General features: G+C 41.4%; 6 protein-coding genes across 9 annotated transcripts; 4 read left to right on the forward strand and 2 right to left on the reverse strand.

Annotated features, from left to right (window-relative positions):
* The first annotated feature begins 6,053 nt into the window (after window positions 1–6,053).
* CCNT2 (cyclin T2) lies at window positions 6,054–14,508 on the forward strand. 2 transcript variants are annotated; one of them, XM_063429352.1, is made up of 10 exons: window positions 6,054–6,273; window positions 7,462–7,543; window positions 8,006–8,131; window positions 8,821–8,881; window positions 9,059–9,121; window positions 9,220–9,265; window positions 11,632–11,795; window positions 12,229–12,299; window positions 13,045–14,194; window positions 14,293–14,450. In XM_063429352.1, the coding sequence occupies exons 1-10, from the start codon at window positions 6,116–6,118 to the stop codon at window positions 14,355–14,357; spliced, it is 1,986 nt and encodes a 661-aa protein (XP_063285422.1). In that variant the 5' UTR covers window positions 6,054–6,115; the 3' UTR covers window positions 14,358–14,450. The 2 variants fall into 2 exon arrangements, with proteins under 2 accessions (XP_063285422.1, XP_063285421.1); XM_063429351.1 differs by having other exon boundaries at window positions 13,045–14,508.
* Window positions 14,509–21,452: 6,944 nt separating this feature from the next.
* Window positions 21,453–47,581, reverse strand: MAP3K19 (mitogen-activated protein kinase kinase kinase 19). The gene is made up of 14 exons (XM_063429388.1): window positions 47,407–47,581; window positions 45,248–45,427; window positions 43,745–43,936; window positions 43,213–43,361; window positions 41,065–41,180; window positions 40,767–40,888; window positions 37,433–37,517; window positions 36,507–36,585; window positions 35,811–36,061; window positions 34,295–34,335; window positions 31,562–33,724; window positions 27,495–27,629; window positions 25,957–26,654; window positions 21,453–21,662 (listed from the first exon to the last, which is right to left on the reverse strand). Exons 2-14 carry the CDS (start codon window positions 45,422–45,424, stop codon window positions 21,599–21,601), a joined length of 4,272 nt encoding a protein of 1,423 aa, XP_063285458.1. The 5' UTR covers window positions 45,425–45,427; window positions 47,407–47,581; the 3' UTR covers window positions 21,453–21,598.
* A 136,642-nt stretch (window positions 47,582–184,223) lies between these two features.
* Window positions 184,224–189,442, forward strand: LOC134571220 (uncharacterized). Its single transcript, XM_063429389.1, has 2 exons — window positions 184,224–184,259; window positions 188,405–189,442. Exon 2 carries the CDS (start codon window positions 188,414–188,416, stop codon window positions 189,440–189,442), a length of 1,029 nt encoding a protein of 342 aa, XP_063285459.1. The 5' UTR covers window positions 184,224–184,259; window positions 188,405–188,413.
* Window positions 189,443–209,884: 20,442 nt separating this feature from the next.
* LOC134571221 (uncharacterized) lies at window positions 209,885–213,021 on the forward strand. Its single transcript, XM_063429390.1, has 2 exons — window positions 209,885–209,918; window positions 211,984–213,021. The coding sequence occupies exon 2, from the start codon at window positions 211,993–211,995 to the stop codon at window positions 213,019–213,021; it is 1,029 nt and encodes a 342-aa protein (XP_063285460.1). The 5' UTR covers window positions 209,885–209,918; window positions 211,984–211,992.
* Window positions 213,022–234,962: 21,941 nt separating this feature from the next.
* Window positions 234,963–314,648, forward strand: RAB3GAP1 (RAB3 GTPase activating protein catalytic subunit 1). 3 transcript variants are annotated; one of them, XM_063429354.1, is made up of 25 exons: window positions 234,963–235,012; window positions 237,007–237,062; window positions 239,018–239,093; window positions 239,993–240,125; window positions 240,880–240,958; window positions 241,717–241,833; window positions 267,617–267,782; window positions 270,636–270,735; window positions 277,928–278,009; window positions 283,238–283,306; window positions 284,479–284,552; window positions 285,177–285,269; window positions 286,555–286,724; window positions 288,611–288,706; window positions 289,991–290,163; window positions 290,556–290,610; window positions 291,647–292,006; window positions 301,734–301,871; window positions 302,745–302,972; window positions 309,389–309,485; window positions 309,573–309,676; window positions 309,752–309,867; window positions 311,010–311,112; window positions 312,738–312,758; window positions 313,198–314,648. In XM_063429354.1, exons 1-25 carry the CDS (start codon window positions 234,995–234,997, stop codon window positions 313,429–313,431), a joined length of 2,958 nt encoding a protein of 985 aa, XP_063285424.1. In that variant the 5' UTR covers window positions 234,963–234,994; the 3' UTR covers window positions 313,432–314,648. The 3 variants fall into 3 exon arrangements, 2 of the variants coding, with proteins under 2 accessions (XP_063285424.1, XP_063285425.1); XM_063429355.1 differs by lacking the exon at window positions 312,738–312,758; XR_010085194.1 differs by lacking the exons at window positions 311,010–311,112; window positions 312,738–312,758; window positions 313,198–314,648 and having other exon boundaries at window positions 309,389–309,472; window positions 309,752–309,839.
* A 10,784-nt stretch (window positions 314,649–325,432) lies between these two features.
* On the reverse strand, window positions 325,433–484,052 carry ZRANB3 (zinc finger RANBP2-type containing 3). Its single transcript, XM_063429370.1, has 21 exons — window positions 483,991–484,052; window positions 473,919–474,070; window positions 446,219–446,237; window positions 431,399–431,577; window positions 430,386–430,617; window positions 427,343–427,428; window positions 425,839–426,010; window positions 420,639–420,773; window positions 411,983–412,102; window positions 409,935–410,054; window positions 408,667–408,846; window positions 407,054–407,206; window positions 383,024–383,534; window positions 379,294–379,515; window positions 373,348–373,439; window positions 370,282–370,383; window positions 342,523–342,665; window positions 337,176–337,319; window positions 332,469–332,853; window positions 331,187–331,318; window positions 325,433–325,704 (listed from the first exon to the last, which is right to left on the reverse strand). The coding sequence occupies exons 1-21, from the start codon at window positions 484,048–484,050 to the stop codon at window positions 325,606–325,608; spliced, it is 3,438 nt and encodes a 1,145-aa protein (XP_063285440.1). The 5' UTR covers window positions 484,051–484,052; the 3' UTR covers window positions 325,433–325,605.
* Window positions 484,053–497,567: the final 13,515 nt, after the last annotated feature.

Consider the following 497,567-nt stretch of genomic DNA (forward strand, 5'->3'; position numbering starts at 1 on the left):
AAAAACACAGCACAAATCTGCATGTATTTAAAGCCAGAGGCAGCTAAGTTACTGGTTCATGGCATTGTCGTCTCTTGTCTTGACTACTGCAATCCCCTTCTCAGTAGTCTCTCATGTTCCCAGCTTGCACCATTACAGTCTTCCTGTCCGCTTGCACCTCCCATACCTCTCTCCTCTGTCAGTCCCTACATTGACTTACTGTAAAATTTAAGGCTCAATTTAAGATTCTGGTACATGCTTACAAATCTGCTCCAACCTACCTATCCTCCCTAATACACAAGAATGTCCCGTCTAGGCCCCTGCGCTCTGCCAAAGACCTATGTCTATCTTTTGTCCATACTCCCACCTCTGATGCTCGCCTTCAAGATTTCTCAAGGGCTTCACCATTCCTGTGGAACTCCCTTCCCTTCTCCGTTAGGTGCTCACCCAGTCTCCATTCCTTAAAATAATAATTTAAACTCACCTTTTCAGGAAAGCGTATCAATTAAACTGTTAACAGCTTTCCCTTCCCGCACCCTGATTCCTCTTCTTCAACTATCATTAAAAGAAATCAATAAATAAATAAACAAAACACGAAGCCATCACTGAATAATATTCTATCAGCCTACTTTTCTACCCTACCCTTGTTTATTAGTCCACCCATTGTACAGCGCTGTGAAATTTGGTCGCACTTTATAAATATGAATAATAATGCTGAATGGAGTGACAGGGACCTACAGAGACTATATACACTTTCATCTTTTTATTGCATGGACTGCGATAAACACAGAGTCAACGGATGCCGAGGTTTAACATACTATATCCCCTCTGAGTCTTTTAGATATGTCATAAATGTATATAATATATCAGACAGTGCTAATGACATACACAGTAATTTTAGGCACATGAAGGAAAACTGTCCATTTTCACTCATCAGGATGCCCAGACTTTCTGGTAACTAGTCTCACAAAAGAGACTTTACTAACTCCATGATAAAAGCGTACCTCTTTTGTGAACACTTTTGTGTGTGTGTGGAGGATACTAAACGAGAAAACAAATCTCAAAGTATTAATAAACTCATTGTACGCCTCTAATATTTTAAATGGATTGAAAAAGTAAACAGAATGAAGAGCCCACAGTGAGACGTGTTTAGTGAATAAAACTGCCCTTTTATTATACAAACTGTTGAGAAGCAGACATAACACATTTATCATGTCTCTTCGATGCATTCTTGGAAGGAGATACGATTGTTCAAAAAACTATATAAAAAACAATTGTAAAACCTGAACAGTGCAAAGTCCCACCATAATGGGCCAGATAATGACCAAAGCAAAATACACAAAGAAATAAAACGATTACATTGTTTACCCAAGATCTCACGCAATATTATAGTTCAGACCTTTCGTACTGCTATCTGCACATGTCTAGTAGCATTTGTGCTTTCTAAAAAAAAAACTCAAGATAACATCTAGTTAAAAGGCAATCTAATTAAACAAATTAGTGCTAGGAAATCCCATTAAAGTTGCTTTCACTTGACACAGAAAAGGCCTCTGAATGCAACTGTCACCATTCAGCATATACAGTGACGATGACATGTCCGAATTAAGCATGTGACTGGATGCCACATTTTTTTAAATTGTGTAGCTACTACAATACCATACGACCATGTTTTTGTTTTGCCAACTTTTATGTATCAACTATTTATTGAAAAGTATTTTAAACTACATTGAACTATTTGGACAACAGTATAGCACCTGTTGTATATGGCTTTGGGTTTGTGCTAGGTTTAAAAGCGGTCATTTTAAACAAGTTAGCCATCCTTGTTTACTTTTTTTCATTTTTCTTTTTTTTGGGAAAGAGGGAGTTTTAGAGAGCCATTATTTCAGATTGGTTGAGTTTGATTTATAAACATGTTGCTATCTAGAAAGTAGTGCCACATTCTAAATGTGGAGCAATCACCATGGGAACGGATGTAATTTCATTGGTTTCCATAGTGATAACTAAACTGTTACATTCTGGGGTTCACATATTTTTATTTTATTTGGCTTGTGAATGAATTGCTGTTAAGTTTGATACGAATGTGTCTTATTGTCAAATTGATCTTTGGGGAAATAACTTAGTTATGACACAATACTTGGAAAATTGGGTTTAAATTCTGCAATGACACCCTTTGACCAATATATAATTAATATGTAGATATATGTTTCACAGTTTCGGGCACATATTTATTTAACCAAGAATGACCACAACTCATCTGCAATCTTTAAAAAGTTTCAATTAATTGACATTCAAACTTAATTATTTTAGTTGTCATTTAGCATTCATTTAATTGTGTTTGCATTAAACTAATTAAGTGCAGATAACTTTTACAAACAAACAGAAATACAATAGTACACACAGTAAATGCAAACCTGACTATAATTCAGTTTAGCAAAAAGATAACGTAATCTATATGGTGGAATAAAAAAATACACAAGTGTGTTTCATAACGTGTCAAAATTACAAAATAAAATATTTAGAATTTTACACATTGGAAGTGGTACAGATGGATCAATTGACTAATTGATGGATTAATGAACTTCTGGATAACAGACAGATGACCTCATCGCATTGTATACTATATGTGAAATTATTAATGACGAGTTAGAATTAAAGAGGTCAGTAAGGTATATAACCTTTTCATGTTGTCCTGAGGAAGGTATATAACATTTTCATGTTGTCCTGAGGAAGGTATATAACATTTTCATGTTGTCCTGAGGAAGGTATATAACCTTTTCATGTTGTCCTGAGGAAGGTTCCAGTTGGGAACTGAAACGTTGACCATGCTGTAAAGATGGATTATATTTAATAAAAGAAGTAAATTTGAAAAATCCTGGAGTGCTGCTATCCTGTTCCATTGTATCAAGTGTTGCTGAGCAACTGATAAAAAGCCTTTTTTTTCTAAGTTGGAGTGCAAAGTTCGTGGTTTGTTTTATATATATATAGTATATGCGGCTTAACCAAAAGGTCAACTTTTTATTATGAATACAGTGTGTAAAAATAAATTAGGCACTATAGCAGATAACCATAAGGTAATGTTTGCAGACACCTAGTAATAACATGGGTTTGGGCTACAGTCTCATCTCAGGTGTTTTTCTTATCACAAAAGAGTTGCATTGAAACAAAATTTCCAAAATGTGGGCCATAAATGTTGATCTGGACACACATCAAATTTACCTTAATTTCCATCTCAGACTCTTTGACTTTGCAAATGTGATTATCTGTTCTACGTAATTTTATTAATGTTATTCACTTAACTGTGAATTGTATGAATTTAAAATGAGAATGGCTGGTAATTGTCTGAGTTTAAAATAAGAATGGCTGGGAATTGTCTGAATTTAAAATAAGAAAGTCTACGGAATGTGATTTACTGAATAATATGTATGTGCCAGTACTGTGCAGTACAATGAGACTAGATGTGTATTCCACCATATTATTCTGCTATTCAAATGTATATCACAATTTACATACACTGAAACTCAACTGTAACATTTACAAAGGCTCAGTTTGAGTTCAAATAGTTGATTTTCCAAACTTATCATTTCAATAGTCTGTTTGACTCCTTAAGATCACTTTACATTGCTTCACATAACCACCTGCCACTAATTTATTAAACCAAAGTGTGAAAAACTAGAAAACAAAACTATATATTGCACAGCAAAAGTATATAAAATCTCAATCCTGCCATGACTACTCACACACACAAAATAAATAAATTTAAAAAAACGAACTAAAATGTTTTTGGAGTACTTTCAAAGTATAGGAAATCGAGGAAAGGGGAACTGCTAAAAATTCATGGTGGAAGATGGAATATGTAGTATTCTTCTAATTAATTTCCATGAAGTGCAAATTAAGAATAAACACATCACACAACAAGACCACAAGCAACAGGGTGTGTGCGTGTGTATGTGCAAGTGTATACACGTGCATGCATGTATCAGTTTGTGTATGTGTGCCCGTGTCTTTGTGTGTGTGTGTCCAGAAACATGGCTGCAATGTGAGGGTGATATGGGTAATGTCATGGTAATATATACAATATATTTTGGGATATATATATATATTGGTAGTGTTATAGTCTGGCATTTTGGCATCTAATACATGTATACATATAAATAAAAATGTATTAGATGTCAAAATAGACTATCTACACTAATATATATATATATATACACATACACACAAAACTGAGAACTGAGTGCATGTTGGACAATGTAATATTGGACATATTGAGTGCATATTGAACAATGTAAGTGAAACAAAAAATACATTTAAACATTACTTTTCTGGAAACCCCAAAAATTCAGACTCTTGGTAGTGTTTTTTTTCTGCAAACTGCTTGGTAGTAAATGGGTTAAGTAGTATAAACACTTTATACATGAAGATGCATACTGTAAAGGTATTTTGAGTTATTTATATCTATGTTTGCTATTTCAACCCTTAGTATTTTCTTAAAAGTTCAAAACCCATAGAAAAAAAAGGAATACATTTTTTTTTAAAACTCTCTCTGGCTTTTGGTATATTTCTAGTGCTCAAACCGCACATAATGTGCAGGAATTATTACTTTTGTCTATTCGTGTTTGTGTTAGGTATATATTCAAATAGGAACTCATTTCTGATAAACTTTAAAAGTGTAAAATTTGTATTTCTTTTTTTTTAATCTGTTAACAAAGTATAAAAAATTACAATATAATAACCGGTAACATAATAACTGGATAGCACATCATTAACCCCTTAAGGACACACGACATGTGTGACATGTCATGATTCCCTTTTATTCCAGAAGTTTGGTCCTTAAGGGGTTAAAGGAAATTTGTAACCAAAAACAAGATCAAAATTTTTCAATTGTATTACATTTTCTCAACATTACAAAACCAAATCTACACAAATACTGAAATTTAATACGATGGCGGCTCATCCAACAGAGAGAGCTTTAGATATATAGTTAATTCATAAAACAGAGAACTTCTCAATATCAGGAAAATGTTTTCAACGTGTGAAAGTTGTTCAAGCTATGAGAGGGCAAGTAGAATCCTCTTTCCTTCCTATATTGATAATTAACTTGATTTGGAATTCCCAACCGGCTAATATTATCTGCTACTTTCCAATTCCTCGCAATGAGGAATTCAGATCGAGATGTAACACAGCGTTTATGGGAGACGGAATTAGAAGCGTGTTTGTCATTTCAGAAATATGACTAAAAATGATATTCCATGTATTGGGAGATTTTATTACAGCGACCACCAAATATGTAAACACGTTCCTCCATTCTCACCACATCTAAAACTAAAAGGGAGAAATAATATCATTATATTTTGCCAGTTCTTGAGGGTACTATAAACCACGTGTGAATGACCCTAAGCTGGGTTTCCTGTAAGTTTAAGCAATTTTTAAAATATTTTACCAGGAAAGATACATTGAGATTTGAGTTTAACCATTTTTATTTCTTGTTCGAGGGGCTGCGATAAAACTTTACTTTTTTTTACGATGTTGAAATAAATACAAGATGTTTATTTTTATTTTTTGTTGTTTTTTTTATTGTGAATTCATTGTGTTCAGTAATAATGATGCTAATTATGTTAAATTTAATTGAATGTGAAATGAAGGCCTTTGATTGAAGAATCCCTTTCAGCTCTTTGTCTGGTTGTTAAAAAATAGAAATTAAACATAAGAGAAAGTCAGAGGGTCTGAGAGTCCATCCAACCATTTCCTTTCATTATGTCCTATTGTCAAACTAAATAAATGTAAATGTGTCAATAAAGCTGGTTGTTGGGGTTTTTTTCCCACAACGTCATAGGAAGGCGACCAGTGAGCGCTGGGCTCGCTTGGATCCGCCCACCGAGTGGGCGTGACCCTGGCACGCGTTTCGCGGTTGCTATGTAAACGCGCGGCCTGCGCGCGCCGCAGACTCAGAGAGGGCCTGGGGGAGTAGTTGGAAGGTTGGAGAGAGCGAGAGCGAGAGCGTGCGAGCGCTGGGGTCGCCGGGTCACCGGGTCACGTGAGGACGTCGTCGATTTCCGTCTCGCCGCTGACGCCACTTCCGGTGATTGTGACGCATTAGGGGTTCGGCTGCAGACGCTCGGCGCTGGCTGGAGCAGTCATGGCGGAGTGCCGGTCGGCCGAAGCTCGCTGGTTCTTCACCCGGGAGCAGCTGGAGAGCAGCCCGTCCAGGCGGTGCGGGGTGGAGGCGGACAAGGAGCTGTCCTACCGCCAGCAGGCCGCCAACCTGATCCAGGACATGGGCCAGCGGCTCAATGTGTATCCTTCACACTGCCAGAGGGGGAGCGAGGGAGGCCTAGCGCCTGGGGAGGGAGGGGGAGGCCGGGCACGGGGGCCACGCTGGGGGACGGGGGAGGACGGGCACCGGGGTCCCCCTGGCAGAGCATGGAGCCGGCTGCGGCCTAGTCTGGCTCTCACTGGAGACACGGTGTGACTCGGGGAGTCTCCATGAGGGACAAAGGGTCAGCACCTCCGGCCGGCATTGTGTGAGGGCCCCGGCCCACAAGGGGGGATACGGCTAGGGGCCCCGGCCCACAAGGGGGGGGATACGGCTAGAGCCCCGGCCCACAAGGGGGGGGATACGGCTAGGGGCCCCGGCCCACAAGGGGGGGATACGGTTAGGGGGCCACGGTGGGTTTTGGCTAGGTGCAGGAAAAGTGTTTACTAAAATGCCGGTTCCTCAGAGTGCATTATTTCACATTTGTTTTAATGTTTAAAATACACTTTTACTTCTAAATTCACAATTAGGGCAATAAGCCTTGTACAGGGTTATTCACTAAAGTGAGAATTCAAAGTGATAGAAGCCAAACTGGAAGTAGATGTGGCTTAGATGAGATGTACAATTCAGCTGTTTTGACCATATATAGTTTTTTTTCTCTCTTGGCTATTCTCATATTGTTCCCAGATTGTTGCGGTTCATATGGTTTGCAGTTTGTTGTGATTTTTAGTGTTAATCTTCGATGGTAGTGTGTGTTCCTTTATTTCTGCCCTAATGTAATACTGCAACATTTTTCAGAATTGTTAGTTAGTCTTGATTAGTTGTCTAATGTATGGAATACTAGCTGTTCTGAGCTTTTTAAATGATGTGCTTTCTTACCGTCATGCCCTAAAATATGTGGATTACAAATAATATATTAGACGCTTATAAGCTATCTGTTGCTACCTGCTGTAAGCCAAATTTTGCTTGTGAATGGTATGATGAAATAGGTTTGCCTCAATTTTCTTTGCAATAAGTGTGTATGTGTATAAATGTGTGTGTGTGTGTGTGTATATATATATATATATATATATATATACACACACACACACACATATCCGTTCTAAGCGCCATATTAAGCCACCTTTTGATTTTCTATCCTGAGTTTCTCTGCTTAGAATGTGTGTGGGTTTCATCTATGTTGAAATATTTTCTACCAAACTATTGCTTTCCTTAACCACAGCACACAGCTCGCAATTGACAATAAACACTGCCATTGTTTACATGCACAGATTTTATATGCATCACTCTTTTACCAAATACCACAGAAATGTAAGTAAAACATTTTTCCCATATATTAATGGACATTTTAAATTCCTGTTTGTACAATAGTTTTAGGAGTTTATTATATAGGGACTATCAATAAATGTTGTAAATAGTTTTGTTCAGTTACACAGCAATTTATATGAAGTGAATCCCAGGATGCATGGTCTATCAGTTTATATATCTTAATATTAGAATATATATATATAGTGTCTGTGTGTATGTATATATAATTTGAGTGTACTGGGAAAACTAGTGTAAGGTTAGGGAAATTGACTGGATAAGATGATCATTAATTGAGCAGGCAAACATGTATATGCATAATATGTTTGTTTTGTATTATCTGTGCTTTTTACTGTTGTGTATTTATTTATTTTACCTATTACAGATATTCTTCAGCCGTATTTTTGATCATTTCAAGATAATATTATTGTAGCCACATTAAATGTTTTGGTTATATATTCTGCATAGGTAATGTCTCCTACTGCTTTGTTCTTGGCTGCCAAAGTTGAGGAGCAGCCACGAAAACTTGAACATGTCATTAAAGTGTCTCATGCTTGTCTTAATCCAGACGCTCAACTTGACACAAAAAGTGACGTAAGTATAAAAAAATAGTTTGTAAAACATTTTTTCTAAATCTAAATTTTTGCTAATTAAATCCCGATTGCAAAACTCTGGCAAATATATACAAGTTGTGTCTATGGCTGAGTTGGGGAATTCTTTTCAGATAGGCTATTTTTACCTCATAGTTTCATTTTTTTTTATGTAAAGAGTGAAAACTTAGTTTAAGGAGGTACCTATCCATATTTCTGAACACACAAATAAAAATCTAGGTTGGATGTTGCATTATGTGGTGGTGTGGCTCTTTAAGCCAATGAGCTATATCCACATAGAGAATTAGGTGCAGTTATTTATTTATTTTTCATTGAAAGTTTATTGCAGTTTCATAAACTAAAATGAAACAAATAAAACAAAATGTAGGTTCCAAAACATGCAACAGTAAACAAAGGCATACTAAAATAGCATTGTATCCTGCAACAGTAAATGTACAAAAGGTTAGGAGCCAGCAGTAAGTTTTAAAGGCCAAGTTTACATTATATCTGTTTTGTTCATATCTGTATATTTTTGAATTTTATTAAGTGTATGTGTGTATGATATATATTACACATTATATATTTTTTTACAAATGCTTTTATGTACTTATAAATAATTGTTTTGTAACATTATGTGAAAATACCAGTTTCTCAGTTGTTTTGGACTGACATGGATTTAACATTTGTTTCTAGACATACCTGCAACAAGCGCAAGAGCTAGTAATACTTGAAACTGTACTGCTACAGACATTAGGTAAGTTTTTGTTTTTTTAAAGGTTCATTCATGAGGGAGAAGAGGGGGAAACCTATCAACATTTGTGATATAATTCTTAAGCTATTTTTCCCCTCTACGCATTCGTATTAATGTTTAAATACTTTGCTGTTTTACAAGTCTTGTAACAGTATATATAATATATATATATTTTTTTAGGCTTTGAGATCACTATTGAACATCCTCATACAGATGTCGTCAAATGTACCCAGTTAGTGAGAGGTTGGTTTATTTTAATTTTTTTGGCCATTAAATACTTGTGTGTTATTTGTTATACCTTTCAATAAACCTATGATCTTTTTGTCTTCTTTTTCTTGCAGCAAGCAAGGATTTGGCACAGACGTCCTATTTCATGGCTACCAACAGGTGGTTATCCTGATCCTTTGTTGCACTACTTTAGCACACTATAGCTTTCTTTATTGCAGGATCTCCTTTCTGTGTCTTACTGCCCTTGTTGCATAGATGAGAGACTTTGCTTTATCCATTGCCTGGTCTTTCTTCTGTGTGTTATGTAGTGTCAGGGGCCTATGGCACAAAGGGGTGGATTGCATACTAAGAAATGTAGTGATGCATTTTGATCAGTTTCTTGATGTTGAGTGCATAGAATTAAATTGGTAGCCCCGAGTAGCAACTAAGCATCTAAACTTACCCAGGGCATCTTGGTAAGTACTATGATACTTAATCTTATAGTTCATTCTCCACATATACAATAATTACAATTTTATAAAATAATAAAAAAATCTGCACAAGATTGGTCATAGCTCTTAGTCTGGCATTTCAAATTTATTTAAATTCCTTTTGTGCTTTGCATCCCAAATTTTACCATGGCCCTCTGAATTTAGATGCTGTTTAGCATTGAGAGTTCTTTTACGTCTAAACTGATTTAAAACGGGCTTTCCATTTTTATTTATGCAATGGTTTTATCGCAAAACATTCATTATATTGATGAACACTGTTTATTGATGGAATTTGATTAAACTTTTTCTGATTGTGTGCTTAATATCTGACATTTTGTGTAATCGTTTTAACAACCATGTGGCAGTCTATACTGTCCTACAGTGCAGGTCTTTAATATCCATTGTTGGCATAGCCTCTAATGCAGTCAAACTACAAGCACAGATTAAATACCTGCTACCAAGGAACCCCAGATATGAGGCTTCCCTCTGTCAGCTGGCCATAGTTAGTGGTGCCAGACTGACAGATGAAAAGTGAATGCTGCACATAGCCCTTTAAATCCTTGGAAATACCGCTACTGAGTTCACAGGGCCCTCTGTACTGGGTGATCTAGGAAATCCCCCCTCTGTGGACTTCAGTACTGCTGTCAGCAGATGGAATTCCTCTTAAGTGGATGTTTTAGGGGAAGGATTAATGGTTGGTTTAAGGGCAAGACCAAGGGAAAATGTATATTTGTTGTGATATTCTAATCAAGAGCCATAGCAGAATACAAATATGTGATGTGGAACATGTGTGGTCTGTGAATTTCCCCAAAATAAAATGTGCAGAGAAAAGAACACAAAATTTAAATATTGTGACCATCACTCATTATCAAATGGTTGAATTAAAGTGTTAAATGCATTTAGTTAATTAGCCAGGGGCATGTACTTTCTGCAAATATATATTTTTATGTTTTGCATTCTGTCACTACTATGCAAGTTGTAATTTCAGCATACTAACATTTTCACCATTTTAGCTTTAACACTGTATTTCAAATGGTGTTTGTTTTATAACTTCTAAAAATTAAAATCCTATACATATTGGGTACTTGATTAACAATTAGGACTAAGTAGTAAATCTATTTTGAGTTAATTGTCTTAAGTGTGTGTAGAAATTTTTAAACGTAGAGCTGAGAAGAAAAATAATAAAAAAAATAAATACAATTTTTTCAATATTTTATTTCTAGTTTATATTGTGTTGTGTATTTATATAGAGTATCAAAAGAGCCATATTTCTCCTTCAAAAATAATATATAATAATGGGTGTGCCTAGACAGAACAGGTGAAGTTGTGGTAGAATGAACGCATTGCAGAAGTGCCAGAAAAGCCTGGGTCACAAACATGTCACATCTGAAAAAAGGCTTGGTCCTTAAGGGATTATTGAATATATCACTTGGACTCAATAAAATTGATCATTTCTGCTCAGAATTGAAGTTTTCTTCAAATAAATGTTACATAATTTTGTCGATTATAAATATAGTTTAATCCCGAATCCGGGCATTTTCATGGGCTGTGCTCTTTATGCATAGGCAGATAGATGCACACTGAAGTCCTACAGTAACTGCTCTGTCCTAACAAAATATGATTTTGAATTAATATAAAAATAAAATTTTGTGTAGGCTTTTGCCAGCAGCTTGGTTTACAGAATAAACAGTCATGTTGTGCTTTTGTGAAACAGTATTTCCACTTGTGCTAACCTGAAATTTAATTGCATTTTGTTTAGCTAGTTTGAAATAGGAGCAGATTCTGTTCCTTTGTTGTGCAGCCTTTAATATCATTTTGCGTTGTTTAAATGGAAACATAGTTTGTCTTGTTAAACCAACCGTGTGATACTTTTAATAGGTGACGTACAGAGTGCATTGAGTTAAATCATTTTTAATGAAAGCTGATATTTTTTTCCTTTGATTTGCTATAAAATTGGATGTATGCAGGTTTTAGGATTAGTTTATAACTTGCATTTCTATATTTAAACTACATGCACTAAATGTTATGGCTTTTTTCTTGTTTTTCTTTGTGCAGCTTGCACCTTACAACATTCTGCCTTCAGTACAAACCGACAGTAATAGCATGTGTGTGCATTCATCTGGCTTGCAAATGGTCCAACTGGGAAATTCCTGTATCAACGGATGGCAAACACTGGTGGGAATATGTGGATCAATCAGTTACTCTGGAACTGCTTGATGGTAAGAACTTGGATGTGAAAGTGAGAATTATATTGGCGAGTTCTCTAGGCATGTTAAAATAAGTCATCCTGTATTACCACTAAGAATATAATCAATCCTGTGTTTAATTTTCCAGTCTGACAGCTATTTTAGCTGCTTTGTTTTGTAGATTAGGAATACATACCAATCTTTTAAGGACATCCTTAAATATTTTAATGAAAAACTAAACTCAACAGTTTTGCTTTCTTGAATGTGTAAGCAGGGTTAATGCTGACCTAACTGCTGCATCTTAGATTATCTTGCATAGATCTTGAGGGTGTCTTGAACCAATGATTACCTTGGCAATCTGTGTTTAAGACTTGTCTTGCAGTGTTTTTGATGTCTGACTCCATTAATTGGATAGGTGAGAGAGTGGTTTGAAAACATAGAAAGATAATCTTGTTTCCCTTTCCAGAGCTAACTCACGAATTTCTGCAAATTCTCGAGAAAACGCCAAGTAGACTGAAAAGGATTCGAAACTGGAGGGTAAAGAACTTTAACAAATCTGCAAAACTACTCATGTTTTACATGTTTCAAGTATCAATCTTGTCTGCAGTACACATGTCAGCCTCTCCTGCTAGATCAGCGATGGCTATGCTTTAACAGAGCAGCTGGAGCTGACAGTTTCCTTTACTTGCTGAGTATCTGATGAATCAGTCTTTTGCAGCAATGGATTTCCAATGTTTAAATCTCTCTAGTTTCCTAAAGATCTGGATTTATGTACTTATTTATTTTGATACAACAAATCTTTCCTAATGCTTTTTCATGACCTAAGTAACATCACGTGTAGCATTTGTTTGGCATTTCCAGAGTTTAACTTTTACGTTTAAGGGGCGGAATCACTAAAAGTTTAAACTCTGTAACTTACTCGGTGTTCTTGGGGTTTCCAATTGCTGTGTTGGTTAATCTTGGCATCCAGTATGTTTTGAATTGCATTTCTCACAGGGATGTAGTGCAGATATCTGGAATATCAAGCTTTAGCCATCGCTGCTTCAACAGGGTTCTTATTGGCTTCGTGGAAGCTCTTATAAAAAGAAACTCTTAGAGAATATTTAATAAGTTATTTCTCACTTTATTTGTCTGTTATTTTCTTTCTATTACTAAAAGTTAGCATATTTTTACTTTTAAAGTGCTCTATTAGATTAAATATTGCCATAGCTTTACTTTTTGTGATGATAAATACTTCAGTGGTTGCTTTTAATCTGATGACTTTTTTTTTCTTTCTCAATAGGCTAGCCAGGCTGCAAGGAAGCCAAAGTCTGATGGGCAGCTTGACAATTCCCTCCTTGGTCCATCCCTGGTCCAAAATTCTATATTGATGGATCCTGTTGCTGGCATCACTGCTAATGCAAGTTTTCCCAAGGCATCCTCTTCCACTTTTCCTCCACCAATAGCTTTGAACTCAGGAAGCATGCCTATCCAGGCAGCTCATAACCCAGATGAACTGGCAATACTGACCACAGCAATGCCAAGTACCTCATACACTATGGCATCCCACCATGAATGGCCTCAACATCATGAGCAGCCTAGAACTGAACAAGTGTATAATCCCAAAACCGAGAACTCTTTAACTGTTGCTCAGTTTGGCATAAACTTTCAACAAGCCACTGCTGTACAGCTTCATTCGGGCCTGCACCGTGCTGATAAAGGTTCAGAGCACTCTATTAAGCCAGAGCATGCTCATAAGCCAACAACTGCTAAACATCATGGTCAAATTTATGCACCTCCTATGGCTGTCCCTCATAAAATGTCACTGGACAAATACAGGGAGAAGCGTAAACAGGAAACCGTTGAAGTAGATGTAAGGGATATGTATGCACCAGTCCACATGGAATTGCATCACAAAAAGCACTCACATATTCCTACTGGAAGCTCTTTGACATCACCTCCTAAACTGAAAATTCAGCTTCCCAACTCTGACAAGACTGACAAACATTCATCTGATAAAAAAGATAAGGGTGTATCGCTCAAGTTGCGAATACCAATTCCACCTGGGGAGAGACCCTCTAACAAAGAGGACCTGAAAATGAAAATAAAAGTACCTTCCGCTGACAGACACAGCTCATCTGATGAGGGCAGTGGCAAAAGCAAACACTCGAGTCCACATCTGAGCAAAGAACATAAAGAGAAGCACAAGGAACATTCTTTCAACAGACACCATAGCAGCAGCCACAAGCATTCCCATAGCCATGGAAGTGGAAGCAGCATCAATAGCAATAGACTTTACACAGATGGAATGTCAACGACTGTTTTGAGGAGTCCAATTGGCCTGTCTAACGATGGTGGTACCTCGAACTCCAGCTCTTCCAGAAAGAGGCCGCATCCCAATGATGCCTCTTACAACCACCACTCGAAAATGAGCAAAAGTTCCAAAACTTCAGGTAGTTCTACTAGTTCTTCCTCTTCTAAGCAGTTTGTATCCTCTCACAACGCTGTTCTTAACCAACCCTTACCCCCTCCTCCCCCTGTCACATACCAGGTGGGCTACGGGCATATCAGCACCCTCGTGAACCTGGACACGATGCCAGTGGAGAACAGCCCTGAACACGTTCACGAGTATAATGCAAGGAGCCAGCATACGAACTACACAGATACATTCGACATTCTGGATTCGCTGTTAAGTGCCCCAGAAATGAACACGTGATTCTTTATTGTATATTAGGTTTTTTTTCCCTCCCCCCCCCCCTTTTTTTTTTTTTTTGCTTTTCCTAATTGTTTTTGAATATAAATTGTTTTTATTTAAACAATCTTTAGTATGGAAAAACATTCTTTAACATTGGTGACGTCTGTTGCCAGAATTTCAATACATTTATTCTAAGTGCTGCTTTTACCCCTCAATCTGAAAAGAGGTTATAGTCAAATGTCTATCTCCACATATAGTATTATTAATACTGTAATTGCATGAAAGGTGCAAAAACTCAGTAATTCTATGGTTCTAAGAGAATAAGAATGGTTGGCTGTTTCTAACCCTGTAGAATGCTTCAATAATTGCTTATTTATACTTCAGAGTAGTTCAGCCATCGTTTTCTGTTGCTTGGCATTTTGGGGTGAGTGTAAAATATTTTTTGTTCTGTTTTATATATTTAAAGCGTATGTATGTTATGCATGTCCTCATCGGTAAAGGGATGAAAATGGTAAACAAAATGTTTACAAGTGGAGAAACCATATTTACATACGTTTTTGTATGTTTAGATGTAACCATACAATACTCAGGTTTGGAGCTGCTTGTATAACATAACACAGATTAACTATATTTTCTCGTCAAAGCCCATCATAATACTAAACCTAGGATGGCTTTGTCATGTCTCACAAAGCAGTTTCAGTGCTACATTGGCGTACAAAGAATTGTTGCCAGCCTTTGTAACAATGGAACAATTAAAACTGTAGGCCTTAATGGGATCTGCTGAACAGAAATCCACTACAGAGGACATTTTAAAAGCCATGAAGCCACCTCTTCATCACCGGGAAGGCAGCGGAGGAATCAGTGCCTCGAACACCATTGTGACTAGCATTTGGCTCGTGGTCAATCCATAGGGTTGTGAAGGAAAGGAGGAGTTCAAAATAAAGTTTACATACTCTCTTGCTGTGAAGTGCATTTAAGTGTTTATTAGCTTGATGCAGTAAATATAGACACAAAGTTGCTACTTAATAATGGTAATGTAGATTAATGTAATTTAAACCTAAAACTTTGTAGAGAAAAAAAAACTTGCATAGTGAGTGGAGCTATTTAGTAAGTCTGTTTTTTTTTTTTTTAAATATATATAATTATATATATATATATATATTCCAGAAGTTATTTTTTAATAGCTTACGGGCATCACTTTCTTAGTGTTTCAGAATATCTCTGAATACTAAGAGGGTGTACTTGTCTCTTCCTGTTTTTTTTTTTTTCTTTAAATCAAAGTAAAGTACAGTCTTCATAAGAAGGGGTTAATCTGTTAGTCTGCTGTCTATTCGTTTTATTACGACAACAAAATGGTTATCAATAATATGCATTGAACTTGTGAATTTAGGTTTTTGAAATTTTTGGTTACTTTTTTTTTTCCTCAGATACTCTGTGAAGAGTCCAATTAAAACCACTCCCCATACATTTTAACTCTGTCTGCTCGTGTCATATTGCGTGTACATAGTATGTGCAGTCTTCTGTTTTACATGACTGTAGCATTTTATATTAAAATCTTTTATTGCATCCTGAATCTCTCATGCATATTCACAGTAATGTGTCTGATCGTATTTACTGTAAATGTAATCAATGCTGACATTAGACAGTAAAATAAAGGGTATATTTTTTATTCATTTACTTTGTATTGAAAGTTCTCTATGCACTACCTTAAGTTTTTTTTTTTAACAAAATGTTTAACGTTTACTGTGTTTTAAATGGTGATGCTATAGCACAGTCAAGTCATTGAATGCAATCTGTGATCCTGCAAAATGTCTGGACATGTGAAAGGGAGTGTGTGTATATGTATGTTTGTGTATATATTATGTGCACCCTTTTTTATGAAAGCCTTATTTTTATTTCTTTTCTATATCATGTATAATATGTTTTGAGAATTCTAATACAATTGTTATGACCGAATCGGTTTTATTTCTGTGGTTTTTGTTTTCGCTTTTTTTTTTCTCCAAGCCTTTCTTGGCAAATACTAGTGCTGATTTTGCTATTCATTCTAAATACGTGGATTTACCATACATCGTGGAGTAGGAGCATAGGAAGGTGATCAGATTTCTAATTTACACTGTAAAAGGGAGCAGTTATTAGAATTGTATATATTCTTGATAACTGCACATCCTTGAAGTATGTGCCTTATCACTCTAACGTATGTAATGTCTAAATATTGGGGGTTTTCTTCCTAGTTAATGAACTTTGTTGGAGTGGTTGTGTGCTTGCGAAAAAGTGAAATCTAATAGCATTTATTGGTTTCATGCATCATAAGCCTCTTTTTGTGCAAATAAAGACCTCTCCCCCATATTTTGTTTACCACAATTTTGTGCCATTTGAATACACATACACTAATACAGATACCAGCACATGACACAAAACTACTGGAAGGCAGAGCATGTCAGACTGTTTAATTTTAGCATGCAAGATTGTCCTAAAACATATTTGTGATGAATAGTTATGAATTAAAATGCCTTGTAAGATTTTGGTGAATGCTTGCAAAGCTACCTGGTGTAGTCTGCAAAGAGTCAGTTTTTACAGCTCTAATATAAGAATACAACTCAAACTTCTCGTCTCGTAATCTGTTCGTTTTTTTTTTTTTTTAATGTCAACTTCTTATACTCACTAGTACGCAAGTTTACAGCAAAAGGCTAGGTTTTAAGTTAAAATGTGTAGCCACTCTTAAGCGCTCTGTATAGCAGGACTTCTTCATGGAAGGCTAAATAAACTCAGAAATGTTCTGCTTGTGGTTTTGTTTGACAATATGGGGGTGGTTCAACTGATATGGTAATTGGTAAAACTCTTTACCTGCAGTCTTTGTAAGTAACAGTATTTGAGTATAGTCAGTAGTTGGAAGTAAGGCAATGCAGACAGTGAGGATCCACAGGTAAGTGGATTTCACCCATTCTACAGGATGCAGATCGTGGTCTTGTCACCTGTGAGGGGTTTTGCACAAAATGCAAAAACTCTGCAAGTTTTACGGGTTTGTCTGCTGTTTTTGATTTTTTTTTTTTAATCAGGACCATTTTAGTCTGTCAAAGCTTTTTCTGAAACATTTCTGACTGCATCTCACGTTCTTGTTACAACTGGGTGCCTCCATCTTGGCTCTCTGTCAAACATTGTTATAAGCTCTATCCTTTGAAACGCTTTTAGGCCAAAATAGCCTAACTGAAAGCAAAGCCAGGTTTGGGAATTTGTCCGACTCTGCTATTTTGTTCTATAGTTTGAAATTCCCTTTTAATTCACTCTGAATTCTCAACAATATTAACTATTTCTTTTTCTGGTTTGCCGGAGATGAAGTGGCTGTTCTTGTTCAGTTTGTGTATGTGTAGTTTATAAATGTAACTGAATTAATCACCCTTGTTAATAAACAAAAACAAGGATGTGCAATTTTGACATCAGAGGTCGTTAAATTAGAATGTTGAAGCATGCAGTGTTAATTTTGGCCTCAAATTTCGATTTAGCTTTAATTGTTTGTTTTAGTCGACTAAACCACCAGTATATTCTAGTCGACTAAATCTACTGGAGATTTTAGTGTACACGAAGATCTTTTTGCCCTTTCCCCAGGCTCTCCGTGTCTCTCTCCTAAGACCTGGTCTATCTCTTTTTGCCCCTACCACAGCCCCTCTGTTTAGTGTTAATTTTGGCAGACTATAACTGAAACTAAATTTCAATTTAGTTTTAGTCAGTCTTTTGACTGAAATGCAATTTTAGTTTTAGTCTTATTTTAGTAATCTGAATTGTTTTGGGTTTTAGTCGACAAAATTAACACTGGAAGCGTAATCTGTACAAAGTGTTAAAGGGGAACCCTTTGAATCACCATAACCCCTGCAGTGTTCTGTTTTTTTGTTATGGTGTCCCCCACTGTAAGTAGTTAAACCATTTTAGAAAAGGCTTGATTATTTACTTCTGGGTATGCCTGGCTCCAATCCCCGCCGCCTCTACATCCGTAACTCTGAAGCTCTCTCCTGAGCTGTGCAGTGATATCTCAAGTGCTGAAAGTGATCAACTGCTTTCAGGCAATGGGCAAAGCCCTGCACTGTTGGTCTTGGCTCATAGAGCTTATGGCACTGTGTTGGTTGTAATGAAGGCAAGGAGTCAAACAATTTTAAAGTGTTGGGTTGGGGAACCTTCGCCACACTATTATAGAGGAATTCCTGCCACCATAACCACTAAAATGTTGGGTGTACTTAAAACTATTATATGGGTGCTCTTGGGCGATTTTCATTCTATTCTCACATTTACTTTTTTTTTTTTTTTTAAGCTTTCTGCGCTGTGAAATATTAATGCAAAATATAAATTGTAACATGCATCTGTAATGCACCTAATAACCATTAGTCTGGTATATAAAATGTTTATTTACTTTTTTTTTGGGGTGGTGGGTTGTTAATTTTGTTTGCTTTTTTCTTATTTCCTGCTTTTTCAGTGCCAGACAAATGGGGAGGTTTGTGAAAGTTATCGGACCACTATGGAGTGGTATATAGTTCCATAAGTGTTAGATCACCACGGAAACCAACGGAGTCAGCCGTTATATTACATTAGTTATTGCTCCACATCTATGTCAACCCCCACGTTGTGCTACTACAAATTTCTCTTCAATGTTTGAGAAATGTACGACCACTGTAATCTTTCTGGACACACATTTCTGTTGATGGGTGTTGAGGGTGGGACATCTACAGGTAGGATGACCAGGTCTGCCTTGTTTATTTCCCTGAGACACATATCATGTATACATATTGATGGACAGCACATGAAAAGGGTTGCCCTGTTGTATGTGGAATTCAGAAGGTGTTTAAGTAATGAGGCAATGAAAAATCCTGCAGTATTATTATACACACTGCAGGGGAAAACCTTATATTCTCATAAATATGTCAAATTTATGTGTCCCTGAAAACCTGGTGGGTCTGTTAACCCTATCTAAAGGGTATCTTTAAAATGTAAACTAAAAATATAATTAAAATGCACAGATTACTGGGTATTGCTTGTAAGGTACAATTTATATTACCTATATATTCCTTGCCTGCTTGGACCCTGTCATTTTTAAGACATGTGTTAATACCATTGTCTTCAAGTGAGTAACTGGGCAAAACGTTGGCAATCATTTACTCTAGTATCCAATAAAATACATTGTAAATCCTCACTCCTGGATTCTGTGTTCCTTTGATATCTCTGACCTTAAATTAATTTGCACGATGGTTTCGTCTAAAGGCAGTCTATATTTGGAACACAGAAGCCAAAACAATATTTTGGCTCATTTTGTGAGTCTTTGTAAAGTACTGACATTTGCTTCTACTGGACATTTTTGGGAACTTGCCCTCTCTGTCTGGAGCACCCAGTTAATAGTGTGTTCACTGTTCTCTATATTTGGCTGAAATTCCTTCACAGTTGCTTCTGCACATTTTGGGGGAGGGGGGAGTTGTTTGCCTTGGTGTGGCAGTTTGAACTTTTCAAATACTGTGTATTTTATTTTTGTTTTTTTTAAGGGGTAGTTATAACTTATTTAATGCTAGGAATTATTCCTATGCAGTACCTTGTCTTGTGCTTTTGTTTTATTTTCTGTTTACCCCAGCTTCTCCTGTTTGTGCATATCAGGAAGGAAATAAATGGATGGAGTGGGGGAGAAATAATGCATAGATTCCAGGTTAAAGGAACGTTTGACATTTTTTTTTAATGCATTATTTAGGTGCTGTAATACATTAAAATTGCTTCAATAAAATGCAAATCTCCAGCAGATGGTCACCAAACCAGTGACTTAGCCAGTCCCGATGCAACCATTGTTTTCAGTAAAGCTATTCTTTATTTGATCAACTGTTGCCCGTCAGGAATTTATGGGGCATGTAGTTCAACAATTCTGTTCTTCAGATAAAAATGATCAGAACTGACTGCATCTTAAGTCTGTAGCATTTACCTGCTCTATCTGCTTACTGACCACTCTAATCTCAATTTTGTGAGTGGGCTACAGTAACCTACCACCACATATATGTGCATTCTCTGTTCTGGCTCCTTCACAAAATCCTCTTAAGGAATCTTTGATGTAGGACCTTTTAGTATGCATACACCCTACAGGAAAATGACTTTAGCTTAATCCCTTAAGGACCAAACTTCTGGAATAAAAGGGAATCATGACATGTCACATATGTCATGTGTCCTTAAGGGGTTAATGTGATCAGTAAGAGGTTTAGTCTTCTAGCTGTGTAACTTCAAACCAATGCAGCTATAAGTATTTATGTGCACTAAGACCAGGACTGGGAAACATTTTGCATTATAACGTGTAAAAAGACTCATAGGTTTTGGTGCCATAAATGTGCCCCCCATAGAGGGATCATATAGTGCCAGGAAAACAAATCCTTTTTCCTGGCACTATAAACTCTTGGAGAGTCCTCTCCCTCTGCGCTGAAGGGGTTTAAACTCCTTTAGCCACTTATCTTAATCCAGCGCCGGGCTCCCTCGGTGCTGGTGATCTCTCCTCCCCCCGCTGACGTCAGCTGCCGAGTGGAGCTGAATGTACATGCGCGGCCAGAGGCACGCGCATTCAAATCCGCCCATAGGAAAGCATTACTCAATGCTTTCTTATGGGGATCTTATTTGACGCTGGACTCCGTAAGGAAGACAAGCGTCAGATAAGTGCGATATACTCAGTGTAAATTGCAGAAGCAGCCTCTAGTGGCTGTCTGGGAGACAGCCACTGGAGGCTGGATTAACCCTCAATGTAAATATAGCAGTTTCTCTGAAACTGCTGTTTTCAGCTGCAGAGTTAAAACTAGGTGGACCTGGCACCCAGACCACTTCATTGAGCTGAAATGGTCTGGGTGCCTATAGTAGTCCTTTAAGTTGAGCGTTTCATGAGGGCTATTCTAAAAGCCATTATGGAAGTATATTGCCGTCATTATGTAAGAAAGAACACCAATTTCACAATCTTGTTGTCCCACCAGGGGGAATCGCAAAGATCTGATTTACAAATATATGTATTACCACTTTATTAAAAAGTTTATTGTACAATCTACAATTGTATAATATAAGATTAGAATGATATGTGATGGTGAATCTAAATTTTGTTCCTGGAAAATATTTTTATTTTTTTTGTTTGGTCTGAAAAGATCATTTTGGCACGAGTAGTCCTTTTAACTTATCTCCTCTTGATAAACGAGTGTTGCAGAAGCTTTTCCGCAGAAGGACGCTCGCCTTGGTCCCTGTGGATTGGAGCAAACAATTAGTATTCATTGTGGAAATGTATGTGAATACTTGGTGTTTTGCAAGCTTTTGAGACATTTATGATGTGTAGCCTCCCAAACAAAAACACTTTGCCTGAGTTGTCTATGATTTCTGTAACATATTGGTGGAGATTATACGCCCTATGAAAATCCCAAACTGGCTTCAAGTTCAATATACCTCTTGCCTGCCACAGTTCAACTGTTTAGGAATAAAAAAGATTAGTTGCCATTTGTTTTGTGATTACATAGTCTAAAATGGGAACCGCAAAAGTTAGGCCAAAATGCTATAACTGGGGAAAAAAAGATGAATCGCTATTTTTCTAACTTGGCTTTTGTGCCCTTACATGACCAATTCCCTGGTCAGTTTTCACATTGGTGAATAACCTTTAAAAATGAAATTTCTCAAACTCTTTCGGGGTTTAGTGAATAGTCCTTGTATATTATATACATTACCATGTTCTACAGATAACACTAGAAAGTGCAGAGGATACAGATATTTTAAGTATTGATACGAATATTAAATCTGGGCATATGCATTGTTATTTATAATCTATCTTTATACAATTATTTTATTTCTGGGAACTCCTGCATGGCTTCCTGTTAACAAAATCTCTAATATGTTGAGGCAATTTTCCAAGGCATTAATTTTATAATGAAATTGTTGTTAATGTGTAAAACACTGGTAATATTTTGACATAACTTAAATTTTAACACACTACCATAGGCATTATGTCAACCTATAAATCAAAAAGCTTTTAATATCTTGTTTATCTTTTTTGCATTGCAGTACATTGTCCAATAATGTTTAGTAGACAAATGTTTTCAATAGTTGGTTCCTGTCGTGTTTGGTTTTCCAAACATATTAATAATCACTCACTTAAACAAGTTATTTTTGTTGGGGCATTATACCTATATTCATCCTTGAATTGGTTACCTTATGTTTTGTGTACTTATTTTGCATTATTATTATTATTATTATTTTTATATATATATATACACCTGGGCTACTTCCAGGCTTTCATTTTATTCATGTAAATTGTCAGTAGGATTCCCTTTATCAGTTAGAGCTATAACAGAGGAGTTGTGAATACCACAGTTTAATTGTTTTGTTTTTTAAAAACTCTATCCCCAATACACCTTCAATAAACTTGAGTTAGTGTTGGCCAAGGCTATTCTGGTTAAATATAATAGTTTAGATATCCCATAATTTCCTGCCCACATGGTCCAGGAACCTTTGAGAATCCTGGGTAATGTGTGTGTGCAGACGTAAATAATTTGGAAATGTTTGACACTGCGGTGCTGCAATTATAAGCATTAGTAATTATCGCAGGATAAAGAAAAATGAAGACACCATGTTCTCTTAATTGTATTTTTTCACAAAAGCAAAAGTAACCGTAAAACCTTCCCAGGTTAGGTAATTAAATTAGTATCATTAAGTTGAGTTCTGTAGAACTCTTCTTGTTTTTGTATCAGGTTCCAGGTTAATCACAGAGAACACTGACCGGAATGCAGTTTGAGTTTAGTTGCCGAATTCCATTTAACACCCATGGAGATCCACTGTGAACTCGAAAAAATATTCTGCTGTCTATTGCCATAGCCTATTCTAGTGCAATGATTAAGATGCTTCCAAAATTATTATTATTATTATTTTATTATTTATATAGCGCCAACAAATTCCGTAGCGCTGTACAAAATGAATGCCTTCTTAATTATATAAGTTCAATCATAATGGTTGGGCTTTTGGATCAGAATAGATTTAAGGTTAATTACCTTTAAAAAAAAACCTTTAATCTTGGCCATGCCACAAAATGGCAGCACTAAGAATGGCCATGCCGCAAAATGGCAGCACTAAGAATGGCAATGCCGCAAAATGGCAGCACTAAGAATGGCAATGCCGCAAAATGGCAGCACTAAGAATGGCAATGCCGCAAAATGGCAGCACAAAAAAATTCACTTAAATGAAAATTAAGGTAATTATGTTGCGGTATTAGTTATTATAAGCAAAGTTGATCCAAAATACAATGAAGCTTAAAGGACAACTGTCATCAAATGTTCATTTTTTTTTTTAGTTTATTATATTTATTGATATATTTATGTATATTGATTGCCCCAGACTCCACTGTCAACCGACCAACTGCTGCTCAACCTAACTTTCCTCCTGCTGCAGTTTCACACAGAACAATCATAGCAGCAGGTAAGTTAGTTTGAGCAGCAGTTGGTAGCGAATAGTCTGACCCAACGACTGCTCAATTAGAAGAAAAGTTAAATTTTCAAATAAATCACTATACATCATTTTAAAATATCATTGTTACATTTAATGTAATAAGCGTTTCGAAAACATAATGTTAATATGTGACAGTTGTCCCTTAAAGCACACTTTACATGAGGTTTTTGTTTTATTCAAATTGGCAAAGACAGGTTAGTAACACTCACTGTTGGTAAAACATTATTTTTCAACATTATTGTGTAGGACTTAATACGTACGAGTAGCACTTTTGACTGCGTTGGCAAAGTTAGAGGTTTTTAATTAAATCTTGGTAGTGCTAATCTGAACCTTTTGCAAAAAAAATCTGTAACTTGATTCTTGCTATTAAGATTCTCTGTGCCATAATGTGAAACATTGGTTTTGTGCTCCGATGGAGAAAGTTAGTAGAAAGGTTGGCTGAATATGTTGGGAAATGGAATTTACAAACACCTGTACTACAAAGTCTAGATATTAGTGACTTTCTCTCAACTACATTTGTGGACGAACCATACAAGTGAACTTGTATACTTATCTGAAATGATTGTAGATTCTCTTAAATTTCTTAAATGATTTTGTAGTAATGTAACTAATAATTGCTGATAAATGACTGTTTATGATATTAGACCTGTACATAACATGATTTTAATCTGTTTCCTTTTCCCCAACTCATTTTCCAGTTGTAAACCCCTTTTACCTCTTTCCTGTGTTGTGGTATTGATATGATGCATATTTAACTTACAAACTTGATGGGTACAAATTCCAGACCTCTTTACTGTCTATCATACAGTCCTTTTGAACCTTCTAATCATTTTCCATGAACTCCATACTTGCTCCAAAACCCGCTTCTGTCACACTGTCCCTCCTGCAAGATTTTGTCCCACCTCATGATCTTTCTCAATCAATGATTTATTTTATTTTTCGTGTGGTAAATCCCACCCCATGCATGCCTCCAATGTGTCCCCCGTCCCCCTATTCCTTGTCCTTTTCTCAGTTGTAAAGTAGAGAATTTAGAGGTGACCTAAGACTGCCTCCTTGATTTTTATAATTTAGGTTTTCCATATCATATTTTTGGATACTTATTTTAAAATTAAATATTATGAAAAATACTTGCATTTTAAAATATATATTTTTTTGCTATTTTAATGTTGAACACATTTTTTTTTTAAAGTTTATTTAAAAAAAAATAATTTGGAAAAGTTATTCAACAATAACAAATTGAGGCCTTTGTTGGAGGCAGAATTGATTATCATTGCAAGAGAAGTAGTATATTGACATAGGGGAATCAGGGAGCTTGAGCGGATAGAGGAAGTTTATAGTCATAGAAATGGACAGACTATAATTTTCCTAAAATGCACATCACAAATGTGACTTATAAAAACTAATCTGGAGACCTAGTCCAATACTGCTTCTATAAACCTTTATTTCTTCTGTCTCTAGGTTCACCTGCATTGTTGGAACCTCAGCCACACGTTGACCTTTCACCTCGGTAGCAACGTGTAAGTACTTACACTATTTGCTAAACATAATTTTCTCTCTGTATTTATGAGATGCAGACAGGGCATCTTTCAGTGAAATTCCAACACCGTCAATGAGTATTTCTTTAAGTGCTTTAAATGCTTTTTAACTATACAGACAATGCACGTTTCAACAGAAATTGACACTTTTATAAATTAATCTTTGTAACTCCCCCCAGCCCCTTAAAAAAAAAAGTCACACATACCTGGTCTTGTTAGCTCCATGGAGCTAAACTCTAGGTTCAGCAATTGCACAGAGCTTCTGCCTTTCAAAGACTTGTCATTGAGCTGCTTTGCTAAGGCTTCAAACTAGATCTGCAACACGTTTTTTAGATAAACCTCCAATAAAAATGTGTGTTCATTGGGGTATATCTACCAAACAGAATTTTTTTTTTTCCATTTATTTTATTTGGGATGGAAGTATCCCTTTAATGTTCAGATACCAGCTTACTTTTTCCACTATATTTTTGACTTCATATACATTTGTGTGTGTGTTCTGCATATAAAAACTTACCTAGTTAAGCATAAATCCACAAAGTCTCTCGCCCTTTTTGAAAAATGGTCTGGTAAAGTAGGCATGAGTCCTTTATTTGCTCCTATGTAATACATTGCAGCCATCTTGTGCATGTGAGCCAGGGGTGGTTTTCCTGTTGCCATTTCAAACACTGTGCAGCCAATACTCCAAATATCGGATTTCTCTCCATGTCCAGATTCGTTGATTACTTCTGGAGCCATCCAGAAAGGTGTTCCGTGCATAGATATTAACACCTCGCTTCGAGTCCCACTCATACTCAAACGAGTCAGGCGTTTTGCACATCCAAAATCAATGAGTTTTAGAACACCGTTTGGCATTAGCATGACGTTATTTCCCTTAATGTCTCTGTGGATGACCCTATTGTTGTGAAGATAGGCAATACCTTGCAAGATGTGCTTCGTATATCTACTAATTACAATTTCATGTAACGGTCCAAATCGTTTCAGTATGCTAGATATTGAGCCTCCAGGTACAAACTCCATGAAAATAGTCACGATGTTGTCTTGTAGACAAGTCCCCAAATATCCAACAATGTTTGCGTGTTTTAGCACTTTCAGGAGTTCCACTTCCTCCTGGAGTTTTTTATATTCCTTCTCAGCAGTTACATGGTCCGATGCATCTAAAACAACTTGTTTGGCAGCTATTAATTCTCCTTGACTAGTCAGACCGCAATATACCTTTAAAGAAGTAGACAGGTATTAAAATTAGTCGCCACATCTTAATCCATATGGTGGAGACCATTTATGACCAATTGGCCCAAAATTCTAATACAAAGTCAGTATTTACCCTGGTTAATGCCTAGAAATGCCAGCTCTCTAAAGTACTTTAACTCAGTGGAGGCTGGTCCATAAGGGTAGATGGGGGTGCTACTCCCTCTCCCCCCCCCCCTTATTTTTGCAAGAACAATCAAATCTTATTGTAACGATAAGTGTTGACATGGACCTGGAGTTGAGTACATGGGAGTTAGGTGGGCATAGCCCATCATAGTGGTGCCCTCACCATCTTTCAATGTCACCAGCCACCACTGCTGTAATGAGTGATCGGTCACTGGTAGATTGGGGAGATTACCGCTCCTGGGCAGTCCTGCACAATGTGAGATTCAACTCTCCCTCCGAACATGTATACACAAACTAACTTTCACTTTGTATTACAATGCAAAGTTACATCTTGCCCTAAAAATTTCACTTAACTGCCCCTTTCATTGGTGGCTAGTGATGTCGCGAACATATAATTTTCGGTTCGCGAACGCGAAATTCCGCAAATGTTTGAGAAGCGGGCGAACCGCCATAGACTTCAATGGGCAGGCGAATTGCCTTAGGAAGAGGACCAACCAATCAGGAATCTTACTCTGTAACAATCTACCTCTCGAACATATCGAGTGTTTATTATGTACATTTGTGTACAATTCCACTAGAGGGGTTATTTGCTATTCTTCTACACTCACCCAGTCTTCACTACAACCGGTAATTTGTGGTTATCACTGATCTAGTAATATTGTGTATGAAATGATTAATTACCGTTCCATATGCTCCTTTGCCCAACACTTCTCCCTTGATCCAAGTTATTCCATCGACATGCTGGCTGTATTCACCAATATCTTCAGTAGGGTTTAAATTGTTGGTGTTAGAGTTTAGACTTTCTTTTTTGTTGCCCTGTAAATGGGAGGGGGAGAGAGCAAATTAACTATTATTATTATTATTATTATTAGTAGTAGTAGTAGTAGTAGTTTAATAATTTGTTTTTGCTTTCTTAGGTCTGGCGTAACCAAAGAGAACCTGCATCATGGGATGATTTGTATTGAAGAAATGTAGCATTTTATTCTGATCTGTCCAGGACTGTATTTTAGGATGGAAAATAGCCGCCATACCTATAGACGAGGATGAATCTATGGTCTATTTGAAAAATGCTATCTGAATCTATTTTTAATTTGCCTTTTATAAACTGATGAAACAGTTGAAGAAAAAGTTTATATTTATTTTTTATGTATTTCTTTCAATACTCAAAGTGAAATTCTATGCAATTCTGTTAATGAAAGCTAAAAAAAATTCTATCATTTTTGTTTCTTCCACTTAATTTAGACTGCCTTGACTTGGAAATTCTACTCCCTTCAAAATATTAGATGTAGAAATTTGTAACTAATTTATCAAAAAACATGTCAGCTTTGTTGAGATACTGTTGGCTTTTAAAGCAGTATTTATAAACTTGGAGATCACTGCTAAAACTTAATCTCCCTTGCGTTTAGCTTGTTTGTGATGTTACAAAGAACAGGTCTCATGTATGTAAATCACAAATAAGTTACATGTAGTCTGCTTTAAAAGCAAAGTCTCTGCCCACTCCATACTGGCTGGTTTAAGATTCTTACAGTTTCAAATATGCACATTGACAATGCTTTTAACTGGCGTTGACCTCATGCATTCTCTAAAGAAACCTATTCTTAAATTAACGGGAGGCAGTTTCCTCATAATGGCAAGTAGGTTTTTCAGAAAAGTAAATATTCAAAAAATAAAAGTTGCCATCCCCTCCGTGAATTTTCTTTTAAAATGAGGATTGTCAAATTGTTCTATTAGAATGTTTGTTGCACCCTTCGTTTATAGGGTAACGGACTAATGGACGCATTGGATTCTCAGGATGATATGATTTTCTGTGCCTCTGTATGACTGATAATACTGCACTTGATATTATCTATGACGATTGCTATCCCAGATTAATTCTGCTCTATCCTCAATTTCAGCAATGGCAAATTAATCTTCATAATAAAGGGGATGAACTGATTTGCGTCTGTTTATTTTTAATATCCATTTATGATTTATCATTGAATGTTTTAGAAGAATGGCAAAGCAAAGATTGTCAAAACTGTGAGTGTGCTCAAATTCCCAGCATGTTACAATTATTCGCAACAAATATTGTCTTTATAGGAATAGTTTTTCTTTTGTTACTTTATTACTTTATCCATTTACGTTTTGGGGTCATCGTTTGAAAAAAATTAAATAAACTCTCAAGCCATAATCAACATGCCAAAGTCAAGGCCAACTCCTCACTGGCTTTACAGCAATCCCTGGTGTCCAGTGATGGGAAACCTGGATTCCTTCCCCCTATGCAGGTGACACAGTTGATATGATATGCAGAGTTTGCCAGCATTACACTCTGCCCCCAAATAATTCAATAGGGGGCTGCAACAATAAAAAGGAAAACGGAAATTCTGGGGGTCTTTTACCCCCTTAATTTTGCTGAGCTTGGCCTCGTTGGTCTAGAAGTTGAGACTCTAGTTGTAAACTGGCATCAATTATTGAATGTATTTCATTCAGAACCCCCTAATAGTGTTAAAAACTGTCACTATAGTCATCTCGCACAAAGCAGGCAAATCTATGTCCCAAAGTTACTTCATTGTGATTTTGCGATTTGACTGCCCCATTTAAGCCCTTGTCAAAATGCAAGCTTAACCTGAATTGTAGGAGGGTATAAATTTACAAGCTGCTTCCGCGGTAAGAGGTAAAATCCTTTCTATGTAGTCTATTCAGCAGCTTTACAATTAAACAATAGCAAGAGTTTTTACCACTTTATAAACCTTGAAATTGGAGTGAAATTTTGCATTATTGCACAGTCTGTTTAAGTTAGAAGCTTGTAGGAGCCTCCTGTGTGATTAAAATTAAATTAACCGAGCAGAAGATAAAAATGTGCGGTCAGATATGATTGAAAATAAAACCATTTTAACATGCAAGCTGTGTGAATCACAGCCAGGGGATGTGTGGCTAGCGCTGCGTACACCAAAACTACAGTGATTTAACTCCTAAATGGCAGTAACACTACACGAGCATGACCTATATACTAAAGCTGCTTTGTTAAACTAAAGTTGTTTTGGTGCTTAGAGTATCTCTTTATCAGCTTTACTCATATTTACCAAGTGTCTACTGTTCACTCACATTGATGCACTTGGATTGGTAGAGACTTTATTTAGGAACACAGTAAATTAATGGCTGTGCCATGTGTCTACTAAGAGGCCAATATTTACTGCAAACTTGACCCCCTCCAGTAGAATGACCATTTAATCACCCAGGACTGCATACCATATGTGTCTAGGTTAATCCAGAATTGGTCCCATAAATTGACCCTAAAAGGCTTATGGACTACAGATAGAAATAAACTTTCGGCAAGACATTTTACTTATGCAATTGATTGTAATGTAATTAGCACAAAGTAAAGCTAACATTGCATTAGGAAGTACTACAGCTAATTTCTGATGGCTCAGTTAGAAAATAATTAATTTTCTGCTGTAAGAGTTTATTACTGTGGAGAACTGCTGAGCTTTTTTTTTTTTCTCCGACCGCTAAATTAAACACATTAAAAATCTGACAAGCGGTGTCCGTATCTAATATATCAGGCTTCCTTTGCACTACTGATCTTCACATTTCTTGAAATGCACAGAAAGCCTACAATGGTAGAACTTTGCAATGCCTGGATTAACTAACATGTTATTCAATAAAGGCCTGAGCGTGAGAAACCTGGCCTTGGCAAAGCAGAGTGCCGAACTGCCGATGAACCCAACCTCTATTCATCGTTCCAGCACTGGACTTGGCTGGGAATGTTAAGAAATATCTGTGTGTTAGGTTCCAGTTTCAAGTCTGCAGTAACTGGTGCAGCTCTGACTGTAATTAAACCCTATGCAGAATTTATATTCTGTTTTTATTTGATTTCGTACTATACAGCCATATAACAGTGCTGCACCCAGTGTGTGTGCCCTGTTCAGTTAGTTTGTAGGAGTCCATAAAAATACCCTTTTTGTTTTGTTTATGCACTTGGGCTATTTGCATTATAGCCATTGTTGCAGCCGAGCAGTAGTAGGGATTTGAACGCAGGGCGTACATGCCATAAGGCATCTGAAAATGCAATTAAATTGATAGAAGCAGGCTGCTACCACCAGGGTTTAAAGCAGTATACTAAACCTGGGTAACCTACGGATGCAATAAAGCAGATCCAAAATGCTACCGCTAGAAGGGAAACCCCAGATTGCTGCCACCATTAGGTTCACTGCAGCTCTGACCCTGTAATGAAGTGGTTCCCAAACCAGTCCTCATGTCATGACCAACCAACAATCTCAGATTTATGTATTTCCCTTTTTTATTCCAATGAAGATAACAAAACTTGGACTATTGGTGGGTCTTGAGGACTGGTTTGATGCAATGCTTTCCTATTAAATTTTGCTTGACGCTGGATGTCCTCAGTGTGAGGACATTCATAGATGTTTCGCAGAGTCAAACTGCCACTGGGCACAGCCACTAGAAGCAGTTTTAACACTGCAGTTTCTCTAAAACTGTAATGGTTTACATGGCAGGGTTACGGGAACAGGGGCAGTGCACCCAATGAGATGAAGTGGTCTGGGTGTCTATAGTGTTCCTTTACTTGGGCGAAAGTTTGTATGTCAAAATGGCTACTTCTTGGAACGGGTGGTCTACTACACAAACATGAAAGAACCACTACATCTACAAGTGTACTTTATGTACCATTCTTAGCCGTTCTCTGCCAGTTTGTAGCCCCTGTGATCTTGGTGGATAATTTCTATTAGTTTTGGGTTGATAGTAAATTTTACCTCTTTCACGCTTGAAATTTCTTCTTCAAGGTCAGCATTTTGGCTATGGGACCTTAATGTTTCAAATGCTACCTGTGCATTTGTCAATGTTCTGTATAAGCTTGACTCTTTTTCATCAAGGGATATCATTTTTTGTGCTAGTTGTGAGAGAAGTTCATCTGTCTGTTCACTCTCTGTATCGGTGCTGATATCCTCATCATCAGTTTCAGAAACCATGATTGTGTGTTCTGGATCACCTTCATTTTCCATCAAGTTATCTTTTAGAGTATTTTCCATGTGGATATTGTGGCTTGCGTTTTTTAGTTTGTTAAAAGCATTTTCTTCTCGAACTTCAGTGTACACCTGTCTAATTAAATCAGTCGGTTTCTCATCATTTATATCGATGAGGTCTTCATCATTTTGGGGTAAGTCTTTTGTTCTTAATATTTGATCATTTTGACCATCCTTATTGTATTTTGTAAGGCTTCCGCTGGACAGAACTATTCCTTGTTGACCACTTTCATCTTTGGGCACTTCTTTGGGTTTTGAATGCTCATGCTGGGCAATCTTTTCATCAAAACCTTTACTAATTTCGATAACCATCTGAGCAAATTGTGCATGAGAGCTCCCATTTATACTTAACGAACCTTCTATTGTAGCCTCTTTAATTATGGATAAATCTGAATATTTATTTTGTCGACCATTCTCTGTAGGTATTACATCATTATTTGTATTAAAATCGTTGTGTTTTATTGCTTCAATATGCCAATCTGTTCCAGAAATGATCACCACATTATCTTCAATTTTATTTAGAACATCTGTCACGGCCTTCTCTTTAGTCAAAGAGCTTTTGCGCTTCTGAGTTAAAGCAGAAGAACTCTTCTTGTTTCTGGATTGAGCTTTTTTCTGTATTTTTGTTTTGCTGTCATTGGCACTGAGAGACCTAACACTTTTGGACACAAGGCTTCTAGTTGATGAAGTAGACTCTCTACACAAATTACTGTCTTCTGTAGACAACTCTTTGCCACTGGAGTAAAATGATGTCTCAAACATTTGATAGATACCTGGACCTTCATTTTGTGGATTCATTTGCACAAACATGTCAGGATACTTTATATTCTGAAAATCTGGGGCTGTGTTTGCTCTGGCGACACATGGCTTTGATACTTTAATTGGTGTATAGAGTGCTAAATGTGTGTAAGAACGTTTGCTATTTTTGTCCAAGTTAATGTTCTCTAGATGGTGGGCTTTTCTAAAGTTTTTGGAATTAGTTGGACTAGTAGCCATAAATTCCATAGAAGAAACAGATATATTCTTTAAGCTGGTTTTCTTGTGGTTTGAAAGAGGTCTCTGTTGGTTCTTCAAGAAGACATCTGACGCAGATTTATTTCTAATCTTTTTATTTTTCTTTGTTCTCTCATTCTCCTTTTGGGCAATTATGTTAAAACTGTGGTTAACATTATGGGGCACACTACTTCTGTTCCACCTTCTCTTTTTCTGAGATTGCTTAGCTGAAGAAGACCTCTGCTCTTTTGGAGATTCAGGTTCAGAGAAGGTAATATGCACAAAACCTACAAGATCCTGTCTTGGTGTTCTCAGAAAATCGGGTTCTGTTGTCTCCTTTAAAACACCTTTCCCATCAATTGGTTGGCTATCAAGTTTTGTTTTGTAATTATCAAATATTTCATCTGCTCTGTTTTCTTTGTAAATAGGTAGATGACCAGAATCAACCATTTGTTCCTCAAGGACTATTTCTTTGCATATAATTTCATCTTCATTTGCCAACACTTTTTCAGTGGATTCCCCAGGTCCAGCAATTGTGTCCATAAAATATCCTTCAGAAATGAGTGACTGGTTGAATTTCTCATCCACCGATAAAGACATTTGACATGATCTACCACTATTATTATGTTCCAAACTTTCTGAGATAATCATACTCTCTCCAATGCTGATGTAAATGAGCTCTTTAGACATGTCATCTGGGTTGCGTGCTTGTGCTGATTTATGAGAATCACCGTGAGAGCTGGACAACTCTAGTGCCGGGGATTCTAAAAAAGATTCAGAACTTCTCAAAAAGGTTGGCACAGCGTTGGTGACTTTAATTTCATCCATTGTTTTGGCTCTGCTTTTTTGCAGTGGACTTAGTCGGACACAGCGAGGAGACTGGCACAGAGAAGAAGGACCCTAAAACACCAAAGGAAACAAATGTAAATTTGGTTTAAAAATAAGTAAATTTTCTACTGTGTCAATAGAACATCTGACAATTTTTAACATGTCTGGTATTTTTTTTTTTTTTATTGGACCAGGAATTCAAAGTTTTAAGTAAGTTTTAAAAATGTTCTATTTTAACTGCATTTGGTGTAAATTTTGCAATGTCCATGTCTGTCCTCCACAATTTCTATCTTTCCATTTATCAGAAATAGAAAAATAATGGAGAACTCACTTGATTCACAAAACACATTTTCAATAGTTTATTGCTGATCTACATATCTATAAATTAATGTAGCCTAAAAACAGGAATTAGTAAGTTTAGATCCTAATTGCAAAACAGATTGTTTGGAAAAAAAAATAAAAAATCCCCAACTCTGCAATCTGTCTAAAATACTATTTTAGCCGCCGTGTTGAAATTCCCTAAAGTTCAGTGAAAGGACCTGTTCAACTTTTCCCTGCAGGCTTATTTGATATCTACATGCTTATGATCCCACATATACTATTACACTGAAACATTTGCAGTTATGCAATATATTGACTTACCCTCATGGTTCTGGTTCTTTCGGTGTCAGGTGACGTTAGCCCTTTAAAACAGAAGGGAGAAAAAGCCTTAGCACATCCATCAGGGAAAAACAATCTGGCAGGAATGACAAATGGAATTTTCTGGAACTCTCTAAATCTTATCCCCATTTGCAGATATATAACTCATACCTCATAAGGCGGACAATGTAACCAACCTGACTTCTCCTCACACTTTAAGTGCATTGAAAAGATTTTGGCCTTATATTCATACTGTATTTTTTGGTCTGTTCAATTATCTTTAATTTTGATTTTATTTCATTTAAAACACAAAAAAAATAAAATGGAGCTTTCAGCAGCCTAATTCCACCCCTATGTCACGCCTCCTCTTCTCATAATGTGTCTTTCAGATTGGAAGTATGCAATGTGTGTACACAACTCAGTCTATGAGAAATCAGTGCGAGCTGAGCGGCAGACACGACTCTTTCACAGCCAATCACCTTTTTCTGCCCCTTTTTTCTTACAGATATTTGTTTTGTAAAATTGAGGAAGCTTTGCTAAGGAGGCAGGATATGCTGCAGAAGAGCGGTGGAACTACCTCTGGTGCGGCCACCGTGGCTTCACCAGGGCTTGCACACTGAGGGGGCCCATCAGGTGGGCAAGTGTCTATAGAGGCCCGGTTGTGTGCTGCCGCCAGGCCCCTCTCATACCAGCAGCATGGGAAGAGGTGAGAGCCTCTCACTTCTTCCCAGATAACAGACTGAGCCACACCGGAGGGAATGGAGGAGAAGGCTAAAATGTGGACCAGAATGCATCTCTGTATGTCAGTGTGTGTGTCTGTATCTGTATATCTATCTGTGTCTGCGTATCTATATGTGTGTCAGCATTTGTGTGGCAGTGTATGTGTATAAATGAATTTTAAACGTCAACACTACACAAAAACACCCCCCAGCATGCAAATGACAACAATACATACAAACACACCTGTATTAAAACACCAACATTATATATCAACACACCCTTGCATTCAAAAACCAACACTACACACAAATTCACAGCTGCATTTCAACACCAACACTACACACAAACACACCAGTACATTCATTCACACATACTCCATACAAAAGCATGCTTACGTTCAAACACTGCTCAGAGCGAAATACAATCCTGCAACGATGTGCAAATGGTAGATCCCCAGCTGGCAAAGCATTGTGTGAGTTGTACGACAAATGGAGATCTACCTTTTGGACACCCCCGTGATGGGGGGGCAAAATAATTCATGCACCTGTGCCCTCTTTGTTAGTTTTGCCACTGCTGTAGCAAGCTGACATGTATTATTTACATTTTTTTAAGCAAAACTATGAAGATATAAACAGAGAGAAAAATTAAATTTCAATTTAACATAATAAAGAATGGTTACTCACATAATTGGTGTCTGAGTGAAACCCACTAAATCTACGATTTTATGGCAGTGAAAGATTTCTATTTTTCAAACCTAAAAAACTGGCCTGGGACATATGACACTTGGAAAAACAATTACTTTGGAATATATTCTGTTTGATGTCCAGTATATCTGTAAGTGGGTTTGTTCCCAGAGTCTGCAAGATGTTGGGCTCCGATCGCGATCCCTGCAGTAGATAACCCAGTCCCAAACCCTTCATCTTCTCAGAGATGTCATCTGTCTTCCTGCAGGAGGGAGGATACAATGTATCAAGCTTGTTGTTGCCCTTCGAGACCGCAGCTTTTGGCAGAGGTTCGGTGAGCCAGTATCTTGATAGTAGTGTTTTCTGCCTACAAATCAGGAATTATCAAGTGAAGTTTACATCTTGGTGGGGCATCACTTCGCAGATCTCTGTCAATATTTTTTTATTTTCTAAAAGACCACCTTTGGCTACTTCTAAAAGTCAAAATATGAACACTTTCCCATTTTCCACATTCCCTCTTTTTTTGTGTTTTTATCTTAAACTAATTATAAACTAATCTGTATTATGTACCCATACATTTCTCATGTTCCTTCCTGCAGAACAACTGGACTTGAAAAACTTCGATTACAAAAAAAGGTCAAAATAAACCCCTGTCATGTCACTGCACTTGAATCGAATCTTGTAACACAATCGTGCATTCTAACATGTTTGTCTGAGCCAGTTTTTCCTTTAAACATGTAGGTGTTTTAGAAAACAACATCCACAAAAACCCTGTAAACCGCAACTGAAATGTACAAAAAAACAATACTCACATTTCACACTCTTTGTAGAGCTTCTCCATGTCTTGAGCAGCTTGAGCTCCTCTTTGAAGGTCACTCATGATCCTAAAATCTGTAATTAATTACACAATTATTACATTAAGTTATATTATCAGAAAAATAAACAGCTGTATATTTCCAACTATATTTATTGACTACCCGTCAAAATTAATATAATGGACTGGTGCTTGGATAAGCAGGAAGGAAAGCTGGGACAGGATCTGAAGCTGAGATACATGCAGGAAGAAAACAGTCATAGATTTAGAAGAAAAGAATGAGACACAGGGCCAGAAAAAAAGACAGATAGGTAAAGGGCAGGTACAGACAGGTGAAAAACAGGACAAGAAAATAGCAGATGGAGGCAGTCACAGCTGGCAGAGACAGAATGGTTTTAGCCATGGATGATAGACAAAAATTAGGGCAGAGGCAGACAGAAGGCAGACAAGGTCAAGGCAGAGGGGAGGGCAGGGCAGGTAGAGGGATCAGGACGACCGATAGATGCATGAGAAGGTTGCCAGGCCCAGAGAGGAAATAGATTTGTAGGTAGTGCTATATGAGGAGATGGTGACCATGACAATGGCAGATGATGGACAGTGCAGGTAAGTGGTCATGCACATATAGAAAAAGTGCTAGAGCAATGGGATGTAAGCAGAGAGGGACAAGGCGGGTACAGCCAGGAGAAGAGCATGCAGGAGAAAATCAGGTAGCAACCAGGATATAGAGTACACCAGAAATAATCTAACTCTCAACATTCTCCAACACGTTCACTATCACAACACAGAGATCACAGCTACACTCTGTTAGAAATGTGTATTATTTACCTGTATGCCATGTGTCTATGGCCTGTATAATCTATACTTTCTCTTAATGCCCTGACTGCGTGAGTCAGATTATTAGAGTTAAGTATTGAGTATTATTACCTGTTTTGTTGTTATTCCTGGAATTAGATTTCATGTTACCAATATCTTCCTTTTCTGCCCTAATGTAGTTTTCGTCTTCATTAAGCTGTAAAGGAAAAGATGAAGATACTTTTGTTATCGATGATCATTTCCCCAGCATGCTAAATAATAGATTTTCCATTCATACCACACGCTAAATGTTTTTTTTCTACTTCACAATGTTATGAAAGAAGTTGACTGCAAAGACAAATTATGTTTGTTTGTTTGTTTATTTTTTATGATGAATCCAGTTACCTTCACACAATGATTGATAGAGTTTTCATACCAGTTTCAAGTTTGATATAGCTCAAAAAACCATTGATCCAGAATAAAATTGGATTACGAACTGAGAGGGGAGAAGGGGATATTTTCGACCATCTAAAGAGCAGCAATGGGTATTTTTTTTGTTTTCTTCTTTGGATATGGACAATTTAATCTTACTGGAATTTGTGTTCACTAGTTAACTAATTAACTTTGTACCTAGGTAGCAAAGCAGGAAATTACACAGAAGAGGTTTATTTAAAGGGCAACAAACAATGTTTCAAATCTATAAATGGGACACAACAAGAACAATGGTGGGGGAGCTCAGGCAGTTTACAAATATATATAATTTAAAGGGACACAAAGCCCAGGAGTTGACCCCCCCACTTTCTAATGTGTTGTAATACATACATAATACTGTGAAAAAAATAAAAAGGCCAAGAAGGGGCTTGAGCAATCATGATCCTCCGATTCTGGACTATGAGATAAGTCGTCATCAACATTTAGGATGAGCAAAGCTATCCAATAACCTGATAACAATTATCAGCTCTTATTAGTTTATACGCAGCTGTGAGCTGGGCCAGGCGCAGAGAATACACAGCCATGTTACAATGCTGCCACCCACCGAATGTGTACCCGATGAAGGGTTAAAAAGTATGTAAGGGTTTATAAAAACACACCTCTCTGTCTGATGAGAAATTTCACCTTCTAGCTGAAAGAGGCAAGGTGGATTGTTAGTGTAGAACTCACTTAAGAGGTTTTGCCTTGACGTGGCAGATGAGCTTACACTTAAAGGACCACTGGAGTGGTGCTAAAAAAACTCCAGCTATTTAAACGTACATAGGGATTTGGGATAGTGTGCACGTAACTTTTTTCTTTTGTCTGATTGTAAGCGCAGAGATTGCCCAAGCCATTAACCGTACATTTGTGGGGCTGCAAGGCAGAAATTGGATGGATCTCACACAGCGAAGGAAAACATAAAACTGTGACCCTTTAAGAAACAAGACTTCACCCTGCTGCAGCAATGTCCTGAAGATGTGGTTGAAATAAATAGAACAAATGGATTGGGATTTTAAAAACAAAGATATAATAAGAAATAATTCTATTGGACAGTCCTTTGATTTTCCCACCTGTGATAATGTTTCTTATTGGACTCATATAAAGTCTTCCCAATCTGTTTCAAAAGACATTTATTATTTTTTCTATAGGTATTAACTCCAGTCAGAAAGTTCCGTGGAACGAATTTCTATGACTGTTGGCAATTTATAATAATATAACCATCTGTGAAATTAGCCATTGTTACTGTGTATTGTGAAGCAGCTCCGGGCACCGCGCCAACCATCTGGTTGTACACGGCATGCATGAGCAATTATTACTCAGGACACAGGTGGCTCAGTATGTGCTGCGGGCAGTGACATTCAATACCACCATGAAACAAGGTTACTGTCACCCTGACTTTGAATGACTCTTAAGCTATGAATATGACACCAATCTTTCACAAACTGCGACCAAATGATAGATAGATGGATGATAGATAGATAGACAGACAGACAGACCGATAGATAGATAGACAGACAAATGATAGATAGATAGCTAGATAGATAGATAGACAGACAGATAGACCGATAGATAGATAGATAGATAGACAAATGATAGCTAGATAGACAGACAAATTATAGATAGATAGATAGATAGATAGATAGATAGATAGATAGATAGATAGACAGAAAAATGATAGATAGATAGGTAGACAGACAAATAGATAGATAGATAGATAGATAGACAGACAGACAGACAGATGATAGATGGATGGATGGATAGACAGACAGATAGAGGATAGACAGATAGAGGATACATAGATAGATAAATAGATACATAGAGAGATAGATAGATAGATAGATAGACAGACAGAGGATAGATAGATAGATAGATAGATAGAGAGATAGATAGACAGATAGATAGACAGATAGATAGATGCAGGACTAATATGATGATGCAAGGTATGGCGTGGGACTGAACATCTTGGAACAAATATTGTCAAAAGCTGTTTGCTGTCTCTATCACACAGGGTAAAACATAGCACAATAGAGTAATGATCTGCCAATTTGTTTTGCAAATCTTTGGGGTTTATTCACTAAACTGTGAGTTACGTTGACTTGACAGGGGGTTTGTAAAATTTAAGTCACAATCTCCAAGTTGGAATTTGTTTCCAGTTTGGTTACAATTTGTTGCCATCATCAACTCAACACCCACGTGTTTGTAAACTCAACAGCATGTGGCACCGTCACATTAAAAAAAAAAAAAAAAAAGCTGGTAAAGTCAGGCTGAGGATCATAGGAGTAATTATCCTCATTAAACCTGTATAGTGTAGATCTCTGTTCTTTTGCGTTATTTGCAAACCAATTTAGGGTTAAACATGGACCTTCAATAAATGACTTGCCTCATAAACATTAACCCCTTAAGGACACATGACATGCCTGACACGTCATGATTCCCTTTTATTCCAGAAGTTTGGTCCTTAAGGGGTTAAACAAGAAGCTAACATCACGACTACATTCCAGGCATGAATAACATATTACGTTACTATGAACAACAGATAATAATAATGATCAATGCCATTTACTGGGCTTCTGTAACAGAGGCTCTATGTAACTCCAGGTGGAAGAAAAAATGCTTTGTTACATGGTGTGCTGTCTCAGGGTGATAGGAACGAAGTAAGTAATGGTATTGTTGCTGGTGAAGGTACATAATGATTTCTTTGGCAAAGTGTCATCATGGGATATTGTAGTTCACAAACACATGCAAAGCCACGATTGTCCATCCCCGTCCTCCAGTAATAGAGGAGAGGGGTAAAACATTTTTAACATTGGAGTTGTAGTTTTAAACTAGCACCCCCCCACAAGTACATGAGATGGATACAATTTAACCTTGGTGGTTCTGTGGACAAGTCACTGAGGAAGTACAAATCTCATCTCCCATCTTCGTCAGGACTCCATGCTGTGTGACATTGTCAGAGGACTCTGGGATCTTTATATAAATATCCTAAAATGCTTACCTCGGAGCCTGGACCGCCGAGCTGGGCTGCAAGACTGATCTGCTCTCTGTTACTTGTAGGGTTGTCTAATAAAGGATGCTTTGTGTCAGGACAAAAGCCACAGAAGGCCTGATCTTCTGCATCTGTCAATGCAAATTGAAACCACACAAACCAATAACTGTATAAATACTTTATAAACTCAGCACAAATTTTTATTGTATATAAAATAAGAAACATGTTCTGAGTATCTTCCACAAGATACATAATATCCACCGTCTGTTACACTTCTTTAGACAGGACAGTCAGTGTTCACACCCACCTGGCTTAGATAAACCCACTTCGAGGGCATCTATCAGCTGTTGCCTTCGAGGGCTTTTAACTCCTGATGCGTAGCACAGAGCAGATTTCCCATTAAAATCACAGATCCGAGGATCCCTGCAATGTAAAAAAAAGGGTTTAATAAATACTTCTTTAAACAAAGCGTGCTTAAATCCAAATGTCTCCAAATGCCCCTGTTGTGTCAAATATGTCCAGGGACACCCTTACGTATGTCCAGGTGGTCCTCTTGGAACTAATTCTGGTTAGCTATTTGGGTGAAGATAATTTTTCAGATTCAGAGAAAGATTTAAATTCACTTTAAAGTAACGTTGAATCCCCAACAATTCACACACTAGTGGACAACCCTTGGTGTGTTTGTTTGGTAGGTCAAACCAACAATTCACACACTAGTGGACAACCCTTGGTGTGTTTGTTTGGTAGGTCATCTCTCACGTTGGTATCTTTTATGTAAAGTTTACTTGCTGACTTAAGAAAGTCCAATTAAGTTTTAGTTTATTAAAACAAATGACACTTATGATTGTTTATTCTATAAAGTTTAGCATTTTTTACGTCGATGTATCAATGGAGGCACGCATACTCTAATTGGATGGGCGCATTGTCTCTAAATACCTCCAACATGTTTCCCTTTAGGAGAGACAGTTCCTGTTTTGAGTTCAAATCCCTTTCTACTTTTTTTTTTTCGTTCCTGTTTTCTGGGAGCGCCATATTTTGGAGGAATGTATACAGAACTTCACATCAATAAAATGTGTAAACAGGATACTTCAGTGGTGTTCTTAGTTGAGAAAATAGACCGTTACAGCTCCATCAATGACGCCTATTATTAGTACAACTACCGCTACGCCCCAAACAATGAGAGTGTCCTTTTCTGAAATGTCGAATAGTATGTCAAGGTCAATAAGACATTAGACGTGCACCTGTTGTATTCGGATGTAATTTTGGCCATGATATGGGATTTTTCTGTTCTTGCCCTGACCTCAAGTATGGCATGGCAATTATTTTTTAAAAATACATTTTATTTTAATCTTTCTACAGTAGAGGTCACTGTGTTAGCACTGATACCCCTTTGACTACATACAAAAAAAGAAGCGTATGCTAATGAAACAATATTTTGGTACACCTAAAACTATATTAACACAAATCTGACATGCTTGAATTTCACATTTTCAATCTGTTGGCCTTTCACCTTTGTGGAGGTTTTCGCCCCTTTCCCTGATCTGTTGGTCTCACGACTTTTTGTATATGTCTAAATCTCAAACTGCCATGAATAGTGAGCCATCCCTCTCCATTCTCTCTCTAAGGTGTCCTCTCCCAAACATAATTTTTTACTAGCCCTGAATTTATACAATTATATAACAGAATGACAAGGACCTATGTTTTTGCTGTAATATTAAAGGACACTATAGTCACCAGAACAACTATAGCTTATTTTATTGAGTATAATTATTGCCTTCAGGCTTTTTGCAGTGTTTGACAGCCTAGGGATACCCCCACTGGCCAATCCTCAGATGGCTACTAGAGGTGCTTCCTAGGGCAGTGCTGCACAGTGTGCCTGACATTCAGTGTCTCCACCCTCTGCATGCAGACACTGAACTTTCCTCTCAGAGTTGCATTGATTCAATAAACCTATATGAGGAGATGCTGATTGGCCAGGGCTGTCTTGACTCTGCCAATCCTATAAAAAGCATTGTTATTGGCTCAGAACAACACTCCTGATGATGTCAGCCAAGCAAGCAGATCAGGGGCAGAGCCAGCAGCAGCAGACTACAAGTTAGACAATACAAGTAAGATGGTGGTTTTAACACTATAGGGTCAGGAATACATGTTTGTGTCCCGGACCCTATAGTGTTGCTTTAAGATCTACACTTGACAATATCATTTATTTTTGTCTGTAAGGTAAAATGTTTAAAATAAAGATTTTACAAAAAGAATAGTGAAAAAATAGTAACAAAAAAAATAAAAATCAAGTAGTTGGAATAAATATCTCCATCTTCATTAGTGGGAAGGCAAATATATAAAAGACTGTTCATGGAGAATGAAGATCATAGAACGCCTCTCATCCCAGGGGATTTGTTCTATTCTACAAAGGCAAGACATAATATTTTCCTAGTTATTTATAGTTATTACTCACGCGTTGTGTTTTAGAAGTTCCGCCAATATGTCTAATGGTCTATAGACTACATTCAGTTTATCAAACAGGTCTTCGTCACGCACTGCTAACATTAGAGGTGTCAGACCCTGCTGATTTGGCATATTTACATCCATCACTGGCTCTGCAGACTTAAAACAGAAATACAATGCGTTTAGTATTTATTGTGGTTTAACGGAGAGCACTGTAATACAGTATACATCTGTGCTGGTTCCACTCTACACATGGTGCTGAGATATATTATTAGCATAGGCATGTGACAGGTGTGCCCAGGTAACTCTTATGCCAGGATAATTTGCCCTTTCTGTCCCATGTTCAGACTACAAAAGTAAAAATCATGACTATTTCTATATACATCTGGTCACTAATGCTAATTAATAGAATTGTGTACCTCATTTTTTTAAAAAATTTGTATTTATAAAGTTCAGATAGCATGTTAGTCTTGGTGCACACCGAATGTAATGTATTGCATACGCCTGCAATTATTATTACCGGTACGATTCGTTACACTGACCAGCAGGTACTGAACAGCCTCCAGATCTCCTTGCCACGCCGCTTGTGTCAGCCTCAAATGAGGGAAGGAGGTCCTCAATAGAGCAGAGAGAAGCTGTCTTTGGATCTCCTCCTTAGCCACATGCGCAGCTGTCTGATTACTGACGTTGCACAGGGTTACGTCGGCGCCGTGCTCCAGCAGAAAGCTGACAACCTGAGTGAATTAATTGGGTTGGAAACCAACACAGACACCGTAATCAATGAAAGGTTAAAAAATTACAAATAATCTATTCTAACGGAACACTCCGGGCACCATAACAACTTCATCAAAATGTAATTGTTCTGGTGCCAGGAAGTCCCTGGTGCTTCCTTACTTTTAGGTGTTAAACTGTTCATGAATGGACCAGAAAACGAAGTCTGCTCTGCAGCGCCATTTCTCTCTGTATCCGTCCACATCCACTTTCAGAAATTCTTCGAAAGAAAGTTTCGGACTGCTGCTAGGGAGGGGCGCCGCTGATTGGCTTAGAGTGGTCAACTGACACTCTAAGCCAAATAGTAGCTCCCCATTTACAAATTTACCAGATTATAGTTTTACTCATTCTAGCGTGAATTGTTGAGAAATAAAGGAAAATTTAAATAATTAGGCTGAACTTGAAAACATAATTGACTTTTATTTCCCATTCAGCCATCTTGCCCTAAAATTTTTAATTCACTTTGAATACCCAACAATTCTCACTTTAGCGAATAAAATGAAATGATCTAGTCTCCCAAATAAATTGAAATAGAAATTCACACCAATGAATAAGCTACTCGTTTGAGAAGCAAACTCTTCTTTTACCTGAACCTCTAGGTATGACAGTTCCTACAGCAAATGTGACCTCATGAAACCAATTCAAATCATCATGAACCAAGGTGTTACTATTATTATTTATGTAGCGCCAACGTATTCTGCATCACTTTATAGTTATAGAGAGGGGTTATTTGACAACGGGTAATTGACACACAGAGGCGAAGGTGGCGCTGCTGAAACAAGCTTGCAATCTAAGATGATATAGGCCAGGCTTCCCCAAACTCCGTCCCTCCAGATGTTGCTGAACTATAACTCCCATGATTCTATGAATTAAATAGATAGGCTGAGAATCATGGGAGTTGTAGTTCAGCAACATCTGGAGGGCCGGAGTGTGGGGAAGCCTGATATAGGCGGATACATATCGTTAAGTATCTGGTCATACTAACTGGTGAGGTAGTCTGACTTGGATTCAAACACAAGATGCAATTTACCAATAACCCAAATGGAATAGTTATATTTATCATTATAACATGGACCTAACGCTGCATCTACAATCAGGGCAGCTTTGAAAAACCAAACATAAATTTAAGAAAGCTCCAGATTCTAACCCAGATAGATAGTTTATACAAGGTATCTGCAATTTAATTTGCTGCAGCTGCTGTTAGCTCCAGTCCCCATCAGCCAGGAGACCTGGGCTGGTCTATAGTGACAATGTAATGTCCCGAGATAATTTACCTCTGAGAAGTTTCCTTCGGCGGCCAGGATTAGAGCCGTATCTCCGCTCTGTGGACGCTGATAGTTTATGTACCCGGGCTCTGCATGGGAGGCAATTAGTCTCAGTCTCTCCAGGTCCCCGTTAGCGGAAGCTTCCAGAAACTCAGTCAGGGATCCCTCTGTCATCTTCAGCATCATCAGCTATAAAATGAGGAATGTAAAGGCATTTCAACGAACGCCTCCAAACCGCTGAATCCCATGTTTGAATAGTATCGTTACCATAACACAGAGTGAGGCAAATATTTTGTATCCCAGTTTACATTTAATTTAGAGGACAGCTAATACTGATTTCTGTCACGTTACAGTGTCTTAGCTGTCCTTTCCTAAACTCCGGCCCTCCAGATGTTGCTGAACTACAACTCCCATGATTCTATGAATGAAATAGATAGACTGAGAATCATGGGAGATGTAGTTCAGCAACATCTGGGGGGCCGAAGTTTGGGGAAGCCTGTTCTAGAGTGTCACACTCACAACTCCCGGCAGTGTATCCTGCATACTGCCAGGACTCTTCCCAGTATAAACCTCCATGGTTATTCACTAAAGGGTGAATTGTCAGAAATGTTAAATTACTTCAAAGTTAATTTCACATTTTAAAACTGTAACATTTTAAAAATTGGAAAAATTCTTCAAGTTAACTACGTTTTCAGTTAGTCTATTTTGACGTATAATTTGAAATGTACCTTGACTTTCTGACAGTACCCACTTTATTGAATAGCCTTGCTGTTGTGAATTTTTGAAGGTCAATAACTTGTCTTTGACTTCTAGTGTTTGACTTTAACTTGTGCACTAGGATTGTTTTAACGTGACAGTTTGAGTGTCTGTGAGATCCCGTTCTTGGCCTGTCTAAAGGTTAGTGTTAATTAACCTCTTTAATCACCCAGTTTTTGCATTCCTTAAGGAATATGTTTAGACCTCATTATGCTTGCTATCCCTGTCTCCCAGATCTATCCTACCAAGTGTCTTCTAGTCTATATTGTGCAAGTATGGGACTGCCTGACAATTTCTCATAAACTGAGCGGTCACAAAAATCGCATTGTCAAAAAGGATGTCTCTAAATTAAGTTGGTGGGTTTAGGGTAGGGATGCGTTACGGGGACTTGGGGCTATAGGATCTGTGAGTTATGAGGAACATAGGGTTAGGAATAGGGGCTAAGGGTTAAATAAAACTTAGGTGGGTGCCTGTTTTTATGTTGCAGTGGACTGTAACTCCCACAATCCTCAGCCAAAACAGATGGAGGCTAAAGTAGATATTGCAACAGTGTCTGTTTACTATACATTGAGTTCATGTAGAATACTGTCTGATAACGTGCAATGATTAGCAACTCAGCTGCGAATTTGTTTGTGTGTTGGGATGGCAAGAGAGTTGAAGCCCAGAAATTAACGTTTAGTCTATGTCTATCGTGTGTTGTGTCAATGTGTGTCTCTATCTATGGCTGTCTCTCTCTATTTGTGTGTCTGTGTTTATATCTTCATGTTATTTTGCCTTTTGCTTGTGTGTCTGCCTCCGTCAGTCTGTTGGTCTCTCTCAGTGTGTGTATATGTTTCTTAATGCCTCTTTTTTTTGTCTGTATGTACATCTTCTGTCTTTGTGTCAGTGTGCATACCGCGGTGTGTATTTATATTTCTCTGTCTGCGTGTGCATCTCTCAAACGATACCAGGACAACACACGGGGGAATGAGGCAAAGCGAATGTTTACTCAATATTTATCTCTGATCAGAAAACATACTAGAGTGACTAACTTATAAAATACAAATTATTATGATACTAACTGTGCTTATTATACAAGCTGTATAGCATTACATATGCACATAAATAAACTGTCAACATTCCCATTATAATTGTATAGTGTTAATATATTGAATTATCTTTACAGCTATGGGTAGTGCTATGTATCAACTCAATTCTGGGGAAACGTTGTCGCAGTGTAGCAATGAGCATGAACACTCCATTGGTTTCCACGGTAACTGCTCCATTTACAGAACTGTATCCAAGAATTGCTCCACATACTGAACACAACTCTCTATAGGCCTGCTTAACAGAGATATTTACTAAACTTAAACGTATTGACCCGAAGATTCTTAACAGAAGACCTGATTCAGAGCTTTGGTTTGAAATCTCACCTGGACTTCACTTGTCGGCTAACGATGACAGATAGGGGACCAGCAGTAGGCCTCTTTGATGGAGCAAGGTGTCAGCTACCCATATCAGGGGCGATTAAATATCCGTATCTCGAACTGTATCATAGCTAAGTGTGAATAGCAAAGGCTCGAACAAGTGTGTCTGAAAAGCAAGAGCAGAGAGCCAGGGTTAATGAAAGGACTCTAAGTTTACAGCAGGCTGCTAAGGCAACCGGCAGTCAGCTGAGCTTGTATGAATGTATCAGGGGAGGGAGGGAAGGGCTTGCTCAAATGGATTGTGTTATTTACACATAAATACAAGGTCCACACAATGATCTCAGCTGCCAAAACAGCCTCACAAGATGTGAAAATGCCTCAATGTTATATAATATACCTTTGTTAGTATGAGCAATCCATTGCAAAAGAAGAATATTATATATATATATATATATAGTATGTTACCACTGCATTCATCTTAATAAAAATATATATAAAAAAAAAAAACGACTAGAAATTATTCAATTTACACAAATTACTTTTAAAGTGATATTATAATCTTGTTGTGTTGAAAAATAAAATAAAACTGTAACGGCCAGTGTTATCAAAGCGCTGGGTATACTGCTACTGATTTATGGGTATATTTGGGTGGGGGTGCCAAGAGTTAGGGGCTGTTTAATGTTAGGAAGGATGCATGGTTAAAATTGACGGGATTAGAGTCATGGGGTATCGGCCTTAACCTGGATGACAATCTAAATCAACGGCAAAAGTATTAGAGGTGGAATCAGGGGGTTCTACAGTTTGTATAGTAAATAGTCCAAGATGTGAAGTTCGGGACTGAAAGGTAACTCATAAAATGGAATTATCAGACAAATTATTCTAAGGAAATAAGAGAGCCATTTAGTGATCACATTGATTAACAGCCCGATCTTAGTCCACTGACATCACTCCCTCTGGCTACAACAACAGGGTTGTCATGGTGACAGGCTGTATGGAGGGTATAGGTAGCACCCCGGGATGGGGGCATCCTGCCATTGTACCCATGTTGCCCGCATTGTGCAAATTGTGTCCATATTCTGTTTCACTCATTAGTTTTACTAACTGTTTAAAAAGAAAGACCCGGACCCAGTCCCTCTGCTGTAGCTCGGATAATGCTCAAGTTTCAAGCCAAAATAGAAAGGCTGTGACTACACTGTAGCTAAAATGAAAAACATCTCAAAATGAGCTACTTTATTCTTAGTTTTGCAAACTTAAATTCAACTCACTACTGTTGGAATTACAGTGAATAAATTCCATGGCTGAGAGCTCTGGGATAAACAAACATAATTCTAATTCTAATAATTCCAATGATAATTCTGATGATTCTACTAAAGGTGTGGGCTCTGCTCCTCAAACTCCCAAATACGTAACACAAATATCTATCAACGTCTGATATTAGTACCTAATCCCAGAGCAGTTTAATAATTTATCACAGGAATTTTTAGATTTTTTAATATGTGTGTTTTGTTTCCATATAACAGTCAGGGCCGGACTGGCCCACCGGGATACCGGGAAATTTCCCGGTGGGCCGCGGCACCTGGGGGGCCGGAGGGAGAGATGGAGCCTGCTGCACAAGAATATCGCGGCCGCCGGTCCGGCAGCACACTATGAGGTGATTACTTGCGGCCTGCGGCCCCATCTCCTGTGCTGACAGCTATGATGCTGTCAGTATCAGTGAGTGTGCCGGGCGGCCGCCTAAGCGATCCAGCAGCACACTCACTGATACTGACAGCATCATAGCTGTCAGCACAGGAGGACTGAGGGAGGGGGCAGAGCTAACTACCATGCTCCCTCGCGGTTCCCATAATTCCCAGCTCAGCCACATCATAGAGTAATCCCTACTCTATGATGTGTAGATGCTGGGAATTATGGGAACCGCGAGGGAGCTTGGTAGTTAGCTCCGCCCCCTCCCTCAGTCCTCCTGTAAAAAGGTCAGAAGGGGAAGGGGGGGGGTCAAATAAAGAGCGGGGGGAGACAAATAGAGGGGAAGGGGGGCAAATAGAGGGGAAGGGGGGCAAATAGAGAGGAGGGGGGGCAAATAGAGAGGAGGGGGGGCAAATAGAGAGGAGGGGGGGCGAGAAATAGAGGGGAAGGGGGGGAGAGAAATAGAGGGGAAGGGGGGGAGAGAAATAGAGGGGAAGGGGGGGGAGAGAAATAGAGGGGAAGGGGGGGGGAGAGAAATAGAGGGGAAGGGGGGGAGAGAAATAGAGGGGAAGGGGGGGGAGAGAAATAGAGGGGAAGGGGGGGAGAGAAATAGAGGGAAATAGAGGGGAAGGGGGGGAGAGAAATAGAGGGGAAGGGGGAGAGACAAATAGAGGGGAAAGGGGGGAGGCAAAGGGGGGGCAAATAGAGGGGAAGGGGGGAGGCAAAAGGGGGAGAGAAATAGAGGGGAAGGGGGGCAAATAGAGGGGAAGGGGGGGCAAATAGAGGGGAATGGGGGGCAAATAGAGGGGAATGGGGGGGCAAATAGAGGGGAATGGGGGGGCAAATAGAGGGGAAAGGGGAGGCAAATAGAGGGGAATAGGGGAGGCAAATAGAGGGGAAGGGGGGAGGCAAATAGAGGGGAAGGGGGAGGCAAATAGAGGGGAAGGGGGGAGAGACAAATAGAGGGGAAGGGGGAGGCAAAGGGGGGAGAGAAATAGAGGGGAAGGGGGGCAAATAGAGGGGAAGGGGGGGCAAATAGAGGGGAATGGGGGGGCAAATAGAGGGGAATGGGGGGGAAATAGAGGGGAAAGGGGGAGGCAAATAGAGGGGAAAGGTGGAGGCAAATAGAGGGGAAAGGGGGAGGCAAATAGAGGGGAAAGGGGGAGGCAAATAGAGGGGAAGGAGGGAGGCAAATAGAGGGGAAGGGGGGCAAATAGAGGGGAAGGGGGAGGCAAATAGAGGGAAAGGGGGAGAGAAATAGAGGGGAAGGGGGGGAGAGAAATAGAGGGGAAGGGGGGGAGAGAAATAGAGGGGAAGGGGGGGAGAGAAATAGAGGGGAAGGGGGGAGAGAAATAGAGGGGAAGGGGGGAGAGAAATAGAGGGGAAGGGGGGGAGAGAAATAGAGGGGAAGGGGGGAGAGAAATAGAGGGGAAGGGGGGGAGAGAAATAGAGGGGAAGGGGGGAGAGAAATAGAGGGGAAGGGGGGGAGAGAAATAGAAGGGAAGGGGGGGAGAGAAATAGAGGGGAAGGAGGGGGAGAGAAATAGAGGGGAAGGAGGGGGAGAGAAATAGAGGGGAAGGAGGGGGAGAGAAATAGAGGGGAAGGAGGGGGAGAGAAATAGAGGGGAAGGGGGGGAGAGAAATAGAGGGGAAGGGGGGGGAGAGAAATAGAGGGGAAGGGGGGGAGAGAAATAGAGGGGAAGGGGGGGGGAGAGAAATAGAGGGGAAGGGGGAGTGACAAATAGAGGGGAAGGGGGGAGAGACAAATAGAGGGGAAGGGGCAAATAGAGGGGAGGGGGGAGGCAAAGGGGGGAGAGAAATAGAGGGGAAGGGGGGCAAATAGAGGGGATGGGGGGCAAATAGAGGGGAAGGGGGGCGGCAAATAGAGGGGGAAGGGGGAGGCAAATAGAGGGGAGGGGGAAGGCAAATAGAGGGGAAGGGGGGGAGACAAATAGAGGGGAGGGGAGACAGAGGGGAGGGGGAGACAAATAGAGGGGAAGGGGCAAATAATAGAGGGGAAGGAGGGGGACAAATAGAGGGGAAGGGGGAGAGAAATAGAGGGGAAGGGGGAGAGAAATAGAGGGGAAGGGGGGAGAGAAATAGAGGGGAAGGGGGGAGAGAAATAGAGGGGAGGGGGGGCAAATAGCGGGGAAGGGGAGAGACAAATAGAGGGGTAATAGAAACACAGGGGAAGGGGGGACACAGAGACTGAGGGGTAATAGAAAGACACCAGGTTGGGGGACGACGACAAAGAGACAGAGGGGTAATAGAGAGACAGGGGATGGGGGGACAAAGAGGGGTAATAGAGACAGAGGGGTAATAGAGAGACATAGGGGTTGGGGGGACAAAGAGAGGGGTATTAGAGAGACACAGGAGAAGGGGGGACACAGAGACATATGGGGTAATAGAGAGACACGGGGAGGAGATGGGGAAGAGAGACACAGGGAGGAGATGGGGAAGAGAGACACACTGACGGTTTGTTGGGGGGACAAAGAGACATACAGTAGGGAAGGGGAACAAAGTGACACAAGATTTGTGGGAGGCAACGCTGGGCTGGGGAAAAAGAGACAGAGAGTGGCTGGGAGAAGAGAAAGAGGCACACAGAGTCTGGAGTTAGAAAGAGACACACAGATGAGATTTGGAAGGGGAGAAAGAGACAAAGTGGCTGGGGCTAAGAACAACACAAAAGGGGCTGGGGGAAAGAGAAATACAGAGGCTGGAGAACAGTAAAAAGAAACACCCAGGGACTGGGATGAAGTAAAAGATGCACAAGGGTCGCTGTAAGAGGAAAAAAAAGGAGACAATTGGAGACAAGATACACTAAACAAGGTAAAGGTAATAGACGTTACATACATACATACATACATACATACATACATATGCATGTATATTGATGTGTGTATTAGTAACATATAATTAGCCTATAATATTAGCCTGTAATATACATTTATATATGCATAATACACACATAAATGTCATCTGTATGTATGTGTGTATGTGTGTAATGAGCACGTATTGGCCCTGTCTTGTTGCTAGTTGCATACTCATGCACAATAACATATTCAAAGTGAAGAGCGCACCCATAGAACTTCAAAATTAACCAGATCACTTCATTTTTTTTAGTTGTGCAACTGCAGACATTCAGCATTTCAGTATCATTACTAAAATGTCCTTAATAGGCCAAAGTAGTTGTACTGAAACATTGATTACATGCAAATGTACGTCTACTTAAAATAAAGGCGCTCTTTTGATTATTTTGAAGCCCTATATGCGTTCCTTCGTTGGAGTAAGAGTTTTCAATTTCAAGTTATTTTTTCACCCTCTATATCAGCACACTATGCTGGCGCGACGCATTATTGGGCTGGTATAGAATTTTTTTCCAGGGCTGATTTTAGTTCCCAGTCCGGCCCTGATAACAGTAACCTGCCAGTACTTGCATTCACCTAATGATTTATTATTAACGTTTATCGTTTTAGACTTTCCCCCTTTTCTACCACAAATATGTTTATTAGACCTTAGCAGATTCCAGGCAAAGAAAGCATTAGCTTGTTTGATAGAATTTCACTTTGCCAGTTAGTATTGAGATTTGGATACCTGGTAGACATAAATATATGGTAAATATAAATACAATGTATATACATTACAGGACCCCTGATAGGTGTATATTCGCACTATTTCGTTAACAGATCAAATGGAAACAAGTAACCAGTTGAGGGAAAAAAGTAAGAGTAGTAAAAAAAAAAAAAATCTTAATTAAATATATAGATATAGATTTATTTATTGCCTCTCCTTATTTTCCCTTTTATTGGCCACTTCTCAATTGATCTGGGAATAAAATCAACATTTATTGGCTGTCCCTTTAGTCACCAATCATCTTTTTTTCCCCATTAATCATTATCAATCACTCTTTTGGAATTTGGGATTTCAGACAAATTGCAGATCAGCCATAATTCGGACAAATCAGAATACGTGTGAAACGGAATGCACTAGTCTAGTATAGTGATGTCGCGAACATAACATTTTCGGTTCGCGAACAGCGAACGCGAACTTCCTCAAACGTTCGCGAACCGGCGAACCGCCATTAACTTCAACGGGCAGGCAAATTTTAAAACCCACAGGGACTCTTTCTGGCCACAATAGTGATGGAAAAGTTGTTTCAAGGGGACTAACACCTGGACTGTGGCATGCCGGAGGGGGATCCATGGCAAAACTCCCATGGAAAATTACACAGTTGATGCAGAGTCTGGTTTTAATCCATTAAGGGCATAAATCACCTAACATTCCTAAATCACAATGGATATGGATTGACACCTGACATATGACATATTGACACCTTGACATATGGATTGACACCTGTCCTCAGAGACCCTGATACACACTGACACAGAGCAGAATAGGGACTGTTCCCCCTACATAGGGTCACTTGGCAGATATGGATTGACACCTGTCCTCAGGGACCCTGATACACACTGACACAGAGCAGAATAGGGACTGTTCCCCCTACATAGGGTCACTTGGCAGATATGGAGTGACACCTGTCCTCAGGGACCCTGATACACACTGACACAGAGCAGAATAGGGACTGTTCCCCCTACATAGGGTCACTTGGCAGATATGGATTGACACCTGTCCTCAGATACCCTGATACACACTGACACAGAGCAGAATAGGGACTGTTCCCCCTACATAGGGTCACTTGGCAGATATGTATTGACACCTGTCCTCAGAGACCCTGATACACACTGACACAGAGCAGAATAGGGACTGTTCCCCCTACATAGGGTCACTTGGCAGATAGGGATTGACACCTGTCCCCAGGGACCCTAATACACACTGACACAGAGCAGAATAGGGACTGTTCCCCCTACATAGGGTCACTTGGCAGATATGGATTGACACCTGTCCTCAGGTACCCTGATACACACTGACACAGAGCATAATAGGGACTGTTCCCCTACATAGGGTCACTTGGCAGATATGGATTGACACCTGTCCTCAGGGACCCTGATACACACAGACACAGAGCAGAATAGGGACTGTTCCCCCTACATAGGGTCACCATTTTTAGCCCAAGGCAGCTCATCTCATCAGGCCTTTTTTAGTCGAATGTATCACCCACTGTCAGTCCCTTCGGGATCCATCCCTCATTCATCTTAATAAAGGTGAGGTAATCTAGACCTTTTTAACCTAGGCGACTTCTCTTCTCAGTGACAATACCTCCTGCTGCACTGAAGGTCCTTTCTGACAGGACACTTGAAGCGGGGCAGGCCAGAAGTTCTATCGAAAATTGGGATAGCTCAGGCCACAGGTCAAGCCTGCACACCCAGTAGTCAAGGGGTTCATCGCTCCTCAGAGTGTCGATATCTGCAGTTAAGGCGAGGTAGTCTGCTACCTGTCGGTCGAGTCGTTCTCTGAGGGTGGATCCCGAAGGGCTGTGGTGATGCGTAGGACTTAGAAAGCTCTGCATGTCCTCCATCAACAACACGTCTTTAAAGCGTCCTGTCCTTGCCGGCGTGGTCGTGGGAGGAGGAGGATTACTTTCACCTCTTCCCCTGTTAGATTCCCGTTGTGCTGTGACATCACCCTTATACGCTGTGTAAAGCATACTTTTAAATTTATTTTGCAAATGCTGCATCCTTTCAGACTTGTTGTAATTTGGTAACATTTCAGCCACTTTCTGCTTATACCGGGGGTCTAGTAGCGTGGACACCCAGTACAGGTCGTTCTCCTTCAGCCTTTTTATACGAGGGTCCCTCAACAGGTACGACAGCATGAAAGACCCCATTTGCACAAGGTTGGATGCCGAGCTACTCATTTCCCGTTCCTCCTCCTTAGTGATCTCAATGAAGGTATGTTCTTCCCCCCAGCCACGTACAACACCACGGGTACCAGATAGGTGACAACGAGCACCCTGGGATGCCTGTTGTGGTTGGTCTTCCTCCTCCTCCTCAAAGCCACATTCCTCCTCTGAATCCTCTTCCTCACAATCCTCTTCCAGCGTTGACGCAGGTCCAGCAAGCGATGCTGATAAGGCTGTTTCTGGTGGTGATGGTGACCACAACTCTTCCTCTTCACGCTCATCTACGGCCTGATCCAGCACTCTTCGCAGGGCACACTCCAGGAAGAAAACAAATGGTATGATGTCGCTGATGGTGCCTTCGGTGTGACTGACTAGGTTTGTCATCTCCTCAAATGGACGCATGAGCCTACAGGCATTGCGCATGAGCGTCCAGTAACGTGGCAAAAAAATTCCCAGCTCCCCAGAGGCTGTCCTAGCACCCCGGTCATACAAATATTCATTAACGGCTTTTTCTTGTTGGAGCAGGCGGTCGAACATTAGGAGTGTTGAATTCCAACGTGTCGGGCTGTCGCAAATCAAGCGCCTCACTGGCATGTTGTTTCGCCGCTGGATATCTGCAAAGTGCGCCATGGCCGTGTAGGAACGCCTGAAATGGCCACACACCTTCCTGGCCTACTTCAGGACGTCCTGTAAGCCTGTGTACTTATGCACAAAGCGTTGTATGATCAGATTACACACATGTGCCATGCACGGCACATGTGTCAACTTGCCCAACTTCAATGCCGCCAACAAATTTGTTCCGTTGTCACAAACCACTTTGCCGATATCCAGTTGCTGCAGAGTCAGCCACTTTTCCACCTGTGCGTTCAGGGCGGACAGGAGTGCTTGTCCGGTGTGACTCTCTGCTTTCAAGCAAGTCAAACCCAAGACGGCGTGACACTACCGTATCTGGGATGTGGAATAGTACCTGGGGAGCTAGGGGGGTGCCGTTGATGTGGAGCAAGACGCAGCAGCAGAAGAGGACTCAGCCGAGGAGGTTATGGAAGAGGATGGAGTAGGAGGAGTAGAGGAGGTGGCAGCAGGCCTGCCTGCAAGTCGTGGTAGTGTCACCAACCCCTCTGCAGAGCCACGCATTCCATGCTTGGCAGCCGTCAGCAGGTTTACCCAATGCGCAGTGTAGGTGATATACCTGCCCTGACCATGCTTTGCAGACCAGGTATCAGTGGTCAGATGGACCCTTGCCCCAACACTGTGTTGTTGGGTACCTTCCACTACGGTATCCCAATAGCCACAAATTTTTTGAACGCCTCAGACTCCACCAGCTTGTATGGTAAAAGCTGGCGAGCTAATAGTTCAGACAAGCCAGCTGTCAGATGCTGGGCAAGGGGGTGACTTTCTGACAGTGGCTTCTTACGCTCAAACATGTCCTTGACAGACACCTGACTGTGGGCAGATGAGCGGGAACTGCTCAAGGCGAGAGACGGAGTGGCGGATGGTTTAGAGGGGGCAAGGAGGACAGCAGTGGTTAACGTGGCTGAAGATGCTGGATCAGGAGGAGGATGGCGGCTTTGAGTTTGTGTGCTGCTTGTACTCATGTCTTGATCCCATAGGCGTTTGTGATGTGCGATCATGTGCCTATGCAAAGCAGTTGTACCTAGGTGGGTGTTGGACTTCCCACTTTGTTCTTTGGTGACAGGTGAGGCCCTGCTAGTTGCCAAGTGGCTATGAGAGGCTCTGTCTATGCGTTGGCGCGAGGGGATATTGAGGCCACCCGACGTAGTGGCAGGAGTTTGTAGGCCTCTCGGTGACAATAAAAGAAAAACAGGGAAAGGGAGTGACAGGTGACGCCCTCTCTATAATTTGCGAGGCGGCTAACTCACGTGTGGCCCGGGGGGCATTACCTCTGTAACGTTGAGGCGGGGTGTTGTCCTCGCGGACCACTAAACGATAGGCAGAATGCCCAGAGGGGAGATACCTATTTGGGCCTATAACCCCTAAAATTTGCCAGTACTCTATGTCCTATGTAGAGATGGAACCGTATGTGATATATGGCGTGAGCAGGCTTAACGTACCTGGTAGTATGTATGAGTTTTTTGAGAAGTGACAGGTATAGAAACCTGGAAAACCTAAAGGGATAGAAACAAGATATGATAGTGTGAGAGTTGGATCCTATGATACCAATGTAGACTAGCTATGCTGTGGTGAGTTTCTATCAGTATATATGGAGGGGGGAAATTTTATGACCCATTGTGACCTGACTGGTCATGTTATGTGGTATGCCCTGGTAACAAGGTTTTGGGGTTTGTATAATTTGTCTCTATGTGTGACAAGATTAATGTGTATGATTTGGAAAATTCTAGTGTTTGGAGTATTGTATGGTGCAGGTTTATTAGATGAATTTAAACAGTACAATCTATCTTAGGCCGTGATGTAAGCCACAAAAGAGATGTGAATGAGGTAGAAAATACGTGAAAAATTTTCCCAACACTGAAAAAAGCGGGACGTATGAGTGGTTGAATCAAGACGTGTGAATCAACCCGAAAGTTTGTGAGAATTTGAGACCGTGTTCTTGTGTACTCGGTATGTCGTTTGAGTACACCAAGAAAGCTCAGAATTTATACGTGCCATGTAAAAACGTGTGTACATGGTGTGATACAAACGTAATTTCTAAATGATTTAGACATAATTTATAACATAAGTACTAAGAGAAATGTATAAATAATGTAATTAGTTTATCTAAGCCAACTCCATATATGAAAACATGAAGAAATTGTAATATAGCTAAAATTCAATATCTCTAATAGACTGATACATAAAAAAAACAAATTTAATTTTAAATATTTAGTAGTAAGGAGTTTGCTGCATGACAATTATATGCAAGGAATATCCGTAATAGAATGAGTAAATACCTACCAGTTGGTAATCGCTCTTTGACTGAGTTTGAAAACATCTGTGAGAACCACAAAATCACAAAAAAGCTATTATCCTCTCTTTACCAAACAATCAGGGACTCACAACCACTAGAACTCCCAAAATGTACGCAGAAATGGTCGCAAGAATTACAAATAGAGATTTCCCCCAAACAGTGGCAAGCTATTTTCACATCAACGCATAGAACTTCTACTTCTCTAATAACACAAGAAAGTAATTACAAACGTATCTCTAGGTGGCATTACACTCCAGAGAAAATCCACCAAATACACGGTACTGAGAAAGTTAAATGCTGGAGATGTGACAATATCACAGCACATCATGCCCACGTCTGGTGGCAATGCCCAGTTATACACAAATATTGGAGTAGAATACACACTCTTATCCAATCCTTAATGAACATTACTTTCCCACTAGCCCCGCTACAGTTCCTCTTCCAAGAATCTCCCCCAAACCTCATTCTAAATAAACCACAGCGCACATTATTCAAACTTTTGACCATGACAGCAGCTCAACTGATCCCTAAATATTGGAACCAACCCCAAGCCCCCACGATTAGGGAATGGATCAGAAGAGTAGAAAATATCAAACAAATGGAACTAATAACATATGCTATTTCGAAAGAATTCAAAACATTCACCGCCACCTGGGAACCTTGGACACGATTCATGGTTCTAACTAGTGCACCAACTTCCAGTCATTCAACCCCTTCTCTCCCCTCTCTCAACAAACACACTTCTTAGGGAATTCGCTCACACCGCCCTTGAGCCCACATCAATCACTCACTTCATATGACACTTCATCACCATGTAGACAGATTATAATGACTCTAACTACCTTATCATAACAGCCTACGAGGTGGTACACTAAGAAATGTTGCTTGTTAGAAAAAATTTACCGTTAGAATTATTTATACCACAAATTGTAATCACTTGTCATCAATGCATTTTGTAAAACATATACTATGTTGTATTGGATTATATTTTCTTTGATACAGTGAAACTTTGTTTTATGAAACTAATGATTTCTTGTATAATGTATGCTTATAAAAGAATAAAAAACTTACAAATTAAAAAAAAAAAGAATGAGTAAATACCAATAGCATAAGCATGAAATAAACAGATACAGGTACTGATATTGATGAAAAACAAAAGATAAGTGTGCTGACTGTAAGAACCGAAACGCCAGTCAGCATATTGAGTATACCGCAATAATTTGCCGGAAGCAAATGGGTTAATATGCCTGTGACCCGGACGTAAAGCATGTGGCCGTAAAGTAAGGCCGTTTAAAAGCGCGACGCCGTGGGAATGATCCAGGCGCTGGACTTACAATTTTGAAGTCCTGTGGACTTAATCTGTGATGAAGACCAGGTTTGTGAGTGGCACACAGCTACACCAGACGAAAACCGCGTTTTTTTTTAAAAAGCAAGATGGCGCCGTACGTGAACCGGAAGTGGATTCTCCTGCAGCGCTGACCTCGAACGGTATGGAGCCAGGTAAGGGGTGTCCCTTAAGTAGGGAGAAGGTGAGTCATACGCCGCTCCCACAATTACAGGCCAAAAGGCCTTAAAACATATAATTTTTTTTAAATTCAATTTATTTGAAAAAAATATGGACAGACACATGGATTTTTAATTAATAAATACTCACTGGCACGCACACTGGCGTGTAGTCACTGATGCCCATACATACTGACATATACTCATCAACAGACACTGGCACACCAACTAATGCTGCATCCCATACAAACACTGGCACACAATCATTAATGCATACACACTCCCTGACATACACACACATTGATCCACACTGACACATTGATCCATACTGACACACACACACATTGATCCATACTGACACATTGATCCATACTGACACATTGATCCACACTGACACATTGATCCATACTGACACACACACATGTATCCATACTGACACACACACACACACACACACACACATTTTTCGATACTGACACATTGATCAATACTGACACACACACACACACATTGATCCATACGGACGGACACACACATACATTGATCCATACTGACACATTGATACACACACACATTGATCCATACGGGGACACACACACACACACACACACACACACACACACATTGATCCATACTGACACACACACACACACACATTGATCCATACGGGGACACACACACACACACATTGATCCATACGGGGACACACACACATTGATCCATACTGACACACACACACACACACACACACACACATTGATCCATACTGACACACACACACACAGATCCAAACTGACACATTGATCCATACTGACACACACACACACACACACATTGATCCATACTGACACATTGATCCATACTGACACACAAACACACACACATTGATCCATACTGACACACACACTTCAAAAATACACACCAAACACACTCACAACTACACCCTCAAATATAAACACTCTAAGAATCGGTACAATTAACATGAAATGCCTGGGTGCCTCTGCTCACTGAGCCTATCTTGCTCCTTCCCAGCAGCTTCCCTCCAGCTCTCTCACAGGGCTCCCTGCCTGGCAGCACTTTACACACAGGAAGCAAGACTTCGGAAGACCGTGTGGGCTGCCCTGCTCTGCCTGATTGCCAGGTCACATGATTCCTGTGTGTGAAGGCTGTCAGGCAGGGACAGAGACTGCCACCCTCCCTGCACTCACTCCAGACTCCTGCCACCCTCCCTGCACTCATTCCAGGCTCCTGCCACCCTCCCTGCACTCACTCCAGGCTCCTGCCATCCTCCCTGCACTCACTCCAGACTCCTGCCACCCTCCCTGCACTCACTCCAGACTCCTGCCACCCTCCCTGCACTCACTCCAGGCTCCTGCCACCCTCCCTGCACTCACTCCAGGCTCCTGCCATCCTCCCTGCACTCACTCCAGACTCCTGCCACCCTCCCTGCACTTACCCCAGGCTCCTGCCACCCTCCCTGCACTCACCCCAGGCTCCTGCCACCCTCCCTGCACTCACTCCAGACTCCTGCCACCCTCCCTGCACTTACCCCAGGCTCCTGCCACCCTCCCTGCACTCACTCCAGGCTCCTGCCACCCTCCCTGCACTCACTCCAGACTCCTGCCACCCTCCCTGCACTTACCCCAGGCTCCTGCCACCCTCCCTGCACTCACTCCAGACTCCTGCCACCCTCCCTGCACTCACTCCAGGCTCCTGCCATCCTCCCTGCACTCACTCCAGGCTCCTGCCACCCTCCCTGCACTCACTCCAGGCTCCTGCCACCCTCCCTGCACTCACTCCAGGCTCCTGCCACCCTCCCTGCACTCACTCCAGACTCCTGCCACCCTCCCTGCACTCACTCCAGACTCCTGCCACCCTCCCTGCACTTATCCCAGGCTCCTGCCACCCTCCCTGCACTCACTCCAGACTCCTGACACCCTCCCTGCACTCACTCCAGGCTCCTGCCGGCTGTTTGTTCATTGTCTCACTCGCGAGCAGCATTGAAAGTTCTATTTACTGCACCTGCTGCTCGTGAGTTGATAAGGAAAGACTCTTCTAGAGGTAAGAAGAGACCTGTGCTTCCCAGTACCCCCAATGTGAGAGTGTGTACTGGGTGGGGAGAGGAAGGGCTGCTGCTCTTCCCGGCCCCAAGTGCCACGGCCCACCAGGAAATTTCCCGTTATCCCGGTGGGCCAGTCCGGCCCTGGAGATTAATTGATTCAATTAATCTCTATAAGGGGAGATGCTGATTGGCCTGGGCTGTGTTTGAATCATGCTGGCTCTGCCCCTGATCTGCCTCTTTGTCAGTCTCAGCCAATCCTATGGGGAAGCACTGTGATTGGATCAGGCTACCACTTCTGATGATGTCAGCACACTACCCTTTTTTCTGAGTCTAACAGCATGCAGAGTTACAGCTTCAAGCTTGAATACAGTAAGATATTTACTATATTTATGGAGGAATGGGGGCCCAGGGGGCTAAATGGTGGGTTTAACACTACAGGGTCAGGAATACATGTTTGTGTTCCTGACCCTATAGTAATCCTTTAAAATTCCTTCTGAAGTCTAATGGACTGTGTTAAATTATCCTAATCTGGATCTACATTTACTTTATGGAATATTATTTACAATTTGTATTGCTTTAGAAGATTGTTAAAATCTAAATATCTAAAAGCAATAAATCAACTACTTCGAATATTCTTAAAGTGACAGTATTTTTTTTACATATAACTTTTTTCTGCATCTGCAGTTGAGTTTCAAATGAACTTTTATTCCCAAGTATTACACTACGTTAGTTCCACCACTGGGTACAATTTAAATAATGAAGTCCCTGCTCACAGAGCTTACACTGTAATATGAATGTTACAGTACAAAGAAAGGATATCCCTGCTAACAGAGCTTACACTTTAATATGAAAGATAAATTACACAAATATTCTTAAAGGGACACTCCAGGCACCCAGACCACTTCTGCCCATTGGAGTGGTCTTAGTGCCAACTCCCACTGTGGTGGAATCTCGGTAAAAATAAATTTAGTAGGCCGAGATTACCACGTGGCATGTGTACGTGCATATGCTGACGTATCGATCAGTTGGTTGCACGAGGCAAGATACGATCAGTAGTGTACGGAGCATGTGCAAGAATACAGGATGTAGTATTCCCCTCATCCATTGTGCTGGACAGGCCATGCGGTCAAGCAGGAAGTTAATTCTTATTTGTATTGATTGGTCAAGAGAATGTGCGGGTGGAGCTTAATATGGGAGGAGTTATGTGCCTATATAAGGAGCCTGCACTATTGTCCGGGGCTCAGAACTTGCTGTATTTTGGTGACATTAGTCCCTCTGAGTCCCGATCGGTGAACCGAATAAAGAATCTCTTCCTTCCTGAAGAAACCTGTGTCCATCTCTCTGTGCTTGGCTTCCGTCAGTTTCTCCGGTATCATTTGGTGCATTGGCCGGGAAGCTCATCGTTCAACGGTAGCTGAGAGGCAGAGGCGTGAGACGGTCTATCTTTGCCCACGTTCTCTACGGCTGCACCCCTGAACTTCTGCGTGGACCTCCCTTCGTCTCGGCGCCACTGGTCTGTTGTCCAGGAGATCATCGGCCTCTACGTAAGAAGTGCTGGGGTGTCCCCGTCGATGAGTGTGAACTCAGGTTCAGGAACGAGGAGGTAAGACGACTGCTGTTTTAGACGGCGGACCCACTAGGGGTATACCGATTGTGCGGTAGGCCCATAAGGGGTTAAATTTGTGTATGGAATCTGCCCCCTCTGTCGGAGGGAAGGAGCGAAGGCGCACCGCTCAATCGAACGCTCTTTAGTAAGACCGTTTGATTTGGTTTGGAGTCAGGTGGGGTCCTGTGTAAATAGCCCTAGCCGGACACCGGTGTCTTGTCTAGACTAGCGTTCTAGGGTGTATATTTTGTTCGCTAGGTCGGAGGGACCGGGAGACTAAGCGGCGCCTGTGTAAATTCGGTTCGCTAGATCTCAATCTATCTTGGCTAAGTGGGAAGGCGTGTAAATTTGGAACCCACTAGACTATTGATAGAGTAGAAAGACTAAAAGGGTTCTGTTGTAAATTCCGCCCTTTAGTTCGCTATATGTGGTGCTTGGGCAGTGTGGCTAACCAAAACGGATGTAGATAGTTTTAGGTAGTCCATTCAAGGTACTGGCCAATAGTTTAGTTGGGATTGTATATGTGTTAAAGATTGTTAGTAAAGTGTATATCTTGTTAGATAGCGCGAGCTCAGCCGTCTAGCAAGAGTGTTAATAGTGTGTTGCTGTATCATAGTGCACGGTACCATAACCCTGTATATTTACTGACACTGTATATAAGTACTAATCATTGTCGTCTATTGCATGTTTAACACAATAACCACTAATAATTGTATTGTGACCTTAAATTGTGCTTTGACCTATGCTAACCGTACTGTAACCGCTATTTGTAAAAGACGATGTTACTGGGGTGTGTTATAGACGGGTAATTCATATATAGAGAATTATAGCGTGGGTGACTGTATAGTTTCGCCAAAGGGCATAATATTGATTATTTAGTGACTGGTGTAACAGCTGTGTGTGTACGGGAATTCCCTGAGTGTTTATTGTGTTATTGTGTACGTTTCACTCGGTAACCGTACCACGTGGTGCTGTTGCCGGAAGAAACGGGTGTGACTGTTGAATAGAACGTGTGCATAGTATTCGTTGTCAACGACGCTCCATTGATAAGTATGGGCACGTCGGAGTCAACGATTTTGGATCCCTTAGGTTGTATGGTAAAGAATTTTAAAAAGGGATTTAAAAAATGTGATTTTGGGGTTAAAATGTCCCCTGTACGTTTGGTCACTTTGTGCACTAGGGAGTGGCCTACTTTGGTTGCGGCATGGCCGCCACGTGGCAGTTTGGATCCAACCCTGATACAGCGTGTACACGTGGCTGTGTCTGGTAGGCCTGAACTTTACGTACAGTTTCCATATATTGATTGTTGGAGACAGGCCGTAAACGACTCGCCAAGATGGATTCGGATATGCCACGAGGAGCAATGTCGCCTCATGGTGGCCAGGACTTGTTTGTCCACTAGGACTATGGTTAGGCCCATTTTGGACACGCCCCCTGAGTCCGAGATCCCTTTGCCGCCCCCTTACTTCCCTTTAGGAGGAAATGATACGAGTACAGGAAGTTCTACACCCCTTCCCCCATTGCCCCCATCCACTTCCGCTTCCTCCAGTGCAGAATCCACCCCCCCTCGTATTAAACCTTCCCTTCCGGAACCAGAACCAACCCCCGTTAGATCTGAATATCCTGATTTGGCGCCACTTCAAACTTCCGGTCAAGCTTCTTCTAGCTCGGCTCGGAATATTCTATTTACCGACCTTTCCCAAAATCAAGCTCCCACATCCTCATGCTTTATTACCCCCCGACTGGAACCCATAACTGACGCCCCTCCACGTAGCCCTATACTAACCCGACAACTGACCGGTACCCAACGACCCAAACATTACCAGATGCCTCTTCGTCTGAATCCTGGGTCAGCCTATCTCGATGCCGCAGGTCAAATGGTATATGCTGACCCAGTCTTCGTATATGTCCCGTTCACGACTACCGATCTCTTGAATTGGAAGACCCACAATTCCTCGTACACTGAGAAACCACAAGCTATGACCGATCTGTTCACCTCGATAGTTCAGACACATAATCCGACATGGGCTGATTGCCAGCAGTTATTAATGACATTGTTCAATAATGAGGAAAGGACTAGGATTAACCAAGCGGCCATTAAAGCGCTAGAGGATGAAGCCCGTGCTTTAAATCAAGCTAATCCAGCAGCATGGGCCGCAACACATTATCCTAATACCGATCCCGACTGGAATGTTAATGGCGCAGATATGGTTCAACTAAAAGCCTATAGAGACGCTATAATTGCTGGCATGAAAGCCGGAGGGAAGAAAGCCATTAATATGTCGAAGACAGTTGAGGTGATTCAGAAAAGTGATGAAGCGCCCAGTGTCTTTTATGACCGATTATTGGAGGCATACCGCTTGTATACCCCCTTTAATCCGGAAGACGCTGATAATTCCCGAATGGTAAACTCCGCCTTTGTCAGCCAAGCTTACGGAGATATTAAGCGCAAGCTACAAAAGTTAGAAGGGTTTGCAGGTATGTCTATCACCCAACTAATGGAGGTAGCAAATAAGGTGTACATGAACAGGGAAACAGAGACAAAGAAAGAGGAAGAGCGCAAGATGCGTAGAAAGGCAGATATGCTAGCGGTAGCAATCGCAGGCGTAGATAGACGGGGTCCAGATAGAGGCGATAGTAGGTGGAATAGGGAGCCCTTGAGTAGGAATCAGTGTGCGTATTGCAGAGAAGAAGGGCATTGGAGAAGCGAGTGTCCGCAAAGAGAGCAGTATGAGAGAGACCAACCCAGGGCTGGTTATGGAAACTTTAGAGGCAGAGCGAGAGGTAGAGGAGGCCCCGGAGGGAGCAATGGTAATAGAGGAAGTAATGGGAACAGAGGAAGTGTAAGGGAAGATAGGTACTATCCAGCAGCACAAAGGTCCCGCGATAGAGAAGGTAGGGACTTTGTAGGATTGGCTGACACGGTTATGGAGGACTATTGATACCGACCGGGCTCCATCCCCCTTGGTCGAGCGGAGCCTATGGTCGATGTATCAATAGGGGGGAAAAGGAGTGCGTTCATGATCGACACTGGTGCTGAACATTCGGTGGTGACTAACCTAGTTGCTCCTCCATCTGGAAGAACTATTACTGTAATAGGAGCAACTGGGAGAAGTGCTGCAAAACCGGTTCTTAAAAGTCGACTCTGTACATTGGTGTCAGGGTACCTGTGGTCTCTACCTCCGAAAGAGGTAGAGACTTAGCTGTTCCCCCATCCAGACGGCCTGATGGCTCCCTTCCCCGCGGTCTATCCGGTCATGCTAGGCCGGCCGCGAGGGAGTGACTGCCTTTTACAGCATCTAGGCAGGAAGTAGTCATCAGGACACTCCCCCGGAACGACCTGTCAGTCAATTGCTGCAGAACCAATCAAGACGCCTTGGAGGCGTGGTTACTGCTCTGAACAGGGTATTTAACAGAGCTTCTTTCAGTAGCTCATTGCCCTGTCGTGGTTCTAGCTTGTTCTAGTCACTCAGTGCTTGTGTATTCTATTATCCCTTTTGGTTTTGACCCGGCTTGTTTACCTGACTCTGCTTATCTCTGTTACCCTTGATTCGGCTTGTCTCTCGCTTACCTGTCTTCTGTTACCCTCGACCTCGGCTTGTCTTTAACCATTCTATACTGTACTACTTACGTTAGTCCGGCCATTCTAAGGTCCGGTATACGTATCTGGCTACTGTTTGTACTCTGCGTGTTGGATCCCTGTCCCGATCCTGACATTACGACAGGGCCAATGGATCCTGCAAGTACAAACAGTAAGCTGGCTGCTCCTGATCCTAGGTTTGAAGCCATGGATCACAGAATGGATCAGATGGCGCTTGCGCTACAGGCTCTATTAGCTTGTGCCAATAACCCACCAGAGGAGATACGTAATACCCCTGTTTCTCCTGTCGATTCAGGTCTAGAGGTAGCCACAGTGGGTGCTTCTTCTCACATTACCCCCCCAGTACGCTATGGTGGGGCTCCTGAGAAGTGTCGTGGTTTTTTAAACCAAATTAGTATCCACTTTGAATTGCAACCTCGCTCTTATCCTACAGATAGGGCAAAAGTAGGATTTATTATCACCCTACTCATTGAGAAAGCTCTGAGATGGGCCAACCCACTATGGGAGAACGATAACCCATTAGTTTATAACTATAACGCATTTGTAGCTGCTTTTAGAAGAACATTTGACCCTCCAGGTAGAAAGGTTAATGCAGCCAGATTACTGTTGCGCCTGAGACAGGAGAACCGAACACTGGTGGATTATGCACTAGAGTTCAGGTCTCTGGCGGCAGAAATCAAGTGGAATGAGCAGGCGTATATGGATGTATTTTTGAATGGCCTATCTGATGTAATCCTTGATGAGGTTGCTACCAGAGAACTCCCTGAGAATTTAGAGGATTTAATTTCGTTCATCTCTCGTATAGATGAACGTCTAAGAGAGAGACAGAACACTCGAGAGAGGAACCAGAGACCTTCTTTTAGGTTAGCTCCCGCTTTTCCAAGTCCTGACTCCACGATATCTTTGTTTACTGAACCTATGCAGAAAGGGTATACCCGCCTCTCTGAGGAGGAAAGACAGCACAGGAGAAGAGAGGGTTTGTGTATGTACTGTGGGGCCAAGGGTCATTTACTCTCGAACTGTTCTAACCGTCCGGGAAACGCTCGCACCTAAGTCTCTCTAGAGGACAGGCCTTGGGTGTTTCTATTTTGTCCTCTACTCCTAATTATAAAGATCACAGGCTTCTGCTACCAGTTTCCTTAACTTGGGGGAAGGAAGTAGTAAGGGCTATGGCATTGATAGATTCCGGTGCTGCTGAGAATTTTATCGACCAAGCCTTTGCTAGTAAGAACAATTTCCCATCCCAGCTAACGGAGACACCTTTGGCCGTTGAGGCCATAGATGGTAGACCACTACTAGACCCTGTTATCTTTCGTGAGACCATACCCATTGAGTTAAATGTTGGTATCCTACACGTGGAGAAGTTATCTCTTATGCTCATTTCGTCTCCTTCCGTTCCCATAGTTCTGGGGTACCCATGGTTGAAAAAACATAACCCTATTATCGATTGGGAGTTAGGAGAGATACTCTCGTGGGGCCAGGGCTGCCAGGATCGGTGTTTGTGCAAGGTTTCCCCATTAGCTAATATTAACATACCGGAGAATCCCACTCAGTCCACAGAAAGACAAATACCAGACCTTTACCTAGACTTAAGGGCAGTGTTTGACAAGAAGAATGCCGATTCTTTGCCTCCACACAGGTCATTTGACTGTAAGATTAAGCTTCTACCCGGCACTATGCCTCCGAGGGGCCATGTATATCCTTTGTCTGTTCAGGAAAACTCGGTTCTAGAGGAGTATATTCGGGAGAATTTAGAAAAGGGATTCATCAGGAGGTCTTCTTCTCCGGCCGGGGCTGGGTTCTTTTTCATTAAGAAGAAGGATGGCACGCTGAGACCATGTATCGATTACCGAGGCTTGAATAAAATAACTGTCAGAAATGCCTATCCTATCCCACTGATTACCGAGTTATTTGATCGTCTTAAGGGCTCCAGAATCTTCACCAAGTTAGATCTCAGAGGGGCTTACAATTTGGTGAGAATCCAGCAAGGTCACGAGTGGATGACGGCATTCAATACCCGGTATGGCCATTACGAATACACTGTTATGCCATTTGGACTCTGCAATGCGCCTGCAGTATTTCAAGATTTGATTAATGAGGTACTTAGGGAGTTTCAGCATGATTGTGTTATTGTTTACCTGGACGACATACTAATACACTCTAAGGAGATTGAGACTCACCATAGACAGGTCAGAAAGGTATTACACAAGCTGCTGCAACATGGCCTATATTGCAAATTGGAGAAGTGCAGTTTTGATCAGTCTCAGGTAGACTTTCTTGGATACGTGATTTCTGGGGAGGGTTTTAAAATGGATCCTGTAAAACTCCAATCTATTTTAGACTGGCCCTTGCCCAAAGGACTCAAAGCTATCCAAAGGTTTATTGGTTTCTCCAACTACTATAGGCGCTTCATTAAAGGATACTCCTCTATCATTGCGCCTATTACCAATATGACCAAACAAGGGGCTGATACTAAGTTCTGGTCTAAGGAAGCTCTTGGTGCTTTCAAGACTCTCAAGGAACTTTTTGCCTCGGCTCCCATTCTAGTCCATCCTGATACGACTCTGCCTTTCTTGCTTGAGGTCGATGCCTCTGAGACAGCAGTTGGGGCTGTTCTGTCTCAAAGGTTAGGGGTGGATAAACCGTTACACCCTTGTGGTTTCTTCTCTAAGAAATTTTCTGGGCCTGAGAGCAGATATGACATCGGGGAAAGGGAACTGTTAGCAGTCATTAAAGCCTTAAAGGAGTGGAGACATTTGTTGGAGGGGACCCTACACCCTATTACGATTTTGACGGACCACAAAAACTTGTCCTATATTGGGGAGGCTAAGCGCTTATCCTCTAGACAAGCTCGTTGGTCCTTATTCCTGACTCACTTCAATTATGTACTGACTTACAGACCTGGTTCTAAAAACTCTAAAGCCGATGCATTATCTCGCCAATATGAACCTTCTACTGTACCTGAACCAGTTCTTTCTTCTATAGTTCCGAAATGCAATATCATTGCTAATACGAATCTCAGGATTCATTCTCCATTACTGGCCGAGATCATTAAGTTGCAACATCTAGCACCTAAACAGACTCCTGCGGGTCGTCATTTCGTTCCTCCTGCTCTTCAACTGGAACTTTTACAGTGTTTACATAATAGCAAGATGGCGGGACATCCTGGTATTCGCAAAACTTACGCGTTGATCTCTAAGGACTTCTGGTGGCCTGCTTTACGGAGGGATATTGAGGAGTTCATCGCTGCATGTGAAGTTTGTACTAAAACCAAACAACCCCATACGCTTCCATGTGGATTCCTGCACCCCTTGGAGGTTCCAGAAAAACCATGGTCCTGTTTGGCCATGGACTTTATTGTCGATCTACCTATCTCTAAAAGACAGACTGTTATCCTCACCGTGGTTGACAGGTTTACTAAGATGGCACACTTCATTCCCCTGCCTAAACTCCCGTCTTCTCCCGAATTGGCAGTGATATTCGCTAAGGAGATTTTTCGCCTACATGGGATACCCTCTCAAATTGTATCGGACAGAGGCTCCCAATTTGTTTCCCGCTTTTGGAGGTCCTTCTGCTCTCAACTTGGTATTAAATTAAACTTTTCTTCTGCCTATCATCCTCAGTCTAACGGAGCTGCTGAACGTACCAACCAGAAAATTGAACAATATTTACGATGCTTTGTTTCTGAACACCAGGATGATTGGGTCGGTTTGATTCCTTGGGCGGAGTTTGCACACAACAATCTCGTTTGCGATTCTACTCATTCAAGCCCCTTCTTCATGAATTATGGTTTTCATCCGTCTATTCTTCCTTCGGATTCTCCTTCCCAGGGGGTGCCGTCGGTTGATGTTCATGTTGCCAATTTGAGGAAGTTGTGGGATCAAACTCGACAAATCCTTGTGCACAACTCTATGTTGGTTAAGAAACACGCTGATAAACGTAGAAGGGCGGCTCCGGTCTTTGTTCCAGGTGATAGGGTATGGCTGAGCACGAGGAACATCCGTTTAAAAGTGCCATCCATGAAGTTCGCTCCTCGTTATATTGGACCCTACAGGGTGCTGACCCGTATCAATCCAGTTGCGTATCGTTTAGCTCTTCCTAATACCTTACGCATCCCGAACTCGTTTCACGTTTCATTGCTGAAACCACTCATATGTAACAGATTTTCCTCCACAATAGCCCCTCCTCGCCCCGTTCAGGTGGAGGGTCAGGAGGAGTATGAGGTTAACTCTATTATTGATTCTCGAATCTCCCGGGGGAGAGTACAATATCTGGTTGATTGGAAGGGATATGGTCCTGAGGAGAGGAGTTGGGTACCTCAGGAGGATGTTCATGCTCCCCGTCTCCGCAGGGCGTATCACTCTCGCTTCCCATCTCGTCCCGGTTCATTCCGCCCGGTGGGCGTATCTGAGAGGGGGGGTACTGTCAGGGTACCTGTGGTCTCTACCTCCGAAAGAGGTAGAGACTTAGCTGTTCCCCCATCCAGACGGCCTGATGGCTCCCTTCCCCGCGGTCTATCCGGTCATGCTAGGCCGGCCGCGAGGGAGTGACTGCCTTTTACAGCATCTAGGCAGGAAGTAGTCATCAGGACACTCCCCCGGAACGACCTGTCAGTCAATTGCTGCAGAACCAATCAAGACGCCTTGGAGGCGTGGTTACTGCTCTGAACAGGGTATTTAACAGAGCTTCTTTCAGTAGCTCATTGCCCTGTCGTTCTAGCTTGTTCTAGTCACTCAGTGCTTGTGTATTCTATTATCCCTTTTGGTTTTGACCCGGCTTGTTTACCTGACTCTGCTTATCTCTGTTACCCTTGATTCGGCTTGTCTCTCGCTTACCTGTCTTCTGTTACCCTCGACCTCGGCTTGTCTTTAACCATTCTATACTGTACTACTTACGTTAGTCCGGCCATTCTAAGGTCCGGTATACGTATCTGGCTACTGTTTGTACTCTGCGTGTTGGATCCCTGTCCCGATCCTGACAATTGGGAGGCCACGTAGTAAAACATCAATTCCTTTATATGCCTGAATGTCCAGTCCAATTGCTGGGACGTGATATGCTATCCAAATTACAAGCGCAGATTACGTTCCTACCAAATGGAACAACATCCTTAAAGTTTAATGGACCTTCAGGTATTATGACATTATCCGTACCAAAGGAAGAAGAGTGGCGACTTTATACAGCATTGACTAGCCAAAACCCTAGAAGTAATGAATCCTTATTCAACATACCAGGAGTTTGGGCAGAGAACAACCCACCAGGACTGGCCCGCAATATTCCACCTATTAAAATCGAACTAAAACTTGGGGTTTATCCAGTGAGCCTACGGCAATATCACATCCCGCAGAAGGCTAAGAAGAACATCCAATCTTATCTGGATAAGTTCATACGGTATGGTATCCTAAAATTCTGTACTTCCCCCTGGAACATGTCAGGGTATTTATATCGGCAGACATTTTGTGCTATGATAGAAATACAAAGTGTATATTCTGAAGTCATTGCTAAACAGACCAGACTCCATGTTGTATCTTCAAGCTAACAAAAGAGACACAAAAGTTCTATCCTTTCTCTAAAACTGACTGCTTTGCCCGAGCAAATAGATAAGACATTGAGAATGGGGGTGGACAGACTGCCTAATTGCAAATGGAATATAATAAATTCTATTCCCAGACTTAGGTGACAGAGGATTAAATAATTAAATTTTACTTTCTATACCAACAGATTCTCATTGTATTTTGAGTTCATCTATAGTGTTATAAGCTGTCATATTAGGAATTATAGCAGAATTTGCAGACGCATAGTCTGGACAAAACTGAGAAAGACCCTGTGATCTGACAGATAAAATAAGTTATTGGCTACATAAAGATAACGTAAATGACGTCAAAAATAGCCACCAGGAAAAGTTAACTCTTTCCTGGATAGGTATGTGTAGTGGAACAATGCTGCCCTCTTGAGTTCGAATATTAAATTGGTTACCTAGAAGGGAACCACACCCCACATTTGTGATTGGCCATCACCTAAGGAATTTTCCCTTTAAAAAGTTAAGACAAAGGAGAGAGTGGAGAAATTCAAAGATTGAAGAGAGAGACATTACAACACTCTCGGGACATTGAGAGAGATCCAGGCAGAATCGGGCGATCAGAGTAACCAAGAAACTCTTACACTCCATGCGGAGCAAGAGAGAGAAACATTCCTTGACACTTAGCTACCTGAGGATATCTGATGAGAAAATATCTACTTAACTGGTGAATATACAGGCATTTAATTAATTAATTTAAATTAATTAAAATTAATAGCATGATATATGACTGGATAAATCATGTTTGATTTCATATTTAGAAATCTTAATTATTAAAGAATATATATGGTTATAGCATCCCATCTGCAGCTGGGATTAATATAGCCATTAATGTATTTGTGTGATTAATATCACGTTAGCATATCATGACCATTTATCCAGCTATATTGATTGGCTCTAATATAAGATAAAATATCTGTTAGACAAATTTTGCTTATATAACATAGTAGATTTCTCTCATTGGATAAAATCAAGGAAATGGTTGATGACTGGTTAAATGTTATTTATTAAAATTACATAGGCGTAGATCTTAACTACTTAGTGTCACGATAGTGACCCCTTCTCGCAGAGTGTAACCTAACTATAGAACGTATACCGGACCTTAGAATGGCCGGACTCACGTTAGAGTAGTCAAATGGGATAGCCAGAGGTCAAGGGATAACAGAATACGGGAATAACGATAAGCAAGCCAAAGTACAGGGAACCAGAGAGTAGAGTAGTCAAATAGAGTAGCCAAAAGTCAAATACCAGGAGAGAATACAAATGTCACATAAATAGCACTAGGGGAACCAGGAAGAACCACACTAGGGCGTCTTACTGCTGTCAGGACAGCCCTTTTATAGTGTGGTGAGTGTTGCTTTAAAACCACGCCCCCAAAAGGTCCGGGGGCGTGGCTGCGTCAGGATCTTGTCGGCTTCAAGCCGACGGCAGTGGCGCGCATGCGCCAAACTTAGAAATTCCGCTCTGTCTGAGCGGCCGGCGTCAGAAGTGCCGTGCCGCTCAGTGAAGGAGGAGGCTGTAGTGCGTGGGTCCGAGGATGACAGGTAAGGTATCGTGACAGTACCCCCCCCACAAGGACCGCCCCCAGGGCGGTTAGAACGCCTCCTTTCAAACAAACGAATCAGGCGAGGGGCGTGCACATCAGAAGCGTCCACCCATGAACGATCCTCAGGTCCATAACCCTTCCAGTCTAAGAGGTATTGAAGTTTACCCCTAGAAAAACGAGAATCCAAAATAGACCTCACTTCATATTCGTTTTGTCCCTCCACAACTTCAGGAAGAGGAGGAGGGGTATTACGAGTAAACCGATTACAAATTAATGGTTTAAGAAGTGAGACATGAAACGAATTCGGTATTTTCATATTAGAGGGCAAACGAAGACTGTAACAAACAGGGTTGACACGTTTGAGAACCTGAAATGGACCAATGAATCTGGGAGCAAATTTCATAGATGGGACCTTAAGTCTAATGTTACGGGTACTTAACCACACTTTATCCCCGATCATGAACGTGGGAGCAGGTTTCCGATGCCTGTCCGCATTAGCTTTGTACACACTAGCCCTTTGAGTCAATATTTGTTTAACCCCTAACCAAGTCTCCCTCATGTTTCTAACGGTGTCATCCACACTTGGCACTCCTGTAGAATAAATGGAACTTGGTAAAGTTGTAGGATTAAACCCATAATTTATAAAAAAAAAAGGGGCTGTGTAAAGTGGATTCATGGACATGATGATTGTGAGCAAATTCTGCCCATGATAACAAGTCCGCCCAGTCATCTGGATGAACCGAAGTGAAACAACGGATGTATTGTTCCAGGCATTGGTTCATCCTTTCCGTAACCCCATTAGATTGGGGATGATAAGAAGAGGAAAGGTTAAGGTTGATACCCAACTGTCCACAAAACGCTTTCCAGAAACGAGAAATAAATTGAGGGCCTCTATCAGAGACAATATCATGGGGTACCCCATGTAAACGGACCACTTCTCTTATAAATATATACGCCAGTTCAGATGATGTAGGTAATTTATAAAGAGGGACCAAATGAGACATCTTGGAAAATCTGTCAATTATCGTTAATACGACAGTGTAGTTCTTAGAAGGGGGTAGGTCTACTACGAAATCTATGGCAATACTTGACCATGGAGTCTCTGGAATAGGTAAGGGCATGAGGAGTCCTATAGGACGACCCTTAGGGGATTTTGTAGTGGAACAAATATTACAAGCAAGGACAAACTCACGCACATCCTTCTTGTAGGAAGGCCACCAGAACCGTTCCGCCAGTAATGATGTGGTTTTATGTATCCCTTGATGCCCTGCCATTTTGGAGTCATGCATGAGGGATAGTACTCTATCCCGATAGGCTAACGGTACATATAGTTTTCCTTGTGGAACAGTCAAGGTAGTGCGATCTTGGAATGTAGAGATCTCCTCTATTAATCCCGATGAGACTTTAGCATAGACAGTTGCGACAATACGATTATGAGGGATTAAAGAGGACATAACTTCATTGGAGGAAGTAACAGGTTCATATTGGCGGGATAGGGCATCAGCCTTAATATTTTTTGACCCTGGCCTGTATGTAACAACATAATTGAAACGATTGAGATATAAAGACCAACGTACTTGTCTGTCAGACATTTTCTTGGCTTCACTGAAGTAAGAGAGGTTTTTATGATCTGTAAAAATGGTAACAGGGATGGGTGACCCTTCAAGCAAGTATCGCCATTCTTTAAGGGCAGAAATAATTGCCAACAACTCTCTCTCCCCTATATCGTATCTTTTCTCAGTTTCCGTTAATTTCTTAGAAAAAAACCCACATGGATGCAATGGTTGATCATCCGAAGGTCTTTGAGATAGTATTGCTCCTATCCCTGACTCGGATGCATCTACCTCCAGTATAAAAGGACGAGAAGGATCAGGGTGTCTTAATACTGGTGCTGAGGAAAAGGCTTCTTTCAATGAATCAAAAGCTCTTTTAGCTTCTGTACCCCATTCCCTGTGATTTCTGCCCTTCTTCGTCATAGCAGAAATAGGGGCTGTTATAGAAGAGAATCCTTTAATGAATTTTCTATAGTAATTGGCAAACCCCAAGAAGCGTTGGATTGCTTTAAGTCCAACTGGTAAGGGCCATTGCTGAATGGCTTCTAACTTTTTCGGCTCCATTTGGAAACCCGTACTAGAAATGATATATCCCAGGAAATGCACTTCCTCCTTGTGGAACAAACATTTCTCCAGTTTACAATATAGACCATTCTCTAATAACCTTGAAAGAACCAATCTGACATGTTCATAGTGTTCGTTCATGTTTTTAGAGTAAATCAGGATATCATCCAAGTATACTATTACAAACATTTGTAAAAATTCTCGCAACACATCATTAATGAAGTCCTGGAAGACTGCTGGGGCGTTACATAACCCGAAGGGCATAACTCGATACTCATAATGACCATAACGAGTATTAAAAGCAGTTTTCCATTCATGCCCTTCTTTTATTCTGATTAAATTATATGCTCCCCGCAAATCTAATTTAGAAAAGACAGTAGCTCCTTTCAACCTGTCAAATAGTTCAGTCACTAAGGGAATAGGGTAAGCATTACGTATAGTAATCTTATTTAACCCTCTGTAATCAATACAGGGTCTTAAATCCCCCTCTTTCTTAGATACAAAGAAAAACCCAGCGCCCGCAGGCGATGAAGATTTAGTGATAAACCCTTTCTTTAAGTTCTCGGCAATGTACTCCTCTAATACTTTATTCTCGGCTATCGACAGGGGATAAACCGTACCTCGTGGAGGCATAGTACCGGGCAACAATTCAATAGGACAATCATAGGGACGATGAGGAGGTAATTTTTCTGCCTCTTTAGGTTCAAAGACATCTTTAAGATCAATATATTGGTTGGGTATTTGGGTGGTCAATGGTTCCATAGTAGGTATATTGATTAACCCCACTGGTTTAATCGGAGTAATGCATTTACTGTGACAAGAATCTCCCCACTTAATAATCTCCCTCTTTTCCCAGTCAATCGACGGATTATGCTGGGCTAACCAAGGAAACCCAAGGATTACAGGAAAAATAGGAGATGTTATCTGTTGCAGAGTGATAACCTCCCTATGAAGAAGACCTGTAGATAATACTAGAGGAATGGTCTCCTGGGTAATAAGAGGTATCGATAATGGTCTACCATCTATGGCCTCAACGGCCAAGGGTGCCGATCTTTTTTGGAATGGAAGGGTATTTTTCTGCCCGAATAAGTGATCTACAAAATTCTCGGCAGCCCCAGAATCGATTAAAGCAAGGGTGGATACTTTCTTTCCCTCCCATTCTAAAGTAATAGGTAGAAGAAGCCGGAGATCTTTTTTATCATTGAAGGAGGACATACACATAACACCCAAGGCCTGTCCCCCCTGTGAACTTAGGTGCAAGAGTTTTCCGGCCGGTTAGGACAATTCACTCGTGTATGTCCCTTCCTGCCACAATATAAACATAAACCTTCCCTCCTACGGTATTGTCTCTCTGTCTCAGACAATCTTGTAGCCCCTAATTGCATGGGTTCTGGAGGGGTTTCTGACGAGGGATAGGTTAGAGCAAGACGTTCCGGTACTCTCCTAGGTCTCTCTCTGGTATTCTGCCTATACCTAAGACGTTCATCAATATGAGCTAAATATGTTATTAGCTCCTCTAGAGTGTCTGGTAAATCTCTTGTGGCCACTTCATCTAGGATTCTATCAGACACTCCATTTAGGAACACATCCACGAATGCTTGTTCGTTCCATCTGACTTCTGCAGCTAAAGTACGGAACTCCAAAGCATAATCTACTAGAGAACGGGTACCTTGTCTTAGACGTAATAAGGATTTGGCAGCGATAGTTTTTCTGCCTGGGGTATCAAAAGTTCTCCTGAAAGCTGCAACAAAGTTAGTGTAATTAAAGACTATTGGGTTGTCATTCTCCCATAAGGGATTAGCCCAGGTTAAAGCCTTATCAACTAACAGGGTGATAATATACCCAATCTTAGCTCTATCGGTAGGGTAAGCTCTAGGATGGAGTTCAAAGTAGATGCTTATCTGGTTTAGGAACCCCCTGCATCCGTTAGGATCACCCCCATACCTGAGAGGTGCTGTAGCCTGATTGGAAGTGCCTGTAGGTAGCACTTCCATGGGATGTTCTTGGGGTCTCTGACTAGGAGTCTGCTCCTCCGGCTGGAGATAAGCAGTGCGGTTAATTAATGTCTGTACAGCGAGGGCGATCTGGTCCATACGATGGTCCAGTTCCTCAAACCTATTGTCCGTACCAAGCCCAAGAGGGTTAACACCTGCAGGGTCCATGGCCCTAGTGTAATGTCACGATAGTGACCCCTTCTCGCAGAGTGTAACCTAACTATAGAACGTATACCGGACCTTAGAATGGCCGGACTCACGTTAGAGTAGTCAAATGGGATAGCCAGAGGTCAAGGGATAACAGAATACGGGAATAACGATAAGCAAGCCAAAGTACAGGGAACCAGAGAGTAGAGTAGTCAAATAGAGTAGCCAAAAGTCAAATACCAGGAGAGAATACAAATGTCACATAAATAGCACTAGGGGAACCAGGAAGAACCACACTAGGGCGTCTTACTGCTGTCAGGACAGCCCTTTTATAGTGTGGTGAGTGTTGCTTTAAAACCACGCCCCCAAAAGGTCCGGGGGCGTGGCTGCGTCAGGATCTTGTCGGCTTCAAGCCGACGGCAGTGGCGCGCATGCGCCGAACTTAGAAATTCCGCTCTGTCTGAGCGGCCGGCGTCAGAAGTGCCGTGCCGCTCAGTGAAGGAGGAGGCTGTAGTGCGTGGGTCCGAGGATGACAGGTAAGGTATCGTGACACTTAGGAGGTCTAACCAGCATTGAAAGGGTTACTTCTGCCAGAAAGTTTTACTGCAGCTCTAAGGAATGCTCTGTCTCCGTAAAACTTTGTTTCCTTCGCTGTAAAGAAAGGGTCGTAAATCAGTCTTGACAGCTAATGGAGTCTATGCTGTACTAACCAGGAAGTAAATTGCCTATTGTATTGCATATTGTTTTTATACTGCATATTAATTATTATTGCCATATTGTATTACATATTCATGTTATACTGAAATTCCATTGATTATTATCACGCATGTTACTCATCATTATTAATTTAAATTGTTAAAAATAAAAATTATATTTTTATAACAATTTGTGATTTTAATTACCGGTATATGGTTATACATTTCATTTAACACGATAACGATTAAGGATCTGAGAATTGAAATAGTGGGCAATTTCTCTCTGTTTACATTATTATCCCATAAATATCCCCACAAATTGGAGGCACCGCTGCTGAGATCGTTTAAGTTGAAATTATATTCCATATACAATAATATTTGTATAATTCATGCAATTAATCTTAATATAGAAAAGAGTTTTGTATTGAGATTAAATCACTGTATAAAATATTGCCAGCGATACATCTGTAACAGATAATACTGAAATAATTGAAGACTTAAGAAAAAATGCTCTAATCAATATTCATAAACATATGAAAAATGATTTAAGCTATGACGTTTGGTTAAAGAGCGTAGAATGGGATGCTAAACGGACGCTTATGACTGATGAACACATACTAAGAAACCTTAAAGTAATTGCTGAACAAAAGAACATAGAGAAAAAGATGGGGTACATAATACACTCCTGGCCTTTCTTTATGACAGCACTTCTTAAGGCGTTAGATGAAAACAAGGTATTGAATACCAAACTGGACACGTACAGTGAACAATTTGGCATTCAAGATGGGAAACTCCAAAATTTACTTGCTGAGCATAAAACTCGTCAGGCTGATCATGAAAAAGAAATGACAGCTTTGATGGATAAATATGCACAGGAAATAAATCAACTTAAAATGCAATTGCATGAATATGAAGAGGAGAGTCTGAAATCGGGCAGTGAGGTTAGTAGTCATCGTTCTGTGCCAAAAAGTTGCACAAAAATGCAAGAAAAGACTATCTGTAAATCCCCTCCATGTTACGATGTTCCCACACCAGACCAGGTTTTCATAAAACAGTCTGTAAGGAATGAGGTGAGTAATTCAGGAATATCACCTGTGAAACAGAATTCTCCATCTCCTGGCATTGCCAAACAACCTTGGCAATCTTGGGCAGAACAGTTTGAAAAAGCTGTCTTGGCCAAACTTGAGAGGGAGAGTCCAGTTCAAGGTGATAGGAATGAAAACAGACATGATTCTGTACACTGGCAAGATTCTGATGCTAATCAGAATTATGACAGTGAACGAGAAGCTCAGAGTGATGGGAGTGAAAGTGATTGCACTGTCCACTCTGAAGGCCATGTGACTGATATGCCATCTGCACTGTTGTACGGATCTAATTCCTCTTCGGCAGACAGATCGCATAGACGCTCAAACAGAAACAGAAGTCGTAAATCAACGACGCCTGTTTATGAATCGCCAAAGGTTGTTAAGTTCCTTAGAGAGACTGTCCCACAATTTTCTAGAGGTTCAGGAAACATATCTGAACATCTGGAAAATTATGATAGAGCAATGAATTCATTGGGCATGTATGATGACATTCAAAAGAAATGGTTCATTACATGGACCTTTGATTCAATGTGCCGTGTTTATCTTGAAAGTCTTCAAGCTATGCAGTTAATGTCCTGGTCCAAGATGAAATATGAAATAATCATGGAATATGGTAAGTATAAAACCGTTGCTTCTGCAAAGAAGGCGCTTTATAACTTAAAGTGCCGTCCAGATCAAAGCCCCAGAGAATTTTTAGTAATTCTTAAAAATGCATACTCCGTGGCCCAAAGAAAACCCAGGTATGAAAGCACAGATTTCAAAGATCTGTATTTTCATGCCATGCCGATAAGTATACAAATGAATCTCGCAAGAGATTATGATTGTAAGCTACCATTAGAATGGCTAGTCAGTCAGTGCATGAAATTGTATACCATACACCATGCACATGACGAAAATCAGCCAAAGGTTAAGAAACCTGGTGATAAAATGGTGTCAGAGACTAAAATACAGTTAGGTTTAGAAACCCAACAGAAAAAGAGGACCTATTCTGAGGTTTTGAAAACACCAAAGCCTCAGAAACAGGAAAATACCAGAAACAATTCTGCAAACTCCTCTGACAATAACTCTGAAAAATCCAATACCAATGGGAATAAACGCCCCTGGGTTAATAAAAACCAAGGCAATTCCCAATGGAGAAGGAATCCTCAGGGAAATAGGAGATATGGAAACAGAAACATTACATCTGCTTCCAATAACTCCCAACAGTCTCAGCCATCCCAGCCAAATTCTAATGGGCAAAGACAAAACGGCAATGGGGGAAATAATTTGCGTCGTCAGGTTGGTCAATTGACAGACCAGATGTGCAAATTAATGGAGCAAATAACAAAGATTAACAAAGCCTTTGCTATCAATCCTTTTTTTAGGGACAGCTCAAATTGCAGAGACACCTGTTCAATTGCAACAGCAACAACAAGTGCCGCAGCAAAAATAGCTACAGTGACTAAACAGGCTAGGTTATCCGTAGATGTAATACCTAACCCTGTTTCCTTTCCAGGTACTAACAGTCAAATAAACAATAGTTGTGTTAGGAAACCTATTGCCAATCCCGTCACTTCACTTCCGGGTGAAGGAGGCGCAACGTGTTCCTCTGTTTTTTCATTTCAGCCAAAGGCTAAAATAGCCCCAGCAACCACTAGTTTCCAGGATCCAGCCCTGAAAGGGTTAACTGATGAGATGCCGACCACTAGTTCCCGCTTGAAAGTTCAAGATAACCCTAAAAAGGATGGGCCTGTGGGTAAGACTGAGCATTCCTCAGTACAGGTAGAAACTACTGCTGTGACCGGTAATGTATGGAAAACAAGTAATATGTTGACACATTCTAAATTCCTATGTGAATTAGAAGAACATGAAGGAAGGTACTACATGTCTGTAGAAATACAGGATTCACTACCCCAGCCTTTCAAAGGGTTAATAGATACTGGTTCACAAGCCACGATCTTATCCAATACCTACTTCCAGCAGGTAATGGACTTAGCAACGGATAAGCCGAAGCTAAGAAATTTCCCCAATGCTCTGTTGAGTGTTGGAGGAAATGCACTTCATGTTATTGGCAATACCTGGTTAAAGTTTAAAATAGGTAACAAAACCTTTAGACACCCGGTGATAGTGGTAGATCTCCCCTATAACCGACTGATTCTGGGTATAGATATACTCAGAAGACTTAACACAATTATTGACTGTGTAAATGGAATTGTATGGTCGCAAGCTAAGTTTCCTATAACCTATGAAAAATCACATGTACAATCTGATCGTAACTGCCATGTAATAGAAGAAAGACCTGACTCAATAGAGGTACATTTTAGGAATAGTCAGTCACCTGACGTGACTATCCTGCAGGTGAATGATGCAATCGCACCTGTAGATGAGCATTCCGTAAGAATTGCTCCAGAGAGGATCCATAATGTCTCTCTGGAAGGTGATGTTTTAACCATTTCTCTCCACAGGGACTATGTTGAATCTGTAGATCTGGCAGATCATGCTCAATTCCTTGCCAGAATTGAAAGGGTTAATAACAACTTATTCTTTCCTATTCAGATAAATGACTTAGGAAGAAATAGGAATGCAAAGCTGGTCTTACAGAGTGAGAACAGCTATATTAGCAGAAGTCTGTTAAAGCAGATCGCTAATCCTAAAATGATCAGGTACGCTTCCCCACATGACAGGTGGATCCAGAACCTGGATGGCGAATCAGAGAGTCACAATGTGATAGCAAAATGTTTACTATCTATTTCCATCGGAAATAAGACAGTTAAACATTTATTCCTAGTGATAGACGAACCTCGCTATCAGGTTTACATTGGCAATGATGTCATACATCGCTTTGCCATACACCTTGATCTGTTTAATTCCAACTTGTGGACAAGGTTAAAAGGCAATCCTTGTGGATACCTTCACGAGGAAAACGCCCTGAAATCAGGACAAATACTCCCATATGCGGTAAGTATTCAAGTACCTGATGACATAACCATTCCACAAGGGACAAATAACTTTATTTTACCCCTACAGGTCAAGGAGGGTCAGAGATTAGAAAACTCTGATGCCCTAATCTGTTTATCCAACAGGATACAACAATTAGGGATGGTGGTAAGTATTGGTAAGAATCCCACCTGTATAATGGTCAACAATGTTACACCCAATAGTGTTACTTTGCCAAAAGGAACATTATTAGGTCTAGCATTGGATGCTGAGTACTATACATTTGGTTTCCAAAACCAAATTATAGGCCTCATCCCTGAAGAATACTTAACTGAGGACGAATTTGTCGATCAAATATTCCATTCCTCCCCAGAAGGATTATTCACTATCCTATCTGTATATCCCTTCAACGTCGAAGACGGCTCGTGTAAAATCGAAGAAGCATCAATTACCTTCGATCATCCGCTCAATGAGCAGGAATCACAAAAGTATCACGACCAAAGAGAAAAGGTAAGTCAACACCGAACTGACCTAACTTCTAGGCTTGAAGAAGCTTATGAGATAGACCAGCCTGAAATCTTTCCAGGATTTCAGGAAAGGCTAGAAGAGCAAATATCTTTAGCTGACGGTTGCTCCAACGATGCTGAGCGACAGCAGCTAAAGGAAATCCTCTTGGAATTCCAAGATATTTTTGCCAAAGATTCCTACGACTGTGGGTTAACTAACCTCCACGTAGCCAGAATACAAACTGATCCAAATTTACCACCTGTATTTATCAAACAATATAGACTCCCATTAGCGTCATATGATGGTCTACAAGACATCATTCAGAATCTAAAGGAAAGGGGCATTATACGTCCAGTGCACAGTTCGTATAATAATCCGATCTTGGGGATTCTGAAACCTAATGGACAATGGCATTTATGCGCTGACTTACAACAGCTAAATAAACATGTCTATATGTCTGGTTGGCCAGTGCCATACATAGACCAATGTTTGGTACAAATGCAGGGATCCAAAATATTCACTGCCATTGATTGTGCGCAGGGATATTGGACTGTACCAGTCCATAATGAAGACCAATACAAATTGGCCTTCACATTCGGAAAGCAGCAGTATACCTGGACCCGTATGCCTTTCGGTTACATAAACTCTGGTCATGAATTCGCTGTGTTCATGCATAAAGCTATGCCTGACGCACTCGAGAGAGGAACGTTATCATATGTCGACGATGTCTTGCTGAAAAGCACTTCCTTTGATAAGCATATCATAGAGATTAGACATGTTCTCACTCAGTTAAGAGAGGCAGGGATTAAACTGTCTTTACAAAAGGCACAATGGTGCCGCACCCATGTCAATTTCCTCGGACATGAGGTAACCTCTGAAAGATTATATCCCCAGAGGAAGAAGGTTGAAGCCGTACTGAAGGCTAAAACACCTTCAAATATCAGGGAATTAAGATCGTTCCTTGGTATGACTAATTACTCCCGTAAGTTTATAGATAACTATGCAGAAATAACGAAACCACTCTTACACCTGCTTAAAAAGGAAACTACCTGGAACTGGGGGGAGCCTCAGGACCTAGCGGTAAGTGAACTGAGGAGGAAGCTCACTCAGGCACCCTGTTATTGCATATGCTAGCAAGACTTTGTCACCTGTTGAAGTTAAATTCAACACGTGTGAGAAGGCGTTATTGTCGACTGTCTGGGCACTACAAAATTTTCGTAGCTATATCCAAGGTGAGAAAATAATTGTAGAAACAGCTCACCAACCTCTACAGTATCTGCAGAGTGAAAGAATTAGAGACGGTAATCTCTCTAACAGTCGGATTACTGCATGGACTCTATCCTTACAGGGATGGCCGTTAGAAGTCCGTTATAAACATAATAAGAGAAGCCCAGTTGCCCAAGGTTTAGCAGAATTACATGACTGTACTGCTCCATCTCTGGATGATAATGACACCGGAGATGACTTCCTAGAAGAGCAATTGCTTTCCCCTTATAAAGTTTATGACGAGGAATACTGTCGACCACTACCGTGGGTATACATTGATGGTTGTTCATATCACCACGTCGCTGGTGCGGAACGGAAGTTAGTTGCAGGTATCGGAATCGCCTGGATAGGTGATTATCCCAATGTATCTATAGGATACAGTATTGGTTCCAAAAGCAGTCAGATAGCCGAACTCTGTGCAGTATATAAGACCATTCAAATGGCAATAGAATATAGTATCACAGAATTTGTTATCATAACTGATTCCAACTATGTTCGCAACAGTTTCGTTGAATATCTGCCTAGCTGGAAACGTAACCAAATGCTGAAAAGCAATAACAAACCTGTTAAACATGGGAAATTGTTTTGTAAAATTGATGAGTTGGTTAAGGAACATGGTTTAACCATATATTGGAAGAAAACCAAAGGCCATTCTAAAATAGAAGGTATTGACAAGGATGGTAATGACTTAGCCGATTCACTGGCAAAACAAGCAGCCATCGATGGTGAAACCCTAAATATTGATGATCTTATGGGTTCAATTCACGTTGAGGCCATAACTAGACGACAGGCTAGAGATAATGCTGACTTAAATGTCATGCAATGGAGTCAAGAAGCTCCTAGTGAGGACCTGATTACCAGTCAGAAGAATGATCCTGTCATAGGTATATTCTATAAACATATAGAAGACCCTACTGCCAATCCCATCACAGATGAGGATTGCAAAGATAATGAAGATTTACGAATATTGATGAGATATAAAGTCCAATTTAGTATCATGGATGGGTTGCTGGTCAGAACTTCTAAACATGGTATTCAACAATGGGTAGTCCCAACTGTATACCGAGGGTTAATGCTCCAACACGCACATGATGCACCTACATCTGGGCATCGTGGTGATAAGATCACATATGAGATATTGCGTGATTATGCATATTGGCCACACATGTTAAGAGATGTTAAGACATACTGTCAGGGATGCTTGATTTGTCCGCAATATCAATTCCATGGTCCAACCCATCGTGCACCACTTCAGAAGAGGGGGGTGTCATTACCCTGGTCTGATATCCAAATTGACTTTATAGGTCCTGTAACAAGATCTTCAAGAGGTAACAAATACATGTTAACCGTTACATGTATGTACACAAAGTGGATAGAATGTTTGCCTTGTAAAGAGAACACGAGTACCGTGTGCGCCACTTTGCTGATTAACCATGTCTTTTCCAGGTTCGGTCTGCCTCAAAGAATTGAGTCAGACAGAGGTAGTCATTTTACCAGTGAAGTAATGGCTAAGATGTGGAATATTCTAGGTGTTAAACGAAAGCTACATATTGCATACCGCGCTGCGTCTAGCGGGGGGGTAGAGCGATATAACCAGTCTATCGTTAATATTCTGAAGAAGTATGTTAAGGAGTCTGGTAAAGACTGGGACATTAAATTGCCCCTAGTTTTAATGGCGATTAGAGCTACACCTAGCACTGCTACCAAATTGTCACCTTTTGAATTGATGACAGGAAGAAAGATGGTTTTACCACAGCATTTACTATATCGTACTTCGGATCATAATTTGATCAATGCTGCCACTACGCATCAGTATATCGAAGATTTGCGCAAGCATTTGCAACATGCGTTTGCTTTTGCCCAAAAGAATTCAGAGAAAGCAGCAACAGGGGTTAAAACCTATTACGATTTAAAAACCACGAAAAAGGAATATGAGATAACAGATCAAGTCTATCTGTATAATTTTGCGCGAAATCAAGTCAAGGAAAAGAAATTTTTACCTTCTTGGAAAGGGCCATATGTCATCATTGACAAAATTTCCCCAGTAGCGTACAAAATAAAAATTCCTAAGGATGGTGATTTTATTGAAAAGTGGGTTCACATTAACCAGTTGCGTGCTTGTCATCCTAAATCTCAATTAAGGATTATAGGTGTGGATTCGGATGCAGAAAGGTGAACGACTAACCTGGATGAATGCTTGATTCACGTGGTATCGTATGATGTGAAATGTTGTGATGTGCCATGATCTCATATACGTTCATGTCATTAACCATTTCCTTGCCATCCAATAACTACATTTCTAAGCAGGTTACTAGCTAGTGTAACTGCTATAGGCATATTGCTGAGGAGTCAGTAATAAATGTAGTAAAGGATGAAGTTATAAAAATAGAATTAGAGAGAATACATATGTTGATGAATCATAATAATGTGTTGTCCTAGGCCAAGTGATGTCACACTGTTATAAGTTTGTATACTTAACAAACCTTGAATCATTAGTAGATAAGTCTGAAACGAGTTCCTGATCCGTGACTGTCGAAAGATGTCCAAGAAGGATGTGGCGTGTTTCTGGATCGTACTGCTCCTGTGCCAAGAGCTACGGACCGACCCGATCGCAGAGATGGGACCATCTTCCGGCATCCTGATTCAAGAGACACCAGGGTTCATCTTGACAGAGAAGAGGATCCTTACCCGACGTGTGTTCGTCAGCTTGGACCCCAAGATTTCCATCGAGAAGGCGTACAACATTTCATCGATACAGCTTCCTGAGTTACAGACTTGGTACCAGATGCACCTCCAAAGAGCACAGGACCGTGTGCGAAACATCTTGGAGCAAGCCCGGAAACCATTTGTATCCAGTTCTATTTCGATGAGCAACCGACCAAAAAGGTTCCTCACCGCTATAATTGTTGCATTAGTTTGTGCCACTGTCGGTGCAGTTGTCGCAACTGGAATGTCTGCAGCCAACTCTATTACTGTCCAAAAGCTGGATATGGAAATCTATGCGCTAAAGCAACACATTAACGATATTCATCAGGTGATAAAACAGCAAAGAACACTTCTCCAAGACGTGTTAACTATTGTGGAAGACACAGTTGTTACAACAAATTTGCATTCGGAGTTAATTGCCAAATCCACTGAGTTGCACCAAAGTCATGACTTATTTAAGCGTGAACTTCTATTTCTGCATGACCCAATATTGTTCCACACACTTGCTTTTCTCGACGAAGTGCAAACTGGAATGATCGAATTGGTATTTTATATCCAAGGATATTGTTCATGCGATGCTTGCCAATGCGGATGGAGAAACAATTGAGCCCATGCAATTAAACCTGGCCTTTGAGATGGGGAGCGCTATACCTCTCTTAATTGACCCGGAACGTATGGAGATTTGCTTTTTATTGGCCATACCATATGTAACTCCCAAAAACATTTTTCAAATGAAAACAATTTACAACGTTGGTACATGGAAGGACAATATCCATGTAAAAGTCCAAACCCCAGATGTTTTGGCTTTTCAACCGTGGATACCAGATTGGTATTCAATACCCATTTTGAATGACTGTGAGAAATTCAAAGACAATAATTTCCAATGTGATGGAACATCTTTTGTGTACGATTCTACCAATGCTTTGTGCGGAATCGAGTACCTTAAACATGGCTCTGAAACATGTCAAGTGACTATGTCAAAAACCGACAGTAATGCGTTAGTACATGCTATCTTAGTAAAAGATAAATGGTTGGTAAGCACGTGTCTTAAAAACATGAGTGTTTTTCGCAGGGACCAGGTGACGAATAAAGTAATTGCCTTACCAGCACCTGTATCATTGATCAAGGTACCCCACGACTTTCGTATCACCATCGGTGACGTTACGCTATACCCAGTGTACACTGACGTCCTCGAAAGTGCTATTGAGATGGTGGATCCCTTCCAGAATCTAGATATCCCTCTAGATCCTAATCTAAAGTTCTTGCTGGACCATAAGCCCAACCACACTATCCAAATGTCGATCAAGAAAGATAATATTTCTGTGGACACATTTAAATACTCTGAGTTAGATACTGACCTTATTGATCGTGTTGACTGGTTCATCCATGTTAAGATTGTTATTGGGTGTGTTATGATAATGATGTTATTATGGTTAATGGTACTAAGCATAAAGTTCAAAACACTTACAGGTACAAAAATATACGAATATGTTCATTCCAGGCAAAGGCCTATGTTAGAAATGATGTGATTGCACACTATGTCTTGTGACTTCCATAGTGCCTATTCATAAGCTAAATTATTTGGCTATGACAGGCACTAAAGGGGGGTTATGTCAGGGTATTTATATCGGCAGACATTTTGTGCTATGATTGAAATACAAAGTGTATATTCTGAAGTCATTGCTAAACAGACCAGACTCCATGTTGTATCTTCACGCTAACAAAAGAGACACAAAAGTTCTATCCTTTCTCTAAAACTGACTGCTTTGCCCGAGCAAATAGATAAGACATTGAGAATGGGGGTGGACAGACTGTCTAATTGCAAATGGAATATAATAAAGGGAATAGAAAGGGTCGTAAATCAGTCTTGACAGCTAATGGAGTCTATGCTGTACTAACCAGGAAGTAAATTGCCTATTGTATTGCATATTGTTTTTATACTGCATATTAATTATTATTGCCATATTGTATTACATATTCATGTTATACTGAAATTCCATTGATTATTATCACGCATGTTACTCATCATTATTAATTTAAATTGTTAAAAATAAAAATTATATTTTTATAACAATTTGTGATTTTAATTACCGGTATATGGTTATACATTTCATTTAACACGATAACGATTAAGGATCTGAGAATTGAAATAGTGGGCAATTTCTCTCTGTTTACATTATTATCCCATAAATATCCCCACAAACACCCCATTGCTGCCTGTTCAAAAGCCCGGTACAGATGAGTATCGACCTGTGCAGGACTTGAGAGCAGTCAATGATGCGGTTGTTAGCATACATCCAGTTGTACCCAATCCATATAACCTGCTTGCTTTAATTCCGGGCGGGGCTACTTACTTTACAGTCTTAGACCTCAAAGATGCCTTCTTTTGCCAATGTATCTTCGCTTTCCAATGGGAAAACGCTGTGACGGGCTCAAAACGCCAAATGACCTGGACAAGACTGCCCCAAGGGTTTAAAAATTCACCTACCCTATTTGGTTCAGCTCTAAGTCAAGATCTACTGGATTTCGAGTCCATCCCAGGAGAGTGTGTATTGTTACAATATGTAGATGACTTGTTGATAGCAGCAGTTACAAAGGAAATATGTCAGCAAGCAACGCACGATCTACTACACATTCTCTGGAAGGCAGGATACAAGGTGTCTAGAAAGAAGGCTCAGTTGTGTTTGCCAACTGTCAAATATCTGGGATTCCATATCTCTGAAGGTCAAAGAATTATGGGGCCAGAGAGAAAAGAAGCTGTGTGCCAAATACCGATACCCAAGAATAGAAGACAAGTACGAGAATTCTTGGGGGCAGCAGGCTTCTGTAGGATATGGATTCCCAGCTACGCGATACTGGCAAAACCTCTGTATGCAGCTATCAAAGGTACAGAGCACGACCCCTTCTTATGGACTCAAGAACAGCAAACGGCATTTGAAGATGTGAAGAAGGCTTTGATGAGTGCCCCAGCATTAGGTCTACCTGATCATACACGACCATTCTACCTGTATGTACATGAGCAAAGAAGAATGGCTGTGGGAGTATTGACACAGTACTTGGGATCATGGCAAAGACCTGTTGCCTACATGTCTAAGCAACTGGATGCAGTGGCCAGCGGACTTCCACCTTGTCTAAGAGCCGTAGCTGCAGCCGCTCTGCTAGTAGCTGAAGCCGATAAACTCACTCTGGGTCAAGAACTTTATGTACGAGTCCCACATGCAGTACAGACGTTGTTGGATTACAAAGGAAATCATTGGTTTAGTAACAGCCGTATGACCAAGTATCAAGCAATGTTGTGTGAAAACCCAAGAGTGCATTTAGAGACTGTAAATACCTTAAATCCAGCTACCCTTTTGCCACAACCTACTGAAAGTCAACATGATTGTTTGGAAGTGATGGATGAAGTATTTTCAAGTAGACCAGATCTTTTTGATTTTCCCATCCAGAACCCCGATGTTCAATATTACACCGACGGCAGTAGTTATGTGAAAGAAGGGATCCGCTATGCAGGATATGCAGTAACAACGATAGATAAGGTGATAGAAGCTCGGCCACTGGCAAAAGGAACATCAGCACAAAAGGCAGAATTGATAGCACTGACACGAGCGTTACAATTGGCTGAAGGTTTAAGAGTGAACATCTACACGGACTCCAAGTATGCGTTTTTAACCACTCATGCCCACGGAGCTTTGTATAAAGAAAGAGGACTATTGAATTCAGAAGGCAAAGAAATCAAGTACGCAGCTGAAATCCTACAACTATTGGAAGCAGTATGGGAGCCGAAAGAAGTCGGTATTATACATTGTCGAGCGCATCTGAGAGGAGATGGTGATGTAACCAAAGGAAATCGGATGGCAGATAGTGCAGCTAAGCGTGCCGCTGAATCAGAAAGACAGGAATATGTGGAGCATATAGCTGCTCTTATACCAACTCCACTGTCTCAATGGACTCCAGTTTATACAGCTCAAGAAGAGGAGTGGTTAACCCCTTAAGGACCAAACTTCTGGAATAAAATGGAATCATGACATGTCACACATGTCATGTGTCCTTAAGGGGTTAAAGACTGAACCTGGAAAGTATTTGGAAAACAAATGGTATCAGTTAGAAGATGGAAGAATAGTCATTCCAGCATCACTAGCGGTAGAAATTGTCCAAAACTATCACAACGGGACACATTCTGGGAGAGATAGTACAGAAGAATCTCTCAGAAAACATTTCTACATACCAAGATTGTCCAACTTGACTCAGGCCATTGTACGAAGATGTGTAACGTGTGCTAAAAATAATGCAAGGCAAGGACCAGTAAAGCCACCAGGAGTCCAGTTTATGGGGGGACTCCCCATGTCCGATCTACAAATTGACTATACAGTAATGCCTAAATCTGGTGGACATCGCTACCTACTAGTAGTTGTGTGCACCTATTCAGGCTGGGTAGAAGCATGTCCTACTCGTACAGAGAAAGCAGGAGAAGTTGTGAGATTCCTGCTACGAGAAATAATACCCCGATATGGACTACCCTGCTCTATAGGATCGGACAATGGTCCAGCTTTTGTTCATCAGTGCCTACAACAACTGACTCATATGCTTGGTATAAAGTGGAGGCTTCATACGGCATATAGACCCCAGAGTTCTGGTAAGGTAGAGAGAATGAATAGAACTATTAAGAATCAGTTGGCTAAAATGTGTCAGGAAACCCAACTTAAGTGGAACGTTCTCTTGCCCATAGCTCTATTGCGAATCCGCAGTACACCTACCAGAAAGATGGGCCTCTCTCCTTTTGAGATCATGTATGGGCGACCACCTCCCGTACTTGGTAACTTAAGGGGGGATTTGAGTCAGTTGGGAGAAGGAATTACCCGGCAGCAGGTTGTAGAGTTGGGTAAGACTATGGAGGAGGTACAGAAATGGGTACAAGATAGATTACCTGTGAATATTTATCCCCCAGTTCATAGTTACCACCCAGGAGACCAAGTGTGGATTAAAGAGTGGAATAATGTACTGTTAGGGCCCAAGTGGAGAGGTCCTTATGTTGTTCTTTTGTCTACCCCTACAGCGATAAAAGTAGCCGAAGTGACTCCGTGGATACATCACTCCAGGGTTAAACCAGCAGCAGTCGATTCTTGGCAAGCTACAGCAGATCCAGAGAATCCCTGCAAGATCCGGTTAAAGCGCACGACTCAGTCGGAGTGACGAGGAACCTTGTGGATTACAAATTTTATTGTTTCAGAGATTTGGTAAGTGAGTGAGAAGGCCATAATAAAGCCTGTCCGCTCACCGACATATAGTGTATAAGTCAGGAAAAGTCTCGAAGGGACCCCTGTGAAAACGAGCAGAACTCCATTCCCTGCAGCCCTTACATCCTGGAAGCTGATGTGCCTTCGCACGGACGTAGACTGAGGATGACGACGAAAGATGTGTTTCTGATAATGTTTTTATATGTGTATTTTTATATTCAGGAAGGTAGAGGTACCGACACTCCTAGCTGTGAGGTATGCATTAAGACTACAAGAACAGGTAACCATATTTCCCAGACCCTAATTTGGCATTCGCAATACGAGTGTAAAGGAGATGTATCAAGATGTAGATACTTAAATATAGAATATAGTGTGTGCCATTTAGGAGTAGGAGAACCTAAGTGCTTCAGTCCAGAGTATCAACCCCGTACAATTTGGTTGACTCTCAGGAATGGAGATCCTCAGGGGACCCTAATTAACAAAACAGTATTAGAATCCGTACATTCTTCGGGTGTTCTGTTATTTGATGCGTGTAAAGCGTTATCAAGTGGTAGAAAACCGTGGAATGTATGTGGGGATCTTAGATGGGAGAGAACGTATGGGTCTAACGATAAATATATTTGTCCCAGTAGTAAAAATAAGTATGAGTCCTAGATGCCCAAATAGAGATTATAACTTTTGCCCATATTGGTCTTGCGTGGGGTGGGCAACTTGGGGGCAGACTGTAGACAAGGACATGATTGTGACTAAGTTGCCTACCAGTCCATATTGTAAGTCTATGGAATGCAATCCAGTCCATATACTTATAAATAACCCCGACAAGTTCTTAGATAAATATGGTAATTTATTTGGGTTTCAAATATACGGGACGGGTTTAGACCCTGGGACAGTATTGTTTATAGGGATAGAGACTGATACGGTAACCTCCCAAACTCATCAAGTATACCATTCCTTTTATGAAGAGATGAGCATAGATAATAAGATCCCCCATAATGCTAAAAACCTGTTCATTGATTTAGCTGAAAGTATTGCCGGTAGTCTTAATGTTACCAACTGCTATGTGTGTGGAGGTACTAACATGGGAGACCAATGGCCTTGGGAAGCAAAGGAGGTAATGTCTAATTCTGAGGCAGTTGACCAATTAATATCTTCACAAGCCGATTATCATATGAGTGTTAGAGGTAAATCTGAGTGGAGATTAAAGACCTCCATCATAGGTTATGTTTGCATAGCGAGGAAAGGAATGATGTATAATACTTCTGTAGGAGAATTAACTTGTCTAGGGCAAAAAGCTTATGATGATGATACAAAGAATACAACTTGGTGGTCGACTTCAAATGTCTCAGAACCATCTAACCCGTTTGCAAGATACGCCAATTTAAAGAATGTGTGGTTTGATCTATCCATCACATCTAATTGGAGAACCCCAACACATTTGTACTGGATCTGTGGTAAGAAAGCCTATTCGGAGTTGCCACAGGACTGGGAAGGGGCATGTGTGTTGGGTATGCTCAAACCATCCTTCTTCTTGTTACCTATCGAAACAGGTGAGACTTTAGGTGTTAAAGTGTATGATGTGAATCATAGGAAGAAAAGGGGACCCATAGAGATAGGCGCCTGGGAAGATAATGAATGGCCTCCCCAGCGTATTATAGATTACTATGGGCCAGCCACGTGGGCAGAGGATGGTACCTTTGGTTATAGAACCCCAATTTATATGCTCAACCGTATTATAAGATTACAGGCAGTGGTTGAGATTATTACTAATGAGACCTCACAAGCGCTCAATCTTCTAGCGAAGCATAATACCAGGATGAGGACAGCAGTATACCAAAATAGATTAGCCTTGGATTACCTATTGGCAGTAGAGGGAGGTGTATGTGGGAAGTTTAACCTGAGCAATTGCTGTCTTCAAATAGATGACGAAGGGCAAGCGATAGCTGAGCTTACTAGCCATATGGTTAAACTAGCGCATGTGCCTACCCAGGTATGGAAAGGGTACAATCCAAGTAGTTGGTTTGGTAGCTGGTATGAGTGGTTTGGAGGGCTTAAGGCATTGGTAGATGGAGTCCTACTGATTTTAATGTTGTGTCTACTCCTGCCATGTCTTATACCCTTAGTAGTTAGGTCTGTGCAGAGCCTGATAGAAAATATAGCAGAGAGGAAGGCTGCTGCACAGATAATGGCAATTTATGAATATAAGGCTCTAGATCAGGGAGAACCAATGCAGGAAGATGAGTGTTGAAGGTTCACATCATAGATAAGTCTGGTCTGGTTCATGGTAACTTGCGGTGTATGCAAACCAAGGTTAAGTGATGCCTCAAGTAATTGTGAAATATCAAGAGGCATCAAAGGGGGGAATGTGGTGGAATCTCGGTAAAAATAAATTTAGTAGGCCGAGATTACCACGTGGCATGTGTACGTGCATATGCTGACGAATCGATCAGTTGGTTGCACGAGGCAAGATACGATCAGTAGTGTACGGAGCATGTGCAAGAATACAGGATGTAGTATTCCCCTCCTCCATTGTGCTGGGCAGGCCATGCGGTCAAGCAGGAAGTTAATTCTTATTTGTATTGATTGGTCAAGAGAATGTGCGGGTGGAGCTTAATATGGGAGGAGTTATGTGCCTATATAAGGAGCCTGCACTATTGTCCGGGGCTCAGAACTTGCTGTATTTTGGTGACATTAGTCCCTCTGAGTCCCGATCGGTGAAGCGAATAAAGAATCTCTTCCTTCCTGAAGAAACCTGTGTCCATCTCTCTGTGCTTGGCTTCCGTCAGTTTCTCCGGTATCACCACTACTCTTAACCCTGCAAGTGTAATTATTGCAGTTTTTTATAAACTGCAATAATTACCTTGGAGGGTTAACTCCACCTCTAGTGGCTGTCTACTAGACAGCCACTAGAGGGCACTTCCTGCTTCATAGCACAGGTTTTCTGTGCTAGAGCGTCGCTGGACGTCCTCACGCTGTGTGAGGACCTCTAGCGTCGCTCATTTCCCCATAGGAAAGCATTGAAATTATTTTCAATGCTTTCCTATGGGGAGACGTAATGCGCATGCGCGGCATTGCCGCGCATGCGCATTAGGTCTCCTCGGCCGGAGGGCGGGATCAGTCTCGCCCACTGGCCGACGCAATGAAGAGGAGGAGCGGCGAGGAGGAGGAGACAGTGGCGAGGGACATCGCCGCTGCCTCAGGTAAGTGACTGAAGGGGTTTTCACCCCTTCAGTAACCCAGGGATTGGGGGGTGGGAGGGAGAGGGACCCTCCAGTGCCAGGAAAACGGATCATTTTCCTGGCACTGGAGATTCCCTTTAATAATCTTCATGTCTTGTCCTTTTCTTTCTTACCTCCAAATGGATCTCTTGCAGTAGATGGACATTTGTATTTTTTACATCTCACATTAGCAGAGCTGCAGTATTCCCACTCTCGAAACTTGTTGGATGCACTAATTGTTCATTGTTTACTCAGAGATGAAGACTGAATATAAACCAAGCTGACTGGTGAATCTCCAGCAGTGAATGAAGAGTCAAAGATAACACTGGAGATAACTATTCTATTGTGATGTCACCAAGCTGTCATACCTGTGATGTGATGTCACAAATGGTCATGTCACTCACATTTTGGCTTAGTGAATTAGGTTGAAAGCCTCTCACCCCTATCTTTCCCAAGTACAATTTTTTTGTTGTTGACCCATATAAAAGGATCATAAAACACAATAAAAACAAGCCATTGAAGAACATTTTTCATTTGTTTTTGTTTCCCTGAAAGTGACACTCCATTGCCTAAATAACAGAAATAAAAATCACTGTTTAGTATATATACCCCCAGAACATGCATGTAGATATACCCCCAGTGTATGCATTTAATTACCGTATGCATTTTTTTAATTGGATGTATATCTCAATACAGCTTGTAAAAGCTACGGGTCTCTTGACTATACAGTAATGCCTAAATCTGGTGGACATCGCTACCTACTAGTAGTTGTGTGCACCTATTCAGGCTGGGTAGAAGCATGTCCTACTCGTACAGAGAAAGCAGGAGAAGTTGTGAGATTCCTGCTACGAGAAATAATACCCCGATATGGACTACCCTGCTCTATAGGATCGGACAATGGTCCAGCTTTTGTTCATCAGTGCCTACAACAACTGACTCATATGCTTGGTATAAAGTGGAGGCTTCATACGGCATATAGACCCCAGAGTTCTGGTAAGGTAGAGAGAATGAATAGAACTATTAAGAATCAGTTGGCTAAAATGTGTCAGGAAACCCAACTTAAGTGGAACGTTCTCTTGCCCATAGCTCTATTGCGAATCCGCAGTACACCTACCAGAAAGATGGGCCTCTCTCCTTTTGAGATCATGTATGGGCGACCACCTCCCGTACTTGGTAACTTAAGGGGGGATTTGAGTCAGTTGGGAGAAGGAATTACCCGGCAGCAGGTTGTAGAGTTGGGTAAGACTATGGAGGAGGTACAGAAATGGGTACAAGATAGATTACCTGTGAATATTTATCCCCCAGTTCATAGTTACCACCCAGGAGACCAAGTGTGGATTAAAGAGTGGAATAATGTACTGTTAGGGCCCAAGTGGAGAGGTCCTTATGTTGTTCTTTTGTCTACCCCTACAGCGATAAAAGTAGCCGAAGTGACTCCGTGGATACATCACTCCAGGGTTAAACCAGCAGCAGTCGATTCTTGGCAAGCTACAGCAGATCCAGAGAATCCCTGCAAGATCCGGTTAAAGCGCACGACTCAGTCGGAGTGACGAGGAACCTTGTGGATTACAAATTTTATTGTTTCAGAGATTTGGTAAGTGAGTGAGAAGGCCATAATAAAGCCTGTCCGCTCACCGACATATAGTGTATAAGTCAGGAAAAGTCTCGAAGGGACCCCTGTGAAAACGAGCAGAACTCCATTCCCTGCAGCCCTTACATCCTGGAAGCTGATGTGCCTTCGCACGGACGTAGACTGAGGATGACGACGAAAGATGTGTTTCTGATAATGTTTTTATATGTGTATTTTTATATTCAGGAAGGTAGAGGTACCGACACTCCTAGCTGTGAGGTATGCATTAAGACTACAAGAACAGGTAACCATATTTCCCAGACCCTAATTTGGCATTCGCAATACGAGTGTAAAGGAGATGTATCAAGATGTAGATACTTAAATATAGAATATAGTGTGTGCCATTTAGGAGTAGGAGAACCTAAGTGCTTCAGTCCAGAGTATCAACCCCGTACAATTTGGTTGACTCTCAGGAATGGAGATCCTCAGGGGACCCTAATTAACAAAACAGTATTAGAATCCGTACATTCTTCGGGTGTTCTGTTATTTGATGCGTGTAAAGCGTTATCAAGTGGTAGAAAACCGTGGAATGTATGTGGGGATCTTAGATGGGAGAGAACGTATGGGTCTAACGATAAATATATTTGTCCCAGTAGTAAAAATAAGTATGAGTCCTAGATGCCCAAATAGAGATTATAACTTTTGCCCATATTGGTCTTGCGTGGGGTGGGCAACTTGGGGGCAGACTGTAGACAAGGACATGATTGTGACTAAGTTGCCTACCAGTCCATATTGTAAGTCTATGGAATGCAATCCAGTCCATATACTTATAAATAACCCCGACAAGTTCTTAGATAAATATGGTAATTTATTTGGGTTTCAAATATACGGGACGGGTTTAGACCCTGGGACAGTATTGTTTATAGGGATAGAGACTGATACGGTAACCTCCCAAACTCATCAAGTATACCATTCCTTTTATGAAGAGATGAGCATAGATAATAAGATCCCCCATAATGCTAAAAACCTGTTCATTGATTTAGCTGAAAGTATTGCCGGTAGTCTTAATGTTACCAACTGCTATGTGTGTGGAGGTACTAACATGGGAGACCAATGGCCTTGGGAAGCAAAGGAGGTAATGTCTAATTCTGAGGCAGTTGACCAATTAATATCTTCACAAGCCGATTATCATATGAGTGTTAGAGGTAAATCTGAGTGGAGATTAAAGACCTCCATCATAGGTTATGTTTGCATAGCGAGGAAAGGAATGATGTATAATACTTCTGTAGGAGAATTAACTTGTCTAGGGCAAAAAGCTTATGATGATGATACAAAGAATACAACTTGGTGGTCGACTTCAAATGTCTCAGAACCATCTAACCCGTTTGCAAGATACGCCAATTTAAAGAATGTGTGGTTTGATCTATCCATCACATCTAATTGGAGAACCCCAACAAATTTGTACTGGATCTGTGGTAAGAAAGCCTATTCGGAGTTGCCACAGGACTGGGAAGGGGCATGTGTGTTGGGTATGCTCAAACCATCCTTCTTCTTGTTACCTATCGAAACAGGTGAGACTTTAGGTGTTAAAGTGTATGATGTGAATCATAGGAAGAAAAGGGGACCCATAGAGATAGGCGCCTGGGAAGATAATGAATGGCCTCCCCAGCGTATTATAGATTACTATGGGCCAGCCACGTGGGCAGAGGATGGTACCTTTGGTTATAGAACCCCAATTTATATGCTCAACCGTATTATAAGATTACAGGCAGTGGTTGAGATTATTACTAATGAGACCTCACAAGCGCTCAATCTTCTAGCGAAGCATAATACCAGGATGAGGACAGCAGTATACCAAAATAGATTAGCCTTGGATTACCTATTGGCAGTAGAGGGAGGTGTATGTGGGAAGTTTAACCTGAGCAATTGCTGTCTTCAAATAGATGACGAAGGGCAAGCGATAGCTGAGCTTACTAGCCATATGGTTAAACTAGCGCATGTGCCTACCCAGGTATGGAAAGGGTACAATCCAAGTAGTTGGTTTGGTAGCTGGTATGAGTGGTTTGGAGGGCTTAAGGCATTGGTAGATGGAGTCCTACTGATTTTAATGTTGTGTCTACTCCTGCCATGTCTTATACCCTTAGTAGTTAGGTCTGTGCAGAGCCTGATAGAAAATATAGCAGAGAGGAAGGCTGCTGCACAGATAATGGCAATTTATGAATATAAGGCTCTAGATCAGGGAGAACCAATGCAGGAAGATGAGTGTTGAAGGTTCACATCATAGATAAGTCTGGTCTGGTTCATGGTAACTTGCGGTGTATGCAAACCAAGGTTAAGTGATGCCTCAAGTAATTGTGAAATATCAAGAGGCATCAAAGGGGGGAATGTGGTGGAATCTCGGTAAAAATAAATTTAGTAGGCCGAGATTACCACGTGGCATGTGTACGTGCATATGCTGACGAATCGATCAGTTGGTTGCACGAGGCAAGATACGATCAGTAGTGTACGGAGCATGTGCAAGAATACAGGATGTAGTATTCCCCTCCTCCATTGTGCTGGGCAGGCCATGCGGTCAAGCAGGAAGTTAATTCTTATTTGTATTGATTGGTCAAGAGAATGTGCGGGTGGAGCTTAATATGGGAGGAGTTATGTGCCTATATAAGGAGCCTGCACTATTGTCCGGGGCTCAGAACTTGCTGTATTTTGGTGACATTAGTCCCTCTGAGTCCCGATCGGTGAAGCGAATAAAGAATCTCTTCCTTCCTGAAGAAACCTGTGTCCATCTCTCTGTGCTTGGCTTCCGTCAGTTTCTCCGGTATCACCACTACTCTTAACCCTGCAAGTGTAATTATTGCAGTTTTTTATAAACTGCAATAATTACCTTGGAGGGTTAACTCCACCTCTAGTGGCTGTCTACTAGACAGCCACTAGAGGGCACTTCCTGCTTCATAGCACAGGTTTTCTGTGCTAGAGCGTCGCTGGACGTCCTCACGCTGTGTGAGGACCTCTAGCGTCGCTCATTTCCCCATAGGAAAGCATTGAAATTATTTTCAATGCTTTCCTATGGGGAGACGTAATGCGCATGCGCGGCATTGCCGCGCATGCGCATTAGGTCTCCTCGGCCGGAGGGCGGGATCAGTCTCGCCCACTGGCCGACGCAATGAAGAGGAGGGGCGGCGAGGAGGAGGAGACAGTGGCGAGGGACATCGCCGCTGCCTCAGGTAAGTGACTGAAGGGGTTTTCACCCCTTCAGTAACCCAGGGATTGGGGGGTGGGAGGGAGAGGGACCCTCCAGTGCCAGGAAAACGGATCATTTTCCTGGCACTGGAGATTCCCTTTAATAATCTTCATGTCTTGTCCTTTTCTTTCTTACCTCCAAATGGATCTCTTGCAGTAGATGGACATTTGTATTTTTTACATCTCACATTAGCAGAGCTGCAGTATTCCCACTCTCGAAACTTGTTGGATGCACTAATTGTTCATTGTTTACTCAGAGATGAAGACTGAATATAAACCAAGCTGACTGGTGAATCTCCAGCAGTGAATGAAGAGTCAAAGATAACACTGGAGATAACTATTCTATTGTGATGTCACCAAGCTGTCATACCTGTGATGTGATGTCACAAATGGTCATGTCACTCACATTTTGGCTTAGTGAATTAGGTTGAAAGCCTCTCACCCCTATCTTTCCCAAGTACAATTTTTTTGTTGTTGACCCATATAAAAGGATCATAAAACACAATAAAAACAAGCCATTGAAGAACATTTTTCATTTGTTTTTGTTTCCCTGAAAGTGACACTCCATTGCCTAAATAACAGAAATAAAAATCACTGTTTAGTATATATACCCCCAGAACATGCATGTAGATATACCCCCAGTGTATGCATTTAATTACCGTATGCATTTTTTTAATTGGATGTATATCTCAATACAGCTTGTAAAAGCTACGGGTCTCTTGACTGAAGCCCTCCCTTTCATATCTCGCCCAGACTTTATGTGGCTGTCCAATCACAGACTCCCAATGCAGATCAATGAGAACTCTGCAAAGCAGGTGCTCTGGGCAATTGCTATCTCTTCAGTTTAGTTCCACTGAGCAAAACAAATCAGGAAGTAACAGGGTCATTGTCTGATTGACAGCCAGTGGGGTGTAACAAGGTCAATTTATACAAGTGCCAATTTCTTTAAATCTTTAAAAAATGGGACACATTCTTCACACATAAAGCTTTTCAGCAAGATAAAGTTCTACAGGTCTCCGGAGTGTCCTTTATGTACTTAATATATATATATATATTTATAAATTAAATAAACTAAAAAAGCATGATTTTTTTGTGATTAGAGCGAGTAGTTGTTATTTTTATTGTTTAGCATATTTTGTATTAGTCAATGCACTATTTTTCAGCAACGCCCCTGTAAGGACTGCAGGTAGTAAATCAAGTCACTAATCAATGGGGAATTATAGTGAGTACATCTATAAATATACCAGCACTTTTCATGTATTGACCATCACATTACCATACATTGTCTTCCCACCTGTGTCTCTTCTCCCAACCTGGGCAGGCTGAGGGGGTCAATTAGTAAATGATTAGGGATTGATTAACAAGGTGTCCAAACCCCTCACCTCCAGCTATAAAAGGATCATTCTGGGAGGGGTGATATTAGGAGAGGGTTTGCTGGTATTACAGTTTCTGAGAAGGTGCCGTACTATGTGAGTTATTCTAGGTTTATTTGCTAATAATGTGATTTATACACAGTGTGGTTATTTCCAAGTTGTGGGTTTCCTTGGAGTGTTCACTTTATTATTAACTATAAATGAGGCAAAAAAGACAGACTTGGGAAAACTGCTAACTGAGCTATGGTGACAGCTTGACAATAAAATGTCACCATTTGGGTTTAACTTGATGTCTGTGGAATAAATACCTGAATGTATTTTAAATATTAAAGGGAGATTACTGTAACCCCAAATCACAGCATCTCAATGGAATGGTGTGTTGTGGCCCTTTTAAGCAAGGGAGGTTTATTTTGTACATACTGCAGGGCAGCACTCTTCATGTGCCAACCCTCACACTATATATTTTTACAGATCTCCCTTCTGTGGATCAGTGGGCTATAAACCCTTCTGGAACCTGAAACTCTCCTTAACCTGAATTCCTAATTCCCACTTCAGTGAATAGACCCTGAGATTATATTGAAGAATTTACTCCCAGTGCTGACACTCCTACACCCAGTCTAAGCATTAATTTGCCCTAATTAAACACCAGGTGTGTCTATATATTTCTATAGAGCTTATTTCAATCACTAGAGGAAATGGGTTTATTTACTAAACTCCCAATTCTTGGCAAACTCCACTCCCTTCCAATTTCCCAAACTCCTTAACTTGGAATGGTTTATTTAGAATCTGCTGCAGCTGGTCTCTCCAAAGCCTGAATGTAGATTATATAAAGATGCTGTATTGTATATGGCTGTGACTGACTACACTGGGAGGGATGCTGTGCTATGCATGGGGTTCAGCATTTTGTCAAATACAAACAAATGGTTTAAAGGGACACTCCAGGCACCCAGACCACTTCTGCCCATTAGAGTGGTCTGGGTGCCATCTCCCACTACCCTTAACCCTGCAAGTGTAATTATTGCAGTTTTTTATAAACTGCAATAATAACCTTGCACGGTTAACTCCACCTCTACTGGCTGTTTACTAGACAGCCACTAGAGGGCACTTCCTGCATCATAGCACAGAACCTGTGCTAGAGCGTCGCTGGAGGACCTCGTGCTGTCAGGACCTCCAGTATCGCTCATTTCACCATAGGAAAGCATTTTCAATGCTTTCCTATGCAGAGCTCTAATGCGCGACTTGCTGACGCAATCACTGGGAGGAGCGGTGGAGGCAGAAGCAGTGACGTGGGACATGTCGCTGCCTCTGGTAAGTGACTGAGGGATTTTCACCCCTTCAGCAACCGGGGATTGAGAGGGAACCTGCAGTGCCAGGAAAACTGATTGGTTTCCTGGCACTAGAGTTTCCCTTTAAATGTCCTGCAAAAATGCTGCCTCTCTAACCACTTTCCCTCATGCCAGGAAAACCTTCCTTATCAGATGTATGTACACAGCCAACACTGAGCGAGCAGCTCTTAATTCACAAACATGTAGTGATATCCTTACTATGTGTCCTCTCCTTAAAATGCAGGTTGCTTTACGGTTCAGATCACTCCATGTTGGTGGCTGGGCTGTGTACATATATTTGATAAGGAAGTATCTTTGTGGAGGGAGGGGGTGTGGTTAAGGAGGCAGGTTTTGGTGTAGTGGTCTGCAAGGATTAAGTCTACCTGTGGCTTCTCATACGAACAGCCATTAAAATGGCACTAAGTTGTAACTATACAACTATCTACTGTAAGAGTATGCATGTTTAGAAAATCTTATACTTACCTATAGTGTTAATCCTTCAATGTTTATACTGTTGCATTGAAATGTGAAAACGGACATTTTGTAGTAAAGCACCAACTATCAAGGTTTTAGTGACATTCAAATGCTGACAAAATGGCTCCCAAATATTTCCAATCTGTCTACATTGAACTAATATCTGACACTACAATGTCAATTATACTTTCTCCCATCTATGAACTTATAGAAAACTGACTCTTCTGGTCTACCACTCTTGCCCCCTGCCCTCTCCAATCTTTCTTATTCTAACATAAGTGAAGGCAAAGCTTTTTATGACACTTGATCCAAAATCACTGAATTAACCAAATCGATTTTGTAACCTACCACCTTAATTTGTATTTTTATTCTTTCAGTGTTTGACCATGGTTGGGATCGTTCCCAAGAAGGATGCCCCAGGAGTGGATTTTTGTGGTGTTGATCAATATTACTACATTGTCCGATCTGACCTTGGCTGCTACATGCGAGCTTCAAACTTCAACAAGGGTGAAGGTTTAGTGGTCTACAGTCTGCATCCCTCTTGTAGAAATGGAGACCATTACCTGGCATATGAAGACGACCTATTCTATATCATTAAGGGCACAAATTATCGCCGTGTGAAAAACATGAACACAGATGAAGGTGCTGTAGTCTACTCTCTACATCCCAGCTGCCGGGGCGGTGATCACTATCTCTCTGCCTTCGGTCACATGTACATCATCGACCAGAGTCGAGGGGTTTATCGTAAAACTAGAAATATGAACACATACGAGAGTGGTGTGGAATACACACTCCATCCCAACTGCAGGAATGGGCTCTACTACTTTGGTGTCAAAAACTACTATTACTTTCTGAAGCCTCATGATGAATGGGGGGCTCAGTATTACAGATGCACCAACTTCAACAAGGATGAGAATGGTGAGTCCTTTTCCATACATCCCACTGTCACAAACTTCCTCCCTGGAGGCTTGGCCCTTATTCAGGGTCCCTCATTTGGTGTCTGGGAGTGCATCAAAACCATAACCAATGATTCGCAGTCTCCGATCACCTGGACAAACAAGATCAACAAGAAGGTTGGCTACACAAAGGAGAAGATGTCCTCCATAGAACATACCTGGAACGTGTCAGCCACAGTGTCTGCAGAGACGGGAGGTCTGAGTGCCCTTGTTGTAAAGAGCCAGTTCTCTCTCACTACTTCATATGGGGGGAAGAGTGTTAACACGGACAGAGAGAACTGGAATGAGGTAACGGAAACTGAGGAAACCATCAGCCTGACCGTGAAGGCCAATGAGAAGATCTATGTTTGGCAGTACAAGCTGGGTCTGGGTAAAGAAGCTGTGCTGTTCTGCAGGGATATGAAGTTTGATGATGATCCAAAACCACCAACTGAGAACCCTCTACCACCAGCTAACTAGTTCACAAGGCATGCACAGTTAAAATGTTCTTGCTTTCAGGTTCAAAACTGACCTACAGACTGTTACTAGTTACTAGTAACTCTTGTCTTGTAACCTACAAAATGTTTCTGCATAACCCCATTTGTATCATGGTGTGACTGGGTAGCTTGTCTGACATTAGAATATGTTGGGGTGGAAAACCTGTCTAGGCTGATCAAGATGACCTCTGTGATATGGAAATTGCTCCCTCTAGATTGTTAATAAATAAAGAGGGAAAATAAAAAATTCTTTGCATTACATTGATTTGTGTCTTTGTTTTTCCCTCCAATATCCTCAATTCTCCAAATCGAGTGCTTCTAAACTGCTGCAACTAGTTACGGAACACATTAAAAACTGGTGTGGCAGTGCTACTCTAGCAGACATGCCAAAACTCATTTCAGGGAGGTGGTCACCTAACTTTAGGGAGGCAGCTTCACACGCTACTTGGTAGGTGGACTTTACAGCTATAGTGAGAGCGGCACAGCGTCTGTCCTGATTGGACTCTTTGAAAAATCAGGACCTCATTCTCTCAGTACATCTGTAACTAGATTTCTCAAGTGCTTACTGTGGTGGAATCTCAGTAAAAATAAATTTACTAGGACAAGATTGCCACGTGGTATGTGCACTTGCATATGTTGATGTATCGGTCGGTTGGTTGCACGTGGCAACGATACAATCAGTAGTGTAAGGAGCAAGTGTAGGAATACAGGATATACGAGTATTTCAAATTAAATAAAGTAATGGAAGTGTATCTATACCTCATAGAAATATGAAGGGATAGAATACACCAAAGGTCAGAGTGGTGGTTCCAGATCCACCAGTAGAGGGCTTGTACCCGGAATACAATGTTAAGATACTAAGAAATATTTGAGACTCAAAACATGAGAATCAAATCTGGTTTTAAATACAAAATAATGGAAATGCTTAAGACATATTCTTGACTTGAACCATCAGCACTGAATAAATTATAGATTAGAGAGATAATCCCTTGATACACAACATATAATAGCATTATAAAGTCCAATAGATGTCTCCAAAATTAAAGATACTTTATTATGATTCAACTAGTAAAAGGGAGGAGGCACAATACTTGGAATTTGAAAAAAGAAATACAATATATTATATACCAGGCAAGAGAGAATCTATGAGAGGAGAGACCAACTCCACCAGACCTAGCAGTAATAAGTCCCCAAATAAATTGGAGTAGATAAGTATCCAGCCAAAATAGAGGTATACAGAGGGGTAACAGAAAATAAAAGTACAAGTACAGAGTATCCACCCTATGACTCCTAAATAGAGCACATTCAGAGGTGTTCTATACTGTCCCTCATAGATCCAAGGAGGAAACCCTCACCTTGGAATATATACTTAAATTGGCAGTTTCAAACGGAAGTAGAAAATTGTATCCCTACAACTCCTAAAGGAAACACCTTCGAGGGTGTTCTATGCTGGCCCTATATAGGAGAGAGGACAGACAGAGACTGCCTAGGCTGTATCCCTTCAAAGAGCCTCAATTAGTGCTGATGGGGAAAAAAATGAAAATCAAATCAAACACCTAGTGCTACACTAGTGACATACAGTGTAAAGATAAAAATAAAGCTAAAACCCGACGCGCGTTTCGGTGCGTCTAATGCACCTTCGTCAGGGGCTAAACAGTACCTCATCCAGCAAGTGACTTTTAAATCCTTAGCAGCCAATTGTAAAGTGCTTCAAATAAGCCCGTTGATGGCCTGCCGGTGTTTGTAGGAGGCGTAAAGTAGGCGGAGAGCGGACTCCGAGCGTGTCCAATCACTGTTGATATGGGCGGGACGTGTATGCGTGCGTCCGACCCCACGTGGATGCAAGGAGACGGAGGGAAGGGGGGGAGGAGAACAAAAAGAAAGCTCATCCCTCATTCCTGTCTATCTTTGGCAGATGGGCGTAAATTAAGGCATACAGAGATGCCGTACATATCGGCTATTACAACTCCCTAAATTAAACGAGATGAAAGTAGATGAAGTCGAAAGTCCCATGAGATGATATACATCTTAAGCTAATAAAAGTGGAGTTATAAACCCACTAGAATACGTCTATATTAATATATGAATAGACCAAATCTATCACTTAATACGAGGTGAAGATTATGTATCTATGGGGCTATACATATACCCAGTTATTATATTTACGGTGGGCATATTTCTTGGCATCATATAGTGCAGAGTGTACCATCTGATCTGGAAGGAAAGTTTATATACCCAAAAGAATATATATACATAGTTATCAAGATCAAAAAATATCTTGCTATGATTTTAAGAATTACATAGGTCTCATAAAGAACTGATATATATATATATATATATACAATATATATATATATATATATATAAAATATACATAATATATACAATATCTATCAATATTCTTCAGGGACAAAAAGATGAATTCTACTTATAGTAACACAACATGTTTCCAATATAGCTTATAAATATCTGGTTGGAATTATTTGGATTATACATGGTTTAGGGAATAGTATAGGATTGTTATGGGCAAATGCAAATATTACAAGTTTTAGAATGAAATGTTGTATTTCTTAAACTGTGTACTTTGTCTTTAAGAGATATTGCAAATTGACAAGGTGTTAGAAATGGAACATATTGTTTTTCATAGATGTTTCTTTAAGCAATAACCTCAGTGCATAATATGTTTTGTCCCAGACGAATTACAATAACAATAATTCATAAACAAGCTTCAAGGCTATTCTACGACTCTTTCAGTACACAATATACTGTGGTAACCCCAAGTTAATGGAACTTCCCCAAATCCGGGAATCTCCCACGACTGTGCACTTACGTCTTAGTATAAACAACAGATAAGCTATTCAGACTTTAAGATGCCATCTTGAACTAAGTCAGGAAAATTTCCATGACGTATACACCCTTTAGTTATGGCCTTGTATCTTTGCCAAATTAAGGGAGGTCCTAAATTGATTTAAAGTAGACAAGTTACTTTTTCATATATGAACTATGGTGACTCTAAAATGACGACACTTAAGGTATAAATAGGTGTACTTTTAAAATGTTAAGAAACAGAGGAGAGACTTGGAGACAGACGCTGCTCCATCTTAAAATGACTGAGAGGCTGACATGATGACATGTTCAGAAGGGTATGTTAACCTACTAATGATATTTGCAAGCATTTAATTCCATCTTATAAACTCTGCTATAATGGATGTTATATGTCTATATTTATATTTTTATATAATAAATATCTAAAAGACAAAACTATTGCTTCCATGACAATCCTTATTTTATATTGTATTCTCAATTATTTACATATGTTAAATAGAGGATCTCTTACTAACTATATAACATTATGGTTAAGATATCTGTATGGTTAGCCCTGCTAAGTTCTATGCTTTGACATTATAGAGGTAAATAAGGGAACCGCCAGCGGTTACAATTGGCGACCACGAAGGGACTTGTACTTGGAAGCGTTAAATAAAAAGTAATAAATACCTAGGTAACCTCTTATACGTAAGAGAAGACACAATACTTTGTCATGGCACAAGTCTTGAAATATCAAGAATCTATTGAGCTATTTGTAGCCCAGACTCAGAGAGAGATCTTCATCATGGAGAGATGATTTTAATGTGAACTTGTACAAGGCACTTTAAGTTCAGGTGACAGGTACATTGTAATTAGCATACAATGCTGAAATTGTGGATCTTAATATCATAAGAGAGCAAATATACATATTTGGTAAACTCCCTGATATGCCTAATACAACAGCATGTTCCATTAGTTCCAGGACAGTGGATTGCAGACAGAGGGATATGTTCTCTTTGTAGCTGCTTAGTATGCATGCACAGAATAAAGATTAATGCAAAATGTTGTCTAAAGAAAAGTGATAAGACAGAGCGATGAAATTTGAAGTCTAATTCCAAGAATGCAAAGAAAATTGCATTATGGCGTAATGAAAACATTCATGACACAGAAGCGACAGACAGACAGTCCACTATATAAGAAAGGTTTTATAAAACAGTGAAAATTTCCATATTGTCAGTTACGCTAGCTGTTCATTAAAAAATCAGGAATTATAACAGCATAACTATTATTGGAGTCTGGAGTTTCCAGCCAAGGTTGCGGAGATAGGAGACATGTAAACATTCCAAGGAATTGAGAAGTCGTTGTTTTATATTTCAAATTATGAACAACATTATTACATACAGCCATAAAGAAAAAGACATGGCTTTTAAATACATTCAATGCAGTACACTGCAGCATATATTTTATATAATATATGATAACTAGCTCATAACAGAGTTGAAATTATACTACCCTCCTAGAAAAAAGGGCAACAGGTGGTTATACACCCTTTGCTTCTCTAAATGCTCTGCAATAATAAATATTTATAAAATGATTAAAAATAATATATATGTAAAATAAATCAGGGCAAAATAAAATTGTAACTATACAGGATCTCTGATAGCTTTTAAACTGAACTTATTAAAGGCTTATTCAAATAAAATGTTAAATACATTTATAGCTTTAAATGTGACCAAAAGATACTAAATGATGTGTTAAGCAGCCAGCCCAATTCACTAGAATAGCATAAGTATTCTACTATTTAAAGTGCACAATTCCTGCACATAATGACTTTGCTTACTCAGGTACAGTCTTTAGTCTATTGCAATGGCAGGATTAAGGTCCACCAATTTTAAAAAGGGAAAGCTTACTTAAATAAGTGGTACTATCCCACTGTACCTGTAGTGCTAGCAGTAAGGAAATTAGAACAATGATATTGTACTACTGACTGTAATTAGATCAGACACATGTAATCTCAGTGAATTTCATAAACTTGGTTTTCATAAAACATAAAATAAGATTAAATATCCATGTTGTTTATAAATAAAAGTATATAGACTAGGCAATAACAGCATTTACATGCATTCAGCAGCCTGTTCTCTCAGAGCCAGAAACGGATTTATAACATTTAAAAAAAAAAATAGGTTTTAAAAAGTCCACAGTCAACCACACATGAAGGGGGAAATAATTGCTTCTTTAAATGCTATATGCTGCAGCAATTATGTATATAAATACAGATTAGGGCACAGTGTAGAAATAAAAATACAGTTTCAAATCTCATATATGGGGATTCAGTTTCACCACATATTGGTGTATCTTACACTAATTCCAGTGGTAGATAGTGCTAATACTGAAGGAGACTAATTTTAATAATAATGAGTTGTAGGAGCATTGTAAATATATATACTGCAAAATTAGTTTGATATTGCAAAGCCTGCAATATTCTAAACAGACATTAAAATGTAAGAAAAAAAGAAAAATAATAATGCATAAAGAATAATGCATAAAAAAATGCAGTGTCAATTAAAGTGATAATGATCTGATATAGTAAATCACATTGCATATCACATATCTGCTATATGAAAAGTATAATTAAGGTAACTTTACTGTCCAAAGCCCCCTCACATAGATTTTATAGAATCTATACTTTTCTGTGGTCACCTCCAAAGAAGCCTCTGAAACTGGGGTGCTCATCCTAAAAGGAATCAGATTTCACACTTAAAAAAAAATAAAATAAAATAAAAAAATTATGATAATAGAAGAGGTATTGTGGGAACATCCAGAACATGCATTTTTGTATATAATCTTAATTTGCAGATATTTTATACCTTAAAGACATATAAAGGATATTTAATTAAATATTCAGGTATCTTTAAAAATTAAGCAATGTTAAAATAGATAAATAAATAATAATAAAAATATATATATTTTTACCACAATATAAACAGCTTTGTTAAACAGATTTAAGTACAAGTACTTATGTCAAGAAATATACCGAATCCGTTTACAACAGGCAGGTTTAGCATAAATGAAAAGTGGGGGATTTATTATTGCCCGAGAAATCTCTGAACATATTCAGAATTTTTGAGAGCAGCAAGTACAGATAGCAGATTGCAATGGACACCAATACAATATTGGTTTGCCGATTGAGGTCAGAGCTTTAAAGAATAAATAAATAAATAAATGTTCTATAGCTCGCTAGACCACTGGCTTTTAATGAACAGTTTGCACAACACTCATAAAATAGTTTGTTATACTGCACAGTATAGCTGTGACAAAATAATATACAGAGTAAAAATGCTATTTCACTGTTTAATAGACTTACCCAGTATTTAGGGACGACATGTTTCTTCCAAAGTCATCGGGACTTTAAGGGAGGTTCTAACTACGTTTAATTAAATAATTAATTTACTAAAGAAAAGAAAAAAGGTTTTGTTTTTTTCCCCTGCAAGTGAATATTCAGCGCAAGGTTATTTTGTGTTCACAGACTATTCGGATTTTAAAAAAGCTGTTCTATATCTCACACTACGAACGGCCTTGTAATTCCTATCCACACTAAAAGTTGGCTTTTAAATGTTATTGTTTTAACTTTAATATTGCATAGTTAATACAGAGGATAAAGTAATTAAGAGAAAGTATATTGAAAGTATATTAATTGATAGGATTTAATTTATCTATTTTGGTCCACTGATCTCGAGTCTCAGTCTGGTGTTCAAATAGTTTTTCTTACGCTACGTCGTGTGTTTATATCCACAACTGCATGTTGCTTTGTGGAAACAAATTGAAAGCCTGGCATTGTAATACGTGTATGGACATGCTTATAACAAAGCATGGGCCCTCTCCTCATATAGTTGGTCATTACCAGGCACTTTGATGCAATGTGTCTACCAACACTTTTCTGTGGTCACTGGATCACATCGCATACCCTATCTCTCAGTCATGATGCAGAGTTTATGCTTGCAAGGATATCCAGACCTTATCCACCTGGTATCCACGTAAATACTCCTATCGTTTAGAGGGGTTAATTACATAATAACCATTGAAGGTAATATTTTGGTTGTTCTTCCTATAGAGGAAAGATAGACTTGCCCAAAAGCTTTTTCATGGCTAGGACAAGCTCCTATAGAGAGAGGTAATGTACTTCTGACTCCTGAAAAGGAATATTGGTGGTCCAATATGGGAAATACTGTAATTCATGTGTTTAGTAATCATAAGCATTTGCTTATTGTCACATTACTGATGTACGGTTTATTGAAATATTAATATCTAACGTACTTTTTGAATTACTACACATTGGAAGTTTGCCAACATCTCATGGTTATAAATATTTTTGTATGTGTTGATGCATGTACCAGGTTTACTTGGATATATCCTGTGCGAAGTGCAACCTCTGATGCCACGTTTTCTAGTCTCACTTCCTTAGTATGCATTTAATAATCCCAGGACCATCCATTTGGATGGTGGTCCTGCAGTTACTACAAAGGAAACCTAAAACTGGGCAACCACATTTGGGTTACTTTGGGATTTCAGTGCCCCAACCACCCCCAAAGTAGTGGGGCTGTGGTCTGGGAAAATGCTGAGGTTAAATGATTATTAACCAAGTTACTAGTTGCTTGCCCCACACAGTGGTATCTATTTATTCCTATGGTACAGAAGAGCATTCACAACATACCTGATGATACAAATGGTGAGACACCATATGTAATGTTACATGTTTTTCACTGACAAACATATTTCTGCACCAGGGAGAGCTTAGAACCATTGTTTCTATTAGAGAAATTTAGGGATTTTTTTTTTCCCAGCCCACCTCACCATGCACCACCACCTATTTCCTGCTGTTGGCCAGCTTGTCCTGGAGAGGGTGACTGCGAGAACTTTTACTACAGAGAACAATCAGAGCCAACAGAGAACAGTGAGTTTTGATATTTTACAACCTGCTAAATACTTCCAGGACGTTCACAGAACCACTGACTGATACAATGGATGCTGTTAAAGATGACAAGATAAAACAGAGGACAACAGAAATGCCACCAGAACACAGCCACCAGAATCATATCCACGTAACAGACTGAATCATGATCTGACATCTGAACCTGCAAATGTGAAGGAGAAAGGATGAACAGACAGGCATGATACATTCACAGTTAACATGGAATGTATGAAAAATGAATCATCAACATCATTATCAGAAAGACTCTGGAGAAAACAGACTGAACCTGAATTATCTTATACAGTAAGAAAGAAATGCAAAGATGGAAGCAAAAGGATGCTAGAAAATTGGTTATGGTGTCTCCTTCTTACAATCTTCAGCATTATCAACCTCAACCCTAGCTGTCGTTTTAAAACTGCATTGGGATTATGTTAACAGCAGGAAGCACCTGAGCTGAATTTGACTGCACACTATACAAGTTCTGTGATCGTGAGGACTACCTCCAAGAACCATCTCAAAAGGAGAGACACAGCTCACATGACATTTGCACAGACGTTATTCGGCATGTGCTAAAACTTTTATACAAACCTTTGTACAGACGATATTCGTCATGCACTATAACCTTAAACTGAATAAGACACGGACACAGTTAATTCTGTTGGAGTATAAAGTCCACAGCTTTTATTAATTAAATTATTAATTAAATTATCATAAATTAACATAATTAACATAATTTAGGGTCATTGTCCAACTATACATTAAATTACTATACCCCCCACACAGTACCCCTGACAATGACCCTACCAATTGAACAATATATAACAAATAACAATTCACTTGAAACACGGCCTACCAAAGAGGCCCACATCATATTGTTAACTGTAGGGGTGTACCTCAGACACCCCTACACCCACAGGTTCGTCGCCACTGAAGAGCTAGAACCAACCAGTCCTTAATTCCATCAGGCCTACACCTCGGCCTGTCCAGTCCAAACTCTACGCCAAATTCCAATTTCTACTATGCCCTGTTCCGCCGCTGTGACTGAAATGGAACTGCTAAACCTAGGGAGGGTGGGTGGGACAATTTACAGGTAAGAAAGGCTCTGGTTAAAATGGCCCCTATTCTAAAATGGCTGCTCTTTATACTCCTTGTCTCCGCCCCCAAGCTCCATTAAACGAATCCAACCCCCAAACACTAGCACCTGCCCACTTCCTGGCTCTGTCAAGGCCCACTCCTCCTACTGCGTTGTTCCATGGGCTTCATGACATTTGCACAGACGTTATTCGGCATGTGCTAAAACTTTTATATAAACCTTTGTACAGACGATATTCGTCATGCACTATAACCTTAAACTGAATAAGACACGGACACAGTTAATTCTGTTGGAGTATAAAGTCCACAGCTTTTATTAATTAAATTATTAATTAAATTATCATAAATTAACATAATTAACATAATTTAGGGTCATTGTCCAACTATACATTAAATTACTATACCCCCCACACAGTACCCCTGACAATGACCCTACCAATTGAACAATATATAACAAATAACAATTCACTTGAAACACGGCCTACCAAAGAGGCCCCACATCATATTGTTAACTGTAGGGGTGTACCTCAGACACCCCTACACCCACAGGTTCGTCGCCACCGAAGAGCTAGAACCAACTAGTCCTTAATTCCATCAGGCCTACACCTCGGCCTGTCCAGTCCAAACTCTACGCCAAATTCCAATTTCTACTATGCCCTGTTCCGCCACAGCACATGGCTTGACCTCCTTAAGCGCATGTGCGACCCCCACTACACCTAAACAGGGCCTGCTCAATACCTTCGTGGAACCCAAGGTTCAACAAATCGTTCCCCACGTCTGACAGGTGTACACCGTCCCTCCTGAAATACCCAGGTAACATGCCCTCCAACTCTCTGTGACGCACCACTACGCCCCCAGAACGCCTAATAAAAACTGACATAATCTTATTAACCTTACCCCTCGATCGAGCTATTGCAGCCGGATCCCTGGCGTGCCGCCACGCAAAGCGCGGAACCATCTCAGACCACACCACCACCACACCAGGAACCAGCTCCCTCAGCCGATCCACATCCCTTTTCATCCTTCTCACCAATTCCCTTTGCGGAATCCCACCTAAGTCGTTCCCCCCTCCATGAATCAAAACCACATCCGGGACCGACCCACCAACCACTTTCTGAAACAAGAAATTACACAAACTCTGCCAACTAGCGCCCCTGAAACCAAACCAACATAGAGTCACTCGTTCCAAAGGAAAGCCCAGCTGTGATCCGCTTCTGCGAACTGCGGCTCTCTTCTCCGCCCAGTACACATACGAGTGGCCCAGCAACCAAACTTCCAAACCTGAAAAGAGACAAAATTAGTGGCAGAAAAAAGGCAACGTCCCCATCCCATATTCTTGCACCCTAGCAATTACACCAACTTATCTGGCCTTACATACGAGCGGAATCGCACGGACTCCCACCTCCCTATTTGTTTGATCTTCTCGTCCCCCAAACCTAAACGCGCAGCCTCCGTCGCTGCCCCAATGCGAAAGGAGTGCGTCCCAAATTGACTCGGCTCCAGGCCCATTTTCTGCAAACCCATACGAAAGACCCGCAGAAACTGAAATCGCGACAACGCTGAACCATCGGCGTGTAAAAAGAAACAACCCTTACCTTCCGGCCGAACCTCACAGTACCTTGTGCCACAAGCCACCGGGCAAGCCTCCGATCCTGGCAACTCATACAGTACCACCGCACGTCCCTTGCCGTAAACGTCCGTTTTAGACCGGCGCAGCCATATCTGCACCTGATCATTACCTATGACAACGTCCTCGAACATCAAACCGCCGTTCCCCAACTTGTTGGCACTCACCAGCTCACTAATGCGAAAAGCACCAAAAAACGCCCAGACAAACGCCCCAGAAAATAGTGCTACTTCGAAAGGGGAATTACACAGATCGATCAACACCCCTAACAGGTTTTGCAAGACCGAAAACGACACCGGTCGCCTCGGGTCCGCGAACTTCTTACCCCTCTTAAAGCCCTTCAAAGCCTGGCGTATTAGAAAATTCTTCGTAATGTCCTCCCACCCGTTGAACTTGAACAAAAACGCCATGGCAGACATGCACCTATCTATCACGGCCGGTGATGCCTGTTTAGCAAACAAGCGACACAGTACCCACAGCAGCACGTCCACCCTCTGCCCCTGCGAACTGTCACCCCCTACCTGCTGCACCGCCTCGTCCCATTCTTTCCAAACCTTGACGTAGCCTGACCAAGTGCTCGGCGCAAGAGAATTCTTTATACACTCCCCAAGCATGCGGTCCCGAGCTGCCACATCTCGCCAGGGCAAGCCTGCCCCTGTGCCATAGCTTCCGGCGCCGCTTCCCGAAATCGCTCCCACTGAAAACGAGAAAGCGCATCAGCTACCACATTCAACATACCAGGGATGTGCCTAGCCCTAAACACCAAATTAAAAGACATACAAAGAAGGACAAAACGCCGCAGCAAACACAAAACAGGGGGAGACGACGCCGACAAACTATTGATCGCCTGTACTACCGCCATGTTATCCGAGTGAAATACAATATGCTTGTTGGACAACACCCGCCCCCACAAACTCACCGCTACCACCACCGGGAATAGCTCCAGAAACGCTAGGTTTTTAATCAGCGAGCTCTGCCTCCAGGCCTCAGGCCATGGCTCAGCGCACCAGTGACCCCCCAGGTAAGCCCCAAAGCCTATGCTACCAGAAACGTCGGTGTATAGACCAACAACCTCCCCTGATGCCGCCGGCTCTCGAAAAATCACCGTCCCATTAAAATCCTGCAAGAACCGGTCCCACACCATTAAATCCGCCTTCATATCCGCCGAAACCCTAATGTAATGTGACGGCAGACGCACCTTACTCGTAGCTTGCGCAAGGCGCCTACAGAAAACCCTCCCCATGGGTATGACCCGGCACGCGAAATTAAGGCTCCCTACCAGCGATTGGAGCCCACGCAGTGTCACCTTCTTGGCCCTCCCTACCGTGGCCACCAGCTCCCGTAGCCGTGATAATTTGTCCCCCGGTAACCTGCATTCCCATTTACTGGAGTCAATTTCTAAGCCCAAAAAACTAAGGCACGTCGTAGGCCCTACCGTCTTGTCCTCCGCCAGGGGAACCCCTACTTTGTGCGCCACCCACTGAAACACGTCCAATATCTGTTTACAGCGGTCCGAGTCCCGCGGGCCCACGCAAAGAAAATCGTCGAGGTAATGCACCACCGCACCCCCTGCCGATTCCGTCCGCACAACCCACTCCAAGAAGGTACTAAACCTCTCGAAATAGGCGCACGAGATCGAACACCCCATAGGCAGGCACAGGTCAACAAAATATTCCCCTTCAAAACAGCAACCGAGCAGATGATGGCAGTCCGGGTGTATCGGGAGCAGTCGAAATGCTGCTTCCACATCTACCTTTGCCATCAGCGCACCATGCCCCAGCCTCCGAACCAACTCGACTGCCTTGTCAAATGACGTATAAGAGACGGAGCTAAGAGCCGTGTCGATGTCATCATTCACCGAAGCCCCTTTCGGGTACGATAAATGGTGAATCAACCTGAATTTGCCTGCCTCCTTCTTGGGGACCACGCCCAGCGGGGATAATCGCAAATCGGGCAATGGCGGTGCCGAGAACGGTCCCGCCATCCTCCCCAGTTGCACTTCCTTACTTAGCTTGTCCTTCACTACCTCTGGGTGTTCCCGTACTGACTTAAGATTCCCACATAACGTACCAGGTCCCCTAACTACGTAGGGAATAAAGAACCCCTCCCGAAAACCCCGCCACAAGAAAATAGCATCTTCCCTGTTAACGTATCGCCTTAGCCAAGGCAACATCACGTCTATTTTCACCGGAGACACTCCCAACGGAAGCTGCGGTGGCTGCCGCCCCTGCGGGCCCACTTCCCCCGCCAGACTTACCCTTTTTGAAACAACGGTTGACACCGTGGGTCCCCCCGCAGCCTGAGCATTCGTGCCGGAACCTGCAATTATTTCCCCATTTGCAATGTCCCTCGTTGAACATCCAACAGAAACCTTTCTTTTGCCCAGCCGACCCGGCCCCTGAGGCCGTGCCGGCTGCCCCAGGAAAGGGCGCCGTCTTCTGGGCCATCATAAGGCGCATCCATAACGGCAGGTCCATTTGGTCCCACCGCATGCTCGCATTCGCTGCCAGCCGTTGACGAAATTGTTCGTCGTACCTCCACCAAGCCAAACCTCCGTAGGTTCGGTACGCATCACCTATCCCATCCAAATAACAAAATAGTTCTGAGCAACGCCCCGGAGCCTTCTCCCCGATTACACTAGCTAGAATGCAGAAGGCCCTCAACCAATTCCCAAAGGTCTTAGGTATCTTGCGATACCTCCGCCTTTTCTCCTCCTCCTCCTTTTTGGCATCCTTCTTATCCTCCTCCTTCAAGTCTAAAAACTCCTCTAAGGGAAGGAGGGAAAATATCTCCACAAACTCACCTTTCCATATCTTCTCTTTCACTTCCACTTTTAAATGACATCCGAGGGGGCCCGCGAAGGACACGTGCACATTCTGCCGCGCCGCATCCGGGACATCGCCTACCTCACGCTCCTCGCCCCCTCCTTCCAACCCAGACAACTCAGCCCCTGCTCCTGACTCACCTCCGCCGTGCGCGGACAGCTGTGTCCCCCCGAGCCCTGCAGCCGTGTCCCGACTACTCTCTCGCGCCCACACCTTCCCGAATTGCGCAGGCGACCCCTCTGTCCCAGACCAAGAATCTAAAAATGTTCTTAAATCATTTAACAACTGTCCTGGGTGTCGTGTGTGTGGGAACTCACCACTCGAACCTCTGGCCGCAGCTGGCTGCAGAGGCGCCGTCCTTCCGTCCACCTTTTCAGGCACCGGAGAATCCCGTTGTCGCCGACTCCCATCCACCTGGACTCGCCTCGAGACCGTAGGGGTATTGCTCCGAGACCTGTAGGGAGAAGGAAATCTGTCCTGAACCTTCCTCACCCGCCTTTCCTCCCTACGTTCCTCCCAATCCTCCTCAGCAACGCTGCGTCTCGCAGGGCGACTGCCCTCACGAGGTGGTCCCCTCCACCGATCACTGAGCCTCACTCCCGGCGAACCTGATCTTCTCCGCTGACTCCTCCTCCTGCTATCCCTGGAATCACGCCTCCTGCAACAGGAGCCTGCTACGCTGCACCGGCTCCGCGCAGGTGATCTTTCCCTGCTCCCTGAACTCCTTGTTCTGCTCCTCGAAACGCTGCGCCTGACGCCAGAGAAGCGTCGTTCTGCTCTCCACTCACTCCCTGCGGCCTCCCTGTCATGAAGCTGACCCTGGGAGCGGCCAGATGGGCCCTCTCGCCTACCGCTGACATCCCGGACCAGCTTAACAGTATGAGCACCCTCTCCCTCAACTGTCAGTGCCGAGCCTGGCCTCTCCTCAGCCGTCTGCCCCAAGCCAGATTCATCATCGCTATCCTGGCAGCCTGCCGTGTGCCCAGACCTACTCGCTTCTTGTGAGGTCCCCTTGTCCCTGCATCTGTCTCCCTGACCTGCCTCAGCCTGAAACGTCCCAGCCATCACTCCGCTGTCCTGGCCTCCCCCCACGGCCTGAGGGGCCGTCATACATCCGCCATCACCATCACTCCCCTGCCCTCCAGCATTCGCACTAGTGGCTGACTCACCGGGACATGTCTGCTTCGTGCCGCCGCTCACATGACTCCCAGCCGGCCTGGCCTCCGTCCCGGCCGTCTTCTGAGCTCCGCCCGGACCGTTCCTCCTGCCAGCCGCGGAACCGCGTGGCTTGGATCCTTCCGCCACCATGCGCTGTGCGGCCGTCCTCGCCAGGCCGCTGCCGCGCCCACCGGAGCGAGCCGTGCGCCTGCCTGGCTCTGTTGACCGGGCCTCACCCGGACCGTCGGTCACACCACATCCCGCCGAAGGGCTCCTCCTCCGCCGCGCTGCGGGCCCAGCGCCCGGGCTCAAACGCTGAGGTGGTCTCGTCCTCCTCGCCGGTCGACGGGCCGGTACCGCAGGAGCAGGCCCGGCAGTCCCCAACTGCTGATGAAGCCAATCCAGTCCTCTGTCCTTCACAGCTGCCCGAACACCATCCAGGATCTCATCTAGCGACGCCATAATCCTGCAGAAACGAGAAAGAAAAAGAACCTCGCCGACCTGACACAATTTACAGGTAAGAAAGGCTCTGGTTAAAATGGCCCCTATTCTAAAATGGCTGCTCTTTATACTCCTTGTCTCCGCCCCCAAGCTCCATTAAACTAATCCAACCCCCAAACACTAGCACCTGCCCACTTCCTGGCTCTGTCAAGGCCCACTCCTCCTACTGCGTTGTTCCATGGGCTTCAGTGAAATGATTGCTAATGTGACCTACACTGGTATTTCACAAGGAACCTATTGAGATCATTCCAAAAAACGATCATACATGAGAAAGATGTGATTGGACTATTACAAATCCTAATAATGGACTCAACAATGATGGCAAAGCATGCTGAAATCAGAAAAAGATGGGACAGATGCCTGGGAAAGACTTTGAATGCACCTATGGAGGTGATGTAAGAAAAGCCTTTGCCATATAGTTTATCATTGAGTGACTACCGCAAACAGCCTTCTTATGCTGAAAAGAAGTGCTATGCTAATTCTGGACATTGCTATTATGTTTCCAGACAGAAGATGACCGGAAAAAGAAATAAAGGCTGATAATTGTCAACACCCAGCTGTTTCTCAAGATGGAACATGGTACTGAGAAAACCTGATTGACTATCAAAGCGCCTCACAGTACAAGACACAGATTGTTGCCTACAACTCAGAAAAAGTGGTTAATATGAAGGAGCAGAAGAAGAGGAACATAGATTTCCTACTGGAGTGAAAAACCATCCTGGAACAATATTCTGTAACAATGAACTTTATTATGACATTTGGTGGCATATGAATTTGAATTCGGCAGAAACATATCAATTAACGAAAGAAACCTTGATGCAATTAATAAATACTAAGAGCAGATGCCATGCCAAGAGAATGGAATATAAAAGGCCAGCAAAATCTATCAGAAACTTGACATCATGGGACATTTGTACTAAAGAACGATTTGCAGCTTTTCTTAAACTCTACATATTATGTACATACCTGCAAAGCAAGGAACTCCTGTAAACATAAACATAGAGACATTGATACAACAAGGAATCTGTAATGGTTCTGTTGCAGATGTGATCTACCGATGTATTCCTTGCTCTTTTGGTATAACTATACCAATCAAAATGTTAAATGGCTCCATAGAATCAAACGACAAAGGATTTTTGCTATATTCTGGACTAACAGGAATATGGTGCATGGACAGAAAAATTATAATTACTAAAGCAATCATGCTATTTTTTTCCCTGTATCAGAAATGTGTCAGTGACAATGTGTAATCTAATACAGATACTATAATTAATGGTATAAAATAAACACATAATGTGTTAATTACAAAGGTGGATAGACTTTGTGAATATCTGAAACGTAATTGAAGATTATTGCTAAAATGCCATATGCAGCTGCAGTCTGGCCTACAAACAAATATATTAGACATAAAGGATAAGAGCATAACAGCTAATTATCCAGATGAATAATTGAATCATGATAGTTAAAGAACATATGACTACAATAACAACTGCAATAATGATTGTTTTAACCTTAAAAGAAAATGTAAAATGTTTTTATTACATCAGAAACTACTCGATATTCGTTTAAGTTTGCAGAGTGGTATAATTAATACAATCTAATTAATATATGTGAAGTACTTGAACAGTTAAAATGTAACTGAAAGACAGGCAGAAACTTTACTTCACCTATCATAAAGTTTATTTATAATGATAAAAATATTCATTCTGCCAGAGCCAAGGCCAGTCAATGGAAAGTAAAAGAGTATTATGGATTAACCCGTCCAGGTTATATACATGATGATTTTGGAAATTGATCATTTAGGTCACCAATTGCAAACTGGTGAAAAGATGTCAAAGATATAAATTCAACATCCATACCACTCTATGTATATATATTAAAATACATGTAATCAAATATTTTATCGGTTTTTCAAATACCAAGAAAATGTTATTTGGTTTGTGACGGTTAAAGGTACATAACGCCACCTATACAAAGGTAGAGTTATAATATAAATACCTTCAATATTGTATCTGAGTGCTTTCTTAACTCACTTTTAGAAATAATAAAACATTCAAATCATCTTAAGCCACACCCAACAGCCACTGAAAAATATACTTAAACAATTAAGATTCTCATTGTTAAGCATCCAATCTCACGAATGTAACTTTCCACAATGGGTGTTTCTGGTATTTTAAGCCACTAATAACTGTAGTTATTATATTATCTAACCGTAACTTAGGGAATAAGTTGTCTTCTCCCTAACAGGACAAAGAAAGATGAATAATGTCATATTTCCAATTATCAACTATTCTAAATATATTGAGAGATTTTGAATAAAGGAGTATTTTTAACATTTAAAGAGAATGTAATTTTACATATCATTGTGAACAAAGGTGGTAAATACTTTGCTGCTTCAAATTATCCTTATATCTCTAAATCATTTACAATGTTTTTTATCTTTAAAACAAAACACTAGAAAGATTAACTATGTTACTATTTCATCTATCATTATTATACAAAGTGTAACAAATGTAAAGATTTTTCCACAGATTTTACCTGTTAACATTTTTAACACAACATCACCTGATGTCATTGAGATGTCTATCACTGAGATGTTACAAAGATTCCAATCCGGCAAAAAGAGGCATTCTTGAGAATCCACTTTGATTGCTGTATCAACATAACATTTACTATAATGGGATCCATGTCACTTAAGACAATGTCTTGGAAATGCGGTCAATTAATTTATTCCGTAAAAGAATATCGGAGAGTATCCAATCTATACACATCATAAACGGTGTAAAAATGTTTCATGAAAAAAACAAAATAAAAAACAAAAGACAAATACCAACACCATCACCACGGTGATAACAGATGATGCTGATTCAATATCTGCAACCAATTCTAGCCAAATATTTGGAAAGCTGGACTCTACAATCTATACTCTACAACAAATACCCGGGTATTCTACAAACACAACCTCCAGCAATGTATCTAAGGAATGTAAACTTCTACAGGCCTTTACAGACTTTGGATTACAAATACAATTACTACTTTTAACTTTGGATTGCAATTCGTATCTGGATCCATCCGAGAATATCTTACTCTGGAACTTGGTGTTCTTTTCAATTCTTTCCTAGACAAAAGCTTTGCTCATTTTAATCAACCACCTTTACAGGCAAAGATCACACTACGAATGTTTTACTGTTACAACAATGATCAAAGATGCTGGGAGAACAAAAAAAAAACCTAGACTGTTGGAGAACTTTGGTTCACTAATTTAAGGAAGAAATTGTCTACAATGCCCACAGTTTAATGGAGAGGGTGTTATGGGCAAATGCAAATATTACAAGTTTTAGAATGAAATGTTGTATTTCTTAAACTGTGTACTTTGTCTTTAAGAGATATTGCAAATTGACAAGGTGTTAGAAATGGAACATATTGTTTTTCATAGATGTTTCTTTAAGCAATAACCTCAGTGCATAATATGTTTGCGCCATTTTGTCCCAGACGAATTACAATAACAATAATGCATAAACAAGCTTCAAGGCTATTCTACGACTCTTTCAGTACACAATATCAGAGGCGGCTCTCTAATTAGGCGGTTTAGGCGGCCGCCTAAGGCCTCGCGCTAGAAGGGGCCTCGCGGCCGCCTAAACCGTATAATTAGAGAGCCGCTGCAGGGCTCTCTTTCCCAGTAAAAAATAAATAAATTAATAAACACTTTAAAGCCGGCCGGCGGCCGCATTAAGATTGCCGCGGCGCCGGCGCTATTAAAAGATGAAACCCTCTCACATGGGTTTCATCCGTGCAGGAGTGAGTCCCCTCCCCTCCTCCTGCACACTTCCTGGTAATCGGCCAATCCGCGATGCCGATGACATCACGACGCGACGACGTCATGACGTAACCCCTCCCTGCATTCCCCCGCCTGCGGTACCAAGAAGAAGAGAGAAGAGTAGCTGCTGCTGAAGAAAACAGAGCAGAGGAGAAGAGAGAAAACTGAGAAAACGGACGGACTCAGGAGAGCAGAGGAGAAGAGAGAAAAAGGTAAGGAGAGCAAAGTAAAATAAATGAAAGGGGAAGGGAAGGAGTGCAAAGGAAAATTAAATTAAAGGGAAAGGAAAGGAGACCAAAGAAAATAAATTAAAGGGGAAGGGAAGGAAAGCAAATTAAAATAAATTAAAGGGAAAGGGTAGGAGAGCAAAGGAAAATAAATTAAAGGGAAAGGGAAGGAGAGCAAAAGAAAATTAAATTAAAGGGAAAGGAAAGGAGAGTAAAAGAAAATTAAATTAAAGGGAAAGGGAAGGAGAGCAAAAGAAAATGAAATTAAAGGGAAAGGGAAGGAGAGCAAAAGAAAATGAAATTAAAGGGAAAGGGAAGGAGAGCAAAAGAAAATGAAATTAAAGGGAAAGGAAAGGAGAGCAAAAGAAAATTAAATTAAAGGGGAACGGAAGGCGAGCAAAAGAAAATTAAATTAAAGGGAAAGGAAAGGAGAGCAAAAGAAAATTAAATTAAAGGGAAAGGAAAGGAGAGCAAAAGAAAATTAAATTAAAGGGAAAGGGAAGGAGAGCAAAAGAAAATTAAATTAAAGGGAAAGGAAAGGAGAGCAAAAGAAAATTAAATTAAAGGGAAAGGGAAGGAGAGCAAAAGAAAATTAAATTAAAGGGAAAGGGAAGGAGAGCAAAAGAAAATTAAATTAAAGGGAAAGGAAAGGAGAGCAAAAGAAAATAAATTAAAGGCAAAGAGAGCACATTGAAAATAAATTAAAGGGGAAGGGAAAGAGAGCAAAGGAAAATAAAGAAAAGGGAAGGAGAGCAGAGCAGAAGAGAGAAAAAAAGCAGGAGAGCTGTACCCCTCCACCCCCCCCCCCATCTTTACACAGAATAATGGTGGTATATCATGACAATATTACTTAACAATTTTAAATATTATTAATATAATAATTCATTATAATATATTATCATAATTATATAAATTATTATCATTAAAGGAAAACTCCAGTGCCAGGAAAACAATCAGTTTTCCTGGCACTGGAGGTACCCTCTCCCTCTCAGTCACTTACCCTCTCAGTCACTTACCTGAGGCAGCGACGATGTCCCTCGTCGCTGTCTCCTCCTCCGCGCCGCTCCTCCTACTGTCTTCGTCGGACGGTGGGCGAGACTGATCCCGCCCACCGGCCGAGGAGACCTAATGCGCATGCGCGGCAATGCCACGCATGCGCATTAGCGCTCCCCATAGGAAAGCATTGAAAAATATTTTCAATGCTTTCCTATGAGGAAATGAGTGACGCTGGAGGTCCTCACACAGCATGAGGACGTCCAGCGACGCTCTAGCACAGATAATCTGTGCTATGAAGGAGGAAGTGACCTCTAGTGGCTGTCTTGGAGACAGCCACTAGAGGTGGAGTTAACCCTGCAAGGTAATTATTGCAGTTTATAAAAAACTGCAATAATTACACTTGCAGGGTTAAGAGTAGTGGGAGTTGGCACCCAGACCACTCCAATGAGCAGTGGTCTGGGTGCCTGGAGTGTCCCTTTAATAATATATTAACTCCTTGGCTGACATCAAAATTGAAGATCTCAGCTATTCCGATGCTTTCCTATGGGAAAGCATTGTGATTGACTGAGATCATCAGTTTAGATTATGTTAGCCAATTGGGCGGATCCGGCGCTGACGGACTTGTGCAGCTATAGAAATTAGGTAAGTTTTTACTTAATTGGGGGGGTGGGGGCTAAATAGTTAAACACAATAGGGTCAGGAATACACATTTGTGCTCCTGATACTGTAGTGTTCTTTTAATACACTGTTGACAACTTTATTTCAGTTTTAGGAGACATCAACAAGAATAACTAAGTAGTCAGTCACAAACCTTTTATCTATACCCAATGTTTGTATATAGGTATTTTGTAGAATAATTTATTAACAAAAATAAGTTTGTTAATAGTGAGATTATGAGGTTTATTAATGTTTGCCTTAAAATATGCAATTTATACAGTTAATTTTAATATCAGCTGCTTATTTTTTATTTTTAGCGCATGTGGCGGGGGGGAGGGGAGGGGGGCCTCATATTTGATTTTCGCCTAAGGCCTCAAAAAGTCTAGAGCCGCCTCTGCACAATATACTGTGGTAACCCCAAGTTAATGGAACTTCCCCAAATCCGGGAATCTCCCACGACTGTGCACTTACGTCTTAGTATAAACAACAGATAAGCTATTCAGACTTTAAGATGCCATCTTGAACTAAGTCAGGAAAATTTCCATGACGTATACACCCTTTAGTTATGGCCTTGTATCTTTGCCAAATTAAGGGAGGTCCTAAATTGATTTAAAGTAGACAAGTTACTTTTTCATATATGAACTATGGTGACTCTAAAATGACGACACTTAAGGTATAAATAGGTGTACTTTTAAAATGTTAACACACAGAGGAGAGACTTGGAGACAGACGCTGCTCCATCTTAAAATGACTGAGAGGCTGACATGATGACATGTTCAGAAGGGTATGTTAACCTACTAATGATATTTGCAAGCATTTAATTCCATCTTATAAACTCTGCTATAATGGATTTTATATGTCTATATTTATATTTTTATATAATAAATATCTAAAAGACAAAACTATTGCTTCCAAGACAATCCTTATTTTATATTGTATTCTCAATTATTTACATATGTTAAATAGAGGATCTCTTACTAACTATATAACATTATGGCTAAGATATCTGTATGGTTAGCCCTGCTAAGTTCTATGCTTTAAGACATTATAGAGGTAAATAAGGGAACCGCCCACGGTTACAGGATTAGAAAAGGGGGGAAATGTCACTTAAGGGTGTTAAAGGTATTGTCAGAATATCAAGTGTAAATGTAGACACATAAGATAAATAAAGAAAACTTAGTGTGTTTTAAAGTCATAGAATTAATATTCCTATAGGATTCCTATAGTGTATAGATGGTATTGTAATTGTCAGAGATCACTAATGAAGGGAGAGTAGGAGAACCCTTCATTAAGGCCCTCAGGAGATAGGGTGTTCAGGCGGTAAATCCAAAAACACTCTCTTCTCCTAAGGAGCTTATCCAAATTCCCCTTTCTTTGGTCAAGTTTAATCAATTCAATACCCAAAAATTGGAGTACTGTATGGTCACCTTGATGGAAGTTTTTCACATGTCTAGATACCGTAGTTTCGATGTGTCTACTGGTTTTAATGGAATTTATATGTTCCAAAATCCGTCTTTTAAATGGCCTGAAAGTCTTGCCCACGTATAGTATATTGCATTGGCATTTGATCAAATAGACTAAGCCTTTAGAGTTGCAATTGAAGAAGGAATTGGGGTGAAAGGTCTCAGATTGGGCACTATTATGGAAACTTTTGGAGTCCCTACAGATAAAATCACATGCTTTGCATCGGCCGCATTTATAAGTCCCCAAAAGTTTGTTTGAAAGCCAGTGAGTTGTAGTTGTCTTAGACTGTTTAAAATGACTATGTACAAGGACATCTTTAATGTTCTTACCTCTTCGTGCTATGAGTGCCGCATTTGAAGGGAGAATTTGTTTTAAATGTACGTCTTGTTTGAGCAAGGGCCAGTATCTATTTAGAATAGATTTAACTTGTTCCCAGCCAGCGTTGTATGTTGCAATGACTCTCAAGTGTTTAGAGTCATTTTTAATTGAAGATGATGATACATCTTTAATCAAATCCTCTCTGTCTGTTAGAAGCGCTCGATGGTAGGCTCGTTTCAGACATTTATGTGGGTAACCCTTAGCTCTGAACATTGTACGTAACTCTCTAGCTTTTATTTTAAAGTCTTGGACATCAGAACAGTTACGCCTTAGACGTAGATACTGTCCGGTTGGTATACCTCTTTTTAGGGGAGTTGGATGATAGCTTCCCCAGTTGAGCAGGCTATTAGTGGCCGTGCTTTTTCTAAAGAGGTCAGTTTTAATGGTACCCTTTGTGTTGGGAATTATAGTGAGATCAAGAAAGTTGAGATTGGGCGTACCTGTTTCTGATGTAAATCTTAAATTGAGAGTATTGTCATTGAGTGACTGTACAAAGAAAGAGAAATCTTCTGTGGTGCCTCCCCACACTATCATTATATCATCGATATACCTTTTCCAAGAAAAGATATATCGGATAAATGGATTGGAATTGGCTGAAAACACTATTTTCTCTTCCCACCATCCCAGGTGCAGGTTGGCGTATGAGGGTGCACAAGACGTCCCCATCGCCGTACCCTGCACCTGGTGGTAATAGGTATCATTGAAGAGAAAAAAATTGTGAGTTAGTACAAAATGCAGCAATTCAATTACAAATTCACTGTGTTGGTGTAGATAATGACCTCTCTGTAGTAGGAAATACTGTACATGTTTGAGCCCAATGGTATGGGGGATTGAACTATAGAGCGCCTCCACGTCTAAACTACAAAGTATAGAATCCGGAGGCATATTGAGGGTATTAAGATGTGCCAACGTTTGTTTGGTATCCCTTAGATATGAGGGAAGTTTAGCAACCAGGGGTCGTAGAATATGATCCAAGTATATACTTACATTCTGTGTCAGGTTGTTGTTTCCTGACACTATAGGTCTGCCCGTCAAATCTTGATACTTTTTGTGAATTTTGGGCAGACTATAAAATGTAGGTATGATGTAGAATTATTAAAAATCTTTATTGAACTTGTATTGAATTATTGCACTAACTCCATTTTAACTTCACACTGTGACAAATCCTCCATTTTGTCCTCATAACCTGACTTCTCCATTTTAAAACTACATTACATGACAGAATTTCCCAGCACATTTAATACAAAGGACAAAGACTGTATTTTCTATAAAGACATGACTAACTTAGAAACTGCTGAATTTCCCCTAACTCGCAACATAGTATAATTTGAAGGCCATGAGAACACTGTATTAATGAAATGTTCTATTCATAAGAGACCTTGCACCTGACCACAAGACCTGACATCACTGACTGTGTAAAATGACGCTCAAGCCCCCCTTTCCACCGAGTAAACCTCATGCTAGGGAAGATGGCGCTTGAGCCCCCTGTCCCCACCCGTGTCCAAAACAATACCACCTCTCGGTGGGTGGACACTTAGCTAACCACTTAGTTTTTGAGCCAATTAATTATATTGATAGGTGGACACTAACCCAGACACTTAACAATTAATCCAATTAATGATGTTTATTTACTGATATCTTGATAATCAATGATGACGCAAAATGCCTCTTAAAAGGGCCTGCGAGCCCGCTCTTGCTTCACTTGCCAATAAATTTCCTCGAAGTTATTTTAACCTGAACTCCGTGTGTCAGTCTGAATTACTTCAGCGAATATACGCAATTCAATTTTCTTTAATTTGGACAGGAACAGATAGACATTTAAACATCTTTGTTTACTGCTAAAAAGTACCATAACAACTTTGGCGCCCAACGTGGGGCCCCGGGCTATGTCTGGCCGGTGAGCCGTCCTAAGGAAGACGCGGTTGGACGGAGGAATCCGGGGGGAAGGAAAGGAGATTGATCACCTCCAGGTACACAGTAGAGACTTCTGCAGAGCCACCGGTATGTTCCGGCCCCTTTGATTGACCCGTCCACGTGTCTGTGACTGCTTCCCGGGAGGACATCAAAGACAGGTAATATCTTGCCCGGGGTCTTGTTACTCACTTGCTTACCTGCATTTAGTCTATCTGTTGCCTGGGTGTGTTTGTATTGGCATATTATAGCGTGAGTGCCCGGGCTGAGTGTTTATTTGTTTCCCCTTTAGGATAAAGGGGGGGGGGGGGTGGACCCGTGGTAGTTTGCCTGGGGGTCCTGTGTTTGTCTGTTGCCCCTTTTGGGATAAAGGGGGGTGGACCCGGGGGATTTGCCTGGAGTCCTGTTGCCTGTTTACTCCTTTTAGGAGCCACGTGGCTGTGGCTGTAGGGAAAAAGGGGGGTTGACATGTGGAAGTCTTCCTGGGGGTCTTCTTTGCCTGTTTACCTCTTTTAGGAGCCTCGTGGCTGTGGCTGTATGGAAAAAGAGGTGTGTTGGAACTGTAGAGACTGTGTAGACTCATAGTTTCCTGTGATCCTTCTTGTGTCACTTTGATAGTCTAGCTAGCTTCATCGTGCACGTAGCTCTGTTGCAGAGCGCCTGAACCCTCCAGCTCTAAGTGCTGAGTTGGGGGCTTTCCTGACCTCGGAACCCTCCAGCTCTAAGTGCTGAGTTGGGGGCTTTCCTGACCTCGGAACCCTCCAGCTCTAAGTGCTGAGTTGGGGGCTTTCCTGACCTCGGAACCCTCCAGCTCTAAGTGCTGAGTTGGGGGCTTTCCTGACCTCGGAACCCTCCAGCTCTAAGTGCTGAGTTGGGGGCTTTCCTGACCCCGGAACCCTCCGGCTCTAAGTGCTGAGTTGGGGGCATTCCTGATTATTATTTGTGGAGAGGGGGATTCAGGCAGGCATTGCTCGTCTCCCGCACCACGTGGTAGTGAGACTTATAAGTGGGTCTTATAGGGGCACTACGGGAGTGAAGAAAGGGATTACTGTTGATTTTATTTGAACCATGATGCATGCACTGTATTTCAATTGTATTGTTGTCTTGTTTGTTTAACTGGGAGTCGTTCAAACTCCTGTGTCTGTCTCTAAGGATTTCTCCTTACCTTTTTTTACCTCTTCTACACTTCCTGTATTATTACTCTATCCACTCCTATTTCTCTTGATAGAGAGGTGATTGGTCACACACTTCTCACCCCGCTCCAATCCGTGTCTACCACCCCGGGTAGGCGGATTCAGTGACTAGTCTACGTTTTGGGAAGACGCACTTGAGGGGGGGGCTCACCCTTCCTCGAGTGGCAGTCGAGCATTGTAGACGTTCTTGTTCAAATTTCCTTTTCTTTCCCTATATCTGGGACGCTGGTGTAGGGGAGGGGGGAATATGGGGCAGGAATTGAGTAAGCCCAGTAAGGGCTGGCTTGCATGTGATTTAGTTGAAGACAGAGAGGGAGAGGAGATGGTTAAAGGTGTTGAAAAGATTGCTAAATTTGTATGTAAAATTGCTGTGCCGTCATGTGGTAGATTGCAGCCAGAAAGCTGGCGTAGGTTACTGACAGAGAAGAAAGGCAAGCTTGCAAATAATGATTTATTAAAGACTGCTGAAGCATGGTACAGAGTAGCAGATGAAGTTATTCAGCAAGAAGGTTGGGTTGAGGAAGAAATAAATCACAAGGGTGTGAAATTGTTTGTGTATCATAATAACTGTGTTGCTGAGGCATTCCCTCAGCCAGCGCCCCAAAATGGCGCCCAGGGGATGTCTATCCCAAAGGTTCAGTCAGCAATAGGTGATAGCCAGCTGACTATGTTCCCCACTCCCAATCCTCCCGATGCCCATCCTGTCACCTCCCCTGTCTGCCCGGTCCTGAATTCCGATGGATCTTTCTTTTCCCCTTCTCCATCCCTCACATCCCCATCATCCTCATCCATCCCTGTGCCACCTTCTGTGTCTAATCCTAATATTTCATCTGCCATTTCTTCTCTACACTCTCTCTCCGTTGATAATCCGACCCTCCCATCTGCATACACCCAACTAATTAACCCCTCCTCCCTTGCTGCTGCCAATCCTACTACACCCGCTCCGGCTCCTCCTTCTACACCCACCTCTATTAATCCCTCTCCGTCCTCTCCCTTACCCGCCCCTACCACGACCCAATATCCCACCTCCTTCCCAAATCCCCACCCAACTCTCCTGCCCTCCCCAGCCTGGCCGTACCCTTTCCCATACCCCATGGCCCTGCCCTATCCAAATTATCCATACCCCCTTCCCCAAGCCACTCCCCAGGTTCCGGTCATGCCCAGTCCGGCACAGTCTGCCCCGGATGTGCCCACATCCAACATGGCCGCCACTTCTTCCCTTAACCCCAATGCAGCTTCCTTTCACGCCTCCAATATGGCGGCCCCCAGTCATTCAGCAGCCCTGATGCCGGTACTTCCCGGTGACTACTTATCCCAAGATTATGACCCACTAGCGACTCCCGCATCTGGGACTCCCTCCCACCCCCCGGTTCTGTCACCTCAAGCGGCCCCCTCACGAAGAAGGGCCCAGATCGTAGAAATAGAAGAGGAAGAGGATGACAGGGTGTCCCAAGACTCATTGGAGGCTGCGGGAGCCTCGGCCCACCGCTCCATCGATTATCCTTTTGGGCACAAGGGTCGGGGAGAATGGGCCCCTCCTAAATATGTTGCCTTTAACCCCACCCAAGCTAGTGCTTTAATGAAATCTCTCCCTGACCCGGAAAAACAGCCTATGCCTTTTTACCGAGGGATAGTACAGATTCAAAAGACTTATTCCGCCGCATGGCGTGACTTACTGAGCATTTGTGCTATTAAAGCAGGGGATGCATATTGGCCCAGCATGGCCCGCCACCTCAGTACAGATCTGCTTACAAGTGATGTTGATTACCCCTCCGGAGTAACCTTTTGCAACCAATTGAAAGACTGGGCTAAGGACAAACTTGCAGATCAGGCTGCTGGCCTTACTGATGTTGTGCAAGACAAAGGAGAATCAGTGGAAAGGTTTCATGCAAGACTGTATCAAATGTTTACAGATTTGGGATTTGATCTCACTGACAAAATTCACTCACAAATGCTGTCAGGTGCGTTTGTCCAAGGTGTTAAGGACTCCATACGCAAGGGAATCATTGCTGCACGCCCTGAATATAAGGTTGTTCCCCTGGATACTTTACTCCTAGTTGCTAGAGGTCTGGAATCTGCCCAGACCCCCAGAAGGCCCAGTTCAGCTCCCCTCATGGTGGCCCGCACCTCCCCTGCCCTCAAGGGTACTAAACCAGAGACTGTAACTTGTTTTAATTGCAAAGCTACAGGACACTATAGAAGTGACTGCCCAGAACCTAAAAGAGAGCCAAAAGAGCCCAGAAAGCCGTCCAAGCCTGCCCCGGCCCCTAAGGCCGAGACAACGGTTCCAATAGTTGAGGAACCAGATGAATAGGACGTTGGCAAGCCTGTGTCTGTAACCCCTGTCATGGCAGTGTCTACAGGGGATAAGGGGGGGCCACTTGCTACAGTGACTTTACCCATTGAGGGTCAGCCTACCACATTTCTTGTTGACACAGGTGCAGCCCGAAGTGTTCTACGAGAACAAGACCTGCCAGACCCATCCTTCCTGTCAAACATTGATGTCTCTTGTGTTGGAGTGGATGGCCAACCTAGACACAGTCCTTTAACAACCCCACTACGAGTTGGCACAAGCCTGCTTGCTCGTTTTGTAGTATCCTCCACATGCCCAATTAACCTGTTAGGCGCTGATGTCCTCTCACGCCTGCAGGCATCTATCACCTTCACTACAGATGGACAAGTAGAAATGTCTACACCTCTATCTGATTCAGACACCTCAGCCTTGTGCTCCCTACCTCCGATGCTGCAATTAGAAGAACCCCATAGGGAAGCAGCAGAACTGAGGTCCAATTTCCCAGATGTGTTAAAAACACAGGTGCCTGCTAAGTTATGGTCCGCAGGCCCAGAGGACATAGGTCACCTAAATGTCCCACCTGTGGTGGTAAAGCTTATTCCAGGAGCTAAGTTACCAAGAAAACCACAATATCCTCTAAAACCAGCACAGGCTGCAGCCATTTCTATTCAAATCAAAGCACTCTTGGAGAAGGGTGCTCTAGTGAAATGTAAATCAGAATGTAATACTCCATTATTTCCTGTGAAGAAGAAAACTCCAAAAGGTGAGCCAGAGAAGTACAGGATGGTTCAGGATCTCCGTGCTGTCAATGAAGCAACTGTCCTGGACACCCCTCTTGTGCCAAACCCTCACACTCTGCTCTCTGGAGTCCCTCCATCTGCAAAGTATTTCACAGTCATTGACCTGGCTAATGCCTTTTTCAGTGTTCCACTGGACCCAACCTGTCAATACCTGTTTGCTTTCACCCACGAAATGCAACAGTATACCTGGACTGTCATGCCCCAAGGGGCACAAAATTCTCCAAGCCAATTTGCAAAGGCCATGTGCACCATCCTTGACCCATGGCAAGCTGAACACCCAGAAGTTGTCTTGCTCCAGTATGTGGATGATTTACTGCTCTGTGGAGATGATATACCCACTACTGAAAAGTGTTCAATTAGTCTCCTTTGCTATTTGGCAGAACAAGGATGCAAAGCTTCACTTCTCAAGCTGCAATTCTGCCAACCTTCAGTAATTTTCCTTGGTCATTGCCTATCTCAAGGTACCAGACATCTCACTCGGGACCGAGTCAGAGCAGTTCTGGATATCCCACCTCCAAGGACTTCAAAATCTCTTCATGCCTTCTTAGGCCTCATTTCCTACTGCAGAGCATGGATCCCAGAAGCCTCTCTGCTTATGCAACCTCTCTATGATGCACTCAAGTCAGACCCATTCTGCCTGACAAATGAAGCTCTGGATAATTTCAAATCTCTCAAACGTGCCATTGCTTCTGCTCCTGCCTTGGGCCTACCAGACTATACCAAACCCTTCAAGTTGTTTGTCTCTGAAAGACAAGGCCATGCTACAGGAGTTCTTACCCAGACTAATGACCTGAGAGGCCGCCAGAGGCCTATTGGATATTTCTCATGTCAGCTGGATATTGTGGCCAGAGGGACCCCTTCCTGCCTTAGGGCTGTTTTTGCTGCAAGAGAACTCATTGAAAAAACTGCAGACCTGGTCCTTGGCCACCCTCTGGTTGTTTTGGCCCCTCATGACATCTCTGCCATTATCGACCAAGTCCAGCTCAAGCACGTGTCTCCGGCTAGACACCTGCGTCTACAATGTCATCTTCTTCTGCCTGACAACATTTCTATACAAAGATGTCAAGTTCTTAATCCATCCACTCTTCTTCCACTCCCTGAGGGGGGTATCTACTATGGGTTTATCACGGATGAAACCTACATCTACCTTCTCTGTGGGTGTATCAAGAGAATGCATCCAGATTTAACATTTTATAAAGAAAAGACACCTCTCTGTGAAGGCCCGGATTATGCCTTCTGTACCATGTGGTACAAGCCAAACATTACTCCTGAACCTTGCTATGAAGATGAGCTTTATCACTGGATAGAGGTGAAGCTCACTGCTCAAGATTTCTACTGTGACTCTGAAGGCAATAGCATGGTCCTGATCCAACTGCCCCCAGAACTCAATTACCTGTACCGCCATTGGGACACTGCTATTCCACATATCCCTGTTACCAAGTTGAAAACAAAATCATGGAATGATCTTGGGCCCATGGCAAAATTATGGGCCACCATGGATGAATCACAGCTACAGGAAAATGGTATTGCCAAATACCCAGCAACTGATCTTCTTGAAGCATGGCCACGCCATTTCCTGGAAAAAGAATTTCAAGACCTGGTCATAGTGAATGATTATGACCCAGAAACACCTCATGACTGTTTTGAACAGTCTCCATGAAAATGGAGACAGTGCACCTACCAACTGTGCATGAGAATCCATTACCAGATCCGGATTTTACCCTGTTTGTGGACGGTTCAAGGTATGCTGATGAAGAAGGAAAATACCATACAGGATATGCCGTAACCACAACAGATGAAGTTATCAAGTCATCATCTCTACCACCAGCAATGTCTGCGCAAGAAGCTGAATTACAAGCCCTGACTTCAGCATGCAAAATTTCCGAAGGAAAACGTGCCAACATCTATACAGATTCAAGATATGCCCTGGGTGTGGCACATGACTTCGGCCTCATTTGGAAGACAAGAGGATTTCTTACCACCGCCGGTACACCAGTCAAACACAGCTCTGCAATCAAGGAACTAATGGATGCCCTCCTACTCCCTGAAGAAGTGGCCGTTTTGAAAGTCAAGGCACATGGGAAGTTGGATACAGATGAAGCAAAGGGCAACCATTTGGCTGATCAGGCTGCTAAGCAAGCGGCCAGAGATTTGCAGGAAGTGGATGAAGAAGTGTCCGGACAAGAAGAAGAAGTTCCTATCTTTACCTTGCAAACTCTTCCTACTGATCTAAGAATTTTGCGAGAACAGCAAGCTGCAATTACCCCTGAAGAAATCCAGAAATGGAAGAAGAAAGGAGCTGTCCTAAAGGACGGAATATACTACAACAACTCTAAATTTTGCCTTCCAAGAAATTTATATCCAGCAGTTGTCCAATGGGCACATGGGCCTGCACATCTGTCAAAAGACCTAATGGCCGCCCTCATTCAAAAGTATTATGAAGCACCTGGAATCACAACATTGATCAACAGCTTCTGTAGGGCCTGTGTCATTTGTGCAAAATGCAATCCAGGAAGACCAATCAAGGTGCCTGCAAAACACCTAGCAAAACCCATGTACCCATTCCAGAGAATTCAAATTGACCACATCCAAATGCCCAAGAGTGGACCTCATGAATATGCACTAGTAATAGTGGATATGTTCTCAGGCTGGCCAGAAGCCTACCCAGTGGCCAATATCACTGCCAAAACAACGGCTAAACGCCTACTTACAGACATTGTATGTAGATTTGGACTTCCAGAAGTCATTGAAAGTGATCAGGGCCCAGCTTTTACAGCAACAGTGACTAAAGAAATTTGGACTGCTCTGGGGGTGACCCTAGCCTTCCACACCCCTTACCACCCACAAAGTAGTGGTAAAGTAGAGCGCATGAACGGCACTTTAAAGGCCAGAATGTTAAAAATGTCACAAGAAACAAAGATGCCCTGGCCAGAAAGCCTGTCAATAGCTTTATTCAGCGTTAGGCACACACCTAGAGGGAAGCACTCGTTATCCCCATATGAAATTCTATTTGGGACAGCACCCAGACTAGGTTGTTATTATCCGCAGCAGTTACAGCTTCAATCTGATGTTTTGGTAGACTATGTAACTGAACTTGCAAGTGCCTTAAACAAAATACATGCCCAAGTTTTCTCTTCAATTCCAGATCCCGATTTGGATACAGGTACCCACAACCTGCTTCCCGGAGATTGGGTTCTGGTCAAGAAGTTTGTGCGGAAAAACACCCTGGAACCAAGATTTGATGGGCCATTCCAAGTTCTCCTGATTACCGCAACCTCCGTCAAATTGGCCGGCAGGCCACATTGGATCCACGCTTCCCACTGCAAAAAGTCTCCTGCCCCAGAGGAAGCAGATACCGCACAACCATGTACCTCTGGTACATTGTCTCCTTAATTTGTCTAATTAAGGCCCAGCAAGTAGCCATCACTAAAGATGTTAGTGGGTACACCTTCTGGTATAATTCATCATGTACCCACGTGGCTACCTATACCTTTGATTATTGTGACATCGTAGAATGCCCATTCCCTACATCACAAATCCAGAATATCTATAGAGATATCCCTCATGCAAAAGATCCATATGTTTGTGTAGTTGACAGACAATGGGGGCACAATTGTGACCATTGGGGGGGCGGCGGGATGGAATGCCGGGCCTGCCTGGGGTTACAAACCAAAAAGTGCCTTATCTAAAGTAGATGACACTGTGCAACACCTACGTTAATGTTCCCTATACAGATGCATTGATTCAATGCATCCCTATGAGAAGTTAAATTGGCGCAGTGGCATTATGTCGTGTATGCGCAATAGTCTCACAATGCTTTGCTATGAGGAAGCATTGGATTGGCTGAGATTGTCAAGATTGAGGATTTCAGCCATGGAGATGGAGCCACCCACAGCGTGGAAAAAGGTGAGTAAAAAAACAAAACAAAACCCTTTCCCATGTGATTGGAGGGAACACACACACTTACTGACCGACTCAGACTCACTCACAGACAGACACAGAGACAGACACTCAGACAGACACACACTCACAGACATACTCACAAACACACACACTCAGACAGACACACACACTCACTCACAAGTAATTACTTTTTTATTTAAATTTAAATCCACCCAGCCTCCCTACCTTTAGAAAGCTGGAGAGAATATGCTTTCCCTGGGGTCCAGTAGCACTGCTGTCATCTGCCTACTCTGCTCCCTCTCACGCACTATGTAGTGAGCCGGGGGCCAGAGTGACATCATAACCCAGCTCCGTGAATCACTGCAAGCTGCACAAGGGAGCAGAGCAGGGAGATTACAGCTCCTTCGCCATGGCACTAAGTCAGCCGCCCGCCTCCCTCTGCTCTCCATTACCCGGCTGCTCCCCTCCATAAGCTGCCCACCTTTTCTACAACAGCTCTCTCTGGGCCAGCCACCCCTCTCCCTCCCTCTGCAATAAATGAGCTGGCCGCCCAATTCCCTCTGTCAGCCGCCTGCCTTCCTCCCACAGCTCTCCATGAACCGGCTGCCCCTTCCCTCCTTCAGCAGCCTGCCTGCCTGCCTCAGTCTTCAGTGATCCCAATGCATGCCTCTGCTCTCAGGCAGCTGATCACCGTGGGGGCTGAACATATATATATTTTGATATAATACACATATATTAATATACATTTGTGCAAATATATAGATGCATAATACTCCCACAAATCACCAAATCACATAGATAAAGCAAAACTATAAAACTATATATAATTTTTTTTTAATTCAATTTATTTGAAAAAAACATGGACAGACACATGGATTTTTAATTAATAAATACTGACTGGCACGCACACTGGCGTGTAGTCACTGATGCCCATACATACTGACATACACTCATCAACAGACACTGGCACACCAACTAATGCTGCATCCCATACAAACACTGGCACACAATCACTAATGCATACACACTCCCTGACATACTCACACATTGATCCACACTGACACATTGATCCACACTGACACATTGATCCATACTGACACACACACATGTATCCATACTGACACACACACACACACATTTTTCGATACTGACACATTGGTCAATACTGACACACACACACATTGATCCATACGGACGGACACACACATACATTGATCCATACTGACACATTGATACACACACACACACATTGATCCATACGGGGACACACACACACATACACATTGATCCATACTGACAAACACACACACATTGATCCATACGGACACACACACACACACACATTGATCCATACGGGGACACACACACATTGATCCATACTGACACACACACACACACACACATTGATCCATATTGACACATTGATCCATACTGACACATTGATCCATACTGACACACACACACACACACACACACATTGATCCATACTGACACACACACACATTGATCCATACGGGGACACACACACATTGATCCATACTGACACACAAACACACACACATTGATCCATACTGACACACAAACACACACACATTGATCCATACTGACACACACACTTCAAAAATACACACCAAACACACTCACAACTACACCCTCAAATATAAACACTCTAAGAATCGGTACAATTAACATGAAATGCCTGGGTGCCTCTGCTCACTGAGCCTATCTTGCTCCTTCCCAGCAGCTTCCCTCCAGCTCTCTCACAGGGCTCCCTGCCTGGCAGCACTTTACACACAGGAAGCAAGACTTCGGAAGACCGTGTGGGCTGCCCTGCTCTGCCTGATTGCCAGGTCACATGATTCCTGTGTGTGAAGGCTGTCAGGCAGGGACAGAGACTGCCACCCTCCCTGCACTCACTCCAGACTCCTGCCACCCTCCCTGCACTCATTCCAGGCTCCTGCCACCCTCCCTGCAGTCACTCCAGGCTCCTGCCACCCTCCCTGCACTCACTCCAGACTCCTGCCACCCTCCCTGCACTTACCCCAGGCTCCTGCCACCCTCCCTGCACTCACTCCAGACTCCTGCCACCCTCCCTGCACTCACTCCAGACTCCTGCCACCCTCCCTGCACTCACTCCAGGCTCATGCCATCCTCCCTGCACTCACTCCAGGCTCCTGCCACCCTCCCTGCACTCACTCCAGACTCCTGCCACCCTCCCTGCACTCACTCCAGGCTCATGCCATCCTCCCTGCACTTACCCCAGGCTCCTGCCACCCTCCATGCACTCACTCCAGACTCCTGCCACCCTCCCTGCACTCACTCCAGACTCCTGCCACCCTCCCTGCACTCACTCCAGGCTCATGCCATCCTCCCTGCACTCACTCCAGGCTCCTGCCACCCTCCCTGCACTCACTCCAGGCTCCTGCCACCCTCCCTGCACTCACTCCAGGCTCCTGCCACCCTCCCTGCACTCACTCCAGACTCCTGCCACCTTCCCTGCACTCACTCCAGACTCCTGCCACCCTCCCTGCACTCACTCCAGACTCCTGCCACCCTCCCTGCACTTACCCCAGGCTCCTGCCACCCCCCTGCACTTACCCCAGGCTCCTGCCACCCTCCCTGCACTCACTCCAGGCTCCTGCCGGCTGTTTGTTCATTGTCTCACTCGCGAGCAGCATTGAAAGTTCTATTTACTGCACCTGCTGCTCGCGAGTTGATAAGGAAAGACTCTTCTAGAGGTAAGAAGAGACCTGTGCTCCCCAGTACCCCCAATGTGAGAGTGTGTACTGGGTGGGGAGAGGAAGGGCTGCTGCTCTGTGCGGCCCCAAGTGCCACAGCCCACCAGGAAATTTCCCGTTATCCCGGTGGGCCAGTCCGGCCCTGGAGATTAATTGATTCAATTAATCTCTATGAGGAGATGCTGATTGGCCAGGGCTGTGTTTGAATCATGCTGGCTCTGCCCCTGATCTGCCTCTTTGTCAGTCTCAGCCAATCCTATGGGGAAGCACTGTGATTGGATCAGGCTACCACTTCTGCTGATGTCAGCACACTACCCTTTTTTCTGAGTCTAACAGCATGCAGAGTTACAGCTTCAAGCTTGAATACAGTAAGATTTTTACTATATTTATGGAGGAATGGGGGCCCAGGGGGCTAAATGGTGGGTTTAACACTACAGGGTCAGGAATACATGTTTGTGTTCCTGACCCTATAGTAATCCTTTAAAATTCCTTCTGAAGTCTAATGGACTGTGTTAAATTATCCTAATCTGGATCTACATTTACTTTATGGAATATTATTTACAATTTGTATTGCTTTAGAAGATTGTTAAAATCTAAATATCTAAAAGCAATAAATCAACTACTTTGAATATTCTTAAAGTGACAGTATTGAACTTTTTTCTGCATCTGCAGTTGAGTTTCAAATGAACTTTTATTCCCAAGTATTACACTACGTTAGTTCCACCACTGGGTACAATTTAAATAATGAAGTCCCTGCTCACAGAGCTTACACTGTAATATGAATGTTACAATACAAAGAAAGGATATCCCTGCTAACAGAGCTTACACTTTAATATGAAAGATAAATTACACAAATATTCTTAAAGGGACACTCCAGGCACCCAGACCACTTCTGCCCATTGGAGTGGTCTGGGTGCCAACTCCCACTACTCTTAACCCTGCAAGTGTTATTATTGCAGTTTTTTATAAACTGCAATAATTACCTTGGAGGGTTAACTCCACCTCTAGTGGCTGTCTACTAGACAGCCACTAGAAGGCTCTTCCTGCTTCATAGCACAGGTTTTCTGTGCTAGAGCGTCGCTGGACGTCCTCACGCTGTGTGAGGACGTCTAGCGTCGCTCATTTCCCCATAGGAAAGCATTGAAATTATTTTCAATGCTTTCCTATGGGGAGACGTAATGCGCATGCGCGGCATTGCCGCGCATGCGCATTAGGTCTCCTCGGCCGGAGGGCGGGATCAGTCTCGCCCACTGGCCGACGCAATGAAGAGGAGGAGCGGCGAGGAGGAGGAGACAGTGGCGAGGGACATCGCCGCTGCCTCAGGTAAGTGACTGAAGGGGTTTTCACCCCTTCAGTAACCCAGGGATTGGGGGGTGGGAGGGAGAGGGACCCTCCAGTGCCAGGAAAACGGATCATTTTCCTGGCACTGGAGATTCCCTTTAATAATCTTCATGCCTTGTCCTTTTCTTTCTTACCTCCAAATGGATCTCTTGCAGTAGATGGACATTTGTATTTTTTACATCTCACATTAGCAGAGCTGCAGTATTCCTACTCTCGAAACTTGTTGGATGCACTAATTGTTCATTGTTTACTCAGAGATGAAGACTGAATATAAACCAAGCTGACTGGTGAATCTCCAGCACTGAATGAAGAGTCAAAGATAACGCTGGAGATAACTATTCTATTGTGATGTCACCAAGCTGTCATACCTGTGATGTGATGTCACAAATGGTCATGTCACTCACATTTTGGCTTAGTGAATTAGGTTGAAAGCCTCTCACCCCTATCTTTCCCAAGTACAATTTTTTTGTTGTTGACCCATATAAAAGGATCATAAAACACAATAAAAACAAGCCATTGAAGAACATTTTTCATTTGTTTTTGTTTCCCTGAAAGTGACACTCCATTGCCTAAATAACAGAAATAAAAATCACTGTTTAGTATATATACCCCCAGAACATGCATGTAGATATACCCCCAGTGTATGCATTTAATTATGCATTTTTTTAATTGGATGTATATCTCAATACAGCTTGTAAAAGCTACGGGTCTCTTGACTGAAGCCCTCCCTTTCATATCTCGCCCAGACTTTATGTGGCTGTCCAATCACAGACTCCCAATGCAGATCAATGAGAAGTCTGCAAAGCAGGTGCTCTGGGCAATTGCTATCTCTTCAGTTTAGTTCCACTGAGCAAAACAAATCAGGAAGTAACAGGGTCATTGTCTGATTGACAAACAGTGGGGTGTAACAAGGTCAATTTAAACAAGTGCCAATTTCTTTAAATCTTTACAAAATGGGACACATTCTTCACACATAAAGCTTTTCAGCAAGATAAAGTTCTACAGGTCTACGGAGTGTCCTTTATGTACTTAATATATATATATATATTCATAAATTAATTAAACTAAAAAAGCATGATTTTTTTGTGATTAGAGCGAGTAGTTGTTATTTTTATTGTTTAGCATATTTTGTATTAGTCAATGCACTATTTTTCAGCAACGCCCCTGTAAGGACTGCAGGTAGTAAATCAAGTCACTAATCAATGGGGAATTATAGTGAGTACATATATAAATATACCAGCACTTTTCATGTATTGACCATCACATTACCATACATTGTCTTCCCACCTGTGTCTCTTCTCCCAACCTGGGCAGGCTGAGGGGGTCAATTAGTAAATGATTAGGGATTGATTAACAAGGTGTCCAAACCCCTCACCTCCAGCTATAAAAGGATCATTCTGGGAGGGATGATATTAGGAGAGGGTTTGCTGGTATTACAGTTTCTGAGAAGGTGCCCTACTATGTGAGTTATTCTAGGTTTATTTGCTAATAATGTGATTTATACACAGTGTGGTTATTTCCAAGTTGTGGGTTTCCTTGGAGTGTTCACGTTATTATTAACTATAAATGAGGCAAAAAAGACAGACTTGGGAAAACTGCTAACTGAGCTATGGTGACAACTTGACAATAAAATGTCACCATTTGGGTTTAACTTGATGTCTGTGGAATAAATACCTGAATGTATTTTAAATATTAAAGGGAGATTACTGTAACCCAGATCACAGCATCTCAATGGAATGGTGTGTAGTGGCCCTTTAACAATGTGAGGTAAAACCCTGTGGTTTATTTTGTACATACTGCAGGGCAGCACTCTTCATGTACCAACCCTCACACTATATATTTTTACAGATCTCCCTTCTGTGGATCAGTGGGCTATAAACCCTTCTGGAACCTGAAACTCTCCTTAACCTGAATTCCTAATTCCCACTTCAGTGAATAGACCCTGAGATTATATTGAAGAATTTCCTCCCAGTGCTGACACTCCTACACCCAGTCTAAGCATTAATTTGCCCTAATTAAACACCAGGTGTGTCTATATATTTCTATAGAGCTTATTTCAATCACTAGAGGAAATGGGTTTATTTACTAAACTCCCAATTCTTGGCAAACTCCACTCCCTTCCAATTTCCCAAACTCCTTAACTTGGAATGGTTTATTTAGAATCTGCTGCAGCTGGTCTCTCCAAAGCCTGAATGTAGATTATATAAAGATGCTGTATTGTATATGGCTGTGACTGACTACACTGGGAGGGATGCTGTGCTATGCATGGGGTTCAGCATTTTGTCAAATACAAACAAATGGTTTAAAGGGACACTCCAGGCACCCAGACCACTTATGCCCATTAGAGTGGTCTGGGTGCCATCTCCCACTACCCTTAACCCTGCAAGTGTAATTATTGCAGTTTTTTATAAACTGCAATAATAACCTTGCACGGTTAACTCCACCTCTACTGGCTGTTTACTAGACAGCCACTAGAGGGCACTTCCTGCATCATAGCACAGAACCTGTGCTAGAGCGTCGCTGGAGGACCTCGTGCTGTCAGGACCTCCAGTATCGCTCATTTCACCATAGGAAAGCATTTTCAATGCCTTCCTATGCAGAGCAATCACTGGGAGGAGCGGTGGAGGCAGAAGCAGTGACGTGGGACATGTCGCTGCCTCTGGTAAGTGACTGAAGGGATTTTCACCCCTTCAGCAACCGGGGATTGAGAGGGAACCTGCAGTGCCAGGAAAACTGATTGGTTTACTGGCACTAGAGTTTCCCTTTAAATGTCCTGCAAAAATGCTGCCTCTCTAACCATTTTCCCTCATGCCAGAAAAACCTTCCTTATCAGATGTATGTACACAGCCAACACTGAGCGAGCAGCTCTTAATTCACAAACATGTAGTGATATCCTTACTATGTGTCCTCTCCTTAAAATGCAGGTTGCTTTACGGTTCAGATCACTCCATGTTGGTGGCTGGGCTGTGTACATATATTTGATAAGGAAGTATCTTTGTGGAGGGAGGGGGTGTGGTTAAGGAGGCAGGTTTTGGTGTAGTGGTCTGCAAGGATTAAGTCTACCTGTGGCTTCTCATACGAACAGCCATTAAAATGGCACTAAGTTGTAACTATACAACTATCTACTGTAAGAGTATGCATGTTTAGAAAATCTTATACTTTCCTATAGTGTTAATCCTTCAATGTTTATACTGTTGCATTGAAATGTGAAAACGGACATTTTGTAGTAAAGCACCAACTATCAAGGTTTTAGTGACATTCAAATGCTGACAAAATGGCTCCCAAATATTTCCAATCTGTCTACATTGAACTAATATCTGACACAATGTCAATTATACTTTCTCCCATCTATGAACTTATAGAAAACTGACTCTTCTGGTCTACCACTCTTGCCCCCTGCCCTCTCCAATCTGTCTTATTCTAACATAAGTGAAGGCAAAGCTTTTTATGACACTTGATCCAAAATCACTGAATTAACCAAATCGATTTTGTAACCTACCACCTTAATTTGTATTTTTATTCTTTCAGTGTTTGACCATGGTTGGGATCGTTCCCAAGAAGGATGCCCCAGGAGTGGATTTTTGTGGTGTTGATCAATATTACTACATTGTCCGATCTGACCTTGGCTGCTACATGCGAGCTTCAAACTTCAACAAGGGTGAAGGTTTAGTGGTCTACAGTCTGCATCCCTCTTGTAGAAATGGAGACCATTACCTGGCATATGAAGACGACCTATTCTATATCATTAAGGGCACAAATTATCGCCGTGTGAAAAACATGAACACAGATGAAGGTGCTGTAGTCTACTCTCTACATCCCAGCTGCCGGGGCGGTGATCACTATCTCTCTGCCTTCGGTCACATGTACATCATCGACCAGAGTCGAGGGGTTTATCGTAAAACTAGAAATATGAACACATACGAGAGTGGTGTGGAATACACACTCCATCCCAACTGCAGGAATGGGCTCTACTACTTTGGTGTCAAAAACTACTATTACTTTCTGAAGCCTCATGATGAATGGGGGGCTCAGTATTACAGATGCACCAACTTCAACAAGGATGAGAATGGTGAGTCCTTTTCCATACATCCCACTGTCACAAACTTCCTCCCTGGAGGCTTGGCCCTTATTCAGGGTCCCTCATTTGGTGTCTGGGAGTGCATCAAAACCATCACCAATGACTCGCAGTCTCCGATCACCTGGACAAACAAGATCAACAAGAAGGTTGGCTACACAAAGGAGAAGATGTCCTCCATAGAACATACCTGGAACGTGTCAGCCACAGTGTCTGCAGAGACGGGAGGTCTGAGTGCCCTTGTTGTAAAGAGCCAGTTCTCTCTCACTACTTCATATGGGGGGAAGAGTGTTAACACGGACAGAGAGAATTGGGATGAGGTAACGGAAACTATGGAAACCATCAGCCTGACCGTGAAGGCCAATGAGAAGATCTATGTTTGGCAGTACAAACTGGGTCTGGGTAAAGAAGCTGTGCTGTTCTGCAGGGATATGAAGTTTGATGATGATCCAAAACCACCAACTGAGAACCCTCTACCACCAGCTAACTAGTTCACAAGGCATGCACAGTTAAAATGTTCTTGCTTTCAGGTTCAAAACTGACCTACAGACTGTTACTAGTTACTAGTAACTCTTGTCTTGTAACCTACAAAATGTTTCTGCATAACCCCATTTGTATCATGGTGTGACTGGGTAGCTTGTCTGACATTAGAATATGTTGGGGTGGAAAACCTGTCTAGGCTGATCAAGATGACCTCTGTGATATGGAAATTGCTCCCTCTAGATTGTTAATAAATAAAGAGGGAAAATAAAAAATTCTTTGCATTACATTGATTTGTGTCTTTGTTTTTCCCTCCAATATCCTCAATTCTCCAAATCTAGTGCTTCTAAACTGCTGCAACTAGTTATGGAACACATTAAAAACTGGTGTGGCAGTGCTACTCTAGCAGACATGCCAAAACTAATTTCAGGGAGGTGGTCCCTTAACTTTAGGGAGGCAGCTTCACACGCTACTTGGTAGGTGGACTTTACAGCTATAGTGAGAGCGGCACAGCGTGTGTCCTGATTGGACTCTTTGAAAAATCAGGACCTCATTCTCTCAGTACATCTGTAACTAGATTTCTCAAGTGCTTACTGTGGTGGAATCTCAGTAAAAATAAATTTACTAGGACAAGATTGCCACGTGGTATGTGCACTTGCATATGTTGATGTATCGGTCGGTTGGTTGCACGTGGCAACGATACAATCAGTAGTGTAAGGTGCAAGTGTAGGAATACAGGATATACGAGTATTTCCCCTCCTCCATTGTGCTGGGCAAGCCATGTGGTCAAACAGGAATTTAGTCTCTATTCAGTTGATTAGATAAGAGTATGTGTAGGTTGAACTGATTATGGGAGGAGCTACATGCCTATATAAGGGACCTACACTGTATGATCAGGACTCAGACTTTGCTGTTTTTTGGTGACATTAGTCCCTCTGAGTCCCGGTCGGTGAATCGAATAAAGAATCTCTTCCTTCCTGAAGAAACCTGTGTCTACTTCTCTGTGCTTGGCTTCTGTCAGTTTCTCTGGTATCATTTACCTTGAGTGGCAGGGATGAATCCAGAGCCTAATCATGGGAGGGGCACTGGTAGTGCGTTACAGAGGCTGTAATTTAGGAGTTAGGGGCTCTAATGGAGGGACAGGGGCTGTAGTGTGGGGGTATGAGTTATAGATTAAGAGGCCTGTATTGGGAGGGTTAGGGTCTTAGGTAGGTGGATTGGTATAATTGGGGGGGAGGGAGAGTATGGGCTGCAATTGGGGGACTGAGACTGTAGTGGGGCATGTTGGCCTGGGACCCTTGGATTAATTGGATGTTTGCCAACTCTTACAGAGCTCTGGAAATGAAAATCAGAGACATGCTACATATCCAACTTAAATCCTTTTTAATACGCATGTGATATTTATACATATTTCTTCAGAGTAGGCTTGGGGGGGGGGAGGGGAGAGGAGTATATGGGTGTGTTAAATGACATAAATTGTTTTGTACAAGTTATAAGCAGTTGTTTCTTGTTATATAACCCACATAAATATAATCAAATTAACCCCTATGAACAGCTAGGATCGATAGCAAAATGGATATTTGTATCCAACAAATCCCCTCTTAGATCATATCATGATCTACCTTACGGGAAAAAATCCAACGGGAGGCCTGTGGCAGAGAAACAAAAGGAGGTATATTCAGACATGCTAATCACGTCTGCGTGACTTTTGTTATTTCTTCACCTCGCTTTCCCCCATCTGCTCGCTCACGCAGGGTTTTCCCTTCAAGAGATGTTCGAGCTGTCGCTTATTCAATTATCTGTTGAATACATCTTTTAAGCGTGTAACACAGGCAGACAGTCACACACACACACACACACACAGGCAGGGCCGGACTTGGAATAAAAAGCATCCCTGGAATTTTTTTTACACCAGCTCTAACATTAATTGTGCCAACTGTGACAGATATACAGGTGGAAAAAACACAAGACTGAAAATTATTTACCCAGCGTTTCATCCACAACTAGAATAGTCATTGACTGATAGCTGCTGCATGTCTAATTTAAATTAATCTTAGTTTGTTTAGTCCTCAATCCTATGATTGCATTCTGCGTTGGATATAGTTTGATACCAGGGAATGAAAGACTGAGAGAAGGGCAGGGTTATCGACTAAACTAATAATTTTTGTGAATAAATTCCAAAAATTAGGCTACAATAGTCAAGCTGTCACTATGGCAAAGTTTGGATTTTTCAAATCCGCTGTTTTGGTCTAAATTCTGCAATTTAGATTTTCACTTTCTAAAATTAGAAATTTAGTGAATAACCCTTTGAAAAATGTAAAACCCTTGTTACATTTATATACGTGTGTAATCTCCAAATGTGTATTATGATGTTTGTGTGTGTGTGTGTGTTTATATATATACACACACACACGCACACAGTTTTACAAATTAGTTTGGAATCTAGAAGCCAGCTAGAAAAGTTAGGAGCCAGAGAAATCAACAAAAATACAATTCTTAAAGGGACACTATAATCACTAGAACCACTACAGCTAAATGTAGTTGCTCTGAAGTCTATATCCTGACCCTGAACGCTTTTAAATGTAAACACTGACTTTTCAGTGTTTACATTGCTGCCTGGTGACACCTCTGGCGACAGTCACTCAGACGGCCTCTATAGGTGCTTCCTGGGTCAGTGCTTCACACTGTGCAACACCTACGTTAATGTTCCCTATACAGATGCATTGATTCAATGCATCCCTATGAGAAGTTAAATTGGCCCAGTGGCATTATGTCGTGCATGCGCAATAGTCTCACAATGCTTTGCTATGAGGAAGCATTGGATTGGCTGAGATTGTCAAGATTGAGGATTTCGGCCATGGATGTGGGGCCATAGCGTGGAAAAAGGTGAGTAAAACACAAAACAAAACCCTTTCCCATGTGATTGGAGGGAACACACACACTTACTGACCGACTCAGACTCACTCACAGACAGACACAGAGACAGACATTCAGACCGACACTCCGACAGACACACACTCACAGACATACTCACAAACACACACACTCAGACAGACACACACACTCACTCACAAGTAATTACTTTTTTATTTAAATTTAAATCCACCCAGCCTCCCTACCTTTAGAAAGCTGGAGAGAGCATGTCTTGGCCACCATCTTAGATGGCCACGTTTTAGAGAGGCTCCTGGACAAGGGGGGTAATTTCGTTCAAAAAGTGCAACTTTAACTGCAATGGAAACATTTTACTTTTGAGAACTAATAGCTAATAACTATCTGAATATGGAGAAACAAAGAAAAAACGAAAAATCTGTACCTGCAATAAAGAAATCGGGAGCAGGAGCTGCTGGGGTGAGTAAGGGTGCCCAGGCTCACTCCCCTGCCTCAAAATCCGGCTCTCGGCTGGTTTCGCCGCTTAAAATATCGTTGGTGGCGCCGGGGAAATCCCTCCCCACCTCCCTCCCGGTCTCCCATGCCAAATCTTATGCCTGTGCGGTTGCGTCCCGCTCGCAGCATCCAGAGAGCGGCGGGACCGCGGCCGCACTAGCCGACACCTCTGTGTGCGGCTCAGAGTGCTCCGAGCACTCAGCATGCTCAGAGCACAAAGCTGTGTCTCCCGCGAGCGGCAAGGACCACCCAGCAAGCCGCTCGCGGTCTCAGCATAGAGCAGCCCGGTCACTCACTCACTTACAAAAGTGACCGGGCTGCAAGTAAAGGGGAGGGTAGTGTGAGGTCTCGCTCCCCATCGGGATCCTCGGCCTCTAGGTTGTCGGTCCCGGTGGGGGGGGGCTCTGCTATCCGACCCAAAATTCTTAAAGGGACAGTAAGGGCTATGGAAAGCCCAGAGGACCAAAATATGGAACTAGGAGCTGAAATGCTCCAAACAAGTACTTTCTCTGCACTACCACAGAGAAAAGGTCATGATGCCACAACAAAGATGGCTGCCAGACCAGACATTGCATATTCCACTCCCAAGATGGCCACTGCCACCTCCAATATGGCTACCACCACATTTATAGCAGCGACTTACAATCCGAATATGCCACCTGAATTGGCAGATGATCTGCCACCATCAGCTGGCATGATAATACAACTCATTAAAGATTTGAGAGTCGATCTGAAAAACGACTTTAAGAAAGACTTTGACACTTTATATGGAGCCATGGAGGGCATTAATCAGCGGACGGAAATAATAGAGAATAGATTGCACTCTCAAGAGCAATCTCACCTGGATTTGGTTGAAACTGTAAAAGAGCTTCAGAAGCAAGTACACCAACAAGCGGAAAAGTTAGCGGACGCCGAGGATAGAAGTAGGCGTAATAACCTAAGGATCAGGGGGATCCCTGAAAATATAGACTCTCTGGAATTACAAAGTTATTTCCAGGCAATGGTGAAGTCATCTCTACCAACTGCTAATACGGATCTGCTACTGGACCGCATCCATAGATTGCCTAAACCCGGTAATGCGCCTGCGGCTGCACCCAAAGATGTGATAGTGAGATTTCACTATTACCACATTAAAGAGGAATTTCTGGGTGCAGTGCGCACGTCAGGTCTCACGGGGGACTACAGCGGCATGAAGGTCTTCCAAGACTTCTCTGCCCAAACAATGAGGCGACGCAGAGAATTTCAACTTTTTACCGCGGATCTAAGACGAAGAGGGATAAGATATAGATGGGGATTCCCGGTTAAAGTCCTTTTCCGCATGGATGGCAGGAATTTCATAATCACGTCGCCTGAGGAAGGAATGGACCTCATCCAATCCATGAATAGAAGTCAGGTATCGCCTCATAGACTCTCGCCATCTACTCCTCTGCAGGCCAGTAAGAGAAGCAAATCTGACACTTCCTGAGTTTCCAGTTTATAGAGCTACAGTCTTCATTTTCCACGGTCGTAAATCGTTCGACACTTCAAGTTTAGATGTTCTTCCTATCTTCACTAAGGAATTTTATTTACTTTTTTTTATATACGTTTATTTTCATGATTTTTTTTTCTCTCTTGATTTTTATGGCTTGGTTCCGAGAAAACTTTATCTCTGTAACAGACTATTGAGTCCTGCTCCAGTCTGGAGATTTAACGGGATTACTTTGAAATTTGACTTGTTTCTCCTCGTTATGACTGTCCTTAGAGTTTGCACACCAATGATTATTTGATATGCAACTTAACAGTTTATTTCAGAAATCGATTTGACCACTTAAGTATTTCCAAATTTTCACAATCAATATTATTTTGTGGTTTTTTTTTTATTATTATTTTTTATTTATTTTTTATTTTTATTTTTTTGGTGTGTTTTTTTTTATTTATATTGCTCCCCTTGTACCCAGCAGCCTTCTCTCCCCCCAACCTGGGCCTAATACCCTGAGATGGAGAAACTTTTTTTGCTCTCCCTCATGGCCCTTTTTCAATGTTTGTTTATTTCCCCTGATAGGCGTATATACCCAAGTTTTTTGTACCCCGTTGATATTTTTATTTTTCTATTTTCTTTGACCATCCATCCTTTAAAATTTGGTAGAAATGTTTCCAGATCACGAATCACAGAAATGCCTCATACAAAAATGCATATTATGTGGCATCAGCGACTTGCACAAATCTGTTTATTTATTCCTGTACACACATGTACACAACTAGAGTTTGGTGTGACAGTATTGTTGGATGTTTCTTTATTGGAAGGCGGTTGTTCGGACTCTCACAAAGTTGAATGTTCTTTTACTCTTTATCAAGCATTGCTGTTCCATAAATTATGGTTTTAAAATATATGTCATTTAATGTGAGAGGCCTGAACACCGCCCACAAAAGACGCTTACTATTCAAAGAAGCAAAATCCAACAAATCAGATGTCATCTGTGTACAGGAAACGCATTTTAAAAATGATAAAAAAACATAAGATTATGTCAAAGCTTTTCCCAGTCCAATATCATAGCACTTATAAATCCAAGTCTAGAGGTGCATCGATCTTCTTCCACAGGAATGTAGCATGTTCAACGAACAAAGTAATGACGGATGATGACGGGAGGTATTTAATATGGATAGGTTCACTTAACACTATTGAATATACTATTGTGAACATGTATTTTCCCAACACCGGTCAGTTGCAGTTCTTTAGGAAATTGATGGACTTAGTGAATGAGAATGTGAGAGGCAGCTTGGTAATGTGTGGCGATACGAATTTTGTTATGGACGGTGAATTGGATAACGCTAGGGAAGACAGTGATCGACAACATAGAGGGGACAGCGACAGATTAGCAAACAAATGTTCCAGATACATGATTGAATGTGGTTTATATGATTCCTGGAGACTGATGCATGAGAATGAAAGAGATTTTACGTATTATTCTGTATCTAAAAATATGTATTCCAGGCTGGGTAGGTTTATGGTCCAGAGCGCTTTAATTCCGCACATCTTGAAATCTGTTATCTTAGACATTAACTGGTCTGACCATGCTCCAATCATAATGCATATTGACGAAATTGTTTCTTCAGCCCCGAATAGAACCTGGAAATTAGGCGATTATTTATTAAATGATGTTGTAAACAGATCATTGACGGAGAAAGCCTTGAGCGATTATTTTTTGGAAAATGCCTCACCCGAGGTTCCTGGTGAGGTGTCTTGGAATGCGCATAAGGCTGTGTTAAGAGGTCATTTTATTTCTAGAGCGTCTCACCTGAAGAAACTTAATAGCAATCATTTAAGAACATTGGAAAAAGAACTGTACAATTTGAACCAGGCTAATAAATTTGGCCCCTCGTCTTCCCTATCAGCAATGATAGGAGAAATTAAGACTAAAATTAAAAAAATTAATTTAGATCGTACATCTCTTATGGTGAGACGTCTCAGGAAAAAATTTTACTTAAAAGGCAACAGGGCCTCTACTCTCTTGGCATCTCAACTCCGGCAAGTAAATGCACAATCAAAAATAGCGTATTTACTTGATGATCAGGGGCGAAAAGTGTTTCATCCTACTAAAATCAGTGACATGTTTGCAGAGTATTATAGTAAACTTTATAATTTAGAATGTGATTCGAACCTTACCCAGCCTTCTGCAACGACCATTGATAAATTTTTAGACAGAGTGACATTGCCTCGGCTGTCTCTAGGACACTTAGAAAGCTTAGGATGTGAAATATCAGCAAAAGAGATAGCTGAGGCGATCAAACTTATGCCATCCGGAAAAGCCCCTGGTCCCGATGGATTCACTATTTTATATTATAAAACTTTTCAAGAAATTTTAATTCCCCACATGACCAAATTATTCAACTCCTATAAGTCTGGGGGAACGATGCCAGAGGAGTCCTTGTGCGCACAAATAGTCACCTTGCCAAAACCGGGAAAAACTCCTGATAGATGCCACAATTTTAGACCCATTTCTCTAATCAATAATGACTCAAAGATTTATTCTAAAGTTCTCGCAAATAGATTAACCAAATTAATCCCATTGCTAATAAACAAGGATCAAGTGGGTTTTGTAAAGGATAGACAGGCGCCCGACGGGACTAGAAGATTCATAAACTTGATTCAGCACATAAATATGACCAAAACGCCTTCATTGCTTCTATCTCTAGACGCAGAGAAGGCGTTTGACAGGATACATTGGGGATATTTATGGAGAACGTTAGAAAGATTCAACATACTATCATCCTTTATCACAGCAATTAAGGCGCTATATTGTGCACCTTCCGCCCATGTCTCAGCTTCCGGTTTCACATCCAAAACGTTTTCTCTAACCAATGGGACGAGACAGGGGTGCCCTTTATCTCCAATTTTATTTGTTCTAGCAATAGAACCCCTGGCTGAATTAATTAGAACAACCCCACAAATTGCAGGAATTGTTGTTAAAGAATCCGCACACAAAATTGGCTTGTTTGCAGACGATATAATTCTAGCTGTCAAAAACCCCAAAGAATCTTTGAGCCACCTCAAAGACATTTTAACTCAATTTGGCGAGATATCGTACTACAAATTAAACGAGTCTAAGTCTCAGGCCCTTCCATTTCATTTAAAAAATTCGGAAACCATTGCCCTTAAGAAATTATATTTATTTGATTGGAGAGCTGACTATATGGAGTATCTTGGCATAAATTTATGCAAAAATTTGGTAAATATGCATAATCACAACTTGAGGAAAGCATGGTCGGACCTACAAAAGGAGATGGAGAGATGGGGCGGAATGGAACTTTCATGGCTGGGGAGGGTCGCATCTGTTAAAATGACGATACTACCAAAAATTCTATATTTCTTTAGGACCATCCCTTTATCCATCCCATTATCATTTTTTAATAAAGTTCACTCGACAATGATGAAGTTCATCTGGGGGAACAAGCCTGCTCGAGTGAAGCTCACTTCCTTGCAGCACCACAAATCGAATGGCGGTATCGGTGTTCCCGATATCCGCAAATATTATTTCGCCACTAACGCTGCAGTGGCTGTGAGCTTTAATAATCAGGTTGATAAACCCAGATGGATGGAAATAGAAGAATCAAAAATTTTACCGGTTAGATTGTCAGAATTACCTTGGTTAAATCCTAAGAAAAGCCCTGGAATTACAAAGTTATTTTTATCTACCAAGACTACACTTAAGGCCTGGGATATTGTTTTTAAAAATGATCATTCTCCCAGCCTTTATAGAGCAATGCCAATTGAGCTATTGAAGGATTATATTCCATCTTTAAAAACAGAACTGTTGAAGGAATGCTCTATAACTAATCTTGACAATTTTTTTCATGGCAATGCTATTCTTTCTTTGGAAAAACTGAAACTTAAGTATGGATTAACGAATGTATGTGAGTTGGATTGTATGTTAATCATTGACAAATTGAAAGAACTATATAAGGTACCTGAAACAGATAAAAATTATAAAACGCTTGAGATGTCTCCATTGGAGAAAGCTTTTTTATGCAGCCCCACTAGTAAAGGCATGATATCTTTATGCTACTCGTTTTATAACGCCAAGCCCCTAGTGAAATTAAAACATATGTTGTCATGGGAGACGGAGTTGGGTGCCCAGTACGATCTAGAAGAATGGTTCGTTTTTTTTAAAGCTTTAAAAGGTATTTCGTATTGCACCGACCACTTTGAAAATCATTACAAAATTTTATATCGCTGGTACCTGGCCCCGTCTAGTGCACAACATGAACAATATGTATTCTGACCGGTGTTGGAGAGATTGTGGGGGTGTGGGCAATATGGCCCATATTTGGTGGTTCTGTCCTAAATTAACTAAATATTGGAAATTGATTCACGACCTAATTATTAAAGTGGACAGAACCATTAGCATTTTAACCTCGGAACTAGCCTTATTCAAAAAACTCCCGGAGTCCATTAATAGATCGGACAAAATAATCATAGGTCACATTTTGATCGCTGCTACATCCTGTTTACCTAGACATTGGAAGTCCCAAGATGTGCCATCTCTCAGGGAAGTTTTTAATTTGATTCTAGAAAACAAGGCACACGAATTATCACATAGAGCTAATATGCGTGGTTTCCCAATATTAAAATACAATTGGGATAAGTGGGAAGAAAAAAATCAAAGCAGCATATGGTCTTTGACATATTTATTATTAAAGTGCATTGATGTAAAACATATTATTATTTTCTATTTATTTTTTTGCCATATACACTGTTATGCCTATTGTAATACTGGATGGTTATTCTTTTCCATTTCCAAGTTCCCCTTCCCTTCCTACCCCCAATACAATGTTCATATTCTTGTTGTTATACAAATATGTAAAACTTTAATAAAAATTATTTAAAAAGAAAGCTGGAGAGAATATGCTTTCCCTGGGGTCCAGTAGCACTGCTGTCATCTGCCTACTCTGCTCCCTCTCACGCACTATGTAGTGAGCCGGGGGCCAGAGTGACATCATAACCCAGCTCCGTGAATCACTGCAAGCTGCACAAGGGAGCAGAGCAGGGAGATTACAGCTCCTTCGCCGTGGCACTAAGTCAGCCGCCCGCCTCCCTCTGCTCTCCATTACCCGGCTGCTCCGCTCCGTCAGCTGCCCACCTTTTCTACAACAGCTCTCTCTGGGCCAGCCACCCCTCTCCCTCCCTCTGCAATAAATGAGCTGGCCGCCCAATTCCCTCTGTCAGCCGCCTGCCTTCCTCCCACAGCTCTCCATGAACCGGCTGCCCCTTCCCTCCTTCAGCAGCCTGCCTGCCTGCCTCAGTCTTCAGTGATCCCAATGCCTGCCTCTGCTCTCAGGCAGCTGATCACCGTGGGGGCTGAACATATATATATTTTGATATAATACACATATATTAATATACATTTGTGCAAATATATAGATGCATAATACTCCCACAAATCACCAAATCACATAGATAAAGCAAAACTATAAAACTATATATAATTTTTTTTTAATTTAATTTATTTGAAAAAAACATGGACAGACACATGGATTTTTAATTAATAAATACACACTGGCGTGTAGTCACTGATGCCCATACATACTGACATATACTCATCAACAGACACTGGCACACCAACTAATGCTGCATCCCATACAAACACTGGCACACAATCACTAATGCATACACACTCCCTGACATACACACACATTGATCCACACTGACACATTGATCCATACTGACACACACACACATTGATCCATACTGACACATTGATCCACACTGAGACATTGATCCATACTGACACATTGATCCATACTGACACACACACATGTATCCATACTGACACACACACACACACACACATTTTTCGATACTGACACATTGATCAATACTGACACACACACACACATTGATCCATACGGACGGACACACACATACATTGATCCATACTGACACATTGATACACACACACACACACACACACACATTGATCCATACGGGGACACACACACACACACATTGATCCATACTGACACACACACACACACATTGATCCATACGGGGACACACACACACACATTGATCCATACGGGGACACACACACATTGATCCATACTGACACATTGATCCATACTGACACATTGATCCATACTGACACACACACACATTGATCCATGCATACACATTGATCCATACTGACACACACACACACACACACACATTGATCCATACTGACACACACACACACAGATCCAAACTGACACATTGATCCATACTGACACACACACACACACACATTGATCCATACTGACACACAAACACACACACATTGATCCATACTGACACACACACTTCAAAAATACACACCAAACACACTCACAACTACACCCTCAAATATAAACACTCTAAGAATCGGTACAATTAACATGAAATGCCTGGGTGCCTCTGCTCACTGAGCCTATCTTGCTCCTTCCCAGCAGCTTCCCTCCAGCTCTCTCACAGGGCTCCCTGCCTGGCAGCACTTTACACACAGGAAGCAAGACTTCGGAAGACCGTGTGGGCTGCCCTGCTCTGCCTGATTGCCAGGTCACATGATTCCTGTGTGTGAAGGCTGTCAGGCAGGGACAGAGACTGCCACCCTCCCTGCACTCACTCCAGACTCCTGCCACCCTCCCTGCACTCATTCCAGGCTCCTGCCACCGTCCCTGCACTCACTCCAGGCTCCTGCCACCCTCCCTGCACTCACTCCAGACTCCTGCCACCCTCCCTGCACTCACTCCAGGCTCCTGCCATCCTCCCTGCACTCACTCCAGACTCCTGCCACCCTCCCTGCACTCACTCCAGACTCCTGCCACCCTCCCTGCACTCACTCCAGGCTCCTGCCACCCTCCCTGCACTCACTCCAGGCTCCTGCCATCCTCCCTGCACTCACTCCAGACTCCTGCCACCCTCCCTGCACTTACCCCAGGCTCCTGCCACCCTCCCTGCACTCACTCCAGGCTCCTGCCACCCTCCCTGCACTCACTCCAGACTCCTGCCACCCTCCCTGCACTTACCCCAGGCTCCTGCCACCCTCCCTGCACTCACTCCAGACTCCTGCCACCCTCCCTGCACTCACTCCAGACTCCTGCCACCCTCCCTGCACTCACTCCAGGCTCCTGCCATCCTCTCTGCACTCACTCCAGGCTCCTGCCACCCTCCCTGCACTCACTCCAGGCTCCTGCCACCCTCCCTGCACTCACTCCAGACTCCTGCCACCCTCCCTGCACTCACTCCAGACTCCTGCCACCCTCCCTGCACTTACCCCAGGCTCCTGCCACCCTCCCTGCACTCACTCCAGACTCCTGCCACCCTCCCTGCACTCACTCCAGACTCCTGCCACCCTCCCTGCACTCACTCCAGGCTCCTGCCATCCTCTCTGCACTCACTCCAGGCTCCTGCCACCCTCCCTGCACTCACTCCAGACTCCTGCCACCCTCCCTGCACTCACTCCAGATTCCTGCCACCCTCCCTGCACTTACCCCAGGCTCCTGCCACCCTCCCTGCACTCACTCCAGACTCCTGCCACCCTCCCTGCACTCACTCCAGACTCCTGCCACCCTCCCTGCACTCACTCCAGGCTCCTGCCGGCTGTTTGTTCATTATCTCACTCGCGAGCAGCATTGAAAGTTCTATTTACTGCACCTGCTGCTCGCGAGTTGATAAGGAAAGACTCTTCTAGAGGTAAGAAGAGACCTGTGCTCCCCAGTACCCCCAATGTGAGAGTGTGTACTGGGTGGGGAGAGGAAGGGCTGCTGCTCTGTGCGGCCCCAAGTGCCACGGCCCACCAGGAAATTTCCCGTTATCCCGGTGGGCCAGTCCGGCCCTGGAGATTAATTGATTCAATTAATCTCTATGAGGAGATGCTGATTGGCCAGGGCTGTGTTTGAATCATGCTGGCTCTGCCCCTGATCTGCCTCTTTGTCAGTCTCAGCCAATCCTATGGGGAAGCACTGTGATTGGATCAGGCTACCACTTCTGATGATGTCAGCACACTACCCTTTTTTCTGAGTCTAACAGCATGCAGAGTTACAGCTTCAAGCTTGAATACAGTAAGATTTTTACTATATTTATGGAGGAATGGGGGCCCAGGGGGCTAAATGGTGGGTTTAACACTACAGGGTCAGGAATACATGTTTGTGTTCCTGACCCTATAGTAATCCTTTAAAATTCCTTCTGAAGTCTAATGGACTGTGTTAAATTATCCTAATCTGGATCTACATTTACTTTATGGAATATTATTTACAATTTGTATTGCTTTAGAAGATTGTTAAAATCTAAATATCTAAAAGCAATAAATCAACTACTTCGAATATTCTTAAAGTGACAGTATTGAACTTTTTTCTGCATCTGCAGTTGAGTTTCAAATGAACTTTTATTCCCAAGTATTACACTACGCTAGTTCCACCACTGGGTACAATATAAATAATGAAGTCCCTGCTCACAGAGCTTACACTGTAATATGAATGTTACAATACAAAGAAAGGATATCCCTGCTAACAGAGCTTACACTTTAATATGAAAGATAAATTACACAAATATTCTTAAAGGGACACTCCAGGCACCCAGACCACTTCTGCCCATTGGAGTGGTCTGGGTGCCAACTCCCACTACTCTTAACCCTGCAAGTGTAATTATTGCAGTTTTTTATAAACTGCAATAATTACCTTGGAGGGTTAACTCCACCTCTAGTGACTGTCTACTAGACAGCCACTAGAGGGCACTTCCTGCTTCATAGCACAGGTTTTCTGTGCTAGAGCGTCGCTGGACGTCCTCACGCTGTGTGAGGACCTCTAGCGTCGCTCATTTCCCCATAGGAAAGCATTGAAATTATTTTCAATGCTTTCCTATGGGGAGACGTAATGCGCATGCGCGGCATTGCCGCGCATGCGCATTAGGTCTCCTCGGCCGGAGGGCGGGATCAGTCTCGCCCACTGGCCGACGCAATGAAGAGGAGGAGCGGCGAGGAGGAGGAGACAGTGGCGAGGGACATCGCCGCTGCCTCAGGTAAGTGCCTGAAGGGGTTTTCACCCCTTCAGTAACCCAGGGATTGGGGGGTGGGAGGGAGAGGGACCCTCCAGTGCCAGGAAAACAGATCATTTTCCTGGCACTGGAGATTCCCTTTAATAATCTTCATGTCTTGTCCTTTTCTTTCTTACCTCCAAATGGATCTCTTGCAGTAGATGGACATTTGTATTTTTTACATCTCACATTAGCAGAGCTGCAGTATTCCCACTCTCGAAACTTGTTGGATGCACTAATTGTTCATTGTTTACTCAGAGATGAAGACTGAATATAAACCAAGCTGACTGGTGAATCTCCAGCAGTGAATGAAGAGTCAAAGATAACACTGGAGATAACTATTCTATTGTGATGTCACCAAGCTGTCATACCTGTGATGTGATGTCACAAATGGTCATGTCACTCACATTTTGGCTTAGTGAATTAGGTTGAAAGCCTCTCACCCCTATCTTTCCCAAGTACATTTTTTTTGTTGTTGACCCATATAAAAGGATCATAAAACACAATAAAAACAAGCCATTGAAGAACATTTTTCATTTGTTTTTATTTCCCTGAAAGTGACACTCCATTGCCTAAATAACAGAAATAAAAATCACTGTTTAGTATATATACCCCCAGAACATGCATGTAGATATACCCCCAGTGTATGCATTTAATTATGCATTTTTTTAATTGGATGTATATCTCAATACAGCTTGTAAAAGCTACGGGTCTCTTGACTGAAGCCCTCCCTTTCATATCTCGCCCAGACTTTATGTGGCTGTCCAATCACAGACTCCCAATGCAGATCAATGAGAAGTCTGCAAAGCAGGTGCTCTGGGCAATTGCTATCTCTTCAGTTTAGTTCCACTGAGCAAAACAAATCAGGAAGTAACAGGGTCATTGTCTGATTGACAGCCAGTGGGGTGTAACAAGGTCAATTTATACAAGTGCCAATTTCTTTAAATCTTGAAAAAATGGGACACATTCTTCACACATAAAGCTTTTCAGCAAGATAAAGTTCTACAGGTCTACGGAGTGTCCTTTATGTACTTAATATATATATATATATTTATAAATTAATTAAACTAAAAAAGCATGATTTTTTTGTGATTAGAGCGAGTAGTTGTTATTTTTATTGTTTAGCATATTTTGTATTAGTCAATGCACTATTTTTCAGCAACGCCCCTGTAAGGACTGCAGGTAGTAAATCAAGTCACTAATCAATGGGGAATTATAGTGAGTACATCTATAAATATAGCAGCACTTTTCATGTATTGACCATCACATTACCATACATTGTCTTCCCACCTGTGTCTCTTCTCCCAACCTGGGCAGGCTGAGGGGGTCAATTAGTAAATGATTAGGGATTGATTAACAAGGTGTCCAAACCCCTCACCTCCAGCTATAAAAGGATCATTCTGGGAGGGGTGATATTAGGAGAGGGTTTGCTGGTGTTACAGTTTCTGAGAAGGCGCCCTACTATGTGAGTCATTCTATGTTTATTTGCTAATAATGTGATTTATACACAGTGTGGTTATTTCCAAGTTGTGGGTTTCCTTGGAGTGTTCACTTTATTATTAACTATAAATGAGGCAAAAAAGACAGACTTGGGAAAACTGCTAACTGAGCTATGGTGACAACTTGACAATAAAATGTCACCATTTGGGTTTAACTTGATGTCTGTGGAATAAATACCTGAATGTATTTTAAATATTAAAGGGAGATTACTGTAACCCAGATCACAGCATCTCAATGGAATGGTGTGTAGTGGCCCTTTAACAATGTGAGGTAAAACGCTGTGGTTTATTTTGTACATACTGCAGGGCAGCACTCTTCATGTGCCAACCCTCACACTATATATTTTTACAGATCTCCCTTCTGTGGATCAGTGGGCTATAAACCCTTCTGGAACCTGAAACTCTCCTTAACGTGAATTCCTAATTCCCACTTCAGTGAATAGACCCTGAGATTATATTGAAGAATTTACTCCCAGTGCTGACACTCCTACACCCAGTCTAAGCATTGATTTACCCTAATTAAACACCAGGTGTGTCTATATATTTCTATAGAGCTTATTTCAATCACTAGAGGAAATGGGTTTATTTACTAAACTCCCAATTCTTGGCAAACTCCACTCCTTAACTTGGAATGGTTTATTTAGAATCTGCTGCAGCTGGTCTCTCCAAAGCCTGAATGTAGATTATATAAAGATGCTGTATTGTATATGGCTGTGACTGACTACACTGGGAGGGATGCTGTGCTATGCATGGGGTTCAGCATTTTGTCAAATACAAACAAAAGGGTTAAAGGGACACTCCAGGCACCCAGACCACTTCTGCCCATTAGAGTGGTCTGGGTGCCATCTCCCACTACCCTTAACCCTGCAAGTGTAATGATTGCAGTTTTTTATAAACTGCAATAATAACCTTGCACGGTTAACTCCACCTCTACTGGCTGTTTACTAGACAGCCACTAGAGGGCACTTCCTGCATCATAGCACAGAACCTGTGCTAGAGCGTCGCTGGAGGACCTTGTGCTGTCAGGACCTCCAGTATCGCTCATTTCACCATAGGAAAGCATTTTCAATGCTTTCCTATGCAGAGCTCTAATGCGCGACTTGCTGACGCAATCACTGGGAGGAGCGGTGGAGGCAGAAGCAGTGATGTGGGACATGTCGCTGCCTCTGGTAAGTGACTGAGGGATTTTCACCCCTTCAGCAACCGGGGATTGGGAGGGAGAGGGAACCTGCAGTGCCAGGAAAACTGATTGGTTTACTGGCACTAGAGTTTCCCTTGAAATGTCCTGCAAAAATGCTGCCTCTCTAACCACTTTCCCTCATGCCAGGAAAACCTTCCTTATCAGATGTATGTACACAGCCAACACTGAGCGAGCAGCTCTTAATTCACAAACATGTAGTGATATCCTTACTATGTGTCCTCTCCTTAAAATGCAGGTTGCTTTACGGTTCAGATCACTCCATGTTGGTGGCTGGGCTGTGTACATATATTTGATAAGGATGTATCTTTTTGTGGAGGGAGGGGGTGTGGTTAAGGAGGCAGGTTTTGGTGTAGTGGTCTGCAAGGATTAAGTCTACCTGTGGCTTCTCATACGAACAGCCATTAAAATGGCACTAAATTGTAACTATACAACTATCTACTGTAAGAGTATGCATGTTTAGAAAATCTTATACTTTCCTATAGTGTTAATCCTTCAATGTTTATACTGTTGCATTGAAATGTGAAAACTGATATTTTGTAGTAAAGCACCAACTATCAAGGTTTTAGTGACATTCAAATGCTGACAAAATGGCTCCCAAATATTTCCACTTTGTCTACATTGAACTAATATCTGACACTACAATGTCAATTATACTTTCTCCCATCTATGAACTTATAGAAAACTGACTCTTCTGGTCTACCACTCTTGCCCCCTGCCCTCTCCAATCTTTCTTATTCTAACATAAGTGAAGGCAAAGCTTTTTATGACCCTTGATCCAAAATCACTGAATTAACCAAATCGATTTTGTAACCTACCACCTTAATTTGTATTTTTATTCTTTCAGTGTTTGACCATGGTTGGGATCGTTCCCAAGAAGGATGCCCCAGGAGTGGATTTTTGTGGTGTTGATCAATATTACTACATTGTCCGATCTGACCTTGGCTGCTACATGCGATCTTCAAACTTCAACAAGGGTGAAGGTTTAGTGGTCTACAGTCTGCATCCCTCTTGTAGAAATGGAGACCATTACCTGGCATATGAAGACGACCTATTCTATATCATTAAGGGCACAAATTATCGCCGTGTGAAAAACATGAACACAGATGAAGGTGCTGTAGTCTACTCTCTACATCCCAGCTGCCGGGGCGGTGATCACTATCTCTCTGCCTTCGGTCACATGTACATCATCGACCAGAGTCGAGGGGTTTATCGTAAAACTAGAAATATGAACACATACGAGAGTGGTGTGGAATACACACTCCATCCCAACTGCAGGAATGGGCTCTACTACTTTGGTGTCAAAAACTACTATTACTTTCTGAAGCCTCATGATGAATGGGGGGCTCAGTATTACAGATGCACCAACTTCAACAAGGATGAGAATGGTGAGTCCTTTTCCATACATCCCACTGTCACAAACTTCCTCCCTGGAGGCTTGGCCCTTATTCAGGGTCCCTCATTTGGTGTCTGGGAGTGCATCAAAACCATCACCAATGACTCGCAGTCTCCGATCACCTGGACAAACAAGATCAACAAGAAGGTTGGCTACACAAAGGAGAAGATGTCCTCCATAGAACATACCTGGAACGTGTCAGCCACAGTGTCTGCAGAGACGGGAGGTCTGAGTGCCCTTGTTGTAAAGAGCCAGTTCTCTCTCACTGCTTCATACGGGGGGAAGAGTGTCAACACGGACAGAGAGAACTGGAATGAGGTAACGGAAACTGAGGAAACCATCAGCCTGACCGTGAAGGCCAATGAGAAGATCTATGTTTGGCAGTACAAACTGGGTCTGGGTAAAGAAGCTGTGCTGTTCTGCAGGGATATGAAGTTTGATGATGATCCAAAACCACCAACTGAGAACCCTCTACCACCAGCTAACTAGTTCACAAGGCATGCACAGTTAAAATGTTCTTGCTTTCAGGTTCAAAACTGACCTACAGACTGTTACTAGTTACTAGTAACTCTTGTCTTGTAACCTACAAAATGTTTCTGCATAACCCCATTTGTATCATGGTGTGACTGGGTAGCTTGTCTGACATTAGAATATGTTGGGGTGGAAAACCTGTCTAGGCTGATCAAGATGACCTCTGTGATATGGAAATTGCTCCCTCTAGATTGTTAATAAATAAAGAGGGAAAATAAAAAATTCTTTGCATTACATTGATTTGTGTCTTTGTTTTTCCCTCCAATATCCTCAATTCTCCAAATCGAGTGCTTCTAAACTGCTGCAACTAGTTACGGAACACATTAAAAACTGGTGTGGCAGTGCTACTCTAGCAGACATGCCAAAACTCATTTCAGGGAGGTGGTCACCTAACTTTAGGGAGGCAGCTTCACACGCTACTTGGTAGGTGGACTTTACAGCTATAGTGAGAGCGGCACAGCGTCTGTCCTAATTGGACTCTCTGAAAAATCTGGACCTCATTCTCTCAGTACATCTGTAACTAGATTTCTCAAGTGCTTACTGTGGTGGAATCTCAGTAAAAATAAATTTACTAGGACAAGATTGCCACATGGTATGTGCACTTGCAAGTAATGGAAGTGTATCTATACCTCATAGAAATATGAAGGGATAGAATACACCAAAGGTCAGAGTGGTGGTTCCAGATCCACCAGTAGAGGGCTTGTACCCGGAATACAATGTTAAGATACTAAGAAATATTTGAGACTCAAAACATGAGAATCAAATCTGGTTTTAAATACAAAATAATGGAAATGCTTAAGACATATTCTTGACTTGTACCATCAGCACTGAATAAATTATAGATTAGAGAGATAATCCCTTGATACACAACATATAATAGCATTATAAAGTCCAATAAATGTCTCCAAAATTAAAGATACTTTATTATGATTCAACTAGTAAAAGGGAGGAGGCACAATACTTGGAATTTGAAAAAAGAAATACAATATATTATATACCAGGCAAGAGAGAATCTATGAGTGAAGACACCAACTCCACCAGACCTAGCAGTAATAAGTCCCCAAATAAATTGGAGTAGATAAGTATCCAGCCAAAATAGAGGTATACAGAGGGGTAACTGAAAATAAAAGTAAGTACAGAGTATCCACCCTATGACTCCTAAATAGAGCACATTCAGAGGTGTTCTATACTGTCCCTCATAGATCCAAGGAGGAAACCCTCACCTTGGAATATTTACTTAAATTGGCAGTTTCAAACGGAAGTAGATAAAAGTAGAAAATTGTATCCCTACAACTCCTAAAGGAAACACCTTCGTGGGTGTTCTATGCTGGCCCTATATAGGAGAGAGAGGACAGACAGAGACTGCCTAGGCTGTATCCCTTCAAAGAGCCTCAATTAGTGCTGATGGGAAAAAAATGAAAATCAAATCAAACACCTAGTGCTACCATAGTGACTAGTGACATACAGTGTAAAGATAAAAATAAAGCTAAAACCCGACGCGCGTTTCGGTGCGTCTAATGCACCTTCGTCAGGGGCTAAACAGTACCTCGTCCAGCAAGTGAGTTTTAAATCCTTAGCAGCCAATTGTAAAGTGCTTCAAATTAGCCCGTTGATGGCCTGCCGGTGTTTGTAGGAGGCGTAAAGTAGGCGGAGAGCGGACTCCGAGCGTGACCAATCACTGTTGATATGGGCGGGACGTGTATGCGTGCGTCCGACCCCACGTGGATGCAAGGAGACGGAGGGAAGGGGGGGAGGAGAACAAAAAGAAAGCTCCTCCCTCATTCCTGTCTATCTTTGGCAGATGGGTGTAAATTAAGGCATACAGAGATGCCGTACATATTGGCTATTACAACTCCCTAAATTAAACGAGATGAAAGTAGATGAAGTCGAAAGTCCCATGAGATGATATACATCTTAAGCTAATAAAAGTGGAGTTATAAACCCACTAGAATACGTCTATATTAATATATGAATAGACCAAATCTATCACTTAATATGAGGTGAAGATTATGTATCTATGGGGCTATACATATACCCAGTTATTATATTTACGGTGGGCATATTTCTTGGCATCATATAGTGCAGAGTGTACCATCTGATCTGGAAGGAAATATTCTTCAGGGACAAAAAGATGAATTCTACTTATAGTAATACAACATGTTTCCAATATAGCTTATAAATATCTGGTTGGAATTATTTGGATTATACATGGTTTAGGGAATAGTATAGGATTAGAAGAGGGGGGAAATGTCACTTAAGGGTGTTAAAGGTATTGTCAGAATATCAAGTGTAAATGTAGACACATAAGATAAATAAAGAAAACTTAGTGTGTTTTAAAGTCATAGAATTAATATTCCTATAGGATTCCTATAGTGTATAGATGGTATTGTAATTGTCAGAGATCACTAATGAAGGGAGAGTAGGAGAACCCTTCATTAAGGCCCTCAGGAGATAGGGTGTTCAGGCGGTAAATCCAAAAACACTCTCTTCTCCTAAGGAGCTTATCCAAATTCCCCTTTCTTTGGTCAAGTTTAATCAATTCAATACCCAAAAATTGGAGTACTGTATGGTCACCTTGATGGAAGTTTTTCACATGTCTAGATACCGTAGTTTCGATGTGTCTACTGGTTTTAATGGAATTTATATGTTCCAAAATCCGTCTTTTAAATGGCCTGAAAGTCTTGCCCACGTATAGTATATTGCATTGGCATTTGATCAAATAGACTAAGCCTTTAGAGTTGCAATTGAAGAAGGAATTGGGGTGAAAGGTCTCAGATTGGGCACTATTATGGAAACTTTTGGAGTCCCTACAGATAAAATCACATGCTTTGCATCGGCCGCATTTATAAGTCCCCAAAAGTTTGTTTGAAAGCCAGTGAGTTGTAGTTGTCTTAGACTGTTTAAAATGACTATGTACAAGGACATCTTTAATGTTCTTACCTCTTCGTGCTATGAGTGCCGCATTTGAAGGGAGAATTTGTTTTAAATGTACGTCTTGTTTGAGCAAGGGCCAGTATCTATTTAGAATAGATTTAACTTGTTCCCAGCCAGCGTTGTATGTTGCAATGACTCTCAAGTGTTTAGAGTCATTTTTAATTGAAGATGATGATACATCTTTAATCAAATCCTCTCTGTCTGTTAGAAGCGCTCGATGGTAGGCTCGTTTCAGACATTTATGTGGGTAACCCTTAGCTCTGAACATTGTACGTAACTCTCTAGCTTTTATTTTAAAGTCTTGGACATCAGAACAGTTACGCCTTAGACGTAGATACTGTCCGGTTGGTATACCTCTTTTTAGGGGAGTTGGATGATAGCTTCCCCAGTTGAGCAGGCTATTAGTGGCCGTGCTTTTTCTAAAGAGGTCAGTTTTAATGGTACCCTTTGTGTTGGGAATTATAGTGAGATCAAGAAAATTGAGATTAGGCGTACCTGTTTCTCATGTAAATCTTAAATTGAGAGTATTGTCATTGAGTGACTGTACAAAGAAAGAGAAATCTTCTGTGGTGCCTCCCCACACTATCATTATATCATCGATATACCTTTTCCAAGAAAAGATATATCGGATAAATGGATTGGAATTGGCTGAAAACACTATTTTCTCTTCCCACCATCCCAGGTGCAGGTTGGCGTATGAGGGTGCACAAGACGTCCCCATCGCCGTACCCTGCACCTGGTGGTAATAGGTATCATTGAAGAGAAAAAAATTGTGAGTTAGTACAAAATGCAGCAATCCAATTACAAATTCACTGTGTTGGTGTAGATAATGACCTCTCTGTAGTAGGAAATACTGTACATGTTTGAGCCCAATGGTATGGGGGATTGAACTATAGAGCGCCTCCACGTCTAAACTACAAAGTATAGAATCCGGAGGCATATTGAGGGTATTAAGATGTGCCAAAGTTTGTTTGGTATCCCTTAGATATGAGGGAAGTTTAGCAACCAGTGGTCGTAGAATATGATCCAAGTATATACTTACATTCTGTGTCAGGTTGTTGTTTCCTGACACTATTGGTCTGCCCGTCAAATCTTGATACTTTTTGTGAATTTTGGGCAGACTATAAAATGTAGGTATACGTGGGTACAAGTTCAACATGAAGTCATATTCTTTTTTTGAAATCAGATTATCATCAAAGCCTCTTTGTAAAATCTGTTTCAATTTACACAGAAATGTTTTTGTTGGATCTGTTTTCAATACTTTGTATGTTGTGTTATCAGAAAGAATTTTCTTAGTGATGGTAACATAGTGGGAGGTGTCTAGAATCACAATATTTCCCCCTTTATCAGAGGGTTTGATAGTTATTTCCTCTCTGGCTTGAAGGTTTTTTAGAGCTTTTAGTTCAACATGAGTAAGATTTGAAGTTGGTTTGAGCAGGAATTTTGAAGGAGATAGAGCATCAATCTCTTTACAGACCATTTCCAAAAAGGTCTGTATATATTTAGAATCCCCTAATCTTGGGCAGAATTCACTTTTGCGGCAAAGATCTGTAAGGGGACAAAGTTTTCTTTCGACAGGGTCACTTTCCTCTAGAAGTCCTGCTAGAAGTAAAGTGAGCTGATAATATTTAAGATTAAGGCCCAATTCTTTGGCCTTTTTTTCCTCATTTTGGGCATGTGTTTTATGAAGTAATAATTTTCGAACAAAAAGGTGGATATCCTTGACCCAGATGAATTTATTAAATTGAGGAACTGGAACGAAGGATAAGGGGGACTGAGACTGTAGTGGGGCATGTTGGCCTGGGACCCTTGGATTAATTGGATGTTTGCCAACTCTTACAGAGCTCTGGAAATGAAAATCAGAGACATGCTACATATCCAACTTAACTCCTTTTTAATACGCAAGTGATATTTATACATATTTCTTCAGAGTAAGCTGGGGGGGGAAGGGGAGAGGAGTATATGGGTGTGTTAAATGACATAAATTGTTTTGTACAAGTTATAAGCAGTTGTTTCTTGTTATATAACGCACATAAATATAATCAAATTAACCCCTATGAACAGCTAGGATCGATAGCAAAATGGATATTTGTATCCAACAAATCCCTCTTAGATCATATCATGATCTACCTTACGGGAAAAAATCCAACGGGAGGCCTGCGGCAGAGAAACAAAAGGAGGTATATTCAGACATGCTAATCACGTCTGCGTGACTTTCGTTATTTCTTCACCTCGCTTTCCCCTATCTGCTCGCTCACGCAGGGTTTTCCCTTCAAGAGGTGTTCGAGCTGTCGCTTATTCAATTATCTGTTGAATACATCTTTTAAGCGTGTAACACAGGCAGACAGTCACACACACACACACACACACACACACATAGGCAGGGCCGGACTTGGAATAAAAAGCATCCCTGGAATTTTTTTAAACCAGCTCTAACATTAATTGTGCCAACTGTGACAGATATACAGGTGGAAAAAACACAAGACTGAAAATTATTTACCCAGCGTTTCATCCACAACTAGAATAGTCATTGACTGATAGCTGCTGCATGTCTAATTTAAATTAATCTTAGTTTGTTTAGTCCTCAATCCTATGAGTGCATTCTGCGTTGGATATAGTTTGATACCAGGGAATGAAAGACTGAGAGAAGGGCAGGGTTATCGACTAAACTAATAATTTTTGTGAATAAATTCCAAAAATTAGGCTACAATAGTCAAGCTGTCACTATGGCAAAGTTTGGATTTTTCAAATCCGCTGTTTTGGTCTAAATTCTGCAATTTAGATTTTCACTTTCTAAAATTAGAAATTTAGTGAATAACCCTTTGAAAAATGTAAAACCCTTGTTACATTTATATACGTGTGTAATCTCCAAATGTGTATTATGATGTTTGTATGTGTGTGTGTATATATATATATATATATATATTATAACCATAATAATTTATAAGATTACGTGTGTGTGTGTTTATATATATATACACACACACACACACGCACACAGTTTTACAAATTAGTTTGGAATCTAGAAGCCAGTTAGAAAAGTTAGGAGCCAGAGAAATCAACAAAAATACAATTCTTAAAGGGACACTATAATCACCAGAACTACTACAGCTAAATGTAGTTGCTCTGAAGTCTATATCCTGACCCTGAACGCTTTTAAATGTAAACACTGACTTTTCAGTGTTTACATTGCTGCCTGGTGACACCTCTGGCGACAGTCACTCAGACGGCCTCTATAGGTGCTTCCTGGGTCAGTGCTTCACACTGTGCAACACCTACGTTAATGTTCCCTATACAGATGCATTGATTCAATGCATCCCTGTGAGAAGTTAAATTGGCGCAGTGGCATTATGTTGTGCATGCGCAATAGACTCACAATGCTTTGCTATGAGGAAGCATTGGATTGGCTGAGATTGTCAAGATTGAGGATTTCAGCCATGGAGATGGGGCCACCCACAGCGTGGAAAAAGGTGAGTAAAAAACAAAACAAAACCCTTTCCCATGTGATTGGAGGGAACACACACACTTACTGACCGACTCAGACTCACTCACAGACAGACACAGAGACAGACACTCAGACCGACACTCCGACAGACACACACTCACAGACATACTCACAAACACACACACTCAGACAGACACACACACTCACTCACAAGTAATTACTTTTTTATTTAAATTTAAATCCACCCAGCCTCCCTACCTTTAGAAAGCTGGAGAGAATATGCTTTCCCTGGGGTCCAGTAGCACTGCTGTCATCTGCCTACTCTGCTCCCTCTCACGCACTATGTAGTGAGCCGGGGGCCAGAGTGACATCATAACCCAGCTCCGTGAATCACTGCAAGCTGCACAAGGGAGCAGAGCAGGGAGATTACAGCTCCTTCGCCGTGGCACTAAGTCAGCCGCCCGCCTCCCTCTGCTCTCCATTACCCGGCTGCTCCCCTCCGTCAGCTGCCCACCTTTTCTACAACAGCTCTCTCTGGGCCAGCCACCCCTCTCCCTCCCTCTGCAATAAATGAGCTGGCCGCCCAATTCCCTCTGTCAGCCGCCTGCCTTCCTCCCACAGCTCTCCATGAACCGGCTGCCCCTTCCCTCCTTCAGCAGCCTGCCTGCCTGCCTCAGTCTTCAGTGATCCCAATGCCTGCCTCTGCTCTCAGGCAGCTGATCACCGTGGGGGCTGAACATATATATATTTTGATATAATACGCATATATTAATATACATTTGTGCAAATATATAGATGCATAATACTCCCACAAATCACCAAATCACATAGATAAAGCAAAACTATAAAACTATATATAATTTTTTTTAATTCAATTTATTTGAAAAAAACATGGACAGACACATGGATTTTTAATTAATAAATACTGACTGGCACGCACACTGGCGTGTAGTCACTGATGCCCATACATACTGACATACACTCATCAACAGACACTGGCACACCAACTAATGCTGCATCCCATACAAACACTGGCACACAATCACTAATGCATACACACTCCCTGACATACACACACATTGATCCACACTGACACATTGATCCACACTGACACATTGATCCATACTGACACACACACATGTATCCATACTGACACACACACACACACACATTTTTCGATACTGACACATTGATCAATACTGACACACACACACACACATTGATCCATACGGACGGACACATACATACATTGATCCATACTGACACATTGATACACACACACACACATTGATCCATACAGACACACACACACACACACATTGATCCATACTGACACACACACACACATTGATCCATACGGGAACACACACACACACACACATTGATCCATACGGGGACACACACACATTGATCCATACTGACACACACACACACACACATTGATCCATACTGACACATTGATCCATACTGACACACACACACACACACATTGATCCATGCATACACATTGATCCATACTGACACACGCACACACACACACATTGATCCATGCATACACATTGATCCATACTGACACACGCACACACACACACATTGATCTATACTGACACACACACACATTGATCCATACGGGGACACACACACATTGATCCATACTGACACACACACACACACACACACACACACACACACACACACACAGATCTAAACTGACACATTGATCCATACTGACACACACACACACACACATTGATCCATACTGACACATTGATCCATACTGACACACAAACACACACACATTGATCCATACTGACACACACACTTCAAAAATACACACCAAACACACTCACAACTACACCCTCAAATATAAACACTCTAAGAATCGGTACAATTAACATGAAATGCCTGGGTGCCTCTGCTCACTGAACCTATCTTGCTCCTTCCCAGCAGCTTCCCTCCAGCTCTCTCACAGGGCTCCCTGCCTGGCAGCACTTTACACACAGGAAGCAAGACTTCGGAAGACCGTGTGGGCTGCCCTGCTCTGCCTGATTGCCAGGTCACATGATTCCTGTGTGTGAAGGCTGTCAGGCAGGGACAGAGACTGCCACCCTCCCTGCACTCACTCCAGACTCCTGCCACCCTCCCTGCACTCATTCCAGGCTCCTGCCACCCTCCCTGCACTCACTCCAGGCTCCTGCCACCCTCCCTGCACTCACTCCAGACTCCTGCCACCCTCCCTGCACTTACCCCAGGCTCCTGCCACCCTCCCTGCACTCACTCCAGGCTCCTGCCACCCTCCCTGCACTCACTCCAGGCTCCTGCCACCCTCCCTGCACTCACTCCAGACTCCTGCCACCCTCCCTGCACTCACTCCAGACTCCTGCCACCCTCCCTGCACTCACTCCAGACTCCTGCCACCCTCCCTGCACTTACCCCAGGCTCCTGCCACCCCCCTGCACTTACCCCAGGCTCCTGCCACCCTCCCTGCACTCACTCCAGGCTCCTGCCGGCTGTTTGTTCATTGTCTCACTCGCGAGCAGCATTGAAAGTTCTATTTACTGCACCTGCTGCTCGCGAGTTGATAAGGAAAGACTCTTCTAGAGGTAAGAAGAGACCTGTGCTCCCCAGTACCCCCAATGTGAGAGTGTGTACTGGGTGGGGAGAGGAAGGGCTGCTGCTCTGTGCGGCCCCAAGTGCCACAGCCCACCAGGAAATTTCCCGTTATCCCGGTGGGCCAGTCCGGCCCTGGAGATTAATTGATTCAATTAATCTCTATGAGGAGATGCTGATTGGCCAGGGCTGTGTTTGAATCATGCTGGCTCTGCCCCTGATCTGCCTCTTTGTCAGTCTCAGTCAATCCTATGGGGAAGCACTGTGATTGGATCAGGCTACCACTTCTGCTGATGTCAGCACACTACCCTTTTTTCTGAGTCTAACAGCATGCAGAGTTACAGCTTCAAGCTTGAATACAGTAAGATTTTTACTATATTTATGGAGGAATTTACTATATTTACTATATTTATGGAGGAATGGGGGCCCAGGGGGCTAAATGGTGGGTTTAACACTACAGGGTCAGGAATACATGTTTGTGTTCCTGACCCTATAGTAATCCTTTAAAATTCCTTCTGAAGTCTAATGGACTGTGTTAAATTATCCTAATCTGGATCTACATTTACTTTATGGAATATTATTTACAATTTGTATTGCTTTAGAAGATTGTTAAAATCTAAATATCTAAAAGCAATAAATCAACTACTTCGAATATTCTTAAAGTGACAGTATTGAACTTTTTTCTGCATCTGCAGTTGAGTTTCAAATGAACTTTTATTCCCAAGTTAGTTCCACCACTGGGTACAATTTAAATAATGAAGTCCCTGCTCACAGAGCTTACACTGTAATATGAATGTTACAATACAAAGAAAGGATATCCCTGCTAACAGAGCTTACACTTTAATATGAAAGATAAATTACACAAATATTCTTAAAGGGACACTCCAGGCACCCAGACCACTTCTGCCCATTGGAGTGGTCTGGGTGCCAACTCCCACTACTCTTAACCCTGCAAGTGTAATTATTGCAGTTTTTTATAAACTGCAATAATTACCTTGGAGGGTTAACTCCACCTCTAGTGGCTGTCTACTAGACAGCCACTAGAGGGCACTTCCTGCTTCATAGCACAGGTTTTCTGTGCTAGAGCGTCGCTGGACGTCCTCACGCTGTGTGAGGACCTCTAGCGTCGCTCATTTCCCCATAGGAAAGCATTGAAATCATTTTCAATGCTTTCCTATGGGGAGACGTAATGCGCATGCGCGGCATTGCCGCGCATGCGCATTAGGTCTCCTCGGCCGGAGGGCGGGATCAGTCTCGCCCACTGGCCGACGCAATGAAGAGGAGGAGCGGCGAGGAGGAGGAGACAGTGGCGAGGGACATCGCCGCTGCCTCAGGTAAGTGACTGAAGGGGTTTTCACCCCTTCAGTAACCCAGGGATTGGGGGGTGGTGATACCGGAGAAACTGACGGAAGCAAAGCACAGAGAGATGGACACAGGTTTCTTCAGGAAGGAAGAGATTCTTTATTGGATCACCGATCGGGACTCAGAGGGACTAATGTCACCAAAATACAGCAAGTTCTGAGCCCCGGACAATAGTGCAGGCTCCTTATATAGGCACATAACTCCTCCCATATTAAGCTCCACCCGCACATTCTCTTGACCAATCAATACAAATAAGAATTAACTTCCTGCTTGACCGCATGGCTTGTCCAGCACAATGGAGGAGGGGAATACTACATCCTGTATTCTTGCACATGCTCCGTACACTACTGATCGTATCTTGCCTCGTGCAACCAACTGATCGATACGTCAGCATATGCACGTACACATGCCACGTGGTAATCTCGGCCTACTAAATTTATTTTTACCGAGATTCCAGCACATTCCCCCCTTTGATGCCTCTTGATATTTCACAATTACTTGAGGCATCACTTAACCTTAGTTTGCATACACCGCAAGTTACCTTGAACCAGACCAGACTTATCTTATGATGCTCCGAATAGGCTTTCTTACCACAGATCCAGTACAAATTTGCTGGGGCTCTCCAAGTAGATGTGATGGATAGGTCAAACCACACATCCTTTAAATTGGCGTATCTAGCAAACGGGTTAGATGGTTCTGATACATTTGAAGCCGACCACCAAGTTGTATTCTTTGTATCATCATCATAAGCTTTTTGCCCTAGACAAGTTAATTCTCCTACAGAAGTATTATACATCATTCCTTTCCTTGCTATGCAAACATAACCTATGATGGAGGTCTTTAATCTCCACTCAGATTTACCTCTAACACTCATATGATAATCGGCTTGTGTAGATATTAATTGGTCAACTGCCTCAGAACCGGACATTACCTCCTTTGCTTCCCAAGGCCATTGGTCTCCCATGTTAGTACCTCCACACACATAGCAGTTGGTAACATTAAGACTACCGGCAATACTTTCGGCTAAATCAATAAACAGGTTTTTAGCATTATGGGGGATCTTATTATCTATGCTCATCTCTTCATAAAAGGAATGGTATACTTGATGAGTCTGGGAAGATACCGTATCAGTCTCTATCCCTATAAACAATACTGTCCCAGGATCTAAACGCGTCCCATATATTTGAAACCCAAATAAATTACCATACTTGTCTAAGAACTTGTCGGGGTTATTTATAAGTATATGGACTGGATTGCATTCCATAGACTTACAATATGGGCTGGTAGGCAACTTAGTCACTATCCTGTCCTTGTCTGCTGTCTGTCCCCAAGTTGCCAACCCCACACAAGACCAATATGGGCAAAAGTTATAATCTCTATTTGGGCATCTAGGACTCACATATTTATTTTTACTACTGGGACAAATATATTTATCGTTAGACCCATACGTCCTCTCCCATCTAAGATCCCCACATACATTCCACGGCTTTCTACCACTTGATATCGCCTTACACGCATCAAATAGCAGAACACCCGAAGAATGTATGGATTCTAATACTGTCTTGTTAATTAGGGTCCCCTGAGGATCTCCATTCCTGAGAGTCAACCAAATTGTACGAGGTTGATACTCTGGACTGAAGCACTTAGGTTCTCCTACTCCTAAATGGCACACACTATATTCTATATTTAGGAATCTACATCTTGATACATCTCCTTTACACTCGTATTGTGAATGCCAAATTAGGGTTTGGGAAATATGGTTACCTGTTCTTGTAGTCTTAATGCATACCTCACAGCTAGGAGTGTCGGTACCTCTACCTTCCTGAATATAAAAATACACATAAATAAACATTATCAAGAACACATCTTTCGTCGTCATCCTCAGTCTTTGTCCGTGCGAAGGCACCTCAGCTTCCAGGATGTAAGGGCTGCAGGGAATGGAGTTCTGCTCGTCTTCACAGGAGTCCCTTCGAGACTTTTCCTGGCTTATACACTATACGTCGGTGAGCGGACAGGCTTTATTATGGCCGTCTAAACACTCACTTTACCAAATCTCTGAAACAATAAAATTTGTAATCCACAAGGTTCCTCGTCACTCCGACTGAGTCGTGCGTTTTAACCGGATCTTGCAGGGATTCTCTGGATCTGCTGTAACTTGCCAAGAATCGACTGCTGCTGGTTTAACCCTGGAGTGATGTATCCACGGAGTCACTTCGGCTACTTTTATCGCTGTAGGGGTAGACAAAAGAACAACATAAGGACCTCTCCACTTGGGCCCTAACGGTACATTATTCCACTCTTTAATCCATACTTGGTCTCCTGGGTGGTAACTATGAACTGGGGGATAAATATTCACAGGTAATCTATCTTGTACCCATTTCTGTACCTCCTCCATAGTCTTACCCAACTCTACAACCTGCTGCCGGGTAATTCCTTCTCCCAACTGACTCAAATCCCCCCTTAAGTTACCAAGTACGGGAGGTGGTCGCCCATACATGATTTCAAAAGGAGAGAGGCCCATCCTTCTGGTAGGGGTACTGCGGATTCGCAATAGAGCTATGGGTAAGAGAACGTTCCACTTAAGTTGGGTTTCCTGACACATTTTAGCCAACTGATTCTTAATAGTTCTATTCATTCTCTCTACCTTACCAGAACTCTGGGGTCTATATGACGTATGAAGCCTCCACTTTATACCAAGCATATGAGTCAGTTGTTGTAGGCACTGGTGAACAAAAGCTGGACCATTGTCCGATCCTATAGAGCAGGGTAGTCCATATCGGGGTATTATTTCTCGTAGCAGGAATCTCACAACTTCTCCTGCTTTCTCTGTACGAGTAGGACATGCTTCTACCCAGCCTGAATAGGTACACACAATTACCAGCAGGTAACGATGTCCACCCGATTTAGGCATCACTGTATAGTCTATTTGTAAATCGGACATGGGGAGTCCCCCCATAAACTGGACTCCTGGTGGCTTTACTGGTCCTTGCCTTGCATTATTTTTAGCACACGTTACACATCTTCGTACAATGGCCTGAGTCAAGTTGGACAATCTTGGTATGTAGAAATGTTTTCTGAGAGATTCTTCTGTGCTGTCTCTCCCAGAATGTGTCCCGTTGTGATAGTTTTGGACAATTTCTACCGCTAGTGATGCTGGAATGACTATTCTTCCATCTTCTAACTGATACCATTTGTTCTCCAAATACTTTCCAGGTTCAGTCTCCAACCACTCCTCTTCTTGAGCTGTATAAACTGGAGTCCATTGAGACAGTGGAGTTGGTATAAGAGCAGCTATATGCCCCACATATTCCTGTCTTCCCGATTCAGCGGCACGCTTAGCTGTACTGTCTGCCATCCGATTTCCTTTAGTTACATCACCATCTCCTCTCAGATGCGCTCGACAATGTATGATACCGACTTCTTTCGGCTCCCACACTGCTTCCAATAGTTGTAGGATTTCAGCTGCATACTTGATTTCTTTGCCTTCTGAATTCAATAGTCCTCTTTCTTTATACAAAGCTCCGTGGGCATGAGTGGTTAAAAACGCATACTTGGAGTCCGTGTAGATGTTCACTCTTAAACCTTCAGCCAATTGTAACGCTCGTGTCAGTGCTATCAATTCTGCCTTTTGTGCTGATGTTCCTTTCGCCAGTGGCCGAGCTTCTATCACCTTGTCTATTGTTGTTACTGCATATCCTGCATAGCGGATCCCTTCTTTCACATAACTACTGCCGTCGGTGTAATATTGAACATCGGGGTTCTGGATGGGAGAATCACGAAGATCTGGTCTACTTGAAAATACTTCATCCATTACTTCCAAACAATCATGTTGACTTTCAGTAGGTTGTGGCAAAAGGGTAGCTGGATTTAAGGTGTTTACAGTCTCTAAATGCACTCTTGGGTTTTCACACAACATTGCTTGATACTTGGTCATACGGCTATTACTAAACCAATGATTTCCTTTGTAATCCAACAACGTCTGTACTGCATGTGGGACTCGTACATAAAGTTCTTGACCCAGAGTGAGTTTATCGGCTTCAGCTACTAGCAGGGCGGCTGCAGCTACGGCTCTTAGACAAGGTGGAAGTCCGCTGGCCACTGCATCCAGTTGCTTAGACATGTAGGCAACAGGTCTTTGCCATGATCCCAAGTACTGTGTCAATACTCCCACAGCCATTCTTCTTTGCTCATGTACATACAGGTAGAATGGTCGTGTGTGATCAGGTAGACCTAATGCTGGGGCACTCATCAGAGCCTTCTTCACATCTTCAAATGCCGTTTGCTGTTCTTGAGTCCATAAGAAGGGGTCGTGCTCAGTACCTTTGATAGCTGCATACAGAGGTTTTGCCAGTATCGCGTAGCTGGGAATCCATATCCTACAGAAGCCTGCTGCCCCCAAGAATTCTCGCACTTGTCTTCTATTCTTGGGTATCGGTATTTGGCACACAGCTTCTTTTCTCTCTGGCCCCATAATTCTTTGACCTTCAGAGATATGGAATCCCAGATATTTGACAGTTGGCAGACACAACTGAGCCTTCTTTCTAGACACCTTGTATCCTGCCTTCCAGAGAATGTGTAGTAGATCGTGCGTTGCTTGCTGACATATTTCCTTTGTAACTGCTGCTATCAACAAGTCATCTACATATTGTAACAGTACACACTCTCCTGGGATGGACTCGAAATCCAGTAGATCTTGACTTAGAGCTGAACCAAATAGGGTAGGTGAATTTTTAAACCCTTGGGGCAGTCTTGTCCAGGTCATTTGGCGTTTTGAGCCCGTTACAGCGTTTTCCCATTGGAAAGCGAAGATACATTGACTTTCTGCGGCAATTCGGAGGCAAAAGAAGGCATCTTTGAGGTCTAAGACTGTAAAGTAAGTAGCCCCGCCCGGAATTAAAGCAAGCAGGTTATATGGATTGGGTACAACTGGGTGTATACTAACAACCGCATCATTGACTGCTCTCAAGTCCTGCACAGGTCGATACTCATCTGTACCGGGCTTTTGAACAGGCAGCAATGGGGTGTTCCAGGGGGAAGTACAGAATTTTAGGATACCATACCGTATGAACTTATCCAGATAAGATTGGATGTTCTTCTTAGCCTTCTGCGGGATGTGATATTGTCTTAGGCTCACTGGATAAACCCCAAGTTTTAGTTCGATTTTAATAGGTGGAATATTGCGGGCCAGTCCTGGTGGGTTGTTCTCTGCCCAAACTCCTGGTATGTTGAATAAGGATTCATCACTCCTAGGGTTTTGGCTAGTCAACGCTGTATAAAGTCGCCACTCTTCTTCCTTTGGTACGGATAATGTCATAATACCTGAAGGTCCATTAAACTTTAAGGATGTTGTTCCATTTGGTAGGAACGTAATCTGCGCTTGTAACTTAGATAGCATATCACGTCCCAGCAATTGGACTGGACATTCAGGCATATAAAGGAATTGATGTTTTACTACGTGGCCTCCCAATGTACAGAGTCGACTTTTAAGAACCGTTTTTTCAGCACTTCTTCCAGTTGCTCCTATTACAGTAATAGTCCTTCCAGATGGAGGAGCAACTAGATTAGTCACCACTGAATGTTCAGCACCAGTGTCGATCATGAGCGCACTCCTTTTTCCCCCTATTGATACATCGACCATAGGCTCCGCTCGACCAAGGGGGATGGAGCCCGGTCGGTATCAATAGTCCTCCATGACCGTGTCAGCCAATCCTACAAAGTCCCTACCTTCTCTATCGCGGGACCTTTGCGCTGCTGGAAAATACCTATCTTCCCTAACACTTCCTCTGTTCCCATTGCTCCCTCTATTACCATTACTCCCTCCGGGGCCTCCTCTCCCTCTCGCTCTGCCTCTAAAGTTTCCGTAACCTGCCCTGGGTTGGTCTCTCTCGTACTGTTTACATTCCAGTCGGGATCGGTGTTAGGATAATGTGTTGCGGCCCATGCTGCTGGATTGGCTTGATTCAAAGCACGGGCTCTATCCTCTAGCGCTTTATCCGGAATCGTTGACTCCGACGCGCCCATACTTATCAATGGAACGTCGTTGACAACGAATACTATGCACGCGTACTATTCAACAGTCACACCCGTTTCCTCTGGCAACAGCACCACGTGGTACGGTTACCAAGTGAAACGTACACAATAACACAATAAACACTCAGGGAATTCCCGTACACACACAGCTGTTACACCAGTCACTAGATAATCAATATTATGCCCTTTCTCTATATATGAATTACCCGTCTATAACACACCCCAGTAACATCGTCTTTTACAAATAGCGGTTACAGTACGGTTAGCATAGGTCAAAGCACAATTTAAGGTCACAATACAATTATTAGTGGTTATGGTGTTAAACATGCAATAGACGACAATGATTAGTACTTATATACAGTGTCAGTAAATATACAGGGTTATGGTACCGTGCACTATGATACAGCAACACACTATTAACACTCTCGCTAGACGGCTGAGCTCGCGCTATCTAACAAGATATACACTTTACTAAACAATCTTTAACACATTTACAATTCCCAACTAAACTATTGGCCAGTACCTTGAATGGACTACCTAAAACTATGTACACCCGTTTTGGTTAGCCACACTGCCCAAGCACCACATATAGCGAGCTAGAGGACCGAATTTACACAGGCGCCTCTTAGTCGATTACTATCAAAAATCTAGTGGGTTCCAAATTTACACGCCTTCCCACTTAGCCAAGATAGGTTGAGAGCTAGCGAACCGAATTTACACAGGCGCCGCTTAGTCTCCCGGTCCCTCCGACCTAGCGAACGTAATATACACCCTAGAACGCTAGTCTAGACAAGACACCGGTGTCCGGCTAGGGCTATTTACACAGGACCCCGCCTGACTAACCAAATCAAACGGTCTGACTAAAGAGCGTTCGATTGAGCGGTGCGCCTTCGCTCCTTCCCTCCGACAGAGGGGGCAGATTCCATACACAAATAACCCCTTATGGGCCTACCGCACAATCGGTATACCCCTAGTGGGTCTGCCGTCTAAAACAGCAGTTGTCTTACCTCCTCGTTCCTGAACCTGAGTTCACACTCATCGACGGGGACACCCCAGCACTTCTTACGTAGAGGCCGATGATCTCCTGGACAACAGACCAGTGGTGCCGAGACGAAGGGAGGTCCACGCAGAAGTTCAGGGGTGCAGCCGTAGAGAACGTGGGCAAAGATAGACCGTCTCACGCCTCTGCCTCTCAGCTACCGTTGAACGATGAGCTTCCCGGCCAAAGCACCAAATGATACCGGAGAAACTGACGGAAGCAAAGCACAGAGAGATGGACACAGGTTTCTTCAGGAAGGAAGAGATTCTTTATTGGATCACCGATCGGGACTCAGAGGGACTAATGTCACCAAAATACAGCAAGTTCTGAGCCCCGGACAATAGTGCAGGCTCCTTATATAGGCACATAACTCCTCCCATATTAAGCTCCACCCGCACATTCTCTTGACCAATCAATACAAATAAGAATTAACTTCCTGCTTGACCGCATGGCTTGTCCAGCACAATGGAGGAGGGGAATACTACATCCTGTATTCTTGCACATGCTCCGTACACTACTGATCGTGTCTTGCCTCGTGCAACCAACTGATCGATACGTCAGCATATGCACGTACACATGCCACGTGGTAATCTCGGCCTACTAAATTTATTTTTACCGAGATTCCACCACAGTGGGAGGGAGAGGGACCCTCCAGTGCCAGGAAAACGGATCATTTTCCTGGCACTGGAGATTCCCTTTAATAATCTTCATGTCTTGTCCTTTTCTTTCTTACCTCCAAATGGATCTCTTGCAGTAGATGGACATTTGTATTTTTTACATCTCACATTAGCAGAGCTGCAGTATTCCCACTCTCGAAACTTGTTGGATGCACTAATTGTTCATTGTTTACTCAGAGATGAAGACTGAATATAAACCAAGCTGACTGGTGAATCTCCAGCAGTGAATGAAGAGTCAAAGATAACACTGGAGATAACTATTCTATTGTGATGTCACCAAGCTGTCATACCTGTGATGTGATGTCACAAATGGTCATGTCACTCACATTTTGGCTTAGTGAATTAGGTTGAAAGCCTCTCACCCCTATCTTTCCCAAGTACAATTTTTTTGTTGTTGACCCATATAAAAGGATCATAAAACACAATAAAAACAAGCCATTGAAGAACATTTTTCATTTGTTTTTGTTTCCCTTAAAGTGACACTCCATTGCCTAAATAACAGAAATAAAAATCACTGTTTAGTATATATACCCCCAGAACATGCATGTAGATATACCCCCAGTGTATGCATTTAATTATGCATTTTTTTAATTGGATGTATATCTCAATACAGCTTGTAAAAGCTACGGGTCTCTTGACTGAAGCCCTCCCTTTCATATCTCGCCCAGACTTTATGTGGCTGTCCAATCACAGACTCCCAATGCAGATCAATGAGAAGTCTGCAAAGCAGGTGCTCTGGGCAATTGCTATCTCTTCAGTTTAGTTCCACTGAGCAAAACAAATCAGGAAGTAACAGGGTCATTGTCTGATTGACAGCCAGTGGGGTGTAACAAGGTCAATTTATACAAGTGCCAATTTCTTTAAATCTTGAAAAAATGGGACACATTCTTCACACATAAAGCTTTTCAGCAAGATAAAGTTCTACAGGTCTACGGAGTGTCCTTTATGTACTTAATATATATATATATATATTTATAAATTAATTAAACTAAAAAAGCATGATTTTTTGTGATTAGAGCGAGTAGTTGTTATTTTTATTGTTTAGCATATTTTGTATTAGTCAATGCACTATTTTTCAGCAACGCCCCTGTAAGGACTGCAGGTAGTAAATCAAGTCACTAATCAATGGGGAATTATAGTGAGTACATCTATAAATATACCAGCACTTTTCATGTATTGACCATCACATTACCATACATTGTCTTCCCACCTGTGTCTCTTCTCCCAACCTGGGCAGGCTGAGGGGGTCAATTAGTAAATGATTAGGGATTGATTAACAAGGTGTCCAAACCCCTCACCTCCAGCTATAAAAGGATCATTCTGGGAGGGATTATATTAGGAGAGGGTTTGCTGGTATCACAGTTTCTGAGAAGGTGCCTTACTATGTGAGTTATTCTAGGTTTATTTGCTAATAATGTGATTTATACACAGTGTGGTTATTTCCAAGTTGTGGGTTTCCTTGGAGTGTTCACGTTATTATTAACTATAAATGAGGCAAAAAAGACAGACTTGGGAAAACTGCTAACTGAGCTATGGTGACAGCTTGACAATAAAATGTCACCATTTGGGTTTAACTTGATGTCTGTGGAATAAATACCTGAATGTATTTTAAATATTAAAGGGAGATTACTGTAACCCAGATCACAGCATCTCAATGGAATGGTGTGTAGTGGCCCTTTAACAATGTGGTTTATTTTGTACATACTGCAGGGCAGCACTCTTCATGTGCCAACCCTCACACTATATATTTTTACAGATCTCCCTTCTGTGGATCAGTGGGCTATAAACCCTTCTGGAACCTGAAACTCTCCTTAACCTGAATTCCTAATTCCCACTTCAGTGAATAGACTCTGAGATTATATTGAAGAATTTACTCCCAGTGCTCACACTCCTACACCCAGTCTAAGCATTGATTTACCCTAATTAAACACCAGGTGTGTCTATATATTTCTATAAAGCTTATTTCAATCACTGGAGGAAATGGGTTTATTTACTAAACTCCCAATTCTTGGCAAACTCCACTCCTTAACTTGGAATGGTTTATTTAGAATCTGCTGCAGCTGGTCTCTCCAAAGCCTGAATGTAGATTATATAAAGATTGCTGTATTGTATATGGCTGTGACTGACTACCCTGGGAGGGATGCTGTGCTATGCATGGGGTTCAGCATTTTGTCAAATACAAACAAATGGTTTAACCCCTTCAGGACCGGCCTGTTTTTGCGATGTTTGTACGTTAAGGACCAGAGCAGTTTTAACACTTTTGTGGTGTTTGTGTTTAGCTGTAATTTTCCGCTCTCTCATTTACGGTTCCCATACAAGTTATATATTGTTTTTTTCAAGACAAGAAGGGCTTTCTTTACATACCAGTATTTATATTATGTCATATATTGTATTTAAAAAAAATAATGAAATATGGTGAAAAATAAAAAAAAAAACATGTTTTTGGACTTTTACTTGAAAAATCTTTTACTTATCTACAAAAGCTAATGAAAAAAACTGCTAAATAGATTCAAAATTTTGTCCCGAGTTTAAAAACACCCAGTGTTTACATGCTTTATTGCTTTTTTTTGCAAGTTATAGGCCTATAAATACAAGTAGGAAATTGCTGTTTCAATATATATATATTTTAAATGTATCAATAGTGACATTGTTACACCGTTATCTGTCATAAATCCCCGAAACACACCTAACATGTACATATTTTTTAAAGTAGACAACCCAGGGTATTTACAATGGGGTATGTCCAGTCTTTTTTAGTAGCCACCTAGTCACAAACACTGGCCAAAGTTAGCATTTATATTTGTTTGTGTGTTAAAAATGCAAAAACCGCTAACTTTGGCCGGTGTTTGTGACTAAGTGGCTACTAAAAAAGGCTGAACATACCCCATTTGCAATACCTTGGGTTGTCTTCTTTTGTAAATGGTATGCCATCATGGGGCTAATTCTCATTCCTTGGCTACCATACGCTGTCAAAGGCAACCTAACCAATCTGACAAATTTCAATTAAAAAAATCAAGCCTTATATTTGACCCTGTAACTTTCACAAACACTATAAAACCTCTACATGTGGGGTACTGTTATACTCAGGAGACTTCGCTGAACACAAATATTAGTGTATCAGAACAGTAAAATATATCACAGCAATAATATCCTCAGTGAAAGAGCTGTTTGTGTGTGAAAAATGCAAAAAACTTCACTTTCACTGACAATATCATCGCTGTGATATGTTTTACTGTTTTGAAACACTAATATTTGTGTTCAGCGAAGTCTCCCGAGTAAAACAGTACCCCCATGTACAGGATTTAGGGTGTCATAGAAAGTTACAGGGTTAAGCACAGTGCTAGCAAATTAAATTATCTGGACTTTTGGCCTGGGTTGGCAGGCAGGTCCCTCAAATTGCAATCATTAAAATTACTTAATTAGGTAAAAATATTACATAAATATGCACGTAGAATTTTAATATATATACATATTTATATATTTGACGTCTACGTGTATATTTATGAAATTAATAATGTAATTTTGTATGTGGACATATGTATATTTCGTATTATTTTTATTTATTTATACATAGATATATATATCATTACATTCTAAGTGTATTTTGATATAAATATATATATATCAATATCAAAATACTGTTAGAATAAAATTGAATATATATATATAATTTTTTTTTAATTATTAAAAATTATTTTTATTTTTTGTTATTTATTTTTATTAACATATTATTTGTATTTTATAATAATATATATATACCATATATATAGTTATTATATATATTGTATATATTCGTGTGTAATTTAAATATAAGTGTATTTTTATATTAATATACGTATATATAAATATAAAAATACACTTAGTGTGACATTATATATATGATACATATACATATATTATATATATAGATATAATACATGTGTATATATATCATATATATACACATATTATAATTTTTTTTACACTGATTGTTTTTTTTTTTAACTTTATTTTATGATTTTACACTTGCAGGGAGACTGCCTGTCAGCACAGACAGTCCCCCTGCAGGCAGATACAAAGACCCCTATTGCGGTCATGTGATCGAGTGATCACATGGCCGTGGGGTCCTGATCTGCCGAGGGGGGACTGCCCGGGCAGACAGGCAGTCCCCCTGGACCGGGAGGAGAGCTGATCGCCGCCGTGGGACCGACGGCGATCAGGTAAGTAGCCCAAAACCGTTATGACGGTTCAGGACCGTCAGCGGTCCAAACGCACGTTTTACCGCTGACGGTCCTGAACGTCAGCGGTCCTGAAGGGGTTAAAGGGACACTCCAGGCACCCAGACCACTTCTGCCCATTAGAGTGGTCTGGGTGCCATCTCCCACTACCCTTAACCCTGCAAGTGTAATTATTGCAGTTTTTTATAAACTGCAATAATAACCTTGCACGGTTAACTCCACCTCTACTGGCTGTTTACTAGACAGCCACTAGAGGGCACTTCCTGCATCATAGCACAGAACCTGTGCTAGAGCGTCGCTGGAGGACCTCGTGCTGTCAGGACCTCCAGTATCGCTCATTTCACCATAGGAAAGCATTTTCAATGCTTTCCTATGCAGAGCTCTAATGCGCGACTTGCTGACGCAATCACTGGGAGGAGCGGTGGAGGCAGAAGCAGTGACGTGGGACATGTCGCTGCCTCTGGTAAGTGACTGAAGGGATTTTCACCCCTTCAGCAACCAGGGATTGATTGAAACTGATTGGTTTCCTGGCACTAGAGTTTCCCTTTAAATGTCCTGCAAAAATGCTGCCTCTCTAACCACTTTCCCTCATGCCAGGAAAACCTTCCTTATCAGATGTATGTACACAGCCAACACTGAGCGAGCAGCTCTTAATTCACAAACATGTAGTGATATCCTTACTATGTGTCCTCTCCTTAAAATGCAGGTTGCTTTACGGTTCAGATCACTCCATGTTGGTGGCTGGGCTGTGTACATATATTTGATAAGGAAGTATCTTTGTGGAGGGAGGGGGTGTGGTTAAGGAGGCAGGTTTTGGTGTAGTGGTCTGCAAGGATTAAGTCTACCTGTGGCTTCTCATACGAACAGCCATTAAAATGGCACTAAATTGTAACTATACAACTATCTACTGTAAGAGTATGCATGTTTAGAAAATCTTATACTTTCCTATAGTGTTAATCCTTCAATGTTTATACTGTTGCATTGAAATGTGAAAACGGACATTTTGTAGTAAAGCACCAACTATCAAGGTTTTAGTGACATTCAAATGCTGACAAAATGGCTCCCAAATATTTCCACTTTGTCTACATTGAACTAATATCTGACACTACAATGTCAATTATACTTTCTCCCATCTATGAACTTATAGAAAACTGACTCTTCTGGTCTACCACTCTAGCCCCCTGCCCTCTCCAATCTTTCTTATTCTAACATAAGTGAAGGCAAAGCTTTTTATGACACTTGATCCAAAATCACTGAATTAACCAAATCGATTTTGTAACCTACCACCTTAATTTGTATTTTTATTCTTTCAGTGTTTGACCATGGTTGGGATCGTTCCCAAGAAGGATGCCCCAGGAGTGGATTTTTGTGGTGTTGATCAATATTACTACATTGTCCGATCTGACCTTGGCTGCTACATGCGAGCTTCAAACTTCAACAAGGGTGAAGGTTTAGTGGTCTACAGTCTGCATCCCTCTTGTAGAAATGGAGACCATTACCTGGCATATGAAGACGACCTATTCTATATCATTAAGGGCACAAATTATCGCCGTGTGAAAAACATGAACACAGATGAAGGTGCTGTAGTCTACTCTCTACATCCCAGCTGCCGGGGCGGTGATCACTATCTCTCTGCCTTCGGTCACATGTACATCATCGACCAGAGTCGAGGGGTTTATCGTAAAACTAGAAATATGAACACATACGAGAGTGGTGTGGAATACACACTCCATCCCAACTGCAGGAATGGGCTCTACTACTTTGGTGTCAAAAACTACTATTACTTTCTGAAGCCTCATGATGAATGGGGGGCTCAGTATTACAGATGCACCAACTTCAACAAGGATGAGAATGGTGAGTCCTTTTCCATACATCCCACTGTCACAAACTTCCTCCCTGGAGGCTTGGCCCTTATTCAGGGTCCCTCATTTGGTGTCTGGGAGTGCATCAAAACCATCACCAATGACTCGCAGTCTCCAATCACCTGGACAAACAAGATCAACAAGAAGGTTGGCTACACAAAGGAGAAGATGTCCTCCATAGAACATACCTGGAACGTGTCAGCCACAGTGTCTGCAGAGACAGGAGGTCTGAGTGCCCTTGTTGTAAAGAGCCAGTTCTCTCTCACTACTTCATATGGCGGGAAGAGTGTTAACACGGACAGAGAGAACTGGGATGAGGTAACGGAAACTATGGAAACAATCAGCCTGACCGTGAAAGCCAATGAGAAGATCTATGTTTGGCAGTACAAACTGGGTCTGGGTAAAGAAGCTGTGCTGTTCTGCAGGGATATGAAGTTTGATGATGATCCAAAACCACCAACTGAGAACCCTCTACCACCAGCTAACTAGTTCACAAGGCATGCACAGTTAAAATGTTCTTGCTTTCAGGTTCAAAACTGACCTACAGACTGTTACTAGTTACTAGTAACTCTTGTCTTGTAACCTACAAAATGTTTCTGCATAACCCCATTTGTATCATGGTGTGACTGGGTAGCTTGTCTGACATTAGAATATGTTGGGGTGGAAAACCTGTCTAGGCTGATCAAGATGACCTCTGTGATATGGAAATTGCTCCCTCTAGATTGTTAATAAATAAAGAGGGAAAATAAAAAATTCTTTGCATTACACTGATTTGTGTCTTTGTTTTTCCCTCCAATATCCTCAATTCTCCAAATCTAGTGCTTCTAAACTGCTGCAACTAGTTATGGAACACATTAAAAACTGGTGTGGCAGTGCTACTCTAGCAGACATGCCAAAACACATTTCAGGGAGGTGGTCACCTAACTTTAGGGAGGCAGCTTCACACGCTACTTGGTAGGTGGACTTTACAGATATAGTGAGAGCGGCACAGCGTGTGTCCTGATTGGACTCTTTGAAAAATCAGGACCTCATTCTCTCAGTACATCTGTAACTAGATTTCTCAAGTGCTTACTGTGGTGGAATCTCAGTAAAAATAAATTTACTAGGACAAGATTGCCACGCGGTATGTGCACTTGCATATGTTGATGGATCGGTCGGTTGGTTGCACGTGGCAACGATACAATCAGTAGTGTAAGGAGCAAGTGTAGGAATACAGGATATACGAGTATTTCCCCTCCTCCATTGTGCTGGGCAAGCCATGTGGTCAAACAGGAATTTAGTCTCTATTCAGTTGATTAGATAAGAGTATGTGTAGGTTGGACTGATTATGGGAGGAGCTACATGCCTATATAAGGGACCTACACTGTATGATCAGGACTCAGACTTTGCTGTTTTTTGGTGACATTAGTCCCGGTCGGTGAATCAAATAAAGAATCTCTTCCTTCCTGAAGAAACCTGTGTCCACTTCTCTGTGCTTGGCTTCCGTCAGTTTCTCTGGTATCATTTACCTTGAGTGGCAGGGATGAATCCAGAGCCTAATCATGGGAGGGGCACTGGTAGTGGGTTACAGAGGCTGTAATTTAGGAGTTAGGGGCTCTAATGGAGGGACAGGGGCTGTAGTGTGGGGGTATGAGTTAGATTAAGAGGGCTGTATTGGGAGGGTTAGGGTCTTAGGTAGGTGGATTGGTATAATTGGGGGGGAGGGAGAGTATGGGCTGCAATTGGGGGACTGAGACTGATGTAGAATTATTAAAAACCTTTATTAAACCTGTATTGAATTATTGTACTAACTCCATTTTAAACTTCATTTCATGACAGCTTCTCCATTTTAACTACATTATATGACAGAATTTCCTAACAGCATTTAGTATAATGAATAGAGACTGTATTTTCTAGAAAGATATGACTAACACCGGAATTATTGAAGCTCCTGTAACATCCAACAAAGTATAGTCAAGGCCATGGGAAAGCCGGCCTAATGAAATGTCCTATTCATAAAAAGAACACTGAATCTGACCACGAGTCTGACATCACTAACTACCCAAAAACGATGCCAAGTACTCAAAATGGCTAGCTGCCAGATTCCCCCTCCCATCGAGAGAGCCTCGTGCTAAAGAGCAATGGCGACTGAATCCTGGTCAGAAATTACGACATCCCATGATGGGAGGATGCCCCACTAGCCACTCAAATCCCTGAGCCAATTACTAATACAGATGGGAGGGCATTTAACCTACCACTTGACACTTAATCCAATTAATGATGTTTATTTATTGCTATCTTGATATCCAATGATGATGTAATTTTGCTCTTTTAAGGGCTTGCAAGCCTGTTTTTTACCAGATGCCATTAAATTTTCTCGAAGTGCTTTTAACCTGAACTCCATGTGTCAGTGTGAACTTACTTCTGCGTATACGCAATTTAATCATCTCAGATTTGGACAGGAACAGAGTCATTTAAACATATTTGTTTATTTCTAAATTAATCTACATCAAGACTGTAGTGGGGCATGTTGGCCTGGGACCCTTGGATTAATTGGATGTTTGCCAACTCTTACAGAGCTCTGGAAATAAAAATCAGAGACATGCTACATATCCAACTTAACTCCTTTTTAATACGCAAGTGATATTTATACATATTTCTTCAGAGTAGGCTGGGCGGGGGAAGGGGAGAGGAGTATATGGGTGTGTTAAATGACATAAATTGTTTTGTACAAGTTATAAGCAGTTGTTTCTTGTTATATAACGCACATAAATATAATCAAATTAACCCCTATGAACAGCTAGGATCGATAGCAAAATGGATATTTGTATCCAACAAATCCCTCTTAGATCATATCATGATCTACCGTACGGGAAAAAATCCAACGGCAGGCCTGCGGCAGAGAAACAAAAGGAGGTATATTCAGACATGCTAATCACGTCTGCGTGACTTTCGTTATTTCTTCACCTCGCTTTCCCCCATCTGCTCGCTCACGCAGGGTTTTCCCTTCAAGAGGTGTTCGAGCTGTCGCTTATTCAATTATCTGTTGAATACATCTTTTAAGCGTGTAACACAGGCAGACAGTCACACACACACACACACACACACACACATAGGCAGGGCCGGACTTGGAATAAAAAGCATCCCTGGAATTTTTTTACACCAGCTCTAACATTAATTGTGCCAACTGTGACAAATATACAGGTGGAAAAAACACAAGACTGAAAATTATTTACCCAGCGTTTCATCCACAACTAGAATAGTCATTGACTGATAGCTACTGCATGTCTAATTTAAATTAATCTTAGTTTGTTTAGTCCTCAATCCTATGAGTGCATGACTGCTGTCTAGATGACTGTACCACCCACCCGTTGCCCCCCTTTCCCAATGACACACAGAGACCGTATAAAGTTGGGTAAGGGCATCGGCCACAGCTTTATTTAATTTTTCCATGCCAGCAACATAAATACTGTCAGCTGTTGGGGTGATTGCCCAACAGACAGGTCTATCCCCACAAACCATGAGTCCATGAGCAGCCTGCCTCCGCCATCAGCTCCCAACAGGCTGCGACTCCCCAAGCCTCCTCGGCAACTCCATCAGTTCTGCCTGCGCTGGCCAGAACTCCCGCGTGCTGTGACAAAACAAGAAAAGACAACCAACAACAAGCACCAGAAACAAAACCCACATTCCTTCAATAACCAAATGTCCTAAGGGAGGGAGGGCGGGAAAGTCAGGATCCCTGCACTTCCAAGAGCTGACTGGTAAGTCCCCTCCCCTCACTGTCCTTATAACTGTCTTCCATCTTAGCAACTATGTATCCATATATCCCCCTCCCCTCTCCTCTTCCTTTAAGACTCCTTATCCTAGCCGCAGTCATGTCCCCCCTTCCTTGTCAGTCCAGGGAGGTGTCTTGACTGCTGTTTAGATGACTGTACCACCCACCCGTTGCCCCCCTTTCCCAATGACACACAGAGACCGTATAAAGTTGGGTAAGGGCATCGGCCACAGCTTTATTTAATTTTTCCATGCCAGCAACATAAATACTGTCAGCTGTTGGGGTGATTGCCCAACAGACAGGTCTATCCCCACAAACCATGAGTCCATGAGCAGCCTGCCTCCGCCATCAGCTCCCAACAGGCTGCGACTCCCCAAGCCTCCTCGGCAACTCCATCAGTTCTGCCTGCGCTGGCCAGGACTCCCGCCACCGCGATGACGACTTCCCCTCACGCCTCCTGCCGTCATCGCGCCCCCCGCAGACAGCGCAGCCTCAATCCCACTCTGCAAACCCGTGTTCAGGATGTCCAACCCTATCTCATTTAAGTGGACCCCATCCCTCCTCATTAAGTTCTGGTTCTCTCCTTCCAGCTCCACGTGACAGACGACCACCCCACCTAGCCGCCGGACAAATTTCCCCACTGCAATATTCAGCTTGCGCCGGCTCTTCTCCAAACCGCGCGAGTGCGGCAGCGCGCGCCAGCACGGCCTGGAAACCACCTCCGACCAAACCAAGGTCATGTCCGGAAACAGCGCCATGCACCTCGCCAAGTCGTGCCGAATCGCGTGGAGAAGGTCCACCGTCCTGGATACCCCCAAGTCGTTCCCGCCCGCATGGACCACCACCACCACCGGCCCTGACACAAACTTACGGAGCTCCACGAACTCAGGATATACTTGCTGCCATCGGAGGCCCCTAATGCCCTTCCACCTGACTCGGGCCAAGTCCACTGAGAACCCCAAATTTCGTCCGTAGGCCCGGTCTTCAGCTCGCCTAGCTGCCCAGTACACATAGGAATGCCCTAGTATCCACACGTACCGGGGCCGCCCACCTACAACGAGAAGAGGGTTACAGCATATGAGGTCGGACATAAGACTTAAAACGCCCCGACTCCCATCTTCCAATGCGCTGAATGCCCGCAGCCGAGTAACCCAAAACACTTGCCTGGGTAGCCGCCCCAATCCGAAAGGAATGGGCCGAAAACCCTTGACTTTCCATACCACCCGCGGCCAATGCTCTCTTCAGCATTGCCGAAAACTGATAGCGTGTTAGAGGAGACCCATCCGCGTGAGCCAACAAAGGGCCTCCCCGCTCCGGGCGCACCTCCAGAAAATCGTGAAAAGCCCCGACAGGACAGACTACATCCCTCGTGGCCCCTAAACGAACCCAGGCACCCCGGGCCGCCTGGTCCGTCTTAGAGCGCCGCACAAAAATGTCAACGGAGGAAGTAGACCACCGCACATCCGACAATGCCAAAGGCGAGGCCTTCCCCTTGCTCGGGGCTACCAACTCGCCGATGCGAAAGGCTCCAAAAAAGCAGACCGAGAAGGCTACGCGAAACAACTTCGATACATAATCCGAGCCACAGACCCGCGGCAAGACTAAAAGAATCCGCCGCAACATCTCCACCGAAATCGGCCGACGACGATCCGGGCGACGCCGCAGTCGCCACCCCTTCACCACCCTCTGGATCCCAAATTCCTTCGTAACATCCTGCCAGCCCATAAATCGAAACAAGAAAGACAGGGCAGCCAGCGCCTTCTCCGCTACTGCGCAAGACCTACCTCTCCTGACCAAGTCATCCAGCAACACAAGAGTCGCCTCCGTACGTCCCGTTTCCGTGGATACATCCCCGTCCCGTGCTGCCGACAGCCACTGTTTCCACACTGCCCGGTATGCCTTCCAGGAAGCCTCCGCCAAGGAGTCCGATACCAAGCCCATCAGGCCTCGAAATCGAGCTTCCATAAGGAGTCCGGACACTGCAGACCGGTCCGCCGCGCCTCCGGCGCTGCCTCGCGAAACCGCTCCCACTGCAAGCGAGACAATGCATCAGCCACCACATTTTGCACACCCGGGACATGTTGCGCCCGCACCCAAACATTAAACTGAAGACTAAGGAGCACGAGGTGACGGAGAAGAGCCAAAACTGGTGGGGACGAGGAGGACGATCGGGCAATCACATGAACCACACTCATGTTGTCCGTGTGAAAGACCACCGTGTGATTTCTCAGCTCCTCACGCCACAGTTCCAGCGCGACCACTATCGGAAACAGTTCCAAAAAGGTCAAATTCCTTCGAAATGGGGTAGACTGCCATTCCTCCGGCCACTCCCCCGCGCACCACTGACCCCGAAAATACGCTCCAAAGCCAACGGACCCCGAGGCATCGGTAAAAAGATCCAATGCAGCATTGGTGGTGGCCTCCCTCAACCAGCAAGAGTGCCCGTTGTAACGTCGGAGGAAGGAGCTCCACACTGCCAGATCCGCCCGAAGGCGCCTCGTGATCCAGATGTAATGGAAAGGTTCCCTCACCCCCACCGTGGCCAAGGACAATCTACGACAAAATGCCCGACCCATCGGTAACACCCGACATGCAAAAACCAAGTGCCCCAAAAGGCCCTGCATCTGTCGCAACTGAACCTTCTTGGAACCTTTGACCAAGTCCACCAGCCGAAGCAACCCCTCCAACTTCTCTTCCGGAAGCTGGAAAACCATACTCTCGGTATCAATTTCGATACCCAAGAATGAAAGGACCAACACCGGGCCAACCGTTTTTTGTTCGGACACAGGAACTCCGAACTCTGACGCCACCCGCCGGAATGCCTGAAGCAACGCTGTACAATCCTGGGAACCCGACGGACCAACAAACAAAAAATCATCCAGGTAATGTGTCAACGAACACAAACCCGCAACTCTGGACGTGACCCAATCCAAAAAGAAGAAAACAGTTCGAAATGATAACAAGAGATAGCGCAGCCCATGGGCATACACATATCATAATAGAAGCAACCGTTAGCGAAACACCCCAACAAGTGAAAGCAATCCGGATGAACCGGCAACAAACGAAAGGCCGATTCAATGTCCGATTTTGCTAATAACGCCCCCCGACCGGCCCGCCGCAGGAGGAGCAATGCCGAGTCGAAGGACGCATAACGTACCCTGCACGCATCCCTGTCGATGTCATCATTGACCGACGCCCCCGAAGGGTACGAGAGATGGTGAATCAATCGAAAAGCTCCCGGATCCTTTTTGGGTACCATACCCAGCGGAGATACCCTCAGGTTGTGGAATGGGGGGGAATCAAAGGGGCCGGCCATGCGGCCCCGTTGAATCTCCGCCTCCAACTTTTCTTGTAACAAGCCCTCTTTTCCCCGCGTGGACCGAAGATTGTCCGCGAACTGGCCCTCGTCCGACAGCACAAAGGGAATCCAGAAACCCGTTGTGAAACCGTCGAACAAAGGCTAGCAACGTCCCTCTTAGGATACTGGACGAGCCATGGACGCATCTTTTCCACGCTCACTGGAGTCCTCTCTGCGAGGAACGTCGTCCCTACCAGAGCCCTTGGAGGCAGATGGTCTGCCCTTCTTGAAACAACGGAGAGCCGGGTGGGCTCCCCCACAGTGGGCACACTCGTGCCGGAATCTGCAGGAGCTAAACCACTTGCAGTGGCTCTCGTTGAAGAGCCAACAGACTCCCTTCCTCTGACCTGCCGACGTACCCGTGGGGACGCCGGCTGCCCCCGAAAAGGGAGAGGGTCTACACGGGGTCATAAGTAGCAGCCACAGGCTGCCGTCCTGCACCCCAAAACCCATACCCGGGCACACCGCCATCTTCTGGCGGAATTGCTGGTCGTATTTGAACCAGCATTGCCCTCCATAAACCTTGTAGGCGCCCCAAATTAAGTCCAAATAACCAAATAAAGACGGGGCCCTCTCAGGGAAACGGCGCACTAGCACGCTGGCAAAGATATTAAATCCTTGCAGCCAATTACCGAACGTACGCGGGATAGCCTTACCCTTTTCTCCCTCCAATTGTTCGCCACGTCGCGGTCTGTCCACGGACTCCTTGTCTGGCGGAACGAGAGAAAGGAGATCCACATACTCACCACGAATAATCTTCTCTTGCACCTCCGCTGGCACATGTAAACCTAGGGGAGCCAGTTCACACCCTGGGAGAAAGGAACCAACCCCAACCCCATGACCCCTCAAACTATCCGCACTACCTGGACCCTGAGCCCCTAGACCAGTACCCCTGGCTTGCCCCTCCACTAACATCCTCAGCAGGCGCAACACCTCGCTATCCTGACCTGAACCCCCTGCAGCACCCCAGGCGCCTGCGCATGCTGACTCACCAAATGAGGGGAGGCGCAGGGGCCGTCCTCCATCGCCTTCTCGCTCCTCCTCAGACTCCTCCTCCTCACCGGAATCCCCCTGGAGCCTCCCAGCTCCCAGAGGGGCTGCAGCCGACACGGCCTCCCGACCGCCGGCATCCTGGCAGTACTGCAACCTTGGGGCTGCCGCCTGCTCCGCGGCACCCCATGAACCGGCCGGTCCTGGGGACTCCCATCTCCTTGGGGCTGCTGTCCGGCTCACAGCACCCCTATTGCTGCCTTCTTCCGCCGGCGCTTGTGGTCTCCGGGCGCCCGGCATCCTATTTCCGGCGCGGGCACCCACTTCCGGGTTTTGCCCGTCGCTGGCTGCTGTCGTCATATCCGGCGCGCCGGCCGTGCGCGACCGGCGTCGTGACGTCACTTCCGGCCGCGCCGGAAGAGAAGGTGGAGGGCTCCTGGATCTTCCCGCCGAATCGCCATCTTGGAAATGGCTGCCGGACGCAGCCGCAGCCCTCACCTGGGACCGGATCGCTCGGGGGGACGACACCAGGCTCGGCTCCACGTTCCCAGCCACTCCAGCTCGCCGGCTTCTTCGGCCTTCACGACCTCCTCTCACCGGGCTGGGAGACAGTCGCGACGGCGACCCGCCGCCCACCTTCCACTGGTCGTGCCTCTTCACCGGGGACGCCATCCATGCCGGCCAACACCTCTGCTAACGAGCCTGCACCATGTGCAGCCCGGTAAGCCTGCAACAGGGCCACCAACGATTCCTGGGAAACGTCCATCACTCTCGAAATTCAGGAACAGGTAAGTATAAAATTCAGAAGAATAATATCTATATATTTTTTTTTTTTTTTTTTTTTTAAAGGGGTCAGCAAAGAAAGACAGATGAAAATCTGAAAGTCAGGATCCCTGCACTTCCAAGAGCTGACTGGTAAGTCCCCTCCCCTCACTGTCCTTATAACTGTCTTCCATCTTAGCAACTATGTATCCATATATCCCCCTCCCCTCTCCTCTTCCTTTAAGACTCCTTATCCTAGCCGCAGTCATGTCCCCCCTTCCTTGTCAGTCCAGGGAGGTGTCTTTCTGCGTTGGATATAGTTTGATATCAGGGAATGAAAGACTGAGAGAAGGGCAGGGTTATCGACTAAACTAATAATTTTTGTGAATAAATTCCAAAAATTAGGCTACAATAGTCAAGCTGTCACTATGGCAAAGTTTGGATTTTTCAAATCCGCTGTTTTGGTCTAAACTCTGCAATTTAGATTTTCACTTTCTAAAATTAGAAATTTAGTCAATAACCCTTTGAAAAATGTAAAACCCTTGTTACATTTATATACGTGTGTAATCTCCAAATGTGTATTATGATGTTTGTATGTGTGTGTATATATATATATAGAAAATAGAGATATCCCCTGCACTCATGCTTAAAGACAGTCCAATGCCGGGCGCACCACCAGAGCTCCAAATAATGTAGAAAAATATGAGGGAAGGCTGCTCTCCGGACTTTAAAACATCAAACTTTTATTTAGAAATAGTTAAAAACGACCAACGTTTCGGTCCCCGCTCGGGACCTTCCTCAGGGTCAAATAGAACAGTTCTGCTGTTCTATTTGACCCTGAGGAAGGTCCCGAGCGGGGACCGAAACGTTGGTCGTTTTTAACTATTTCTAAATAAAAGTTTGATGTTTTAAAGTCCGGAGAGCAGCCTTCCCTCATATTTTTATATATATATATATATATATATATATATATATATATATATATATATATATATATATATTATAACCATAATAATTTATAAGATTACGTGTGTGTGTGTGTTTATATATATATATATACACGCACACAGTTTTACAAATTAGTTTGGAATCTAGAAGCCAGCTAGAAAAGTTAGGAGCCAGAGAAATCAACAAAAATACAATTCTTAAAGGGACACTATAATCACTAGAACCACTACAGCTAAATGTAGTTGCTCTGAAGTCTATATCCTGACCCTGAACGCTTTTAAATGTAAACACTGACTTTTCAGTGTTTACATTGCTGCCTGGTGACACCTCTGGCGACAGTCACTCAGACGGCCTCTATAGGTGCTTCCTGGGTCAGTGCTTCACACTGTGCAACACCTACGTTAATGTTCCCTATACAGATGCATTGATTCAATGCATCCCTATGAGAAGTTAAATTGGCGCAGTGGCATTATGTCGTGCATGCGCAATAGTCTCACAATGCTTTGCTATGAGGAAGCATTGGATTGGCTGAGATTGTCAAGATTGAGGATTTCAGCCATGGAGGTGGGGCCACCCACAGCGTGGAAAAAGGTGAGTAAAAAACAAAACAAAACCCTTTCCCATGTGATTGGAGGGAACACACACACTTACTGACCGACTCAGACTCACTCACAGACAGACACAGAGAAAGACACTCAGACCGACACTCCGACAGACACACACTCACAGACATACTCACAAACACACACACTCAGACAGACACACACACTCACTCACAAGTAATTACTTTTTTATTTAAATTTAAATCCACCCAGCCTCCCTACCTTTAGAAAGCTGGAGAGAATATGCTTTCCCTGGGGTCCAGTAGCACTGCTGTCATCTGCCTACTCTGCTCCCTCTCACGCACTATGTAGTGAGCCGGGGGCCAGAGTGACATCATAACCCAGCTCCGTGAATCACTGCAAGCTGCGCAAGGGAGCAGAGCAGGGAGATTACAGCTCCTTCGCCGTGGCACTAAGTCAGCCGCCCGCCTCCCTCTGCTCTCCATTACCCGGCTGCTCCCCTCCGTCAGCTGCCCACCTTTTCTACAACAGCTCTCTCTGGGCCAGCCATCCCTCTCCCTCCCTCTGCAATAAATTAGCTGGCCGCCCAATTCCCTCTGTCAGCCGCCTGCCTTCCTCCCACAGCTCTCCATGAACCGGCTGCCCCTTCCCTCCTTCAGCAGCCTGCCTGCCTGCCTCAGTCTTCAGTGATCCCAATGCCTGCCTCTGCTCTCAGGCAGCTGATCACCGTGGGGGCTGAACATATATATATTTTGATATAATACACATATATTAATATACATTTGTGCAAATATATAGATGCATAATACTCCCACAAATCACCAAATCACATAGATAAAGCAAAACTATAAAACTATATATAATTTTTTTTTAATTTAATTTATTTGAAAAAAACATGGACAGACACATGGATTTTTAATTAATAAATACACACTGGCGTGTAGTCACTGATGCCCATACATACTGACATATACTCATCAACAGACACTGGCACACCAACTAATGCTGCAGCCCAGGGCCGTCTTTAGCGCGGGGCAAACGGGGCAGCTGCCCCGGGCCCAGTTGCTCCTGGGGGGCCCCAGAGCAGCTGCTCAGTGGGCCCCGCGATTTGCGCAGCCACCCTTGGACCCGGTGGTGCGGCTGCACAGAGCCGCACCATCCCGCATGCTAAAGAGGGCCCCCGGGTGGCCCATGCACAAAGGGCCACCCGGTGGGCATGTGCCAGCAGGGGCCCAGTCGGGCGCTGTTACGCTTAAACAGCGCGACCGGGCCCCTTCCTGTTCGGCAGCCGGATGGGAGGAAGTGAGTGCCGCGCGTCACTTCCTCCCACCGGAGATCAGAGCCGCACAGGAGGAGAAAGGCAGGGAGGAGGGGAGTTTCAGAGTGGAACTCCCAACTACCTCAGCCTGCCACTGGACTCCAGGGAAACCACCCTCCAGAAAAGGTAAGGGTGGTTGGACGGTGGCTAAATGTATGTTAGTATGTTTGTGTGTGTATGTCTGTGTCAGTATTTCTGTCTCTGTGTGTGTGTGTCAGTATTTCTGTCTGTGTGTGTCAGTATGTGTGTGTCAGTATGTCTGTCTGTGTTTCAGTGTGTCTGTGTGTGTGTCAATACTTCTGTCAGTGTGTGTGTGTCAGCATGTCTGTGTGTGTCAGTATTTCTTTGTGTGTCAATACTTCTGTCAGTGTGTGTGTCACTATTTATGTGTGTGTCAGTATGTCTGTCTGTGTGTGTGTGTGTCAGTACGTCTGTCTGTGTTTCAGTGTGTCTGTGTGTATATCAGTATGCCTGTGTGTGTCAGCATGTCTGTGTGTGTGTCAATACTTCTGTCAGTGTATGTGTGTCAGTATTTCTGTCAGTGTATGTGTCTGTGTGTGTGTCAGTACATCTGTCAGTGTATGTGTCTGTGTGTCAGTATGTCTGTGTGTGTGTCAGTGTGTCTGTGTGTATGTCAGTGTGTCTGTGTGTATGTCAGTATGCCTGTGTGTGTCAGCATGTCTGTGTGTGTGTGTGTCAATACGTCTGTCAGTGTATGTGTCTGTATGTGTGTCAGTATATCTGTCAGTGTTTGTGTCTGTGTGTGTATGTATGTGCGTCTGTGTGTGTGTCAGTATGTCTGAATGTGTGTCAATATGTCGGCCAGTATATATTTGTGTGTCAGTGTATGTGTGTGTCAGTATGTATCTGTGAATGTTTTAATATGTCTGTCTGTGTGTGTATGTGTCAATATGTCAGTGATTGGGGGTTGGGCGTAATTGGGGGGTTGGTGGATTGAGAGGGTCGCAGGGCCGAGGGGGCCCAACAAAATTCTTTGCCCAGGGTCCTATTCATATTATAGACGGCCCTGCTGCATCCCATACAAACACTGGCACACAATCACTAATGCATACACACTCCCTGACATACACACACATTGATCCACACTGACACATTGATCCATACTGACACACACACACATTGATCCATACTGACAAATTGATCCACACTGACACATTGATCCAAACTGACACATTGATCCACACTGACACATTGATCCACACTGACACATTGATCCATACTGACACACACACATGTATCCATACTGACACACACACACACACACACACACACATTTTTCGATACTGACACATTGATCAATACTGAGACACACACACACACATTGATCCATACGGACGGACACACACATACATTGATCCATACTGACACATTGATACACACACACACACATTGATCCATACGGGGACACACACATACATTGATCCATACTGACACATTGATACACACACACACACATTGATCCATACGGGGACACACACACACACACACACATTGATCCATACTGACACACACACACACATTGATCCATACGGGGACACCCACACACACACATTGATCCATACGGGGACACACACACATTGATCCATACTGACACACACACACACACACATTGATCCATACTGACACATTGATCCATACTGACACATTGATCCATACTGACACACACACACACACATTGATCCATGCATACACATTGATCCATACTGACACACACACACACACATTGATCCATACTGACACACACACACACAGATCCAAACTGACACATTGATCCATACTGACACACACACACACACACACACACACACATTGATCCATACTGACACATTGATCCATACTGACACACAAACACACACACATTGATCCATACTGACACACACACTTCAAAAATACACACCAAACACACTCACAACTACACCCTCAAATATAAACACTCTAAGAATCGGTACAATTAACATGAAATGCCTGGGTGCCTCTGCTCACTGAGCCTATCTTGCTCCTTCCCAGCAGCTTCCCTCCAGCTCTCTCACAGGGCTCCCTGCCTGGCAGCACTTTACACACAGGAAGCAAGACTTCGGAAGACCGTGTGGGCTACCCTGCTCTGCCTGATTGCCAGGTCACATGATTCCTGTGTGTGAAGGCTGTCAGGCAGGGACAGAGACTGCCACCCTCCCTGCACTCACTCCAGACTCCTGCCACCCTCCCTGCACTCATTCCAGGCTCCTGCCACCCTCCCTGCACTCACTCCAGACTCCTGCCACCCTCCCTGCACTCATTCCAGGCTCCTGCCACCCTCCCTGCACTCACTCCAGGCTCCTGCCATCCTCCCTGCACTCACTCCAGGCTCCTGCCACCCTCCCTGCACTTACCCCAGGCTCCTGCCACCCTCCCTGCACTCACTCCAGGCTCCTGCCACCCTCCCTGCACTCACTCCAGGCTCCTGCCGGCTGTTTGTTCATTGTCTCACTCGCGAGCAGCATTGAAAGTTCTATTTACTGCACCTGCTGCTCGCGAGTTGATAAGGAAAGACTCTTCTAGAGGTAAGAAGAGACCTGTGCTCCCCAGTACCCCTAATGTGAGAGTGTGTACTGGGTGGGGAGAGGAAGGGCTGCTGCTCTGTGCGGCCCCAAGTGCCACGGCCCACCAGGAAATTTCCCGTTATCCCGGTGGGCCAGTCCGGCCCTGGAGATTTATTGATTCAATTAATCTCTATGATGAGATGCTGATTGGCCAGGGCTGTGTTTGAATCATGCTGGCTCTGCCCCTGATCTGCCTCTTTGTCAGTCTCAGCCAATCCTATGGGGAAGCACTGTGATTGGATCAGGCTACCACTTCTGATGATGTCAGCACACTACCCTTTTTTCTGAGTCTAACAGCATGCAGAGTTACAGCTTCAAGCTTGAATACAGTAAGATTTTTACTATATTTATGGAGGAATGGGGGCCCAGGGGGCTAAATGGTGGGTTTAACACTACAGGGTCAGGAATACATGTTTGTGTTCCTGACCCTATAGTAATCCTTTAAAATTCCTTCTGAAGTCTAATGGACTGTGTTAAATTATCCTAATCTGGATCTACATTTACTTTATGGAATATTATTTACAATTTGTATTGCTTTAGAAGATTGTTAAAATCTAAATATCTAAAAGCAATGAATCAACTACTTCGAATATTCTTAAAGTGACAGTATTGAACTTTTTTCTGCATCTGCAGTTGAGTTTCAAATGAACTTTTATTCCCAAGTATTACACTACGTTAGTTCCACCACTGGGTACAATTTAAATAATGAAGTCCCTGCTCACAGAGCTTACACTGTAATATGAATGTTACAACACAAAGAAAGGATATCCCTGCTAACAGAGCTTACACTTTAATATGAAAGATAAATTACACAAATATTCTTAAAGGGACACTCCAGGCACCCAGACCACTTCTGCCCATTGGAGTGGTCTGGGTGCCAACTCTCACTACTCTTAACCCTGCAAGTGTAATTATTGCAGTTTTTTATAAACTGCAATAATTACCTTGGAGGGTTAACTCCACCTCTAGTGGCTGTCTACTAGACAGCCACTAGAGGGCACTTCCTGCTTCATAGCACAGGTTTTCTGTGCTAGAGCGTCGCTGGACGTCCTCACGCTGTGTGAGGACCTCTAGCGTCGCTCATTTCCCCATAGGAAAGCATTGAAATTATTTTCAATGCTTTCCTATGGGGAGACGTAATGCGCATGCGCGGCATTGCCGCGCATGCGCATTAGGTCTCCTCGGCCGGAGGGCGGGATCAGTCTTGCCCACTGGCCGACGCAATGAAGAGGAGGAGCGGCGAGGAGGAGGAGACAGTGGCGAGGGACATCGCCGCTGCCTCAGGTAAGTGACTGAAGGGGTTTTCACCCCTTCAGTAACCCAGGGATTGGGGGGTGGGAGGGAGAGGGACCCTCCAGTGTCAGGAAAACGGATAATTTTCCTGGCACTGGAGATTCCCTTTAATAATCTTCATGTCTTGTCCTTTTCTTTCTTACCTCCAAATGGATCTCTTGCAGTAGATGGACATTTGTATTTTTTACATCTCACATTAGCAGAGCTGCAGTATTCCCACTCTCGAAACTTGTTGGATGCACTAATTGTTCATAGTTTACTCAGAGATGAAGACTGAATATAAACCAAGCTGACTGGTGAATCTCCAGCAGTGAATGAAGAGTCAAAGATAACACTGGAGATAACTTGACTGCTGACCCAACCAGTCCCCGACCAAAACCCGTTGCCCCCCAATAATACACGTGACACCTCATTCTTGTGGGTAAGGGCAACGGCCACAGCTTTATTTAATATAACAATTTCAACTTAGTCCAACTCTGCCAGCTGTTGGGTGTTTCCCAACAGGCAGTTCTCCCAAATTCTGTAACATGAGCCTCGACAGCCGGCTCCTCGCCATCAGCTCCGTGCAGGCTGTCGTCTCCCCAAAGTTCCTTTTTTCTTCTGCGCTGTCCAGGGAAACCCGCCACCGTGATGCCCACCTCGCGCACTACGCTGCGCGGGCATCGCGCCCCCCCCGCCGACAGCGCTGCCTCAATTCCAGTTTGCAGACCCAGATTGAAGATATCTAACCCAATGGGGGACAAATGAACACCATCCCGTCTCATTACATCATCATTAGCCCCTTCTAACTCGAAATGCCGGACTACTATACCCCCCAGTTGGCGCACAAACCGGGCCATGGACATATTAACCTTGCGCCTATAGCGCTCTAACGCCTTACCATGCCCACCGGTTCGCCAGACCGGGCGCGGAACGATTTCGGACCAGACGAGGGTCAGGTCCCGAAACAACGCAAAACAGCGGGCCACGTCATGCCGCATTGCCCGAACCAGATCCACCGACCGTTGCCGTCCTACATCGTTCCCGCCCGCGTGAACCACCAAGGTAACCGGCCCTGATACGCAGCTCCGGAGCTGCACCAATTCAGCGTATAACCCGTCCCAGGACAAACCCCGAATCCCCCTCCAACGTACCCGTGCTACCTCGTATGATAAACCGAGGTTACGGCCATAGGGTCTATTCTCCACTCGCCTAGCAGCCCAATAAACAAAGGAATGTCCCACGATCAAGACAAATCGAGGAGAAGGACCTACAACGAAAATAACATACAACCATAACTGTTGCCACTTGTTTACAGCAAATGGGGGTGCACATAAAGCCGGTACCGACCCGACTGCCAGCGCCCCAAACGCTTGACCGCCTCTGCGGGGAAGCCCAGCTGACTAGCCTGCGTGGCAGCCCCGATTCGAAATGAGTGCGTGGTGTACAAACCTGGAGACAGCCCAATACTAACCACACCTGCCCGGAGGACCCTGGCGAATTGAAACCGGCTGAGTGATGACCCATCCCGGTGTCGCAACAGGGACCCCGCCTCCGATCCACGAACCTCCAAGAATTCCCTCAGCAACCGAACCGGACAAAACCGCTCACCAGTAGCCTGAATTCGCACCGATGCGCCCTCTCCTGCCTGATCGGTCTTAGACTTTCGAACGAGCAACGTCACGTCGCCCGTCGATACCCTGAGATCAGTGATTTGCATGGCACCTGGCGCTCGTGTACTTGGAGCCACCAGCTCGCCTATCCGAAGGGCCGCAAAGAAGCAGAGAGCAAAAGAAAATCGTCTAGGTAATGCGTTATCGACTCTATCCCTGCAACCTGCGCGACCACCCATTCCAAAAAAGACGCAAACATTTCAAAGTAGGAACAAGAGATAGCGCAGCCCATTGGCAAACACATATCATAGTAAAATGAACCCTGGAACCGACAACCCAACAGATGAAAACAGTCCGGGTGGACCGGGAGCAGTCGAAAAGCAGACTCGATGTCTGACTTAGCCAACAGCGCTCCCTGCCCTGCCTCCCGTACCAACTCTAAAGCTCGATCAAACGAGGCGTATCGAACGTGTGACTCTTCCTTGCCAATGTCATCATTCACCGACCCACCCAATGGGTAGGACAGGTGGTGAATGAGACGAAAGGATCCCGGCTCCTTCTTAGGAACCAACCCCAGCGGGGACACCCGCAAATTGGGAAATGGAGGCGTGTCAAACGGACCGGCCATCCTACCCAAACAAATTTCCTTCCCCAACTTATCCCCCAGAATAGCCTCTTTTCCCACAACCGAACGCAGGTTGTCCGCCAGCGAAGGGGAATCCGAATAAACAAACGGAATCCAAAACCCTGTCGAAAACCCCTCCAGCAGAACCCCTGCATCCTTACGCCTAGGGTACCGGTCGAGCCAAGGGCGCATCCTTAGCACGCTCACTGGCATCCTCAGCTCTAGGGAGATCTCCCCCCGTGCTTGCCCTTCTTGAAGCATCGCAGCGCTGGGTGGGCCCCTCCACAATGAGAGCACTCGTGCTTGAAGCGGCAGGATCCAAACCACTTGCACTGACTCTCATTGTAGAGCCAGCAGACTCCCCTGCGCTGCCCAGCCGGCGCACTGGACGGCGCGCCGGCTGCTCCCGAAAAGGGGGACGGACGACTGGGGGTCATCAGCAAGAGCCACAGGCTCCCGTCCTGGACCCCAAAGTCCATACCTGAACACACCGCCATCTTCTGGCAAAATTGTTGGTCATAACGAAACCAACATTGACCCCCATAAACTTTGTACGCCCCCCATATTAGGTCTAAATACCCAAATAACGCTGGTGCCTTCTCAGGGAGGGGCCCGCGTCAGCACACTCGCGAAAATGGAGAACCCTTGAAGCCAGTTCCCAAACGTACGCGGCAGATGCTTACCTCTATCGCCGTCCGCCGTATCCCCCCGCCGCGGTCGATCCACTGACTCCCGGTCCGGGGGGACCAGGGACAGTAAATCCACGTACTCACCTTTAACAATTTTTTCCTTAACCTCCAGAGACACATTCATCCCTAGTGGGGACAGCTCACAACCTGGCAAGCACCCCTGTGCCCTACCTACCCGGGGATGCAACTGACCCCTATCCTGGTCATGGGCCTGGGTGGGAAGAGGAACAGAAACTGGGGACACCAAGGAGCCCACCCCTGGAAGCCTATCTAAAACAGCTCTAAGTAACCCCAGTACTTCCTGACCCCTGAACTCACTACCCACACTATCCCCAGCTAGCGCATTCCAAGCGCTGGCGCAACACTCACCGCTGGCCAGCTGAGGATGCTGGGCATCACCTTCCTCCGAACAGGAACTGGATCCTGATGACTGGGGTGATCCACGTCCGGCCTCCTGGCCCGACCGCAATCTGCTCTCCAGGGTGCTGATGCTTGCACTGTCGCCTCTCCTCCCTCCGGCTGCCCTCCTGGGCGCTGTTCGCGTGGTTCCCGGCTCACTTCCTGCCGGAACCACGCTGGAACGCAAGGCCTGTGACGGCCGCGCTCTCCTGCGCGGTGCCGTCACGTACGCGCCTTGCGTGCTGACGTTGCTTCCGGCCGCGTCCACGTCACGCACCAAACGTGCTGACGCGACTTCTGGGCGGGCCGGAAGAGAAGCGCGCGGGGAGCGCGATCTTCCCGCCCTTTCTTCACCCTGGATTCCGCCGCCATCTTGGGCCTGCACACCGACGCCATCACTCGCACGGATCCTCCTTCTCCCGGGTACCGGACACCGAATCCTTTGCGCGGCCGAGCCGCCACTTCTCTCCCTCCTCTGGCACCGAACAGGACTTGGAGAAAGACGCGACGGAGGCCTCGATCTCCTGGCCCTCCGTCCGTCTCGGGATGCAGATTGACCGGCCATCTCATCCTGGGGGACACTCCTCACGCCCGACACCAGCTCCTCCATGGCCCCTTGTCCGTGGGTCTCCAGGTAAGATTGCAGGAGTCTCTGCAATGCAGCTCCAGTGTCAGCCATGACAGCCGCAATCTAACTGTTAATGTCTGTATAAATTCACCGTTTAGGTGATAATCAATTTTTTTTAAAATTTTTTTTTATCCTAAATGTTTTCTTCTTCGAATTGCAGGGCCAGTCAGGTGAGAAAAACAGTCAGGAGCCCTCACTTATCCTGCTGACTGGTGAGTCCCCTCCCTCTCCCTTTCCTTAAGAACCACAAATGTATCCATTTTAACCCAGCCTCCAATCTTGGGCAGCAGTCATGCTCCCCCTTCCTTACTGTTCCAGGGGGAAACTATTCTATTGTGATGTCACCAAGCTGTCATACCTGTGATGTGATGTCACAAATGGTCATGTCACTCACATTTTGGCTTAGTGAATTAGGTTGAAAGCCTCTCACCCCTATCTTTCCCAAGTACAATTTTTTTGTTGTTGACCCATATAAAAGGATCATAAAACACAATAAAAACAAGCCATTGAAGAACATTTTTCATTTGTTTTTGTTTCCCTGAAAGTGACACTCCATTGCCTAAATAACAGAAATAAAAATCACTGTTTAGTATATATACCCCCAGAACATGCATGTAGATATACCCCCAGTGTATGCATTTAATTATGCATTTTTTTAATTGGATGTATATCTCAATACAGCTTGTAAAAGCTACGGGTCTCTTGACTGAAGCCCTCCCTTTCATATCTCGCCCAGACTTTATGTGGCTGTCCAATCACAGACTCCCAATGCAGATCAATGAGAAGTCTGCAAAGCAGGTGCTCTGGGCAATTGCTATCTCTTCAGTTTAGTTCCACTGAGCAAAACAAATCAGGAAGTAACAGGGTCATTGTCTGATTGACAGCCAGTGGGGTGTAACAAGGTCAATTTATACAAGTGCCAATTTCTTTAAATCTTTAAAAAATGGGACACATTCTTCACAAATAAAGCTTTTCAGCAAGATAAAGTTCTACAGGTCTACGGAGTGTCCTTTATGTACTTAATATATATATATATAAATTAATAAAACTAAAAAAGCATGATTTTTTTGTGATTAGAGCGAGTAGTTGTTATTTTTATTGTTTAGCATATTTTGTATTAGTCAATGCACTATTTTTCAGCAACGCCCCTGTAAGGACTGCAGGTAGTAAATCAAGTCACTAATCAATGGGGAATTATAGTGAGTACATCTATAAATATACCAGCACTTTTCATGTATTGACCATCACATTACCATACATTGTCTTCCCACCTGTGTCTCTTCTCCCAACCTGGGCAGGCTGAGGGGGTCAATTAGTAAATGATTAGGGATTGATTAACAAGGTGTCCAAACCCCTCACCTCCAGCTATAAAAGGATCATTCTGGGAGGGATGATATTAGGAGAGGGTTTGCTGGTATTACAGTTTCTGAGAAGGTGCCTTACTATGTGAGTTATTCTAGGTTTATTTGCTAATAATGTGATTTATACACAGTGTGGTTATTTCCAAGTTGTGGGTTTCCTTGGAGAGTTCACTTTATTATTAACTATAAATGAGGCAAAAAAGACAGACTTGGGAAAACTGCTAACTGAGCTATGGTGACAGCTTGACAATAAAATGTCACCATTTGGGTTTAACTTGATGTCTGTGGAATAAATACCTGAATGTATTTTAAATATTAAAGGGAGATTACTGTAACCCAGATCACAGCATCTCAATGGAATGGTGTGTAGTGGCCCTTTAACCATGCAAGGTAACACCCTGTGGTTTATTTTGTACATACTGCAGGGCAGCACTCTTCATGTGCCAACCCTCACACTATATATTTTTACAGATCTCCCTTCTGGAACCTGAAACTCTCCTTAACCTGAATTCCTAATTCCCACTTCAGTGAATAGACCCTGAGATTATATTGAAGAATTTCCTCCCAGTGCTGACACTCCTACACCCAGTCTAAGCATTAATTTGCCCTAATTAAACACCAGGTGTGTCTATATATTTCTATAGAGCTTATTTCAATCACTAGAGGAAATGGGTTTATTTACTAAACTCCCAATTCTTGGCAAACTCCACTCCCTTCCAATTTCCCAAACTCCTTAACTTGGAATGGTTTATTTAGAATCTGCTGCAGCTGGTCTCTCCAAAGCCTGAATGTAGATTATATAAAGATGCTGTATTGTATATGGCTGTGACTGACTACACTGGGAGGGATGCTGTGCTATGCATGGGGTTCAGCATTTTGTCAAATACAAACAAATGGTTTAAAGGGACACTCCAGGCACCCAGACCACTTCTGCCCATTAGAGTGGTCTGGGTGCCATCTCCCACTACCCTTAACCCTGCAAGTGTAATTATTGCAGTTTTTTATAAACTGCAATAATAACCTTGCACGGTTAACTCCACCTCTACTGGCTGTTTACTAGACAGCCACTAGAGGGCACTTCCTGCATCATAGCACAGAACCTGTGCTAGAGCGTCGCTGGAGGACCTCGTGCTGTCAGGACCTCCAGTATCGCTCATTTCACCATAGGAAAGCATTTTCAATGCTTTCCTATGCAGAGCTCTAATGCGCGACTTGCTGACGCAATCACTGGGAGGAGCGGTGGAGGCAGAAGCAGTGACGTGGGACATGTCGCTGCCTCTGGTAAGTGACTGAAGGGATTTTCACCCCTTCAGCAACCGGGGATTGAGAGGGAACCTGCAGTGCCAGGAAAACTGATTGGTTTCCTGGCACTAGAGTTTCCTTTTAAATGTCCTGCAAAAATGCTGCCTCTCTAACCACTTTCCCTCATGCCAGGAAAACCTTCCTTATCAGATGTATGTACACAGCCAACACTGAGCGAGCAGCTCTTAATTCACAAACATGTAGTGATATCCTTACTATGTGTCCTCTCCTTAAAATGCAGGTTGCTTTACGGTTCAGATCACTCCATGTTGGTGGCTGGGCTGTGTACATATATTTGATAAGGATGTATCTTTGTGGAGGGAGGGGGTGTGGTTAAGGAGGCAGGTTTTGGTGTAGTGGTCTGCAAGGATTAAGTCTACCTGTGGCTTCTCATACGAACAGCCATTAAAATGGCACTAAATTGTAACTATACAACTATCTACTGTAAGAGTATGCATGTTTAGAAAATCTTATACTTTCCTATAGTGTTAATCCTTCAATGTTTATACTGTTGCATTGAAATGTGAAAACGGACATTTTGTAGTAAAGCACCAACTATCAAGGTTTTAGTGACATTCAAATGCTGACAAAATGGCTCCCAAATATTTCCACTTTGTCTACATTGAACTAATATCTGACACTACAATGTCAATTATACTTTCTCCCATCTATGAACTTATAGAAAACTGACTCTTCTGGTCTACCACTCTTGCCCCCTGCCCTCTCCAATCATTCTTATTCTAACATAAGTGAAGGCAAAGCTTTTTATGACACTTGATCCAAAATCACTGAATTAACCAAATCGATTTTGTAACCTACCACCTTAATTTGTATTTTTATTCTTTCAGTGTTTGACCATGGTTGGGATCGTTCCCAAGAAGGATGCCCCAGGAGTGGATTTTTGTGGTGTTGATCAATATTACTACATTGTCCGATCTGACCTTGGCTGCTACATGCGAGCTTCAAACTTCAACAAGGGTGAAGGTTTAGTGGTCTACAGTCTGCATCCCTCTTGTAGAAATGGAGACCATTACCTGGCATATGAAGACGACCTATTCTATATCATTAAGGGCACAAATTATCGCCGTGTGAAAAACATGAACACAGATGAAGGTGCTGTAGTCTACTCTCTACATCCCAGCTGCCGGGGCGGTGATCACTATCTCTCTGCCTTCGGTCACATGTACATCATCGACCAGAGTCGAGGGGTTTATCGTAAAACTAGAAATATGAACACATACGAGAGTGGTGTGGAATACACACTCCATCCCAACTGCAGGAATGGGCTCTACTACTTTGGTGTCAAAAACTACTATTACTTTCTGAAGCCTCATGATGAATGGGGGGCTCAGTATTACAGATGCACCAACTTCAACAAGGATGAGAATGGTGAGTCCTTTTCCATACATCCCACTGTCACAAACTTCCTCCCTGGAGGCTTGGCCCTTATTCAGGGTACCTCATTTGGTGTCTGGGAGTGCATCAAAACCATCACCAATGACTCGCAGTCTCCGATCACCTGGACAAACAAGATCAACAAGAAGGTTGGCTACACAAAGGAGAAGATGTCCTCCATAGAACATACCTGGAACGTGTCAGCCACAGTGTCTGCAGAGACGGGAGGTCTGAGTGCCAGTATCGTAAAGAGCCAGTTCTCTCTCACTGCTTCATACGGGGGGAAGAGTGTTAACACGGACAGAGAGAATTGGGATGAGGTAACGGAAACTATGGAAACCATCAGCCTGACCGTGAAGGCCAATGAGAAGGTCTATGTTTGGCAGTACAAACTGGGTCTGGGTAAAGAAGCTGTGCTGTTCTGCAGGGATATGAAGTTTGATGATGATCCAAAACCACCAACTGAGAACCCTCTACCACCAGCTAACTAGTTCACAAGGCATGCACAGTTAAAATGTTCTTGCTTTCAGGTTCAAAACTGACCTACAGACTGTTACTAGTTACTAGTAACTCTTGTCTTGTAACCTACAAAATGTTTCTGCATAACCCCATTTGTATCATGGTGTGACTGGGTAGCTTGTCTGACATTAGAATATGTTGGGGTGGAAAACCTGTCTAGGCTGATCAAGATGACCTCTGTGATATGGAAATTGCTCCCTCTAGATTGTTAATAAATAAAGAGGGGGGAAAATAAAAAATTCTTTGCATTACATTGATTTGTGTCTTTGTTTTTCCCTCCAATACCCTCAATTCTCCAAATCAAGTGCTTCTAAACTGCTGCAACTAGTTACGGAACACATTAAAAACTGGTGTGGCAGTGCTACTCTAGCAGACATGCCAAAACTCAAGACTTCGGAAGACCGTGTGGGCTGCCCTGCTCTGCCTGATTGCCAGGTCACATGATTCCTGTGTGTGAAGGCTGTCAGGCAGGGACAGAGACTGCCACCCTCCCTGCACTCACTCCAGGCTCCTGCCACCCTCCCTGCACTCACTCCAGGCTCCTGCCACCCTCCCTGCACTCACTCCAGGCTCCTGCCACCCTCCCTGCACTCACTCCAGGCTCCTGCCACCCTCCCTGCACTCACTCCAGGCTCCTGCCACCCTCCCTGCACTCACTCCAGGCTCCTGCCGGCTGTTTGTTCATTGTCTCACTCGCGAGCAGCATTGAAAGTTCTATTTACTGCACCTGCTGCTCGCGAGTTGATAAGGAAAGCCTCTTCTAGAAGTAAGGAGAGACCTGTGCTCCCCAGTACCCCCAATGTGAGAATGTGTACTGGGTGGGGAGAGGAAGGGCTGCTGCTCTGTGCGGTCACAAGTTAATTCCCCATATGGGATTAATTGTATAGAACACCAATCAGCACATCTTCCCTGCCCTGTGTGCTTGTTGCAAAGGATCCATACTCTAAACATGATTTATGTTTGAAAATAACAGAGCAACATTTACATTTTCAGCGGTCCAACACATGCTTCATTTTGTGCTGTAAGTTAACCTTTTTATTGCTACAGATGCCTTAGATGATCCAGTACAATAACTACTGCTTGTGTCTTCTATGTCTCACATTACAGGGAGTGCAGAATTATTAGGCAAATGAGTATTTTGACCACATCATACTCTTTATGCATGTTGTCTTACTCCAAGCTGTATAGGCTCGAAAGCCTACTACCAATTAAGCATATTAGGTGATGTGCATCTCTGTAATGAGAAGGGGTGTGGTCTAATGACATCAACACCCTATATCAGGTGTGGATAATTATTAGGCAACTTCCTTTCCTTTGGCAAAATGGGTCAAAAGAAGGACTTGACAGGCTCAGAAAAGTCAAAAATAGTGAGATATCCTGCAGAGGGATGCAGCACTCTTAAAATTGCAAAGCTTCTGAAGCGTGATCATCGAACAATCAAGCGTTTCATTCAAAATAGTCAACAGGGTCGCAAGAAGCGTGTGGAGAAACCAAGGCGCAAAATAACTGCCCATGAACTGAGAAAAGTCAAGCGTGCAGCTGCCAAGATGCCACTTGCCACCAGTTTGGCCATATTTCAGAGCTGCAACATCACTGGAGTGCCCAAAAGCACAAGGTGTGCAATACTCAGAGACATGGCCAAGGTAAGAAAGGCTGAAAGACGACCACCACTGAACAAGACACACAAGCTGAAACGTCAAGACTGGGCCAAGAAATATCTCAAGACTGATTTTTCTAAGGTTTTATGGACTGATGAAATGAGAGTGAGTCTTGATGGGCCCGTGGCTGGATTGGTAAAGGGCAGAGAGCTCCAGTCCGACTCAGACGCCAGCAAGGTGGAGGTGGAGTACTGGTTTGGGCTGGTATCATCAAAGATGAGCTTGTGGGGCCTTTTCGGGTTGAGGATGGAGTCAAGCTCAACTCCCAGTCCTACTGCCAGTTTCTGGAAGACACCTTCTTCAAGCAGTGGTACAGGAAGAAGTCTGCATCCTTCAAGAAAAACATGATTTTCATGCAGGACAATGCTCCATCACACGCGTCCAAGTACTCCACAGCGTGGCTGGCAAGAAAGGGTATAAAAGAAGAAAATCTAATGACATGGCCTCCATGAGAACATGGTTGTTGTTCAATAATAAAATTAATCCTCAAAAATACAACTTGCCTAATAATTCTGCACTCCCTGTATACATGTTTAAATGCAGATGTGTATTTATGTGGAGTGCCTGTGTTTGCCTGCAGTGATGTATTAGTATTGAGGGTTAGTGTGTGTTTGTGCAGGTGTGTGTCTGCGTTGTTTTTACCTTCCCCCGGTTCATATTAGTTCACCTCTCCACATCTCTCCATACCACAATATTCATTTATCTCTCCCACTTGTATCCATCTCCTCTACCCCACAATTCTCCCACTTACCACTGCCTATAGTCCTGCTTTTCATTACTTGCAGTCGATCGTCCATAGCCTCCTTCTCCACTTGTGCCTTGCCCCTTTCCCCTACTTGTATCTCTCTGTTCTCAACCCATTTGATCAACCTGTCAGTCTCTACATAATCCCCTCACCTCTCCGTGCTCTTGTTTAGCTCTACCCATAATCAAATTCCCTCACTTTTGCCTCTCTACCCAATCTGCCTATACTCTCTCTCCCTACTTATGCCTGTCCATGCCGTACTCCCTTGTATCCCTTTGCAAATATCCCCCTTTCCTCACCTGGTGTCTCTGTCGTAGCCCCATTTTATCGATCTGAGTCTATCTATAACCCTCCTTCCTCCAATTGTATCCTTCTGCTCACTGGCCCTACCCCATTTGTATAATTTTACCTGTACTCTCCTCCCCCTCTTGTTTACTCTGCTTTTACCCCTTTCTCCCAACTTCTATTACTTCCCTCCTCCTGTTCCCTCTAACTTTTTACTGGTGGCTAGTAAGTGGCTTGGGAGTTGAAGGCTGTGTGCAGAGAGATGTATCCGTGCACTTTCCCAGTGTTCCCAGAGTCTAACTAGAGTCCTGTCGGAGTGTGTTTACTTCCAAGTCTTTTACTCTATTACCGGTTGTAACGGATCGCCTGGCACCCTGACTTGGTACCTCCGTTAATGGATGCTCCTAGTGCTTCCTGAGGACTCCAAGCACTCTGGCAGACACCACAATCACCGAATCCGAGAAACCTTTTAAATTCTCCCAAGCATATGAATGCTGTAGACCATTGAATAGGAACCATACGAATAGGCTTGTACTCCTAGCAGTCAACTGGAACAGCATGCAATAAATCCTTCCCCCAATAATGAGACGACACATCACTTTGAGGGTAAAACAGGAACTCTGGACTGGCTCATCCAGCCTGGCTTTTATTTCCAACTCACACATACAGGCCACACCCAGGGGGAGGCATAAAAGAACCAATGACATAGATGTTACCTCCCACACATCCCCTCCCCTTAGTGTGACACATAATCCCATTATGCATACAGTGTAAAATATACTTTTACACAACTTTCATAACTTTAAAATCATACATCACATTCACATAAAAATACATATCCACAATCAATCCATTCAGGGGAACAACATATTAAAAAATGGCATGAATCCGACCAGGGGTTCAAAAGTTACTAAAAGTATCTTTTGTTCTTTTCTGGCTGGCAGAAAAACATCCCCACAATGCACCCTGGTTTCCTCCCTTCTGCCCTGGAGTTAATTGGAGAAGTAATCCAATTACCCAGGACTAAAGGCAGACTCCATTAACCACATGGTTGCAAAACGACATAAAACACTTTAAAATACATAAAGTCACATTTACACATAACACACAGACATTTCACATATCCCCAGATAGCTGGGATCTGCGCGCACAAAACTACCGAATAGTGCGCAGATCCTACTCACACAGTTCACTCGCCACGGAGCCGAAGTCTTTAACTACACGAATGGGCTCCATGGCATAACTATCTGGGTTAACACATTCACATAAGGTCTGGTCCATAGTCCAAAGGCAAGAGGCGGGCAAGCAGCCCCCTCCAAGGACACGTGGCGAGTTCGGTTTCGCCACACCGGTGATATTATTATGATTCTATTTACATAGCTCCAACAAATTCCGTAGTGCTTTACAGAGGGTGGACGAGCAAACATGTAATTGTAACCAGACAAGTTTGACGCACAAAAACAGAGGGGTTGAGGGCCCTGCTCAATGAGCTTACATGCTAGAGGGAGTGGGGTAAAGTGACACAAAAAGGTAAGGGAAGTAGATTAGTAGAATAGTATCCAATGAAGACTTAGTGTGGGGTTTTGGAGCCATTAACAGTTTAAAGTTTTAAGATGGAAGCGGCAGGATTTGGCGATCGACTGGACATGAGGGGTGAAGGAGAGGTCGGAGTCAAAGAGAACCCCTAGGCAGCGAACCTGCGTGGTGGAGCTGATGGTAGCATCATTTAACGTGGAGGGAGACAGGCACGGGAGTAGCAACAGGTGAGGGAGAAATTCTGTTTTGGACAAGTTGAGTTTATGGAAGTGGGCAGCCATCCAGTTAGAAATAGCAGAGAGGCAGTCATAGACACTGGGCTGGGAGAGATCAGGGGAGGACAGATAGATTTGCATGTCATCCGCATAGAAGTGATATTGGAAGCCAAAGAGGCTGATGAGTTTACCATTATTGTAGAGTTCTTGTCAATGAAGTAAGTTGCAAAGTTTCTGGCGGTTAAGTTGGTAGGAGGAGGAGGAGCAACAGGGCAAAGAAGAGAGTTTGTGTGAAATAGCCGTTTGGGTTCGCAGGAGAGTGTGGTTATGAGGGTATTGAAGTAATTTACTTTTGCAGAAGAAAGAGCCCAGCTGTATAAGCTCAGCATAAATTTATAGTGGAGAAAATCAGATGCGGAGTGAAACTTTTCTCCAGCAGAGTTCAGCAGTTCTGGAGCATTTTTGGAAGTAACAGCTTAGTGTGCCAAGGTTGTAGTTGGGGGTGCTTGCTGCATTTAAGTGTAGGAGGTGCCATGATGTCTAGCTGAGAGGAGATGTTGGAATTGTAGAAGGAGATTGCAGAGCTTTGGCAGGTGAGATTTGAGATAGGTAAAAGGAGAGTTTGGAGGTTAGTGGAGAAGTGCTCTAGGTCATGACATTGGAGTTTTCTGTGATTTTGATGTGCAGAGGGTGGTGTCAGTTGGGTCCTGGGTATGCTGATGTCAAAAGTCTGCAAATGGTGGTAAAAGGAATATTAGAGAGATTAGAGGTGATACAGAGGTTGGTGAAGGCGTGATCAAGAGTGTTTCCTGCTGAATAGGTTGCTAAATTGGACCATTGCGTGAGGCCAAAGGAGGAGGTTACAGAGAGCAGATGAGATGCATCAGTAGAGTTGGGGTTTCTGAAATATAACAAAGTACCGGTGCCCCTTTTTCTCAAGTAGTGGTGAGGCCTGGCGGTTTGGGGGGGGGGGGGGGGGGCACTTGCCCTGGTACCCCTCCAAATCTGCCCCATGTCTTGTTTCAGCTCATGTTTTTTGTTTTGGATTTTATTGCATTATGACAAGACCATAAAAATCCAGGAAACAATTTGGAAAATCCCCTGCCTTGTATAATTGTAGCCATTTCCTTGATATATAGATCTGTTATTGTGCGATGTGAGTAGAATGGATTACTTTCACCGTTGCACGCCAATCTTGTTGTGTTTGAAAGTCTCTGCAAACATACTACTGAGGTCATTGCTAATAACCCTGTGTTTTGCTCTGTGTGCTTTGGAGATTGACATTGACAGAACTGCAATTTGCAAGAATACCAAACCATTGCAGTTATTTAAATACATTGAGCTAGCAACCAACTTGTAAATAACCTGTAAACATATCGATATTATAGCCATATGCTTCAATTTCTGGAATGAACTACATGTGGACAAAGTTATACTCTGCAGAGTGTTGTTGGTTGTTATTTGTCTTGAAGGAGGTAGGGAAAATACATGCACAAACACTTGCAAAATGATGAAGAATTGCTGTTCTTCATCATTTACATTAATGTAATACATTGTTATTTTTTTTTAGATTCTTTATTTTGACGTGCAGTGAGATATCACAAGAGCCTGAATATGACAGAGGTTAACCTGCACAGAGGTATAATATTAATCATAAGCAAAATATAAGATATATTTTCAACACATAGGTAAACGCACTCAATAGCAGTTAAGAGGTGTGCTGAGGAATAAAGGATTGCACTTTTTATATATAGTAGGTCAATGACTCAAGAATTGATAAATAGAGGAAGGAACTAGAGGTACTTATCAATTCAGTAAGCTGAGATAATTATTAAACAGAAAATAAGCTCAATGGCTCAGAGAAGACAGAGCACCGTGCCCGCTGGATAACATCTGCATTGCGAAGACAGTTGAGTGAGAAGGAAACATGGCGTCAGCAATCCAGGCAAAGGTTGATACATATCAGTCAGTGGAGTGTAAATATGACAATAACTGAAATGCACACTATAGATGGGAAATTGCAGGCAGTTCACTCTATACCCATACTTGGCTTCTGACCTCCTTGGTTAGAGAGGGTCCCAGTGACCCAGAACTGTCCACTCGGTCTGCCCCAGGCTTCAGTGGGAGCACATTGTCGGTTCCTGCTGGTCTGGCGGCATATAGTTTCGTTACCTTTGTCCCGGCGTGGTTTAGTGCTGGCTTGGTCTTGAAGTTTCTCCCCCCGGGGGTATGGGACATGCACAGGGGTATTCCCCCTCACTGCGCTCAGCCCAGGATTGCAGTGGTGAGCTTTGGTTACCCCCTGGCTCCAGTAAGTGCTAGGGGGTCGATCGGGTCACCCCCACAGGTACGAGTTGCCTGGTGTGGAGATGATTTGCCTGACGAGCTTGGGCATGGATCGGTGATTATCAGGTGAGCATTGCAATGAGCTGTCGCCCTGCTTCCTCTCCGCACATTGCTTGTGTCTGTCAGCTAGTTTGAGCCAAAAGTTGGCAAAGATTTCATCCAGGCGCCTCATAGATGTCTCCAATATACAATCACATGGTGTGTCCGCCATTTTAGCCGTGGCTGTTATGAGGGCCTCAGAAAACCGGGGCTTTTGCAGGGTCACAGATGCCCCTTTAGTTTGAAGTGCCAAAGAGCAAGTGCCGGCATATCCCTCACCGGCGGGGGGGGAGGGGGGGGAACAGGGATCCCATCCACCTCTCCGCGCCCTGGCAGGATGATCAGCAGGGAGATTGGATGTTTCTTCCCAGCTGCCCCCTCAGGTAGGCCTCAGAGATGCTTCGGGGTAAGACGACTAGTCGAGCGGCTAAACGCCTCAAAATGTATCGCAGAGTGTCTCCAACAGGAGTATGTCAAGTTTTCTCGAGTGATGAGTCGGTTTATTTGCTAATTTCTATAATTTTACAGAGAACTCTCATTAAGTGTGACCGTTCAATATGGCGGTCAGGCACCGCCCAAACATTGTTATTTTACCAGCAGAAATGTCAAACTTTCGAAGGCAGCTCTTTCAGGTAGTTGAAAGCATTGAAAATTGGCATTGTTTGCAAGTGTCACTTAAATAAATATAGATATTATTCTCAAGACCCATGGACCGTCATGTTTCATTCTAAATATCTTCTGGTGGGGAATGAACTATCCAAATCCAATATGTAGCAAAACCTACATATCCTTAAGTGGCTATTGTACCATTCAAGTGCATCAAATCAAAGCTACCATATAGCTCCATACCTTGTAAGTGCATCTCTTTCTTTACCATAAAAGCTGGTGAGAAAGCTCAGTTGGTAAATGCCCTGACTACAAAGCCTGTTCAACAACAAGATCACAGGTTCAGACCTCCATCCGGCTGAGGTTGATAAATGAGTACCATTAGTTGGGTAACAATACCATCTATTATTCAGCTGCCGTTTGGTTAATTCCTGGAGCGTGCGCTAATAAGCGCTTTGAGTCCCACTGGGAGAAAGGCGCAATATAAATAGTAATTATTATATTCCATTTAATCAATATAATACACTATATTATCCTCCATTGTCCCATTCTTCTTGTTCCATATACCATCTGGATATATCAAGGCGCTACTCCCACCAATCGTTTGGATTGGGCTAGAATTTCAATGCCATTTAATAAAGATTATATCATATGAAATTCTGAGAAGTAAAAGAACCACTTCAAAGCAGCTCTGTCATTGTCTGGGGTCTTTGCAACTGTGACATCGCTGCTGGGGGTCCGGTGGCCATGGGAAGGGTGGTTTAACTTATCTTGTGATCGCTGCCATCCTCTTCCGTCCTGTCCTCTCCAGGTCCTGGTTCTTCAGCTGCCAAGACCCGCCGTCAGCGCTGCACTCTTATACATATTAAACAGTTTGTTTCCCTACAGTCGTCACTGGTGATGGATGGCGGGGGGAAAGGACCAGCTTGACAAAAGGTAGCTCAAGCTTGTCAGGGGTAGGGAATATATAAATAACCAGTAGTCCCTAATTTGTTTCAGTATATCTTTCAACTGGGTCAGAATTTCTGTGAATTTGATTTGATGTGTAGATCCATTTAATAGCCCTCTCTAGTCAATGGCTAGTCTGGCATTTGTTGTATTATTTGTTTCCTTATTAAAACAGGACTTGTTATAACAAACACCAAGTTCAGGGTACAGTTTATTTGATTGTTTATTAATGTGAATCTAAATATGAGGTCAGTATTTAGTCACATTTCAATATAATATTTATAGGATATACTGGTAACTGAGGACAAGTTATAATCTGACGTTTTGATTAAATGATTTATATCATGTAATGTGTGCTTTGTTTCAAATTAAATTCTCACAAAACTGCTATTTCTGGAGCCCCATCTTCCCATACACTGTGTTTATATATCACTGTAATAACATTACATATTACATATCACTGTGATAACATATTGCATATCACTCTAATAATACATTACATGTTATCTATCACTGTGATAACATATTACGTACATATCTCTGTGAAAATAACATATTACATATCACTGTGATAACATATTGCATATCACTCTAATAATACATTACATATTATATATCACTGTGATAACATATTACGTACATATCTCTGTAAAAATAACATATTACATATCTCTGTGATAATAACATATTACATATCACTGTGATAATAACATATTACATATCACTCTAATAATACATTACATATTACATATCTCTGTGATAATAATATATTACATATCACTGTGATAGCATATTACATATCACTATAATAACAACATATTGCATATCACTGTAATAATACATTACATAGCACTATGATAACATAACATACTGTATATTGCTGTGATAATAATAACAGATACAGACATATCACTGTGATAATAACATATATTGTATATCACTGTGATAATAATAACAGATACAGGCATATCACTGTGATAACATATATTTTGTATATCACTGTGGTGATAATAATAACAGATACAGACATATCACTGTGATAACTTATATATTGTATATCACTGTGATAATAATAACAGATACAGACATATCACTGTGATAATAATATATAATATATTGTATATCTCTGTGATAATATATTATATATTGTATATCCCTGTGATAATAATATATAACATATTGTATATCCCTGTGATAATAACATATTATATATTGTATATCCCTGTGATAATAATAATAACAGATACAGACATATCACTGTGATAATAACATATTGTATATTGTATATCACTGTGATAATAACATATTGTATATTGTATATCTCTGTGATAATAATAACAGATACAGACATATCCCTGTGATAATAATATATTATATATTGTATATCACTTTGATAATAATATATATTATATTGTATAATATTGTATATCACTGTGATAATAACATGTTATATATTGTATATCCCTGTGATAATAACATATTATATATTGTATATCACTGTGATAATAACATATTATATACTGTATATCCCTGTGATAATAATATATATTATATTGTATAATATTGTATATCACTGTGATAATAACATGTTATATATTGTATATCCCTGTGATAATAACATATTATATATTGTATATCACTGTGATAATAACATATTATATACTGAATATCCCTGTGATAATAACATATTATATACTGTATATCCCTGTGATAATAACATATTGATGTGGAATTATTAAAAATCTTTATTGTACTTGTATTGAATTATTGTACTAATTCCATTTTAACTTTATACTGTGACTCCGTCCTCCATTTTGTCCTCCTAACCTGACTTCTTCAATCCTCCATTTTGTCCTCATGACTTAACTTGTTCATTTTAAAACTACATTACGTGACTGAACTTCTCAACCCAATTAGTACAGTAGACAAAGACTGTGTTTCCTTCAAGGACAAGTACCAGGAGGTGCTGGCTACTCCTTAAGACTTGCTGGCTACTCCTTAGAGCTTGTAAGATAGTACAGTTTGAAGGCCACAGAACACAGTAGTAATGAAATGTTCTATTCATAAGAGACCTTGCACCTGGACATAAAGCCTGATATCATTGACCGTGTAAAATGACGCTTAGGACCCCCTTGTCCCCCACCCGTGTCCAGAATAATCCCACCTCTGATGGGTGGGCACGGGACTAACCTCTTAATTTTACGAACCAATAGGTAAGACACTAACTCCGTCACTTAACAATTAATCCAATTGATGATGTTTATTTGCTGATATTCTAATAATCAATGATGACGCAAAATGCCTCTTAAAAGGGCCTGCGCGCCCGCTTTTTAATCACTTGCCAATAAACTTTCTCGAAGTTATTTTAACCTGAACCTTGTGTGTCAGACTTAATTACTTCAGCGTATATACGCAATTTAACTTTATTGATTTGGACAGGAACAGATAGACTTTGAACATTTTGGTTTACTTTCAAGAAGTACCATAACAACTTGGCGCCCAACGTGGGGCATCGGGCTATGTCCGGCCGGTGAGCCGTCCTAAGGAAGACAAGGGTGGACGGAGGAATCCAGGGGGAAGGAAGGGAGATTGATCACCTCCAGATACACGGTAGAGACTTCTGCAGAGCCACCGGTACGTTCCGGCCCCTTTGATTGACCCGTCCACGTGTCTGTGACTGCTTCCCGGGAGGACATCAAAGACAGGTAATATCTTGCCCGGTGTCTCGTTACTCACTTGTTTACCTGCATTTTAGTCTATCTGTTGCCTGGGTGTGTTTGAATTGTTTGCCTGTTTCCCCATTTTGAGATAAAGGGGGGGTGGACCTGCAGGGGATTTGCCTGGGGTTCTGTCTTGCTTGTTTTCCCCTTTTTGGGATAAAGGGGGGTGGACCTGAGGGAATTTGCCTGGGTCTTCGGTTTGTCTGCTTATCTGTTTGTATTTTGCCCCTTTTTGGGATAAAGGGGGGGTGGACCTGTGGATGTGTTCCTGGGGGTCTTCTGTTGCCTGTTTTACAGTCTAGCTAGCGTTTTGGTAACCCACAGCTCCGGCTGAGGGGAGTCCGGTTTTGGTAACCCACAGCTTCGGCTGAGGGGAGTCCGGTTTTGGTAACCCACAGCTTCGGCTGAGGGGAGTCCGGTTTTGGTAACCCACAGCTTCGGCTGAGGGGAGTCCGGTTTTGGTAACCCACAGCTTCGGCTGAGGGGAGTCCGGTTTTGGTAACCCACAGCTTTGGCTGAGGGGAGTCCGGTTTTTCTTTGGTAACCACAACCCTGAGCGCTGGGGCTTGTGAAATTCCAGTTTTCTGTTTTATTTGTGAGGGGGACTCTGTTTCCTGGGGGGATTCAAGTAGGCATTGCTTGTTTTCCGCATCACGTGGTAGTGAGACTTATAAAGTGGGTTTTATAGGGGCACTACGGGAGTGAGAATAGACGTGGCCACATTCTTGTGGACTGCAGAGTAGAGAGAGGCTGACGGAACTCGGACCGGTGTCAGTTGGTTTCCGTGGCCGCTGGTAGTGAGACTTACGAAAGTCGTTCTCCGAGCGGAGACACTACGGGGTTGAGGGAGGTGACTTTGGAATAAGCACAAGAGTAAAGGAAAGGGATTATTGTTAATTTCATTTGAATTGTGATGCATGCACTGTATTTCAATTGTATTGTTGTCTTGTTTGTCTAAATAGGAGTCTCATGAACTCCTGTGTCTGTCTCTAAGGATTTTCCTTGTCTTTCATCTTTTCTATACTTCCTATATTATTATACTATCCACTCCCATTCCTCTTAAAAGAGAAGTGATTGGTCACACACTTCTCACCTCGCTCCAATCCGTGTCTACCACCCCGGGTAGGCGGATTCAGTGACTAGTCTACGTTTTGGGAAGACGCACCTGAGAAAGTCCCACGGTTCTCGGGTGGCAGTCGAGCATTGTAGACGTTCTTGTTCAGTCTTCTCTCTCTCTCTATATCCAGGACGCTGGTATAGGGGTAAAGGGATTATGGGACAGGATTTAAGCAAGCCCAGTAAGGGCTGGTTAGCATGTGATTTGGTAGAAAACAGAGAGGGTGAGGAGATGGTTAAAGGTGTTGAAAAGATTGCAAAAGTATGTAAAATTACTGTACCAACGGGTGGAAGATTGCAACCAGAAAGTTGGCGCAAGTTACTGGCAGAAATGAAAGGCAAGCTTACAGATAATGGTTTATTAAAGACTGCTGAAGCATGGTACAGAGTAGCGAAGGCTATTCAGCTAGAAGGTTGGGTTGAGGAAGAGATAAATCACAAAGGTGTGAAATTGTTTGTGTATCATAATAACTGTGTTGCTGGAGTTTACCCTCAGCCAGCGCCCCAAAGTGGCGCCCAGGGGACGTCTATCCCCAAGGTTCAGTCAGCAGTAGGTGATAGCCAGCTGACTATGTTCCCCACTCCCAATCCTCCTAACACCCATCCCGTCACCTCCCCTGTCTGCCCAGTCCTGAATTCTGATGGATCTTTCTTTTCCCCCTCCCCGTCTCTAACATTCCCATCATCCTCATCCATCCCTACGTTACCTGCTGTACCTCCCCCTAAAATTTCACCTGCCATTCCTTCCCTACACTCTCTCTCCGTTGATGATCCCCTCCCCTCTTCCTCCGCCCAACTAACCACCTCCTCCACCCTTGCCCCGGCTCCTCCCTCTACACCCACCCCTACCAATCCCTCTCCGTTCCCTCCCATCTCCACCCCAGCTCAATACCCCACCTCCTTCCCCTCCCCAGCCTGGCCCTACCCCTTCCCATATCCCATGGCCCTGCCCTATCCCGGATATCCACTACCCACTCCCCAAGCCACTCCCCAGATTCCGGTCATGCCCAGTCCGGCACAGTCTGCCCCAGACGTGCCCTCTTCCAACATGGCCGCCGCTTCTTCCCTTAACCCTAATGTAGTACCTTCTCCGGCCACCAATATGGCGGCCCCCAGTTCGGCCCTGATGCCGGTAATCCCCGGTGACTACCTATCCCCAGGTTATGACTCGCTAGCCACCCCTGCATCTGGGGCTCGTTCCCAACCACCGATCCTTTCACCTCATTCGGGCCCTGCACCACGCAAAAGAGCCAATATCATAGAATTCGATGATGACGAGATGGACAGGGTGTCCCATGTCTCATCAGAGCTTGCCGCGGGAGCCCCAACTCCTCGTTCTATCGATGACCCCTTTGGCCACAAGGGTCGGGGAGAACAGGCCCCTCCTAAATATGTTGCTTTCAATCCCACTCAAGCTAGTGCTCTAATGAAATCACTCCCTGACCCAGAAAAACAGCCTATGCCCTTCTACCGAGGGGTAGTTCAAATTCAAAAGACTTATTCCGCCGCATGGCGTGATCTACTGAGTATTTGTGCTATTAAAGCAGGGGATGCATATTGGCCGAGCATGGCCCGACACCTCAGTACTGATCTACTCAGCAGTGATGTTGATTACCCCTCTGGAGTAACTTTTTGCACCCAACTAAGAGAATGGGCTAAGGACAAACTTGCGGATCAGGCTGCTGGCCTTACTGATGTTATTCAAGAAAAAGGAGAATCAGTGGAAAGGTTTCATGCAAGACTGTACCAAATGTTCACAGATTTGGGGTTTGATCTCACTGACAAGATTCATTCACAAATGTTGTCCGGTGCGTTCGTCCAAGGTGTTAAAGACCCAATACGCAAGGGAATCATTGCCGCACGCCCCGAATATAAGGTTGTTCCCCTAGATACTTTACTCCTAGTTGCTAGGGGCCTAGAGTCTGCCCAGACCCTTAGAAGGCCAAATTCTGCTCCCCTCATGGTGGCACGCACTACCCCTATTCCCAAGGGTACCAGACCAGAGGAAGGTGTTTGTTTTAATTGTAAGGTCAAAGGGCATTTTAAAAGTGATTGCCCGGAACCCAAGAGAGAGCCAAGAAAGCCACACAGGCCTGCCCCGGCCCCTAAGACTGAGAAGGAGGTTCCAATAATTGAGGAACCAGATGACTAGGAAATTGGCAAGCCTGTGTCATTAACCCCTGTTATGGCAGTGTCTACAGGGGATAAGGGGGGGCCACTTGCTACAGTAACTTTGCCCATTGAAGGCCACCCTACCACATTTCTTGTTGACACAGGTGCAGCCCGTAGTGTTCTACGAGAACGAGACTTGCCAGACCCATCTTTCCTGTCCAATATTGATGTCTCTTGTGTTGGAGTGGATGGCCAGCCGAGACATAGCCCTCTAACAACCCCGCTACGAGTTGGCTCTAGCCTGCTCGCTCGCTTTGTAGTATCCTCCACATGCCCCATTAACCTGTTAGGTGCTGATGTCCTCTCACGCCTGCAAGCATCCATCACCTTTACCCCGGATGGGCAGGTAGAAATGTTTACACCTCTGTCTGTATCAGACACTTCAGCCCTATGCTCTTTGCCTCTGATGCTGCATTTAGAAAAGCCCCGTGAGGAGACAGCAGAATTAAGGTCCAATTTCCCAGAGGAATTGAAAACACAGGTGCCCGCAAAGTTATGGTCCTCAGGCCCAGAGGACATAGGTCACCTAAATGTTCCCCCTGTGGTGGTAAAGCTTATTCCAGGAGCTAAGTTACCAAGAAAACCACAATATCCATTAAAACCAGCACAGTCTGCTGCAATTTCTGTCCACATTAAGGCACTCTTGGAGAAGGGTGCCCTTGTCAAATGTAAATCTGAATGCAACACCCCGTTATTTCCTGTGAAAAAGAAAACTCCGAAGGGTGAGCCAGAGAAGTACAGGATGGTTCAGGATCTCCGTGCTGTTAATGAAGCTACAGTCCTGGACACCCCTCTTGTACCAAATCCTCATACCCTGCTCTCTGGAGTCCCACCATCTGCAAAATTCTTCACAGTTATTGACCTAGCAAATGCTTTTTTCAGTGTCCCACTGGACCCATCCTGCCAATACCTGTTTGCTTTCACCCATGAGATGCAACAGTATACCTGGACTGTCATGCCCCAAGGGGCACAAAATTCACCAAGTCAATTTGCAAAGGCCATGGCCACCATCCTTGACCCATGGCAAGCCGAGCACCCAGAAGTTGTTCTGCTTCAGTATGTGGATGATTTGCTGCTCTGTGGAGATGACATACCCACTACCGAAGAGTGCTCAATTAGTCTGCTTTGTTATTTGGCAGAACAAGGATGCAAAGCTTCGCTCATCAAGCTACAGTTCTGCCAACCTTCAGTAATTTTCCTTGGACACTGCCTATCTCAAGGTACCAGACATCTTACTCGGGACCGGGTAAGAGCTGTGCTGGATATTCCGCCTCCAAGGACTTCTAAGTCTCTTCATGCCTTCCTAGGCCTCATTTTCTACTGCAGAGCATGGATCCCAGAAGCCTCTCTGCTCATGCAACCTCTCTATGACGCACTTAAGTCTGACCCTTTCTGTTTAACTAATGAAGCTATGGACAATTTTAATGCTCTCAAACGAGCCATTGCTTCTGCTCCTGCCTTGGGCCTACCTGACTACTCCAAAACTTTCAAATTGTTTGTCTCTGAAAGACAAGGCCACGCAACAGGAGTGCTCACCCAAACTAATGACTTAAGAGGCCGCCAGAGGCCTATTGGATATTTCTCATGTCAACTGGACATTGTGGCCAGAGGGACTCCTTCCTGTCTCAGGGCTGTTTTTGCTGCGAGAGAACTCATAGAGAGGACCTCAGACCTGGTCCTTGGCCACCCTCTGGTTGTTTTGGCCCCTCATGACATCTCTGCCATCATCAACCAAGTCCAGCTCAAGCACGTGTCTCCAGCCAGACACCTGCGCTTACAGTGTCATCTTCTTTTGCCTGACAACATTTCCATCCAAAGATGTCAGGTGCTTAATCCGTCCACTCTTCTTCCACTCCCTGAGGGGGGTATCTACTATGGATTTATCACGGATGAAACCTACATTCACCTGCTCTGTGGATGTATCAAGAAAGTCATGCATCCACATTTGACATTTTATGAAGGTGAAAAACCTCTCTGTGAAGGCCCAGATCACGCCTTCTGCACCACGTGGTACAAACCAAACATTACCCCTGAACCTTGCTATGAAGATGAGCTTTACCACCGGACCGATGTAAAGCTTACTGCACAAGACTTCTATTGTGACTCTGACGGCAATAGTCTGGTCTTGATCCAGCTACCTCAACAACTCAACTACCTCTACCGTCATTGGGATACTGCTATCCCACATATTCCTGTTACCAAGTTGAAGACAAGGTCATGGAATGATCTTGGGCCCATGGCAAAACTATGGGCCACCATGAATGAAGAACAGCTACAGGAAAATGGTATTGTCAAATACCCAACAACTGACCTTCTAGAAGCATGGCCACGCCATTTCCTGGAAAAGGAATTTCAAGATCTGGTCATAAAGAATGATTATGACCCAGAAACACCTCATGACTGTTTTGAACAGATGAAAATGGAAACAGTGCACTTACCAACTGTGCATGAGAACCCATTACCAGATCCGGATTTTACCCTGTTTGTGGACGGATCGAGATATGCCGATGAAGGAGGAACATATCATACAGGATATGCCGTAACCACAACAGATGAAGTTATTAAATCATCATCCTTACCGCCAGCAATGTCTGCACAAGAAGCTGAATTACAGGCTCTGACTTCAGCATGCAAAATTTCCGAAGGAAAACGTGCCAACATCTATACAGATTCAAGATATGCTCTAGGCGTGGCACATGACTTCGGCCTAATTTGGAAGACTAGAGGATTTCTTACCACCGCCGGTACACCAGTCAAACACAGCACTGCAATCAAGGAGCTAATGGATGCCCTCCTACTCCCCAAAGAAGTGGCCGTTTTGAAAGTAAAGGCCCATGGGAAATTGGATACAGATGAAGCAAAGGGCAACCATTTGGCTGATCAGGCTGCTAAGTTAGCGGCCAGGGATTTGCAGGAAGTGGATGAAGAAGTGTCCGGACAAGAAGAAGAAGTCCCTATTTTTGCTCTGCAAACTCTTCCTACTGATTTGCGAATTTTACAAGAACAGCAAGCTGCAGTCACTCCTGAAGAAATCCAGAAATGGAAAAAGAAAGGAGCTATCCAAAAGGACGGAATATATTACAACAACCTCAAATTTTGCCTTCCCAGGAATTTGTATCCAGCAGTTGTCCAATGGGCACATGGGCCTACACACCTGTCAAAAGAATTGATGGCCGCCCTCATACAGAAGTATTATGAAGCACCTGGAATCACAACATTGATCAATAGTTTTTGCAAGGCCTGTGTCATTTGTGCAAAATGCAATCCAGGAAGACCAATTAAGGTGCCTGCGAAACACCTGGCAAAGCCCATGTACCCCTTCCAACGAATTCAAATCGACCACATCCAAATGCCCAAGAGTGGGCCCCATGAATATGCACTAGTAATAGTGGACATGTTCTCAGGCTGGCCAGAAGCCTACCCAGTGGCCAATATCACTGCAAAAACAACCGCAAAGCGCCTACTTACAGATATTGTATGTAGATTCGGACTCCCAGAAGTTATTGAGAGTGATCAAGGCCCAGCCTTTACAGCAACTGTGACTAAAGAAATTTGGACTGCTCTAGGGGTGACCCTAGCCTTCCATACCCCTTACCACCCACAAAGTAGTGGCAAAGTGGAGCGCATGAATGGCACTCTAAAAACCAGAATGTTAAAAATGTCACAAGAAACAAAGATGCCCTGGCCAGAAAGCCTACCAATAGCTCTATTCAGTGTTAGGCACACACCTAGAGGGAAGCATTCACTGTCCCCATATGAGGTTCTATTTGGGACAGCACCCAGACTAGGTTGTTATTATCCGCAGCAGTTGCAACTCCAATCAGATGTTTTAGTAGACTATGTAACTGAACTTGCAAATGTCCTAAACAAAATACATGCCCAAGTTTTCTCTTCAATTCCAGATCCCGAATTGGATACAGGTTCCCATAACCTACTTCCCGGAGATTGGGTCCTGGTCAAGAAGTTTGTGCGGAAAAATACCCTGGAACCAAGATTTGACGGTCCATTCCAAGTTCTCCTGATTACCGCAACCTCCGTCAAATTGGCCGGTAGGCCAAATTGGATCCACGCTTCCCACTGCAAGAAATCTCCTGCCCCAGAGGAAGCGAATATCGCACAAACATGTATCTCTGGTACATCTTCTCCTTAATTAGCCTTATGAAGGCCCAGCAAGTAGCCATTACCAAAGACATTAGTGGGTACACCTTCTGGTATAATTCATCATGCACCCAGGTGGCTACTTATACCTTTGACTACTGTGATATTGTAGAATGCCCATTTCCCACACCACAAATCCAGAGCATCTATAGAGATATCCCTCATTCGAAAGACCCATATGTTTGTGTAGTTGATAAACAATGGGGGCACAATTGTGATCATTGGGGGGCGGCGGGATGGAATGCCGGGCCTGCCTGGGGTTACAAACCAAAAAGTGCCGTATCTAAAGTAGATGATCATGGTAGATCCCTCCTCCAGAGGATGACTTTGAGAAAGCCTGGGGGGAGTACACCAATGAAATTAATTCTTAATATTGAGCATCCAAGCCCAACAGATGCAGACCAGTATGTGATGGGGATGTATTGGAAAAAGGGTTCCTATAAAAAGTTAGGGCATTTCTACCTTAAAGATATGTGCAACTCTTCTGAGTGGCAAGGGGCCACCCATATGGTCCCTAACCCATTAAAACCTCATATCCAGACCTTTCAAGACATGATGGCCATTGCTAACCCCACTTTTGAAGATACCATGGCCGCTGAAACAGGTTTTAATGATGTAAATTTATGGTTAGAATGGATGAAATATAATGCTAATAAGCATAATAGAACCGCATGTTATGTGTGTGGCGGTGCCCGGCCTCACCTGGGTACCGTGCCTTTAATCCTACCAGTAGATATAGAAGAATGTGTTTTAAGCCTTTTTGCCTATCACTATAATTTTAACAGGTCCATATGTATTACATGGACAAAGGAATACCCTCTCCTAACCCAGGATGTCAAACCCCCTGATGGTATTACCGTATATAAAGGTAATTACACTTGCTATGCCATGTACGATGGTATTGGTAAATTTGTAGGTAACTTTTCCAAAGGTTATTGTGCTACATACAGAACTGTCCCCGTACGTTTACTGCAGCATCACACTAGGTCATTAGGAGATATTTACTGGTTGTGTGGGGATTTACAGTTAAGATCCAGAATGGACACAGCGTGGTGGGGGGAGTGTACGTTGACTAAGGCCATTATGCCTATCCACATTATCTCTGACACACACCTCAACACCCATGGGCCCAGCCACACTAAGGTTAAACGTGAAGCCCCAGTAAAAGGAAGTTTTGACCCTCACATTTACATTGATGCCATTGGGGTGCCTAGGGGGGTACCCAATGAGTTTAAAGCAAGAGATGAGGTTGCTGCAGGATTTGAATCAATTTTTACCATAGTTACTGCAAACAAGAATTTAAACTGGATAAATTATATTTATTACAACCAACAACGTTTCGTTAATTACACCAGAGACGCCCTCCAGGGGTTGGCCGAACAGCTGCAAGCCACATCCCAAATGACTTTTCAGAATAGAATGGCCCTAGATATGATCTTAGCAGAGAAGGGAGGGGTTTGTAAAATTTTGCCCGACACTATGACATGTTGTACATATATCCCAGAAAATACAGGCCCTAATGGTAAAGTTACATTAGCCATAGAAAAATTAAATGATCTGTCTGAAGAGTTAAAAAGGAATTCTGGGATAAAAGATCCTTGGGAAAGATGGTTTGGTTGGATGACAGGATGGCAAAAGGCTTTAATGCAGATTGGTATGGCTATACTAATTTTTCTTTTTATTTTTGCTCTTCTCTTTTGTTGTGTCCTCCCATGTCTGAGAAAATCCCTCATGAAGACTGTTGACCAAACGGCACCCACTTTCACCCATCTCGAAGTTGATGACCAAGACTTCCAAGACATCAACTCACCCTGTCTGCCGCTGCAAATTATCCCCTTTGTTGATAAAGTGCAGGAATTCTAGGAAGGGACCAGATTAGGGACAGCATCTGTCAGTGAATGGTAAAGGCCCCATGTGGAGAAGTGGTGGGTTAGCTGCCATGGGATACCCTTGGGTGTGAAGCGCTCGAGAACCATACTGACGGATGGTTAGCCTATTAGGGTCAGATCTAGGGACAGCCTTGCACTTTGCATTAACATCTAGCTAGCGGCCACGGGGTTTCTGTGTCTTTGGGTTAACACGTCTTCTGATACTAACATAATAAAGTTTTATCTCTTAGAATCTAACATTTCATAGGGGGGACTGATGTGGAATTATTAAAAATCTTTATTGTACTTGTATTGAATTATTGTACTAATTCCATTTTAACTTTATACTGTGACTCCGTCCTCCATTTTGTCCTCCTAACCTGACTTCTTCAATCCTCCATTTTGTCCTCATGACTTAACTTGTTCATTTTAAAACTACATTACGTGACTGAACTTCTCAACCCAATTAGTACAGTAGACAAAGACTGTGTTTCCTTCAAGGACAAGTACCAGGAGGTGCTGGCTACTCCTTAAGACTTGCTGGCTACTCCTTAGAGCTTGTAAGATAGTACAGTTTGAAGGCCACAGAACACAGTAGTAATGAAATGTTCTATTCATAAGAGACCTTGCACCTGGACATAAAGCCTGATATCATTGACCGTGTAAAATGACGCTTAGGACCCCCTTGTCCCCCACCCGTGTCCAGAATAATCCCACCTCTGATGGGTGGGCACGGGACTAACCTCTTAATTTTACGAACCAATAGGTAAGACACTAACTCCGTCACTTAACAATTAATCCAATTGATGATGTTTATTTGCTGATATTCTAATAATCAATGATGACGCAAAATGCCTCTTAAAAGGGCCTGCGCGCCCGCTTTTTAATCACTTGCCAATAAACTTTCTCGAAGTTATTTTAACCTGAACCTTGTGTGTCAGACTTAATTACTTCAGCGTATATACGCAATTTAACTTTATTGATTTGGACAGGAACAGATAGACTTTGAACATTTTGGTTTACTTTCAAGAAGTACCATAACAATATTATATACTGTATATCCCTGTGATAATAATATATTATATATTGTATATCCCTGTGATAATAATATATTATATACTGTATATCCCTGTGATAATAATATATTATATATTGTATATCCCTGTGATAATAATATATTATATATTGTATATCCCTGTGATAATAATATATTATATACTGTATATCCCTGTGATAATAATATATTATATATTGTATATCCCTGTGATAATAACATATTATATATTGTATATCCCTGTGATAATAACATATTATATATTGTATATCCCTGTGATAATAATATATTATATATTGTATATCACTGTGATAATAACATATTATACACTGTATATCCCTGTGATAATCATAATAACAGATACAGACATATCACGTGTTCTATCATAGAATGCTGACATGTGTCATTCTTGGCTCCTCCCCGGTCTGTTTGTTCCGGATTCCCGGCATGCTTGGCACTGACGTAATCGCTCTACCAAGATGGCGGCTGACAGTGATGTGAGTTTCCAGCTGTTCCGGTAGCTGTCACCTCCGACCTGCCCGTCACCGGATGTCTGTCCGTCCTACTGTCTGTCTGTCCTACTCAGTGCTGTCTGTCCTACTGTCTGTCCTACTCAGTGCTGCCTGTCCTACTGTCTGTCTGTACTCTCTGTCTGTCCTACTGTCTGTCCTACTCAGTGCTGTCTGTCCTACTGTCTGTACTCTCTGTCTGTCCTACTGTCTGTCCTACTCAGTGCTGTCTCTCCTACTGTCTGTCCTACTGTCTGTCTTACTGTCTGTCCTACTCAGTGCTGCCTGTCCTACTGTCTGTCTGTACTCTCTGTCTGTCCTACTGTCTGTCCTACTCAGTGCTGTCTGTCCTACTGTCTGTACTCTCTGTCTGTCCTACTGTCTGTCCTACTCAGTGCTGTCTCTCCTACTGTCTGTCCTACTGTCTGTCTAACTGTCTGTCCTGCTCCTTGCTGTCTGTCTGTCCAGCTCCTTGCTGTCTGTCTGTCCAACAGGCTGTCCAGCTCCGTGCTGTCTGTCCAACTGTCTGTCCTGCTCCGTGCTGTCTGTCTGACCAACTGTCTGTCCTGCTCCTTGCTGTCTGTCCAACTGGCTGTCCTCCTTGCTGTCTGTCTGTCCAACTGGCTGTCCTCCTTGCTGTCTGTCTGTCCAACTGGCTGTCCTCCTTGCTGTCTGTCTGTCCAACTGGCTGTCCTGCTCCGTGCTGTCTGTCTGTCCAACTGGCTGTCCTGCTCCGTGCTGTCTGTCCTACTTTCTGTCTGTGCTGCTCCTTGCTGTCTCTGTTCTACTGTCTTTCCTGCTCTGTGCTTTCTCTTTGCTGATCCTTGCTGTATGTCTGTGCTGATCCTTGCTGTATGTCTGTGCTGTTCCTTGCTGTCTGTCTGTTCTACTTTCTGTCTGTGCTGATCCTTGCTGTCTGTGTGTTCTACTTGCTGTCTGTCTGTTCTGCTTTCTGACTGTGCTGTTCCTTGCTGTCTGTCTGTTCTGCTTTCTGACTGTGCTTTTCCTTGCTGTCTGTCTGTTCTGCTTTCTGACTGTGCTGTTCCTTGCTGTCTGTCTGTCCTACTTTCTGTCTGTGCTGTTCCTTGCTGTCTGTCCTACTTTCTGTCTGTGCTGTTCCTTGCTGTCTGTCCTACTTTCTGTCTGTGCTGTTCCTTGCTGTCTGTCCTACTTTCTGTCTGTGCTGTTTCTTGCTGTATGTCTGTTCTGCTTTCTGACTGTGCTGTTCCTTGCTGTCTGTCTGTCCTACTTTCTGTCTGTGCTGTTCCTTGCTGTCTGTCCTACTTTCTGTCTGTGCTGTTCCTTGCTGTCTGTCCTACTTTCTGTCTGTGCTGTTTCTTGCTGTCTGTCTGTTCTGCTTTCTGACTGACCTGCTCCTTGCTGTCTGTCTGATCTACTTGCTGTATGTCTGTTCTACTTTCTGAATGTCCTGTGCTTACTGTCTGTGTTGATAATTGCTGTCTGTGCTGCCCTGCTGTTTGTGTTGCTCTGTACTGTTTGTCTGTGATGCTTCTTTTTGTACTGATATTGCTTTCTGACTGTCTAGGTTCTCGATGTCTGTGCTGATTATTACTGTCTGTATGTGCTGAACCTTCCTTGTTGTCTGTGTCTCCTCCTTTGTTGTCAGTCTTTTCTACTCTTTGCTTTGTGTCTTTCTTGAGTTGTATTGTAGTCCTACTCTGCAATATCTATACTATGCTGCCTATACTGCACCTTGCTGTCATGCTGCCGGTCTGCCTGTCCACCTATCCTGTGCCATGGTGCTAACCTGCAGAATGCTCTCCATCTGGCCTTCTTGCTGGCTATGTGTGCACATTGCTGCTTGTCCTGCTACTTGTTGTCTGTCTTTCGGCCCTTACACTAAGCGATTACCTCATGTATTCTCTGCCTCTCCTGCTCCTCATTATCTGTCCGGTGTCGCTCTTCCTCCCCTATTGATTCATTGAATCTACAATTTATTCTTCTCTCTCCCTCCACTACAGCCGGAGTCCGAGGTGTTTGAGATCACAGACTTTACCACAGCCTCCGAATGGGAGAGGTAGGTCAGCTACTAACGGAACCAAGCATTATCCCTCTACCCAAATCACCGCAATAATGATCACTAATATTCATTCACACAGTGATCCACTGCACCCACAGTAGCCAGTTACTCCCTTCTATTCCAGGAAATTCATAGACCAAGCTGTTCTATTCTCTTGGTTATTATTTGTATATCCTCACTCTAATAACAATAAGTATAGTTTCCATATGGCCAAGGGAGACCCCTGTCCAATTCTGGGGCATTAATGGGTTTCTATTTTCCTGTCAACACCAAAGTAAGCCTTACCGTAAGAATAATTGTAATTACTGTTATGTGTTGTAATCTTCGTATGGCCAAGTTACAGATACCCACAGTATTTAAGCAGAGTTTGTCATAAAGGGAGCAAGCACCATAACTACGATAAGATAATGTAGTGGTTAAAGGGACAATTGTTTTATTTGTTTTAACTATTTAGTAGATATACCCCAAAATAATGTGTGTACTTTTTTTTCCCCTTCAAGCTTTTTTGTTTATTTGGGTGGGGGATTGGGGTTTATGAAAAAAAAAAAAAACTGCTTGCAAAAGCTTTTCAATGCTTCTTAATGAGCTGTAGTACAGTCCATTGAGTAAAGGGGAACACACAGGAGCTCTAACCCAGTGCGCCTGCCACTTCTGTTCGCTCTGTGCCGCTAACGGAAGAAAAACTACCGGCTGTTGGACAGCTGGCGAAACACTTACTTGAAATAAAAAAATAAAAATTACAGTCTACAGACACATAAAGCACTTCTTCATGCTTTAGTGCTTTGTGAGTCTGGAGTGGTTCCTTGACGGGACACTATAAGCACCAAAACTAGTTAATGCTTGGCTTAATTAAGTGGTTGTGTTGTATACATCATGCCCCTGCAGTCCCTCTTTGTTTATGCAGCTCGAGTCACACCTCCCCTAGCTGTGACCTACACTATACCTGTAAAGAGAGAGATGTTCAAACTTCCTTTGTTGCACAGTGTGTTTAATTTAGAATTTCTTGTCTCCTGCTCTATTAATAGGCTCCTAGAGTCCACAGGAGCTACATGTGTGTGATGAAATTTTATTTTACAGTGCAGGAGATAGAAACTGCTAAACATATTCCGCTGTCAGAAAACCATTTACATGCAGGCTGTGTGAGTCACAGCCAGGGGAGGTGTGGCTAAGGCTGCATAAACAGAAGCAATAGTTATTTAACACTTATTTGGTAGAGAATTGAGCAGTGTTTCTGCAGGGGCATTATCTATACACTAAAACTACTTCATTGAGTTATTTGGTGCTTAGAGTTTAAGGTGCAAAGGAGTTATGTTTGAAATCTTCTTTTACATGCAGTAGTTTTAAGCATTTTCAGAGACCTCACCCCTTCTCCATCTCCCTGTATGCCATTTAGGAGAAGTATAGCTTCTCAATTTCTAATAGTAATTTGATTGGTTTGTGTGTGTGTGTGTGTGTGCGTGCGCCCCCACTGTGTATGTAAATCTGTAGTACTGTCATGATCTGTCTCATAAGCACACATGTATTCTGAAACAGTGCTGAGACGTCAGTGCGTGATCCCTCCATCTACTACTTAATGCCAGATTGCTCCTCAGGGACGTAGGAAAGTATCGAAAAAGGGCTTGGACTTCAATCCGAGCTCTTTAGCCCCGTAGTCAAAACATTAAGCTAAAATGGTCCATATGGTGTTACTCTAGCCAATAGAAATCGTCTGATCAGCAGCTATATGTCCATGTATTTTGTTCATGGAAGCCTACTGAGAATTTGTAGTTTAAAAAGTGGCTGTGTTATATTCCTATTTAATGCTGCATTTTATGATGTTTTAATGCTGCTACCATTATTGATGCTTTCTTTAACTTTATGGTAGTGACAAACTGATTTACTGCTGATAAATATTTCAAACCTTTTAACAAATCCGTTAATATTTACATCTTTGTGACTTTTTTTTTTTGTAGATTTATTTCAAAAGTTGAAGAGGTTTTGAATGACTGGAAATTAATCGGGGAATCCTCTAAGAAGACACCTGAGAAGGTACAGTTTGTTTCTCTCCATCTCATCACCTTGTAACAGGCCACGTTTGTGATCCAGAAATAGGGGGCAATGTGAGGATGTCTGGATGGAAGCTCACAGCACAGTAAACAACCTTTAATAACTATCTCCGCCTTCATAAGTGAACTTAACACGGTTTATTTGATTCAAGTTTTATGTATTTCTGGTGTCCTATGATGGCTAGCTAGTCCTCCACTGAAAAGGCTGGAACTTCGAATGATTTACTCACTAATGGCTAGTAACAATTTTGAGCCCTTGTTTAGATGTAATTGTAATTATTTTCAATGGAAGGTTTATGTTTTGTTGCTTGCATCGTTAATTTTGATGACTAACTATTTTAGTCGACTAAAATTTTCGAGATTTAGTCGACTAAAACAATTCAGATGACGAAAATACAACTAAAACAAAAATTGCTTTTTAGTCAAAAGACTAAAACTAAATAGAAATTTGCCGCCAAAATTAACACTGGTTGCTTGTGACATGTTTAACCCCTTAAGGACACATGACATGTGTGACATGTCATGATTCCCTTTTATTCCAGAAGTTTGGTCCTTAAGGGGTTAAGTAGTTTTTTTGCTGTTAAATTGTATTCCTGTTTTAAACAGTTTTGCTTTAAGGCTCTTGAGTGAGTGGTGGGCTTATAGCTGCGTTGTGATATTTACAAGTCTCTGCGGTTATAAAATCCCAAATTCAGGGAGACCTAGGAAACCTCATGCACCATAGCCTGTGCAAAGAACATGGTGTTATAGTGATTGGAATATCATTTTCTCTATGTAGGTAATGCAGTATATTTGTTCAAATCCACTTTTTGCTTCAGTAGCCATGTGTACTGTCTCCTGTCATTAGAGCGCAATGTAACTCAAGCCTCCTCCATGTTGCAGGGTGAATATACTAGTGGCCTCTGGGAAGAGAAAGGAGATGAAGTTTTATTTGCAGATTTCAAATTCTCCATCAGGCACCATTACTTTCTCCAGGAAGCATGTGAGAAAGAGGAGGTGGAAGATATGGGAGAAGGTACAAAAAGTTATATGCAGAACTCAAATTCACTGTGCGCCTACATGTATAATCAGCGTTTACCTATTTTCTACATAAAAGTATGAAAAATCAGAGATCATGCTTATACATGACCGCCCTTCCAATGTGTTCCGTATGATGCCCTATTTAAGGCACAGTTTGTTGTTAAAGCATATAAACCAGTTATACAGCGAAGGTGCCCCCTTAAAAAAAAGGGAGTCATGTTGTGGATTTTATTGCTTTCCTTCACAATTTTTTTCCCCCTAACGTACCTTAGAAACAATGGTCATAATTGCACTGGAAATTAAACTTCAGCTTTATTTTTCCTATAAAGGAATTGGCCTAATACAAATAAGGATATTTTGTTAATTTTAGCAGGGCATTGTTCTAGGTATTTTGGAATTCTACCCATATTATTGATGTCAGATGTTCATGCATGCCCTCGGATCCTTTGCGGCTGCCATCTGTGTAAACATGTCTATAAATTAGTAAATTTGGTGACACACCGTATAGATTAATTGCATATGTGTCCAGTTCGGAAACTTGTGTTTTCTGATCATTTTATTCTGAACATTCACTTTATTTTTACTCTGGATTCAAGTAATACAGATACTCAAACACTTATAATTTCTATGTAAATCTTTAGATTACATTGACCGTTTTAGTTTTTGCATGTATTATGTTTGTTCTGGTTCGTTCTACTGGAGCTGTTTTTAAAGTTTCATGGTAAATGTCAAGGATATGTGTTTTTCAGATTCCCTTCCTGTAGCAACGCAAGACCTGCTAAGCACAAATAATGACTTTCCACCCATAGCTCACTGCCTGGTACGATGGTACGTATTCATTCTACTTCCAATACAAGCTGACCCCACTGCTATTTCCATGTGTGTAGGGAAAGAATCAAGTGGAAAATGTAATTAGACATTTGTTAACCCCTTAAGGACACATGACGTGTGTGACATGTCATGATTCCCTTTTATTCCAGAAGTTTGGTCCTTAAGGGGTTAAAGACCTCACTTATTTTCACCAGCATGTGTACAAAAAAAACAAGCCTTTTTTTCCTTCTATTAATACATAATATATGATCTATATATTGCAACATATGTAGTTTGGGTATTTTTGGAATTGACAAAACGTTAAACTCAGGTGTCCCTTGCCGACCTGAGCATTCTTTAGATCAATTATGGGCAATGTTTTTGAATTGGGCAAATTGAAAAGTTGAAAAAGTAAATTAGTCTCATAGCTTGAGGAACCCAATCATTAGTTCAGACATCTCATTGAGGTGCTACAATAAATGCTACAATGACATGCATTTTTTTGTGTGCGTACTGGAATTTATTCGATGATAGTTTGGGTCACTCTGACGGTATTAACCATTCAGTTTCTTTAAGCACAGTTCATCACTTATTTTTGGTCCTCAGCTGTATTTTCTGCCTCTCTGCATTCCTGAGGAGGCCACTCAAAACACTGACCTGTTTTAAAAGGACTATACATTTTTGGAACATTTTTCCTTTGTATTAATGTTTTAATGTACTCCCCTAAACCCCCATTTGTTTTTGACAAATCAATAGTTGCCATGTCTTTTGAACAGGTATGGACTGCGCGAGTTTGTGGTGATTGCGCCGGCTGCTAACGATGCTGTTATTAGTGAATCTAAGTGCAATCTTCTGTTGAGTTCTGTATCAATCGCATTAGGAAACACCGGCTGGTAAGTCAGACATTCCAAACCTCTCTTTACACCGGCTTACACCCCGAAATCAAAGGGGCAGCTAACAAACCAAATAATTAAAATACTAATTGTATATACAAATATAATCTTATGATTAACATGCTAATGAGTTAGTAGTGACAAATTGAATTGATATGGACTGATTTTCTTTACATGTGAATGATCGCAGTCTTCTAGCGCCCTCTGCTGTGTAGAATTTATATGAGAGGTGCTTTGGTAGAGTAGTCATATTGTAAATGTGTGTAACACAGCCTTATTTCATTATTATTTTCCTCTATAGAGGTTAAATACATTTATCCTTAAAATACAGTTCTAAAACAATTTAGACTATTTTCCACATAATGTTTGTACGCAAGGTTAGGTTCAGTTAAGTACTAGAATTAAATCTATAAATAAATTTAGTAAAATCATAAGGGCTTGTAAAAATTAAATCATTATTGAACATTTGCCTCCTTGCCTATAAATATGGCTGCATGCCTGGCATTGCAGGATGCTGCATTTAGAATCTCGGTGGCCACATTCATAAACATTTTCCTTTGTGCCAGAGAAATAGTTAAGAACAGTAACTAACAGGGTTAATTACTAAAGTGAGAATTTAAAGTGAATTTCAAAATTTGAAGCCAGAGGAACTGAACTAAAAGCATTAGCTGACTTAGAGATTTTTTTCCAGTGCGGCTATTTGGACATTAAATTGTCACTTCAGTAAATAATCCTGCTAGGCCTTGATTTAATATTGCTGGATAAGCTTGTAAAATATATATTTTTTTTAACATATTAAAATATGAAAAAAATATATCATAGAAAAATATTACAAAATATAATATTTTTCATGAGATTAAATCACATCAAAGGTTTATCCAAAATATAAAATCACTAGTAAAGCTTATTGAACAATATAAAAATGAGGCCGAAGTCCCTTATTCCTCCAGCCTGTATTCACATGCCTCATTCAGGAAGAATCTCGGTCATCACTTAGATTAGCTGGATAGATGTTATCAGACAGTCACTGATACAGTAAGACTTAACAGAGCACTTTATACAAGAGCAGGCTAAGGACCACATGTTTCTCTAACTGCAGACAATTTCTTAGAGACATTCACAAAGAGTAAAGGATGTTTCAGCATGGCTGTCTTTCCATTGTGAATATGGTGCACACTACTTTCAATACTTTGCTATTTCTTTAAACATTTAGTAATGTTTTTCCTCCAAATTAAAATTGTGTTAAATTGTGTAATGTTTTTAAGCAAGAACCAAAAACAGAAAATAAAAACTAGATAAAATGAGGAGAAAAGTGGGAAAAAAGTGAACTCATAGAAAAAGAACTTCCACTTTTTTATTAACTAAAAAAAAAAGTGACGTTACTTTAGATTCCTAAAGTTATAGAATGTACTTTTGCCCAAATGATGTCCATCGGGTATTTTCTTAAAATACACTGATTGGATTTCCTTGGGATGTACATACTAGCCAATTGGTCCATCCCGTCTCACAATTGGTTATTTCAAATCACAGACTTTAATTCTTGATTTGGTAACTGCTTTTGTCATCAGTCTATTTATCCCAAAACTTTGTATTTTACCCCCTCTACCAGAAGACTAATGTAGGCATCTACTACTCTTTTAGTTAAAGAAAAACAAAAACATCCCACTCTTGCTTTTCCCTTCCTCCAACCTCGGTCTGTCCCCTTTTGCTTTAACTGCCCTCCTTTTATAGGAAAAGTCACATTTTAATATTTTGGAAGCCGTTTGTATACTTGTTTTAATTCAGTCCAAAGAACATATAACATTTCAAACAATACAACTGGTGTGGAGTCTTTTCAGCAGGTAGCCTCCATATTTGTTCCTAGGATCTCAGAGAGAGGGTCCTGGTAGTTAATGAGTTAACCAATTATATTCTACAAGGATCTATTAATAGCATGGATACATTATATTTTATTACAGCTGCCATATTAAACCTCAAGGGAATAATGTGCTTGGCTCTTGCTGGAGGGCTCCTCGGAGTTCGCAGTTAAATATGCACATAATTTGCTATTTAAAAGTGCTTGTGTAGTGGCCTAAAATATTCTGGGATGCTACTGGGTACTGCAGATATATCTCTTAACCCTGTATTGGAGATGGTAGATTTGCTGATTGCGCTAGTACAACGCATTTCATCTTATAAGTTGGGGTCTTTCAAATAAGTTTTCTTTTTTTCTCTGCTAAAATATTTTAATTCTTTCCTGTTCAAATTTTTCTGAAATCATTAAAATTCCAAAACTTTAAAGGATTCAAGTTTCATATATTATTTATTCCTCTGATACCCTTTTAGTGAAAACTTTAGTACACATTTGCTTTACAACATGTGATCATCGAATATTTTTTTTTTTAAAAGGGACAGTCCAGCAGGAATGCTTCATTATTTTATTTATGTATTTTTTTATTTTATTTTTTTATTATTGCATTGCATGGATGTTGCATTTAAAGCTAGAGATATAAAAACTCCTATTGTGATCTGCAGTTTCTACATTTCCAGCATCTGACTGACCAGAGTGTGACGTGACCAGCAGTGACTAAGCTCCATTCATTTTATTTAGCACCTTTCAGAGTGTAACATGTATCATGTGAGTTCCTGTACAGCAGAACGTTATGGGCAGAGTAGGGGCTATGGAAGTTGCAGTTCAACTTCAACTTTTCCTAAGTTTTTTACTTACGAAAGCCGTTATCTGAACTATAACTCAAAGAAAAAAACTATTGATATTCTCCCACATAGGGCCCCTTACTTCCTTAATGTTATAGTCTCCCATGTAGGGCCCCTTACTTCCTTAATGTTATAGTCTCCTATATAGGGCCCCTTACTTCCTTAATGTTATAGTCTCCTATATAGGGCCCCTTACTTCCTTAATGTTATAATCCCCTATATAGGGCTCCTTACTACCTTAATGTTATAGTCTCCTATATAGGGCTCCTTACTTCCTTAATGTTATAGTCTCCTATATAGGGCCCTTACTACCTTAATGTTATAGTCTCCTATATAGGGCCCCTTACTTCCTTAATGTTATAGTCTCCTATATAGGGCCCCTTACTTCCTTAATGTTATAGTCTCCTATATAGGGCTCCTTACTTCCTTAATGTTATAGTCTCCTATATAGGGCTCCTTACTACCTTAATGTTATAGTCTCCTATATAGGGCTCCTTACTTCCTTAATGTTATAGTCTCCTATATAGGGCTCCTTACTACCTTAATGTTATAGTCTCCTATATAGGGCTCCTTACTTCCTTAATGTTATAGTCCCCTATATAGGGCTCCTTACTACCTTAATGTTATAGTCTCCTATATAGGGCTCCTTACCTCCTTAATGTTATAGTCTCCTATATAGGGCCCCTTACTTCCTTAATGTTATAGTCTCCTATATAGGGCTCCTTACTTCCTTAATGTTATAGTCTCCTATATAGGGCCCTTACTTCCTTAATGTTATATTCTCCTATATAGGGCTCCTTACTTCCTTAATGTTATAGTCTCCCATGTAGGGCTCCTTACTTCCTTAATGTTATAGTCTCCCATGTAGGGCCCATTACTTCCTTAATGTTATAGTCTCCTATATAGGGCCCCTTACTTCCTTAATGTTAGTCTCCTATATAGGGCCCCTTACTTCCTTAATGTTATAGTCTCCTATATAGGGCTCCTTACTTCCTTAATGTTTTAGTCTCCTATATAGGGCCCCTTACTACCTTAATGTTATAGTCTCCTATATAGGGCCCCTTACTACCTTAATGTTATAGTCTCCTATATAGGGCCCCTTACTTCCTTAATGTTATAGTCTCCTATATAGGGCTCCTTACTTCCTTAATGTTTTAGTCTCCTATATAGGGCCCCTTACTACCTTAATGTTATAGTCTCCTATATAGGGCCCCTTACTACCTTAATGTTATAGTCTCCTATATAGGGCCCCTTACTACCTTAATGTTATAGTCACCTATATAGGGCCCCTTACTTCCTTAATGTTATAGTCTCCTATATAGGGCTCATTACTACCTTAATGTTATAGTCTCCTATATAGGGCCCCTTACTTCCTTAATGTTATAGTCTCCTATATAGGGCCCCTTACTTCCTTAATGTTATAGTCTCCTATATAGGGCCCCTTACTTCCTTAATGTTATAGTCTCCTATATAGGGCTCCTTACTTCCTTAATGTTATAGTCTCCCATGTAGGGCCCCTTACTTCCTTAATGTTATAGTCTCCTATATAGGGCCCCTTACTTCCTTAATGTTATAGTCTCCTATATAGGGCCCCTTACTTCCTTAATGTTATAGTCTCCTATATAGGGCTCCTTACTTCCTTAATGTTATAGTCTCCTATATAGGGCCCTTACTTCCTTAATGTTATAGTCTCCTATATAGGGCCCCTTACTTCCTTAATGTTATAGTCTCCTATATAGGGCTCCTTACTACCTTAATGTTATAGTCTCCTATATAGGGCCCCTTACTACCTTAATGTTATAGTCTCCTATATAGGGCCCCTTACTTCCTTAATGTTATAGTCTCCTATATAGGGCTCCTTACTTCCTTAATGTTTTAGTCTCCTATATAGGGCCCCTTACTACCTTAATGTTATAGTCTCCTATATAGGGCCCCTTACTACCTTAATGTTATAGTCTCCTATATAGGGCCCCTTACTACCTTAATGTTATAGTCACCTATATAGGGCCCCTTACTTCCTTAATGTTATAGTCTCCTATATAGGGCTCATTACTACCTTAATGTTATAGTCTCCTATATAGGGCCCCTTACTTCCTTAATGTAATAGTCTCCTATATAGGGCCCCTTACTTCCTTAATGTTATAGTCTCCTATATAGGGCCCCTTACTTCCTTAATGTTATAGTCTCCTATATAGGGCTCCTTACTACCTTAATGTTATAGTCTCCTATATAGGGCCCCTTACTTCCTTAATGTTATAGTCTCCTATATAGGGCCCATTACTTCCTTAATGTTATAGTCTCCTATATAGGGCCCCTTACTTCCTTAATGTTATAGTCTCCTATATAGGGCTCCTTACTTCCTTAATGTTATAGTCCCCTATATAGGGCTCCTTACTTCCTTAATGTTATAGTCTCCTATATAGGGCTCCTTACTACCTTAATGTTATAGTCTCCTATATAGGGCCCCTTACTTCCTTAATGTTATAGTCTCCTATATAGGGCTCCTTACTTCCTTAGTTATAGTCTCCTATATAGGGCCCCTTACTTCCTTAATGTTATAGTCCCCTATATAGGGCTCCTTACTTCCTTAATGTTATAGTCTCCTATATAGGGCTCCTTACTACCTTAATGGTATAGTCTCCTATATAGGGCTCCTTACTACCTTAATGTTATAGTCTCCTATATAGGGCCCCTTACTTCCTTAATGTTATAGTCTCCTATATAGGGCTCCTTACTTCCTTAATGTTATAGTCTCCTATATAGGGCCCCTTACTTCCTTAATGTTATAGTCTCCTATATAGGGCTCCTTACTACCTTAATGTTATAGTCTCCTATATAGGGCCCCTTACTTCCTTAATGTTATAGTCTCCTATATAGGCTCCTTACTTCCTTAATGTTATAGTCTCCTATATAGGGCCCCTTACTACCTTAATGTTATAGTCTCCTATATAGGGCTCCTTATTTCTTTAATGTTATAGTCTCCTATATAGGGCTCCTTACTTCCTTAATGTTATAGTCTCCTATATAGGGCTCCTTACTTCCTTAATGTTATAGTCTCCTATATAGGGCCCCTTACTTCCTTAATGTTATAGTCTCCTATATAGGGCTCCTTACTACCTTAATGTTATAGTCTCCTATATAGGGCCCCTTACTTCCTTAATGTTATAGTCTCCTATATAGGCTCCTTACTTCCTTAATGTTATAGTCTCCTATATAGGGCCCTTACTTCCTTAATGTTATAGTCTCCTATATAGGGCCCTTACTTCGTTAATGTTATAGTCTCCTATATAGGGCTCCTTACTTCCTTAATGTTATAGTCTCCTATATAGGGCTCCTTACTACCTTAATGTTATAGTCTCCTATATAGAGCCCTTTATTTCCTTAATGTTATAGTCTCCTATATAGGGCCCCTTATTTCCTTAATATTATAGTCTCCTAAATAGGGCCCATTACTTCCTTAATGTTATAGTCTCCTATATAGGGCCCTTACTTCGTTAATGTTATAGTCTCCTATATAGGGCTTCTTACTTCCTTAATGTTATAGTCTCCTATATAGGGCTCCTTACTACCTTAATGTTATAGTCTCTATATAGGGCCCCTTACTACCTTAATGTTATAGTCTCCTATATAGGGCTCCTTACTACCTTAATGTTATAGTCTCCTATATAGGGCTCCTTACTACCTTAATGTTATAGTCTCCTATATAGGGCTCCTTATTTCTTTAATGTTATAGTCTCCTATATAGGGCCCCTTACTACCTTAATGTTATAGTCTCCTATATAGTGCTCCTTACTACCTTAATGTTATAGTCTCCTATATAGGGCTCCTTATTTCTTTAATGTTATAGTCTCCTATATAGGGCTCCTTACTTCCTTAATGTTATAGTCTCTTATATAGGGCCCCTTACTACCTTAATGTTATAGTCTCCTATATAGGGCTCCTTACTACCTTAATGTTATAGTCTCCTATATAGGGCCCTTATTTCCTTAATGTTATAGTCTCCTATATAGGGCTCCTTACTACCTTAATGTTATAGTCTCTATATAGGGCCCCTTACTACCTTAATGTTATAGTCTCCTATATAGGGCCCCTTACTACCTTAATGTTATAGTCTCCTATATAGGGCTCCTTACTACCTTAATGTTATAGTCTCCTATATAGGGCTCCTTATTTCTTTAATGTTATAGTCTCCTATATAGGGCTCCTTACTTCCTTAATGTTATAGTCTCCTATATAGGGCCCCTTACTACCTTAATGTTATAGTCTCCTATATAGGGCTCCTTATTTCTTTAATGTTATAGTCTCCTATATAGGGCCCTTATTTCCTTAATGTTATAGTCTCCTATATAGGGCTCCTTATTTCCTTAATGTTACAGTCTCCTATATAGGGCTCCTTAATACCTTAATGTTATAGTCTCCTATATAGGGCTCCTTACTTCCTTAATGTTATTGTCTCCTATATAGGGCTCCTTACTACCTTAATGTAATAGTCTCCTATATAGGGCCCTTATTTCCTTAATGTTATAGTCTCCTATATAGGGCTCCTTATTTCCTTAATGTTACAGTCTCCTATATAGGGCTCCTTAATACCTTAATGTTATAGTCTCCTATATAGGGCTCCTTACTTCCTTAATGTTATTGTCTCCTATATAGGGCTCCTTACTTCCTTAATGTTATAGTCTCCTATATAGGGCTCCTTACTACCTTAATGTTATAGTCTCCTATATAGGGCTCCTTACTACCTTAATGTTATAGTCTCCTATATAGGGCTCCTTACTTCCTTAATGTTATAGTCTCTTATATAGGGCTCCTTACTACCTTAATGTTATAGTCTCCTATATAGGGCCCCTTATTTCCTTAATGTTATAGTCTCCTATATAGGCTCCTTACTTCCTTAATGTTATAGTCTCCTATATAGGGCCCCTTACTACCTTAATGTTATAGTCTCCTATATAGGGCTCCTTATTTCTTTAATGTTATAGTCTCCTATATAGGGCTCCTTACTTCCTTAATGTTATAGTCTCCTATATAGGGCTCCTTACTTCCTTAATGTTATAGTCTCCTATATAGGGCCCCTTACTTCCTTAATGTTATAGTCTCCTATATAGGGCTCCTTACTACCTTAATGTTATAGTCTCCTATATAGGGCCCCTTACTTCCTTAATGTTATAGTCTCCTATATAGGCTCCTTACTTCCTTAATGTTATAGTCTCCTATATAGGGCCCTTACTTCCTTAATGTTATAGTCTCCTATATAGGGCCCTTACTTCGTTAATGTTATAGTCTCCTATATAGGGCTCCTTACTTCCTTAATGTTATAGTCTCCTATATAGGGCTCCTTACTACCTTAATGTTATAGTCTCCTATATAGAGCCCTTTATTTCCTTAATGTTATAGTCTCCTATATAGGGCCCCTTATTTCCTTAATGTTATAGTCTCCTAAATAGGGCCCATTACTTCCTTAATGTTATAGTCTCCTATATAGGGCCCTTACTTCGTTAATGTTATAGTCTCCTATATAGGGCTTCTTACTTCCTTAATGTTATAGTCTCCTATATAGGGCTCCTTACTACCTTAATGTTATAGTCTCTATATAGGGCCCCTTACTACCTTAATGTTATAGTCTCCTATATAGGGCTCCTTACTACCTTAATGTTATAGTCTCCTATGTAGGGCTCCTTACTACCTTAATGTTATAGTCTCCTATATAGGGCTCCTTATTTCTTTAATGTTATAGTCTCCTATATAGGGCTCCTTACTTCCTTAATGTTATAGTCTCCTATATAGGGCCCCTTACTACCTTAATGCTATAGTCTCCTATATAGTGCTCCTTACTACCTTAATGTTATAGTCTCCTATATAGGGCTCCTTATTTCTTTAATGTTATAGTCTCCTATATAGGGCTCCTTACTTCCTTAATGTTATAGTCTCCTATATAGGGCCCCTTACTACCTTAATGTTATAGTCTCCTATATAGGGCTCCTTACTACCTTAATGTTATAGTCTCCTATATAGGGCTCCTTATTTCCTTAATGTTATAGTCTCCTATATAGGGCCCTTATTTCCTTAATGTTATAGTCTCCTATATAGGGCTCCTTACTACCTTAATGTTATAGTCTCCTATATAGGGCTCCTTATTTCTTTAATGTTATAGTCTCCTATATAGGGCTCCTTATTTCTTTAATGTTATAGTCTCCTATATAGGGCTCCTTACTTCCTTAATGTTATAGCCTCCTATATAGGGCCCCTTACTACCTTAATGTTATAGTCTCCTATATAGGGCTCCTTATTTCTTTAATGTTATAGTCTCCTATATAGGGCTCCTTACTTCCTTAATGTTATAGTCTCCCATGTAGGGCCCCTTACTTCCTTAATGTTATAGTCTCCTATATAGGGCCCCTTACTTCCTTAATGTTATAGTCTCCTATATAGGGCCCCTTACTTCCTTAATGTTATAATCCCCTATATAGGGCTCCTTACTACCTTAATGTTATAGTCTCCTATATAGGGCTCCTTACTTCCTTAATGTTATAGTCTCCTATATAGGGCCCTTACTACCTTAATGTTATAGTCTCCTATATAGGGCCCCTTACTTCCTTAATGTTATAGTCTCCTATATAGGGCCCCTTACTTCCTTAATGTTATAGTCTCCTATATAGGGCTCCTTACTTCCTTAATGTTATAGTCTCCTATATAGGGCTCCTTACTACCTTAATGTTATAGTCTCCTATATAGGGCTCCTTACTTCCTTAATGTTATAGTCTCCTATATAGGGCTCCTTACTACCTTAATGTTATAGTCTCCTATATAGGGCTCCTTACTTCCTTAATGTTATAGTCCCCTATATAGGGCTCCTTACTACCTTAATGTTATAGTCTCCTATATAGGGCTCCTTACTTCCTTAATGTTATAGTCTCCTATATAGGGCCCCTTACTTCCTTAATGTTATAGTCTCCTATATAGGGCTCCTTACTTCCTTAATGTTATAGTCTCCTATATAGGGCCCTTACTTCCTTAATGTTATATTCTCCTATATAGGGCTCCTTACTTCCTTAATGTTATAGTCTCCCATGTAGGGCTCCTTACTTCCTTAATGTTATAGTCTCCCATGTAGGGCCCATTACTTCCTTAATGTTATAGTCTCCTATATAGGGCCCCTTACTTCCTTAATGTTATAGTCTCCTATATAGGGCCCTTATTTCCTTAATGTTATAGTCTCCTATATAGGGCTCCTTACTACCTTAATGTTATAGTCTCTATATAGTGCTCCTTACTACCTTAATGTTATAGTCTCCTATATAGGGCTCCTTATTTCCTTAATGTTATAGTCTCCTATATAGGGCCCTTATTTCCTTAATGTTATAGTCTCCTATATAGGGCTCCTTACTACCTTAATGTTATAGTCTCTATATAGGGCCCCTTACTACCTTAATGTTATAGTCTCCTATATAGGGCTCCTTACTACCTTAATGTTATAGTCTCCTATATAGGGCTCCTTACTACCTTAATGTTATAGTCTCCTATATAGGGCTCCTTATTTCTTTAATGTTATAGTCTCCTATATAGGGCTCCTTACTTCCTTAACCCCTTAAGGACCAAACTTCTGGAATAAAAGGGAATCATGACGTGTCACACACGTCATGTGTCCTTAAGGGGTTAATGTTATAGTCTCCTATATAGGGCCCCTTACTACCTTAATGTTATAGTCTCCTATATAGGGCTCCTTATTTCTTTAATGTTATAGTCTCCTATATAGGGCTCCTTACTTCCTTAATGTTATAGTCTCCTATATAGGGCCCCTTACTACCTTAATGTTATAGTCTCCTATATAGGGCTCCTTACTACCTTAATGTAATAGTCTCCTATATAGGGCTCCTTATTTCCTTAATGTTATAGTCTCCTATATAGGGCCCTTATTTCCTTAATGTTATAGTCTCCTATATAGGGCTCCTTATTTCCTTAATGTTACAGTCTCCTATATAGGGCTCCTTAATACCTTAATGTTATAGTCTCCTATATAGGGCTCCTTACTTCCTTAATGTTATTGTCTCCTATATAGGGCTCCTTACTTCCTTAATGTTATAGTCTCCTATATAGGGCTCCTTACTACCTTAATGTTATAGTCTCCTATATAGGGCTCCTTACTACCTTAATGTTATAGTCTCCTATATAGGGCTCCTTACTTCCTTAATGTTATAGTCTCTTATATAGGGCTCCTTACTACCTTAATGTTATAGTCTCCTATATAGGGCCCCTTACTTCCTTAATGTTATAGTCTCCTATATAGGCTCCTTACTTCCTTAATGTTATAGTCTCCTATATAGGGCCCCTTACTACCTTAATGTTATAGTCTCCTATATAGGGCTCCTTATTTCTTTAATGTTATAGTCTCCTATATAGGGCTCCTTATTTCTTTAATGTTATAGTCTCCTATATAGGGCTCCTTACTTCCTTAATGTTATAGTCTCCTATATAGGGCTCCTTACTTCCTTAATGTTATAGTCTCCTATATAGGGCCCCTTACTTCCTTAATGTTATAGTCTCCTATATAGGGCCCTTACTTCCTTAATGTTATAGTCTCCTATATAGTGCCCTTACTTCGTTAATGTTATAGTCTCCTATATAGGGCTCCTTACTTCCTTAATGTTATAGTCTCCTATATAGGGCTCCTTACTACCTTAATGTTATAGTCTCCTATATAGAGCCCTTTATTTCCTTAATGTTATAGTCTCCTATATAGGGCCCCTTATTTCCTTAATGTTATAGTCTCCTAAATAGGGCCCATTACTTCCTTAATGTTATAGTCTCCTATATAGGGCCCTTACTTCGTTAATGTTATAGTCTCCTATATAGGGCTTCTTACTTCCTTAATGTTATAGTCTCCTATATAGGGCTCCTTACTACCTTAATGTTATAGTCTCTATATAGGGCCCCTTACTACCTTAATGTTATAGTCTCCTATATAGGGCTCCTTACTACCTTAATGTTATAGTCTCCTATGTAGGGCTCCTTACTACCTTAATGTTATAGTCTCCTATATAGGGCTCCTTATTTCTTTAATGTTATAGTCTCCTATATAGGGCTCCTTACTTCCTTAATGTTATAGTCTCCTATATAGGGCCCCTTACTACCTTAATGCTATAGTCTCCTATATAGTGCTCCTTACTACCTTAATGTTATAGTCTCCTATATAGGGCTCCTTATTTCTTTAATGTTATAGTCTCCTATATAGGGCTCCTTACTTCCTTAATGTTATAGTCTCCTATATAGGGCCCCTTACTACCTTAATGTTATAGTCTCCTATATAGGGCTCCTTACTACCTTAATGTTATAGTCTCCTATATAGGGCTCCTTATTTCCTTAATGTTATAGTCTCCTATATAGGGCCCTTATTTCCTTAATGTTATAGTCTCCTATATAGGGCTCCTTACTACCTTAATGTTATAGTCTCTATATAGGGCCCCTTACTACCTTAATGTTATAGTCTCCTATATAGGGCTCCTTACTACCTTAATGTTATAGTCTCCTATATAGGGCTCCTTACTACCTTAATGTTATAGTCTCCTATATAGGGCTCCTTATTTCTTTAATGTTATAGTCTCCTATATAGGGCTCCTTACTTCCTTAATGTTATAGTCTCCCATGTAGGGCCCCTTACTTCCTTAATGTTATAGTCTCCTATATAGGGCCCCTTACTTCCTTAATGTTATAGTCTCCTATATAGGGCCCCTTACTTCCTTAATGTTATAATCCCCTATATAGGGCTCCTTACTACCTTAATGTTATAGTCTCCTATATAGGGCTCCTTACTTCCTTAATGTTATAGTCTCCTATATAGGGCCCTTACTACCTTAATGTTATAGTCTCCTATATAGGGCCCCTTACTTCCTTAATGTTATAGTCTCCTATATAGGGCTCCTTACTTCCTTAATGTTATAGTCTCCTATATAGGGCTCCTTACTACCTTAATGTTATAGTCTCCTATATAGGGCTCCTTACTTCCTTAATGTTATAGTCTCCTATATAGGGCTCCTTATTACCTTAATGTTATATTCTCCTATATAGGGCTCCTTACTTCCTTAATGTTATAGTCTCCCATGTAGGGCTCCTTACTTCCTTAATGTTATAGTCTCCCATGTAGGGCCCATTACTTCCTTAATGTTATAGTCTCCTATATAGGGCCCCTTACTTCCTTAATGTTAGTCTCCTATATAGGGCCCCATACTTCCTTAATGTTATAGTCTCCTATATAGGGTTCCTTACTTCCTTAATGTTTTAGTCTCCTATATAGGGCCCCTTACTACCTTAATGTTATAGTCTCCTATATAGGGCCCCTTACTACCTTAATGTTATAGTCTCCTATATAGGGCCCCTTACTTCCTTAATGTTATAGTCTCCTATATAGGGCTCCTTACTTCCTTAATGTTTTAGTCTCCTATATAGGGCCCCTTACTACCTTAATGTTATAGTCTCCTATATAGGGCCCCTTACTACCTTAATGTTATAGTCTCCTATATAGGGCCCCTTACTACCTTAATGTTATAGTCACCTATATAGGGCCCCTTACTTCCTTAATGTTATAGTCTCCTATATAGGGCTCATTACTACCTTAATGTTATAGTCTCCTATATAGGGCCCCTTACTTCCTTAATGTTATAGTCTCCTATATAGGGCCCCTTACTTCCTTAATGTTATAGTCTCCTATATAGGACCCCTTACTTCCTTAATGTTATAGTCTCCTATATAGGGCTCCTTACTTCCTTAATGTTATAGTCTCCCATGTAGGGCCCCTTACTTCCTTAATGTTATAGTCTCCTATATAGGGCCCCTTACTTCCTTAATGTTATAGTCTCCTATATAGGGCCCCTTACTTCCTTAATGTTATAGTCTCCTATATAGGGCTCCTTACTTCCTTAATGTTATAGTCTCCTATATAGGGCCCTTACTTCCTTAATGTTATAGTCTCCTATATAGGGCCCCTTACTTCCTTAATGTTATAGTCTCCTATATAGGGCTCCTTACTACCTTAATGTTATAGTCTCCTATATAGGGCCCCTTACTACCTTAATGTTATAGTCTCCTATATAGGGCCCCTTACTTCCCTAATGTTATAGTCTCCTATATAGGGCTCCTTACTTCCTTAATGTTTTAGTCTCCTATATAGGGCCCCTTACTACCTTAATGTTATAGTCTCCTATATAGGGCCCCTTACTACCTTAATGTTATAGTCTCCTATATAGGGCCCCTTACTACCTTAATGTTATAGTCACCTATATAGGGCCCCTTACTTCCTTAATGTTATAGTCTCCTATATAGGGCTCATTACTACCTTAATGTTATAGTCTCCTATATAGGGCCCCTTACTTCCTTAATGTTATAGTCTCCTATATAGGGCCCCTTACTTCCTTAATGTTATAGTCTCCTATATAGGGCCCCTTACTTCCTTAATGTTATAGTCTCCTATATAGGGCTCCTTACTACCTTAATGTTATAGTCTCCTATATAGGGCCCCTTACTTCCTTAATGTTATAGTCTCCTATATAGGGCCCATTACTTCCTTAATGTTATAGTCTCCTATATAGGGCCCCTTACTTCCTTAATGTTATAGTCTCCTATATAGGGCTCCTTACTTCCTTAATGTTATAGTCCCCTATATAGGGCTCCTTACTTCCTTAATGTTATAGTCTCCTATATAGGGCTCCTTACTACCTTAATGTTATAGTCTCCTATATAGGGCCCCTTACTTCCTTAATGTTATAGTCTCCTATATAGGGCTCCTTACTTCCTTAGTTATAGTCTCCTATATAGGGCCCCTTACTTCCTTAATGTTATAGTCCCCTATATAGGGCTCCTTACTTCCTTAATGTTATAGTCTCCTATATAGGGCTCCTTACTACCTTAATGGTATAGTCTCCTATATAGGGCTCCTTACTACCTTAATGTTATAGTCTCCTATATAGGGCCCCTTACTTCCTTAATGTTATAGTCTCCTATATAGGGCTCCTTACTTCCTTAATGTTATAGTCTCCTATATAGGGCCCCTTACTTCCTTAATGTTATAGTCTCCTATATAGGGCTCCTTACTACCTTAATGTTATAGTCTCCTATATAGGGCCCCTTACTTCCTTAATGTTATAGTCTCCTATATAGGCTCCTTACTTCCTTAATGTTATAGTCTCCTATATAGGGCCCCTTACTACCTTAATGTTATTGTCTCCTATATAGGGCTCCTTATTTCTTTAATGTTATAGTCTCCTATATAGGGCTCCTTACTTCCTTAATGTTATAGTCTCCTATATAGGGCTCCTTACTTCCTTAATGTTATAGTCTCCTATATAGGGCCCCTTACTTCCTTAATGTTATAGTCTCCTATATAGGGCTCCTTACTACCTTAATGTTATAGTCTCCTATATAGGGCCCCTTACTTCCTTAATGTTATAGTCTCCTATATAGGCTCCTTACTTCCTTAATGTTATAGTCTCCTATATAGGGCCCTTACTTCCTTAATGTTATAGTCTCCTATATAGGGCCCTTACTTCGTTAATGTTATAGTCTCCTATATAGGGCTCCTTACTTCCTTAATGTTATAGTCTCCTATATAGGGCTCCTTACTACCTTAATGTTATAGTCTCCTATATAGAGCCCTTTATTTCCTTAATGTTATAGTCTCCTATATAGGGCCCCTTATTTCCTTAATATTATAGTCTCCTAAATAGGGCCCATTACTTCCTTAATGTTATAGTCTCCTATATAGGGCCCTTACTTCGTTAATGTTATAGTCTCCTATATAGGGCTTCTTACTTCCTTAATGTTATAGTCTCCTATATAGGGCTCCTTACTACCTTAATGTTATAGTCTCTATATAGGGCCCCTTACTACCTTAATGTTATAGTCTCCTATATAGTGCTCCTTACTACCTTAATGTTATAGTCTCCTATATAGGGCTCCTTATTTCTTTAATGTTATAGTCTCCTATATAGGGCTCCTTACTTCCTTAATGTTATAGTCTCTTATATAGGGCCCCTTACTACCTTAATGTTATAGTCTCCTATATAGGGCTCCTTACTACCTTAATGTTATAGTCTCCTATATAGTGCTCCTTACTACCTTAATGTTATAGTCTCCTATATAGGGCTCCTTATTTCTTTAATGTTATAGTCTCCTATATAGGGCTCCTTACTTCCTTAATGTTATAGTCTCCTATATAGGGCTCCTTACTTCCTTAATGTTATAGTCTCTTATATAGGGCCCCTTACTACCTTAATGTTATAGTCTCCTATATAGGGCTCCTTATTTCCTTAATGTTATAGTCTCCTATATAGGGCCCTTATTTCCTTAATGTTATAGTCTCCTATATAGGGCTCCTTACTACCTTAATGTTATAGTCTCTATATAGGGCCCCTTACTACCTTAATGTTATAGTCTCCTATATAGGGCTCCTTACTACCTTAATGTTATAGTCTCCTATATAGGGCTCCTTACTACCTTAATGTTATAGTCTCCTATATAGGGCTCCTTATTTCTTTAATGTTATAGTCTCCTATATAGGGCTCCTTACTTCCTTAATGTTATAGTCTCCTATATAGGGCCCCTTACTACCTTAATGTTATAGTCTCCTATATAGGGCTCCTTATTTCTTTAATGTTATAGTCTCCTATATAGGGCTCCTTACTTCCTTAATGTTATAGTCTCCTATATAGGGCCCCTTACTACCTTAATGTTATAGTCTCCTATATAGGGCTCCTTACTACCTTAATGTAATAGTCTCCTATATAGGGCTCCTTATTTCTTTAATGTTATAGTCTCCTATATAGGGCCCTTATTTCCTTAATGTTATAGTCTCCTATATAGGGCTCCTTATTTCCTTAATGTTACAGTCTCCTATATAGGGCTCCTTAATACCTTAATGTTATAGTCTCCTATATAGGGCTCCTTACTTCCTTAATGTTATTGTCTCCTATATAGGGCTCCTTACTTCCTTAATGTTATAGTCTCCTATATTGGGCTCCTTACTACCTTAATGTTATAGTCTCCTATATAGGGCTCCTTACTACCTTAATGTTATAGTCTCCTATATAGGGCTCCTTACTTCCTTAATGTTATAGTCTCTTATATAGGGCTCCTTACTACCTTAATGTTATAGTCTCCTATATAGGGCCCCTTACTTCCTTAATGTTATAGTCTCCTATATAGGCTCCTTACTTCCTTAATGTTATAGTCTCCTATATAGGGCCCTTACTTCCTTAATGTTATAGTCTCCTATATAGGGCCCTTACTTCGTTAATGTTATAGTCTCCTATATAGGGCTCCTTACTTCCTTAATGTTATAGTCTCCTATATAGGGCTCCTTACTACCTTAATGTTATAGTCTCCTATATAGAGCCCTTTATTTCCTTAATGTTATAGTCTCCTATATAGGGCCCCTTATTTCCTTAATGTTATAGTCTCCTAAATAGGGCCCATTACTTCCTTAATGTTATAGTCTCCTATATAGGGCCCTTACTTCGTTAATGTTATAGTCTCCTATATAGGGCTTCTTACTTCCTTAATGTTATAGTCTCCTATATAGGGCTCCTTACTACCTTAATGTTATAGTCTCTATATAGGGCCCCTTACTACCTTAATGTTATATACTCCTATATAGGGCTCCTTACTACCTTAATGTTATAGTCTCCTATGTAGGGCTCCTTACTACCTTAATGTTATAGTCTCCTATATAGGGCTCCTTATTTCTTTAATGTTATAGTCTCCTATATAGGGCTCCTTACTTCCTTAATGTTATAGTCTCCTATATAGGGCCCCTTACTACCTTAATGCTATAGTCTCCTATATAGTGCTCCTTACTACCTTAATGTTATAGTCTCCTATATAGGGCTCCTTATTTCTTTAATGTTATAGTCTCCTATATAGGGCTCCTTACTTCCTTAATGTTATAGTCTCCTATATAGGGCCCCTTACTACCTTAATGTTATAGTCTCCTATATAGGGCTCCTTACTACCTTAATGTTATAGTCTCCTATATAGGGCTCCTTATTTCCTTAATGTTATAGTCTCCTATATAGGGCCCTTATTTCCTTAATGTTATAGTCTCCTATATAGGGCTCCTTACTACCTTAATGTTATAGTCTCTATATAGGGCCCCTTACTACCTTAATGTTATAGTCTCCTATATAGGGCTCCTTACTACCTTAATGTTATAGTCTCCTATATAGGGCTCCTTACTACCTTAATGTTATAGTCTCCTATATAGGGCTCCTTATTTCTTTAATGTTATAGTCTCCTATATAGGGCTCCTTACTTCCTTAATGTTATAGTCTCTTATATAGGGCCCCTTACTACCTTAATGTTATAGTCTCCTATATAGGGCTCCTTATTTCTTTAATGTTATAGTCTCCTATATAGGGCTCCTTACTTCCTTAATGTTATAGTCTCCTATATAGGGCCCCTTACTATCTTAATGTTATAGTCTCCTATATAGGGCTCCTTACTTCCTTAATGTTATAGTCTCCTATATAGGGCCCCTTACTACCTTAATGTTATAGTCTCCTATATAGGGCTTCTTACTTCCTTAATGTTATAGTCTCCTATATAGGGCTCCTTACTACCTTAATGTTATATACTCCTATATAGGGCTCCTTACTACCTTAATGTTATAGTCTCCTATGTAGGGCTCCTTACTACCTTAATGTTATAGTCTCCTATATAGGGCTCCTTATTTCTTTAATGTTATAGTCTCCTATATAGGGCTCCTTACTTCCTTAATGTTATAGTCTCCTATATAGGGCCCCTTACTACCTTAATGCTATAGTCTCCTATATAGTGCTCCTTACTACCTTAATGTTATAGTCTCCTATATAGGGCTCCTTATTTCTTTAATGTTATAGTCTCCTATATAGGGCTCCTTACTTCCTTAATGTTATAGTCTCCTATATAGGGCCCCTTACTACCTTAATGTTATAGTCTCCTATATAGGGCCCCTTACTTCCTTAATGTTATAGTCTCCTATATAGGGCTCCTTACTACCTTAATGTTATAGTCTCCTATATAGGGCCCCTTACTTCCTTAATGTTATAGTCTCCTATATAGGCTCCTTACTTCCTTAATGTTATAGTCTCCTATATAGGGCCCTTACTTCCTTAATGTTATAGTCTCCTATATAGGGCCCTTACTTCGTTAATGTTATAGTCTCCTATATAGGGCTCCTTACTTCCTTAATGTTATAGTCTCCTATATAGGGCTCCTTACTACCTTAATGTTATAGTCTCCTATATAGAGCCCTTTATTTCCTTAATGTTATAGTCTCCTATATAGGGCCCCTTATTTCCTTAATATTATAGTCTCCTAAATAGGGCCCATTACTTCCTTAATGTTATAGTCTCCTATATAGGGCCCTTACTTCGTTAATGTTATAGTCTCCTATATAGGGCTTCTTACTTCCTTAATGTTATAGTCTCCTATATAGGGCTCCTTACTACCTTAATGTTATAGTCTCTATATAGGGCCCCTTACTACCTTAATGTTATAGTCTCCTATATAGTGCTCCTTACTACCTTAATGTTATAGTCTCCTATATAGGGCTCCTTATTTCTTTAATGTTATAGTCTCCTATATAGGGCTCCTTACTTCCTTAATGTTATAGTCTCTTATATAGGGCCCCTTACTACCTTAATGTTATAGTCTCCTATATAGGGCTCCTTACTACCTTAATGTTATAGTCTCCTATATAGTGCTCCTTACTACCTTAATGTTATAGTCTCCTATATAGGGCTCCTTATTTCTTTAATGTTATAGTCTCCTATATAGGGCTCCTTACTTCCTTAATGTTATAGTCTCCTATATAGGGCTCCTTACTTCCTTAATGTTATAGTCTCTTATATAGGGCCCCTTACTACCTTAATGTTATAGTCTCCTATATAGGGCTCCTTATTTCCTTAATGTTATAGTCTCCTATATAGGGCCCTTATTTCCTTAATGTTATAGTCTCCTATATAGGGCTCCTTACTACCTTAATGTTATAGTCTCTATATAGGGCCCCTTACTACCTTAATGTTATAGTCTCCTATATAGGGCTCCTTACTACCTTAATGTTATAGTCTCCTATATAGGGCTCCTTACTACCTTAATGTTATAGTCTCCTATATAGGGCTCCTTATTTCTTTAATGTTATAGTCTCCTATATAGGGCTCCTTACTTCCTTAATGTTATAGTCTCCTATATAGGGCCCCTTACTACCTTAATGTTATAGTCTCCTATATAGGGCTCCTTATTTCTTTAATGTTATAGTCTCCTATATAGGGCTCCTTACTTCCTTAATGTTATAGTCTCCTATATAGGGCCCCTTACTACCTTAATGTTATAGTCTCCTATATAGGGCTCCTTACTACCTTAATGTAATAGTCTCCTATATAGGGCTCCTTATTTCTTTAATGTTATAGTCTCCTATATAGGGCCCTTATTTCCTTAATGTTATAGTCTCCTATATAGGGCTCCTTATTTCCTTAATGTTACAGTCTCCTATATAGGGCTCCTTAATACCTTAATGTTATAGTCTCCTATATAGGGCTCCTTACTTCCTTAATGTTATTGTCTCCTATATAGGGCTCCTTACTTCCTTAATGTTATAGTCTCCTATATTGGGCTCCTTACTACCTTAATGTTATAGTCTCCTATATAGGGCTCCTTACTACCTTAATGTTATAGTCTCCTATATAGGGCTCCTTACTTCCTTAATGTTATAGTCTCTTATATAGGGCTCCTTACTACCTTAATGTTATAGTCTCCTATATAGGGCCCCTTACTTCCTTAATGTTATAGTCTCCTATATAGGCTCCTTACTTCCTTAATGTTATAGTCTCCTATATAGGGCCCTTACTTCCTTAATGTTATAGTCTCCTATATAGGGCCCTTACTTCGTTAATGTTATAGTCTCCTATATAGGGCTCCTTACTTCCTTAATGTTATAGTCTCCTATATAGGGCTCCTTACTACCTTAATGTTATAGTCTCCTATATAGAGCCCTTTATTTCCTTAATGTTATAGTCTCCTATATAGGGCCCCTTATTTCCTTAATGTTATAGTCTCCTAAATAGGGCCCATTACTTCCTTAATGTTATAGTCTCCTATATAGGGCCCTTACTTCGTTAATGTTATAGTCTCCTATATAGGGCTTCTTACTTCCTTAATGTTATAGTCTCCTATATAGGGCTCCTTACTACCTTAATGTTATAGTCTCTATATAGGGCCCCTTACTACCTTAATGTTATATACTCCTATATAGGGCTCCTTACTACCTTAATGTTATAGTCTCCTATGTAGGGCTCCTTACTACCTTAATGTTATAGTCTCCTATATAGGGCTCCTTATTTCTTTAATGTTATAGTCTCCTATATAGGGCTCCTTACTTCCTTAATGTTATAGTCTCCTATATAGGGCCCCTTACTACCTTAATGCTATAGTCTCCTATATAGTGCTCCTTACTACCTTAATGTTATAGTCTCCTATATAGGGCTCCTTATTTCTTTAATGTTATAGTCTCCTATATAGGGCTCCTTACTTCCTTAATGTTATAGTCTCCTATATAGGGCCCCTTACTACCTTAATGTTATAGTCTCCTATATAGGGCTCCTTACTACCTTAATGTTATAGTCTCCTATATAGGGCTCCTTATTTCCTTAATGTTATAGTCTCCTATATAGGGCCCTTATTTCCTTAATGTTATAGTCTCCTATATAGGGCTCCTTACTACCTTAATGTTATAGTCTCTATATAGGGCCCCTTACTACCTTAATGTTATAGTCTCCTATATAGGGCTCCTTACTACCTTAATGTTATAGTCTCCTATATAGGGCTCCTTACTACCTTAATGTTATAGTCTCCTATATAGGGCTCCTTATTTCTTTAATGTTATAGTCTCCTATATAGGGCTCCTTACTTCCTTAATGTTATAGTCTCTTATATAGGGCCCCTTACTACCTTAATGTTATAGTCTCCTATATAGGGCTCCTTATTTCTTTAATGTTATAGTCTCCTATATAGGGCTCCTTACTTCCTTAATGTTATAGTCTCCTATATAGGGCCCCTTACTACCTTAATGTTATAGTCTCCTATATAGGGCTCCTTACTTCCTTAATGTTATAGTCTCCTATATAGGGCCCCTTACTACCTTAATGTTATAGTCTCCTATATAGGGCTTCTTACTTCCTTAATGTTATAGTCTCCTATATAGGGCTCCTTACTACCTTAATGTTATATACTCCTATATAGGGCTCCTTACTACCTTAATGTTATAGTCTCCTATGTAGGGCTCCTTACTACCTTAATGTTATAGTCTCCTATATAGGGCTCCTTATTTCTTTAATGTTATAGTCTCCTATATAGGGCTCCTTACTTCCTTAATGTTATAGTCTCCTATATAGGGCCCCTTACTACCTTAATGCTATAGTCTCCTATATAGTGCTCCTTACTACCTTAATGTTATAGTCTCCTATATAGGGCTCCTTATTTCTTTAATGTTATAGTCTCCTATATAGGGCTCCTTACTTCCTTAATGTTATAGTCTCCTATATAGGGCCCCTTACTACCTTAATGTTATAGTCTCCTATATAGGGCTCCTTACTACCTTAATGTTATAGTCTCCTATATAGGGCTCCTTATTTCCTTAATGTTATAGTCTCCTATATAGGGCCCTTATTTCCTTAATGTTATAGTCTCCTATATAGGGCTCCTTACTACCTTAATGTTATAGTCTCTATATAGGGCCCCTTACTACCTTAATGTTATAGTCTCCTATATAGGGCTCCTTACTACCTTAATGTTATAGTCTCCTATATAGGGCTCCTTACTACCTTAATGTTATAGTCTCCTATATAGGGCTCCTTATTTCTTTAATGTTATAGTCTCCTATATAGGGCTCCTTACTTCCTTAATGTTATAGTCTCTTATATAGGGCCCCTTACTACCTTAATGTTATAGTCTCCTATATAGGGCTCCTTATTTCTTTAATGTTATAGTCTCCTATATAGGGCTCCTTACTTCCTTAATGTTATAGTCTCCTATATAGGGCCCCTTACTACCTTAATGTTATAGTCTCCTATATAGGGCTCCTTACTTCCTTAATGTTATAGTCTCCTATATAGGGCCCCTTACTACCTTAATGTTATAGTCTCCTATATAGGGCTCCTTACTACCTTAATGTTATAGTCTCCTATATAGGGCTCCTTATTTCCTTAATGTTATAGTCTCCTATATAGGGCCCTTATTGCCTTAATGTTATAGTCTCCTATATAGGGCTCCTTATTTCCTTAATGTTACAGTCTCCTATATAGGGCTCCTTAATACCTTAATGTTATAGTCTCCTATATAGGGCTCCTTACTTCCTTAATGTTATTGTCTCCTATATAGGGCTCCTTACTTCCTTAATGTTATAGTCTCCTATATAGGGCTCCTTACTACCTTAATGTTATAGTCTCCTATATAGGGCTCCTTACTACCTTAATGTTATAGTCTCCTATATAGGGCTCCTTACTTCCTTAATGTTATAGTCTCTTATATAGGGCCCCTTACTACCTTAATGTTATAGTCTCCTATATAGGGCTCCTTATTTCTTTAATGTTATAGTCTCCTATATAGGGCTCCTTACTTCCTTAATGTTATAGTCTCCTATATAGGGCCCCTTACTACCTTAATGTTATAGTCTCCTATATAGGGCTCCTTACTTCCTTAATGTTATAGTCTCCTATATAGGGCCCCTTACTACCTTAATGTTATAGTCTCCTATATAGGGCTCCTTACTACCTTAATGTTATAGTCTCCTATATAGGGCTCCTTATTTCCTTAATGTTATAGTCTCCTATATAGGGCCCTTATTGCCTTAATGTTATAGTCTCCTATATAGGGCTCCTTATTTCCTTAATGTTACAGTCTCCTATATAGGGCTCCTTAATACCTTAATGTTATAGTCTCCTATATAGGGCTCCTTACTTCCTTAATGTTATTGTCTCCTATATAGGGCTCCTTACTTCCTTAATGTTATAGTCTCCTATATAGGGCTCCTTACTACCTTAATGTTATAGTCTCCTATATAGGGCTCCTTACTACCTTAATGTTATAGTCTCCTATATAGGGCTCCTTACTTCCTTAATGTTATAGTCTCTTATATAGGGCTCCTTACTTCCTTAATGTTATAGTCTCCTATATAGGGCTCCTTATTTCCTTAATGTTACAGTCTCCTATATAGGGCTCCTTAATACCTTAATGTTATAGTCTCCTATATAGGGCTCCTTACTTCCTTAATGTTATTGTCTCCTATATAGGGCTCCTTACTTCCTTAATGTTATAGTCTCCTATATAGGGCTCCTTACTACCTTAATGTTATAGTCTCCTATATAGGGCTCCTTACTACCTTAATGTTATAGTCTCCTATATAGGGCTCCTTACTTCCTTAATGTTATAGTCTCTTATATAGGGCTCCTTACTTCCTTAATGTTATAGTCTCCTATATAGGGCTCCTTACTTCCTTAATGTTATAGTCTCCTATATAGGGCTCCTTACTACCTTAATGTTATAGTCCCCTATATAGGGCTCCTTACTACCTTAATGTTATAGTCTCCTATTTAGGGCTCCTTACTACCTTAATGTTATAGTCTCCTATATAGGGCTCCTTACTACCTTAATGTTATAGTCTCCTATATAGGGCTCCTTACTACCTTAATGTTATAGTCTCCTATTTAGGGCTCCTTACTACCGTAATGTTATAGTCTCCTATATAGGGCTCCTTACTACCTTAATGTTATAGTCTCCTATATAGGCTCCTTACTTCCTTAATGTTATAGTCTCCTTTATAGGCTCCTTACTTCCGTAATGTTATAGTCTCCTATATAGGGCCCTTCCTTAATGTTATAGGCTCCTTACTTCCTTAATGTTATAGTCTCAATTATAGGGCTCCTTACTTTCTTAAAGGGACACTATAGTCACCAAAACAACTTTAGCTTAATTAAGCAGTTTTGGAGTATAGATCATGTCCCTGCAGTCTCACTGCTCAATTCTCTGCCATTTAGGAGTTAAATCACTTTGTTTATGGACCCTAGTCACTCCTTCCTGTAAGTGACTTGCACAGCCTTCCTCAACACTTCCTGTAAAGAGTCCTCTAAAGTTTATCATTCCTTTATTGCAAGTTCTGTTTAATTTAGATTTTATTATCCCGCTATGTTAATAGCTTGCTAGACCCTGCAAGAGTCTCCTGGATGTGATTAAAGTTTAATTTACAGAGAAAGCGATACAATTGTTTAAGGTAAATTACATCTGATTGAAAGTAAAACCAGATTATTTTATTTTTAATGCAGGCTCTGTCAATCATAGCCAGGGGAGGTGTGGCTAGGGCTGCATAAACAAAAACAAAGTGATTTAACTCCTAAGTGACAATGAATTAAGCAGTAAAACCTGAGAGGAATGATCTATACACTAAAACTGCTTCATTAAGATAAAGTTGTTTAGGTGACTATAGTGTCCCTTTAATGTTATAGTCTCCTGTATCGGCCCCCTTCCTTCCTTAAAATTCTCCCATATAGGCCCCCTTACTGCATTAATAGGATATTGTCTCCTATAGACCTGTTTATCTCTTTAATATAATAAAGCCCCATTTGGCGTTTTTTTTTACTTCATTAATATTATATTACATATATTATATTGCCTTTAAAAAAAGAAAAAAGAAAAAAAAAAAAAGGTTTTTGCAGGTTCTGTTACCCTAAACAGTAATCTTTATTATTGAAAACTGAGCTAATGCATATTCATGCACCATCACTACTTCATAACATAAGATTTGCTTGCCATGGTAGTTTGCTGTCCCCTTAAGCACCATTTCTTTGTTCCAACAAATAAAACTAGTTTGAAAATCCCACAGGAGTAAGAAAAGCCTAATTGGCTGTAATTTTTTATTGGCTTGACATTTAAATGCCTAGGGGGTGCTTCATTACCTCGGGGATGGTAAGGGTTGATATAGAGTAGCTGCTAAAAATATCATTATTTCTTTGCTTATCCAAGGCTGTTAAATCACTGTGCGATTCTGTATGCAAAATTGATGGATTATTTGCAGCCAGGTTCCTGTCTTCGTGCAAATTCATCAGAAATGGAGGAAACTCTATGTGGGCGAGTGCCAAGGACCTGGAGTGAGAACAGATTTCGAGATGGTTCATCTGCGAAAAGTCCCGAATCAGTACACACATTTATCAGGACTCCTCGACATCTTCAAATCTAAAATTGTATGTACACCCGCAGAGTTTGTCTTGTCCCATTGCCATACTGCTGAGAATGTGTATAGAGAATACCTTGAGAAGATACAGTGGTAAATCAGGATTCTTGTTATAGTGGGATCTGGTCACAGTCAAACCAAAGCAAAATGCAGCTTCCTGCTGATTTCTCTGTATTGCATTATAGTTATGTTATTATTGTTAAATTGCACTCTGTGGAGGATGGCATGGGACATCCTAATGTTAAAGGGACACTCCAGGCACCCAGACCACTTCTGCCCATTGGAGTGGTCTGGTGCCAACTCACACTACCTTTAACCCTGCAACTGTAATTATTGCAGTTTTTATAAATTGCAATATTTACCTTGCAGGGTTAAGTCCTCCACTAGTGGCTGTCTACCAGACAGCCACTAGAGGACAATTCCGTGTTCATAGAACACGAAAAGTGTGTTATACGACGCTGGACGTCCTCACGCTAAGTGAGGACCTCCAGCGTGGCCGAAATCCCCATAGGAAAGCATTGAAAGCATTATTCAATGCTTTCCTATGGGGAGCTCTAATGCGCGTGCGCGGCATTGCCACGCATGCACATTAGGTCGTCCCCCCGCCGGCTGATGTTTGGCGGGGGAGGAGCGTAGGCACAGCCTGACCCAGTGCCGAGGGACATCGGCGCTGGATACAGGAAAGTCACTGAAGGGGTTTTAACCTCTTCAGCAACTTGGGATGGGAGGTGGGAGGGAGAGGGTACCTGCAGTGCCAGGAAAACGGTTTGTTTTCCTGGCACTGGAGAGTCCCTTTAAGTGCCTCCTCATATCAGGGAGACATAGTTATTATTCGATACCTGGGGCTCCCCTATGTCAGCTGGGACATACTTAGTTCCGCCAGACTTACAGATGAGCGTCATGCAGCTCTTAAAGTGATCAGTGCATATAACCATTTAAATCTATTTAAATCTACGTGGCTAAGCGGGAATGGGGTTTCCCTGCATACCCACTGTTGTGGGTGCTGGGTTTTACCAGCTGTCCACCACCGAACCCTGTATGATCGTCAAGTTTAACTATTCAAACAGCTTGACCCAGAAGTGGAGGGTAGCACCTGCAGCCAACTAGCACCATAACCACTACATCATGTGGTGGTTAAGGTGATTAGATTGTCCCTTTAAAATTTAATCTATGCTTTTTGTTCAAGGCCAGATCCTATCAAATATGCGTGTACCTCTATGTGTTCTGTGTAAAAATTAAAATGTATGCAGTCAGTGAGATTCATGCTCATCTCATGATCAGGCATATTCGCTAAACTCGAATTATTGGAAATTCACCAGGAAAGATTGAAAAGGCTGATATAGAACTGTGAAAGTCATCAATCCTTCTGTGTCTCCAGGATCGTTTTTGCTATAAATTTGCTGTTTCTAGGTGAATTCAAGATAGTTCACAGTTTAATGAATAATGCGACATATTTGTGTTTTAGTTTCATAATGCTGATGCACTTATTTGTTTTTATTTAATTTAGTTATTACATTTGCTGTAGCGATTGCTACCTTGATGTTTTGATTGAACGTTAATACTTATCTCATGTTGACTTTGTCCTGCATACATTGATGGATGACCAGTCCACGGTTAGACTTTTAAAAGTGGTTGGTAGTAGCTTGACACCAATTAAATTAAAGTTGCTTTTGGCCCAGCTAGAGGCATCTTCCAAGTCTTGTAATGACTACGCCGTCTCACACTTCGCGTCTACCATGTAGTCCGTTCTCTTCTTTAAGCCCTCTAAGAACTTGGCGAAGGACGGATGATGTAATATTAATCATTACCCAGAAGGCGAAAGTGTAGTCATTAAGAAGGACCTGTCACTTAATACAAGCTTTTTTCCCATAACTCGGTTATTACACTGTCTGTTATCTTATTGCGTTAGAGCCAGGGTGTCTAACATTGGCCCTGATGATCTACATTTCCCCAAATCCTCGGTTTTCTTTTGCCAACAGCTGGAGGGCTGTCTCTGGAAACATGTGACCTCCTTATCCTGTCATTTAAAAAAAAAATATATATATATATTTTTCCTTTATATTTCTTTCCAAACACCGGCAGTAATTATTGAGGACGATTTCGATTTTTTTTAATGTAATGTTTCATACAGAATTCTATAAAACTACCTGACTCTTTAGTTTAATATTAGTTCTCCAGCTGCTAGCTGAGCTGTTTTAGTAAGAGCTAACACAATATATGGAAGCCTATTCACTAAACCAAAAGTTGTTATCCATTTTGGTTTTTTTATAGTCCTTAAAATAACAATTGCTACTAGTTTTTGGGACTGTAGGGTCTCTTCTGTCCACCCCCCTTTGTCCACTCCTCTTTGCTAAAAAAAAACAAAAAACGCTATATTAAAAAATACTTACCTCCTATCCAGCGCAGAGGCTCCTCCGCTGCAGCCACCAACTTCGCTTTTGAAAATGTTAGCATGGATTGGAGATATGCATGCGCAGAAAAATGCTTCCCTCCAATCAAAATGCTGCTTTCACTCGAAGTAGGAAACACATCCAGTGGCTGTCAGTAAGATAGCCCATAGAGGTGTACCCTGCAATGTAAAGTTTCTACAAAACTACATGTTTTACATTGCAGGGTTAAAAAGGCTGGACCATTGCAACCAGACTTCACTGAGATGAAGTGGTCTGTGTGACTTTAGTGTTCCGTTTTAAGATGAATTTGGTAATTTATGTCCTTAAATGCTCCACATTTGGTCATTATCAGTGTGATTACTTCCTTCCTAACATTCCCAGCTGAACCTAACTTCATAGTGGCTTCTTTGATGTCAGAGTGCTTAGAATTTCATATTACTCTTGCCCAGCTGACTTGTTTATTCAATCTGCAGGGATGCCCTCTGACGTCGCTGCCACCTGTTAATATAGCTATCCGATTCACATACATCTTGCAAGACTGGCAACAATACTTTTGGCCTCAGCAGCCTCCAGGTGAAACATACAGGTTTTTTGTTTCTTTATTAACTTGGAAATTATATATGGATTGTTTGCAAATACAGCAGTATCCTACTTCCATAGTTGTTTGCTTGGGGGTGGGGGTTATGTCTGGGAGCGCTCTAAAAAGCCATCTTTGTTCTGTGGGTGGTGTTCCCAAACCATTACTTGAAGACCACTTCCCATTCAGGTTTTGTCAATTTCCCGTTTAGTACGGAATTGGGTTTTCCATCAACCATGGCTGTTATTGGTTCTGTAGGTAGTGCAATGAAGGGCGTTTTATGGAATTATAGGTAGTGCAAGGAAGCATGAGATGTTCTTTATGGATTCTTTATGGACTGAATGTTCTCTATAAGTTATTGGGTTTTGTCAGTAAGGCTGACATATTCTTTGTAGGTTAAAGGGTTCTGTAAGGAATGCAGATATGTTTTCTGTTGGTTCTATAGTGAAAGTAGAGAGGATCTGTACAGATTAGAAGGTTCTATAAATGAGGATGAGATCATCTTTATGGAATAATAGTTCATTAAAGGTGGCTAAGAATATCTGTATAAATTAGTAGAGTATGTATAGGAGACAGACAATCAGTCTTGGTTAGTATGTTCTCTAAAGGAGGCTGGGATTTTTTATAAGTACATTCTGTAATGGAGAAACCATGTATAAGTTAGTAGGTTCTTTAAAGGAAACTGAAAGGACCTGCATGGATTAGTAAATATTGTAAGGGAGGAAGAGATAATCCATATGGGTTCTTCTGATATATATATATATATATATATATATATATATATATGGGTTAATAACTTGTGTAAGGGAGATGTTTAATACAGTTTTATAGGTAGTGCAAGGAAGAGTGAGATGTTCTTTATGGATCCATAGGTAGTGCAACGAAGGGTGAGATGTTCTTTATAAATTCATAGGTAGTGCAAGGAAGGGTAAGATGTTCTTTATGGATTCATAGGTAGTGCAATGAAGGGTGAGATGTTTTTTATGGATTCCTAGGTAGTGCAAGAAAGCGTGAGATGTTCTGTATGGATTCATAGGTAGTGCAAAGAAGGGTAAGATGTTCTTTGGATTCATAGGTAGTGCAACAAAGGTGTAGCGGTACTTACCCTCTCCAGGGGCCGGCCGGGGTCCTCTGTTCTCGCCGTGCGCGGTCCTGCTTTTGCACGAGCCGCGCGTGGCTCATCCGACGGCGATACCAGAAAGGCGGGCAGTGACCGCGAGAAGCGGTCACGTGTCCCGCCTGACTCTAAGAGCGCACCGCGTGTCTCGGGCGCGCTCTTAAAGGGACAGTGGGAAACGAAATATGAAACTGTCTCCCATTGGCCCCTGTCGTGCCACATTCCCCATACACTCACACTTTGGGGGCGTGGATATGACAATCAAATTGATTACTAGGGTATTTATACCCACCTTTTCCCTTAGTACCTTGCCCTATCGTGGTTTCTGTTCAGTACCCTTTAGTGCTTGTATCGTTCAGTTGTGTGTTTTTGGTGCTAGACCTTGGCTTTGTTCCTGACTCCATTTTCTCTTTATCCTTGCTTGTCGTGTTCGCCGGTTTGCTCTCCTGTGTACCAGTCCTTGGCTTGTTCTAGTTTACGCTGTCTCTCTGTCCCTTTGACCTCGTCTCGTTCTGGACTCTGTCTTTTCTTGTCCTTCTCTAGTCCGGCCATTCTAAGGTCCGGTAAGACGTATCTTGTTTTCTTGCCTCTAGACTATCTGGACTATTCTTGCGTGTTGGGGTATATTACCATGACATTATGTTAGGGCCATGGACCCCGCAGGTTTAGGACAACAGATGGCTACTCATGAGGCTAGATTTGCAGAACAGGATCACCGTATGGATCAGGTGGCTCAAGCCATCCAGACACTTTTATCCAGAACAGCTCCGGTACCTGTACCAGCGCCTCCTGTAACCCCTGTACCAGACACAGCTAATATGCCTAATGCTTCAGCACATCTAACCCCTCCACCTAGGTATGGAGGGGATGCTAAGACATGCAGGGGATTCCTTAATCAAGTGGAATTCCACTTTGAGATGTATCTACGTTCATTTCTCACTGATAGATCTAAGGTAGGTTTTCTTATGCACCAGCTTACTAATAAAGCACTTGAGGGGGCAAATCCTATTTGGGAGGCTAATGGACCTATGGTACATGATTTCAATAGCTTCCTCACGGCTTTTCGTAGAACATTTGACACAACTAAAAGGTCAAAGAATGCCGCCAGGGCGTTAATGAGAATTAAGCAAGGATCTAAGTCTGTAGCTGATTATGCTATTCAGTTCCATACCCTTGCTTCACAGGTAGATCGGACTAACAATGGGCTTACTACTGCATTCATGGAAGGCCTATCTGAAACCATATTGGATGAGGTAGCAGCTAAGGATCTTCTTGTACCCTTAGAGGACCTTATCGACTATTTCATCGATATAGATAACAGGATTCGTGACAGGCTAAATACCAAGTCTAGAAATAGACGCTTTGTTTCCTTTAATACACCTAGAGCTGAAACTCCTGAGGGATCTAAAGGATCAGAGGAAAAACCCATGCAGTTAGGGGTTGCTAAACTGACTGATGCTGAAAAACTATATAGGAGAAAGGAGGGACTTTGCCTTTATTGTGGTAGGAAGGGCCATATGAGACAAGAATGTCCCGTGCGTCCGGAAAACTATCGCACCTAAGACCGTATAGGGGACAGGCCTTGGGTTTGACATCAGAGTCCTCACATTTGCCTCTTAATAAATTGCTTCTCCCTGTTTCCCTGCACCTTGAAAAAAACTGCATAGCAGGGAATATACTAGCCCTGGTTGATTCCGGTGCGGCCGAAAACTTTATAGATTCCGGCTTTGTTAGGGAAAAAAACATACCCACTAGAGAGAGGAAGACACCCTTGGCCGTTGAGGCCATAGATGGTAGACCATTATGCTCCCCAGTTATCACACATGAAACTGAACCATTGCATATGTCTACAGGGGTGTTACACTCAGAAACCATTCAGTTTCAGATCATTACTTCTCCTTCCTCTCACCTCGTGTTAGGGTATCCTTGGTTGCGTTCTCAGAATCCCACTATTGACTGGGAGTCAGGACAAATAGTATCTTGGAGTGAGTCTTGTATTGTTAAAATCACCCCTTTGAATTCTACTAATATTCATTCCTCCTGTGTCTACTGTTGTACCTCCTCAGTACATGTCTCTTAAGTCTGTTTTCGATAAAAAGTTGCCACCTCACAGACCATACGACTGTGCTATTAATCTGCTACCTGGTGCTATACCTCCCAAAGGGAGAGTGTATCCTTTGTCTCCTCAAGAAAATCTTGTTATGGAGGAATATATTAAAGAATAGTTACAAAAGGGATTTATAAGAAGATCCTCTTCCCCGGCAGGGGCTGGTTTCTTCTTTGTATCCAAGAAAGATGGCGATTTAAGACCTTGTATCGACTATAGGGGCCTTAATAAAATCACCGTCAAAAATGCGTACCCTATACCCTTAATCACGGAATTATTTGACAGGCTTAAACATGCCACTGTGTTTACTAAACTGGACCTTAGGGGTGCTTACAATCTCATACGTATCAAAAAGGATCATGAATGGAAGACCGCATTCAATACCAGGAGTGGTCATTACGAATATACTGTGATGCCCTTTGGTCTTTGTAACGCCCCAGCAGTTTTTCAAGAATTTATTAATGATGTCCTACGTGAATACATACACACATTCGTAATCGTGTACTTGGACAACATATTAATATATTCACCTGATTTACATGCTCATCACATGCATGTTAAATTAGTTTTGAGGACTCTTCTTGTTAACGGTCTATATTGTAAACTCGAAAAATGTTCATTTGATCAATCAGTAGTCCAATTCTTGGGTTATATAATCTCTGCTAAGGGTTTTCATATGGATCCCAAGAAACTTTCTGCTATCATGGAATGGCCTCTAACTCAGGGTTTGAAAGCCATTCAGCGTTTTCTTGGTTTTTCAAATTATTATAGGCGCTTTATTAAAGGGTTTTCTGCCATTGTAGCACCTATAACCTGAATGACTAAAAAGGATTGTAATACTCATGTCTGGACACCGGAAGCGCTTGAGGCCTTTGAATTCCTTAAAGCTTCATTCGCTTCTGCCCCTGTTTTACAGCATCCTGTCCCTTCTTTGCCTTTTATTCTTGAAGTTGATGCTTCTGATATAGGGGTAGGTGCTGTCTTGTCTCAAAGAGAATCACCTGAAAAGCCATTGCATCCTTGTGGCTTCTTTTCCAGACAGATGTCCAAAGCAGAAAAGAATTATGATGTAGGCAATCGCGAACTCCTTGCTATTATTTTAGCACTCAAGGAATGGAGACATCTACTAGAAGGAACTAAGGATCCCATCCTCATATTTACGGATCACAAGAACCTTTCCTACCTTAGTGAAGCAAAAAGATTGTCTTCTAGGCAGGCCAGGTGGTCACTGTTTTTATCTCATTTCAATTATATCATCACCTACAGACCAGGTGATTGTAACACTAAAGCAGACGCTCTGTCCAGACAATTCGAAACTGCTGACAAACAAGAAATTGATGTTACCCCTGTCATTCCCCCGGACAGAATAATAGCTACTACTGTTCTATCTATTACTTCTTCCCTCTTGCAAGCTATACAGGCTAAACAAAACATGGCACCTAGAGAGAGACCTGCTGATTAACTGTTCGTTGATGTTCCCGAGAGACGGGACATTATGTCATTGTATCATGACACAAAAACTGCTGGACACCCTGGTATTTCTAAAACATTATCAGCAGTTTCTAGATATTTCTGGTGGGCTTCCTTACACAAGGACGTCACCGATTACGTACATGCTTGTACTACTTGTGCCAGTATGAAGTCCTCCCACAGAGTTCCTTGTGGGTTGTTGCATCCGTTGCCCATGCCCGAGAGGCCTTGGTCCAATCTATCCATGGATTTTATTGTTGAATTGCCCCCTTCGAATGGTAAAACAGTCATCCTGATGATAGTGGATCGTTTTTCTAAGATGGCTCATTTTGTGTCTCTTGTCAAGTTGCCCTCATCCAAGGAACTTGCCTCTATCTTCGCCAGGGAGGTGTTTCGGTTGCATGGTATTCCCATATCGATTGTGTCCGATAGGGGTAGTCAGTTTATTTCCAGATTCTGGAAAGCCTTTTGTTCAGAGATGGGTATTTCTCTCTTGTTTTCTTCCGCTTACCACCCCCAGTCTAATGGAGCTGCTGAACGTGCCAACCAATCACTAGAGCAGTATCTTCGTTGTTTCGAGTCCCACCATCAGAACAATTGGGCTGACCTTCTTCCTTGGTCTGAGTTTGCTCGTAATAACGCTGCTCATGAATCTTCCTTGTTTATGGCCGGCATCCCGTTGTTCTTCTGGCTGCATTCTCCTTAGAGGGCATGCCAGTTCTGGATGAACATTTGGCTGGTTTACGTACTACTTGGGAGCAGGTTCAGCGTTCTTTGGTGGATTCCGCTGCTCGCCAGAAAGTTCAGGCTGACAAGCATCGCAGGGCGGCTCCATCCTATGTCGTTGGGGACAGGGTTTGGCTTTCCACTCGCAATATCCGCCTTCGTGTGCCTTCTATGAAGTTGGCTCCTTGTTTTATTGGTCCTTTTCGTATCTTACATAAGGTTAATCCTGTTTCGTATGCATTGGATCTTCCTAGGAACCTACGTATTCCTAACGTCTTTCACACCTCCTTTTGAAACCCCTCCTGTGCAACAGTTATACCCGGCATGTTCCTCCTCCCCCTCCAGTTTCTGTGGAGGGTCATGAGGAATTTGAAGTGGCTCCTATACTCGACTCTCGTTTTCTTAGGGGTCGCCTCCAGTATCTGGTACATTGGAATGGCTATGGGCCTGAAAAACGCAGTTGGATTTCCGCTGACGCTGTTCACGCTCCTCGCCTTGTGCGTTCTTTCCATTCTCGTTTTCCTGCCAGGCCTGGTCCTCCCCGCCCGGTGGGCGTGTCTTCGGGGGAGGGGGGGTACTGTAGCAGTACTTACCCTTTACAGGGGCCGGACGGGGTCCTCTGTTCTCGCCGCGCACGGTCCTGCTTTTGCACAAGCCGCGCGACGGCGATACCAGAAAGGCGGGCAGTGACCGCGAGAAGCGGTCACGTGTCCCGCCTGACTGTAAGAGCGCGCCGCGTGTCTCGGGCCAGTGGGAGCCGAAATATGAAACGGTCTCCCATTGGCCCCTGTCGTGCCACATTCCCCATACACTCATGTTTTGGGGGCGTGGATGTGACAGGGGCCAATCAAATTGATTACTAGGGTATTTATACTCACCTTTTTCCTTAGTACCTTGCCCTATCGTGGTTTCTGTTCAGTTCCCTTTAGTGCTTGTATCGTTCAGTTGTGTGTTTTTGGTGCTAGACCTTGGCTTTGTTCCTGACTCCGTTTTCTCTTTATCCTTCCTTGTCGTGTTCGCCGGTTTACTCTCCTGTGTACCAGTCCTTGGCTTGTTCTAGTTTACGCTGTCTCTCTGTCCCCTTGACCTCGGCTCGTTCTGGACTCTGTCTTTTCTTCTCCTCGTCTAGTCCGGCCATTCTAAGGTCCGGTAAGACGTATCTTGTTTTCTTGCGTGTTGGGGTATATTACCGTGACAGAAGGATGAGATGTTTTCTATGGATTCATAGGTAGTGCAAGGAAGCGTAAGATGGTCTTTATGAATTCATAGGTAGTGCAAGGAAGGGTAAGATGTTCTTTGGATTCATAGGTTGTGCAACAAAGGATGACATGTTCTTTATGGATTCTTGGGTAGTGCAATGAAGGGTGAAATGTTCTTTATGGATTCATAGCTAGTGCAACGAAGGGTGAGATGTTCTTTATGGATTCATAGCTAGTGCAACAAAGGGTGAGATGTTCTTTATGGATTCATAGCTAGTGCAACGAAGGGTGAGATGTTCTTTATGAATTCATAGCTAGTGCAACGAAGGGTGAGATGTTCTTTGGAGATTTGTAGAATCTACCATAGAGGCGGAGCTTTTATATACTCTTTACAGGACTCCAACTTTCAAGTCCTATGATAATAGCCGGGCCTAAAGGTTTCTTCTTCCCAGGGGTGTATTGTCACCTGTCAGTGGCTAGTAGAAATGCTGAGCCATGCTCTAAATTATGTGTTCTATAAGACATCTTGTATTTTGTTAATTGGAATGTTTATATTTCTTTCTCTTTAGACATTGATGCACTTGTTGGGGGAGAGGTTGGTGGATTGGAATTTGGAAAGCTTCCTTTTGGTGCCTGTGAAGACCCTATAAGGTTAGGAAGAGAAATAATTTCATGGTATATTAGAAGAGAAACATTTTGACATAGCTTTGTGCTTAGTGTAGGAAATGCAACTATAATGAATCTGTTACATTTTCAAGCGTGTTTTATTTTTATCTTGTGTAACGGATCACCTGGCACCCCGACTTGGTACCTCCGTTAATGGATGCTCCTAGTGCTTCCTGAGGACTCCAAGCACTCTGGCAGACACCACAATCACCGAATCCGAGAAACCTTTTAAATTCTCCCAAGCATATGAATGCTGTAGACCATTGAATAGGAACCATACGAATAGGCTTGTACTCCTAGCAGTCAACTGGAACAGCATGCAATAAATCCTTCCCCCCAATAATGAGACGACACATCACTTTGAGGGTAAAACAGGAACTCTGGACTGGCTCATCCAGCCCGGCTTTTATTACAATAATACACATACAGTCCACACCCAGGGGGAGGCATAAAATATCCAATCACATACATGGTTCAGCCCACACATCCCCTCCCCTCAGATAACATTAAACCCAATTATCCGGTACACCTTTTCAGCCAAGTTCTGGATGTACCCCAAAACCCGGGGGTACACCTTTAAATCCAGCATCGCTGGATAGCCCTTATTCAGGGGGACAACATATCCAAAATTCAAGTAATTCGGATGAATGGTTCGTGAGATATGGGGTTCCAAAGATTTGACCGACCGCATGGGTAAAGTATCCGAAAACAGTTCCATGCATTTTGGCCCTGCGGTCGGTCACAAACAAGGGAATGAAAACAGGCGAATTGCCTGTGTTATAGAGCCTGGAGAGGGTTTGAATGAATTCCCTTGTTTATGGGGCTCTTTCTACCGAACGGCGGGTCATTCGGTAGTTTCCATACGAATTTCTGGAAGTATGGAGGTCTCAGCGGTGTTTGCCTAGTCAAGTGTCCGATTTTAGTTCCAGACACTCGACGGCAAAACACCGCTGTTCGGTAGTTTAAGATGGCCGCCGCCACGTGTTTGTTTCCCGAATGGCGGCCACCCAGAGGACAAAGACCACACTGCACTGATTGCCAATTACCCGTTTGCAACATTGTTGCAAACTGTAATTGGAGGCACACTTATTCCTGGGTGGTCTGGTTGTTCGGTAGTTTCACTCAATATACTGAATGGAGTGATTCTACCGAACAATCAGATGAATGTTGCATACAAATCACCCAGGATACACTTAACACATCTATAAATACATATATAATATTACAGGCAGTACACTCGAATATGCTTCACAGTCTTAAAGGGACAGTAGTCCCAAAAGTCCCAATATGTCCATAGATGCTGTTAAAAGGGCCAGTAGCAGCAATATACAGTACAATATGCCCCAAATAACCCAGGGGCCATAGTCAGTAGGTAGGAGGCTAGCAAACAGGCTTCTCCAGGGCCCAGTGGCGAGGTTGGTTTCGCCACATTTCTCCCCTTTTCCAAACAGACTAACAGGGTACCTGACCTCTTGCCGGTCAGTGCCCTTGTTAGTCCAGCAGCCCACCCACAAAACAGAAACAGCAGTACAGCCCACCCACAATAAATGGTTACTACACCTGAGTAATGGAAAAACTTGTCCAGGTCCAGGTGCCTCACCCCGGCTGTGTGGGGGACTGGTAGGCTGTTTTGGTGGGTTGCTGAGTGGGCAGAGACCAGCGGTACTCTGCCCTGGTGCCAGCACTACTACAGGAGTAGTCTGGTTGGAGCCTGGTTGCTGGAGACCGACTGTCTCCCCTTTAGCTGCGCAGCTCTGCTGCTGGAGACCGACTGTCTCCCCTTTAGTTACACAGCTCTGCTGCTGGAGACAGACTGCCTCCCCTTTGGCTAAACAGCCCTGTTGTGGGGGGGCAGGACCGACCGTCCCTACCCCCTGTGCTGGAAGTGCAGAGACCACGGTCCCATCTGCACAGGTGTGGGGCTTACAGTCTCCCCCTGGTACATTAAGCCGCCGCTGGGGAGAGGTGGTAACCAGCTCCTCTCCCATTAGAACACTCTGCCCATTGATGATCCGCCGCTGGGGAGAGGTGGTAACAATCTCCTCTCCCATGCCTACTTTCAGTCTTTGTGGAGGGAGACCGACTGTCTCTCCTCCCAATTCAGTGTCCTGCTGCTGGGGAATAGAGACTGGGCTCTCTATTCCCAAAAAATCACGCTGCTGCTGGGGGGTAGGACCAACTACCTCTGCCCCCTGTAACTCAGCCTTCCGCTGGGGAGGGAGGACGCTGCTCTCCTCTCCCTGCACTTCACACTGCATTCCCGGCATATCACTCTGCTGCTGGGGGATAGGACCAACTACCTCTGCCCCCTGTAACTCAGCCTGCCGCTGGGGAATGGAGACTGGGCTCCCAATTCCCTGCAATTCACACTGCCGCTGGGGAATGGAGACTGGGCTCCCAATTCCCAACAAATCACACTGCCGCTGGGGAGGGAGGACGGCCCCTTCAGCTCCCTGTAACTTGGGCGCAGAGACCACGGTCCCATCTGCGCTGGTGTGGGGCTTACGGTCTCCCGTTGGTGGGTTAGGCTGCCGCTGGAGAGAGGGTGTAACAAGCTCCTCTCTCTGAACTGTAACCTGCCGCTGGGGAGCAAGGATGGCCCCTTCAGCTCCCTGTAACTTGGGCACAGAGACCACGGTCCCATCTGCGCTGGTGAGGGGTTTACTGTCTCCCCTTGGTGGGTTAGGTTGTCGGTGGGGAGAGGGGGTAACAAACTCCTCTCCCTTACACACCTTCAACCGCTGGGGAGAGGGGATAACAGGCTCCTCTCCCTGCACCGTAGACTGCCGCTGGGGAGCAAGAACGGCACTTTCAGCTCCCTGTAACGCACACTGCCGCTGGGGATCTGGGCCGACTGCCCAGCATCCCTGTAGGGCCGGTAGAGAGACCGCAGTCCCATCTCCACCTGCCATCTGTGGGTCTTCCCAGGACCAATCCGTGAGGCCCCTCAACATTTGTGAGTAAGGGCCACCTGCTTCCCCACCTGGCAACTCTGGCTGCTGCTGGGGATCTGGGCCGGCTGCCCAGCATCCCGGTGGGCCTTGTGGAGAGACCTTGGTCCCATCTCTACCTGCCTGTTGTGGTTCCTCACAGGACCAGTCTATGAGGACCCCCACTTCGGGTTCCTCCCGCCGCCTCAGGGAAAGACGGCTAACCTCCTCGGATGCAGCCTCTACTCGGCTGCTGTAACGCTCCTGCTGCTGAGCATACTTCCTCTCTTTTGCCAACCGGAATTCTCGGTCCAGCCTTGTGTTTCGCTCAGCCATGACCTGGTTCCAGATCACCCGGCGTGTCTCCATGGGTATATCATCCCCATACTCGGCCACTCGCTGCCTCACCTCGGCCAGCCAATCATCTCCAGAGCCAGAACCTTCCATACTTGTCTGCTCCCAGGGGCGCTGCACGACTGCTAGCGTTGCCCTCAATTTGTAATCCAAACGAACTGTGTCTCCGAGCTGCTTTACCTCGCACTAGGACGCCATCCCACCGCTTGCCACCAATGTAACGGATCACCTGGCACCCCGACTGGGTACCTCCGTTAATGGATGCTCCTAGCGCTTCCTGAGGACTCCAAGCACTCTGGCAGACACCACAATCACCGAATCCGAGAAACCTTTTAAATTCTCCCAAGCATATGAATGCTGTAGACCATTGAATAGGAACCATACGAATAGGCTTGTACTCCTAGCAGTCAACTGGAACAGCATGCAATAAATCCTTCCCCCCAATAATGAGACGACACATCACTTTGAGGGTAAAACAGGAACTCTGGACTGGCTCATCCAGCCCGGCTTTTATTACAATAATACACATACAGTCCACACCCAGGGGGAGGCATAAAATATCCAATCACATACATGGTTCAGCCCACACATCCCCTCCCCTCAGATAACATTAAACCCAATTATCCGGTACACCTTTTCAGCCAAGTTCTGGATGTACCCCAAAACCCGGGGGTACACCTTTAAATCCAGCATCGCTGGATAGCCCTTATTCAGGGGGACAACATATCCAAAATTCAAGTAATTCGGATGAATGGTTCGTGAGATATGGGGTTCCAAAGATTTGACCGACCGCATGGGTAAAGTATCCGAAAACAGTTCCATGCATTTTGGCCCTGCGGTCGGTCACAAACAAGGGAATGAAAACAGGCGAATTGCCTGTGTTATAGAGCCTGGAGAGGGTTTGAATGAATTCCCTTGTTTATGGGGCTCTTTCTACCGAACGGCGGGTCATTCGGTAGTTTCCATACGAATTTCTGGAAGTATGGAGGTCTCAGCGGTGTTTGCCTAGTCAAGTGTCCGATTTTAGTTCCAGACACTCGACGGCAAAACACCGCTGTTCGGTAGTTTAAGATGGCCGCCGCCACGTGTTTGTTTCCCGAATGGCGGCCACCCAGAGGACAAAGACCACACTGCACTGATTGCCAATTACCCGTTTGCAACATTGTTGCAAACTGTAATTGGAGGCACACTTATTCCTGGGTGGTCTGGTTGTTCGGTAGTTTCACTCAATATACTGAATGGAGTGATTCTACCGAACAATCAGATGAATGTTGCATACAAATCACCCAGGATACACTTAACACATCTATAAATACATATATAATATTACAGGCAGTACACTCGAATATGCTTCACAGTCTTAAAGGGACAGTAGTCCCAAAAGTCCCAATATGTCCATAGATGCTGTTAAAAGGGCCAGTAGCAGCAATATACAGTACAATATGCCCCAAATAACCCAGGGGCCATAGTCAGTAGGTAGGAGGCTAGCAAACAGGCTTCTCCAGGGCCCAGTGGCGAGGTTGGTTTCGCCACATCTTGACCTAATGCAACCCTCAAGGTTTCACCTTCTCAGTCAGCCCTAAAACCCTTTGGTTATATTCTGTTACTATTTTCATGTAAGATATCAATATCTTCCACCACCTTTCACCTTCCTAAACAAAGGCAGTAAAATCATCATGTAGATAACGCACGCAGTAATAATTAATGATCATGGCGAGCCATTGGTGAACTTGCTTTCCACTAATTGTGTGTTTTGTTTTTAAAAATGTATTTATTTTTGTGTCTGCCCAATTTAAATAATGAAAAGTACACACACAGGTGTTTAAGCCAATGAAAACAGTTAATGTTTCTGGTTGGTAATGGTGATTTTTTTGAGCTTCGTCTTTGGCTAGTCCAGGAAATAATACTTTACTTTTGTTTGTCTGCTAGTGAGCTTCATTTGGCAACAACCTGGCCTTTTTTGACCGAAGGGATCGTTGTGGACAATGACGTCTACTCGTAAGTTGATCTTCAGGGAATAGTGACAGAGAAAATAGGGAGAGGGGTCATAGGAAATGGCGAGAGGGGTCAGGGTTAGGAAATGGCGAGAGGGGCAAGGGTTTGGCAATGGCGAGAGGGGTCAGGGTTAGGAAATGGCGAGAGGGGCAAGGGTTTGGAAATGGCGAGAGGGGTCAGGGTTTGGAAATGGCGAGAGGGGCAAGGGTTTGGAAATGGCGAGAGGGGCAAGGGTTTGGAAATGGCGAGAGGGGCAAGGGTTTGGAAATGGCGAGAGGGGTCAGGGTTAGGAAATGGTGAGAGGGGTCAGGGTTTGGAAATGGCGAGAGGGGTCAGGGTTTGGAAATGGCGAGAGGGGCAAGGGTTAGGAAATGGTGAGAGGGGTCAGGGTTAGGAAATGGTGAGAGGGGTCAGGGTTTGGAAATGGCGAGAGGGGTCAGGGTTTGGAAATGGCGAGAGGGGTCAGGGTTTGGAAATGGCGAGAGGGGCAAGGGTTAGGAAATGGCGAGAGGGGTCAGGGTTAGGAAATGGCGAGAGGGGTCAGGGTTAGGAAATGGTGAGAGGGGTCAGGGTTTGGAAATGGCGAGAGGGGTCAGGGTTTGGAAATGGCGAGAGGGGCAAGGGTTTGGAAATGGCGAGAGGGGCAAGGGTTTGGAAATGGCGAGAGGGGCAAGGGTTTGGAAATGGCGAGAGGGGTCAGGGTTAGGAAATGGCGAGAGGGGTCAGGGTTAGGAAATGGCGAGAGGGGTCAGTGTTTGGAAATGGCGAGAGGGGTCAGGGTTTGGAAATAGCCATATGGGTTAAGGTCTGTAAAAAGCCAGAAGGGTCAGGATTTGGAATCAGCCAGAGGAGTAAGGGTTTGACAATAGCCAAGAGGGGTCACGGATTGGAAATGGAGAAGGGGTTAAAACCTCAGTGTGAAGTGCTAGCATAAAAAAAATAATTAGAAAATAGGGTGATGGGGTCACCAAGCAGAAAGATGGGTTAGTCAGGAAATAGTGAGAGGGGATTAGGGTTACTTGCTTCTCTGTAATAGAGGAAGGATGCACCCACAAAAGGGCTGCTCTTTAACTTCAGCATTTCTTTAGCATACACATGGATACTCTGCTGCCTTTAAATTCATTTTTCATATCTGTTTTCCTTTATTAAATTATTGTGGTTTTTTATTTTTATAGTGATCTGGATCCATTACAGGCTCCTCAGTGGTCTGTCAGAGTTAGGAAAGCGGATAATCCTCAGTGTATGCTGGGTAAGTGTAACCACAGACCAGATTAGGACATATCTGTGAATATCTTTTTGTAGTATTTTTGTAGTATGCGCACTCACTCCCATCAATCTGAGCCAGGGTGCTTGCTGTACCAGAACCAAACACCAGATTCCCAATTCAGTAAAGTAAAATGAAAGAGGTCCAGGCACTTTATTGGAACCATATCTGTGAATATAGCACTTTCTATTAACCACAGACCAAATCAAGGACATCTTTCTAAATACAATCGATTCTAAAAAAAGAAACCCATCCCAAATCAAGGCTGTATTTTGCAATAGACCCCTTTTGTTTAAAAAAAAAAAAGCCAAATTATGGATATGTGTATCTTTTTTTTAGCGTGTAACAATTTGCTGTTGAAGGGGCCATCTAAGCATCATCATCCCTGCTCCTCATTGTAGTGATTATGGTGCAAAGTCCTTGGGTGCCGCTCATCTGCTTTGTGTCTTCTCTCACTTTAAAACTACTTTATATATAACTGTGTTATGTGCTCCATGAAAATTCCTACTTTAGCAGCTTACACTGTAACATGTGATTTTGTTTTTCACACTGCAATAGATAAGAGTACGAGAAACAAAATGTTAAATAAGCATATTTTTTATTCTGTAGGTGATTTTGTTTCGGAATTCTTTAGACTTTGTCGACGGAAAGAGTCTACGGATGAGCTTCTGGGAAAATCAGCCTTCGAAGAGAATGGGAAAGGTAATGTGGTGGATTGTCTGGGGACTAAATTAAACCATAAAGGGAGCTGCAGGAAGCATATTAAGAGATCAACACATGGCACATTCAGAGATCATGGAGATTATGCATAAATAGCAATTCTTGAGAAATTGCCTTGGAAACCAAATATTTCTTCATTGTTCTGAAAATGGAGCAGTCATCGTGGAAACAACGGATTGCTTCACATTTGTAAAAGTGGTGCAATTGCCACAAACATCCTAGATGCCTTCACCTTAAGAACTGCCCCCACGATTGCTCAGCATTCATTTTACTAAAGGGATACTCCACTTTCTCACCAAACTCACTGTTTAGTAGATATACCAACAATGAAGATATGCTTGCATTTAATTATGCATTTTTCTAAAAATAGCTTGGAAAACCTGCAGTTCTCTTGTCTGCAACCATTGCAAGCCCACCTCCTCCTTCTAACCCCGCCTAGACTTTTTGCGGCTGTCCAATCACAGACTACCCAATGCAGCTCAATGAGAACTGTTTGCAAGGCATGTCTTCTGGGCAATTGCTGCCTAATAAGTTTAGTTTGCTAATGACAACTGTCGATGCAATCTGGTATATAACCTCTGCCCATTTTTACACTGCATATTAATTTCATCACTGGAGTGCTGATCGCCATGTCTCACTGTGTTTCAATCTGTAAAATCCAGGGTAAAGAAAGTATCTTTATCATACACCGGTTCGAAAACCACATTTCATTTTACTCACGGTATATATTTTTTTTTTGCATGGGACTAATCCCAAGATGGGAGCTACAGTTACTGCCATGTGAGTTTCTACTGCACTTCGTGATATGACATGTATGTCATGATATGACCATATCAATGTAATTTGCCATTTTCTCTGTACCACCTGTTTAACTATAAATAAAGAATAAAAAGAAAATACTTGGGAGGGACCAACCGGCATGCCCTACTTGGGTCCATTAAAGTTTGGAAATGCGACCCACAATCTTAATGCACTTTTAATGTCTATGCATAGGGAATTATTCCCTATTTATTTGTGTATATGTTTAGAACACAACCTTCTCAGGGATCTGTGTATTCCGCCTTATTTTCTACTTCCATTTTAGGTACATGCGTGTACCTAGTTAATGTCTTTAGGAAATTCCCGGTGCCTGTTTGAGCGGAGTTACAGTTTATGCACCTTTACTGGTACCTGTGAGTACCAAGCTCTAGTTTTTAAAATAAAACCCTTACGAAAAAACCTATTAATAAAGTGAAATTTACAAAAGAAAAATACTATTGTGTTTCAGAAGCAGCTGATATAAGCCAAGCCCTCTCAAAACTCACAGAACCGGCACCGGTTCATATCCACAAGCTATCCGTCACCAGCATGGTCCATAGTGCCAGGAAGAAAATCCGCAAACACAGAGGAGGCGATGAGTCGCCGTTAAGTAATGAGGTCCTAAACGCTATTCTCTTTGTAAGTTCCACTCTAACTCTTTTAAAAATGTTTTTATTTTTATTCCTCTTCCTTGTGTATTCACAATGTGACCCTTATTTAACAAATTCAGCTTAGCAGCTAATACACGTGTTAATTAGGAAGTGTTACAGCGTTGCTTAAGTGTGAATTAATCATATCTGTTGTTTACCTTGTTAACAGTTCATCCTTCTGAATACGTCGCGTGTCTTATGAAGTGAATAACATTTCAGTGAAACCTGACAAGTGCTTTGTAGTTTTATTTTTACTGTTTCACATCTGCAAGTGTAAACTGAGATTTCTTTTTTCGGAAATCTAAATTCTTTAAAGTGACGTCCTTAGCATCAAAGTGTTGGTGGATTTAGTCATGTGATGGGGTAGAGGTACGAGACCTGCATCTCAGTGCTTGTATTAAAAGCATCAAGACTGTAGGTGGCAGGGGAGATGATATTGGAAAAGTTAGATATCTGTAGATATACAGGAGGAGGGCAAAGGTCACTGGTTACTTGGGATAAGATCCAAGGGTCACTGGTTACTTGGGATAAGATCCAAGGGTCACTGGTTACTTGGGATAAGATCCAATGGTCACTGGTTACTTGGGATAAGATCCAATGGTCACTGGTTACTTGGGATAAGATCCAAGGGTCACTGGTTACTTGGGATAAGATCCAAGGGTCACTGGTTACTTGGGATAAGATCCAATGGTCACTGGTTACTTGGGATAAGATCCAATGGTCACTGGTTACTTGGGATAAGATCCAAGGGTCACTGGTTACTTGGGATAAGATCTAAGGGTCACTGGTTACTTGGGATAAGATCCAAGGGTCACTGGTTACTTGGGATAAGATCCAAGGGTCACTGGTTACTTGGTATAGGATCCAAGGGTCACTGGTTACTTGGGATAAGATCCAAGGGTCACTGGTTACTTGGGATAAGATCTGATGGTCACTGGTTACTTGGGATAGGATCCAAGGGTCACTGGTTACTTGGGATATGATCTGACGGTCACTTTTTACTTGGGATAAGATCCGACGGTCACTGGTTACTTGGGATAAGATCTGACGGTCACTGGTTACTTGGGATAAGATCCGACGGTCACTGGTTACTTGGTATAAGATCCGACGGTCACTGGTTACTTGGTATAAGATCCGACGGTCACTGGTTACTTGGGATAAGATCCGACGGTCACTGGTTACTTGGGATAAGATCCGACGGTCACTGGTTACTTGGGATAAGATCCGACGGTCACTGGTTACTTGGGATAAGATCCGACGGTCACTGGTTACTTGGGATAAGATCCGACGGTCACTGGTTACTTGGGATAAGATCCGACGGTCACTGGTTACTTGGGATAAGATCCGACGGTCACTGGTTACTTGAGACAAGAACACACATTGCTAGTTATTTGGGTGTTGAGTACAGGTCATTAGTTACTTGAGGGTGAGCAGTAGTCAATAATTAATTGCAGATTCAGTAAAGATCACTAATTACTTGGGAATGGAGTTAAGGTCACTAGTTACTTGGGAATGGAGTTAAGGTCATTAGTTACTTGGGAATGGAGTTAAGGTCATTAGTTACTTTGGTAATGGAGTTAAGGTCACTAGTTACTTGGGAGCTGAGCAGGGGCACTAGTCATATGGTTTCAAAATTAAAGAGATGGGGTGAATGGATAAGAATTATGGGGAGGAGAAGAGAATATCTTGTTTGAACCCATTGCCTCTACCTCTATAGACTGCAATACAAACATCAATCCCTAATCCTGCAAACAAACAAACGAGTACATGTAATTATATGTGAAATTGCTCATTTAATACATGTTACAGATGCCTTGGTATTATTTATAGTAAATTAAATACTTTGTGTGAGTTGTACACTTGGTTTGTTCCCAGTTCTTGTTTCCTGATGCCAAACTTCTCGATGGATCAGAAGGAAAGCCTAGCTCCTCCACAGGGAACATTGCTTCACAGTTCGAGAATGAAGACTATGTACGTAACTTGTCCTGGATATTATTTCATATTTGGGCTTCGACATACTGGATCTTTAGCTATTGCTGGACTACAAATCTCATGATGTTCAGCCAACCTAGATTGCAAGTTTCCCAGCCCTGGTCTTTATAGTTTAGATGTGTTGGCCCTGTTTTAAGGTCTGAACACTAACTTGGATTCTTGGTTTGCTTCATTAAGATTTTAGGACAAATGGCATTTTATATCAATATTAGAATCGGGTCCATATGCATCTACAGCATAGATTTCATGTACATTCAGCAGTGCCAACTCTATAGAACTCAGTCAATGAATGTTTAGAGCATTCTGTTTTGTCAAATAATCATTCAGAGATTAAGCTTGGTTTTGAGAATTCAGTGGGTTCCTGATTAGCAACAGTTCTGCACTGAGCCCCTTTCCAACCCAATCAATGTACATCAAGCATGTCAAACATGAGGCCCGCGTGCCGCATGCGGCCCACAATGAGTTTGCAGCCCAGGGCCAGACTGGCCTAGTGGGATAACGGGAAACTTCTCATGTGTTGGGGGAAGGGAGGGGACGGTAGTATATTAAATTAAAGTGGAGGAGAGGAAGTGTGTTAGATTGGGGAGCAGTGTATTAGATTGGGGAGGAGAGGCAGTGTATTAAATTAAAGTGGGGGCAGTGTATTAAGTAAAAGTTGAGGGGAGGCAGTGTATTAGATTGGGGGAGGGGCAGTGTATTAGATTGGGGGGTGCAGGAGGCTGTGTATTAAATTAGAGAGGTGGGGGGCAGTGTATTAGATTGGGGGAGGGGGCAGTGTATTAGAGTGGGAGGGCGCGGGAGGCTGTGTATTAAATTAAAATGGAGGGGAGGCAGTGTATTAGATTGGGGAGGGGGCAGTGCATTAAATGTAAGTAGAGGGGAGGCAGTGTATTAGATTGGGGGCAGTGTATTAGATTAAAGTGGAGGGGAGGCAGTGTATTAGATTGGGGGCAGTGTATTAAAGCGGTGGGAGTGGGGGCAGTGTATTAGATTAAAGTGGAGGAGAGGCAGTGTATTAGTTTGGGGGGCAGTGTATTCCATTGGGGGGACATAGTAAGTAACCTGAAGTGAAGCTTTTGAGTGAATTATATATATGTACCCAGGATTACATAATGTTTGCATGGGAATGATACAAGTAATTTAGTTTGTGTTGGTTTTTTTCACCATCACCATTCTTTAAGCTGTACTTTATTGATCCTTTTTGAATTTGAGAACGTTCTCCGTTTCTTAATGCGCATTCTGTGTGTCTCATTGCATCTACAGCACCTTTACAGCCAGTTGAAGTCCGCTCCATTGGACAGTCTGACGTACAAATTGGCCTTATGTCTCTGTATGGTTAACTTTTACCATGGGGGCGTAAGAGGTGTAGCCCACTTATGGCAAGAGTTTGTTTTGGAGATGCGATATCGGTGGGAAAATAACTGTCTGATCCCGGGGTGAGTATTTAAAAAATATGTGCTTTCTTATATTGTGAAAGGTAGGTTGTTAAAATTCACACATTTGTAATATTCTATTAAATTACTGCTAACCCAAGTGTTGACAAATGTTCGAAGAATTTAGTAATCCGAGTAGCATACATCCAGATAGTTCTCTGTAGAGTAACATCAATAGAGTTATATATAAAATGCTTTCTTGGGTTTGTTGAGCATTGCATTGGCATTCTTATTTAATTGGATATAATGTTTTATGGACTTTAGAATTTTTTTTTTTTTTAGCTTAAGTAGTCACATCATTTTGAAATGTTGTATTATCACACACCATGTGTGTCACCCACTATTTGTCCATATCACCATATGGTCAAAATCACTGAAATAGACATGTTTTGTAGGTTGGCCAGCGGTCCTCCAGATCTCAAATGCTGTTTGCTGCATCAGAAACTCCAGGTAAGTGTGTGTATGAGTGTTGCACTCCATACAGTGTGATTATTGGGAATGTCTTTGAAAGTAGGTGTTCTACAGAATTTGAAGAAGAAAAAATTCTAACTTTGTTTTTTAGTTCCAATGGTTAATTAAATAGTATTAGTTTGAACATAAGATACAAAAAAACTAGACTGGGACATCCCACAATATGCTTGATTTTGCAACTCAGTGACTCTTATTAAATGGCTAGGGCAGAGGTTTTCCTTCATACTTTACACAAGTACAGACAGTTAAATACCCTTTCTGTGCATTAAATGAAATTCTTCTCGTTATTATTTGTAGACATCATGGGTCATATTTGTCAGCATGTTAAGGTGTATGCTGGTCCATAATACTGAAATGCAAATGTTTACCACCGTTTACCACCATTGTGTAGATATTATTTTCATTATTGCTCTAACCTTTGGCCAAGTGTTGTCTGAGTGTGGTTGTATCTGTAATTTTAGTAGTTATTATTTTTTATTATACATTATTACGTGCATACTGTTCTATGAGGGAGAAAGTTACATTTTACAAAACCAACCATAATATTTTGGCTATTGAGATTCCCTTTGTGAGGAGCTGTGATCATATTCCGTTACAGCAAAACGGAAGTCTTTGATTATTAAATTAAAGAAATCCCTGTAACTTGAATTCTGTTATGATTTTAGCTCATCTAAAGCCTCTGAGACAGGTTGGGAATACAGTAAAAAGCAATGGAAGTATTCTATTTAAAGAATCTAAACATGGGACTCTATACTGATGTATTTAGAAGCTTGGAGAATAGTCTTCCTCCTGCCTTTAAAACAATATCTTTTTTAAAATATTAATAGGATTTTAAACTTTTCTGTTTGGTCCATTTCATACCTTACCTGAAGCTGTCTAACTCCTTAGCAATGACTGCCAATCTATTCTGTCATGTCTGCCCCGTATATATCCTGAAAATATGCCATTGATTTAATATTAGAACACGCTTATAAATAAAAGACCATACTTCCAGCAGCTTCTTTCTGTTTTGCAGATGTTAAATTGCTGCATTGGAAGGAAGAAGGAAAGGGATGAGGGTAAAAAAGCCGGTGCCACAGACTTCTCAAGTGACAAGTCACCAAACAGGATTGCAAACGATCCAGGCGAATCGGAGAAAAGTAAATATGAAGTGGGGAAATCTTGGGACTCCTGGAGCGACAGTGAAGATGAATTCTTTGAGTGTCACAGCGACACGGAGGAACTGAAAGAAAGCGGGCAAGAGGCTACAAAGAAATCTTCGTCCAAAGACGACTCGAAGGAACCTCTGGTGTTAAAACCAGAAGGGCGTCTACATCAGTCCGGAAACTTAACCTTGCTAAGCACGGGGGAGCCACTCTACATTCCAGTAACACAGGTACAGAGATATGTTTATTTCACGTAAATGGCCAGTCACAGTGCAAGCTGTAATGGAGTTTTACCATATAAACATTGCTCTCTGATTATACTCCGCTAATTATGTCTAAATTTAATAGATTTTACTCTTCTCGAGTGAGCAAGCTTTCTGTATCCTGGTTTCCCAGCAAGATTCATTACAGTCAGATCACATATTAGATGTCCTTAAGGTCCTGGCTTGATATGCTTTGATTTTAGTCTAGATTCTAGTTTTCCGAAACCCTTGATATATTCCACATTTCTGTTGTTTAGTTTCCTGATATATAGATTTCTGTTCCTCTAACCCCTATATAGTTGCTTGCTTTATTCTCTCTCTCTCTCTCTCTCTCTCTCTCTCTCTCTCTCTCTCTCTCTATATATATATATATATATATATATAGATATAAAAATTTTTTTATATATATATAAATAGCAACTAAATAGAGGTTAGAAGAAGAAAAAAAATAATAAAAAAAATTATATATATATAGATATATCTATATATATCTATATATATATAATTTTTTTTTTTTTTTTTCTTCTTCTAACCTCTATTTAGTTGCTATTTATATTCTCGATTTCCGTAGTAAGTTTAGCCTTTATACTTTAGGTCATTTTGTACTCGCTCCTGACTTTATTTTTTATTTAAGTCTTTGTCTATACATTCTGATGTATCAAACCTGTAAAAGATGTCCCCAATGTTTGTTCTCTGTGAGTCTGGGGGTCGATGTGGAACTTTTCTCTTCTCAGAGATAAAAATACTAATGGCACCTGTGCGGCTTTTCCTCATTTGTTCTCTCAGAGATCGTATTATTTAAAGGATAAGCTTGTAATAAGATCCAATCTGAGGAATAAAAAGAGCTTTCTATTAAATAAAATCCCATTATACCTTCGTAGACGCAGACCTCATGTTACAATCCCTGAAGTGACTTTCGCGAATCAGGATTTTTATTTTTTTGGCTATTATACTCTTCCGTTTCTATATGGTGTATATAACACACAAGCCCAATCATTATCAGACAATGAGAAACTTTCTTTAAAGGATCGGAGACCACTGAAAAATGTCTCATTAAACGCTTGGGGACCAGTCCTTTTTCTTTCTTTCCCTTTCTGCGTTTGATCTCAAAGAACAAAGGAACTGGTCCTAAACTTCAAAGAAAAAATTGATCATTTGTAATTTTTCATTTTTATTGTTCTAAAAACTATTTATCAGCTCCACAATGAATGGTTTGTGTAATTTTTGTCCTCTTCAGTAGTCTTTAGTTGGTTATAGAATGACTCTCTGCACAAGTAATTAGGTGAATATTTAATATGTAGATATATAAACAGGCATAGATGTAAAGATGCGTAAAAAAAAGAACAAATCTTAACATTTTGATCACGTGCAATCAGGTAGATATTTGGGTGAAACAACTTTTGAGCAAGTGATGATTGTAGATTTTATCTGAATGCTTTCATGATTATGAGATAGTAGCAGCCAATCCTGTGTTTATTTCAGTAATGCTTTCATGGTTTTTGGTATAATTGGAGATTCATGTAAACGGGGCTAAAACAAATCTTTAATAATTCTTAAACTACAGGGAACAAAGTCCCTCAGGAATGGGAGACATGCCAGAGACTAGATAATTGTATCTATGAAAGTGGCCATGAAGCGAGCTCGTGTGTAGGTAGACGTTTTCTGTAGGTATTCCATTATCCCTTTTATTATTTATTCTAATAATGAGCCTTTTCTGCAAGTGTTGGGGACAATACTCTGTAACCGGTATTGAGGTAGGATCTTCTTCTTCAAAGATTGTGGCATTTGCTGATGATTTACCATTCTCCTTTATATTCCCCGACTTATCAGCAAATATGGATCAGAAAGTCTTGATATACAGTTAGTTCTCTTTCCAACGTTAAAATTCAGCAAGTGGAAGAATGTAAAATGGGAGAGCACATCCTGCCCTCGATAAAACATAGCTTCAATTTCCAATATGTGAATTGATTGGTTATGTAGACAAGTTATACATTGTTAACGTCCATTCACTAGATTCCAATGTAGGCCAGGACGTGATGAGATGGCTTTCACCTCGTTTTCGTTGGATGGACATTATTAACATCTTTAAAATAAATACATTACGCCCCTCCTTCTGTACATCTTTCAGGTAATACCTTTCATTGTAAGACCACTGTTACTCTGATCCGTTTTCTTCCTGTCGATCGTTTCTGGTTATTGTGAACGAACTACATTAATAAAAAATATTAGAAATAACATCAGTTCGCAAGAATGTCTTTCACATAAAATAATGAAAGTTGCACGCGAGTACATTGGGTTATTCATTTGTTTCCTTTTAACAATTTCCTCTGACATTTTAGTATTTTCAGCCACTGAGCAGGAGAGTAGCTACAAACACGTTTACCGCGCCATGGTGACTGACTGTTTTGTACCTTATGAGATATAATCAGTCCCTATTTAAAACTCCGTCAGCCCTGAAATTTTTTTCCCCTGACATTTGCTGCAGCCCTGCTGTGTGTAATTCTCAGCGTTTTTGCCAGTGAGGTATTTTATTTCTGTTTAATTTCTCTGTCTTGCTTGTTATCTGCGTGCTGCACTATACTACCGTTGTACGTTCTGTCCTGATATGATGCTATCTGGTTTGCCTGTGTACCTTAAAGTGACACCAAACGTTACGTTTGTTCCGTTGGAAGAAAAAAGTTCAAATTAAATTGTCACTACAGTGATGTAAAATGTACTGTGTATCTGTATCCAGAGTTACACAGTTTTAGACAGACCGTCCTCAAACTGACAACTGAAGAGGTAAGATACATGCGCTGTCAGCACAGCCAATCAGCGTGGCAATCAGTGAGGCAGCTGTCACAGGTGTGATTGCCTCTCACTGCTAGTTTTGGAACGTTGGGTTTTTATGATAAAGGTATGGGGTATGTAGTCGGGGTCCCTTATTTCTGCGATACAGAACAATAAAAAAAAAAAAAGAGTGATCGATGACAGATGGCAAAGTCGTAATAAAATGTCTTTGAATTTCTATTTTTTTTTTCTGAATTATTTGTTTACCTTTGCTTGTTATTAAAATGTAACTGCATAAAAAAAATAGTGGATAATATGTTAATATCTTTTGATGTGTTGGGGGATCAAATATTGTCTGCAAATGTGTAAATTAAAGATGCAACATACCTGCCACAAATAATGCATGTGTATTTCTGGCTCACAAAAGCGAATGATGGGCCCTAGTACAATGCTACTGTCGGTAACATTACAAAACGGATCAATTTACATATTTATTTTATTGATTATTTTTTTGAATGATTATTATGCATTATGTTATCTGTGGAATGCATTGCGAAATTGGCAAGCATTTCACCCCATTCCCTTTAATTCTTCCATTCAACAATAGTTATACCTAAGACAAAATCTTTTTCCTCCTCATATTTTAAACCCGGAAATGATAAACGTTTTGATACAACGAACAAATGTTTTTAAGAAAGAATATATCGATAGTCTAGATCTTGGAGGTGAACCGTTTTGTTAACTTTATAACATGGGTTCCAAAGAAAAGCATATTTATAGTTGTAGCAGAACCAGTTAGAATGCAGATCCTCTGCCCTCGTAGAATTACATTTGGTGCTTTTTAAGGTTATTCAGTAGACTGAGAATTCAAAGTGATTTTAAACATGTTTTCCAATTTGGCTATTTCTACCTTAAGTTTTTAATTCACTGTGAATCCTCCCTTTGAGAATAACCTTCATGTTACGAAATCTGACAGCAGTCTCGATTTGTATCGATAAATAGAACTTTATACTTTGTTCTTATATTCTATAAGCCGTATTAATTATTATTGACTCTTTAAGAACCAATAATACATAGTAGAATGTTTATAAAATCATTACTCTATGTGGTTTTTGTGTGAAATCTTGCTGTAAAAAGCTATCACTGATTCTTTTTAAAACAGAGAGCAGTACCAGTTGTGCACAGCAGGTGGCAGTGCAGAGTGCATTTAATGGCTCCTCCACAGGACGTAGCATTTTTTTATACAGGCTATTCAAGGGCAAGGACACATGATCTGAGTGCCTTTGAATTCATTCACGAGCCAAAGGATATGATGGATTAGCATGTATCCAATTAAAGTAACTATGACACCAAAAAAAGATATTGATTATCAAGATAATTGCGGCATGCCAACCCTGTGCGAAAAAGAGTGTGAAAATAAATTAATAGTGTGTCAATCAAATTCCTGACAAGTTAGAGATTGAAAATGAAATAGTAGGGTGGGTTACTAGCTATTGGCAGGAGCTATTTAAGTGCTGCAGGGCTTAACTCTTTAGTGTCATGAAATATATATTTATAAGTATATAGATCTTCATACCTAAAATACATTAAATGGGTACGCACTGTTAAACCAGATCATTGCTAGACGAAAACCGTTTCCTCTGTCAGTACTGTGGGGAATGTTTGGGAGCACGGAATTAGATATTTTGCTGACCTACGTTACAATGAATGCTCTCAGTGATGACAGTTGTACTGCCGTACATTAAGCATGCAGGTAAGTCGCTGCTAAGCCCTAAATATAACAGCAAATTTAATAAATTGTCATTGAAGTGGATACGTGCACTGCTTGTGGATACTAAGCAAAGACAGTGTCTCCAGGGAAACATCTAAATATTGCAACCACTCTCACAGAGAGGGCTAATACGGCCAGGAATCACTTATTGCAGCAGAAGGTTACTGTATATTGTATGAGCAGGCAGAAAGGATCGAGGGATGCAAGTGAAATACTGCCATTTAAACAGACAGGTCTAAATTATAACATTCAGAGATACAAGGCTCAGACTGTACTTCTGTGAAGGGGAAATATATATTTGTCAGTCCATCCCCCCTGGGGAAAAGAAGATATCAGGTTTGAAGATTGTGAGCCCAGTAAGATAGTGATCTGAATCCAATGTAATCCCTTGAAATGGGACATATAGAGTTACATATACACCTCTACCAGGTTCCCACTCTCCTGAGATTTCCTTCCATAGCTGTATGCAATAGACGCAGAGCAGTGATGCCTAATGTAGTGATCTCAATGGAGAATTGGTGAAGATTACTGGCATATAATGGGTATATCATTCAGCATTTGCAAGTAATAGATTAAAGAGACACAACAGTGACCCTCCCCCATTGCTTTATGCATTTTATAGATAATGCTTTAAACATGTACAAAGAAAAGCAATATAAGAAAATGTACTCCCTTTTTGAACGAGTCGAAATTGCAGCATAAGCACAGGCACAAGTCATAGCAGACGGGCAACTCCTACACCAGGAAGAGACTCATCCAATCAGCAGCCTCTTATCCTGGCTTATTGTTTTGTTTTTTTCTAATGCCATAAACACTTGTGCAAAGTTTTATGGGATATTTAGCCAACCACACATCACATGAGTAGAACTTGTCAATAAGCTGATCGCACATGTATGGGGGCTACTATTAGTTTACACATAGTCTGGTAGTGCAGCCTCAGGTTGGTCTTTCTCCAGAGCTGAAGAGTGGTGAGATGCCCATTCAAGTAGAGCTTTTATTAGGCACATGCCGCAAGAGCAAGCTGAACTAACCTTGGATGGCACTGATCCGGAGGCAGTCTTACAGTTGCATATATGTTTTGTAAATTACAGCAGTTATCAGCCACTTTGGGCAGGAAAGAGGACAGTGTACACTCTGTACCATGAGCTTTTGGGGTAGTAGTTTTCATGCTTAAAGTGACCCTTTAATACAACAAATTGAATTGACAGTCCCTGATTTATCACTAAACATGTTTTTATAGTTCTATCAAACCAATCTTGTGTCTTGGTAACACCACATTTTATTTACTTCGTAGACTTGATGTGGAGCCACCATAACAATTCTATTCCACCTGAACTTGTAATTCAAAATATGGCACCATTTTAAAATAAAGATTCTCAGAAAACAAGAATTCACTTTGAAACTTTTCAGATTTGTACTTGCATAGATAGTTGCTTACTACTCAAACTTAATCACTGTTATCAAATTAATGGTACAGCGATGGGAACATGTTGTGCTCTCTCTTATCCCATATGAGAACTCTGTGTTGTGTTTTTGTGTCTAGATTTTTTAAGGAATTTTCAGAAATACGGTAAACCGAATGCGGTGTGTATTTAACACTATATGTAGCCTTGAAGCCATTGCAGTGGATTTTTATCCTTGTCCTTGCCACATCCTTGAACTCTACACTTTCATTTTCTTTAGGGTTTAAGAGATCTCCTTAAAGGGAATACAGTCTGAGCATTCTAACCCTGAATTGAATAAGTCATACCTTTTTGTTTTCTGTTTCAAATGGCAGTATTTCACTTGCATCCTACGGTCCTTCCTGCCTGCTCATACATACACAGATACCTTCTGCTGCCTGGTAGCTGGTTCATTAAGTGCTTTCTAGCGTATGAGACCGTGGTTACAATACTTGTATTTCTCCCTGGAGACACTGCCTTTGCTTAGTATCCAGAAATAGTGCTCGTATTCACTTCTCTGATGATTTATTCATTCACTGTTATATTTAGGGCTTACTCGCAACTTACCTACATGCTTAACATATGTCTGTATAATTTATACCCAGAGATCTCAAAATAGTGCATATCCACGTAATGAGTATATTTTATAATATTAACAGTTTGATTCCTGCAGTATTTAATAAGTCTGGCCAATTATCACAGTGCAACCTTATTAACAACCCTACAATTTTATTTTAAAACGGTGGATTTAATAAATGATATCCTGTGGTCCCTCTCCGGTATGTATACTGTCTACATGTTTTGTATTTTGTATATATACACAGGCGAGAGAGCTCATTCAGGTTAGTACACCACTTTTAGTACAAGCTTAAACTTTGCCGTGTTCCTTCCCTGTACAGTCATTTCAGGTTTTCATCTTCCAGAGGTTGATAACATAAAACCCATTGGGTGATTTATGATGCCATATACCTGTCAGCTGACATTTGGTTAAATGAGGACTGGCGGATCATCATGGGACCATGGGTTCAGAAACAACAGGAGTGCAAATATTAGTACAGGAGTAGGCAACCTTCGGCACTCCAGATGTTGTGGACTACATCCCCCATAATGCTTTTACACCCATAATGCTGGCAAAGAATCATTGGAGGTGTAGTCCAAAACATCTGCAGTGCCGAAGGTTGCCTATGCCTGTATTAGTATATAGTGTGCATTGTTTCTATCCTGGTCTTTAGATCCCAGCTTCATATAGGCAGATAATACCTAAGGTAGAGTCTGTATCTCTTGCAATACCCCCCTGTGGGGTCCTCTGTAAATGTGCATCGAACCCCCTCGCTGTTACATCCCTGTGTCTCTTTCTAAGCCTGCCATGTCTTTGTATTCCCAGAGCTAACTATCCCCACCGGAGCGGCCCCTTCAAAGCCACCTGCACAGTGTTTGTCTTTTATCCTATTAATCTGTAGCAGTAGCTGCCCCTTGTATGTTGTGTAACCAGCACTGATCAATAGCTCTATTTAAAGCTATGACCTCATTCTCTCTTAACCCCTTCCATGCCATACAAGTATCTCATGTTTAGTGTGATTCTGTTTTCCGCTTTGCAGGTTATTGTTCACTTTTACACTTGGAGACAAACAAGCTCCTCTATTTCCCAGAGTTTTCTTTTTCTTATTGACGTTTAATTTCTTCAGATATATAATTTCCTGCAAGTTTCTTATACTCTCTCTTAAAGTTGTAATTGAACCCTCTAGAATACATTATAGGTTAGTAGATCAGTACTAGTGATGGGTAGTTGGTTGCAAGCACCAACACCCTTTCTTACCGTTTAATGGTTTAGTCACCCTTGTGGCACTCTAGGCGTTAAATTACTCTTTAATCAGATCTTTCAGAACTGAGAGAAAAGCATTGTGGTCTGCCACAAAAATATGGCTACTGCTTATTTCATTTCTTTTTGTATTTTTAAGTTTCATTAATGTAACTACAGTCTCCAAAAAGTGCAGACAGGGCAATACATGCAAATTAGCTAAAATATCCCATGATTATCCAGGACACATTAGTCTGTGTGATTCAACTTAAAGGCAATGTCTAGGTTGCAAAGGGTGCATATTATGTAATCCTTCTGACAATTATATTAACAAATGGATTTATTAGTTTTCCAAAATTACCTTTCTAACTTATCAACCTAATTTCTGCAGCTTAGCTGATTCACTCTTTTGTAAGTCCTAGAGTAAACACACTACAGAAGAAGGTGTCTAAATGGATCTATCTTTTTCAGGAAGTGTTTACGAAGGTTGTGTAAGTCACATGCAGGGAGGTGTGGCTAGGGCTGTATAAACAGTGATTTAACTCATAAATCACAGAGAACTTAACAGTGAGACTTCAGGGACATGATTTATACAGCTGAAGTAATTACCTTTAATGTCATCTCCCAGTACTATATTATTTATACACTTTAAAAGTACTTTTATGTGCTGGATTCATAATACTAGTCTGAAATGTGAGAGGTCCTCTTTAAATAGCACAGCATGCAAAATATATCCCCTACAAACTGCACAGCTTGTTCTAGAGCGGCCAATTGTTCCAGCGTTTATCAGCTGGGAATTCTACAGCAAATTTAATTCCGCACTTATATTGGCTTTATAAAGGCACAGTATTACTAGTGCATGTTCCTTGTTTCCCTTCAAGACAAAGGTTACTTTTGAGAACCTTTATTTTTTTTTATTTATCGCTTTCTTCATATCTTGCATTAGTGTGCATTATGTACAAAAAGGCCGTTTGTGCGGGTGCTGGCCTCCTGCTGCTATATATGGCAGAATGTCGGATTGTCGAGGTATGCGTCTAGCTGATCTTTACTCAGGAGACTATAAGCACAGCGATGGAGAAAGGTAGAAAATAAGAAGCTGATCAGAAATATGGCCCTGGTGCATAGGTTGTTCTAAACCGTGTGTTACAGGTTCCAACAAAACAATTCCTGAACCCTTCCGATTAATGTTAATGCAGCAACCAGACAGTCTTTAAATGTGTGATCATTAATGTAAAGTTTATTTTTTTAAATATTATTTAGAGGAGCTGTAAACTCAACCAACAATGAATGCTTACATATGTAAAGTCAATGCTTTTAGAATGCGATGATACCGTTGTCTAGACCTATTTTGGCACCACATAAAAAAACAATCGTATATCTAAAAAAAAGACACAGAATCGCATTGTGTCAAAATCTGAATGGACACATTAAAAGATGGTTCGGCTGCAAATGCTGAAACCGTGTACACACAGATACTAAACGGTCAAAAAATGGGGCATGCAATAGTCTCCTTTCCCCCTTACCAACATGATTGCCTTTATGGAATATGTCCCCCTCGAATGAAAACGGTTGTGCAATAACACTAATAATGCAGCAATTGGGTTGACTGTAATTTTAACCTCTAGAGTTTCCGCAGGGAAATAATTCTATATATTTAAACCCCCACTCTGAAGTAATATCTTCGTGATTTTCCTGCCTCGGATATTGTGTTCTTGGTTTTAATGCCTTCATATTGTGTTTATTTTTCTGGTTTGTGGTCCGTGGAGTTGGGATATCTACTTAGCTTTAACCCTTTCCTTTCTGGAATGGCCATAACAGCTTTTTCATATGGTTATGAAAGGAACTTTAAGTTTGCTGCCACAGAGATTTAAGTGTTATTTTCTTGTTTTGAATTTTATTTTTTATTTTTTTTAGGAACCAGCACCTATGACAGAAGATTTGCTGGAGGAACAGTCCGAGGTTCTGGCCAAACTGGGGACGTCAGCAGAAGGAGCTCACCTGCGTGCTCGGATGCAGAGTGCCTGCTTGCTGTCCGATATGGAATCATTTAAGGTATGTAAGGTTTACCAAATCTACCTAGTAGATGTTTTCAAGGGTTTTTGTTTTTTTTCTAACGCTAATCTGAATGGGGCACATGTTAAAGAGAGTATACACCCTTATTGATGATACACGCTCACTGAGTGTTTGTTTTGTTTAAGGTTTTTCATTTTTAAGACACAGCCATTTTCTAACCCTCTGTAGCATATTTACTGATGACAAAGCAGTTTGACTTATTATATGCCGGAGTTTTCCCTTCTAGTTAATTCCAAAAACATTTCTATTCTTGCAGAGTTTTTACAAATCTATCTAAACTCTTCCCCTTTATGTGCACCTGGATGCAATAATGATAAACTGTGCGCTCTGCCAGGATATGATAATGATCATCTCCTCTAACCAAATGCCCTATAGATAGAATGTTGCTTTTAATCGATCATCTTGTATCTCCCTGGAATAACCACGTGTTATATCTATACCATGTACTGGGATCCATGCGCCTCTGCAAATCCTGATCTTCGAATACCATGATTCCTTAAAGCACTGGCACCCAGCTTTTTTTCAATGAATGTTTAGAACTCTATGAATGCTTATGATTAAGTGCCCTGGGGTGTTCTCGTTTTGCCTGCACTGCTTTGTATCGATTTACACTAAACAAACTAATATTTAATTGGGCATCCATTTGTGGCTCCTGGTCATATTCCTAAATGTTTATTTATCCCGATTACAAGCAAATGCTCTTCAGTTCATTACTTACACAGTGTGAACGATTCTTCCCTTTGCTTGAAATATCTGCAAATCTAATAATAGTTACATTAAGGACTAGAATATTTCCGGATGATTTCGAGAATGTCTAATTCAATAAAACACATGTTGTTTTTTCCTCTACAGGCTGCCAATCCAGGCTGTGGCCTAGTGGACTTTGTAAGGTGGTACTCTCCACGGGATTACGTGGAGGAGGAAGTGACGGATGAAAAGGGCAATGTGGTCATCAAAGGGGAACTTAGCCAGCGAATGAAAATCCCTAATAACATGTGGGTGGAGGCCTGGGAAACTGCTAAATGCACCCCCGCTCACAGGCAGAGACGGCTGTTTGATGACACTAAAGAGGCAGAAAAGGTACCGTTAATGTTCATTCTCTAGCGGCAATTATTACAATATGGCCAGTGTTTGTCATTAGTATTTGATCTAAGGATCTTTAAAGGGCTTAATTGGAACAATAATAAAATAAATGTAATTTACCAGTTTGGATTCAAAGTGTTTTCTCTTAGTTCTTGGATGTATATATTGTAAACACTTTTAGATTTTGGTACCCAAGTCAATGATGCTCATATTAACCCTGGTAAGAATGAAAGCCTTGGAAAGCAATGAGACACTCTAGAATGTTATCACTTGTTTTTTTTTGTTTTTTTTTTATGGTAAATGTCAAAGTTAATATATTGACCACTTTCACTAGAGATTTATCTCTTGATAAACTTGTTTCATTCCTGTTTCTCTTGTTCGATGTGGTTCACTTCACGTTACTAAGAATGAACTTTATTCAGTCATTCATCTTCTTTGCAACATTGTCAATTACATTTTGTATTCTATTTTGTTAGATCTAGACCGAAGGTTGTTAGGTAAATGTGTTCACTAAATTCATGTTCAACTTTGCATTCGCTTTTTTTTTTTTTTAAATCAAATTGTCAGATCTTAACAAGCCTTAGTGTGCTATCTGATGACATTAGATTTTCAAATGTTCTCTTTAAATAATTGCAATGGAAGCCTTCTCTTGTTCTGTTCTGTAAAAGTGGGCTTTAATAGAGCTATACATCATGTGATGTTAGCAGGGCTGCTACATGGGTGTGTGATTTGGATTTTTGATATGCCTTTACCACAAGAAAGAAACAAAAAATCACTTTTCAACCTGAAAAGGGAATTCACTTAAAATTGCTGATTTCCATCTTAATTTAGGGGAGCAGTGGGTCAGATGCCAGTCATTCATTCTTAGGAAAAACAAGTGAGCAGTGTTCTGGGTCAGGGATTGGCTGACAAATATCACCTAATTCCTACTTTTACACGAGGGAGGGGCAGGCAGGGGGGGCGATAGTGCCAGGAATACAGCTTTCCATCCTCTCTATATAGAAACATAGAATCTGATGGCAGATGAGAACCATTCGGCCCATCTAGTCTGCCCAATTTTCTGAACACTTTCATTAGTCCCTGGCCTTATCTTATAGTTAGGATAGCCTTATGCCTATCCCACGCGTGCTTAAACTCCTGCACTGTGTTAACCTTTACCACTTCAGCTGGAAAGCTATTCCATGCATTCCACTACCCTATCAGTAAAGTAATACTTCCTGATATTATTTTTAAACCTTTTCCCTTCTAATTTAAGACTATGTCCTCTTGTTGTGGTAGTTTTTCTTCTTTTAAATATAGTCTCCTCCTTTACTGTGTTGATTCCCTTTATGTATTTAAATTATTCTATCATATCCCCCCCGTCTCGTCTTTCCTCCAAGTTATACATGTTAAGATCCTTTAACCTTTCCTGGTAAGTTTTATCCTGTAATCCATGAACCAGATTAGTAGCCCTTCTCTGAACTCTAAGGTATCAATATCCTTCTGAAGATACGGTCTCCAGTACTGCGTACAATACTCCAAGTGAGGTCTCACCAGTGTTCTGTACAATGGCATGAGCACTTCCCTCTTTCTACTGCTAATACCTCTCCCTATACAACCAAGCATTCTGCTAGCATTTCCTGCTGCTCTATTACATTGTCTGCCTACCTTTAAGTCATCAGAAATAATCACCCCTAAATCCCTTTCCTCAGATGTTGAGGTTAGGACTCTGTCAAATATTCTGTACTCTGCCTTTGGGTTTTTACGTCCAAGATGCATTATCTTGCACTTAACCCTTGAAGACAGGAGGGTGTACTATTACGCCCTATTCTAAGCGGCTCTAAACGCCGCCGGGCGTAATAGTACGCTCTCCGTTTTTTTTTTACTTACCCGGTCGCGGGCAATCCCACCCGGCAATCGCGGTTGGGGGGACTCCCAGGGAGCCCCCCGGCCATGTGAGAGTGAGGTCCTTGCGAGGACCTCACAATCACATGGCCGGGTTAGCTGGCTGGGGCATTGCCAGCAGGGGGACTAACTGTAATGACAGCCCCCCTGCTGGCTGGAAATCAAATCAAATAAATTAAAATAAGTGTAAAAAAAAATAAAATAATATACTTTGAATATATATATATATATATATATATATATATATATATATATATATACACACACACACATATACATACACACACATACACTGTCTAGGTGTATTTTACTATTAATATATATAATTATATATATATATATATATATATTAATATCAAATTACACGTAGACTGATACTGATTAAATATATATATAATTATTGTTATATATATATATATATAATGTAAAAAAAAATGTAAATACGTTAAAAAATTAAATTATAAAAATAATTAAAAATAAATAATAAAATATATAGATGTGTTATTTCGTTGTAACTGTATTGTGATATTAATACATATATATCAAAATACATGTAGAACTAAATAATATATATATATCTATATACATAAATATATACGTATATATCACTATATATGAATAAAAATAAATTTAAAAAAAATTATATATATATATATATATATTAATTCTACACATATATTTATGTAATATTTTTAAATAATAAGGTATCTTAATTAGTTACAATTAGCGGGACCTGCCTGACAACCCATGCCGAAAGTAAAGGGAATTTAATTTGCTAGCACTATATTTAACCCTATAACTTTCCAAGACACCATAAACCCTGTACATGGGGGTACTGTTATACTCGGGAGACTTCGTTGAACACAAATATTAGTGTTTCAAAAAAGCAAAATGTATTACAACGATGATATCGCCAGTAAAAGTTACGTTTTTTGCATTTTTCACGCACAAACAGCACTTACACGGACGATATTATTGCTGCGATAATTTTTACTGTTTTGAAACACAAATATTTGTGTTCAGCGAAGTCTCCCGAGTACAACAGTACCCCCTCATGTACAGGTTTTATGGTGTTTTCAGCGTCAAATATAATATAAGGCTTGTGTTTCACTTTTTTCACATTAAAATTCGCCAGATTGGTTACGTTGCCTTTGAGACCTTATGGTAGCCCAAGAATGAAAATTACCCCTATGATGGCATACCATTTGCAATAGTAGACAACCCATGGTATTGCAAACGGGGTATGTCCAGTCTGTTTTAGTAGCCACTTAGTCACACACACTGGCCAAAATTTGCGTTTTTTGCATTTTTCACACACAAACAAATACTAACGCTAACTTCGGCCAGTGTTTGTGACCAAATGGCTACTAAAAAAAGACTGGACATACCCCATTTGCAATACCTTGGGTTGTCTACTATTGCAAATGGTATGCCATTATGGGTGTAAATTTTATTCCTGGGCTACTATACAGTCCCAAAGGCAACGTAACCAATCTGGCGAATTTCAATTTCAAATGTAACGTGCTATATTTGACCCTGTAACTTACCATAAAACCTGTACATAGGGGGTACTGTTTTACACGTGAGACTTTGCTGAATACAAATATGTGTATTTTATTGCAGTAAATACAAACAGTATTATGACATTGGCAGTTAAAATGTCATGTTATTTTCTCCCATTTTTTTCATATTAAATTATGTTTCATAGCTAAATATTTGATATTAAATGAAAGCCCTGTTACCCTGAATAAAATGATATATAATAAGGGGGGATGCATTTAATATGAAAGAGGTGAATTACGGTTGGACAGACATATAGCACAAATGCCATTTTTTTTTTGTTTCTTTTTACTTTTATAATTCTTTATTTTCTGTGCTCGGTTGTACAGATAAATAACAACTGACATCTTAGCATATTTTCAACTTTCAAGCATGTAACTGTAGCTGTGACATTTGTTTTAACGTCATTGTGATTAGTAGGGTGTTTTTGAGATGTGTTTGGTAGGCACATTGTTTTTTTATGGTCATGTTGGGTGACATGCCCATGGCTAGCAAAATGTTAGCAAGTAGAATGTTGGTGCGTGTTGCGCTCCCGGGATACTACAGGATTAAGGTTACAGGTGTGCTCTTTTAGTTTCAGGAGGGTATAATGCTGCATTGAAGCTTGCACATTCGTGTTATCAGGTTGGTCTTTGCGTAGGAAATGCCAGGGTGTGTGCGTTTAGTGGGTGTTATGAGCGGTGTGAGCTTCAGGTGTGTGTGAGCTGTGGTTGTTGCGGTGTTGCAGTGGTGGTCCGGCATGCCTAAGGGTGACCCTGTCCTAGGGGGACAGCGGTGGGGGGGGGGGGGGGGTGTTGCAGACGCCATTCGTCTCTGGACAGCCTGATGGATATAGGCCCGTTACTTGCTGGGCTGGAGGTGTGTGTGTGTGTGTGTGTGTGTGTGTAGAGAGAGAATAAAATAAAAATAAAAAAACAAATATAAAATTTAAACACAAACACAAAATGGAACATTATGCAACTGAATAAGAGTCTGTAGCCTCTTTTTTGGTAGGGATAAAAGTCTTGATATACAGTTCGGACATGGTGACTAGTTAGCCATAGGGCTGAACTAAGGTTATCTCAGTGCCTGTCGTGGGTCAGGTATTCGAGGGTTGCAGGCTCGTCATCGCTTGTCCGGTTGAAGTGCTAGCCGTTTGGTCCCAGGTTGCGTCTTGGTCGTCTTCTGTAGTGCCATGTGGCCCCGGTTGGAGTCCTAGGGCGGTCAGGAAGGCCGGAGCTCCCGTCAGGGAGGTGAGGTTGTGAGTGTTCCCTTCGAGGTGGACGAGTAGGGAGCCGGTGTTGCCCCAGTTGTATGGTATGTTTGCTTTACGTAGGGTGGTCGTCACCGCACCAAAGGTTTTACGTCTGAGTAGTTTGGCTCTGGTGAGATCTTGAAAAAACAAAAGTTTTGCATCCTCAAATTCTAGTGGCGTTTTGCCCTTCAGGGCAGTCATTATTTGAATCTTGTCATGTATGGTGACACAGCGTAAAATGACGTCCCTGGGGGTTTCTTGTGTGATGCGGACAGAGCTTGTTACATGATATATACCGTCCAGAGTGATTTTCTTTGCTACTGTGGCAGGATCGTTGTCAAGAGGCGTCGCGTATAGTGCGGCAGTTCTTCAGTGGTGATGGTGTTGGGTATGCCGCGGATTTTTATGTGTGTTCGCCTCTGTCTGTCTTCGAAGGACATTATTTGGGCTGCTAGCACTTGCTGTTCTGTGTGTAGCTGTTGAAGTGAGTTTTTCAGGATGGACATATTGTTCTGCACTCCTGCTATGTCTGTTTCTGTAGTTATGACCCGGTCTGTGACTGTTTGCACATCTCTTTTGATCAGGGTTATGTCTGCAGCCAGTAGCCTCTGTATATCTGCTAATAGCACTTTTAGATCCCCTTTAGTGGTGGGGGCTGAGTCTTCTGGTGAGGTCTGGGGGTTAGTAAGCCCAGCCTGGGGGTGCTGCGTTTCTGGGGTCGTTCTTCCCTCTGTTTCTGGGACAGGGGCCATGTTTTGTGGGTGGTCCGCGGGCCTTGGCGCGGTTTGTGCCGGTCTCAGGAGCATTTCCCCTATGGTCCTACCTTGGGTGTTGACTCCTGCAGGGGGTTTTGGAGTGCGGCGGCCCATGGTTGTCGTGTCCGGCTGTGAGTATACCGGATTATCACAGCCCTCTCGCGGTCCGCCGAAAAGTGCCTCGAGGTTGAGGGCTGGTGTGGTGTGGTAGGCCGCAGATTTGCGCCGTTGCCTGGTTTGGCGGCTTGAAAGAACAGCATCAAACCGTTCGCCCCGTTATCGTGATGCTGGGTGAGTGGTTTGTTTGGGCGGATGAGCCCTGTCTGAAGTGATATTTGGTAGATTGTCGGCGGCTATCCAGGAGCTGGGAGAAATGGCGTCCGTTCAGGCTGGGTATCCGCAAATGCCAGGTTTTGTTTACGTTTTGTTGTTGTTCACAACGTGTACATTTGTCTCAGTCCTTAAGGGGTTAAATGTCAGCTGCCACAACTCTGACCATTTTTCTAGTTTACCTAAATCATTTGCCATTTGGCTTATCCCTCCTGGAACATCAACCCTGTTACATATCTTAGTATCATCAGCAAAACAACATACCTTACCATCAAGAAATGAAATAGACCCTCTTCCTCTATAAACTCACATGTAACAAATGACTCATTTGTCCTTTTTCCTAACTGAGGCCCCTTTCCTTCATTTTCATCTGTAAATACCGAACAAAAATATTCATTGAGGCAGTCAGCTAGACCTTTGTCCTCTTCTACATACCCTCCTCCTTTTGTTTTTAATCTAACTAATCCTTGGTTTACTTTCCTTTTCTCATTTATGTATCTAAAAAATGTTTGTCCCCCTTTTTTTACTGACTGTGCTATTTTCTCTTCTGTGTGAGATCTGGAAGCTCTTATAACTTGCTTAGCCTCTTTCGGCCTAATCTTGTAGATCTGTCTATCTTACTCCCATCCATTGTTTATTTTGTGCTTTAGGTTCTTCACTACCTGGCTTTTCAGAAACCTGCAGACCTGACCAGACACCTTCTGCCATGTGTGATTCATGCTGCCCTGCTCAAGGTAAAAGATGAAGGTAAATAGATTTCTGCGATACCATACAGAACATTTTAATCTGACCACAAAAGCATGATTGTGCTCATGTTCTCTGCATGTTGTACAGAGGTTGAGGAAAATATCCCGTCCGTCAAGAAGACTATAAGACAGATCATCTCGCACTCAAGTAAAGTTCTGCGTTTCCCGAATCCCGATGACAAGAAGCTGGAGGTATGTTTTTCACTGGTTAAAGAAAGTGGTCTCTGCATCATTGGACGTAACATGTTAAACTCTATCTTTCTCTAGGATATCATTAACCAAATCCTGAGCGTGGAAGCTACAATCGCAAGAGCAAGATCTCTGAAGGCAAAGTTTGGAACTGAACGCTGTGAAAAACCAGATGAAAAGGAAGATCTAGAAAAGTATTTATATCATTTTTTTCCTTTAAAATATTTAAATATATGTATAAGAAATTGCCATTGAAGAAATCCTTCCTCATTAAAATCAGGCATTTTAAAGCAGAAAGAAACGTTAGTAAAAATAAAGACAAACATCTTGTATATTTTATAAACTCCAGCAAATACAGAATGCTGGGGTCTGTTAAGCATGTTGATGAGCTGAGTTGTCCCTTCTCGGTAAATCTTATTTACATTATAAATATAAGGAAACGCCTAGCTAAAATAAGCTAAGATCTATCATGCCAAGAATATATTGCACTTTATTCCCTGAGACTGAGAGGAGCTATATAGGAAGTGCTTATAATTAGACGTATGAAAGTAATGGCTTCCCCTAACTTCATAATACAAGTACGTTCACTTACTTGTGTTGATAAAACTACATATATGAGCACATGGAGGCGACAAGATGGAAAGCTTAATTAAATTTGCTGGATTATGGCATCTCGCCCCAAACATTTTCTTTATTACCTCATTATGTGCCCTGCAAGTAGCTTCACTGCCCAGTGCAGCTCATCTAAAATGAAGTCACTTCTCTACCCACGCTGCTATAAGCCAGTACCACAAATGCGGTTTTATTGTGAGATCTAGCTAGGGCTCTGCTTTGAAAGGTTTATACCTCCATTAATGATGTGCAGCGTCTCGGTGAATAAACGCTGCGTGTGTGTGTCATTGCAGACGTAATGTTCAATACTACACGTCTTCACAGATCATTGCACCTTACAGCTCTCACTCCATATCATTAGCGCAAACTCCTAACGACCACACTCCGTCAAATGATTCATCACACTAGTGTGGCCAAAAACTCACACTGAGAATAACGAAAGCCCTTTCTTTATAATTAGTTGAAACATGGCATGCGTTGACAGCACCCTCCCCGTATTCCCATCAGCTAGCTGGGAATATGTAAAGTACTGCAGTTTTCTGCGTGTTAAAATGTTCGGTATGCTGTGTCTGTACTGCCAAATTGCATTCCAGAGCTAGCTGCTAAGTTAGATTATCAATTTCCATACATTTTGCACTCTTTGGATCAATATCTGGCCCTTCTTCTCAATAATAAAAAAAAAATATCTCTTATCAAGAATCTCTTGATTTCTCCCCACTGACAGGTTTGTCAGTTGTCTACTCGAAGAGCCAGAAGTGCCAATCATAGGAGCCGGGAGGGGACACGCTGGAACCATCATTCACAAGATGTTTCTAAATGCTCAAAGGGTAAGATCATGGAAGAGAAAATCTGGCTTAAAATGTGGTTTAGCTTCAAACATTTTATCAGCGCTATGGCATATATTTTAATATACTGTATATTTTGTTAGAATAAAATTGTACACCCAGCACAAGCCATCAATGTTCCTTTTAAACCCTGTTTTTCATTTGGGGTCAGTGGAAAGACCCCATCTGTGCCCATAGACAGACAGTGGCTGGTAAATCATGGAATTGACAGCAATTATTTTGCATGTAGCATACATAGTGACCATCATACCTCACCTGTATTATCATCCTTCTAAATTCAACTTGGATATTGATAAAACTGGAGGACACAATGCACCTAGTTTAGGGAGCTGGTCAATGTATCCAGAGCAGGTACCCAGACCAGCCTCACTATACCACCAATGACAGGGGACTTTAAACAATGGATGGCCCCCAGCAGGAAGACGGTGCAACCCCTGATACTAACTCTCGGGGAAGAAGCACTGCATGGCTAATCCTAAAGTGCCACCTGGGTTCATTGAACCCACCTGGATCCTATACCGCTGTGTGTAGGGCAGGTTTAATGGGAAATACTACTGTTATGTGACTTTACTTTTTATACAGAGAAAAGTGTTTTCCACATGTGTCTAGCAAGCAAGGAGTCTCTCCACCTAACACAAATTGAATGTCTTTTTACAATTTCACAAATGTTTCTGTGGGAGAATTTGGAGTCCATACAAGTTACCAGTTTTATTAGCTTGTTTAGCAGGGCTCAGAATTTACACTTTCCTTTTCACGAATAATGGAACTGGGTTTAGTCTATTTCTGACAAACACAACACCGCAATTCGCGCTGCAATAATGTATGAGGCCTCACGTGGTGTCCTGCATTACTGCAATATGGGCCACTGACTAGCTGTGCTTATCTGTAATACAACTGGGGTCTGTGTGGTTCATGATAGACACCAGGGATGAAGCCACCAACCTCTGGTAAAGATAAAACAGGAAGTGGCTACAAAAATGGAAAATAAATGAGCTGACTAATTGGAGATCTGAAAGTGCTATGAGGGCGCTTCACTTACACGGAGAACATTGAAAAGTGTCATAGTTAAAACTTATAAGGGGGGGGGGCGTGACTTTTAAACAAAACTTGCAGTAAAATGTCAGACCACACTCCACCAGATGACTTTTCAGGTGGTGGAATGGGATCAATAACGTGGAAAGGAACTACACTCATCCTTCACACACACTCATGCACTCTCTCTGACACATCATCCACATCATCTCTCTCACTCTCACTCTCACTCACTCACACTCTCTCTCACACTCACACTCACTCTCACTCACTCACACTCTCTCTCACACTCCTTGCATTGGAAACAATGTGTTTTTATAGCAGAAATGTTCAGTCCAGGCTGGTAGGTTTACAGTTGAAATTTTGAGCCCTGATGTTGAGGATTAATTTTTTACAAAAATCTATTCTCTGTAACGTTTTGTTTATTTATCTTTCCTACAAGTTTTAACTCCTGTGTGAATGTGGAACCATGGCATGTTACATGTACTAAAATCTTTGTCTAACCCTTTCGTAATCATTCGTAGACTTGATTTTGTTTGTCTTTACCTCCGTCTCCTTTCTCACCTTTCCTCAAGCTGACTGAATCTTCTGATGAGGTAACCACCATCATTTCCACCTCATTTCCTCTCACACAAAAACAGATTGTAAATTTGTAGAGAATGACTCCCCTCCTGACCTGCAGAAGTGTCTGTACTAACCCCAAAATACCATTTATTTTATTTTCTAACAAACACATTTACTAACAACTAACAGTGTTGCGTCAGGGGAGGGCTGATAATGAAGGATTACGCTGTAAGATTTCCTAAGCATTTTGCAGTTTGTGCAGTAGAGTGATCTTTTGTGATGTATAACAGCTGACAATATGAATGTGTTCTCTCATTGATTGTATTAATCTGTCTACTTCTGCCAAGTCTGAATGCGGAGTAGTTTCACTCTCGGAACTCATTCAGCTAAGGCCCCCTTAGCCGCACATTTATTGAACTGTCATACTCCAGCCCTTTCAGTTTTTTGTTTAACCACTTGTTTTTTGCTTAGGCTGCAACAATGGCTCCTGTTGAAGACCCTAAAAGACCCAGTTCATCAGATGACCGTAGGCAGGTGTCAGGGTCAGATTTTCCTGCTCCAGCTGGACGTGAAGTCATCTTGCGTTTCACCGTACCTAGACCAGCACCATATTCCAAAGCTCTACCCCAGCGAATGTATAGTGTTCTCACCAAGGACGATTTCAGACTGGCAGGAGCGTTCTCCTCTGACACATCCTTCTTCTAACCTTCGGATTCCCAGACACTCATTTTCATCAAAGTGTTGGAAGATCGAGCTTATTCAACATCCGATCACTCAAAAAAAAAAAAAAAAAAAAAAATCTACCAAACAAGTGATAAAATATAAACCAACTCTTGTGCCCCTAGGCCAGTGACAAACACTGTCCCCATATAGTGAAAATAATTACCGCTGTTTGTCACACCAACCTCATTTTTCAGGTTCACTGGCAGACACTGAAATACTTTATTAATTATTCAATAAGCCTGACAGGGTTTCAGTCCGATAAATGTAACACAATCGCCATCCGGGTAAACGCCAAAGACAGTGTGGGTTTTTCTTTTCTTTCATTAGCTTTAAAAACCGTTGCAAAAGGTATTACCCATCCAGTTATTTGCCCTCCTCCTCCCCTGTCACTATTTAATTTGGTGCCTGTCAATCTTGTTGCTTGATTTATCATTTTTAATCTACTTATTAGAATATCCAAAATAACTTAATGTATAACTAGTGTACTGCGACTCCTTATTCTGCATAAAGAAAACTTAAAAGATCTCCATACTGGGGAGGGGGTTAAAAAAAATGAATTCCTGCTTTGAAGAATAATCGTATATGCCCCAGTTATTGTTTTAAGACAAATCTATTTATAACAAGTTGTTGAAACGTCAGTAATTCTGTATTATGTTCCGATGAAATGGCACGTGCAGATTAGTTTAACTAGGCATGTAAATGTTATAGGAATCACTGCTCTGCATTTAAAAGAAGTGCAAGAAGGGAGTTTTTTTTTTTTTTTCTCTCCTATCTTCCTTAGGAAGTCAAAGCTGTGTTGTGATTGGCTGCATTACTGTCTCTGTAAAGTTTACATTTATTTTTGAGAGTGACTGTCAGAAGATACAGAATGAGCAGGCCAGGCACGAGCTGAGAATTTTAAAGTTGAAATCTAGAACACGATTGTGATTTTATTGTTCCTACATAGAAGGGATTTGCTGTTACACCTGATCACAATGACTTGTCACACTTCTATCAAGTCATTTACAGTTCAACACTGAATTATTTACACATTCCCGTGAAATCCACAGAAAGTATGCAATGTTTTTACTCTGCTAATTATTCAGTTTCATTTATTATGACAAAACCTTTAAAATTGTCCACAAATACATGCAGCATATGCACGTGATGTACAACGTATTGGTTAAGAAACAAATTTAAAGGTAATGATGCAGATTGAATGGAACATGGTTTGTGTTTTTTTTATTTCAAATTAGGAATCAGTTATCCTAAGATGACACTATCAATGTAAGTAGCATTTTACTGTTAGACATTTCTATGTGGGAAGATACTAGGTGGGAGATTTCTTGCCATCTGATAAACTGGGAGCCATTTTTCAACCACACAGCAAAAGTATAATTTGCAAGCTGATAACTAGACCTGATTTTGCATCATCTTTTTTTTTTTACCTGTTGATTGTATCTTATGATCTATTCCAACAGTCCACAAAAATTACAGATAGGGACTCTCAAAATACCACGATCACTGTTATTCTTTATAATTTATTATCCAAATTAGATTTACTGCTATGACAGACTCCGAGCACTGGGGGCATGGAACAAATTGCTCATGCAGCCAAATCCTACTTCTAGCTCTCAGAGCTCTTGTTGCTCAGTGTGAATATGCAATCATCAGATGGATAACTCATTATGAAGTCTTACATAAACAGGCTTATACTGTATAATAAATAAAGTGAGACTTCAAAGTGATTTTTAAATTTAAGGTCAAAATAGGCAAACTGTAAAAATTCTCCAATTCAACTATGCTGTTCGTTTGGCTCCTCTGGCCTCAAACTTAAAGGGACACTATAGTCACCAAAACAACTACAGCTTAATGTAGTTGTTCTGGTGAATATCCTCAGTAATAAGTCAAAGAACACGGTGTAATTAATATCAAATAGTTAGGTGGGCAGCAACATACATATACAAGCCATATCCTCAGTCCCTGCAAGTTTTTTGCAGTAAACAGTCTTTTCATTCAAATGGCAGTGTTTACATTAAAGCCTAGAGACTCCTCCAGTTGTGCAGCACTGCCATTCAATGTCTCCTTGTTCTCATGAGATACTGATTGGCTAGGGTGGTGTTTGGTTCCACCCCTGCCCTGTCTCCTTGGCGATCTCAGCCAATCCAATGCTTTCCCTGAGGGAACGCATTGGATTGGCTGAGATCATTAATTCTGTTGATGTCAGCCAAAGAGGCAGATTGGGGTGGAGCAAGTGCCTGCAGACCCATGGAGAGCTGGCAATAAGATAAGTTTTAACCTTTTCTAAGGGGTGGGGGCACATCACCTATAAGTCTCTATACGTCTCCTCCTTTGTTAGGTAATTTGGGGTTTTGGAAAATTTCTGCCAATTCCACCTTCCTCCCACCCCACCAGATTAAAACATTGTTCTTCTAACCATCAATAAACCTGTAAAACAAATTGTTTATGAATATTCAGAATTCAGTATTATAAGCCATTATTAGGACTACTTTACCAAACTCCTGTTTTTTTTATTTTATTTTCTATCTAGCATTACTAGATCCGGGCATTATTTATAGATAACATTTTCAATTTTAACGATAATAAAAATGGATATTGTCAGTTGTAATTGGATAAAAGAAAGCAGACACATACTTTGAATATTCACTTTAGCAATTAAGCCTGTAACGTTTAGGCGGAAGTAACAAAAATGTAAGACTAGCTGACTTGGAGGATTTGTCCCTCAATTTGAATTGCACTGTGAATTCCCATTTTAGTAAATACTCGTGATAGATGTATAATTTCAGACTATCCTGTACTGTACAGAGAAGCTGTAAAATGAGGTTCTGGGTCAGAGATGCTTTATATTAAAAATGTACAACACTACGGAAAATCCAAAGATATAGCTACACTGAAAAGGGGCAGCAAACTTTATCATTTAAGTACTTCAGCCATTGGTAGTTAGAATACACCATCATTAATTTTATTATAGGATGTCTGAGAATGTATTTCTATCACTGTAGTGCTGGAGTAAATATTTAGGTGACTGGCCAGCCTCTCTGTGGAGTTAAAAGGTTTAACATATCCTTTCGATTGTCACACCAGTCTCGATGCAGCAGGGCGGCCTCCATGGCTGAGATCATCAATTTTGATGATGTTAGCAACCCAATGACTATTGCACATGCACAGCAAAACGCTATGCTAATCAGCATCTCCTCATAGAGATGCTGAATGTTGGTTGCCACTAGAGTTACTAAGCATCAAGGGAAATTACCTTGTAGTGGTTCCGGTGACTATAGTGTCCCTTTAAATCCATTTGTAAGTATTTCACTAAAAAAAATGCTACTACATTCACGTGTGTTTTAATTTAAAAAAACAAAACCTTAAGTGTGCTGAAACATGCAGTAATCATTAAAGGGTAGCTTTTACCAATATGATATCTACATAAAAAGTGCATTAAACACTGTAAAAATGACAATTCGTGCCTGTGAATTTCCATAAGCGGGTTCCCAAGAGTTGTGATCAGTCTCCCGTGCCCTTATTGTCACCCAGGACCTGGTTTGGATATCCCAGACAATACCTGGCTTCCCACATGTATGAAGTTGTAAGCTGGCTTATGTCTCATGGAAATAAATGGAGAAGTTTGTGTTTTTCCTGTTTATTTGAAATGTCCATTTAATGGTTCTGTTGTGCATGCTGCGTCATTGGCTTACACTAAAATCCAGCGTTTGGAGGAATACAAGCAGATCAACGTACCTCTCCTATTTTCATGTTAAAGACAAGGAAATTAAATTATTGGTAGATGTTTGCACAAACCACCCACGAGGTAACATGCAAAAAATAATCAATAAAAACAAAATAAATCCGGATCTGATGTATTTCTTCTCTCTCTGCGTCCATTTAATTTTACATACATTCTTAGCTAGAGGCCCATGTCCATGCATGCACTTAGGTGATGGAATCTGGAGTGTTTAAGATAATTTTTTCCTGATCTAGTTTGGTGTAAATGTAAAATACTCTTGTAACTGGCAGAAAAATATTTAGATGTAAAACTAACACCGAGCGCCTAAGATATAACTATGTAATATTTTCTTTATCATTTTTGTTTCTAGTCTTTTAGTAATTGCTGCAGTTTTTTTTAGAGAAATGTTATCTGCTTTGTAGGAGTAAAATTGTGTTAGATATTTTATTGTATTGTACAAATGCTACAAATAAATCTTTATGGCACAGTGCTCATGGGGTTGATAAATGGTTCAAATTAGTGTCAGAGTTTATTACACACGTTGGAAGTCGTATTTAAATGATTTTTTTTATATTACCATTTGAAGTAATTTTCTATTAAATGCATTCGTCATATGTTTTCTCAGTATTAATTTAGGTACAGAAAGATGAAAACGATCTAATCTAGCAAGCTGTACGGGAAAAATATACGTAGTGAGCTCAAACATGGAAAAACAATGATATTTTGTTTGAAACAAAGAATATACTCTAACTCTCTGTTGTACACTCAATGCGGATTATAATATAATATAATATAGATTATTTTAAGCCAGTTTATCAGGGACCCAAATTATGTATGGGACAACCCACACTTCAGGCGAACATCTGGCTCGGGGACACATTCTTCAATGTAATATAATTAACATGGGATAACATTTTACATAACTTAATTATCTGGTCTCTATTGTATTGGGAAAGGCAGTGCTGATATAATACACACTAACTACAATTATTATTACTGGTATTTATATAGCACCAGCATATTCCGTAGCGCTTTACAATATTATCAAAGGGGGAGATTTAACAATAAATGAGACATTACAAAAACTTACAGGAACAAGGTTGAAGAGGGCCATGCTCAAACAGGTTTACAGTCTATAGGAAGTGGGGTGTAAAACAACAGGACAGGAGGAAGCAATCAAACAAGGTGGAGTGAAGCAGAGCTGGAGGAGAGAATAGAGTGCTGCTCTTTAGGAGAGAGCAAGAAACAGGTACTCATGTAGAGGTTACTCTGGGAGGCCATAAGCCTTGCTAAAGAGATGGGTTTTGAGGCACTTTTTAAATGACTGAAGACTAGGGGAGAGTCTGATGGCGGCAGGCAGGCTATTCCAAAGGAAAGGAGCCGCCCGCGAGAAGTCCTGCAAGCGTGAGTTGGCCATACGGGTACGAGCAGCAGATAGGAGAAGGTCATGGGAAGAGCAGAGAGACCGAGAAGGGGCACACCTATGGATTTGTGAAGAGATATAGGAGGGGGTAGAATTGGTTAGTGCTTTATAGGTATGGATTAGTACCTTGAATTGACTCCCATAGGATACAGGAAGCCAATGTAAGGACTGACAGAGGGGAGAGGAGTGGCAGGAGAGGATAATCAGTCTAGCTGCAGCATTCATTACACACACACTAGTTAAAATGCAAATTCGTGGTGCATAGGGAAATGCCAAATACATAAATAGAGATGTAAAATCTAACACGTACTCATCTAAGGCATCTACAAACTCAGTTCATTACAATATGGTAATAGTGGATATTGATGTCTACATCGGAAACCTTTTGCCATCCTTTATGTTTCAACTGAGGATACACAAGGACTCTCAGGGATCCACATGTTTGACTGCTTTCTTGACCCTATAATGGCAGTCAGATCTCTCCTTCGATCATGAAGTTATTGCACATTAAAATTATATATCTGAATATTATGTTTTTGCCATCCAGCCATCCAGTTGCTTTTTAAACATTGGTACAGACTGATAAAATCACCTTCAGATATAGAATTCCACATCCTTCTTGTTCTTACTGTAAAAAAATATATTTTTAAATACTTTAATTTGCCTTACACTAAATCTCCTTTCTTCCAGTCTAAATGTGTGACCTCGTGTCCTATGTATCGTCCTGTTTATGAACAGATTTCCAGACAATGGTTTGTCTTCGCTGTCCATGAAAAGGTTAAAAAAATAATATATATGCACATATATAGAGAAATTGACCTCGAATTATCAAGTGATTACCTAATAAAATAGGTTACAGACCTATTTAAATGGTGTAAGCGAATAGTGTTTGTGAACACCTGGGAAGCAGTGTTAGCCATTGCTCCTTAAGTTGTAGCGCCAACATTTCCAACAAGAATATACAGTTTGATTGTTAAAATCACAAGGTAGCTTTACAAAATGGTGAATTGCAGCAAAACTTTAAAACTAACTAGCGGGGGGTATTTACAGAATAGTCATTTTATTGGTGAATGCATTTCGTGGCTTATCATGCCTGCATTAATAGGTGCCATTTTATGCTTTCAATACTCTTACTATAAAAGTAAAACAACAATTTGTGATAACATTTTATATTTTTGTCTCTTGCTGCATATCACATTTTTTTTCCAAGTTTGTAACTTCTTCTATGTTTAAATATCTCTAAGCCATGCACATTTCAGCTGCTATCTCTACGCCATTTTAGTAGCCCTCCTTTAAATGTACGGTCTGCAGCAGAGGTATGCAACCTTCGGCACTCCCCCATAAGGCTCTGACACTCATAATGCTGGCAAAGCATCATGGGAGGTGTAGTCCAAAACATCTGGAGTGCCAAAGATTGCCTATGCCTGGTCTACAGCAATGTAATTTAACGGGAACAAGCATCATATCTGATGCTAGCATTAGAATCAGACATCTCCCCCAGATGAACGGATGAGTAAAAATGCAGTGATCGACGTACAACGTTAGGTGGACTAATAAATGGCCCCCTGCTGTTTTTTTCCCGGAGCTAGTGACAGATATAACCTTATGGTGTGCGCTGCCATGGAAACAACTTCAGAAATATATATCTTAAAGCTTAAATTGGTGCTTTAAGTAATAATTCTCAATTTAACTCCTCTCATACCAGAGGGACCAACAATATAAACCCGTGCACACAAAAAACCCCACCTATTTAAAATCAGAATGCAAAACAAAAACAAATATGGTTTACTCACAGCTATTCGTTGCGATTCAAAATGTGAATTGCAAAAACAAGGCAAAAAAATTGCCGATTTGGAAAAAGAAATAAAAAATAATCTCCAAATCTGCTATAGTCACAGGTTATTTTAGTCTGAATTCTGTAATTTGGCACTCAGTGAATAAAGCCCCACAATCTGCCAGTGTGTGAATAGCTGTAAAGGATTGTGTGATTTTTCAGTCTGCGTGGAGAAAACTCACACAGCCCCCCAAGGAAACAAGCAGACAATAAGAAATGTTATTTTACAATATGAATGCAATACACATGGCAACTGGGTCTCAATAAGCCGAAGCAATATTATGCCTTCAAAAAAAAGAAAAGGAAAAAAAAAAACCCACACACAGTACAAACAATACTGTAAAGCAGACGTCTTAAAATCGTACTCCTCCCTGTCTGGATTGTAAGAGGTTTAGGATTTCAGAAGCAAATGTGTCATAAGCACAGAGAATGCTTCTTAATGGAGTCCTGTAGTATAGAGCCTTTTTAGTGGTAAATTAAAATTTTTTATTTTAAGGACCATCCTAGAAGGGCTTCTCAATTCTGCACCTCCTACCCTAAATATTAACACCTTAATACCTATGTCTGCTGGGACAGCTGTCTGGCAGTGTTAAAAGGGACACTATAGTCACCCAGAGCACTGCAGCTCAATGTAAAACACTGCTAATTTTGTAGAAACTGTAATGTTTACATTGCAGTGTTAAATACACCTGTAGTGGCTGTGATAGTCAATCACTGCAGGAGTGCATGCTGGCTACCATCACTAGTCCACGACAGGCTACCCGGTCACTCTGGGAGTCAATCACTTTGGCCAGCTAAGATTATCATTCAGCTTGTAGGCCAATCTACTAAACTGGTAATTGTTAGAGATAATTAGGTTTAGTTCGGGTTATCTATGGTTAGATATAGACAAGGTTAGAAAAAGGACCAACTATGGATACAGGTCAATGTGGTGACACGTATAGTGTCTCTGGGAAGAACTCAAACATGTCAAATTTGATCCTATAAGGTCTCCAAATACTTGACAAAGGTATACACGGAGAGAATTATTGTACTGTACTTGGAAGACGCAGCTGAATACAAATCTACCGTCTTTAAAGTAGTAGTAGGACACAAACTAATTACATTCTCCACTAAAATTCAATATGTAAAACATTACCAGTAAAAATGGTGATGGAAGGACCAAATTAGAAGCCAAGTTGCATTATTTTACATATTGAAATGCCATGATAGATGTAACGAGTAGTTGGGGGTTATTCTGCCCAAAACGTACATGGACCCAGTAAATCAATGTAACTGACAGGTCTGTAATTTGACCCTGCAATGTCTCAAAACTCTGCTATACACAGAGGGGTATGAGTGTACTGAGGAGCAGTTGCAGAATTACAGAGGTGAGATACAATGTTTATATTTAAAACCAAGTCACCCTTCACAATACAAACTTCCATTATATATTTTACAACATTTTTTTTGTAAATTAAAATATTTGTTATGTTTTGTGGCAGTTCAATATAAATGTTTCAAACATATATGCAATTATAAGCACCACAATTTACGGAAAATAAAGTAAAATAAGAGGTCGCTTCTCGAAGCAGCTAAAGGGACACTGTAAGCACCAAGACCACTTCAGCTCATTGACATGGTCTGGGTGCAGTGTCCCTGCCGCTTTAACCCTGCAATGTAATTATTGCAGTTATTGAGAAACTGCGATAATTACCTTGCAGGGTTTACTCCACCTATAGGGGAAGCGAGGGGGGCACTATACTGCTAGAAATACAATTTTGAATTCTTAGCGTATAGTTTTTGTACTTACTGTACTTAGTATATGGAGAGCAATAATCAGTAATTTAATAATGAACTGCAACATCAAGCCTCTGACTGGGCATAACAAGAATACAACATGTTAGAGGATAATTTGCGAAGGAGATTAGTCTGGCAGACCATTATTTAGGCTGTGGACTAGGTCTACTTATCAGATACTGGTATTTGGGCCTGCTGCAGTAAAGCTCTGATATCCCAGGAGCTGGGGTTGGCATAACTATCTGGAATGGGATAAGCCTACATTTAGAGATCAGTCAAAAACTGCAGGTAAATCCCAGAGTTTTAAATGAAAAGAGCAATAAGGTGAAATATAATGAATATTTGTAAAACCAATAACAATTCACACACTCTGGAAAAATATAATTGCATGATACACATGATAAAATTTAGAATTTTTAGTGTTTCAAAATGTGTAGTTTAGTAATTAATTCCCACAAAACAATAATGCTTGCCATGAAAGTGTTAATATGTATCTGCAAAGCAAAGCACAAAAAGTGGTAAATATATTGAAAGTTGATGAAACGGAATTCATGTCAAGTTCCGGTTCAGAAATCTCAACACCTTGTACATTGGAGTCTAAGAGCTTGAGAAGGAGCCAGCAATAGGTGATTGCTTTGCAGGGGTGTGAACTGTTGCATGCAATTTATACAGAGTGTCAGATTTAATTGGGAAGATCTACTTTAGCTTGGCAACGAACGCTGGCCCGTTTCTTTGAATTCATTATATTCTTAGCATTGAACTCGTAGTTTGGGGCTGGTCACGGAGGAAATAAGGTGACAGCGGTGGTCACTTCACATCTTTTGTCTGAAATAACTGCATCCTTTATTAACCCCTTCTACAGGCTGGATGGAGTGGGGGTAAAATAGAATTTGTATTGACTATCGTTATGGAGAATTTATACTTTGACTGCTCATAATGCATTTATTTAATAAGGTTGTTTTAATAAAACTTCACTCCTGAAGAATTCATCTTCTGGAAACATAACTGTTGTACTGCACTGCAGAACACGTTGGTACCTTAATTAAAGCACAAGTTTGTTTATCCTATAATCAGTGCGTTAAAAGGAAAATTTACTTTTTTCACATCTAGACACCTGTCCTGTTTTCCAATAAGTCGCCCAGTTCGGTTTGTTCTTCAGAAACTCCATGAAACACTGCTGCGATATCTTAAAAAAACAAAAATCTCTCGTTCTGGATAGCGTGGGATGTGTGTAAGCGGGCAAGCAGATGTCTTTGCTGGGCTAAGTTTAACCTCGGTTTATATTTGAACGACCAAGTTTCAAACAGAGGCAGTTATCAAACCTAGATACCATCCACACACTATTTTACAAATCATGCTATATGTGTTTTTTGGGGGGGATTGGGGAATAGCTTTTTTTTTTTTTTACGCCTTACGTTTGGCAGTAAGCATGCAGTGTCTAGAGAAGTCCTTTAGAACATAGATGTTCTTAATGTGTTAATTGTATTGATACATTTGGAACTGAAGACTGGACCTAATCATTGTCTATTTCAAAACAGTTTTGGGGATACTTTATATCCTGCAATGGATGAGCGATTACACCGAAATGTATTTGCAATGAAAAAACTCTCTGCTGTGAGAGAACTGTGCTGCCCTCCCTAACGGTAACAACATCCACATTATTTCAGATTTAATCATATTTAAACAACTCTGTTCAAACAATGCAAGGGCATCAATAAAATATAGCAATAACAGAAAGGACATTTGTGAAAACCTGTAATGGAAAATAAATGCAAAATATAAATTAACCCCATACTCTGGTAATGTACAGATAACTACTTTCTACTGTATCCAACAAACGATAATATGGCCTATTGATCCATAAACCTGCATTATCGTTTGCGGATATACCTGTGGGAGACATTTTCTGCATCTTATATCTATATATATCTAGAAACAAGAAGGGATAAAGCAATACAATACTCTTCAGACAGAATATACTTATCGGAAAATATTGGTGGCAGACCAAGGTAGAGGCTAAATACTTAATGTAATGTATTAATACACAGAGAGAACACACCACAAAGGGAGTAGGACGGCATTGCTGTAAATGGAACGTGCAGCCCAATTCACCAGGCGTCTTACAAGATGTTTTTTAAATTATAATAAGAGCAATGGAACGAATTTTGATGTCATACGAGGATTAAAGTTCCTGCAATGGAGAAAGGAATTTGGTGCACTATCAAGATTATTAACTGAAGTATGAACTGTCAGGGATACAAAGTGAATTTTAGGTTTTAGGTTAAAACTGTTCAATATCATGATAATATATATCATAATGATATCTGCTTGTAATGCAGGGGTTAAACAGATCTAAACCAAATCTGTAGATTGTGATCCTAAAGAGTTCATCTCCATGAACGGCTGGCAGCACTGACTGCCTTTACCCATTTCCCAGCTGTGAGGTTTAGCCAGTAGTAGACAGCAGTGGTTGAGCCTGGGTTATTGTACTCCGTGCGAACTGTGTGCGACGTCCTACTCTGGCAAAAGCAGACAAGTTCCCAATCCACTGACTGCTTTATCACAGGTAAACACAGCTCTTTATATGCAAAATGAAAATGGCTAAGACTGATGGGTGTTGTAATCCTCAAAAAACAAACAAAAAAAACCCCCATCTAACTAACCATCACTACAAAGGATGTCACCTTGTCCGCACAAACCCTGTCTTTGTAATTGCTGGGAGCAATCAGATTGCAGTAGATATAGAGAGTGTGAAACCCCACCGGTTCTGCCTGCTGTATAAGCCCAGTACAGGATGGTGATATAACAATACAGCATCCACGGACCCTTCCTGGATCTGTCACACCAGATAATGCGGACTTTCATCCATCACCTCTTCATAAACAGAGTACACGGAACTAACTGGAACACTGCATTCCGATTGTAAGCTCAGCTGAACAGGGGACCCTTCAATTGTCTCTTTGCATTCCCATTGTACAGCGCTGAAGAATATGCTGGCGATATTGTAAGCTCATCTGAGCAGAGCCCTTAGTACCAATAGTTTCTCATTATTATTTATAATTACATTAGACATATTAAAGCAAGATGCACAATAATCATTTTCAATTTTTGCAAAGGAGGATTTGCCCTACAGGAAATGATATGTGTTCATCCGTGATCTTGGTTTTATTTTTCACTGTATTATGGCTTAAAACATGACCATTTACTGGTTGAGAAACACAAGCAATCAGAATTAATTGGCTGATTTTATTAATAAAATCGTAGTGTTATAAAAACATGGAAAATGGCCTTGAAAATATTGTTTTGTGCAAAATGAGGAAAAAAATTATTAATGAGGAAAAAAAAGGGTGATTAACAAATCACACAGACAATGACAATACAAGAACAATGGAAACTATGTTAAACCTTGGAAAAGAATTTGGTGATGTCCGAGCCGTACTTCGATGCCATGGAAAGCTTCTTACTGCGACTTCTCTCTTTGGCCTGTTTAGCGGTTCTCTGAAAGCAGTAGGATACATTGGTTAGTCTACAAAGAACAAACTAAGCAATGGAGACAAGTCTAAACCGTTTATTCACTACACAGCGAGATAAAAATTAAATTGCAGGAAATAGACTAAAACAGACACGCTGGATACAGGAAGTGAATTTGAGATTTCATTTACATCTCAAGTTATCTCTGCCTAAATCTTACAATTCAGTTTTTAATTAATCACAATTCACTACAAAAAAACCTTGAAACTCTGCTGTCTCAACCAGTGAGTGGAGCCAAATTCATCTAATTTGCTAAATTTACGGCAAAGAAGCTGAAACAAAGTCTCTCAGATCCCTCCGAGGTAACGGATTTTGAAAATAAGTCTATATAGATGCATGACATTAACGTGTACATTAATACGTACTCAAACACATCTTGGACAAGACTTTATGGCAGAGATGGTTACAATGTTATCATGGGGGGCGGGGCCGGACTGCCATGCTGTGTGGTCGCATGAAAAGGTGGCTCCTTTTTTTTTTACGATTATACAGCTTATTAAAGTGGCAAATTTACCTCTCTGGCTCCAATAAACTGCAGAGCATGGCGTAAAGCTGCACTGGTGCCGAGACTGATCTCGTAAATTGCCTCCCGATCTCTGGGAGGGAGATCCGCGGTCCCAAAGGCTGAGGCTTTCTCTGGCGATAAATAATAGGGTGGACAGCCGTCGCCCTGCTTTCTGCCCATATACTGCAGGTCGGATCCTCGGTGCCGTGTGCAACTGGTCCTGTTTACCCCCCCTTTTGGACTGGGGAGGAGATGTCGGTCCTCACCTTTGGGGGCCCTTACTGCTACCGATAACCCTCGACTCCTGGGTGCTGGAGGAATCCACAACTTAAATGGCAGATGCTGCACGCCTGGCCGACAGCGGAGAGCAAGCTGATTTTATTTCAAAGCTCGACAAGATCTTTGCGGACTTCTGGGACAACCTGACCTGCCACCTGAACCTGCCGTCTGAGCAGAAGCAAGAAAGCCGCCTACCCCGGGACTTACCTTCCGGAATTCACTCTGTGCCAGTGGCTCCGGTTCTGCGGACGAAATGTAAGAGTCAGAGGCATATCGGGTTGGCTACCACAGCGCAAGACCCATGTCAGAGTCCACATACTACGTATGCCCGGGAGTCTGAAACACCGCAAGAACCATTGCAGCTCTCATCAGACCTCTCTTGCCACGCCATCTGGAGGTCACACTGGCCATTATTGGGGCAGCAGCATCTGCAAGTTGGCAGACCAAAGCGGGACAATATTATACCACTGAGGGCATAGGCTGAATAATGCTGGCACCATGTAGTACACCTCTAACATGGAGCTTCTATTTATTTCTGTTTCTCTATTTTTGTTTTTTGTCTCACTTTATGTATCTAAGGTTTGTGCTAGGCTCTCATGTTAGCCTCCTGTTTGCCAACAATTGATCCCAATATGGGCACTTAATAATGCCTCTGACCACTCTTGTCCATGACCGAAACAGGTCTCTGACCATTCTTGTCACAGTTCCCAGCTTTGTGCTTCTCTCTGGAGCCTATACATAGAGGAGTTGGCATATGTCCTAACTTTAATTATATATATCTACCTAACTCCTCCGTTAGCATCAACTAAGCGCTATAGGCTTCATGGTCTTTACCTTGTGCTAATGGGAATGCTACTCTGTTGATTTAACTTACCAAATGAGACAATACTAAGCACTATACACTAATTATCACTATCTATATTGCTTATGACCTACTGTTTGGATGTATTTTATTCTTTCACACGCCTCTACCACAAGCCATATGTAGATATGTTTTCTTAGCATGTTTATTAGCCTGCCATTATAATTCTAAAAATTGTGCATGTTCGCTCTCAATGCCTTATCACAAGTAAGCTATGTATTATGACATTTTTTGTCATCTGCTGTTGTGGCATGACATGACTGTTTGTAAACCTCTGCACATCAAAGATTAAAAAAAAATTTTATCACTATTTCCCTAAACTACATTACCCATGACGCACGGCTTGCCTTAAGATGCCATGGCAAGCTCCCTCTTTTCCTCCCGAGTGAGGTTGGTGTGTTTTAAAGACGTACTGCTTTAAAAGATACAATATTTCAGCATAATATAAATTCTGTTTATGGAATCACAGGAATATGATAACTAATAAGACAGTAGTTTACATCAATCAAATAAAACTGATGATTCTACAGATCCCTGGCAAACAGCATGTATCTCAACAGTTACTCAATTTACTAATATAACTGATCGCCACACACAGCACAGTATGCGTATAGAGAGGAACTGCAACTCCCAGAACCTCCAGCTGTGTGTATTCTTGGAATAGTAAGGAACGCTATATTAGAAATGTAAAATAAATTACAAAAAATAAATGAATGCATGCATGAAAAAGGTTGCATAACTTCTCCCTGTGTCCTCTCTAAGCGAGGGTGTGGGCATGCCATTGCAGCATGTTGGTGAAATAGATTTTGTGACCTCACTCCCCCATAGCCCACGTAATGGGAATCGTTTGATATGGGGTTTGGAATGTCCCTTTAATCTGGTTGTGGGGACTTGCCTTCCCACTTACAGATCACATCTAGAAACTGAAACTTGCTCCCAGTAATAGCCTATTCCAAGCTTCTAAATACATTACTCAGCAGTTATCTTGTACCATAGGCTGCTACTAATTGGTGAAATTGCCTAATTAGAAATATAGGGCTTCCAGAAACAAGAGCGAGAAGATAACAAATAATTCCCATTAAATCTGTCAAGAAAGGTTTTGAAAAAAAAAAAAGACTAGAATAGGATAATTACTTGTACTAAAGGACTTTATCGTGTAATCCTGATCGGGCCGAAACAAAAGACACCATAGAATGTCTTAAAAACATTGATTTTAAAAGCACAAAAATAGACCAAGAACTGAGGCATGTCTCGGGATTAACTCAAGTCTGTTTACACTTTCTGATGCGGAAAAAAAAAGACACATCTACCTGAATGTCTGTGGGTGTTGTAATCTTAATTATTTATGGCCGAGATAAGCCAATAATTATAAGCTGTGAGATTCAATGTTAAATAAATGTGACGGCGTAACTAAAACCAATGTACAGAAATATATATCCGCTGGTTAGATCTGCCAACTCAGTTCCTCATAGATTGTAAGCTCGTTTGAACAGGGTTTTCTTTATAACCCCTTTCTATAATTGTAACACACTTTGGAATATGTTGGCGACATAGAATTTATAATAAATTAAGTAATATAAGACACATATTAACCCCAAATTGTGAAGAAATTATAAAGGCGTTGGGATATTTAGGCTAAAATAACTTGTCTAACGCAGCTATTTTCTTAGCTTAGTTACTTTGTCCTAAAATATCCAATTTACCTTTCCCAGTTAAGTGAATAAACTCTTGTGTGCTAAAATGTAACGCTATTAGTAAATATCAACATAACCAATTAATGGGACACAATTTGCTAGAACTGACCCCGCTCCCATTTGTTAATGCATAAAACAGATCAATAATAAAAGGAGGGGAAAATTTTTAATTTCTAAAGCAGAACAAAAACACTGAATAATGAACGAAAATGTTTTACGTTTACTGTTACAGTTTACTGTATTAACTTGAATTCAGGGGAGATTTATCAGCTACTATTTTAGGCACGAAGAGTTAAATGATGAGAGATATTCTATTAGTTGCCACGGTGATTGCGCCTTATTTAGTGCCTATTATTGCCTTGATAAATCTCCTCCATAGTCTTGTTAAATCAAATCTGTTATGCAGAGGGAACTATATATTATAGTATGTAAATATAGAACGATTGGGCGTAGATTTTGAGGGAAGAATATGGAATAATAAGCAAAGAACACAGACTTTTCTCTTTTCCGAAAAAATTTAGTAATTTCAGCAGTGATTAGCTTTATTTTTCAAATACGCTGATCGGCCACAATATTAAAACCACAGACAGCTGATCTGAGTAATATGGGTAATGTCGTTAGAATGGCACCTGCCAAGGGGTGGGATAGATTAGGCAGCAAGTGAACAGTCAGTACTTGAATTTCATGTGTTGGAAGCAGAAAAAATTGGCAAGTGAAAAGATCTGAGTGACTTGATGTGGGCCGAATAATGATGGCTGGACTGGGTCAGAGCATCTCCAAAACAGCAAGTCTTGTGGGGTGTTCGCAGTATGCAGTGGGTAATACCTACCAAAAGAGGTGCAAGAAGGACAACTGGTGAACCGGCATCCAATGCTCATTGATGCAGGTAGGAAGGCTTGCCCTTCTTGTACGATCACACAGAAGAGCTACTGAAGCTCATTGCTGACCATGATAGAAAAGTGCCAGAACACCCATTGCTTTGCAGTTTGGGGTGTATGGGGTTGCATAGCTGCAGACCAGTCAGAGAGCCCATGATGACCCTTGTCATTAGAACTGGTCAATGGAGCAATGGAAGAAGGTCACCTGGTCTGATGAATTACGTTTTCTTTTACATCAGGTGAATGGCTGGATGTGTGTGCGTTGTCTACCTGGGGATAAGAAGGCAGCAGGACGCACTATGTGAAGAAGACAGGCAGGCGAAAGTAGGGTTATACTCTGGGAAACGTTCTGCCGGTAAACTTTGAATCCTGGCATTTATGAGGATGTTACTTTGGAATGTGCCACCCACCTGGAGATTGTTGCAGACCACATACATCCCTTCATGGCAATGGTGTTCCCTGATTGCAGTGAATTCTTTCAGCGAGTTAATGCACTCTGCCACACTGTAAAAATTGTTCAGGAGTTGTTTGAGGTACATAAAGTGTTTAAGGTGTTGCCTTGGTCTCCAAATTCCCCAGATCCCAATCCGATTGAACATCTATGGGATGTGCTGGCACAACAAAACCGATCCATGGAGGCCCCACCTCGCAACTTGCAGGACTTAAATGATCTAGGAAGTATTTAAAAACACTTACCGGGCTCTTCACTAAAATTAGGATTCCATGTGAATTATGAATTTAAGAGCAGAGTATCTGTAGATATTTTGACCTTACATTTGAAATTCAAACTGAATTGTCACTTTAGTAAATAACTCTGCAATACTAGAACTTAACGTTACCATCTGCATTATTGTAATATATTCATTATGTAAGTTGGGTTCGTTTTACACACATACAAAGATCCTGGTGCCAGGTCTGTTCTTTAAATAATAATAAATATTTATTTTTCTTATTTCTGTGTGTTACGCAGCAATTTAGTGGTTTCTAAGCTTCACCTTGCTGTATTGTAGTTGTCCAATTGCATGAAGTCACATTTCGCCATGTGTAGAATTGCAAGGAATATATATTATATATATTATATATATATATATATATATATATATATATATATAAAATAACAAATTTTTGTAAAAATCTGGTGGCTATCGGCTCCAATTAGTAAGAGTTAATCCTATGCATTGTCTTCTACCCTAACTGAAAGCAGATCAGTATTTAGTTCATTCAGACCTACCTCTTTATGACAGACGGTACATAATGTCTGAAGGTTATCCAAAGAGCATTGCCCTCCTCCACCGTACACCGGCCTGATATGGTCCACTTGCCAAAACTGTCCTTCAGTTGGATTTTTTAACAGTTCATTTAGCTGTGAGAAGAAATCAGAAACATTTAGCAGCTGAAACGCTTCATATGAAGAGTTGGTTCTAAAGCCACTTCTATCCCGGTCTCTTTCCTGTATGACTGACACACAAATGTCTGCTCTATGTTTGTCCTTGGTTAATATTAAAATGATCGCTCAGCGAACTCTAAACTGAATTAAATGGGCAATATTTCCCACGCAGGCACAAATTATCCCAAAGGAAAAGGAAAAACAGATTGTGCTGAACAGTGAATTAAATCAATAAAATATTTACATCTATACACATTAAAACAGCCAAACTGTTAACATGTGAAAATGACTTAAAATAATTGTTTTTTTTAAGTTTTTTTTTTTTTTAATAAGGTATAATAAAAAAAAAAAAGTAATAGTGTCATAACAAAAGGATTTACTGAAATAATCATTCTCCAGTGCAATGACCTGGGCCATTAACTAACGCACTAACAATTGGTTTGATGTATTATTTTTATTTAACAATCCTAAAAGGCAAGTAACATTTTATTTGAAGATTTTAGCAGAGGTATAGACAACAAACAGGCTGATGGCTATGGCTTTGTGAGAGTAAGATAAAATGTCCATACCCTACAGCGGAGAGCCACATGCAATATTAAAGTATCACAAAAGAAACATAAAAAGTTAGCTCTCTGAAGGGATTGAACATATCCAACATTTTAATGGCAAAGAGCTTCGGGGTACTAGAAAATACCAATGGGAGTATGTGATCTCATCACACAAGTATGGCAGATTAAAATGTCATAAAAACACCTTGTATCAGACCTTCCTGACTCATCTGAGTTTATGCAGAGATCAGAAGAGAAGGGCTTCCTTAACACATTCAGCAGATACAAATGATAAAAGAATATACTGTCTGCGTGTGGGATAAAGAGATCAGATTTGCTAACTCAGCCCTGAGAGAACTTTATACAGACAACAAAGTGGTTTAAAGATAGCATTTTGACACAAAACGCTACACAAAAAGAACACAGTCTACTGAATCTAATTGTTCTCCCCATCTCCGTACGTTTGAAGTAACAACCTTCTCATGGATTACTCTTCCCTGCTTCACTGGTCCCATCAACACCACCACTGGCTCCTCCTGACTTTGTCCATCTCCATTTCCACGGACTAACACACCTACCTGATCTACTGGAAGTTGTGACATCCATGTATTCATTAAAAGGCTCTTCCTCTGGGCCACGGGGGCATCACGCACACTCAGGTAAAGTTCGTGGGCGTTTAAACAGCACTGTTGGCATATGCCATGCTCGGTTTGAAAAACCTTAGCCCTCATGTAGCTTTGGTTGGAGCGGATAAGGAATTCGTCCTGGCATTTCTGAGAGCAAAACCTTGTGTCCCAGTCTGTAGTTGGGCATCGTGTGGCGAGCTGGGCACACGGCTGTTGGCAGTGAAGACAGAGAGGATTCCCTGCGTCATCCATCGCCTGCAGGTAGCCTTTAAATTCAGAGCAATCTGCCGCCAGCTCAGGCACAGCAACAGAGCACTGATCTGTTCCTTGTTTCAGTCTAATGGCAAAAATGAGAAAAATGAGGATACATGTAAAATAACGCTTTCCTAATTGAACCGGAGAAATAAGCACAATGTTAATAAGGTTTCAAACTGTGCACCTAATAGGTATAGTAAAATGATTCAGGGGGTAATGATTTAAGAAACAGGTTAGAGGAACCGATAGCTTGGTATAATTTTTGCACAAATTAACAGCTAAAAGTTAGCAAAGTTGTGTTTTTTTTCTTTCTAATTTTGACTTATATCATATGAGAAGTTGTAAAGTTGTATGCACTGCATCATGGAAGTATGGAGACTGGTAGACTGCACAAGCAGGGAATTGTAGGAAGGTGTTCATGAGGGTACCAGGAAATGCTGCAGAGGTAAGTGTATGTTATACTTACCTCTACTGCACATCACACCTTAGTAAAAACGGCTACAATGATGCTCTTTTAAGGCATCAGACTTCAGACTAACCAAAAGGGAAAAGAAAAGTCCCTTCCTTTTTAGTCCTCTGGAATGAGATTTATTAAAATTATATAGTTTTCATATTTATATATATATATATTAATTTTCATGGTAATCATTACCTAGTCACAGCAGCTTCCTAAGGTCCTCAGCTACATAACCGATTTGGTTTCATATTGCTTGGCAGATTAAATATATTACAGCAAATGCCATTTACCTTCCCCTGGCAGACCGGAACACTGATAAAGCACTGGCCTTCACCGGGGTGAGAAAACAATTTCTCAACTACAGATCCAATCCTTGGACAGGGGACAGGTAAACCTAACATTAAAATCTTGGAAAGTGACATTCCTCTTTAAAACGGCTAGACAATATATTCCTTTGTGAAGGCGGGACAGAGTAAATAAAACATAAGGGAAAAACATAGAGCATTCACTGCAAGGGCACTGCATAGAACAGAGATACCGACCTGAAACACAGTCATCGCTTAAAACACTTTACCTAAATTAATAGAGATTACAACGACCTTAAAATATCTCAAAACTCCCTTACTTTAAATGACATGAGGCAATATAATTAGGTGTAATGCTTTTTGCGTTTTTTTTTCTTTTGTTGTAAACACAGTATTCGCACATTCATATGATCCAAACCTAATGTGACCCATTTCCCTAGTGATTAGCAGGGAAACATAAAGAAAGCGTGAACGCAATATGGCCTTGATTCTATCCACATAAGAAACAGAAGTATCATTGTGGGATTTTGCTAGCTATGTGCTTTAACAGTAATCCCTGGGTAGCCGTATTCCTGTAACAAGAAGGATAAGGGTGGAGCAGCGATGCTGTTGCTAAGCAACAATGATGGTTAGAACAGAGCAGAACAGCTTAATAGAAGGGGTGAGATCGGATCTGCAAAAAGCCATCACCTCTGAAAGCATGGGGTTCGTAGAGACAGTAAGTCAAACCAGCATGAATCCTTCGACTCCACTATCAGGGATTAAAGGTGCAATTCCACCCACTCTGCTAAATTTAACACATTTCTAACAATATATTACTTTTGAAACAAACATTCCTTTTCCAATTCACCAACTAAACCCTGCCAAATACTAGCCTTTTCTGGGTCTAAATTTAATTCTGGGATCAAATGGTATATGGGGAGGTCACTGACTGGGTATTTCCTTTCTTTACCATATAAAACGGGGAGTCTAAGCACTATAACCACCACGATAAAGTAGCATTTATTTCAAACCTGGGATAAACAGCCAACACATCTGTTAGGACAAAATAGCAACTTCTTGTACACATGGCAGTTTGTGGATACTTGTGTATAAGCCCTGTAGTGTGCCAAGAGCCCCCCTGCTCTCCACATCTCACCCTCTCAGGATGCTTTAACAGAGCCGTTGAGGCTCTTGAACAGCAACAGAGGGGAACTGGTATTTTTAGTCCATCTGCATCTTGCAGAGTAACTGAACAAAGCGCCACAGAGAAAACATGTAGTGTGTTAATTGAAGACTGACTGATGGAACAAAGTGGAAGGTAAGTAGGACTTAGGAGGATGAAATGTATCCAATATCAAAGGAAGGCAGCACGGCAGTCTGCAAACAGTAAATATGTTCCCACTGCAAGGAAAAGGGGGAGACAGACTTTTTTTTTACTAAAATGAGAATTGTCAGAAATTCAAATTTAAGGAAAAAATTGCTGAAATGGAATACATGTTTAAGTCAGCAATGCTTCAAGTTCAGATATTTTGCTCTAAATTTTGACTCATTTTGAATTCCTGTCAATTCCCCCTTTAGTAAATATCCCTGTTGTTTTGACTGGGCATTAAATATCAATAAAATAATTATCTAGACTAAGGGAGTAAAATGGCACATGTAGGTGAGAATAATCTCGACTATTTCATATGAAACCACTGCCGATTGTTAGGCTAGAGGGAATGCAACAAAAAAACCTTTATATTTACACCTTCATGTATTTAAACTCACTTAATATAAATAATACAATCAGAAACATTTCTTATCATAAGAGGAGAATACATTTGCTTGTTCACATGTCTTCATGATAGATGTGTGTATATATATATATATATATATATATATATATAAAATAATATTCTCGGTTTTATTTCTTCTCTGGTTGAAAGTTCCAATAGAACAATATGTCCACAAGATTCCAAGGTCTACAAACCTGTAGCTGGGATCACACGTGCACTAAAAGCAGAGGATGAGTTTTAAGGGACACCTGAAGCCCATAACTAGCATACTTTGTTTATGATGAAGAAACATCCCGTCCTTATCCTATTGACTATAGTTGCATCAAATCTGCAAAAATAGATGCAAATAATGGCCTGACCCACTGCATGAGGTTACAGGAAGTTATGGCCATATCAGCCATAGTTCAGAGTGAGCATATAGGTCATGCTGTACACATCCTAAATTCTACAAATGGTCTCCTAGATTTTAATGATAGAGCGTGCAGATTAGCTATGCTCATGAGCAGCTGTGAAAAAGTTACTCAAAAAGATAAATTAAGTTATAAGGGAAGTTAAAAGCAGTACAGACGCATTGATTTATTTATAAGCAACTTGAAGCTGCAGGGAAGCATTTTGGGAGAATCAAAGAAAAATGAGCTAGCATTCACATTGATTGACATAAAATGCAGAATAAAATCTGGGTGGAAAAAAAGGTACATTTTATTCAATAAATGCATTTTTTCAGCATTATCTACAAATCGGTGGTAAATCTACACGTCTCCTTTAAGGGGTCATTTGAAAACCTCTTCAAACTTCCCAACGCTGTCACATATTATAAGGAAATACTGATCGATCCTGGTCTATTATTGAAGTGATAATAGGTGCTTTTAAAGAGAACTTAATCCACAAAGGAATATCTTGCCATTTACCTTAATTTCCCACAATGCTGGAATTTCTGCCCTTCATCAAATAAGAGCTTACTGATGTGAACTTTGAAGTAAGTGCTGTTTTAGAAACAATACCATGTTATTTTCTTTTTAAATGGCACAGCTTTTTCAGGGATCAAAGATTACATGGCTACACAGTCCTTCGTGAATATACTTACCACTGACAATCATGCGGATCTACACACACAGACAGCCTCCGAATTGCTCTGGTTTGCTCAGGAAAATTGGAGGTTGAGGTCTACAGGACAGTGATTTCTAAAAACAAATTCCTAATTTACTTGCCCTTTAAATACTAGAGGAGTAGAGGATGTTTGATGATTTCCCATTGACATTTGCCAGTCGCTGGTAACAAAGCAATTATTTAAAGGACATGATCATGCTTAGTTCACTTAAACAGAACACTTTTCCACGTACTGGATTCACTATTTGGAAAGGGGGACTTATCACCAGAATGGGCTGCTGTTATGTAAATGAAACAAGTTTCATGTAAGCGTATCCCCTACTAACAGCACACAGATTGTGTAACGTCTCTAGGTAGAATAGCAGCAGGTCTGGTAAGCTGGGAGAAGACAAGTTTCTAGCAAGCACTTTTGGCGACCTGAGAGAACACATGGCATTTTTGGAGAGCCCATGGTTTATCCATGCTGGGCTTACTAAGAAAGTATACAACTGGGCTGAAGAATGTCTGGTATATTGGAATCTCATATGGCTTACTAGGAGCAAGTCGTCTGGCATAATGGAAACTTGTAGCAAGATTTCCAGATTTTAGAGTTCTAAACTTTAACATACAAACATTTTATAGTAAAGTTCTTATATCACGGTGTGGAAGGCTACGGAACACTCCTGCCGAAAGCTACACTTTTAGAACTTTAGCCCAGAATTACTCTATAAACATTACAGCAACAAACGCCTCACTGGTTCAGTAAATCATAGCAGCTGTGAGAGCATACAGCACTTACATCGCGGGGGTTCCAGACATTGTACTTAAAGCCACCTTTTCCTTGACTGACGATGTGGATTCCCTGCTGACAATCCGTACGCTTCCCCCGCTGCTTTGAACTTTCCTTAATGAGGCAACTGCAACATCTTCCTTGGTCAGGTACCTAGGAAGCAAATCAGATCAAACAATTATATGTATATATCAAGCACGCCATTAAACCGAGCAATGCGCGCTGGGCGATGTGCGACGACACTTCATCTTCGTTCAGAGGAGACAGTATTTGGTTTTCAAGTATTTGGATTAAATGATTATTTTTTTAGTCTACAAAATAAATCATGCTTGTTCTCACAAAATAGTACTTTTTTCCCCCCTCTATACAAACAAGCACCAGGGCATTGGCAGAACTGTTTGCATTTTACAGTGAGATTCTCGTACAAGGACGGTCAAAGGGGGCATATACCAAGCTGCTGCACATTATTCCCAACATCTGGACTGGCAAAGCATCATGGGAATTGTAGTTGTTCAACAACTGGGAAATCTACTCTTTGCCCACCGCTGCACCCACGACTGGTTTCATGATTCAGGCAATCAGGGATGTTCCTAAGAAAAAAAAAAACATTTCCCTGCAAAACACATTCAATTGAATCACTAATCTAGCAATGATTACTATCGGATTCCCATTCATCTTTTCTGCTACTTTTAATTGGAAGATTTCACTTATATTGAACACAATGTTACTCCAACAGTTGAACCATGTGTTATACAGATATTATACGGACTCTGTTTCGATTTTGTTTTATAGTGTGTCCCATTGAAAAAGGTATTGAAGGATATATGCAGAGGCAGTTTTGATATCATGGGCTTCGCTTCTTCCAAGCATCCGACTGTGAATTGTCTTCCCTTGCGCTGTAATTTGATCAATAGCTAAGGTCAGCCTGAGTCAAGTTGCAGTATTGAGTTATGACAGAAAAAGAAACAGACTTAGAGACACTAACTAAATAACCCCTTCAACACGGAGGACTTTCCAACGATATGATAAATACAAAAAAGAAAAAACAGATTTGAAAAATTAGATATATAGCTAGCAGATGATATTAAGATAATAGAGAGTGCTAATCACCGACACCCAAAAAATAGTATTAAAAAATGTACATTTACATATGTATTTTTCAGTTACCCATTTATCATTTACTATATAACTATTAGTCAAGTATCTCTCCATTCTATATATTGTCAGTAGGTGAGATAGCAGCTCAGTGTCTAGAACTCTAGAATCTCAGAGTCACAGCACAGTTTAAAGACCACTCCAAGCACTATAAGCAATAAAGCGCTCAATGGTTAGATTTCTTTTATGGTGTCCAAAGGATTCTGCTCCTCATCTCCTCTACTTCCTGTGGAGAGCCAGAAGCTCTTTATCTGAGCTGAGATACTAGGTAGTGCAGGGCTTAGCTCTCCTAATTTGGTTTTGCCCTCTTTTGAGATCATAGGGAAAAAATTCTGCAAAGTACAGTGGGCGTTAAAGCGTAATTTAAAGAATAAATGGAAAATACCCTTTCCCTGGTTATTTGCAAAGAATATACTAGATTCATATTGTCTACTTTTGTTAACATATAGATAATGCATAAGTTAATGTACAGTAAATAAATTTGTTTAAAACTTATTTTTTATTTTTTTTCATTGCAATGCAAAATACAACCAACCTCCTTTATATACAGAGTTGGTAGTCAAAATTATCATTCTGCCTGAGGCTAAGAGAACCTTCCGAAAAAAGAGCCAAGTGTTTCTTTAAAATGAACTGTTGCTTCCCACGATTTTTAATAATAATATTACTGTATAACCGATATTTCACTAATATGTATTTGTAACGTCTGAATAATAAAATGTTGTATTCACCTCTATCCTGGAATCAAATACCTCCATTTCGGCTAACCTGCCCTTTGCAACTATCAGTCAGGACAGTCAGGAGAAGAAACGGAAAAATTGTTTTTGCTTAATGCTATTTGTGCAAGAATTAACCTAAACTAAATTAATATATCTGTAGAAAAGAGAGCATCCCCTGAAAAACATTAACACAAATTAAAGGTGATTTTCAATGTTTGTTTGTTTTTTCCAATGGAAAAGTGACGGCTGCCCTTAAATAAATGTAACATTTGATAAGAAACAAAAAAGGATATATATGATTAAACGTATGTATAGGCAGATTTTGATAAAGATTTGCACTGTACTGAACACTATAGTATTCAGAGCCACTTTAATTTGATCTACTGGCCATTACTCATGAGAGTCAAGAAAGATTAAAAAAAAAACTGAGTTTGGATCGAGCTTTCATTAAGGCCACAGTGAATCAATATCAAACTGTCATTAAAAGGCATTTTAACGAATGGCCACTAACAAAACAAACGCTACAAGGTTAGCTGTTCTATGGTACTGGGTTAGGTAAATCCCCACATCTTGTAACAAGATTTTTAAAGTTATACTCCACTATATATTATTCTGACGATACAGTATGTGTCGTTATTGGGCAGACTAGATGGGCCGACCGGTTCTTATTTGCCGTCACATTCTATGTCCACAGAAATCTTTTGCTGTGCGCTACTATGTGTCTAAGGAATATACAGACACATTTTAGTGTTGTTAGCAAGACACGTGCATCTCCACCCTGGTGACATTAAAAAAAACCTCCTTAGACGCAGTTAGAAGAAGAGGATGAAATCATTTGGAATATTTAGCTTTCAATAGGAATATGTCTTTCATTTCCTAACAGTCGCATCACAATTTCCATGTCACAGTGGATATAAAATAACTATGCGGGTGCCAAAAAGTAATCTCCACCATATTGGTTTCATGGGAGTCTTAGCTCTATACAATCTGTGTATCATTTTGCCTTCTGCATAGAAAAGAGTTCATATAAAAAATTTTTAAAAATTGGTGGGATTTCACATGTGATTTGCCAAACATTGGTTTCAACTTGATGCATGATATCATAACTCATCTGTTCTCAAAATGTGCCCAAGCCAAATGTTACTTAAAGGGTTACCACGAGCCCCATGAGCAATTCAGTGATTTAAGTGGTCATGGTGCTTGGAGTCTGAAGCGCTGCACATACTGAGTTTCACAAGAGTTTCGGCTGGCGAATGTGAATTCTGTGCAAAGTTTGACGCATAGACACATATTCAATGGCTGAGAGCAGTCAGCTGACTCTCTCAACCAATGAACGAACAGCAGGATCAGCATTCGGCACCTACAGCTCTACAGAAACCAGATGTCACAAACCTGCCTTCAGACCAGACCCGACGCACAGCAGGACCAGGTAAAAGGGCAACAATTGTAAATTGGATTGCACTATTATCAGGGAACAGCGTCAGGGTGCTCCGCCATTATAACCACTACAGCTGGCAGGAGTGGTTATAATAGAATAACCCTTTAACAAGTAACATTCAAGATCACGCTACTTTTAATCAGGAGATGAATACATCAAACCGTGTTATCTCCAAGCACCAGTCCCCTTGGATACTGTGTGCATGTTGGTTTCCAGCAGCCGTAATACATCACATTATTTCTGCTTAGGTTAATGCAGTCTCAGAGCTCTGCATATCTCTCCTGCCCCCGTTACATGCATCTTTACCTGTATGTACATCAGTCAAACCCAGCATGTAGCAGAAAATGAGGGAAGTGCTGATTAGTGCATTGAAAGGAGTAAAAGAATCTACACAAGTATAACTCAATCCAATGCTGACAGAGACAGCATCATAGGGCAATGAAAACTCACCTCTACAGTGCTGGTAAGAAAAAGGAACAGTAAGTGTGATGCAGTAGAATTTGGATAGATACAAAATGGGAGCATTTCTAACTTCCATGAAGGATGAACTCACATTCCTCAAACTGGGTTTTTTTTTCGCCACTATCCAGCTCTCAGCACAATTAACAAGCGATTTCCCTACAGATGGGAGCACCCCAATTATGTCCCGCGCCCCACATTCCTTTCGCACAGACACACAGCCAGGAAAATGGGTACTCCGTGCTTCACAGAGGACTCTGGAAAACTCGGAGAGACCATATTCACCAAATATATCCAAAATATTGACTAACACTAAAAATACTGGCTTACTAAAACTGCTTTATTTAAAACGACACAAACAAACAAACAAAAAAAAACATAGAAAAATATATAAAATAGTATTCAGTTGTAAAATTGTCCAGCAGCCGAGTGCATGGAGAGGGAGAAACCCCCTCAATAAGAATGCTTGACGCTCTTCAGATGCTAAGATCCTTACTAAACCGACAACAAGCAGAAAAGGTACTGGAATTAAAACCACAGGAACAATCAATCCCAATATAACTAGGTAAATGCTTCAACAGAGATTACACAGTCACTGCATGTGCCTAATGGCTAAAAGTTGTATCTGATTGGAGATAAGGTTTAGAACAGCTTTCTTAGTTACATTTTTATTTTTATATACGGTTTCTTTTGTGAGGTTGGGAACGAAGACTGATAGATTTTCCAGAGTTCTCGTTAAATACATGGAAAGGATATGATGTATATTAAAAGTGGTTTGAAAGAAATTTAAGAACGAGCAAAGAAAACAAAATATATATTAAAAATGGCATGGTTCGTTCCAAAAAGGAAATATAGAAAGTAAAAAAATAAATTAAATAAGGTTAAACATGGCGGCCTCCCACAAAGGATATGGAGAGAATACCAGCTATTGAACACGGTTTTGCAAATAAGAGACTTATGTTGAGAATTCAGAGAGTGGATACAGAACTCCCAATAACTTTATGTAAAAACTGAACTGCATCATTATGATTCACAAAACAACTGAATTGTATCAGAGGATGATGGGCGCATACACCCCGTTTCTTTGATATAAGCGAGCTTATTTTTCTTTTATCATCTAAACATGTCTCTAGTCAGATATTTTCAGGTTTTAACTATATTAATCTTACAGAGGGCATAAGAGCTGAGATACATCTGAGAAGCTTGCCAGCATTCCAGACATGAAAATCCCATTCTGCAGACAGAAATAAATATATATATAAATAAATATGAAACAACAATTTAACAGCTTTTTTGCTGATTACGCGGATGAGGTTGCTGAGCATAGTAAGGACTGTTTGCTAAAGGTTTCAGACAAACAAAAGTTACGAAGAAATCACACACATTCTCATGAGGCTCACAATCTGTTCTACCCCAGCTGACTTAATCCTCCTTGCACAATAAGGTTAATTTCAGCTCTGTGCTGACTGCTGTGGCTTACTGCTGATTTGAGTAACTCGGAATATATATATATTCCGCAGCCCACCACCCTGCTTGCTTTAGTTGTAAAAAGTGTGAAGCTCAGGATGTAGCAAGAAAACAATCATACCTCTTTGTGCTGCTGTGCGCCGACTGTTGCTTTGAGAGGTCTCCTAGGGCCAGAATGGGACTGCGGAATATCAGCCCACTTTTTCGGATTATCCTCTGCTTCATGGCTGTCAAACTGTTCCATTCTCTCACAAACTTTGAAACCTGAAGCAAAAGGTAAAACAAGGGAAAAAGCGGTAAGGGAGTTAGAATACTTAAGTGAGAGAAGCATGGCAGACAAGCTCCGGAGGACACTCTCACCAAAACGGCTGAGTGTTCTCTACATTAGAAAAACATAGATTGAAGCGTTTGTCAGCAGGAACTTTTGATGTGTATATAGCAGGTGATTAAGTGTTAAGTATATCAGAACTTTCCTCAGATACAAAGGGAACTCAGGACATTAAAAAAAATTATAAATATTAGACAATCAGAAAAGTTTATGCATTCCCAAGGATTAACCAGGGATGGGTTTAAACGTTGAGGGCTTAGCATACATGGGAGAATAACCCAAAAAGGGCCAAAGCTAGGCATTACTAGGCCTACCAGATACATGTTATACTGCAGAATAAATCTGTTATGCAAATATTTATATTTGTACCCAGGGTCATTGTGGCAATGATGAAATTTACATCAATTGTTGTCATTCACAGTCATGTCCTCGTCCAACAAGGGAAATAAGGAACAAAATGCGTTGGAATTACCAAGCACATCCATGAATAAGTAAATAGTGAGTGGTAGGCACTCTAAAACAAATTAAAAAAATTTTGTTGAGAGTGCTAGAAGGTGGGGTCCTTGTTCATTTGTATCCTCGATAATGAACGAACAAACAAATAAAGGTCCTTAGCACGCCACAAATTCAGGAGGGTTTTTTTTTTTTTTAGCCATCAATGTGAAAGGACCACATTTTGACACGTATGTCTTTCTCGCAGCCAAATCAGGGCTTTCTTGTATTACATATTCTTGGCAAGTATGTGTTATTAATCATTTAATATCGTTAGAAATGATCCGGGGGTACATTCACTAAATCAAGAAGAATGCAGAACTGACAAAGAATGCAAATACTGGAACGAAGTAGCCAAAGTGAAAAAAGAGCAGCGCCTAAATAGTCCTTATTTGGGAGTATACAACGACAAGAAGAAAAAAACAGAAGAAACAAAGTGTAATTATGTAAAACATAAGTTTGTGTGTATATATATATATATATATATATATATATATATATATATATATATATATATATACACATATACATATATATATATATATATATATATATGATAGAAAATGTGCACTCACACTTTTTTGGTGCTTCAATACAGCTCTAATTTATGTGCCTGGGCGGAACAATCCCCGCCTAAGGATAAAGGATACATTTTTGAGAAAGCCTATGTTTAGGTGAAACGCGTTAAGTGTTCTATATATATATTGTTTTAACTATTTATCATTTTTTTTATTTTTAACATTAAAGTACTTTTTTTTATTGGACGTCCTTTTGCTGCTGCTGGATCTTTGGGCTATATCCTTGGTGGGGATAATACCACTTAAGCGTATTGGATTGAGCGAACCGTACTTTGCTCTTAATCATGTGAGTAGGTTTATCTTTTTATTGTGTTTTACATACATATATACATATATATATATATATATACATACATATACACACACACAGTGGATACCTCCTACAACTACTAACAAAAGAAGAATTAGCACTGCACTTTATCCTTAGGCGGGGATTGTTCCGCCCAGGCACATACGTTGGAGCTGTATTGAAGCTCCAAAAAGTGTGAGTGCATATTTTTTATCATAAATATACAAACTTATGGTTTATATACTACACTATTAGTTTCTTCTTGTCGTTATATACTCCCAAATAAGGACTATTTAGGCGCTTCCCCCATTTCCTGTGTTACACAGCTTTTACCGGACAAGAGAGGCTCCGTGCTTAGTGTTTTAGCTGCCATTGGACTGTAATCATCTTATACAAGTGCTGAATTATAATTGTGTGTTATTTTCTAAACTGAAAAAAGTATCCAACTAATTTTGGCTATTTTAATTTGAAATGTGTGGTTCTCTTGTCAATTCTCCACAATCATAAATTATATTCAAGTATTTAACCAGGAGAGGGACATTATAATTTTTCACTAGTTTCCAAGTATTTTCTGGGGTCTAAATGGTATTACTTCATGGTACTCATTGTATCAACCTCGGAAAGATAAAATGCCGATTTCCCTTTCATTGTGAATCAAAACTGTTAATCTGAGATAATGCACCTGGAGCACTAACGATCTATGAAAACTAATAAAAAAATATATATATTTTATTTTTTATTTTCTTATACCACAAAATTTCGAACCCACTTATGAAGACACCTAAATTAAATTATTGATGATATCTCTGGTCCAATGGAGTAGATAGGCAGTCTGTAGCGAAGTCTATATATCTAGAAGTCAGCACTGACAGATAAATCACAGTTAAAGAACTCTGCGGAGAGATACAGATGGGAGGCTGATAAGATAAGAGCTGAGGACTCAGTCAGAAGAAGAACCTGTTACCATGAAGACAGTTCAAAAATAGAATTTTATGCCCATCTCCTCGGAAACATCAAATGCATTAGCAGAGGTTGCGCTTAAGCATACGCACAATTATTCCAATTTCTGTCAATAAAGTGCTTTTCACCTTTCGATGGGTCAGATGATTGAGCAATCAACACGTGTTTAAAAAATATGAAGGATGAATAAAATATTTTTTTTTTTTACTGTATCTTGAGTTTATAATTTGTAGTATATTCTTCCCCACTGTTATGATCAATGAAGAAATTAAGGATTTATTTTATTGTCCTAGGATTTTGAATTCGGAGAAGAAAAATAAAGACACTGCCATAATACTCACTGTGGTGAGGCCAGGTCACAGAATGATCCTAATAAATAAAAACCTGTTCACCTAGTGCACATGAAATGTCCACCAATTAATTCCCTTAGCCGCAATACCAACCACTAATATGCCATGTCTACCATCTGAAAGTGTGTTAAACAGGTAAGAATTAGAACAAGTTGGGATCTCCATGTACATAAACAAATATACAGTGGATCGCTATATTGTCATTGAGTGTGACACAAATAAAATCCCCTCTACAAGCTAAATAGTTTATCCATAGAAAATCTTTTAAAAATTCGGGTATATACCTTTAGAGGACAATAAGTCTAAAATAGTGTAAAAACTTATATACAATATGATAAAAAAAAAAAATCAATAACAATGGAACACTCACATATAACAGAGCTAAAAGACCTTGCTTTGTAAGGACGAACCCCTACCCTCTTGACCAACGAGTAAGGAATATAGTGTTTTTTCCCATTATTCCGGTAGGTAATATCAAAAGGTGTGTGTGTGTGTTTGTTTATATATATTGATATTGCTTTAATACATTTTGCCATATATAAGAAAGGTCAAATACCCACAAGCATAGAGCCTCAAACAGCTTAGGAGATATGCTCTGTATGAATCAGAACTATACAATCTTAACCCTGGTTTGCAGGGACTTGCTGGCCAGAAGTAGGTTAAAAAAAATAAAAAAAAAAAAAGTATATACTTTGCTTTTACTAAGTTTTTTTTACACATTTGAATAAACAGTATAAATATACTCTCCAGGCTCCCGAAACACATTTCACCATGTAGGCTGCCTCAGTTGGGTGATAATTTAGTGTCTGCCCATTTCTTCTGCTGAAACCCTCTTAATTGAAGACTGGCTGTCTGATCGGTCATGCATCCGGTCTTCATTATACCTCAATGCAGAGGGTATGGCTAGCTGGCTAATGGCGTCACCGAAGGTGGAATTACACCAGCAGATGGGTTAATCTCTGTATATGCAGAGTTCCATAACAAAATGCTACACATATCGATTTCAGATCACTGAACTAGTCACAGTGCTAGCAGTAACCCTTTAACAGCATTTTTAAATTTATTTATTTTTTTGTAGCATGTGTCGCTTTTATAAGGATAAGTTAGTGTCATATGGAAAGCCTTGTGAAAAAATGTTTAGAGTAAATTTCAACAAACCAACACTTGAAACTCCTCTGGCACGGGAAAAGTAAATATATATACCTACACGACATATGATCTGCATTCAGGTAATCAATGCACAGAACTGAGCGAAATGAGTTTACAGTGCTGGCTTTCCAACTGGCAGTGAAAGTGTTAAACAGAAGGGAACGGAAATTAAGGAATTATCACAAGTGGTAATCTTGCAAGGAATTAAGGGGGTGGGGGGTGAAAAAAATAGAAAATAAAGAAACAAGCTTCTTTGGCGTCTGCAAATCCAGAAAACATGTAGGTGTTACAGTTTGCTACAGAAGATCTCACATTTATTTTGAGCATCGGCAGACGTTAGCACAACTTGTCTGAATTTGCTGCAACCACACTGCATAAAAAAATGTAACACTCCAGTCTATATTTAGGATCATTAGTGGATTGGAATTTTTTGCATATAAAATGTTCTGCAGTCTATTTCAATGTATCATATCTTGCTGGGTGCAATTAAAAGTTTTAAACCGTATGAATCAATACTAATGCAATATTGAATGACCAGCACATTTATGGAAACGAATCCTAAACTAGAGAAGAACTATGTCAAGTGTGATCTAGGTCTCCCACAACTCTCAACCAGCCAACTGTCTGACTGAGCATGCAGAGAATGGTAGTCCACAAATGTTACAATCAGAGGTCCACAATTTATGGCAGACAGAAATAATTCCCAAAGGGAATATAGCAGAATATTAACGTCTCAGTAATGTCTTCAAATAATTAGATCTTTTGGTTTTGTTTGTTTTTTTTCTACTCTAACCTCCAATATAGCTGCTCCCGTTAGAAAGTAAACCATTCCGCTTAGCGAATATTACTTAATTAAGAATTCTCTGAATGCCGATGCAAACTACGAATAGGAATGAATAAAAACCACTATATAGGTTAATTCGACTCATGAGGAATGTGTGTTCTGTGCTAGGTTGTACAGGGATTTTCAATAATTGAGAAATATGCATTACCAGTGCAAATAAAATCTCATTTGAGAAATTCAGATGCATCTACCAACTCTTCTACATTATGATGCAAAAACAGAATTTAATAATATATAACAAAAACCAGAACCATTCAATGGCAATATTTTCCCACAATGCACTGTTCTCTGTTATGTATCCTATACATAGAACTGTTTGAATGTCTGTCATGCATCAGACACAGATGTCACAGTGGATGTAAAGATGCACATTCAAAGGACGTTCTACGCAGATTTCATATTGAGTATAAGTCATGTTATTGAGGCCAGCAATTGATCATGGAATTGCTGCGGAGGTAAGTGCGTTTCATATTTACCTCTGCTACCCTCCTTACCTATGTAAAGACTTCAATAAAAAAAAATTAACAGGAGCCCCTCAAGGCTGCAGTAAGCTTGTAGGACGATGTATATTTAGAGAGGGTTTTTCATGCTTGTAGATACTTCCAGCTCATCAAAATTCAAAGGATTTAAATTTTGTGCAGTAAACACTTTTTTTCCAGAGAAAATTTAGTGTTTACATTAGAGCCTAGGGATACCTCCACTGGCCACTCCTTGGATAGCTAGTAGAGGTGCTTCCTGGGGCAGTGCTGCACAGTGTGACTGACATTCAATGTCTCCACTCTCTGCATGGAGACACTGAACTTTCCTCATAGAGATGCATTGATTCAATGCATCTCTATGAGGAGATGCTGATTAGCCAGGGCTGCATTTGGCTTGTGCTGGCTCTGCCCCAGATCTGCCCGCTTGACAGTCTTAGCCAGTCCAATGCTTTCCTATGTGAAAAAAATTGATTGGCTTTGAATAACATCCCTGATGATGTCAGCCAAGCAGGGAGACCAGGGACAGAGCCAGCAGCAGTTGAATGGAATAAAGTAAGATTTTGCTATATTTAGGGGTGCAAGTGGTGGCCAGCGGGGCTAATAGTTAATTTAACACTGTAGGGTCAGTAATACATGTTTGTGTTCCTGACCCTACAGTGTTTCTTTAACATAGGTGGCAGCATCTATTCTTTAGTCAGGACCTTCAAAAGATTGCTAAATATTCACTCTAATCAGGCAAACAGGGGAGGGAAGAACAAGTAGAAAATTGGGACAAAACCAAAATGTGGCTGTCTGCTGCACAGTTCTGTTACTGTATATAAAACCAGATGGGACATCTCCAGCTAGTAATCCATAAAACAATAAACCTAGCTCTTCTACTTCCAAGAACATTGAGCTCATCTGCAATATGGAAGAGGGTACAAAACAACCAATATGCTTTACGCCAAATGCCCTTCGAGCTATTTCAAAGTAGAAATGCTGTTTTTAGCAGGTTGACATGAGGCAGATTTCTCTGCACTTCTCATCTGCTGTGCAAATGTAGACCAGAAAACGTCTCTTCTGTAAAACGCAGCAGGAACTGAGTGCAACATGTAATTACAGAGCTATACACTTGACATATGCAGAGAGGACGTTATTGGAGAGGTTATTAAAGCAGAGCGTTCAGAAACAGGCCTTGAACAACACTTTATAAAGTAATAGCACAGATAGGTTCATTATGGATCGATCATGTCAAACCATTTCATTTGACTTTTAGAGATTAATATAGACGCAGGGGGTCACAGTAGGTTTTTTGCAAAATCTCTTGAAATGGTGCCATATATGACGATATTGTACATGGCAAAAAAATAAAAAATAACTGCAAAGAAAGTTGGCAAAAGACATTACAAACAGAAAATGTCTCGTTAGACTAAAGTGACAAGTTGAAGGGATATCCGGTGTAGCGCTCTAATAGTAGTGGATATACAGAAATAATAGAAAGAAATCCTAACTGTACCTTAATAGATCATATACTTTTATGAGTAGTATCACTCTATTCAGGGTAACCTTAAACAAAAAACACAAATATACAGAACATAGTGCAACCTGTATACAAAGTGTAAATACAAAAAGGGAGTGCGTAGATAACTAACTCACACTTTCAAGAGCTATCACACTAGCTCAGGTATATGCGCCTTAGGGTCCGTAGAGGCGACCCTCACCCTCCTTCCAGTCCAAGTTTTCTCCAGGTGCAATGTCCTAGGTAATGGGTATAGGAGGGAACATATAGCGTAGTACAGTCTATGTATATAGGAGGTATAGTACGAGGTAATGTAGATATACTCACAAACCCGGAGCCAATATATCGGCTCGTTTCATAAGGTGTATGTGGTTAAGGACCACATTCCTTCTTTGTTAAAGCAGGTAGAAATAAAATTTCATAAGTATGAAAGATATATATATGTAATTTATTATAGAAATTTTTTTTATAACATGTAACTTTAAAATAGTATGTAGATAAAATAACACTAGTGGCTTATAGTCCAAAAAGCAATTCTGTCTGCTCACTGTTCATCCAGGACGCGTTTCACCAAATTGGCTTCCTCAGCTGGAAAAAATGTTCAGAAGATATTGTGGACTCCTTCCTGCTTATATACCTTTATTAATTGTGGGCTTCAGGCTTGTATTTCGCGGGCAATTTCCATGGGAACGGAGATGCCCTGCGTTTCAAGCCTCCTCTTCGTTTAGTTACTTCCGGGTATGGTCACTTCCGGTTTCGGCTCCATTAGCATCATGCGTTCCACAGTGCGTTCCACAGTGCGTTCCACCGTGCGTTCCACCGTGCGTTCCACTTATATGGCCGTGTTTGAAACTGTCCTTTGCCATATTAGTGGATGTAGTCCTCGGAAAATTTATAAAATTGCATCAGAGAGAGTGGCAATGCATCCAATGTACATACATTAGTTTATATATCCCTTGTGAGCCATATGTGTATATATATATATATTTATCACATGCATGGCTATTTATTTGTGTGGTTAAAGAGACAGGTACTGATCTAAGTTTATCAATTTTTTATATATTGAGCTATTTAAAAACCCTAGTGATTATCACATTAGGTTAAAACTTACAGGGAATTTATAAAATCACAAGAATGTAATATGAAGTATGGGTGGGAGCCCTATATGGAAAAAACTCTAAGGGCAATGGATGAACCCCAGAACAAATTGATTTCGAATAGGAGATATACTAGAGGTATAAATATATATATATATATATATATATACATATAAAAAACTTGTAATATCACAAAAAAGGTGGCTTAGTAGGACCAATAAATACCATACACAACATGCTTACTAGATAAAAGGGAAATACTAAAAGGAGTAGATAAAATCAATCAGTTAAAAAATGGCACATTTCAAAATCTGAATTAAGACCGTACGGAATGAGACTATTTAATTTAAAAATCCATTCCATTTCTATTTTGCTGAGTTTTAAATTAAAATTTCCTCCTCTCCAATCTTTAGATATTTTATTTATTCCCAGAAAAATTGTACCCTTTATCTCACAATTATGATGAGTTTTATAGTGTGATGACACGCTGTGTTTTTCGAAGCCTTTACTTATATTTCGACCGTGTTCTTCTATTCTTATGTGTAGAGCTCTTGTGGTTTTACCTATATATTTTAGCCCACATGGGCATTGCATGAGGTAGATCAGGTTTTTCGAATGGCATGTTATAAATTCTTTAATCGGATATTCTAGCCCTTCATTACATGTGAATTTTTTTATATGCCTTTTTTTTATTTTCCGTTCTTTTGCAGGCTAAACACATACCACAACCAAAAAAGCCCTTTTCTGTGTTTAAGAAAGTCATGCCAGTATTGGGTTTGTCTTTAATAAAGCTGGAAGTTAGGGACTTCTTTAGATTATTGACTCCTCTGTGAATAAAGCGAGGTTTCTCCGGGAGAAAAGTCTTTAAAGCTGGATCTTGGAGGAGGATGTGCCAGTATTTTGACACTGTCTTTCTTATTCTATAATTATTAGAGCTATAGCTACATATAAACGGAATTCCATTATTAATAGGTTCCTCTTTCTTTTTGTATTTTAAGATGCTGGTTCTCTCTATTTCTTTAATTTCCTGTCTTGATATTTCTAATTTTGACTCTTCATATCCCTTTTCTATGAAATCTGATTTGATTTTATTGGACTGAATTTCGAACATTTCTACATCTGTACAATTCCTTCTTATTCTAAGGAATTGTCCCTTAGGGGCATTCTCTAACCATGGTAGGAAGTGGCAACTGTCTCTTCCTATAAAGCTATTGGCTTCAACAGTTTTAAAATGATTTTTAGTTTTAATAGAACTGTTCTCTATATATATATGCAAATCTAAAAATATTACTTCTTTTTTGCTCCAGTTGCTTGTTAATTGGATCCCCCATGTATTGGAGTTTAAAATATTTAAAAAGACAGATAGATCTTCCTCTGGTCCCTCCCATATAAAAAAGATATCATCTATATAACGGCCATAGGTAACCAAGTTCTCCACCCAGTCATGCTGGCCATAAATAAAATGGTCTTCCCAGAATGCCATAAACAGATTGGCATAACTGGGGGCGAACTTGGTTCCCATGGCCGTACCCTTAATTTGGAGAAAGAATTCTTCATTATACCAGAAATAATTTTTGTTTAAAATAAGCTCTATAGCTTCTAAAATAAATTGTATTTTTGTCGGGGTAAGATCTGAACTATGTTCCATAAAGTGTTTCGTTGCTTCATATCCGTATTTATGTGGGATATTACTATATAATGCTGTGACATCACAGGTAACTAGGAAGCAGTTATTATTCCATTTACATTCATTTAGAAGTTTCAGCATCATCATCGTGTCTTTAATATAGGATTTGGTATTTTTAACTATGGGTTGTAAATGTATATCGACATATTGAGACAGCCTACTAGATATCGAATCTATTCCCGCCACAATGGGTCTCCCCGGGGGATTTTTTAGATCTTTGTGGACTTTCGGTAGGAAATAAAAGACAGGTATTTTAGGATATAAATTATTTAAAAAATGGAATTCTTTTTTATTTAAAATTTCTAGGTTCAGCCCTTTGTTAAAAAAGTTTACAAATATATTATTAATTTCATTACTCGGATTATTGCTTAGTTTCTTGTATGTTTCCGCATCGTTTAAAATTCTTTCAGCCTCCCTATGATAAAATACTTTAGACATTAACACTATACTACCCCCTTTATCCGCAGGTTTTATAATGAGGTCTATGTCTTCTTTTAGGTCCTTTAGAGCCTTCTTTTCTTGTACACTTAAATTTTGGTTAAACGTTTTTATTTTATCTAATTTTTTTATGTCTGTCATAACCATGGTCTCGAAAGTGGTCATTTTTTCCGAAATCATATGTTTTGGGTAAAATTGTGATTTTGATTTCAAATCTGTATGTGCCCTATTCTCTGATTCCATTTGACGTTCTATTGGGTTTTTCAGGAAGAATTTTTTTAGGCACAGATTTCTCTTGAATCTATTCAGACCCACCCATACTTCATATTACATTCTTGTGATTTTATAAATTCCCTGTAAGTTTTAACCTAATGTGATAATCACTAGGGTTTTTAAATAGCTCAATATATAAAAAATTGATAAACTTAGATCAGTACCTGTCTCTTTAACCACACAAATAAATAGCCATGCATGTGATAAATATATATATATACACATATGGCTCACAAGGGATATATAAACTAATGTATGTACATTGGATGCATTGCCACTCTCTCTGATGCAATTTTATAAATTTTCCGAGGACTACATCCACTAATATGGCAAAGGACAGTTTCAAACACGGCCATATAAGTGGAACGCACGGTGGAACGCACTGTGGAACGCATGATGCTAATGGAGCCGAAACCGGAAGTGACCATACCCGGAAGTAACTAAACGAAGAGGAGGCTTGAAACGCAGGGCATCTCCGTTCCCATGGAAATTGCCCGCGAAATACAAGCCTGAAGCCCACAATTAATAAAGGTATATAAGCAGGAAGGAGTCCACAATATCTTCTGAACATTTTTTCCAGCTGAGGAAGCCAATTTGGTGAAACGCGTCCTGGATGAACAGTGAGCAGACAGAATTGCTTTTTGGACTATAAGCCACTAGTGTTATTTTATCTACATACTATTTTAAAGTTACATGTTATAAAAAAAATTTCTATAATAAATTACATATATATATTTTTCATACTTATGGCTTTTATTTCTACCTGCTTTAACAAAGAAGGAATGTGGTCCTTAACCACATACACCTTATGAAACGAGCCGATATATTGGCTCCGGGTTTGTGAGTATATCTACATTACCTCGTACTATACCTCCTATATACATAGACTGTACTACGCTATATGTTCCCTCCTATACCCATTACCTAGGACATTGCACCTGGAGAAAACTTGGACTGGAAGGAGGGTGAGGGTCGCCTCTACGGACCCTAAGGCGCATATACCTGAGCTAGTGTGATAGCTCTTGAAAGTGTGAGTTAGTTATCTACGCACTCCCTTTTTGTATTTACACTTTGTATACAGGTTGCACTATGTTCTGTATATTTGTGTTTTTTGTTTAAGGTTACCCTGAATAGAGTGATACTACTCATAAAAGTATATGATCTATTAAGGTACAGTTAGGATTTCTTTCTATTATTTCTGTATATCCACTACTATTAGAGCGCTACACCGGATATCCCTTCCACTTCCACTATCTTTGATAGAAAGATAAGCACGGTGGCATAGCAGCTCACAACAATATATAACTTTGGAACTATCCAGATTACTGACCTATATACATAAGCGCTTGTACTTCCTACTCTAAAGTGACAAGTTCTTCAAACCAAAATCTTTCTAGAGGGGACTCAACTTGCTCTTGTAATGAAATCTGTGGATTGTGATTTCGGTTGAGGAGGACCATTCCCTATCTCTCATTTCTAAACTAATTTGTCATTGTTTATTTGATTTTTTTTTCCCATACAGTGACAGTGCTGTGCACCATGGTTATACGAAAAAAATCAAACAAATCATTGCTGGAGCTTAAAGGACCACTATAGGCACCCAGACCACTTGAGCTTAATGAAGTGGTCTGGGTGCCAGGTCCATCTAGGGTTAACCCTGCCTGCTGTATACATAGCAGTTTCAGAGAAACTGCTATGTTTACAATAGGGTTAATCCAGCCTCTAGTGGCTGTCTCATTAACAGCCGCTAGAGGCACTTCCGTGCTTCTCACTGTGATTTTCACAGCGAGAAGACGCCAGGGTTTATAGGAAAGCATTGAGAATGCTTTCCCATGGACTGGCTGAATGCCGCGCATGCGCATTCAGCCGATGACAGCCGAAGGAGGAGGAGAGTCTCCAGCGCCGAGGGAGCCCAGCGCTGGAGAAAGGTAAGATTTTAACCCCTTCCTCCCGGCGAGAGGGGGGACCTATTAATACTATAGTGCCAAGAAAACAAGTTTGTTTTCCTGGCACTATAGTGGTCCTTTAACCAACAATAACCACCAAATCAGCAGTGGGAAAGTTTAAGTTAGCTTTGGGTGGATGACCAAATGCCGTAAATTAGAAGCACATTTAAGAACATAGTCAGTTAGCTGTTTATTTATTTATTTATTTATTTTTACTGCACCTAACATGTCCCAGTACTACATTTGTTTACTAATAGTGTTGTAGTTGGCATAGAGACTGAAAATATGGAAGACATTTTTTTTGGCATAGGAGTTTTCTTCTAGGCAGAGAAATCTTGTGAAAGATTGGTCAAGAAAGTAGTTTTTTTAATTAGATTGCTAAAAACATAAAAAGACTGTGCTTCACATAAAAATAGTTTGATACAGTATTGTCAATACGATATTAATATGTGTTGGGTTGAGCTGCTAGCACGAAAGTGTGAATTCTGGCAGACATACAATAATCAGACAGACAGCACAACCCACAATTATTTGGACAGCGAACTAACAATGGCTGCAGTTTCGGCTAGTCTGGGCATCTTTCATGAAAATACCCAATATCTGGTGATGTCTTAGGGCTCAAAAACATCAAGCCGACATCGAATTCTGCAATCAAGTAGAAATATGGTAACTGTAAGGTTACTGCTGCCCCTTCAAAATATCGGGACTATTCACACACACACACACAAAAAAACAATATTAAAGGGATACTCTAGGCACCAAAACCACTGCATCTTAATGTAATGGTTCTGGGGTAAAGAAACTGTCCACTGCGCGCTGCTTTTTCTGAGAACAAGCAGTGTTTACATTGATGTCTAAAGCCACTTCTAGTGGCTGTCACTCTGATATCCACAAGAGGAACTTCCTGAATGTAGTAGTGCAAAGACTGCAGGACCGGTTTTCAGATCTCTCTATACAGGAAAGGATTAGCCAAATGCAAGCAGGGGTGGCTAGGGCTGCATAAACAAAGTGATTTAACTCCTAAATTGCTGAGAATTGAGGAGTGAAACGTCAGAGGCATGATCCATACACCAAAACGGCTTCATTAAGCTAAAGTTGTTTTGGAGACTATAGTGTCCCTTTAAAACTTATACTCTCCCCACAAGGCACTTGCCTTTATTTATATTTATAATCTTTTCTTCTTGCGCCAAATCTCAACATCTGTGTGCAGCCATTTTGCTCTCCTCTGTTTGCCCTTCAGTGGGATAGATTTTAATGATTGATTGTGGGCAAATTTGATCGGTAACTAAATCAGAACTCTGCTTGAGCTCCATCCATGGAAAAGTGTTGTGAACTTGACTACTATACATGAGAAATGTAGTCCCTAATCTCATGTAGAGAAGAAAGAAATAGAGCACTCACACACAGGAAGCTATAGAGTAGAAGACTAGATAACATTTATTTTTGTTGACAGAGCGGCTTTAATGGACAGTACACTGTCACTCCTGAATTTTTGGGGGCTTATGCCTATTTAAGCACTGTATGGTTTGTAGGACGTTTTTAAAATATCCACTACGTGGCGGCAATGGATTTAAAGCACATGGAATGTGCTAATGTAGGAAGAAAAAATAAATAAAACCGGTTCAGTCCTCAAAGACAAGACATCCCACACAATTGTGTTTCTACATTTTGTTTAAAAGTTTTAAGGCCAGATTTGGGAAACTAGAAGATGGACACACCGTGGGAACAAGTGATGTGGAATTATTAAAAATTATTATTGTACTTGTATTGAATTATTGTACTAACTCCATTTTAACCTTATATTGTGACAATCCTCCATTTTGTCCTCCTAACCTGACTTCTTCAAATCCTCCATTTTGTCCTCATGACTTAACTTGTTCATTTTAAAACTACATTACGTGACTGAACTTCTCAACCCAATTAGTACAGTAGACAAAGACTGTGTTTTCCTACAAGGACAAATACCAGGAGGTGCTGGTTACTCCTTAAGACTTGCCGGCTACTCCTTAGAATTTGTAAGATAGTATAGTTTGAAGGCCATAGAACACAGTAGTAATGAAATGTTCTATTCATAAGAGACCTTGCACCTGGACATAAAGCCTGATATCATTGACCGTGTAAAATAACGCTTAGGACCCCCTTATCCCCCCCGTGTCCAGAATAATCCCACCTCTGATGGGTGGGCACGGGACTAACCTCTTAATTTTACGAACCAATAGGTAAGACACTAACCCCGTCACTTAACAATTAATCCAATTGATGATGTTTGTTTGCTGATATTCTAATAATTAATGATGACGCAAAATGCCTCTTAAAAGGGCCTGCGCGCCCGCTTTTACTGGACTTGCCAATAAACTTTCTCGAAGTTATTTTAACCTGAACCTTGCGTGTCAGACTTAATTACTTCAACGTATATACGCAATTTAATTTTATTGATTTGGACAGGAACAGATAGACTTTGAACATTTTGGTTTACTTTCAAAAAGTACCATAACAACTTGACGCCCAACGTGGGGCATCGGGCTATGTCCGGCCGGTGAGCCGTCCTAAGGAAGACAAGGGTGGACGGAGGAATCCAGGGGGAAGGAAGGGAGATTGATCACCTCCAGATACACGGTAGAGACTTCTGCAGAGCCACCGGTACGTTCCGGCCCCTTTGATTGACCCGTCCACGTGTCTGTGACTGCTTCCCGGGAGGACATCAAAGACAGGTAATATCTTGCCCGGTGTCCCGTTACTCACTTGTTTACCTGCATTTTAGTCTATCTGTTGCCTGGGTGTGTTTGAATTGTTTGCCTGTTTCCCCATTTTGAGATAAAGGGGGGGTGGACCTGCAGGGGATTTGCCTGGGGTTCTGTCTTGCTTGTTTTCCCCTTTTTGGGATAAAGGGGGGTGGACCTGAGGGGATTTGCCTGGGTCTTCGGTTTGTCTGCTTATCTGTTTGTATTTTGCCCCTTTTTGGGATAAAGGGGGGGTGGACCTGTGGATGTGTTCCTGGGGGTCTTCTGTTGCCTGTTTTACAGTCTAGCTAGCGTTTTGGTAACCCACAGCTTCGGCTGAGGGGAGTCCGGTTTTGGTAACCCACAGCTTCGGCTGAGGGGAGTCCGGTTTTGGTAACCCACAGCTTCGGCTGAGGGGAGTCCGGTTTTGGTAACCCACAGCTTTGGCTGAGGGGAGTCCGGTTTTGGTAACCCACAGCTTTGGCTGAGGGGAGTCCGGTTTTGGTAACCCACAGCTTCGGCTGGGGGGAGTCCGGTTTTCTTTGGTAACCACAACCCTGAGCGCTGGGGCTTGTGGAATTCCAGTTTTCTGTTTTATTTGTGAGGGGGACTCTGTTTCCTGGGGGGATTCAAGTAGGCATTGCTTGTTTTCCGCATCACGTGGTAGTGAGACTTATAAAGTGGGTTTTATAGGGGCACTACGGGAGTGAGGATAGACGTGGCCACATTCTTGTGGACTGCAGAGTAGAGAGAGGCTGACGGAACTCGGACCGGTGTCAGTTGTTTTCCGTGGCCGCTGGTAGTGAGACTTACGAAAGTCGTTCTCCGAGCGGAGACACTACGGGGTTGAGGGAGGTGACTTTGGAGTAAGCACATGAGTAAAGGAAAGGGATTATTGTTGATTTCATTTGAACTGTGATGTATGCACTGTATTTCAATTGTATTGTTGTCTTGTTTGTCTAATTAGGAGTCTCATGAACTCCTGTGTCTGTCTCTAAGGATTTTCCTTGTCTTTCATCTTTTCTATACTTCCTATATTATTATACTATCCACTCCCATTCCTCTTAAAAGAGAAGTGATTGGTCACACACTTCTCACCTCGCTCCAATCCGTGTCTACCACCCCGGGTAGGCGGATTCAGTGACTAGTCTACGTTTTGGGAAGACGCACCTGAGAAAGTCCCACGGTTCTCGGGTGGCAGTCGAGCATTGTAGACGTTCTTGTTCAGTCTTCTCTCTCTCTCTCTATATCCAGGACGCTGGTATAGGGGTAAAGGGATTATGGGACAGGATTTAAGCAAGCCCAGTAAGGGCTGGTTAGCATGTGATTTGGTAGAAAACAGAGAGGGTGAGGAGATGGTTAAAGGTGTTGAAAAGATTGCAAAAGTATGTAAAATTACTGTACCAACGGGTGGAAGATTGCAACCAGAAAGTTGGCGTAAGTTACTGGCAGAAATGAAAGGCAGGCTTACAGATAATGGTTTATTAAAGACTGCTGAAGCATGGTACAGAGTAGCGAAGGCTATTCAGCTAGAAGGTTGGGTTGAGGAAGAGATAAATCACAAAGGTGTGAAATTGTTTGTGTATCATAATAACTGTGTTACTGGAGTTTACCCTCAGCCAGCGCCCCAAAGTGGCGCCCAGGGGACGTCTATCCCCAAGGTTCAGTCAGCAGTAGGTGATAGCCAGCTGACTATGTTCCCCACTCCCAATCCTCCTAACACCCATCCCGTCACCTCCCCTGTCTGCCCGGTCCTGAATTCTGATGGATCTTTCTTTTCCCCCTCCCCGTCTCTAACATTCCCATCATCCTCATTCATCCCTACGTTACCTGCTGTACCTCCCCCTAAAATTTCACCTGCCATTCCTTCCCTACACTCTCTCTCCGTTAATGATCCCCTCCCCTCTTCCTCCGCCCAACTAACCACCTCCTCCACCCTTGCCCCGGCTCCTCCCTCTACACCCACCCCTACCAATCCCTCTCCGTTCCCTCCCATCTCCACCCCAGCTCAATACCCCACCTCCTTCCCCTCCCCAGCCTGGCCCTACCCCTTCCCATATCCCATGGCCCTGCCCTATCCCGGATATCCACTCCCCACTCCCCAAGCCACTCCCCAGGTTCCGGTCATGCCCAGTCCGGCACAGTCTGCCCCGGATGTGCCCTCTTCCAACATGGCCGCCGCTTCTTCCCTTAACCCTAATGTAGTACCTTCTCCGGCCACCAATATGGCGGCCCCCAGTTCGGCCCTGATGCCGGTAATCCCCGGTGACTACCTATCCCCAGGTTATGACTCGCTAGCCACCCCTGCATCTGGGGCTCGTTCCCAACCACCGATCCTTTCACCTCATTCGGGCCCTGCACCACGCAAAAGAGCCAATATCATAGAATTCGATGATGACGAGATGGACAGGGTGTCCCATGTCTCATCGGAGCTTGCCGCGGGAGCCCCAACTCATCGTTCTATCGATGACCCCTTTGGCCACAAGGGTCGGGGAGAACAGGCCCCTCCTAAATATGTTGCTTTCAATCCCACTCAAGCTAGTGCTCTAATGAAATCACTCCCCGACCCAGAAAAACAGCCTATGCCCTTCTACCGAGGGGTAGTTCAAATTCAAAAGACTTATTCCGCCGCATGGCGTGATCTACTGAGTATTTGTGCTATTAAAGCAGGGGATGCATATTGGCCGAGCATGGCCCGACACCTCAGTACTGATCTACTCAGCAGTGATGTTGATTACCCCTCTGGAGTAACTTTTTGCACTCAACTAAGAGAATGGGCTAAGGACAAACTTGCGGATCAGGCTGCTGGCCTTACTGATGTTATTCAAGAAAAAGGAGAATCAGTGGAAAGGTTTCATGCAAGACTGTACCAAATGTTCACAGATTTGGGGTTTGATCTCACTGACAAGATTCATTCACAAATGTTGTCCGGTGCGTTTGTCCAAGGTGTTAAGGACCCAATACGCAAGGGAATCATTGCTGCACGCCCCGAATATAAGGTTGTTCCCCTAGATACTTTACTCCTAGTTGCTAGGGGCCTAGAGTCTGCCCAGACCCTTAGAAGGCCAAATTCTGCTCCCCTCATGGTGGCACGCACTACCCCTATTCCCAAGGGTACCAGACCAGAGGAAGGTGTTTGTTTTAATTGCAAGGTCAAAGGGCATTTTAAAAGTGATTGCCCGGAACCCAAGAGAGAGCCAAGAAAGCCACACAGGCCTGCCCTGGCCCCTAAGGCTGAGAAGGAGGTTCCAATAATTGAGGAACCAGATGACTAGGAAATTGGCAAGCCTGTGTCATTAACCCCTGTTATGGCAGTGTCTACAGGGGATAAGGGGGGGGCACTTGCTACAGTAACTTTGCCTATTGAAGGCCACCCTACCACATTTCTTGTTGACACAGGTGCAGCCCGTAGTGTTCTAAGAGAACAAGACCTGCCAGACCCATCTTTCCTGTCCAATATTGATGTCTCTTGTGTTGGAGTGGATGGCCAGCCAAGACACAGCCCTTTAACAACTCCACTACGAGTTGGCTCTAGCCTGCTTGCTCGTTTTGTGGTATCCTCCACTTGCCCAATTAACCTGTTAGGTGCTGATGTTCTCTCCCGCCTGCAGGCATCCATCACCTTCACCCCAGATGGGCAAATAGAAATGACTACACCCCTATCTGAACCGGACACCTCAGCCTTGTGCTCCTTGCCTCTGATGCTGCATTTGGAAAAGCCCCGTGAGAAGGCAGCAGAATTAAAGTCCAATTTCCCAGAGGTATTAAAAACACAAGTGCCCGCCAAGTTATGGTCCTCAGGCCCAGAGGACATAGGTCACCTAAATGTTCCCTCTGTGGTGGTTAAGCTTATTCCAGGAGCTAAGTTACCGAGAAAACCACAATATCCATTGAAACCAGCACAGGCTGTTGCCATTTCTACCCACATCAAGGCACTCTTGGAGAAGGGTGCTCTAGTGAAATGTAAATCTGAATGTAACACCCCATTATTCCCTGTGAAAAAGAAAACTCCAAAAGGTGAGCCAGAGAAGTACAGGATGGTTCAGGATCTCCGTGCTGTCAATGAAGCTACCGTCCTGGACACCCCCCTTGTACCAAATCCCCATACTCTGCTTTCTGGAGTCCCACCATCTGCAAAATTTTTCACAGTCATTGACCTAGCAAATGCCTTTTTCAGTGTCCCACTGGACCCATCCTGCCAATACCTGTTTGCTTTCACCCATGAAATGCAACAGTATACCTGGACTGTTATGCCCCAAGGGGCACAAAATTCACCAAGTCAATTTGCAAAGGCCATGGCCACCATCCTTGACCCATGGCAAGCTGAGCACCCAGAAGTTGTTCTGCTTCAGTATGTGGATGATTTGCTGCTCTGTGGAGATGACATACCCACTACTGAAGAGTGCTCAATTAGTCTGCTTTGTTATTTGGCAGAACAAGGATGCAAAGCTTCGCTCATCAAGCTACAGTTCTGCCAACCTTCAGTAATTTTCCTTGGACATTGCCTATCTCAAGGTACCAGACATCTTACTCGGGACCGGGTAAGAGCTGTGCTGGATATTCCGCCTCCAAGGACTTCTAAGTCTCTTCATGCCTTCCTAGGCCTCATTTCCTACTGCAGAGCATGGATCCCAGAGGCCTCCCTGCTCATGCAACCTCTCTATGACACACTTAAGTCTGACCCCTTCTGCTTAACTAATGAAGCTCTGGACAATTTCAATGCTCTCAAACGTGCCATTGCTTCTGCTCCTGCCTTGGACCTGACTACTCCAAACCTTTTAAATTATTTGTCTCTGAAAGACAGGGCCATGCAACAGGAGTTCTCACCCAAACTAATGACTTAAGAGGCCGCCAGAGGCCTATTGGATATTTCTCATGTCAACTGGACATTGTGGCCAGAGGGACTCCTTCCTGTCTCAGGGCTGTTTTTGCTGCGAGGGAACTCATTGAAAGAACCTCAGACTTGGTCCTTGGCCACCCTCTGGTTGTTTTGGCCCCTCATGACATCTCTGCCATCATCAACCAAGTCCAGCTTAAGCACGTGTCTCCGGCCAGACACCTGCGCCTACAGTGTCATCTTCTCTTGCCTGACAACATTTCCATCCAAAGATGTCAAGTGCTTAATCCGTCCACTCTTCTTCCACTCCCTGAGGGGGGTATCTATTATGGATTTATCACAGATGAAACCTACATCTACCTGCTCTGTGGATGTATCAAGAAAGTCATGCATCCACATTTGTCATTTTATGAAGATGAGACACCTCTTTGTGAAGGCCCGGATTACGCCTTCTGCACCATGTGGTACAAGCCGAACATTACTCCTGAACCCTGCTATGAAGATGAGCTTTACCACTGGACCGATGTAAAGCTCACTGCACAAGACTTCTATTGTGACTCTGAAGGCAATAGCATGGTCTTGATCCAGCTACCTCAACAACTTAACTACCTTTACCGTCATTGGGACACTGCTATCCCACATATTCCTGTTACCAAGTTGAAGACAAGGTCATGGAATGATCTTGGGCCCATGGCAAAACTATGGGCCACCATGAATGAAGAACAACTACAGGAAAATGGTATTGTCAAATACCCAACAACTGACCTTCTAGAAGCATGGCCACGCCATTTCCTGGAAAAGGAATTTCAAGATCTGGTCATAAAGAATGATTATGACCCAGAAACACCTCATGACTGTTTTGAACAGATGAAAATGGAAACAGTGCACTTACCAACTGTGCATGAGAACCCTTTACCAGATCCGGATTCTACCCTGTTTGTGGACGGATCAAGATATGCCGATGAAGGAGGAACATATCACACAGGATATGCCGTAACCACAACAGATGAAGTTATCAAATCATCATCCTTACCGCCAGCAATGTCTGCGCAAGAAGCTGAATTACAGGCTCTGACTTCAGCATGCAAAATTTCCAAAGGAAAACGTGCCAACATCTATACAGACTCAAGATATGCTCTGGGTGTGGCACATGACTTCGGCCTAATTTGGAAGACAAGAGGATTTCTTACCACCGCCGGTACACCAGTCAAACACAGCACTGCAATCAAGGAGCTAATGGATGCCCTCCTACTCCCCAAGGAAGTGGCCGTTTTGAAAGTCAAGGCCCATGGGAAATTGGATACAGATGAAGCAAAGGGCAACCATTTGGCTGATCAGGCTGCTAAGCTAGCGGCCAGGGATCTACAGGAAGTGGATGAAGAAGTGTCCGGACAAGAAGAAGAAGAAGTCCCTATTTTTGCTCTGCAAACTCTTCCTACTGATTTGCGAATTTTACAAGAACAGCAAGCTGCAGTCACTCCTGAAGAAATCCAGAAATGGAAAAAGAAAGGAGCTGTCCAAAAGGACGGAATATATTACAACAACCTCAAATTTTGCCTTCCCAGAAATTTGTATCCAGCAGTTGTCCAATGGGCACATGGGCCTGCACACCTGTCAAAAGAATTGATGGCCGCCCTCATACAGAAGTATTATGAAGCACCTGGAATCACAACATTGATCAATAGCTTTTGCAAGGCCTGTGTCATTTGTGCAAAATGCAATCAAGGAAGACCAATTAAGGTGCCTGCGAAACACCTGGCAAAGCCCATGTACCCCTTCCAGCGAATTCAAATTGACCACATCCAAATGCCCAAGAGTGGGCCCCATGAATATGCACTAGTAATAGTGGACATGTTCTCAGGCTGGCCAGAAGCCTACCCAGTGGCCAATATCACTGCAAAAACAACCGCAAAGCGCCTACTTACAGATATTGTATGTAGATTCGGACTCCCAGAAGTTATTGAGAGTGATCAAGGCCCAGCCTTCACAGCAACTGTGACTAAAGAAATTTGGACTGCTCTAGGGGTGACTCTAGCCTTCCATACCCCTTACCACCCACAAAGTAGTGGTAAAGTGGAGCGCATGAATGGCACTCTAAAAACCAGAATGTTAAAAATGTCACAAGAAACAAAGATGCCCTGGCCAGAAAGCCTACCAATAGCTCTATTTAGTGTTAGGCACACACCTAGAGGGAAGCATTCACTGTCCCCATATGAGGTTCTATTTGGGACAGCACCCAGACTAGGTTGTTATTATCCGCAGCAGTTGCAACTCCAATCAGATGTTTTAGTAGACTATGTAACTGAACTTGCAAATGTCCTAAACAAAATACATGCCCAAGTTTTCTCTTCAATTCCAGATCCCGAATTGGATACAGGTTCCCATAACCTACTTCCCGGAGATTGGGTCCTGGTCAAGAAGTTTGTGCGGAAAAATACCCTGGAACCAAGATTTGACGGTCCATTCCAAGTTCTCCTGATTACCGCAACCTCCGTCAAATTGGCCGGTAGGCCAAATTGGATCCACGCTTCCCACTGCAAGAAATCTCCTGCCCCAGAGGAAGCGAATATCGCACAAACATGTATCTCTGGTACATCTTCTCCTTAATTAGCCTTATGAAGGCCCAGCAAGTAGCCATTACCAAAGACATTAGTGGGTACACCTTCTGGTATAATTCATCATGCACCCAGGTGGCTACTTATACCTTTGACTACTGTGATATTGTAGAATGCCCATTTCCCACACCACAAATCCAGAGCATCTATAGAGATATCCCTCATTCGAAAGACCCATATGTTTGTGTAGTTGATAGACAATGGGGGCACAATTGTGATCATTGGGGGGCGGCGGGATGGAATGCCGGGCCTGCCTGGGGTTACAAACCAAAAAGTGCCGTATCTAAAGTAGATGATCATGGTAGATCCCTCCTCCAGAGGATGACTTTGAGAAAGCCTGGGGGGAGTACACCAATGAAATTAATTCTTAATATTGAGCATCCAAGCCCAACAGATGCAGACCAGTATGTGATGGGGATGTATTGGAAAAAGGGTTCCTATAAAAAGTTAGGGCATTTCTACCTTAAAGATATGTGTAACTCTTCTGAGTGGCAAGGGGCCACCCATATGGTCCCTAACCCATTAAAACCTCATATCCAGACCTTTCAAGACATGATGGCCATTGCTAACCCCACTTTTGAAGATACCATGGCCGCTGAAACAGGTTTTAATGATGTAAATTTATGGTTAGAATGGATGAAATATAATGCCAATAAGCATAATAGAACCGCATGTTATGTGTGTGGCGGTGCCCGGCCTCACCTGGGTACCGTGCCTTTAATCCTACCAGTAGATATAGAAGAATGTGTTTTAAGCCTTTTTACCTATCACTATAATTTTAACAGGTCCATATGTATTGCATGGACAAAGGAGTACCCTCTCCTAACCCAGGATGTCATTAGGAGATATTTACTGGTTGTGTGGGGATTTACAGTTAAGATCCAGAATGGACACAGCGTGGTGGGGGGAGTGTACGTTGACTAAAGCCATTATGCCTATACACATTATCTCTGACACACACCTCAACACCCATGGGCCCAGCCACACTAAGGTTAAACGTGAAGCCCCAGTAAAAGGAAGTTTTGACCCTCACATTTACATTGATGCCATTGGGGTGCCTAGGGGGGTACCCAATGAGTTTAAAGCAAGAGATGAGGTTGCTGCAGGATTTGAATCAATTTTTACCATAGTTACTGCAAACAAGAATTTAAACTGGATAAATTATATTTATTACAACCAACAGCGTTTCGTTAATTACACCAGAGACGCCCTCCAGGGGTTGGCCGAACAGCTGCAAGCCACATCCCAAATGACTTTTCAGAATAGAATGGCCCTAGATATGATCTTAGCAGAGAAAGGAGGGGTTTGTAAAATTTTGCCCGACACTATGACATGTTGTACATATATCCCAGAAAATACAGGCCCTAATGGTAAAGTTACATTAGCCATAGAAAAATTAAATGATCTGTCTGAAGAGTTAAAAAGGAATTCTGGGATAAAAGATCCTTGGGAAAGATGGTTTGGTTGGATGACAGGATGGCAAAAGGCTTTAATGCAGATTGGTATGGCTATACTAATTTTTCTTTTTCTTTTTGCTCTTCTTTTTTGTTGTGTCCTCCCATGTCTGAGAAAATCCCTCATGAAGACTGTTGACCAAACGGCACCCACTTTCACCCATCTCGAAGTTGATGACCACGACTTCCAAGACATCAACTCACCCTGTCTGCCGCTGCAAACAATCCCTTTCGTTGATAAAGTGCAGGAATTCTAGGAAGGGACTAGCTTAGGGACAGCATCTGTCAGTGAATGGTAAAGGCCCCGTGCGGAGAAGTGGTGGGTTAGCTGCCATGGGATACCCATGGGTGTGAAGTGTTCGAGAGCCATACTGATGGATGAGTTAGCCTATTAGGGTCAGCTCTAGGGACAGACTTGCACTTTGCATTAACACCTAGCCAGCGGCCACGGGGTTTCTGTGCCTTTGGGTTAACACATCTTCTGATACTAACATAATAAAGTTTTTATCTCTTAGAATCTAACATTTCATAGGGGGGACTGATGTGGAATTATTAAAAATTATTATTGTACTTGTATTGAATTATTGTACTAACTCCATTTTAACCTTATATTGTGACAATCCTCCATTTTGTCCTCCTAACCTGACTTCTTCAAATCCTCCATTTTGTCCTCATGACTTAACTTGTTCATTTTAAAACTACATTACGTGACTGAACTTCTCAACCCAATTAGTACAGTAGACAAAGACTGTGTTTTCCTACAAGGACAAATACCAGGAGGTGCTGGTTACTCCTTAAGACTTGCCGGCTACTCCTTAGAATTTGTAAGATAGTATAGTTTGAAGGCCATAGAACACAGTAGTAATGAAATGTTCTATTCATAAGAGACCTTGCACCTGGACATAAAGCCTGATATCATTGACCGTGTAAAATAACGCTTAGGACCCCCTTATCCCCCCCGTGTCCAGAATAATCCCACCTCTGATGGGTGGGCACGGGACTAACCTCTTAATTTTACGAACCAATAGGTAAGACACTAACCCCGTCACTTAACAATTAATCCAATTGATGATGTTTATTTGCTGATATTCTAATAATTAATGATGACGCAAAATGCCTCTTAAAAGGGCCTGCGCGCCCGCTTTTACTGGACTTGCCAATAAACTTTCTCGAAGTTATTTTAACCTGAACCTTGCGTGTCAGACTTAATTACTTCAGCGTATATACGCAATTTAATTTTATTGATTTGGACAGGAACAGATAGACTTTGAACATTTTGGTTTACTTTCAAAAAGTACCATAACACAAGTATGTGTGTGTGCATCCCGTACTCTTCCAACACATGTTGTTTTTGATGCTGTACCTCTATGTTCATGTATATACACATGCAAATACACATACAACTAGAATCTACTCTCAGGATTCGCTTGGATTTTGTCACTCAAAATGCAGGCATTCCATTGTAATCTCTATAAAGCAATGTCAAGTTTTGTACGACAGGAGCACTTTAAAAATTAAAAATGGAAATAAATTGTAGACATTACACATAAAACACATCCTATCTAGTGCGTGATGATGATCAGCATCAACAGGGAGTCGGAAAACTCCCCCACTAAGAATGAAAAAGAAACTAATATAAGTGGCACTTTCTACTGGTGACAGATTGTTTTGGTAAAGCACCACCAATATTAACCTTCTGTGCAACAAGCACCAATAACTACACATACTGCCACTAGTCTTTACCAGGAGACAATGAAACAGGTACTAGTGTGTACCCAGCCACTTGTTCCTTTACTACGGCATGGGGTATCCAGGAAACACGTTTTTCCTTGTAGACACCAAGAACTTGTAAGCAGAAGGCGCTGCTGATATTGTAATATTTAATCTAGGATACACAGCAAGGTGTGCTAGATTCCAGCCCGCATTCTATTGTATGTCCAGTGGCTCCATTATGTGTGTACTCTCAAACGCTATATTGCCTAGAAGGTATGATGAGGACAAGACCAACTTTCAATGGCCAAAGTATATTCTACAAAGTACTTGTAGGCATCATCTACACTGACCCGTGGATAAAAAAACAAAACAAAAAAAAAACACTTTCAACATAGCAATTCAAAGAATATATTTATATTATTATTGCCATTTATATAGCGCCAACAGATTGTGTAGCATTTTACAATATTATAAGAGGGGGATTTAACTATAAATAGGACGATTACAAGAAAACTTACAGGAACGAATAGTTGAAGAGGACCCTGCTCAAATGAGCTTGTATATCTACAACATTCCCAGAATGCTGTTCAGCAATATGTAGATTAACGCACAGTGTGTTACATTAGATTCCGGCTTGTATTTTCTTTTGTTACATATAATTATACATCGTTTGTTAATGTTGCACTTGGTGCTTAGCTATATTTATCTTTTAAGATCTCTCATTCTAAATGTGCTTTTTACAGTGGGCTGGGGGAAGGGTTTCTCCTTGACCTGTTTAGGTCCCGCTGTGACTGTGAAAGGAGCTCTCCAGAGACCGAATATGGACAAATAACGGGTTCCTAGCATTCAGCTGAACACATCACATTTTCAAAGGCAAAAGGATGAAAACATTTACAGACAGATTTGTAAACTGTTAGTTTAAGAACTTTTTTCCCAACAGGCATAAGCAATATGGGGCTATGAACATAGGTTCAGTTACACAGTAACAACAATATGCACAGCGCTGTATAAATCTGTCCTTATTATAATAAACAGAAATTGTTAATCAAGTCACAAAATAAATCAAGGTGCGCTGTGTCAAACCTCCGCCAGTAGTCACGTTTGTTAATTCAGAAAGCGGAAAAACCTGCTTAGACAATCCTGTCCAATGGCACGCTTTAAAATTTGGCCAAACGAGTTTTAAATAAATAAATAAATAAATAACATGAATAAAAGAAATGAGAAGAAATCCTTCGCAGGTCCAGGGACAATGAGATCTTCCTTGTATCAATATTACTAAACTTACATTTAATGCCGATACCAGCGACAAAAAACTAGAACAATTTAATCCACTAAACAGTAGATTACATAGGAATATAGGCAAAATAGTCCATTAAACTCAGCCTTCCACATATCTATGGTTTTACAGTAATTAAAATGAATTAAAAGTATCTTTTGCATATTTAACATAAAATCTCGAATTGAACAGCAACCTTAAACTAAAAACACATATCTATATATATATATATATATATACACACACACACATATAGATATATACATATATATATATATATCTCTCTCTCTATATATATATACATACACATATAGATATATATATAGATATCTACCTCTCTCTCTCTCTCTATATATATATATATATACACACACATATATATAGATAGATATATATATTCCCGAAAGAGTGCACTCAGAGGACTTGAATAAACTTCAAATAAATGCTTTATTGAGCAATAAAGTGCAGAAATATGCAGTTCAAGTCGACGTTTCAGTCCAGACGGACTTTTATCAAGAGAGGTCTGGAGTTGTTGCACCGAGGCACTGAACAAGACCGATTAAACTGAGTGCGGGGAACCAGGATTTATATATATATATATATATATATATATATATATATATATATATATATATATATATTTTTTTTAAAGATTACACAGCACAGAGATTAAACGTAGTCTAGCAGGGCTCAAATTTTCCACCCACCACTAACTTGGGCAAGTAGAAAATCAATCCGGTCGAGTATGCTACAGCCTTTAAGGCTTTAAGGCCTAACTAGTAGCATATTACTTTAACGTTTTAGCCTGCACCATATCGACATTCCACCTCCTATAGACACTGTGATAGTATTCTTACCAAAGATCGGTTTGGTTTATGCTGCATCTCTTCAGGTAAATCCTCCCAGTTTCCTAATATGATATCCAGAGGAATAAAGTTACGATTCAGTGGTTCTCCATCCTATAAAGCAATAAACATATCCAGATTTACTACACAATAAAAACCTTTGTCAAGTAATAAGTTTACAAGTTAACACATAGAAAAAGTTGTGTAGTGTTTGCACAGGATATAGTTTAAAGGATCATATTCATAGACAAAAATTGTTTGATTTTTTTTTATAAAATCCCTGTCTTAATCATGGATTTAGACGAGCTTCTGCTATATAGGAAGTTACGAATAAAGGTTAATAAAAAACAGAAGTATAAAACTGGAGCAATCGTAATGGAAGCCAATGAAATGGCTATGCAGCTTTGTTTGTTCGTTTTTCCCCCCCCCCCCTTTATTGTCAGAATTGCCCCGTGTAGTTACAGGACAAATGTACCGGTAACCTGAAATCGTTTTTTTTTTTCTTCTTCTTAAATGAAATATATGTAAAAAAAAAAAAAAAAAAAATGTTTTTGAAAAACTCCTCTCTACCTTTAGTATATGACAAGATTCTTTAACCACATACACATACCAAAGACGGGCATTATTTGAAAGCGGACAGTCTCTATGTTCTTCCCTCCTTCAGCCCCCCTGTACAGAATCAGGGAAAACTATCTGAGACTATCTGCCGGTTTTCAAACACTGTTTGACCCCAGGTGGAGATTGTGTTAAATATAGTATGTTTATGTGTGTAGCTAGATAAATTAGATAGTATATTTTAGATAGAAAAGAACACATTTGATGATAGATATATGAAAAATATACAGATATTACTATGTAATTCAACAAGTTGGTGTAGAATCATTTTTGTTTAATGCAGCTATTTTGGTGTAAAAGTCAACATTCCATAGTCGCTTTATTCAAAGTCACGATTTTGTGAATAACCCTTTATATGGTGTGTGTGAACTTAGTTATTATGGTATGCCGATATGCAGAGAAAATAAGTGACATCTTTGATTTTTCTAAACTCCGCTAGTATGCCTGCGATTCATTTATATCTTTTCCAATGTTTGAGAAATATTTTGTGTATTAACAGATTCACTCTGGCAATAGGTTAATCGCAGCTTTCATTAATGTTTGCGTGTTTACAATTTATCTGTTCAGTTTCAGATCAATACCAGCAATTTATGGATGTGTTACATTAACATACTGAGATGCAATCATTTACCGGTAATGAGCCAGATCAAACAGTTTTAATATACATGCTTAAAATATCACCATGACAACACATAGCACAGAGTTTCCTGTGTAATCAATTTCTTTTTACATATTAGGGACTCGATATTTAAAGACAGTGGTGATGTTAATCTATAGGCATGATTAAGGTACAAGAAACCTCATTAATCAGCTGCCAATAGTGGTATAGAGTCTTTTGTCCACTCGGAAAGAAATGTGTGACAGAAAACAGACTTATAATATATTCCTAATTGATGAGCGGAATTGTATCATATTCCCAGTAGTGTAATAAAGTATCTAATTTCCAATTGCTGCATTGGACAACAATTAAAGTCCATTCTAGCAGCTAACTGCCGTTAAAAGGAATAGTAAATCCAAATGGACAATCCAAACTTTGGACAGGGGGTAACAAAAAAAAAAGTAATAAAAAAAAAAAATCTACAATTTGCTGCATTATCACAAGACTGGGCAGAAACAAACCCGGAAGTTGCTAATCTTTTCAACCAATCAGTCTCAACACTGTTGATTGCTTTTCATATGCCATGAAATACAGCTGTCACACATACTTTTATGCATTTATCAAATAACTTTGTTTCTCATGAATGCAGCTTCTCGCAGCCATACGTTGACTTACAGAGAGCCCATACTAATTAAGTCGTATGTAGGTTTCACCTCAGACATCAATAGTGTGGGCACATGGCTGCTGAGATTTGACTAAATTGTGACTACACCTGTGAATAGGATCAAGGGAGGCACAAAGCTCATTGCACCAAGGCCTATGCAAAGAGCATTAGTGGCTATGGTGTTTTGAGTGTTCTGTGACATGTTCCATGCTGCAGAGGCACATGCAGTATGTAAAAATATAGTGTTTGTCACTTCCTGGGGATAAATCCAAGGGGGAAAAAAAACTAGATACAAACAGGAGGACTTGACCAGTTTACATTTAAAGGTTTAAATGGAAATATCTGGTGAAGATCTAACCTGGGCACCCGATTTTCCTCTCGAAGAATCACTGAAATATATTCTTATCCTAGCAAAGGGCTACCCCCACTTTAAACACTCTTGCTATACGATAAGCCTAAAATACAGCTTTGGAGTCAAAACACAACACCAGACATATGTACACAAGTACCCTGGAGAGCAAACAGGCACGGAAATTTATGGAGATGAGACAATGGGGGTAATGCGTGAGATTATTCTTTTTAATATCTGTTGCCCCGATCTGGGTTGCTTTGTTTCAGGTACCCATAGTGCCCACTGACACGGACTGACTTTAGAATAAGCCATTCTGAAGGAGGGAAGAATCCATCTATAATCATTCCTTCCAATCTCAATACCATTTCAATGTCATCCTGAGGTAAGTTAAGCAGGGGTGGCCCAAGATGTATGGAAGGTTAAATAATGTAAAAACTGAAGAATGACATTGTACAAAGTGTTCTGCCAGTTATATAATGACAAGGTCGTTTAAAACAGCCTTTATGATTTTAATGGGGGAGGTTGAATAGTATCGAGAATAGCAGGCTGGAGTCCTGATTCCAATAAATCAAAAGCTGTAACAGCAGAACTTACAGCAATGATTCATTCAGAGGGCATTAAGGGCTTTGAATTGGACAACACTGGTAAAAAAAAAAAAAAAAAACAATTTCTAAGACATCAATAGTAAATACAAGATGAGACACGGTTTTATTTTATAACAATATGCTACGGGATCAGCTGGCATTGAAAGTGTTCAGATATTCGCAAGACAAGAGCGAATCTAATTCTCCAAGTCTTCTTGTTTTCGTTATTATGCGGTAGACATTCATTGCCAGGCGGTATACATACCTTGCTATATAAATAGATTCTATCTGTATACTTGCTGGCACAGAACAATAATCCATCATACATCGGGAAACAGACAGAGATCTCACAGTGTTCTGAAAGCAAACACAATATGTAGGACAGTGAATAAGGAAAGAGACTGCTGCACGACAAACATGCTGAGGGTTTTAAATCAAGAGGAATAGGTGGGGGGACAGAGTATCAGAGGGGAAAAAAAGGAGAGAGGAGTATTGAATAAAAAGAGAATACATATGAAGGTAGTGTATATACAGGAGAGGGATACGGAGGTAGTATATATACAGGGGAGGGATACGGAGTTAGTATATATACACAGGGGAGGGATACGGAGTTAGTATATATACACAGGGGAGGGATACGGAGGTAGTGTATATACACAGGGGAGGGATACGGAGGTAGTGTATACACAGGGGAGGGATACGGAGGTAGTGTATATACAGGGGAGGGATACGGAGGTAGTGTATATACAGGGGAGGGATACGGAGGTAGTGTATATACAGGGGGAGGGATACGGCGGTAGTGTAAATACAGGGGAGGGATACGGCGGTAGTGTATATACAGGGGAGGGATACGGCGGTAGTGTATATACAGGGGAGGGATACGGCAGTAGTGTATATACAGGGGAGGGATACGGAGGTACTGTATATATAGGATAAGGATGCGGAGGTAGAGTATCTACAAGGAGGTATATGGAGGTTGTCTATATACAGGAGAAGTATATGGAGGTAGTGTATTTAGAGGGTAAGGATACGGAGATAATGTATATCCAGGGGAAAGATATGGAGATAATGTATATACAGGGGAGGTAGTGTATATACAGGGGAAGAATACGGAGATAATGAATAAAGTATTGATGGGGTTTCACTGACGTAGGATGTCCTTGTTCTGAGTGTGAGGGCATCCAGGTTCATTTAGGAGTCCGTTAGGATCCAGGTAGTGCCTCTAGTGGCTGTCCGATTGACATCCACTAGAGGCAGTCTTAGTCCTGCAAGATAATTTCTAAAACTGGCATGATTTACATTGCAGGACTAAGTGGGACAGGGACACTGCACCCAGGTGTCTATAGAGTCCGTTTAAACATTTTATCACAAACCTAGGTCAAATAAGTACATTTTTTTGTGTTTCTTTTCCCTATACAGTTTATTTTGGGAAAAATCACAGACCATGCATATCCGACGACTGCACACACCCCATATTTGTATTCCACTGCTGTTCGAGTACAATGATATCTCACATGTATACCCATTTCTCTAATCCTACCCTTAATATTGTCTCTATTCAAACCCTTAATGCAACCTTTAATACAATCTATAATCCCAACCTATAATCTAACTCCTTTTCCTACCACTAACCCCGGAGCTCTCCCTGACACAGTGGAGGAATGTGCCAGGCACGCTCTGTTTGCAATATACCGTATATACTCGAGTATAAGCAGAGTTTTTCAGCAGATTTTTTGTGCTGAAAAACCCCAACTCGGCTTATACTCGAGTCAGAGTCTGTATTATGGCAATTTGCATTGCCATAATACAGACAGGTGGGAGAGGGGGGCTGGCAGAGCTGTACTTACCTTTCCTGCAGCTCCTGTCAGCTCTCTCCTCCTCCGCGCCGTCCGTTCAGCACCTCGGTCAGCTCCCAGTGTAAGTCTCGCGAGAGCCGCGGCTCTCGCGAGACTTACACTGGGAGCTGACAGAGGGAGCTGCACAGACCGCGCGGAGGAGGAGGGAGCTGACAGGAGCTGCAGGACAGGTAAGTACAGCTCTGCCAGCCCCCCTCTCCCCCCCACTGAACTACCAATGACACTGGACCACCAGGGAAGGAGCCCCCCTCCCTGCCATGTATCAAGCAGGGAGGGGGAACGAAAAAAATATATAATTAAAAAAATTATAATTAAATAATAATACAAAAAAAAAATAATAATATAAAATTTTTTTTAAAAAATAATAATTAAATAATTAGTAATAATATAAAAAATAATAATATAAAAAAATTATAATTAATAATATATTAAATGCCCACCCCACCAACACATACACAAACACACACTGCATCACACACACTCACACTTCATTCATATACACACACTGCACTCACACACACACTCACACTTCATTCATATACACACACTGCACTCACACACACTCACACTTCATTCATATACACACACTGCACTCACACACACTGCATCACACACACTGCACTCACACACACTGCACTCACACACACTGCACTCACACACACTGCACTCACACACACACAGCACTCACACACACACACAACTCATACACACACAACTCATACACACACACACACTGCATTCATTATATACACACACTGGAAATAAACAATTAATATATACGCACACACACTGCACTCATACACACACACTGCACTCATTATATACACACACTGTAAATAAATATTCAATTAATATAATTTTTTTTAGGATCTAATTTTATTTAGAAATTTACCAGTAGCTGCTGCATTTCCCACCCTAGTCTTATACTCGAGTCAATAAGATTTCCCAGTTTTTTGGGGTAAAATTAGGGGCCTCGGCTTATATTCGGGTCGGCTTATACTCGAGTATATACAGTAACTAAATCCACTGCTGTCCATGACTTCATCTCTCGTTCAATAGATTTACTATCCTTAACAGAAACCTGGCTCTCCCCCTCTGACACTGCCACCCCTGCATCTTTGTCCTTCAGTGGTCTCCAACTTACCCACAACCCAAGAAACTCTGAATGTAAAGGTGGTGGTGTTGGGTTTCTCCTCTCCCCTCACTGCTCTTTTAAACCTCTTCCCACCCCCCTTCCCCCCCCTTCCCTCTCTTTCCCGTCATTTGAAATACACTCAATTCGCCTTTTCAAACCCTTCTCTGCTAACATTGCTGTTATTTACCGTCCCCCTGGTTCCCCTCTTCTCTTCCTTCACCACTTTGCTGCCTGGCTACCCTATTTCCTCTCTTCTAACATTCCATCCCTAATTCTCGGGGACTTCAATATTCCTATAAACCCACCTTTGACCTCTGCAGCCACTAAACTACTTTCAATTACTTCCTCCTTCGGGCTATCGCAGTGGGCAAATTCTCCCACCCATGTAGCTGGCAATACCCTTGACCTAATCTTCACTTATGCATGTACAGTATCTAATATCTGCAACACTCCATATCCACTCTCTGATCACCACCTCTTATCATTTGCTCTCGCGTACCCCCTCACCCAACAACCTCAGCCTAACCCCCCTCAACTCAGGAGGGACCTTAATTATCTTGATCTCCAACAGTTGTCAGCTGACATTGATTCACAACTGCTGTCCATCCCTTCCCTCTCCTGTCCTTCACTGGCCATCTCCATATATAACTCTACTCTTACATCTGCCTTGAACACTGCAGCGCCACTCCAAACAAGCACCTCAAGGAGGACCCGCCCCCAACCATGGCATACTAAATCAACGCGCTACCTGCAAAGATGCTCCCGTTGTGCTGAACGCTCCTGGAGGAAGTCCCGCACCCAATCAGACTTTCTCCATTATAGATTCATATTGTGTTCATACTGTGCAGCCCTTGCCAAACAGTCCTATTTTTCCTCTCTCATTAGTTCATGTTCCCGCAACCCCAGGCGTCTCTTTGACACCTTTAATTCTATTCTTCGCCCTGCTGTGGCCACCCCCCAAACTAACCTTACTGCTGATAACTTTGCATGTTACTTCACTGACAAGATTGAACAGCTAAGGAAAGAATTCTCCCCTCCTTGCCTTTCTGTTTCTCAATCACGCATAGATCATGCCTTTCCTATCCTTCAGACATTCTCCCCAGCTACTGACCAAGAGGTGGCTGCTCTTCTTTGCTCCTCTCGCCCCACCACTTGCCCGCTCGATCCTGTCCAATCTCACCTTATCAGATCTCTCTCCATTTGTCTCGTGCCTTCTCTAACACACATCTTCAACTGCTCGCTCTCTTCTGGCATCGTCCCTGCTGACCTTAAACATGCCACTGTAGTACCTATACTAAAAAAAACATCCCTCGACCCGTCCACCCCCTCTAACTACCGTCCCATTTCCCTGCTCCCTTTTCCCTTAAAGCTTCTGGAAAGACTTGTCTTTACCCGTGTTTTGGATTCCACTACCACCTGTACGCTGATGACACCCAGCTATATCTCTCCTCCCCGGACCTCTCCCCTGCCGTCCTGCAACGTGTCACTGCTTGCCTTTCTTCCATCTCTGACTGGATGTCCTCCCGCTTTCTGAAACTCAATCTCTCAAAAACTGAGCTCCTTGTCTTTCTTCCTCCTAATACTGATCCTCCTCTTTCGCTCTCCCTTCAAGTTTGTGGTACCAACATCAATCCATCCTTGCAAGCGCGCTGTCTTGGCGTCATACTTGACTCTGGTCTCACCTTTGAGCCTCACATGCAGCATGTTGCCAAATCCTGTAGGTTCCATCTTAAAAACATAGCCCGCATCCGCCCCTTTCTTGCACCAGATACTACCAAGGAGCTTGTCCATGCTCTAGTAATTTCCCACATGGATTATTGTAACCCTCTCCTGATTGGTCTTCCCAAAAGCCGTACTGCACCCCTACAGTCCGTAATGAACGCTGCTGCTAGACTGATTTTCCTCTCTAGTCGTTTCTCTCACACCTCACCCCTCTGCCAGTCCTTACATTGGCTTCCTGTATGCTATAGGAGTCAATTCAAGGTACTAACTCACACCTATAAAGCACTGAATAATTCTAGCCCCTCTTATATCTCCTCACAGATCCATAGGTATGTCCCTTCTCGGTCTCTCCGCTCTGCCCGTGACCACCTCCTGTCCGTTGTCCGCACCCGTATGGCCAACTCGCGCTTGCAGGACTTCTCGCGGGCGGCTCCCTTCCTATGGAATAGCCTGCCTACCGCCATCAGACTCTCCCCTAGTCTTGTCTCTTTTAAGAAGTGCCTTAAAACCCATCTCTTTAGGAAAGCGTATGGCCTCCAAGACTAACCCCTACCTCACATACCTGTCTCTTGCCCTCTCCTAAAGGGCAGCCCACCTTATATGATTGCAAATTCCTGTCCTAATGTGTTTTACACCCCACCTCCTATAGAATGTAAGCTCAATTGAGCAGGGTCCTCTTCAACCTATTGTTCCTGTAAGTTTATTTGTAATTGTCCTATTTATAGTTAAATCCCCTCTCATAATATTGTAAAGCGCAACGTAATCTGTTGGCGCTATATAAATGGCAATAATAATAATTAACAGAAACAATAGTAAAGGACGTGTACAGTGTATGAGGGACATGGAAAGGAATGGTAAAAGGAAGGAAGAGAAAAGTGGATGAGAAAAGACGAACCTTGAGAACAGATCTAGTTAAAGGGGGACATGTCAGAAAGCTGGTTATGATGGGAAGACAAAGACAGAGGGGGACAAATCAAGAAAATCTGAGATTTAGCGGTAAAGAAAAATATGATAAAGTAAATATAGAAAGAAAGATAAAAAAAATATAACAAGTGAATGTAATTAATATTATAGATTGAGAACTGTAAAATGATTAAAGAATGATTAGAAAGGGAAAACTATTACCAGGATCAATAGAAACAGAAAAACTTCCTGAAAACAGGATATTTCATTGGCAGAATGTTTGATTAACAGAGTAACGACAGGTCCCATTACTCTTGTTAAGATTCTAAAGAGGATGAACAGAACCTGTGTTCTCTTTATTACCCATGCCAAATGTCATTCGCAAATGGCAATTACCTTACAGAAAGCAGACCTAGGCATCATGTTGTGACAAAAACAAGTTATAAAAAGGTTAATTAAACAGAGAATAGAACATCGCGAAATGATTCCCTACACACATAGCACAAAAAAAAAGAAGTCTATCTATCAGCCAGTCTTTCTATCAACTAAACATTTAGCCATGGCGGTTTTGAGGAACGCCAGCTTTTCCCGTTACCTGCTTCAGTGGTTCCTGATTTTTCCTCAGGGTTGGGTTCTAAGTTGTTGTTTTCAATGTTTATTAAATGATCCCTGTGTATTATGCTTGTAGGAGCTGGGGACGCTTCCCGCTGAGTGCAGTCGGCGAGCTCGTTATCCCCATCATTCTGCTTTTGATTTTCTTTATTGCTCTGAATGACATCCAAGCTGACTGCTAACTCCTTATTCTTGAAATCTTTTCCTATACAAAAAAAACAAAAAAAACAGCAAAAATAAAATAAAAATTTCAGCATAAAGGAAATAAGGAAATTTTAAGGCCCATGAAGAAACAGAGAGAAGAATTTTGATCAGTGGAAACAGCTTAACAGCACACACAAAAAAAAAATCGATACTAACCTGAAAAGAGATAAAAAGCCGAATAAACTTTAAAGACACACTTACATTTTAAAGCTGAAGTTCTGTATGTACGGAACAAACGGATACAAATTCTCATTTCTAGGTTTGCTAGCTACATGCCAAAACACGACTTACCTCCCGTTAAACAAAAAAAGTAAACTTTGTCTTCCTTCCGGCAGAGAAGCATGAACAATCTGATATTCAGAGCACGCATACATTCAGAGTCTGATAAATTCCCCGGGTACCCCTAGGCAGAGCAACATGAGCACCCTTCCCTGCCTCACACCCTTTGGCATTAAACTTTGGGCAGCCAGACAAAATATATTCTGGGTATAATATAGTTTTGTACAACCTGCATATTTTTATTTTGCAGAGTGAAGAAGCACAAGTTGTAGTACTTTAAGCTCCAGAAAAAAAACACAGCAAAACAGGAGACATCACTCGATATTATTTATAAATGAATCTTTAAACAGAGCAGGAATCAACCAAGCATTTCAGGAAAGAAACACACGTCAAATGTTTAGGCTTTTTTTTGTTGTTGTGATTTATGATTGGAGGTTTAATGAATATGTAAAAGCCATTTTATATCTGTCTCCTAATGTTCACATTGAGAGCTTAGTTTTGTTTTGTTTTCATGATTCTTTTCTAATCATTCATTAAATCAGTCACACTGGGAGGGGGGGAAGTACTATATCTTTACAGATATATGAAAAAAATGAAGTTGTGGTTCACTTTCATATAGATTAAAACATACTTTAAAATCCTATAAGGCCAATTACTAAAACCCTGTCTTTTTAAACAGAGTTACATGAATCATTACAGGGAAACTGAAGTACTGTTACTACACCCCAGACTTCATGGAACCTTTAAACTCTTTACCATGGTCCACCACAGCTTGCTACAGTATCTACAGGAACTATATGTATTCCCTCCAGGCATCTTAGGCCTTAACCCTGCTCACAAGAGCGGTAAATAACTCTTTCACAGAAACTGGCTCCTTGCTTGAGGTATCGCCAATATTATGTGTTGACAATGTAAAGATTTCATGATTGTAGAAAAAGAAAAAAAGAAAAACCAGATGCAGATTAAAACAATTATCGCAGAACGTGGGCAAATACAATGAGACCCAAAATAAATAAGGGAGCCAATAGGAAACACATGATAAGAACAATTTCGAGCAGTTTAATTATGGGATACTTTATAAGACAGAAACAATAAAAATTGTAGTTTTGAGAAAACATAATACAAAATATAGAGGGACCCCAGCTCTACTAAACTGCCACCCTCCCACCAGGCAGTGGAGGACTGTAGAGATATGAATGCCTTGGTCTGTGTGTTAATTCACAGGAGCTTCTCAATGAGACGTCATATTCGCTGCACAGCCTGAAAGCCTGTGTCTGGGATAAAGGGGACGGCTTGCAAAGGCTCCAGACAGTAGGTCTACAACATTTCTAAGCTGTTTCTGCATATACCTACCAAATAAAACATGGAGGAAAAAAATACATGTAGGTTTTATTTGGGTGTATATCTGGTAAACAAATAAATAATTAAGTAAGTGGAGTGTTCCTTTAAAGAAATATAAAATAAGGGTTTTGACCTATGTATTGCCCAAAATAAGGGATGCAGATTTAAGTTACAATTATATCTGGAGTTATTTGCAATTAGCTCTACACATCCCATGATCTTCAGAAACCATACTGAAAGTAAAGAAGTGTGTTTGTGGTTGGCTCAGCAACGCAACTGTAGTTTGACAACAGCTAAAGAGCAACGCTGACATCCACTGATTTGACAAATTGGCTCGATTGATTTGGTTTGATTGCTTAAAACAATCTACAGAGCTATAAAAAAAATGAAGAAGCTTTATTAATAAAAAAAAATATTATGAATAAAGTGCAGACCTATAGAACAGAACGACCATACTCTATACAGGGTGTCTCTGCGTTCTATGTTTCACGACCCGCCCATCTGAAGTTCTAGAATACTTAAAATTATTTAGAACAGCAAAACTTTGGCTCATAATCTTTGCGGTCTCACAAAAAGTTACCATGTAATGAACACGTGGCGTCATTAAGCCTGTGAAAGCGCAGAAAATCTATAATTTTATTGCCCTTTTTTTATCAGAAATCTTAAGAAAGACGAAGGAATCAGCAGGGCTGTGAATGTTGGGCTTATTTGCTGCCATAGAAACGGGACCTCGGCTCCTGCCCATTGAATTCACATCCCGCTGACATTAATCAGAAATGTCCATTTGTGCCAGCTTAATGCCATGCCATAGGAGCTCTGAACATACGGTTTTGACAGAAATTGGCACCTTTCACTTTTGCAGGAGACACATTTACAGATTGATGACCAGGTGGAGTTTGCGGTCCCTCTGTGCCAGCATTTTTAAATATGCATAACCTTATTTGCCTTCTCCAGTTCAGGGGCTTAAAGAGGCACTAGCTGTAAAACATACTCCACAATATTCTTGTCATATGAAATGTATCAAAAGCAGATCACGCACAGATGCCTTTGTATCACCTCACTGAAACCATGCTAATTGCAGCAATAATCCCAAGACAGGATACTGCGACTAAGCAGGTTATTATAAGATCCAAACAAAAACCTGCTCTGCGCTACATGCTAGGGTAATATACGGTGGAGAAAAAAAAAAAAAAGATTCACAGCTATCTGCAGAATGTTTTAAAGATAGCTCTGAATTTACGATAAGCAAGGATTTTCATTAAATATTGTAGATATGTTCCCTCTATGATCTTATATGCATTTGTTCTCTGCAAACTAGCAGAATCATCTAAATTTACACACCCGGTGTTAGAGCACTGTCGCATTTTTTGAACTTACCACTTCCATTTTGCCTGTTGCAATCTCATGGAACAATTGTAATTTGCATCTAATGCCAGGCTGTGCCAGATAAGTCTTGAATTTTCAACAAAAGCAAATCATTAAAAAAAAAAAATATATATATATATATATATATATATATTATTCCCCACCATGTAGATTCTTATAGAAACACTCCAAGTACCATAAACACTGTAGCTGGCTGTAGGGGTTAAGGTGCCAGCCGACACATTTTAAGTAATCAAACTGTTTTTGAACAGTTTCTTAATTGGGTTTGCCAGACCCTGCTCCCTGTCTCCACTACTAATGCTGGAGAGCAAGACGTCCCTAAGAAGTGCTTTGCTCATTGGCTGAGAGCAATCACACTGACAACAATGTGCATGTATAACAGGTAGCCACCACCTATCCAAGGAACAATATGTATTTTTTTTAATCCCTGGGATATAACGGTTATGCGAAAAACAATTTTAATTAGGAGATAATTCCACTTTAAATAATTCCTGTGCTCTCACCATTGTCATCTCTGGGACTCTCACAGATCTCGCAGTACGGGAGCAAGGAATTATTGGTATAAGTACATGTTGCGCAGTCCCATTTCTTCTCCACCAATGGAAATTTTTGCGGTGTAAGGGAGGTGCCTTCAGAAAGACCCCGAGTCTTTGGTGTGGAGAACAACACAGAGGGCTTTCCACTCCACGATTTCCTTTTACGGGCTGGAGTACTTTTAGGGGTTTGAGTACTCTTGGGTGTTTGTATATCTGTTTGACGGAAACGCTTGGTTTGTTGCTCAAAGTCATTGTCTGGGGGAAGCTCATCAACAAGCACAACCTCAACGTCATCTACACCAGATTTCTTATCTACAAAGACCACTTCCTCTTCGTCTTCCATCTGGACTTCTCCTTGTTCCACCTTCTCTACGTGTGTAATGTTCCCATCATCCTCTACTCGTTTACGCTTTTTACCTTCGCCATCAGGTTTGGGTGAAAAGAAGGAACGGATATCATGCTGTTTCTCCTTTTCAAACTAAAAAAAAATAAACAAAAGCCACAAATATAAATATTTATCTCCATGATATTCAAGTACAACAGCTTACATTGCAAGTAGCCATTGTTCCCACCCCATACTTTCTCTATTGAATAAAGCAATATGAAGCACTAGTCTATCGTTACACCCTGTCCCCCATCATGGTCCCTTTTTGTAAGCCCCGAGATGAATTTGCACAAGCAGACCTATCTCCTTATACGTGCTCCTGACATGATATGTGGTGGGATGGTTTACTATTGCTTGCATACACTAAATTGTGTTGGAATTCGTTGACACTTGAAATGTGAATTCCATGAAATTGGGAATCATTTAATTTTTCTTTGTTTTTTAAAGTTTAGAACATACAAGATGTAGAGCACATTATAGAGATCAAATGAGTTATTTTGGTGAACGAAAGAGCGATTGCTCTGTTAGAAAACCTCAGTGACTCATAACTGTGGATTTTGTTAATTTTCCTGACAGTTTCCCCATCCACAAAGGTAAATTCGTATAGAATTCAGATACCCTGCTGTAACTTACAGTAAAAGAATTCATCTTCAATATTGTTCGCTTTGTGGGTGACAAAGTGCATACACAGTTGTAGCACACTGTAGAGGCTTCAAGATGACACTCACGGATGCATGATATGGGCATTTCTAAAATGAAAACTTATCACAACGTCTCTATTTCCCATAATAGGCTATTGACCAAGCTCCAGCTTTTCAGCCTTTTAAATCTGAATTGCTAACATGAGGCAAAAGAAGCTGCAATGGAATATCTTTTTTACTTACCTTGTATTCTCCAGTGCGTCGGTCATCTTTGCTGGCCAATTTCATCAAACCTGATTATCCCAGTCATTCCAAAGCTTCCCCAAAGCATTGGCAGACTAGTGCGCATGAATGGCAAATCACCACGCTCTGCCAATCAGTATCTCCTCAAAGAGATGCATTGCATCAATACATCTTTATGGTGACTGTTCAGAGCGTGGATACAGTGAATGTCAATCCTGAAATCTTTCTAGAACTGAACACAGTAAGTCCCTTAAGTGGCTTTCCACTAGAGGTGGCGTTAGGTAGCAATGTAAGCATTGCCTTTTCGCAGTAAAGGCATCATTTACACTGCTGGGATATGCTATATGCCCCAGAACCACTACATTAAACTGCAGGCATTCTGATGCCTATAGTGACCATTTAAGGTCCTAGAGAATTCAAATTTATTGCAAAACCTTGAATGGGACGAGATTATTGCTGGAAAGGAAGAGATTAGATGTTTACATGAATTAGAGCACTGTAAATCCTAAAGAAATAAAATATTTCGATTTGTTTACTTTCCTATCATAGGTTTCTTTTTAATATACTTCTTAATTTCTGGATTTCTTCATTTATAGCAGCAGGTTGCTTTTTTATTTAATGTAATTTTAATAGACATGTTTTGATGGTAAATTAATGCGTAATAAATGAGAATTATGTATTTATCTCTATAATGTGCTATTTTCGTAAATTTTTTATGCACCATAGAAATGTAATTCTAATCAGCTTAAACACATGCTTTACTAATATAAATGTATGAATATATACTTTAATGACACAGCTTATTAAATGAGTTCCATATGTACTCTGCTAAGAAAATGTAAGCCTACTGATTTTTGTGCATTAAAGAGAATTAAGAATATGGAATAGAAATTTTTTTCCTGATTAGGAGAGCTAAGATTTGAGGAGAATTTTTAAGGACGAGCATGAGACGGACATCATTGCGCCCTGAGAAAGCTCAAATGGCTGAAAAAACTGTATCAGTGCCATGACATCTGCTACCAAAGCCCCACCTGGAAGATGCCAAGAGACTGTGATACAGACTGGAAGGACAATTATCTAGAAAAAAATAGAGCTTAGTGGGGCGGAGCCTGGCAGCCAAGCAGCTCAGTCGCACACTAGATGAGCTCTGAGCCAAAAAAGCAAAAACCCAAGAAAAATCCTGAAACCAAACCACCATATGCCTGCTTTAGAGCCCTAGAGACAAGGACATACCACCACAGTACTGCATAAGCAGAGCCGAGATCAAAATCGGCAGGTTGCAGCCAGGGGATCGATCCGAGGCCTACATGCGGCCTACACACACGGCGCGGAGGAGGCGGCCGCTCCTTCAGCCGACTGTGGCCCACATCGCTGACGGTCTCCCCGGCACACTCCATTCCCCCCCCCCCCCCTGCCGGAGAGGGTTATCCCGGCAAAAGCAGCCCATGGCCCAGGACTGGGGCAACACGCTCGACTTATCATCGACAACATCGAACCCACGAGGCACAAGATGGCAGACGCCGCACATCACCCAGCACCGGGGCTCCCACTACCCCCCCTTTCAGAACGGCTCGACCGTCTGTTCGCAGATTTCTGGGCCAAGCTCGCTACCAATGGGGATGCCCCAGAGGAAACCCCACTGATAACTACCCCACGAAGCTCCAGCAGGCAACCCGCGACTGTTAACCGGGCCTCAGGGGAGAACTGGAAAGCGGGAAGCCGGAGGAGAGCGAGTAGATGGCGGCCCAAGCAACTTACCCGCCGACCGGTGGTGAGTCACCCAAATGCCCAACGGGGACTCACTCTGTGGTCGCCCCCTCGGAGCACCTTGCATCTCTGGGTGAGCACTGACCAGGGTGGGAGAAGGCACCAGACTGGAAGACCCCTAGCTACCTGGCATGAGCCGGCACGGAGCAGCACCCTTACGAGACAGCAGAACCACACGGGAATCCCCTGCCATACACGACCTGATGCACTGTATGCCTCCCGCCCACACAAGCCCGATCAGCAACCCAGGGGACCCCGATATCGAGAGCCGAACACAACCAAAAGGGGGACCAGAAGCCTGAACGGAAGTCTGGGGGGCGCAGGCTGGATTGCCCGAACTTCATCACTGCCGCAGAGGGGAATAGGCTGAAATGGATGTCAGACACCAAGCCAGTGACCAGGGGCACCCGACACGGACGCAGCACAACATATGAGGTGGACTGGTACTCCCTAAACTTGTGTTACCATCTGAGCTCTCCTGGACTACAAATCATCAGATAAGCATAGCCTGGGCACAGCGTGGCAGATGCCTATAACTATTCTTAGTTAGCATATTTTCCCTGAGCATACTTTATGACTAAGCACACTAGTTTTGCCCTAGTTAATCGTATAAATTGCATGTCCTGATAAGCAGAGTAGGGAAGCATTATGGGAAAGCGATATCAATATATACAACTTGTGTAGCAACATCTTATGCCTAATTAGCCTGAACCCAGCTCAGAATAACTGCTTAACCAGGCTGTGTGTCCCATAGCCTGTCTATTTCTCTGTTATTTCCACGCCAAGTCAAGCATAGATTGTATTTCATATGTTTTTCATCAGTTTTACTCTTGTTTCTTTTACTTTAACGCTGACGGTACCACCGTATAGTTCGAAGCTACCTTCATAACTACTACTCAATACAAGTTCTTAACCCTTTGGAAAGCGTACTTAATAAAAAAATGAGGCTACCAATCGTAGGAGATGTACTACTGTGTTACAATGATCCCACTATGTACAATTACTATGCATCCCCTCCTCTTTATTCTGTATCCCATTTAACTTCTGCCTCAATAAAAGAAAGATTGACAAAAAAAAAAAAAAATAGAGCTTAGTAGTATATCCCTATATATAAGCAGATATTGCTTGTTTTATTACAATCATCTGTAATTTTACACCTTGGACTGCCATGTCTGCTACCGAACATCCAGCGCCATGGGATTGGCAATCCATAGCAGCCGACATTTCTAGAACTGCCATGTCTGCCACAGAACATTCAGCGCTATGAGATTGGCAATCCACAGCAGCCGACATTTCTAGAGCTGCCACGTCTGCCACAGAACATCCAGCGCCATGGCGTGGCAATCCACAGCAGCCGGCATTTCTAGAGCAGCAATGTCTGCCACAGAACATCCAGCGCCATGGGATTGGCAATCCACAGCAGCCGGCATTTCTAGAGCTGCCATGTCTGCCACAGAACATCCAGCGCCATGGCGTGGCAATCCACAGCAGCCGGCATTTCTAGAGCTGCCACGTCTGCCACAGAACATCCAGCGCCATGGGATTGGCAATCCACAGCAGCCAACATTTCTAGAGCTGCCATGTCTGCCACAGAACATCCAGCGCCATGGCGTGGCAATCCACAGCAGCCGACATTAACCTATGGAACTAGTATTCTATCGTAACACAAGATCTAGATTTGGTAACTCTGGAAGCTTTGTAATACAAGCACAACGTAAACAGCTTTGCGAGTCTTGGCTCTACATAGCTGCTGTGTTAGTTGTTTCAGTCAATTACCATCACACTGCCTAAAACATGTAGCATAGATTTTGTTAATTACCAGTGAGCTGGCTATTAAAAGACTCAACAGGCGCAAGCTGCTGAACAGAGTTGCTGGCTAGGCTTTTTGTTTGCAGCAATGCTGTATTTCCTTTCTGCAGGACCACGGACAGCAAATTTACGATCAGCAGCAGTCCTCTCTGAGTAATGCCTTATAAACTCTGTGCATGCAATCAGTCTGCATCTTCTACATGTGTCTTGAGACATCTGATTGGGATGGGATAGTGGAATATTGTAGTCCCCAAGTTAGATTACAGCCACCATGTGCTTTCACAGAACAAAAAAAAGAGACAACATGCAGTGGTTATGGTGTTTACAGTGCTCCTTTAAGAAACAGGTACTATAAGTAACAGGAAGTCATAACAGTCATATTTACACTGGCTAGTATTTTAGGAATCGTTACCCCCTCCCGCCAAATCAAATCATATATATTTTTTTTTTAATTCAACAAACACAACTGCTCTTTTTCCCAAATTCCAGCTACTAGCTATTCTGTGCGACACAAAGTAAGGGAGTAGCTTTTTTTAAAAGCTGTGTTTGTAAGACTTAACAATTCGGTTCCATTCAGTTATTGTGCACAATATACAACTTACACTGTTTTACACTGTTTTTAATATATACTTCTACCCTCCCAATCTCAATATTTGGCATCAAATTGCCAATTCACAAACTGAAGGGATGTCAAATTAGGATTACGCAAAAACAAAGCAAAGAAATATCCAAACCTTGAAAAGTCCTGACCAAGACCCATCTTTCTGTGTCAAAACTGATCTCGCTGCTACGGGCCTGTTATCACCGCCGTAACAGTGAACCGTCAGATCAAAATAAATTCATTCTAAATAAGACGCGGAAAGGGGTGTGTTGCATACCAAAGTGGGTCATCAGAAAAACCTTCAAGCTCCCGATTACATGAGAGAGAAAGAAATGAATAAATCAATGCTGAGCGCTGGAGAGTAAAATAAAAAATGACCTTCAAATATTTACATCAAACACACTTTACTATCTGACAACATGTGGTCTTTGAACCAAAGACGGATGGATAAAGCAAAATATGTATCAAAGTCTCACAATAGGGTTTTTTACAGTCCGTTTAGGAAATGTCCATTGAAATACAATGCTCCTTTTACCGCACAATGGGTTTTAGTCACAGCACTGTATAACAAGTTAGCCCCTTATCCCTCTTCTTTTTCAGAGTACACAGTAGACCAGAAGCAACCCCCCTCTGGTCCTTTCTTTCTTACCAAGCCTGTAAGTGTACACATTATAAAAATACAATTAATACAGGTGGGAAAATGAAAAAAGCAAACATAGTATCATATCAGTCAGCCTTAACGGGACGTATAATCATCATATCCAAGTGTCCGTTACTTACCCAGAAATATATGTATCAAGTTGAGCAAGCATTCCAAGGACCCCCAAGAAGTCAGGTGGACCCCAGTAGGTTTTAATGAACTATCAAAACCACTGGTGGCAACATTTCAACACATTAGTCAATGTCCTTCTAAAAATGGCCTTTAAAGGCAATGATTGGTGTAGAAACACTGTCATCGGTAGGTCTAAAATTTCAATAAAAATCTCACTTTAAATGACATGCTGATGGCTATATATTCTTATGTGCAACAAGGTCCTCTACTTTCCAATATCTAGACTTACAATTACATGTCAAATGGATGCCTGCCATAATACATTGCTAAAGAAATTGGTAAAAAATACTGCTATCAATAACAGAAAAAAATTAAAGGACCACTATAGGCACCTAGACCACTTCAGCTTAATGAAGTGGTCTGGGTGCCAGGTCCCTCTAGGGTTAACCCTGCCTGATGTAAACATAGCAATTTCAGAGAAACTGACAGCTGCTAGAGGCGCTTACGCGCTTCTCACTGTGATTTTCACAGTGAGGAGACGCCAGCGTCCACAGGAAAGCATTGAGAATGCTTTTCTATGGACTGGCTGAATGCACGTGCGGCTCTTGCCGCGCATGCGCATTCAGCCGATGACGACCGAAGGAGGAGGAGAGTCCCCAGCGCCGAGGGAGCCCGGCACTGGAGAAAGGTGAGTGTTTAACCCCCTTCAGCCCGGCACTGGGGACTCTAGTTTGTTTTCCTGGCACTATAGTGGTCCTTTAATAAGAAGAAAACAAAACACTCCCCAAATAAATAAGAAAGAAAACAAGAGGTGGTTTTGTTTTAAACAAATCTAAAATAACAAACATATTATCCTTTTCTTCTGTTAGGGGTACTGACTTTCACCCAACGGAGAAAGTATTTTCTCTACTGGGGCTACAGATATTCACCATGGAGCACATTTATCAAATTCCTAACTCTAACAAATGGCCTAAGGTACTAAAAGTGGGCCAATAACCATGGAAACCATTGAAACACGAAGATACATTCTGTTCTTGACTTCTCCATTTTCCTTGTTTGCCCCATGTTTTAGAACAGACCATTTGATAAATCATGTGTCACACAGAGAACGAGAAAATGTATTAAACCCTCTTCCCTTTGTAACCGAGCCAGCAACCACAAAGTATAGGTTTGCCGAACAGCAACTGGAGCGTACTTTTCAGGAACAGATCAAAACATGTTCTTACCTCTTGGATAGCATTTTTATTTCTATCACGATGGCAAAGTTTAATTAATGCTCCATTCAACAATAAGGCTGATTGGGTTATTCTGCAAAGTGAGAATTCAATATGAATTCAACATGAATTTAAAATTTAAGCTTTATGTGTGGAGTGTCACAGTAGCTTAACTGAAAGCATCACAAACACATTTTTTCCCCAGTTTGGCTATTTCGACCTTAAATTTGAAACTCATTTGATCTCTGACATTCGTAAATAACCCTGTGAGTCGTAGCACAAAATTAAGGGAGACAGTTCCCATAATTCTTTTAATTAATGTTTTAGTCTTAATTTTCAGAGCCATGTGTATCATCACTCATTAACAATTATTCAAGTTGGTGATTTTCATTAAGCACATGACACAACCCGTTAATTGGAGACATATTGTGAGACTTCTCCTGCATTAACTCCTTGTCGGCTAATAGAAAGTGTGGGCCAAGTGTTATAACACTAGCATTCAAAGGGTTAATAAACCAGGAATAATCCAGGAATAAGCAATGAGGCAGCTAACAGTCATTTTTAAAGAATAAGTGTAAATTAAGCGGAATTTATCATTAAAAACAAGCCCTTGAAATGTTGTAGCATACATTAATATATGCTACTTAGAAAAGCTGTAAATGTCATAACCCTGTAATTTAGTGAAATGAATTGATCTTGTTTCAATGCAAGCTGCAGTGTTCCATCCAGTGCGAGCCTGTGGGTGCCCTGCAGCCTGAGCCTTGGTGTTCTTTACATCGGGAGCCACTGGGTTTTTTACAGCAGGAGCTAGCAGGTTCTTTACATCAGGAGCCACTGGGTTCCCTTCAGCGGTAGCCGGCGGGATCCCTCCAGTGTGAGCGTCAGGGATATCCTCCAGTGTGAGCGGCTGGGAAATCCTCCAGTGTGAGCGGCTGGGAAATCCTCCAGTGTGAGCGGCTGGGAAATCCTCCAGTGTGAGCGGCTGGGAAATCCTCCAGTGTGAGCGGCTGGGAAATCCTCCAGTGTGAGCGGCTGGGATATCCTCCAGTGTGAGCGGCTGGGATATCCTCCAGTGTGAGCGGCTGGGATATCCTCCAGTGTGAGCGTCTGGGATATCCTCCAGTGTGAGCGTCTGGGATATCCTCCAGTGTGAGCGGCTGTGATATCCTCCAGTGTGAGCGGCTGTGATATCCTCCAGTGTGAGCGGCTGGGATATCCTCCAGTGTGAGCGGCTGGGATATCCTCCAGTGTGAGCGGCTGGGATATCCTCCAGTGTGAGCGGCTGGGATATCCTCCAGTGTGAGCGGCTGGGATATCCTCCAGTGTGAGCGGCTTGGTTCCCTCCAGTGTGAGCGTCTGGGTTCCTGGAGAATTCTACAGACAGCAGTCAGTCTAACTGTTGTGATCTATCGCACCAGCTTGATATTCACTGCTTAGAGGAGGGACACTCAAATGTGCTAATTGACAATTTTTCTGGGATTTCGTCAGTTTATTTTAAACTAAAAAAATATGGCAACTGCAAGCTTGCCAACTAGCATACAATATTATATGTCACAACACATCAAAACGTAATTTGTCATGGTCTAAATTGCCATATGATAGTTTACCTTTAAATGTATGGAGGTGTTTCTGTTTGATAATATTTCAGAGTGTTCCAACTTAAAAGAAAATCGTCATTATTTTCTATTATTTTTAAAAATAAACTATATTAGTGCATCTCCTACACTTGCACTTGGGGACATCCTTCTTCATTCCTCTTTGGTCAAAAGACCAAAAACTGTACTGATAACCAGAGCTAGAATGAGCTCACAAATGTGGGCATCCTATCACCGAGTGTCTTAAAAATGCAAGCTGGGATGGTTTCATAGCTTCAAGTTCTGCATAGTCTTCGTAAATAAGTGGTGCATTCAAGCAAAAAGGCCAAGGATGGCCTTCCTCGCACAGCACAGCTAAGCCAGAAGACGTACCGTAAAGATTCTTGTATTTATTTATTACAATATACGCATCTTGGCTATACAATATGTTTGATATGACAGAACGACCAGGCAATGCAGAAATTTGTGAATTACATTTTATAGGCTGCCCGAGTATGATGTGAATTGTAGTTATGGTGCCAAGGTGAACCATCACTGCCTTGAGATGTAAGGCAGAGTATAAGGGAAGTCCGTCTAATACAAGCACGTTCGCTCAAACATCATTTTAATTAATACATTTGGTTTAGTTGTAAAAATGTGATTATAGTAAATGTAACATTAATAATTGATGTCTTCTCCTTGCATATACCCATGCTTTTTGCACGTTAAATATGCAATAAAAAAAATGTCATAAAATGGAAACAGGGTTCAGAAAGTGCCAGCTCTGCTTATTGGGAAGATAAGTCTTGGCGTGCAGGATAGATTTTTATTTTGTGATATTCATGCCCTTTAACTCACCCTGAGTAAATGAAAATAAATCTCCAATGAAGCTTTGCCAGCATTATCGCTCTAAAAGCAATAATGGAGGGGGAGGAGCCTGACTGACATACCGGATAGAAATGTTTGGTGAGAGCTCTGGACTATCTCCTTCGATTTTGCTGTTTTTGGGCTGTGATTGCCTTTTCTGCGACTGCTGTGGACATTTCATTGATCCTATCATACAATGTGCTAGCACTTGGTGGGATCTGTGGGAGGAAAAGCGTCCGCACCTTCCCGATTCAGAGCCACCTGAGACTCTAAGTGAGCTACTTGCTGCCTTTTGACCGGTGGGGGTTATCTCGGTCTACACTACAGAGGCATCCTTTCCTTAATAGGGGATCTACTGTACTGGCAAGCGGGAGAGGAGCAGCACATAACCCACTCAGCGTGGCAGATGCCATGTACTCTTCTGAAAACCAAGGGTCTGGTCCCGACCAGTCAGACATCTGAACCCCAGTGCACGGTGGATGCCAAGCTGCAGCTTACCTCAACCTCTAATGCATAGCGTCAAGCACTCCTTCGTGATTCCTACCAGTAACCGGGCCAGACCACGGCCTGGGACGCAGAAACGCCAGCCTGCTGGGACTGTAAAGAATCGACTCTGTCCGAACACCTTTTGAAGCATATGCCTACACCTGGGCTACTGCGCCTTCGGCCGTCTCCACAAATACAGGACTCTGCTCTACCCTTGGAGGGTTTTAGTTTGGATTCTGGGGTTGGGATTTGATCTGGCTTCATAACCATCCATTTATCCTGGTCAGCTGTGGAGATCACTGAGCTAATTATTTCTCTATTATTTTACTGTGGAGTTGGAGTTCATATTTTGAGCATCCACTCCTCTCCTAACTATCTCGGGAGGCCTCGTAGGTGTATTGTTTTGCTGACATTGCTTTCATTTAGTTTTATTCTATTTCTAGGCAAAATGTTTATTTTTCCGGTGATATTCCTTTTTACAAAGTTTCTAGCGTATAACATGGTTAGTGTTGTCTATCACTCCTTAAGCAAGCTATTCTACTCACCTACTGCATTATCTGATTTAAAATTGTGCAGATATTTTAACATGTATACCGCTTTTTCTTTGATACCTTTTCTCTATATCTCATGGTTGCATATTTACAACCGTTTGTGATATTACCACTGCACTATATAATAATCCACAAAAAATAGCATTAAGGGAGACGTAGTCCACAACATCTGGGGTGTCGAAGGGGACATGCTACTGCACTAAAAGGAAAGCCTAAGTAAATACATTTAAAATAAAAAAAATTATACATCTCTCCCATCCATCATCTGGCTACAAATCATATTTACTTTGACTGGTTAGGGACCTTGCTTCGTGAAGGTTTTTTGCAAAATGCTCTCCTTTAATATCCCAATAACTTCTTAGCATTCAAGTCAACACTTTGTGTATTAAAATATAGATTTAAATTTATTTACTATAAAATATACTGAGCCTTACTCCCATGAGTGAGAAGAGGACATATCCAAGTTCCCGGCTCTCGGTTCTAAATGTGAATACAATATTACAGGATTGATGCCCTCATATGGTTCATTGAACTTACAGGGAGACTCCAGACCCCTGAAGCACTTTAGCTTGTGTAAAAGCTTTGTGTGTGAAGAGTGCCCCCCCCTTTTCATTTTGTAAATTGTGCAGATTTCATTAGAAATTTACACTTTTTTAAATTAACCTGACTTCTCAAGCAGACAACAGGTCCTGTTATTTCCTGGTTTGGTTAGCTTAGTTGCACTGAATTCAAGAGGCAGCAATTGCCCAGAACACATGCCTTGCAAAGACATCTCATTGAGCTGCATTGGGAAGTTTTTGATTGGACAGCCACAGAAAGTCTGAGCAGGGATTGAAGGGGAGGGCTTGCAAAGGCAACAAACAAGAGATCTGCAGTTTTTGCAAGCGGTTTTTAAATGCAACTCCAATGAAAAAAATGCATAATTAAATGCATGCAAGTTTTAATTTGTGGTATATCTACTAAACAGTGATTTTTAAATTATTTTGTATTTAGGAAGTGAGGTGTCACTTTAACCTTGTCTAGTCTGGTGTTGGCAAATTGTCTGGAGTGGGATATGATTGTGTTTGTAGCAGAGAATCTATTCCAAATAACATTACAGTAAGTAAAAGAAAATGTTTGGAAATGAAAATATCTAGCATTGAAACAACTTTTTTCTCAGAGACAAAACATTTTTGCTTGACAGCACTAACTAGAAGGACCCACTATGTATTAAAACTGTGGGTTTTGCAGAAGTGCTAGGGCAACCCAACAGCCCAGTCTGGAACGATGAACACAAGAAGTGTGTATACTACATAAATCAGTATGTTTCATGAAAAACAAAAAAAAACATGAGATACTAATTCAATGTTTGCATTCGCAGACTCTGTCCTCCTGATTTAATGGCCTACAACTCCCAGAATTCTTTGAATGTAATAGATGGCCAGATAATCACGTGAGTTGCTACTTAGAAACATCTGGTTGCTAGCATTTAAGGTGCCTGGTTTAGAACCACAAAATGTATGTACATAATGCTGCATATTGTATATGTCTGTGGAAGTTACCCCTCGCTCAGAAAATTCTATATGTTCATTAGCGTTGCCTTTTGTTTTTCTTTTACTGCAATTGTGAACATATGGTGATCCACACACTGTTTGCTGCCCCATTTCACAAGGCATCTAGCCTTTTGTGGTTTTATTTATTTACACTACATAAAGTATTTTTTGGCTGCCCTACTATTTAATGTGAGCCATATACTTTTTATTTTTTAGTTTATTTTTCCTCTTTTATATTTATCACCTGGCATCTAGATTTACCTTCATATATTCCTGCGGACTACTGTGCAAAGAATCCAGGGTGGGATACCCAATACATAGAGCATTCAGTCTGCTCCATCTATTGTAAGTATATTTCTATTGCTTGCGTGTGTACTTACTACAATAGAGAACACTATTGGCTACTTCTTTTGTCGTTTCATATGCCCATCGATACCATCAACCTCCTGTGAACCACTATCCAAAGAATATCCTGCAAGTGGGGATACAATATCATTGCATGCTGTTTTTCTAGAGCTTGTTATAGCTCCATCATATGTGAGTTGCGTTTTTGTTCTATATTTTACTACTATAGTGCACTATTGGTCTTTATCTGTTTATGTTCTCTTCCATATTCTGCTATCTGACCGAAGTGGTCCCACAAGCACTTTATGAATATTGGATGAAGGACCATAATTTCTAACACTGCTTATCTGGTATCTTTTTGACCTTTTATTTCTGGACTGTTAAGACAATTTGTATTATTGTATTTAGAGATCCTATTTAGATCCTCTATTTTTTTCATTTTTGGCGCAACCGGTTTCTTTTTTTTTTTTTTAATTCTTTATTTATTCCAGTACAAGACATCACAAGTAGTATACGTACAGCAACATAGGATTCGGAATAAACAAGCATGTACACTGTGATCATGGCATTTTACAGTAGCAAAATGAGTAAACAGGCAAGGTCACACAAATCCCGTAACCAGAGACTGCTAGTTGTATTTACATCTCTAATTTTAGGTAGGTAGGTCACAACTCTATGTATGCTTGGATATCCCGTCTGGTTTTTAATAGTACATAAAACAGTAAACAGATAACATATGATATATGACTACCGCACACGTGCTGCAGAGAGAAGAAAAGGGATAAAACAACAGAGCTTAGTACGTGAGCGTACTATTGTTCCCATGACTATCGTTATACACTTGTATTTCCATTATGTACGGTCGGACCATAAAAATAAGGAGCTAAGAGATGAAAGAAAAAGAAAAAATAGAGGAAGTGCCTCGAATGTCCGAGGTCTCAGAGAAGGGGGTAGAAAGAGAAGGGGGGGGGGGGGGGGGGGAGTCCGAGGAGAGCCACCCGATAAAAAGGCGTCTTGGGGAATGTGCTTCCCCTTTCGCTGCTTTCCCCCATAGGAGTCTGTAATATCCCTCCCTCAAGGTAATGCAATGCAACCTGTTTCTTTTGTTTAACTTGTTTTGTTTGTTTTTTTACTTATCTAGCGCTCGTTACATCCGCTCATTGATCTAGCGCTTAATATATCCTTTATTTTCATATACATAATGCTGGGCTGCTTTGACTTGAATAGAGTCTTGAAGGTTACCCTATATTTTTAAAGAAATAATATATATTATTTTTAAGTTAGACATTACCGTTTATATTAATAAATAGTAACTGGTTATGTACCCACAATCCAATCCAATTTGCATCTCACAAGACTGTCCAGGGTCACGTGCCCATCTCAGGCTGGAAGCTCTGTTAGAATGAGCATGAGAACCATAGGAAATATAGTCCACAATGTGTGCAGTGCCAAAAGGTGATCACTGCTATGCACTGAGTTATTGCTTTTTTTTAACGTAGTGTTACTATACATGTTATCAATAGCATTTGCTCTGAATTACTGTTTATAATACAAGGTGTAAGGATTAGAATCCTTATGCGACACAAGGTTTAACATATTCTTGTGCAAGAGCTAAAATAGCAACAATGATTTTCTTAAGGAATATCTGCATTGCAGTGCAAACCACTGGGTGGAAGCACCCCTGATCCATGCAAACAAGTCCCTGAAGAAGACAGAATAGGTTTCCACAGCCCCTCAAAAATCAGCTTTGTTCCCTATTAAGAAGTCCTGATATAATCGTGTTGTGTGTTATCTATATTTAGCCCCAGTAGATTTTTCTGGCCTGTTACTTTATAGAATTACTGTACTGTGGTCAAAGCCAATTCGGCAGCGGTTGCCATAGCAACTTTCTGGGAATTGGGTTAAAATGAATATATATGCAATTTGTATCGTATTATTGTTAGATTATTCCTAGTACATATTTGGTGGGAACAGTAGGTGTGACCATTAAAGGATGACTTACTTATGTGGCTAGAAATTACAAAACAAATGTTTTAGTTTTTCAATACATAATAAAAAAAATAATAATGCTTCTGTGGCATTTATGACAAATGCTTCCCCAAGATGGGAACTAAACATTATCCTAAACAACAATCAAGGCAATATTTTTTATTTCCTTGAATGCACTATTAGTAAATTAGTAACATTACTAAAATTTGTAAAACTTGGAGGCAAGTTGTTTTTTTGTTGAAAAGACACCTCTGCAACACACATATTGCCCCGTGATAACAGAACCACATGCAGTCTCTGGTACTCCTAAAATAGTGTCATATCCATGAATGCTCCTGCATGGAAGGCGCTTCAGGGGTTAAATTATACAATATGCTCTGGGCTATGCAAGAACAGGCAAGCATGCAAGTAATGAAAAACCTAAAATTGCTGCAAACTGGGGGGGGAGGGGGGGGGGGGAATAAAGAACAGTTTGCACCACTTGCTGCCTTTACAGATTGCATTATCTAGGTTTGCACTTGACTAATTTATCAATTTGTAAGCCATTTATTTATTTATTATTGCCATTTATATAGCGCCAACAGATTCCGTAGCGCTTTACAATATTATGAGAGGGGGATTTAACTATAAATAGGACAATTACAAATAAACTTACAGGAACAATAGGTTGAAGAGGACCCTGCTCAAACGAGCTTACATTCTATAGGAGGTGGGGTGTAAAACACATTAGGACAGGAATTTACAATCAAATAAGGTGGGCTGCCCTTTAGGAGAGGGCAAGAGACAGGTATGTGAGGTAAGGGTTAGTCTTGGAGGCCATAAGCTTTCCTAAAGAGATGGGTTTTAAGGCACTTCTTAAAAGATGCAAGACTAGGGGAGAGTCTGATGGCGGTAGGCAGGCTATTCCATAGGAAGGGAGCCGCCCGTGAGAAGTCCTGCAAGCGCGAGTTGGCCGTACGAGTGCGGACAACGGACAGGAGGTGGTCACGGGCAGAACGGAGAGACCGAGAAGGGACATACCTATGGATCTGTGAGGAGATATAAGAGGGGCTAGAGTTGTTCAGTGCTTTATAGGTGTGAGTTAGTACCTTGAATTGACTCCTATAGCATACAGGAAGCCAATGTAAGGACTGGCAGAGGGGTGAGGTGTGAGAGAATCGACTAGAGAGGAAAATCAATCTAGCAGCAGCATTCATTACGGACTGTAAGGGTGCAGTACGGCTATTGGGGAGACCAATCAGGAGAGGGTTACAATAATCCATGCGGGAAATTACTAGAGCATGGACAAGCTCCTTGGTAGTATCTGGTGCGAGAAAGGGGCGGATGCGGGCTATGTTTTTAAGATGGAATCTACAGGATTTGGCAACATGCTGGATGTGAGGCTCAAAGGTGAGACCAGAGTCAAGTATGACGCCAAGACAGCGCGCTTGCAAGGATGGACTGATGTTGGTACCACAAACTTGGAGGGAGAGCGAAAGAGGAGGATCAGTATTAGGAGGAGGAAAGACAAGGAGCTCAGTTTTTGAGAGATTGAGTTTCAGAAAGCGGGAGGACATCCAGTCAGAGATGGAAGAAAGGCAAGCAGTGACACGTTGCAGGACGGCAGGGGAGAGGTCCGGGGAGGAGAGATATAGCTGGGTGTCATCAGCATACAGGTGGTAGTGAAATCCAAAAGAGGTAATAAGTTTGCCAAGAGAGGCAGTATAAAGAGAAAATAGAAGGGGACCAAGGACGGAGCCTTGGGGAACTCCAACTGAGACAGGGCAAGGGGAGGAGGTATCATTAGAAAAGGAGACACTGAATGAGCGTTGGGAGAGATAAGAGGAAAACCATGAGAGGACAGAGTCACAGAGACCAAGCGATTGAAGAGTTTGAAGAAGGAGAGCATGATCAGCGGTGTCAAAGGCCGCTGAGAGGTCAAGAAGAATTAGTATGGAGTAGTGGCCTTTGGATTTAGCTGCGATTAGGTCGTTAGTAACTTTGATAAGGGCAGTCTCTGTAGAGTGGAGAGGGCGGAAGCCAGATTGAAGAGGGTCAAGGAGAGAGTTGGAATTGAGGAAATGAGACACACGGGTAAAGACAAGTCTTTCCAGAAGCTTTGAGGAAAAAGGGAGCAGGGATATGGGACGGTAGTTAGAGGGGGTGGATGGGTCGAGGGATGGTTTTTTTAGTATAGGTACTACAGTGGCATGTTTAAGGTCAGCAGGGACGATGCCAGAGGAGAGCGAGCAGTTGAAGATGTGTGTTAGAGAAGGCATGAGACAAGTGGAGAGAGATCTAATAAGGTGAGATGGGACAGGATCGAGCGGGCAAGTGGTGGGGCGAGAGGAGCAAAGAAGAGCAGCCACCTCTTGGTCAGTAGCTGGGGAGAATGTCTGAAGGGTAGGAAAGGCATGATCTATGTGTGATTGAGAAACAGAAAGGCAAGGAGGGGAGAATTCTTTCCTTAGCTGTTCAATCTTGTCAGTGAAGTAACATGCGAAGTTATCAGCAGTAAGGTTAGTTTTGGGGGTGGCCACAGCAGGGCGAAGAAGAGAATTAAAGGTGTGAAAGAGACGCCTGGGGTTGCGGGAACATGAACTAATGAGAGTGGAAAAATAGGACTGTTTGGCAAGGGCAAGGGCTGCACTGTATGAACACAATATGAATCTATAATGGAGAAAGTCTGATTGTGTACGAGACTTCCTCCATGAGCGTTCAGCACAACGGGAGCATCTTTGTAGGTAGCGCGTTGATTTAGTATGCCATGGTTGGGGGCGGGTCCTCCTCGAGGTGCTTGTTTGGAGTGGCGCTGCAGTGTTCAAGGCAGATGTAAGAGTAGAGTTATATATGGAGATGGCCTGTGAAGGACAGGAGAGGGAAGGGATGGACAGCAGTTGTGAATCAATGTCAGCTGACAACTGTTGGAGATCAAGAGAATTAAGGTCCCTCCTGAGTTGAGGGGGGTTAGGCTGAGGTTTTTGGGTGAGGGGGTATGTGAGAGCAAATGATAAGAGGTGGTGATCAGAGAGTGGATATGGAGTGTTGCAGATATTAGATACTGTACATGCATAAGTGAAGATTAGGTCAAGGGTATTGCCAGCTACATGGGTGGGAGAATCTGCCCACTGCGATAGCCCGAGGGAGGAAGTCATGGAAAGTAGTTTGGTGGCTGCAGAGGTCAAAGGTGGGTTTATAGGAATATTGAAGTCCCCGAGAATTAGGGATGGAATGTTAGAAGAGAGGAAATAGGGTAGCCAGGCAGCAAAGTGGTCAAGGAAGAGAAGAGGGGAACCAGGGGGGCGGTAAATAACAGCAATGTTAGCAGAGAAGGGCTTGAAAAGGCGAATTGAGTGTATTTCAAATGATGGGAAAGAGAGAGAAGGGGGGGTGGGAAGAGGTTTAAAAGAGCAGTGAGGGGAGAGGAGAAAACCAACACCACCACCTTTACATTCAGAGTTTCTTGGGTTGTGGGTAAGTTGGAGACCACCGAAGGACAAAGATGCAGGGGTGGCAGTGTCAGAGGGGGAGAGCCAGGTTTCTGTTATGGCTAGTAAATCAATAGAACGAGAGATGAAGAAGTCATGGACAGCAGTGGATTTAGTTATATTGCAAACAGAGCGTGCGTTCCAGAGGGCAGTATTGAAGGAGGATTTAGAGGAACATGAGATGGGTATGAGATTAGTGTGGATCCTTGGGTTAGTATGTGCTGAGTTTGTTGCGAGGGGGCCGGGGTTAGGAGAGACATCACCAGCAGCTAGGAGCAGAAGGATAGAAAGGAAGTGAAGGTGGGAGTAGGATTTGAAAGTTTTGTAGGAGGGTATGTATGTAGAGGATTTGGGAGGAGTTGGTGGAGATAGGCTGGAAAGGTATGTGTAGAGTGCATGGGATGAATAGAGAGGGGAGGGGAGTAAGGTGGAAGTAATAATTATGGTGTTGCTAGGGACAGGTGAGTGAAAGGATAGGGATATTTTAGTGATGAGAGAAGTTAGTGTTAAAGTGAAAAATAGAAGGGAGAACATTAGAAAAAGTGTATTATATAGATATGTAGATCATATATACAAACACACAAATATCAATGAGTGATTAAACCAATGTAAGGATGCAGTGTGTTAAATAAATTCAGGTGAGGAGAGGTTTAGTGATTTGATTGGTGTGTTAAGGAAACCAGCTGATGTGCACTATCTATAAGTAAGTTGTCGACCATGGGGTGGGATGGTGTGGGGAGGGGTGGGTGGGCAATCTTCCAGAGATGATACCTCTGCTCTGAAGATTCAGCAGGACTTGGTTGCTTGGGAGTGCTGGGTGTAGCCATTGCTACCAGCACCTCATTTGAATGTGCCATAACTTACAATTCACAGCTAAACATGTTCTTTGTCATTGCCTTTATGAATTACACTAAGCAGCTACATGTAACGGTTTTCTTTATGAGAGAATCCACATTGCATTTAACAAAATCCACACATTTTAACTCAAAAGTCATGATCACAAGAGCAAATTCTTTGCTACGGATTTATCACTGTAAATACACAGAAATTACACGCAAAATGGACAACTCACGAAAATAATGGCCCTGAAGTCCCCAGTGGGAACTTACCTTATGGTTTTAAATAAATAGTTTGTTAATGATTTAATACTGAAGTTCTGTCTCACACGTCTGTCACTTGGCCCCATCTCCATCTATCCTACTCCTGGCCACTGTGCTAAGTGGGAAGCACTGGCTTGGGGTTCAGTGTTGACTGAGTGCATTGACTGACACACTCCGTTTATCACTGGGCACCCATTGCAAGTAACAGAACTCACTTTTTCATGAGTGGAAGTAAAACCTAAGAGAATATTTAACTTGCAAAATGGTGCTGTCTGAATGCTAAAAGACTGAAGATAATTGTAAACAACTGCTTCATCTCATGAAACTTGTATTCTATGCTTCGGTTTGAACTATTTCAACAGTCTATAGCCTGACAGGTACATAATGTGTGCAAAACTATTTTTTTTTTTTTTTTTTAAAGGTACGTACTGAATTCAACATTTTTATGTAACAGTTTATCTTCTTTGCTTGCACACAGTACCTCTGGTTTTCTCTATATTGGCTATAAATTCCCTGGCTTTGCAGCTTCGGTAGCGACCTTTGCCAAGCCGAGGAAGTGACTCAGCCAACCATGACACTTCCTTAATTCTCTTTGGAAATGTTTATCTTATCCAATAAAATCATGCAAATCAGTGCTTTATAGTCACTGCATTGGTTTCAAGAAAGTTGTACTGGTTTTCAGCGTTCTACTGTAGAATGTCAACACCCGCTCCAACTCTCAGAAATCTGTGCTGTGCATCAAATCTGTGTAATTGGAGTAAAAGGAAAAGGCTTATAGAGCAATGTTTATTCTAAGTTTTAAAATGGAATAAATAAAAAACCTACATAAGATTAATTAAAAAAAAAACACCTTGTAGAACGAATTGTAAATTAACCTATAAGCTGCACCCAGCATGTGTGGGTGGTGGGTCCTTTGCTCCTATTGGCTTGATAAAAAAAGCACTTTAGCATGGGATGTTGTTGCTATAGTAACTAGGAAGTCTACTTAATACAATGGGGGAGAAACAGGTCTTTGAGTCTAAAAGTAGCACACTTGTGTAAAGATCTACATCACAGGTGTCTAAAACAATTACATACAATATATAATGTATATCAGTGATGGCTAACTGAAAGGCTGTCTGAGTATCATTTGATATGAAGTTGATCCATCAATGGCCTAGAAACTAAGCTAGCAATATTGAAGCCTGTGTTTAAAAAAAAATAGGAAACACTAATTTTAAAGTCTCATGCCCCGCCAGCTGCAAAATGACCATATATTGGTTTTAAAAAAAAATCCATTGCTGGTAGGATATGTACTGATGTCACAAACGTTACATAAATCAAAAAAATGTCGCGGATTTCCTGGGAAGAGACCACTCCAAGCATACGTACAGTATTGGAACTTTGCTTCTTAATAAGTTATCTCCTGCCAATCATCTTTCCATTATTATCACCAGCAGGGCAAAACATCTTTCCTTTTGTATAGGTATTCTGTTCAGCCTAATCTGGGTGACTTTTTTCCTAGCACCCCATCCTCAGGAGTTTTATAAGCCTACTATGCGATGGCCCTCTGCAATATTCATATATTAATTCAACACGCTCAGCTAAAATCATGGGTTGCTTTGGAGATATCCATGGGTTACCACCCCATGCAGCTAAGTTTGTAGAGAATAACGGATTGTCGATTCAATTTCAATACCTTGTTACCCCATGGGCTCAACCAAGATTTCGAACTATGCCATTTAAAAAAACCAAAAAAACACTTATCTATGAATTTATTATTATCATCTATGGGTTATACCAAAATTTCAAACTTATGTCACCTTTTAAAACACAATTCTTTCAATATAACTTTTAAAAGTGAACAACCCATCTATTTTTTCACTCTATCTTTATTTCGTTATATGGGTAAGAAAAGCAAATCTTATTTTTTATAGATATTGATTGTTGTTTTAAAAAATGTAGACCTTCTGTTTCTAAAATACAGTATCGCTTGTCTTCTTTATGATAATACTCTCAGTAATAGCGTGTCCACTATGCACTTTATCCCACTACATTTGATTTTACTTGTCATACTTGTCATCAATCTAACTACCTATAATAGATAGAGTTGCCATTTTTATTATTATATTGGACTTATATAAACTCAGATAGATTTTACCGAGGGCTGGAACGCAAGTTGCGTCCCATTTCCGAAACCCGGATATAGATGACACCATTATAAGCGCTGGAACGCACCATGCGTTTCATTACAACAAAGACGTCACCACGTACTGTAACGCAATTCAAATGAAGCAAACAGGAAGTAATATACTGGCGGAAGTACCAATCAACTCTTGGAACGCAAGTTGCGTTCCAACACACTCAAAAAGCCCAGGAACTACGAATTCATCTCCTATTTAAAGATCCCGATAATGAACTACTCCTATCACACCTATCAAACTGAGGGAGACGAATTTGGCGAAAAGGCGTATTGGATATTTGTTTGCCGCCTTACTTTTATACCCAATAAGACTTTTACTTTTGTTACTTAATAAAATATCTTTATTTTACCCACAAAGTGTCGTACCATTGCATTGGAATTCGATCCACAGGCGAATACCACCAGAGCCAAGTGTCCCCTTTTGGCTCCACCTTTGTGAGTGATTCCAGCTATCTTCTCTCACATTTATTTGTTATACAGACTTACACTATTGGTTTCTTTTGTGTGTTTTTCATTTTAGAATCTACTTCTACCCCATTATACATGGGCTAATATGTATGTATAACATAATTGCTTACTGTGCTCCACTCCCAACTGTTTTCGTTTCTTGCATTCCATTTAAGGTGTGGGTTAAGGGGATACCACACGTAAGTGTCTTGAGCACCTAGTACTATGACCACTGTGTAATTTTTTTTGTATATGCTACGAGGCTCGTTTATCATATTATACCGCCAAAAACTGATAGTGCTCCAAACCACAAGGAACATTGACTGTGCTACCAATCATGTGATATCATTGTGAAGATACTCTACCCTCACTCAATTAATAATTTGACTCTTAAAAGCAAAACCACACAACATCTGCATTGTAAATACTTTATTTTATCTACCCTCGTGTTTTCCACCACATTAAGCGACTCATATGTACCTATATATCACACGGGCTCAGACTGTAGTGGACACCAAAGTTCCACTATCTTTCCATCACAACACATGGACATTACTGGTTACTGCCATGCTGACATATTAGTATGGTTCAATTCGGTCTACTCACAGTCATTCTCTGGACTTGGAGGCTTAATTGTACGTTATAGTGTTTTTACCATTTTGGACAGCCAACCACAGACAAAACTCTGTTCTGTTCATTTTTTTTCTAGGACCATGCTATTTTTTTCTGCTACAGTGCTAATTCCTGCACACATGTTTATTCTTGTTTTACTGCCGCACATCCATGCGGTTTCTATGACATCTTGCCAAACTCATAGTTAGATACCCTGCAAAAGTACAGTTCAAAACTCGTTGCTTACTAGCTTATGGCATTTCCTTGGCTATTTAACAAACAGGAACACTTTTAGTAGGTGCATGGGCTATGTCTACATTTGAAAACGAATAAGGTATGAATAATCCCATACTCAGGCATCTGAGATGAACCTATGAGGCCATGATTCTATATGTATCAAAGTATATAAAGTGTTTGAAATATGTCAATGTAGCAGTCACGGATGCTTACACTTCTTTTACAACATCCCCATTTAACATGACCATAAAGGCAAACACAAATATTAGGTACTTTCCTTATGGAGTCAAAAGCCAGTTAGAGTTTTCAAAAAAATACCACTGGGGTCTTAAGCTTATGATAATGGCTTGTGTTATCCAAGTAATCCTTGCTAACAAACTGGTATACCCTCTTCAAATGTTACACTTCATAATCAAGAATAAAGATGCAAAACAGATCAATACAATATGGTTCACTTTTATGTGGCAGGGAAATGCCCCAGAGTTGACCTGGCCAAGCTACAACAATCTAGGTTCACCCTAGGACTAAATCTCTCACTAGTAACTCAACATGCAATGCCATTAAAGTAACATCACTTGCATCTCGAAAACCAATCCTTCACCAATGGATCTACTCAGCCCCTTCCATGCCCCTCTCCCCCCCTTGAATTCACAAACTGGTACCTTACTAAGCTGATAGCAGGACCATATCCCATTTCCTTATAAGACTAGCAGCTCAGGAATACGCTAAATACAATACATTTCTTTCTGTGAATCTGTTCTTTGTTGTTGGTTTTTATGATTTTTTTTTTTTTGACTATACTCCAATAACAGTGTTTGACTCCAAAATGCTTTTCTCTCAGATCCATTAGTTTTCAGAACAATGATACAGGTTATGATAAATCTTATCAAGTCTAGAGGAATAGTATAATGGTGGAACAAACACCACAGTGTTTCATGGTTGTTTCTATGCTTGTACATTTCTATTGTATTTCATACTCTAAAGTAATATTATAAGCACTGTTTAAGTGACCTGAAAGTCCCCAGCAGCCTCTGGGCATCGGATGAGTGTATCCCTAGCGTGCAGCAAGATATGAAAGAACTGTCGTGGTTGAATGTCAGATCTTTCATTAAACTCTGACAGTGAAAACAACAACACTCTTCCAGAACGGAGTCTTTAACGGGAAAGAATTCTTACGTGAGTGAAGAGAAGGTCATCTTTCAGATCTTCTAAAGTTTCATTTGGGGTCCAAGACTTAGCAAAGCTCAGGAAATCCCATTTTTCTTTATCATCTTCTTCAGCCTGTAATTTTTCCTTCTTCCCATTTAAAGTACTTCCTGTAACATTTGCCTATGTATAAGAAGATTACCAATAAAACACATGTAAAAGATAACTTCATAAGACAATAGAACAGACAGGAAGAAGACAATTATCCAGGCTTAAAAGAATGAGGTTTAATGGAGGTTCGTCCAGGTTAGGTTATAAAGAACAGGCAAAAAAGCAACAGGTTAGGTTATAAAGAACAGGCAAAATAGCTTTAACTGACCCATAAAAAGAGGATGAATCAAACAGACAGCAATAGTGCCTGACAATAACTTGCTTCTATAGTAAAGAGATACTACACCTAATCTCACCCCGAAAAGACCACAAATTAACTGTGACATTCTATATATTACAACTGATAATGGAATTTTTTCAGGGATCTTTAAAGACTACTGAATTTATTTCAAAATGTAGCAAGCTGATATCTGAATTGCAAATTATAGGCAGAACTGACTAATCAGGGAAATTCTACAATGAAACTGAAGTCGCAGTTTGGCTATTGTAGCCCAAATTTAGCAATTCGGACTTTAATTTGCTACAGTTTATAGCAAACGCCCCGACTGTCTCTCTCTTGAAATGTCTGCAATGCAGACAATCAGATACAGTTGACTTTCAAAAAAAACCAACAAAAAACACATTTTTATTTCTTGATTGGTACTAATAGATCTTTACAATAAAGTGCAATTATAGTGTTTATTCTTTGACTTTTTTTTTGGCTAAAATTAAATACATTTTTTCCAAGAGTTACATTTAGCAATGAAAGTTTTATATTCTACAGAGTACAAGGGAATTTTTGTTAATAAAGAGATAACTAAAACAATTTTAAAAAAAGAGAAAAATACAGAGACTGTACTTCTCGGTGGACTTTATTTACAGTCTGAGTGTCTCTACCATTATGATTTTGTACAAAACCAGAGAACATTCTTCAGAATCTGACTTATTAAAACGAAGCCTACGGTTGTGTGTTTATTTTTAGGTAATGTCAGGTTATTTCTGCACCCAAGACGTGGATGTTACATTACAATTTGTGTAAGAAACTTCAGACCTGACACCTGTGCTAGTTTATTTGAAGATATCGACAGCACATTTCTCAGATACAACCTGTCCGCCTCACCAATGCCGCTACAATCTTTTGTTTTTCTTTCATTGAATGACAGAGGAAGCAAATTAATTGAAACGGAGAAGGAGTGGGCGTGTAAAAGCCAAAAAAAAAAAAAAGATGGGTACAGATGAAAAGATGACATCTTCTGTGTGACTCAGTCTTCATTAAAACGATGCCTTGCCTTTTTTTATTTTTTAATAGATTATTTTGTTTACATGGACAAGAAGACTAGACAGTCCAAAGTTAATTACTTTCCTTAAAATAGACATAGTGAATCACAAAACACTGTAATATGCTGTCTTTCCAGTTTAAAAAGATTCAAACTTCAACAGGTGCATTTTATTAAAAAAATAAATAAAAAAAGTACATGAAAACGATAGGGTACCTTTCGATTCAACATCCCCCACATGAGAGTGTCCAGGGTTCCTTTGGCAATAAGATAATGGATGTGCACAGAGTTGCTCTGCCCTATCCGATGTGATCGATCCTCTGCTTGTTTGATGTGGCCTGGATCCCAGTACAATTCAGCGAATACAACGTGAGAGGCAGCCGTAAACGTTAGCCCCTAACAGAGAAACAAGTTAACAGACACCAATATAGAATATTGCTAATAATACCTTGGGAATAGCAAACATACGATGATGCATTCATTTTTAAACTTAAAATAATTAAATATACATCACTATGAGGTTGTGATTGGCTATTTGCTTGACTTTCAAGACAAGGTAAAGGCTGTAATTGACTAGTAGCTCAGTTTTTAAGGTAAGACCACAGGTTAAAGCTTATTTAAAAAAAATAGGTAAAGCTAAGACTGTTAAGTTAAGATGGATAAGAACTGCAAGGCCCATCTGTTGTACCTACTCTTCCATCAATATAAAACTTTAGTCTTTCCTCATCATTAATGAGATTTATCTGTCCAGGTGATAACTATGTTTAACCCATGTATGTTTACAATCAATTAATGTAATCTCTTTTTGTTTTGATTTTTTGTCCTGCAGGAAAGGTATTCAACAAACCCATCGCCTTTTCGGCAAAATTACATTTTCTCACACTGCAACAAATTATATTGCAAACACTAGTTTTAAATTATGAGTTTTCTAAGAGCTTTTTAATTAGACAAAAACCGTGATCAGCCAGTAGAGTAATGATCATGATGAAAAGAGGGTTTTCTTTGACTAATGTGGCTTTCAACATGAGATTAAGAATGTGATAAAATAATACAATCGAAACACAATTCTCCAACCAAATTACTGCTATTCACTTGAATAGAATTCAAAAAATATATATTTCACGAGCAGTCTTTGAGGAGACAGGAATTTGAAGAAGGTACAGATTTAAAGATGTTAGTTTAAAGATGGCAACATCTACCGTGAAAAATGGTCACATCTACGCACAATAATTACAAATTAAATTTATAATGGCTTAGCCACATAAAAGCTAGAACAAGCTGCTGGGAAACATGGATTACTGTAAAGAATTGCTTCTAACAGTCATATGTCACAGTAGATAAAATGGCTTGAATAATAAATAATAAGAATGTTAAAAAAAAAAATCTTAATCCCGCTCACATTATTGCCTTATTCTTGCACCACAAAGACATTTTCACCTTTTCACATGTCAACTGTCCCTCCTGCCCCAAAATGTACCCCTTACCTGACCAGCAGCTTGAATGCTTAGGACTGCAACACGGACATCTGGGTCATTCTGGAACTGGTGAACCAAGTGAATTCTTTCAGAAGATGGAACGCTCCCATCAATACGGATGTAGCGCACCTGGAAATGGATTCAAGGCAGAGATGGATTACCACTGGCAAGGCAGCTGTTGTGGACGAAAACCGTGACGTGATGCTGAGCCAAAGCAACAAACAAAAGAAAAGTCAGCTTATGGCACCTTACTTCATTCAGACTCTGGCTCTCCAGCTGCTGTTGAAATGTACATCCTATAGAGGGCAGCACATGAAGAGCCCTGTATTATTATTATTATGTGCATATAAATATGCACAGAATTGACATGGAGTTCCGATAAGCCAATCAAACTTGGACCTCCAACCTATATCTGAAAATGGGGAATCAATGGCTGAAATTTTACATTCATCTTATGACAAAGTGGGCATGAAACAACACTCCAAAGAACCACACAGATCAGATGCAGTATGTACTTTACGTTTTTTTTTTATTTATTTTTTTATTACTTTTCATTAGGTTAAATAATTATTAGTTTGGGGGGAGGGGGGGTTTAAGCTCATCCTCCCTCCCAACCTGCAGTGTTTTTCTTTTTAAGAGTGCAAAAACCAGAGTTTGATATTGTCATATAAGTTACACAAGTCTTTTTTTTTCTATTCAGACTTTTTCTCTTTGTGTAGGTTGGATTCCTCAACATAGTTCACTAATTTTAAGACTTACACAGAGGAGTTCTCAATCTAGAAAATCAACCCAATCAGTTTGCATAAAGATAATATTTCAGGCACCACGTACTGCAGAGATCGTAGGGGTACGTGGGCTCTTCACTAATTTTAGGGTCCTTATTTCCCTTGTATTTTTTTCACTGCAAACAGCATTCTTCAAGTGTATGGGTAATATTTGTAAAACTATAGATGTACTCTTCCCAAGTCTTATTTTTAAATCATTTGTTACCTTCACAGGGACGTTTCCTCCACCTTTTTCCTGCATATTCACTGAAAATTAAATTGATCTATGTATAGGCACTGGCACAGGCCTTCATGTTCCCTACAGTTGACTGGAATGCAAAATATATTTTAAAGGGGAACATCACTGAATAAAACTTTAGAAATCGCCTATAACTTGCATTAACCTTTTTTCAAGGTGTGTGCGGATTTATGTTAAACATACATTAAATATTTAGCAACTGGCACCATAATCCTATAAATTCCTGGCACAGCCAAGGCACATGCTCCATTGCAGAATCAGAAATATAGACATTAAGGAATATTTATCAAAGTGTTCTGTTATAAAAAAAAAAAAAAAGGGGTGAAAAAGCGTAAAGGGGATTGCCCAACATTTTCATGGTGATTGGCCCACTTTTATAACACAATACTATGATAAATCGCCCACATATTCTTTTATCTCTCCTGTGCTCTCCTTTACAACAGAGCTTATAACAGTGATTGACAGGGAGTCAAGAAAGAAGCATTTTTTTTCAAACATCACAAGCACTTATTTGTAAAATAGAAGTATAAAATATAAGCATAAACATAATGCTGTAGCCATGTTGGTGATTTGAAGTGCTTATGGTGCTTGCAGTCTGTATGTGCAGTGTGTTGCTATGAAAAGCTGCTCATACGGAGATTATTTAATCTGCAGATAGATGTGTAACTCCACCTCCGACAGAGTCATTGAGACGTCATCAGCCAGTCCAGAACTCGAGTTCCGAGCTGACTAATGTCAATTCTGTGCATATTTCTATGCACAGCTGTCTCTTACCTAATGAATGGCCGGCATGATCGGCATCCAATTCAACAGCCAGATAGGTGTCACAGCCAGTCACAGAGGAGACCAGGCCTCGGAAATGACCAGGTAAGAGGGCAACGCATTGCAAAATGTTTTGCCCCTTTACCACGAAACGGGGCAAGAGTAGTCCTAACATCAAAACCACTGCAGGTGATTATGATACTTGAAGTAATATTTTAAAAATTCTATGAAGTGACAGTTCCCCTTTAAGTCTGCATATCTGATAAGCCTACCTTGCTTTCAATGACTGCCTCAGTGCATGCTTGCAGCATGGACAGGTGATGAGCAAATACCAGGAATTTCAGTTTTTCATTTTCAAGCATCATCTTAATATAATCTTTCACCGCTCCAGCCTGGAAGAAACAGGTTTGTTTTTTTTCCTTTGATAATCAGAATTTAGTACTTGCTATGTAACAGAACAAGGGGCACAAAACAAAACAAAATAGATGAGATAGAGAGGTACACAGCTTCATCCTCTACAGGTAGGTACCAGTGTAGTAAAGACCAAATATATTGGTACTACATAAATAATATTTAAAAATACCAATGCTGAGCCTCCTATAGCCGTTTAGCAATCATTGAAGAAGAAAAAAAAAAAAAGATTTAAAGCGTTTGCAAAAGGTAGTGTAAGCAGGGTGCAAATAGTTTAATTCATCATTTTGCTGGTGGATTTATATATATATATATATATTTACAAGAAGTGGTACATTTGCAGATGACCCTTAAACAGCTCTCCTCATTCATGACAAACAATGATTTAGGCTATTTCCATTAGATGGCTTAAACAGCTGCTAATATTATCTTGCAGTGTAACTTCATTTGCATTGTTGTTATGAAAGAGGCCATACTGCCAGTAAGTTAAACTGGTACGAATACACATCTCCATTCAATGTCCAATTGCGGAGTGCTATATTGGCTTTAAATTATAGAAAAGCACTTTCATCAGGCCTTACATAAAAACAAGGAAAGAATACCGAAACTAAAACCCAAAAAATCACCCTGATAAAGGGGACATGTTGCTGCAAAAACATTGGGGCTCTAGAACCCCATTAAAGTTAAAGTGATTTTTTTTAATTTTATATCCAATGATGTTTTGATGCTCTTGGGCTTTTGATTTATTGCAATTTTGATGTTATTACAAGACAAGGAGGCTGATATTGCTTAACCCTTTCTTTACCGAACCACAATAGCGGCAAAGAAATAATACACCCAAAAGAAAAAAAAAATGAAAAATCCCAGGTATACAACACCCAAGGCAAAGTAAGCTATTATGGACTCTGTAGACCCCTTCTTTCATCACCATCGATTGTGCAACTACATATCAATGTAGCTTCCCATGTACCTTTCTCAGCTTAGTCTTATTTATATTTTCATTTATTAAAAGCTATTTGTAAGTTTCTAACTATTTTTTTTTTATTTGTGATGCCCTATAAACAGCACTTTATCATGTGAAACAAAACAAAGGTCCTGAATAAAGCCCCTGCGGCGAAACGCGTTGCGTATTGGCTCCAATTTTGCGTTTATTCTATTTAAAATAATCTATTTTTAACTATTGTATTAATATTGAATATATTACTAGTTGTAACCTCTATCCTGTTTGTGGATGTATCTACCAACCTGAATCAGTCTAACTTACTGAAGATTGTATGGCATCAAAGACCTGTTGGTAAGTCCAACTTTGCCTCTGTCTTCGTCCCCACTACCTGGAGGGGGAAGACTCCGTAATTTTTTCTATTCCGGGAAAGACAGCACCTGTGGGTTTCCACACAATTCGCGATAAAACTGATTTGTATGCCTGTTCAGTCTCTTATACCACTTCCCATCTTGTTTTCTCTCCAGGGTCGACTTCTCATAAACATATAATTTTCCACTCTTCAGGAGCTTGGGTTTGGGCTGGTGCCTGGCTTGGAACATGAATCCCGTTTAGTCTTCTAATACCATTATCCTACAATTGCTCACTTCTCTGTATAAGGTTGGACATTCATACGGGACGTTGAATTTCTGCAGGTCTGCGATTTATTTGGCTCATTTGATCAGTGTTCAGTGAGTCAACATCTGTTGGTGTGCCCTCTACTTAAGGCACTTGGCTTTCCTGCAAGATGATGCTATTTAGCTACGTGGGACTTTTTGTGCGTTCCCTTTTTGACTCGTGTTCTTCTAATCCAGAACTTTCATTGTGGCAACTTTCGGCTAAGCTTGTCACCCTATTTGACCTTATTTCATGTAAGAGGGTTTCTGACATCTGGGCGCTGGACTTTTGGGCTCGCTCTTTCACCCAAGATGGGAAGGTGTTTGATATATCTCAACGTACCAAGACTTCTATTAGAAAGGTCACGTATCTGACTTTCTGGTTTTATTTTCCATATGTCTTGTGTTTATAGGAATTTGAGCAATGCACAATTGCTTATAGACATCCTTCTCGTCCTCAGCTTTCCTTTAGGCACTCTGTTTTACCGTGCCTAATATGACTGGTTCACTGGGTTAAATGGATCATGTCACAGGAAAATATGGATGCCACTGCATTTGAGGGGCATTCATCTAGAGCAGGGGTTCTCAACCCAGTCCTCAAGGACCCCCTACCAGTCCAGGATTTAGGGATTACCTGGGTGTGTCTAACATGTTTAGAAAAATAATAATAAGAAAACAAACACCTTAGACACACCCAGGTAATCCTTAAATCCTGGACTGGTAGGGGGTCCTTGAGGACTGGGTTGAGAACCCCTGATCTAAAGGAGAGGCTGTTTTCAAAGTCTTTTTGCTTGGTGGACGTCTGGATGATTTGATACGTACGGCTAATTGGTCTTGTACGTCTACATTTCGTGATTTTTATTTTAAACATATTGTGCATGTGTTTTTTTGTTTTTTTTCTTTGCTCATCGCTCATACTTAAACTTGGAATATGAACCTCAGTGTCTTGTAACAAAATTACATAATTTTACTATTTCATGATGGAAAGTTATGGTTTTATAAAGACAGGAGGGCAAGTATTGTTCCAACCGGCGATGCGTTTGATTTTTGCATTTTTCTTCCCACCCTTTATTTTTTTTTTCTTTGGATGTGTTTTATTCACAGGTTCCTTTTTGGCTGTGGTGAGTACACTAGTGGTGTGGGATAGTTACATGTGTTGTTTTCTTTGTGCACCTTATTGTTTTATCTGCATGATGATTTAAATGTGTTTGGAATGCTGTTATTTTCTTGAATTTTATATTATCTAAACATTGGGCTCCTGTGCGTTCTCTTTTGTTTGCAGTACGTTTGGTTCACTATTTTCCTTGTGAATCTCAGGCAGTTGTTTGCAGTTGATGGAGACGTGTCTCTGTGTCTTTAATAAAATCATGACTTTCCATCACGAAATAGCAGAATCATGTGATTCAGTCAGTTGTCTTTTTCATTTTAGATTCTGTATTGGTAATTATAGAATCAAGGATTTGTTCATTTGAGCTATTAAGTCTTGAGAGTGGTTTTCTCTAATTTAGTGCTACATGTGATGTCCAGTATAGCTGTATTACTACAGTGAGAAGGGCAATTTTGCAGAATAATAGAGGTAAGGACACAGAGTGGGAATGGAGAATATTAAATTATTATTACTATTATTTAGAAAACAAAAAATAGAAGTAATAATAGTACCCAAATTAATGTTAACTTACAAATTCACTAAGTCTTGTAATGGTGTATAAAGTGCCAATGCTGTGAGCTGCATAACTCACTATATCGTTAAATGGAAATATAATGGTAAATAATTGCTCAAAGTTATAGAGTAAGCAACAGCAACATGTGGAGTTTAATGGCAACCATGCATTTATGTTATAGTTTTATATTTAACTTCCCCTTTAAACAGATATGAACACAGTTATTCTCTAGGTGTCTGGAGGGTAAGGCGGAGGGGGAACACCTTGACTGGTAACTGTTTGTTTCACTTTTTAAGTGACAATAACACTTTCACTACTTGGAAGGTGATAAATAAGCAACTGTGCTATATGTCTTGCTTACGCAAGTACTGCATTTGTTATAAAGCTTCCATATATAGCATGCAAATCCTGAATCCAACATATAAAAACAGACCAAAAGATTTAATTTCAGGGGGGCGAGAGGGGAGAATAATACAAATAAAAATATTCTAACAGCTAGTGACAACACTTTGGAATGTAACCTATATAATTGTGATTTATGTGTGAATTTAAAGGGTAGCTAGAGACAATCTTGGCTCAGCTTAAGAATGTATTTCCCGTCAGTCCACACATAAGCGAATAGACGAGAGAGCTATTTCGATTTTGTCTACTTTCCATTGTAGGAAGCCTTCTCTATGTAATGTTCCTATACAACATCAGTTTAGCATTATAGATTTTAATTTTGATTAATAATTTACCACTAAGTACTGCAGCCCAGTGGGCAGAGATTCTGCTTTAGCACAGATTGGGCAAGCCACTAATGGGGGGAAAATAATCCGGCTCTCTGAGATTGCAATGTTGTAATATTCTGTAAGAGGCTGTGGTGCCCACATGGTTAAATCCGTGCCCTATAAGACAACGACTGGAAGAAAAGAACAAATGTATTAATAAAATATTTATTATAATGCTCTCATTAAAGAGCGTGCCTGAAATATAAGATACTTCAATTGTTGTCCCTTCCCAAACTCTTGAGACTATTTACGAACATTCTTTTATTCTAATGATAATTTCACCCAGCAAGAACAATGTGTCACTTATAAATAATAGAAATATGTAAAGTTTGGGTGCTCATTAATAATTCATGTTACTAAAGTCTATAAAGTGAGCGTCTGAAACCAACAACAGTTTAGGGAGAACTGGATGAAACCTGGGTGTTTTGCACAATATGGAATCACAATGAATATTTTTAAGAGATAAAAATTGTGAATATTTAAAAGATGTATATAACTTTCCAATTTACATAACACTGCCTTAATTACCTATTTGACTCTAGGTACTGCAAACGAGCAACAGATTTTCCAGGAAATAGTGATTTTTCTTTTTTTGGGTTGATAATATTTTTGAACCATAAATTACAAAGCATCAAGAAGCTAGGCTGTTCTTTCAAATAATTTAACTGTTTTTTGGTGAATTTAGAAAACATTTTCTGAATCTATGGAATTCAAATGCGTGTGTCATAAAAGTTGCGATGGATATTGAGCCAGTCATCAATAGCAAGTATCTACATTTGTTTTTTCTCCAGAGAAATTGTACATTCCTTGGGATAGCCCTATGCACATCCCAAGCATTCTGTAATTCCATTACTGCTTCCACTGAAAGACAATTACAGGTATTGAATACCCTTTAAATAATGTAAAACAGATCACATATCCAATGCTGTCATTTCACCATAACAGTGTGCGTTGTAAATTAAATCAAACTTAACAGAAACAGGCAGCAGATGTTACTGTTTGCATGTCAGGATGGTTTATGCCAACCCATCCTTTCTTCAAAAGCTCTCACTGCAATCAGCACCAAGCAGGACTTGATGCAGAAGTCACTTGGCCGTGGTGTTGACATATGTTGTTCTTGCCATGATGTGTACATTACATACCTGAATATAACTATGTCCTGCAATAAAAACAATAATATACAAGAGATGCAGCAAAGAACGCAATCTCTGATCTAATTCACTTTAACAAGGTTTCCTGCCCCTTTAACCCCTTAAGGACACATGACGTGTGTGACATGTCATGATTCCCTTTTATTCCAGAAGTTTGGTCCTTAAGGGGTTAAAGGACAACTAGAGGCACCCAGCCCACCTAATCTCAATGACGTACCCTGGGTACAGTTGCTCTGAAGTTTTTACCCTACCAGTAGAGGAGATTCAAAAAAAAAAAAAAAAAAACAACCGAGTAAGTCTCGGAAGTCATGTGAGCAAAACAGCATATTGAATTCAATGCTGTCCTATGAGCAGCACATGGATGTGCAGGCACCACGCACATCATTTTCCAATACGCCTCTCTGAGGAGCACTGAACAGGTCATCACGGAGAGATCCGAATGACGCTGAGGGTGTCTCAGCGCTGGAATAAAAGTTAAAAAAAATAAAATAAATGTTTAACCCCTTAAGGACCAAACTTCTGGAATAAAAGGGAATCATGACGTGTCACACACGTCATGTGTCCTTAAGGGGTTAAAAAAAAAAATGAAATAAATTAATATTTTTATAGCGCCAACAAATTCTGCAGCACTTGACACCTCAGAAATGGTGTATCGGGGGAGGTAATAAAATTAAAGTTTTAACATACCGGATGACGGATTTGCAGCCTCTTAGCAAAGGTGGCATATATGAACAAAGAAGAAATTTTTTTTTACCAGCATCCAAAATATATAAAAAGAATGGGGAGAAAAGATGAAGCAGCTACAAAGTAGGCCAGAAAAAAAAATGGCAAGCCAATTTGATTAATCTACAAATGCTAGGTTTAAAATTAGGGCATAAGTCGTAGCATGATACATTGATGTAAGTACGGAAATAAGCGGAAGTTCTGCAGCAATCTCCATAGTTATTTATCTTTTTAATTGTACATTTTTATACATGGCCTGTTAAAAAGACCCAGATAAAATATATAAAAAAAAAAGTAAACTAGTTTGCCAATAATATCTAGCTTCAAATAGTGATATAATCAATTTACACTCGTGTTCCAGTGTGCCAGATATATTAATAGTAAATGTGATCGTTATGAATGATTTGTCTTCAGGTAATGGGAGGAAGATGTTCCCTATGGTGCTTGGTGCTGACATCTTCTCATATAGATACATTGTTGTCTACTAATCTAAAACATGCCATTATTAGAAGGAGAACAGTTTCCATGGCAACTGTGAGTCATAAACCTTTAGTGGGTGTTTGGGTCTTTTTGCCTCAAGAAACAGCATCTGGCTTGGCAAAAAAGCTGTTGTTTTTGAGAGAAAAAGAAGAAAAAAAAATAATAAAGAGGAATGAAATGTATGCGATATTCAATATTTCTGTCCTAGCACAAAAAATAAGGCTGCAATACAGTATTAGAATTCCCTGGGCACAATAGTTTACACTTTGGTTCAGCTGGTCAACCTGATATGATATATATACATTTTTATTTATTTATTTTTTAATTTAGACAAAAATATAAAGAGAATGATCGTATCAAGTTCCCTTTTCTAAGTTCCATTAATTCAAAATTAGGCAGCAGTGCATTGAACTGAAAGGAGAAAGTGCTTTTCCATTTTACTGAATTTGCAGAAGAAAATACTATTCTTACAGACATCTTGGAATGTCGTACTACCTGCAACTCCCAGTATGCACATTTGATGTATGTATGTGTTTTGCACATTCGCCAGTTGGTGCACGTGGTGTACAGAGTGAGGAGGCAGCTAAAACAGGGCTTAACTTCCAAGCAAATGCATTTTTTTTCCCTTTCCTTTTCATTTAACATGATGAAATTCTAAAAATTGTGGTTGCTACCAGCTGTCACTCAACTTTTTATTGTGTGACAGCTGACAAAACAGGGGACTGCTTGCACAGCGGAAGCAAGATATTACATCTGCGATGCCTTATGTCCTCTCATGGCTTTTCAATATTCTAGGTACAAAAAAAATAATCTAATTTGTGGCATCAATCAAGGAGTAACAAGTGGCAAATTCAATACACACTCAAAAATATATTTTATACAAATGTACAAAACAGGCCCTGCGTACCACCCTTAAATGACCTTATCTGTGCTCATTGTCCTATGAACAGTGCTACTAGCTAATCCAAAAAGATTGCAATTTCTTGCTCAAAAAAATAAAACAGAGCTTGTAATTAGCTTATAATTCTTCAGTAGTCTCTAAAGAGTTGGTCAATTTCTGGGTCTGCCTTAACATGATATTCTGATTGACAACGGTTCCACCGAGAAATGGCACGATCTAAATAGGCCACATGGGTCTTAATGGGACACTCCATTGCCCAAATACAAAATAAATTAAAATCACCTATTCGTAAATATACCCCAAAAGAAATGAAAGACAGAAAAAGTATTTCAGCTTAATATCTTAACATTAAATACTCAAAATAACTTTAACTTAGTGAAGCAATTTTGGCGCATAGATCATGCCCCTGCAGTCTTACTGCTCAATTCTCTGACATTTCGTTAAAGGACCACTACAGGGGCCCAGACCACTTCAGCTCAATGAAGTGGTCTGGGTGCCAGGTCCATCTAGGATTAACCCTGCCTGATGTAAACATAGCAGTTTCAGAAAAAATGCTATGTTTACATTAGGGTTAATCCAGCCTCTAGTGGCTCTCATTGACAGCCGCTAGAGGCACTTCCGTGCTTCTCACTGTATTTTCAGCGTCCATAGGAAAGCATTGAGACTTATTCACACATAGGAGGCTCCTGCAGGCGCTAGCAGGCTACTAACAGAGAACTGAGATAAGAAAATGTAAATTAAACACACTGCAACAAAGGAAGTTTAAATAAAATACATACATTACTCTTTACAGGGCTTGTGTACAGGGGTTATGTAATTCACAGGCAGCGGAGTTGTGATTAGGGCTGCATAGTGATTTAACTCCTAAATAGCAGAGAATTGTGCAGTGAGACTGCAGGTGCATAATAAACGCACCAAAACCACTTCATTAAGTTGAAGTTTATTTGGTGCTTCAAATATCCCTTTAATGTTCACTTCTATTTTGTCATATAAGCAGTATAAGTAATACAAAAACACGTAACCTTTGATTCTCTTCAACTGAGATAACCGTATTACTATTTTGATCCGCAATAACAAATATATTTTACAATGTAAGTGCCGAGTGAAATACTGCCATTTCATACCTACACTCTTGAACTATGCATTTGCCATTGTAATGCTAGTAATGAAGGCAATATTTTCTGATTTACATGTTATGATCTTTGAAAAGATAAGAAAGAACTTTAAATATATACCTTGGCAATTGCAGTTTGCTTATACATGCGCGTTATCTGGCTCATGACCTGGATAAAGGGGTTGCTGGACTCAGAGCCCCCAGAATCTGGAAACCTTATCAGTTTCTCCCACTCTTCAAAACTGCTGTTCATTTCCTGTGCGAAAAGAAAAGGAGCTGTTTACGGTACAGAAAGGGCAGGCAGATTAAAGCAGCTGTGAGCAGTGTCCCACATTCTGTCAGCAGCAGAGAAAAATCGAACACACACAACAATGAACAAAAGCACTATGAAAACAAAAATAAAGTAAAAACATTTCTAGCACCTATAACATAACATATAACTTTAAAAAAAAAAAAAAAAAATTGGATCAAAACGCAGAGGAGGGTCAGTCACGTGAGCCTGCCAAATATAGACGTGTAGCAAGAAAGAGCTATGAGGAGTGGTAAGATTAGGATGTTCTCTTTTCAGCAAAATAAATCAATAGGGAGAAAAAGGGTTCGTGGCAAATTACGCTCAGAGAATATACGACAGTATATTTAATACAGGAGACTCATTATTTAAAAGTCTGCAGGTTGTTTTCAGGGAATTGTATTTTAACTGAATGGGGACACTAGCAGAGTTCTCTAGTTAACTTCTTTTAGCCCCATGGGGGTGAAGAGATGGTACCAAAAAAAACATGCATCAATGTATCATTCTGACAGTCTCATTTATCATTTGCATAATAATGAGGAGGCTTGCTTAGAGATTATGACAATCTAAAGAGCTATGTGAGCATAATATTTGAGATTAGAAAATAAGGGGGTTATTTACCACTGTATGTGACCGTATATTGAACATAAATTATATGAACAATATGCATGAAAATGACAGCAACTGGAAACTAGAGGTATTTTTGTAAGGTGTACCGTAAGCAGGGCCGGACTGGCCCACCGGGATACCGGGAAATTTCCCGGTGGGCCGCGGCACCTGGGGGCTGCAGAGGTATGTGCCACCGGGTGGCCGGTCCGGTGGCACACTCAGAGGGGGCCGGCCGCTTTCCACGCTGGTGCCGCCGGGCCGGGTGGCAGCCTCGCCGGTCCGGCGGCACTTCTAATGCTGAGGACGGAAGGAGGAGGAGGAGGAGGGAGGAGCATGTCTCTGTACCATGCTCCCTCGCGGTTCCTGTGCTGTGAATTGTGGGAACCGCGAGGGAGCATGGTACAGAGACATGCTCCTCCCTCCTCCTCCTCCTCCTTCCGTCCTCAGCATTAGAAGTGCCCGGCGGCACCAGCGTGGAAAGCGGCCGGCCCCCTCTGACTCCTCTCAGGTAAATGGAGGAGAGGAGGGGATGGGGGATAATATAGAGACAAAAGGGGGGGGGGGGGGAGATAATATAGAGACAAAAGGGGGGGGGGGGAGATAATATAGAGACAAAAGGGGGGGGGGGGATAATATAGAGACAAAAGGGGGGGGGGGATAATATAGAGACAAAAGGGGGGGGGATAATATAGAGACAAAAGGGGGGGGGGGATAATATAGAGACAAAAGGGGGGGGGATAATATAGAGACAAAAGGGGGGGGGGATAATATAGAGACAAAGGGGGGGGGGATAATATAGAGACAAAAGGGGGGGGGGATAATATAGAGACAAAAGGGGGGGGGGGGATAATATAGAGACAAAAGGGGGGGGGATAATATAGAGACAAAAGGGGGGGGATAATATAGAGACAAAAGGGGGGGGGATAATATAGAGACAAAAGGGGGGGGATAATATAGAGACAAAAGGGGGGGATAATATAGAGACAAAAGGGGGGGATAATATAGAGACAAAAAAGGGGGGAATATAGAGACACAAAAGGGGGGGATAATATAGAGACAAAAGGGGGGATAATATAGAGACAAAAAAGGGGGGATAATATAAAGACAAAACAGGGGGGATAATATAGAGACAAAAAAGGGGGGAATATAGAGACACAAAAGGGGGGGATAATATAGAGACAAAAAAGGGGGGATAATATTGAGACAAAAAAGGGGGGATAATATAAAGACAAAACAGGGGGGATAATATAGAGACAAAAAAGGGGGGGATAATATAGAGACAAAAGGGGGGGATAATATAGAGACAAAAAAGGGGGTATAATATAGAGACAAAAAAGGGGGGCATAATATAGACACACAAAAGGGGGGATAATATAGAGACACAAAAGTGGGGACTATAGAGACACAAAAGGGGGGATAATATAGAGACACAAAAGGGGGGATAATATAGAGACACAAAAGGGGGGGAATATAGAGACACAAAAGGGGGGGGAATATAGAGACACAAAAGGGGGGGGGAATATAGAGACACAAAAGGGGGGATAATATAGAGACAAAAAAGGGGGGGATAATATAGAGACAAAAAAGGGGGGATATAGAGACACAAAGGGGGGGGATAATATAGAGACAAAAAAGGGGGGATAATATAGAGACACAAAAGGGGGGATATAGAGACACAAAAGGGGGGGGAATATAGAGACACAAGGGGGGAATATAGAGACACAAGGGGAGGGGGGGAAATAAAACCGAGATAGGGAAGAAAGAGACAGTGGGAGAATAGAGAGAGACAGAGGGGGAGGGAGAGTGAGACACAAGGGGAGAAAGAGGGGGATAGAGAGATAGTAGAGAGGGAGAGAGAGACAGGGAGAAGGGGGAAAAAGAGACAGAGGGGAAGAGAGAGATACACAAAGGGAGGGAGAGTGAGACACAAGGGGAGAAAGAGGGGGATAGAGAGATGGTAGAGAGAGACAGGGAAAAGGGGGGAAAAGAGACAGAGGGGAAGAGAGATACACAAGGGGAGGGGGAGAAAGAGGCAGAGGGGGAAGAGAGTGACTGGGAAGGAGAGGGGTGACATGGACACAGAGGAGCAGTGAGGGGGAGAAAGAAATATATATATATATATATATATATATGACTGGTGGATCCAGGGGGGGCAACGGGCAATTGCCCTTTCCCCCCCAGATGCTCTCCCCTGCTGGCCAATGCAAGGCTGGCACTGTCCAAGCACCATGTGCCTTCACGAACCGGAGGGGAGATCAGAGATATCCCTCCCTGTTCTGGAGGCACCATGCAGGCAGCCAGCAGGGGAGGGAGGAAGAGAGGACCCGGGAGCTCAGCCTGCAGCTCCTCCGGGTCCTTCTTGCGCGAGTACAGAACGTTGCCGCGGTTACAGTGGTAACGCTCCAGCTCTCGCGAGAGTTAACTCTAGCGCTGGAGCTACGGGCTAGAGTTCACTCTCATCACTGCGACCTCTAGCCCCATACACACACCCAGACCCCCCCACACACACAGCCCCACACACCAAACCTTTCACACAAACTGCACCCCTCACACATTGCACCACTGCTCCTATACCCTACTACAGCCCCATATCACAGCAGACCCCAGGTAAGTTGTCAAACTGTTCTTAAACGGTTTGACTACTTACTCTGGGAGCGGGTCCCGGCACTCCTGGCACCATAACCACTACACAGAGCAGTAGTGGTTATTGTGCATGGATTATTTCTTTAAATCTATAAGTGCCCCTCCCAATGTCAGGCTCTGGATCCGCCACTGGTGTGTGTGTGTGTGTATATATATCATGTATATTTATGTGTGTATTAGTTATATATATAGAATTATGCCTATTATATTTACACATGTATTAATGTACATATATATATCCGTAATACACAGAGAAATGTCATTGATATGTACAATATGTAATAAGCAGATATTGGCCCAGTCTTGTTGCTAGGTACATACTCCAGCACAATAACATATTTAAAGTGAAGAGTGCACCCACAGGACCTCAAAATAAACAAGATAACGTAATTTTTTACAGTTGTGCCCTACATACATTCACCATTTCAGTCCCATTACCAAGCTTTCCTTAATATGTCATGGTAGTTGGACTGAAACATTGGTTATATGCAAAGACACGTCTGCTTAAAAAAGCCTATATGTGCTTTTTTTCACGTTGGAGTAATAATTTTTAATCTTAAATGATCTTTTCTAACGCTGTATCTGCACGCTATGCTGGCGCGACGCATTATGGGGCTGGTAAATATTTTTTTCCAGGGCTGCTTTTAGTTCCCAGTCCGGCCCTGACCGTAAGGGGATTGTACAATAAATATAGAGCAGGCACACCAACTTATAAAATATGAAGCAATTTGACATATGAGTGGACTCTAAAACCCGTATTCATAAAGAAATGAACCCTAAGAATATTGTGACAACAAAAAACTCACAGGGTCCTTTCCAGTGTACAGCATTTATTTTCTAGAAACAGAACAATTAACCGTCAAAAGAAAATGGTCATGATTTTTTTAAGTAATATAGCATTTGAGTAAATATATATTGTCAGTGCAACCCCTTGGGGCAGCCAATTTTCAGTCTTCTTTGGTAGAAAGCACAATATATCTAACCGAAAACTATAAAGTAAAACTATGCAGTCATGGATGACATCATGGGGAAACTGAGTATCTTAAAAATGGACAATTTCAGACCTTCAAACGGTGCTGTGTGTTAACAGATACGTGTGCTGCTTCTGACTAAAGAGGCAGCACTGGAAAAAAATAAAACATGTATGTATTCATTACAATTCATTAAACACCACCAGAAATCTATTAAATTTAGTTTTGAAAAAAATGTGTAAAAAAAATTGTGGCATTGCTGGTGTAGGGATTTCTACAGAGTTATACTCCACATGGGAACAAGAACTGCAGTTTTAGAAGCTGACCTGCAAAGGAGTAAGATTGAAAACTTCTCTGTCTGAATTTTTTTTTATTTTAAAAAAAGCACTGACCAGAGGTCCTACGACTACATGCTCTGTCTGTGGTCTTTGAGAGAAGCCTGCAAGTATGGCTCGATAAAATTGCAACATATATCATAGCTTACCACTCTAAAGCTCAGAATGTTACTGGGTAGCCTTGCTTCAACAGAGTAGCTTTAATACATCACGTCGCTTTTTTTTGAATGAGCAACAAGCAGAATTATTCCTTTGGTGTCATGGTGATTTGCCACAATTTTGCTCTTGCAGTTTTTGTTTTACAAAAAAAAAAAAAAACACATGCAATAATGCACAGTGCCTCTATATTTATAGACACGGACACATTTCCGATTAAATTTACATCATGCATCAACACAAATGCCAACTGAATCCTATGAAAGTCATCCGAAGGGCAAAGCAAGTTGCTCAGATCATTCGCACTGTGCAGTCTACCTTAGCTACATCTTTGGAAAGATCAAATGTAATCCGCTGTCTGATTTTAGGCGGGAGTTGAGTTAAAACCTCGGTTTTTAATCGCCTGATCATGATGCTGCTTAAACGCTGGTGTAATTCATCTAAATTGGATGCTCCTCTGTAATCCCATTGAGTCCTGTTGCCAAAGTATCTAGGGGTAAATTAAAAAAACAAAACAAAAAAAAAAATAAAACACACTTGAAAATTCTATCTAAAAAGCTATGTTAAACACTCTTGCTGCTGTAGAGGCCTGCAATGTACAAAAGAGCAATTGATGCAGGCCTCATTGACATGGAAGAGAGTTGACAGCATTAATATTCTTTGCAAGCTGTGACACCTTTTACAATACATTTCATAAACACCATCTAGATCTGTGTTGTTGAACACATGCATGCATTCCCAAAGGCACCCTTTGATCTGCAAAGCTTAAAGCAGACCAGTATCCTCAACAAACGGTGGAATTCAATTACAATTTTATAGCATTTTAGCTAAGTCAGGGTCTGGTGAGAGCCAGTGACTTAGATATTCAACACGAAGCATTAGCTTCTATTTAATGCAGAGCCCCAGTTACATACATTAATGGGAGCTGGGGCTGCCGCAGAGGCACATATCCTCAGGCATATTTATCATTCTTTCACAAAAAGGTGTATGGAGGGATACTTAAAATAGGAAGAAATAAATAAAAAAAAAAGTTGATATTTAACTTAAAATCACATTCTTTGACTAATAAGTACTTAAATAGGAAAAGTTATCAGTTGGCTGTAAACACCATGGCTGTAAAAATGTTAAGAAAAATATGACGCGGCACACTAACTTCTGTGCACGGCAATATGCTGGCTGTGCATTATAGGTGATATAATACAGAGTATTAAAGTTTCTGAAACTGAACAATGAATGTGTTAGATAAGCCAGTGTTTAACAGCTTGCCTTGTGAAGTTGTGCCCATGTGGGGGTTCTCACAAGTCACCCCCGCCCTGGGGCATCTAACACCTCATCCCCTCATCCCCAGTGACACCCACCCTACCCTTGTTAAGGTACCTAAGAACCCAGAATTTACAAGTTGTATCCCACTTAACTTGGTTTTAGGGAATTCTCGTACAGAGTAAACTTTACTGACATTTAATTACCATCATTAGAACATGGTATGCTGATGGAAATATTTCCCTGTAATGCCACAAATTAACAAGAACATGTGTGTGAGTCACTCGCAAGTCCCTCAGAACAAATCATGAAGCCTTGTCTATCTTTGATCAGTCTTCTTTTACGCAATCTCTCTGGCACTCAAAGGGTTACACGTCTACAAATCATGTCATGAAAGCTCACTTGAGAGTATAATAAGGGGTATTGCCTACCACTTCAATAAAAAGAAAGAATGGTAAAGAATACAGCTCAGTTTCTATAGGTAATAACCCTAGTTATCGCACATTTAATTAGCTAGGTACAAGCGATTATTAGAAAATAGAAGATTAATGGCAACAAATACCTGACATGAGCATTACAGTATCTCTTTGCGTAATCTGTCCACGTTCCAAACATTCTGGGAAATAAAGCATCGATCTGCATGAAAAGCTAAACAAGTAAAGACAGAAGACTTCATGGAATCATTGAATTCTTTAAAGGGTATTAGCATTAATTAAACTGATCTAATGGTGGCACTTTGCAGGTTATAACATTTGCTCGTATAGTGTGACAAACTTATCAAATGTAGATAAAATATTAGTTAAAGAATTGGGAAGCGATTGCTCCACAGAGAAACTCCTTGCACATAAAGAAACATATTTTGACACCTCCGTGTCACGGAACGCTAGTATAATGCTATTCCCACAATCACCCGCAAACTGCAATCCAAGCAAAGGTCGTAAAGCTCATAGCCAAGGTCTATACAGAGCTACACAACACAGGGACTGAGCCCTACAGCCTTACATCGGCCTCATGTCTGTACCCTTTACTCTTCTGGCTCGTCTAGTGTTTTAGTTAATTTTCAAATCACCTGGCTGTCACTATGGATTGCTATGTACAAGCTTCATACAGTATTACATCCTCTGTTTTGTAACAATTGCATATATACTCTATTTTTCATCTATTATAACTGTACTTAACCCTGAAAAAATTACAAATAAAGAATGTTTTAAAAAAAAAAAAAAAAAAACCATTTAATCACATCTATTTTTCAGTATTTCGGATCTCCACATTAGCTCCAATGTCTGCACCCCATTATACACACATTTAATATCTTTTATAGATTTGCTACATATTTTCACATTTTATTAAAAAATAATAAGTATTTTTCAATATATGTGTAAAATATCAGATAGAACTTGAGAGAACAATCCACGTGATTAACTTGTCAATGTATGGACCATGCTAATTGTCGTTCCTTCGCCTTTGAAATATTCGTGGACCCTTCAGTCTTGTGGTTAACTATGATGTCTCGGAGTACAAGCAGGGCTGTATTTGCCACGAGGCAAACAAAGCATTTGCCTAGGGTGGCACTTTCAGGAGGGCGGCAAAACACGCCACCCTAAGTGCCAAGGCAAGTGCTATGTTTGCCTCACCTCCTGGGGGGAGCAAGAGATGGCCGGCTGGCTCATGGTGTAGGCAGGTCGTGAGGGAGTGCAGCCCTCTGAGCTCTTCCTGCTCCCTCGCGCACCCTTCTATGATGCCGGGAGCCGCAATACATTGTCACTCAGGCCGCCGGCGGTGCGTGAGGGAGCAAAGCAAGAAGAGCTCAGTTCCCTTGCCACCTCTATTAAGGGCCTGTCCGCATATCCACCCAGCCGAGCACACAGAAGCCCCAGGTGTCTGTCCGCCCAGCTAGCAGCCCCAGCAAGGAGCCCAGCAACGGTGCGTGCGTGTATGTGTGTCAGTGAGTGTGTGGACGTCTATGTGTGTGTGTGTGTGTGTACGTCTATCAGTGTGTTTGTGTGAGTGAATGTGTGTGCCAGTCAGAGAGTGACAAATCAATGAGGATGTTTGTGTCAGTGTGTGTCTTTCAGTGAGTTTATGTGTATCTGAGTATGTGCATCTGTCAGTGAAAGTGTGGGTTGTTTAAACAGTGTGTGTGCCAATGACTGTATCTGTCAGTGAGTGTATGTCAGTGCATGTGTCAATGAGGATGCGCGTCTGTCGGTCAAAAAAATGGCCTTGACACGAAGTGGTGGTGCAAATTTAGATTAGGGGGGTGCCTGAATTTAGTCATGCCTAGGGCAGCACAAATCCAAGATACACCACTGAGTACAAGTAATATATTTCTGGAGAAAATAGGCAATGAGTAACGCACTGGGCATTTGAACTTTCCCTTGCAATTGTTTTTCCTAATGATCTGTTTTGTATAGAAACATAGAATGTGACGGCAGATAAGAACCATTCGGCCCATCTAGTCTGCCCAATTTTCTAAATACTTTCATTAGTCTCTGGCCTTATCTTATAGTTAGGATAGCCTTATGCCTATCCCACGCATGCTTAAACTCCTTTACTGTGTTAACCTCTACCACTTCAGCTGGAAGGCTATTCCATGCATCCACTACCCTCTCAGTAAAGTAATACTTCCTGATATTATTTTTAAACCTTTGTCCCTCTAATTTTAAACTATGTCCTCTTGTTGTGGTAGTTTTTCTTCTTTTAAATATAGTCTCCTCCTTTACTGTGTTGATTCCCTTTATGTATTTAAATGTTTCTATCATATCCCCCCCTGTCTCGTCTTTCCCCCAAGCTATACATGTTAAGATCCTTTAACCTTTCCTGGTAAGTTTTATCCTGCAACCCATGAACCAGTTTAGTAGCCCTTCTCTAAGGATTGGATAACATTTGATACTTTAAAAAAGAAATATACATTTTAAAAATATTATTTTTAATCATCCAAATACAAACATGTTTTACATTTATTAAATGTAAAGGAACATGCTGGGCATCATAATAACATCATCAAAAAGGAGGTTGTTATGGTGCCAGGAGGTCCCTACTTTTAGGGGTTAAACCATTCACAAACCGTCTAAACCCAGTGCCATACCCTGGAAGTCTGTGCTTTAAAGCGTTTATGAATGGGGAGCTGCTGAATGGCTTAGATTGTCAGCTCTAAGTCAATCAGCAGCACCACAGTCCGTTGCTGCCTGGGCCTTCCGTTATGAAGAATTTCAGAAAACGGAAAGATTGGGGCAGAGCAATCCAGTGCTGGAGCACAAATTTACTCCGAGTTTATCAAACACACTCTCCTAAAGGTAAACCAACGCCAAGGGCCTCCTGACACCATAACAATGTCATAACAGCTTCTTAACAACTAATATACATGTACCCACAGCAACCAGCTGTGAATTCCTGACAAACTACACAGAGAATAGACGTTGATCCAAATAAGTTCTAAATCAAACCAGGTCATACTAATATTTAACATTTGCTGGTGGTTTCCTCTAATCCAATGTACATGCACTAAGTGGATAGCAGTTATACAGTGAATTAGAAAAAAATACACTATTCTTATTAGAAGAAGAAAAAACCTACAGGTATCCATTATTCATATAACTAATCACCTCTTCAGGTCTTCCAAGAGCTGGTGTGCCAGTGAGAAGAAGGGCTCTTGTAGCTTTCTGAACAATTGGTAACAGGAGCTTGCTCCGAGACGCACTTTTAGATTTCATGTAGTGAGATTCATCCACTAAAACCACTCTGAAATGCTGTTTGTTTAATGCATCAATTAATGTCTTGGCATCAGAGGTTAACAAGCCGTACCCCAAGATCGTCACTTTACAAGTGGAGAGCTTCCTGGAAACAGAACAGAAAGCAATTTTCCATTAGCGGCTTACAGCAAGTTACTTAAATGGGTTAAAAAACTTTCAAGACCGAATTCTGAACTACAAAGAACTACCTGCTACAGTCGGCTTGGCTAAACATAATATGCATTATTGCTGTGGAATCCCTGCTGTCTCAAAGAGATAGTGAATGTAAAGGTATAAAACAAAATAAACATTGTGCACAGCTAAGTAATGAAATGTATTCGGTATGTTGTTATTTATATAGCGAAAACAAATTCCGCAGCGCTTTACAATGGGTGGACGAACAGATATGTAGTTGTAACCAGACAAGTTGGACACACAGGAACAGAGGGGTTGAGCGCCCTGCTCAATGAGCTTACATGCTAGAGGGAGTGGGGTATAGTGACATAAAAAGGTAAGGATAGTATTAGATTAGTGACAGTTGCAAGAGAGGAATCAGTCGGGAGCAATTAACAGTTTAATTGATACGCTTTTATGAAGAAGTGGGTTTTTAATGATTTTTTGAAGGAGTGGAGACTGGGTGAGCATCTAACAGAGGAGGGAAGTGAGTTCCACAGGAATGGTGCGGCCCTCGAGAAGTCTTGAAATACATGACTGAGCTTTCTAAGGAAAGCAAACCTTCATAATGCAATTTGGTTCTACATGATTCGGGCAATGGCTGGCAAAGCATTATACAAATTGTACTTCTGTAACAGTTGCGAAGCTATCCTGCTTAATGCAGGCTGGAACGAAGTTGAGTTTGGCAAACAATTAGGCAACTTTCGACTTACGCAACATCAGTCTTGTTCTCAATTATAGTGATATCTTCTGGTGACAGGTCTGGAATCCATTTCTCCATCTCTTCGATCCATGGGTATTTGAGCGATGATGGTACAACAATTAGTAAGGGCCACTCACTGCGGTAAACATAAGCCACTGCAATAGCTTGGATTGTTTTCCCAAGTCCCATCTAAATAGGAAAATATTTTACATTGATTGAAAAAGGGAGAAAAAAAATATATAAATATATAACAAATTTAATAATATATATAAATATATATATACATACATACACACACACACAGACACACAATGGACAAATACCAACGACTGAAAGAAGAGCTAGAATGGATGTGGAAAGTGACGGCACTAGTAGTCTCAGTTGTGATAGGAGCACTCGGGGCTGTGACTCCCAAGTGGCTTTAACAGATTCCAGGTGGGACATCTGAGATCGCTGTCCAGAAGAGTGCAGTTCCAGGAAAAGCCAAGATACTGTACAGAACCCTCTACCCAAGAATTAGGAATAAATATAGCACCCTGGAGGGATGCGAAAATAATTTGTGTGTGTGTGTGTGTGTATATGTATAGGTGGCGCAAAAATGTATCAAGCACTGCAGTAGTAAAGTTGATTTGTTATACATCTACTCATTTGCTAGGGTTTATCAGCAAACAATCATTGCAGGTATAAACTGAAATGAAACGCAAAGGAAAAAAAGGTGGGGGTGATGGTCAGACCCAGAATGAATTACATTTATATCAATTGTGGTGATTATCTGCCATTCGTGTAACAGAACGCAATAATAATCATTATGAGAAAATGGATGTATATATTTCTTGATATTTCAATACTGCTGAATGTCCATAATGGAACAGCAAATAAAACATACATGAAAAACACTTCCAATATATTCAGGCATTAAGCATATTTCAGCTAAATTATACTTCTGCAATCTACATGTGCATTTTCCTCTCCTTTAGCACAGCAATGAAAACCTCTTTATGTCACTCAAATACCTACATTTAGCACCTAAACCTGGAGGAGATTGTGTCAGCAACAACTTGATGCCAATAATTATCTTTCCATCTGAAGTGACAGGATGAACCCAAATATAGCAAATGCAAAGCAAAATATTCAAATAAAATGGCCAATCAGAGGCTGAGAGCAGTCATTTCACATTCATTTCCCAGGGCTGAACAGTCACCTTTTCTCTACACACAGCAATCAGACGAGGACTGGAATCTTAAAAAATAAGTTTGGAAGATTTTGTCTTTGCGAATGTTAGTAAAGAAATAAAAACAATATTACAATTATTCTGACGTTATCTGGAAAGGCACAACGGAATGGAGACATTGGAGACATAGCATCGACCTTCTGCCGATGAAGTTGCCCTGGAAAAATAAGTCTTCATAATAGTTATTAAAAGACCTTCTTAATTTCAGAAATTTGGAAACAGTGTCACGAGGGGGTTGGGAAGGTTAAACTGTATTTTATGCCTCCATAACATCATCTCAATTAGGAAGAAATATGGAAATATAAAAAAAGAGGTTTGGTGTACACGGCAGGTCTTATAGTTGAGGGTCAATATAAGGTGTAACGGCATTAACGTCCAAATTAGTGCTTAAAGGAACACTACAGTCACCGAAATTACTTTAGCTAAATAAAGCAGTTTTAGTGTATAGATCATTCCCCTGCAATTTCACTGCTCAATTCACTGTCAGTTAGGAGTTAAATCACTTTGTTTCTGTTTATGCAGCCCTAGCCACACCTCCCCATGCTATGATTGACAGAGCCTGCATGAAAAAAAAAACTGGTTTCACTTTCAAACAGATGTAATTTACCTTAAATAATTGTATCTCAATCTCTAAATTATCACATACAGGAGGCTCTTGCAGGGTCTAGCAAGCTATTAACATAGCAGGGGATAAGAAAATCTTAATTAAACAGAACTTGCAATAAAGAAAGCCTAAATAGGGCTCTCTTTACAGGAAGTGTTTATGGAAGGCTGTGCAAGTCACATGCAGGGAGGTGTGACTAGGGTTTATAAACAAAGGGATTTAACTCTTCAATGGCAGAGGATTGAGCAGTAAGGCTGTAGGGGCATGTTCTATACACCAAAACTGCTTCATTAAGCTAAAGTTGTTCAGGTGACTATAGTGTCCCTTTAACCCCTTAAGGACCAAACTTCTGGAATAAAAGGGAATTGTGACGTGTCAGACATGTCATGTGTCCTTAAGGGGTTAATGAAGTAGATAACTGTTTCAAAAACGTACAGAATATTTTTTCCCCTTGTAAATGTAAAGTGGCTTCTTGTCATCAAGATAGTTCTTCCAGCAGGTTAGATGATGGCAATGACTTGGAAGTAACCCAATACTAGTCTTCGTTCTAAATCAGACAACACAAATCCTGAAACATTACACAGCAAGAATTAACACTCTGATCCTACCGAACCTCCAATCCGTGACAAAATACACAGAAAAATAAACTATATGATCCAAAACAAGCTCTGAATCCCTGACACTTTATGTATAGAGAATTGACCATGATCCAAACCGAGTGCTGAACCCAAACACATTACACAGAGAGCATAGACCATGATCTACACCAATCTCTGAATTACTGATAAATTACAGAGATAATTGACCATGATCCAAACCAAGCTCTGAATACCAAACACATTACACAAAGAGAATAGGCCATGATCCAAACAACGCTCTAAATATCTGACACATTATCCAGAGTGCAAAGAGAATTGACCACAATCCAAACCATGTGCTAAATCGAAACACATTACACAGAGAGCATAGACCATGATCCAAACAAAACTCTGAAACCCTGACACATTACAGAGAGAGAACAGGCCATGATCCAAACCAAGCTCTGAATCATTAAAAAGAGAGAGAATAAACCATGATCCAATCCAAACTCTGAAACCCTGACACATTACACAGAGAGAATAGACCATGATCTAAACCAAGCTCTGAATCCTGAAACATTACAGAGAGAGAGAACAGGCCATGATCCAAACCAAGCTCTGTATACCCAACACATTACACAGATAGAACAGACCATGATCCAAACCAAGGTCTGAATCCCTGACACATTACACAGAGAATATACCATGATTTAAACCAAGCTCTAAATATCATTGACACATTATACAGAGAGAATATACATGATCCAAACTAAGCCCTGATTCACAGAGAGAAAAGAAAGCAGTCATCAATGTATTATTTAAAATAAAACTTTATATGTATGATAGTCTCGGTATGTATTCTTTCATAATGCCTAGTTGGGGCAGGCATATGCAGGGCCGGTGCAAGGATTTTTGCCGCAGTAGGCAAAAGTAAAATTTGCCGCCGCCCCCCCCCCCCCACCATATGACATCACAATGCCCCACCCATATGATCTGCCATGTTAACCAACGCCAGTGCTGCAGTGCCGCCGTGTTTACATTAAAAGGCCTTCAGGGACAGGCTATAGACACCAGAACCACTACATTAAGCTGAAGTGGTTCTGGGGACTATAGTGTTTCTTTAATGTGAGGTAAATTAGAGATTAGTGCCACGAATAATATACTAGATTGCCTACTTACAACCAGATGAGGATGATGATGGGCTCTAGCTGCAGTCTGGCTCCACTGGTCTGGTGTAGAACAGGCTCTCTGGAGGCTGTTTGTAACTGTGGTCACAAAAATCAATGTTCTGGGAGAACAGGAAGCAGCACCATTTTTTTTTTTAAAGCCCTTTACACAGCTCAAGGTCTGAGTCCCAGGGTCCACCTTCATGTTGCACCAATGAGTTTGTTCACAGGAGGTGGAGTAGGGGATGTCCTGATATGTGTGTAAGGAATGCATTGTGTGAATCTGTGTTTGTATGTGTAAGGGCTGCAAGGTGTGTTTCTGTGTATGTACGGGATGCAGTGTGTGCGTCTGTAAGGGGTGCATTGAGTGTGTAAGGAATGCATTGCTTGTCTGTGTGTAAGGGGTGCATTGTGTGTGTGATGGATGTCAATCTCTCCCCCCCCCCTTGTCACTCTTCTCCCCCCCTCCCTTGTCACGCTCTTCTCCCCCCTCCCTTGTCACTCTCTTCTCCCCTCCCCACTCTCATTCCCCCTCCCAACCCCGTCAATTTCTTTCCCCTCCCTTTCAATTTATCCCCCCCTCCCTGTCCACTTATCCCCCCTCCCTCCCTGTCCATTTATTCCCCCCCCTCCCTCCCCATTTATCCCCCCCTCCCTCCCTCCCTGTCCATTTATTCCCCCCTCCCTCCCTCCCTGTCCATTTATTCCTCCCTCCCCATTTATCCCCCCCCCCCCTCCCTCCCTGTCCATTTATCCCCCCCCGTCCATTTATTCCCCCCCCCCTCCCTCCCTGTCCATTTATTCCCCCCCCTCCCTCCCTGTCCATTTATTCCCCCCCTCCCTCCCTGTCCATTTATTCCCCCCCTCCCTCCCTGTCCATTTATTCCCCCCCCTCCCTCCCTGTCCATTTATTCCCCCCCCTCCCTCCCTGTCCATTTATTCCCCCCCCTCCCTCCCTGTCCATTTATTCCCCCCCCTCCCTCCCTGTCCATTTATTCCCCCCCCTCCCTCCCTGTCCATTTATTCCCCCCCCTCCCTCCCTGTCCATTTATTCCCCCCCTCCCTCCCTGTCCATTTATTCCCCCCCTCCCTCCCTGTCCATTTATTCCCACCCCTCCCTCCCTGTCCATTTATTCCCACCCCTCCCTCCCTGTCCATTTATTCCCACCCTCCCTCCCTGTCCATTTATTCCCACCCTCCCTCCCTGTCCATTTATTCCCACCCTCCCTCCCTGTCCATTTATTCCCACCCTCCCTCCCTGTCCATTTATTCCCACCCTCCCTCCCTGTCCATTTATTCCCACCCTCCCTCCCTGTCCATTTATCTCCCCCCCTCCCCTACCTATGTTGTAGCGTGGCCGAGCTCTGTATGGTCCGCGGGTACAGGGAGCTTTTGTTTCCTGTACCCGGCCGGACTAAAAGGAAGTGAACACTCAGTGTTCACTTCCTGTTAGTCCGGTCGGGTACAGGAGACAGATGCTCCCTGTACCCGCAGACCATACAGCGCTCGGCCACGCTACAGTGAGGGAGTGACAGGAGGGAGCGCTGAGCGCTTCCCTCCTGTTAGTCCCTCTCCTCATGCTTCGCCCGGGCGGTGCGTCCTCATGGACGCACCAGCCCGGACAGAGCTGCAGCCGCCTGAGGCTCTCTGCAGAGCGCTCGGGCAGCTGCAGCATGAGGGGGGCCGGCGCTCCTGGCGGCGCCCCTTCCCAAGGGGCACCCTAGTCGGCTGCCTAGTCCGCCTTACAGGTAGCGCCGGCCCTGGGCATATGCAATGTATGATCGTATACTGGACTGGAACTAAACCTCCATTCTTGTTTTTCCTAAGTTAGCCTTAATATATTCATGCTCAGGTGAGTACACCCCTCTTGGTTTTTTATATATATTATATATATATATATATATAAAAAAAAAAAAGGATCGGATTTATGCTACTTGTTATTCAATAATAGTGATTTTTTCTACAAAGACCTGAGAGTGCATCTCTTTTCAATTTGCTATACATACCCAGCGTGGGATTGCACCAAGGCATTTCTTCTATGTATTCATTGAAAGGGTGAGTGCCACTACATACACATACATATACATATATATATATATATGTCCAGGCCAACTGCCCAGTTATGCACCCCTCTGTCACGGGTGCCTCATTCCAGGGCCCTATTTAATCTTGCACTGCAAAGAGCCCCGGGAGAAAAGATTTCCCAGGTAAGTGGACTTCTCTAGTAAGAGCAGGTTGCTGGATAGGTCCTGCCAAGAATGGGGTACATAGATGTTGTGGCAGGGTTATGCAATGCATGATCATTATTTTTGCCTAGGTAAGGTATTTTATTTTTTCAATATTACATTCAGTAAACTTTGAAATGGCAGTTTAATTAATAAGTGAGTGCGCTGGAGCTTTAGAGACAGTCCAGCACCTAGTAGCTGGATGCAAAATGTTAGCAGGAACAGCATACACGGAGAGACACAACCAAGTTGCTGGGATTATGTACCGAAACGTCTGCACAGAATACGGATTGGACATGCCTAAGTCCAGATGGGAGATACCACAAAGGGTAGTTGAGAATGACAGGGCTAAGGATCCTGTGGGACTTCAAGATCCAGACAGACAAGCATGTGCTGGCCAACTAACCCGACATTGTGGTGGTAGACAAGGAATGAAAGACTGCAGTCGTGGTGGATGTGGCAATACCCAGTGACTATAACATCAGGAAGAAGGAACATAAGAAGGTGGACAAATACCAAGGACTGAAAGAAGAACTAGAAAGGATGTGGAAAGTGAAGGCAGTAGTAGTCCCAATTGTGATAGGAGCATTCGGGGCTGTGACTCCCAATTTGGGGAAGTGGCTTCAACAGATTCCAGGTGGGAGATCTGAGATCCTGTCCAGAAGAGTGCAGTTCTTCAAACTCCCAGGCCTCTGGTAGAGGACCCGAGAATGAGGAATAACATACCACCCAGGAGGGGTGAGAAAACCAATTTTTATAAATACACACATATACATGTCCTGTGCTGATCTGTAAGAAATATCAATGGCTTTAAATGATAGCACTCCAAGGACTTTCCTTCAGTGTTAAATATAAAACTTCGCTTCAATTCAGCTTTGCAAAAAAAAAAAAAATCAGCGTTTCAGTTTAAATATTAAACTTTCATCTGGACGTGAGGATTGGTTGACAACTAGGGGAGGGACCAAATGTTTAAAGAGTATTAACTAAAAATCTATACATTTACTAACATGTTACTTTATAACAGATATTTGTAACATGGCAGATAAGTTTAAAAAAAACACCTTTCTCAAGTAAAAAATGGAGTAAAAAGGGGGTACTTAGACGCAGTGATGAGCTTAGAGCCGTTTGGCGATAGTAGTTTTAAAGAGCCCTAAATGATTTGAAACAGTTTCATAAGTGTGCTGATTCAATTCTGTGTAAATTGTGTTAATCAGGCAAATTAAAACTGAAACATATGAGAAGTTCCATATCAGCACTGAGATGTCCACTCAGCAGTTACGCATAGAACATATTATGAAACACTGCAGGTTGGTAAAGGCACAAGATTTGCAAAAGTTGTTAAATTACACAGTGGCCTTTTTAGCAAAAGGGGGAACTTGGGAATATTTTTCTCAGAGAACAAGATTTTGAATTTAAAAAAAAAAAAAGGGTGTAAAGTTCAGCTATTTCCATTAAGCTCCAGAAGATGATACATTAACTTTCTGCAGTAGCTCTGGCAAAAATAAAATGTCAATTTACGTTTGTATCTGGCATTTGCGCTTCTGGTTTTTTTTTTTATTATTATTTCTAACAAAGCATAAATGTGGGCTGTCGTTGGTAAAGTCACCGCTTAATGGGGCAATTAGCGCTACGCTTTATGTCAGTTTCCAAGTATAAATCTATTTTTCTAGGTACCAAGCAGCAAACCCAGCTGTTATTGTCTGACCTTATATCAACTCTGTGAAAGGGCACCAACTGTGCTGAAGACCCGAGCTACCACATAAGTTACAACAGAGCATCTTTTGCAAAACTAAGAGCCAATTAGTTATTTAACCCCCTCCAGGACAGAAAAAACTAGCCACAAATTTACAGATCTACTTTGATTACAACATAATCTCGGTACAATTATTATATTTTCCTCTAAATTTATGCAAGTATTTTCGTGACTAGCAATGTAATAAAAGCGAAAACATTTTTTTATTAGTAGACAATGTAACGCTTAGTCAGTACAACCAAGAAGGCGTTCAACATCTTTGAACAATTAATGGAGGTCCCCAGAATTACTTGTAGGTCACATGCAGAGCCAGGTATTTGAAAGTGGCAAGTGTGCTGCAGTTAAAATGCATCAATTAATAAAAGGCAGGTACAGCACCTAAAGCCAATAGGTTAAAACTATTAAATAAGAAATACAGCAATTTTCTATTTATCAATCAATTTATAATAGCAACAAAGCTTTTCTGAGGACCTCAGCTGAAATGTAGAGAGCACTTTTCAAATAGCCGTATATCCCTTGAAAACAAGATCAAGGAAAAACACTAATAAAATATATATATTTTTTTTCCCAATTATGTTTTGCAATGGTCTACAGCGTTCAGGGATATCATTTCGTGTAATGCTGACTGAAAGCGTTGTGATATTTTGCATTGTTTCTAATTCGCTGGGAGCTTTGCTTAGTCAAAAAAAAAATAAAAAAAATATCAGAACTATGAATGCAGAGTCCATAGGTGACTTCAGGTGTGGATAGCTAAGCATATTGCACATTTGTGGGACAAAGAACACAGGGGGATAAACCAGATGATCAACCGCGCACGCGCTCTCTCTCTCTCTCTCTCTGAGGATTCTGGGTAGATGAAGACTCAGTCAAGGTGCTGTGGATGTAATAAGACTTCATACTTACCTTCACGGCACTGTGCAAGCCTCTAAGTGCTCTAATAATATTTACTGGCGTGAGAGAATGAAAAGTGACACTGGTACTTTAATTGCTAGAATTTCCAATTGACACTAAATTAGCTCAGTGTGATACAATGTTTCTTCATGAATAAGCATTTTGCCATAGTCATGGCAACGTCCTATCGTGCCGAGTTGCCGCAGTGTGCACTATAAACTCTCTAAAATAAAATCTGGTCCAGAAGATACCATGAATGTCTGAGCCCAGTTTATGTACTGTGTTTATTTTGCGCTTCTCTTATAGCTAATGCAATGTTACAATGAATGCAATATATTCCTTAAAATTTGCAACACATGATTTTTTTTCACATACACATTAGCACATTTTGCTTGTTACAAATATCCACTATGATACATATGTGAAAAATGTTAGTTCTGTACTCTCCCCAGGTTCTGATGTGGGATTTGGTGCGACGGAGAGGGGGCTAAGTAGATCCCTAAGCCAGCTGTACAATAACTGCATCTATGGTGCTCAGCAGAGTTCTCCATAAACACAGGTGTATCTCTAAAAGGACAAAACTCATTAAATCAAAGATTAGATCAAAGATGCAAATACATGCAGGGGGAAGGGTGGATATGGGTACCAACTGTTAACAGGAAATCTATATATCATGCCTAGATCAAGTGTCAAAATAACACAATTTGTGATTTGTTTTTAGACATTAAACATGTACAGCTTTAATTTTTCCCCCTCATTTGTTTAAATGTCTCCTTTATATTCAGCTAGTGGATACACTTAAATGCTGTTTCTGTTTCCGTCAGTCATGATCTGCAGTATAAAGAGATATACAAGGTGGTATGCTCAGCTCATCTTACAACGTGCTCGAGTCCCCCAAGGGACTTTAAATGGGTCACCACTGATGAGCTGAAGCGTTAACCATTATACACAAGAGAGGGATGGCAAGATGTTGCAACGCAGCACAAAAGGTATGAAAGGTGGTTTATCACAGCACGAGGTCTCTATACGCCCTGATTCTTTCTTCCGTGTAATCTTCAATGAACAGGAACCTCCGATAGGAATGTGCAACCTATATTCTGCTAGGACATTATCTACTGATACTATTGGCACAGAGTATCCTGCAGGCTGCGAGAATTTATAGCATTCCCTGCAAAATGTTGATGATAAACCGACCTACACGTTTTGTCATGGCAACAACACACAAGAATGGCCAAGCTACCTAATTAAAATCATAAATTAAGGAAGCTCTGCAATTAATTTCTGATAGTGCTCTTATTATGCCAGTGTTACGGGCTCAGTGGATCTGGGAGAGGGGTTTCATGTACAGAGGGAGTAGGTCACATTAAATCAACCAGGAAGAGGATGCACCTGCATTTAGCAATGAAAAACAACAGTTTCTTTCTCCCACAATAAAGGCACACATTTGTAGTCTTTGCATGTGTTATGAAGTGATAGCGAATGTTGAAGGAAACTAAATAAATATATTTTATTTTTTTTAAAAGACATTAGGCCGGAATGTTTTTATTTATTTTTTAGGCAATAGTGCCTATCTCCTAAAAGTTGGTAAAGAGGATTGTATGCAAAAAAAAAAAAAAAACAATTCCTTGTTGTGTATCTAAGTTTCTGCCTGTAAAACATTTTTTACCGGTAATTATATTGTGGATGCAAAACAATATTGCAGGAGGGTCCCTGGTCTTCCGGATCTTCCATTTTGTAATTTTGTACCCTTACGCATATGCGATAAAGCCTTCAAAAGCAGAAGAGACAGATGGCAGCAGTAAGGAGGGAGCGTTAAGTGCATCTCCTCCTCATGAGAACCACTGTGCAAACAGACTTTCAACATGAAGGGACTTTGCAAAAACTTCAAAGAGCCCACATGTCACAGTTCCTCTGACTTCAGTGGGGACACTGTTCCAAGTTCATTGCGCCATGGGAAAAGTTAAATTGCATGCCCTGTGTCCGTTTGCAGAAGCAAATATAGTTTTAGTGGATACAGTAGAAAGTTAAATATTTGGGCAGTGTATACAAATAATAACCAGCTTATTCTATGTGCTAGATTTGAAAATTTTGAAAATGCCCTCTTTAACGGACAGAAGTCTGCAAAGTGGTCATGGAGGAATTGGAGGTTAACGATGCTTTCCTATGCAACTATCTGTAGATTTATAATTCAATAAAATAGAGATTACAAACACTGAGGATAGGGATGCGTCTCATATTTTAATTCTAGGTGCATTTGGACAAACTATTAAATATATAATATCATACCTATAGAAGTGAAACCGAGTTAGTGGTTTCTGTTTATTGTTACAATTCAGACAATTTCTAGAAACTCTTTCTGCTTTCTGTTTAGTAATTTGCCGAAGAAAAATATGGCATTTTTAAGATGGCCCATGAGTTTGAGCACTGAGTTTCCCCCATACCCTAAATATTTCATTAATTTCAGTGTTGTATGTAATCCAGATAATCTAACAAGTAATCCAACAAGTACCAAAACAATTAATGCCCATCGCTTTGGTTATGGAGCAAGGAGCTCTCTAGCTCAAGAACTGGTTAACAGGTAGTTACTAAAATCAATACATTTACTAGCAACTTCATAAGAGGTACACATTAAAGGGACACTTTAGTCACCAGAAAAACTACAGCTTAATTTAGTTGTTCTGGTCAGTATAATCATTGCCTTCATGCATTTTCATGTAAACACTGCCTTTTCACAAAGGCAGTGTTTACATTATCTTTAGGGACACCTCCAAGTGCCCACTGGAGGGGCTTCCTGGCTCAGGGCTAAACAGTAAGCAGCCCTGCCGTTTAGCTTCCCCAAGTTCTGCGTGGAGATGCAGAATTTTCCTCATAGAGGTCCTGGACTGGCCAAAACGGCATTTGGCCCCAACCCAGTGACAATTTTAGCCAATCCAATGCTTTTCCCTATGGGAAAGCATTGGATTGGCTAAAAATCAGGCATTTTGATTATGTCACAAAGGCGGTGGAGCAAAAGCTGGTGGACCCGTGGAGAGCTGAAAATAGGGTGAGTTTTAAACTATTATAGGATTGGGGGGGGGGGGGGGGACAAGCCACCTAAATGGTGGGTTTAGCACTATTGGGTCAGGTATACATGTTTTTTTTTTTTTTTTATAATTCTTTATTTTTTGTTGTGCAAGTTTTAACAATAAGCTTACTCAGCCACGACAGCAGTCGTAAGCAATAACAGGCATGACAGTCAAAACATGGCATAGGAATAGACAGCACAATTTTTGGTTATGTTGAAAGAAGGTATAGACAGTGGATAGACGTGACATATAAAAGAAAATTTTAGCTTTCTTGTCCGTGGTGAACATGTTAGGTATTGGTCTTTATCTCTCGCTTTAGTGTGTGTGTGACAGGTTATCTCTCGCTTTAGTGTGTGTGTGACAGGTTATCTCTCGCTTTAGTGTGTGTGTGACAGGTTATCTCTCGCTTTAGTGTGTGTGTGACAGGTTATCTCTCGCTTTAGTGTGTGTGTGACAGGTTATCTCTCGCTTTAGTGTGTGTGTGACAGGTTATCTCTCGCTTTAGTGTGTGTGTGTGACAGGTTATCTCTCGCTTTAGTGTGTGTGTGACAGGTTATCTCTCGCTTTAGTGTGTGTGTGACAGGTTATCTCTCGCTTTAGTGTGTGTGTGACAGGTTATCTCTCGCTTTAGTGTGTGTGTGACAGGTTATCTCTCGCTTTAGTGTGTGTGTGACAGGTTATCTCTCGCTTTAGTGTGTGTGTGACAGGTTGTCTCTCGCTTTAGTGTGTGTGTGACAGGTTGTCTCTCGCTTTAGTGTGTGTGTGTGACAGGTTGTCTCTCGCTTTAGAGTGTGTGTGACACATATTTTAGTTTTAAATCAAGCTTAAACATTTGGCTTTAAACACAGATTGGAATTATAAGTACGTTAGAACGGTGCTATAATCACGCTATAAACAATTCAAGTAACGTAAATGCATATCATTTTAGCTATATCTGCATAGGTGCAGAGTGGTAATGCGTGGAGTCGTTTAGCTAGTAATAATTTTTCTACCAGCTATCCTAGCTGTCCTTATCATGAGTGACTAAGCATAAAACATAATGCATGACATGATGGTATATAGTTATGTATTTTAAGATTAAGGACATGCAAGCTAAGCCCTAGAATAAACAAAAACAACAATTAAATGGGTGGAAATCAAAATAAGAAAATCACATAAGCTGCTAAGAGTAAGCAAGCAAGTGGTATCCATGAGATGGCTACCGCCTTTGTGTCTAGCATATTGGGCAAGAGAGTTAAGTAGTAGTAGGCTGGCTAGAGGAAAAATGTAAAGGACCAAATTAAACAGTCAAACAGGAGCAGTACCGAGATACGGCTTAGTAAGTTCGGCAGTGGCATGTCGGTGACCTCTAGCGTTAGGGGACTTGCAGCGTGGATAGCAGAGCTGCAGTGAGGCATTCAGACGCCATCAGCCGATGCCCTCGCAGTGGTCTGGCTCTGGTCTCAGAAGCGAGGTGAGGCTTGGGAGCTGTTGGTAATCTGTTAGGCAGTCCCTCAGGGTCTTGAACACATGTGGGGGCCAGTGGGACCGAGTGGTCACAGGTGGTCTAACGGGCCTGGTCGGTACCTTCCTCTGTTTCGGCCTGCGTTTTGCTGTGTCCCGTAGTCTGCTTGAGCGCCACTGTGTAGGCCTCCCCGCCTTCAACGCTGGCCTCCCAAGGTGGCGGCTGGTAAGTGTGGGTGGTTTGTTCTGCGCGCCTGGTCGCTTTTGGCGAGCCATTCTCTTTGTAGGTCTCGGCCCATGGGGGTGATTGCCACTCATGGCTGGTGCTGGGCCCCGTGGGATGCCGCTGTGTGATCCGCGGCCATTTTGGGCTGCCCTCCACTGGGCTGTTGCTGGGGGGTCTCGTTGGGGACCTTTCGCTTTTGCCGCCAATTTCGCCCAGAAGGCTTCCAGGATGGCATCAAGCTTAGCCTCTAGGCTCCCTTGGGGCACCTGCTTACTGTGAGCTGTTGGTCTCTGTGTTTGGCTGCGACAGGCGCGTGAATCCGCCACCTCGTGTGTCTGGGAATATTTCGCGGCTCCGCTGGGTCGTCCGCTGGGGGCCATCTGCACTGTGAGCGGTGGGGTACGGACCGGGATATCCCCCCCGGTCCAGAGGGGGGGAAGCTGAGCTCTGTGGAGTCCCGCTGGGAGAGAAGATCCGGGACGGGTGGTCGGCCGCCTCACCCGCCCGTAATCCCCACTAGGCCGCAACCGCTCTGCAAGGACCCTGGCAGCCGGCATCCCGGTTTTTCGGACCGGAACACTCGGGCCGTTGTCTGTGTTGGGTAAGTCGCTTTTGGGGTCCATTAGTGAGCGGCAGGAGGTTCGGTTTGTCGCTTGGGCAGGTAGTTTACTGAGGAGCTCCTGCAAGTTGCGACCGTCCGCCATGCTGGTCCGGCCCCGCCCCCCAGGTATACATGTTTGTGTTCCTGACCATATAGTGATCCTTTAATGAACTGTATAATTACTCCACAATAAGGAGGTCTCAAGCTTTAGCTCATTAAATTTGGAATCTTTGTCTACAAGGGTAATCCAAAGGATTCTTTATCCCAATTTTCTGGACTATGTATATAAAAAGTCTAACTTGCCGATAGTAAAGGAAGACATTAGCTAGTGTGAAACCTGATAGGCAACTAAACAGAGGGCAAATTAGCACACTTTTCTCGTGAGTTTTAGTGCATAAGGGAGAACATTCTGTAAATAAAAAAAATTTAAAAAAAAGATCCTGCTGGTACAGAGCTGTTTCTGTCTGCTGTAGTAGGATTCAGGGGGAATTGTGGGAAAGGCAAAGACAAATTGCATAAATATGTGAACTATTTGCATATACATTTTTCAAATAACACAGTCCAAAACCCAATTCAGTCAGCAGAGGTAAGCGGATATTATAAACATGTCCCTGCTATCAAAAGAAAAAAAAAAAAAAAAGAAAAAAAAAAACTCACCCCTTTCTGTTTATGGGATGACTAGACTATAAAATATACTAAAAGATTAAAGTGTCAGCTCCTCGGCAGAGGTAAATTGTTATGATAAACATGCGTGCTCGTTATCTTAAACAAAACAGGGGTGACTATGCTATAAAATATAAGAAAAGATAAATGTGACAGTGGCTTTTTGAGAGGACAGTGACATACAGCATACCTATCGGTTCACGTTTATAAAGATTCACATATCTGACTAATCAGATTGAGGTTGGATCTAATTTCAAAATTGATTGTTTTTTCCATTTTTTTTAATTAACCCCCCTGCTCCCCTCCTTCACCTCCTCCCCCCCCCCCAAAAAAAGCCAATTCCCCATCATTCCATTATTACACAGAATAAATAAATGTACTTGCCTCATCCGCTATCAAACACCTAGAAGAAAGGGGGGGGGGGAAATAAAATAAATAATTACAAAATTATTTTGCAAATATATATGCTTTTTAAATTCCCACATCAAAACTACCTGTTAATTACCATCTCTCCTTAGACACGCATTAAATAGTAGCTGAACGTTAAAGAAAAAGCTATACACAAAGCTATCTAGGTCTTAAAGGAACACTAAGCACCATGCACCATAACCACTAAGACGCACTTAATGCCGCTCCACACCTTCTCTCTGCCATAAGTGGTCTTCATTGAGTCTAGCAGAGCAGGGGGTTGCATTGGAGAGCTTACAGAAGCTCCTAAGCAGGATGTTCAAGCTCTCCTTCCAGCAGAGAGAAGACGCAAAGCAACGCTTTGTGAAACAAAGCTAACTAGGCAAACCATTATTAAATGATTTGAGTCCTTACATTAGGGGGGAGGGTACCATTTGTGGGCACTCCTGGCACCATAACCACTACAGTAGTAGTGGTTATAGTGCATGGGGTGTTCCTTTAAAAAAGTATTTTACCTAACACAAACACATCCTCAACTATCTGCTAAACCAAGTTTCCCATCCTGCCAGGTGTCGGTAGATTGGATCATTAGTTTGACATTCATTTACAGTTCATTAAACATGCAAATATGACGAGTAACATTTTATACAATGTAACATTTAATCTAAATATTATGATACACAAATTGCTTTTAAATGTAAACAAAATGATTTAATTTCACTTCTAAGCTTGCAGATTCTTCCGTTGGCAATCAGTTATTAATGACCAGGAATGTAGATGTTGTAGGCATGCATGTTCCATGCCCTCTAAAAATCATGAGCCTAGCACTCACAATGCATAAAGACTACAAGCAGCCAAAGGCTGAAGCTTGGATTTGAATTTCAGGAAAATTAATGGAAGTATAATGATTAATTTATAGGTTTGCTGTAGATTTTAACCAGCACAATCCACACAAGTAGTTTTACGTACGCGATTATCAGAATTTTGTATATAATGTGCACACGTTCAATGTGGCTGATTCCAAAGCCTAGGCTTTTAAGTGGTTTCCATGAGAGACGCAGTATTATAAGAACTATAAAGTGTGTTCTCTCAATGAGAACAAAGGAAGAAGATCCCAGCCAGCTAACATAGCCATAGATCTGAAGAAATGTTGGTGTCTCTCTGGCATTTGTAATTTATTTTAAACAATGTTTCAAACCTCAGTAAGCTTTCCGTCAAGTTGGGAAGCCAGTCAAAATTATCTTGTGAATTGTGGAGACCATAAATAATGCACGCATACACACCCACACCACAATGTCCTGCACTCCAGCTCCCATTATCCATACTTGCCCGGTGCTCGGAAATACACTTTATGTAGATAGAGAGATCCAGCACTCTCGGTTTTATAAAATAAAATTCTTTCATTTAGTTTGTTCCACCCCCAAACAACTCCATCTCTTTTTTTGATGGCAGATACGAGTGAGCTACAATTACCCTCGCTACCGCATATTAAGGCGGGCATGCCATGTTCGTAATGTTGAAATCAATCTGCACTACAAGGGTACTCGTTCTCCAGATATTTTCTTTTATTCAATTAAGTTCTTTTGAGTGCACTACTGCTATTTTGTGAGAACTTTTAGAATTGGAGGAGCATTGCAGCCAGCACAAAGAACTTGAAGCACATTTACTGCCAAGGTGAGTCGTTGCTTTCCTGCTGCTTTTGTGAAATTTTGTATGCCCATTTGCATTAGTTTTATATATATATATGTATATATATATATATTGATTTTTTTTTTTCTTGTCTAGGGTAGCAACACATAACTCTCCTTTGCTTTACTCCATATATTAAAACTAAAATGATCGTTTGGAACCTCTTATACTCCACAATAAAAAACACCAGGGAATAGAGGGTTTATCCACTCCAGCAGGGACCCACAAAATAGCCCTTTTCACAGATGACTTACTCCTCTTCCTCACAAACCCTACTCACTCCATTCCAAACCTGATGAAACTTCTTCTACAATACGGACGAGTATCATATTACAAAAACAACCTTAAAAAAACACAAGCACTACCCATAAGCATCACCTCAAACATGCTCCAGACTCTTAAAGCGCAGCACCCCTTCGACTGGAGGAAAACTTCCTTAAAATACTTGGGAATTAATCTGACCAAATCAAACAGCCAGTTGATCCAAGAAAAATCAGATCCTCTTAACCTACAAACTCCAGGCACAACTAGATGTATGGCAAAACCTAGAAATATCATGGCTAGGGAGAGTAAATACTGTCAAAATGATGGTATTACCTCATGTCCTGTACTTATTCCGCACCATACCCATAGCATTAGGCGACAAATAGCTTCAAAGATTCCAGAACATATTCAATGCATACATATGGGGAAAAGAAAAACCAAGAATAGCCAGACGTCTCACCTGGCTGTCCCCAACCAAAGGCAGACTCTGCACTCCAAACGTTAGGGCATACTATAGAGTGGCAGTCCTGGCACTATCATGCACTACACCCCAAATCTGGACCCACTTAGGAAACTATTGCATACGACCGCATGCAATAAATTCTATGCTAAGATCGCTCAAGCCATGGGAATCTAACAAACACAAACCCATGGCTAGTACGAGATTCTTAATAAGCAGCTGGAGGAAATGGGCAAGTTCGCTCACCGGCACAAACAACACTATATACTTTGCCCCCATACAAATAATCTCAGAGCTATCGGAAGATATCAATATGGAAGCAAGGCGTCAACAGGGAATAATTTCAGTAATTTCAGTATCACAACTATATTCAGAGGAGGGTTTAAAACCATTCCCACTCCTTCAACAGGAATATGCACTTCCCTCTAGAGAAGTTTTCACATATATCAGAACCAAACATATTCTCCAATCCCTACAAACTCGCCAATGCGAGGAATCACAACTAACAAGTTTTGGGCTATATTGTATAGGCAAACACCCGCAAATAAAACCGCTATCCCTCTGTTACACAGCATTGAACGACACTGACCACAAACACAAATACATAGAACTATGGGAATCAGAACTAAACATCAGTATTCCTACTCCGATATGGCTGAAAGCAATTCAGTCTACGAGAAAAGTGTCCCATAGCTTGGCCCACTGGGAGGCATATTGTAAACTATTGATGAGGTGGTACTTAGTGCCGACCAAGCTAGCAAACATGTACCCATCGGTTCCAAATTTATGCTGGAGATGCGATCTCCACAAGGGAAGCATGAGACACATATTTTGGGACTGTCCACTACTGAGTGGACTTTGGCAAACGATAGTAAAAGCCATTAGGCTATTAACAACACGCAAAATACCGTTTACGCAGGAATGCTACTTACTCCACGTCTCCCCAGAACTGCTTCTAGACAATAATAGCTCCGTCATTATACACCTACTAACAGCAACAAAGACTAGTATAGCCAGCCATTGGAAAAACAAACATACCCCCTCCCCTCTGGAAGTGTGGAATAGAATCGAAGCTATTTCGGATTATGAATGTATGGCGTACAGATTGGAAGGCCAAGCAGAGACATACACTAAAAGGTGGGCAAGTTGGCATGCACACCGCACTGAAGTGAAAAACCTCAACCAAATACTCTAGAGGGCGGGCAGGCCATACTAAACCACAACACACTATAATGCAATGTGCTATACCACTCAGAAGTCACACTCGAGTACCACTACACTACATGTCAAGGGACGAGTAAGTTTTACACGCCTTTTTCTCTTACTCTCTACCACTCAATGAGCATTCAGAGCCGCAAATTAGGTATACCAGTTTTTCTTCTCCTGGTTTTTCCTCCCCCCCCCCCCCCCCCCGACACCCTTCCCATCTCAACCACACATGCGCAATTCCCATGAACAATAAGCAAACACCCAAGCCACATATACTCACCTTACTTGAGCTCCAGATGTAAAAGGTGAAAGCGGCTGATATTACCGTCAATACCATATGCATAACTATCGTGATTGTTATTATTCCGATGTATAGCACAGAATGTATATTTTACCCATTGTATAAAGTGACCAAGCTGACTGAACATGGAATTGTGATGTAAAGATTGTAATTATTCACCCCTCCCTGTTTTCCCTTCTGTACCCTTTTGTCTTATCCATTACTTTTGCAAAAACTCAATAAAAAAAAAAAAAAAGAAAGAAAAAAAAAAAAAAAAAACCTAAAATGATCACTGCACCAAGACCACTTAATTGAGATGGGTGCTTTTAGTAATCTTTTAAATTAAGGGACCAATTTTATTTATTTTTAGAATACAGTGCACTAGCTCATTCCCAAATATTCCACTTGTCATTTTTTCAATAAATGTACTGTAATAAATGCTGAAAAGGCAGTATAAAGTTACTCAATTTATTAACAAAACTATCATCGAGAGCTTTCAATGACTCCTATGGCTTACCGATGGCACTTTGACCCAGTTGCCGTTACCTGGAGGCCCGATTCTAATCACAAGACCATGCCTCCGGGTATCTGGCAGCAAACGTTTGACAAGGAAATCAAGATATTGCAGAACTAGCAGAAAGCTAGCATCTTAGTGGTTTTTGTCATGCCTAGATTCTGTTATTAAACAGAAAACATCAGTGGACTTGGCTGCAGAAAATACGTGTCAATTCAATAATGACATCTTTCATGTTTTGTAGCTAAAAGTTGATGTGTGTGTTTCATAACTGAATAGATTGAATTTTAAAGTGGTCTGTCATATATCTTGTGTTATTTTTGTATTTACCCATTTCAGATCTAAACGAAAAGAATGTTAAAAGGTAAGAAATACAACTCCGATTTCTGCATCAAAAAAACCCTCTGTGTGTCATGGGAAGAAATAATAATCATTAATAATTTTTCCATTTTGATTTTGTTTTATTGGAATTAAATGTATAACCTTCATGTTAATATGAAGCATGAGATTTCTTCTATACATTGTGCTAGGAGATTTGTTTGTTGTGGGGGGGGGGGGGGGGGGGGAGGGGAGACTATTTAAAATAGGCCTTTCTCCCACCTCTGTCAATTCATAGGCATAGACTCTATGCTGAAGAATTGACTGAAAAACCTTCCACAAGCAATCCGTCAACTCTCCAAAGGTAACACCTTAGCCGACGCTGCTAGTGTTGGCTATGGAGTATAAAGACAGAGTGCCATGACATCACTCCGTTCAGACGCCGGCACATCAGTATTTGGCTTGCTTGGGAAAAGCTCCCCCAAACATGGCAAATTAAATAACAGTTGAAACACGTGTTAAGTCCTGAGGCCCTCCCCTTGGACTAGTAATACTTGCACTTCACCGCCTATCAATTTTTATTAATTTGGTTATGTATTTTTTGTAACAATAAAGAAAATATATTTTTCAATAGCTATGTATTGACTTCACTACGAGTGCAAGGAATGTTTAATGTGTGCAAAGTCAGTTTGATGGGGACCCTCGGAATGCACTGAGGAGAGATGCAGCAAGAAGCAGTGAGAACATAATTAAAGGCTGTATAGAATATAACTCTGCTGGGGCAGCAATGGATTAATATGTTGTGTAAGAACAATTTATAGAAGAGAGCAGAATGAGCAAAGAAGGGTGGATGTAATACAAAGAGTAAAATCCATGGATACAATGAAATGGTAAGGTGAGCATATGTAATATTTTCCACTGAATAAACCATGTATCTCTGGGGCACATGATATATTCAATGTATTTAGGGAATATGTATTTTAACTTAATAAACCGACAAGAGGCTCACATCTATTTTATTATTTTATTTGTTTAACTACTACCCCATAATTCTCTCACAGTTTTTGGCTGCTAAAACATTATGGGAATCGAAGTCTGACCACAGACAGTTAGCCACCCTTTGACTTAAAAATCTTTGAAAGGGTTAGGATATCTCAAAAAGAATAAAAAAAAAAAAAAAATGGCTCGGCCACTTTGGTAATGACAATCCAGGCAGGGGTTCATCCAACAATATATTTTGTTTTCCCTTCAGATTAGAGGCAGTGCTTTACCAATGGGATTTCTAATCTGGAGGGAAAAATGGGCAGGCAATTCTCCAACTTTTTTAAGACCCTCCCTTTAATTAACTACATTCCTTTAAATAACATCTCACCTCAAACAACCCCAGTTCTTTGCCTGCCTTTGGCAGGGGAGGTGTGCAGGTTTTTTCTGCACAGGAAGCAGGTGAGAAGGGCTGAGGCTCGGGAGGCTCTGCTTCCTTTCAAGGTAAGTATAGTGTGGAACGCCGGACGGCGTGTTCAGCCGTTTTTTATGCCGTCTTGTCCGCGCCAGGTGCCGGTCAGACGAAGGACGCAGGCGTGCGTCGGCTGGGAGGTCCTGCGGTGGAACGCACGTACAGGTTACGTTACACCAGGGATTCGCGGAGCGCTATGCACATGCGCAATGCCAACCTGGAATTAGGCGCCAAATCTGAACTTGCCGTTTTTTCGTTCAATGGCTACAGGACTTAAAGGAGCAACTTCCAGCAGCAACCTCTGTTTGCCAGGAGCTATCAGATCTGTTGCAAGTGTGTTTCTCACCTGCCCTCCAACACACTGTGAGGCCATTTAAGGTAAGACATTTAGCTTTTATTTTAAATGGCTCTAGCCTGAATCTTAAAGGGGAAATAAAAATGTTTTTTTAATTTTTTATTTCTCTTTCTTTCCTCAGTATGTCTAATCCAAAGATTCCGGAGAAAGCTACAGAAAGGGGGAAATGCTCTACAAAAACCAAGCATTTAAGTTGCTCAATATGTTTCCAACCTATGCCGGATGGGTATAAAAAGAAACTTTGTTCTCTATGTTCCAAAGAGGCTCCGGAGGAAGCTAAAAAATCTGAAATGTCCACATTTCTTAGCTGGTTACAGCAGAGTATGCAGCAAACATTTTCCATGGAAGCGGACCAGGACTGCCTGCTGGATACAGTCCCTGTAGTAGACGTCCCTATAGCTCAGATTGGGAAGAAAACGGCGTTGCCTATTGGTGACTCAAGTGGTTTAAGGGATGTGATGGAGAAGCGGATAAACTCGTCCTTAAAGATGATGTTTGTTTCTTCAGCGGCCCAAGCGAAAGCTCTTATCGCAGGAACATCCGTGGCTAAAGCCCAAAAACATTGTCTAGAAGAACTTGAGAAGGTTTATGCAGGAGAGTCAAAGGAAGATCCAGTGAAGCTATTAAAAAATATCAAAATGTCGGCCGATTTTTTGGTAGATGCTTCCTCAGAAAGTCTAAAATTGTCTGCTAAGAATTTGGGTCTAACGACAGTATCTAGAAGAGCACTTTGGCTTAGAAACTGGTCAGCTGACGCGGCATCAAAAAATTATTTGTGTGACTTACCCTTTGAATCTGGAAGACTATCCGGGTCTAAACTAGATCTGTTAAAACAGATGAAGGAAGGCAGGAAGGCCTTGCCTGAATCCAATAAGAGACAAGTTTGGAACCGTAAAGTGGGGATTCAGCCCTCATTTAGAAGTTCCTTTCGCAGGAACTACTATAGGGGTCAACAAAAGAAAGTATTCGATTATAGAAAGAAAGAAAAACTCACGGACAAGAGAAATAAAATGTGACGCCAGGCCAGTGGGAGGAAGATTGTCTCACTTCCTACATCACTGGGAAAGTATGACATCGGATCGCTGGATTCTCTCAGTAATAAAGTACAGGTACAGTCTGGAACTGACAAATACCCCGATCATTTTTTTTTTTTTATGTTCCAAGGTTCATTCTCAGGAAACAGAGTTAGCCTTGATGCAAGAAGTGTCAAGACTCCTGCAGAAGAGAGTTGTGGAAGAAGTACCCCGAAGAGAAAGACATCAGGGCACATATTCAAGACTATTTTTGGTACCAAAGCCAGATGGTTCTTGCAGACCCATACTAGACCTAAAGGCCGTAAACAAGTATATTGTAAAAAAGATGGGATCAATAAAATCTGCTTCTTTTCTGGTTCAGCCAAGAAATTGGTTTGCGTCCCTGGATTTAAAGGACGCTTATCTTCATGTGCCCATGGCGGAATCCAGCAAAAGGCTACTAAGATTTGCGATCTGCATCCAATCGGTGACCAAACATTACCAATTCAAAGCCCTACCATTCGGCCTTTCATCTGCGCCCAGGATGTTCACAAAACTGCTAGTGGTCATCTCAGCGTATCCAAGAACTTTGGGGATTTATGTCATCCCTTATTTGGACGACTGGCTTTTGATTGCAGAGTCAAAGGAGCAACTAAAACTAGACCTTCTTACAGCTTTACAAGCTCATGGTTGGCTAGTAAATTTCAGCAAGTCGGAATTGGTTCCGGTTCAAAGGATTCAGTTCTTGGGTCTAATCTTAGACTCAATCTCTATGAAGATTTTCCTGCCAGAGGAGAAGAAGCTAAAGATAAAACATTCAATTCAGAGACTCAGAGAAAAAGGTGTTTTTTTCAGTCAGAGAAGCAATGAGTTTACTGGGTCTTTTTAAGGCTTCTATCCCTGCCGTCGGTTGGGCAAAAGCCAGAATGAGGCCTCTTCAGAAAAACATTCTACAAGTATGGAATCGACGGACAGACAGCCTGGACGGGCTGATGAAATTCAACAATCAAACTTTGAGGAGTCTTCATTGGTGGACCTCGTCTCGGTTCCTGCAAGCAGGGCTTTCATTCCGAATGAAAGCCTTCAGAATTTTAACAGATGCCTCGGCACTGGGCTGGGGTGCCCATTTGGGGGACCTGAAGAAGCAGGGGCTTTGGCAAGAAAAGGATTTGAGAACTTCCTCAAATTTCAAAGAATTGAAGGCAGTGTGGATGGCTCTCCTGGCGTTTCAGTTCCAGATAAAAGGTCAGCATATTCAGATACGTTCGGACAATCGAACGACAGTGGCGTTTTTAAACAAACAAGGAGGTACAAGGTCGACAAGATTGTAAACTCTTTGTTCAAAGATCATGCTGTGGTCGGAAGTGCACCTCCTATCGATCTCGGCGGTTCACATACTGGGAAAATTCAACGTATTAGCAGACGCCCTGAGTCGTCATCACTTAAAACAAACAGATTGGTCCCTTTCGTGCAGAATTTTCAGGCTTATTTCAGACCGTTTCGGTTGTCCAGAAATAGACCTTATGGCCTCCAGGACAAACAGGAAGACAAGACTGTTTGCATCTCTGAACCCCGCAGACAAACCCAATATCATAGATGCTCTGTCAGTACCATGGAAGTTCAACCTTGCATATGTTTTCCCACCAGTAGTTCTAATTCCCAAAGTGCTTCAAAAGATCAAGTTGGAAAAAGTAAGGATTGTCATAATCCTTCCCTGGTGGCCAAGAAGAAGTTGGTTTTCGGTTCTTCTAAATATTCCAGGGGCCACTTTTTGAAAGCTTCCACTGTCAAAATATATTCTAGATCCCTCCATGGTTCCTCTTCCAACCCTTCAGAGATTCCAGTTGACGGCTTGGTGTCTGAACTCCAGATTTTAAAGAGTAATGGCCTAGATCCTGAGGTCATAAAAATTTTATTGGCTACTAACAAAGAGTCTACGTCTAAAGTTTACTCCAGGATTTGGAAGAATTTTTGTCAATGGTGTTGTAGGTTTAAAGAGGACCCTGTTTCCGCCTCCATCCAAAAGATTCTCAAATTCCTTCAGATGGGATTTGTAAAGGGATTGAAGCCAGCATCTTTAAAATTACAAGTTTCAGCTATCAGTTTCTTTTCTTTCAGGTGTTTAGCCTCAAACATTCCGATATCTAGATTCTTCAGGGCTCGGGGCCGTTTAGTTCCCAACATTAGGGAAACCTGTCCGCCCTGGGATCTAAATTTAGTTTTATCCGCTCTTTGTGAGCCAGTGAGGACGGCGTGCGTTCCACAGTGCGTTCCACCTCGAGCCTCACTTCGGGGGAACAGCACTGCTCTTGCGGCGGTGTCAGTGATGCGCCTGGGATCCGGGATAGGTGAGTTCTTCTGCAGAGGTACCCTGGCTGGATAGAGCTCGTGTGGATGTTCCTTCTGGCTGTTCTAGCTGTCTGACGCGTTTCGTAGAGAATAGCTCTACTTCATCAGAGACGGATCCGTCTCTGATGAAGTAGAGCTATTCTCTACGAAACGCGTATCCGTCTCTGATGAAGTAGAGCTATTCTCTACGAAACGCGTCAGACAGCTAGAACAGCCAGAAGGAACATCCACACGAGCTCTATCCAGCCAGGGTACCTCTGCAGAAGAACTCACCTATCCCGGATCCCAGGCGCATCACTGACACCGCCGCAAGAGCAGTGCTGTTCCCCCGAAGTGAGGCTCGAGGTGGAACGCACTGTGGAACGCACGCCGTCCTCACCGGCGATTAGGATCTGGGCAAGAGGATCACTAACAGCATCCGGATCCATCCATACTTAATAATAAGGTGGTCTTGCATTTTTTACCCATAATTGACTGGCATTAACATTGTGGATGTGTTATTAACTTCATTTTTGAACTTTCGATTTTTTTAATAATAATTTTTAATAAATAATACTCTGATACCTACAGTTGTTTCCAGCGATATATATTTATATTGCCTAATACAAACCAGCTTTGTTGTACTGAGCCTATTCACTCTATAAACTATTTGTTTGAATAAAAGATTTGTGAACACATAACCATCTGGTTATTGTATCCTCCAAATTGATCCCTATTCCTATTTTTTCTGTAATTGAGGAGTAAGGTTACATTTTATCTTATTTTCTTTATATACTTGTCCTACTTACTTGGGTCCCACATAATTGTGTCTAATCATACAGTTAAATTAGACAGCTAAGGGTTAATCCATACTAAGCATACTAAAGGACGTCACGTAACCTACACTTTAGATTACTTTTTTCATTCTTCAGTTCAATGTAATTAATTTTATTCATTTTCATTTATTTTATCTCATTCATTCTACTAAGCAAGCTCCTGGATAAATCGGTTACTATCTTGCAGGTAGAATCCCTATACCTTTCCAGTTTCAGAACTTTTGTCTAACAGGCTGACTCCCTCTTTTCTGTTTTCTATTATAGTTAGCAGTTTTGTTTCTTAAAACTGTGTTTTGATTTGTTCTCTCGTCAGTGTGGAATATTATTTATGAAAAATAAATAAGTAACCTGGTTAGGTGCAGTGAAGTGAAATAAAACCACTACTTTCTATAACAATTTTGGGGGAATGAGGGTATCCTTTTCTGCAATATTTATAAATATTTGAATAGTATTAGCAAAATATGGATAAATGTAGATAAGTACCCCACTCTGAATTTAGCATTTTATTTAGTTTTTAAAATGTATCATTAAAAAGGGCTTACTGAAAGCTATAACTGCGCACATCCGTGCCATTACTATAGAGTTTAGGGTTTAATCGTAACGCAATACCGCCGTGGTGGCAAAGCAAGAGAGCTCAAAACTAGCACTTAGCCCTCTTCTCTGTGAGATGGCGACACGTCCTACCCTTTTAACACGCTGTGCTTCTGGACAGCTTGCTACTGACCACATCCAGGGCAACTAGCTCGAGTGTCTGTCGACCTTATACTTGTACAATGCTCACTTTTAGGAGCACAACCACGAGAGTACTATATAAGAGTGTATACATAACTAGTCTGGCTTAACCATCTCTAACGATAGCCAACTAAAGGTACCATAACTCGTTCACTACATATATTGGCTCTTGTATTATTACTAACAAGTTACGGAAATACCATGATTTGTTAACCTTATGTTCCAGCATTTTACCACTCGTTATGGATGTCATAAAGTTTAATAGTCTCACATTGTACATAAAACTGTGCTGTCTACTCTGCCACAAATTGTATTACTACTGTTATGCCTGCGACGGCTGTTGTGGCCTCGCATGTCTATTATCATTTCAAGCACAAATAAAATAAAGAATTACAAAAAAAAAAAAAAAATATTTTGAATCATTGTTTTTGCAAATAAATATACATTGATTTAAAAAAAAAAAAGGGCTTACAAATCCTCTTTTCGTTTTGTAGTTGGTTGTCAGGAACACGTAAAGAATAATGGAGTCCACAATTCAGAGTAAAATATAACCTTTATTTAACAATGTTACAATTATGATAACCCACTTCTCTGCTATACAACATGATAATAAATATAGTGAATCACTAAAACTACTGCAATACTCTACCAATAATACCAAAAGGGGATTACTCGCGCAAGAATCTGACGTTTTACTAATAGCTGTCTATTAAGTACATCAGTATTCTCTCCTTACGGAGAAAATCTTTGCACCTCTCAATGCACAAGTTGAAATTAAAGTTGTACAGTCCAAGACTGTTACCTGGCCTTCTTGAGGACGACCCGGCATAACGGTGTGTATTAGGCAGGTGAAAATCCTCATTTGACGATCACATCTCAACTGATCCAGCCAGCCATCAGAGTGTAGGCTGCACCCAGCAAAGGTGTTGTAGGACTGGTTTTCTTGGATAGAACTGTGGATAGTAACAATTACCTAAACTTGTAGAAACCAATTTTCACTTATTTTTTATTCTTTTGATCTTTTCTTTACACTGCTACTGTCTCTGATTTGTTTGCTATTGTGGAATTCAAACTTTTTAATAATTTTGTCACTAAGGAAATACTTTTTTCTATATATATATATTTTATTTTTTATTCTTTATTTTTGTAGTGCATATGAGAGAACAACATGCATGGGGTACCCCAACAGCAATCCCCACATGCTTTTTCAATCATTTATAACAATCAGGAGCATGTTAGTTCTTGCACAATTTTATAATTAGTATGCAGGTAATCAAGAGTGTTCACGAGTTAGCTACTTTTAAATGCAAAGTAACGGCTGAACATGTGTGAGTCATAGAAAATAGACAAAACATTAATCGTAGTCAGACTATTTAAGTGTTGTTTAAAGTTGTAAAGTTGTAAAGTAATAAGCTAGGCAGGACACGGCTACATTCACTTGTGTCGTGACTAATCGGTTACAGGCTAGGTATGGCGCGCTTGGCGTTGTTTAACTATTAATGTGTGGATTACATGCTGGTGGATTATGGTGTTGACCTCTGGGGTTGTGCCAGCTGTAATGCTCGTAGGAGGCATGTAACATCAAGTAAGATGCAGTGTAGAATAAGACAGTAGGCAACAGCTGTGGGAAAGGACCTATGAACAAGTTGTACGTTATATGTCTAAAATGACTGGACTAGGCTAGTGGCACGACACACATAGTGATACCTATGAAATATCCTGCGCGCTTGAGTAAGTGTATCCCTGTGGTATTGTGTATGCAGTAAGACTTTCAGTCCAGTATGGTGTGGGCCCCAATCCGCGGAAGTCTTCTCCCTGAGCGAGTGGGCAAGTCCCTCTGCGGGCCACACTTCACTCTATGCCTCTTTTGCTAGGTGTCTGGTGCCAGTTGTGGGAGTTCGGGTAGCTATCGGGTCCCTTGGGCTGCAGCCCTGTCGGGGTAAGCCTGCCACCTCTGTGCCTCTGGAGGTTGGTGTGCGCCGTGAGAGGTAGTTGGACATCGCTCTTTAAAGCTTGTTGCTGGGTGCCTCCTTTGTTCCCTTGTCGATGTCGCCGCACTGCAGGATGTGCGTGTGAAGTTGGCTCCGCTGTAAGTGAGCTGTGCTTGGCGGCAAAGTTAATGGTCGCTGGCAGGGGTACTCACTGAGCACCTCCTCCAGCACTTCTGTCATAATCATTGGGGACAAGCCCTCTCTGTTAGGTTGGTGGGAGGTCGGGCTAATGTGCGTCTGCACGGTTACTTGCCGGTTCCTATTACCGCCTAACAGGTCTTCGGTCTCCTGCCGCTGGTGAGTGTCTCACTGCTTCCGACCTTCTGGGCGGCTTGGTGCTCGAGGTGTCCGTGCCTGCACCTGTTTGATCTCGCTTGAGTACGTGGCTTGGTGGCAGGCACTGCCTTAGTGTTCTCCGGGAACATAAGGGCTTCCAGCTTGTCCCATAAAACCTGGAAGGCCCTGTCCAGCTGGTGCCCTATGTCTGGTTGCTCGCTGTGAGTATTGGGGGAGCATGCTGCCTCCACCATTTTAAGTGTAGTGCCACCGCTTGTTGCAGGCCCCTGCATCTCCTCAGCTTTCTCGCCGGGTCGTGCCAGGGTCTCCCGGCGGTAGACCGGGATAACCCCCACCGGTCCAGAGGGGGGGGGGGGGGGGGGGAACGAGGGTCTGGTCTCCGCTTGTCAGCCGTGGATGTCAGCAGGGGAGCGGCCGTCTCCCTCACGCCGACCACGCGTGTAGGCCTCGTAGGAAGGGCAGGTGCTGTATACCAAATTTGTTGCTTGTGTGGCATGGTTGTGTGCCCCTGGTTGTCACCTTCCGGTTGGTAGCCTTTTTGGGCCGATTAGGTCCCGTTTAGGTGGCTTAATTCAGCTTAATTATCGCTGCAGAGCAGGAGCTAACCAGGTCTGCTTCCTCTCCTTTCAGCTGTCCGGCCCCGCCCCCCTTTTTTCTATATTTTTCCTACTAATGTTTAGTTGGTTATGGCTAACATTTGACAAGTTATTTTATATTCTAATCCTCTTGCACATTGCATTTCTTTTATCACTATCGAGTTTCACCCAAGTTGGAGTGGCTGGATACTTTGTTTTTATATTGAACAGTTGCACTATTTCATTCTATTGGTGTACATTATATATGCCACTTGCTTCTTAGTTGAGAAAAAAAAGTAAAAAAATATATTTATTTTATTGTATTTTTTCACTAAGAAGCAATAAAAATTATAAATAAATCATTTTTTCTACTTTAACCACCCAGCAGTACTATATTGTTTTAACAGATTTAGGAATGTAGGTTAATACATGGATATTTGCCATGAATTTTATTAAAATGTACATATTTTTTTCATTATAAATAGTATATATATTTGCACACTAGCACTCAACCAAATCCAAGCTGTATATTCGGATAGAGCAAACTCTGCTGAGAGAAAAAGGAAAAAAAAAAAAAAACACTAAATGGTTTGTGGGCATACCTCAAAGCAAAAAAAACAAACACTGAAAATATATTTTACTGAAGACACCAAAAGAACTGCTAAATCCAAATGTGCACTGGACAATGCTCAAAAAGATTCATAAATAAAAAACAAAAAAAATACAATCTAACCTACCCTACATGTTGCCCATACAATGTGTAAATGTCAGGAGTGCCCTTTTGAGGTTACTAAGTTCATGTTCAAAAATATTCAAAGGAAAGCACTAAGTGATCAGCTACTAAGTCCCTTGGCTGAGGAAAGCCACTTTAAAACAAGGTGGTTAGATTTTGATTTGTTCAAACATTTATGCTCATTTTAACATGCCTTCTCTCTGCCTCCCTGCATCCATACAGTGGAACGAGCAGGCAATGACACCTCTCTGTGTGATGACTCCATGACAGTGCTCGAAAGGCCAATTCCTCAAGGAATTAATTACACACAGGCAAAAAAAAGGAATGGAAGAGGGTGTGCTCGGAACCTCACCGATCTTTTCAGAGATGACAGTGTGGCAGTATATGTGTCTGATTGGATACAGTCAAGCTATCCTGTGTTTTGAGAGCCAGAATGACAGCTAAATACAAACGCCAGCTGTAGAAAAATAAATTGGAAGGAAAACGAGACAATAACACGACTGAAAACTCTAATTTGCGCAGTAAAATGATACACCTTGCAAAACATAAAGGTAACATTGTTTAAAATTATTTTAAAAAAAAAAACCACACTGCAGCTACGGTGCACACTAATTACCAATGTTTTGTTTAAATTCAACATACTTAAAATAAAAAAAAATAATAATATATATATATATATATATATATATATATATATATATATATATATATATATATATATATATATATATACACACAATCATTCATACACACACAGTAGATATGAGGTTTATAATAAATTTCCAAAAAAGGGTAATTGCCCCATGTGACAAGCAATGATTAATGTACTTGCTGTCACACGGAATGCTAATTATTGGAGAGGTGGGGGTAGCCACTTTGGCTAAAGATTCCAGAAATGCTGGCTTCATTATAGCAAATTGTTCCTGTACATTAATCATCCTTTTATACCAACATTGCAGCTGATTTGCAGGCTGCGCTAAGCTTTTGTTGGTGAATTGTTCAGTCTGTACTTTTCTTTTTAAAGTAATTGTGCAGTGGACAATATTGCTTTCCGTTTAAAGTCTACAGGCGGTTCAAACAATCGCTATGAGCTGGGCAAGGAAATTAGCATTGTCATAGCCTATTAGAAAACTCTGCATTGTCTGCAGTCCTACGATGGAGAAATGATGAAAATAAAATGGTGGCTGTATGAAGCTAGCTAGATAGGCAAAAAATATATAAAATTTTCACACTGTTCAAACAGATTTAGATCATGATTACAGTCTACCGACTTCTCGTGAGTAAATGTGCTGAGGTAGGATTTTTCATGGGTTTTATCATCCACAAGGACAAGAATTTGGCGGAGAGCAGACGAATTCACAGTAACAATGTTATACGCTTTCTAAATTTGCAGCAAGAAAAAAAATATTACAAAATGTCATATACACAGATCAGTAATTACTCAACTAATCAACAAGAAAACAGTGTACCTAATTCAAGGGGTTGTTCATCTGCCAGTTAATTGTAAATGGAATCAAGCAGGAATCGTTAACAACATCTATCTGTCTGCTATACTAAACAATGCAGGTTATTCACTTAAGTGAGAATTATCTGGAATTTTACTGTGAATTTCAAATTGTTATGAATTTTATAATATCTGAACCGGAACTGGATAAAATCGATGTTTTAAAAAAATAAAAAAAATGAAAAGAAAAGAAAAGAAAAAAAAACTGGTTCAAATATGATTTATTTTAATAAAACGCTTTTTTTGTGGGGGTAGGGGGGAGGGAGTGTAGGTAAAGATATTTTTCTATTTAGGAAACATTATAGTTCCAAGGTTAATCAGAATGACAGATTAGGTATGTAGCACGAGTCTGTATATACATGCAATATTTAAATATTTGGTAAATGAATTCCACTAACACAAGTTAATTGAACTTGGGTCTGCAGAGATAATATAAACTTTTTCACAGCAAAAGTCTTCTAAAATAAACAGATAAAGTTCTGTTCTTAATACCAGTGTTATTCTGCAAATCTATGTAACATACAATGAAAATCTTTTTTTTTTTCTAATTTAACTTGCTCTCCAAATATGAGTGATTAATCTATTAAACTGGACATAGTTCGCCTTGCAGTAATTTCATCATTATCTATGTATTACTAAGGGTATATAGCAAAATCAGTTCTGATGGGAGTGAGGCTTGACAGTCACATATCTCCTGAGCTCTGCATTGCAGATTGAATTTAATGATATTTTGAGCCTTACACCTTGCTCTGTGGGCCCTCGAGCATATAGAAGCCTTTGATCTGCACCCCACTCCCCCCTGCAGGTTAGAGGTATTCCAGCATCTATTGCTACCAGGCCACATTCACCCTGTGGGAGAGAAAGCTGATCGGTGTACTCAACATTTCAGTATGGTGAAAGGCCTGCTCTTCAATACCACGGCCCAGGTAGACCAGCTTTTTGCTGAATTTTGGCGGAAGCTACATCCTTCCAAGCACCTGAGACAGACCCCCCACGTTACTCCTGTGTCCAATACAGCCGGTAATGAGACCATTTACTACAACTCTTCGAGTGGGAATGGCTAGCTTATACGGAGACTTCCTAGCTCAAGCTGTTTGGACCCGGCCTCCTTGCGACCAGACAAGCCTCACAAGAAGCAGTCCTCAGCGGAACTCTGTGTCAAACAGAGAATCTGTTCATACCGCAAAGGGAACGTGATAGTGTATCTCTGAAAGGTGGTGACACTGCGGGATTGTTTTCTGACCCCCGTGGATGTCCGTTGATCCTGGGTTGGGGACTGGGAGCATATCATATAATTAATCCTTGTAACTTTTAATACTTATCACATAGCAATTTAAACCACTGATAATTTTGCATTTCATTAGCATTTTTATTTTATTTTATACCACAGTGTGTTCTGGCTCCGATATATGACCCAGTGGCCCTCAGCCTTTGTATTAATATTGTTTTATGCAACAACAAGAAACAACAAAATGAGGTATTTCCATAATATTTCCAGTTGATCTGATATGTCAAAGCTCTACTTGCTCTCATGTGGTTTACGGACTATCTTGCGTAACCTCGATAAAAAGATTTGATATAAAAATCAGTTCTGATATAACTGTGAAACTAATCTTTAAAAAAAAAAAAAAAAGGTATAATTTTAAATATGAAATATTCTTCTAGTTGCAAATATTGAAAATTAAAACAATTAGCAAGAGTCAAGTCTTACTGACTAGTGATTTCAAAATCTAATCCACTTGATGCTAACCTTGATGACTGGACAATTTTAGATAGACACAGAATGCAGGGAGCTGATTAGCTCAACTCAAAATTTTAAAAAACTTATGTCAATGTGTTTTTTTTGTTTGTTTTTTGCCAGCCTATGACGGCTGGTTAGGCTGATGTCCACCACTAACAGATGGTTCGTGCATGCTCAGGCCAGCCTGCTGTGGCTCTCAGTAGACCACTGACTGAGCAATTCTCACTGCTACCATAGCAAGAACATTTTGTATAAAATTAGCAAAGGGAACCTCGTTTTAATCCCTTCTACCGATTAAGTACCAAACTTAGTCACTCATTGCAGGCTGTAGTGAATGACTGTACATGAATCAGGCAGTTTGCAGACTTTACAAAGCGGAAAGCTTTATTTATCATGTCTTTTTTCAGAATCTGAATACAGTTTGAACAGAAACCGTGGATTTTGTACGGAAATAGGGCGGATACGAAATTACTAAAACAAACAAAAAGGGAAAAACATCTCATCACCTAATTTCATATTTTTATTATTGTCCCCCTATTATTGGTCTGCAACTTCTTTAACCACTTAAGGGCACATGCCAAAAAAATTTTCAATCAATGCTTTCCTATAAGGGATTGAAAGATATTAGCATGAGTAAAACTCAGTTAAGGACCCAAAAGCGCCTCTAGTGGAAGGTTAATCAAACCGAGGCACTGCCAAGTTTTTTTTTGTTTTTTTTAAATAAAAGGTTTTTTTAGCATATTTTTTTTTCCTTCTTCAATGAAATGAAGTGGTCTGGGTGACTATAGTGTCTTTTTAATGGAACACTCCCCACGCCATAACCAGTGGTGGATTTTGAAATGGTGCTGCCTAGGCATGACAGATCTTGGGCAACCCCTAATTTAAATGTACCCGCCCCTTCCTGCCAAGGCCACACCTCTTCCTGTTAACTTACACACATTTTGACTAAGACACATACTCACGGACCAGCAGACACTCTCAGATACACTGACATACACACATACACTCACTGATTTGACACAATCTGACACACAATCATTTAGACACTCACTGACAGACATGCACAATCACTGGACACACACTCACAGGACACACACACAGTCACATTCATTGACACACACAGTCACATTCATTGACAAACACAGTCACATTCATTGACAAACACACAGTCACATTCATTGACAAACACACAGTCACATTCATTGACAAACACACAGTCACATTCATTGACAAACACACAGTCACATTCATTGACAAACACACAGTCACATTCATTGACAAACACACAGTCACATTCATTGACAAACACACAGTCACATTAATTGACAAACACACAGTCACATTCATTGACAAACACACAGTTACATTCATTGACAAACACACAGTCACATTCATTGACAAACACACAGTTACATTCATTGACAAACACATTTTCCCCAACACTCCCAATTATTATTATTATTTTTATTTATTTATTTTTTTATTTAAATCCCCCCCAGCCTCCCTACTTTTGGGATAGCTGGGTGGATTTTTCACCTGGGGTTCAGTGCGCGCTCTAAGTTTTCAGCGAGGGAGCTGTGATCTTCCTGCTCAGCTCCCTTGCGCGCCGCAGAGTGACGTCATATTCCAGATCCCAGCATCACTGCGGATTGCGCAACGTAGCTGAGCAGAGAGCTCAAGGGAAAGTGCTCCCTCAACACCCGCCCCGGGGGAACCCAAAGGTGGACAGCCGACCAGTTCTTGGGCCCCTATAAAACGAGGCAAACAAGGCATTAGCCCTGGAAATTGCCACCCAGTTTGCCTTGCGATAGATAAATCCCTGACCATAACCACAGTGGGCTATAGTGGTTATGGTGTGAGGAGTGTCTTGGCATCCTCCCACTAAAAGTAGTCAAACCATTTAAGAACAATTTGACTTCTTACCTGGGGTCCACCAGTTGCCGCACCCCGCCTCCACTACAGCTCAGTACGAGCTGGAAGCTCTCTAATCCCACAGGCAGTCCTTCAGTTTGCTCATGAATAGGTACGACAGGGAGTCTGCAGCCCCAAGCACGGCAGATCACTGAGGAGACTGGGCATAGCATAGGCAAAACAGAGGTGTGTGTCATGTAACAAAATAACAGCCACAAAGCTCAGGACACAGTAGTAATGGAACAGCGATCAGGTGGGTATTTCTCAATTTTACATTGCCTACATCAGTTATCATTGAGATACATGATGTATGTAGAGCTGATTTAGCCAAACTTCTACAACTGCTGACAAGTTCACTTCAAGTTTTGGCACAGCCTAGCACACACTGAATTGGAGGAGGAGAAACGAAACCATTGTAACCGTTAATTACTTCTAAAAAAGTATAAAATACATAAAACTTGTATCGATGCCTGGAGTGTCTTGAAGTATTTTTGTTACATTACCTATGTATTCTAAGAACATACAAAGGAAAAAAAAAAAAAAAGTAATTTTACTGTCAGCAATGAGACTATTTATCAGAATTCCTTAAAGCGGCACTGTCATGCCGAACTTACCTTTCCTCAATCTCTTCCTCTTCTCCCCCTCTCTCAGGATCTGTTATTCTTTTCTTCCTGTCTTCTTTAGTTTTCTTTAAAACCATAAGACAAAGTAGGGACTCTTTGTCTTATGGGATTCCTCCGCTTGACCAGCTCTGACCAGCGGAGGAGCAAAGTGTGCTTCATTTCCGCTGGTCAGAGCAATTTTCCCATGATCCCTAGCTTTCCTCCCAGTTCCCACAATACTTCCTGTCAGTATTGCCGAAAGTCCTGTCACTTAGACAGAACGCCGGCAAAACTGCCGAATTGCATCCTAACAGAATGAGCACCGTTTCTCCATTGGTGTTAGGATGCAATTCGGTACTTTGTTCGGATCGGAATTTCATTCAAATGAATGAAACTCCGATCCTATTCATTGCTGTGGCTGCATCTTGCAGCCGCTTAGTAGATAACTCCCTAATTCCCACGGTATCAGGGAGCTATCTACTAAAAGGCTGAAAGACCTAAATTGGTCTTTCAGCCAAATTTACTAACACCAAGTAAAAATGACTTGGTATTAGTAAATAATATGCCCCTACTCGCTATACCGCGAGTAGGGGCATGTCTAGTAAGCAGTGAGCAGCCTGTGGCTGCTCACTGTAGAAAAAAAATAAAAAAAATATTGCCCCCCACCCCTAAATGACGGGTGGGGGCCGTAAAGTAAAATAAGGGAGGGAGACCTATTGTCCCCCCCCCCCGGCCCCCACCCCTGAGCGGTGGGTGGGGGCCATAAAGATAATGAGGGGGGGGACCTACTGTCCTCCCCCCCGGCCCCCACCCCTGGGCGGCGGGTGGGGGCCATAATAGTAGTAGGGGGGGGACCTACTGTCCCCCCCCCCCGGCCCCCACCCCTGGCCGGCGGGTGGGGGCCATAATAGTAATAAAGGGGGGGGGGGACCTACTGTCCTCCCCCCCGGCCCCCACCCCTGGGCGGCGGGTGGGGGCCATAATAGTAATAAGGGGGGGGGGACCTACTGTCCTCCCCCCCGGCCCCCACCCCTGGGCGGCGGATGGGGGCCATAATAGTAGTAGGGGGGGGGGACCTACTGTCCTCCCCCCCGGCCCCCACCCCTGGCCGGCGGGTGGGGGCCATCATAGTAATAAAGGGGGGGGGGGACCTACTGTCCTCCCCCCCGGCCCCCACCCCTGGGCGGCGGGTGGGGGCCATAATAGTAATAAGGGGGGGGGGGGACCTACTGTCCTCCACCCCCCGGCCCCCACCCCTGGGCGGCGGGTGGGGGCCATAACAGTAATAGGGGGGGACCTACTGTCCTCCCCCCCCGGCCCCCACCCCTGGGCGGCGGGTGGGGGCCATAATAGTAATAAGGGGGGGGGACCTACTGTCCTCCAGCCCCCGGCCCCCACCCCTGGGCGGCGGGTGGGGGCCCTAATGGAAAAAAGGGGGGGGGGACCTACTGTCCTCCCCCCCGGCCCCCACCCCTGGGCGGCGGGTGGGGGCCATAATAGTAATAAGGGGGGGGGGATCTACTGTCCTCCCCCCCCCGGCCCCCACCCCTGGGCGGCGGGTGGGGGCCATAACGATAATGGGGGGGGGACCTACTGTCCTCCCCCCCGCCCCCACCCCTGGGCGGCGGGTGGGGGCACTAAGTAAATTCCCCCCCCCCCCCCCATCAAGGTGACTAGGGGTGCCCAAGCCCCTAGTCACCCACCCCCCACCCAAATAAAAAATGCCCCTACCTACCCCCCTCACCCTAAAAAATAGTGAGGGGGGAATAAAATTGCTAACCTGTAAAGTAAAATTAAACTTACCATTCGACGTCTTCTTTTTTCTAAAATCTTCATTTTTCAGCCCCAAAAAAGGCCAAATAAAAAACCATCATAGCCGTCGAACTAAAAATAAAATAAAAAACCCGAGCGCAAAAAAAAAAACCCGACGAAAAGAAAAAACCCGAGCGCACAAAAAAATAATCCATCTTCACCCATGGAGGGCTCCGCGCAGACTGAGCTCCGCAGGGCGGGGCAAGGCTTATAAAGCCTTGCCCCGCCCTGCAATTAGCCTAAGAACACTCTGATTGGTGGGTTTAAGCCAATCAGAGTGCTCTTTGTCATTTTACAAGCGTGGGAAAGTTCTTTGGAATTTTCCCACGCTTGTAAAATGACACAGAGCACTGTGATTGGATGGCTTGAAAGCCATCCAATCACAGTGCTCTGTGTCATTTTACAAGCGTGGGAAAGTTCTTTGGAACTTTCCCACGCTTGTAAAATGACACAGAGCACTGTGATTGGATGGATTTAAAGCCATCCAATCACAGTGCTCTGTGTCATTTTACAAGCGTGGGAAAATTCCAAAGAACTTTCCCACGCTTGTAAAATGACACAGAGCACTGTGATTGGATGGCTTGAAATCCATCCAATCACAGTGCTCTGTGTCATTTTACAAGCGTGGGAAAATTCCAAAGAACTTTCCCACGCTTGTAAAATGACACAGAGCACTGTGATTGGATGGATTTAAAGCCATCCAATCACAGTGCTCTGTGTCATTTTACAAGCGTGGGAAAATTCCAAAGAACTTTCCCACGCTTGTAAAATGACACAGAGCACTGTGATTGGATGGCTTGAAATCCATCCAATCACAGTGCTCTGTGTCATTTTACAAGCGTGGGAAAATTCCAAAGAACTTTCCCACGCTTGTAAAATGACACAGAGCACTGTGATTGGATGGATTTCAAGCCATCCAATCACAGTGCTCTGTGACACTTTACAAGCGTGGGAAAATTCCAAAGAACTTTCCCACGCTTGTAAAATGACAAAGAGCACTCTGATTGGCTTAAACCCACCAATCAGAGTGTTCTTAGGCTAATTGCAGGGCGGGGCAAGGCTTTATAAGCCTTGCCCCGCCCTGCGGAGCTCAGTCTGCGCGGAGCCCTCCATGGGTGAAGATGGATTATTTTTGTGTGCGCTCGGGTTTTTTCTTTTTCGTCGGGTTTTTTTTTGCGCACGGGTTTTTTATTTTATTTTTAGTTCGACGGCTATGATGGTTTTTTATTTGGCCTTTTTTGGGGCTGAAAAATGAAGATTTTAGAAAAAAGAAGACGTCGAATGGTAAGTTTAATTTTACTTTACAGGTTAGCAATTTTATTCCCCCCTCACTATTTTTTAGGGTGAGGGGGGTAGGAAGGGGCATTTTTTATTTGGGTGGGGGGTGGGTGACTAGGGGCTTGGGCACCCCTAGTCACCTTGATGGGGGGGGGGGGGGATTTACTTAGTGCCCCCACCCGCCGCCCAGGGGTGGGGGCGGGGGGAGGACAGTAGGTCCCCCCCCATTATCGTTATGGCCCCCACCCGCCGCCCAGGGGTGGGGGCCGGGGGGGGGGAAGGACAGTAGACCCCCCCCCCCCCCCTTATTACTATTATGGCCCCCACCCGCCGCCCAGGGGTGGGGGCCGGGGGGAGGACAGTAGGTCCCCCCCCCCTTTTTTCCATTAGGGCCCCCACCCGCCGCCCAGGGGTGGGGGCCGGGGGCTGGAGGACAGTAGGTCCCCCCCCTTATTACTATTATGGCCCCCACCCGCCGCCCAGGGGTGGGGGCCGGGGGCTGGAGGACAGTAGGTCCCCCCCCCTTATTACTATTATGGCCCCCACCCGCCGCCCAGGGGTGGGGGCCGGGGGGTGGAGGACAGTAGGTCCCCCCCCCCCCCTATTACTATTATGGCCCCCACCCGCCGCCCAGGGGTGGGGGCCGGGGGGTGGAGGACAGTAGGTCCCCCCCCCTTATTACTATTATGGCCCCCACCCGCCGCCCAGGGGTGGGGGCCTGAGGGGAGGACAGTAGGTCCCCCCTCATTCCCATTATGGCCCCCACCCGCCGTCCAGGCTTGGGGGCCGGCGGGGGAGGACAGTAGGCCCCCCGTCCCCCCCTTATTACCCTTTTTTTTTTTTTTTTTACAGTGAGCAGCCACAGGCTGCTCACTGTTTAGTGGACATGCCCCTACTCGCGATATAGCGAGTAGGGGCATTGGGGAGATTTTAATCTCCCTTGTGCTATTATGGGGGTCATATTGACCCCCATAGAGTGAGGGGGGGACCTGGGGGGCTTATGAAGTGGTGGGGAGCTCTGCTCCCTGCCGCTTCTATAGTTACATATTACAAGGAGGGAGCTGCACGCCGGTAGCTCCCTCCTTGTAATAAACTGAACGAACAAACTAACACGGATACACAGTGTTAGTTTGTTCGTCTGATTTTTTCTATTCATTCATTCGTCTGTCTGATGAATGAATGAATAGGTGAAATTCCCGTTCGCATGTCCAGGTGTTTCACTGGGCATGTGCGGGAATCTCACAGTCTGTGTAGTGTGGGTAGATGACGTGTCCCATAGGGACTTCACCTACCCACACAAAGATGGCGGCGCCCTGAATAAAGATCGGGCAGAAAATAAAGAATAAAAAATAGGTAATGTGGGGGGCATAGGGGCATTTGGGGGTGACTAGGGGGTCGATTGGATGTAGTTGAGGCGGGAGGGGGGTTAAAAAAAAAACGGAATTCGGCATGACAGTGCCGCTTTAAGCCATCAAGAAGAAACAATACAGAAATTGTTTATTCATTCCCTCTTTGTGAGTATTAATCATAAAAAGAAAATTTAACGAGAAAGTATATCCGTAATTAATAATCAAAAAGTCGTGGAGATGAATTCTTCAGAAAAAAAACCAAAAAAAAAACAGTACATGTATTTGCATAACAAAGCCTAGAAATGGAAAGAGGGCAGGTGGAAACAGAAACCTAGTCACGAAAATAGATACTGAAGAAAAGATAAATACTAAAAATGAGACATGCACAAATTTACATTTTCAGAGAGGAGCTTTAGGTAAACAAATTTAAAAGCAGAAAAAAAAACACACCGAAACAAGCTGATTACAGAAATGGAATATACTGTAATTGTACGACAATAAAGCTCCAGTGTTTCAACAAAATAAAAGAAAAGGAGGTTGATACAGGAATGCTGGTAAATTAAATGAAACTAAATACAATAAACAAGCATTGACAGAAAGGAACTGGATTTTCTTTGCACATTACACAGTGTGTTTTATGCAAAACACTTAAAAGTTTTACTCTCAGAGAGGAATTAGTGAAATCAAAGATGTAAGTATCAGATACCGCAACGCACCAACAAAAACAGTCACAGCTGCTGCGGTTCCAGTACTTAAACAGGAACCATCATGAAAAATTAACAGGTGACATGGTGTACGATATATTAATATATGCCGCTTTACAACGTAGTGATGGTCGTGGCCCTTCAGCTTAAAGATATTTGGATTTTAATCTAGCCCTTCTTGATAGTATCACTGTCAGAGAGCAAGGGTCAGAGGACCTCCTCTGAGCAGTGAGTTATAGGCTGCTGCCAGTCACCTAAAACAGTTGGACGTGTTGCTATATGCATGGAATAGAGCATCTCACATTAAATGGAGGATAATTAAAGGGAAACGGTCTCAGGATTTCTAATATTATATGTATTTAATAAAGAATTATATGGGAGTTGTGAAAACTGCAACTGGGTCCCTCCCGTCTTGGCTCCCTGTGAATCATTATCCTGTGCACCTGGCAGTCAGCCCCCACTCGCGCAGTGTTTTTTTTTTTTTTTTTTTTTTAACAGTGAGCAGCCAGAGGCTGCTCACTGTTTACTAGACATGCCCCTACTCGCGATATAGCGAGTAGGGGCAGAATTTACTAACACTAAGTAATCTTTACTTAGTATTAGTAAATTTGGATGAAAGACCAATTTAGGTCTTTCAGCCTTTTGGTAGATCGCTCCCTGATACCGTGGGAATAAGGAAGTTATCTACTAAGCGGCTGGAAGATGCAGCCGCGGCACAAATAGGATCGGATACGAACAAAGTCCCGAATTGCGTCCTAACATGAATGAACAAACTGTTCTCATTATGTAAGGACGAAATTGGGTAGTTTCGCCAGCATTCTGTCTAAGTAACAGGACGCTCGGGAATACTGACAGGAAGCATCGCGGGATCACGGATCAAAGGTTAGAATTGTGGGAAAATTGCTTTGATCACCAGAAACGAAGCACATTTTGCTCCTCCGCTGGTCAAGCGTAGGAAACCTCCATAAGACAAGTTCTTATGTTTTAAAGAAAACGAGAGCAGACAGGAAGAAATGAAGAACAGATGCTGACAGAGGGAGAGAAGAGGAATCGATTAAAGAAAGATAAGTTCGGCATGACAGTGCCGCTTTAATATCTCAACAAAGGAATTTGGCCATTATAATTTGCAGAATCATATCATACAGTTTCCCTTTTAAAAGGACACTGCAATTTTGGAATATTATTTTAAAATAATTATATAGAAAAGGCGCTAAAATATGCTAAACAATTAAAATAATAAAGTAAATACTCTCTATTGCACTTGCTGCAAACCCCTATATTTTAGAGCATCTGTGGTAGGTTTTTGGTAGGTAACCAAGAAGGCGCTCAGCAACTGAGGAGACTTTTATTTTGTTCGACTGAGATCACTTTATCTTATGAACCCCTGCTCAGCAAGGGTTAGTAACAGACATCAAACTCTGGACCCCCAGATGTTGCTGAACTGCAACTCCTATGATTCCTGGCCATTCATTAAATTCAAAATAAGTGGTGCGATCCATCAACATCTTGGGGACCTTAACTTGAAATCCCTATTATAAAGGACACATAGTTTGACACTTGGTAGCCATTTAGTATCAGGTAGGTAAAATAAAATTGAAATGTAAACTAATTACAGCTACGATCTAGGACACTGGTTCTCCCAATCTCACATGCACTGTGTTTTGGGTTTTTTCCACATACTTTATTGTACATGTGTGGTGACAGAAACATATATAAGCTTTACATTACCTTCCTTCTCTCTGCAGTGCAAACCTGACGCCTTCTCTCTGGAAGGGAAGCAGCCTCAATCTAAGCCTGTCAGGTAGACATGATAATTGATTATCAATATCCGACACTGAAGAGCTGCTTTTTGGCCGTTTGTCCATTTTTGGCATGATTTCCTAATGTAAGAAAAAAACAAATCAGGATATTATTCACAAAAGCTTTTTTTTTTTTGCAAAGGACAGTGCAATAAAATTAACAAAAAACCTTTTGTGTTTATAAACGACATTAATAATGGATGCTACTATTTCTGTGGCATATATAATTAAGCAATGTATCTAATAAAATGAATGCAAATATTTCTGCATTCACACTTTCTTCATTCCTTTAATTTCATATACCCCAACCAAAAGTGATCTTACAGCATCTATATCTTACTCAACAGAGGTAAGAGGGACTGTGATGCCTATTGTCACTGAAAATGTATGAGAATTTATTTTAAACAATTTATTTAAAAAAAAAAAAAAAAAAAAAAAACACATTAAGTTAGTCCCTTTTCTTTAACCACTTAAGAACACATGACGGAAATATTCTGTCATGATTCCCTTTTATTTCTGAAGTTGTGATAAATACAAAGTAAAGGCAGCGTTGTTTTTAAAACGGAAAACAAAATGGTACAAACCTTCTCTTAAAGTGACAGCACCCTTTAAAGTATTATTGCATCACCAATAGTGTGCTGCACAGGTTCTTTGTTCCAACTCAGTAATGTTAGTAACCTAGTTAAACGTCAATTAACCCCATAAAAAATCTCCATACTGAGCGTCCAACATCGCTACTCCAGCCGATTTTGGGCTACATGCCCCAACATATGCTGCCCATCAAAAATTAATTAAAAAAAAGTGATTGGAAATACCGCCTAAACCAATACCAGCCGCACTTCAGCTGATATTGGCTTTTAAATATCGCTATTTGTGGCTTTAGAATCCTAGGTGAACACACTATAGAAGTACGTGCAAGGGCAGGTAAAACATAAGGTGGGCTTATACCTGTCCGTTCTAAACAGCTGTGTGCAGAGATACAGAAGACCTGCAATAAAGTATCAAAGTATGCAGTCTGTTATGTTGTGTAGAGTAGTACTTTAATTTTGGCGCTTCTAGCATTTGTCGATGCACAAGAAGGACACTAAGAGCTTTCCCTGAAGCTGGGACAAAGACCATACATAAAACTTGTTATGATTATGTTCGAACCCTCCCTTACTGATGAAGGTTGCGGTTGGTTATTAGAGTTTGCAAACACACTTCAGCACATGCCGGAGTTCTTACAAGAAAGACAACAAAAACAGACATGACTGATAAACTCATCATTCTATCTGCCTTAAGCTCCATTCAAACTTCTATTTGCTCAGTGCCTGCTCAAACACAACAACAAGATCAGACTCTTCTTAGCACCAGAAAACGAAACAGACAGCGCCGGCCGTGAAGGTGGAAATATTACACAATATGAAGCAAAAATCTTTCAAAAGAAAACAATAAGGAAGAGTTTACAATTTTGATAACAGTAGGAAAAAACATGTAGGATAATGTAAAAAGACATGCTATGGAAGAGAGCCTCTTTGGAGTTATTTTAAGCTCATCTTTCACAAGATTCTCGAATATTTGACTTGAATGTTGTGTGAACACTTTTCCTGGATATCACATTGAGGTACATTATCAAAGTAGAAAAAAAAAATTGTGTGAGAAACAAAGAATGTACCAAGCCTGGAAAAAAACATGCATGTGTTTTTAAAGATAAAGGGACACTATAGTCACCTGAACAACTTTAGCTTAATGAAGCAGTTTTGGTGTATAGAACATGCCCCTGCAGCCTCACTGCTCAATCCTCTGCCATTTAGGAGTTAAATCCCTTTGTTTATGAACCTGCATGTGACTTGCACAGCCTTCCATAAACACTTCCTGTAAAGAGAGCCCTATTTAGGCTTTCTTTATTGCAAGTTCTGTTTAATTAAGATTTTCTTATCCCCTGCTATGTTAATAGCTTGCTAGACCCTGCAAGAGCCTCCTGTATGTGATTAAAGTTCAATTTAGAGATTGAGATACAATTATTTAACCCCTTCCCGCCGTTACGACGTGCTATGCCGTCACGCATTTAGTGGGCTTTAAAGCCGTTGTGACGGCATAGCACGCCGTAACGGCTTTAAGCCCTGGAGCGCCCGGGATACTTACCTTCCCGGCGCTCCGCTTCGGGAGGACTGCCTCACAGCCCAGGCAGCTCAAAGAGCGATCACATGGCCCCCTATAGCTGGCTGTGGATCTGCCAGCAGGGGGACTGTCTAAAATATCAGACAGTCCCCCTGCTGGTGGGAAGTATAAAAAAAATTAATTAGACATGTTATAAAATAAAATAAATATTTTTATATATATATATATATATATATATATATATATATATATATATATATATATATACTAATATAAGTACATATATTACATATATTATAAGTACATATATTTTTATATATAATACTAATATAAGTACATATATTAGTATTAAAATACACTTAGAATGACGTTACATATTATATATATATATATATATATATATATATATATATATATATATAAAAATATAAATATGTGCATTTTTGTGCAGTAAATGCAAACAGTATTATGACATTCACAGCTAAACTGTCAGACGGAAATAAAAATTTTAAAAAAATCTTATTTTCTCACATTTTTTTTTATTTTATTCATAATGAATTATGTTCCATATATGAATAGTTAATGATAAATTAAAGCCCTGTTTCTCCTGAACAAAATGATATATAATAAGTGTGGGTGCATATAATATGAAAGAGGGGAACTACGGGTGAACAGACATATAGCGCAAATTCCAGTTTTTGTTTACGTTTTGTTTTGATCAGAACGTGCACTATTGACTCCGTCCTGAAGGGGTTAAGGTAAATTACATCTGTTTGAAAGTGAAACCAGTTTTTAATTTTCATGCAGGCTCTGTCAATCATAGCCAGGGGAGGTGTGGCTAGGGCTGCATAAACAGAAACAAAGTGATTTAACTCCTAAATGACAGTGAATTGAGCAGTGAAATTGCAGGGGAATGATCTATACACTAAAACTGCTTTATTTAGCTAAAGTAATTTAGGTGACTATAGTGTTCCTTTAAATGCAACTGCCTCCACTTACTACAAGGGAGACATTTCACTCGTTCCTACAAGCTGATTGACTGTCACACCTTTGTCAATGTAAAGCAGGATGAATCTACCAAAACATATAAACAGAAACGGTCAAACGCATTACTTATAAGTAATAACAAGAGATCTGCTGCCACGCTCCAGAATGCAAATACATGTAGGATACCATGTACCACACAACATTCTTGGCAACAGAGGGACTCAACATTGGCTAACTAGCAAAAAGAATGTCATTGTAAGAGGGGATCATGGGATAATTTGCACATCATGCCACAATTGTCTTTTAATAAGACAGTCGGGAAATCAGGAAGTTGCGTTATTAATAGTAAAATTAAAAACTGTAAGTACCATAGCAACTACAGCTCAATGTTGCTATTAATGAAATCACCCAACTTTTAAGAGATATGCCTGTAGATGGGCTGGAATGTAGTTTAAATGGCAATGGTCTTCATAAAAAAAATAATTTGTCATAAACAGCTGTCGCCCAAGAGTGTAACACCCTACTAATTTTTTTGGGGGAGGGGGAGAGGGGCAGAGAGAGAGAGGGGGGATTTCAAATTTGATAGACCGTTTTGGGCACCATAACATACAAAATTAAGTTGTTGGTGGTGAACTTGCCCGATACTGCCCGTGTATAAATCTAGTATTTTCAAAAAGCGGAAGGACGGGGTGGCAGATTGATCCGGAGCACCATCGTCTGTGCTTAAAGGACCACTTCAGCTTAATGAAGTGGCCTGGGTGCCAGGTCCAGCTAGGTTTAACCCTTACCTATGGGTAAATCCAGCCTCTAGTGGCTGTCTCATTGACAGCCACTAGAGGCGCTTCTCACTGTGATTTTCACAGTGAGAAGATGCCAGCGTCCATAGGAAAGCATTGAGAATGCTTTCCTATGAGACTGGCTGAATGCGTGCGGCTCTTGCGGCGCATGCGCATTCAGCCGATGACTGAAGAAGAGGGAGGAGAGTCCCAGCGCCGAGGGAGCCCAGCGCTGGAAAAAAGGTAAGGGATTAACCCCTTCCTCCACCTTCAGCACCACGGGAGTGGGACCCTGAGGGTGGGGGCACCCTCAGGGCACTATAGTGGTCCTTTAAACTCGTTCATGAACGGTTTAACCCCTAAGGGTGAGCCAGCACCAGGGACTTTCTGGCACCATAACAACTTAATTTTGCTTAAGTTGCTATGGTGTCCAAACTGGTCCTTTAGGGCCAAATTTGCTGAACTGGAAAACATTTCTAAACCAGCTCTGCTTACAGTTCAGCTACTTTGGCCTGAAATTTTAAATTCACTTGGATTTCCTGACAATCCTCACTATTGTGAATAACTTTGATAACCTTCAGTAAAAATGGTTAAAAAGTACAATCTCAATAATGTGTGTTCTCTTTAAATTGTGACCAGGAGAAGTCAATTCATGCAGGTTTTACAAGCTGCTGTGACACCATGACTTGTATAGATGCAGCCTCTGTAAAACATACAGTACGTGCCTTGTTCTACATAAATAATTTAAATCGCACATTGTGAAAAGGTTGTGTAAAGCCAGACCTTTCCGTTCTGGGAAGGCTGATATTTCAAAGAAGCTGTTTATTCAAATGTGAGAATATAGATTCTTCCACTTCACAATTTAAAACTAAATATAGATTCCTAAATATTACAGGTAAAAGCCATGGTATTGTACAATTTTGCCCACACAAATATAATTATTCAGAAAGATTACATATGGTCTACAATAGGGGGTGGTCAATAAAATAGAATTCCAGCTATTATAAAACTACAATTCCCATGACGCTTTGCCAACCTAACTGGGGATCAATCATTTTTTAACCTCTGGTCTACTTTTTATTTTTTTTATCATCTCATAAATGAATTCAAAAATAGTCTTAACAAAAGATAGCATTTGCACTGCTTTTTATTCAAAACACTATGAGTGAATATATTTCCGCATGAGAAAAAATAAATTGGCCTCTTGAGGAATTGTTTTAGAAAGATTAATCCGTCTTTTTTCTGGATTCTTTTCCCCAAACGAAATTCATTGAGGAATTGAAAGATGAATTTTATCATGGACGTTGTAATCACCTACTGCTCATTATCATAGGTAGAAAGACATATTTAATAACTCCCTGTACAATTATGTGTATATATGGATTATCCCCTCCTACACGGAGATCTAAAAATACTTCATTAGACCTCACTACTGAACTGAGTGAACGAAGCCCATTTGTCTGATGCTAAGAGATAATAGCAACTTTTAAATGACATTTAGGTTAGTGATTACATTAACCTTCCTGCGTCTGCAAGAACCAGCTGGAATAGAAACTACGACGCGCTCTACAGTATGGGAAAGAGAGTATAGTAGATAGGTACCATGAATACGTCTGCTGTTATTTCAATTCCAGAGATTGAAAGAACCCACCTGAACGGACACAGTAGTGGACACAGCTCCCCTTCCCTTAAATCTAGAACAGACTGGCATTATCTCAGATCTAATAGTGACAATTTTACGTTAAAAAAAAAAAATATATATATATATATATATATATATATATTAAATGGTGTCTAGGTATCAAGGGACCTTTCTCCATCCAGTAGTAAATAATTGACTAGTTTCAAGAGACAATCTAAGCACCATAATAGGCCACAAAGGCACCTAGCCACTTCATCTCAATGAAGTGATCTAGGTGCCAGGCCCCACTGGTTTTAAGCCTGCATGTGAAAACATAGTCATTCTGCAGTAACGGAAATGTTTGCATTAAAGGGTTTAAATGCCTTTAGAGGCTGTCACTTCTAAAATAGGCGATGGAAACTGCTATTTCAATCAGATATTCCCATTGACAGACCACCTGGTTGGAGTTTTGCAGTTCATACGCACTAGCCACCTAATGCTTTGAGCATTGGATTGGTTGAGATCATGCAGCTTTATGATCTTAGCCAAAGCGGCAAAGCTAGGCAGGAATAGAAAGTATAAAACACATTTTTATTTCTAACGCAATATTGTAAGTACTAGACTTAATTTTAGTGGATACATCTGTCCCTAGAAATTTACTCTTAAATTATCACCATTTAAATCTTCATCTCTGAAAACTGTGCACAACCAGCTCCCAAGTAATTATTTTTGGAGAATTGTAGCTTCCTCAATGAGCCCACGAAAGCCGGTCAAGCAGAATTCTAAATAATTTAGCCCACACCTGAATAAATCTAAGTTATGTTTGGGTGGTGATTTAACTTATTGTGATTCATAGGAATCTATTAATTAAACTAATTTTTGCACAATTCAAATGTCAAGTCAGTATCTATTTGCAGTTCCAGTGTACTGAGCCCGGCAGAGAAGTATGCTGACTGTGTACTTACTGTATAAGACAAAGCTCCGACAACAGGAGACAGACTTTGACAGTGTCAGTGCCCTTTAAATTCTGATCGGTTCCATGTAAACCTTTTCAAAACCAAAAATTTACATAACACAAGTGACAGGCAGGGCCCTTCATTAAAAACTGGTTTATAACTGTTAAAAAAAAAAAGTGGCATTCTTGGCAAGCATTAGACAACACCCGCAAAAAAATAGATTTAACCTGGTTGGCACAACACCACACAATCCCAATGACTGTCATCTCACTTGACAGAGAGAAGGCGTTTGATCGCCTTCTTTGGCAGTTTCTCTACCACACTCTTGCATAGTACAGGTTTCCAACAGAATTCCTCTTTCTTCTCCAAGCTGCATATCAGGCACCACAAGGAGCACTCCTTCATAATGTACCACCACCACAGTTCTAAATTCTCAATGGAACAAGACAGGGCTGTCCTTTATCCCCACTTTTTTTGCCCTTTCCTTGGAATCATTACAGCGGGCTATACGGAACAGTCAGGAGATAGAGGGAATGCATACGAGAATAACATCTTATGGACATTAACAAACCCTGAAAAATCAATTGAAGTGCTACTGACCCTTATCCAAACGTATTCTGAAATCTCAGGATACAAAATTAACCTCAAGAAATTTGAACTCCTCCAGGTAAATATCGATATATTCTGCTTAGGAAGCTTGCAAAGAAGATTTTTCTTTCACATTATGAAATCTATGTATTTGGGGTACACATCCAGGAACTGGGGAAATAATGTACATGGATTAAGTGGATTACCGTATGTGTCATGCTGAGGGGAGGAGATGTGTGGGAGGTAACATGTATTTTATTGGTTACTGTAATAATTAGTGTGGGGGTCTCCCTTGCATGGGAGAATTGCTTAAAAGCAGGGCATGTGAAATTAAACCTCAGTTCAGTTCTGCTCCTGAAACTACAATCTTTGAGTTTGGATTCCAATATTGTTGAATGGGTAAGGCAGTGGCTGAGTGACAGGCAACAGAGGGTTGTAGTCAATGGAGTATATTCGAAGCTTGGGCTTGTCACCAGTGGGGTACCTCAGGAATCTGTACTTGGACCCATTCTCTTTAATATTTTTATTAGTGATATTGCAGAAGGTCTTGATGGTAAGGTGTGTCTTTTTGCGGATGATACTAAGATATGTAACAGGGTTGATGTTCCAGGAGGGATAAGCCAAATGGAAAATGATTTAGGTAGACTAGAAAAATGGTCAGAGTTGTGGCAACTGACATTTAATGTGGATAAGTGCAAGATAATGCATCTTGGACGTAAAAACCCAAGGGCAGAGTACAGAATATTTGATAGAGTCCTAACCTCAACATCTGAGGAAAGGGATTTAGGGGTGATTATTTCTGATGACTTAAAGGTAGGCAGACAATGTAATAGAGCAGCAGGAAATGCTAGCAGAATGCTTGGTTGTATAGGGAGAGGTATTAGCAGTAGAAAGAGGGAAGTGCTCATGCCATTGTACAGAACACTGGTGAGACCTCACTTGGAGTACTGTACACAGTACTGGAGACCCTATCTTCAGAAGGATATTGATACCTTAGAGAGAGTTCAAAGAAGGGCTACTAAACTGGTTCATGGATTGCAGGATAAAACTTACCAGGAAAGGTTAAAGGATCTTAACATGTATAGCATGGAGGAAAGACGAGACAGGGGGGATATGATAGAAACATTTAAATACATAAAGGGAATCAACACAGTAAAGGAGGAGACTATATTTAAAAGAAGAAAAACTACCACAACAAGAGGACATAGTCTTAAATTAGAGGGACAAAGGTTTAAAAATAATATCAGGAAGTATTACTTTACTGAGAGGGTAGTGGATGCATGGAATAGCCTTCCAGCTGAAGTGGTAGAGGTTAACACAGTAAAGGAGTTTAAGCATGCGTGGGATAGGCATAAGGCTATCCTAACTATAAGATAAGGCCAGGGACTAATGAAAGTATTTAGAAAACTGGGCAGACTAGATGGGCCGAATGGTTCTTATCTGCCGTCACATTCTATGTTTCTATGTTTCTATGTTTCTGTGTGTCGTCCAGTCTTTGGGAAACGTATGGGATACTTTTGGATTTCTTTACTAACCGTGGATATTATTCTCTTGGTGTTTTTTTTTACTTGTTCCTGAGCCCTATTTGGATTACCAGCAGTGATAGTCTTTGAAAGACCAGCACTCCGCTACACTCACAGACAACCATAGCCTAAAAAAATACAATGTGAACAGCCTCACTTCACATATTCACGACAGTCCAAAACAGGATCATAAAATATGGGACCCCTAGTTCAATGGAGATACATCTTTACCCTGGCAATAGGATTGACCATGACTCTACAAACCTTCTGTAACTCAGTATAACCCCCTGTTGCCCACTCAGCACTCCGTATGACCCCATGGTGCCCACTCTGAATAACACTAACTCTGTATAACCTCCTGGCTCCTACTCTATATAACACTCAGCACCGAGTATGACCCCCTGATGCCCACTCAGCACTCTGTATAATGCGCCCCGTTACTCTGTACAGCGCCCCGTTACTCTGTACAGCGCCTCGATTCTCTGGTGCCCGCTATACAGAGTGCCCTCCAGCCCCGGTAACTCTGTATAACCCCCAGTAACTCAGTATAACACACTCAGCACTCTGAATAGCACTTTGTATATCATTCTATATAGCCCCCCTGGTGCCCGCTATACAGAGTGCCCTCCAGCCCTGGTAACTCTGTAACACTCTGTATAACCCCCAGTAACTCAGTATAACATACTCAGCACTCTGAATAGCACTTTGTATATCACCCTATATAACCCCCTGGTGCCCGCTATACAGAGTGCCCTCCAGCCCCGGTAACTCTGTATAACACTCAGTATAGCCCCCCTGGTGCCCACTATACAGAGTGCCCTCCAGCCCGGGTAACTCTGTATAACACACTGTTACTCAGTATAACCCCGTGGTGCCCGTTATACAGAGTGCCCTCCTGCCCCAGTAACTCTGTATAACACTCTGTATAACCCCCAGTAACTCAGTATAACATACTCAGCACTCTGAATAGCACTTTGTATATCACCCTATATAGCCCCCCTGGTGCCCGCTATACAGAGTGCCCTCCTGCCCCAGTAACTCTGTATAACACACTGTTACTCAGTATAACCCCGTGGTGCCCGTTATACAGAGTGCCCTCCAGCCCTGGTAACTCAGTATAACACTCTGTATAACCCCCAGTAACTCTGTATAACCCCCAGTAACTCAGTATAACATACTCAGTACTCTGAATAGCACTTTGTATATCATTCTATATAGCCCCCCTGGTGCCCGCTATACAGAGTGCCCTCCAGCCCTGGTAACTCTGTAACACTCTGTATAACCCCCAGTAACTCAGTATAACATACTCAGCACTTTGTATATCACCCTATATAGCCCCCCTGGTGCCCGCTATACAGAGTGCCCTCCAGCCGCGGTAACTCTGTATAACACTCAGTATAGCCCCCCTGGTGCCCGCTATACAGAGTGCCCTCCAGCCCGGGTAACTCACGCTCGAGTTTGGCGCCAGCCGAGTGACTGCTTCCGGCTGTCTGTCACACTTTCCCAGCATGACGTCATCCACACAAAGTTCCAGCCGGGTGGGCGGAAGTGACGTCACCAGCACGTGAGACCCACATGTTTCTCTAAACACACTGGGACTGAGGACCTTGTACCTGTACTCACTGAGTGAGAGCCCCCACTCACCCTCACATACCTGTGATACACATTGCTATAGCTGCTGAGATTATTGGGTATTTCATACAGGCTCTCCAGGCCCATCACCCTCAGCCAGCCTTCTGAGTAAACCAGGCTGCTTCACAGTGATGGGAGTTGACATTCACCGCACTTGGAGCTGCAGGCACACCACAGGCCTGCTCCAGATATGGGTATCAATGGATATTAGTGTTATTTACTAAAGAGAGAGTTGTAAGTAATTCAAACTGAATAATAATGTCATTTAAGGCCAAAGTAACTGAATTGGAAAATAAATTCTCAAAATAAGCTATGCTTCCAAATCTACAGCTTTGGTCTAAAATGTGCAATTCACAATGAATTCCCAACAATTCACAGTGAATAGCCCTGAAAATGTTTCCCCAAAACGGTGATGACAGCCTTTAGCTCTCCAATGTCTGATTTCTACCAAATTAAATCTGAATTGCAAACCTCATGTTAAAATAACACAACACCAAATATTGACAATATTGCCAAATCAGATATTTGACTTTGAATGTTCCCATTCACATCTTAATTTGCTACAAGACGGAGTTCAGTGAATAACCTTGCAAGTGTTTGTAAACTACAATTCCTATGACACCCAGCCACCCTGGAGGCTGTTTGAACATCATTGGAAATTTAAATCTTAAAAATGTAAAAGCTTAACCGTAAGAGATCCATAAATATGCTAGCACTGTTAATGCAATGTATTAAGATGTTTTTTTTTTTATTCTTTATTTATAATTCCAGGTAGATCAAGGAGGGTCCTCCTTCCAAGGTGTGGGAGTAGGAAAATAAGGGACAGGAGAGGTTAGTAGAAAGTTAATAAGTTGTATTTTAATACTTTGCCTCAGGGAAGCTGGTTAGACATAGTTTGAGAGTGACAAGTCTACTTAAAAAAGGGAAAATGAAAGTGTCTAAAAATTGTGCTATTTATCGTGCGTTTTACGGAACATTTTCATAGTCTCTGTAACACAGTTCCTGCCAAGGAAGCAGAGCATTAAATATGAAAGAAAATTGTTCTGTGGCAAACTGGACGTACAGCTGATTGGGAATGTTTAGGCTTCCATTTAAAATTCACTTTGAATTCCCAAGAATTCTTACTTTAGCAAATATCCATGTGATACATTATGTACATGTAATGGCACTCCAACCGGTGCACCATTTCAATGATTGGATCAGTTGTTACTTAACATTTTATACAGTGGGCTCCCAAATGCTGTCCAATATGCTGATAAAGACGTCTCGTGGTTTATATTTATTTTATCGATTTGGTCTTTAGTACAGTACAGATGTTTGGCTTGATAAAGTTAAGTTTGGAAAAATCACTTTGTTTCAAAATTGTGTTAGTTCTATTTTAATGATGTTAGGAGATCCTTGTTTTTGTACTGATCGCAAATATGTCTTCTTCATCCACTCTACCTGTAAAAAAAAAAAAAAAAAATCTGAAAATTCTACAGAAATAAAGAATATAAAAAAAACAAAAAAAAACAACAAAAAATACAATGGGGACAAGGCAGATCACACAACAGTACACATAAAAAAGTTATTTTTATTTTTCAGAATTTTGTTTTCATTATAGGGTCAGTCTAGGTGCAGCACGTTTTAGTGGTTATGGTGCCCTGGTGCTGTCCCACAGTAAATATCAAAATATTTGACACTTCTCCCAGCTCTCCTCTCTGATATCTAGCTAAAGCAGAAGTGTCCCTTCTGCAACAGATAGATCAATGTTGTGCCAGTTTGAGAAATAGAATTGATGTCACTAATGCTGTTAGCAGTTAGTAGTCGTGGTATTTGGACTATCCCTTTAAGATATTTAACAAGAAGGACAAATAGGAATTAGCATCTGCAAATAACACTGCAACATTATATAAATGGCAAAACATGAAGAAAAAGACTTCATATCCCAGTTGCCTAATAAAGCAGCAGGTGTGACATTGTAATAAATGTTGCAGTGCGGTATCGGGCTGCAAATGAAACGCCCAGAGATTAAACAAAAATAGAATCGAAGAGCTAGACTGAAAATAGAGAATGACAAATAACAGGAACGTGGACTGAGTATGGAAAGGTGACACCATTAAAGTGTAGGGTATAGGTTTAAAACAGAGTTCTCAATCAGTGGATTTAAATGGCATATGTCCAAATCCTCCACATATCAAGTGAGATACAAAATTGTGAGACAGATGTGTTATTGTCACAAACCCAGAGATGTTGATTGTGCTATAAAGGGTAAATCTTGATTAATAGTTCAACCAATATAATTTTGTAGTCCTTGAGCAGTAACGTAAGCTAATGAGATTCAAGTACTTTGAAAAGAGAAACATGTTGAAGGGTTACTCCAACTCTTTTTTTTTTTTTTTTATTGCATATAAACTGGTGAAAATAGATCAAAAGTTACTTTGAATCCAGCGCCTGGCCAAGTTCTCCCCAATCAGTTCCACTAGTCCTCTGTGGTTACCGCACATGGTCCGTGGTCCAATCCCATGTGGAGAGGGAGGGAGGCACAGAAGGGCTCAAGGAGCAAAAGGAAGTTATGGGGAACGGAGAAGGGAGGGCTACATCATGTATTAAGAGAATGTGAAGGAGAATGGAGGGGGGTTCATGGAGGGCTCAATTTAATGTAATGTGATGGAGAGGGAGAGTTTCACAGTGCTGCCTCAAAGTGAAGAAGGTGATTACATCTGTCTAATGACAGACTTGATTTTTGCACAGAATTGACATACACAGTCCATAGTTTTAGAGTGACTGAGCCATGGAGTGACTGTTCTGCTTTAAAGGAACACTATAGGGCAGGGCTGTCCAGCCTGCGGCCCCCCAGATGTTGCTGAACTACAACTCCCATGATTCCCTGGCTGTCTGTTTCATTGAAAGACTCATGGGAGTTGTAGTTCAGCAACATCTGGGGGCCGCAGGTTGGACAGGCCTGCTATAGGGTCAGGAACACAAACATGTTTTCCTAACACTATAATGTTAAAAACACTTGTGCATCACTACCCTAGGAAGCACCATTAGTAGCCATCTGAGGAGTGGCCAGTGGCGGTATCCCTAGGCTGTAATGTAAACACTGCATTTTACCTTAAAACACAGTGTTTAGTGCAAAAAGCCTAAAGGGAATGGTTCTACTCACCAGAACATATCGAATAAGCTGTAGTAGATCTGATGACTATAGTGTACCTTTAATTACTCTTTCTGACCAGGAAAAGGTTAAACCAATTAGGAGCCTCTCATTCTGGTCTATGGGGTCCGATCTCATCCCATAAATGTCTGTCCAGCTGAATAAACTAACTTATGTAAAAGGAAAGCACATCTGTGTTGTAGGAGAGATCTTTCCAATTTATGTGTGCTGTATGCAGAGTCTGCACATACACGTTGGATGGAATTGACACAACAAAGGAGGAAGTAAAAAGGGTGTTAGAGCCATTGATGTATTGTCGCTCTCCTAATTCAATCAAATCAATGCAGTTATAAGTTGCTCTTAGCTGGGACAATGACTGCAGGGTTCTCACTGTACCAAAACCTGTGCAACAATGGAAAGATGTTATGTTGCTTGGGGGGGAACCATCACTCAGTCCCTTTAAATCACTGGTGGCTAACCTGGGCTTGGCAAGTATTTGGGGACCATATCTCCAAAGGAATTAAAGCCTTCAGTTACTGGCATACCGCTTACAGGCTGGTTGAGCTTGATTGGAAATGTGGTCTGGAAACAAATGCCTAGATGGTCAGTAACTGTAATAGAACATATCAAGTCAATGAAAATAGAAACCAGTTTAGACTTAGACCATACAGTCGGGTGACGTGTTTTTATTAGCCTTGCTACCCTGCCAGTATCACCAATTAAGATAATAATAGAATTGCAGAGGTTAGCATTGTAACACTTGTTGAACACCTGTCAGCGTCAGATGACCAGAGAACATTTTCAGTAAATCCACCACATAACAAAATTCCTAAAGACTCCAGATATCTCCAGATACTAAGTAAAAAGCTGACTTTTCACCAGAAGCCCTCTTAAAGGGACACTTTAGGCACCCAGACACTTTGTCTCATTGAAGTGGTTTGGGTGCAAAGTCCCTGTCCGCGTTAATCCTGCAAAGTAAAACAATGCTGTTTCAGAGAAACTGTAATGTTTTCATTAGTGCTAAGACTGCCTCTGCTGGGTGTCTACCGGACAGCCACTACAGGCACTTCCTGCTGTTCATGGAGTTTGACTCCATGAAATAATGCTATGCAGGAGGACATCTAGTGCCTTGTAAACCCCATAGGAAAGCATTGATTCAATGCTTTCCTACAGGGAGACCAAATGTGCGAGCTGCTCTCACCGCGCGTCGTTAGGTTCTCTCTTGGTGCTGGCCACGGAGGAAGAAGAGACAGAGCCAGCACAGAGGGAACTGGAACAAGGAATGCCATGATTTTCATGTGAATTTCACATTTAATTCTAAAATAGCTGACCCCCGTGAATTTTTCCAGTTTGCCTATTTTGGCATCATGTTTGAAAATCACTTTGAATTCCTACATTAGCAGATAACCCTGTAATAAAATGTTTAACCTTTTTGCCAAACATGACTTTTGAAAACTGGTTTAGTTGTTGCATGTTACTTTATAGGAAATATCACCCTTACTGTGGGTCTGCTAAATGCTGTCCGATGGGCAGATAAATGCTTCTTGTGTTTTATATATCTTTTACCTTCTCAGTCTATAGTAAAATGCGGATGAACTTGCTAAATTAAATATTTCCAAAAAAACACTGTTAGAAGATATTGTGATACCCAAATATCTTCCATGTGTGTGCGTGGGAGGGGGGGTGTATTGGCGTAGCCACGTAGGGACCAAAGGAAATCTTGGTGGGCAACATTTCATAATAATCCTAGCCCCACTTAGGGAGCATACATAAAACCATGCTGTTTTCTGTAAAATATATATATATATACTGACACAAGTAGGTCCATTAGTAGGCTGGTATAACTTACTTTTTAATGTATTTCCCTTTCTTTCTTAAACAGTGAAACATTGGATCTTAAAAGCTACATCAGATTTTATGGTGGGGGGGGTCACCACAACCAGTTCCTACACCCATGGGAGGTTGATTTCCATATCTGTATAAGATACGTATATATAATGCATAATTTAAATCTGGGGTGCCTTCTCCAACATTGTTTAACCATTTAATTATACCATATGCTCCTGCTTTCTCACTCATCAGTCGCTCTGTGGAACCTTTGTAACGCTGAGTGAATAAGACATTCCATTTTAGATTATTGTCGGTAGAGGCTAGATTGTTATGACTACACAGACAGGCATTGCTCCTTAACTGATTAAAAATGCATGCACTGTGTTAGCAGAATGGCAGGCCATATATAGATCACAAGAAGATGGGCTAAAACATTGTGTTAGCGGATTTGCGAGTCATATAAAGATCACGAGAAAAGCTTAAAAACTGGAATAACCCCTATGTCTAGGGATGCTGTCATGTATTTCAGGTCCAGAGAAGACAAGGAAGCATTATTGAAAGCAATCAGGGGCCAAGCTCCTTTTATTATTGAGGAACAACCCTTGTGTTTTTTTCAGGACTTCCAACATTTTTTTTTTCAGCCGTCCAACATTTTATTTGCGGGCCTTATTAAAGGGAGTGACAGCAAAGTTGCATGCAGCTTCTATTCCATATAAATAGGGGTACCCAAGGGCTCTGATAGCCAAAAGATATGACCACCGTTCTAGGTTTACTTCAGCATCAGAAGCCGGTGTGTTCCTGCACTCCCTGGGACTCCATGGAGATCCCTGATACCTCAAGCATCTCTACTAGGCCCACACACCAATGGGAAGTTGCTAGTGTTGCAGTATTCACCACTGCAGGATCCTTTGCTCCTGGTGTGGTGGAATCTCGGTAAAAATAAATGTAGTAGGCCGAGATTACCACGTGGCATGTGTACGTGCATATGCTGACGTATCGATCAGTTGGTTGCACGAGGCAAGATACGATCAGTAGTGTACGGAGCATGTGCAAGAATACAGGATGTAGTATTCCCCTCCTCCATTGTGCTGGACAAGCCATGCGGTCAAGCAGGAAGTTAATTCTTATTTGTATTGATTGGTCAAGAGAATGTGCGGGTGGAGCTTAATATGGGAGGAGTTATGTGTCTATATAAGGAGCCTGCACTATTGTCCGGGGCTCAGAACTTGTTGTATTTTGGTGACATTAGTCCCTCTGAGTCCCGATCGGTGATCCAATAAAGAATCTCTTCCTTCCTGAAGAAACCTGTGTCCATCTCTCTGTGCTTCGCTTCCGTCAGTTTCTCCGGTATCACTGGTTGAATATATCCAGTGAAAAAGTCTCTTTATGTCTCTTGTGTTTATCTGTTTTATTTTTCTACATATGAGTCTCACACACGTTAAAAGGTTTATTTGTTCTGTCTCAACTGGATTTTAAAAAGGAGCTATTGACAATATCGCACATTAGTCTTTTCTTGATAAAGAGTTGTCCTGTAGGAAACCATCTTGACCCTTGACTAGACTCTGCTATATACGTCTACGGGACTTGGACCTTGGAGGGCAAGGAGGGAGCAAGTCAGTTTACCTGGGCATTGAAATCCCTGACACAGGATTATTCTACCTTATATATACATATAACCAAAAAAAAGGGACTAATACCCTCAATCAGTGACTGTTTGTTTATTAATGTCGTTATGTAGTATCACCGCTTTATTGTCTTGTTATATTATCTGTATCATTTCACTTTTGTCAATACTCTGTTACCATGACATGGCGTTTTATACCATTGTCGGTACTTGTCACTGATGTATTTTTACAAATGTGTTATGTTTAAGCCTCAATAAAAAAGGTTATTGTCAAAACAAAACAAAAATACTGGAATAACAGCAAGTTGCTGATTGCAAACATACTGAGAGAGTGGTCTGTTAGTACATCCTTTATGACAGTGCCCACATTGGGTGCCCGTGTCCATTTAACTTTTTCACAGGCTGAGGTCAATGAGCATTACAAAGATGCAGTACATTAATGTAACCATGCTTAATGTTATACTTTTATTTTTTGTAAAGTAATTTCCAACTAGCAGACTTGACACAATAATCAGAAGACTGCACAACAGGTGGCTTTGTAGAAGTGAACTGTCAGAGTGTGCACAACTGATCGTATATTCCCTGATCTCCTGCCACATGGAATAGAACAGAACTCCCAAAGTGCATTCCTCAAGGCCCGATATTGAAATGTCATTGCTGTTCGGAACAGCTGGTAGACTAAAAAAATAGTTTGAGTCAATAATAAAAACATACATCGCATGGGAAAGGGGGAGGGGGGGGGGGGATGTTCTCCTTAAACAGACACTGACAAGTCAAAGCTATGTTTTAAATACTTTTGTGTTATCAAAAGTTAATTTACAAATAAAGAAACATTTTTATACTATTTTGCTCATTGTGATAAGTCAGCCTAAATGTACTTCACAAACATCTGCATTGCCAAGATTCCTCATGCTGGAAGCATGCTCTGAAAAAGATGAAAGGAAAAGCACATATCATGAAGATAATTATTGTAATTCCAGTTTAAACACCTGATAAAAGTAAAAAGATAAACATAAAAATGCACAGCCAGTTGTATTTACCCTGATCAGGACCCATTGATTTCCGTGTAAAGTGGGGCATTCCACCAAGTTAAAAGAACAATGTAGGCACCATAACTACTTCATCTCATTTAAGTGGTTATAGTATCTGGAATCCCCTTGTGCTCTCCTTCCATTCAGCATTAAAGGATCACTACAGGGCCAGGAACACAAACATGTATTCCTGACACTATAGTGTTAACACCACCATCTAGTCCCCCTAGGCCCCTCATGCCTCCATAATTATAGCAAAATCTTACTGTATTCAAGACTGAAGCTGTAACTCTGCATGCTGTTTGACTCAGAAGAATAAGCAGTCTGCTGACATCATCAGAAGTGGTAGCCTGATCCAATCACAATGCTTCCCCATAGGATTGGCTGAGACTGACAAAGAGGCAGATCAGGGGCAGAGCCAGCATGATTCAAACACAGTCCTGGCCAATTAGCATCTCCACATAGAGATGAATTGAATCAATTAATCTCTATGAGGAAAGTTCAGTGTCTGCATGCAGAGGGTAGAGACACTGAATGTTTGGATGCGTTTTAAGCAGCCATGACCCAGGAAGGATCTCTAACAGCCATCTGAGGAGTGGCCAGTGAAGTTATCACTAGGCTGTAATGTAAACACTGCATTTTCTCTGAAAAGGCAGTGTTTACAGCAAAAAGCCTGAAGGTAATGATTCTACTCACCAGAACAAATTCATTAAGCTGTAGTTGTTCTGGTGACTATAGTGTCCCTTTAAGTAGTTTTTAATGTTTTATTGCTAAACAAGAGTTCTCAGCAATCTATCTCCTCTGTGGTGCTAGGACTAATTAGGAAGCATCAGCCTAAGCAGCAATGTGTGGTTGTGATTGGCTGAGAGTGTTAGCTGACCACATTCAGCTTATCACAGTGCCATTGCTGATATGAATCAGTATAGCTACAAGGAAGTGTGGGCCAGGCTGTGGGAAGCCACCACTACTGGCTACCAGACAGCCTCTAGAGGGACTTCCAGGAGATCTCCTAACGGACACTGGACCTCATCACGCTCTTCATGAGGACAACCAGCATTACCCAAAACCCTATAGGAAAACATTATACAATGCTTTTATATGGGAGAAGACCTAAAGCGAGTGCGTCAATCACGCTGCAACATCTGTGCTGTTATCAGGGCCGGACTGGCCCACCGGGACACCGGGAAATTTCCCGGTGGGCCGTCGGCACCTGGGGCCGGGCAGACATCTGGGTCTGCTGGCGGCCGCAGAAGGATCTGTTCTGTGCTGCCTTTGCTCCCAGCGCGCTACTGAATGAGACCGGGGCCGGAATATGACGTCATATTCCGGCCCCGGTCTCATTCAGTAGCGCTCGAGGGCGGGGGAGCAGAGACAGCACAGCTTCCCATGCGGCCACCAGAACAGCTCCTTCCGCGGCCGCCTCCCCAGCTCCTTCTGCGGCCGCAGAACAGCTCCTTCTGCGGCCGCAGAACAGCTCTTTCTGCGGCCGCCAGAACAGCTCCTGTGACAGCACTCCCAGCTCTCTGCCCTGCATGACCCCCTAGCCAATCACCCACAGGTAATCACCCACATGTGTAATGCTGTCAGTGTATGCATGTGTGTTTGTGTGTGTGTCTGTCTGTCATGGTGTGTGTGTGTTTGTTTGTGCCTGTCATGGTGTGTGTGTGTCTGTCTGTCATGGTGTGTGTGTCTGTCTGTCATGGTGTGTGTGTGTCTGTCTGTCATGGTGTGCGTTTGTTTGTCTGTCATGGTGTGCGTTTGTTTGTCTGTCATGGTGTGCGTGTGTGTGTCTGTCATGGTGTGTGCGTTTGTCTGTCATGGTGTGTGCGTTTGTCTGTCATGGTGTGTGCGTTTGTCTGTCATGGTGTGTGCGTTTGTCTGTCATGGTGTGTGTGTCTGTCATGGTGTGTGTGTCTGTCATGGTGTGCGTGTCTGTCATGGTGTGCGAGTGTCTGTCATGGTGTGCGAGTGTCTGTCTGTCATGGTGTGTGTGTCTATCTGTCATAGTGTGGGTGTGTGTGTCATGGACTTTGTGTCATGGTGTGTTTGACTGTGTGTCTGTGTCACGTTTGTGTCTATCATGGTGTGTGTGTGTGTGTGTGTGTGTCTGTCGTGTTATGTGTGTGTGTGTCTGCCATGGTGTGTGTGTGTGTTTTAAAAATAGTGTTTTTACTCACTGACACAGGAAGCACCTCTAGTGACCGTCTGAGTGACGGTCACTAGAGGTGTCACTTGGAAGCAATGTAAACACTGCCTTTTCTCTGAAAAGTCAGTGTTTACATTGAAAAGCCTGCAGGGACAGGCTATAGACACCAGAACCACTACATTAAGCTGTGTGTGTGTGCACCTGCTAGTGAGCTTGCTCGCATGTATGTGTGTGTGTGTGTCTGCTAGTGAGTGAGCTTGTGTTTTTATGTCAATGAGCTTATGTATATCAGTGAGATTGTCTATGAGGCTGTGTATCAATGAGCTTGTGCGTGTCAGTGAGATTGTCTGTGTCGGCATGTGAGTATGCTTACTGTATAATTAAACGTTTTACTCTGAAAGGACCAATATTTTATATTAGAAAAAGCAATATATAGAATATATATATATATATATATATATATATATATATATATATATATATATATATATATATATTACTCAATCATCTGGGGTGGCAAGACATAGCTTTACATATTACATGCGACAATATATGTCGCATTGACTTATGGGGCTGGCATAGATTTTTTTTCCAGGGCTGCTTTGCATCCCCAGTCCGGCCCTGGCTGTTATCAGGTAAGTGACAGAAGTTATCACTGTTGGGGGGGCCGCGAGGGAGGGAGCACTAAAGGGTGCTCAAACGATTTTTATTAAAATTACTTTAGCAGCCAGTTGAGTTTTGGTCGCATCTAGGTGGAGAACTTTCTCCCTTGTCCCTCTCCCTCTCTCTTACAGGCCCTGCCTGTAAGCTAAGATCTAGCCATTGAAGCTCTTTTATACAAAGAGATAGACCGTGAGCTTACAATCTAAAGGCTTGTAAATGTTCTGGTCTTCCCACATTTATATTGGTTTGCAATTTGTATGACCTTCATTTCTCCTAAATAAAAAATTAAGAAATTTTAAAGCAATGCGGAATATGTTTCTACTCTTTAAATGCCGACGATGATATTGAAAATAATTTAACATTCTTATCCCATGAAATAACAGCAAAACCCCTCCTCCCCCCCCCACCCCATAAATCAGGTCTAGTCTATGACCCCTGCCCTTTTTAGAAGCACAGGTCAAAATAAAAAAATAACATAAGCCGCTCTGAAGGGAATTTATGTCCCATCACAGTTAGTGCAAGACATGCCTCAGTGAGATAGGGCTGGTGGGAGTTAAAATATACATCAGTAGTAATGTGACAGTGAGATCACAACTTATGAGGAATATAACTCCCATCAACCTGAGACTCACAAGGATTTTAGTACACCATAGCTTTAATGGCAAGTTCCCATTTTAGACGTATAAAATAAATACTTAGCAGCACCACTATAAATAATATAATATATATATTATTTATTTTTTAACAAATGCCTAAATCTGCATAAACCCACCCATCGTTTAAAAAGTGCCTTAAGATAAAACCCATCTCTTCAGGGAAGCTTATGGCCTCCCAGAGTAACCTCTACCTCACATACCTGTCCCTTGCTCTCTCCAAAGGGTAGCACTCTACTCTCTCCTCCTGCTTCACTCCCACCTTGCTTGATTACTACCTCCTGGCCTACTGTGTTTTATACCCCACCTCCTCTAGATTGTAAGCTTGTTTGAGCCGGGTCCTCTTCATCATATTGTTCCTGTAAGTTTTTGTAATTGTCTTATTTATTGTTAAATCTCCCCCTCCAATTACATTGTAAAGCTCTACGGAATTTGTTGGTGCTATATAAATGCCAATAATAATAATAATAATATTAATATTTATGAAATGTTTTAGAATGAAGATCTGTCCTCATTGTGAGAAGCATGTAATTGGCCAACGTACAGCTTTAACAAGGAAGTAAGTGCTAGAATGGTGTATCTTGGATTTGTGCTGCCCTAGGCATGACTAAATTCAGGAACCTCCCTAATCTAAATTTGCCCCACCACTTTGTGTCAAGGCCACTTTTTTGACTGACAAACGGACGCCCTCATTGACACATGCACTGACATACACTCACTGACAGATACACAGTCATTGGCACACGCATACAGTCATTGGCACACACACTGTTTAAACAACCCACACTTTCAATGACAGACACACGCACACACACACTGACAGGCACATACTGTCAGACACACATACACTGACATCCACACAATCACAAAAACATCCTCACTAATTTGACACACTCTGACAGACACACACATTCACACACTGACAGCTACACACACACAGACATACACACACTCACTGACAGACAGACACACAAACACTCTCTGACAGACACACAAACACTCTCTGACAGACACCTACACACACTCCCTGACAGACACACAAACTCACTGACAGGCACACACACACACACTCACTGACAGACAACAACAATAACTGGCAGACACACACTCACTGACAGACGCACACACTCACTGACAGACACACACACACACTCACTGACAGACACACACACACACACACACACATACTCACTGACAAATACAGCCGGCCACAGAGGCCAATTCTGTAGCTAATAATATGTGCGTTTTAGGGCTTAGCAAATATTTGTGCAGATTTTACTAGATACATATTTTTATTTATGCATTGGAAGACAAATATATGAATTTTTGGACATGTGCTTTTCATTTAAAAGGAATCTGTCACTTCCAAATTACACCATTGCATAACAGAGTGAATAATCACCTATAACTTTTCATGAGATGGTCTGTTTTCTTTTAAACTTCATATAAAATTTTTAAAAATAGCAAATTACAACATAATACAGTTTAGACAAGGCAAACATTGCTGATGAGGAGTAGAAACAGAAACACATTATTTAATTTCTCCTCTTCCCTGTCCATGCCACCCAACATCAGTGTGCCAGGAAGCAGGATACCGGTGGGTGGGGGATAAAGTGGGCAAGCCAGTGATGTCATTGTGATGCTGGCTCTGCCCAACGAAGTGGACCTGCCCAGAAAGAGGAGGGTCCAATCAAGCAGGCCAACCCATTGAGGGCAAACCATGCACGATTTCAGTGCACTCTGCAGGTTATTAGAGCCCTGAGTGTAGATCAAATGCGTCTAATGATCCGCTCACCCTATGCTTTTAGGGGACAGTTCTCTGGTGCCTCCAAAAACAGGACACCAGGGAACAAAGCTGGACAGAACCTGAAAATTGGGACTGTCCCGACAAAATCGGGCCTGTTAGGAGGCATGTCTGTTTGCTTTCTCTATGCTGACTGCCAGGTGCAAACCACAGAGCTTATAATAATATTAATTAATAATAATGTAAGCTCGTTTGACCAGAACCCAAAACCCCGTCTAAACCCCATGTCTGGTTACAGATACTCGTCTGTCGGACCACTGTACAACACTGCGGAGCATGTTGGCGCTTTATAAATATTCTTAATAATAACAATGATTGACAGGGACCTAAGATGGAGGCGCCCAGTTGCAGGATAAATAGTTGTGGATTTCTGTATTTAGTTTTATTTTTTATTCCCATTGTACAGCGCTACGGAATTTGTTGGCGCTATATAAATAATAAAATAATAATAATAATAATACCTCACAACATTTGGTAAATATAGAGATAAACAAACATAATATTAATT

Source organism: Pelobates fuscus, chromosome 8, assembly GCF_036172605.1.
Source record: "Pelobates fuscus isolate aPelFus1 chromosome 8, aPelFus1.pri, whole genome shotgun sequence".
NCBI lineage: Eukaryota > Metazoa > Chordata > Amphibia > Anura > Pelobatidae > Pelobates > Pelobates fuscus.

Excerpts from the sequence above, each read along its gene's own strand:
- CCNT2 (XM_063429351.1), top strand. The coding sequence starts at position 6,116 with ATGGCGGAGTGCCGGTCGGCCGAAGCTCGCTGGTTCTTCACCCGGGAG. Across the intron at positions 8,132-8,820 it reads AACTTGACACAAAAAGTGAC|ACATACCTGCAACAAGCGCA; the intron begins GTAAGTATAAAA and ends ATTTGTTTCTAG. Across the intron at positions 9,266-11,631 it reads TATTTCATGGCTACCAACAG|CTTGCACCTTACAACATTCT; the intron begins GTGGTTATCCTG and ends TTCTTTGTGCAG.
- MAP3K19 (XM_063429388.1), bottom strand. The coding sequence starts at position 45,424 with ATGATGCTGAAGATGACAGAGGGATCCCTGACTGAGTTTCTGGAAGCT. Across the intron at positions 36,062-36,506 it reads CTCTACAAAGAGTGTGAAAT|GCAGAAAACACTACTATCAA; the intron begins GTGAGTATTGTT and ends CCTGATTTGTAG. Across the intron at positions 26,655-27,494 it reads GCAAAGGAGCATATGGAACG|GTATATTGCGGTCTGACTAG; the intron begins GTAATTAATCAT and ends ACTTCTTTAAAG.
- LOC134571220 (XM_063429389.1), top strand. The coding sequence starts at position 188,414 with ATGGTTGGGATCGTTCCCAAGAAGGATGCCCCAGGAGTGGATTTTTGT.
- LOC134571221 (XM_063429390.1), top strand. The coding sequence starts at position 211,993 with ATGGTTGGGATCGTTCCCAAGAAGGATGCCCCAGGAGTGGATTTTTGT.
- RAB3GAP1 (XM_063429354.1), top strand. Across the intron at positions 290,164-290,555 it reads AATAACTGTCTGATCCCGGG|GTTGGCCAGCGGTCCTCCAG; the intron begins GTGAGTATTTAA and ends CATGTTTTGTAG. Across the intron at positions 309,677-309,751 it reads CCGATGACAAGAAGCTGGAG|GATATCATTAACCAAATCCT; the intron begins GTATGTTTTTCA and ends ATCTTTCTCTAG.
- ZRANB3 (XM_063429370.1), bottom strand. The coding sequence starts at position 484,050 with ATGCTGGGAAAGTGTGACAGACAGCCGGAAGCAGTCACTCGGCTGGCG. Across the intron at positions 427,429-430,385 it reads CTCTTGGAAGACCTGAAGAG|CTTTTCATGCAGATCGATGC; the intron begins GTGATTAGTTAT and ends TTACTTGTTTAG. Across the intron at positions 426,011-427,342 it reads TACTGTAATGCTCATGTCAG|ATACTTTGGCAACAGGACTC; the intron begins GTATTTGTTGCC and ends ATTTACCCCTAG.